General features: G+C 42.5%; 8 protein-coding genes and 2 long non-coding RNA genes across 37 annotated transcripts; 2 read left to right on the top strand and 8 right to left on the bottom strand.

The window, feature by feature from the left end:
* The first annotated feature begins 100,136 nt into the window (after positions 1-100,136).
* On the top strand, positions 100,137-213,696 carry LOC107320263 (uncharacterized). 2 transcript variants are annotated; one of them, XR_014935671.1, is made up of 7 exons: positions 100,137-100,270; positions 101,216-101,322; positions 183,871-183,935; positions 199,728-199,914; positions 200,965-201,012; positions 202,662-202,839; positions 205,168-213,696. It is a non-coding gene; the product is annotated as an uncharacterized LOC107320263 (long non-coding RNA). The 2 variants fall into 2 exon arrangements; XR_014935670.1 differs by lacking the exon at positions 199,728-199,914 and having other exon boundaries at positions 205,168-211,958.
* EBF1 (EBF transcription factor 1) lies at positions 191,643-449,684 on the bottom strand. 14 transcript variants are annotated; one of them, XM_085519284.1, is made up of 24 exons: positions 448,957-449,684; positions 448,067-448,151; positions 446,910-447,032; positions 446,403-446,546; positions 445,928-446,037; positions 445,363-445,852; positions 444,520-444,636; positions 441,175-441,339; positions 439,761-439,917; positions 439,444-439,507; positions 439,100-439,155; positions 430,186-430,259; positions 423,868-423,936; positions 285,422-285,503; positions 277,767-277,908; positions 257,673-257,806; positions 250,081-250,207; positions 222,866-222,954; positions 204,687-204,752; positions 203,945-204,122; positions 203,114-203,293; positions 200,222-200,416; positions 199,789-199,857; positions 191,643-195,027 (listed from the first exon to the last, which is right to left on the bottom strand). In XM_085519284.1, exons 8-23 carry the CDS (start codon positions 441,306-441,308, stop codon positions 199,790-199,792), a joined length of 1,815 nt encoding a protein of 604 aa, XP_085375410.1. In that variant the 5' UTR covers positions 441,309-441,339; positions 444,520-444,636; positions 445,363-445,852; positions 445,928-446,037; positions 446,403-446,546; positions 446,910-447,032; positions 448,067-448,151; positions 448,957-449,684; the 3' UTR covers positions 191,643-195,027; position 199,789. The 14 variants fall into 14 exon arrangements, with proteins under 14 accessions (XP_085375410.1, XP_015731706.1, XP_015731707.1 ...); XM_015876220.3 differs by having other exon boundaries at positions 257,673-257,803; XM_015876221.3 differs by having other exon boundaries at positions 277,791-277,908.
* Positions 449,685-450,362: 678 nt separating this feature from the next.
* Positions 450,363-486,402, bottom strand: RNF145 (ring finger protein 145). Of its 4 annotated transcripts, XM_085519282.1 has the most exons (12): positions 486,166-486,402; positions 478,092-478,305; positions 470,985-471,093; positions 465,313-465,404; positions 461,627-461,862; positions 459,004-459,179; positions 456,935-457,075; positions 456,174-456,356; positions 454,175-454,322; positions 453,128-453,484; positions 451,580-452,009; positions 450,363-451,240 (listed from the first exon to the last, which is right to left on the bottom strand). In XM_085519282.1, exons 2-11 carry the CDS (start codon positions 478,273-478,275, stop codon positions 451,581-451,583), a joined length of 2,055 nt encoding a protein of 684 aa, XP_085375408.1. In that variant the 5' UTR covers positions 478,276-478,305; positions 486,166-486,402; the 3' UTR covers positions 450,363-451,240; position 451,580. The 4 variants fall into 4 exon arrangements, with proteins under 4 accessions (XP_085375408.1, XP_085375407.1, XP_015731702.2 ...); XM_085519281.1 differs by having other exon boundaries at positions 450,363-452,009; positions 486,146-486,402; XM_015876216.3 differs by having other exon boundaries at positions 450,363-452,009.
* Positions 486,403-488,439: 2,037 nt separating this feature from the next.
* On the bottom strand, positions 488,440-491,762 carry LOC107320462 (uncharacterized). 2 transcript variants are annotated; one of them, XR_014935669.1, is made up of 3 exons: positions 491,689-491,757; positions 489,101-490,988; positions 488,440-488,681 (listed from the first exon to the last, which is right to left on the bottom strand). It is a non-coding gene; the product is annotated as an uncharacterized LOC107320462 (long non-coding RNA). The 2 variants fall into 2 exon arrangements; XR_001558265.2 differs by having other exon boundaries at positions 488,440-490,988; positions 491,689-491,762.
* On the top strand, positions 491,755-502,733 carry UBLCP1 (ubiquitin like domain containing CTD phosphatase 1). 5 transcript variants are annotated; one of them, XM_015876360.3, is made up of 11 exons: positions 491,755-491,801; positions 494,199-494,389; positions 494,810-494,901; positions 495,275-495,360; positions 495,452-495,567; positions 496,244-496,342; positions 497,243-497,280; positions 499,180-499,278; positions 499,390-499,506; positions 500,748-500,875; positions 501,674-502,733. In XM_015876360.3, the coding sequence occupies exons 2-11, from the start codon at positions 494,236-494,238 to the stop codon at positions 501,699-501,701; spliced, it is 957 nt and encodes a 318-aa protein (XP_015731846.1). In that variant the 5' UTR covers positions 491,755-491,801; positions 494,199-494,235; the 3' UTR covers positions 501,702-502,733. The 5 variants fall into 5 exon arrangements, with proteins under 5 accessions (XP_015731846.1, XP_015731847.1, XP_085375419.1 ...); XM_015876361.2 differs by having other exon boundaries at positions 494,196-494,389; XM_085519293.1 differs by having other exon boundaries at positions 491,755-491,941; positions 494,196-494,389.
* An 8,731-nt stretch (positions 502,734-511,464) lies between these two features.
* Positions 511,465-515,443, bottom strand: LOC107320502 (serine protease inhibitor Kazal-type 6-like). The gene is made up of 4 exons (XM_015876423.3): positions 515,268-515,443; positions 513,324-513,349; positions 512,468-512,580; positions 511,465-511,620 (listed from the first exon to the last, which is right to left on the bottom strand). Exons 1-4 carry the CDS (start codon positions 515,326-515,328, stop codon positions 511,575-511,577), a joined length of 246 nt encoding a protein of 81 aa, XP_015731909.1. The 5' UTR covers positions 515,329-515,443; the 3' UTR covers positions 511,465-511,574.
* A 3,217-nt stretch (positions 515,444-518,660) lies between these two features.
* LOC107320501 (ovomucoid-like) lies at positions 518,661-528,981 on the bottom strand. Of its 3 annotated transcripts, none has more exons than XM_015876422.3 (9): positions 528,586-528,981; positions 522,686-522,885; positions 522,172-522,194; positions 521,484-521,608; positions 521,198-521,243; positions 520,244-520,371; positions 520,072-520,120; positions 519,298-519,413; positions 518,661-518,839 (listed from the first exon to the last, which is right to left on the bottom strand). In XM_015876422.3, exons 2-9 carry the CDS (start codon positions 522,741-522,743, stop codon positions 518,794-518,796), a joined length of 591 nt encoding a protein of 196 aa, XP_015731908.2. In that variant the 5' UTR covers positions 522,744-522,885; positions 528,586-528,981; the 3' UTR covers positions 518,661-518,793. The 3 variants fall into 3 exon arrangements, 2 of the variants coding, with proteins under 2 accessions (XP_015731908.2, XP_015731907.2); XM_015876421.3 differs by lacking the exon at positions 528,586-528,981 and adding an exon at positions 523,662-523,933; XR_014935668.1 differs by lacking the exons at positions 518,661-518,839; positions 528,586-528,981 and adding an exon at positions 523,662-523,933 and having other exon boundaries at positions 519,391-519,413; positions 520,237-520,371.
* A 2,332-nt stretch (positions 528,982-531,313) lies between these two features.
* Positions 531,314-536,940, bottom strand: LOC107320484 (ovomucoid). Its single transcript, XM_015876401.2, has 8 exons — positions 536,762-536,940; positions 535,828-535,847; positions 534,950-535,086; positions 534,329-534,386; positions 533,926-534,062; positions 533,107-533,173; positions 531,951-532,060; positions 531,314-531,495 (listed from the first exon to the last, which is right to left on the bottom strand). The coding sequence occupies exons 1-8, from the start codon at positions 536,817-536,819 to the stop codon at positions 531,450-531,452; spliced, it is 633 nt and encodes a 210-aa protein (XP_015731887.2). The 5' UTR covers positions 536,820-536,940; the 3' UTR covers positions 531,314-531,449.
* Positions 536,941-546,305: 9,365 nt separating this feature from the next.
* On the bottom strand, positions 546,306-555,706 carry LOC107320451 (ovoinhibitor). Of its 2 annotated transcripts, none has more exons than XM_015876330.3 (16): positions 555,601-555,706; positions 555,193-555,212; positions 554,266-554,402; positions 554,023-554,083; positions 553,624-553,757; positions 553,140-553,200; positions 552,130-552,269; positions 551,600-551,660; positions 550,837-550,970; positions 550,445-550,505; positions 549,278-549,411; positions 549,135-549,195; positions 547,764-547,900; positions 547,404-547,464; positions 546,968-547,083; positions 546,306-546,498 (listed from the first exon to the last, which is right to left on the bottom strand). In XM_015876330.3, the coding sequence occupies exons 1-16, from the start codon at positions 555,653-555,655 to the stop codon at positions 546,453-546,455; spliced, it is 1,419 nt and encodes a 472-aa protein (XP_015731816.2). In that variant the 5' UTR covers positions 555,656-555,706; the 3' UTR covers positions 546,306-546,452. The 2 variants fall into 2 exon arrangements, with proteins under 2 accessions (XP_015731816.2, XP_015731817.2); XM_015876331.3 differs by having other exon boundaries at positions 552,130-552,266.
* Positions 555,707-560,643: 4,937 nt separating this feature from the next.
* On the bottom strand, positions 560,644-575,155 carry LOC107320452 (serine protease inhibitor Kazal-type 5-like). 3 transcript variants are annotated; one of them, XM_015876336.3, is made up of 14 exons: positions 575,012-575,155; positions 573,828-573,853; positions 572,727-572,911; positions 572,327-572,390; positions 570,704-570,831; positions 570,552-570,600; positions 568,824-568,954; positions 568,215-568,296; positions 567,831-567,892; positions 567,023-567,104; positions 564,691-564,818; positions 564,264-564,327; positions 561,622-561,674; positions 560,651-561,164 (listed from the first exon to the last, which is right to left on the bottom strand). In XM_015876336.3, the coding sequence occupies exons 1-13, from the start codon at positions 575,067-575,069 to the stop codon at positions 561,669-561,671; spliced, it is 1,065 nt and encodes a 354-aa protein (XP_015731822.1). In that variant the 5' UTR covers positions 575,070-575,155; the 3' UTR covers positions 560,651-561,164; positions 561,622-561,668. The 3 variants fall into 3 exon arrangements, 2 of the variants coding, with proteins under 2 accessions (XP_015731823.2, XP_015731822.1); XR_014935666.1 differs by lacking the exons at positions 573,828-573,853; positions 575,012-575,155 and having other exon boundaries at positions 560,644-561,164; positions 568,469-568,954; positions 572,727-573,132; XM_015876337.3 differs by lacking the exons at positions 573,828-573,853; positions 575,012-575,155 and having other exon boundaries at positions 560,644-561,164; positions 572,727-573,179.
* Between the last annotated feature and the right edge of the window lie 1,561 nt (positions 575,156-576,716).

Genomic DNA, 576,716 nt, shown 5'->3' with positions numbered 1-576,716 from the left:
TTAAATCTCCTCTATCTGTGCTTCCCGTTAATAACGACTAGTGCTACTTCAAATGTAGGCCCAACATAAAACTGAGCTCTCCAAAGAATTATACTTTAAAACAGTTACATTTAACTTTATTATTACATGTTTAATTTTTTTTTCTCTCTCTGTTTGAACATTACGCCTTGAACCATTTTATCAAGCTGTCGGTGCGGTAAGTGCTGGAAGAGCAAATGTTTTGCTTCTCAGCACTTTGCAATGGCGCAGCCTCTTGGCCTGCACATGAGGCACTTTGTGCTGCATTAACTTGTCTTGGAGCACGAGCTTTTCCTTGGGCAGTGCAGAGATTTGTGTCCGCAGATTTTCAAGGCATGGGGCAGCGGGTGGGGGAGGTTTAACACTATGAGAGACTGTAAAACTGAGCCCTCAGGCTGAGTTGCTTTTGTCTTTTTAGGACAAGATCTGCCCAAGCATTTTGTCCAGCAGAAGCCTGTGAAGCTTCACTCACGTGAGTAATTTTATTGACTGGGATGGGATTGCTCAATCTGGGAGGAACTGGGCTTCAGTGGGAGCAATGGAACATTCCATGGAAATTGTGAGGCACTCTGAGGAATGTCCCATCATCGTAATTTTACTCTGTATAAAATTCTCTCAAGTGCTCTTTAGTTCTTCATGCATTTGCTTCTTTGGAAAATAACCTGCACTTCAAAGATCAGGTAGGATTTGTAGAGAGATGTAGAGGCATTAAGTATTATAACGGAACACCCTCTGCCCATTTAACAGAATAATGTATAAAATGTGTCCCAAGATCCATTTTCCAGGACAGTATTTATTATCCTGTTTCACATTCTTTCAAGGGAGAGAAAAAGAAACAGGAATGTGTTGGATCATATTGAAATGATGAAATGAATAAAGTGTTTATTTTAAAACTCTGTCAGACGAGCTCAAAATATTTTCCTCTTTGGAGAATGCAACTTAGGGTGAATATAAACTCATGCTGCTCTAATTTAGGATTTCTGTTAAGCGAATACAAATATTGGGCCTTAAAAATGCAGAAGGTTCCTCCTGAAATATTTTGAACCTCTCCACTTGATTGAGTGTCTTGTCAAACAAAACTGGCAGCAGATCTCTTGGAACTGCCTGAATCTATGCAGATACGATTTCTATCATGCCCTTATTATGTGTAGTCCATAATAAGGATGAGCACATATAAATCATTTGTGGCCGGCACTTAGGATGCAATGCTCAAAGGAGAAAGACATTTCTGTCTTCAAACATCTAGCAATTTCTGATATTATACAGTAAGTCTCCCCAGAACCATACAATCCTCAATTCCACACGGCCTTCTTATGAAAGAATGAGACTTTCATATCTTCCTTGCAAGAGCCACCAGTGTGATAAGATGTGTGCTGGGCTCCAGCAGGGTGGCTATATTGAACTTTCATTTGCAAAGCCTTCACTAACAGCACTGCATAGAGATGAAGGTTTTTGCCTCTGTCATTCCTATATACAATTATCTATGAGTAAGCATTACTTTATATATAGTAGATTATACATTTATGTTTTATAGGAATACATTTTCCATGGAATGTTCTTCTATGTGCACACTCATAATGTGCACTAACATAAACACATATATTGTATGAATGTGTTTGTGTTTTCTCAGCTTCGATAATCGAGCTAAGCCTTGGTATTGTAAAATGCAATAGCATTCAGGTGATCTGAAAAGTCCTAACAAATCATGCCTTCTCCAGACACAAACATGGAGAGAGCTTGTCAAAACTAAAGAAACCATTCTAAGAAAACAATATAAAGTATTTTGTCTGGTTTCCGGTACTGCATTTATATCTATTTTATACTCTGTCTGTCTCTTTAAAACATATTTGTTAGCAACACACTAAGAGAAAAAAATCAACAGTCCTTTCCCAGAATTCTTCTTAAAGTTTCTCTCTCTGTTTTTTGTTTTATATTTTTCTTTGGTAGAATTTATAGGAAAAGAGAGCATTTAGAAAACAGATAGGAAATAGTTTGAGATATTCTGATCAAATCCTTGGTAACGCTACCAGGAGAGACAGACTCAGGGAATGTCATGGAAAATGGAATACGTTACCTATGTGGTACCTCGGGTACCAATATTGAAGGACAGATTTTGTTTTGGGTGAAAATAATGACCTTTTATTAAGGGCATTGCATGCAAAATATTCCAAGCATTATAAAAAGACTGGCTCTTATATGGGAATAGTTCTTACTGTAAGTAGATGAATGATTTATTTGGTATTATACATGACGAAATGTTGATCTGTGAGGCTTTATGCATTTTATACGTGATTCATTTATACACATACACCTACATTATAGTGGAAAGACATCTATATCAGTGTTCTACCCACCAGATCCTGATTGTTTCCTACTGTGCAAACAACAAGAACTTCTCAGTGAAGAGTTTAGCCACTGGGAAGCTGAAAAACAGAGGGCATTTTAGAGCAGGAGTTCAGCGTGTGGAGCCGTCAGACTTGATATCCCTGAGTTTTAGGTGAATTGCAGCACCTTGTTCCTCCAGAGGTTGTTCTGAAGGGGACCAATGTCTTCTGGGAGCCGAGCTCCAGGGAGTAAGGGGCAGAGCACAGGAGAATATTTTATGCAAAAGAGCCGTCTGTTGAGAACGGAATAGAAAATTACATTTCTTTAACGACAAGCTTTCTGTAAAATATGGGGAGCCATGGGGAAGTATATTATTCTGTTCTCTTTCTAACTACACGGGGGAAAATAAGAGGTGTCACAGTGAGTTATCAAGTGCAGTGACCACTAATACTCCTGTGTAGTGTACAATTTTGCTGGCCACATTGCACACAATCATGTGTCATTATATTAACTGGCTCTGTATACTCTTCATCTGACTTCACGTAGCAGGTCTTGAAGCTCATTTGACTAAAGGCTGCTTATAATTCTGTCTTCTGCCCATGTAAAATCATGGGACTACAGCATACGGAATATTTTATAAAAACCAACACTTTCACAGACATTGTTGTCTTTCACAATCAGGGCCCCCAAGGCAGAGGGCAGCTCTTGCCTTGGTCAGTGCTGGATCAGCCCTGCCCTCCTTTGCTTTTCCTTCTTCAGCAGAAGAAGCTCAGGAGACACAGCAGTTCTTGTGCCCACCAAAACAAAGCTGCCAAGTTCCCAGGGCCTTCACTGGTGCACTGCATAGCTCTGAGTGCACTTTTGATAGCACGGTGATAAATAAATACAAGCAAACTAATTTGCTGTAATTGACAGAACAATTAGCAGAGCTGCAGTTGCAGTCTTTATTCCTGGTGGCAATGAAAAAAACACAGCACCACTTTTGGATCTCAGGTTTAATTTGTAATGAAAAAGGCAATATTTTATGTGCAAACTAAGTCATCCAGATCACTGTGTATGTGGAACCTGGTAATACCTTTTCTAGGGTTTCTTTTCAGAGCAGAACTGCTTTCACTGCAAAAAGAAATGCTGGTAATGGCTGCTGTTCTATGATCTGAGCCAGGGTTCAGGCTTCATGGGGCAATGGGAAAAGCAGAAACAAGTCTGGTGATGCAATGCTCTTCAGGAATCTATATTCAGCTCCTTGTGTGCACACCATGTGTGTGTGTGTGTGTGCAGATGGCAGCTCCCTGACCCTGCCACAAAGCCCCACAGAAACACGAGAGTCAGAGCATCTCCATCTGCCCCTCTAACACAAGCAGTCGCTCTGCAGTGTGCAAAGGAATCCCTTCCCACTTAGCTTTATGACATTCTAACCACGTGGCCTGTGGAGTATCCTGGGAAATGCTGGGAAGCAGAAATATACAGCAGCTCATGTTTTCACTGGTGTTTCCTCCAGAATTAAATATGGACGGCAATTACTACATTGTGAAGAAATCTTCTGTGGCATGTCAAAGTCTGTGGCAACAGTGCTTTGATTAAAGCCCAGTGAAGCCTGAGGTCGGTCACATTTCTCATGCTAGTAAGTTCAACACCTGGGGGCACTTGGTTTTGCCACATTCAGCTCTGCAGGTGGAGCTTCTCTTGAGAAGAATGATGAGCAAGAGGACAGGCAAGGTGATGGAGAAGCACAGAGGAGGAGAAAATCCTGACTGCAGTGATCTAGAAGGTGTCTGGGAGAAGCAGCAATGGTCATTGCCATTGAGCCATGGATTGCACTGCCTAGCAAGATGTGCTTGTCTGCATTCACTCCAAATCCCCACTGTCCTGCTGCCTGCCCTGAGCTCTTTTGTGGCTCTTCTGAAAGCTGCCCAGACTCCACAGCCTGGAGAGACCTGAAATTTTCATCAATGAAATCCTCCCTCTCCCCTGCATTATTCCCTTCAGCATTTGTCTGCAAAATGATGATGATGAAATACTCAGTTGAGTGCACTCTGGGCCCAATCCAGCACCCGTCTACTCAATGACAGCTTAGCTGTCTGCACGGAGGGATGGCTTTGTTTGGGTTTGGAACAATTTCATAGAACCTTAGAATCATTTGAGTTGGAAGGGGAACTTAAAGGCCATCTGATGCAACCCCCTGCACTGAACAGGGACACCCACAGCTCCATCAGTGCTCAGAGCGCCTCCAGCCTGACCTTGGCTGTCTGCAGGGATGGGGCACCATCACCTCTCTGGGCATCTGGTGCCACTTCCTCGTTACTTTTATTGTAAAAAAAAACCCCTTTCCTTCTATTTGATCTAAATCTTCCCTCTTTTAGTTTGAAACCATTTCCCCTTGTCCTGTCACAGCAGACCTTGCTACAGAGTGATTTGCAAGTCGCTTCACTGCCTTGCCCTCACAGAGGACACAGCTCATCTGCTGGATGATGGTGGTCAAGCAAAATGTTGTGCAAATGCAAGCTGGTTTTATTCTTCTTTGACTAAGTGCCTCCTGTGACATTTCTTGCCCTTCCCTTTTCTGCAGTGTGCACTGGGCATTTGTCACAACAAACTACCGAACCAGATGGCCCCATAGCACTGATCAATCTGGTGGCTCCTGTGTGCCTGTAGCCACTTGGGAAGGTGGAAAAAAAAAAAGCGATACAGCATGAAACCTGTCTCTGCAACCAAGCAGCTCTGCCAAGGCCACGGCCACTGGAGCAAAGCCTCTGTAAGAGGGGCCGAGGGGCAACGTGTGCCCGTCCCGCGTGGCATTGGGGGACACGATGGAAGTGCCGTGGGGGATGAATTGGGGAGATGTGGGGCAGATTCAGCCTTTTGGAGACGCTCTGCTTGGCGGTTTTATCGGACAGGAAGGTCGAACCTCGTTCCTTGAGGTGCGAGGGAAGCTTTCGGATCCACGGGGCCGGCTAGATGGCGCTGGCAGCCCAGGAACGGCCCCGCAGCCGGAGCGCAGCCCGCAGCGGCACCCCGGCACCCCGAACGTGCCCACGGGCTCCGACTGGGTTTCAATAGGTTGTGTCACACAGCTGAAGTTATAGGGATTTGATATAAACCCACCGTGCGGTAATTATGAGAGTAAAATGCATTCGGGGGGAAAACATTTTGCAGACTTGCCAAGAGTAACAGCTTACAAATAAAGACCCATTCCTGCTCTGGCCTCGAGCTGCGCCCTGGAGAATTTGCACATGCATTTGAAATGAAACAATCCCCCTATCTCTGTGTTTACTAGGGGGGAAAAAACACTCCAAACCCTTCCTTCCATAAGTCCTTCTATAAATACGTTCCTGGCACCGGGCAGCTTGCAGGCAGACATAAACTGCCAGTCTTTAATGTGAAATAATATAAGGTTTTTAAGCAGAAAGTTGGCTGCTAGAATTAATTGGTGTCTTATTTTTCCGGCTGGAGCTGCTGTTTGCAAGTGAGGGCCACATGAGCAGTCCTGCTGTCTGCATGGCAAATGAGGACGGTGAATAGCAGCTATCAATGTATTATGCTGGCAAAGAGAAGGCAGCAAGGGGGGGAGGGGTGGGGGGTGGGGGGTGCACAAGAAAGTGGGAAGAAAGAGAGGGATCCAAAGTGAAAAGAAACTGAATGGAACTGGAAAAAGAAGATGGGAGAAGAGTGGGATAGAGGAGAGAATGGAGGGGATTATAGAAGAGGGAGAGGCTGTAGGAGCACAGAGGACAGAAGAGCAGAGGTGGCCTTGGGCTGAGTGGGAAATGCAGCTGGAGGGAGATGGGCAGAGCTGTAGCAGGAGTTGGGTGGGGGTGGAAGCAGACAGCAGTGAAGCACAGGTAAACTCTCACCTTGCAGTGCATGGTTTCTGGCCCTCACATTGTCCAGGGCCTTCTCACCAGGCTGGAGGGGGCTGCTGTGTGTTGCTGGACTGGACTTGTCCAGGGCAATCCCTTTGGCTGGGTGCTGTTGTTAGGAAGGTCAGGTACCAGTAAGTTCCATCTGTAAGGGTGTGAGTGTCTCCATCAAAGGAAAACATTTGTTACAGTATTTGGAGCTTCACAGGACATGCTCCATCCAGGGTGTGCTGCTTTGACAGTAAGATGTGCATCTCATTTCCCCCAGTTTGTAGCCAATAAAAGAGTTTAATACGGAGGGTGGAAGCTGTATTGAGATCTTCAAAACATGGTCTGCTGAATTCTATGGAATTCACAGAATCTTTTGAAGGGATTTGCAAAGGAAATAGAGGGGAAAAAATAGTCTACAAGAAGTCAGCTTACATGTAGCACCGTCCTGCATTATTTTAAAGATTTGTAATGAGAACAAGGTTGAAAACCACAAGTGGAGAAATCACACAGTGAGGGAAAACCAGGGCTTGAGGAACGAACCACTCTTACGCGCTCAGGTGGGCTGGCAGATCTTGTTCCCTCTTTCATAGCCTTTTTACCTTGGGGACTGTTCAACCTGGAGAAGACTGTGAGGGGACCTTATCAGGATTATAAGTATCTAATGGGTGGTTGTCAAGAAGATGGTGCCAGGATCTTTCCAGTGGTGGCCAGCTTTAGCAGAGGATTGTACTAGATGATCTCCAGAGGTCCTTTCAGGCCTGTAAATTCCTATGAGATATTCTTCATTCCTAGGGCTGCATGTGCTGCTGCTGGGTTGTGGCCGTTTGAAGTAGTAACATGAGCATGTGCATCAACACACCTTGCAAAATGAATGTAACTTGAAATAGGAAATGACCCGTTCATTGCAATATCCAATGATGATTTTCTGGCATGTTAATACCTTGTTTCCCAGTATATTAAACTGCCCTCCTTCCTAATAGGAAATGAAGGATTTCTACAAGGACACAAAATCCTCCCTGCTACAGTTCCATTTCTTTCCCCAAGTCTTTGCTGTCAGAGGAAGAAGGGAATGAAAAGGAAAAAAGAAAAGGGAAAAAAAAAAAAAGAAGGAAAGAAAAAGAGAGAGGCTGTTCTGATGGGCTGAGCACAGAGCAGAAGCTGAGTTTGTTTTTTCTGGGTGACACACTTCGTGTTGCTGGTACGTTTGCTGCTTCCTTGAAAGGCCAATGGGGGGAAAAAAGAGATTAAGGTCATCAAGATAATGCAAAGAATATTTAAACTAGAAGCAGAGGGGAAATATAGAAGGTCTGTTTTTCCAATAGTAAGTAATCAGAGTACAGGAGGATGTAATTTGCAGATTAGGAAAATGAACAAAGACTATAAAATTAACTTTATGACAGAGAGAAGAACAGTCCATTTGAAGGGGGGAATAAACTAACCTCCATAAAGCTTTATGGCTGATACAATCAGTATGTTGATTTAAACGAAATAGGAATTATCAGCAAACGATCAGACATGGGGAAGGCTTCGAGCCCTTGTTGTGCTGCAATCTGGGTTGGATGTGATGCAGAATTCATGGCTGGGATGTGGGGACAGTGAAATTTCCTTGGGCAGAGGGAGCAGGAATAGGGGCAGAGAGAGCTGATGCCAAACCTGTTGATGGCGGCTATCAGTCATTCATCCTTTACTTCTCTGGTGACTTCTAGCAGACAAAACCCCATGCCATAAATGTGCTTCCTCTGCAGTGAAATCAAATGCTCTCTCAGACTCATGCCAGCCTCGGAACAGCTCATTGGGCAGATCTGAAGAAAAGCTTTTAATTAGCAGGGGAACTGCAAGTTAGTTACAGTGCAGGTGGCTATAATAGGGATCCCCTGTCTCAGCATGATATAAACTGTGCTCAACTCTGTGCAGAAGCCCCAGGTATCTCCCAGGAAAATACTACCTCAGAGAGGAGCTTCCCACTGCTCCAGAGTCAGCAGGACCAGGATCCCAGACTGGTCCAAGCTAATGGCTCTGTCAAACTGGAGCAGAAAGAAGTTTTTCTTAGAGGATCTTCTATTTCATCCTAATTTTTATTCTCCTCATTCTTATTCTTGTTTCTTCTTCACCTTATTTTCTTGAAGTGAAAAGAGGGGAAAGAAGGAATAACTTGCTCTGAGTGGATTCTGTTGCTCACGTTGTTTGTGCCTGTAAGTAACGTTTCCAGTAGCCTGAGAGACTATGGCAAGTTTTATAGGGCTCCATGCAATCCCTCAGAGGAGCCGTAACTCCAGAGCCATGTTCTCCAAAGGACAATTCTCTTACGTCTCTGCTTTTCTATTTTCTACCAGAAGGGAAAATTACAGAGTAAACTAACAATTATAACCAAAAAAAGGCAAATGAGGGTCCAATGCTGCTCTCAGGAAGGCAGAGGTAAATTACATGGAGTAGGTCCAATGCTTTTCATGATGTTACCTGTATGTACATCTGCTGTAAGTTGCTTAAAAAGAAGGAAAAGCAAGTTTGCTCAAGAAGGGAATTCTCCTCATTTGTGTGACACCGATCCCGCAAAAAGATGCTCAAATATAAGCAATTTTATTCTCATTTTCAATAAAGTGAAGTGAGGCTCCACAGTACTGCCATTGCCACCATCTATGCACTCTCTTTGGGAATAGAGAGCAGAACTCTTAAGACTTGGGAAAGGTCGAGTGGCCTCAGTAAGATACAAATAGCCCCGAATGGTTGTTCAAACAATACCAGACAAAAGTATAAAGAGCATGAGGTACGAAACAGTCCTTTTAGTGTTACAAACAACTTTTTTTTCCCCCAATTTGCTTTGCATTTTATTATCCCCAGAGTTTTTTTTTTTCTATCAGACACTAACAGCAGAAGGTGCTGGGAGCTTTGTGGTTGTCTCGAGCTGTTGTTCTGCTCTTCGCAAAGGGCCTGTTTTCAGCTTTGTACAGTGGGATTAATAAAGTCTCTCCCTAGCAAACTTATTTCAAATAAATATTTATCAAGTTCCATGAAACCCTATTCCATCATCAGAAAAAAATGTACAAAAAATAACGTGCTTTTGAAAATACGCAACCTGCTTTCTCAGTGCAAAGCTTCTTCTGCAGGTGGTACCATGCTTACAATTAAGAATATGATTGTGTCCCATTCTAGTCTCAGCCAAAAATATTAAAACCAACTTTTATGGCCAAGTTTGTGAAGTATTGCTCATTGGGTTTCATTAAGGCTGTGCCTGTTGGTTGGATGTGCCACTCTCTGCGTTAACTGGCCAACCTGTCCCTTAAGATTAGTAGGAGGAAATGGTTTGATACAATTATCACAAAGACTGTCCTTTGTGAACCAAAACAAAATGCATTCTATGATAGGCAAGCAGTTAAATACTTTTACTCTGGCTTGGCTTGGGATCCCACATCTTTTACTAATGCTTATTTTTAGGTGGAATCAGTAGTTAGAGACCTTAAAGGCAAGGGCAAGATTTCAAACCAGATTTATGCTCTCAAACACTTTTAGAGAGTGTGTGTGTATACACACATATATCACTGCATTTAGATTACACGCCGTAACTATCTGCGATACTCCAGCTGCAAAGCATCTGAATGCCAGGCAGTCTTCAGTGCTTTTCACCTTCATAGCTCCTCTGGGACTTAAGAAAGTGCTGTTTTCCCTATTTTACAGATGGGGAACTGAGAGGTTTGTGGGCAAGTAGGAAGACTGTGAGAGTGCAGGGCACTAAGCACAACTCTCCTGCAAGCTGCTGGAGTCTGAGTCTAAGGATCTCAAAGACTAGGTTTCATCTCTTTGAGGCAGGAAGGGTAATTTAAGAGGCAGAAAAGTAGTCCCTCAAAATGAATAGTGTCAGGCCTCCCCAAACCCAGCACTCCCCTACTATGAATGATTCAGCCATGGCATGGATCCAGCCAAGAGCTGCAAGGTAAGGTGGGGATACAGGAGGAAAGGAGGAGCTCCCTGGTGTTCCAGAGGTCAGGATTTTACCTTAATTTATAACCTGGCAGTTCTCTCACTTGCTTCAAGAAATGCTCGTGTTGAAAAGCACATTTCCAGAAATGACATTTATAAAGAAAAAAAATAAAAAAATAAAAACTTCTGAAGCTTTGGTAGCAGATGTGTTTTATACATCTTTATTCTGCCAAGCTTACTGCAGGTGCTTTTAAGGACCATCCCCTTGTCTACATCCTGGCCATTTCCCAAGCAAACGAACAATAATATTGCCCACACTGTAAACATGGATGTCTTCATGACAGATAGTGCTGAGGATGTGAGGAGCCAGCAGGGTGTCTGCATAGAGCTGGGCAGAAGGACTTTGTACCATCCATATCACAGCGCCCTGAGACATGCTGATGCTCAATGCCTGCTCGTGCTGGGGGGGAACACTGTAGGGATGCAGCAGGAACTGATGTCTCCAGCCCCAGGAGACCACAGGCTGAGTTCCTTCTTTCTGCCTTTTAGGTATATAACTGTTGTTAATTTTTCAGATCTTTCCTAGACTATTATTTCCACTTCAAACGTAACACATCCGAATTGTTTGTGTGGAAATGTACACAAACCCAGGCCTTCCACCCTGCTGAGATTTTTGCCTCATTTGACAGCACAATAATGCTCACCTAGTTTGAATGAACCTTAACAACCCCCTTCCTTCCTGCTTGATTTAGCCTCTGCTCATACTGTATTTGCAGCTTTGACCTGAGTTAGACACAACTGAAGGAGACTCTAAAAGGGATGAGGAAGGTGGGTTAACACTCAGTGTTGCCATTGTCCTCCTTGGCAGTTTGATCCCGCATACAGATCTTATGCACATCATGGAGCACTGCCTGTCTGGCTTGAGTCAGCACAACTGGTTGCCTGCAGTCAGGCTTCATTTTCTGTCAGCAGCCTGGCATCCCAGTGCTCACAGCTATTGGTGGTGGCACTTCCAGAGCCATCCTCTGGAGGACTGAGGTGGGATTCAGCCCATCTGGGGGTCCATGCTGACCCCAGGTGATGCTCTGTGTGATCACACAGCTCCTGTTCTATGCTCCCTGCACAAGGCCAGGGTCACTGCTTTGCCCTGTTAGCTGTCCTAAACCACAACAATCTAACAACTCCTCTCTTTTTTTTGGTATTATATTCCCATTATTTCTGAACCTTCAGAGCAACGAGTTCATGGCAAAGCAGATGCTGCTGGTTCTGCTCTTTGCTACATTTGGAGGCAGCGAGCTGAGGCTGTGTGGGGGGAGAGCTGTGCTGTTAGTGCCTGCCCAAAGCGCAGGCAGGCAGTGCTCACTGCAGCATGCAATACTGCAATTCATAAAATGTGACATTCATGTTGGCGGGACACTGCTGTGAGCCTATTTTACTCCGTGATAAAGACTACATCTGTCAGGGTTCATCTCCTTGTCGCCGGGTCTGTCAGACAATCACACAGGGCAAACTTGTTATACGCAGGGGATGGGATTGGCTCCATAGTGTGTGCACCCCGAGCCTGCGTTAGTGCATTATCTCCTGGAGGAGTTGCTGCTGCCGTCTGCTTACACAGAGCCTTATCCTGCAGGGTGCTGGGTGGGATGCAAACATCTGAAGCTCTTTGGGAAGCAGTCAGCACCGCGCTTCCTTGTGGCTTGAAAGGAAAAACCCATTGTGCATTTCAAAGCCAAGATTTCTGGAACAAAAAAATGAACCTTTTAATTGCATTTTTCACTTAGGAATGTGAAGGAATCGTAGGGAACCTTGAAAGTTTGATATGTACCAGACCAGTAAATATATTTGGCTTTGTTTTTTTAATGTTTTGCATACTTTGTTTTTCAAACTTTCACCAGCTCTGCTTTGTTTCAGTTAATGAAATTCTTCTATTGCTGCATTGGGACTTTTAAAGCATTTTCGTAACCTCCCGTCTCGGTCTCCAAGGTATAAACATTATTTTATAATTAGCCTTCACAACTATGTTATACATTTGAAAAGGAGGGGGAAAAAAAATGTTTTTCCCCCATTTTTATATAGGGGAATTACGGTTTCTATCTGGGGACCGAAGGAATGTGTGTGTGTGTGTGTGTGTGTGTGTGTGTGTGTGTGCAGAGGAGAGAGAGAGAGAGAGATTCAATCTGTCGAAATTTCATCTCCTGCCAGTTACACATGAAATCATCGCTTAGGAGAAAGAGTGGGAAATCAGTGAAGACACTGGAAAAGTCCTCACTACATCCTTAACGAAACTGCTTTAAAACAGGATGGGAGAGGGAAGGCTTTGGGACAATTTGTGTTCTACCAAACAGACACGGGAAAGGAACACTGACTTTTCACCCCTGTTATATAACTTGGCATCAGGCTATCGCTAGCTGATACTGATGGGAACTCATTTGTCTCTTGGCCTTATTCCTGTCAATCCCCGATGGTGTTTTCTTATGGCAACTTCATATCAGAATAAAGCTGTCACCAAGGTAACCACATGTGCATATGCACAATTCTGTACACACGCCGTGCAATTAAGTCCAAGCTTATAAATAATATTAATCACCATATTGTCCATAGTTGGGTGATGTTGCTTCAGGAGCCTTCACTGCTTCTTTTGGAGGGTTAAGCCTCACATTTTTACAAGATGGGGAAACCGAGTCCCAGAGGAATGAAGGAGTCTTCCAGGCTCAGGCAGAGGCAGTGATCTGTCCCAGCAAGGAACTTGACTTCCATGGGCAACCTTTATTAATGTAGTTGCTGATGTTTAAGCTCAGGTCCTTTGAAGAGTTTCTGCTGGGTTTACTCTCATTCAGGTACGATGTTTTGTGTGAGCAATTAGTTAAGCCAGAAAGGCTTCTCTTCCACTCAGCATGGGACAGAGGCGCACAGACTCATGTGCGATAAGATTTGGATCCATGTCCACTGATGGCTTCAATCTTTGCAGCAGGGAAAAGCCCTGCATGGATATAAACTGCCTTCAACCATTTTTTGAAGGGTTGCTTTTCTCACTGTAATAAATTTTCAGGATGTTTTCAACAGAGAGAGTAAATCTATTGGGGAGGATGGCTTAATGGATCTCGAATTTTCTAATAAGGAACATGCCAAGTCTTTCCCAATAGAAATGTCCCCTCAAATCTTTCATTCAGGTACATGAGAGATGCCTGAATTACAGTGCATTTCCAAATGGGTTTTTTTGGTTCTGTTTTTATTTTTGTTTTTTTCCCTGTGGAGAAATACACAGAGCCAAAGCCTCACCTAAAGGTGAGGCTCTTTCATTTACAGATGAAAGAGCAATCCATGGAAAGGGAATATGTGTGAATCGAGTGGGAACCAATTGGTTAACTTCTGTCTTCAGCAACCACATATAGAAATACGTGTGAGCACGGAAAAATATTAGTCTGTCTCTTTTGAAAGCTTTCAAAAAGGTTTATCTGAAGAGTGCATTTAAATGGGAAGGATACAGGTGTTTTCAGAGCTGTTCTAGCCCGCAAGCAGGCCTGGGGCAAACCTGAGTGCACAGTATAATGTAACAAGGAACATTCCTTCCTGCTTCAGTAGGAAAATGCAAATTGACTCATTTCCTTTTTTGAGGAAGACTTTAGATAAGGCTCTCCTGGAGCAAAGGAACCTGTGCCATGTCTCCCTGCCTGGGAAATGGAGCACAGGGACACGGCCATGAAGACAGGGCCAGCATGATGCGGGGTGCTTCAGCCAAATCGCCCATTGACATTGGTAGGGTTTGTCGGCTGTCAGCTTTGCACTGCTCCCTCCACCCCTCTCTATATCTCTCTCCTGAATTCCTCCCCCTGCACACATTTAGCTGCTGGCATTTGGGATCTCCCAAAACTTGAAAATAAGTTGCCCATGTGAGATGTGCAGAAGGGACCTCTACTCCCAGGGATCCCTGCCTGCTGCTGAATAAAGCATCTGTGCTTTGCTGGATCCTCTGTGCCTCCTGCTCCCCCCCTCCCTCCCACCCTATCCCTTTCAAGGAAACGCTCTGAAATGTGTTTTCATTTCATTTTGCAAGCAGCCTGCTAAAAAACATTTCTTTCCAGCCTTTTCTCTAAGTTTGTTTTCTTTGCTAGCTCAGCCTGAAGAAGAAACAACAACTTCCTTTTTCTTCTTTTTTTCCCTTTTTTCTTTTCAGTAAGCATTAAGAATAATATTTTTTCAGAAGTTTAGACAGAATCCAATAATGTATACTTCCCTGAAAGTGCTCAAATGGGGAAGGAGAGAGCTCTTTTGAAACATCTACCCCCAGTTGTGACTGCTAAGCTATGCAGGTAACCAGCCAATAATTAAGGGCGCTGTTGAAATTCACTATCTGTTGGGTGACAAAATTCCCTTTCCCCAAAGAAAATCCCAGATGAAAAGATTATTTTAATTACAATATTTCTTCAGAAGGCTCACAAAGTTTTCCTCCTTCACCTCTCCCTGAATAATCTCATAATTGTTGGAAAACAAACATTACAATCAATTCCTGTTTTTGTCTTTAATTACTATTATTTTTGTATAATTCATTACCATAGTCGTCAAAGTAGTTAATATGTTTTTTAGAGCTCCAGGCATGTAAACACCTGCCTTTGTGGAAAAGCAGAACGTGCACTGGCAGGGTGGAGAACTACAGTTATTCCTTATGCAACGTTACATAAAAGCAGAAAAGGGCTCTAAATATTTTTAAGTACACTGTTTTAAGCAGAGCTCCTCAGATTTGAGGACCTGATTCAAGGTGCCTGAAGACCTGAGCTTAACAGTGCTACACACTGTGATACGACTTTGTCTAATAGAGCAGAAAAAGGTCTGGACTCAAATTCTGCTTGCCTAACTACATGGTGATGCCTTTTATTAGAGAAAAGCACTGACTTGCTATTTAGGGTTGCTCAGTTCAGTTTACAGAACAGCTTTTCTATTTTTAAAAGTTAAAATATTTTTCATATTACTTTAAAAATAAACTGACCAGCAACCCACCAACCAATCAGCACCACACTGAATTTATATGGACATTTCAAGGAACTACAAGGAAATAGCGAGCTGAATGTAAGTGTTCCCTTATAGAAAATAAATCTCTTCAATGAAAGTTTCCAGCTGCTTCTGAAATATAGGAAAATCAAAATTATCACTGGCATTCACAAGCCAATTATTGAACTCAACGGCACGATTCTGAATTTCCACTGATTTAATTAAGAGCAACATTTGGCCCTAGCTAGGAGCAATAATAAGTGCTTCTTCATTAGGTATTTTCAGGGTAATTTCTTAAGGGAAAAGATAGATGCTTCTAAACCTGTCATTTGGTGAACTGTTCCATGCAATATATTAGAGCCACTGATTAGTGTAATACGGCAAAAAGCAAAGCCTGATCGATCATCCATTGAAGTCAATGGGTGCTTTTGATTAAGTCCAAAAAGAGCAATATAAAATTGCTGTAATTCCAGGCAATATAGAGACGCACTCTGGGCTCGCATCCCTAATTTCACTTCAGGGTCTGTCAGTGCCTAATCTGGATTTCCTGGGGAGCAGCAATTCCAGCTCCCGAATGAAAAATGGGCTCCTTAAAGTAACACATACACAACTGAGTTGTGTTGAGGCATTCAGGAGTTTCTGTCAAAAGGTCAGGGGTTTGTTTCATTGGAACGTGGAGGAGGAGGGTCCTACTGGGTCAGCAAAGCAAGTATCCACCAATTGTGGGCAACAGAGTCTTGAAGTCTTGATCTTCACTATCTGAACATGACTTGGAGCTCAGAAACCCCTAAAGTGTGTCTACAGGAGGCATTGTGGCTTCTGTGCTGGTGTTGACATCCACCCACCACATTTTTGCACTGCCAATGCTGTGACCTGCTCCTCCCCGAGCCCTCCTGAGTACCGTGTGTGGCCACAGCAGGTCTCAGCACACCCAGGTGCCGGATGAGATGCAAGTGCTTGCACTTGTCCTCAGTGAGGAGTGGTGAGGGTCAGTGTTGTTGTATCATTTGTTTATTCAACAAAGCTTCAAAAATATTTAACCTGGCTTTATGCAACTATGTGTCCTGGGTTCAGACTGCCTGTTTTTACATGAACGCTTACATTATAATCTTTATCCTGTCAAACAGAAGCTCGGTCGTGCTTTTTTTTCTGATGTGCCAATGGGGCTGTTCTGTGTAAGGAGCACAGACCCCTACCAACATGCACTTACAGGTATTTTGTAAAACGAATAAGGAAATTAGGTGCCTGATCTCCTCTGCTATTCATTTAGGGCTAAGCACTTATTGCCAAGCTGGTTTTGTACATCCTGCTGCATACTTGACTACCTAAAGACCTTTGCAACTTGGCTCCATAAGCTTTTGATCTGGCCTCTGTATTTTTCCCTTAAGTACAAAATGTTCCTTTCTACCGAAGCACCGGTATGTGCTAACTATCTGTCTGGATATTGTGTGATGAAGAGGGGAGGGAAATGGCCAGTGACAATCATTTCTCTTGCTGATTGTTTTTCTTTCCCCACATAATTTAAATCGAAATATCTAAACCTCAGACCTGAAACCAACTTCACAGTCTTACTTTGTATGTAAAAATATTCCATTTAAATCAGCAGTAAAGCTAACATGAAAGTGCCAATAAATAATATATGCAAAGAGTTTTTTTTATCAATATATAAAGAAATGTGGAGTTGTGAAGCTGCTGAAAACAAGCATTAGGAAATGTAATGAAGCAAGAATTAGAACAGCATAGTTCCTCTGGCCATTATAAATGAGAACGCCAGGTACCTGGAGAACAGGAAAACTGATGAGTACAGTCTGTTCAGGAGAGAAGGAGGAAAATTTCCCCCAGGAACACATTTCAAATTACTTATTTATGAACTGATGAACTGGGAGACCACCTATAGAGAGATAGGAGCAAGCAGTCTGCTGCAGACAGCTACAGAACTCCAGCTAATTGTGCCTCTGTTTTCTGTTATAACTCCTGCTCTCCAGCTGGGCTTTGGAGGCAGGAAATTTAGGCACTGACTAGAAGTTGCACTTTCCCTCTTTCTTGTCGCCATAAATATATACATGTATATTTTAATCTTCCGGAATAATTCAGCGAAGGCTTTGGGAAGCAGCTGCTGCCTTTGTCGTGACGGTGTGAGGGAATGTGTAGGGTAGGGCATCCAGGGGAAGAGCTCCTAACAATCAGCCCATCCTCTTCAAAATTTGGAGACTTTTCACCTCAAATTGGAAATGTAGAATATGCCTTTTATGTTCTTGTCTGTAGTTCACTGTCAGTATATAGACTGTACATTAACAGGCATAGAAGGGCACATATATATATTGACAAATACTTACAACGTGTATTAGCCACGTGAATGGATTGGTGTGTGGGAATTATATGCAGATATACTTTATATACATTTCCTAACTGTATATCCCTGCTGGCAGATATTCCTTTCTCTGACTGTGTTCATATATACGCAAGCATCAAAATGTTATTTCATTTATGCTAGTATAAATATGGAATGGCTCCAGAATATGAGAGATCAGAAGCAGCCCAGGTTATAAGAATTGCTAAGGCATATCAGAAAAGAGAAAATAATTTTAGGTACTCATTAATTTGGTATAACAAGATAGGGAAGACAGAGTTAATTTACTGTAAATATTCAGTGGTTGAGAATTAACTTCAATAGAGCTCAAGTTGAAGCATGGGAACTCTTACATAGAGAATTCAGTATAGCAGCTTAGAAAACAGAATTTAGATGTTTGGCTTGTATGAAGCACAGAGAGGCTGGGAGGCTCCAAGATCTTATGTACACTTTGACAGTCTCAGCCTGGGTTGTGTTTTAGTGGGCTGGACGTGGCTGTGCCTGCGGACTTGCCAGGTCACAAAGCAGTGCAAGTCCCCCAGAGGAGGGCTCATAGAATGTGATATGTGTAGCAACCCAAACATAGGACTGCAGACCAGTGGTCTGGGGAGCAGTGAGCACAGGACCATATGGTTCTTCCAGGAGGAAAGCATACTTGACTGCCCTCAGTGAAAATCAGACTGAACATCTTGCTACCTTATCTCTGAGGGTGCCATGCTTCCTTGGGCAGGCAGAGATAGAGACAGACAGTTCGGTATTTGTGCACTGGAACATTAGGGTGTTCCTAGCATTCCTATGGTGGCCAGTACAGGTCACAAAGCACTGGTACAGTGTCCTGCATCATGGACTGTCTCCTAAGAAGCTGCTTGCTGAACTCAGCACTGGCTGCTGCTTTCCAGTGCAGCTCGCTCAGTGTGCATCACATTTGGACCTCTGCAAAATGATGAAAGAAAAGTGTGCAGAGGTGAGAGACATGCCTGAAAAGAAAAGGATGCAATCATTTGCCATGTATTGTGTAATAAGATGTGCTTGTTGAATACTGACGCTGGTGCCCTAAAAGAGGGTTGGAAGAAATGTCAAAGATTCAGACCTGCCAAGTACTGAACGTTGTTTCCGTGTGAGCAGGGAGGGCTGTCACACAGCACAGGGACACTCTTCCTTTCTTCCTTCCCATAGGTACATCGGTGGGCAATATAGAGAAAATGTGCAGGGTGTTGATGGCGTTGTACCTTGAATAGAGAATTCAATTTTCCATTCTGTCATTTATTAGAAAATGTTAACAGGAATGGGACCGGAGCGACACAGTCTTCATTAAGTTAAACACCAAGAACATTTAACTGTTTGCTGCAACAGGACCGACAAAAACTATTAACCTCAATTAAACCCCTGTAAGGATATGCAGAGATAAAAGGGAACTTCAACCAAGTAGGAGTTTTTATAGCGGTGAGACAGAGAGAGAGCAGGGCATCGAGATTTATTGCGAATGTCTCCAGTAGCAAGAGGTTCAAGCATTAGCTAATCTTTATTTGCTTCTCTTATCATAAAAGTAGCTGCGATTCAAACAATCAAAGAACCAGTGATGATATTAACAGTTTCAATGAGGACACTTAAGCACTTTCATTTTTGCTTCTATTCTTAAAAAGAAAGATCTTTCTGCCGAAATGAATATGTAACAGAGGCACACCTCAGCAAAACTTTTTTTCTTAAGTATTCAGAACAGTTTTTGAGGTTGATCAATTGGGATTTTATTTTATTTTTTTAAATACCTGACTTGGTTACACTGGCAGGTATTCACAAGTGACAATTATTTCAACATTAATTTGATAGCTCCCGACAGCCTCAGAGATGGGATAGAATCACCTGGAAGCTGGCATTTTGCATTGTACCGCTCTGTCTATATGGGAACTGTCATCTTCCATTCAATATGGTAAATGCTATCTGCATACAGGCTTCTAAAAAGTTATAATTTCTTCTAAGTGATTGAAACTCATAGATCTCTCTCTCTTTCTCTCCTCTTTTCAAGCTGCACCTGAGAGGTAGCAATGATGACAGGCTGGTTTAACGCAGCTCTTGCCGAGATTAAGTAGTTGTCAGACAGATATCATTGGAGACTAAGGGATTGCTTTTGGAAGTCATTCTGAATTGCTAACTAACGGGAGCTTGTTCCTAGACGGGTGTCGATTCTTTTGTTTCCGGGGATTGACACATCTGCAATAACAATGGAGCATGCACCCGTGGCATGGAGAGGGATTTATGCTGGTCACCTTTCTGTCTGGAAAAGAGGATATAATGAATGTCCCTTTCACGACTGATTTGCAAAAGCAGAAAACTGCTATATTTAGACCGTCGGCTTAAGAAATCTTCTTATTTAGAGGCAGGTGAAAATGTTTGCAGCAATAGAATTAATCCATTAGAGCCGAATTAAATATTGGATGAATGTGCACGAAGGTTCAACAATAATCTCTCCACTGTCAGCTTCTGGTTTTGAAGCCGGCTGTTCGGGAGGAATGTGTGCATAACTGCCTGTTGTATTCTGCTCACTTCCCGTTTCATATCCATCCAGTGACAGACAGCCCCCGATGAACAGGGAGTAGCTGCGGCTGACAGGTCAGCTGTAACACAACAAGTTGTCACTGTCATGGGAACATGGCAAGTGAAAAGTAGATGAAGTTGCCTAGAGGATGTTTTCATCAATTTAGTGTTATATACAAGCTAATAAATCTGCAGACACTCTTGTTTCACTATACACAGCATGTGTGAGGGAGAAAATGGCTGAGGTTTGGCTGGCTTGGCATTTACCGGGCCAGCTGCAGTAGCCACTTTAGCTAATAGTGTGAATGATTTAACTCATTTCGCTCCCTGCCTTTCCTAACGCGGTATTTCCCATGAGAATTTAGACTTAGAAGTTTATTTTTAGGCAAGGAGAGAGATTAGCGCCAGAGAATTTAGGAAGCTGCAGGGGGGCTGCTTCATCAGGAGATGGTGGGTAAGAGAGGTGAGGGGATGCTTTAATCATGGAACAAGAATGAGCTTATGTATCAGAAATCCTGGAAAACACCCTATATCCACAGAACTGACCATGTCACCCAGAGAGACATGCTTAAATTAACCAAAATCTCACGACACATTAGTTTGGATGAGTATTTTTCATCCCCCTTGCCCCAGATATGAAAAGGATGAACCCCAGTGCAGAAGAAACTAACGCACTGGGGGATAAGGATGTTATACTAATAACCTAAGGAGCACTGCTGGATATTCTGTCATCCTCCTAGATTATTTGCAATGCGTGTGCTGGTTTATTAAGGTATATTCTTTACACAACAGTGGAGATTGTTTAAATTATGTGGTGTGTTGTTTTGCCTTTATGAACAGCTCAGGAATAATTTGTATCAAATAGTGAAACTTCAAAATTGTGCTGTGTTGTGTTCGTTTAATAAATTGCATGCTATCATTTCTCTTACCCGCCCGGCTGACTACTTACTCAGTTGACATAGTGCAGAAATTGAGTGATAGAATCAAACAGACAATTTGCAATTGGCTTTCAGTGACTTTGGAGTATTCATGCTGCTGAATGAATGCGGGAAAACACATTGCTGTGTTAGATTTCCATAGCTGGGTTCAGCCACCACCAGCTGATTCATAACATGTGTACGGAGCATTATCACTTTTTATCTATTAACACTTTCAATCTACTGGAATTCTCTGGTTATTTTAGTTGTAATAAAACATGCACTCGGCTATGGAAGGGTCTGGACTGACCCTTGCGCTGACATCATGCAAATGGCTCCATTGATTTCAAATAGTCGTTAAAATATTCACTGTGCCATTACAGCTTTGTTCAGAAGAACCCTAAAATGCCCCATAGTTTTAAACTCTTTAATATCTGTAACTTTCACCTTGGTCCCCTCCTGGTGCAGAACTTAAGGAAGCCGTTAACTCTCAGTTCAAAGTGATGCACATTGAAGAACTTTGTGAATAAGGCTGAGATTGCAGTTAAGTATGTAAATTCAACCTCAATACTCTCACAATGCTCCAGTAAATCTGTGTTAATGACAGTAATTTCCCACAGAACATGCTTAATTCTTCCTCCTCAAAGCATTTTACAAAGAAACTCCATTTCACAGTAAATAAACAGAAGTGCATATACACAATACAGAGGAGAACAGGAAACGCAGAGGGAGAAGTGAGTTCGTAGTCTGAAATAAAAAGGAAAAAGAGGTTTAGAAATAATTTTCTCAGGCAAAATTTTTGGCGATTTGAATGAAGGTGACTGCCTCGTGTTAAAAGAAAATAGAGGTTTAAAAAAGCCAACGATTTGTTCTTAATTTCTACCCGAATTTTAATAAAAATGTGAGAGTACAAGCAGACAGATTGAAAATTATGGCTTTCAATTGGGCATCCACGGGTCACAACCAGCCACTTCCATTTGTCTTCTGTATGTTCACAGCTCCAAAGTAAGGAAAGAAAGAAACCACCCCACACATTAAAATCTCAGAAAGGAAGAGAAGTGTGTTCTGCTCTGAGTCGCTTTGCTCTGGCTCAGCCAGTGCTTCCTGCACCCACACGGCAGGAATGATGCCTCTGCAAGTTTGCAAAGTTATGTGTAAACATGAAACTGAGACACTGCTCAGAGACAACTAAATCGTGTATCCTGACAAAGACCAGCTATCCAAACATCTTGCTGCTCCATGCAATCTGCACACTACAAACTAACCCACGTGTCAGTCAATGTGAGACCACGAGTAGAGTTAATAAAACAAATATGCAAATTATGGATAAGTAAATACTCATAACTAAATGCATTCTGCCTTATATCCATCAGCTTTGTGACACCAGAAGCTCTTCAATCCAAACAGTACTTTCTATCACAGGAGGTTCCTTTAGATCTCAGTTCCAAGTCAAAAAACTCATTACAGAGTGCCTTCATCACATGGCTGTGTTCTTCTTACAACACCTGTAACACACCAGGCTGTGCTGTCTTTGAGAATAAGTGCAGCGCCACAAAACAGATATAACAGTGAACACTCTGCCACCCAAAATATATGAAATCAAGAGCTTGTAAAAAATAGCAAATTTCCATAATAACATAAACAAGAGAATGCATTTAAAACCAGCCACGCTTATGTGTTTTAGGGTTCCCTATCAGACAGTGCATGTCAGCTAAGATTTAAGTTATGCTAACTTTTGCTTGGGTCACTTTTTTTCCCCACTGGCCTTTAGGCTGAAAAGAGATGATTATAGCACTGACACGGAGCCATTTGTTCTGCTTCTCCCTTTTACTGCATGAAGCAAAAGCAGCTCTGTAAGTCCTGTGTTTAAACTTTCTCTTCTAATTTATTTTTTTTTTTCACTGATCCTCACAGAAAAATTGTCCTATGGCAAATGAAGTTTCTTAGGGAATTTTTTTGGCAAGGAGAGTGCCTAGAATAGGTCAGTGACAGCTGAAAAATTGCATTCACTTCATATTCATTCACTGAAGGAGTCTGAAATTTCTCGTGAGCACTGCTTCAATTTCAGTTTGTTACTCTTGTTCTAACTTTCCTCCATTAGGATGCTTTATGACAAAAAAAATGACTGAAAACACCGCCCATGTGGGACTTCTATAGTTAAAAACCAATTTGCAACAACAACAAAAACTGGCTGTTGGTTTGTACCTCCTTGATAAATGGATGTCTATTGTTCTTCCAACCTGGAAATTAATAACAACTGGACCAGTTGCCTTAGAGACAGCCAGGCAGCCATTAGCAATCAGTAAAAATTAATGTACCGCAGGGAATTTAGCAAGGAAATGTGTTTAAGTGTGTAGGGGCACCTTAACCACCCATCCAATACGGGTGAGCTCTTGCAGTCTCCACGCTGTTCCCCTGCCTTGCTGTACAAACGTCCTTAGATGCAGACAAGATGATTAAGAAGTGGAGAATTCCCACCAGACGGTCATACCTTGGTGAGGAGCTCTGTGGTTTTCAAGCTTCCCTTGCCTTGCAAGCACGCCTTTTCCTTTGGGCAATGTCGTAACAGTGTTTTCACAGCGGAAAGTGAATCTGGAAGTGCAGAGGAGCCAACATGGCAACAGCTCTTTATTTCCCTGCAGCATGCCAGCTCTCCCCGACTGCACAACTGCAGCTCCTGCCCCTCTCAGGCGGGTTAGCTGAGCTTTAAACAGTCCCCAAGTGCTTTTAAAGCTGTCAGCACCATTATCATTCATGATGCAACTGGTTTCCAACTCTGCTTCTGTTTTTCCAGTGGGCAGCTAAATTCCCCCTAGATAATTACCTTGGTTGTGCAGTAGCTGGGCCTGTTCAACCAAGCCAATTACTGGAGATTTTTCTGATGCCCCAGACCCTTCCAACCCTGTTTTCCAGCAAATGGCTGGATTTGCACTGCAAGGAATCACCTTCCTGCAAGAGCAGCAGCTAAACATCGTGTAGGATTTGCATTTTGTTCCTGCCTCCTCCTGTTTCTCTATTGATGTTATATATAAGCATGTTTTGATATGGACGCTTGCTCTTTCAGGGTTTAGTGCTGAGCCTCAATGCTTGGTTGCCTGATGGTGTCTGCTCTGTACTCTGATAGGAAGGACAAGCTGTCATTTAGTGGTTACAGAGTGCAAGTACAAGATCCGGTTTGCAGGGGCACAAACAGACCCACTGAGGATGTAATCACTGCACTTTCACAAGGTTCCCACTGGCTGCCTCCCTCATTTTCATATGGCAGTGGGATGAGGGTTGGCCTTCTGCCCCTTCACTTACAGGGGAATTTCAGGTCATTGTTGAGCAGGTGTGGTTTCAGGATATAACAAATCTGAAAAGTGTCCTCCCTGGGGAACCCATTGCTGCATGGGAATGGCCACTGTTGTACAGGTGCTGAGGTCAGAGCTAGACTGATCCAATGGTAACACGTGAGAAAGTCCTGGAGAAGTTACTGGGAATGGTGAAACAGTAAATGAGGGCGGAACTCAGCACCTTCCGATCAGAAGTATGGTCTGTTTAAGAAATGAATGGGGTAGATGAGTAAGTAAGGGTAGCAAAGCTCTGAAAAACAGGGAAGTAAAAAAAAGAATGTTTTCAAATGCAAAACACTGATGAGTTGCTGGCAGTCATTGTTTCCTGTGAAATCTGGCAAGTGGGCAGGAGGACTTCATCAGATCATCTGACTTTGGGAGTGAGTTAAAATATTAACCACAGAGCGTAACCCACAGTTCTCCAGAACATCCAGAGGGCAGTATCCAAAACCCCCTGGTCTTGAAAGTGAGGGCATTAGGAAAGGATATCTCCAAAAGTTATGATAGTTTTCTATGAGTCAGCATCAATAGACCGATCACTTGGCAACACCAAGATGAGTTAAACTCACAGGAGGGAATTCTACCACATCCTACTGGCAAATGTACTGGTCTGAGCAGAGATACTACCAACAGCCACAGGTTTTTTAGAGTTTCTTGGAAAACTTGTGCCATTGCTGTCAGAGAAGCCAGATGGGAGTTCTGAATTGATGATCCCATCTTGAGGCTGGAATGCAACATCTGGAGTTGATCAGCATTCCTCACAAACTGATCAATCATTAGATGGAACTGATTACTACCGCCTCCTTTTTTTTTTACTCTTGAGTCACTTAGAACTGTTCTTGTTGGTTTTTTTCCCTTTTATGAAAAAAGAAGGACAGAAAGCACAAAACACAGCTGCTTCATAGGGACTGAGGTTATGTGAGTCACAGTGACTAACTCATTACACATATCTCTTGTTGCAGTATCAAATGGTGCAGGGATGAGATAGATCTGCTCTAGTAAATATAAAATATCATGGGTCATATTACTCAGCAACAGTGATTTTGCAGCAGCAGCAGTTTTCAAGCAAGACCTTTTCTCTTCAATATGTCACTATATATAGAAAGATTAGAACTAATGCTACTAACGTCAGTGTCTGAGATCAGGTTTATTTAGGACTATGCTACATTTGATACAAACACACTCTCCGAGCCGTGCTATACCAGCCCCACCATGAGTTAAAACAGAATAGCAAAACACCAAAATCATTTTCCAGCCTCTGAAAAGTCTGTCATCTTCCTTACATTCATCTTCCCAAAGAGAAAAATGACAGGGTGATGTGCAAACCAGGCCACATATGTACTCCGCTATCCTCACATATGTTTCATTTATCAGCACTATTCTCAGATACTCTGCAACTACTTTCCAAGTGGTGATAAAACTGGCTCCTGCAACGCTCTCTGGGCAAACCACTGTCTTACCTCTTCTCAGGCATCCCAGAGGTGTGCTGGAGGACCACATCTTTTGCAATGCAAGTATGCCATATAGCACAACAAATGCATACTTCAGATCTGTGGTTTTGTTTTCCACTGCTTGGGTGTGACTCTAGAAGGTTGACTGAGAGAACACTCTCTGATAGTTGGTTCTTCTGTGCATGCCTCCCCTGAGACTGGACTTCCTTTATCCTGGTGGATAATTATGCAACCAGTATGGTTAATGGAGATGCAAATAAATGCTTAAGAGGCTGTAACTGAAATTATACAAAATGTCCATTATGAAATCAGAAAGTGACATTGTTTTAGGTCTATCTTGCCATGACTTACTTGCACTTCTCCATTTGTGATCAATGAGAAACTCAGGTCAGGTTCACTGCAAAGTTCCTGGGCCCTATCAACAGAAATATTCTTTGTTTAATGTGGCATACACCAGGAATTCCCCACTGAAATTAGGAGAAGGATTGATAAAGATCTTTTCTTAAGTCAGATGATGGTTTTTGGTTTTTTCATCCAGAGAAAGTGGGAGCATTTTGTGGATTTTCCTAAATTTAAAAGAAAGACCAAAGAAATGTGGAGGTTTCCAATGAATTTCACTTTGAGATTCTGGATCTGTTCATCATTTCATGCCCAACATGAAACATGAGAAGTGAAAAACTCGTGCCATGAAACTGAACAAAACGTTCCCGTGAACCTTTATGTTATAGGAACAGCAGAAGAATCTACAAGCTTTAGAGGGACATGACCATGTAACTTGCCTCCCACTGCTGAGTCAGAGTTTCCATGCTGAACACGGGCTGTTCCACAGAGGCCAAATCTTTCCCGTCTTTGCGTTGTGCTTTCACCATCTACTCTTTGCATTCTAGGAAGTCTGCAAGCTCTGGTTCCCCTGGGCTAGTGGCTGGATATAGAGCAAAGAGCACCATGAACCTCAAAGACTTTGTAATTCAAATGTGTTTTTTTCCATCAGCAGATGTGAATAATTTTCCTGATAAAGACATAGGCTTTTCTTATAAAAATAGCTAAATATTGGTGGGGACAGGAAGTTATTTATCTGGTTCTGAAGAAACCAAGCAGAAAAGAATAATCAGCCAAGCTATTCCTAGACCCTGTCCACTGCCTTGTCATAGAAACGTCTTTCCATCCACATCCATTCTGAATATGACGCTGTGCATTTTCAGTTCTAACACTTCTAAAAGCTCAACTTTTCAAGACATACAGTATTATGTGAGAACAATAACCCTGCAGCAGTTCAGTAGCCATAAGCAAGGAAATGCTGATGTTCCTGTGAATTCCTGCAGCCCATTCTATCAGGAGCTCCATGTGCTAGCTATCCAAGACAGAGATGAATTCAAACATTAAAGTCAAAGCAAAGGATTTTCCCAGGGAAAGGAAAAGGGTTCTGCATAGTTTTCTCCCTTATAAAGTGACTTTGTTTATCATTCTAAAATGATTACAAATGGTTTTTTAAAATGGATAATGAAGTAGCAAGGAAGATGACAAACAGCTGATTGTAGATAAAAGTTTCTTAACATCCATGTCAGCTAAAGCAACATGGGAAGAATGGTGTTCAGAGACATTATAGTTGGCACTGGCAGCCTGCTCCTCTCCAGAGCTTTGATCCCATTCACACCTAGGAAACGAGTAACCCAAGAGACAGTCCCCATGATGCCCAACACAGGCATCTGCCTTCTTTTCTACATCATGATATACCCATGAATTTCTTGCCCAGAAGCACACTTGGACATCACACCCAGGACATCCCTAAGGGCTTGTTTCTGGCAGTCTGGAAATGAAGTGATTTAAGATTGACATGCAGAGCAGGGTTTCCTGTAAGTGCAACAAGTCCACCATTAACCCGTTAAGAGGTGTAGAAAGGTACCTATTAGACATGGAGTTAGAAGACTTAGGGGCACATTTGCTGAAAAAGCAAAAAATATGCAGCAAATCTAATCAGTAATGTGCACAAACAAGATACAGCCTCGTAGGATTCAAACATTCTTATCTGAGTGGGTTTATACCCAAAAGCACTTGTATACACAGCCACATGTGAAATTCATCTGAATCTTGTTTCTGGGGCCTATAGGGTATTTTCATGTACAAATTAGGCTGGCCAACATTCCCTTTCTGCAAAAATTCCCAGGGGTACAACTTAAATGTTATTAAAAAGCCCAATAAAAGAAGAGTGCACATTTAATAATGTTAGAATAACACGGCCATTGCAGCATGGTGTGCCTGCAGTTCCAAGCAAAGTGATAATATGAAGATACTAATGCACTTATTCAGAATAAAGAAGCAGCAACAGAATAATTATCAGCAGAAAGGACAATTGATGCCATGCAGAATGTAGAAAATTTTTTCGAGACTCCCAGTCTGGACCTTGTGTCTGACCCACTCATTTGGCTGGGGTCAGAGTGCAGCTCCTGCTGAACTGGGGCCATGAAAAGCAGTAACCATTGAAACCAGTGAAATAACACCTTCCCCACAAGCAATAGTTCCATTTTCCCTATATAGGAGAGGTAATTCCTATCAGTGGTGGGTGTAAGTTTTGTCAATCATCTAACTGAAGCATTCTTCCTTCACCTTTGTCCTCTCACTTTAATATTTGGTCCTGAAGTCTATAATTCTGCTACACCACCTCATGCTTTTCTCCCACCTACGTGTCCTAGGATGGCTTTTCTCTGGGGCACAAGGTCTACCACGAGATCCGAGTATCAGATCAGGCTCAGTTGTTGGAGAAATTAAATAGGGCACTTTCATGATATTAATTAGCAACCACTCCTTCAGTGGGAGCATGAAGCCATGCATGAAAACAGGAGGGTGGGTGGTTTCACAGGACAGGAAGAGAGGCTGCAGGGCACGACCTGCTCCAAACCACCATTCAGGTCTCCACTGTCTCTCCCAATGGCCCTGTCCAACAGCCAACACCACCTCCCCAGAGCAGAAAGCACTATCCTCGGAAAAACCAAGCCTTAGGGACCGTACGTTAATCCAGTGCAAATAAACACCCTATGTAAGAAACAAACCTTTAAAAAAACAAAAACAAAACCTGGAACAGTGGGGCAGTATCTGAGTTTTGAATAGAAATGGATTTAGCTTGGCTGTGGCACAAGGACAGCAGGAGTGTTCAAAGCGCTGTGAGCCGCACGCGGGGACTCTGGTGGGGACACTTCCTTCGAGGCAGCAATTCTCACACACACAATGGCATTGTTATGCATTAAGCTTTTTTTTTTCCTTCCCCTCTTGGGGTGTGGGGGCGTGATGGGATTTGGGAAGGCTTGCTTGTTCTTCGATGTGGTTACATCAGTCATGCTATGTTTGCTTAGAAATGACTACTCCCAGTTTAGCACTGTGCTGTTTTTTGGTTTTTTGGGTTTTTTTTTTCTTTCTTTCTTTCTTTTATTTTTATTTTTCAGGTTAAGCAAATAACAGAAAAAGAAAACCCAGCTGGTTCCCTTTGCAGGAGGTAGGCCCAGCATGCTGGTGTTTCAGGCACTTGGAAAAACCCTAAACTTAGAGAAAGCAAAAAGAAACATTGGCACTTCACTCCTGCAAAGCAGAAGGGGTAAAGGGGCTGGGACAGCTAGAAGGTGCTCACAAGTTCCTATTGCGCTTCTGGTTGAAAGGGAGTTAAACAGAGAGCAGTGCAACAGGGGAAGGCCCTGTTATAGCAAATGCTTCTAACAATCCCACATGCTTTTATATTCTGATATACAAATAGAATGGTTCCATAGTTCAGACTACAGAAAGCCTATCCAGCCTATTTTTCTCATGAAGCTTCACATATTCCTTCTATGCCAGTTTCTGCCCTATCCTCCTTCTGACCTGTTAGTTATCTTTTGTAGAAAGTTAAACAAAATTGAAAAAAAAAATGAAATAAAATAGGAAATTGGTCAAGCTGGTTTTCAGTCACAGGTCATTAAAATTCACTGTAAGATGAAATTTTTACTATATAAACACTCACAAAACCTGGACTACTAGCCAAGCTGATCCTTGAACCATAGGAAAATGTGGAGGAAGGTAAACCTCAGCAGATCTGTGCTGGATGCTCCTGCGAGGCTTTCCTTGCTTGTTAAGAGAAAAGAGCAGTCAAAGACACTTTAACATTAAAATTGAATAACGTTGAGTTTGGTTGTGTTAGGTAGACAAGATGACACTTCTTCCTGTAGGCTTTTTGTGCCGAGTAAAAGCCAACCACTGAAGGATTTTTTGCTGCTTTTACATTTCAGCTTTAACATTAACAAATGCAAAGGTAATGAGATTTTCTGCCTTTTTAAAACTAATTTTGCAAGTAAAGTTCCCTGAATTCTTTGAACATGTTGCTCAGAGTTTTATGGTCATATCCTCTGGGGTTATTTAAAACACCCTAGGTTTGAAGAATATGTTTTCTTTTCAAGCCTTATTTGTAGCAAGTATGGAAGAGAATGGGTTAATCTATTTTTTTTCCTGTGGCTTATATGTAAGTGAAATGACATTTTAACAATCTCTTTAGTATAGCCTTGCTGTGCTGGGACCTCTGTTGCCTGCTGTCTTACTTCTTGGCCTCTAAATAGAGAGTTATTTTCAATTTCTCCAGTTCCTAATGTTTTAAATGGAACTACTGTTCCCCTTAGAGCACCCAGTGGCTGGCTGGAGACCTTTATTGATATATATAAATTACTCCAATCCCCAGGGCTGGCTACAGATCCAATCATATTGAGCTAATGCGCATATAAATAAAAACCTGGAAGTATGGTTTATGGCAATAAGTAGTGCAGTAGAAGTTTATACCATCCTACAAAGACACCTTGATACATTGCTGATAATCTCTATAATGTATTTAAAGTGTCAGTCTGTAGATTCAAGGCTGAAAATTTCACTCATCAAAGCCATAAATCTCAGTGAGCCTTTGGTGATTGGCTGGGAAAAGAAGGAATTTTACCAGGCTTGGGAAGAGCCAAAATTAATGGACATTGGCCCACTGGTGAGAGGCAGTGAACAGGGTGATGCCAAAGTGCCAGTGCACTGCTGCCAGCAGCTGGGCAACGTTAAAGATCTGCCCTGGCATCCCAACGCTCATCCAGTTGACAATTCACAAATGATTCCCACTTCTGAGTGGAATGATTTGCTGCCCTCCAAACAAAACAATAATAGTCTGATGTCCAGTTGATAAAGCTGAGAGCAACTGGATTATTCAGGGAAGAAATCACTTTTCTAGACAAGTGAAAACAAATATCGAGGGTTAGGCTGAGCCTTCAGGCTAATGCCAGAATGGAGTGCAGCAGGTGAGAGCTTCCTGCTTTGGGGAGGTAGCAGCTCAGCCTCAGAAAAGTGCTTCTTCTTGCAGCAAGGCAGGAAACAGTGAAGGTGCTTCAGACTTTCAAAGCATATGTCTCAGTATCTCCTACACCTGGATGCCACTAGGCTTGAACATCTTATCTATTAAAGCTGATTATAATGCACAGATAGCAGCAGTGGGACAGTGACATCCTGAGCAGAGCTGGTCCTTTTTCTCACCCATGTCATACATCCTAAGTGCTGGGCTATGGGGAAGGGATGGGACTGTCCTGTCCTTCCCTGCAGCATCCATGAACATGGACATGGCTCAATAATCAGACTTCACAATACTAATGACAGTGACAGCAATCCGTCTTAATAACAAGTAGTGCCTCAAGCTGACACCGAAACAGGCAGTCCCAGTGCAGTTCCTGGGAAGGTCCTGATAATTTCATCCTGCATCGTGTTTGCTGCCTTGCAGTCACCAGAAGCAGATCAGTAGCTTTATTAATAAGTCACTGTGCCATGGCACAGCAGTTGAGTCTTGAGGCAAGCTTGGCAGGCGTAAGACAGGGCATGATATACATAACTGATGCTCGATGAGCACTGTAAGATACCGCAAACTTTACACAACTTTATTTCTTCATTTTCAGATCCTTCAGGCACCAATTTCACTGCTTCAGAAAAATGATTGTAACTTAAAGGAAAACTCCAGCATGAGTTGTCAAAGCAGCTTTTAGAAATACTTGTCACTCTTTCAGCCTCTCAGTCTGTGCAGCTGTCATTGCCGCGTCTGGGTGCTGCCATTTTAATGTCACCTTTTTGCTTTTCCTTCAGAACTCATGGAGGAACCAGAAAAAAAAAACACCAAAAAAACCCCCAACAACAGAACACAACCCCCCCAGCACAAAAACCAACAAAAAAACCCTGAAAGTTTAAAAGACTCCTGGAGTACCAAACCAAACCCAGCAATAAATGTGAGAGCTGCAGAGATCTGCACAAAAACCCCAAAACCCATTTATCAGCAGTCAGTTGCAGGGAACAATTAGGAAACAAATATATGGCAGTGATTCTGAGTGTCAATGAGCAAGGCTCAGTGTTTTTATCCAGGTGCCATGTCACTGCCCTCTGTTCAGTGATATTCCTCTACTTAAAGCTTTTTCCACACTGAGATTGGGCATAGAACTTGGTTAATCTTGTGCATACTACTGCATGGCTAGCTGCAGAACAATTTGAAGTTAGCACAGTTTAATTTAGTAAGGAATCATGAAGCCAATTCAATTTAAAACCATTAAAACAATTTTGGAGTGTCTGCCCAAGGGTTTTGCATGTTTTCACTAAATGAGTTTTAAAAATACATTTAGTTAAACTGATGGAACTTTAAGTATCAATAAAGGCTTTATCTTACAAACACTAATGCTTGTCTTCAACGAGTCCATGCGTTCGCTTAGATGTCTGTCTCCAGGATCAGGGCTTTATTAGTTGTCGTAGTTAAAAACAAGCTTGTTTTTTACCTCTTCCAAAAGTTCATTTTTAAAGAAATATCTCTTTCCCTTTTGTTTTGGTGGGTGTTTTTTGGGGGTGGGGTAAGAGGAGGAGAGGATTCGATTTTTGTTTTCCTAGACAAATTTTAATGTATTGAAATCTCTGTCTTGTTTCTCAATCACATGAGCCTGGCTGGCACAAGTGGGCACAGCGCCCATCAGCCTTTTCTCTCACAGTCCCACAGACACAGTGGGGGCAAACACTTGGGCAGAGCCACTCCAAAAACAGCAGCACAGATTTATCCAAAAAATAATAAGATTAATTCATCTATTTCTCCTCAATAAAAGTTTCCTCTTCAGAATTTCCTTACAGCCCAATTAATCTAATGGCTCATTGGCAAAAACTTGCTGGTTTCTGCATCTCATTGATCCTTTCTCTCACCTGCTCAAGGCATTTCACTCTGTGCAACTTATTTTCTAGGACACGTTTTCTGAGCCTGGGTCTACTGTGGGTGCACAGAGTGTGGCTTGTGTGGGTCCAGTCCCTGGTATTTTGTCTCCTGCACTGCTGTGAGCTCTGTGTGCACTTGAGAAAGACAATGCTATTACAGGCAAAGTGAGGCATGTTAAGGAAAAATAACAGAGCATCTCACTCTTTTGTGGTCCTGGTTGTTTATTCAGTTTTGGGGGGGGGGAACCCCAAAACAACAACAAAAGAATCCCAAAACAGGAAATTGAGACAAGTAAATTTGAGTTAGTAAAGTGGAAATGGTGTCCTTGATCCTTGGGCTCCCACAGAAACCTTCTGCAAGATCTCTGGGAGATGTGTGTGAGAAATATTGGGGACAAGCGAACCAGCAGCTTTGCTTTCACTTGGCTACTCAGCAGCATCAAGCTGCAGGGCACATCCTGAGTTACTGAGCCTGGTGCTTTGTAACTGCAAACAGTGGCCACCTTGAAAGTCACTGGATTTGGGGGGCAGGATTGATCGCCTCTGCTAACCCTGTGAAGCCCAGAACAAATACCTGAGCTCAAGATAATGCTGCATACAATAGGATTGAATGCTTGCTGGGTGCTCTCTAGCTGCATCCACAAGGGAGCTCCACCAGAAGTACCGCAGCTTGGCACTCCATGCCCATGTAAGGGTATAATTTGCTCTATTCTTCTTCATAACGAGGTGCAGTGACTAGACCAGGCTGTATATTGCATCATACTTTCTTCTATGCAGGGGCAGATGCAGCATTATGAGGAGGGCTGAGCAGCCACACGAAATGGGGGAAGCTCCATTTCCTCAGCACCCCACTATTCCCTGAGCTCATTCCGAGTAACAGCCATCAGCTGGGTTTTGTGCATCACCCTCCCATGAACAAGGGGAGATATTGGTCCTGGGAGGCATCTGTGTGGCAGGTGGGATGTAGGTGAAGGTAAATGGTTACTTTCTGCTGGAAATGTTAATTTTTTTCTCCTTTTCTGGAAGGACCCGACCCAAATGACACTGACATCTGTGGGAAAGGCTTCCGCTCACTCAAGGCAGATTTGGATCAATGCCTGAGAATTCCTGCCGTGCCTTCTCAAACAAAGAGAGTGACCACATCCTTGCATCATGCGAGCTGTTTAGTTCACACTACAGCAACCAGTCTGTCAAACGGGACAGTATGGACTGTTAGGAGAGTTGGAATGACTCAGGGGATACAGTTATCATTTGGGCTATGATGATCCTTGTCAGATTCTAAGAGAGCCCTTGTTCCCTTGTGCTCCAGATTGAAATAGAGGCAGCGGTAGCTCTGCATCCCACCCAGTTCAGTGTAAAGAGAGGTAGATTAAAGGCTGGTAAGTGGATGTAGAGGGCTGCACAGCAGGAGCACAGAGAGCCAAGAGGAGGGCAGCGCAGCACTGGGGGATCCTGGACACAGCTCAGCACTGCCCTTGTTTGTTTGGTGCAGTTAAGCCCACTAGATATGAGTGTGAAGCAGTGCAGCAAAGGCAGCCACAGGGCTGTGAAGCTGCCTGATGCAGGTTCTCATGCTGTTTCCTTGGTGCCAGCTCTCTTCTGCTGTTTGATGCCTTAACCTTCTGACCTGAGCCCTGCCCCAATCTCCTCACATCTTCCCAAACTGCTGCCAGCTTTGCTGCATTGCTCCCAAGAGAAAAGATGCTGGTACAAACAGAAGCGATGTTTCTTCTCTTCCACCCTGAGCAATGAAGTCCTGCAGCAGCAGTCACTCTCCATATGACCCCATCACCACTTCCAGAAGGCCTCCTTTACTGGCTCACACCCCACACATGCATTAAGCTCACATAAAGGGAGTAAGAGGGAAAGGACATGAATACTATATACTGCCTTGATTTCAGAGTTTCACACTCTCCATATCCCTCAGACCTCCATGAACAATCCAGGAGCAGTCTCCACAAGCACATGCAAACCCAACCATTAACATAATTCTCTCTTTTATTCCTCATCACCGTGGTACCGTATGCCACGGTCTTAAACGTTATTTGTTTCATCTGCTCTTCAGCATTTCAAGCTCATACTATGCTGGCTAAAAAAAAAATAAAACCCCCTTTTTTATCTCATCTGATCTGATATTCATCTGTCCCTCACTGATTTTTTTTCTCCCCCTTTACCATCATTTTGGTTGGTAGGTGGTTTTTTTTTTTTACCTCAGAGAACATTGAGAACTCTGTCTCAAGGCTTCCAGATTAGACAGAAGACTGATAGGATAATGATGATAGTATGTTAAATGCTATCTATGTAAATCAGCTCTCCATCAATGGATACAAGATGCAGCTACATTAGATCCCTTTTTGACATACATTTTCATTTTTTAAGGAAGAGAATATTGGATTGTTATTAAGCTACTTTAGAAAAATCTTTGCATTACCAGGCACATTACTATTGTGCATAAAGTCATATTAAATTTTGGGATGATGTACAACATCATTTTCTTTTAAAGGCTGCTTTTAACCTCAAAGTATCTTCTTTTTAGCTTCTGCTGAGGGATTTGTTTATGATAACCAATGACTGGGGGAGGGGGAAAAGGGTGTTTTTTATTAAGCTTCTTGTAGCAGATAAATCTGAATTTGCACCTCTGATAAGAAACTGGCCTGAGCTAAGCGAAGAAACTGCTGTTACATCTCATCAGTGTCAAATGCCAGGGAAAATAATGCAGCAGATAGCCTGAAAGTTAGGTTCAGATTGCCTTGGACTCAGTTGGAAGCCAACTGCAAAATCAAGACCCACTCATTGGAAACATCTCACCATCTAATCCTTCCCACTTTGACTTTTGTTTAAGAAAAAGGCTATTCCTTTTTTTTTTTTTATCTTCGAACTCAGAGGTAGATTTAATATATTCCCAACAATAAGAAGGAGTGAAGTGGTGAAAATCAGCTTTGCTTTATTCACACCCATAGAGACATGCTGATTTTCAGTGGCAAAAGAACTGGCCAATTAAACGCATAGCAATAAAATTATGCCTTGCACTAACTTGGGGAATCTCATCTCAAACGTAGGGTGGGTTTTGTTCACTAATTTAGACAGAATGTACAGACAACTCTTAATTTTTCTGAGTTATTTTTGCCTGTGTTAGCCCAGATCAAACTAAATCCATCCCATACAGTATTTTCCATGAACAACAGGATTGGTGGAGCTGAGAGTCCTGTGTTCCTTTTTCTAATAAAGGGTGAGGTTATTAGCATTTTCTCTGTGGGAGACATTAATAGGAGCAGTTTCCTCTATCCAGGAATCTTTTTTCTTTCATAAAACCTGCACACACTTCATATCTTTGAGACCTTGGCAGCTCTGACAAATTCTCTTTGAAATTTGCCACTGCATCTTCAAGTTATTAAACAGGGACCTATGGAGGCAAACACACACAGTTATGCACTGTGATAAATCTCATTTCTTCATTAGAAGAGCATTGAGAGCACAGCAGAAAGAAAACCAGTGGTACTGGTGGTCAGAGACATGGCTGCTGTGCTGATGGTGAGCTGAGAAGAGACACCACCAAATGGAAATACAGTGTAAGGAATTCTGACTCCAAGTCTGGCTCATATAAAAGTGAAAATTTTCATGCATGTAAGATCTTCAGTATATCTCAGGAACAGTGAACTGAATGCTAAGATTATCCTAGCAGGAGATATTCACTTGTAGCTTTGTTGGGGATAGAGGTGATATTTAATTATCTTGACTAAGAAAGCAATTCTGAGCACACAGTGCCTGGACTCCAATGCAATCCTGCCCATTACAGCTGTGTATCCAGCTGTGTACTTGGGTTGCTGCAGTGGGCAAGCCCACGTGTGCTTAAAACTGTGGGCCCACTGGTGCCTTTATGTCAGAAGGGATCGGAGATGGAGTCACACTGAAGGCATAAGTATTTTTCTTAACACATCCTAAATGGCAAAACTCACATTGAATAATTTTGGTAATAAATGGCAACCTAAATATGTCAGGAATGATTTAGTACTCATGAACCATGTAGCTGAAATGTAGATGAGGCTAATTAGCTGATTCTTCATCCCAGCCCCCCTTTCCTTTCTCCCCTTCTCCCCACCAAAATACCGTCTTTTCTCTGCTGTTCTCGGAACATGCAGGATTGTGTTACAGCTTTGGCATTGCTTTGGTTATTCTGCCCATGTGTCCTATGCTTAAGGCAAATAAGTAGAGACACAGGGGCTGGAGAGCAAGGTAGGCAGCCAAATTCAGGGTGAGTAATGCTGGCGTTGAGGCGAAACGAGGTCAAAAAGAGGATTTGCAGGCAACGCTATGCAGAAAAGATGCTCCTGTGCAAAGCACCTGCCGTTAGCTGCATGGGGCTCCTGCACCTTCCCCTGCTTGTGCATGCAGAGGTGAAATGGGATCTGACAAGGAGAGATTTCTGATGTATCTGTCTGGACCCAAACTGCATTGCACAGTTTGTGTTTCAGAAATGTGTGAATAATTAATTTTTTAGCTTGTTCACCATTTTAGGAGAACACAAACCAAGTTTTCTTCTGAAATAACTCTCAGTGCTGTCATCTCTTCTGAGAACTATCACTTTGAATTACACAAAACATGTTGTACCGTTTCTGTTTGGAGAAAAATAAGGCATTTACCTATATATAACAAGTTGGGGTTTGCGCCGATTTGGTCTTGAAACCTTCCTGTTGAAACACAGAGCTATAACATTTCTTTTTTTTCCCTATCACCACCTCTCTTAGGTAAGGGAGGTAAAGCCAGCTCCCTAAAAAAGATAAGGATTAAAAATGGGACAATCAGGCCTGTTCTCCAGTTTGTTGGCAGAAGGGAGAAGGGCGGAATGCCATCACAGGGTGCTAACTTGTACTCTCAATCACAAGAACTGGCCTGGCTGAAGCATTTTGATGCATGAGAACAACAGGAAGCAACTCTTGCCAAGCAGCTGGCTGGCATAAGGAGGAGCTCATGCTGGTTGAGGAACTTGGGAACAAATATTTGTTGTGTTAGCTCTACTGAACTGCACAGCTAATCCCATGCTGGACCCACTGCTTCCAGTTTAACAGGCTGCATCAGAGCTGCTGGCCCAAACTGAAACCTGTGTTGGAGATAAGACATTCCAAAACTGTCCCACATGGTCTAGGTGGAGAAGTAATGATAACGCTGATGGTATTTACTCGTGGTGACTTTGTGCAATAGATGTGCAGAGCAGTGTGGGGCTTGTCCTGGATGCCTGCACCAGGAACTGTTGGTAGGACCAACAGCTGGAGTGCTTTAATAGACACTAATTAGAGAGAGCCACCAGCATCCATGTTCCAATGGCTTTAGCTCACAAATCCTATGATCTGGCACAAGCTTCTATCCCAGGCAGTGGCACAGAGGAAGCACAGGCAAAGGGTCTGACTGTGAGACTTCAGCAACACGCTGCTGCTTCCGTCCCTGTGATCTGTGCCTTCAGAGCTCGGAGCCTTGAATGTAAACACGAATATATCAGCTGCTCCGTCTCAGAGCATTGTTTGTTTGGGGTCAACTTATCTCCTTTTCAAGAACAGGATGTTTAAGGGAAAAAATTTATATATAAAACTAATCCATAATGGTCTTAATTATAAGCCAGCTTTTATACTTTCAGATTGGAACCTTATTAATCATTGGCTGTACGGGGAATTTATTTATTGCTTTGTTGCTCTTTATTCGTATAAATCTTTGATTTAGTGATTACCACTTTTTGATTTATCACTTACTACGCAAGTAATCAATATTTGTGATGAATGAATAAATTTAAGTACCACCCAATTTGTAATACTATTTTATATAGAATATAGCCTATAAGATACATATTTCCAGTTTGAATGATTAGAAATAGACATTGAAAATATAATGTGCATCTCTTGACCCATGGCACTGTTGTTTGTGTTTTACAATGGTGTAAAGTAGGAGTAACCCTATTGCACCCAATGCTATAGTACCGATAAAGAAGAATCAGGCATAGGGTCTGAGACAGAGAACATTTAGAGGGGAAAAAGCTTGTGCAAATAAAAAGAGTTTTTGCTAAAACCTTTATCATGACTGACCATTTACTAGTGTAAACTGGTATAGATTCTGGCCCAATTTTTGTTGCATATCTCCTCCTTCAAAGTCCTTCAATTCAATGTGAATCTGATCTCAGGGATTATTACACAGGAGTCTGACTGTCTGCAGTCCTTCAGAATTACAAACTAATTGTGGGATAAGAGCTATATATAATTTACTAGCTATGGATTTGTTTTCCTGCTTTCAGAAGTCCTTTCTCCTCTCCACCCCCATCAGCTGAACATGATTTGGGTGAGAATGGGACCACAGTGGTGGTGACTCATCTACTTCTCAGCACATGTTGCTGCCCCATCCCCTGGAAAGGGGGTACCAGAGAAGAAGAGCCCTATTTTGTGGTCTGATCAGTTCAGAAGCTCTCTAGCAGATCGGCATTTGAGAACACCTTTGATCTTATCCTATGAATGATGAGTAAATACTAGAATAAATAGAATCACAATGGCCTGCTTCTTGCTCTGAGAGCAGCTGAAGTTGATGGAAGGACTCTTGCTGTCTCCAAAGGTTTCACACTTGCACTTCTGTGCTTGCAAATGCTGTCTGGGAAGGGATAATTCCTCCTCTGCTCTTTTCATTGCCACAGGTAGATCCCAGGCAGGGCACCACCCCACAAGGAATGGCATTCATTTCCATTCTGTTTCTGTATTGCCTGTCTAATTAGAAGGTCTTCATGAGACCCTTTTAGTAGCTCTGGAGATTGTGATTTTTATTGGGAATTAAGTGTGGTGGCGTAAAGTATGTGGTGAGAATATGTGACATCTCAGGTCTCCTGCAATGCTCTGCATTTGCCTTGAACTATTTTACCAAATAAATCTGGATGACTTTTGTTCTTTGCTATTCCAGACCTACTCCTCACCTGAAATAGGTCACTACAGCTCTTTTCTTCTTAAGACAGCTATGGAAAATTAACTGGCTGCTCACTTGAAAATATGTGTATTTTCTTGCTAGAGCATTGCATTAAAAAAAAAATAAATGGAATTTGTTTTTTACTTTTTCCCACCTTTTACAGATGTTCAGCTAAAACTGGAGGAGTAGCAGTGAAAGGGAAGCTCCTTGTCTGCAGCAGGTTGGGGCTCAGCTCTCCTGCTCTCATGCAGCTGGTGAGCCCAGCACGCCTGTTATTTATTTTGTTCTGGGGCACCGTCCAAGAGTTATGACCAATGTTCTTCAGATTCTGATATATATTACATGTGCTTAGAGGAAACCCATTCATCTGTCCCTTGTCTCTCTCCCCCAGAGCCCGGATTTCCTTGATTGTAAAGCAAGATAAAGCTGCTATCTTGACTTTAAAGACTCTGGGAAGAAATATGTTCACGCTCTCCCTCTCTCCAGCATACTACGCATCCCTCCTGTAATGGACATGTGTGTTTTTTTCTCTCTCTCTAGCTTCCTCCATGCTTGTTTGAATGACAGAGTTTCCAGCTGAAGAATTAAGAGCCACTGCTCTGTGGAGAAATGTTTCCCACCCTTTCATTTTTTGGATGGGGAAGGGAACAAGTCAGTGTCCCACTTGGTTTGCCTCATCTCTCCCAGAGATGATGTCCTGCTGAGAAGCACTTTTCTGGCACATGCAGTGGTCAGGTTACAACCCTGGCAAAGCACTGGGATAGCCAAAGGTTTAGTTGTATTTGTGGTATCCTACAGGTTCAAAGATGACGGAAGGGGTCTGTGCTCCATTGCATCAATGGCACAAAACATGACAGCCACTGCTGTTGCTGGGCTAGAGAGCCACAGAAGTCTGAAGAGGTGGGGTTAAGGGAATTTTGAAAAGAAAATGAAAACAGAGCTAGAGAAGCTTTTGCAACTGGAAAAAAAACATAATAAATCCATGAGCTATACATAGCCCTGGGGCTTTGTGACCACGAGCAGGCATGAGGGAATGACTTGAACTTAACCAAAGTCGTTAATTACCTGGCTGAGATCAAAAGCATAAGTAAGGGAGTATATTTACGATGCACCTTACAGGATATGTTTCAACTTTCTAGATTTTTTTTTATTAATTGGTTTGATTAAATAGATTTAAAGAGCCTGGGCAGAGGCTCCTAAATCATACTCCATATTGATCTAATGAAATACTCAATAAATTTACTAATATGGCTCCTTTGCTTTGTGCAGTCTGAAAGGAAATGCCACTCTAAATGGCGATAACTCAATGTGGAGCCTCAGTGGTGACTCATGGCGAGCAGGGAGGATGTTGGGAAAATCCTCGGTGATTTGCAGGAGGGCTCTGAGTTTCCTGTTGGTTCCAGGCTCCTGCTCTGCCCCACACCCGGCTCTTGTACCAATTTTCCATTGTATTGACTGGCTTCTTCTGTGACTTGCCCGTTGCATTGATATTCGCCAGCTTGCTGAAGTGTGTGATTGTTGAATATACGGCTCAGCTGAGACCTCCCAGAGCAGAACTGTATTTCAGAGGTCTCTGCTTTATAAATACACCACACAATGTGTGGTCTAAATAAAATAAATCCTACTCTGCTCAGGGTAGATCTAATGTAGAAAAATGTATGATGTTTATTCCCTCCTGATGCAATAAATTGAGAATGACTGGATGAAAAGTTTAGTTTTTCTCCATTCACTTAATATAGATGAAAATCAAGAATCTGGGCAAGGACAGGCCCAGAGCAGAAGGCTGTTGCCATGCAGATTCTCCTGGCTGTGGTTTTGCTGGCTGGAGTCACTGCCATCTATGTGTATTGCTCCCCCCTTGCAGATCTGTCAGCTTCCCTGAGCAGTACTAAGCTGTCTGTATCGGCAAACATTAGATGTTTCTCGTGCCTAGGTGATGGTTGAACTAGATGATCTTAGTGGTCTCTTCCAACCTTAATATTTCAGCATCTGGACGAGGTGCTATGAGATATGGTTTGGTAGATTAGTGGGTAGTAACGGTGATGGGAGGACGGTTGGACTAGGCAATCTTGTGGGTCCTTTCCAACCTTGTGATTCTATGACCTTATGATCCCAGTGTTCAACCTTCTCTTGTTTTGAATTTATTAATTGAAATACACATTTCTGAACGCTTTGCCACAAAACCAATGTAAGGCACGAGAGCTCTCCCCATAACTTAGGGAGCTTGTTCAAGTCTCTTCAGAATATATAATTTCTTTCTTATTATTTTGATAATCTTTTTTTTCTCTTTTACTCTCTCACTGTTTTCCACTTTTTCCCTTCATTTTCTTTTCTTTTTTCTTTTTTTTTTTCTTATTCCTGGGATGCAATTGATTTTTAACTATAAACATAAATCCTAGAGAAGAGGTCCCGCTGGTGGTTTGCTTACCAATGCCTGTGAAAATCAGAACCAGAGAGAGACAGGAAAGGAGGAAAATGGCAAAGACAAATATATTTGGAAACAGCTAATGGAGGAACAAATTAAAAATGCTCTTTGAGTAAAAACAAAACAAACAAAAGAGGCTCCCCTCTGAAGAACGTAACCTCAAACCTTTTGTCTGTCTTTATTGCATCTGCATCCCCGGATCTTGGGAACTGCTTGTAACTTTTGCCTGGTAGAAAATAACCCTGACATTAAAGAAAAAAGTTCCAAATTTCCTGGACTCATACAGCCCATGGTCCTACCCTTTAAAAAGGTGAGTATTTGTAGTATGTTTTGATACATCTCAAATTCTGAATGAAAATGAAAAAAGGTGAGCCACATCTCACTGACAAGACAGCTTAAGGCCATAGCTTTGTTGGGGACAATGTAAGAAAAAAGTATATCCCTGCTTGTACTGCTCTGGTGATTGTTGTGGACACACAAAGGTAAACACAATGTAAGTCATCGAGGAAAGAGTTGGTGAAGTTATCAGATTTCTGCATGGAAAAGTAAAGTAGTAGTAGGATGCTCTAGCTGTGATCTCAGGGTGTGAGAATGCTTTGTGTGTCACCAAGGGGTGTAACACCTGGGTGGTGTGGTCCTGAGGTATTCACCAGCTGCCTGTGAAAGGTACCAAAAGCTGTACTGTAATTGACTTACCCATGTGCTGGCTCCTGCTGCTCACTAATGAGCAGAGACAAAGCAAACAGCACACTTTAAACTCAATCAGACTGAGATATTTACCTGTAGCCAGTGATTCCCTAATCAAAATCAAAGCAAAACCAGAACAAATGATCTTGTTAGCATTTTTCGCTGTTGGCACTGGAGAAATGTCACTTTTTGCCTGGGGAAGTTTTGGTAGCTTTTCCATGAAGGTGAAAGCTATTGTACCATCTAAATCCCTAATTCGCATCTCTTCTACAACTTGTAAGCATGCAAAGAAGAGCAGAAGTGGTAGTGACCGCTTTGCTATAGCGATGGCTGTGCTCATGTCTTGTAATGAGAGCAACAACTCCAAAATTGGAGAATGCTGCATATAAAGCAGTTCTTTAAAGCAGGATTCTGCCCACCCCTCAGTACTGAGCCTGCTTGTAGAGGCCCAAAGTCCATGCCAAGTTGTTTTCTTCCTAAATGAAGCCCTGTCTGTATTATTTGCCCAATCCTGGAATCAGTGCACAGCTAAATGTTCCATGTTCTATATGTTTTAAATAGCACCACTGATATAAGGGACTTTTGGAATAACATTAACATATGGGCTGACCCAACCTCCCTACCAAGTTTCAACCTGATGTTAATTAAAACAGGCAAGTTATAAACCCCAGGAAATGGCAACTGACCCTTGACTATGAATGTAATGCTGTAATAATATGCAGTAAAATGGAGGCATAGTCCAATTGCTGTCCGGCTCACTCCTATAGCAATGCTCTTTCTTTCTCACCACTGCCCTCCCTCGCTCTAAGCATTGAGGCTATTACCTCACCAGCCCCTTTTCTAGGCTGCTGTCTGGTGACAAGGAAGCTGTTCAAGAAACATGTAGATCTGGATTTAGGGATAGAGTTTAGTGCAAAGTATTGGTGGTCGGTAGATGGTTGATGATCTTAGAGGTCTTTTCCAACCAGAATGATTCTAATATTGGGTAAAACTTGGAGTATTATTTTTCCTTTCCTCTCCATATTCTCTACGGCACCAGCTGGATGTGAGAGGAGGACAGTGGATGGATGGATGGATGGATGGATGGATGGATGGATGGATGGATGGATGGATGGATGGATGCTTGCAAACCCTATGGTGCTGGGCAGGAAGAAGGTTTGCTCTATGCCATCTCTGCTCCGTAGCAGCAAGAGGGAGCATTTTATTTGCAGTATCCATCACTGGCTTTGTTTGGGGGCAGCTCAGGTGCTGGAGGGTGATCCAGGCTGCAGCTGGGAGTGAGCAGTGGGATGGGGTCAGGGGAGCATTGCAGAAACCTCCCGGACACATCCCTCACTGACCGCGCTCACTGATGTGAGTTGGAAGTAATTAAAGGAACATTTCTGTTTTTGTTGGAAAATGCGGTGCTGTTGAAATTGGAGTGTTTCCTCTCAAGATGTTGCTTTGTGTTAAACTATGAATAAAGAATAACACATTTTAAAAAACCCTCACAAAACAAAACGAGCAAACCCCATATCCAAAGGGCTCGCTGCTCTGCAAACCCCCTTGAATAGATCCTACAGGTTTCAGTTCCCAGAGAATATGAACCACTGTTTGTAAACAAATTAAGGCAGCTTTTGAGCAAATACATTTTATCTTCTCTGGGAGCTGAAGGAACCAGGATATGAGCCTACGAAAGGCCGAGTTGTAATGGATACACCCTGCCCCTTCTCTCTTTGAGGCATGGGAAAGGTCAACTTTTGTCCTCTAAAATGTGTCACTGCTATAAATATGACTGCATAATTTATTGCAAATTGTTTAGCAAATTTATTGCAAACTATTAATAAACCTCCTTGAAACAGCACAATGAGCGCGTGCAATAAACAAGGAAAATATTTGCTTGATTCGAACCACATTGGACGATGTTAAATTGATGTTGAATAGATACATTTTGAAGGCCCGAAGGGATGAGTGCAACCCACGACCGGATGCTGCATCACTTGCCCTGAGCACACATGTCAGAAAATGTCTAGGAAGTGACCAAACCTTTTTGTCAATGGCTTAAAGCTGAGATAAGCCTCGAGTGTTTAAATTGGCAATTCTAATAGCTACCTGAATCCAATTCAATTCACAGCAGCTTGGCTTGTAAGGCAATCGGTGATACAGTGTTAATGCCAACTAATCTGATAAAAATTGACACAATGACAACGTTGGGCCATTAGTTACCAGCGGTTTTTATGTCTGTGTAAATCCATCGTGTTTTACAAGGTACGGTGGATTCTGGGAGCTTGGGAGTCTTTTTTGTTTGTTTGTTTGTTTTGTTAGAACCGTGGAAATAAAATGATTTTGCCATTGAAACAAACTCATCCTCCTCCCATGTGCGCTGCCTCTGAGCGCAAGAGTGTTAAATGGCAAAATTCATCACAACTAATTTCTATTTGCCGTCTATTAGGCTACATTGTTTTGTCCTCAACGTCAGGTTAAATAATGAACCTCTCAGAATAGAGTAAATTAACCTCCACTTTATGTTCATGTCATTGTCAAATGGAAACATCACTTGTACAAATGAAAAAGATTCATTAGTAAAGCTAATGCATAGGCTCCACTCCAGTAAATGATAAGAGCGATTGAGGCCTTGTCATAATGCAGTGTCGAACCGCTGGCTTGTTATTTATGATGCCTGCCATAATCTTTGGAGATTATTTTCAGCAATGGTAATTAGCACACAATGCATCAGGAACAATTATGGAACAATGTCTTAGCTTGACAGGTATGCCACCCTGCTGCAGGCGGGCTATGATCCATGAGAAATTCAATCAAATCTGCATGCTGCAGGGAGTTTATTAATATTTCTCCTTCCAAGGCAGTTTGAAAGGCAGCTATGCTTGACTGGCCACCCAAAAATACTTAGCAGTGCGATATGAGTGTGCTCCTTGTTAACACACGCCTATCTGCACAGAGCTTTCCTGTGCACTTATGGACGACTTAAATAATATCTGTGAGTTTGATGTTTACTATGGTGGAGAGAAAATTGCTGCCTCCTCACCAGCCACTGGGCCTCATTCAAGGCAAGCTGTTGTTAAAGGAGCTCTGTAACGAAGTGGCAAATTCCTGTGCTGACATAAATGCTGTATGTCTGCTAGAAGCAGTGGGACTACACTGATTTACAACTCCTTACATTCCAGCTTACGAATCAGAGTGTCCCTGATGAAGGCAATTTTCCATCAAACAGCACAAACGCAGCAGTGCAGCCATTTCTTGTTTCAGGCATCCAAACAATCCATGTGATGCTCCCATGGGCATCAATAGCATACAGGGCAGAGATGTGGGTGACGAGAACTGCATGTGAATGGTGAGCGTGGAGTCAGGTGTCAAAGAAAATGATCTTTCTTAGAGCAGAGGTGGTCATTGGAATCCTCAGGCACAATCAGGACAGACTAAGTGGAGGCTTCTTCCCAGTTGGCTTTCAAGAGAAAGCTTGGAAGGGAAGAACTGAGCCTCAGCTGGACAATTTCCTAAAGGCTAAAGAATATTCCAGCATACATCAAGGTCCCCATGTCTGATGCTGGCTGGAGTCTGAATTACAAATAGCAGGAGCTCTGATTTGTCTGGCTGAGTCAGTGTGCCTGAATGGATGGCTATGGATGGACGCTAAAAGACAGACCAAGCTTTCCCTTCCTGGTTCTCTGCAGATATCCAGCCATCATCCACAAATGGAAACCTCATCAGTGCTGTACACAGCATTTCCTAACATGATAAATACAGAGATCAACTTAAAACCGTGGGTCTCAGACAAAAAAGAAATTCAGGGTTAATGGACAGCAGGCAGGGCATGGTGGTCATAGTCAATACTTCATGTAACTTAGTGAGGGTAACTCACCAGCAAGAACTAAGCAGGACAGGGCATCTTTTTATTGCAACTTGCAAATTCCTGAGAGCAAGGACCAGCCATCTGCAGTAGCTTTTAGTGTCTCTAGCTGGAGAAAACTGCAGCTGATCTGCCATGAGCAATTATTTTCCATAGGGCTGCAATATCACTGGTATCTTAAAGAACACTTAATATCAACTTAAAAATTAGCTTTTATTTTTCCTTGCAGTCATAGACTTTTCAACCTACTTCTCCACCTTCTCAGGCACACATAGTAGGAGTATATGAGAAATGAGGCCAAGCTGAGGTGAGGCGGCACACAGACTGGCATTCAGAATTACCCTTGTTACAAGCTGTACTGAAAAAATAAAACTACAAATCCAGAGAGAACCTTGGCCAAGTCTTACAGGATTTTGGCTCTTATAGGACTTTGGCTTCATGTTTTCTAAGCATGCAGATTAAGAGACCCTCCTGAGTAACACTGATTAACATCTTTGGTTACTAATAGACTGGAATATACTTCATCATCCTCATTTAATAAAAATACATCAGTCTGCTTCTTTCTAAATACAGAAGTGGAAGTGCTAACTGCATGTTTTTGTCTATTCTGCATCACTATTAATGATTTATCACTGTCATCCTTTAATAGGCTTATATCATGATTAGGATTTCTTTTGTTCTTAATAATGCTTAAAGATCATTAAGAAAGAGAATTCATGTGCACGTGTCACTGGTGAAGAGACGTCCTTAAAACAGAGGGATAGTTCTGGGTGGATAGTGGGAGTGTGGGAGGGACGGCTGGTTGTATTTAGCAGCTCTGACCATATTATAAAATCATCAGTCAGAATGGAATTGTTTCTTTTTGTTTATTTTAACATTATTTTCCATGGGGACTGCTGCTAGGGGCTGAAAGGCATGTCTAAGTTGTTGGTTTTTTTTTTTTTTTCCTTCTTTTTCCTAATGCAAACATTGTTTGGTATTTCTGTTGCACACAAGCTCTTTCCTTCCTCTTGTTTGGTATTTAAATGTATGGATGGCTTGTGATTAGGAGCAGGTGGAGGGGGAGAGCAGGACAAAGTGATTTTAAGTCACTCCTCTTTTGTGCCACCATCTGTTCCTGAGCTGGAGTGAAACTGAATGCACAAAAAACTGATAGGCACCATAACTTTTCCAAAGAAAATGAGGATGATCAGGAGAATCTCAAGGGACACAGGCCTGATGGGAGAGGTCACACCCTCCTCCTCTATACCCTGACAGATTGCTGCGCTGCTTTTCTGCTTGAAACAGACAAGCCGCCATTTATTAATTATGGGTTGTTCTGCTGCTGAACCTAAAAATCAGGACCCCCTGTGCTCAATGCTGTATTAACACAGGGCTCAGAAGTAGGCAGTGGCCCCAAAGACCTTACAGTTTGCATGTAAGAATAAAGAAAACAGATGGATACAACAAACCGACTGCAGGAGCATGAAGTAACCATGAGACAATTATGATCCGTTAAACTATTCAGGTCAGGAAATGCACTGCAATACTATCCTCAATTGAAACACTAGAAGGATGCTAAATGGGCAGAGGGCAGAGTGTGATGATTAGATTTGGGACAATGGATTGAATGTTCTATTGCAGAGATTGCCACAAGATTTTTAATGACCAATCGTGACTGTGGCTTGTGCTTTCCATACTACCCAAGGAAAGTGCATCTACAGCCACTTTATACCTTCTTGATGTGCACCTTGCAATGTCCTGGAGGGCTGGTATATAGCAGTTACATTAATTTTGATGTCTCGTGATGCTGTGGACATGGCACCCAGCACAGTGCTTGCTCCCATCCCAAATTTGGTGCACTGGCAACAAACTGGCTCACTTCTGCTCCTGCAGCACCTGGTGCCAATTGCCTGTGACTTTAACACAACTTCATTCTCTCTTCCAGAAGTTGAAGGGAAGTGAAGAAATGTACAGTGTTCCAAATGTACAGTTTCTGCCCCAGCAAAGTGCCCTCCTGCTGCTGAAAGAGCCTGACCTGGCTGTGGAGTTCATTGCACTTGTACTCATCTTCTGTAGGTGTCTGACTTGGTTCCAACCTGTTGTAGCTCTCTGGAGTTTTATGTCTTTCAGTCAGAGACTCGGAATCTTCAGACTCCATGTTAGCCCATACTGCCCAACCTTGACAAGAACTGCTAAGTACTTCATACAAGTATTTTCTTTTTAACAATTCCAGCAAGAGATGCTGAGTTGAAAACCAAGCTAATTTCATATGCTTCTCCAACACCCCATTATTACATTTATGACATATTTTTCTGTTTAGAGTGATGATTTTTTCCAGATGCCCACACATCTAAAACTACCTAATGAGATTTCCACACATGTAGAGCTGAAAACCATCTATGGTATTTTTATTTTTCTCTCTTAGTGGTGATGCTTTCCAAGAGCAACCTCTGTAAAAAGCACTAGGAACAGCTGAATGTGTATTAGGTAGATTTGTAGATAGAAGAACTTGTTTGTTAGAAAGCAGGTTTTGTGGTCGAGTCTTGGCTTTTCTGCCACTTGATTTGAAATCAGATTTATTTTCTGGTTCTTTGGTGTTCATCAAGACTTAGAGATCAAATTGCAGAGCCAGAGTTCAGGGTTCAAGGAGTGCTAGAAATGCTCCAGTAACACCACCCTTTTACATACAGTGTACTTGCAGCTTTGCAGATTGCAAAGGAGGTATTATTGACCATGTTTTACTTTGGGAAAAGACAGGAACAGATAGATGAATTGACTTAGCCAGGGTCACCCAGAGAGGATGCAGCAGACCTCAGGAGTACACAGAACTCCTCTGTGCTGCTCAGGAAATGTGGGAACAATTCGCCACCCACACAGCTTGTTCTCTTGCTACTGCAATTGGAAGCCTGTAGCACATCCTTGTAGGTCTAGTGGAATGGCAGTACTGGCCTGTGGGTGAATCTCTTTTCTCCATGAGTGGGAGAAGCCTACGTTTCCCTGAAAACAGTTGATGTCTTCTCTGTCTTGTGCTCTTGTCCTCTGGGGGAAAACTGATGATGAATGGTTGGTTCCAAGTGAATTCTCCTCCTCTTTACTTCCTGCTCTTCTTCTCTTCCCCAGTTTGCCCACTGGGGAGGGAGGATACCAGGTGACAAGTGTTACCCCACCAGATGGTGGTCATGGTACAAGGTCATTTAGGGTCCTCAGAACAAAACCTCTCTGTTTTGATGTAACATAGTGGTTATTTGATCTATGCTGTAGCAAGGGAGGATGTTTATCTCCATACCGGAAGGTCATTTTCACTACGTCTGTTCTTCAATTACTTTTTTTATCCTAATGCAGCTGATGGGATGCATAGTTTGTTCAAGATCAGGAAAAAGCATCTGACTCCATGAGGGCCATTCCTCTAGTGAATATTGAACGATGCAAGGAAAGGATCCTCTATTACTCTGTGTCTGGCCCTCGGGTTACTGCCTTGGGTGCCCAGGATGCTGGGAAATAAGAAAACTGTTTAACTTATACTGGTTGTCTATCTACTGCTTCTCTGCAGTTCTCCTGCTTTCACACAGAACAACTATTATATTATTTCCACAAAGAATGACCTCTATTACGCTTAAAATAAATTGCAGCACTGTCTGGAAATATTTAAGCTGAATCTCTCTCACTCTTGTAAGAGCAGAACACCCACAACCAAGGAAGGGAGGCCGGGCTGTTCCAGCACTGAACTCAGCCTTGCAGATGTCTGTCACCTGTTTCTAAGGAAATGTGCAAGTGTTTGGGAAAGAGCTGGGCTTCGTTGTTATTGTGGGAATCTGAAACCACTCTGAACTTCGCCCTTCTATCCCCTTTCCAATTTTTTGTTTTGTTTTGTTGTTGTTGTTGTTTCTTAAAGAAATCACTAAGCTCATACTTTGTTCTTTTGCATTAAGATCTCTATTTTGCATAATGCCAAGTGATCTCAATTGTTGCCCAACCTGAAGCTGCTAAGGATGTTGCCAGAACTGAGCCACGACAATCAGATTTGGGCCACAAGTAAGGAAATCAACCTCCAGCTCATGTAAACTGATCTCTTCAGGCAATGACTCCTGGCTGGGGAATGGTGTTGTTTGGCATCACACGTGGTATTGCCACACAAGAGCAGATTGTACCCGAAGAAGCTTTTCATCTGTAGAGCCCACACCTCTTGCTCTGGTAGGCAATGAAGAGTGCTCTGCCTGCTGATGGGGCTGATAGCCAAAAACCTCCACTGCTCTCCCTGAGAAAGCCAAAGGCTGGATGCCTTCCAAACAAGTGGAAATCTCATGCTCTGGTTCTGGCCCCCCATCTTAGAATCATATAATCATTAAGGATGGAAAAGATCTCTAAAATCATCAAGTCCAACCATCCAACTACCACCGATGTTGCCCACTAACCATGTTCCTCAGTGCCACATCTGCACGTTTCTTGAACATTCCATGGATGGTGACTCCACCACCTCCCTTGGCAGCCCATTCCAAGGAGGAACATCTGCTTTATGAATAGACAAAAGCTATGCTACGCCATCACTAAAAACCCAGTCCTCCACTCCACCAGCTTGGCAGGTCTCTGTGGTTCTCAAAAATGTGAACAGGAGAAGGACAGAGGAAGCAGAAGGTGTGATATGATGCTTGTCATGAGAAATCTTCTCCAACTCCTGCTACTGTTATAAAGGAGTGCTGCCCAGCTCAGCCTCAGCACAACTGTATCTTGGAGAAGATGCTTTCCAAGCCCCAGATGGTGTGGGAAGAACTCATCTCACTCCACCCCTTCCTGGGAAACCAAGGCTGAGAGCTGGATGTTGTTTTACAGGAGAGGTGCCCCACATCTGGAGTGACCTCATGGATACTGAACTTAATAAATTAAGAGCAGGATCAAGACAGTCATTCAAATGTTGTATTGGGTGGGGCTGCCAGCTGAGATCATTTTGGATCCAGAAGCAGGTTCATGTCCCAGCTAACAAAAGTATTGGTTTACTTGGATCTAAAAACTGCTTGAATATCTGCCTACCACTCACTCAATGGAATGTTTTAGTGCTAGAAACCATCTTGAAGAGGGTGTGAATACTGTGCACCTTTGCATTTAGTGTAATAAAACGATTCCTGGTCAGCTACTCTGCCAGTGAAGAATTATGCATCCACTGCTTTGCATGATTAATCAGATGTCAGGATGTGTGTGCTCTCCCAGCATATCATCCCATGGCAGGCAGCAGCGCGTTTACAAATGCAGAAAGAAAGAAAAAAAAAAAGCAATAATAGGAAAAAGAATTATTTTTGTGTGTACTTGTCTTAAGACATATTTTTCCATTCAGTAATTTGAAAAAAAAAATAACCATCTGGAAAAAATCATATCATGGACAAGGCGTGTCATGACATTTACAGCAAATATTTTTGCTGCTAGTATCAAAACCAGCTCTTTGCTCTATCAAGGGCTGAATATTCATATACACATAAATGTTCAGTAAATAAAAGGGCCTCTGCAGAAACTCAACGCTAGATGATCCTGTTCTCTCAGCATTCACATTCTCATTTGTTTATACTTCTCTCAAAACCGTATTTTTTTGCATCTAGGATGTAAGTGATTGTAACCCCTTTCTAGTAAACGACACTACTGTAGAATTAGTCCAGATGTACATAAAGGTATCAGGATGTTTTGAGGTCATGAGCATAAGCGACTCAAATTTTTCAAAGGAATCACTGAGAAGATTAATAATCATGGCCAACTCAGTTCTGCCAGCAGAAGAGATGAAACACATGCCATGTACACCATGTTCTGGGAGGCAGCAGGCAAGCAAACCCAAACGGCTCCTGTCATCTTCTACCTTGTCTGGAGCCTCATCACAATGCAGCCCTCTGCAAACCAGCAGCTCTTATGCCCTGAAAAGGAAAACGGAAGCAGGATGTCGGCAGCTGCATCGTGGTGGCAGAAGGAAGGAAACAATATCTTTGGCCGACAGAACAAGGACAGGGCAGTAGTGACACTGACAGCCAGCTGTTCCCAGGTGCAGTTTTGCAGATGCACAGGTTTCCTTGGGGCAACCTCTGCAGGTCAAGAGGCTGCGATGTCCCCTGCCGCTTGTAGCACCACCATTCAGCTCGGGGACTGTAATACATATACATCATAGGCTATAAAGGTCCCTCTAAAAATATAAAACATTAAATAAAACTGCAGAAACCACAGGGTAGTGTTCATATATTTCTTTTTGTTTTTTCATTTTTCATTATGTGTTATTAGGCATTTGATGCCTAAAATATTCTTTAATTTTTTTTTTTGCACATATTTTGAACAGAACTTACTATTTTACAGAGAATATGTACATTGCAGATATTGCAGCTCCTTTACAATATGTTGCTTTTTAACATCTCCTGAACACCATTTCTTAAAGTGCCTTCAGAAAACACAGAGATAGCAGCCAAGCACTGAGTAAGACTTCTGCTTAGTCCACTGAACAGCTGTGGATATACCAAAATCTCCTTGAGATGGGGACTCCTACTCACACCATGTTACTGCTTTGACAGAAACGAAGAGGGAGGAGGGTCAGTTGAAATGAATTTCCTTAACAAAAATCAATACCCCTGAATCTGAAATCAGTTGATGGAACTATCTGCAATTCAACTTGCTTATTAACAGACCCAACCAATCAGCTCCATGTGCTCCCTGTTGCTAAGTTGCCTCCATAAACAAATTGATTAATTGATTTTTTTATTTTATTTTTTTTCCCAAGGCCTGTTAGTATATATATGGGACAGGCAGCTACAATTTCATTTTGCTTGTCTACTCAGCACTGGCTTTGTAAATCAGTTCATAATCTCAGTTCTTTATCTCAGAGATCAACAGATCTGCAAACTCAGACAGAGGTGGACCCAAAGAGGAACTTCAGTTGCCAAGGAAGATGAAGGAAGGGGGGGCTGGATGTCAGTATGAGGCTGGAAACCACCCACCCCTTCCATGAATTGGGAGCTCTTGGGCCAGAACCTGTCCTTATGGCTTCAAGTTTGAGTTGAAACTTGGAAATAAATGAATAAGGATAATAATTTGGATTTTTCTTCTAGCTGTTTCTATGTGATCTTAGCTGAAAATCTGTTTGAACAGGCTAATATTAACCTATTTTTATAGCTTTAGGCCAAATTCCACTGAGAACAACCTTAGAGGTGTCACACACAGCTCTGTTTGCTTTTAAGTCTTGTTTAATTTCACCTACACAGAAAGGCTGCCTTTGCAGATACTCATGATGTCCTTATCACTGGGCCTGCTTAAAGCTGGGTCTGCCTTGTTCTGTGTGTTCCTGCCTGAGAATTCACCACCGTGATTCTGAAACAGTGCAGGGAAAAAGGCTGCTGCTAGTGTCAGCCCACTGCAGTATCAGAAAAGAGGAATATTTCCCCCAGTACACAAATAAAATTAAACAAACAAATCATGGGAAGAGATGGAAAAAGAGGGAAAGTTGAGCCTTGGTTGGGTTAGCAATAAAAAAGGAGAGACAACAGGTCAGGTCCGGAGCTGACATAGCCAGAAGGGAGTGAGAGCAACCATTTATATGTCCTTGTAAATAGAGGAAATAATCTATTTTTCAAATGGAAATGGAAATACAGGCTGGGCACTGTGACCCACAGCTGCATCATGCTGGTGTTGAGACAAGGGGAGGCATTCAATACCTTTTATAAATTCCTTAAACCCACTTTCTCTTTTGCGTGTGCTATGTGATGGGCTGTCTTCAGAGGTAAGAGAAGCATTTTGCTGAATGGCTTTAGAGGTTTGTTGTCATTAGAATAACACTCAGTTCCCTTAAAAAGGAGGTTTTCTGGGCTGTTATTTATTTGTTTACTTAATTAGTGCTAGCTGTATTGAATGAATCCCCAGTCTAAAAGCTGAAAGGAAAGCAGCTATGTTCTAGGACATAACTACTATTATACCAATGTGAGTGGCAATTCTTCCTGTAGAAATGTATGAATTTATTGCTGACGTGTGTCTTGGCAGCAGGCTAATGGGGGAATGCATCAGTGCAAATTGATGGTATTTTTAGGAGACTGGTGAGATGAGGTTGTCTCTACTGGATATCCAAGTAAAGAGATCAAAACCCAAATGTTTCAGCCAAAGTCTGAAGGGCTTTTAAGTGTAAAAACGTATAATTTCTGCATTGGGCAGCAAGGAAAAATTTGGGGATCCATGGGTTTTGACAGTTTAAACCAATAGTTTCAATATGTTAATAGTTTATATGCTGATATTTTGCTTCAGATACTACCTTTCCTTTCTTTACTCTTTTACCCCGTTTAGAAGAAGCAACTGGGAAATGCAGTTGTATCTGTATTGTTTAGCAATGGGTCCCTCTCTACCTTTTTTTTCCCATATCTTTTTGATTGTACACAAACAGAAAAGAAGCAAAATGAAAGCTAGGAAAAAAAGGCAGTAAAAACGAAGAGGAAGAACATTGTGGAATCATCACTCATTTCATCGCACTCAGTGGTAAAATGTAGCGAAAAAGAGCAAAAAAGTAAAAGCCTTAAAAAATAACTCCAGATATTTCTAAGTGAAAAGTTTTGGATGAAAGAACATGATATTTTTTCAGTCTTCTTTTTAGATTTGTTTAAATCACTTATAATGCTATTAAGTTAGCTTGGAAACATGAGTGTTAGAGTCAAGAGGTTCAAAATTTGACCTTTTCAACAGAGAATTGAATTTCCAGAAGGATTTCATGGTTTCTGGTAGACAAAGATTGATGTTTTTTGGGAGTCCAGGTTTGGACTAAGTTTGGGTTTTAAAGCTGAAAACTAGCAAACATCTTTTCTGTTGATTTTTGGCTCTGCAGCAGCAAACATCTTGATCCATTATCTCAGTTTGCAAAAGCATCACAAATAATAGTTGGTTTAATAAGCTGTTGGTCCTTTTCCCATTTTAGGTTAGGTGCAAAAGCAAAACATCAGTGGCTAATTCGGATCTTGGGATTTGAGCCTGAACTTATCCCAACATTCAGAAGTGTTAATCTTCAGACATTTGGCTTTTACCTATCTCCAGTCAAAATATGTTTTGCATGACTTCATCACTTAACTGCCTTCAATTTACTTAGCTAATTGTTTGTTTCTTTCTTTATTCTCAAAGTAATTAAAAGTTAATTCTCTCCATAGGTGAAACAATACTCTGAAGCAGAAAATATATATTTTATTACTACCAAGGATTTTGTTATTGATTCTAACAGTACAATTATGCATGTCTTCAAGGTGATTCAAAGTAATGATGTCCTCTCTCTGTAGAACTGATGTCTCACCAAACATTAATCGAGTATTTCACCTAAGAAAAAGGACGGACTAAAGCTTGTGCACTGTAGTGAATGTTGGTATTACCTCAGCTTTAAATATGGACAAACTAGGGCCTAATATTGCCAAGGGAGACCTATAAATGTTATTGTTTTGGCATTCCTATATCCAGCCAAAGCACAGTGGGCCACAGCCCTGTGGACAGTGCTGGTGTCTGGATCCCATCATCTGGGACAGCCCTGGTCATTGCACTGTTTCATACAGCAAAGAAGGACCCCAGCGTAGAATGCAAAAGAAAGGTGACAGACTCATGTCTATAGAGGGAAGGAAAAGATCTTCAAATTTCCATCCATCTTTTGGATGGTTGTCAGCAACAGCATCGGATCATCAGCAGGATGTGGCTTATCCCTACTACTGCATGATGCAGTTCTGGCCTTCCCTGGTACTTGCTATGTTGTTTTTTTTTCCCATCTTGACACTTCGACCCTCATATACATATCTTTGCTATACTAGAAATTTCTTTTATCTATCAAAGAAAGGAGCCTTAAAAGGTCCCTTCAAATGCCAGAACCTCAGAAACAGCGGAGAAATGTAGTGTGACATTCAAGTTTAGGCATGTTTTATTTTTCCTTTGACTGCATTTTTTTTCATCTCTAAAGGAAAGAGGGACCTTTCAATACTGGTCTTGTAGAGTGTTCGCTTTCTTTTCAGAGGTAGGGTACTAATTCTGCCACCCTCAAGATTCTATGACCTCTATCCCTCAAAAATCAGACAGACAAAAACAGCCATCATCATTAATCTTAAACTTTATCTCTAATTATTGCGTCAACAAAACAACCTTTTCTTATGCCACCCTTTGATATGCTGGACATATGTCAGAAAGACATGGGCCATCCATATCTTATCTTACATTCAGAAGAGTTATCCAGAAATGTACCTTCATTACTGCGACAGTCATGTCAAAAAGAATCGATTTATTGTCAACGCATCTAACCTAACAATGTTAATGGACTCTTCAGAGATCTCTCCTTCTCATTTGTTTCCTACGTGCCTATCAAAGAGACAAAGCAAGATAGTTACCAAGCTCTGGGGAGTGATGTGTGTATGTATTAAGAGAGTCCATGACAGCTCCTTGGGCTGCCTATAATGAAGTGAGGTGGGGGTGCAAGAGGAGGAATTGGGATGAGGTTTCTCCAGCTCTAGGACAGATGTAGAACAGAACTTCAGCTTCCTCTGCTGCTATATTTTCTGTAACTTTAACAGCACCTTTGGGAATTAGTTAACAATGAGTTTGGTTGCTCTACTGGTTACCAATATATGGAAAGCATTTACTCACGTTTCACCTTTACAAATCTACTTGTGGTTCTGATGCAGCCAAAGGCTTGAGCCAGTGGTGCTCAGCACTGCTGTGAAGGATAGATGTCCTCTGGAACTGTCAGAAGGTGAATGTTTGATACTGGGCAGAAGCGTTTCCTACATCGTGTCTTTGCCAAGTCAGTCACTGGGAAACCTATTCTGAGAAAGGCTCTGCATTCCTGTTATGAATGAACTCACTTTTGCCAAAGTATGACTGGCTGTCTGGTGCTAATCAGTGGTAACAGGATGACCTTTGCAAGTGAATAGAGCAAAAGGCAATTTGTCTCACAGAACTTGTACAACTGTGTTGTTTGATGAAACAACATGATTATAATCTTCCCACAAAGGCACGTAAACAATTAAAGTAAATCTCCCTCGCATGTTGCGAGGTGTTTACATAACTCATCCTTCTCTCTTATCGAGTGATGTGTACAACACACTCCTGACTTGCAGAACTTGGATTGTATAACCTTAATCAAACCTGATAAACAAATGTTTCCTATAATGCTGGAACAACATCAAAACAAGTCAGCACACATTTATTTCTGCACCTAGATTCTGTTTTAGAAGACTTTCAGTTGCCAGTATGCAGTTCTAGAAAAAATAAACTAGAGGACATGAAGAAATGTGCGTATTTCTGAGGGTGTGGATACTCCCCATTGGTGCCTGTTCTACTATTTGCTTTCTCCCAGCTGCCAGTTTGGGGCTAGAGTTTGCCATGTGAACAATGACTGGGAGAGGCAGGTTGTTGGCACTTGTGTTTTTTATTTCAAGTCCAATCTATAGTGAATTTATTTATTTACCAACATTTTATTGCCAAACGTGACATGAAGACTTCTACTGTCCACCTCAGCGGTGTCCTGCTGTGTCTGGGCTCAGTTCATTTGAATGCCATTTCACAGGGAGCAGAATGATCAAACTTCTCACATAACCCGAAGGTCTGAGTCTTGAAAGTTTTCTTTCTTTTATTCTCACCTCACTTTATGTGGGAGAACTACAAAATTTATTTCGGTGCACAGGAAAAAAGTGTGTTAATGTGCCAACATCAAGTGAATTCCACGAGTCTTCTATTCATTAAACTCCCAGTTCCTCTGCATATAATTTATGTCAGTTCAGTTATGCTCCTCCAGGGTACGCTACTAAAAGAAAAAAGAAACAGGTATTTAGCCAAAAAGAGGTGTTTTTGGCTCCAGAAATCAACTTACACCTACTGACAAAGGAAAAACAGACACGTTTTACCAAAAAAACAAATAACCAGGCCTATTTTTTTAAAGCTTACAGTTAGAAAGTATCACATTTACATTGTTCTTTAGAGATTCCCGTTTCCTAACATGTGCAGAATAAAGTATTCCTCCCCGTGATGAGCCTCGCACATCCATGGTGCTGCTCACAGCATCTAGTTGCAGCTTCATGCATGCAGTGACGAACAGACCTTGAGCCCAAATACAGCACGGCAGCTTGGAATGATTAACTCTGTACCCAGATTTTGACCTGGGCTCACTGATAGTGAAGCTGGGTATTGTAAGACAGGCTGGGTCCAAAATTCTGAGCCAGAATAATGTTAAATTACAAAGGGCTAAATTGTTTCTGCTCGTGGAAAGTACTTTCTCCGCTAGCAGAACTTTGAGATTGCTGCTCCCCTCTTCCCCAGCTTGGGCCCCCTCCCCAAAACCAGCCAGCTCCTCCTGGGTCTCCTTGAAGGCTCGGATCTGGGGGGTTGGGAAGAGCGTGTGAGGCTGATTGGCTTGGAGGCATCAGGTTGCAGGGAGCCGTGTGTTAGGCTCGCTCTCTAAGTTAATTATGCTAATTGGAGCACTGAGATTCTTCAAACCTGCCACGTTCAATACGCCTGCTTCCTCTTTGGCACAGCCCAGACCCAGTGCAGTGAGAGAGCCTCTGCAGCCCTACAGACAGAGGATCAGGTGATGCCTATGGAGAGGGACCAGCCCTTGGTCCCCCCTGTGATGGAGCTGAGAAGGAGACGTGCTGCAAGAATAGCTGAGCCTCATTTGTGGGGTCCTGGCTGCACCGATGTGACTTCCCTCCATAAATTCTGGCAGGCTCCAAAGCCTCTTCTATAAAAGAATGTGAGAGCTGGAGAAACGCTGAAGACAGGCTCTGAGTGGGTGGGAGACTTGATTAATTGCAATGTCAGACAAAAAGAGAAGGGCATATTTTAAAGTAACAGCAAGACCTTTCCACAGAAATAAAGTAATTCTTAAATCTGCTCTGTTCCATGGGCATTAATCTCAAGTCCCTCCTAGAAAGAGCTGATGAAGGCTGGCTGGGGGAAAGCAAGAACAGGATCTGGCCTGCAAGCTCTGAGAAGCAAGGTGAAGGAGAGGAATGCTTTTCCTTCTCCAGGACATTCCATTGACAGGCACTGGGATAAACCTTTCCTATTGGAGCAATGCGCTGTGCTCTGGCCTCTGCCAGATCTATTTGTGTCTCATGTGTGTTCATCTCATGCCAGTGGTACAAATAACACTTTAAAGCAAAATTATAAATGATTATGGCAGTTTATCCTGAATTTCTGATTATTGTTTTATATGGGGAAATAATGTGCAAACAAAAACAAGGAAAAAAAACCCAAACAAAATATCTCCTTATTGAATTTATTTTAGGGGAACTCTATTACGCAGAGTTATAAAGGAAAATACATGGTAAATAACTGAGGTTGGAGTCTCCCCCGTTCCTATGCTCCCATTCAGTACACAGATATGAAAGGGGTGGATGGGGAGTGAACAGCCTTTCCCACTTTTGTTTGGTGTGTCCACCAAAGCCCCATCTCTAATCTCTCATGAGAGGAACAGAGCTGGAAACACTATTAATGCATCATTTGCAACAATAGTCTGTGCTTTGAGAAGTCGTAGGGGTAAATGTTGCTGAATGTGAATTCCCGTTCCTGTGGAAATAATGACATAGACTGCAGAAGCAAAAAGCACGATGGGAGGAAAAACAAGTAATGTCACCCTAACATGTGCAGGTTACGAGGTTAGAATTCTCAATGGTTTAAATGCCATTTACCTTGTCCTGGTTTTGTCTTAATTTTCTTTCGATGCTTTTAAAGATAAAGCTGGAAATAAAAGAGCATGGTTCGGAGATCATTGGTGTCAGTGGGAATTGCTTAATTCACTTCAGTAGGCTTTGGTGTCGAACTTAAATGAAGAGCTCTCTTGAATTGGGATGCAAGTTGCAACCCATTGAGGCCAGTGGAAAGACACTAATTTCAGTGAACTTTGAAGTGAATCATGAACATCAGACCAAAGAAGATTATTTGGGTGAGGAGGAATTAAATGCAGATGCTCAGGGAGCAAAGCTCAAAAGCATACTGGGAAAAAATATATATATTTAATGAATGTTCACCTGTCATCAAATAAGAGTCCTCAGATTTTAGTGGAACCGATCCAAAATGTATGGAAAGTCATTGTGGCCAAATACCAAAACAGCAGCGTCTCCTTCATTTAACAGCCCAGGACTCACTATGAAGCTCTTAAGATACAGACTGACAAGCTATTAAGATACCAGCTCAGGATGGGCTTCCCTTGTTCACGCTGATGATAGGCTATTTAGTGAATATGCCAGAGGAGCTGCAGAAGAGTGCTCTCCTTTAGCTGTTAATCAGCTTACCAGTTCTTGCACAGAAAATGCTATATTCTGGACTGCGATCCTGGCAAATAACCAAAGGGGAAGTGGATTTTCAGATGCTTATTTTATTAATCTTTAAATATCACCTCGCCAGGACTCCAGGTGCTGAGTGGTTTATAATACTCTAAATTGTAATCATGGATAATTTTTAATCCTGTGCACACATTCCCTGCTGTAGCTGAATGGGGATCTCGGTTACTGTAAAATGGAGAAGAGCTGCCTACTTACTACAGATCCGTTCCTACTCTCTGGCACAGCAGCCCAAAGGATATTTCCTGCTACCCCATCAAGTCCTTGCGTGATTCTTAAAATGCCATAAGAATCTGAGAGCATTTAAAAGGAGGAGAATGACACAGAATTGCACGTTCCTGCCCCCAGCCAAGTGGGACCCAATCCAACCACCTCCTGTAGTTAAATGAAGAACTTGATGAATTTTTGGATCAAACCCAGGTAGTGCACTGCCTCATAGTAAGAGCTGTTCCACTTATCTTTCAGTTGTTTTTCCCTTATTTCTTTTCTACACAGATAGTTTTTTGCTTGAGGGCTGGAGGATTCACAGACCAACAGCATTTGAGTTTTTCAGTTCTATCTTTGGTGTCAGCCATGTTTCTACAAGGAACTTCAGGGCTTTGCATTATGATATTAAGTTTATAATATTAAGTTTATTATGCTGGCACAAGACATATTTACAAAGGACTTTGGCTCACCCTCTTCTCAGTGTTTATTAACTCAGGGGTACAAGGCACAGACCTGATTCACCTATTGACTGTGGCTTCCTTCCAGTAGAGGGAAGCTGCTACAAGATGATTTTATAAATTGCAGAAAGGATTGAATATAGGCTTTCTTGATTGAAGAGTAAGTGTTGGCGGCAGAGGAGTGGGTCTGGCAGCTGGAGAGGTTTGGGGAGGTGATGGGGGAATTTCACTGCAAATTGAATTATAAGAGGATCTATGTGATAAAAGGAAGCCTCCTAATGGAGGTTAGTGCTCATTCCCTGTGAAAAGCCATCAAGGTTTGGATGGCTGGCACTTCTAATTCTGTTAAGTGTCAGAATCGATGCTTTATGGGTCGGTAGGAGCCAGGCAGTGGGCACGCCTATGCTGACATACCAATTTGGTACAAGGAAGCGACGGGGAAGGGACTTCCCAGAATAAAAGAATAAGATGTCTCTCGAAATTTAATTTGCTTAATAAGGTTTTAAAAGCATTAAAAACAACTCTATTAAATAACAGGGCCATTTCCACCCTCCTTCTGAAATAAACCTCAAGCTTCGTTTGCAGTTTTCCACTTGTAAGTGACACATGTAAGCGAAGGGCCTGTTGTTGCAACCCTGGAATGCTCCCAAGCAAATGATGCTTCTTTATTGAAAGCAAATGAAGAAAAAAAGGGAATCTGTCAAAGAGAGAGAATGGTTTAATTGGATTAAAACCTATGAGCATGTACAGTAGGAGAGGAGAGAGCTCCTCTATCCCTGGTTCCTGTGGAGAAGGCAAGAAATTACTGGGGTGAGGCAGGAGCTGAGCGGCACAGCACAAGCAGCCATCCAATGCCTGGTGTTAGCCAGTGCTGCGGCCCCGGAGGAATTGCTGGCTTCTTCTTAGTGGCTGGGGAGTTCTCCCTGAGAAAGGTGGCTGGCAGTGCTCATTAGAGGGAGTGCGGGTCTCCTCCGGCACTGAATGCAAATCAAGGAGCAATGTTTGTGTTTGTGGTTCATTAGCAGTCAAGTGGTTTGTCCAAAATACATTTCACTTTTTCTCTAAAGGGACAGCCTGTAGATTCAAGCCTGAGATTTCTTATGCATTTCAAATGACTGACTCCAGCCCCTGTCTTTCATCCCTGTGCTGTTATTTAAAAGAATGCTGAGTTTTGGATTCCTTCTCATCTGCTTTCGAGGAAGCACAGATTTTGCATGGGGAAGGGATAGGCATGCTTTGCAGCCAAGACAGAAGGATGCAAGAAGTTACCTGGTGCCTTGCTCTTGAGATATATTTGGACAAATGGTCTTTGCAAATTCAGTTTTACTGCAAAGCCACAGCTAATAGCGACCCAGGGTCAAACCACTCTGCCAAGATGTTCCCAAGATCTTGGAGTGGTATTTCAGTTTAGATGCCATAGATGAAATGTCTGAAGGGCTCAGTGTTTTGGATGCTCTGCTCAACTGTGGGTCCAGAGCCTTGGAAAGTTGGGTCCTCAGCCCCTTCTTGCATAATGCTTGCACTGTGCGGGTGTCACACTTCTGAAACCTGGATCTTAATATAGGCTGAAACGCTGAGGACTGAGACCTGGAGTGCCTGGCCCTGAAATGCTGCCGCTCCTCACACTGTGCCAACAGAGGGACAGGAAAGAAAACCTTGGATGGGGCTCGGAGAGGCAGGGACAGGCTAGCAAGGAAGGCTCGGTGGGGGAAGGGGCTCTAACTTGAATAAGAAGCATTTGGAGCCAAACCAGCAGCAGATTGTGGTACCTTCTTAATTCTGTGAGCCACACATGAATGACCTTTTTGTCTGCCTCCGCCTGCCTGCAGTGGGGGGTTTCCCCCCTGCCTTTCCCCACCACACACACTCATTGATAATATACATGTGCTAAATAGGATTAACTCTCCCTCATCTGCATGAGTTGTTCCTCTTCCTCCCTCCACTCAACCCCCTCTCCCCTTCGCACCCCTCAGCCCCCCAGCTCCTTCTGGAGCTCCATGTGGGTCTTGTGTGGAGTTTAGCTCCCTCATTGTAGGGCAGCTGGTAATGTGAGCAGGGCTGAAAAGCCGGCTGTCAGGCTCAGCGCGCAGGAAGAATGGGCGGACGTCTGCTCTGCAGCTTTCCCTTTGATAGACGAGGATAATCCCTGCTATGAGAAGGCTGAGTCAAATGGAAAGGGAGAGCGAGCCCAGCGCCCTCCCACAGCTCCGCAGCAGCACAAATTGCAAATCCTGGGATTTGGGGCGGGGGGCGGCTCATCCCGCTAAGCGCCTTGTGATGGATCCATTTCGTCCTGGAGATGTCTCTTTCTGGTAGGGAGGCTGCTAAGCCGGCTCTCTGGAGGTGCCCTTTTCGCAGCCCGAGTGGAGCACGGGCATGGAATGGCTCTGTGTTCCCCGGGGGCTGCGGGCAGAGTGATGGGGATGGGGCTGTGCTCCCTCCATTTGTGTCCTTAAGGAGTCAGGAAGGGAGTGAGTCCTGAGGAAGGTTCATTGGTTTTTGAGAGCTGAGATGGCCAAGTCACAGTTCTGTAGCCAGTTTAGCAAGAGGGCAAGGAGAGTCCTGCTGCCAAGGTGGGAGCTGGATTCTTACTTGCAGTCCTAGCGAAAGGGATGTGATGGGTTAACAGTGTCCCATCTGCCAAGAGGAGTATCTCATCCCTAGAAGGAGACAGAACTGTGGTCCATGGTCCCTTTCCAACTCAGGCAGCGTGGAAACTTGGGTTTCATCACTCTGCTGGATGCTTTGCCCTCAGTCAGGTTGAGTGTCTGTGACTGTATCTCACTTTCTACCAAACAATTTTGAAAAGCCTTAATTTTGGATTGCTCATATGGCGCAAAATGGTAACATAAAGCAATCAGAAATGAGCTTTGTTCTTCTGTGCCTGTAAGTTGTATGGGGTTGGCATTCCCTAGTGTGTGCCCAGAGATCTATGACAGTGTTCAGGCAGGATGTGAAATAATTTTATTCACTGATGTTTACAAAAATCCATGGTTTAGCACTTGGGCCAAGAATTACCATGTTGCTTGGTAACACCCCTGGCCCACTGAGAAGAAAATGAGGCAGAGCCAGAACACAAACCAGCTGAGAATTCATCTTCAGATGAATTAAGAGTTTCTTTAGCATATTCTGTTAAATCTGCTCATCTACTCTTGGTGCATCCAGTCTTTCAATGTATATTTTAGTTCCACCTTAAACACCCTGTTCCCTCACTTTCCTCAATGCTGAACACCTACCTGTGCTCAAAGAACCTTCTTGATACAAGTGTCCTAGTATTGGAATTTGGGAATGGAAAGGCATCACAAGCAAAAGGGTGGCACTGATGGAGCATTTGGGAACTGGAAGGAACTTTTGTTTCCAGTTCAGCTTTCAAAAGAGGCAAAAGGCCAAGGGCTTTCGCATTATTTATTCCAACCCATTTTCCCATCTTTACTTGAGGCTCACACAAAAGTGGCCCATGCCGAGCCCTGCAGATGGATTAGCAATCAAGCATACAGCTGCACATACCTGGCACTCAAGCATTCGTGCTCGCCAGCCTCCTCAGAGCCGATCTCATTCGTACATCTTTTGTGCTGGAATGTGGGAGTGGGTGGAAGGGCCAGGATGTGACAAGCATCCACAGATGTTTTACAAGAAGAAAGCAAATCTATAGCTTAGGCAGTGTGATTTACTTGAATCTCCAGACCGATTTCTTGGAGAGGTTTGGTGATTCGAGTTTCACTGGAATTTCTGATGGAGATATGGGCTGTAGCTTATTTTATTAGAATTGATTTTCCCACATCCCTTTATGTAAGCTTCCTGTCCTTCTCTTGAGGCCATCCTGATCATCTGGACATGAGCTGACCTTCCTTCAGAAGCAATGAGAGAGATGGCAGCTTCCCTCCATATCAGAGTCTCGATTGTGTCATAAACAGCTTCACCTTTATCAACCTCAACATACGCTAATTAATTTGAAACTGTTGAGCTTCCTCATGATCAAGGACTTATCTATCACATACAAACTAACTGTGAGCAAAGGTCTTACTCCTGGATCTGAAAGGCAAAGATTGCATCGAGGTGCATGAGGTGCTCTTTGTGCAGCCAAATCCCCGTCTTTGTCCAGGTGTTTGGAACCGAGGTCAACAAAATACTTCAGGAAAGATGCTGCATGCCTGAATGCACATACCAAGTTGTAAAAATCTGTGAAACTCTTTCATAGAAAACTAATGGGCAGGCCTCCCTCTAATGCAAAGCAGCCTGTGTTCTGTTTGCACTGGAAAGCCTGGAAATAGGAGTGAGGTCTGTGTTGGCACACGGAAAATCTTGAATCCTCACAGCCAGCAGTGCTGGCAGCAGGAGATGATCACTGTCAATAATACGCAGGAAGATTGCTCTCCATTGTTGCGGTTCTTTATTAAATTACATAATTTTCATTTTTTCCATCCTTAAGCTCTACCATGTAAAACGGTTTGTCCTGTGCAATCAAATGTGATCCTTGAGCCTCAGCTTAGAAACCCAGTAACAATGAGCAGTTTCTGGAATGGAAAAATAGACAGAAAATAAAGGGACTATACAGTAATTCACTTAAACGTGTGTAGAATCGAACGGGAACCTCCTACAAAAACACTGAACTGCATCCAAACCACTGCCCTGAATGCATACATAGAACTTACTGGTGCTATGGTCAACCCAATCTCCCTATCCCAGTGAGAAATACCTCTGACATGGAGATGGGCATCTCAGGGTCTCTACTACCTGCCCAAGAAATATTATGGTATTTTAAGGTCCCTGGTGTTTTGTTTTGCAATGGACTCCAAGTTTTTGGCACGATGCGCCCCTGTACCTCAGCTGGAAACAGGTAACTTCTGAAGTTATGTCTGTGCAAATGTGATTGTGGTAAGATCTGTGGAAGCCGGGATGTGGATACTCAAACATTAGTCACTTAAAACTGATAGAGCAGCTTAATTAATATGATTGCTTTTCATAACATAGGAAGCTTCTATGAGAGGACTGAGCTGAGAGAGCAGGAAAGAATCTGCACTGCCAAGTAGCAGCTTTAAGCAGCAGAACCCACTAACCCTTCTCCAACAAGAATTTGTTGCTAATGGCTCCATGTGTGTGCCCAGATGTGATGTGCAATGCCAGCAGCTCTTTGTGTTACAAACCTGAGTGCTGTGAAACTCTGCAATTCATTGCTCTGTGATTCCGACTGACTGCCAAGGCTTTGCTGTAGTCAGTGCCTTTGGATGCTCTCCTTCCTGGATCCAATTTTTGCTGGTTTTAATATGGAAACTTAAATTCAGCATCTTGCTTTTCTATCACACTATTAATGAAAGGCCTTACAGTGTCTGAATTAGAATTTCCTGCTCTGGTCCATCTCAAGTGATGGGAAATAGTTTGAGTGGACAGATATTGGAAACACAGATTCTGCACGCCTGTCTTCAGCCTCTTGGTGCCCACTCCTGTTGGTTGCTTTCCATCTCTTGACCAGCTAGAAAGAAGCATGTGTAGTTGAGTTTCTGTTGAAGAGTGAAATACACATCCTGCAGTCAGACTGTGTAGAGCACATACACCACTGCAGAAGCGGATGCTTATGTCAGCCTGGAAGAACTGCATTTTGACTTTGCCCCTCTGTTCCAGCATGCTGAGGTCTGGGTGGCAACCTGCCTTTTCTGGTACTTGTCACTTGCCAGAGCCTGGTTTGTGATGGACATTGGGAACTGCAGGGATTTCTTCACTCCAGGATAACAGTGATCTGGTGAAGTATAGCAATGATGCATTAACACCAAAACTGAAACAATCAATCTCTTGGTCTGGATTTTGGGGGAACTCATTAGTATTCCTGACATAATTTTAGAGTTGTCCTGGACCACATGTTTAAAAAAGATTTCTCTCTCCAGGTAGAGAGAACAGGAAATTATGTGAGTTCTCCCAAAAGCTGTGCTGGACAGACCAGGGATTTTGAGATGGATGGATTGATTTTGCTGTTTCTCTCTCCCAAATGGGGAGATATATTCATGATGATGATATTCAGAACCCAGCAGCCCCCAGCAAAGAAAGGAACCAGCAGAGTGAGTCCATATATACTGAAAGGGGAAAGCAGAGCAGGATTTTGCCAGAGCAGGCAGCTTTTTGGCAAGGATCTAGATATGAATTAGCAGCTCACACTGGAAAAGTTGTTCCACTTTTTCTATCTTTTTTTCCCCCTCCTGCCTCTTTGTTTGGTTTTGTTGCATTGCTCCTGGGACATTCAGAGTGACAATAAGGCAATTGTTTCTTCATGAACAGGGCTCAATGAAACAGTGCAGAAAAAGTGACATGGCAAGAAAATATGACAAATACGCTTTACTTCTCTGCGGAATACTGCCACTTCCTCAGTACGTATTCCTGAGCAGAAAAATATCCATCAAGATATTGATTTTAAACAAGGTGTTGCCATTTGTGTATTCTCCTTTCTGGAGATATAAAGCTCAGATCTCTCTTGCCTGCCCTGCATAGAGAAAATGTGCCTAATATCAATTACATTTTTAATCTCTAAGACCTCGTCTCCGAATGCGTTTGTGTCTGTGTATACACACAAACTGTTTTCCCTTTGTCTTCCTATCCAAAATGCAAAAGCATCTCAGATGTTGTGATTCCTTCTGGTTTCTCCCCCGTGGGAGGATGGAAACATGTAACATTATCTTCTAGCTGCCTACTGCCTGTCTCCGAAATTAGCATTTCAGTGACTGAAAGGTAGTTAGTTTCCACACACACAAAAAAAAGAAAGAAATGGAGGGTTAGTACAAGGCTGACACTAATAGTAATAGGAGATGAGGGACAGGATATGGGACATGTTGGATTACTAAATGAAAACCGTGATTTTACCAGACGTGCTAACAGAACAATGAAAGGGGCTTTTACAGAATAAATTAACTCTTTGGGTTTCTGTAATTAGCTACCTCAGGAAGGAAAAGCCTCAAAGGGCACATTAAAATGGAGTTAAAAGAAGGCTCTTTTACCATCCTAATTTTTATTATTATTATTCTTTAAAATACAACATTGTTTTATTTCTGGAATACTCTCTCGATGAGCAAGGGCAGTGTCGATGCCACTGGATGCAGATATTATCCCATATTAATTAATGGAGCCTGTTGTTTACGGCTGTCATGCCAACAAATCACTCCTCGTGCACAAATTAATCACATCTCCTGCGTGGGGCTGTGGGGCTGGGTGCCACGGCATCCCCAACAAAGGCTTGAGCGGAAGTGAAAACAACCAAAGTCAAAAAAAAAGTCAAAGAAAATATTTGCCCTTCATTCCTACAAGACATCCTTTTTTTTTCTTCTTCTTCATATTTTTATTTTTTTTCCTATTTTTTCTCTTGTTTTGCCTTATGGTGGTAAAGGCTTTTGTCCCAGTTCAGTAACAAAAGGTTAAAGCCTTCTCTTGCTCTTAGAAAGTTCATTTACTGCTAAGTAGTGGAGAGGGAAAATGATGGAAATGATGGTCCCGACTCTTCCTTTCCAGCTGAGTCCGGCTCAGAGCCTGTAGCCAGGGGGGAAGATTTGCTTTGAGCAGCAATTCGGAGTTGAAACCCTCAGGGAGTTGCTGGCTGCCCATAGAGATCAGAGGGGACATCCCTGTTGTGCGCTGGAGCCCCCAAAGGAGCTTCACAGTGCGGCACTGCTGGGCACCACCATGTCAGATGCTGAGAGGTTATAGGATGTGAACATCCAAATAATGCACCAGGGATGGACTTAAATAGCTCTTCTTGGAAGGGACTTGGTCATGGGTAAAGGCAGGTGTAGAGGTGGAAAGTGCCTGAGATGCTTCCTGGGTTTATTTTCCAGCTTATTGGTGGTTTTTTTTTTTTATTTTTAAATACTTTTAATTTTTAGTTAAGAACTCTAAAAAGGCCCAGAGACAAATCTACAGGGGAAAGAGAACTGAGGGGGGAGGGACCGTGTTTCTGAAATCCCACAAAAAAATGTTGATGACGTCAAAGGAGGGGGAAAAAAAAAAAAGCCTCTTTTCCCCAACATGTTTATTAATTAGGCAGCTCCAAGATCAGGCCTTGTGCAATCCACCCCACTCCAGTAGATTTCAGACACTCTAAAAACATAGAATGTCACTGTAGGGACAGACAAACAGGGTAATGTTTCTACTCTTGGATGTTCCAGTTCCAGCTGGGTTCAGATATGGGGAGAAATGCTGTGAAATGCTGGTTTCTGCCAGGTTCTGTGGATGGCTGGTTTGCTCAGCCTGCAAGCTTGTTAGTGCAGACTATACGGGGTATGAAATTGTGTATATTTTAGGAAATGAGTTAGAACTATAATAAACTGTGCTGAAGTTTGAAATATTCAGAAGTTAGGTCTGTATGCAGATCTCTGAGTTGACAGAATTACTGCTTCACTCCATGAGCTCCTGCCCAGCTCCTGCCCTGCCTGGCAATTACTTTGTGGGACTGGACAACAGTGTGTGATATCCCTGCTGGGATGGTGGCTTCCCAGATGGCCAACAGGGACAAGTCATTGCTGTTGGCTGTCTGAACTTGTCATTGGCAAATCTTGGCAACATAGGTAATGCAGCCCAAGGGAGAGGAGAAGAGCAATGCTGTGGGATGGTTAGTGCTCTCTTTTGCTGTGTTTTGCAGTGGGAAATGTGGCTGCTTACCCACCACACACGGGCAGCGCTTGTGGTCACTGCACTAACAGCTGATGTAGAGCAAATCAGTGCTGTCTGCCTCTAGACAGGGAAAAAGCATTTTTCTAGACTTTATTATCATACTTTAATTTTCCCCCAAAGAATTTACAAATAAATATTTGTTTATTGCTTAAATCTGGTAGTTAGTCAATGGATGGTGCATTTGCAAGCACATCTTCTGTAGGGAGATGGTGCTGCTGGTTCTGCCTGGTGCAGAACCAGGCTAACAAGGAACACGAGCACAATGTGGGACCTGAGCCCCAGTTAGGACCAGTCAGCAGTGCTTTGCCTACAGGATTCCTTCATCCCAGCACAAGCAGAACTCAGGTGCCTGGCTTTGGACATGCATTTCTGAAGTGGATGGGCGGAATGTAGAACTTGCAGTTCCCACCAGTATCCCAAACCCAAAGAAAACTGCTGCTTTGGAGGAGCTTTTCAGCTTACCGTGGTTAAAAGTATTGCATTTAATATTAAACGCACATTCGTTTTTAATCCAGAAACCTGGCGTTAGGCTCTCAAATAACCTATTTGTAACGGCTTCTCCATCCAAGCAGGGGAAAGAAACCCCTGGCCCTGAAAGTCAGCTCCATAAAGAAACACAAAGACTGTCTTTCTGAATAGCACACGAGTGTGAAAGGAAACATGCGATGGCTGGAGAAATAGGATCATTTGTACTTAGTGCAGGGAGGGGAAGGGAAAAAAAAAAGCTTTTCAAAAGAAGATCTGTGACTGAGGCTCTCCAGAACTGTTTAACCTGTTGGGGATATTTAGCAGATGAATTCTGACCCACGTTCTCCACTTTGCTGTACCCTGTGACAGAGCGACACGGCATCTGCTGCTTGTGTTCCTCTCCAGACACGCTCACAATGCCCGAGGAAACGGGGGAGAAAATTATGCAAATTGCTGCGAGCAGATTACTTTGACCAGCTGCTCTTCTTCCTCCTCAATCAAAGGTCTGCCTGGGAAAGCCAATCTAGATTATATATGTCAGTCGCATACGCCGAGGCTGATCCGCTGTCTCTTGCTTTCTTTCTCCCCAAGTAGAGAGAGGTAAAACGTGAAGTGCTGAGGCTGTCAATAGTTCAAACAGGGCACAAGGGGATGGGAATTCCTTTTGCTTTTTGTATGGTAGCATCTTGCTAGGTTGCTCCTTGCTTTTTCAGGTCTATTCCCAGAGAAAGGGGTTCATTTCTATGCCAGCAATTATTGAATTTTAATATTAAGCGCAATGAAATACATCAGAAGGGCGAAAAAAAAGAGCAAAAAGGCTCCCAAGACAGCGTGTTCACAGCATGGCCTTAGGTGGTGTTATTAAGCACTCGGGCTGAGAGCTGAGTAGATTTACCCTATGCAGCCACGGGTGTTGCCAGCTCTTTTTCTTTTCTTCTTTACGGTTGCTGTTGCAAAGTGAAATTTATTCATGAACGCAACCTGGAGGGCCAACCTGCTGATGTGTGCTGAGCAAACCTGCCTGGCGTGGCCATGACGCTGCTCTCAGCCCTGAGCTGCAGCTCCCTTCTCCCTTTCCCTATGCCCCTGCCCCTTTAAGTGCTCGGTGTCCAGACAAGGCTCCACAGTTTCATAAATGATTAATTTGTTTTTCATTTAAAAAGATGAAAAAAAAAAAAAAAGGAAGAAAGAAAGAAAAATGCTGCTGTACTATACAGAAAACCAACCCTGGCAGGAACAAAATACAGCCCCGTCACAGTCCTGTGGCAAGCCAGATTTCACCGCATTAAATCACCATTAAGGTTCTCCGTAAGTTTGATGGAAACTTCGTTGTGTTTTCTTTTCTTTTTATTTCTCTCTCTCTTTTTAAAATCCCATATACAAATCAAAGAGAGTCCCATGTTAGCGTGTGATAAAACACACACACATCAATATGTGAGCTGAGCGCTGCCGCAGATCTGCTGGGATGCATCCTCCAGAGGGTGCAGTTCCAGGCAGAGAGCCCTCACTGCGCTTTAGAGCGATTAATAATTCTGTTGCCCTGGTTTATGTTTTATTGGTCCTATCCCATAGATTTTTCCCAGCGGATGAAGATTTTAGCATTTCAATATCCATCCCTTCCCCTGAATTTTTGATCCGACTCAGCAAGGTGCCAGGCAGGCACTGAGCTGCCATTCCCAGTTGTGATGCTGAGAGCTGCTTTGCTGCTGCAAGGTGTGCAGCTCAGCTGGCTGGTTCCCTTCTTGCTGCCTTTACCTGGTTTGTGTTTCCCTGGTCACTTTGGGAGTGTGGGTGCAAAGAGAAGTTAGTCAAGCAAGCGAATGTGAGTGAGCAGGCTGAAGATTTCTGACAAATCATGAGGTGCAAAATTAAGCAAAATACGTAAATCCAATTGAACACAAAATTCTTTTTCTTTCTCCTGTTTTTTAGGGGGCACGCAGTGAACCCTAATATTTCCCAAGAGTTTAAAACAAGTGTGATCTGATTGTACCATAAGCAGTGCTCTGTGTTATTCCATAGGATGGCGTACCACATTCTCACCAGAAAATCTCTACAAAAAGGAGATGGTGACAGAAAACACCCCACTGTAGGTCAGCCCTAACATTTCTTCATGCAGGAGAGTGCTGACATCAGAGCAGGGCTGCAGGATGGCTGCTTTGTCCCATTTCTGTTTGTTGTTGATGAGTCTGAGCAGCCCATGTGTGGGGTAAAGCTTCAGTTATCGCTGTGATCCCGATATCAGAGTTCACCTGCTTTATGGGAGGAGCTGGTGGAGGGCTGGAAGCTAATGAGCAGCTAAAGCAGGGGGAGCTCTACAGCCACTTCTTTTGATGGGGGGGAAGGGGGTTTCAGTTCCTCTGCTGCCCTGCCTTGCTCTGAGCCCATGCTCACTTTATTTCTCCTGGCCTTGGTTCTGTTCTGCTTTATCAGGGCTGCTTTACAAAGAATTGCTGCAGTGTGCTGATGGAATGCAAGTTACAAGTTAAAAAACCAACCCTTGAGATATGATGAATTAGCTGCAATTTCAGCAGTAAAAACGGTCTGTGGTAGCTGGCTATTAACGGCACTCTGGTGAATACATTTTCATGCAAGAGATGCTTTGCTGTTTTAAAGGGGTCTCATTGAGACTCGATCAAGTTATTTTCAAAAGTTTGAAGTATTATGAAACGGTAAATCTGTTTCTGCTCGATTCTACTGTCACATTTTGTTATTTGCTGTTGTTTTTCTGCGTGCACTCAGAGCCATCAAGGTGGGCACTGATGGAAAAGTGAGGCCAACTACCTTGAAGAAGCTGGAAAAAATAGACCTACTTTCCTGTTACTCTAGTGCACGGGAAGCATGACCTTGTATTTCATGGTGCTGGGGAGCAGGCTGGAAATCACTCTCTTGCCAGCACGTTTGCATTTCCAAGCTGCAGCCAGGATTCTCCTTATCTTTTCCAGTCCGCAGTCACTGATGTGCCATTACGGGTCACTGGTTAAAAAACTCAGCTCGCTATTTTCGTCCCGCAGTCATGAGTTTCTTTTTCTGTCGTTTTTATTTTGGTTTTAGGTTAACAATGAAAGGAGAAATCAAGCCAGCAGAGTAACTCACAAACTTAAGTAAAATGACTGCCTATCGGATTAACACTTCCCAAAGAGGGAAGGTCAACAGCACTGATGCCTGAACCCGTCGGTGGGCAAGTGAGGAAGAGACTGGTCCCAGCAAGCCTGGGAGACACACAGTACACAAAAGCCATATAGATAAAAAAAAAACAAATAACTTAGTAACTGGCAGCTCAACAGAGTGGCTGATGAGATGTGTGTGAAGTAGCAGCCCTATCACCTGAAGAAAGGAGTTTCATTCCAGATCTGTCCTAAAGTAGACTGGACTGCTTCTGCAAGTAACATGAGTGCATCTCAGATACACTAATGCCATCGGAAATTTGAAATCCGTAAGGTATTGTATTTACTGTGTCTCTGCAGGGAACCTTAATTACAGAGAGGAAATGACTTGCTGGCATTTCCACTTTCCTGCTTCGCCGTTGTATTCATCATGGTCAGTGTTTTACTTGTCTAGTTGGCTGTAATTTCAGTGGATCCCTCACACAATCCCAGTTGTCCCCGGCCAGTCCCTGGCTAAGAAGCTGCCCAGTACACTTAAGTGCTGTGGTCAGTTCTATGAACCAGGGGAGTTGTGGGGGCACATTCCTACTAGAATTGCTACATTTTTGAATAATGGGTGGTGAAACATTTGTTTGCATTCATTTGGTAAAGGAAGGGTAAGTTTCTCTGCTCTACTTGTATTCTAACTCCAAACTCATGATTTCAGGCCAATAAATTCAATGATCTGTGCCTATTTTTTCCTGATGACAGTTCTCAGTCTTCTCTCCCAGTTACTGCAATTTCACTATGGAAAATCACTAAACGAATCCATATAGGTACAGACAACTGGCAGATGCCATGAGCTGGTTCTTCTCAATGTACATGTCTTAAAAGGTTGGACCTTGTTTCCATACCTGGTCTTGGGGAAGGTACCAACTTAGTACAAAACTGTAAAGGAGTTAGTAACCTGGTGGATGATGCTGTGGGGGAAAGCAGGGCCTGCAGAAGGGCAGGACAAGGAAATGGGGGCTGGTTGTGTTGCAGCAAAGATAACCTGGTGCTCCTTCTCCTTTCTTCCTTCCTCTGAGGCATCCTTTGGATTCTGTCATGGTGGCACACAGCTCTTGCTCTCCAGATACCTTGGGAGTTGGACCTATGTAGGATGTGAGGTTTTCAGGAATCTTTCTGTGGCACTGTCAAAAGCACAGAGCAAACAGGGAGGAACATGCTGTTTTGCTTGGCATGTCATGCTGAGATGCAACATGGCTTGCTTCCTAAGTTCCTCACTGCTATACTCTAGTGCTGGAGGGCAATGTGGATGTTTCTGATTTCCTTTTCAAATGCACAGGCTGAACTTAGAACTGGAATCAGCGGGTGCAGCTTTTTCTGGCTTGCAGAGTGAGCTGGTTCAACTGGAGCATCAGCAAGAGAATAAATATGAAAAGACAGTGTGGGATCACAGTCACTCACAAAGCTGCTTCCTTGATATCTCTGAGTGGGATCTCAGCAAAACAAGAGGATCTCTCTCAAACTGGTCCTATAGACCCCTCCCTCTCTTTTCTCTGCCCCCCAAATCTATAGGAAGGCAATGAAACCTGAGAGGCAGTGAAGTCAGAGATCTGTCCTGTTACCAGGCTATCCACTGCTAAGTCTGCAAGGGACCTGGGGACACCCTGTGTGACTGAACAAGTGGCTGCTTCGTCCTGCGGGTATAAATCTGATGTGAGCTTGTCAGCATAAGCCTGGTATATTTATGGGGAGCTTTCAGAGGAGCGGCATGGGATCAGAGTTTCTGTTCAGCTCCAAGACGCAGCTTCTCCTGGCATTGCTGTGGATGGAGGCATGTCCCCGAGCTGAGCCCTGGAGAGCAGTGAAGCACTTGTACTGATTTGTTGCTTCTGGAGCTGGTGTAAGACCTGGAGTGGGAGCATGAAGGATGGAAGTGACACCAGGGTAAGGGCAAGGAACATTCACACTATATTTAGGGTAGAAACCGATGGTGGTAACAATTGTAAGGATCATATATAATGCAGTAAAACTTTCTACCTGAAATATAAACAAAAACCCTCTCCTGAGGCACCGAGGGGTGATCAGTCATGTTGACCTCAGCAGAGCAGCTAGGACATCTCATTCAGAAACACGGACAGAGTCTAGGACACAGCTTATTCCTTTAATAGCATCCTGAAAACACTGTCTTTGCTCAGCTGCAGAGTAATGACTTCTCTCTAGATGTTTTACATGGATTTCAGGAGTGCATGATGGCACCTTTGGTGTTTGCTGTAGCCATGAGGACTGTGAATGTGCTGGGATGCACCAGAAGATGGGAGTTTTTGACTTAGTTTAAGGTATGCTCTCAATGTGTGACAGTGTCCCTGTGTTCGTTTGCCCCTTGCAAGACATCTAATTTTGTCTACTCTTGGTGAGAAGATGCCAGCCTGATCTCAGTAAACCTTAACCTATGTTGCGCTAAGAAGGAAAACTCTGTGTGCTCTTCAAGGAGTTGAAAATGCACAGATGCTGTTCACTGCTTTGCATGGCCATTCTCGCATCCTGGAGAGCATCATCTTTTTCAGGCATTGCCAACAACAGTGACAGAAAGCTCTGTGTGCTGTAGCCGGCTCAGTGTGCTCCCTTTGTCATGCTAATTCTTCACCCTCTCTACTTCTAAAAGTCTCAGAAGAATGAAATTCCACTCTGAGATATCCAGATACCATTCAGGAACAATTCCTTCAAAGTTGTAGGTGGAAGGTAAGAGATACAGGGGGAACCTGATCCCAGGCCTTGGTGGGCAGGAGGAAGGCATTTGATTGCAGCTGCATTGTTCTGAATGTCAAAGCTGATGGCCTGTGGGGAGCAAGGGGCTGTCCCTGGGGAGAGCAGCCCATGGCGGGGCTACCGGCAGCCTGGGTCTGAGGGAGGCTGTGATGGGGATGGGGGTGGCAACGCTCTGCTGAGCCAAATTCCCTGCTTCCGACTTGCTGCCAGCCTTGGCTACCAGCCCTTCCTTCACTCTCATATTAAATTCACTCATTAATTGGAAGAAGTAAATATGATGAGCTTTTGATAAGAGTTCAAAGGAGCAGCAGCCAGTTTCCCGATTCTCAGGTTGGCAACTGTCCTTCCTGCATGCCCCGGAATCAAAGCACAGCGCTTGCTCTGGCAAGAGCAGCTCTTTGACATCTTTTGATCAAGAGCCTGGCTGCAGAAAGGAAAAAAACACAACTGTTTGGATCTTTTTCCCCTACAATTATTATCACATCCATTACTCAGCAGAAGCCTGGGATGCCCTTTCATTCTCACACAAATACTTCCTTTTGAGATTCATTTGAAGTTTCCCTGCGCGTGCAGTGGTCACTTGTCAGCTCTCCACCTGAAGGAGCGAGGCAGAAAAAGCTCTGTCAGCAAAAAAGGAACTCTGACTTCAAGCATTTAAAATGAATATTGACAAAAAGAGGGGGAGGGGGAGAGCAGGAATCAAAAGCTCAAAAATCGCTGATTAGGCCAAACCTGACCGACTTCTGCCTAGGGTAGGAAATGGCATCATTAGGAGGCACACAGCACCCAGGTGGGAGCAGTACCTCCCACTGTGGTCACTAGGACCACAGAAGCAGTGGGTTGGCTTATCTGGCTTGCAGAGTTTTAGCCCTGGAAAAGCTGCTGGCTATGGCAGTCCCCAAACTGACCAACATCTGCCACAGGTTACCACTAACACTGGTTTAGTTAAGCTGTGAAGCCTGGTGTTTCTATTCCTTCTCATGTTTTAGCGATAGAACAAGGGAGGATGGGTTTAAACTAAAAGAGATTTTAGATTAGATGTTAAGGGGAAATTTTTCACTCAGAGGTTGGTGAGGTGCTGGCACAGGCTGCCCACAGAAGCTGTGGATTTCTCATCCTTGGGGGCAATCATGGGTAGGTTGGATGGGGCCCTAAACAGCCTGATCTGGTGGGGGACAACCCCTTCCAGGGCAGGGGTTGGAACTAGATATCTTTGAGGTCCCTTCAGTCCAAGTATGGACCAGGACTGCACAACACTTGAGCTGGGATGTCAGCAACAATCAGCAATTATAGATAATTAGGTGTCTCTGAAAAAAAATAGTGCTTTCAGGCTCACTGTGTCCACAGCATAGAGAGAAAGAGCATTGGAAACGCAACTCCTGGCTTTGCAGTGCCAAGAGAGATGGAGTTCATGTTACCTTATTATTATTATTGATAGTAGTAGTGTATATATTATTATTATTATTATTATTATTATTATTATTATTATTATTATTATTATTATTATTATTATATTAATCTCCTGGAACTAGCTGCAAGTTAGGACTGGGACACTGGGGGAGAAAGAGGCAGCATTGCTTCCCATGCGCTCTCTTCTGTGCTGAGCAGACCCAGGCCCCTGGGATATGGATTTCAAGAGCAATAAATTCATTCTAAAAATTTAAAGAGGATGACGCAGAAAACTTGAAACGAACAAACCAACCAGCTCTGCACAATAAAGGCCATTTCTCTGCTGATGTCTCTCTCTAGTTGCAGTGTGACACATCAAGGTCAGATACCCCATCCCAAAGGATTGGAGCTTCGTACAGGGTGAAAGCCATCCCCCAGTGGGGTGTGATGCTGCTGTTTCGTAATGATAAACTATGCTTATATAAAACCCAGGATTCTCATAGTGGAACATCATTTATAGTGAGACTCTTGTAGTGCAAGAAAACATTGAGCTGGAGTGCCTTCAGGACTTAGGAAGTGACAAAGAGATATTTAACCTGCAATTGCCAGCTCCTCTTGTTTGACTCCCACATCACAATGCCTTCCTCCCACCGAGGAGAGCTCACATCTGTAGCTCAGTACATTAGCCATTCATACCAGGAGGTTTCTCTATGGCAGAACTCGACAGCAAGAATAATAATCCATATGTTTGTTATTGTGATCAGCTCCTCTGGAAGATAAGATTTAGGAAGCTCTGCCGGAACCTCAGCAATGCCGTCACACTGAAGGCCTCCAATGCTCTACATAAAGAAAGGGGAAAGGAACAAGATTCTCTCCCAGCATTTCTGGGCCACCTCCATGTCTTGTTGGCCATTCTGCTATCCCAGTTTTCAGAAAAAAATCTCTCTTTTTTTTTTTTTGCTTTTAATGCAATGGCTTTTTCTCATGCATAGTCTCCTAAATGAATGCACAGGCTGTTTCTGGCATGCTTTAAGCCTTCATGCATTTTTAATGATTTACAAGGAAAAGAGTTTTTCCTCTCTCTCTTTTTTCCCTCCCCCTCCCTTCCTCCTCCTCGACTCCCTTCTTCTTTCCTTAGAAAAAATAATAAAAGGGGGAAAAGAAGAAGGAAAGAAAAGGGAATGACTTAATACATATCAAGAGAAATTGTTGGTTTGTGGTGGCTGCTTCATAATTCCAGGTTCAAGTTTTTTTTTTTCTATTTAATTATGCACAATAATTCTCATGAACTATAATGCAATAACAAAAGCATGCACTGGAGTTGGCATAAGTCTGTTCTTTATTAGTATGGGTACGGGCACTGTGCTTTATGTGTGAAATAAAATATTTGGAGTTAACACGGAGTCTGTTTCTTTAGAATTACACAGAACGCTTCCTTTAAAACACTGAAACTGGGGCTCTCTGTTCCCTGCTTCTCACCTGATAAATTCCATCTTTCTTGCTTTCACGATGCCTCGCTTGTTTGTAACTGCCCTTGTAATGCCTTAATTGAATAGAAGGTTCATACATTAACCTGAAGTCCTCTATAGTATCTTAATTTATGAAGGTTAAAAGTGATTAACTGATGAAAGGCTGCCTGCTGTAAATATTGACATTTCCCCAACCTGCCAGAGGTTTGATTAGCTCCTGAAGTTGCCTTAACATTTTGTTTATCGGGTTATCAGCAGTTCCAAAAGCTTGTGAGCATCGGGACTTCTCTCATGCCAATCACTGCTAACGCTTCAGACACCGAAGGCAAATGTGCAGCAGTTTGTGGTTGAGCACATCCATCAGGTCTGAGTGGGGATGTGTGCGATATTCCGCCGGATGGTAAATATTTGCACAAATGGGACTAATTTTGCACAAATTAATTTCTCCTTCTTGCAGGCACTTGATTTCCTTTCCATTCAGTTTTGATGATGGTGTTTGTAAGTCAGTTTGGGTTTTTGGAAAGAAGTAGAGTTTCTGAAGCGAACGAGATTGCTTTTTACAGCTGCAAATGGTTTGTGTGCAAGATCCTGCCTTGCCCCAAAGCAGCCTGGATCTGACAGGAAGTGCTGGTGGACTTTGTGTTGTTTGTAGGCAGTATTTTAGAGAATTCCTCTGAAATCTGCCCTTGGTCCTGGCTCCAACCTCCTCAGTGTTTCCGTAAGTGTTTCTGGCAATGAACACGTAACCCTTCTGTTTACTAAAATGCTCACGGGGATTAAAGCTTCCTGGACCCGTACAAAGTCAGATGCTTTCAGAACAGCCTTGTAGGTGGCAGAAGGATACCAGGTGACTCACACCCCCTCGTCTACCATACCTGGAGCACTCTGCACTACAAACTGCACCCAGGGCCTGATCCAGCCATCCACTGCTGAGCCATCATCTACTGAGGGCTGAGCGCCTGATCCCACCTGTCCTCCACACCAGCCTTGAAAGCAGGTGCTGAGGAGCATTCATTCTGCTTTATTAGCTTCCATTTTGATTTAAAAAACAAACACAAACACAAAAATCAGATTATTTTATTGTTTTTCCTCATGCAGAAGGGATGTTTCTCGGCTGCAGCAGGTAGATGTTCTTTCTAACATTAAAAGCCCATTGCCATGGTTGTGTTTAACTTCGCTGTGACTCAGGTTGTGATGTGATCTGCCCAAATCTGTTTTCTTTAACATTTGAGAACTCTGAAAATCTTTTTAATGTAGTTGTGGCTTCATCTTCAGACACGGCAAAGAAAGACAGAAACACACAAATAATATTTCTAAAGTTACTTGCAAAAAGAAAAAAAAAGCAACATCAAAAAACGAAACAAGATTCAAGATAATTGTCTGTTTTGAGGATGGGAAGGCAAGGGTTGTTTTCTTTTCCCAGACAAGTTCCAATGCATGCGTTCATTTCTGTGAATCTGGTCTGAACTTCTCAAGGGCTCATGTTGCACTCAAGAAATGAATGCTGAAAATATTAGTTATGGCATTCATAAACTTCACTCTTAAAAGCTATGAGATGTTGCAGACTCATTTGTGAGCAAGAAGAGAATTTCCCAATGAGGCCTGGAACGGTGACACCATCAGGAGCAGTTGCACACAGTGCTGTGCATTGCAGCTTGCAACAAAGCACAGAATCCTTTGGATTTTCATTAGGTGACAAATCTAACAATTGCTTGAGTTCTCAGCATTTCACTCAGCAATTCAATGCTCAGGATGCAGGACAATAAGGACAGTCAGATGTAGTGGTCCTGGCTGAGTTCTGCTGTGTTCCTCCAGCACTAACTGCATTTACTTTCCCATAACTTAAGCTTAACTAAGCCTCGCTTATCCCCTGTGTGCCACCTCCATTCAGCCGCAGGCAATGAGCAGCCGGACACAGATGCACTTCAGCTCCATCAGGCAGAGGCAGCAGGCAAAGTTCTCCAGCCCACGCCTTGTCCTGTGTCCCTGGGGAAAAGGAAAGTAAATAAATCACCTTCTCTTTATGTATTCGTACTAAAACAGCACTGTGTTTTAATAAACACACTAGATGATGTGTCACTTTAATCCTAAAAGGAAAACAGCTTTTATTTTCTTTTTTATTTTGCTGCTCAGTGCCTTCCTAAGGGCATGCTGCATGTTCAGCTGCCATTTTACTATTGGTGGACAATTTTGCTTTTATCTTTCTTCACCCTCTCTGCCCTCTTGTACATTTAAGCTCAGGTTGTAAGAGGAGCCCATGGGTGAGCACTGCACAGGTCCATTGGCTTCCTCAGTGCTCTCTTCCAGCCTTGTGAATGGGGTGCAGTCACACTTCTGTTGCTCATTGCTGAGCTTCTGGAAGGATGAAATCAGGAAGCTTTGAGTAGAGCTTCTGCTTTGCCACAGCGGCTTCCATTGCAGCTGCAACAGCCCCACTGCACACTCACCTGGCTGTTCTCCATCCCATCAGCACACATACCTGTCACAGCACGATGCCAGAGAGCCGTGTCTGCTGCATGGCACGTGCAGCTTACTGCAGAGATTATGAAAGTCATAAAAGTGTCAGCTTCTGTATTTCAGTTCTGTAAACTACCCGTGCACAATGCTCTCTCCTGATCCTTTACAAGGATTGCCTTTGGCTTTTGGCTTGAATAGTAATGAGGACATCTCCCACCTGCCTGCCGGGTGCCGGCACTGCTGCCCTCACCCAGTACTGCCTGGAGCTGAGCTCAAGGGGTGTTGGAGATGCAACGGTGTTTTGCTCCTAAACATGAGCAGGCTACTGGCCCTGGGAGGTGATGGAATCACAGCCCTTTCAGGTGTTCAAGAAGGGGCTGGATGTGGCACTGAGCGACACAGTTCAGTGAGCATGGTGGGCATGGTTTGATAGTTGGACTGTGTGATCTCGGTGGTAATTTCCAACCTTAATACTTCTATGGTTCTATGAAGACATGACCTCCTGCACCAGTTTTACCATATTTAGCATAAAAAAACCATCAAAATGTTAAGTGTTGAACGTACCTGATGCCTGTTGGCTTCCTGGGCTGAACATAGTTGTCACGCTGGTCATGACTACGCAGCTGCTTTTCGTGTATATCTATATCAGATAACAACAAGCCACAGCTCCTTTATCCCCACAAACCCAACATCCACATTCAAGGGATGCTGAAGATGTTATGACTGTGCATAACTGCCTGGATCCTGCTTCATATTCTATCAGATTCCATATGAGCCTCTCCATTGCTTTCAGAGCTTTGTATTGGTCCCCTCTCTGTGATTAAAACCTTTTTTTTCAATGGAATTTGGCATGAAAACCAGGTGTGAGTGTAATGTTCCTGGCATAGAGCCAGTGCAGCCCCTGGTCTCCTAAGGTTGGTGGCCTTGGGTTTTGCATTACTCTGCCTATTGTTAGAGTAATGTCCTTCTGTTACTGACTTTTTTGTTTTTGGCTATTTGCGAAAGTGACTGGTTTTGCTGCACACATGGAAGTTTTAATAATTATTCCCAAGCAGCTCTGAGAGTTTCTTAACATGGAAACAAGTTCTACATTACTCGTTAAATTGGTCAAATTTCAATAAAGTCAGGAAAACATCTTGAAAACAGCATGAATATAATTTACAAAGAAAACAATCCAAGCATTACTGCCAAGGAGCTTTCCAACAGGAAGGAAGAAAGAATTTCTCTTTCCCCCCACACAGAATGACAGTACTGTACATTAAATTAGTGGTTTTCAGAGTTAAGGAAACCACCACAGGATCCACAATGAGAATGAACAAAGCTGGTACCTGATGTGGAGATAGGCTTTGCTTATTTATGTTCCAAATAGGTTGTATGAATCCTGGCTGTCAGTATTAATGTGGCATTATTAACTTTCTGTGTTCCAGATGAGCTTTTGCTCCCTGTGTTTTTAAATCTAGCAAAGTCTATGCAGGGGCTGAAGCTTGGCAGAGGAGGTTTAGCTTGTCAGCATATGTGGTGGATGCCCTGTGCTTGGAGACAGCCAAAGTCAGGCTGGATGGGGCTCTGAGCACCTGGTGGAGTTGTGAACAGGGTGTCCCTGTTCATAGCAGGGGAATTGGACCAGATGGCCTTTCAGGGTTCCTTCCAGCTCACAGACAGAACCTGAGAGTGAAGTGAAGCAGAGACTGGAGGAATTTGTTGAATCAGAGCCTGCACGAGTCAACTACAAAACTACGGGCTGATCTGCAAACCAATCTGGCATCCTGAGGCTCAGCACCGTGCCTGAATCACTTGATGGTAGCCTTGGTCAAAGGGCTGCATTGCAGATGAAAAGCTTACAGAGTTCATAGCAAAGATGAGCAGAGCAAAGCACGAGCAGAAAATCTTGTGAATCTTCTTTACTGTAGATCCAAATATGCCCCAAAGCAATGCCAAATTATAATGTACACAGCCAGCTGAAGGATAGATTTTGACCAGAAACATTATCGTTATAATTACTTGTACTATTGACTCCACTACCTGAAAGGGAAACATAAAGCAGATCCAAACCTGCCTGATGATAGAGCTGGATGTTAAAATACAACTGAGTCTGGTGACCACATTTTGCAATTTTGAAATTGTTGTGTGCTGACACGAAGAGAACTTTTTCCAAGTAGTTTGCAGTATAAAATTCAGACTTCAGGATCAGGGTCTGGACTGACTCTACATCCTCCCCTTCTCTGAGTGTGACCAGCAAGTCACATCCCGCACTTACTGTCATTCCTGTAGAAACCGCAGGCAAAATCAACATAATTTTTGCAATGCATTTTAGCTTCGGTATGAGGGCTATTCTTTTTCTTTCTCTTAAAAAAACCCTGATCTCAGTAGGAGCAGTTCCAACCCATTTTCTGTGTCAGTTTGAGTGTAATCTCCCCTTGAGGTTCCTTTGCAACCGATATGAACAGAGTGTGTGGGAGTGACGCTGTGTGGAACCCGCAAGCATTTTTCTGGAAGGGATACATTCTGAGCTGAGGCTATTACACTCTTTCATTTGATGCTTTCAGAAATGCTGTGAGGTTTAATTAACTAAAGCACTTTATCATCATTAGAGAAATGGAGTTCTACAAGGTTATTGGTAGACTCTTTAAGGGCCACATCTGTATGGGGAAAATTAAAATCTCAGACTGTATTCCTCACCAATAACATTGGAGGGAGAAACACGGAAAGGGCACGGATACTAATTAAATTATCGTGCTTTTCTTTCCCCCTGCACTCACTGTTAGTTTAACAGCTGTGCTTCATCTATGAGGCCTATTTGTCTTTATCTTTGGCCACTTTGTCAGAGCTGGCAGAAAGAATCCTAGGTGGGGTTGTTCTCTTAGCAAATTAAACAATGACCAAAACTTTGCTCATTTCCTCCATCATTATTGCAGATTTCCATGTCTTCATTTCGAATTAGCAATACAGGGGCTGAATGTCTCTGCTGTCAATACTGAGCAAGGGGTGGGGACACATCAAGAGCTGCAGGTCCTACAGGTTCTGTATTTTTCATGAGAGCATTTAGGCAGCGCTGCTCTGTGCACTGTCCCACCCCCCAGTGCACATAGAAAAAAGAATGCTTTTGCAGCATGTAAGTGCACAAGTCTGTAGTTTGTGCTCAGTAATGCAGCTGTGAGTTGGATTTTATCTGAGCTAGGTGGCTATTAGCAGCAGTAAGTACTGTTTAATGTGAATACAAGCTATTTGAGATCCATAGCTTCAGTATTTTATTTTTCTCCCTTTCAGTGCCAAATGGCCACCAGAGGATTCAATTTGTCAATAAGCTGCATGAATACCCCGGCCACCTCCATCTGCTGCTGTGACAGAACACAATTAACAGAAAAATCCCAGGTACTTTCCTTCACTAATTTTTCAAACTTGTTTCTGTTGAACTTGGAAAAAATTGCATAAGAAATCTGGCTTTGAACCTGAGGATTATGTTTATTGCTTGGTTGCTTTGGTCTGGGTGGAGGATGCAAGTGAATGGTAGGAGCAGGGCAGGAAGAACAGTACAGAGAAATGCCAGGAGATGAGTCTGAGCAGAATTCAAGGAAGCAAAATGCTCAGAGAGTGGGAGGAGAAGGGGGTGAGGGCCAAAGTGTGGAAACCTGGATGTTCTTTTGTGGAAAAAGTCCCAAGGCTGTTGTATCCTGGGGATCCTGTGGTTACAACATGGCTGCTTATTGCTGTGAATGGCAGATTTCAGGGATGTCCCAGGAAGACCTTCCCATCTGACATTCAATTGAGCAGAAAAAAGAGCCAGGTTTGTATGTTATCTAATTATACACAGGTCCACGTGTCTTGGTGTGCACTGTGCTGCTTGCTCTGGGTCAGGTTTGGCAAAGTGTGTGCTCTGTGCTTAGAGCACTGCTGCTAAGGTCTCTAGCTGAGTGAGCTCTCACAGCCTCAGATTCCCTTCCTTTCACTTTCCTTTGCAAAACTTCAAAAACAAATAAGCAAAACCACCCAGACCTGACAGATAAAACTACCTAAAAGCTATTCTAGATTTTCTTTTTGTTAACTGAAATCTGAAAATATCCATGGGTGTGCTGGGCAATGTAAGGCTCTCGGGGCCTGATGATCCTGTTCATCAGCTTGTCGGGGTGTACAGCTGGAGATACCTTAATAACTGGAGCAGCACATGCTCTGATGCATTCTACCCCTAGCTGCAATAAGGAACAAGATCTTGCTCCCCCAGCTGCTGACAAACACCTCCCTGAGACTTATTTCCACTTGTGCTTCCAGAGCTGCAGGTTGGCAATAGGTCTGGTGGCATGGGACATGCCCATCTCCCATTGAAAATACAGCCAGCACCTTCTCATGATGAAAGCATGCTGAAATAGCTTACTCACTCAATAACACTCCCAGTGTCCCCAGTCACTCCTACCGGTGGCTGAAACACTGGGTGGATGTCATGATGATCTTCTGGCAAGCCCCAATGGAACAAATAGAACGCCAATTTAAAACACAAAGAAAAGGCTCAAGGAATCTATCATTATTAATCCCACTGTCAGTTTTAATTTGGGGGACATTACCTCACTCAACACTCATTGGAAAGAGCTGCCAAAAATGATGATGTCATCATCACCAGACACATCTGACCCTGGCTGCTGATTGCCAGTGTTGAGTGCGAGTTAATAAATCCCCCGGTACCTGGATACACATTGGGGTTTTATTACAATGCAGGCATTCCATGATACCCTGGTAATTAAACAAGTCTGGGGCGGAAAGAAACCAAGCCACTGCTTTCTCCTATTTAGAAAAACTGTAAAATATAATTGTCCTTCAGATCAGCTTCCTTCAACCGTCATTTAAAGCCTGTATTTTGATTGTACTGAATGGGTAGGTGGAAAAGTTGGTGGTAGAAATGGGAGATAAAGTAAGTAGTAGATCTGAACTCCCCCCCAGGAGCTGGAACTTCCTAAGATTGTGCATCAGGGCAGAATCCTGACACCTCAAAGCCAGGACAAAATCCTATCTGAAGTCCTCATGCTGGTCCTTAATAGGAGCAATAAATATTGCTTATGAGTAGTGGATCTGCGTTTTGACTCTTAGCCCATCCGCAGGCGTAGCCACGAGATGAGACAGACAGAGTATTCATCGTGTTGCCACACTCCCATGGCAAAAGCAGCATAAGAACTCCAAAATTTATAGAGCCCAATGAATAAAGGAGCAATTGAAATAGAAGTCATGTTGATGAAGCAAAGCTTCTGAAAACAGGAGTAGAGCCGGGAACTTTCACACTGGAGAAAGCTTTCAAGTTGTGCTCATTTGCAGATGACATCTGTTTACCTTTAGAGGTCTATAAATAATATCACCTCTTCTCTTTACTAACTACTGGAGGTGACACTTTTCTTCTGTTTACAGACCCTCTTCTCCTCTGTCCTGATACTGGAGTTTTCTGACTGAGTGATTTGACATCATCATCATCACAGACATTTCCCCTATCCCTATAGCAACGTATGATGATGCCATAAACAGAAGATTATGCAATCTGTGTAGACTCAGATGGAAGGAGAGGCAGGGCTGGGAGCTGTGATTTAAACACAAATGTCTCTAATAGCAGCAAGGGGAATACAGAAACTTTTTGGCCATGGAAATGGCTTTTGTATAAACATTCTCATCTTCCAAGTTAGGCTCCGGTGGGAAAGTTTCTCCTTAAAGTCCTCTTATACATATGTGTGTTGTATATACACATTCACACACAGATATATTTATTTGTGTGTAAAGGAATGCAATGATCATGCAAATGCACTATTGTTCCCACCATTGTGCAGGCAGGGATGCTGCCAGCACCCTAAACACAACCTCTGTCTTTCCCTAAGACCTACCATGCTTTGCTCATGTCAGGCACAAAAGTGCTGTGGATCTGCCCAGACCTCATACTCCCTTTCCAGTGGAGGGCTGACTCTACTGAATGTCTTTTTTTTTCATGTATGACATGAGAATGTTTGTGTCCTTGGCTATGTGGGACCAGCATCATCTTCATTCAGACCCACTCCACCCTTTCCCTAGCAGCTCTGTCCTGCAGTTATGGCACAGGAGCAGAAGGGCCAATTTGAAATCTCAGCCCTCACAAAGACTTTCTAGGTAAGCTTGAGGAAATGCTTTTGAAACCCTCTCTGTGCCTCAGTTTCTCCTGCAGTGGAACTAATAAACCTCAATTCTTAAAGAAGTGGTGAGAATAACTCCACTTTCATTTGAATGCTCAGACCCTTCAATAAGGGGATCCATGGAGACTTTGAAAAACACACTTATGGGTGCTTCTACTATGTTTATCTTGTTTTTATTGAACACACAAATGCATCCTATCTAGCACATGTCAGAATCAATAACTGTGCCTTGTTAGCAGTTTTTCCATTTATGGCATATTGTCCTGACATAGCTGTAAAACCTCAATGAATATGGTTTTAATAACCCAATGGTATTTAACGTACAATCACTGTCTTATTAAGTCTAAATTAAATCCTTACTTGAGACACTTAATTTAAAGTGTGACTGATCTTTTCCTGGCCTGGAAGGAGATACTTAAATGACACTTCTTCCAATTTGGCCACGTGGCTGAGGGGGTGGGATTTAAATTATATATTTTGATGATACTACTCATCTGGTTAAAGCCGAATTGCATCATTTTATGAACACTCAGAGACGGGATCAAATTAAACCCAACTTCCCACCAAGTCAACTCCGCTGAGCTTCAAGCTTAGCACTGTATTCAAAACACACACTTACTGTGACTATCCACTCAGCAGCATCTGCTTGGCTTTTCCAAAGGAAAAAATGAAATGCACCATATTTTTCTACTCAGAGCCTCTTGTGGGGTGCCTTTTGAGTTGACAAAGACAAGGCTTACTTTCTGCTGTGGGCACACTAATAAAATAAACCTAATAAAATAAACATTACATGCAATAACGATGCTACTAAATCTAAGTTCAATGCGTAGCTAAAGTGTTACCCGCAGATCTATTTAGAGCAACGTGCTTGGACTTCCTTCCATCCTTTCCCAACCCAGAGTCACATAAACATTCATTAAATTGAAAGCATTGTCAGGGCTAATGGGAGTTTCCACAAGCAACTTTGGCACATGCAAAACTGAGGAGTGTGCAGAGCACACAGACAGATGACATGCCATGATTTCTTCATGCCAAGGCCACCACTGAAGAAGGGCTGGTGTGGGAATACAACAGAAACCATCCCATACTTTGCTGCTGTCCCTTGTGTTTGGGCCACACAATGATTTTATTTTTGTTGGATGGATGCAAGTTGTGCAGTTGAAGGTGCACAGGAAAGGAAAGCATCCTTTGGTACAGGCAGATATGGGATGTTCAGGTTAGACACTGGAAGGCAGCACAGCCAAGTGACTATGGCAGTGAATGGGTAGTGTGGAGAAGGAGGGGCACTGTGCTGTGGGGTGATTTCTCCCCCATGTTTGGGGCTGGCTCTTTGAGCAGTCACTGGGAGGACAAGATGCAGAGTCACTGGGGCAGCACACCTTCATTTGAAAGTTACAGTCCTGGAAGGAGGAGAATGGGCTTTTTATTTTCTTTTTTTTTTTTAACATCAATACTGCTATAGTCTGCAGTGAGGGCAGATAACACTTCAAGCTGAAATATTCGTATTCCTATTATGTTCTCCATCCAAGAATTTAACTGCTATTTGGTTCAGTTCAGTCTGGATGATTGATTTCTCCTGGATGCTGTGGTGAGAATTGTTTTAATAGTTTACAGATGGACAAATGAAACAGGGAGGTGTCCAGTGTGTTGCCCAGCACTGCAAGCTGTGCCAGTGGCAGAATGATTGTATCCCTGCTTGATCCCAGCCAGGTTTGATCCTTCTTTTTTCCCTTTTGTAAAATCTGACTTCCTCCCTAGCGTGTGTACAACTTTAATAGCTGAATCACAGCAGTAGGAAACGATGAGACTGAAAACACCGATGAAGGCTGTTCAAAGTGATATTTATTCTTCTTGTTCTACATCTGGAACTATTCTTACTCCAATTATTCCATTGCAGATATATTAGTTTGGCACCGTCGTTGTTGCTACTGCGATATCTATTTATTTAACAGTTCTTCAAATAATGCTTCGAAGCTCAAAAGTTTTAAGAGCTTTTCCAGGATGAAATAGAAAGGATGGGAATGTGCTTGCCCAGAGTGTTTTCTCTATACCTCTTTTGTCTATCATTAATTAGGAAGGGTTTCGAGTGATAAAACCCACTTGTATATAAGTCATCCACATGCTAAATTAAAGTGGGCAAACTGACATGGCAGTTAAACCCTCAAAGCCTGTAATCAATCAATACAATCTATGGAAAATTACTCTGAGCACATTAGCATCCTTTAACACACAAATGCAGATTTATTTTTACATGCCTCTGAATAATAACTATGCACAAATTTCCTGTCTATCCCAATCTCATCCCAACCCAGGCACCACACTCTCCTCATTCCGCTATTTCAGCTTCATAGGAGTCAATAGCTCTCCAGGGTGGAGTGGAAGCAATGGGTCACGCTGGGATGTAGCATGTCCCAGCTCTAGACAGGCTGGATGTGGACATTGTGCTCCAGCTCCATGTCACTGAATGCTCTCAGAATGATGAGATTTAAGAAATCCTACTAAGAAAAGTACCGAGGCTAACTCAGCTTTTTTAGTCAGTGCCAAGCAGAGCAGCAACAGGAGAGCCTCAGGTGGGGCAGGAGAGGACAGAAAAGGATGATGAGTACCTGGAGGCAGGAAGATTGCTGGTTCCAACCCCAAAGAATGTGCATGCAGAGAACAAAACTGGATGCAAAAAGTGCTGAAGAGCAGAACTAGCAGAACACATCAGTTGCAGAGCAATGGGACTTAATGGTTTCTGGGGGCTAAGGACAGATACCATCTGTCTTTCTACGTACCCTTGCAAGTACTCAGCATTAATATCTGAGGGCCTTTTAGTGCCACTGAAGAATTTATTCGCACAATACCAGTGGGAGAATGGGGATTTGAGAGCTCTCATTTCAGTAGAAGGAATTTGAGAAACTGAGCCACAGAGCTATTGCTTTCCACTTAGCTCCTGTCTATGGATTTTGTCAAAAGATTACAAGACTAGATAGATGAACTAGGGAGCATCATGAATTTTATTCTCTTCCCAAGCACTGGTGCTTCTAGAGGTCTTGAAGTGTATATAATTGTTTCAGATGATCTGGGCTAAGTGACCCCAGATAGAAAGTGCAATAGGCCAACAAACGAAGGGCTTTGAGGTATTTTTAATTGCACTGTCAAAAGAGAACTGTTTGCTGAAGGAGAAAGAAGCCCAGGGTTGTGCAAAAGGGGAGTTCACTGTTCTTCCAGTGAAGCTCTGAAATGGGGCTTTCTAGATGTTTTCTAACAAGAAATTGACCTAATAAAGATTTGCCTTTACGCAAAGACGAAACATTCTGCGGGAAATTTCTGACTTTGCTGAGCAGTCCCTCCCCCTGGGAAAATTTAAACAGGACTTCCTGGCTTCCTGATGGGAAGATTTTTTGCCCATTTTATTTTCTGCCCGAAGGCAAAAAATAACAACAAAAAAACAACAAACCCCAACAAATGGATGCAAGTTTTCCAACCAGCAGAGCTGGGAGAAGGACAGGAAGGTCGAGTGCCCTGACTGTCTGCCTCTGCCTGTTGGGCGGGAGAGAAGGGAGGCAATGGCCCTGGAAGACCTACCCAATAGTTTACTGTTGGCTTGAATTTTATCTTACTGAAAAATCCATTTTTCTTTTTTCCCCAGGGAGCGATAGATGCAAATTTGTTCTTAAATAATAATAAAAAAAATTCCTTGGAAGTAATTGGCATTTTCTAGCCTGTTCTCCCAATACAACAGATACAAGAAAGCTGAAAGTACAGTTGGTACGATATCTTTTGAACAGGAATCTGCAATACCTTAGCAGTTTCACCAGATAAGCAATATTTGACTAATATTGGACAGTAGTAGACAATAAAGGATAGTATGGACATATTGGAGAGGCACTCAGAAGAGCTACTCATGGATTTGCAATACTCCAGCACAGATTGCCAATGTTGCATTAAAATATTGCCAGAGAAGCATTTCCCTAGACCTAGCACAGGATAAACCAATGAACAACCCCCTCCTCCCTCATTCCACATACCTCCTTCTGTGATATTTCCACCCATTTCCTCTGTTTATTGCCCGTGGCTTGAGCAAGGTTCATTCAAATGAATTTAAAGCAGGGATAAATATTGTCAATTCAAATCACGGCTTTTCAGTCTGTCCCCAGGGTTATCCTGGGGCAGGCATCCCTTGCTGAAACAGGTCATATTCCCTCTCTAGATGAGGCTGTTGAGTCATGAAGAAAGAGGTGAGGGGTGGCAAAAAAAAAGACAAGGAAGGGAAAAAAAGTAGTAAGAGAGCAAACAATTCACAGAGCAAGGAGGACATCTGAGCTCTTATGTTTCTTTTCTCATTGCAGTTAATTCCAAATCCTGCCACAGCTTTCCTGGAGGAGGGGGAAGGGCATCGGCTGATTTGCATCTTATGTTACTGCTGACAGTAGGAGGTCTTAATTGGGGCACCAAAGAGCAGGTGTATGCTAACGTTAATCTTCCCTTTCACCTGTCACTCATGCAATGAATATGATCTCTCCCTCTCATTAGCAGCCCTCTGTCACATGCCGGAGAGCTTTGGAAGGGTCCCTCTGAAACTTGTGAGGATTGATTTTGCTGCCTGCACTGGGTTATTATTGCTGTACTGTGGACAGTCACTCCCCAGGAGCACAGCCATGCAGTGGGTGTATGGACAAGCGCTGCTTAATAGTCTCAAATCGTATGTGCCTTGGAAAAATGAACATTAATTCATGTATTGGCTTTACAGATAGAGACTGACTCATTTTGAAAATAACACGTCGTGCTTTGAGTGTTGCAGAGATGACCTTAGGAGGAAAGTTAATTTAGAAAAGATACTCAATTTGGTATTATCTCCAAATGTTGATTCCTGGAATCATTACTCATAACTTAGTCAGGCAAAACTTCCCTGGATTTCAAGGGCTCTGGTTGGTGCCAAGAGGAAATTGGCCTGGAGGAGAATGAAATCCTAACTCCTGAATTTGAACCTCTACTTCTTGCAGTTCACCTATGATGGCAATGAAGGGCTCACCACCCTTTGCTCGAACAGTGTGGGTTATTAGGAAACAACCACGAAGAGCCAAAAGAAACCGAACTTTATTTGTCTTGCCTTCATGCACTAGAGAGCAAGCACCGCAAACTTTGCATCTGGGGAGGAACCTGCAGAAAGGAATGCAATCTTCATCTGCTGGCTGGATGTTCTGCACAAAGAAGAAAGGAAAGATCTCACAAAGAGTTTATCTGAACTTTATACATTCTTCTAGCACTGCTCTGGAACAAGATCTGCTTTGGTTCATTCAGAGGTGAAATAAACAAATAATTATCTGCAGGGGGGAAAAATTCACGTTTTCAGAGAGCAATAGTTTGTTGGCTGTGAGTGTGATTCGGGGGGAGAGCATCAGCTGCAGCCCATGCTCTGAGTCACAGCTGGGTCCCACGGGAATCACAGCTGCCTCAGGGCCCTGGTGGCAGTGGATTTTCTTTGGGATAATGATGATTCGCCTCTTCTTTTACTTTTATCGTTCTCATCAGTTGTTGGGAGGTGGCTTTCTTTATCACCAGATTCCTTCCAACAGCAGTAATACTGTGATTCAATATAATGGAAACTGAGAAACGAATGGGACTGACACATTAATAATGTAATTCTAACTCATAATCTGGTTTTGCTTTACTGAGATTGGGTCATGGGCTGAGACTTTTTTTCTGAGATAGTGAAAAAAAAAAGGCTCAGTGGTTGTAACCAATTGCTTGGCTCTTCTCTGGCAAAGAGCAGGGAGAAGCACTCCTTTCCAGACTGTACATTTGCCCCAGTTTTCAAATGTTATTCCTCTGAAGAGGAAATGAAACCATGTCCCAGCTACCCACAGTAGATGGCACAATGTGCTGTTGTTTCAGCCTGGGGGTCTTTTTCCCATTCTTACCCCACCCTTGTAGCCAAGGCAGGGGCTGGCAGTCAGGATCAGGCCCACTCTCACCTATTGATGCTTAGCTAGAGAATATTCCCCAACAGCCACATCCTAAATTTAATTATTCTCCTGATTTGCAAGTGTGTTATTTGGATCAAACTTTCCAGGACTAATCATGTGTAAAACTGAAGCTAATTACATCCTATAATGGTCCAATCTGCGATAGTGTGATGAAGTTAAGAGAAAGAAAGTGAGCTCTTTAGCTGTGCAATTCTCTTCCCCAGGGATCTGGAGCAAATGCCTCAGTGCCTGCCTGCATCTTTCATATTATAACAAATACCAAAATTGATAGACATCTTCATACTTGCATGTTGGATTTATGCATGGTCTTTAGTTAATGGCTCATGTATGGCCTTTACTGCCATAAACTGACCTATGCTGGTGAAGAAAGGATGCAGGAACCTTTTGGTTTCTTTCACCTGTAATTTCAGTAGTCCAGCGTTGGTCTGAGAGCTGCTGACCTTACAGAGCACTGCAAACGCACTGTGAGATACGGAGGTGGGAGCTGCAAACTGGCAGTGCCATCTGCTCCTGAAGAACCTACATGAAAGAAGCAAACATTTCCCATGAAATTTTTGGAAAAAAAGGCTTTCTTTTCAAACTGTTCCATTTTGCTTTTCTTCAGTGAAAAACTGGAACTTCCAAATCAATTCCACATCAATGTTTTTTATTATTATTATTATTATTTTTTATTGTATTTTTGCTCTCCAGTAGAGGGAAACATGGACCTTTACAAGAAGAACCAATCTTTGGTTGAAGATAGATTAAGATTTCAGAAACAACTGTGCTCTGTTTGCAGTTTATCTTAAATTCACAACCTTCTTGTGGTCTTTTATTGAATTTTAATAGGAATGTTCTTTAATAAGAGTGCTCTTTATTTAACCTTCTCTAATAAAGTAATCACCAAAATTACATGGATCCATCAGAATCACAGCGCCCAAGTGAAGGAACTGTAACACTGTGGTTTGATTGAAGTTTAGTTTTGCAGATTTCTTATCCCTGGAGAAGTGGGATGCGCAGGGCAAGACTCAGTGAGATGCCTCCTGTACATACAGCAAGCGTGTGCTTAACCACGTCCCTGGGATGGGAGTCTGCAACCTCTGTTATTGCAGACTTTGAATGTGTTGTCTTGAAATGTACAAGCTGCAATTAAGAGCTATTGGATAATAACTATGCCATGAAAATGTCCTGAACTATTAAAGAGCTGAAGATGATAGTGTGCTTTTAATGTTTCACATAAACCATTTGGGATTTGAAGAACTTTCAGCACTCACGAGGAAGTCAGAATTATGCTTGCTGGGTTAAAGGGAAGGAAGAGAAAAAACCCTGAATTAAATTTTTGAGCTTGACACCCTCCACTTTTCTACATGTTGCTCAATTCTAAACAGGGAAAATAAAATCAGCTTTGTTCATGAGCATATGCTTTTGACATTTTTTCTTCTTGGAGCCTGTGAATTATTAATAAACTAATTTCTCTTTATAGTTCAATCTTTGGAGACTTAAAGTGCTCACTCAAATGCACTGAACAAGAGGAATGCTTCAGCTCCAATCAGCTCCTGTCTTCTTTGGAAATGCTGGCCCTGAGGTATCTTTGAGTCTTTGAAATCAATCTTTTATTCAACCGGGAATTTCTGATGGCTTAAAGGTCTAGTCTGTTAATTCTGCCTAATGCCCTGTTTAAGTTTGGGGCATTTCAATCAGCTGATGCTTTTGCTTTTACTTTGCTGAAGGACTAAGTGCATCCCTCTCCCCCCTCACCAAACCCCTGTTTCTTTCTGACCAAATGGAGAACAAATTGTTTGTTGGCCACCACAGATATGAGGAAAAGGGGGAACAAGGTGGAAAAAACCCAAGGTGGCACCTGGGGAAGATCCCACTGAGTTTTTCAAAGCCAATTTAATACATCTTGATCTGAAGGTTGCAGGCCAGTGACCATCAGCATAGGGCACATAAAAAAAAGTCTGTTCGCCAGTAACCCCAATTTGTAACAGCATCTTTGTGACTCCAGCAGTTTAGTTCATTAAAAACAGGATCAGAACCATGATATTGGGTGGACAGGAGGTGAAACTGAGGAATTGGTGCCATCAGAAGACATGTACTTGGTCTGCAGGACCTCTAGTGATGGTTGGCTGACATTCACTTGAGGATGGTGATGGAAAGGTAGCACATTCTCCCCCTGTTCTTTCAATGAATGCAGGTTTTGAAGGCATCCCTGTGCTCTGCCTGGCAGCTTTCTGCCACCACCTCCTCACCTTGGAGTTTCTATGCTTTACCATAGGATAAGCATGGAGCGTGTTCCATACAGCACTAACGTGAACCAGAAATTAAAAGACAGAGTGTCTTTGCTACTAAACTGTCATTTCAGTAGAACCTGTGCTGAGCACTGAACAAATTCATGTCACTGGTGACCCTGTGCACTCATGAAACAAAAGCTCCCAATGATAAAGCATCACTGTTTGGTCCTTTCATTCTCAGGCTTCTAAAATAAAAGGGGGGGGGGGGGGTAAAAAAGGGCAACATGAAATTTAAAAATAGGCCGAGGGCCGACGTTACAAATTACTGAGCTCCATGTGGTCAAATAAAAACAACAACAAAAATAACAGTGCTAAATTAAGCTGTACAACAGAATTTCATTTACCAGAAACACTTAACTGGAGAAAAACACATTAAGGCACTGGCCTCATTAACAAAAATGCCCTATTGCAGAAGTAGCTTACCAGTTAACACTTGGGAAAAAGAAAATCTGATTCCTGGAGGGAACTACAAAAAATGGTTAAAGAAAAATATCTGTTTTTCTCTCACGTGTCTGATGTATTTCTTTTTTTTTAGCCCTGGTTACTGAGGCCATTGGCATGAAAACTGCAGGTCAGACTCTTGCTCTCCTTTATGCTGGGGTAAATCTGGAGTAACTGTGCTGGGCGATGACTACCTCAGTGCACGGATGGTGATAGCACAGAGGGGCACAGAGCTTTCCTGGCTCTCCCTGTGAGCTTGAGCAAACACCTACAAACCTGAGAAAAGGAAACATTTTGCTTTGCTCATGCATAGGGTGACTCCCAGTGAGGGACAAAAGTGATTTGATTCCAACCTCCCATTCAAGTCAATGGGATTTCTGCACCTCAGTCCATGAAGGTCTTTGGGAAATTCCAGCCATGAAGGTTAATTATAAGCCTTTAATTAATCAGACGTTCACTGTGGGCTGAAGTGGTCTGGCTGTCTGAGCGCCAGCCTGGGAGCTCCTTAATTAACACTGCTGGCTGCTGGCAGCAGGGAGCAGAGGGACTGGGGGCAGCCCCAGAGCTGCGTGGGACGGGCACTGGAGCTGTGGAGGTGAACAGAGGATATTGAATAGGAGAACAGGCTGTAAAACAGGGTAAAAAGATGACGTTTTTATTATACCTTACGTACTGAAAAAATGAGAATGCATTGGTAGCTGGAATTAAAAACCCAAACTGGCTAATTTACTAAGAGAGCTTTTTAAGAGAGTTTGTTTTGCTATTGTTTGTTGTTGTTGTTTTTAATTAAAATTGCCTACAAATGGCAATAGCAACAACTGACACCTCTGAACTAAGCATCACTACTGAATGACACAAGGCTACGGTGCACCTCGGTTCTCACTGGCACGCTCAAGTGTGGCTGGTGCTCCAGAGGAACCTGCAGCAGGGATCTGGGATTTCTCTCCAATAATATCATTAGCAACGTTTCAATACTCTTTAACTTAATAACAACAAAACAGCAGCGCCAGAGAGAGCTGCTGATGAGGGAGAAAAAAAACCATTTTGCTTCTCCCCCAAATTACAAGAACTCTATTTGCTTTTTTTTCACTTTTTTCCCCCCCCTTTCAAACATATGCTGCATTTCTTAACAGGAGGGGAAAATCTGATATGGGAGAAAATAACTTTCAGTTGATGCGCTGAAATATCTTTAACTATCAAAGTGATGGAAGCCGCATCCATGAGAAAATCAGCAAGGACTTTTAAAACAATATGAAGCCAATGGGAAAAAAAAAGAAAGAAAGAAATATCCCCATTCCTGGAGGATGCCTGTTTCTTTAAGCAGCTGTTTCTTGTCTCTGAGGTAACAAAGTTGTCATGTGATGCATCTGTTACCATAGCAATAATCTGTAATTGTGCAGAAAATCCACCAAAGTAGCGTGCAACTCCTTAGTGAATTGGACGGGAGTGAAAAATCACCCCTGTGCAAGCCTTGGATTGATGATGTTGTGAAACTGTATTGGCCAAGTCAGCCTAGTTTCACCTCCAATGAATTTCCTGCATTTATTCGCTCTGGTTCTGGTGCCCAGCATTTGCTCAGTCTTTAAATATTCAGCTCACTTGTGCACGTAGGGCTGGTAAATGGTGTGCATCTTCCTGCACAGTTCCATACTGCACTCAGGGCATTTTCTATATGGTTGGGGTCTGGGCACCCCGCATCTCGTGTCCAGAGGTATAAGGCTTGTAACTACTGAGGCAAAGCAAAGGTGATAAAATGTCATTAAGTGTTATTACAAATTGCAATGGGAAAGGGTTTTCTATTTTTATTTCATCTCATTGTCCCAAAAGGGCACCTGCATTGTTTCTGTCTCTTCACAGCGATGAGTTCTACCTGTAACTCAGGAGCAGCCCCCACACTCATGCATGTGAGCACAATATTTTTATTTATAGATGAAATACACATTTAAATAGGTCTTCTGCTAGAACGCCAAGTTTGGTGTCCTTTAAAACTAACTGGAAATAGGAATATAGGAGGATGAGAAGATGAAATCTGCAAAACTTTCTACCTCCTGTTAGTCATAAAATAAACTGCTGGAATTTACAAAGAAAACCCTTGAACGTTTTGAGTCATCTGCTCATGATATCATTGGGCTAAAAGTGCTTGCTACTATCCAAATCAAAATGCCAGAGAAATCTCATGAGAATATGCCTTGTGGGCAAATCCCAAAAGGAGAACATCTGGATTTAAGATGCCATTGCCCTGTACTTAACCCTGAGCCACTGAGAAAAATGACTATTCTCCTGCTCTCGCTCTCTCTGTTATTAGTAAATATTTATACTACACAAGCACCCAAAGGCCTCGATTGAGAGTAGATTTCCATCTTGAGGCCTGTGCAGGACTAACAGAGAAAGGAAACTCCGTCTACTCTGAAGAATTCACTCTTTATTTATTTTCCCTTTCAGCCCATGTGTGACAAGCTGCTCCATGCACAGTGGCTGATGATTTCCACTGTATTGGCCACTGGATAAGGCCTTCAGTTCTTCCACAGACCAAAAAAAACAATAAAAAACACCCCAAAAACCCAACCCAAATCAAAAAGGAAGTTTGTTTCACTGTTGCCATTTGTAAAGAGCACTTAAGTTGCACCTGCACCAGCAGTGTCACCCTTTGCATTGTCTTCCCATCCTCTAACATAACACACTGAGCCCACCCCAACAGCATACAACTGCTTTGTCTTCTCATCTAGCTCAGAAAGCATTAATGGGATGTGGATGATTTAACACCGCATTGCACTGAAATTCAAACCTAAACCAAACCACCTCGCAGCCCTTAATTTGCAGTGATTGGATTAGGATTTCCCCCGCCCCTGCAAATCCTTGTTCTCAGGGTCATTGTGAGGGCTCAGCTGCAGAAGTAGTGCCTGGTAGGACCTTACTGACTGCAATTGCTTGCTGGCAAATGCCCGGCCAGCTGAACCCAGCCCTGCTCAGACTTGAGATCTGTCCTTCAGAAACAAGGAGGGATGCTGGCATATTGATTGTGAGAGCTGCAACCTGAACCTCCTGCAGCCCCTCTTATGAGGAAAGGCACAAAGTCAGTGAGAAGCAGAAGCTCCAAAACTACCACAACACAGCCTGTTTCATCCAATCTGCCACCAGCCCCATGCACTAACACTCAGAAAGAACCTTAACACACCTGGAGCAAATGGAGGACACAATTACACTAATTAGACCCCGGGCTGGGCTTCCTCATTTTGGTTGCAAGGACCCAATCAGGGGCAGCTGAGCAAACTGACCTTATAAAGGCTTGGGGGGAGGAGCAGGAGGGGAGCTGGCAGTTGGGATGTGCAGCTGGGGGTAGTAGCTTTGCTCTGCTTAGGTGTAGGAGCATGGATTGTGTTTAAAAGTTATTCGTCCTTGCTGTTATTGACTTCGTTTTCCTGTGGTGGAACTGCAGAAGAGGTGAGGGGTTAGAACATTTCTGTGTTGGGTTTGGGAGGTTTCAGAGGGAAGGGGTTGGCTTGGAGCAATATGAGGCTGGGACTTAGTGGGGTTTTGAGCTAGGCCATAATGGTCAGCCCTATCACAAAGGTCAGCTGCCCCTTCCCTGTGACTTTATAGCTTTCCTGATAGCTGTGCTGAGGCTTTATGCCACTGGAAAAAGCCCCCGGGGGGACCCATTGCAGCCCCCTGCCCTAGGAGAGAGGAGAGCTGGTGCAGCTGCAGTGGGAAGCCAGGAAGCAGGATCCAAATGGGAGCCACTCTGAAATAAGTGCTTAGGAATGCTCTGACCTCTTGCTTCACTGGAGCATCATTTTTTTTGTGCTTTTTTTCTTTCTTTTTTTTTCTTTTTTTTTCTTAGAACACATTAAAGAGCTGTTTGTACATAGCCTTAATCTGTGTGCACACATACACAAATTCAGCCTGGGGGGGTGAGGGGGGGAGTGGGAAAAGGATCACGGCTCTGCCAACTGTAGGCGTCCCAGGCTCTAGACAGCTGTGACAAACTGCAGCCTTTTTCCTACCTTAAAGAACATAATGGGCCACTTTTGTAATTTCAGCTGTAAATGCATTTCTACTGTATCACAGGACAGTGCTTCAGTATGAGAAAAGAGAGAAATACAGGAACTAATGTGGTGACAGGCCGAGGAACAGAGCTTATAACACACCCACAGAGTGTTTCCCATGAAAGCAATATTCTCCTGGTTCTGTCTGAGATGCTCTTGCTTTCCTGCTTTAAGGAGTAATTTCTCAGAGCTGTATTTTAGATGTTCAGATCTTGTAAACTCTTCACAGTTTAATACACTGCAACTTCTCTGTTTTCTGAGTTTGACTCACTGGATTAAAATTGCCCCCACCACCACAGTGTTCAGTGTTACTGTTAACTTCCCAACTTCTCTCTTCTAGGCTCTATGTAACAACCTGTGATCAGGATCCCAGTTATGTGCTGGATAGGCAAATGAAGAAGCTCCTAGGCCAGCTTTTCCATGATTTGGATGGAGCATATAAATAAGGTGAGGGTGGTCTGTGTGTAACATTGAACATGAGTGTAGTCCCTGTGGCATGGGTTTGTGGTCAAAAAACAAAAGGCTTATGTGGTGTCCTGATCATGGATCTGAAAGAGGGATGAAGTTCTTGGTTTTGTTGAAGCATTTCTTGCCTACAGACTAAAGTGATTGCTGGATTTAGCTGGGAAAAAATTCTCCTGGATGAAGTTACCACAATTGTTACAGATGTAGGATTTTCTGAGCAAGTGTCTCCCATTGAATAACTACCCTGCCCAGTACTTCAGGTGTTGCTGGCACATAATTGCATTATGCTAATGGTAGAGGCTGCACTGCTGATGGTGCACCTGTGATGTTTTGCAGGGCCTGTGATGGCTCCAAATTTAAGTCTTAAAAAACTAGAAGCTGAGTTGTGGTTGTGTTGGGCTTTGTGCTGTCACTGGTCAACAGGGACTCACAGCAAGGCTGTCTGCAAGGTGGGCAAAGGCTTGGGAAGGCCTCCTTTGTCACCAGTGAACTATGAGATCCTGCTGCAATGTACTGCTCTGCTTACTGATGCAAATAGAAGGATGAAGGTGTTAGGGGGAGCCTGAGAGCCCCAAACTGGGTTTTGGGATGCCTTGTTGTTTATGTGAGACCTGTAGGAGTACACTGAATGGAGCAGGAAATAGGGAAACTAAGCATGAGGAGAATTTTGGTTGTTTATTTTTTTTTTTTTTTAAACAGAAATCTCAAGAAGAAACAGCTATAAACTGAAACACCTCACTGTAAGTCAGTGCAATTCAGTTCTTGTTTTGGAAAAAAACTTCCACCCATCATAAGAAATAGCTCAAATTCCTTGAGAGCCAGCTACACAAGGCTGTCTTTCCATAGGACTCCCTGGCAGATGGTATCCCCTGCCTTCTTTGTCCTGTTGATCCTGCTCATCAGACACCTGTTTCTGGCACAGTTCTTCCTTAAAGGTGTTTGAACCTGTGTACAAGCTGAATGGTGCTGGCTGAAGTATTCCATATGGTTCTTTGTCAGGAGGACGTGGGACTGGATGTCCCTGGAGGTCATTTTGTGCTTTGTGCTGCTCTCCCCTGGTGCTGAGCACCTGCATTATTGTGTCCCTGCTTTGGTACTCTGTGCACTCTGGTTGAAATAGTAGGGAAGGATGGAACTGCAAGGGATGGGGGCCATAGAATATATTTCTTCCCTCGCAGCAGATAGTTTTTGGATACTTACAGATATCATGAACTTCCTCCCCACTCCTGCTTCTTGCTAAACCTTGAGATTTGAGCGTAATGTTTTTATATTGCTTCGGAAATCAATCTGTTTGGTAACCTGACTGAGAATAAGTAATGCAGCTTGATACTTCTGAGTCGTTATGTGTGCACGATCTGTTCGTATGATATGCTCCAGTTTTCCTAACATCTGGTTCTAGCCAGTTGCTATCAGGCCCTTGGTTTTATAAGCACTAAATTCACTCAGTTTTTAATGCAGGGGGGGAAAAAAAAAGTACAGCCCAAAGAGCATAACATTTACAAGCTTCTTTTGTGGGAGTGGAGACAGGAGGCCAAGTTCTGCTCTCAGACAGAGTCCAGCCTTTGCATTTTTGGGTGGGCCTCTGAAACCCTTTTTTATTTTTTTCCTTGAGATGCCTCCTTTTCAGCCAAACCAAACTGATTCCTGTCAACTATTATCACTCTGGTATGAACGTGTTTGGCACAGAGACTTGAGGGAGGGTCAGCAAGATGGCTTGTTGGGATGCTCGTCAAATAATAACCAAAGTGTTACACATAAAGTGTGCCTGTGTGTGCCTTGACTTATGGAAAAGGGCAGGGTGGGAGCCTGTAGTTTCTTGGAACCTTGCCTGCCCCTTTTTGCACCTGATGTGCGTTGGGTACAGTGCTGCGTTTAGGTGACTCAATTTACACCCTTTGGGTTGTGCTTCATCAGGCTGCAGCATCTCTGGGTGCCTCCCCATGTGGCTTTTCCAATGTTGCTTTAACATGGAAGAAAAGGACTGAGTTGTTCTCAGTATCAGAGACAGCTGGTGGACTTTTATTAAGCACCTATGATAGTGGATGATGCAAAAGTCAATAGGCAACCCAACAAGTCATTGAAATCTTTTCATAAGAAAGCCAAGCATTAACAAACCTGCTGCTGCCAAGCCAGTTGCTGACAGAGATAAAAAGAAAACCTATCTATAACCCAAACCCATGTTATCCATGTGCAGCTTACAAGAAGGCTAAATAGCTGCTGGCTTTCTATTGAAGCAAAATTGCCTTTTAACTTTTGTGTTGTCATTTGTGCTTTCATCCTAGTTTGGTGTTCACCCTCTAAGTCAAAGCTCTGAGTGAAACTTAAAGGGATGAGAACCATCCTTAAATAGTTTGAATAACTGTCCAGAAGAAATTGAATTAGATCTTTAAATCTTCAGCAATGCTAGTTCTAATACAAATATCAACTACCAGTGGTTTTATTTGCTTGGCAACTGGAGGGAGAGAGAGGGAGATAGCAGACCAGAAGTTGCTCATACTTAAAGTCACTGAAAGGCTGCAATTCACATATGGATGAAATTTGGCTCTGGAATAACATAATGTAGTTGTAAGTGGAATAAATCTGGTCTACTAATTCTTTTCTGCCTGTTTTGTTTTAAAAGACAAACTGCCTTCATTTCACATGTGCACATAAAACATGGGTAGCTGAAGCAGGTAACTGTGTAAGTCTGGGAGGAGAACTTGCTGGGTACTTTTGGCAGGGCCTCATATTCTGGAAAGTATCAGAGTGAATGCACACATCCCCTTGTGGCAGTAATGCCTGTCTGCTCCTGAGCTGGGACTGCTAATGGTGTGGCACTAAGTCAGATATTGCAGAATTGCATATAGGTTTCCACAGTTATTTTTCTGTTGTTAGCAAACACTCGAAATAAGGATGTGCTGTGGTCATATAGACAGGAAAATGATGTAATCCTAAAAACCACTAATGCAAAAACTTTGGAATCTGAAAGGCAAACTGTATTCTAATTGGGAAGGAAAAAGAGCAGTGACATTTGCAATGGAGAAATTTCTTGGATTCTCCTTACTTCCAAATCCTCCCCTGGCTTCCCTTTCAGCCAAAGCTGTGACAAGTGCATTGGAGCTGATAATAAGCATATAACTCTGAGGTCATTGCTGGGTTTTTAAATTAAAATAATTAAATAAATATGGATTAAATTTCTCACCTCCAGGAATCTATTGCTTGGGAACGAGCAGCACAAACTGCTCTATGGAGTCAAGCAATCTAAAGTGCTTTTTTCTTGTTGTTCTTCTGTATAACGTGGCTACTTTTTTTTCTGTTATCTGAAAACACAAAACAACCAGAATTATTCCCAGCATCCACGTTGATGGAGGAGGCTGGTAGATGTGACCAGCTCATCCTGCTGTGGATTACTGGAGCTGGCGGGAGGAATACTGAATAAGCCATATTGCACTGATGTCAGGTTCTGTGTGTATCAATGCTGCTGTACCTTTTGGAAGCAGAGCAGCTTTGTTTTGGGAAGAAGAACAGGCTGGAGGAATTCCAACAATGTTAAGATTGACTTATTGGGGCACAAAAGAAAATGTTGTTTCTGAAATGACTTGTCTTCAATTTCTTAGCATTTTGTTTCAAATAATCTAGATGGAAATTGATTGTAACTGAGGTACTTTAGTTAATCCAGGAAAGCTGCTATTATTTTTTTTTCCCTAGAAACTTTTTTAACAGGGAGTTGAATTCTGGGAGAAGTGGAGCTTGTTGGTGCTTGTAAGGAAACAACATGTTGAACTCAGACTTAGTTCTTTGAGAAACGTGCTTTCCATCCTTAAGCCATATCAACTCATTTCCCACTTTAAACAAAGTTGTGCACGTGCACCAAAGCCTCCATCATCCCACCTTCCCCAGATGATGTACCCTTAATTCCCAAAGATGCACAGCAGAAGCTGGTGCCTGCAGAGACGCTTGAACTGATGCTGTATGTCATCCCCACTCAAGGAATTCGGTTTGAGTGGCCCTTTGTTTTTGCATGATCAGTTACATTGAAAGTTAGGCAAATGGGCTCTCCGTCCCTATCCTCTGCCCCTGCTCTACTTTACCGCTATCCCCATCTGGGAGAGAATATAATGAGAATAGTTGCAAGGAATCACCTCCTCTCCTGCACCTGCCAGCAGGGTGGATTAACTGTCTGGTTATTTTAGGAGCGGAATAAATCCTGACATATTTTGAAAATGCATCCTCACTTGCTCCTGAATTTCTGTTCTGCTCGGTTTCATCGCAGTCATAGCTAGTTTTCTCAAAGTGCCACTATTCATATTGGATTTGCACCTTGCAAGCACCTGCAGGCTTATTGCTTGGCATGGACTGTTCCTTATTGATTTGATTTTTCTTTTGTGTTTTGTTTTATAATGTTTCATGGTGTAGACAGCAACTTTGCAGGTCCTGGGCCTGGCTACTAATTGGTTTCACATCCCTTTGAGTGTGGATTTAGCAGGGTCTTTGCTGGTTCTTATTTCTTTTTCCCACAGAAATGAAAGCAAGAAGCAGCTCGATAACGTGATAGTGCCATTCATTACCCCTACGACTGAAAGGATTCTGCTTCCTTGCAGACCACTGAGGTCATTTTGTCATTGAAAGCTGAGTGAGGGCAGATCACATGAGGTCATCTGGCCTGGCTGTTCTGTGCAGCAAAAAAAGGCTCTTCCAGTGAAAGTGGGAGCAAGACTGGGCCTGGAGTGGAATAGTGAGTGCATGGATGGATTGAAGGCCAATGCAGGAACTTCAGCTGTGCCACTCCTGGAAAACATCCTTAGAGGAACAGGTTGTGCGTGGAGTGTGTAGCTTCTGTAGTGCAACATACAGGCATAACTTAAAGCAGCCCCGCTTCCTACTGCTGTTCTTTAACAGTATAGCAGTCACTGCATGTAACAGTGTTCCCTGTGTCAAGTGATCTTAGCCCCTGTGAGGAGACAGGATAGTAAAGGAGAACCCTGTCCATATTTATCTTTTAATAAATTGTTGGTGACCTCATGTGTCCCGCATTACAGCACTTCATTCTGACTGCTGGAGGGCGAGATGTTAAGGGACCTGATCCAGTGCCAGTTGAAGTTTATGGGAATCTTTCAGTGGATGTTAATCTGCTTCAAAGCAAAATGGTTCATGTAGTGTTTCTTCTGTGCTTTTGCAGTATGTGGGGTAAATTATCGAAGGCCCTTGGCTGCAATGTGGAAAAAGGCTTTAACAGAGCTGCCTGGATGCATGGCAAACTCACGCCTGTTACAAACAGCACTTTGGCGCTGAGTTGAGTTTGATCTCCTTACCTCTATATGAGCAAAACGTCACTCCCCAGCACTCACTGCTCCGTCAGTCTTAACTTTGTTCTAACCTTGTCTCAAACAGACTTCTGCATTTATGAACTACAGTTAAGTGATGAGGTTTCGTATAGCTGCATGTTTTTTATATTTTACTATGGTTTTGGAAACTAAACATGTCCTGATGATGTTATGTCCCCAGGTCTGGCTTACGTGGCAGGCAGGCTTTCCTAGAGGCAAAGAAAATGGATTTTAGGATTTTATCACTAGTTTTACCACCAGTTTACTTTTGCCATCTGATAATGACAGCGGCGCTTGGTTATGGGGAACAAAAGTCAGAGGGGAAAAAAAAGCATCCTTGTAACAGTGTATGCTGTTCATCACAGTACTTAAGATACACATGAACAACAGTAAAACAACTCTAGGTGAAGGGCCAGTGAGTGAGAACACTGGGCTTCATTCTTCTTCCTTCAGAATAAATTCCCTTCTGTCTGCAACCATCTCATTTGTACAAAAAGTCCTTTGTTAGTCATTTCTCATTAGAGCTATTGATAAGGCTTGTCCAAAAACATGCCAGAGTGCTTTTGTAAGTTAGATATTTTACATCAAGTACCAACAGCTACTAATCATACAGTGAGACTCTCTTAAAAAACTTTTGCACTCTTGCATTTTTATTTAGTTAACACTACCACGATACTCACAGCATGGGAATAGCATGAACACTTCAGCATGGTGTTTATTCAGAAAAGCAATTGAGAACACTTTAACTATTAGGAAGAAAGCTTTAATTAGTGTGATTTCAAATACTGCTACTTTTATAAGATGGGTGTCAGATACTACAGGGGCATTTGTTTCAATGAAAGTATTATTAAAGACCAGAGCAGCTTCTTTTTTTCCTGTGTTCTTGAGAAGGAAGATATGTGGAACAAATAGTGTTTTCTCACATTTATCCAGCTTTAAGCCTATGAAGGTGTTAACAGTTCATTTATATATTTATATAAAAAAACTGCTCTGAAAGTAATGCCTTCTACTTTATTGTATTGGCACATGATATCAGAGATGGATGTTGGTGTTGTGATAGTAGAAGGTGAACCATCCCACCAATATCCCGTTACATGTTGTTGCTGTGTGACAGATGGCAGCAGAGGGGCTCTCTAGCACGATGGTGTCTGACATGCAGGTGTGTATGAAGCAAAGGTGTGGCATTGAATTCTGTGCAGAGTAAGTGGCACCCACTGACATTCATTGATGCTCATTGCTGGCAAAAACACATATCTAATTGTGGTGGCTATATTCAAAAGTAGTGTTTCATAGCTGAGGATTTGCTCTGTCAAGTAGTTTCACTGTGCTCGTTGTATCTGTTGTTATTTCCATGGAAATAAATGGGAGGCATTACTTTCAGAGCAACCTACTTGTATGCAGAGTAACTGCCCCCTGCTGATCTTAACCTTTGCATGTGTTTACAGTTTGCAGTTTCTATACTATTCCTGTGTTGTCTGTCCATTGCCAGTGTAAAATGAGCAGTGAAATGGAAAAGTGATTGTTGGGAAGGGTTATTAGCTATTTCTCATAATAGGAAACAGTACCAAATAAAATGATTGTGCAACGGGCTGTAAAGGAACGAAACCCACTTTTTCACACAATGCATAATTAAATTGCAGAACTCATTGCCACAGGATGTTTCAGATATTGAAAGTATGAAATTCAAAAAGCAACAAAGTGAATTGGAATCAAAGGTCTCTAAAGGGCTGTTAAATGAGATGACGTAGATGTAGGCTACAGCTCAGGAAGTCCTTAAACCACAAATTACTTGAAATGGAGAAGATATGGAGGATTTTCATACTTGCCTCGCTTCTGATATATTTTCTCCTAAATGCCCATTACTGGCCATTGCCAAGACAGCACTGTGGTAAATGGGCCTTTGGTGTGACCAGGTCCAGTCCCTTTTAGGCCAACTTCTTTGGGAGAGAAAACTAGAGGGTATAATATACCAGGCTGGGAAATGGCTGCTTCCTTGGGATAAGTCTTGTGTGTGTATGCACTCTCATGGCAGCTGTATATCAAAGTCTGTCAGGTCCTACTTACTTTAGCACCACATCTCTCTACTGAAGGTTTCCATGCCTAGAAAAGCTAACAACAGGGTGAGATAAAAGATGGGGAAATAATGCAGCCCTCCCTTTTAGAAATTTCAGTCAGAGATCTGAAGTGTATTGGAATTCTTTTGGATTTTTCTTAGTTTTTATGGCACATGAGACATTTTCTTTGGCAGTAGTTGTGATGTAGAGTAACGAAGGTGGTATTTGCTTTTATTTTTAAGCAAAACCACATCTCTCTTGAAGAGCCAGGTTAGGTGTATCATCCTCCCCCCGGTCTATTTTAAATTGACTTTAAGGAAAGTAATTGTGGGAAGCAAAAGACTTTCTCTGGTATAAGTAGATGTTAAGCTTCCCCCATTGGATGCAAAGCAAAACAGTTACATTTTCAGCTTCCAACTGCCAAGGACACCTAGGAGCATTTTCCTACCACAGACATTTTGCAGGCAATGTGGAAAACATGCCACATGCCAAAGGCATTAAAAGAAGGAGCCAATCATGAATAATTCATTTGGAATTCACAATAATGGCATTAGTCATAATGAAACCTAAGCTGGTATTAACATGTGGGTAATAGGTAGAGTACTTCCTGAGGAATCATTCTTAATAAAGAGAAGTATTACGAAGAGCTTGGGAAAGGGATCCTATTTCTACCTTCGTGATGCACCGGTCTAGGGATAGTGGTGTCTGATAGTCTCCAGGAAAAGGCACGAGTTATGTTGGCTGTGATCAGTTGTGATGTCTTCAGGATCTGAGTTTGAAAAGAAATTGCTTACAGAAGGACTTTATGGCAGCTGCTCAGAGCAGCAGTAGATGTGCCTGTGGAAGTGTTGGTTCAAATGAATAAGCAATCTGATCATATTTCTGTTCCCTTCTTGGTTCTTTGTCCAGTGAGCTTCCGTGCGAATGAGGTGTTTTTGCATTTGTTTTGTAGCTGCTGGGGGAACAGGAGGATGTGTTGTTGCATGAGGAAAGAAGAGGGTTGGTGGTTTGGTTTGGCCGTTGTCCTGGTGGTCTGCAGGAGGGCAGAGCCTGGGTCCCCAAAGGGAGATGAGGCCCTGCTCTGGCATGTGGTCATTCACCATGGGGGTGACTCACCGGGAGATGAGAATCCTGTAGTGTACAGCTTTGGTAGTGAGGCAATCTAGAATTAGTCAAGCCCCTAAGGGTGTGCTTACACTCTACTGAAAGCCCATGATGGTCAGTTTTGGGTTTTAATCTGGAATTTGAAAGAGCGTTAAGTGTGTGTTTGGAGTTCAGTGCTCTTCAAACTGGGTCTGTATAAGGACTAGTGAAAGGCAGAATAAAGATAAATGGTTCATAGGTGTCAATTTATTATTGGAGTAAATCCACATAGCAAGATATGAATGATTCAGAAACGTGCATGAGGGCTAAAACCATTCGTGCTAAATAATTTGCTTTACTTTAACCAAGGCTGTTCCAAATCTCAGCTTTATCTGGTCATGTTAAACCAACACCAGCTCTTAGTTCGCTGAGACAGGTGTACAGTGCAATATTCATCATCACTTCAGTAATCCCTGCTGTAACCTTTTATACAGTGAACACAGAGCACTTGCTGAAGGTGCTCTGAGCTGAGAAAGCAGTCTGCTCAGCTAATGAAGATCTCACAATGTATGATGAGAAGACCTTTGCCTTATGAGGTGTAACTAATTAATGCAAACAGTAAAATCAACATAAAAGTTAACAATAGTTATTTAGTACAGTTGAGCCCTGCAAGGTACGCAATTGCTGTATCACACATGTTTCTCAGATGTGCCAGCATAGCTCAGTGGGCAAGGCCAGGAGGGTGCCACACCTATATGTTATCTGTGCACCAAGCAGCCCTGCTCTGTTACTCCAGTGTAAAATCTTGTAAAAATAAAGGAAGGAAAACATTCTTCATTCCTTTATTTTCTGCCACCAGAACCGTGGGTGGAAAAAAAAAAAAACCAAACAAGAAAATGCTTGACATTTGCCATTCATAAATTCTGCAGAAATAGATACTCAGGCTCTGAAGCTGTAGGAGTGAAAGAATGCAAAGTTCATCACCTGCTGACACTTGTCTTGAAAAGAGAGCATCAGAGACAAATCCTGCTGGGTTAGGACTGAGTGTCCAAGACAAGCATCAGGTTCCAGATCTTTTACAGCATGAATAAGGTAGGTGGTCTGCTGTGAGCCTGCAGAGGTGCCAGGACCTGCACGTGTCTGGGCACAAAAGGGACAAAGCCTTTTTCTCCTCCTTTAAGATTGACTCAGCTGTGCTTGGAAGGGACCTTGCAGTCATCACAAGGCTGCTGCTCTACCCAGCCTGTTGCAATCATACCTAAGGGCCATCAGCATGGGGGTTAAGCAGGTTTTATTGTTTTGGTGCTTTGGTTTTTTTTTCTTTTATCATCCAGAAGTTGATTGTAGATGGTACCTGCTAGGAGACTACTCTTGCTGCAAGTAGAGGAAGATCTCTCCATGAAGGTAATTCAGAGATCTCAGATCCCTGCTCTAAATGGCTCATGGATGAGGTTATCCGTATTTATGAAGCAACCTAGAGAGACAAGTCTCCATGAGTCAGTGTTTTAGGTCTTTAATGATGCATCCTGATTGACATGCTGTTCACATCAAAAAATAGGACTTGCTCAGAGTTAACATTCCAGGTGGATTTCCCTGTGATGATGCATGCGAGTGTGTGTGCAAAAGACACCTAGATCTCATGCTTAGGAACCTGTACCAGCAATACCGGTGCTCAAGTTGGCTGCTGACTGCATCTTCAAGAATGCAGAGTTTTCCAAGAGGAGCAGCAGAAAGTAGGTGTGTGTTTTTATCCCAAGCATTGGCCTCTGAGACTTGTCGGGCAAACATAGATGCATCGGGGAATTCTAGTTTGGGTTTCTATGAAGTACAGAATAATTGCCTCTGTTTTATCTTCCTCATCTTCGCTGTTAACAATACAGCCAAGTCCCTGGGGATTAAAACTTATCAGTGTCAGTAAATCCAGGTAATTCTGATAATGTTAAACTCCTATTTCTCTTTGCACTGTCAGTTACGGTATGATCTTCTACTGATGGTCATGTTATACAGGCAAGATGTGCTTTAGAAGAAGTACAAACCCGGGTGGGGTTTGTTATGGAGTAAGGGCAAATGAGGATTTGGATTTCCTTTCTTTTAAATGTGAAATCTTTCCTTCCATTCCCACGGGAATCTCTTCGAACTTTCTCCCTGCTACGTTTGCTTTGCTCAGCTCAGATTGGACTGAGCCGTTGAGATCATTACTTACCCAAGTAATTCAGACCTACTGCTGATTACAGAAATCATACGTAGCTGTAAACATCTTCAACTCAAAGAACTTTAAACAGAATAATTAGCGGTTGAACTAACTGAGCTTCACAACAACTTTCTAAAAAGAGCTGGCTTTCCCAATATTACAGATGTTAATTTGTGGCGTGCAGATGATATGATTTACTGACGGTGACACAGTGAATGTGCATTAGAGCCAGAAAGTTGTTCCAAGACTCTGATGAGGACATGAGCAAGCTGTCTCAACAGAGAAATATTTGCACCAAAAATAGAGCTCAGCCAAACATTATTTTGGTGTGGGTGGGAAATTGTGTTTCATTGCATTTGTTGCTTATAGGAAAAGTAAGAAAAAGCAACCCATACCATCATTTAAAAGGCAAATTTCAAGTTTTGAGAACCCTTCTGTTAATGATTATAATTTCCCATTTATTCCAGTGATTTTCACCAGTGATTTTGTTAGGATGAGTTCAACATTAAACACTGCAGTCTTAGTTCCTTTCTTTCCATCCTCTGCATACTTGAGGAGCTCCAGTAGGTGTCTGTGATGGATACTGGAAAGGTAGTTTTTTTTTCTATTGTTTAATTACTTTGAATGCAAAGTGGTGTCTGAAGAAACAATGTGTTGTTCATTTTAGACTTGATAATGCTGAATCCCTTTGAGTTTGTGATAATGGCAGAGACAGCTCATGTTCGGTGTAGCCTGTTTCCTTCACGTTGGTAGTACTTGGGCTGTCTCCTGTTCCCATCTTATGGTAAACTTACGGCTTCTGGTCTGCTTGGTACTGGAGATCTGAATATTGTGGTAAGGGAATAATTATGGGTTGGCTGTTTGGATTTACTAAACGTGTCAAAGATGGGCTTCCTTGCTGTCCTGGGGAATTGTCTTAGATGACTCAACTTGTCTCCATTCTCAGCTTTCAGGATACCCTGTGCTCTTCAATACACCAAGTGATAATTCTGAGCTTTTGTTTAAATTCATACAAATATCCCTTCTTTAGTATGGCCACTTTGTTAGTAAAGAATGTGACAAATCATTCAGGCAATGTGTAGAATTTAGGAAGCAACATTCAGGAGATTCACTCAGCTAAAATGGAGGAGTTTCTATTTGTGGACTGTTACTTTTTTAATAACTTAATCTCTTAAAAGATGTCTTTTCCTTTGAGTTGTGAATGTTGCAGTTGATGACCTGTAGGTCTGTTTGTTCAGTGGCATATGTTAAGGAGCTGTGCTTTGTAATGCAGAATGAAGTACGAAAATGTATATGTCACTTTATTTATACATCTGCTTTGGAAATCCTCGTTTTATTTATCCATATCCTAAGAAAAATGACACTTTCAGTGCTGCCAGCTAAGAACTGTTGGATTCCTGTAGTGAGGTTTGAAGGAAAGTATTAAATTATGTAGACACTTCACTGAGTTCTAATAGAACTAATGGTGCAAATTCCCTCAATTTGCACGAGCATGATTAATTTTTCAGTTAATGATCCTGTATGTTACGCTTATAGATTCCACATGCGTTTTGTGTATAACACGCAAGCAAACAAAACATACATATGGGAGTGCTACAAAAGCATACGTATATATGCAGTATGTTAAAGGCCTGTTTGCATGGCTGCCTTTGAATGGAATTCTTAGAAGTTAGCTTTAATAGTAGTATCATGAGAAAAAGCAAGGTATTTCTTGAGGCAGGCTCTAAGCTAATGCAGTCCGAGCTAACTTGTCAACTGCACGGCAGAACAGTAACATTACAAAGTTAAGAAGCCATCTTAGGAGCCGATCACCATGTGGCAAAACTGTATTCATTTGGAATATTACCAGAAACAGAGAAAAGTGTGTAAGCGTAATCAAGTATTTCCTCTGCTGTGTATTGTATGTTTAATGGACCACACAAGATTTTACCAGAAAAGTCTATTTCACAAATGTTTTAAAGCCACAAATGCCTGGTGATGACATAGCCATAAAATACGGCTTTTTAAGATCCTCCATCAAGGGGATAGGTTCTCTGATGCATTATATCAGCAGCATTGATTTAAATGATGAAGAATTGATTATAAAATTGGATTCCAAATTGAACTCTGAGTAAATCCAGATCTGTGCTCAAACCTTGGTTGAGCTGAGAGATCTGGGCTGTGTTTGGTTTGGGAAACAGAACCTCTGCTTCTTCGGTGAGGTCTGCCACTGTTACAAGGCACTGTTTGCATAAAATTAAAGTGAAGCTAATCCAGGCAGGGTTTATGAGAAACCAAATTAGACTTTGGTGGGTACAGGATATAGGTATCCCGCCAACACTTAACCATCTTTTGTAACGCAAGTAAGTGTTTGTAACGCTTTGATGTGTATTAAATTTAGGAAAAGATTGAGAACTTTACATCTTTCCCAGCCATGGATACCTTTGCATTGTGGTAGGCTGTAAAGAGGGAAGACAGAGGTTCAGAGATAGAAGGATAAAGCCATAGTGTGTTGCCTCCCAGAGCCGTGGGCTGTCTTGCAGGAGGTGAAATTCCACCAAAACCACTGCAGTTTCCTGGCTTCCACTCCTTATACCACGACATGTGCTTTTGTTGCACGAGCAGCCTGACTTTGGATCCAGTTCATGTGCTTGTTACGAAGGAGCTTTCTCAAATGTAAAGTTGTCAGTGTGATTCTCAGGTTCCTCCTGGGCTGTGAGCTCCTCCCATAACCTGCCATCCTAGTGCAGTTCTAGACACTGAATGCTTTGCCTGTGACAGCTGGCTGAAGCGAAACTGCTTGGTGTGACATTTTGATGCATGAATCAGGTCTTTTAACGTTTGGCAGACGGTGTTTGGTCACAGCTATGTTTGTTGTTCAACTTTCCACTACATTTAAAACGCCTTCTTTCTCTTTGGGCTAGCATATTCCCATCTGCTCTTTGTGTGCTTGTGTGCAAAGAGAAAAGGCACAAGTCCATCATCTTTTACCTAACCTGGTTTGTAAGTATAGCTACCATCTGACACTTTGGGTGGGAAACTTGTGCTTTCTAAGAAGTTACTTGCCTTTACTTGGTACTGAAGAGAAGCCCAGAGGCTGCAGGAATGATATATCTGTGGTAAGATATATCCTGTCCATCCTGCCTGGGAAGCAGGTAAACCCAGAGGACCCTCTGGTCTTCTGTGCAGCTCCAGGTGTGTAGTTGCCTGTTTGGCATGCATAGTGCTTTGGTAGCAGTACAAGGCTCTGGCAGTGGTGAGAGGCAGGAATTCATTCCTGACCCCTTGAGTCACCCTCCTATGTCATGGAGCACGCGGTTTCATCACCCTTGCCATTATTTTACCTTTCAGCTGAGTAGTTACAGGTACCATTAATCTATAAAATAGATGTAGGCAGACAGGAGGACGTCATGTAAAGTCTGTAGAGACACAAAACCAACACATTAAAAAAAAAATAAAGGAAAAAAGAAAAAAAGAAGAAAAGAAGCCAGCTTGAAAACATGACCCCAGCTTTTTACTATTGTGTATTCTAGGGCAATGATTTATTGTTGGCATGTACCCATGTCACACTGGTACTTGGGACAAAGTAAAAGTCATGGTAGTCACTCGGGCCCTTGCTTCTGTCATTGTATTTTCAGATATTTCAAGGAATGAGGTAATGACTTTAAGATCAAGGTCATTTTCAGCTGCATCAATTATTTCACTTTCTCTTGGCAAAAGCATCTGCATACCTCCGCACAATGTTAACTACCAGGCAAATGTTTCACTGGAAAACCTGACTCTTCTCTGCCATAGGGAATGCCTGGTTCATACATTAAGTGGGTTTAATCATTTAAACTTCTACTATGTAACTTGGAAACCGGTACACAGCAGTGCTGCCTGTTACCAATTTAATTCATTTAAAACAAATTCAAGTGGGTTCTGATGTCCTTAGTCACCGCTACACAAAGGAGAGACCCCATATTTCAAATAACAAGGCTTCAACACAGAGATGACGTTAGTGGTGGGTAATAAGCTGAGCTATCTATCAAGATATCAAGTATGAAACAGATGGCGAGGAAAAAAAAGGTCCAGATACATTTACAAGCCTCTTAACATGCTCACCCATTTAACTCACCACAAGGTCACAACTTGATGTCTTAGACATGCAATCTCCTCTTCAGCTGGAAATGAAAGCAGGGCTTCAAAAAAAGAAAAAACACAGTATTGTTTGTGGGGCTTCACCAGTATCTCTGGAAAGGGAAAATGGTCCATTGTCAAACCTTAGAGATCTCTGCTTCTAGTGCTGACTCTTAGGGTATACGATTTGTATACCTGTACCTATTGATTGCTACTGTGGGTTCACTATGGTGGAAGTCATTTGCTATAATGATTTACCTGTGAAAAATTCAATCCTTTCCTACAGGATGATTATTTTGGGGGCTGGGGATATTTTTTGTTTTCTTGTGTTTTTGCCTTCATAAAGATTTGGGATTAAGCAGTCAAATCTTCCCATACCCAAATCTCTTAAAGCACTGTAACTCAGCCATGTATGTGAATGTTTGCCAGCTGGCTATGAAGGCCATCCCTTTCTAATTCGTGGAGTAGCCCCATATTCTTGAATTCTTGGTCAGTAGAACCCAACTATGCTCATACTTTCTTACAGCATAGATTAAAATGTTAAAGAACCTCTAGTAAAAGTTACACTTTTAGTTAAAGCTTTCCTTGTAGTAGCTGGGGAATTGATGTCAGATGGAAAATGATTTCCCAGTGGTTTGGTTTTGTAGCAGAAGTCTTCAACTTTTATGTAGATAGTCTTTGAAGTTAGAAATTGTTGTTAGACTATCAAATATTGTTTGAGGTGTCACTCATTTTTTTCCCCCCCTTTCTATTATGGGAATGGGATCTTAGCATAGAATTATTGTGGTAAAAAATGAATGTGTGACTGACACTGGAAAGAAAGGTGTTTACAGGGCATATATATGGGGAATTGTTGTGGAGCCTAGACCTGTCAATATATCTGTTAATTCTCTTAAGTGTCTGATTTCTCACTAAAAGAAGGCAGGGTTAGATCTCCAAAAACAAACACTTGAGTATGTCATTCACTGTTTGGAATATTTTCTAAAATATCTTTCTGCTTGTGTAATTTCATGTTGTTGCTTTATCTGAGCAACACCCCTAGTTTGAAATGGGGCTGTGACTGCCTTTTGGGCTGCAGTTGGCTCAACCTGCCTAGAAAAACACATTTCCTTTCCCTGTTTCCTGGATAGTTTTGCCATACACAGAATCTGGCTTTCCACCTCCAGTTCCCTGGCCCCGCATGACTCTTCCACCACTGTGTTCCTGTAAAGAGGGACTGAGTGTGAATTGGACCGATAGGTGGCACACAGAGAGCTTTTAAGTGGGCGAATACAATTGAAACAAAGAGAAAATGAAAATAATAAGATTCCAATACCACAAAAAAGCAAAGCAAAACAAACAAGAAAAACAGATTCTGCTTCTGGGTTAGGTTTCTTTCTTTCTCTATCTTTCTTGGCCTCTGTGCAAATAGCTACATGATACAGCCAGTACCTTTAGTACTGTTTGACTTGTGCATTGCTTTAGCATCTTGGGACAGATAGTCAAATCTTATTGTGCAAAGAGCTGTGGAAACATACGCAGCAAAATACTTTTGTCCTGGAAGAGTTTGCCAGCAAAGTATGATGTGAAAGGTCAAATGGTACGGGCAGGTGGAAGAGTACAAGCAATAACAATTGGATAGCAGTAGGCAGTGTGATGGGTGTCAAAAGTGTTTGATTTAAACAACAACAAAACCTCATAGAACTGAGTTTTAGCGAGGGCTGAGTCAGCTTGTAGCAGAAAGTTTGAAGGTTTCGCAAGCTTCTGTTGGTAATGTCCAGTTGCCCTGAAATCCTGCAGAGAACACTGGCTTGGGTTTTTACCAGTGTAAATGTTCCAATGTAAAATGTTCCAGATCCTCAGCCTTCTGAAGTGGAGCTGGAGCTTAAAGCAATGCTGCCAGGGTGTGATGATCTTTTCTCTGGCTCCAGTTGAAATTGGATGCTGGTAGGAAACACATCAACCACTCTGCCATACCAAGGTAATAAGAAGCTAAATTTGGACGAGCCAAGTAATGAACAGTGAAGTGTATAGAGCTTAGACTAAGTACTAAAGAAAACCTGTGTTCTGGCAACACCACCCTTAAGGCACAAATCTTCAAGAGCACGGCAGAAGTTTACATGCCATCCTCCATAAGCCTCCTTGGGAAGAAGCGCAGTCAGGCTCTGTGTATTTTCATATCTCTAAAAGCACAGGAGACAGTCAATAAAAAGGGGATGGCTGTCTTGAGATTACCCCCCCCTCCTCTATGTTCTGAAGGCAACAGAATGGAGTGGATAGCGAGCAACCTGCTTGCCTTGGGTGCAGATGGCTTTAATTGTCATTCCCAGATGTTCTGCCTCTTGAAGGTCAAATTCACCTTGTATAAATCGGGTAGGAACCATCCAGAGAAAGCACAGACATTTTACTTAAGGGGGAAAAAAAAAATGTAATAAAAGAATGTCCTTCTTTCTTGTTCTTTTTTTTTTCCTTGTAAATAGAAAGGGAACAGATTGAGAGGGAGGCCTGGCTGGCACGGGTCATAGTAATGTGATACAGAAGCTTTTGTCTGGAAGATGCATGTTCAAATCCAGCTCTATCTGACTGCAGTTAAAATATTGTTATTTTTTGACTGATGGAGCTCAGCTGTGGGTGTTAGTCCAGATTCAGGACTCTTTCTGCATTTATTTGGCAGCCTCACCTCCTAAACATGACAATATTAAAGCCAAGCTCAAAAATAAAAGATCTGCTAAATGAAGCATCTGTTGGATCAGGAGAAGATCCATGTCACTAAGGCCAGATGTGCAAGAAGAACGGTGATGCTTTTACCTCATCTCTCCTTGTTTTGTAGTGCTGGAGGTCACTTCGGTCTCCAAACTGGTTGTGCATCTCTGCTGAGAAGGAGACTTGTTTGTGTTAGCATTAAAACATTAAAAGTCGGGCTTCTGCCAGTCTTGCATGGATTTCACTACTTGATCAAAACTTGTCCTCCCGACATACTGAATTACATTAACTCTTCACGTGCTCTCCTTTGAAATCATCAACTTTAGTGCCAGTTTTAAGGAAGAAGTTCTGCAAATTCTGCCTTGTAATTATTACCCTTTGGTGCAGGTGGTTGTTATAAAGATGGTGCAACTCCTCAGCTGTGTAAAGCTTTGTATTGTTTTGCACTTTCAAAAGTTGTATTTTTTTAAGTGAGGATGATGTTTTTTGTGCTCCCTTCATGACTTCAGTGATTTCAAAAAGCAGGTGTTTTAAATATCATCAAACACATCAAGTTTTGTTAACTATAATAATAAATCCATGAAATACTTAGACTACAGGAACATGAGTCATCTGGACTATCAAGCAGTTCCTTTGCTGTATTACCACGTCATGCAACTTATTCATAAAACTATATCAGGCTCCATCCCGTAATTGGTTTGGCTGTTCATTTCCCTTTCCTTTCCTACTCCCATTGGACACCTGGTCCATCACCATCAGCTCACTCTGCAGGTTGGAAAGGTTTTTCTTCTGTCCAGTGTAATTTCTTAGCAGGCAGACATATATTCACTTGTTTTTATGTCAATAATGCACAGTTTATGTTTTTAAGTGTACAGTAATTAGCTGGAAGCATGCTGTTATGTCAGGCATCACCAGATGGGGCTTTTACACACAGTCTGCAAAGCTTTTCTTTTTTTAAGCACACATGCAAGCTTTGACTCTGTGGAGAGCACAGTGCAGAGTTGGTTTTGGTTATTCGGGTGTCTGTAGAGGTGGCTTTGGAATCAAACCCAATGAGTGAGCATTAAGATGTTGTTTTTCTTGAGCTAGGATTAGATTTGGTTACTTAGACAGCACCTAAACTTCAGACGTTTGTGTCCTCGAATGTCTCAAACACACCAAGAAGCGAGAGGCAGCCAGAGCTACCAGATAGCTGTTAAAATCTCAGAGAGAACCTGTGTTCTTCCAGGGTTGTATTGTGTTTGTGTAGCTTCTTACTGCAGATACAAAGGCAATGAGCCTTTTCAGGTTGCAGACGTAGCCTTGGATGGTTTCTTTGGGCAATTCTGGGAGAAAGGAATAAAAATTATAGATGTGATAAATGTGTACCTTAATGCAGAACCAGCTAGAAATTCTAAAGGTGATTAATTAAAGGAAAATTAAGGTGCCATTAAGCAACTGTTCAGGGTAATTTTATACTAGCAAATTTACAGATTCAAACACAGCACTTTATAAATATAAGCCATGAGATGAATAGGAAATACTTCCATCTGACATTTCTTGCAAGCTGGAATTTTGGGTGTGATTGCAGAAGTTTTGAAATCCCACATATCTTTGATTCGTATTCCCATATTTTATGCTGCAGAGAGCCTTGGAGTGAGACATTAGATGGGTAACTGAAGACACTGTGAAGATACATAAATGTTCACACCAGGGCCTGTGCCATCAGTTGTGTTCCGAGCTGGAACAATTATAGTTTGTAGCATATACAGATCCCAAATGACAGAGTGCTTTCTGCAAACTGTACTCAGGATCAGGAGATAAGCATGAAAAGCAATAAAGGTAAATGCTGGAGATCTGGAGGGGATACGAATCTCTAAAAAAAGAGGCCTTATGCAATGCAGTGAGCACACAGGCAGCTACATGGGATCGAGATCTGAATATGGAAACAACTTTGGATGTCTCAGAACTAAGAAGGATATGTTTTATTGGTTAGATGCTTGTAGCCCGTTTCACCCTTGGCCTATTGATTGTGTTGGTGAAGAATATTTGCGTGGGTTGTTTGCTGAATGGGAGAAGTTCAGTTGTCATTGAAGGTCTATGTCACATGTGGAGCAGTGGATGCTGGTATGTGGGGTCAGTGTGGATGTGCTTTGGGTTGGAGACTTAAGGGGAAGAAAACACAAGGAAAAAACAAAAAACCAACTGTATGCTGGCTTTACCTATCTCTTATGCATTTGGGAGTTGTTCTTGGGGTAGAAGGTCTTATGCCCATTTTCTCTCAGAAAACACAATATTCACCATGGATTACAGAATTCTTAAAACCTGAGTTCAAATTTTTTCTGATCTTTAACCCATGTCAGGGCGCCTGTGGTCTCTTAGCCTTTACTTGGACCGATTTGAGAGTGGTTATGTCATCACACATGGCGTCACATGAGTGGCTTGACCTGCATAAATTGGAGTTGAGCAGTCAGTGGGTGAGCCTCCAGGTCTGTTTGCTAACTTTCCAGAGTTGTGAAGTGAACAGGTTTATTCCCAACCCTGCTCTGAAACGTTAAGATCTTTGCAAAGCTCTTATTGCTCTTAATGTGTATTTTCAAACTGCACTGGAAATGAATTTGCAACCTTGGAAATGTGGTGGTCTTTTTATTTTTGAATTCTCTTAAACTGGTACCAAACATTAGTTGTCAAGATAATAGATCGGTGTTCACCTATTTTATAAGTGGTCCCTAAATTCCCCCTAATCTGAGCCCAGTAACAGTGAAGCCACCATGTGGATATTTTAAACAAGTAAAGCAGAAAAGCTGGGATAGAAGGAACTAATAAGTACACAGCAAAACTGTTCTGCTCTGCGGTGTGTTTGAGGGGGGGAAAAAAAGACATAAAAAATAAGAAAAACCCAGAAGAAACAGATGTATCTGCCAGAAGTTAAATACACATCTGTTAAGGATGCTCTTCTCATATTTGGGGTCAGAAAAATATGTACACATGTAGCACCTTGCTGACTGACAGAAAATCCTCAGTTCTGGCACTGAGAATCTTGTTTTCTTGACAGCACTTTGTTTTAAGGCTAGAGGCAGAAAAATGTCTTATGCTTGTCCTTAAACTGGAAGGCCCTTTGTTCAGGATACTTATACCATTTGCAGATAATGATGTGCATTGCAGTTTCAGCTGTCTGCATATGCATTTTTATGTTTTTTTATGACAGCTCTGCGTACTGAACTAAAAGGCCATTTAGAGCTGTCAGGAAGTGACAAGCATTACCCTTTACATTTACAATTCTGTTAGCTTGCGTTGTCAGGTGGGCTCACCATTCCACCGACATATGATTTTCTTTGAAACCTATGTATGACTTTAATTTAATACAGCAGTCTCCAAAAAAAAAAAAAAAAAAGAACCTTATTAAGATTTCCTTTTCCATTTATCATTTTTTCCTTTCATGTAGTTCTTTTTTCTACTCTTTTTCTTTACTGTTTTCTTAAGCAAGAAACAGCAAAAGAGACAAAAGTAGCTGTCTAGGCTAGAATACAGCAGCAAGCTCCTCCATTCCAGCCTGTGATGTTACACAGAAAAGAGTTGATTTTTAGTCCATTGACTTATGGGGAAAAAAAGATGCTACCAGCATATGCTAAATATTGAACCAACTTCTGAAAATGGAAATATCAGAATACCTGTGGGTTACGAGCATGACATGAGCTACAATACATGTATATGTTTTTCTCTTAGCTGGCAATTTAGCATTCTATCTGAGACCAAATTCCATCCCCAGGGGTCAATTCTGAATGCAGTTACTCCTGGTGAGCCATCCCTTAGTCTTTGCACTGTTGGTTCAAGCTGTGTTCTACTAAATGCTCTGTTGCTAATCTTCAGAAGTCCTGTTTAGTTTCCAAAATGTCCCACAACAGTTCCAAAGTCTGTTAATATTGTTCCAAGCAGAAGCTGGTTTATTGACGGCACTAAGAAGGTTCCATCTGAGAAGTTGTCCCACTCTTGAATGCACTGATTGTCTGAACTGAGCATACAGTCTGAGTAGATGTGCACTCAAAGCAAGGGAGGGAAATGGAGACTCTGAGCAGTGGGGAAAGTTCATCTTTATTCTCAGCTGGAGGGAAAATGGTTAGGATTATACTAGTGACAATCAAAGCAACAACCTCCATGCAAACAGATTTTTGGCTGTGTTTTTAATATGGTGATGATATGGGTATATTATTTAACTGCTGACAGTATGTTCAGCCTCTCACAGACCCCAGCAGAAGACGCATCTCCAAAGAGCTCATAGTCTGGGCATCAGGGACTATTCCGGTCCCTCTCCTTGGATTGTGCAGGTTGTAACTTAACTTCAATTGAGGATGGATCTTGATTGACTCACCCCACTTCAGATAGAGTCATTGGTGTTGTATGGCTGGAAGGAATGGGTAATTGTAAAAATAACATAAAAGTTTTTCCTGGTAGGATTTCAATTTGCCTGTTACATTTGTCCCAAATTATTATTTTTTAATTGCCAGCTCGAATGGCAGAGTCATTAGCTCAGCAAATCTGTTTGTTATTGGTAGGTAGTGTAGAGAGATCTGTATGGATGGTTTCATAGTTCAAGAAGGCATCATAATAATGAAGGATCAGAGCACAGCATGCTTTGGAGTAAAATAACATGTGGCTAAATGCTGAGGCAACTTTGACACTGAATTCCTTTCCTGTCAGTGCATAAAGGCAAACCCTAAACATTATTTTTAAGCAGCTGTTTTTATGCATACTTGCTGACACATCTGAATCCTTGTTTCTATACTTCCTAAGCTCTTCATCTGTCTTGAATATATGCTACAGACATGTTGCATACCCGTGCAGGCACAGACTCACCAGGGTCATCTCTGCCTGCAAGCTACCCTCCCTTTCAGCTGGGAACCTCCACTTTACAATGCCCAAAGGCATTTTGTTTTCCTCTTGAAGTTTGTGAGTGCACATTCATCTGGGGAATCTGAGTAGGTGACTTGATTGTGATTCACCTTAAGTCAGTGATAGTATCTTGGCTTCAGTGGAAGAAAGCCAGGTCATTCATGTCTGAAGAATGAAAACAGAAAAAAGTATTCACTAATGTTATTGAGATAGAAATTGGCAATGTGATGTACTAGAAGAAATGCCCCAAGAGGGTTCACATAGGGAGTGATGATAATGAGTATTTTACGGTACATCGTCAAAGGATTGTGGTCTAAGTGTTTGTGACCCCAGCTCAGAGCCATTGTGAAACTCCCATCAGTCTGCACTGAGATCCCCCACAAACTCTCCATTGAAAGTTTCCAGCTCAGGACTCCTAACTCAGACCCTCCTTACAAGAAGAGGCAAGAGCTCCTTGCACCGTCTTCCCCTGCTCGTGCCTGGGCTGGGACTTGCTGCCCTTAAGGAAAGGGGGAAAACTCCTATGTATACATTCCTTCTCCTTTGTCACTAACACTTTGCCCTAACCTGTAATACTCTGCAGGGACCAATTACATTATCCCAACAAAGACCTTTTCCATTAACTGTCTTTACAAGGTTTTCTTACTCTCTTCATCGACATCCTGACTTCATATGAAATTTAAGCTTATTCAAGGTAAAGACAGAGGCTGAATGTGCACGTAATCCTGTGTCTGCAGATGAACATGTAAAGTATAGACAAATACTTGTCTCTGCGATGCAGCCTTTGAATGCGGTCCAGACTCTGTCTTTACAGATGCCCACTCTTCAAGGCCACAAAGAATTCAGCAGTGTTTTTCTACATCCTGTATTTTCTTATCCATTTTCATGCAGATAATTCATAAAGTTGCATTTATTTATGTTATTTTTAAGAGATACTTAGCTAGTCTAGTCCTTGCCAAAGTCCAGAAGTCATTAAACCTTCTTTTTATTCACTGTATTTTACTCTGGAGACTGGAAGTTCCATATTAGATCTTCCTTCACTCACAGTTCTCTAAAATTACCACAGAGTTGTGACCTCAAGGTGTATTTTCAGAAGTGTTTTAGTGCCATCCTTCCCTCCTAGTAGATGTCCAAGCTTCAGGATAACTTTTCTAATTGAAACTTTTAGTTCTGAGAAGCTGTTTGGAGTTAAAGCATTCCCCAGTACTTTGTTAGATGTTTTAATAAGGTCTTGAAGATGTGACCTACTACCATGCAACAGGTCTCAGAGAAGCACAAGAAGTGCTATGCAGCTCACTCTGTGAGGATAGGAAAGAGGGGATGGCAAGGATAGCTTTAGCTTGAGAATCCTCCTGAAGACATTGCCAGGCAGGCTAACCAACTTCAAACTGCAAATGGTTCAACTTGTTGAGGATATCTTTGAAGCAGGAGCAAGACTGAAATCATTTAATCCAAGTAAAAGCTGAAGTATTGCTGAACCACCGATGAGATTGGTTAAGATGGTCTTCGACTGAGATCTCTGCGGCATCGTAGTTTAGTTATTTCATTTTAACAGTCTGTGCTTGGTTGCACCCATGAACTCACAGTAGACGCCTAAATGGTGGTGATGATAGTTGCAAAGAGGTTATTTGATCTTTTCTCTTGGAGACACCAGTTGACTTGCATGAAGTGTGAGGGATTTCTTGCAGCAAGCCTGAATTATTCATGGCATCTCTATGTGATCATAGAGTTGCCATGGTGGATTAGATGGCTTGTCCATCTAATTCAGACTCCTGTCTCTTGTGATGAAGGGTATAAGACATTTCAGAGGAGGATCCAAGAAACCTCTGGGACGGCAGCCATGGAATGACCTGCCCATGGAGAAAAGTTCTTCCTCCTTTCCTTCCCCTTAGGCAGCTGGTGGGTTGGATATGCCCTGCAGCATGATGCTTTACATCATGTATTCTGATTTAATCCTGTTATTTTTATTTGTTATTTGGATTGCAGAAGCTCCTAGAGGAAGTCACCTGGGTCAGGTCCCCTGATCATAGGATCTGTACAAACACAGGGAAAATGACAGTCACTGCATAATGTCATTGTCTCATTATCCACATCATCATCTTTACTTATTCATCATTTAAGCTTCCTCTGGAGTTGCTTCAGCAGTTCGGAGAAATTAATTTTGCTCTTTCTCTAAGACTCCTTAAGTCCTGGAGTAGTTGGTTAATCCCTGCAGATTATAGACTTCCTGCACGTCCTACAGTCAGTCAGCCTTGCACTTAGTTTTGTTGCTGAGTTTGGTTACTGCAGCTCCTTTTGCTCAAAACCCATTACTCTGCTGTAATACTATTGATTACCATGTTAATGCCACCACCCAGTAAAAGGTGCTGTAACTTCTTTTTATCTACAGGCATTATCCAAGCAGTCTATTAAAAAAAAGGATCTTTTTGAGAGCTCTGAAATTCTATTGGGAGGTTGTCTGTGGGTGAGGCTTTCTGAGAAGGCAGCAGCAATACTGCACTGCCAGGTTCTTGAAAGAAAGCCTCTTTCCCAAGGGCTTCTGCATCTTATTCCAGAACAGGGGTTGCCCTCAGCACATGGTACGCTTGTGCTCCTCTGAATGCTGGTGTCTAGCAGTGTAAGTTTCTGAACGCGAGCTTTGAGCAGATTAATTTTGCTAGTTAGGCTTGGAGGATTTTATTTATCTATTTATTTTTACAGTTGAGCAAAATATTTAATTTTAATGTCAGACCAAACCACAGAAGCTGAAATGAAACCTGCTAAACAAACCCCAGCAGATTTTTCCCACTTGAGTTTTTATCTTTTACTAGCTGAAGTGAGCATTTAAGTAAAAAAAGGGGGGAGGAGGGAAGTCGTGTTTAAGAAAAATATATGTATTTTTAAAACCACTGAAGTTTTTTGGACGCTTTTGAGCAGTTCTACCACATTACAAGGTGTTTTGCTGGGATTGCTTTCATAAAGGCCTTATTTCTCAGGTGTTTCATCCTGCAGCTTTTGGCATTACGTGCTTTGGCCTCCTGTTGTCCCCGTTCAAGGTTGTGCAATTCTAAGAGGACGTGGCTTTTATTACTTAGATAATATCAGTGCAGAGAGCTGGCGAAGCAGCCTCCATCTTCTGCCTTCTCACTGTCAAAGCCTGTTTTGTCAGTGGTGGTCATTGGCAGCCCCTTATTCTGTGTCAGAATGTGAATTTCAGCTCAGTCTGAAAGGAAGAAATTAAACTGGAAACTTTAAATCATAGCAAATAGCAGCAAGACCCAAAATATTTTAAGTACAATCTGTGAGGGTAGGATAAGGATAGAAAATAGGGATGGACACTTGAAGGCTGAAAGATGTGGACTCCTACTGTAGCCGTAGAACTCTTTTTTTTAGAGAAAAAGAAGAGGAAAAGCAAAATAACAACAAAACACAGGAAAAAATCCAACAAAACAGTGGAGCTTTTTCCCTCGTGAAATTGCACCAGTCTGAGCATCAAGCGCACAGACAGCACATGATTATTTTATAAGTTTACACATTAAATGACGTGTCTTTCCACAGCTTGTCAGAGCAATTAGAGTTTCGGATAAGATGGCTGAAGACCCCTTGATGTTAAAACGAGAGTTTGGCATGATGCTCACACAGCAACTTTGGAGCATCTCCTTAGGGACTCTCTCCAGGCCGTTGTGTGGATGCTCAGCATCACAGCAGTGGGGCTCGGCTCCCAGGGATAATGTGGTCATGGCAGTTTATGCTCCTGCAGGTCAGTCTGAACTTAGGCAGAACAGTGGTTTAACTGCAGTGCTCAAGGTGATCGTGTTCGGCCTCCCGTGTGTGTCACAGGAGCTGAGGCAGTGAAGTAGAGGGAGAATTTGCATTGCCTGACAGCTCTGGTACGCTGTGTTTGGGGACAAATATAGTAAACCTTCATTTGCTTTAGAAGACTTGCTCTGTGCTTGTGTTCCTATTTCATTTCTGCCTGCTCATTTTCAAGCGCTGTTCTATTTATATCCACATCTTTTGGGAAGCAGAAAATTGCTTTACTTGGATCTTTCAATCATGATCTTTTCCATATGAGTTGATCTTTGCAATTTCCCAGGTAACTCTTCCTGCAGCCGCTGCAACTTCTGTTTGATGGCGTTTTGTTGCAAGGAGAGGTCATAGAATCATTCAGGTTGGAAAGAGCTCTTAAGATCATCAGTCCAACCTTCCTTCAATGTTGTCCACTAAGCTGTGTCCCTAAGTACTACATCTACCCTAGATCTGAAGGCTGATGGCCAAGCACAGCCTTCAGCAGTCTCTGGTCTTGTCTTCTGGAAAACCAGTTGGCACACTCAGTTTCTTATATGGGATGTTCATAGCGAGTCCCATGCTCACAGATTGCCGGGCTGATGGAGAATAGAAATTTCTGACCTATGATCTAAGAACCAGCGCTGTTTGTTTATACACTGCAACAGCCTCAGCCCTGGGTGAAATTCAAGGTCCTCCTGTGATAAGGGCCAGGCACACACGTTCTGGCAGCTCGATTCACCCCAAAGATCTGCAGCCCAGCAGAGCCGCAGTTGCAGGGCTTGCTGGTGGTCTCAAGAGCACTTGCTGGAGTTCCTCAAAGCTGATTGATCGCACGGTGCTGGCAGGCCTCCTCCTTTCCAGCTGGTAAATGTCATTAAAAGACAGCTATAAATACATTAAATACTTTCCTAATATTAGTTTTTCGTGTGATCTGTGGCTGCTGTTGCCACAGGGAAGCTGATCAAGAATGTGAGAGGAGGTGATGTCGGCAGTGATGGGGACGAGGGGAGGGCTGAGCAGCACCTCCCCATGAGGCTGTGATCCATGTGGGGTGATAACCTGCAAAGGCAGGAATTAGTGAGGGAACATTTGTCTATTGGTTCCTACTCATTGATTACTTAAGACAAAAAGCTTGGCTCGGGGTCTTTGCTCGGCAAATTATGTCATTCTTGCTCACAAAAGGGAGAGCTCACAGTACAGTTTCTAAATTAAAGCTGGTGTTTCAAAATTAAAAGCAGACAGGGCAGATGTGCCTAGGAGAAATTTATATCCGTATCTTTTGGGAATCAAATAATTGCTCTGCCAGGGCTTAAAATGAGCTTTTCCTGTGTAGGACTCAATTGTAGCTCCACACCTATATAAGCCACATCGAATAACGTGGAATTAAAATGTTACCAGATATTTCCTTAACTTTACCATATGAAAAATGAGGGTAAATGTTGATGAAACCCAGAAATTCCAGGGGTCCAACAACATGATTTAATATTACTCAAGATGATTTTACAAAGAAAGGAGGTAGTTCAGAGTCCAAGTGATCATCCCTGGCTTAATGGGCTGACATGAAAGATACTAAAAGATTGATTAAAACCATCTGAAACTGGAACATACAGTATTACTGATAATTCTTGTGAGGCAGACGGATTTATTTTGGATCCCAGGTACATTACAGTGATGCTATATTGTTTTATAGGAAAACTTGGCCAGAACAGGTCAAAGAAAAATTATTCTTCTCCTCTCTTCCCCCCCAACAGCCTTTTTATGGAAGATGTTAAAAATGAGGATCTGCTGTTAATTTGCAGAGTTCATAATGGACCCATTTGCTGTTTCAGTTATATTTTTCTTATATCTTCCCCTTTAAGAATAGCCTAGTCAAATTCAGGGTTCATTAGTGAATTGGGACACGTGTGATAAAATACATTAATAAAAAAAAATCTGAAACATTCACTAAATTAGGACTTTTTTAATAAGGTCAAGTATATTTGGAAAATGTTTTGCCTACTATAAATGACTTCCTATATTCTTGGGAAAAAAAACTGCTTTTTCTTCAAAATTTTACCCAGATCCTTGCCTGGATGTGTTATCTGTCGATATCTGAGCGTATAAATAACTAAGTATCATACAGATGCACAGTTGTTAACTCCTGCTGTTAAACTTGCTGTTAGTCGGCTCTCACTACTTGGTCACTGAAGATGACTGCTGGGCTTTTTCAAAGGGGTGAATGCTCAAAGAATTTTATCCCAGCTCCCAGCGTGCATTGGAAATGGGTAAAGTGACTTATCAGCAGTAAGCATCCCTGCTGCCCAAACCTGTGCCTTCAGGGCCCTCGGGGACTCCATGATATAGGGTGGCTGCTGGTTGGAAATGGGTCTGGACTACCTTGTTAGCATCCCTCATTACAGACCCCCAGGTGCCTGATCTGCAGGATGAGGCTTTGTCCCTCTCCTTGAGCATGTCTGTGTTCATATCCTGTGCTGTGTTAAGCACATCCTTCAGAAATGTTTTCTTTTAAAGCGTCTTTGAATTTTAAAATTGATTTTATAAATGTTCAGGCTGGTTTTTAATATCCCTCCTTACGTGCTGTGGGGTCTTAGTTGTTCTCAGTGTGAGTGCAGGGGATGGGGGAAAAAACACGAACACATTTCAAACACCTCTAAAAGCATAAAATAGCTCCTTCATACAGTGGAGATATCCCAGCTTTAAAGGCTTGGATTGTTCCCGGGGATCTCTTCTTTCCAATAATATAAAGTTTGATAAAATTTTCTAGCCCTGCCATTTCATGGGAATTTGTATCATAAATCTGTTCCTGCTTCAGGAATCAGACTAAATAATCCAGCAATGGGCCCCCAGCCAGTGAGAGTGCTGGAAGGAGAAACGTTACTTTTAGAGGATGAAAAAAAGGAAATATTTCTCCTGTGGGTTTTCCTTATTATTTTTATTCTGTTTTATTTTTAAATAGCAGCTGCATGAATGTGCTGATGGGTTTGGAAAGTTGGCAGCGGTGCTGGAGGAAGGGGCTTGTGGGCAGCACACAGGTGCTCCCAGCACCATCTTGATGGGGTGCAGCCAAGAGGGTTCCCATGGGCAGCCCCAGTGCTATGGGAGCCCCAGCACCTCTTCCACGGCTCTTGAAGCATGAGGTCCCTGGTGTTGCTGGGACACGAACTTGCCACTGTTGGTGTTTTTTGGGATGGTGCCCATTGGCAGCCTCAGCACAAGAGGTGTCCATGCTCCTGTGCAATAGGAGGTGCCAGGGAAGTGCTAAGGGAGGGCAGGAGGGCTGCTTCTGTTTGGTTTAGTTTGTTTGTAATGGCTTTCCATCACTGGGAAAGCTGTCAGTGGGGCTGCTGTGAGCACAGGAGCATTACGGTCACTCAGCTTTGCAGCACGAGCACCAACAGCTCACATTGGCAGCAGAACAGGCTGCAGAAGCCCCAGCATGGAAACCCTGGGGCACCACACCTCCTGTTCCATCCTTCAGTCTAGGAGCATAGAAATGTCTGACCATTGTCTGATAGTAAGAATGCATGTGCACTTGGAGTGGGCATTGAAGCCATGCCAAGCCTTGCAGACTTGAGAAGATACAGGTACAGCACAGGTAGAAAGGGGAAAATAGCAAAAAAAAACCAAAACACCCCAACCTTTTTCCAAAACCTCACTGTGTCTGGAAAACACTGAGCTGAGGGCAAACTCAAACCACAGAGCGGTTGGTGGCAGTTCATTCATTACCTGGGACACTGAGTCGCAGTGTAAATCACAGCACCCCAGGGGACCTTCAGGCTGCATTGGGCTCATGGCTGACCCTTCTGCAGTCTGAGATGTGGGAAGCGTAAAGACTGAGCAAGGCTTTGTGGTTGTGCCCTCCATCTCACAGGGGTGATGGGGAATCTCCAGAACATATGTCCTGGGTAGCAGAAAGGTGATTTTAGATGAGAAAGACTTCTCCAAACTGGTAAGGCCTTGCTGCATTCCTTGTCACGTTAGTTTTGTGCAACAGTATTATTTGCTGTTTGGTCTTCTGAGAGTGCCATTGGTGTCATTAATCAAAACTCCATGTTGTTCACCGATACCAAAGTATCTGCACTGCATCATCAATCATAAACACAGCAAAGGGTGTGCTCTGGGTATCTAAGGAGAGCAGGAGATAGCACGGTGGGGTGAGGGAACTTCATTATTCAGCAGTCTTTGGTCCATCGTTCACGTTGGGAACATCTCTACAGCTCTATTTTGGTTGTATCTCGCTTTTAAATCCTTGTAAACAGCAGTTAAGATAGCTTCATTCCGCTGCGCAGGGTACCCCACTGCTTCTCGAGCTATTATTTTAATAAGGCCTATTTTACAATTAAGGCACCATGGGCTTTAAATTACATATAAAATAAAATGTGGAAATTGAAGCATTAAGTGCGTGGCTGCCATCAGAGCCTCGGCAGCCTCACATTAAACGTCTGCCTGTTCTTCAACAGAGCAACAGAAGGCAGAGGGTTTGTACTACGGAGGGAGACAAGCAATAACTGCCCCATCCCTGGGGGAGGCACCGTCGGAGGCTCGCTCAGGGATGCATTTCCCCTGCATATGGGGCTGGTTGAGGCTCTTTGCCGAGGGGTCTGTGCTCCGGCTGTGCCGCGCTGCTGGCGTGGTACCCAGCACAGCCTCGTAAAGCCCCGGCGGTTTTGGTTACGCTCATTGCCATTGCTGCGGTCGGCTGTGATGCAAGGAGTGACTCTCGCTCCAGATGGTTGTAAAGGTTAACGAGGAATTTATGCAGAGCTATATACAAATCAGACTGAATCTTCTGGCTGGGAACAACAAGCCACTGACATAAATTCAGTTTTCTGAACATATGTAGCTTGGTCACTAAGGGAAACTGGAGAATGGCAAGCTGCTCTGCAGAACATCCCCTCACTGCTGCTGGCAGAGGGGAGGAGACTGCTCCTCCTGCAGCACACTGGGGTCCTGGAGGTGCTGCAGAGCAGACACGTCCCCAGGAGCCTCTCTTCATGCACCAGGCATGGGGAGCTTCCCACTAGTGGCCCTGGTCCCACAGCTCCCTGTGTGTCAGGCTTTGCCTTCTCTTCTCCAAATCCTTTCGTTCGGGCCTTTCATCTGCAACCCAACTGTGTCAAAAGCTCTCCGCTCCTCCCAGAAACAATGGTCATGGTGACGTGGGACTTATGTTTCTGTTTACATCCATTTATTTACTTGTAAGTGGAATACAGAAGAGGCAGCTAAAGTTTCCCTTTTTGCGTCACATCCAGGAACTATGGGGGAAGCTTTCACCTCACTGCTGGAGGTGGCCAGTGTGTCCCTGCAGTATGGTCCTCTGCTGGAACTGAGCCCCTCTTTGAGAGTAGGAAAAGGAGAGAGAAGGGAAAGCTCCTGCTCTGCCCTCAATGATCACGCAGGTAGTTAAAGTGTTAGCAAGAAATCTGCTCACTGGAAAATGGATTCACCCCTTGATGTACCTTATGATGCTCAGTGGGACACAGAGTGGTGCGTATTGCTCTCTGCCTGGCTTGCTCCTTTTTTTATGAATGTTTCTCCAGTTTAGTGCAGTGTAGCTCTTAATTTTCCTGGACATTTTAGCTCCTTATATCAAGTGCTTTATTGCATTAATCTTTTTGCTTGCTTACATGCTCTTTGCAGTCTTTGGTGTTGTCTTGCATGCATCAGAACAGGACTATTTCCATGCAGGTCGGCATGGGGCATTTTGCTGCTGCTGGCTGGGGCTGCAGGGAGGCTGAGCTGTGAGTCCTTGCTGCTCTGTGTCAGTGGGACGGTGGCTGCTGGTTTTATCTACAAATCAGAAGCAATGAAAGCATTCGGTGCAGGATTGCCCTCCTGATCTATTGTACCTCATGTACACAAGCAGGAATGCTGTGAGCCTGTTTTCAAGTGTGTGTTCCCAATGTACTGACCAACTTTCATCATCTCTGGGATTTTTTCAATTATTTTTCTTTTTCTGGCCATGCTTCCTGCAGCATTTCTTCCTGTTGCATAGACTCCTGTAAGCTCCAGTCTATGGAGTCACCACTGAAGTCCCTGGGCATAGGTGAACTGACGTTGTAGATCCAGCACTGACCATCAGCATAGAAAACAATTTCAATCCCTGGGTCTAAGGCTGGGAAAAGCCTCCCACGACCACACAAGCTGCTTATTATTGTACAATGCTCTGGGCCACAAACCAGATTCATAAAGGGCCCAGCTCCACCCTGTCTGGGCTCATAAGGCTTTCTTGGCAGCATCTCTGTCATTTGAAGATGGGGTTGGGGCAGCCTAGAAGAGACTCCCAGCTCACAAAGAGGCCTCTCCAATGGGAGCCCCTTCACAAGGAGTGGGTGGCTGACCACAGGTGGCTCTGCTCATGCTTCACTGGCACTTTTCCTCTTTTGCATCTGAAGAAAGCGACAGGCACCATAAAATACCCAACAGTGTGGTTCCATCCCCTGGAGTGGTAAGGCCAGTCAGATTTCCAGTGGCTAATGTTTCCCTGCATACCCCGGTTTACCAGGCTTGAGTCTTGTCAACCCAAAAAAGACTGAGGCTTTCCCTCTGCAATATTAAAAAAGAAAAATCATAAATCCTCTTGGCATTGCTGGCTCACACCACTGAGCTATTCCATGCCAATCCTATTGTTAAACTGTAAGCATCGGTTTCAATGCTGTAATAAAATACTGCATTTGAAATTTTACAGTTCCCCATTAACCTCCTTTCCCCCCTCTCACCCACCTATTACATCATCTCTCTTGCTCCTGCAGCCTGACATTGCTCCTACATAAAACTTGAAGCTTTTCCATCCTTCCCTTCTTTTTCTGTACCTTTCACTGTCACTTCTGTAATAGAACAGCTGAACCAAAGCAGTCAAGCACCACACACCATCCCCAAGCATTTTAAGCCATACGTGTCAAACAGCGCTGCTTCCCACAGTCACACACATGGCACACCCATCTCCAGCCTCAATTCTCCATAGTACACATACTCAATACCCAGATTTCTGTAGGTGCTGTCAGTCTGAAATCAGCCCTGCCCTCACAGCTTGTCATTCCAGGGCAGCACTTTGTTCTCTCAGAGCTGCCAGGTATTTTATTCCTGGGGATGCTTTGTTTGAGGATGCCCTGGCTGCTGAGCACACTGCTGTGCTCTGTGCTGGTTCTCCCCATCTCTCAACCTTCTTCCTCAGCACAAAGGTAGTCTCTGAAGACAGCGGAGTCACCAGAGCAGAGGATCCCAGCAGATGGCTGAGATCTCCATAAATTATCTTTCACTAAGCAAAGTCTGCACGTTCTTCCCCTCTGCCCACCCCTGTAATTTATCTAATGCAAGGCTGCTATTGGGCATCCAGGGAAGTGTCGGACAGACCTGTGTAGCACCACAGCACTGAGTCAAGAGAAGACTTTTTCAAATTTACCTCCTCTGTTCGGTTTTCAGTGTCAAATGAGATGAGATTGTTCAACTGCTGCTATTTGGGTATTGTTTGTCCTGCATAACAATGTGAATTTATGACATTTGTTGCTCGTGTGAGAAGTGGGAATGCTAAAAGCTGGCTGTGCTGTGAGCTCTCCCCATCCCTGCTTTTATACATACACACACACCCCAGGTCTGATCTGCCAGCGATCTCCATCCTACTTAGACCATGTTCTCTGGGGATCTGCCTGCTGCATCTGCCTCAGGCCTATCCTGAAGAGACACAGCTAATGGGGAAAAATGATGTTGCGTTACACGTGGAGGCTTTGCGATGTGGGCTTTCATCTGTGAGGAGCTTGGCTGAGGACTCCCAAACTCACAGCTAGGGAATGGCAGTGAGGTGTTGGGGAAGCACTGGGGAGGCGGAGGGCTTTAGAGAGCCAGGCTGAAGGCTCCAGTTCTGCTTCATCATTAATTAATGAACGAGCCCTCTGTGCAGGCTAAACTGTTAGCATTAGATCTGACAATGGACATCTAGGCCTTTCAAATGCTCTAATTGTTGAGTTTATTTTTGAAAGGCTCGAGGGTCTTGTTTACTTTTCAGAGTTTCAGCCTGAACACTGTTTTTATTTTGGGTGGAAAAAAGTGCTTTGACACATAGAGTGAACTTAGCTACCTGCACGCTTGTGTTTAGCTTGCTTTGCTTCCAAACCTCCCCAGGGGTGCTGGAAAGAGAGAGGGAGAAGATGAAGGAGGCAGCGACTATTGGATTAATTGCAGATGCTGGCTTAGCTGCTACAAGTAGTGCAGAAGGAGGAAGCGAGGGAGCAAAGTCTGACCCCATCCACTCCTTTCTTCAAAGGAGATGAGCAGGTAGAGGGGCTGTGGGTGAGCCCCCAGTGCTGCTCTGCTGATCTCATCAGAGGGCATCCACTGACACAAACCACAGAGGTTTCATAGCCTGTAAATATAATTGAATGCAGTGGTGGGAAGAGTTGTGTTTGGGAGAAAAGGGAGAGCTTCCCCCAGATAAACACTGAGAGTCATCTACAAATAGCAAACTAGGTGATGTGATTCCTTATTGCTTCTGAATGAGGTGGCAGGGTGGCATTTGTCCTCGGATGGAGCGTGTCCCACATCTCCCCGTGGCTGCGGGGGATGAGCGGACGGTTCAGTGTTTATTTTCTTTCTCTTGATTCCAACCAGATTGCCTGTGCTCTGCTTAATGTAGTGCCTGCTGTAGAAGTGGGGTGAATATTCAGTCACATTAAAAATAAATCTAGAAATAGCAGCTTATAAATTTGGATTTTTCTCCTATTATTATTTATGGGTGAATCCTGTCAGATGCATAAATACAATATCTTTCTAGGCCGACGCTGGGATTTATATCAAAGGGGTTCTAACATATACTTCATGTACTCAGCTGCAACTGTTATAAGCTATTTCATGTACAACTAGAGACAAACGATCTCTCCCATGTTTGTCTTAATGTGAAATGCAGTTGGGTTGCTTGAATTCACTTCCAAAGCTCCTGCATGGGGGAGGGAGGTGGGAGATTTATGCCCCCTTAATAGAATCAATTCTAAACATATCTTTAGACAAATAATTTAAATATCTGTGTATCAAGAAACACCGCTATTAATTTCAGAGCACGCCATTTTATGCATTTCTTTTTTCAGTGCGTTAAGAAAGGGATTAAATTAAAAATAAATAAATATATAATAAAAACCCCCTCTTCTTAACTCCATTTGGAAAGCAAATTCTAACAAGACCATTTTGAAATAAAATCCCAGAAGGCAGCAATCCCTCCAACAATTAAACTGGGAGAAGGTCCCCTGGGGGCAGACCAACAAAATTTAGTAAAAATAATTGCCGTGCTGGGTCCTTGCTCTATTTTAGCTGAGTATAAGCAGACACACAAAAAAATAACCTACTGAGAGCAAGAACATTCCTACATGAAACGAGCTAACAACAGAGCCATGTAACTACCTGGCCACACCACTCGGCTTTTGCTGGCACGCAACTCAGATTTTTATACTTCAGCCAATATAAAATAACAATCAGGCTATTTACAAGGCTCTGCCAAATATTAACCTTATATCCAATTCTCTTCAAACCCTTCAAAGTCTCTAATGTGAACCATACAAGTTCCTCGTTACTTGACAGTGTTCTGTGACTGTGATGTTATGGGCTAGTTATGTTTTTTAAAAGATGGTGTGTTTATGCAAAGATAATGGTGCGGCGCATTTAATACTGAAAATACCCAGCAATTAATTAATGTATAATTCCTCCTTACTCTTCAACCCCCATGATTAATTTGCTGGAGTAAGGAAGTTTATGTTTGTCCTTAAGACAGAGGGTGGAGTTACTATAGTGTGTGTACTGGGTTAAAACAGGTTGGATTGTGCTCAACTGCCAGGTGTAGAAGGCAGTTGAGAAAGACAAAAGTGCAGAACAAACCCTTAAAAACTAAAGATTTCCCCCAAAAGCAAGGCTGGGCATGCAAGGAGTTACCAAGTTTGCTAATGGTGAGACAAAGGTGTGACGCTGAGTAGCACTGCACAAAGAGGGAGCACAGAGAGAGCGGCTGTGCGAAAGAGGAAGGATGGAGCTCTATTTCTAGGCCAGACGTGCTTTGCTGCATTTTCTTTTTAATTTTTTTCCTTGCATATTTTTCTGTCGTGGTCCATTGGAGCTCCATCGTTACTTCAGGAGACGCTCAGTGAGGTGTGGTGCCCAGCCTTTGGGCTGAGCACTTGGAGGCACCTTAAGATGTGTAGCCCCAACCTGGGGGTGTCTGAGGTTGTGCAGCCATGAGCTGGAAGCAGAGCAGCACAGGTGTCCAAGGACACCCCGTGCTCCACATCACCCTTGCAGAGCAGAACTGAGCCCCGTGGCCATGCAGGAAGCACTTCTTCCCACCATCGAATGAGTATTTTCTAATTGGGCTCTTCTTTCCGTACATCTGCAAATCTCATTCTGGAAATGCGCTGTATCGAATATTGGGTTTCTTCTTTTAAAGGGAGCCTTTGAGTCTATTTCTTTACACACGTTTTTACCAGCAGTACTTTTAACAATAGGTTACCAGATCCATCACACAATCTGACTAAAAGCCCGTATTTATTTCCCTAATTTTATAAACATTTAATAGGTCCTTATTAAACACATCAGCCAGCATGATTTAATAACACAATCAGTCTAGAAGTTTAAGAAAATTGAAAACAGGATTTGAATGTAATACAGCCACAATTACCGGAGATTATAGGCAATCATTTCCATATGTCTGCAATGGGGAGCTGCTAATCTCTGTTTGCGTGGAGGTGATTTCCTCTGGAACACTTCCCAGCCTTCAACAGCGCTAGTGCTGAACAAATTAGATTTGAAAGTCCCCAATTTTATGACTAAGGTAATATACTCTGTGTATTTAGAGAAACACTGATTTCCTATTTTAACTGGCTTCCAAATGCTGGACAGAGACCTCGGCTTCATTTAGTTTGGCTCTGCGAGGTATATGGTAAAAGACGTTTTAAATGTATTTTTTTTAAAGGGTCAGCACATGTATTTTCAGGTTTCTCAGAGATATACTGCAAGTTCCCTCCATCCAGAAGAGGGAAAGAGTTAGCATCATGATCCAGTGACATCATGGCTGAGGAATGCACAGCAATTAGCCCTGCAGTACTGCAGGCAGCCTATGGCCAGGGGACAAGCAGCTCCCTCCTGCTAAACTTTAGGAGTCCTAACACCTTATTCCCTGACCTACCGCTTATGAGATCCTGAATAGCGTCACTTGTGTTTTGTGGGAATTCATCTGGTAAACTGGGCTTTTTGTGCATGGCCTTGGCTCGGCTTTGGCAGTTACTGTTGAAAATAGGACCGCTGTTGGGAAAGATTTCCTGTTTGAAGCAGCCAGGAGCTGGGCTGATTTCAATAGGAGCCAGTGACTGGTGGCGATGGGAGAGCTGCAGGGAACTTTACAGCTTGCAAACGTGCCAGCCCCACTGGGGGACATTGGGGGGTTTGGCCTGGAGGCGTCCAAAGCATTTTTAGAATTTGTTTTGTCAAATGATTCGTGTTTATGAAATGTTTACAGCAGAGTTAGACCAGAGAACTCGAGCAAGACAGGCAAAAAGAAATCTGTGCTCACCAGTAACCAGGGATGAACAAAGCAGTGAGTGGATTCCCTGTGAGCGCACACATTGGAAAGCAGCATCACTTGGTGAGCTCCTTGGATGTACCTCCAAAGAGAGAAAGAGGGAAGCTGCTCAGGCAGCTGAGTACTCCTTATCTTTCTAGTGCTTGTATTTGTATTCAATTTGTATTGAATGGCACGAGCTCTTTTCACTGGGCAGAGAACATCCCTGAACTGAAGGAGTCCTTAATCCAAAACTTAGAATTTTATTTTACCATTTTTGGTTTCACCAAAATTTAGGATGCTTTGGCTGAAACTGTGAAGGTTAGACAAGGGAGATTTCACAATATTCTTACTAAATAAGCCAATTGAACAACCCAAAACCAAACCAAAGAAACAGAATAGAAAACACATAGCATGGAAGTGAGCTTTGATTAACATTTGGTTTGTTGCAATTATAAGCAAACTTCTAAGCCAGCCAGTGCCAGCATTTGTCGACTGCAGTGATGCTAGGGAAGTCACCAAAATGCATTTGTTGTCCTGCCACCTGTTGTCTCAGTATGGGAGTGGAAGTTACAGATGTGACATAAAACCTCTCAGGGAATGACTTTGGTTGTAACAGCTGACCCAGACTGAAATTCTGTATAATGAATTAAGCAAACAGTCACAGTATTAAGATATTTGATATGTCCTTTTCGTTTCCTGATAGCATGGAACAAACCTGCCCCTATAATGAGCAGCTATAACGTAGTATTCGTTTGCAGAGCTCACTTCTATGAGCTGTCTTCAGCTTGTTTAGTCCAAAAGGAAAAGAACACGTTATTTCTTGTAATAAAATAAATGTACAATCCCTGCACATTACTGGCTTTGTAGTTGCTTTTCCCCTAAAAAATCCAGCTCTAATGCACAGTATATTTTTCATCATAAACTTGCTCATGTATGCATTCCAGATGGCATGAAGAAGAGGTTCAGGAATTCTAGTGGCAACAGCTACTATTACGAAAATAAAGGTAAGGCCCAGTTTTATGATGAACCTTGATCTTAAGGAGTTTATAACTAGACCGGCTCCAAGTTACACTTGGAATACGTGGATACATTTATTACATCAGTGGATTCCTTCACCCACTTAAAAATATATCTGCCTTGTTCTTTTTGAGTGAAGAGGTTGCTTGCAGTTTTAAGATTTTTTTGTGGCCTTCATTCCATATAGCAAAAGAGTTGATTAAAAGGAAGTTGGCAAGACAGCAGATCCTTGTATATTGTAATAATTCTCCATTTGGAAACAAACCTTTCTCCTGCATTCCAGCCAACTGGGTTAATTAACTTTACCAAACGTTACGGTGTACAACAGTGCAAACTCATTTTACTGTTATTTTGAAATGCAATACAACTTTTTTCCTTGGAAAGGTCTGTTTATATTTATTTACATCAATACACAAAAATATGGCAATTAAGGATGCTAGAGTGGTCTGTTAAGTTCAGCTTTTCTAGGAAAAGCTTTTTCCTTCTTTCCTTCTTAAGTTCTTGCCAACAAGAAATAACAAGAAATAACAAGCTCAACCAAAATAGATTTTAAGGATAGACCTCCATTTTGGAGAAGGCTTTCGGCACATGCTTATGTTCCATTGCTTTCACTGAGATTCAAGCATGTTCTTTATTTGTTTGTGAACAGAGTTGTTATTTTTTTATGGGTCAGTCTTTACAGTGGGTGCTTTTTCATGATGACTTGTTTGCGGCTACAGCCTTATAAACCCGATAGGCATGGCATGGTGTGAGGCAGCAGCAAGACCTGGGAGATGGAAAATGGGACACAGGGCTGAGCACGTGAGGAAGGGGCATAGAAGGTCTTTCTGCAGAGGAGCCAGGGACACAGGCAGTGTCAATGACCACTATGAGTACAAGCAGACAACACTGCAGGTAGACTTAAACTGCTGTACTTTTAGCCAAAGTAGTTGCCTGGACTCTGGTGCCACTTTCTGTTACCACAAGTTGCTTCAGTAGGTGTTGTTCTCTTTCATAAGGTGAAGGGCAAGCACAGATGCTGACTCCAGTGGGGTTCACCCCATCCCAGCTGTGTGATTTCCTAGCTCTTCTTTCCTGTTTTCACGAAAAAAGGAATCTGTCAAAAAATGTTATTTTACCCCTCCAGCAGTAACAGGAGCAGAGTAAGGAATGGCCTCACTTAGTAAAATAGCTTTTGTTAAATAATTAAGTGAATTACCTTGAAACCAGCTTCTAACATACCTATGCCATTGAGCAAGGAGGAACAAGAAGCACTGTCCTTCTGCAATGCTTCTGTGGTTTCTGAGTTGTCTTCTGTTCTGTGCCTTCAGTACTCTGGCATATCTTGCAGTAAGACACAAGCAAGTGAGCTAAACATGCGGCACAAGCCTGTGCAATAAATATCCTGCCTTGTGTTATTTTTTTGCTCTTTGAACTCTAAAAGCAGTTATTTGTCATTTATTTGATATCCCTTGACAATAAACATGATGTCTGTGAAGAACTAGTTACTGATAAGCTCTCCAATAAGGTCAAAACACAGAAACAAATGACAGCAACAATAATAGAGATGTTAACCACTGCATCGTTTTTTCCCCATAACTTTTGAGATCGTGTACTACTGTATTTTTGTTGGAAGCACGCGGTACTGTTGCTTCTACTATAATTTGTCTTCATGCGCAGCAAACAGAAAGGATTTCAGGCATTTTATTTCCTTGTCAACTTCAATGAATGCAAAACGATTTACCTTAAAAAGAGAAAAATACCAGGACCAAATTTTTCAAAGCTTTGTTTTGTTGTCATTCAGAACTGAAACTGCAACTTTGCAAGTAGGCAAACAAACAAACAAACAAAACCTTTTACGCATAACGTGTAAGCTCATTTCCTTTGATTCCTGCAAGTGATGCCATGGAGCCCAGCTGTTGTGTTTCTGTGATGATTTCCCTTACTCATGTTTCACCCAGTCATTACAGGCCCTAATGGAATTACTTTGAGTGAAACCTGTTTTTTTCATGGATCACCTCCCACGTCAGCTGATACCAGGAACAATTCTCTGGCTTGCATAGATGGTAGATACAGGCAATTAAATAGATTTTAAAGATTGTTTTTCTGTGATGCATTTTATCTGCTGCTAACCCAGTGCAGCTCAGCGCACTGTGGGGTGTGAGGGTTGCAGACATTCCTTTTGATGCTGTCTGCTTTTTGTATGCCAGGTTTCTGCAGTGGAAATGCATGTTGAATCCCCAGCTAATACTGGGCAGAGCCAGGTCCCTCCTGTTGATATTTGGTTCTTTGCTCATAACAAACACAGTGTGCTGTCATCTTCCGCTCAGCCCTTACCCAAAAGATGGACCTGCTCAGCCTTCCCCCATCCCCATTCAATAGCGGCCTCTGTCCTGTTTTGCAAAGAAAGAAAATGAAATAGATTACTATTAGAAAAAGATGGAGCATGAGGAATTCCAGCCTGAGAGGGGAATGTAAGTGAATTAATCTCTCCTGGTGAGGAGGAAATTATTTTTTGTTACTAGCAAAGGTTGTTTTTCATTGGAATTTCTCTCTCAGAGCTTTCAGGCATCCATCAAAGACCCAACAGCTTAATTTCTGTCGATACAACGTTTCACTTTTTAGTTGCCAAATAGCCTCATGTATTTGATTTTCCAGATTTTTTAGATGCTTTCAGGAAGTTGTCAGAAATGACCCTCCCTGGATAAATGTTCTTTTCCAAGAAAGACTCTTAAAAAAAAAAAAAACAAAATAAATTAATAAATAAAATGATTCAAGCAGTTTGGGCCTAACCCAGAAACAGCGCTGCAGCAAAGTTCCGGCTGCACTTTATTAAACTCAGTTAGAATCTTTCTGGCCCCTTTCATATGCTGGGGTGGGGGCTCCTGCTTTGCTCTGTCCTGAGCTGGGCCCCATAGTGCCGCTGTTCAGCTGTGCCTGTCCTGCTCAGCCCCTTTCTCTTCTGCTAAATGGAAGTTGACGTAACAGAAGAGAGGAGCCTGCCAGGAGGGTGTCAGAGTCAGCAATGATCACAATCAGACATTGCAATCACATTGCTCTACCAAGTCCTAGGAAGAAATAACCATCTGTTTCAATGGATGCAGGGGGAACAGCAACAGCAAAAAAAAACACAACAAAACCATGGAACCATGTCCAGGATTTTTTTATTCCAAGCCATGCCTGGTGCTTGTCAGGGAGATGCAAAATGAGGTTTGATAGTAATGCAAGTTTGGGACCTTTTATACCAGCGGATAACACCAAGTATTCAGCTAACATGTGGCACAGTCAGGTTCTGTGTGTATGACATTTCCATTTGCCTTCTAGACCTGCACTGGACAGCAGCCTGGGGCATCTGTATATTGACCTTAACCCACCTGGCCAAAGGATTCCCCTTATGCATACACTGAGGAAAGCCCATTAACACAATTGGAAGTGGCCACCCCCCCCTTGGCTCACCCTCTCCTGCACCCAACAGCATTGCACATTGGCCCCACTGTGCAATGTCCTCAAAGCACAGCAAATATGCCTGGCTGCAGTGCTACCATGCATGCTACAGAGGCAAAATTCATTTATTCACTCAGGCAGGTGATGGATAGTCTGTCAATGTTTATACAGTAGACACAAGCCTAATTTTCAGGTATTAGTTGATTAACACTTGAGTCATAGTGTGTGTCCTGTGTCCAGTAATGTGGAACATCAAACGTGTGAAAAAGATTAATAGTGTGCACAGATGTTACTCAGAGGATCAATTTGTCTGGGGTTTGAAGAGGTGGTACCCTGCAGATCAATAGGAAAGGAGAAAATTAGAGTAATGTGTTGAAAGAAATCACAGCTGACTCTCTGCATGGCTGGGTTATCTGCTCCAAAAACTCAGCTTCTCATAAAGACTTTCAAGGACTGCAACAAAATACCAAGTGCTTTCTCCTATAACTTCTTTTGTTACTTATAGACCTACAGCTTCCCCAAATGGCAAACCCTTTGCAAAAGGCACAAAGCAGCCCTTGTGCAATGTGACCAGGAAAGCTTTTCCCTGGCATTCTGTAAGAAAAACGTTTCCCTGTATTATAAATATCAACAGGCAGGAGGGCCTGGAAATAAATGTGGAAATAAATGTTGCTCTGTAAATAAGGGTACCAAAGCGGGACAGCAGAAGGACTTTCTGGACAAGCTCAACTTTTCCTGAGTTTTAAAGGAGAAGTATTCCCAGCCCTGCCTGCTGGGTGCTGCACAGCTCTTTGAGGTCTGCGAGTGTGCAGAAAGTTCCCCCCAAGGAGAGGGACAGATCCCTAATATCCTAAATAACACCAACACGGACAGAGAGTGCTCCACTGAGGAGCCCTACATCAGCAGGAGCATGATGCAGTGACCCCTTTTGCTCTCTCCTGTTCCTTCCTGGCTTCAATGGCAAGGGGTGGGAATTGGAGAGGTTTAGGAAAGAGGGAGGCAGTGTTTGGGGCGAGTTCTCCCATGGGTGTTTCTGGCAGTGGGACAGCTGGGGAGCGAGCAGCCTTCTCGTGGGTGTGCTCTGCCAGCACGGGGGTTCTGCCTATCTGTTTATCTCTGCTATTCAAAAATGGTTCCTTGCCACTGAGACAGAAAGCAGCTTTGGACAGAAATTTCAGCACGTGATGGGAATGTCAGCAGTGTTATGCTCTTTCTTATTTTTTTTTTTTAAAGCCTGGCTTTCTGCAAACTGACATATTTACATGCTTGCTTTCTAACATTGGCATGGGATTTATGAAATCTCCTTAAAATTAATGTCTATTTCTAACAAATTTAAATTAAAAATGACCATACCCACATGAGGAATAGGATAGGAAATTTAATTTAAGGGAAAGCTGGGAATGTGTATATTTTTCAACAGACTATTTCTGTTGCAACCTAATAGCATGTGTGAATGAGCGCCTGGTCCTTCAAGCTTAACCTATGTGCTTATACAAGAAGTTGCTTTGTGGAATTAGCAGGAAAGTAAGAATTACAGCAAGTAGCAGATATTTGCAGGATTTGACCCAAAAGGGATTAAGGAGGGAGGGAGGCAGGGTGAAGAGAGAGTGGAAGGAAGAGGCAGGGTTAAGTGCAGGCTGGGCAGAAATACCTCCATCCTTCCCTGCAGCAGGTCCTGCTACTCCCTGTAATTAGGAGCCCTTCCCATCTATATTCCCACTTCCAGAAACGACCGTAGCTTCCTTGCTGAAGAATAGAGTAAGCTGCTCTGAACCATCATCAAAATGGTATATTCTCAGTTTCTAGTAGCAGACCAAAGCCCAGAAGCCCAGCTGGGCGATGGCTTTCCTGCTGTGTGTATTCCTATAGACAGCTCGCCCATCACTGCTCTGCTGGCAGTTTTGCATTTTTCTTGTAAACTGTTCTTAGGCGCTACAACACGTCTGGGCATTCTTAATTCTACCTCTCACTTCATTACCTTTCATAGGAGACTCTGGGTTTACAGCAAAAGAATCAATAGTTTGAAAGTTTTAAAAAGTGCAATATTAAAAATTGAAAAGGATCCAGGAAATCAGAGTCTCCATTGAGGGGTTTTCTTCAGTATGGGCTGAGGGTCAAAATTCATTATCTTTTCTTGTAGCAGTTTGAGATTTCTGCAGAGATTTTGGGGGATTTTAGTAAAGCTGTGTGTGAGTGCGTTTGTCTTCTGGAACCCACATGAAATGTCGTGGAAGCATTGGGACGCTGTGCAGTTTGCAGGCCGTGGCAGTGGGCTCTGTGTGCAATCTGCTGCTGTTTGTGGAGCAGGAGGTCCGAGCACCACTGAGCCCTCAGCTCCCAGCACAGAGCCGAGTGTGATGGAGCTGATTGCGGCCGAGGATCAATTCCCTGCTGCAGTGTTTCTTTCCCTGAAGCAGATCTAATTGAAATCAGACCTCCATGCTGCGTTAGGATTCCTCTGGCAGAGCTGCTCTTGGCATTGTTTTCTTTACCATTTTTCCTATTACTGTTAGTTCCAATCACCAGAACAAGGCAGCGCGGAGCAGAAGAGAAAAGCAACATGCTGTGAAATTGTTGAAATAATTCAAAGGTTTCCACAGGAAACATCATCTCCAAATGCTTGAATGCAGCCTCCAATATAAAAATACAGCAGAGGGTGGGGGTGAAAAGAGAAGGGAGAGAGGGAGATTTAGTGATGTTAAGAGGCCGAAGCAATTGCAGCGATTTGTAAATGGTACAAGCAGTTGTGTTCCCCGTGCGTCACGAGGAGAGGGGAGCAGATGTGCCGGCAGCACGGAGCAGCCTACAGCCCTCAGTGCTTTGTGCTCAGCGCCTCTCCCTGCCTTCTCCTTGCAGAGATTAAGTTTGGAGAATAAAAGTTGACGGCAGAGGATAACGCGCTCAGTTCAAAAAGGAACGTCATTGCACACAGAGGGCAGTGGTGATCACACCGTGTAGTTATTGATTGATAGTGTTCACGTGTTCAAGTAAACATTTTGGCTTTAGTAGCTGGCGTTCCTTCACTGCAATCCGTTCAAGCCAATTGTATCTGTACCATGTGATGCTAAAATACCTTTTATTTCAGTATCTTAAAATGGAAGGATACTTTATTTTAAGAAACAAAGCCAGCGTAATTTTTAATCATAATTAGTTAGGTTAGATTTCTAGATCAATGTTTTAGTTCCTGGCGGTGATGTATTATGTTTGCAAATGCGTGCATTTCAGGAGTAGTTAAATAATGTTATGTTTCAACTGTTTTTAATGAAGAAATAACTATTCGGCTAACCAGGATTTCCCTTCAGTAATGCTCACTCTGGCTGGAGAATATTTGGGTTTGTTAGAATAAATGGAAATGCTTTCTCTTTTGGAAACCAGCATTTTGGAGCTTTCATAGTTCTTTGTTAAGCCAGAATGATAAAATCGATGCAGGGCCATTTTAATGAAAATCATTTTTATTTCGGTTTATCTCATTTGTATAACAAGAGGGAGGGACCTATGTACAGCCAAACATCCCTCTGTCATCCGTGGGAGTGGCTGACACTTCAGAGATTAACTTTTAGTATTGAGGTATTTGATGGTGGATGGGCAGGTCTGAAACATTTCCCTGCAGAAGTGACCTAACAGGAGCAGAAAATCCCTGTTGTCTTTGTGAGCTCGGTGATATTTGGGGCCACCGACACCCTGCACACAGCTCCCTTTGTAAACAAACTTCAGCTCGGCTCCCCCTCCAGTCTTCTAATCCTCTGCAAGAAATCATTACCAGCTACTTGCAGTGAACATGCCATTCTTCAGCTCACAATTATTGTTGTAGGCTTCACATAACAGTTCATCCCTTTTCTGCTTAATCAGAGGCATTAGATTTCAGGTACTCATGGAAATGGAGAAGAGTTTTGAGGTTTCCAAATACTTCTCTTAATGAATCTTGTGATATTTTTAACAAAGAGGTCAGAAATACATATTTTCTTCTTTTTGAAATGTTAACAAAATGCAGAAAAGGACAGAAAGAATGGATGGGGGGGGGAAGCAAGTTTCCAATGATTTTAGTCTGGTGACTGGATGTCCTTTGTGCATCTGTTCAAGTATTTTGTGGTTTGCATTTACGTCTGTATTTGCCCAATTTACAGCTTAAAAAAAATCAATAGTAATGTTATATTTTCATGAAACCAGCATTTTTTACTGAGATCTCTTGAGTAAATTAAATTTCATCCAGGCTGGATTACATCCAAGTTGGATTTACTGTTGCAGTTCCTCATCCTACAAATGCACATGAATATTCCCGCTGGGTCTTGGGAGATCTGGAACCAAGTTCTAGGTTTGCTGTAGCCTCCCTCTTGCTCAAGCTCCTTATTTGCTTTGGGTCTCAGTTTCTACTATTTACTTTAAAAACAAAGGAGCAAAAAGCAAAACCCAAAAAAACAAAACAAGGGTGCTATTATTGCCACTCAACTTAATTGTGCTGTTGCATATATTTGTCATATATGCTTATATCACTCGCTATGGTCTTATATGAACAAAGAAATCTAAAATACGTCTCATACTGACATAAAGCAGGTATTGGTATCTGTGCTGGACTGCCCTGAAAGCTAAAACTGACCTGTGACAGGAAAGATCAAACTGAGGATTCTTTGCTTTTTCTCTTGTTCTTTGGTATCCTGCTGTTTCTGCACCCCCCTGGGCTCTTGGCATAGACAGTCAAATGATGTAAACAAGACTATGGCTGAAGTCTTCCATGCAGGGGCAGTCTTTCTAATTGGTACTTTTTGAGTTCCCTCAAAATGGAGGGGCTGTATTACAAATGAACACTAATAATAGGAATAAATTCCATGACAGGACTTCAGGAAGTAAATGTTATGTTAAAAAGGAAAACCATTGGAGCAGGTGGACACAAACACAATTGCACAATGTACAGAATGAAATTGCCCATGTGGCTGAAATATTTGCTCTATATGATATATATGATGATATATATGATGATATTTGCTCTAGGCAGTTCTCTAGGTTACTACATAAGGTAGGACATGAATTAAAGCTGGATTCTAAGCCTTGGAGACATTAAATGTGACTTAATATATGATTGCGTGTCAGCTGTAAGTGCCTGTGCACCAACTCTGTTTCAACACCTTTCATGCCAGGCTCAGGGAAATGGTACCACCCCGGAACTGCTGCAAGTGCTAAGAGATAATGTATTGACTGTTGCCATAGCTCAGCAGAGGTATGCCAATTTGTTCTGCCACAGTAATCCGGCCTTGTTTCTGAGCCCCTTGTGATCTGTGAAGGTGTCAAAAGTAGCTTGAGGGAGAACAGGGAGAAGGAGATTTACCCATTTGTTCTTTAGCAGCAAAATAAAACGGCCTGCCAAGGCATCCCTAAAAAAGTTGTTGATGGAGAGATTATCTACTGAAAGATGGAAATATCTTAAGAATGACGCTTTTACTGTTCACCATAGTGTAGGTCATAGCACTTATGGAACTAGTGAGTAGGAGTCTCACTGCAATAGACCCTCTGCAGGCAGAACAGTAAAAAACCCAGATTCCTGGTGAGTTCACAGTCAGCAGTGATTAACCAGCCCAGGAGCCTGAATAATAGAAATGAAACACGTTTCTTAACCCTTCTCTGGTCTGGAGGCCAGTGTAGTGTATGGAATGCACCAACTTGCTTTTCAGTGTCTGCTAAGGTCATCACATTCCTTTGCAGTTTGCAGTATTCTTTATGGTTGATGTGTGATATGGCAAACCCAGGTCACTCTGACCCAAGTTGTGGCAGAGTTTATCTGATCAAGCCCCATTTCTTGGGAGTGAGCACGGTAAATTAATAATTAAATGCAAAACTGAAGCAATGAAATTAATTTCTTTTTTATCCACTAACACTTTGCAATGTTGCTATCTCTGTGAGAATCAACTCTGCAAAGTAATACAGCTTATCAGATTTTGGACATTAGGTATAGCAAAGTATATACTCTTCAATGTAAAATTAATGTATGTACATGTGTATATATATATATACGTACATAAAATGGCTTAATTTCTATATAAACCCTACACATCCAACGGATCTCTTTCAGTGTGTTGTACTGCTATTCCTCCTCACCATATGTCAAGGACTGTGGGGACAGACCTCCCTTCCCATCAGTGTATGTGCATCCCGTCCTTGAAAGAAGACCATTATCCTATGATATTTAGGTGCAAAAGCACTCAATAGGATCTTAGAGTGGTTGTGGCAAAAAAGATCCACTGTGATTTATATGAGGTGCATTGGGAACTGTCTGATGTGAAGTCAGCAGCTGAAGGGCAATGAATAATTCAGCATTAGGATCTCTCACATCATCTCTCTCTCCCATGTAATTGCTGTTTTTACGTAATTGCAAAGTAAAAAAATAAATAAATAGATGTCATAAAGAAAGCTGCATCATTTGTCTGGAAATACACAGAAGAGTTATAGGTACATTTCTGCTGCTTTGTGAGCCCTGGATCATCTCACTGTGTGCAGAATTAAAAATGTGTCTTTATTAATGGCTTCTCTAGGGTTAGATGGGTGGTCCACGCAGCATAACATCTTTTACATTGGTCTTAGCAACCTGCACTGATAGAGCATGATGTCTCTGAATTGCTGCCTTAGAGCACCTGGGTGCCGTTGCCCTTGCTCAGTGCTTCTCCAGCAAAGCCTTCAAGCAGATCTGCAAGAGGCCTGTACTGAAGGGGAAATTTTGTTTGGCGAGCCGTAGACAGAGGTGAAGCCAGATCAAAGGGGTTGCCTTCCTCAGGGGAGATTGAGAGCGAGAAGTTGTGTATGAAGTTTTAGTTTTGTAATCTGTGAGTCAAAAATAACCCAACAAAAAGATGGAATTTGGCAAGCAGGCTCTTTTGTAGAACATACAAAGCTCAGCTGGCTGGATAGATATATACACTGTGAGATGCAGGTATACATACATCTTGTGCTTTCATACTGCTCTTGTTCAGAGGAAATGGCAAGTGGAGGAACCATTCTGAGGGACAGTTTCCTTGCCTGCAGTGTGAGTACATGTGGCACTGACTCTGCGGAAGGTTTAGGTTGAATAAGAACTTGAAGTTCTTGCATTCAGAGCAGGAGGTTTGTGTTCTGCCCCTGCTCAGAGAAAGACTGGGAAAGCAAAGCTCAGCCCAGAACCAAGCAGATCTCAACATGAGCTGGGAACAGACATGACTGACTTATTCTCATTTTGTTTCATCTGCAGTGGTGGAAAGCGCGCTATCCATCATTGTGTATAAGTATGACTTGTGCTCTCTGCCTTTCTTACTGTTATTATTTCATGACTAGAGGAAAAAAAATGACTTTGGTGTATTTCTACCTTTTAATCTGAGTTGTTCAAAAAGATGTCATAACCAGCTCCAGCCTCCGACTCTCTGCTTATAAAAGCAGCCCCTCCTCTGCTCTTGACTTTGTCCTTGCCTTGCTAACGTGAGGCTGATGTGAGCAAATGCTATTTCTAAGGAAAGTTCTGACTCAACACTGTAAGCTTTTCAAAGGAGAATGAATGCAATCTGTGAACTGAATTGGCAATGCGGGAAGATTAGGAGAAATGCTATGCAATATCCAGATCATGCCATTTTAATATCTAAAGATGATTGCTTTTAGGAAGGAGACAATAGGTTTAGCATAGAAGTGACAAAACATATTCTTTTTGCCTTTCCTCTTGGTAAACAAACTTCTTTCAAAAATGAAATGAAGCTGTATTATGCAACAGTGATGGAAAAGGAACGACATGGCATGGGGGCTGTCCTCCAGCTGATAAGATAATAGGTATTTACCAATGGGAAGCACTGGGCTGCTGAGACTTCCTGATATCTTTTGTATTGCAGGGCTTGGCATTCTTAAAGTTAAGTTGTCAAAACTGAAGGGCTTTGTGTTTTTTCCCCTTCATATTTCTTGATTTTCTCAAAGGCCAGGTCATCTGGAAAAGCCTTCAGTTTTAGGGGTCCTTCACAAGTCAGCTCATAAAGAGGCTTGATTGATGCTCGCAGGTTTATTGCTTCTAGAAGCATTTCAAATCTTCCATTTTGCCTCATAGATTCTAGTTCTTCAGTACATGCATTTTCAGTCCTTTCTCAAGCACAGTGACAACATGAAATAACATTTTTTTTTTCTTCTTAATAATAAAATCTAAATTATTTGAAAGCCACTTAAGTCAAAGAACTGGAGTTCATTTAAGAAATGAAAGTTTGCCAGGCTCTCAATAGCATGATTAGGTTTGACAACACTGCAGCAACTTTGGACATGGCAGTTTCTTAGCAGAGTTAAATACCACAGAAAAAGAAAAAAGGGAAATATTACAAGTTCCTTTTTTCATGCAGCTACTACATCTGTGTTCTTTTTATCTTCTTTTTCTTTTAATATCTCTTCTTTCTTTTCTTCTTTGGTATTCTTTTTTCCTGCTGAACCTGTTAATTTAATGGTGCAGGTGTGGCCTCTCCTCCCAGGTGATGCTCCCTCTTGTTGGCCCTTAGCCCAGCTTCTCCTGATATAATCACCACTTTCCATCTCTCTGGTTTTCTTTCTCCCTGGGCAGCAGTAGTAGGTGGGCATCTTCTGTACCATTATTCCCTTCCTGTGATTGCAATGACAGCTCTGTTGTCTTCTGCTTCCCAACATGGAGGGCTCAGCCATCGCATCTTCCACTGAAGGTAAATGACTGCTTTTGTTTTCAAAGGTCTAAATGATGCTGCATCAAAATGGTTTTGTTTCTGGGCATAGCATAACATAGGCCTAATGCAGTAACTTCTACGATGCTAAGTAACAGTAACAGGAATTGCTTCCTTCCCTGCTGCAAATAAAAGGTAACTTTTTGTCTGGCTTCCTGGGAAGTCACTGGTAATTGAAACAAAAACTTGTCTGTATGAACAATATTTTTCCATGAAAGTAAAAAAAAAATAAAAAATAGAGACACAGCTGGGAAGAAAACTTTGTAGTTAGGCAGTATTGTAAAAAAACAAACCAACAGAGAACCAACCACCTGCTTTACATCCTTGAAAATAGAATCTGCAGCAAATAACAGCCTCCTCCTGCTCACCCCCATCCCAACTGTCTTGAATATTTCAGGAACTGTAAATAATGAGGACTGGGTTATCTTCGTGGAGACAATGATGTTGTTCTTGAAAACACTTAACTGGGGTCTTGGTTTTAGGGAGAAATATTCCTTGGTGCATTATTGCTGTGAATTTTAAGTGCTGAGTTTCCTGGCATTTCCAAGTTTATGCTTCACATTAAAATGTAGGGTTTTCTTCTAATTTCTTGTCCATTAATGGATAAATTCTACTGGGGTTTTAAACGCAAAGACATCAGAAAAAAAAAACATTGCTTATGAACGACAGTGAAATATTGAAGTTTTCCTGAAGTAACCTTGTATGTGTTGTCTTGTAGTTGGTCATAGGAAAAGTAAACCAGAAGAGACACCTGAATTCTATTTCGTTATATGTCTCTTTAACACGGAGGAACTGTGTAATCCAATATAGAGCGTAGGTGAGAAGAGTCTAATCTAAACCAGTAGTTGATATCAGATTCCTTTTTCTGATACTTAATTTCTAGCAGTTCCATGTGAAGTTATGTCGATGCTTTCCTTATGTGGATAATAAGGTCACCTCAAGTGTCTGTTACCTTTACTGTCCTCTTCTGGATCTGTTTGGGATAGTGGGGGGAAAAAAATTAGTTCTATCTGGTACAAGAGTTGATTGGCACAAAAGATATGGGGGTGGGGGCCAACAGTTCAGCAATTGTGTTCTTGTGAGTTTAATTTGGAGAACAATCATCTGTTTCCTATAAAACCTGTAATAGCTGTTCAGGGAGGGAACAGGGGAAAGGGGCTTGTTTGTTTTTGTGCCTGGTTTAGTTTCTGAGAAACACTTTCCATTTGGATGCAAAACTGCAGAGCAGTATTGCTGAAACCTGAAGAGCAGTGAGCCTACCTGACCTACTGGTTCCAGTTTGGTGCAAATCCCAGGGATAAATAAATGCAATTACTGAAGTTGGGTGTGCCAAGAAAAATCTACTAGGACTGACCGTCAGTGAATCGGAGCTGTGGGAACGTAGCCTTTCTGCTTCAGCTGCATCTGACCGAAGCAGCATAAACAGGAGGCTGGAATAGAGGCTTTAAGCTGTGACTTTATTGCTTTAGTTGTTGTTAACATATAATATTACCGCAAACTGTGTAGCCTGGTTTGCTCTCTTTGAGGCTCCAGTCTCAGCCTCGATGTACAATGTTTTCATTGATCTTCATCTAGGCAAGCAACTTGTTTTGCTGCTAGGATTATAATCTTCTTTAAGAGTGTGATCAGCACGAGTCATGTTCTTACCTCCAGAGCAAAATACGCAGTAATTAAAAATGTTTCTAGGCAGCTGGCCCTGCTGGATGAGACTAAAAGAAACGTCTTCTAGGAGATGAAGGGGAAATCCCAGTAATGGAAGAGTTTATTGTCAATCATTTAAGGTCAGTGTGATTGCTGCAAGGTTTGGGTCTTTTTCTTCACGTTGCTTGTAGGACACATTATTTGACTTTTTGGAGTAAATTCTTTTCCAGAAAATGCAAAACAGATGAAACAGGAGCATTCAGTTCAAACCTAATATGACATACTAATTAGTATGCAAAAATTAATTAGTATAAGGAGGGGTGACACCCTGTGGGCCAAATTCTTTGGTGACTTCTATGGGAGAAGTGCCTGAGTACCCGAGGGCAGCATTCATATGGCCCTTTGATCTTAACTTCTGGAGCTCAAGTGACAAACTTTATTAAAGATTAATTCTTATAGCCCACTTTTAAAACAGGGGCAGCTACTGCCAGTGGCAGAAGCATCCAGCCTATGGTTGGGGGTAAGGTGACTCTACAGACTACAGGCCTTGCAGAAAGCTTTGGCAGTGCTAGAATGTAGCTCAGAACCCATAACCTTCCTCTTTCCAGCAAATTCATGCCTGACTTTTTTCTTTTGAGACAGCCAAATGGTGCCACTGCTCAGGACAGTCAGAGAAAGAGGCAAGTCTGTAAGCAGTTGTCCTGTCTTATGTCTATCATCTCTGGACATTTATAGTTAAGGAAAAAACGATTCCAGGCATCTCAGATAGGACTCAAAGAGGATTTGCTCATAGATTTTTTTGCTCTTTCTTTTTAACTGTTTTACTTGTTTCCATAGTTCTAAGACTTTCTCTCCTCCAATCCCTATAACAAATCCAAATTCAGGTATTTGTATAAAGATAATGCACTGTGTCATCAGTGTCAGATACAGCCTGATGATGTTTGATGAACATGCTCTCATCTGTCTGCCAGGCAGGGCTCTTACTGTGGGGAAGCCCACGAAGTTCTCACAGAAATCAAGGGGTTGGGTGCCTAAATACTTCTTCTGGCTTTTAGTCTATAATTTGACCGTAGTGATGAAAAGGGGAGCTGGTTCCAGGCTGGGAAGTTGTCACAGAAAGTGTCCTGATGTCTGCACTCTTGTGCTGGAGCCCCATCCCAGCAACAGCTCCTCATCTCAGAGCTTTGTTCTCAGACATCTCTGCTGCAGGAATGGGGTGAAGTGTCTTGTACATCAAATAATCCATTATGGTTTGTGTGTGTAGCTTGGGGGGGGGGGTCAGATAGGTGTGGCATGTGTGGAAATACCTAACTTGGCAATCAAATTAGTCTCATGTAAGAGAATTCCTTTATTTATTTATGTATTTATTTATTTATTGGCCATAAAGTTTTCTGGACTATGGTCTTGTCTTTAATAGAGGGAGCTTTATTTGCTTGCTTTTGGGTTAGTGCAATTTGAACTCATGGCTCATTCGCTCTCCAAACAGTGTCAGAGTAGCTCCAGTGAATGTGAGGTCAGAGAGGTTTGAGTGATGCTGTCGGAGTCCCAGCAGAGATGTGGTTCTGCGGTTCAAGGGCTCTCCTTCTTTTTGGCAGATAGAATATTGGACGCTGATCCAGTGTGCCAGGAGAGTGATCCTGTTCTTCCTTTTGCATATCTCCTCAGCTGCTGAGCAGCTGAAGAGCTGACAGAATTAAATTACATTGCTGCTGCTGCTATTAACAAAGAGTAAAGAGAAACTGTTACATCTGGCTCCACTTCTTTGCCAGAGTCTTCATTTAATTGTTTTCTAATTTGAAGAAAACCACAAATGACAAGATGAAACTGCTAGAAATGTAAATACAAGAGTCAAATTGCTCTTGTCAGATTTCTAGTTCACAAACTATGGTAATGTGATTCTCCATATCTGACCAATAAATAAGGGCTGTGAGAAGTGGATGCTGTTGATTCCTCTCTGCAAATTCGTAGTCTCCTCACTCGCAGTTACTAAAACGCTTTCATTTGAAACAACATAGAAGATGCTGATGTTGAGGATCCAGGCTGACAGCTGCAGACTTGCTCAGTGCATGCTCCAGGACAGTGTTCTTCCTTGGCAGTAAATGGGGAATCCAGACTGAGCTGGCTGGAGTAGGTTTCATTATTTGTTCCCTGCTACTTTTGCAATGATTTTTTTCCTCCTCAGTTGTAGTGAGATAATGGTGAAATATATTTGAAGAATGCAGAAAGTTTTGTAGGCTGCGGTATGAAAGGTCATCCAGTATTCTCTGAATATTGTATGGAAAGATTGATCTTCAGATAAAAAAAAGTTAGAGCAAAATAATCCTAAACAGAAGGTTGGTTAGGAACAAGGTTTGTCCTTTAGAAAGTCCTCAAGAACAACAAAGTCAGTGCTAGTTTACAAGCAGCTTGTTAGTCAAAAATAAGGAGCTGACAGTTGAAATACAAAAATGCAGAGAGAATCTGCAAGCTAATTCTTCTTTAAGTTAATACGTGACACTTGGAATCCTGAGCTCCACTGGGCACGTTTGCGCAGCCAAACAGTGAAACCAATCCCCACCACGGGATTTCCTGCTAAACAAACTTCCCAGGTAACTCAAGTCTGCTTTATTCCTTTACAAACGTGTCATGGCCAATGCTTGCTGACAGTGTCTGGCAAATAGCTGGCCCTTTTGTGAAACGTCCCTGTTGCAGCTTTGAATGACACAGTTGGCCAGGTTGCTGAAGCTCATATATTTCCTTTGAAGCCACCTCATTGTGGAAGCTAACAACCTTGCTGGATTGATCCCTATCTGCTGCACGGGTCAGCTGGTGGGTTGGTTTGAAGGACAGCTTGTTGGAGTTGCAATGTCATGTGTGGGTGTTATCAAAACGCCGTGTTTCCAATCTGTTTGAGCTCCATTTGTTTGCCATGGAGTTGCTGCAGCAAAACTAAACATTGCTTGTGACGTGACTTAAACACAGAGCTGCAAGGAAGGAGACGAGCCCTGGGGGGGCTGAGAGGAGTGCAGCCAAGAAGCACCAGTAGAAAGTGCAGCTGTCATGGAAGAGAGAGAAGTTAAAAAGGAAAGGGGGGGAAAAAAAAGCCCTGACTGTCCCTCAGGGGCAGGGGCTGCTGTCGTTCCAAATGCCGACAGCTTTCCAAACCTAAACCAAAGCTATAAAATATGAAATATAATGAACAAAAGTTGGCACCCGCCCATGTGTAGCTGTCAACCTAATAAAAACAAAACTATCTGGCAGCTGGCACTTAGGAGCTGGAAGATGCCAGCTCCAGACTCCTGCAGAACAGGCCTTGCCTTTGCCTTCTACTTCTTTGGTGTTTGCTAGACTTTAAAACGTTTACCAGCTCAGCTTCCACATACAGAGAAAACAGAGGCACTGCCACGCATTAGCAGTCACTGCATCTCCAAGGCCTTGAATCGCTGTAAGAGCATCTTCAGCCTGTGTCCCCTCATACCTTACTGCTCTGAGAGGGCAAACAGCAGACAGTGAAGACTGGATGTTACTGCATCTCAGTTCCACCTTCTCTGTCTTCTAATGGCACCAATCTGAGCTGTTGAGCTATAGGCATGGTGAGTGAAGCTGACTTGAGCTCAAAACAAATATTTCCTAAAACAAATCTTCAAATAATAATAGCTTTAATCTATTAAAGTCAATCAGAAGTGGAATGAATTGGGGATGAGTGATAAGCACAAGAAGGAAGGGGGTAGACTCTTTAGCAAGGTCTGATGTGATAAGACAAGAGGAAATGATCTCAAACTGAAGATAAGAGATTTAGCCTGGATATAAGGGAAAAGTTCTTAGTGATAAGGGTGGTGGCACAGGTTGCCCTGAAGTGGCTGATGCCCTACCCTGGAAACACCCAAGGTAGTTCTGCAGGGGCTCTGAGCACCTGATGGAGCTGTGGGTGTCCCAGTTAATTACAAGTTGGACCAGATAGCCTTTAACGGTCCCTTCCAACTCAATTCTGTGACCCTTTCTCTATACCAGTGAAGCTTGTTCTACATTAGGAATTAATTCTGTATAGTCAGGTCTCTAGACTGATTTCCAGCTGCAGTGGAGAAGCAGACTGCTTTACGAGTCTTCACTAGCAGTTAGGTACCGCACGTGGGAGGAATCGTGGCAAAACTAGGCCTTTAATTCCAAGATAATCCTAAGATATTATACTCACTTTGTGCCCCCACACTCCAGGAATAAATAGCTACCTGTAATTGTATTGCAGGCATCTGGTTTTATATTTTCTCTGAAAACTCTTCCTTGTTACAAATGAATCTACCTTGAATGCATCTCACTTTCAGACAAATTGCTCAGTGGAATCTCCTGTGAATCTGCACCTCCTGCAGGTTAGGAAGTATTTGTTCATTTTTATGAAGGGCAGCCTTTCAATATTTAGTGCAAACAGACCATCCCTCAGGCACCTGACACTCATGGCAAACAGACAAGTCTTTCGGTAAATGACAGTGCCCCCGAAGAGTGGAGAAAGCAGCTGGTTACAAACGTTCAAGGGCACACGGTGGAGCTTTCCATCACAGAGACAACCTGTCTGTGGATGGTTGCAACCTCCTTTGCTTGTCTGCTGGCAGACTCAGCCATGCTTTAAGGGTGTTCCTCCTGTTTGTAGCAATATAGGTTAATTGCTGTGATTTTTTTTCTTTTTTCCAACCATCCCCTCCCAACATTCACTGGTATTGAACCAGTTAATCACAAAGGTTTATGGACTTTGGTGGTAGAAGCCAACCTTTGTGGTAGGAAGCAGATTGCCTAATAGTGTGTGTCCCAGCTGTATGGATCATCATAAAAAAATAGAATTGATTCTCTATTCAGAGAAAGTGAGAGGATTTCCTATACTCCTTTTGGACTGCAAAATTTGCATTCAGTGTAATGGTTGGACTCAATGATCCTATGGGTCTTTTCCAACCTAAAAATGTATGAATCTATGACTTTAATGGCTTCCCACATAGGGGAATTCTGCAAACGTAGTTCTGTAGTACTTCTCTGTCAAATTTGATGAATAGAAGCAAAAAACTGTTCCTCTTTCTTCCAGTGTGCATCCACTGTCAGATCTGCATATATCTACACACGTATATGAACGCTTACTACTATATAGCTCTTGAAGTGCATTTGTGTGGGCTCAAAGATTTTTGTGGTTGAGAAGAAATTTTCATTGAGCATAATCTATGTGAAGATGTGGTCTTTCATAGCCAGGCTACTAATGGTTAGCTGCAATAGGTGTGTGGTGTATTGTTTATCTGGCTCTTATATGTAATTAGGATTGTAGCAGAAAAATTTGCTTCCAATTCACTATGCCTGTGGGTCTGCCTAATGTCTGCCGATGTTCCTGTTTTATGTCACTCATTGCAATTGCAAGGCTATTGGAGTTTGCTCTTGTATTTCCGTGTGCTCTTGTGTCAAGATAATAAAGGAGAAAGAATGAAAGTGTGTTTGTATAGCAAATGTGAAGATCCAAGTGAAACCATAAGGGCAGCTCGTCTAGGCTTAAGTCATGAAAACTTAGAATTGGTATTTTACATGGCAGCCGTGAAATCCTTTTTTCTGACACCAGGTACAACCTTAATTTTTTTACATAAAGTGTGCTGTAAACCTCAGTGAAGGAAATTTCACCTTGTAAATTCCTAAAACATGGGAGATTTAGATTAGATGTTAGGGGGAATTTTTTTCACATAGGGATTGGTGACACACTGGTATGGGAGCTGTGGATGCCCCATCCCTGAAGTCATTCAGGGCCAGGTGGATGGAGCCCTGGGCAGTCTGATCTAGTAGTTGGCAACCCTGCTTGTGGCAAGGGGATTGGAACTAGATGGTCTTTTAGGTTCCTTTTGACCTAAGCCATTCTATGATTCTATGAAATTGGGTATTAAATACTGCAGGTGAGGGTAACCCACTGCTATAACCTGATTCCATGAACTGTGGGAGATGCTGATGTCATTTAAGTAAGAACTTAGCTAGCATGGACAATGTGCTAGTTGTCCAGTGTCCCACAGAAGCAAGCAGTGAGAGAGGCACCCTCAGTCAGTCCAGTCAGTTAATCTTGGGATATACTGAAATCTGGGCAGAGGTCCCTGCTTTTCTCGGGGGTTAACCAGAAGGGACTTGGTGTCTAATTTAAACTGGGTGGCTAACTTTTAAATAGCTGAATTTTGAGTATGTTGGGTTAGTCCTGCTCGTGGAGTCCTCTTCCCAAGTCACTCTTGCTGAACCGCTTGATTCTTGGTTTAGATGCCTAAATTGCTGACTCTATACTGTGGGATATGTGGTACAGAAAACAGGTTGGATAACACATTAGGTAATCAGTACCGTCACTTCCACCTTTAATAGTGTAATGTGTGAAAGTGGGGCCAGGACTGTTGTATATGCACTTTGCATGTTCCTTTGGAACAGCTGGAACTGAGAGAAGAGTGTGATCCAAAGAGGTGCTGTCTGAAGCTGTAGATGCTTTTCCAGATAGGAGATCTGTATGTGGGGAGAGCTTGAACAATGGACCATTCAGGATGGTCTCTGTGGGACACATGTGGGTTGTTTTTGGCTGCAGAAAGAATCTCCTTTGGAGAAGATATTCTTTCCCTGATCTTGATGGAGTAAACAGAGCAATGTCACTAAAACAATGCTTCAGAAAAACCTTCTAGGGAGTTTTCTCTTTAGTCTCATTTGAAATGCTAGAAGCTCAATTTTTGGGTTGTTTTTGTTTTAATGGTACATTCTTGCAAGGACTCAATCTGTCATCAGAGGGTGTATGAAGTTCCCTCTGACAATTATGGGGGTTCCACCCATGGATTAAAAAAAAAAAAAATGAAAAGAAAATGAAAGAAGAGGATAGAAAGAATAGCTCCTTGTCTATCAGCAGACCCAGCTCAGCAATTGCAATGTGCCAAAGGCTTCACAGCATCTAAGTTGTGATCATTCCCATCAGAAAACTAAACTGTCAGCTAAAGATTTTGCATGAGTAGCGCTTGCACGCACTGAAATTAGTAGCAGGTGTTCTAGCCTATTGTGTGTTAGTTTGGTGGTGGAAAATTAGTGCTGCCAGGTCAGTGATAGAAGGGGTTCCATCTTCTTCCCCCCTCAGCCCATCTTTCAGTTTCCAGTCCACACAGATCTCTGGCTTGGTCCTCCTGGATGCTTTCTTGTCATCAACACCATCAGTAATGGTTTCCTCGCTTCGGGTATGAGTCGGGTTGTGCTCCGTGCCAGAATGCTTTGGAAGGAAATCATTCCGAGTCAGTCTAATGCCATAACAAGCTCTGCAACAGCTGCAGCAGTGATATGCTGGCAAGCTGTGTTGACCTTTTAAAATGAATAAAGAATGACTATTTCCACAGTACATATAACTCTTGTCCCAACCCCTATCTCTGTGCCCAGACAGTGCAGTCATGCTGCTGAATTTGCAAGGAAGCATTTATTTTGTTTTTGCCTTTTTTTGTTGTTGTTGTTGTTGTATTTTATCAGTGCCTATAAAATTATTTTGCAAAGGTTAATCCTCAGAAGTTTAAAGTCAAAATGTCCCATTCTAGACTGCGCTGAGAGGTTAAGGAATTTGGTAGTGATCGTACAGTGCGCCTGCAGCAGACACGAGCAGAAAAACCTGTGACTTTCAAGTCTCAGCTCCCAGCTAATCCAAGCTCCTTCCTTTGAGATGTGTGCTTGAAGAAACAGGTTATGCATGTGGTGATCTTTTGTAGCAATTTTGAGATTTCCCATGATGGAGAACCCAGAATCCAAATCTCATTTACTAGCACGGAACAATCCCTTCCACAAGTCTGCCTTTCATCCAATCCCATTGCTGTCCTATAAGCCAGGATAGTAGTCAAACCTTTGGAGATCTTCACAGCTGGAAATCTGACACCATCCGTTAGAGAAGAAAGTTTGGATGCATTATGTCCTTTCACATTTACGGTTTTGAAATCTTGGGATCTTAGTATTAAAACAAAACCCAAATATCCAGCCAGTGTTTTCATCAGTGAGCACTTATTGAAGAGAACTTTCCTTTCTACATCACCAGCACCACAGAAATCTGGAAGCCTGGCTGATGATATCTGAAATCATCAAATCAATGCTAAGGTAGGCAGCAGGGCATTCAAGTTCTAGAGCTGTGTAGGCTTGTACAGATGGCATCGGTGCATACTGAATTGTAGGTATGTCAGTGACACAGCAGGAAAAATCCATCTGTAGACCCAAAGCAAAGGTATTCTGAGCTGCTAGGGGATAAATATATTTCCATTAGTGTGCTTTCATATTACATCTGTGTTCAAAAGATAATGAAATTGTTACAACTACTTTGTTGTAAATGTGGTCTTACTGAAACTATTTTCTTGCTGGAAAGTCTGTCCCCTTCTTTCTTACAGCCCCTTTAGATACTCAGGGGCTGCTCTCAGGTCTCCCTGGAGCCTTCTTTTCTCCAGGCTGCACAGCCCCAGCTCTCAGCCTGCCCTCTATGGGAGGTATTCCATCCTTTGGTTTGCTTCTGTGGCCCTTTGGTTGCATTGCATACCAACAGGTAGATAAACTGGATTATTTGTTAAATGTTCTAAATTATTCAAATGCCTCTGCCAACATTTTCGAAATGGAAAAAAATTCCTTTTATTTTCTGACTTTTTTTTTTTTAAATTTCAAAGTCATTCAATGCTTTAAAAAAAAAAAAAAAAAAAAAAAAAGTAATAATTAAATTAAATATTTCAAAACTGTTTGAGACAAAATGTTTCACTCGGCCTGAGCAGTTTATCTCCCACTCAGAGCAATTGTCATGTTAGGCTTTCATCTCAATTCAGGATGCAGCTTTTCTTCTAAAACAGATTATCTCCGTGGATGAAAAAATGTTTCTTACCCAATGTTGGTGTCCACTTAAGAGAACAAAAGCTATTTTTCATGAAGATGCACTAAAAGAAAGGCTTTTTTGTCAATGAATCATGAAAGTGGGTTTGGTTGTTGAGGTTTCCATAATTCTCTAAGAAAACTCTTATTTTTCTACCTCATTCTGTACAGGCAGACAATGTACGCTGGAGACATTGTGGTCCATATGGAGAGGAATGTTGAACCCAAGCCAGATGTTTGTAAACCTTAACTTTGAAATGTGGCACAATACCACAAGCTGTCAAGTTGTGTAAAAGCTTAAGGAAAGACAAAAACAGAACGTAATATTTACCAGATGAGATTTCTCTGTAATCTTGTTGGAATTTTGGGAGTATCCAACTTTCATGGATTTCGAAATGAGCCCTGTATCATTTCTTTTCTCATATGAAGAAGGATGGGGGGGAAAAAAAAACATGCTAATAAAAGGGAAACATCTTACATGGGCAAACAATGGACATGGGATGGCCTTGAGCAATTTCAAATGGGTATATATTTCCTTAAAGACTGAATCCCATCAAAAAGGCACATTTTATGCATCAGATTTAAAGAATTTTCCTTAAAAAAAAATAGCCTATTTTTGGGAATCATTTACTAAATTGGTAGTACGTGGGACAATACCGTAGTATTAACATTTTTCATGATGCCTGAATTATAGCAGTAACATATGTTAAAACAGCACGAGGCTATCCAACATATTTTTCCATCTTTTGCCAAAAATAATTTAATTCATACGTATAAAGAGATGAGTAAAATATTTCACTACTTGAATTCAAGGCATATGACTCAAACCAGAAATAAAATACCTAAGGAGCCTAAGGTGACGTTTTTTGCTCTGTGCTGAGAAATGTCTTATCCTCGTTGTTTTCCTGCTTATCCCATACCCTCGTATTCTCAAGATGCTCTTCTCTGCTTTGTGTCTGCTTAGATACTCACTGTGGAAAATCCTCTCACCCCATGCATGAAAAACTAAGGGCCAGGCTACAGATGTGAGCCCAGGGTTATTAGTGCTGCTCAGCTGGCCCAAGAGCTTGTGGGAGCAGGGAGAGGGGTTATGAAGACAGTGTTCCCCATCTTAGTGAGAGATTATTGTCTCTGAGCCTCAAATTAATAGTGTCTGTTGGGGAGAGTGGCTGGTTTTTGCCATGTCTCATCTGGCGGAAGACCAGCAATGGAGTCTGCCCAGCTGGCATGATGCACTGCAGCCACTGGCCTGCTCAATATCACCCTGGATGGGACTGGCAGGAATTGCTCTGTAGAATCTGGGATTTCACCACTGCTTTGACAACACATCCCTGGTACTTGCGTTCATTGTAAGGGGGGTTCGTAGCACGTATGTTGTGATGGTGAAGGAAGCATCTGTTGAATGAGGGACTGAATCGGTGTCAGCACTTTTGTCGTTTCCAAAATAGCCTCAAGATCCAAAAATAGCAAACGCACAAATCTGCAAGGAATGATGGGCTGTACTGAGGGTAATGCCGGAGCTGGTTCCCAGCATCAGGGAAATGGGAGCAGTACATTCTGTTGAATATCTACTAAAACATAACTGAGAGCAGTAATTTGTATCACTTTACAATCACCATAGTCATAGAGATTGTTGTTTGCGTTGCTTTGTTTTGCTGTTTGTGCCAACAGCAATTGAATTTAAGGACTTCATTTTCCAGGAAGTCTCCGTGCAGCTACTGAATCTGTGTGCACATCATTTGCATGCTCAAACAATGGAACGTGAATATACAAATAGTGTTTGTGTGCACAAATCAAGTCATTACTGTTTGATAATTCACATTGCAAATTGAGTGCTTAGTTTTCAATATTTGGCTCTCTTTAAGGCTGTAAGACAGAGGAAAAGAAAGAAACAGAAATCCAGAGACTTTCTTTTCTGAATGTATTATTACAGCATTACACACATCTCTTCTGATGTATTTAGTTGCATGGAAAATACATTCTATGGGTACGTTCATTCTAATTGACTTCAGGCAGTCAGAAACTAAAGTTAGATGGCGAAGTTGCTTACAAAGCCAGTATGGGAGCAAATGCATCTCCAGATAGTTTATTTAAAGCACGTAAATTAGATATCTTAAACAGCCAGGGATGTATATGATCATGTCTTTGCTCATGACTGCATTGAACCAATACTGAGATGCAAAATGGTTGTCAGCTCACTGCCCCCTCCACCCCCATCTTCTAAAGCACCCGGATGCTGTAAGATCAGCTAACAGCTAAATAGCTTTTTTTCAGCGCACAACCATGGGCACAAAGATCTCCCTCATTCTGAGTAAACAGTAGCTTTCATTTTCACCAGTAGCTGCTGGTTTGAGATTGCAATGAGAGTTCCCACACAGCAACCCCTCAAGGTCCTGGGTAAGATTTCAGCTGGAATAGTTCCCTCCTAATGGAGCACAGTCTTTTATTTGAATGTTATTCTCTCAATTCCTTTCCTGAAGGCTTCCCAGTGGGAGCTCCACAAGCAAAATTCTTGCAAGAACATATCCTGTATTTTCCCTGGAAAAAATGAGTATTTGCTGAATGCTTTGTAAGTCACATGTGATCAACAGGCAGCTGACTTCTGTTGTTTTCAGTGAAAACAACTCCTGGAAGCTCTCATTCTGAGAAAGAATTAGGATTCTCTTTTGTGATAGCACTGGATGAAGAGATAAATCTGGTCAGATTACATCAATCTCGTGTATCACCCATCCCAATACCCAGAATCCCAGATTTTTCCATAGGGAAGTGAAAGAATCTCTGATGTTTGTGTTTTCCACCAAGAACACCTGGAGTTACCTTATTTAAACCCTCGTGGGTAGAACCCCTGAACAAGAATAATGCCCCTTCTGGAGGCTGTGGGTTTTTAAACTACTTTGTTGGCACCCTTTGCACATTCTTGCTGATATGAGTATGAGTGGAAGTTCTCATTAAAGGGAAGGTAGAGGTCTAAAATGTGGTTGGAAAGTTGGCTCTGTTGGATCACAGCTGTAGGTATGAAGGTGGAAGACAGGTGACTGTGTTTGAAATCAGTGAGGATTTGGGCATGAGTTGCCTTTGAATAAAAGGTTTGAATCGTCTCAAGGTGAGCTAATACAGTTTTGTGCTAAAAGGATATTCAGAAGGACAATGCAGATGGAGAGCGAGGTGGAAGGAGTGCTGTACTAATGCCTTTAAAATCACTTTGCAGAAAGTAGGCTGTTAATTTGGGCTTGTTTTCTTAGCTGCTGTTTTTTAATACAAGGCTGAGACAGAAGACGCTTGAAATATAATAATTACCCATCAAGACTTGACTTTAAGAAGAAAAAAAAAAAGCAAAACCAACAACTTGAAAACAGAAATAGAAGTTGTGAGCAAGGGGGGGGGGGGGGGAAAGAGGGAATGTAATTCATTTATTCAATGCTGGTATTAAGGGAAAACCAAGGTTAAAAAGAAAAAAAAAAGTATGTCTTTGCAAAGCTCTAATAGATATGCCAGATCCTCTCTTTGCTTTCAGCAATTGTGGTGCATATTATTGGCAGTGGTTCAAAGAAATGAAGTGTTCGTTCCCTGGGAATTGTCTTTCACACAAAAAAAGTAATTAGGAGAATAAAAGAATATGATGTATTAGAAAATGGGAGCCATAACAAACTACCAAGTAAGCTGCCATGGCTAATTCTTCTTAACATTCTTTTAACCGCTCTAAAACTTGTAACCGCATCCCAAACATTTCACATTTTCTATCTTGTCGGAAAATTCTGTATGGCCCATCTGATGAGGGCAGAGATGTCAAACATCTAAGTACGTATTGTGTGTCCTAGTGACAAGTATGTTCCCTTGGTGTAGGAAAAGGGCCGGAAGGTACAAAGGGAGAGAGGGGTAATCTATTTATAACTTTTACAATGCCTTGTAAGAGGAGATCTTGGGAACTCTTCTCCTGGGGTGGCTGATTGTGCTCTCTGTGATGTGGACTCTGCTAAGTACGGGTAGGAATCCTATTACTGACCACTACAAAGGACTGTGTGGTTTAGTTCAGAATATAAAATTAATATTATGAATGCTGTTTGGGGGCGGATGGGGGAGGGAAGTAATATTAGCCTTCTGAAGAAGAGGAGACTGTCATGAATAATGCAACAGTGGCTCTCCGGGAGTCATACAAATGGATCGGATTTAAGATTCTTTTCCCTGTGATAAGGTCATCCATAAGGGATGCTTTGCATTTCTGCAGCACTTCCCAGGTATGGGTCTCAAAGCGCTATGAAGACCATAAAGGACTGATGTTTCAGAGCCTGAGAGGTTGGCAGGTGTTAGTATACCCCACATCTCCCTATGGGGAAAGGGCAGGGAGAGGAAGGACTTTAAAGCAGAGCTGACCGCTCTGTTGGCACGGATGGAGCCAGCACACAGCTCGGCTCTGCCCCCATGGCTGAGCTGTGTTGGATGGGTGGTTGTGTGCCTTGTCTGAGTGCTGACACAGAAGTCTGTGAGGATGGATGGAAGTTTATGTCAATGACTTCAGCCCCAAATAGGGTTTTTGAAAAAGCCTAGGGCAATTTGATATCTAAAACCAGACTCTGAGTCCTCAGGGCTATCAATGTCATCACCAATGATTTGGCATGGCAGTAGACAGATGAGAGCAAAACATCACCCCGGTGGCAGCTTTTCATATCCCAGCCATTTTCAGTATTAACCTGACAGCCCCTGACATCCCTTCCCACAGTCTGTTTTGTTCCTTTGTACCAAAGGCTCCCACAAGAGCTGAAGTTTGGCTGAAGCATAGGGCACGTTGGGCATGGAGCAGTGGTGAGAGCAGGCTTTTATGTTGGGGTCCTTTATCACAAGGGTGAGCATGGCCTGTCTGCAGCCAAGCCAGCTTTGGGCACAACTTCTAGTGCCAATCCTCTGTCTATTCAGGACTGATAAACTAGAAATATCAGAGAGAGCCTGCTGCCTCACCAGTATGCAACTGCCTGTGCTGCAAGCACCTTGGGAGTCAATGCAGGACATGCAAACAATGAGAGAAACACATAATCTCATGGGCTCAGAAAAGTGATGTGAGCAGAGTCCCATCAGCTGCACACCAGGGCTGTGGCAGTTGCATGCTGACATAATAGCTGTGTGTATTTTGGGGGAGACAGTCAAAATTTTGCTACTTTCTTAAGAAACTTGAATTAGAGGTAGTGATAACTGAGTGTTGATGCACCTTTGGGTTGAGAAATATTCTTGGTAGTGTCTCTGCTAAGGGCATCCGTGACAATTCATGACTTAATGTGAATAAATAGAAGGATATCATCTTCAGACAAGATATAACTTGCTTTTCTCCTGTGGAGCTGAGTCTATAAGAAGAGAGACTGTTTTACTGAGAATAAGCATTTGACCCAAGAGAGAACTGTAAGTAAACACTGGTAATACAATGTGCTTTAGAAAAGACAGTATTTTTCTGCCCCTTGATCTCACTCAGTCTTAAGCCAATTTTGGCAGGTACTGCTGTATTAAGTGGTCAGTACCCCGTAGTGGTCACACACTGTTTTACTGGAGGTCTGACAGCAGCTACAAGAGAGATAAAATTAACCCTTTGGCTCCAATGGCTCCAGTGGATCTTATTGCCCATGACAGGGAATGCATCAAGAATTTCTAGCTCTTGGCCTCATGGGGTTAATGGCAATCTGTTGCTGATTTCCCTGGACAATCAGAGTAGCAAATGCTGGGCTTTTTAATGAGCCCCAGAGGACAATGCTGGCACGCAAGACTGTGAAGATCTGGAGAAACCAAGGAAAAGTAAAATGAAAACAAACATGGACGTTTATTTTCCTAACTCGCCAGTTGCAAACAAAATTTCATTTAATAAACCATGAAATGATTCACAGAGTTTCTGTATATTATTGTAAGAGCAGCTGGGTAATGTAAAAGTTTCTTTCCCTCCTCTTTGTTATGCCGTCCCATATCCAATTCTCATCCAAACAAAGCTGTATTTATTTATGTGTTAATATATTTATCATCTTACTCCTCACCACGCTTTTCTGAAATGAGTTTAGTTGTGACATAAGTCATCATCGTGTGTAGGGGATCCAACACGGCAAAATCAGCGCATGGCTGAGGATGGAAGGGATCTGTGGAGGTCTCTGGTCCAGCCCCCCTCTCCCCTGCTCAGAGCAGAGCCAGCTTTGAAATTGCATTAGGTTGCTCATAATAGGGCATGAGAGAAAGTCTTTTTCTGGTCATGGACTGCGACAGATTTTCTGGTGAAATGGTTTGAGAAAGCAGTTAGCTGAGTTTTGGTTTGCTTTTTTTTCCCCTCCGTATCTGAAACAAACTGGAATTTACATAAATGTTTTTCAATTATCCTAAGGGAGAAAAATCAGCGTGTATTTCCTATATCAGGAAATTATCCCTACTCAGGGGAACACATAAAAAAAGTGCTGAATTTGAGCATGTACTCGAGTCCCACTGTGGTAAATGAGCACATGCTTTGAGTTAATCTCCTACTGAAGTACTTTCCTGATTCAGGATGACATACTGCTTGTGAACAATTTTTCTTGTACACATTCTTGATGCATACATAATGCTTGATACCTGATTTTTTACTGATGCCCCCTGTTTTGTTTTTGTTCCTTGATTGGATGAATGTAAACTAGTGGAAAGGGCAATAAATCAAGAGGGATTTCAAGATGGCAGAGAAAACACTGTCACTGTAAATCTATGAGCTAACATGAGGTATCTGCAACACTTCTCTGGCTTTCAGTGAACCAAGAATTCTGTCGTGTGAGTTCAGGGTTTCACTTGATGGTATGTTTGCACCAGTTGGAGTATTTGGTTAAAGCTGGTTTGTAACAAGCTCCTGTCCAGAACCAGTGAATGTCAGCTTTGTCTCACATGCTTTATAAGGTTGCATTGAATTATGGTAGAACAATTAGTTGCATTCCAACATGATGAGATTCTTACTTCTTTCAAAACTTCCCTCGCTGCCAAATATGCGAGCACATCTATTTAAAACAATACAACTGCAATTAAAGTAGATTAAAAATAAATAAATTCTGGACTCTCTCAGCCAGCATTTCCAAAACTTCCCTGTAAGAGATCAATGTGTGTGTTTGTAGCAGCTCTTTGTGCTTGAGGACGTGATACTGATCTAATCGTGTGCTGTTACTGAAACCCCACGCATCTGGGCATATGAGATAGAAGATGAGGATAGTCCTGTGCCCCCCTTTTAAACACACACTGATCCCACTGGTCTGAGAAACAAAGCAGAAGGGAATTGAGATTATGTGGCAAATTCAGATAAGCATCATGTAGCCATTAACACTTGTGTTTTCATGTGCAGTGGCAAATGAATGACCAATTAGCAAGAGGGACAGTGTAATGTGGCACTGCTCATTAATGGCTCTGTGGGATAATATCTTCACTCAGTGGCTTCTGTCGTTTAGAAGGGAGTAGAGCGCAGCTAAAATGCGGCAGTTGGAAATGGTTTATAGGGATAAAGATAAAAGTGAAGACAGGAGTGATTTTCAACGTGTAGCCATAAACTGATGGACCTTTAGAGACTAAAGACTGGCAAAAGGAAATGCACTCAAAAATGCACGGCTTTTGCTACCTCCCTCTGAAAAGTATGTTTTAACCAGTTCTATACATCCCCCTAAGGATGTGTCTCACAAAAGGCCTGTTCCTAATTCTTGATTAACCTGTTCTCCCAGGTAACTAACATTAGGATAAGAGGGAATGGCTTTCAGTTGCACCAGCGGAGGTTTAGGTTGGATCTTAGGTCAAATTTCTTCTCCAAAAGAGCGGTCAGGTCCCAGGCTGCCCAGGGAGGTGATGGAGTCACTGTGCCTGGAGGTGTTCAAGGAGAGGGTTGGTGTCACCTTGAGCGGTGTGATGGTTTTTGGTCAGCAATGAGACTAAATGATCTTAGTGATGTTTCCATCCTTAACGATTCTGTAATCCTGTGATTGTGTTCTGTGGTTCTCCTACTTGGAATCATAGCTCGCGTTGCTGTTTCAGCAGGAATTAGTGTTGTTCATCAACAATCTGACTGATGGACAAGGATCAAACGATGCGTTGTTGATTCTGGAGAGTCAAACCTGTTGGAGAGAGGCAGGGATAACCTTCACAATTCATAGTCATGCTAAAGGGCAACAAGAGAACTTTGCTGGCTCCCCGTGTTCACCTTTAATTTAATTTTGAAATATTTAGTAAACACAATTGTAAGGCTTCTCATTAACTTTGGAATCTTATAGTCATAATTTTTGATACACAACATTACTTACCAATTAGCTTGTCTTGTTCGTTTAAATTTCTTCGCTCATATTTTAATGGGAGCTAATGATGCCTTTGTTGACTTATTTAATGTTATGTAAATGTGGCTATAAACTGTGAAGGGTTTAAAGAGCAGCTCTTTTTTTGCTTACTCGTCAGTTTTCAGGGAATGTTTGGCATTCTCACAATCTGCACACATCACTCTGATGAATAGGAGTAACTAAGAAGGCAAATAATAATAATTCTGTAAGATAAGCAGCAAAAAGTGTTCATTGTGAAATTTGATTTCTCCTTTTCGCTGATGATTCCTCTTTTATTCTTTTCCCCTTTTTGTTTAATTTATTATATTTTTATGGAGCCTAAGGGGACTTTGTGAAATCTAACCTAGTTTGTCATGATCCTGAGCAACTGTTAAGCATAGGTGTGTGTTTAGATTTTGCCATGCTCAGGTTGCCAGCTCATGAGGACACCTTGTTTAGTTTTGCTTCACAGATCAGAAGCACCAATGTGGTTGTACATGGACGTTTAACTCAGTGTTAATCTGAGATATGAACACGTACATACGGGTATATGTGGAAAATGCTGACAGGAAGTAGATATGACGTGCACATGTTGGTGTGTAAGATAGTCATCTCAACAGAAATTATATTCTTATTAGACATAGTGTTTGTTCTTGCACATATCTCTGATGTTTAGCCCTCTGGAGAAAGCAATGCAGCCTTTTCAATATACTCTTTCTTCTCTACAACTCTGCACCGCTTCCCTTTGTCTCCTTTTCACCATCTTTTACTGGCTACTAAAGGTCAGCCAAAGGGGATTCTTAGAAACTTAGAGGGAAGGAGCCAGTGCAGTCTGTGTTTGGTTACAATTACAGTACTGCATGTAAAAGCTATTCTGATTGCTAATGAGTAGAAGGTGGGGAGAAGGGAGGCTTGTGAACCTCTTCAGCAAGGAGTTTGTAACCAGTTCAGTACTGGTTTTTCAAATCTGATGATAACGCTTTGAAAATGCACTTCAAACATATTGTAGGAAATTTAAATATTTAAATATTCATTTATTCTAATTCCCCTTTTGATAGGTACCAACCACTACGCATACATTTCAGCAACTAGGAAGATCTACAGCACTCTGTCTATCAATGTGGATTTTAACACAATTCACTGTAAATTAGGGAACGATTTTTAGCTTCTCACCGAGGTTTCAGGAGCTCCTTTGAGAAGTTTGAAGTTTAACAATTGGGGGCTAAGAAGGAACGCTTCAAACAATGAATGAGCAGGTTTTCCCTCCTCTTACTCTGTAGATCTATTCTAAAGGTTGGTGAGCATGTGGCTGTCTGTCTCTGGAGCAGATGCTGTTTTTGTCAGCGTGGATTTACACAGGTGACAGGTGTAAAGATGCATTCATCATAAACTCTTAGAAATTCTTTAAGGATTTCAGTAAAAAAGTGAAAGGCAAGCGGATGTGACATTCAAACCATCTACGTAGTTAATATGATGCATATAATATCAAAATGTAATAGTTTGTTGTTAGAGTCCTATAGCATGTTGACAAGACTTCAGTAGGCATCCTACTCTAGTAGACATATGATAATGAAAGCAATATTAGCATATTAAATTTGTCATAGCGTATGCGCTAGAGAAACAAGTTTATTGCAGGAAATGTCAGTGATGTTATAATAGTGTTATCTTTGATTCCCTGCAAATTGCTTCTTGGATCTTCACTTTCTTATGACAACTGGTAATTCTTTTATTTCCAACTTTCGTGCTGCTTTTTGGTAAGGATGTTGTTCTGCTGAGCGCTGAAAACATGCTTCACTTTTTGATGTAGTGTAGCAAACAACAAATATATCTGCATATATTAGCAGCAGAAATGCATATCTATGTATGTATTCTTCTCTTCCCTTAATTGTTTGGGTTGAGATGATTTCTAATGCTCCTGTCAAATGCACAAGGATGCTATTAGTTTCAGTGGTGTGAAGTTTAGTTTAACAGCATCCATTTGCAGGTTTTGCAGTACTCATTGCTGGTAGGCTCTGCAGCTCATCTCACGTGAGTGATGCTGAATCCTTTAGATCATACCCCAGTAATTCTTAAAACCACTTTGGCATAACGAGACTTTGTAAAATGTGTTGCTCTATTTATGTTTCCCATAAATGCAATAGGAGCTAAGTTGGTATGAAATTCAGTTCTGTAATTACTACTGGGAATTATTATCTTGAGCCTTTCATTGTCTTCTATTTGGGTAACACAGACAGAGTGCCAATTGTGTATCATGTGCCTTTAGCATAATTCTACCTTCCCTTCCTTACGAACCCCCATTGCTTTCTGGGGTGTTCCACAGCTGAAAGGTGGCTTTCTATGGACTTAAGGTGTGTGAAAATATCTGAGCAGACTGATTGTGAAACATGAGCGCTTTCTAAGGCTTCTCTTGCAATGAACCATCTAAAATTGACATTCCAAAGATAATTTTCTCCCTTTTCTTTTTATTTCAAACAATCCAAACGTTGTTGAGTGTTTCAGAGTAAGGAAATAAGAAGTTCTGCAGAGGTTACTGTTGTGGTTTCTTGGTGCATGTTCTCTTTGATAAAGGTAAAATAAGGATGCCCAGGTAATAGTTCACGAGGGATATTTGCTAACCTCAGTACTGACTGAAAGCAGGTGTTGAAATTACTGTTTCTTGCTCTCATATCACATTCTTTATGCCGCTGCTACCTGTCCAGCAGTCGCTGGCAGAGCATTGTGTAGTTCTGGCATAAAATGGAGTTCCAGTACATGGTAAAGGAAGGTCAAGCTTATTTAGCTCAAACTGAAAGGGAAAATTCATGGATTTCACAAAGACCCAGAGTTCACATAAATTCACATTAGTCCTCAGGCTTTGCTGCTTCCTCAAGCTTGATTTGAACTATCTTAGTCTCAGTGGTTTGCAGAGTAGAGCAGAAAAACCTAAAGAAAAAGGGTTCCTTATGAGAGTGCTTCTACTTGCTCTTGCACTGTGCTTGGAAGTTTGGAAGTGAAAGATTCATTTGTGAGCTGGGTTGTGGGATTAGTATTGCTGTGTCACCCTTCTCTTCTGAGGGATTGGTGAGAGGAGGCTGATGGCCATGACTGGGGGTTGTTGTTGTTTGGAACAAATGCAGACTGTGTGGGCTGTTTGGGTTACTTCCTGGGAGTAACCCTGCTCTTTGTGCCAAAATCACCTCCTCTGTGCTATGTAGATGCACTGGAAGTCAGAGGGAAGGCAGGGTTTGTGCCGGCAGGTACCAGTGGGGGGTGTACTGCAATCACACACTCAAAGGGCAGAGGCAGGTAAAAGACCTGAAAAAAATTCCACAACTTCTGCTGTCAGTGCTGAGATGCCCTCTGACCATTGCCCCCTTCTTTACTGTTTTCCTTCCTTCATCGTGCCTCATCGCTGAATGTAACGATTTATGTAGATTACATTGTGGAAGGATCGAGCATTTGTGCCTTACCAGCTCTAGGAACAAGCTGTGATTTTAAAACAAGCTCTGCTCTGACTACAGGAGCAAAGTCGCTATTTCAGTCTTCCTTCTAATTGAGCAAAATGCAGCTGAGATCTGCAACAGGCCTCCTCGCTTCAGCCCCAGCCCTGCTTAGCCCACTCCATCTGCAGCTGCTGGCAAGCGAAGCCAGAGGCCATTAAGAAAGCTAATGCTTAGCCATTTTTGTTGATGGATTCAGCACTAGAACAATATTTTGCAGGGAAGCTGGACAAAAATGCTGTTAGTTCTCATTAGAGATGGAGGAACTTTCTGAAGCTGGAGGTTTTTGCAAATCAATCATATTGCTTTTTAGGTACGCAAACTGAGGCTGACTTCACAAACCATTTTTTTTCCTGTCATTGAATTCTCAGGGGTTTTTCCCCCTCCCTGCACCACCAATGATTAATAAAAAGGAATAAAAAAAAATCCAAATGTTTCTCTTGCTCAGGGGAAACCTATTCCTTGTGTTAGCAGCAGTAATGCCCACCCTTGAAAAAAGCCTAAACCTTGCAGAAAATAGGGTAGACTCTCCTACATTTGTTTGTGTGTGTTGGGTTTTTTTCCTTCTACTTCTATTTTGTTTTATATCTGTATTTCATTTTGTAATCGTGCTCCATCTCTAGCTGTATGTTAGCCCATCTCCTCTCCTTTGCACCCAATGCTTTCTCCACTCATAAATTTCTTATTGAGATTTCCATTTGATTCCAATTTCCAGTTCAGGTTTTTCATACAAAATGAGTTTGTCTGCCTACTAAATCTTAGGGCTCATTAAGAGCCATTGTAATAAGACCTTTGTGGATAACAGATGTATTTTCTAGATGCCTGTGATGCTGTTATTAGAGAGGAGTACCCAAGCCTCCAGTAAGAGGAAACTCAAGATGCTGGAGAGGGAAGGGGTGAATGCCAGGCAGGTTTACTGGGGGACTAGTGGGCCTTTGGAGCCCATAATATTCCTCATCTCCTGCTCCCACTCTGCAGTGCTGGCAGCCCTGTGCTCCCAGCAGCTTCTCTCTGGCTGCTCAGTCCCATCAGCTAAATGCAGCTGACTGGCCCATGACCAGTACATCTGGCACAGGAGTTGCTGGAGCAGAGAAAGTGCAGCAAATGCCTCTTTCTCACCTTTCTCTGGGTGCTCCCCCTCCAACTTGGCTGAACATTTCCCCCCAGAGGAAAATGTGCCTGCCCCCAGCATATCCTAGGCTGGCTTTCTTCCATCCTCTTGGCATGAGTTTTGCATACCTGCCCCAAAAGGTGAGCACATGGGCAGGCTGGAGAGGTGGAGGTGGTGGCCACGCTATTGTAACAGCATCACAGAGGTGAACAGCACTTGTCTGTTCCTATCAGGGATAACTCTGCCCACCCTATTGCATAAATCTCATGTGTTCTGAGTAGACCTCATGCTCTGGGCATCCTGATGCAATCCTGTGCTTCAATAGCACTGAGTACAAGTCATTGGATGTGGGGTTAGAACAAGCTCCAGCTTTGCAAAACACACCGTTAAATATTTATTCTAAGTGTATCTGTACCATTGTGTGATTAAAGCCTCTCCATTATTCACAGCAATAGATCCGCTTATCATAATGATGTGCTGTCTTTTGAGTATTAAATATCTCCGAGTTGCTCCTTGAGGTTTGTTTTTTTTCTTTTTCCATTTTGATAGATACTGAGCTATAACAGTGTGCTCTGTGCTGAATGAGCTGCTGCTCATGAGTGAGCAATCAGCATTATCTAAATAAATGAAATATACTTTGGGGCCCAACAAAACGCTTGTTAGGTTGAAACTAATCTGTAGGAAATGAATGGTGTTTGTTAGTCTTTGAGAACACAGAAGAGATTCGGTTGGCGTTAGTGTTTCCAATAGTGCCAACATAAATGTGCAAGTCTTTGCAATACAGAGCTTGTTATTGTTATCAGATGAGGAAAGGAATGTGGCGTTATGTAATTCAGAATTATTATTCAGCATGGAAATCTGCTGCAGAACACACTTGGAGTATCCAGATGAATGTACAGAGGATGCTCTTTTGTGGTAGAAGAAAGCACTGTAAGCTGGGGGTTCCCAGAACACTGCACACCCACATGGCTGCACTGAAGTCCATGGATGCTGCTTGGACTCAGCACCCATGAAAGTCAGTCCAAAATGTGATTTATTGAGTGACCGCTTCATGCTGTGTGTTTCTTATTATTATTCTTGCATTTAAAAGCGGGGCTGATAGGAGTCGCTCACTTGAGAGCAAAGAGGATGTTCTTTGATAGCAAATCTGGCTTGTGCTGCCACAGCCCCAAATCTCTGAGAAAGCTGCATTGCTTTTAAACCTCAGAACTTCCTAGAGACCACCATGCAGGACTGTCATAAAACTTTAGATTGAAAACATACCGCATCTTTCATACTGCTCCACATTCCATCTTTTCACACTCTCAACTACCCTTGGGCCGCTGCTCACCTGCAAAACTCTATTTAGAAACATTTTCAGGTCCTTCAGACAGTCCTTTCATCATTATGGGGGCTTCTGTGTTGCTCCTTATTTCATTTTCTGTGCTCCTTTTTCCTTTCAAAAGACCTTCCCCATAGTAACTTTGTATTTTTGACAAGTCAGGGGCATCTCAGGCACCAGAGACAGTAAGGATGGCCCAGTGTTGTGGGAGCTACAGTCTCACTTGACAAGAGCCTCCTGTGGGACCTTGGCAAGTAATTTAGGCTGAAATCACCAAAGGGTTGGGGAGCTTGGGTTGAGTGAGCTGCCATTTGGAGCTGCTGCTTCCAAAGCAGCTAGTAAGGAAGCTACTTAAATCGGTTGTCTGAAGTTAGACATCTGGAGATGAACCCCACCTTCAGCAATTAGGAGATGTCAGTTGGAGGCTTGGACTGGTTTCTGACTGTCTGCTGGAGTGAAAAGATCCATTTTTCTCATCAACCCTCACACAGCTCTGAGCTAAGATATTTTAGGTTATAAACTTTTAGGTACAAAAGCAATTTGTAACTTAGAAGGGAAAAGACCTGACATTTTAAAGGCAAACTATCAACTAAAATAAAGTGAAAGGATTATTATGTGCATATGAAGGCTGGGGAATAAATGAGATATTTGTAAGTGACATATACAGATTGTTCACGGAAAAAATGATTGCTATGAGTAACATGAAAATTAGTGCCGTGCTGTGCTTTGGCGTGCTCGTGCTTTTGTTTCTGTATTCAGAGCTTGCTTCTGTAGTTTGGCCATTGCTATCATGCCTGACCCCTCTCCCTGTTTTCTATGGCACTTCCTTTGTATTTGTGAGGTCCTTGGTTAATGTTGGGTACCGCAGTGGCTGGGACAGCACTCTCAGATCTGCCCTGAGCGCTTCCAAATGCTTGTGTCGTTTTGAAAAGCCTGAAGAATCAGTGGGCAGAATTTCCTGGTGATGGAGCAGGTCGTGCACCCGCTCTCTGTTTTTTGGCCCCAATTCTGTGGAGTTTTAAAATTAATATAGAAGTCCACACTGCGCCATCAAAGCTTTGCAGCATTTAGAGAGGGCTTATCTATCACCAAAGTCAATCTGAAGCATGTCCTGGTACACTTTGTTGGGTTAAGGGCCTTCAGAGGTGTCATTACAGCTCCTGACCAACAGTGCTCTGTTTCCCAGATGTGCGAATCTCCATCATCAATCTATCCCTCAAAAATAAACAAGGAGAGCATGTTCCTCAAGCAGGAATACAGTGTTGAAAAGAGGATGACAAACCTCAGAGCAGGGAGGTGTGAAAAAGGGTGGTTGTTAGCAGCTCCAAGGCGGAATAGAGCCGTGTCGTTCCCACCCGCCGTGTTTGTATGAGAACTTCCAGCTCTGTTTGGTTTTGTTTTGCTATCTGCCATTGACTGTCACATTTCACAAGTTAAGAAACATGTTATTTCTTTGTTTATTTTGTCAGTCTTAGATAGTCTCTGGAGGGAAATTATATCACTGTTTCAGTGGAATAGATTTAATTTGTTTGTGTCTTGTTGTCTATAGCACCTATCTAACTACTTATCTCTGAAGTTACCTCTCAGTCAAAGGTTTTCTGTTTCCTTCACATTTTAACAGGAGGGAATTTGCACTTGATTGCTTTGAACACTTTCTAAGTTTGGTCAGCTACGTATTTATTTTTCTGTTCTAGTGAGAGAAAATGGGAATTTAAAATGTATGGAGCCAGCAAAGGCTTAGCTACGATTTGTTTCTAATGTAGAGGAAAATTGCCCGAGTAATCTTATCCCATTCATACAACTAATATGGCTATGAGGCTCTGATGTGTTGAACAGTAAACACCACACAACAGACCCTTAAGAACTGTAGCTTAAAAGATTTCTTACTTTTCATCAGACAGTTCTAGCTTTCGACAAATAAATATCAGGTCCTGCTTGCATTAACATCCATGGGAGTTTTTATGGGTTTAAACTGGAGTAATAGAAGTTCCTCGCTTATAAGCATATTTTATAAAAGTGATGGTTATAATGCATTATGCAGCTAAACGGTTCCACTGGGTAGCTCTGGAAGGGTGTTCCTGATGCAAGCAGGCTACAAAGTGAAACATCCTATTCAAATCGAGCATATATATAACATTGCTGTCAACATGTGGGCGAGGAATGACATGCATTTCCCGATAGACATGGGCTGAAATCCAGAATAATTTCTACTATATTCTCCAAAAAACACCACCACCAAAAACCTGCGAAAATTAAGATATCCACACAGGGAAAGGCTCTGATTGATGGGGTAGAGAAGAAATATTATATGAATATGGCAATTTGTTTGGGCTTCATATCTATGGGGCAGCTCACATACACCTTCACCAAGCAACTCAGTCTTTGGACAGATGTTAAAATACATGTATGCACATATCAAAATCACAGGATGGAGTTTGCAATTATAGCAGAATATGGGGAAATACAAACCAGACATGATGTGTATCATCTTTCATACAGAACCCTATCAACCCTGAAGTTAAATCCTTTCCCACTATTATTTTTAGTGCACTTTTCATCTGCCACATACTTAAACATTTTACTTTCTTTTATCAAACTCAGTGTGAAGTACTTAGGCTAGATTTGAAACCACTCTTTGCCTAATTTTAGTGATTCTCTCCTAATCTTCTTTCTTAATCAAAATATCTTGTAACATTTGGCTGCGGTATTTCAGAGATGACACCAAACGCTTTGTGAAGGGGCAATTTACTGCATTGTCTTGATGGTTTTCTTATGGATCAGGACTCGTACGCTGCCTTGTGAGGTGCCATAAACTAACGTTTTGCTGACCTGTGGTTTTCTTGGGAGGGGTGGCTGTAGGCACTGCTTCCACTCTATTTTATGTTTTCTTATGATTATATATATTTTTTTCTCTCTGAATATACAAAATATGAAATGTTGCTCATTCATATCTTATTCATGGCTTGACCACAGTTCTGCTCCTAACATGTCACCTCCTTCCATTCCCACATCCCCACCATTCCTTTGAATCTTCTCCAGATCCAGTGGTTGTTGAATTTACATTCTTCGTGAGGCTGTTAATGAGTATATTGATTAATACTGGCTCCAGTATCAATCCCTGTGGGAGACCAATTGATACTTTCTCTCTTTTGACATAAAACCATTGATGATAACTCATTGGTTCCTGGCTGTTGGATAGATTTTTATCTCCCCTATTGTATTATTATGCAGGCAATGTAACTCCAGCCTTCCTATTGAGTTCATGTGTAGCACTAAACTAACAGTTTACTAAAAATCTGACTGTTATATCTGCCTTAATTAATTAAATTCTCAGTATAATTGAGCCTGAGCTTTCATTCAGACCTCTACAGGCCATTACATGGTTCCACGCAATCTTCATCATTTGTGTCAGGCTTCTTTTCCATAAAATACTGGGATAATTTAGGTTGCAGGGGACTACAGAAGTCACCTGGTCCCAGCCCCTACTTGAAGCATCTCCTATTAGATCAGGCTGTCTAGGGCTGGGGCTGGTCACATTTTGAATGCCTCCACTTGTGGGGACTGATTACATAGCACTTCCCTGGACCTGCTGCCTGTTTTCTTGCTAATACAGCTCAGAGTGTCACTGGTCTTCTTTGCTGCTTCCTAGAGAGTTGCCTTGTGGTCTGCGTTGTTGATATTTCATCACAGATAGCAAGATATCAAGGCTTGGTTTTCCTGAACTTGGTGAGGTTTCTGCCAGCCAGCTCAAGTCCTTCTGAATTGTAGCCCTGCCATCTGGCCTATCGACCGCTCCTCCTGCTATCTGGTGTGTCTGCAAACTTGCTGAGAGTGCAGTCCATCCCATCATCAGGTCCTTAATGAAGACATTAAGCAGTATTGGTCCCAGTATTGATCCCTGAGGGATGCCACTACTTACTGACCGTTTTGTTTAGAAGCATGCAAGCAAATTTACTTCTTGTGATGGTAAGAATGAATAACACAAGCCAGGCAGAGTGGAAGGAGTTCCTGCCTCGCTGACATTGCCATGTGAATGAGAAATTGTGACACTTCTTTACTCAAAGTCTTCCAAGAGAGACAGGATGAGGATGCTAATGGAACAGCTGGATCTCAGAACAGCCAGGTATTTTGTGGGAAACAAAACTAACACTGCCTGAAAGGGCAGCTTCATTGCCCAAGCAATTTAGCTGATCTGGAGTTGTGATCCTTTAGATCTGTCATTTCATGGCACTATTATGTACTTGTTCCAGCCCCAGAATTGATGGGCAGCAGAATATAGCACAGGCCATTGCCATTTCTCAAAGGCTGTGTCGTTCATGCTTGGGACCAAGTTCATATTTCAAGTTTTATGTGGATGAAAGGACCCCCCAAGACGTCCCTGCTTTCCTGTTAGTGCATGTTGGCCTCCTGGACCTGTTGCCATACAAAGTGCAATTAGCACAGCTAATGTAAATATTTGCCCACTCTGGAAGCTGCAGTGTTGCTCCCTTCCCAACTGTCTTTCCAGGCTACCAGGAGCTAGGAAAAGAGCCTCATCTTAATACATCTGATACAATAAACATCCAGTTCCAGCAGCTATTGGAAGCCCTGGTTCTGGAAGGAACCTGTACTGGAGAGGGCTGCTTAAGCAAATTAGATCTCAATTGAATCAATATGACTTTGGCACATGCTGAATGTTTAAGCACATGCTGAAGTGTTTACTATTCAGCCTCTCATTTAGTTTCCATTTAATTAAACAGGATCAGATTCTCAGCGGAAGTAAATCACAGGAGTTTCTCCCAGAGGAGTTCTCCCAGTTTGCAATAATTGAAGAGTTGATCTGATGTCCCAGCTCTGTTTCTTTCCTCAGATATCCACATATCCACCTGTCTGTCTGTCCACCTGCCTAACCCGTGTTATTTTTACCTCCAGAGTGATAAACTATTTGAGGAAGAGATGCTGTCAGAAGCAGCCCAGAGGGACAGAGGTCTCATTAGGTACAAACGAAGTTCTGAGCCTCTGGTAAATGAAATGAAACTTCTCTGCTGTTATTGTTGTTCAAGTGTGAGCTGATATAAGCGTCTCTGCTTCTCCTGATACAGGCAAGGATATCTTTGGAAGTTTAGTGCTTCCACTCCAGATAAAAGCAAGTCATTTGCTTCTGTCATCATGTCGCTACTAATTTCCAAACAGTCAAAGCTGCTGCTAATTTATTTACTGAACACTGAAGCCCTGTTAGCAGGGGCTGCTACTGAAACTGCTTTCTGGCCTTCGGCTTTTGTTTGTTGACAGCCTGATTTCCCAGTAGGCCATTTCCACCTGTGTTTCTGTTGTTTTTAGTGCATGTCTTTCTTTCTTCTTCCCAGTGACTGTCTCCCAAATGGCTCCTGAAGGCTTTTCTCATCTTCCCCCGCTCTCTCATCCCCTTCTCCCTCCCAGCTGCAAGGACTCTCAGCCCTGCTTTCAGTCATCCTGCAGTTAGTGGTTGTCTACACTGCTGAGCTCCCATGGGGCACTAATTTTTGTTTCAAGGACAAGATTCAAAAGAGTTTGCTACACACAGGTTGCAGGGTGCACCTTCAGATGTGCCTTCAAATAGACTTTGGAGATTTGAATATATGAGCTCCTGAAAATCAGTTTTTAAATTGCAAGGGAGGCCTATTAAGTGCTGTAAAAAAATAAATATATATACGTATATATTTGCTTTTCTATTTTAAAAGGCACATTAAAAAGTGATATATATATATTTTCCCTTCCTCTCTCCCATGACATTGGGTGGAAATAGAAATTAGGAGACTGCCATTTCCCTTTAACTTCCTGCATATCAAAGGAAGAGAGATGACAGGATAAAATGATTCAGAGAGTGGCCAGCACACTCAGTGTCTGGAGGAGCTCCTGAAGAAAGATACTGAGGTGTTGCAGTAGTTTCTTTGCAGTGCTGGGAACTTTCAGTGTGAGAGGTGCTCAGAGATGATTTCCATGGCTTGAAAAAATGTGAGGCTGCACAGCTTTGAGGATTTATTTATTAAGATACAGCTTTAATTTTCCTCCTTAAATTACCCAGACTATCTTGTGAGTGTTTGCATTTCTTGATGTACGCTTTGCTTCATACAGAACTTCTGTTTTACTTCATCTCAACCCAGCAACCTGTGCTGGTATCCCTGGACTGATGACCATCATCTGCTATTCTGGGCTACAAAAATACTCATTTGCCATTAGATTCGGTTCTGTTGGAATTTTACTGCATCAGTTTTGCTGGAAGATTTGGGGTTTGAGCCCAAGAAACGAGACTTAACTGTTATTCTCCCAGTTTAAATCAGCAATTGCAGTTTGCAAGGATCTTCTTGCCTTTGGTTTCTCAAACCGGACATGCACATCCATTGGGTACTTCAGATTCTTTCCCCTCTTTGCCTTGGTTTACAGTTAGTCAAAGTGATGGTGACGCTGTCTGACCCCAGAGCGGCACTGTGAAATTGGTCAGAAATAAATACTGATGGGAAAATATGTGAAACTGTAATCAAAGCAAGGAGCAGGAAATCTGCAGTGTCCATAGATGTGTATGTATGTTGATGGGAGGCCACGTCTGAACCCAGAACCAGAAGGTTGGTGGTTGGCATTTGAGCTGTTGTCTCATGGTCTTGAGTGAGTCTCTTAGCTGCTGTGTCTCTTCATTTCCCAATCACATTTCAATAAGGCTAATATTTACCAGGCTCACAGTCAGAACAAATTAACATTTGCAAAGTATTCAGAAGTCCTTGGGTGAGTGGACTCCTCATGCTAAGCATGGCCTGTATGGTCAGTGTAACATTGATGTGGCTGTGCAGGGCTGCAATGAGCTGTATGCTTCATCTCAGAACTCTCAGGTTGGCACGGGATGTGAGAACAAACCCAACAGTCCTTGACAATCCGTGTCATTTTCCTTTGAAATGAACGTATTTTCTTTGAGCACGGAGCTTATCGTGTAATCTCCAATGAAAGTTATGTTCTGCCTTTTACAGTTGCCATGATGCAAATGTCATTTGTACTCTCCTTCTTTATGAAAGTGAACAGTTATTTAAGAGATCAAAGTTAATTATCACTAAGGAGATCATTTTTACCTATCAACCCACTTTTGTAACCCCACTATCACAAGTAGAAGCTTTATGCTAATCAGTTTTCTAATTTCCATAAATTACTGATAGAATTACTTTCTTTTTTCTTTTTCTAGCATGAAAGTAGATCTGTTGGTGAAGGCTCTGGAGAACTGCAGAGACTGAGAGGAAACGGGGTAAGGTAAGGTGTATTTCCACGAGATCAACAGCTGAATGTGGTACCAAGAAAATAAAATCCAAATCATTAGGTTCATCGCATCACAAAACTTGGAGCTGCTGCAGCTTCCCAGCACTGCAGAAACCTGGCACACACACATCGTTTCAATTTAACATGGTGATAGGAATGGAATCGAACGTGAGGATCACTGTGTGACCCTATTACATGTGAAGTGTCTCTATTAGAGCCGCAAAGACAGCATGCCAGAGGAGCTGAAATGTGTTGATAGAAACAAACAGATATACCTTTTTAAAAGCAGCAGTCAGAAACTCTGCAGTGTGATCTGAGCGTGTTCTGCTGGAGAGGGCAAGGTAGTCTATCCTAGGGGAAGATGATATTAAGAAAGAGAAAGAAACCCCTTCCGCTCCATCACAGCCCTTTCTGTGTAGTGAGCTTGCCAAATGGAAGCTGCTGCTGTGGAAGTTGTTACTGCTATGACTGACAGCTGCTGTAAAATAACCTCAGCTACAGCACAGGAGGGAAAACAAGGAATCGGAATGAAAGGGATGTGGGTATTTTGAGGATCTCCTTGGTCTAAAAGTTGAGCAAAATGATTGCTTGGTAATTAACGAGCTCGTTGCTACGCTGCTCTGGCTTTTAAGTCTGATGCAGATGAATTCCAGCATAAATTAAATCATTTACAATCCAAAGACTAAACCTAAAATTGTGTCCCTTCTACAACAGAACCACACTATACTTTTAAAGCTTTATTTTGTGCTCGGCCTCCAGTGGGCACTGATGCCCTTTTGATGACTGCTCCCTCCATGATGGCAAGGCCTGGGCTGCCCTGGTGACTTCTGTCATTGCTAATGTACCCCTGGCGTTTTCTAAGGCATCTCAAGTATTTCTGGTGGTTTTGGCAGTTCCTCTTACTGCCAACAGCTGCATTCTGCTCTTCCTTTATAAAGATAAAGAAGAGCTCTGTATGTTTCTGCCTTTGTGGCTTTAAGCATGAGAATAAGCATGAGGTGAGAGCCTCCTGACTGCAAAATGGTCTCATTTCCCACATTTCTTAGGGACACAGAATCATTTGCAGGGAGCTCACTTCTGGCTTTGGGGGGAAGGCAGGTGGGCTGGGCTGAAGCCCATTGAACACCTCAGCTGTTGTCATAGGAGAGCCTGAAGCACTCCCTTCCTGCAGCTTCAGGAGGAGTCCTGCTGTGCAGTAAGACACAGCCATGAGCTGGGCTATGTCCCCCTCCCATTCACCACCCTGTATCCCCTCAGAACTCTGCATGGACCCCAGCAGCCCCATAACCAGGTGTCCTCCATGGCTATATGGAAGGGGCACCGAAAGCAGCCCCAAGGCAGGGGACAGAGGGCACCAAAAGGAGCTCAGCTTCCCTCTGGCTGTGAGTTTTTATGTCTCTGCTTAGTGAAAAGCAACACAAAATTATGTTCTCCTGATTCTTTTACCCTTCGACCTTCACGTCTCCTGCACACATGAATCTACTATTCTTCAAACAGGCACCAACCCCACTGAAATCAGCAGGGCTCTGTTGGTGCTCTGAGGAAGGCATACATATGCCTGGATTGAGTTGATATTTACGGAAGGCTCCTTTTGAATCAGCTTTTGATTATACACCTATGTCAGAGGGTGGGCACTGAGACTCAGTGTGACTTGTTTCCATGAGAGGAAGATGGTGAAAGATTGCAAAGGTAACCTTTAATATTACAGACCTTTTTCAGCTGTCATGTACAGCACTGAACTGTGTATTTCTGGTTGAAAGGGAACATAAACTATGATCCAGAACACAAAAGGGGTTTAGAAAACGTAACCTTTGTGAATATGGCTTGGGTTTTATTATCCTGCTTATACATTCCACTTGATAGCTGTAGGATAATATGATCTTTCCTTGTTTCTACCAACAAAAAAATCAATCCATTAATAGGCCAATAAAATCCTGGGATTTGGAGAGAGGGGAGGAGGAGAAGTAATTGCATTGTTCTGATGCTAACGAGCCACATCTATCTTAAAATAACTGATTAAAGCCAATGCTGGCACATGGCCTTTGCACAGGGAAGCTTGCTGCATACAGGTGTGCAGTGCTGGGGCACAAAGATGGTGTTGGGATGGGGGGAAGCCCATATCCTCCTCAGCCTTTCCCTACAGCCCCAAAACCACAGGGATGGGCTCAGAGAGGGGCTGGCCAGGGGCTGATATTGCACAGCTGATAAATAGTTGCAGGGATGCAAGATTGCATAATGATAGCCACATTCATTCACCTGTCTATCAAAAGGGATGCATTAAAGTTTGAGCTGTCTTCCCCTGGGTCCACGAAAAGACATTTGAGTGTTAGCATATAGGCTTTAACATACCTCCTAACGGTGGGCTAAGTGCAGTGGGGTTAAACAGAGTCCCTTTTGCTTAGTAATCCATTAGCTAATGGGTGCATAAGCCCATCAATTTTCTGTTTATTCCCTAACCCCATTAGGGTACACCTGCTGTGCATAAAAAATACACCTGACAAATCAGACTGATAGCTGAAATAAAATAAATATCAAGTGTTGTTATAGCTGATCTATAGTGTTTAAAGCAGAAAGGGCATAACAGTGATTTGTGAGGGCGGAACGCAGCACCGCACACCAGCAGCACACACAGGTTGACATCCATCCATCCATCCATCCTTCCATCCATCCCCTCGTGATCTCACTTCACCTGCAGGCTGTGGTGGCAGGCAGTTGTGTCCCCGTCCTCCAGGTCTCTCTGTGGGGCTGATGCTCACCTTCATACACTGCCTATGAACACCTTCCGGAGAGCCCCAGCGCTGCTAAGAGATAAATTTATTATTTGGGGGGTGTTGAGAGCACAAAGGCAGCCAGAAGCTTCAAATCTGTCTCCGGTACCAGGGCCATTTGTTTTGTCACTTCATCGGCTTTATTTATTTATTTATCTTACGGCTCCCCTTGCGATTAAAACTGTTGAAACAGCTGTTATCTGGTAGCTGCTCCTCCAGGGCTATTTCCTGATGTCAGTCAGTGGCTGCAGCAGCGATCAGAGCCCGAGGAGAAGCAGCCACATCCCAGCTGTGCAGCACAGCCCATTGTACAAGGGGTGAATCCGGGCACCTCAGCAATGGAGCCACAGAACCCCCTGTTGAAAACCAATGAATGCTGAAATTAAGAAACCATTAGAAAGTTGACCAAAATGAGGATTTGCATTTAAAAACCAGAAACAAAGCACCTTCACCGCCTAATGGGAAGGTGGATGAGAATAAGATGAGCAAGGGATGCGTTCAAGTTCTGACCAGTACAGGAAACTTGCTGGGGTTTGAAGGAAGTGGTCTCAGTCTCCATGTATAGGAATCAGATGTTCTCTACCAACAAGGTGAGTGCTGAGCAGATGGGGCAGGGTGGCTGGTTGAGAGGACAGGCAGAGTGACATCCCAGGATGGCATCTATGCTCACCAGTCTGGGCTGGAGAAGCCTCTGTATCTTTGTGGAGGGGGACATGGGGACAGAGAGCACCTCAGGCTGAGAAAAGCTCAGGAACAGGTTTCAGGGCTCAGAGTCACACAGCCTGACCTCAGATGAAGGGGACTGAAACCACTCAATCCACAGAGCTGAAGAGCTCAGCTTAGATTAAGACACATTCAAAGGAAGAAAAGGAGTGAGAAAAAAAAGAGATTAGGTCAACCTAATCCTGCAGCAGCCACTGAACTGCTAACCACTCTGTCTGGGTAATGGAATGGGGGGAGGATTTGCAAATCCAGCCCGAGTTGCCTAATTCCTTAGCTAGAAAGCACCACGTTTAGGCAATGAACAGTGGCAGAATGAGCAAAGCAAGTCACTGGTGTTGGGTTGTATTGTCTGCAAGCTCTGGCATTTTCCAGCCCAATGGTTGCCACTTCTTCCTTCCCAGCCCACTGCTGCTATTATTTTTACAGCGTGACTGCTGAGGAGTGTATCATTCATAACATACCTATCACAGAGAGATTCCTTTTTAAATGCTTAGGGAGATAGAGGGCTACAAACCCTGGGAAATCAACTATGCCTAATATATTATGTAGAAGTTCTGTAATCATTATTGAACTAAAGTGCATTGAGTAAGTGGATAAAATCAGTCCCACTGTAGCATAAGTCTCCAGAGAGCACAGATAAAAATGCCTGGTACTTAAGTAGGAAAAGGTAACAAAATATTTCCAGTCCCAGCAACTGCATTTTCCCCTCTATATAAATAGGGAACCCTCAGGAGAAGGCAATGATGCAGCAGAGGTTGAAGGCAAAGTTAATGGTGGCGCAGCGGGGGAGCAAGGCAGTGCCTGGGGCAGACTGAGGATGAGTAACGTGCTGTGGAAATGAGGCCGAAGGCAGAGCCTCACTAGTGGGGAGGCAGAGGGGTGCAGGCAGGCCCCCATACAAAGCTATGGAGAAGGAGGGGGGGCTGATAGGGTACAGAAACAGGTTACAGCCCTACAGCCTCTAGATGAGCCTGGTACAACACTTGAGCTCCTTTTTCCTCTAAACACTGCAGAGAAGTGAATGTTTCACCAAGGATTCACCTTGAGCTTTGCTTTCTAGAGCTTGTTGTGGCTGCTGCACAGAGTGACAGTTTCACACCAACGTAGGTCTGCAGATTTGTGCCTATTGAGCTGAGCTGTTAACTTTCTGCAATCCCTCCTCACTGCCAGATTTATCCCATGGGATAATCTGTGCCCATTCAGAGCACTCCTGTATGTAACCAAACAGAATCAGTCCTTGCTGCCCTCATACACGTGGTCAGGAGCCATCAGATTGCAATGAATCACCCCAACATGGTGTCCCACTGAAACCCATGGAGGGTCTGGCTTACTGTGTAAGGCAAAGCTCGGGGAGAATTAAAGCTTCATATACTTTACGTTTCTGCAACAAAGGAGGAAGCAAAACATTTCACTCTCCTCACCTTACAGGAGGGAGTTTGCTATGTATTTAAAGAAAGGCTTACATGATCTTCTAATTAGATATCTCTTTGTTCCTGAGATCTTCAGACACTCATCCACATGGATGATGAAGAAGTTAAGATCATAAATTTAAAATAATAGGACGGAAAAATACATCCGAGCATTTTATTTGCTGCTCCTGTTGAAGGCCTACACAAAAAAAGCCACCTAGAACTGCAGCCCCTGCTGTTAGGCTGCGACCCTGGTAGTTGTCAGCATTCAAATCCTGGAATGACTATATTGAAGTTGTCTAAGATGTGTGCTCTTTCACATGACCTGCCAATCATGTTGGAGCAGCGCCATGAGCTCTGGACGAGCTGTATCCTCAGGGGCACCAAGAAGAGGAAAACAGAGGAGGGTTGTGGGGTTGGAACTATTACTTATTTATCTAAAGTGTTGACCTGACCTCCCCTACTGAAATATCAGCATTAGCTGCTAGGGAAAAGGGATGCCAGAACAGATCTTTCTGGGAAACGGGGGAAGCAGAGATGTCAAATGAGGCCCAAATCAGGCAGCATCCCATTGAGATAACAGGAGACAGTGAGGGGGGGTGGGATGCAACACAGGCAGGGAGGAGGCAATGACTCAAGAATGAGTGGGCAAGGAGGTGGCACCCAAAAGGACCAGATATCTTGCTCAAGCTGTTCAGCAGACTGTGCAGCAGCATGGCTGAGGTGCGCCCATAGCATATAGGATGAACTTTGAATGCCCATGATTAGGCTTTGTGCATGTTTACCATGATGGTAATGAAATAGGTTTGTAAAAGGAGGAAGAAGCAAGTAGAAAGCGTTGCTTAATGTCATAATGAATGGAACTAAACATGGGAAGAGCCATGGATCTGAGATGGTGAAATGGATGGTCCTCTGGAGTGCTCAGTTTGATGTCTGAATTAAACACCCAGACACAGGAGAGGAAAACAGAGAGGATTGAAATGGTATTGGGGAAAAAAAATTACTGGGATTCAAGACAAGGAGAGCACGACTCCTGTAAGTTAACAATAAAGAACATGTCTTGCTTAGCCAGCAGACAAGCAGGCTGATAGTGTCAGTATTTGTTTTTTATGCCTCCAAACTGAAGGCCTAACACAGGAGAAAAGTACACTGCTGGTGAACGATGAATGCATATAACATTTGCCATGTCACAGAGGAACAGGTTTCAGTGACAACATCCCAAAAAAGAAAAAGAGGTGATGAGTGTAAATCAACAAAACATTCCTAAGATGAAGTGGATTTGTTTCTGAAGGAGCCCAGAAAACGTAGGCTCTGATAAAACATATCTAGAACTACTGTCCCATGAAACAGGAGGGGTCCGGAGCTGAGACACCTCCAATCAATTGTTAGTACAGCAGCCTGGTTTGAACATGTGTAAGATGATGAGTGAACAAGGGGTGTGTAAAGCAGAAAGGAACAAAGATCAAGCGCATAACACAGAATACATCTTCAGTTAACCCCTGAAATAGCAGAAAATCCATGGACTGTGATGCTAAGCAGGCTTATGTAAATGATTACATGAAGCAGCTGTGGCATAAGCCTGTAGATACAGAGAGGGCTCCAAAGGGAGTAAACAGAAACACAGACAAGGCCAAGAAGCTCACGATGAAGGTAGCTTGTCTTGCTGAGGTTTCTTTAAACAAACAAAATCAGAGGCACTCCCATACAAAAATACAGCCAGTTCCATTGCCAGGCAAACTCTCACTGGATCTTAAAGGCTGATATAATGGTTCTAGGCAGATAACCATTATATAATCTACAAGGAGGCATCCTGAATTTTTTAGGCTGCTTTTTAGCTACGTGTGACCTGACTTATTTCCAGTGAGCAAAGAACCTTTGGCTGCAGCAAGAGCTGCCAGAATCTACACCACATCAAAAGGGGCTTAAAAGAATTAACCCAGGCAGAAGAAGCAGATTTCTCATGGAGACAGAATAAGCATGGGGCCAACACCTCTTTTCCTACAGCAACTACTGGGATGAATGTGCAAATATTTAAGAGGTAGCCAATGATTTATATTACAATATGCAACATTCAACTGCTTTTATTTGCAGCAAATTTAAACTTTCTAAGTGTAGTGATATAACAGGATGGCAAGTAGCACAATTATAACAGGGTGGCAAAGCCTTTGGCTACAGCAAGTGAGAACAAGCCCAAAAGCAGCAACTGTGGATGGAAAAATGAAGGAAAAGAGCTGCTTACCTGTGGAAAACCTCAGGTAGACAGGGATCTCCAGCAGGAGATACCCTCACCTCCACTACCAACCCTTAAATGAGGGCTGGGAAGGGGTGGATCCTGGCTCCATCCCTTCAAGTTACTCATCTGCATCGCATGCACCTGAGTTCCCCTGGGTTGGCCCTGCCTTCCACCAGGTGCTCCATCACTGCTTCAGGCCAGGACTCAGCATTTCTGCTACACCAAGTAAATTTTACTTTAATTTAAACTGAAATCTCAAGTCCACATTTCTACCAAAGAACGCCCAGAGCTTTGCATTGGGCATAGCACAGAAAGGTTTTCAGTTCGACCCAGAGTCTTCTGTACAACAGCTACTTGAGGACCATTTGGGTGCCCCTAGGTCAATCATCCTCATCCCAGAACATCCTTTATCGTCCTCTCCCACTGGAGAAGTACAAAATGAGATCAAACACGGCAGAAGTTCTGGTTCTCCTAAATTACAGAAAGACAATTCAGCAGCCTCTGGCTTCTACATTTCAGTTTATCTCACCTACTGGCCAGAGAAAGAAACACACAACTAGGGGCTGTATTCACAGACAGGAAGTAACTTTAATTAAATATTGTGAAAGTTGAAAAGTTTTTACAGCTTGAGTTTCTGCAAAAAAATTATAACAATCTCTACAGTAGTTAGTTTCTCTAACAATAGAACTGTACAGTGTGTGTGTCTATTCAAAAAGATTTAGATAAGAAGGTGAAAGGTTAGTAGTTTCAGAGATGACTTCATTTTAGCTGCATTCTAGTACAACTGTGAGGAAATAGAGGCATACTTGATGCAATCCAGTCATTGTGAAGCTTCACCTTTTTAAAACTGAAATCTGGACGTTTCCACTTAAAGCCATATTCTGTAAACAGCTGCATCTTTTACTTTGTAAAAGATAAGGGTGGTGCAGGGTGGGGAGGGGGCGGTTTATGAAGTCCCATTGAACAGAGCACTGCAAATAGCTGCAACAAAACAAAACGATGCACATTGTCAGAGGATCTTTGGACACTGGCGTAGAAGACTACAAACATAGATGGCCAACAGTGGTGTCAAAATCGCTATGACTTTGAGTGGAGCTCTGCAAGAGTAATCGATGGGGTGTCACTGGACAAAATATGGCTTTAAATTTGATTACATTGTCGTGCTGTTGCTTACTATGTGAATTAGAATAACCGCTTGGAATACAGAGAAGCAATAAACCGATGTCTCTCACATTTTCCAGTTGTTTTTTTTTCCTCCTTTTATTTTCTGACCATGAAAAAAAGTTCCTGCTTTCTTCCCTTCCCCCCTAAATGATCACACTGTGACATTCTAGTGAAAACCATTGCAAAAGTCATACAGGAAGCATGCACAGTTGCAGCATCGTTGTAAATGATTTCTTGCTCGACTAGAAAAAAGTTATATTGTTTTAAGGTAACAAAACAGTTCTTTTGTGCTTTTCAATTCCTTTTTTTTTTCTTTTCTTTTCTTAGAATGTTAGTGATGATTGACAGTTCTGGTGCACAGTACGATGTACGAGTGAAATGGATATGATTTGCATTGTTAAGGCATCCAATCTGCTGGTTTATATTTATGTGAAAGACAGAGAAATATACAAGCAGACTTAAGAAAGAAAGTATTTTCATTGAGTTCTATGAAGTTTCTCCCCGTATTTAATGCACAAAAATGCGTCACTCCGAAGAGGAGAAATCCCATGCATATTAATAGAGTAAAACAGCATTCGTTTCTGTTAAGCCTCAAAAGCAAAGGATACATTTCTTTTAAAATCTACATAACTAAATGCTACAAGAATAATATGCTACTTTTTGCCATATATTGGAAAAAACTTCTTAACTTACAAATAATACAAAAATAGACGATGGCTTTTGGGTGGAAATTAAACAAAAAAAAAAAAAAAAGGAAGCATGGTTTTAAACAATACTAAAAAAAAAAAACAACAAACAACCCAAACCCTATAAATGAAATGTTTTAAAACCACATTTAAACAGCTGATACAACGGTGAATGACCAACTGAATCACTTTTCACATAGCAAACATACACAATAAAATAAACTGGAGCAGGGGGAAAAAAAAAAAAAGCAATGTACAAATTCCCAAGATAAATACATTATTTATATGGATATTTTACAAAATCCCCCGTAAAACAAATGAACAACAACAACAAAAAAAAAAAACAGAAACAAAAAGCTTTTTTTTTCTTTAATTAATTTTGCAAGTATGTGCAAGCTAAAGGTAGTGAGCTCTTTTTGCAAAATATGCAGTAAAATTCTTTATTGTGATATTGAAAAACTGTCTTAAGACATTAAAATGTATAAATAGAACAACAACTTTGGCAAAAAATCACAAAAAATCTACAGTATTTATAACTACATACAAAACACAACAGCAAAGAAAAAAAAATATATCAGGTAATGCATTTTCAGAGCTTTGCTGCCTCTCTGACCAGTCGTTTTTTAAGAACACTTCCCAGATAACCATAGCAAACCTTTCGTAAAACAGAAGCAATGGTTCTGATCTGAAATTCCTCAGCAGCCCCACCGCCCACCCCAAACTCCTGTTTCCATTTTACTATTCAGAAGCAGTTACCTGTGGCTTTATATATTTATGATACAAACCGAGAGGGTCGACTGATACAGGAACAATCCTAGTGTGAGGCTGACAACAGCGTGTGCTTTTAGATGGGGAGGATGGAGGACTACAGAGGAGCCTTTTCTCATTCTGCCCCACAGAAGAAGGGGGACGATGTGAGCGCCCAACGTGTGATGGCCGCGGTTTGTGTCTTGGGATGGCTGTGCAAAAGGTGAATGGCGTTCTGTGCACAGCCCAGGTGACACTGAACATCAGGAAGGCCACCCGTTGGGATAGAGTCGGATATATAAGCTAATGATAATGCTAATCTAATGCTGCAGTTCAGCAGTGTATCTGGAGGCACTGGGTTTTGAGTTCAAGAGGAAATGTGTTTGTTATTTGCATTCTAAGCTTTAACCGGCTTTTCTTGTTGCACTATTTACACGATTGTTGAGCCTGATATTAAAGACAAGTTCCAAACCCACCCCCCATCCTGCCCTCACCGTCCAAAAATATCCACTTTCTGGGGAGTGATATCCATTTAATGAGAACATTAAAAATGTATCACATGAGCAAATCACCACTGGATAAGCAACCTGTATGAGCCGACCCTTAATTAAATGGCCATAATTCTTCTACGAAAAACTAACTGGCACTTCTATTCTGTCCCATACAGACTTGTATGCAAATGACACCACTTCATTTTCTTTACACAGCTTAAAAAAACAATAATAATTCATAAATTAACAACGTGGAGTTCCATCTCTAGTGTCCCTTGCGTAATCATATGATTTATAAAAGACAAATGATGTTGAGTTAAATCAAGCCTTAAAAAAACACGCACTGAAAAACAAAAAAAAAGGGAAAATAAAAGAAAAAAAAGCCCCCAACTCCCCCCCCACAAAACAACAACAACAACAAGGAAAAAAAAAAAACACGGAAAAAAAAAAAAAAGAAAAAACAACAAAAGAAAAGTGGATTTTTTTTAATCAACATACAATAAATATATCTCCCAGTTATTTGGGATGGACAACTTGAATCAACACCTTGCAATTGCAGATAGTTAATTTCAGTGTTTGCAAGGATGGTGATTTCTTTGTGGGGTTTTTTTTTGTGTGTTTTTCTTTTTGTTTAAAAATCCGCAGTTATTGTAAGATTCTTCTTTATTTCTTTTTTTTTTTCTTTTTTTTCTTTTTTTTTTTTTTTTTTTTTTTCTTTTTAATATTATTTTTAAAAAGGCCTGAGTAAAAAGTTCCGCTCTGGGACTTGTATCAGATTCTCTCTGAAGCAGAATTCAACCTCTTCATTAATAAAATTCTTCAAGGCAATTCTTTCACATGGGGGGAACAATCATGCCAGATATAGCTGTTGTAAGGAGAGGGTTGGGGAGAGAGGAGAGAGAGAAAAAGAGGGAGAACAGTTACTGCTGTGCACTGTAACACAACCTTTAAACATTTACTAGCAACATACTTGGCTGGAAAATGTAAAATGCAAGAGACTGCTGAAATTAGTGACTTTCTTGCAGAGTAAATGCACTTTGCCTGCCATGAGAATCAGGCCTCAACTTACTCTTTTCTTTTAGTTTCAAAATCCCAAAGCATTCAGCAGGTTTAATCCTGCCTCAGCCATTGCCACACATTGTACTGCTTGTTTTGCCCCACACGTGAGCAAATGGCTGCAGTCCGTAGGTAACCCATGTTAGTGGTCTGGCAGTGTGTTTGTTTCAGAGTAACAGAGGTTCATTTTCCTATGCCAGTTTTCTCTTACATGTTCAGTGTTCAACCTGGGCACTTATGTGTGCATTTCCAGGTGCTCAGAAGGGACTTACACTCTAAAATCTAAATTTGAAGTAGAAATATGCCCTTAACTAACTCATGGTTTCATGGTTTCATTACACTTGTAGGAGGTTTCACCAACTACACTGAGCAAGTAATGTGTTTAATTTAGAATGCCCTCTCTGTTGTCAGCTGAATTGCATCCTTTATTATGCTTTCTAACCTTCGTTTCTATGGAACCACCACCTCTCTTAGTGTCGTTTCTTAGAACTCAACAGCCACAGCCTTCCACCTTGCCTGACCTCCAGGCTGGTTTCTGTTTATCAGGGATCAGACATAGCGAGCGTCCAAATGAACAAGCACTGTGAGCAAGCACATCATTACAGGTGGTAGTCGTGTAAATTGATGATGAAAGCTGTGACAACAACACATCTTTAAAACGCCAGTTGTATGGCTATTTTGGTTATTTGCAGAAAGGTAGAAAACAGATTTGCCTTCAGGTTGGCGACACTTCATGGGCACATTATTTAAATGCTAGAACTGCCTGCCATCTCCGACATCTGGACATGTAATTTCTTAAGGAAGAAATCAACCCTGTGACTGGTGCTGATTCATTGTGCTTTAATTACAGCTGCAATTATTTGATAAGAACAGAGCCAAAGTAAAAGACTCACAGATTTGGGGTTGGAGGGGGAGAGGAGGGAAATGTTTTCTCCACAAACACCACCATATGTGCAAGAATTACAAGTCTAATCAGCAAGGGGAGAACAGCTCGGGTAAACTGCACTGATTAAATGAAATAAAATGAGAGGAGAAGGCGAGAATGCAAAACACATCCACATGTTTGCAGGAGGCCGTCCTCAGAGGTGGCATGTTGCAACTCTACAGCAGCATTTTGATTCCTAGAATTGATCATTCAGCCACAAATTACGTGGAATCACCACAGTGATGGTTTTCGCTCCACGTCAGGGCTCTGCAAGGTGCTGGGAATGAGGATTAAAGGGATAGAGAGGTGAGTTACATTGTTTATACCCTACAAGAAGACACTCAAGTAATTAGTATAGAGGACACTGCTGGGTCTTAAAGTATTCCTTGCTGAGGTATTTCCTGACATGGGCTTTTTTGATTCTACCAGGGGATAATCTGAGAATGTATTTTCATGTTATCTCCACGGCTATGCTGTCTCCTTTATCTTAAATCATAGGATAAACTTGACAGACTTTTGTTTAAAGACTCCGTGCCGAAGGGTTTTATTTCAAGAGTATCTCAAATAATAAGCACTGAGTGCTCACAAGTGGGCTTTACTCTTGGTACAGGTGAAGAAAAATGAAGCAACACCAAGTCAAAAGCAATGCCCTCATTGTGATACTCAGTTGCTCCCTACTCTGCTCTTGGGATCATTATCACTTGTGGGCTGGGGTATGAACATGGAAGATGATCCATGGACATCCACGGCATCCGTGAAGTGCCACGATGGGTACAGTCTGCCAGACCATAATTCACATTCTGCTTGTGGCAGCCATGTGAGGCAATCACTCACAGCTAAAGGTATTTCTTATATGAATATACAAAAGATTGACATGGGCATGGATCTGAACCTTATGTTTTGGTCCCAGTTCTCCTTCAAGCTCACTGTATTACATCAAGCATTTTGATTTGCTTCTGTTTCTCACTGGGAATAATGTTTATCCCCACTATTAAAGCTCTTGGAGATTTTTAAATGTGAGAAGCTGCAGTGGTTGGACACCACAGATATATATCACAGCACAGAGATGAGAGCATCTCTGTGCTCCTTTATTGTTCAGATAAGCTATGAGTTGGGAATGGGTCAGGTCTTCCTGTATGTGATGAGTGCAACTGAACTGAGTCAATTAATTTCCTACTTCAGCATTTTGTCCTTTTCGTACCTCTAATATCTAAAAGTAAAACTTCAGAAAGTGTCAAAATATAATTCCAAAAATAATAATAATGATAACAAAAAAACCTAAAGCTAAAAGGTTCATTAAACTCAAATCAGTTTTACCAAAACGTGGTCAAGAACTGCTTTTCTCTTGGGACAGCACAGCTGTCATCACTGTGCATGATCCCAGATTAAGGGGACATAATTGTAACTCCTCCCTTCATGATCTTTCCCCATAGTTGCCTATCAGCCGTGCACCTCTTGCCATTGGAAGCAAACTGTACAGATGCAGATCTTTGTTCATTTTTTCAAAGCATTATTGCCTCTGAAGAGCCCTGAAATTCTGAATTAAATTACAAGGCAAATGACAAAATGATCTCTTTTCTACCTAAAAGCCTTGATATTTCCATTCTTTCCAAGTCTTCATTTATATCACTCTACTTTTATTCCATAAATGCTACATCTAGTCATGCAAATTCTCTCAGCTGTAGCCTGTTATCGATCCTGAAAACAGAGCCAGCAGTGGGAAACACTGTAGGAATGAGATCATAACACCTCCAAAAAGAGAGGGCAAAAAACAGAAAAACTCCCACCAATGGGCATTATTTCTTTTATCACAGACCAATTTGCATTTGCCACCAGCAATCTGCAGAAATAATGTATTTTGAGTTTTACAAAATTGCATGGCAAAGAGAACAACAGATAAGCCTAGCTGTTGTTTTAGTGAGTTCTACTGATATCTAAGCTACATACGGAAAGCTTGATTGCTTTCTGATGTATCCAGAAGCCCAAGAGAGATTAAGACAGCCTCCTTATACAAGATTGTTTATTTAAGCAATAAGGCACAACAGGCAGTGCATTTCTGAGTGATTATTACAAGCCTCGGGTGGTATCAGAAGGCATGGGGCTAAAGGCTGTGTATCTTTAACTCACCAAGAAGTTCAGTGATGACCCTTAAAACGAATCATCTCTTGGTGGCTCATTCCTATTATGAAAACAGAATAGCTAAATAAAAATTAGGGGGAACACTCAGATCCGTGTGATTTCTGGGCATTACAGATCTGGATGTGACATAATGAGGAGGCAATCAGCAAGCCCCAGCACTCAGCTTGTTCCATAATTGCTTTCCATAACCCAGTAGGCAGAACCTGGGAATTCTGTGTCCCGTGAAAGGAAAAACAAGAGAAAAATCTTCCCTTGTTACTTGCTTTTCCAATCCAACCTCACAGCACACTGGGACAAGGTGAAGAGATAATAAAAACATCAGTGTGTTCTGACAGTCAACTAATATTTCCTTTTAGTTTTCTTTTAATTCAGGCAAAACACTTTTACCTGGTTTAGCCTTTAACATTTATAGCATGTCAGCATCACCAGATTTTTAAAACAAAGGAAAAATGATATTCTAAGCAACACAGCTCATCCAAAAACTGTGTTGTGTTTTATTCTTCGTGCAGTCTGTATTTACAGCACTGCTTACCAAAGGCACCCAACAGCTGCATATACATTCCTATTATTTTCACACTTTCTGTGTGTGTGCATGTGTAAATGTGCAAGGATTCATCCTCCTAAATCACCAGCATAAACTGCACTGAGGACAGTGCTTCCCTTCAGTCACAGTGGATCTCAGCTTTTGTGAATGAACTCCTCCCACTCTGCCTGCATATAGATTTTCTAGCTACATTGGGACTATCAGTATTATGCCTGCAGGCCCAGAGTCTCTCTTTCCAGAGGCCATAAGGTGACGTGGACACTGTGGAGCCATCCTCTCTGTGTACCTCCTTCTGAACATAGCTCTAAAATGAAGGATTTTGTCCCTCTCTGTGCTCTTTGGTAATTTGCACAAGCACATGGAAAGGAAAACAGACCTCAAGTCTGGGGGAAGCACAACACATACTGCAAAATCTTTTCCACCTCTGGCACAGTTGGAGGCAGCTGGTTAAGAAAACTCCTTAGACTAAGCGAGCATGAAAACATCTCTCTCAGCACACTAATGCAGAGTGAGGTAATTATATGGAAAGATTTAGGCAGCATTGTAGAGTAGGCTGAACCTAACACTGAAACAGGCAGCGCTGGTCTTTGAGCATCTTCAGTTTGACAACCCTTTGTCTGCCACCCCTCAGCTTATGTCAAACCTTCAAAAGGGATTTAGGTGCTGATGCTGGAACACTTTGCAATGAGAGTATGCAGAAAAGGAGCAGCCCCTTCTGACCAACATTTGATGAGGCCCTGCATCATTTGTGGAATTAATTGGCACAGAAGTGCATTAATCAGTGCTAACATATATACCCTGATATAAGTTAAACTAGAAAATTTAGTTTGTAATGTGTCTAAAACGTCTGAAAGGCAGAGGTTGGTGCCAAGCTCTGTAATGGTCTATTTGCTCCCAGTAGGATCTCTGCACAAGTGTACTATGACAAAGGAAAAAACGGAAGGGAAGATTGAGTGACGTACTTCAGGAGAAGGCCAGCCCCTGGAGAGACCCTGCAGTGGAGTACTTGCTAGAGTCCACAAAAGACTGGTCTGATAATGGACGACAACAGGGAATAAGAAAGGAAAGAAAGAAAAAGGATGGTATTAGTAAGCTGAAATATTGCTTGTTTTTATCATAACAGCAGGTCTGTGTTTTAAAATACACAGCCTCACAATTCAACAGTATTAGATGGGTTAGAGATAGGGTGGTTGCCAAACACCTGCAAGGTACTAGGTGGGCTGTGGGTGCAGCAGAGTTAATCTTTATGGGAGGAAACTTTAGGACAGAGGCTACCAGGGATCCCCCACTGTCTTCTCCCCTTTGAGACCTCAGTGTCGCTCAGAGCCCTGCAAGGCATGGGGAACTTGTGGTTCTGAGAGCAGCCATCTACTCTTTAGAGCTGGGTTCACCTACCTTGCAGGCTATTGCCATTGGTGCTGGTGCAGGTGGGAGGAGGAGAAGTTTGCGGTCTCACGACAGGCGCGAAAGCACTCTTCTGTTTCACTGCCGAGACCATGTTGGCTGGTGAGAACGAGAAAATCCCAGACGAACTGCTACAGTTGGAGGGGAGGCTTGTGGAGGAGGCCATTGTTGGACTTGATGGCACAACTAGAGGAAAATAAGACCCCCCCAAAAAGGCACACCTTAGAATTAGACAGTAAACACTACTGCAAAACCAAAAGACTATTGCTTCTTGGATGGACTGGGTCTAATTTCAAGTGGCCAAGGTTTTTACTACATTTAAGAGTTGTGACTGCTCACAGTGTGATTTGTCACTGAAGAAACCCTACCTTTTGCAACTGCTCAGGAGCAGTAATTCTAGCACACTCAAGGACTGCTTCAATTTTCTGTCACTGCAACAATTATTCCAGGGACTGGCAACACGCATTGCCCTGGTCAGAATAAGTGAACAAGAGGGAATCCAGACCATGTAGGCAACACAGAGGTGAGGAGAGGGGTTAAAGTACACATCAGGATTTAGAATTTTTAATGTGTAACTATCTGGACTACAGATAAACCTGCATGAGGGTAGAGATGCCCTTAAAATCCTATTTTACTGTTCAGTACAAGAAATGTCCTTTGTTCATGCACTTATCATTAAGATTTTAAAGTGCTTTTGTTTGCTTGAAAATAAAAACAACTCCTTTTATTTTCAGACAGCACCGACACTCTCCTGTCTTTGTCCAAAGGAAAAACAAACAAAAGTAAGATCCTTTGTTTTTATTCTTTGCCTTGTTTAGAAACAGCTTATATACATGAGGGGACTATCAAAAATTATGTATTACAGAGTAAAATTCATATCATCTGGGCTTCAAATTATTATTTTATTTGCATTTACGTAGATAAAAATCACCCTATTTAAGTTCTTATATGAAAATCTGATATCATATTTGTTAACACTGAGGAAATCAATTAATGGAAATTAAATGTTCAAAGTTTCACTGCCTGACAGATACAATCTTGGTCTGAAGTCACTCTGTGTCTGCAAGTACTTGCTAAGGGAGAGCAATCAAAGCACCTAAATTGAATTGCTACTATACAGCAATTAGTTTATTGATTTAATTAAGAATGCCACCTTTTAATTTTCAGGTCATGATTGAAGCATTTTCTGATTCAATGGGTTAGGCATTAGCAGAATGACAGATCTACCAAGCAAACCTCCCAAAATATCACCAGAATAAAGAACCAGGGCTGAGAGGTGAAGTGCTATTCTAAGGAAGACTTTGTTCATAAATATGAAATTATACATTGCTTGAGTATTTTAAATGCATCACTGGCATCTGCTTCCAAAAGGAGATGTCTCATCAATCATGTTATATTATGAATTCAGAGTGTGCAGATTCTATGACAGTAAATTCAACTTAATAAGTAAGTACGGCGTACTTCAACCGTATTTGCTACATTATTATTAGAGTACAAAATAATAACCAGTTAGCAATTCTTAAATTATAAGTACTTGTTACATAGGTAAATATTTTCTTCTAGATCTGCAGCAGCTATGAAGCCTTGAAGGTAATGTTTTCCCCTTTTAAATTCTGAAGTCTAGCAATGGAAGACAGAATAATTAAATGCTGCTGTTACAACACTAAGCTTAAGATTTCATAGAATCCTAAAATCACAGAATGGCTTGGGTTGGAAGGGACCCTTAAGATCATCTAGTTTCAACTCATCTGTTAGAGGCAAAGACAACCCCCGCTAGACCAGGTTGCTCAACCTTACTATGTTCAGCACTGTTTCTCCTGTCCATGTGAGGGTCTCAGTTCATAAACATATTTATAGGACAAGACCTTCTGGCCTGATTCTGATTGTAGCTTTCTGCAGATGTCTGTGGGCAGGTCCTATTCATTTAATTTTCTCATGTGGAAAGAGACTACTGAGCTGTGTTAGTTGTGGCAGAAAATGCTCATAGGTGTTTACCAACAAAAACATATATAAATATATATATATATAAATATTAAACTAAACCTTTAATATTAACATGCAGAAAGTCCCACACAGAAGCATTTCCAGAGCCAAGACTGTAGACTGTAAGTGCTTTACGCCATGGGATATATGACTTGTATGGCTTGAATCTTTGTGACATTCTCTGTACAGAAACTAAAATACAAACTCTAAGAGCCCTTGTCACATTTTACTGACTAATACTAAACTCTCAGTGAAGTCAATATACTACCTAGTTACAAAGCAAATGGCATATAAACAATCAAGATTAGACCCAATAGTAATTCATAGTGTCTGTAAAGGTTATAAGCATGTTATTTGTTCAGAGGTCTTGGAAGCAACATCATGCAGCTTATGGAAATGTCAGTCTGCCAGTATAACAGCAAACTTTTCTGCCCTTCATATCTTACAGCTGGAAGCACTATTTTTCCTGCAGCAAATATCTTTAGCCTCCTTCCATCCCCATTGCAACAAAGAGCGTGTACTGATAACATTTGATGCACTGCAACAGAAATTAAGTCACTTCTGCCATCTCTGCTTTCTGGAATTGGCAACACTGATGACAGAATTTCTTATTTACAGAGTATATGGTAAGTTATGAAACTATCAGCACAAATCATGAAAGATGTTATTCTTTTTCAGCTCTTATGAGTCTCCAAAATAATAATAACAAAATAAAGAAAAGCACTGCTGGCAACACCAACGTCTTCCAAGTACTTCAAAGGTCAATAGCTTGGGGAGGAGAGAAAGCCCAAGCTCTGTATCAAGTGCTCAGAATAGAAACTAAATACTGAGTATCACAGGAAAGTTACCATCTCTTTGTAATGAAAACGTACAAATATAGAAGAGTTATATAATACTCACTGGCATAGGGAGAATTGGCAGCAGATCCATTCAGGAAGGTTGGAGAACCGCCTAAATTTGACATTCCAGCATTCCCATAGCCATTCATGCTTGTTGTGACAGAGTTGTAATTTGTCTGCTGAGGGGTGGTGCTTGGCACATAGCCGTGAGGTGACACACTGCTTGAGTTGCGAGTAAAACCTTTTGTGAGGAAGGAACAAATTCAGAGATTAGTATTAGCCCAAGAACAGTTTCTTAGACAAACAGCTACAAGCAGGTAACTCAGCAACAGGGTAAATGGGGCAGGCCAGGACTGAGCACCGCGTAACCCACATCGTGATCCCTGACTGCATGGCTCATTCCTGCTGGGAGCTCCAAGAGGGAGGAGGAAGGCCACAGCCTCCAACAGCAACAACCCATCTATTCAAGGAGAGATGATCATTGGGTACTATGGGAATGATGACTGTAAAAGAGCTTTTTGTTGGAGATGAAGTAAACATGACCTATATTTTTGAAGTTATGAGTACATAACGATTTAAGGTATGTTAAAAGCATATGATTTTTGTTAACTGTCTTCTGTGGTCTCTCTCATTTAGTACGTCTCAAATTAGATGCTCACCACACACTGAAGAAAACACAGGGTACATTTCCTAGAGTAGTGGAAAATTCTCAGTCCTCTTGTCCTAGTCTGGTCATTATGTTGGTAAGAAATTACTGCCAAATTTGGCTCCAAGTTAAAATTTCAGTTTCTACCTAATTTTGGAAATCGTGTTTAGGGAAACTCATATGCATGTCTGCCTGACTTTTAACAGCAAAGGTTCATAAAGAGAGGAAGATGAGTCTTCTTCTGACCCTGATTGGTGGCCTGTGAGGCTTCAGATACGTTGACAGCTAGTTGACCACTAAAGGAATTCACTCCCATCATTCCTGCATGGACTGACGTGTTAGCAAGGGCGGGGAGTTGGTTATGATTGCGAGGGACACTATAGAGTGCTTCTGCGATGTCTGCTGCTCTTTTCAGGATTATTTCCTAGGGGACAAGAAAGGTAAAAAAGAGTTACCAGCTTGACTCTGACAAACCTTTTCTTACATATCAAAATAAAACATTTCCCAGTCCAAAGGCAAAAACTAGATGCTTTTCTTCCTAAACCAGCTGGCTGATGGATAGCTAACACTTACAGATCTGCTTACTTTGCTATAAATCCTGACATCTGTGGTAAAAGAGCTGGAAGCTTCAGTCCCAATGGCCACATTTCTGTATAACAAGAGAAGCAGGCAGAATGGCACTGAAGCTAAAATATCTTTAGGTTAAGGCTGAAACATCACTGGTGGCAAGTAGTAATGCGTATCATTGCCCATATTATACGGTCTCTGGTGATAGTGGGCAAATGCCTCCAGGGTTAATAACACGTTGCTTTTGCAAGCATCCACATACTTTAAAAAGCAAACAGGCAAACTAAGCCCTACTCCAGATATGACATTGCCCTATGTGTTTATTCTCATCTCACATTGTAGTATCATATACCTTTGGCCTCTGATCTATACATCTAAGAAATAGCCATGTTTTAGAACTGCTGAAAGAGAATGCATTTACCTGGTTATTATGTGGCATACCGTAGAGTGCTTCTACTAAATCAGCAGCCCTCTTAAGTATTACTTCCTGTCAATATAAAAACAGATGTGTTCCTTTAAGTTCAATAGACTCCTTGTGAGGAAAAACAAATATTAAAGTCCTTCATATTATTCTGTTGGGTGCACTGTTGTTTTGTGTTGTTTTTCCCTCCCACCGGGCAGACTTTAATTCTAACAACTCTCAGCAACAACTGAATGGTGTTAAATCAGTAGTTCATCCTATTCACACACACGCTTGATCAAGTCAAAAGGTGAGAATCATTGGTGCTGCAAAAGAAAATACATCACTCAATTGTCTTTACCATCTGCACCATAAACCACTCATCGGTTTATTGCGGAATACAATTCTGAGGTCATTTACTAGATTACTGCAATCAATGTCATTCAGAGCATGTTTTGCATCCCTTCAATGTGTTTATTTTATTCTTAATTGCATACTGCAGGAATTGTGACCTTACGCAGCAGGCCACGTTCAGAAGATACCCAATCAGTTTGATGCTACCAGTAATACAACCTTTCAACTTCTTTGGTTTGTATCTTGATGTAACAGATCAGGGAAGGATCCATGTTCACAACATACATAAAAGGAAAACACTTTCAGGATGATAGAATGTCCCTGTGCCATGCAGGAAAAACTCCCAGCCTGGACAGCAAAATTTAAAGCAGGGTAGGATTCGGTTCTCAATGTGGGCATAAATTTAGTTCTTGTTCATTTTCCCTCCTCCATTTTCCTATTTGATTCTCTTAAATATTTCTTGTAGTATTTTCAACTGGCATTCAAGCAATACTAACATGTAATCTTGCGTTCTTACATTTTACAGCATGGAAAAATTCCTTTGAACAATCCTGCTAAAAACTGTAAAACTGCATTACAGAATTAACCCAGAAGACTTTAATTTTCATATTCTTTAAAAGCACCTCACAGATTCCCAATTTCCTGACCAAACGCAGTCCAGACCGTCCTTTACAGAAAACAATGTATTGTAATTCCCGTTCCTTACATGTTGCTCTAACAAACTAACACGATGTTATCCCCCACATTGTATTTCTGCAGGCAGCTTACAAAAATAGTAACAGATCTGAGCATTTTCCAGTTTTCTACAAAGTTCAACTTTTAAAGTTAAAATATTTTACACAATAGCCATATTTTATACCAAAAAGAAACAGTAATGTTCAATTTTCATATACTGTAGACTCTGATCAGAAAATAGAGATATAATTGCATTCATTTTGCTGTCACCATAACCTCTTCAAAAATCCTTGAACAACTCTTCAAATGACAAGCTTTTAGATGCATATTAGCATTTTTTTCAATTTTAAATTCTCTGTAATATAAGATAAAACAGTTGTCATACTGCAGTAACTACTTATGACATATATAATGTCCTAAATTCAAAAATGAGATGGAGGATTTTTGTACTCCCAGTAAACATTTAGGATTGCCTTCTGCTGCACACACCCCTCTCCCATAATACACATTTAAATTATTTTCCACATATGTAGTCAGATGTAATATGTAATTGATGGATTTCTGAATCACTGTATTGAGACAATCTGAGGAATAAGGTTGCTACAGCTTTTCTTCTTTTCTCTCTGTTGGTTTTCTTTGTTTTTTTAATGTGTGTGTATGTGTGTAGCTTGACCACAACCGTTAGCCATATAATTATGGGCAGGCAGACTACAAAGAACATCCAGGTAGAATCAATCCTCGTTGCTTTACCAGAATCATCAGAAAACTATGTAGCCCTTTTTCCCTTATGTTGGAGATAAAAACTGGAGAAGAGTAGAAACATTAATATGATTTCAAAGGGAAAATTATTACATAGGTGTTTGACTTTTTAAACTAGAGTTTACTTCTCTTCAGTAGAACATGTTCACACTATATATTTAACTAATGCAAAATTAGACTGTGATAAAGAGCCCACAAACTGCTTTGGAATATTGTTAACCAAAGGTGTCATTATGCCAAATAACTGAAAAAGGAAAGTTTAATTACCTGACTATTTATAGTTATTTATGCAATGCTGAGCTAAAAACAAAACAAAAACCAAAAAAACCCAAAACAAACAAACAAACAAACAACAACAAAAAAAAAGCTAAAAAAAAAAACAAAACAAAAAAAACCCCACAAAACTCATATTGCATCAAAAAAGAATCTTACGGGTGCTCTACTTCATATTAAATATTCCCAGTTCTGAAAAAGTGGAAGGTATCTGAAGCCATATCATATTGCATGTAAAAAAACCTAATTATCATGATGGCTTTTTAAAGTATGTTTGACAAATAACATTCAGTTTTCCTAGCTAGTCAATGTCTTTTTTTGTCAACAGTTCTGAATCTGTAAATTTGAGTTTCACACTTTCTCTGACAATATTTATACACAAAAAATGCATTTCTTATTTGTTATATTTTCAGATCATACAAAGCGGATTTCACAGAAAAACTTCCATCTCAGATACTGGTATTTTCTATTCCAGAGCTGACAATAGTTATTATAGACACAAACCAGCTTTAAAAATACACAATAAAATGCTACTACAGATATACTCAGGATATTAACTTCTTTTTCTCTGAATGCATCTTGAACCTCTTGCAGCTCTGCCTAAATTACTACAGAAACTACTGTTATGTCTTCACATAGAAAGGAGCCCCAAAAGTCCTCTATAAGTTAGAGCAACAGACCTTGCAAGGTGCTTGGATTGTGGTGACCAGAAAATTGTTCTCACCTCCATGTCATTACGCTCACAGTGAAGCAGCCCCCGAGCATGTTTGTGTTCGGGATCTAATATATTGCCTTTCAATCAGAGCTGAGAGCCACTGAACACATAGACAGAACATGACGAGCAGGTCAGGAAAGCAATAAAGATTTTACAGAGCTGTCCAAGGTGCTAAATTTACTCAATAATGGGTTTGGCACCATAGTGTTAACCTCTCATTTACTACCAGTTTGAGGGACTAAATTGAAGTAGCTGACTTCATTTACCTTGAAATGTATATTTTATGACATTATGTAAGTAGATTGAAAGGGCACTGCAGTTTTAACAATTTAAAGGCTAGAGCATGTATAAGATGAAGCTTGAACATTTATTGTATATTGCACTTAAACTATATAGTATATTAAAATGCATTGATTAAATTTGTAAAAGGTATTATAAAAAAGGACAGCTAATATAAAAGATCTATGTCTTTTAAAATCCAATTGATATTTCATGTTATCACTGCAATGGAGATAAACAGACAGACAGGTGGACAGAGCGGCAGACAGACATCAAAAAGTGAGAGAAACACGCGTACTATGAGTAAAAATCTCTACAGAAGCTCAAGATCTGTTTTTCAATATACTTTTTGTTCACAGAAATTCTTATCTGCCTTCATCATAGAACCAAAGATTTTCTTAGCAGGAGGTGGGCATCATGTAAGACCCTTCCAATTAAATATGCTGGTGGAAATGTTTTCTGAAGAGACAGAGTTTGACTATAGCTGATATCTAATTTATGGAGGTAATCATCAAGAAAGACCCGCTTTTCTATGAATGCAAAAAGTCTGACAGCATTTTGTTTGGAATAAAGGTCTAACAAGTTTTGTTGGGTTTTTTTTTGAGGCAAAGTGACAATCTTCTTGTCTGGCATTCTTTTTCAAATGAGCATGACTTTGTTTCAATACAAATAACAAAAACATCAAAATGAGCATAAACTATTTTAGAGATTAAATATGGTGAATCAGAATTCTGCCCCCCAGTTACACACAAATGATTCAGAGTCCATTTATATTCCAAACAGAAGCTGATTTTCTACTACAGGATTTTTATTTTTTTTATTATTATTTTTTTTTAATTTCTGAAACAAAAATGCAACCAATATTTCTGTCAAATGTTTACGTAAGCAAGAGAAGAGCTGGGGTACAGTCTGTTGTGACTTTGTGTATTCCAAAATTACTGTAGAAAGGATTATGTCAGGATATGAGAATGATGCTGTTTTTAAAGCACAAAGACTGTAATTCAGATGAAATCCACTTCCAACTGAATGTACTTTGAACATTACAGCATCTTTGCATGTTTTGACTGTGAATTGCATTCCCTTCATCAGGAATTCATTAATAACACAAAACTTGCACATCAAGTATATTATGCCATTACAGCAAACACATTTTTGGTCAAGTTTTATCATGATGAATAATTTTTTTGGCAGCTTTAAAAAATATGGGATCTCTCTGCTGTTGACATTTGCTTATTTTTCAATGGGTGACAAGTGAAAAAAATCTACTCTGTGTCCCAGCAGTACTGTGAGCCCAGTCAGCAAAAGGGTATCTTGAGTTACAGTTAGTTATTCAGCTTTAGTAACTAAATTAGTGTATTTAAGGTACTTATTAAATCTAAATGAATTTTGTCAAGAAGAAGCTGACCACAATACACAATACTCATCAGCTACATATGGTATTATTGAGACCACCAAAGGATTTATGTACTTGTGGAGGGCGTGGGGGGAAAGCTGTTCTAGCATGCTGTGAGGCATTTATCTTATGTGTTGTCTAGATATCATATCACCTTCTAATGCTCTTTAGCATTGTAATACAAGAGAGAGCTCATTCATCTTCTGAGAGGCTACTTAGGGATGATGATGTCATTCATACTTCCTTGACTCTCTTGTCTGACCTCCTGGCTCTGCCTTCTAACTTTCTACTCTCAAGGCTACTTGAAAGAAAAAGAACCACTTCTGCAGAGTCAAAATACTGAAAATGAGACTCCTACTCCTTTTTTCATCTTGGGAAGGTAGCATTCTTCTACTTCAAGTGAAGATTACAGTATTTCGTGCTCAAACTTTTCTTTTGTTTTTACAATGGGTGAAACATTCAATATACTAATGAAGGATATGTACTAGAAACAAGTTTTAAACTCAGCGTTTTTATATACAATATATTTTAAAAGATAAAACTGTGAACACCTCTTTTAACTGTAGTGGCAAAGGTAACATTTAGGTAGAAATATTTGGAAAGATAGCAAGATAAATGACTGGCATTTAGATCTGTGGCATACAAGAGTTTCAGGATGTCCAGTGACTCACATATTTCTGTATCTACAGGGAGCATTGCATTATTGTATCATCTTCAGTTATTATATTTTTATAAAAGACTCATAAAAGCCATCCAAAATGTAAAGATTCTCCATTAATTGTAAAACAGAGGGAATTATGCTGGCCTTGTGGGAAGCATAAATTAACAGGACAATTTCACTAAAAAGATATTTCTACTCACATAAAGATGAAAATTTCTCTAGTAAATAAACAGTTCTTTTCAAATATTATGATTCAATAATTCTCAAGGAGTAAATGCCATACAGACATCACAAAGGCAAGAAGGAAAAATGAGAGAGGAAGACAGCACAGTTCACTTGAGGGGTAAAAGGATCCTTTAGCTTACTGCTGTCTACAATATGGTAGTGCACTGAATCAATCCTGTTACCCAATTTCAATGGCAATTTCCAGAAAATATGTCTAAAATGGCTGATAGAACCATAGCGTTTCCAAGCCATTGTAGTCTCATCAGCTTCCACCTAAACTGAAAATCACAGCCTAAGTCTGCAGCGCTAGAAACAGTCATGCATGACCTTACCACCTGCTCCACAATGAGCCAACCTTATAAATAAAATATAGAAAGCCTGCAGAAAGAACAAACACCGAAGTGCAAATGTGAGCAGGCATCTTGCCATAAATGTTGAGAACTGATGATTAAAATACCTCTTAACTGCAAAGGTGATAAATAAATATCAATAGAGAAAACACATGCTATTCAAACAATCCAGTGGAAACACTGCTAACAAAGGAAGATACAAAATGGTAGTGATCATCTCTAAGTTTGCCATTGCGACTTTCTTATGTTACCCCTATTTTCCTCCTGTTGATTTCCTGTACTTAGTCACAAATAGAAAGTATCAGCCTCTTTTTTTCCAGATAAATTCACCAGAAACAGGCATTTATAACATCTAGAGCTAGAACTATTCAGAGCTGTTAACTTTCAGCTCATGAGGCCATGCTCACTGGGCAGGATTGGTAGATACTACTACATTCAATTCTCGTATCTTACATCTACAACACCTCAATAAGTAGCTGGTAGCTGTCAGTCATATTTGGGACTCACTAACACTCTCATTAAGAAACTGAGCAAATTCTCTGTCATCTTCTATAGCATTTTCCACAGACAATCTTGCAAGCTCATACTGTGACAATCTATGTACGGAACCTCTCAGTTTGAAACACAGCAAGATCATAAAAGGAAACACATTTTCATTCTGCTCAAGAGGTTGCAGCCTTTGTCCCATGAATGTGGAGATCAGGTTTCCTGCGTATACTTTTCTTAGTTATGAAAGCCTATACTGCAATTAGTTTTTCATATCCAATGAGTCGTTAGAGAAAAAGTAAATTATTTATAAAAGATTAGGAATGCATAAGTCAAAAATAAATAAAAAAAGAACTGGCTAACAAAAAAAGTCTTTGCCACCTGTTTTTACAGGAATATCCTTATCTCACCAGTTAACATTGACTCATATGATCCTCTTCCATCTAGGCTCCAAAAAACTTATCCTGATTTACCCATGAGCATATGAACAATCAACAGATAACATTAGCACGTTTCATACTCTAAATTTTCCCTGTACGCCACATTTACTTCCAGCTGTGGGCCAAACAAACAAGGAAACACTCACAGAGCAATCTCAGATTGGAGTCTCAAGCAAATCATTTTGAAGATTTACCCCAAACCATTTCTACCACCACCTACAATTCTTTCAAAGCAGATGTTCATTATTGATTCTAATGAGCTTTGAGGTTTTGGTTTGGTTTTGCATACATAAGATTTTCTGATAGTTCTTCCTCTGCTCTCCATAGTATTAACATTCTTGTTTCTTGAAAGCAGCTGCAGATGAGAGTTGTAAGAAGGGGTGGGGAGGGGAAGAAAAGTTATTACTCACAGTCTTCTTCTGGCCATTTTATACCCATATATTTTTGGAAAGTTGTCAAAGTCCCCTTATGGAAGAAGAAAAATGTTTTGAATTATTTGAAGGGTCTGGACTTAAGTAAACTTAAAAAGACTTCGGTAAAATGAGCAGAGACAGTACATTCTGGGACGGTTGTTCAAAGACCTGCAAAGACTCTTTTAGAAGCTTTATTCTGCAGACCATATTCTTGTACCCATTAGAAAAATTCCATAGAATACCAGGGATTAAAAAAGATTATATACTGTCTGTGCTTCTTTGTCTTTATTGTTTATTTATTTATCTTGTTTGTGTGGTACGATGCAGATATCCAGATACATTGTAATAGTGCAAAACATTTTACTTGGCAGACAGGCTTGTATCTATTTCCTATCATTTATATGCACTAAGAATTTACAAACACAGGTCAAGTTGTATCCCTTTTAAATTGTTCTCCCATTAGGTCAGAACTGGAATGTATTGGGTGGCATAATTCACTTGACTCCATTTTTATCTGTAAAGACATATAATTATGTTTGGTACTGCAAGGCAAGAATGTCATCTGAATTCAATCAGCAGAGCTATCTAGTAATTAAAGTTTAAATTGTATTTGTGTGTTTTCTCGATTTCTTTTTCAGGATTGTTTTTTATCAGTGCTTTTATGCACATAAATATCTGCTGAGAGTACAAAAAACCAGATATTTTCTGTAAAAAAATACTTTCACATATATAAAATTAATTAAAGAGCCCCCTGCATAGCTGCCACTCTCTGTCAAATAATGAGTATTTGCTGGTATAGGTAGAAAGCGACGGTAGCCAGAAATTGAGAGTTCAGGTTACTTTTAATAGCAGGAGCAAAACTGAAAATAAGACACGTTGAAAATCTGACCTACAACGAGATTCCGCTCTGTTCTGTGGAGAGAGAGTGCATAAAAATGTTGAAATAGAGACTGAAATAACGTAGGTAGATTTTAGTATTACAGCTAAAACACTGCTCAGTCATAACCTCTACAAATGACTACTTTCACTTACATTTTATCATCGGTATAATTAAAAGAAGTCTCTGGAAAGGGGCATTCTCATTACAACGAAGGACCACTTCAGACCCAATTGAAATGAAAAGACAGAGCATAGATTAGGTGTGGATACCGAGCGGTTATTCCTAGGGAGGCATAAAATGCCAAATGTGTAACAATTATGTTTTATAACTATGTGTTCAAAAGACTTACAGCATTTTATTGCACAAAGAGGCTTTAGCTCAGAAAGACCACTTCACTGAAATGCCTCCAAGCGCACGTTCTAAAAAAAAAATCCATTTTTTTAAACCAGGAACAAAAGATATTTTCACCTGACACTGTTTTATTAATAGTTTTCCTTAAAACGTGAACTGACATTTCCCAAAACAAATATAAATGTTGAAGTACCTTATATGGAATAATTTAAATGTATCCAACATTTCACTGTGATAACAGAATCTTTCTCTGTGTACCCTCATAATGCAAAAGTAGATACTCAACTGTGCACTAAGGGCTCCTTTTTGAGTGGGGAGGGACAAGATTAGCACTGTTACTGCACCAATATGTCTTATAGAAGTGCTTCAAAATTCACCACTTATTTTTCAAAACACATCAATATTTCAGTAACTTTTTTGATCATCAAAAACTCTTAGCTCTAGAGTTACTTTAAAGCTGTAAAATTGAAAGAAAATTCAGAGTACCAAAACATTAATAATACTTATTCCTTGTGTATAAAATAATACTTCTGCAAGCATTTTATTTGTCAAAAGCTCACACAGGAAAAATTAAGCATCTCTATTCTACAGAGTGTTAGGATTTCAAGAGACAAGATGCTGTCCAGATGACATTATGATTACAGCACTATTAGTGAATGCTCCTGGCTTTTCCTAAAGGATGAAATTAACAGAGACAACTTTCAGAATTTCTGTATCTCAAATCTCCCATACGTGAAAAAAGAAAGTATAATATATATGTGGCAGTGCTTTAAGAAACGCTTCTGTGTTTTGTTTCCATTTTCTTCTCAGCAAGCATAACATTTGTCATCTATGGTCAGAAATACATTCTAAAACATTCCTTAAAACAAAACTGAAATGCATAACCATATTTATACAAGTAGCATGAGGTTGTTTGCTATTGTACTTAGAGGATGTTTCAGTCCAGCTGAGTTATATCAACATAAGTTATATGATTGACTTCTGCAACAGAAAGAAAAGGTTGTACTCAAACAACTGTTATTGCCTCAATGAAAAAAAAAAAATCAATGAAAGTAAAATGAACAAGAGATTTTGTCTGAGTTGCAGTTAATACTACTGAAGAGCCATGGATATTAAAAGGTCAACAAATAAATTAGTCCAAGTGTTATGAAATGAATGATTTGGCTTATAATTGTATTGAGTGCAAATTGTTCACTGCCTATTAGACCAGGTAATTTTTAACCATGGAGCCTCAATTACTGTTCCATAAGTAATAATATAGTTGTAAGAGCCACTGGTTCGATCGAGTGACCTATGAGACGCGCCAGGACAGCTGACTTTGCTATGATGGATCACTGAGCCTGATCTCCAAATGGTGCCAAACCTTCCCTTCCCGTGAGGAGGTCTCATAAAAGAAACATTACTGCTTGATTCATTTTACCAAAATGTTTGAGTTTTCAAGTGTCAGCAGTTAAGTACAGATTGTGAAGCTCTCTATTTCTTAGAAGAATTACGACAACAGGCATCCTATTGCTTGCAGCGCTCTCTGCTAAATGGCATTGTGATGGTTAGAAGGATGCTTTTTCTGCTGCTCAATTGGACTGTGTTGTGAGAAATATACCACAATCACTTTTACATCACCACATAAACCACTGCATAACACCTAAAACTGGGCTAGAAGTGGAAACCTTAGGTGAGATTATAGACATTACTTCACACTTCTGCAGTGCCCTGCATTCAAAGATCTCAAAGCACCAATTTAATGGGAACCAATTAAACTTCACAACACACTTTCTAAGAAAATATTCTCTCTCCTCTATCTTCATCAGAAACAGCCTTAACGTGTCACAGTTTGGCTGAATTCACAATGGTCTGTGGTTACAACCAAGGCAAGTTTGTAGGGTGAGGTAATATCTTTTATTAGACCCATTGATGCAGGCAAAAAAAGGTACAGTCAGCATGCAAGAAGCAAGGCGCGTGTGCCCCAAAGCTTGTCTGTTTTCCTTTTCCAGTTATAGCAGTTAGTTATTAATATATATTCATAAGATTACCACTTCCTACAAACCCCGATAGCCTTAAACAGGGAAAAGAAATTAACCTGATACTGCTTTCATGCTATGAACTAACACACGTGGCACCTTATGATGAGGAGAGGCAGCATTTGCATTCCCCCACTGCTCCTAAGAAGACGGAGCCAGGGCTGGAAGTACAGCAATAATGGTCTGGTGATAAATGCCACAGCACTGGGCCTTAAAGGACAGAAACTACGTGGTATCTCCTCTTTTCTCACATTTTCAACTTATTGTATATATAAAAGTAATTCCTGAATTACCACAGAATCTGTGTAGTAGAAACTAAACCAATAAGAAGCCTAATTAGAATAGATTGTACCACATACGACCAAATCCTATTTATATTGCCACTCTGCTATATTTTTGATAAATCACTATGTTCAAACAGTCTATTGGGAGGGTGATTTTCCATTTCATCTCTCCATTGAGCAAAGAAATGCCACGTGACTGGAGTCTGAATTTCATTGTTACCAGCCTACAGTTGAACAGAATATTATTTGGCACAATGCAGCGTGCAACTGAGCCACTAAATGCCTGATTTACTAAATTATTATTAGATGAGCCCTTGCTGTTCCAAGTGAAAGTGCAGTCACTGTCTCTCTTCATGGTGTGTTCAAATTGTTCTGTGTTTAAATATTCAGCATGAGGCTAATGTGAACTGATGAACTGAGACTACAAACATTCACTTTCAATACAGACAGAGAGACAGAAATGCAACGTATCATGTGGCCTGCGGAGGTGAAAATGATTTATATTTAAGGATGCTGCTGCCTGCTTCCATTATGATAAGATAGCCTTAATTAGCTTTGTGCTTGAATCGGGAGTTAGAAATGTAACTGAACAACTCCAAAGAAGAAACAGCTGCACAGAGATGGAGGCTTCTGAATCCTGGTGAAGTGGTACTTGAGTCTCTGTCAGCAAAGGACATGAGCTGCCACTACAGGTTCATACTTCACTATCTTTAGTTTTTGAGTTGCAACTTAAAATGCCTCGCATGCAATTCTGCTCTGAGCATCAGAATGCCCAGAACACACAGAGGACGCACTGTGGTGTATGACTGTATGACTTTTCAACTTGGAGGGGAGATAAGGGATAAATTTTTATATATATATATATATGGGGGGGGTGAGAGGGAAGGCGTGGGATTAAAAAATTATTTATTTTTTTTTATTTTTTAAAGAAAATTTCTTTACTGCCACCTGCTGGAATAGACAATAACCCTTTGTCATACTCAAGAACAAACATCTTCACTTAGAGGACAGTTACGGAGAGCATTTAAAACACTGTGATCCCAGACGCTTACAGTAGATTAGAATTTTTTATTGGTGCTGTGTTGCCATAACAACATAAAGACAGCAGATGACTTAAGCTAAGCTTGCAAAGCAAAAGGCTGCTCATCTGGCAGTTAAAATGAATACAGTTCACTTCACAAGTTCCCCATATGGGCCCTTAGTGTATGGTAATGAGGATACCATATGGTGGAAGAAAATGCACAGAGAACAATTGTGCTCTACTGGATGAGTGAAGTGAGCAGGAAGTTATGGGGAAACACAGGAGAGATTTCTGTGTGCTCTCTAACTCACGGGTTTCTTTCGGGGGGGGGGGCGGGGTTCTCTCTCTTCTTAATCTTCCTCTTAATATATACATGCACAGGAATGACAGAGAAACATATTGTACATTTTGCAACATCATTCATCACCAACTGTCAGGTGTGTTTGTAAATCAGCCTAGTAAGATCTTATAAATTTGTAATTCTTAAAAGGTAAAAGTGCTAAGTTTTTAGACAAAGTGCAGGAAAATTTAAGCACTTCTGACAAGTAGAAACATTAGTGGTAATCATTTTTAAAATGCTTGCATCTTTCTGCCTGCATGTTTAGCTGTAAATAATGCTGAAATGAATAAAAGCTTTAAAAAAAATAAAGGAGGGGGGGATGAAGTGGAATAATTTCTTTTTTTCCTTCTTTTTTCCAAAAGAATAAAAAGTAATAGTTGATCAGAACCATATGCGTGTTAGATTCTGCTGTAAACGGACATATACTATACTGTACACTGTACTAACCAGATCCTAAACCTGGTAAGCCAGCCTGCTAAAGGCTGCAAAGTCAATTTTGTACTGCACATGCTTCATAAAAGATGAATATAAATGCATTAGTTAGACACGGTGAGCTAAATTAGAAGGTCAGGCAGGGCTGGAAGGGCTGAAATATCACACAACCAATGACTGTAATTACTCTTTTTTTAAGTCTATTAAGTGGTGTTGTTCTATCAAGGCTCAGGGGTATAGGACATGAAGTACAAGATAAAGTAATGTGTATTTATTACTCCCACGGGATCAATTTACTAGATATTTTCAGCTCCACGGAGCAAAATACACAAATGCAGCCTTTGTTACTTTCTTCAAATTGTGGTTTATTCCTTCAAACCTCTGCTCCTGAAAGGGACCGTGTTTACCTGTTTAGTGCCTTCCTGCCTCCATCAATTCATTGTTGCATTTAAAAATGGTAACAACAAAGGAAACAGGAATAGAGGAAAGGTGAGGATTGCTCTTACACAATGCTCAAACAAGTGGTTTGATCTGCTCGGATGGAATGAGCAGTATAGAAAATCCAATCCCAGGCATGTATTTTACCCCAAGGCAAAGCAGGAGTCAGGAACGTAGAACAACACAAGAGCTCCTTGTCATCATGTTAGCCCCGATCTATTAAAAGTTTTGTCATAGATTCTAAATTACACCATCTGCTCTAATCATTTGCTGAGTAAATGCTGACCCACTTATAAAGAAAACTCACTGAAATGTGCACGCACGCTGCTGACCTTCACAAAGGAAAGGGCTCCTTGCCAGCCGATGGCGCGAGGCTCTGCCCTTCAGTGAGCGCTGCGGCTCTGCCTCTCAGCTCTGTCTCACCTTGGACACTTTGCAATTCCCAGACATGCCCCTTCACCTGACACGCTGCACCCCACGTGGAAGGCACCTCCATAGCAGCAGCAGGCATGTTGGTCACCTATTTCTCACTAGCTTTGAAACTCATGGCCCAAACTTTTAACCTGAATATTTTCAACAGGATCAATTGAAAACCAAACCAAAACAAAACCTTCTACCAACTAAATGCCCAAATATTTTGGAAGTGAAAAAAATACAGTTTATAAGGATAATATCAACCTTAACTGTGGTCTTACTTTCTGACAAGATTTACTGCACAATGTAGAAACCGCCACACGCATCTCATGCTTTCTTTGCCATACAAATGAACTCTATTAACTCTCCTTCGCATGCTCCCCCTTCCTGCTCATACTTGGTATACACGTTTTCTAAAAACCCTCTTGTTACACTGGGGGGAACAAAAACAAAGATATGTTTCCTTAGCTCAAATTATCTAACTTAGGTTAAAATAGCATGAAAACATCATATCTTGGGTGAGCAGATGGAGATCAATTTGGGAATTTCCATTTTGTTTGACCGAAGTAGCAAACCTGAGTTGCTTTGTCTTCATTGCTATTTTAACCTCGGCTAGCAAGCCTGGGCCAACCCACCCACGTTCACAGCCAACCTCTGTTTGCAATATAAACAATTCCCATGTCATGACGGATAAAGGGCAAAGCTCTGGGATTTCATGAGGGAAAAGACAACTGCATTTGCCAGCCACTGGTTCCTAATAACCACCTGTCTTCTATTAGCGCCCTAACGAGGATTGGGATATGTCTTGGGATCTAATGACTGACCAGAGGAAAGGAGCCAAAGGGAAAGTGGTGAAACCAGAAGAAAAGGCCCCTTTCAGGGGGGATGAGGGAACTCCTGGAGAGTGCACATGAGCAGCAGACTGGGAAGGAGAAGATTTGAACTCACAGAATGGGTTGATGCTCTGACTTGCTTCTTGAATACAGAGCAAACAATTGTGTGCTTAATTTAAATACACGTGATGAGTTGTGAGAGTGGTGAAATGGCAAATAAATTATAGGGAATTGCATATAAAGAGGAATCACTGATATTAAATCATCTAGGATGGATGTGTTTCAAATCCAACTCACAGTTGAAACTGTTTTACAACTGTAGCTGTGGAGTTCTAACAAGGTTGTAGAATATCAGCGTATCTGCCAGGGATTTATTTTAAGGATTGTAGGATGGTTATATAAATGAACGTAAACAGATTGAACATGTTGTTGTGATATGAACTCTTAGTGATTCCCACCGCACTTATGAGCACAAGAACCGACAACTCTTGTGCATTTGTGTGCACATACACAAAATACACTACACAGGCAGGATTTCTGCAGCCCAATCCTTCAGGTTAACAACACCATTTCTTAATCATGGTATGTCTTTTCATCCCCCCCCCAAGAGATCTCTTGTTTGATCTGATCTGCTCCCTGTCAGTATTAGAAAGGAAAGACTATACAACCCATCACTCTTCTGGTACTTCATCTCACTCCAAGCTTTGGGTGCTAATCTCACCACCTCTGTACTGCTCATCTCTCCTGATGGTGCATGTGTTTGTGCCTTTGTGTGTGTACAAGCAGGCACATCTGCTAGTGACAAGCCTGAACTGCTGATCTGCTCTTTACACGAAGAACAGGACTCTAACACCATAACCCACAGCTGCCAACATCAGCTCCCACCACTTTTCCTTCAGAAGCTGTATACTGCATTTCTAGTTGCAATTCATCTCTACTTTTCAGTTGTCTCATGACTACAGGAGGACATTCTCCACAAAAATTTGGCCACTGAAGCAAAGGGAAAAAAGATACGAATTCCAAATCTGGCTTTGTTCATTGCCTATCTCCAGCAGATACCTCCAACATTTCAAGTAAGTTCATCCCAAGCACAGTCACCAAGCATTATGAAAATAATGGAAAACCTGAGGAGATCAGACTTCTAAAACAGCCTGAGGTTTCAGAAATGTGCCTGCTGACACAAATCTAGCTGCTAACTTCCAAGCTCTGGAGCAAACCATGTGCTTACATGCACTTGGTGGCCTCAATAGCTCTTCTGAATTTAGGGATAATTCACACAGCAGAATCTTTTTGTTGGTCCATGGGAAGGACTGCATACCCTTCTGAGCCCAAGCAGTGTAACCATTTCTGTTTTAAAATCACTCTAATTCATCAGTAATGTTTCAATGGGATAAGGGCCACAAAACCAAAGAGCAATTACAGGAATGTGCTTTTTCTCTTTAACAAATAACATTTAAGGTCTTTGAGAAACAGAAAGTGATGATGCACTGGCAGGACAACAGGGAAAATGGAGGATATTATATTTAAATCTCAGCCTCTCTCACGTTTGCCCTCCCTGACCATGGTTCCACTGTGGAAGCCATATGGCTTCCAACTCTCTGCTAAGCAGCCACTGCAAATTGTCTATAGTGGAATTCTGCCAAAACCCTTTTTGGTTTAATGACATGGAGAAGAGCGCTGCGCAGTGCTCACCCAGCACAGATTCACTGTGTCCTTGATTATGATTCTGGAGCCAGCAAGCAATGCTGGGAATTGAACCAGCGGTGCCTCAAATGCTGAAGTCAACACGTGCCCTAACCCCCGCTGCATTCAGCCTCTGTGCATGGCATATTAATGAGTCCTGAGCCTGAGGTCCAGCTTTTGTGTCTGCACACAAGAAATTACCCAAAGACAAAAAAAAGTGCTCTTCATCCTTCTAACCTTGTGTATGGATATCAGTTTCTTCCCTAATTTGTTCAGTTCTTTAAGTAGTAACATTTTCTTTCAGGCCATCAGTTGCACTTCTACCTGTACAAATACAACTTCTCATGATTTAAAGACTTGGAAATCTGTCCTGCAAATGTATTCAGAACAAACACATTAAGCCAAGAGGGTATATGAGGGGACAGATGACTCAGTGTTAACTCTCTTTCTCATATCCTATCCATAAATATCTACTAAATGTTGGAGTCATGATATGGAGACAGATGAAGCTTTCTACTGCATGTTTTTATGCCTTATGGCTTTAGATAGCAGAAATGTATAGTTATTAGTGTGGGAACAGTCTTAGTCTGAATGAGAAAAAGGCAGGTGTACAGCCTCATGGCTGCTTTCCTATACCAGGGGGGAAAAAAAAAAGCTCAAATCAACCAACGAAACTAAAAGACCCAACCACATTATTGAGACCCCCTCAATACTGTGGGTATCTGAAAGGCAGCTCAATAACTGCGAAAATCCATGATGCATTACAGCACCCAGGTGCATAACCCAATCTGGCACATTCTCGGTCTTATTTTATTTGCATTTCCTCATTTAGAAACAAAAGCTGCAAATATCCACTCATCAATTGGAATATTGGATTCAGGGAAAATTTGAAGTGTTTATTTTGGTCTTGCAGATATCCGGGGCATAATGAAGGCTGGTCTTTAATTTTCTAAGGAACAATTTCTCTTTGTGTGCCTTCTTGGTGGCATTATACACCTGAAAGATCACCTCCAGAAGGATGCTTTCTTTATTTGGAAAGGACTGAATCTCTAGAGAGAAATCTGATGAAAGCTGTGTTAGGAAGTCCTACTGCAAATCTGTCCAAAAGTCAGAGAAAGGGACAGCTTGCAGAGGATGAACTGAGCCAATGTAGAATGTAACTCTCCAGGGCAGCATGTTTCTATGGTTGTAAGAGGGAAGGACAACACATCATCAACCTCAAAACCACAGCCTACAGCCTTCCTAAGCAAAGATAAAAGACTTAATGCTTCTGCAAAGAAAAAGTAAAATAAAAATCACATACTGAATTTAATTTCTATCATGAAATAAAGTAATTTGCAGTGTTAGTGGTCTCTTCTCACTTTAGCAACCTTAGAAACATAGAAACCTTAGAATCAAAGTCCACAACAACTGACAATACATACAGCTTAGGAAGCTACAGAAAAAAAACTTCAGGAGATTTACTGTTAACAAAGGCTACACTGAACTTGCATTCTTTGAGGGATCTGGCCTGAGCTCTCAGCTAAAGCACCTCTCTGTGTCCCAGGCATGCAAACTCACATCTTACTGTTCGTAACTTGAAGGCAGTGCTCTTTCAGCATGCACACCCAGCCTATTTGCCTGCCAGGCACTAACACTCCAACAGCCATCGTGGCAGAGCAGACACAACGCACGGTGGCAGCTCACAGTGTCACACACAGCGATAACTCAGTGTCTATGGACCTGCACCAAAGATCTTTTTCTAATATCCCCACCTTTTCTCAAGCAAATCCACAACGTTCTGCCAGAGCAAGATTGTGTGAAAGTACAGGTAGCAAGAACAGATTTGAGCACAGACCTAGGCAGCATGTCACAGTATAAGTCTGGAAGCCATGTAAACTTTTCCCCCAGCTTTTACATGAAAGAAATCAACAAAACATCTCCCACATATTTCAGTGTGAATGAACACCAAAATCACTTCACTACACATTGCTCTAATTATTTCAGAGATCCTGAAATGAATCAGTTTGCTACTATTATTATCTTAAAACAACACCCGGTGCAGCAGCACTAGATGCATGTTCACTGAAGACCCATATTACTTGCTATTATCAATGGTGAACTCAAAAGTATAATGGCACTATTGTGTTACTAAAACCAAGAAGCATCATTCTGCTATGAATAAGCTGCTCAGGTTCCAAAGTACCAATCAAAAACGTGCTCTTTATAAGGTAATTCAGAAGACAGAGTAAGATTTGATTTTAAGAAAGGCAGGAGCTGTTTGAGTCAGTGGTGACTCAGAGTCACAGAAGTCTCATAAAGTTTGATATGAGAACTGTGCTTCATTGGTCAGAACTCACCTTCAACTTAAATGGGCTGAGTACTGAACTCAAAGCGTTACACGTACAGAGTCTTGCATAAAATTCAATAGGGGTTACTTTCAAACAAAAACATGCAGTGAACAGTGTTGCCATATTTAATAAAATGATAAACTTGATGCTGACCTTTGGCAAGCGTTCGGGGTCACCAGGGTGCCGGGGGATAACCTTCTGTAACCTTTGGAAACCATAGTCAATGGTGGGTTCATTCAGAGCTGAAACAACAACAAACAACACAATGATGTGACAAAGGCATAGCAAACAGACCCCACTGCACTGCAGCCACTGGCACTGCACTGACAGAACACAGCAAAATTTCATCTTTCTTAAATCAGCACTGATGATGAAGCCAGGGGGGAGGTTGGCTTTGAGGCTTCAGTTGAACCTTCAACACAAACCTCCCCCTTGAGTGTTTATGACAAGGTCTCTACAAAATCTGGAGTGCTGTATATACATCTACCAAACAGAAAGCAATTATTATTTCTGAAAGGCATGATGAAATTATAATGATAAATGCTTTGCACCCCATGTTTCATGTTTTATCTTTTTTTCCTGTTTTCCTGTTATGAGAAAGGTCCTTTGTAACGGGAAGACAAGAGCAGTAACTCTAAGGGAGCCTCTCTTCTTTCAGACTCTATTACACATTTTATACAATGCATGTGCAATGATCATATACAATTCTGTTGTGAACTACAGACATTTAGCATGGCAGAGGCTTTATTTTTTACACACTGAAATGAAGATGTAACTCCTACTGCACTCAGCAGCCCAGATCAGGCCCCAGTCAGCACTTAACTGTTCCAAAAGATGTAATGATTTGTAAAAATTCAGCTGTGGTTTTACCTCATTTTTCCCCAGCCCTTGTCCAGTAAAACAGGTAAACTTGAGGAGAGAGAGAATGGAGGTAAAACACTTGAATCTTCAGGAGAAAGCCTGCCTGCATTAATCACAGCACTGATTGTGCCAAGCCTTTAAGCACATGCTTATCTGTAAGCCCGTACTTAAACTCATTTGCTTTCAGCAAAGCAAATTCAAGCATATTATGTTTTTTGTATGATTGCCTGTAATTACAGGAGACTGCATTGAATGACCTTCTAGCTATATTTCCAGTCATATGATTGCTTTAAAACTCAGATGTTAGTGAAACTTCAACACACGCTCAGAATTTCCTAAGTGCTTTGGAGAACAAGAACAAGAGTCAAGCATTTTCAAGCACTTCTGAACAGCAGTGCATCACGACCCTCCTGTGCCAACACAGACAACAAAACTTTCCACAGCAATTTATCACCACATTTTTTTTTTTTACTTCAGTGAAAAAAAAATGTGAGTTAGTTTTCCCACTACAATAGTTTCAATAACAGTGAGGCAGTAGTTGGGGGTGTCTTACAGCAGTGGTAACAGTGACCGTGATTATCTCTGCTGATGCAGCTCGTTACAAGTGCAGCCTCTTGCTCACTATTCTGTACTCCTTTGTATCTGTTGTACTGTCCATGGTAAGAAATAGGAGGCATTACTTTCAGAGCATCCTATGAATGCTAGAAGATTTTTGCACGGTTCTGTCATATGTGCTTCTTCCTTAATGCAGTCTAGTTTATGGCCACTTTCCCCTTACATCCTTTGGGAAAGTAGTTACTAAATTTTGCAATATTATAAATGGAGGCCAGTTCTGAAATCCCCCTGGAGACAGCCGTGATTTTCTCATATCTTCCCACACATTCAACACATTCGAAATCCACAGAGTATTTCCAGTGAGTATTTTCTGAACTAAATGACCAAAAAAATGTTAATTTTATGGTCCGATCTCACAAGGCATCGAGCATCCTCTGAGAGACACTGAATACTTTCTGCTTCACATAGCTTCAGCTTGGTGTACTCTATGGGGAAGGGTGTGTTTGGAAGGCTGCAGTTTGCAGGAGTAGATCTGAAACAGCTCCTGTTGTCAAAGATCACTCATTAGTCTCTAACCATTGAACCCTTTCAATCTAGATTTTAAAGATAGTAAATAAATGTAAAAAAAGAAATCTTTAGCTGCCTGAACCGCAGATTGAATGACATCAACCCTCCACTCCTCATCCCAAGTCAAACGTAATTAGTCATATCTCATGCAAAGATTCTTGTTTAAATATTTAACCCCAAATTCTGCACTGAGGTCAAACCAGTTCCCATGTCATTATCTCCAAAGGAAAAGTAGTATATTCTCATCTCCAGTGAGACAGCAGGTTCATGCAAGGCTTTGCCTCTGTCCCCGCTGAGTGTGAGGCTGCCTTCCTAGTGCTCTAATCCAAAGAACATTTTTATTCCCTTGATTAGAAATAAGAATCAATAAGGAATACAAATTCTCTATTTGTGTTCTTGACATCCATACATTAAAAACAAGCTAACACATACTGTACTTAAAATGCATTCCCATTACCCTAAATTTTAAAAGTACTATTGAAAGTACTACTAACTTTAAAAAGGTGTATTAAATTCAAATAGGTCCCAAGGCTAATGGAAGCAATTTGTATACCAACCCAAACTGACTGGCCCACTTTTCAAAATACAGGTATGATAATCTCACGGTTTTAAAAGGACATTTAAATTGAAAGACTGTGAATTTAGTACATAATTATACCAATAGAACCCTTTAACTTGTCAACTTGTAAATCTAAAAGGCTATCAATCATTTCTAAAGAGGAAATAAACCTTAAAATTCTTTGATTGACAGTGCTTACTTTTTATGTGGAAAAAAAAAAAAAGAAAAAAGAAAAAAAAGGAGTAAAGTGGCCAGAAATCCATTTACAAAAGTACATTGTTTTACATAGGTGAGTAAAAAGCCAATAATTACACCTCCAAAAGACATATAAATCAAAGTAAGTACTTCTCCCTCACTTACATATTTTAAGTTGCAGTAAACTTCGGGTAACTTTTTATTAAAATACTTTTCCAAATGCAAAGCTTATTGAAGCCATTAATAGGGTAGCATTTTCATTTAAGCTAATATAATCATTTTTGCAAATACAAGATTTAAGCCATTTTTCTCCCTCCAAACAATAAACTTTCAGCCTGTCTCTTGTGTGAATTAGCTAAAATTACACCCAGGTGTACGAAATCTGTCTATCTATCCTAGTGTATGAGTTAAGGCACAATATTTATTATTCTTACCATTTTATGAATTACTCCTGAAACCCTTGAGGAAGAACTTTCTTTCAAATTAGACTCTAACAGAATAAGCCACGGAGCTCTTTATGCAGCAAGTCTAAAGCCATAACTCTTAACATCTAACGCTTTTAATCAGGAAAACATACAACATCAATGGAAATAAGGACGTGTACGTTATATTCATCTTTTCAAAGTCCAACTTATTTTTCAACAGAAACACTGCTTATACCTTTGAGAAAAGCATTTGCACTGTAACTATAATTTCATACTCTGCACAAATAATTTTAATAACCATATGTAGATAATTCAGCATCTTAAGAAGACTCCCTCTATTTTTTTCTTTTAAACTAGTCAGTGGAGGCCTTTTTGTAATATTTCACATAATGAATTCCTACTGTGTCAATAAAGCTTTGGTTGTTAATTGAATGACTGTCTGATGTATGAGAGAGGAATTTCTTTCTCTGGCCACGCTGCCAACTTACAGCAGAATGATCGACACTTAATATCAGCAATTAAAAGGACCTGTTCAAATATCATATGGAATTCGTAGCTTGGGGTAGGGTAGGAGAACTCTTCACCGAGGAAAACTCATTCAGTGAAGGCAGAGAGTAATTGAATTAGACACATTTTAACATTATTATTCAAAGAAAAATAAACACACACTACATAGAAGCATTATGGAAATATTTCAGAACGTAAACCATATCCAGTTAATTTGTTTCCCATGCATTCATGGTTTCATTTATTCCTTTTATTTTTCAGCCCTTGTTTCTTTTGCATTCTGTTCGACCCAAAACCAATGAGAAAGCAGCTCCGAGACCTATGAACTTCCCATTTGCTTTTCCAGTGAAAAGGCTGCAAGAAGAGAGAAGGGACTCAAATAACAGAAAAGATTGAAGGTTACAAACCAGTTGGCCTTGTGTCCACAGGTCTGTCAGTCCCTATTCCAGATGTGAAATCTGGTCTTGACTGATTTAAGTCAAACTCCCAGGAAAGGAGGAATTAGAAGTCCCACATCCAAGACACACAAATTGATGCATCTCAACAATTCATAGCCATAATAGACTATGAAAAACTCCATACAAAAAGCTGCAGCACAGTCATGGCAATGAAGGCTGAAAACAGATTTAACATGTCTGTGCCCAGCAACTAAAGTGGGCCAGAACACTTGAAGGCACAGAGAACGAACAGTTGAAAGCAAATCAAGGGCAACTGAGGACTTCAGCTCTACTGGACACACGGACTCTACTCCAACAAGTCAGCTTTCAACCTCTACCACCATCTCTCTTCCTTGACGTGGCTCGCTGAAAGCAAACCTAACCCAACAACTCTTATGCTCAGTGGCCTTTTCTGCCTCTCTTCACAAGGACAGCAAGAAAAAAAACTGCAAAACCCCATCATCAAACGAAAAAAAGCCTGTTTTGCAAATCTCCCTGCAAAGACTGTTCCTTTGCTAATTAAAGATTGTTAAGTGAAAACATGCAAGCATTTGAGCTATTTGTTGCTGTTGTGAATTTGTCTTGCTTTTTATGAAGTTTCCTTTCCACTGCCTTTCCCTGGAGTGTTTATTCCCACAAGCAATGGAAAACGGAAGCGGGTGGGACAGCGAGAGCCTGCACTGAAAGGCTGGAGCTTAAAGGCCCTCCCAGTGCTCACTCAGAATTTCCTTGCTTTTCTGGTCTCTGCACTCCCTCACTTCAACACATTCTTGCGCACTGAACTTCCATCTTAAACATCAAACTGCAGCACGATGACACGTTTTAATGGAAATAGAGATAGCAATATTCAAAATAATATATAAAATATGCTCATGCTTTATTGCCATGTCACGTCCAAACAGACACCACATACATATGCCAAGCAATAAGAAAAATGCAGAGCTGAGTCAAATAAAAAGCATGACCCCCAGATTTCCTGAGCTTTCCTAGTGACTGCTCTTTACTTGTACTACAGATGCAATAGACCAGCATTTGAGGCAGCACTACTGTGTTCATCAGAGTTATTACAAACATGATAGACAGCGTGATATTTTCCTCCTGATAACAATTTTTCTCCAGCAACTAAGAACCAGAGGAGTCATTCCCTGCCCACCTGGCCCACGCTCTGCAGCCAGTGGGGGTGCTGAAGGTGCCTGAAACGCATGTCTTGAGCCCAATTCTTTTTTTTATGAAAGTTATGGAATGAAATTACTGGATCTGTCTAGCAGGGATCAGGCATTGGTTCCCCTAAATACATCAGCTCTGCTCACTCTTAGCTACCTGCAGCCTGGCTATGGAAAAAAAAAAAAAGTCAACAGTTTCTTCTGCTTCTGACTAAACCGACCTCTTGTCTAATGGGGAAGATTTGGACTTTTGGGAGTATGAAACAGAATCCAGTTTCAGATGGTGTAATTTAAGCATACCAATGTCAGAGCAGGCTGCTAGGATTCACTGGGGATGTGCATATAGAGGGTCAAAAGGAAATTAATGCATGTTGGTTACTTTGTCTCATCACCTGGGTTAATTGATGTATCTTTAGCAGTCATTACCAAAAACTTTTACATGTGAGTATTTTCCTGTATGTCGGGCACATTCTGGTAACTCATGAGCATGCAGCAAAAACCTTCCTGCGAATGGCTCAATGGATAACAGCTTCTTTTAAATGAATGAGTACCCATACAAAAAGGTAAAAAGAAATGCATAGAGGCCAACATGTAAAATAATGGGTGATGATGGTTAGCTATAAGAACTATATTTAGGTCTACTTAAAAGCATTTAAAAAATAGACACTGCATTTATTTTTAAACTGTTGGTTCAGAAACAGATGCAGAGATGTACCATAGGAAATGCTAAAACTTCACCTCGTGTAACCTCTTCTTTCATTTCTTAAGATGCTTATTCTCAACATTTTTTCTTTGCATGGACTCCTCACATTCCACAACGTACACACAGATGCCTTTAACACTTTCATATAAGCTTTTTCTTTCTGCTATCTTTCACAACCTCCTCTGAGGTCAACACTACTGAAAACCATTGTTGCAACACGTTGGTATGTAAAAAGCATCTGTCTTTCATTCAACACTCCCATTTCTCATCTTCTTCTCAAATTATTAACACGAAAGATTACCGGGGTATGCAAAAATGAACAATCCAGTGTCCTGCTTGAGCACCAAAGGCATTCCTATTATAAAGCACCTTAGCCTAAATTTGGCTGCTTCTCAGCATTGTAGACTTCAAGTGCACTATGGTCAGAGCAAAAAGAATCTTCAATAGAGGAAATTGGACAGACAGCAGCTATAGCGTCCAAAATCTCTGCAAGTGGGATCAGGGAAAAGAATAGGTAGAACTGAATCACAAAAAGGAGAAGCATTGTGCCTAGGTGCAGTAAGCACAGCATTCCGAAGGGACTGACCTCCTGTGAAGCTTAATTTCCGTCTTGAATCCCTCTTTGCAACTAGGCTCACATCCCTGGAGAAAACTAGAGTTTTCAGACATCTTTATTTCTGATCACTGGCTTTGAGTTGTCCACACGGAGTAATGATAAGGCAACTCACTCATCAGCTGAAGGACTGTTTTGGCTGTATCCTTGAGGATGCAGCAAATTGTTTAGAATTAAAACAGGCTTGTTGTTTGCTATTCCGTCACATTTAAACAGAAATGCGTAATGGGAGAGGTCTCAGCGCACTGGTTTTAGCAGCAGAGATATCACCTGCTTCTCTGAATGTTCTGGTTGTTGGTGTTGTTTTTTTTTTTCCATGAAAATTTTGACAATAACTGTTATCAAGGATAAAAAAAAAAATCACACCAGTCTGTCTGATAAACATGTTTCCCTGCCCTCACACCCCAGTGAGCACTGTGACACTATACTTTTATCATCTAGTGTGTGCTCAGAATGAGCTTAGAACAGCAATTGCCAGGAATAGGCAGGCGATAAACTGCATTGATTTAACACATCTTGTTTTCAATCATGCTCGGATTTTCTGAGCACGCATTTTTCCTGTACTCGGGCTTGTAGCTTTTATCTGACGAGCTGATCCCTTTTCACTGGAAAATGAAAAGGTCGCACAATAAGACACGGTTTACTGGAACTTGAGCACGCACCAGGGAAAGTATTTTAGATAAATACTGTCAGACATAGTGGAGCTGAATTTCAACAACACAATTGCTAAACAACAATACTTATTACTCTCTAGAACAAGTCTACAAGCAACTTATGGCTCACAGCGGGGGAGATTTCAGAGTTAGGCTCGATAGTTAAAGAAGCCTCATTCAAGCTTGTTTAGAGATGCATTATTGCTTTTGCCTTATATGCACTGACTAGCCATACCTCAGGACCAAACTAAATGCCCCTTAACTGCTTTCCCAACTCATTTGCAAATGACAGCAAACCATGACTTTTCTTTCTTCTTTTTTTCTTTGGGTAGTAGCCTGAATGCCTCACTGAGTTTATTCAGATGGCTACAGAGTGGTGGTCCAAAGAAAATTATCCATTTGTAAAAGTAATATATCTGAAACTAATTAATTAAGCCAGATGAGTTGATGAGCAGGTCATAAACAAGCAAGGAGTAATATGGGATGAAACATCCATGCACGGCCTGGGTAGAGCAGACTTGTAACAACAATTCTAACTTATTTTTTCCCCCAACCTGAAGTGACTGCAATGATCCTGATCAAAACAGCACTGGAAGTAAAATATCCTTAATAATTCCTAACTGAAGGGGTAAGTGTACTCAGTGTAGTGCCTGAACCAAACCCACCCTGCTTCTTTGGTTTTTTTTGCCTGGCAGCAATCTTCTGAGGTTAAACTCAAACAAGAGGCTTCTCAGTCTGCCCCCTCCTCCAGGCTTTGGAAAAACTCATGCCTGATAATGCTTCCCCTTTTCCAGGGGCCTTTCTCAGAGCAGGTCTATATTTTTCATAGAGCCCAGACCTCCTTCCTCATTTACAGGTGCCAAAACTCCAGTTCAGCCCCTTAATGAACAACACAGACTGCAAATAAGGGCTGCAAATTTAGTAGGATTCCTTCTACACAGGCTATTTGCTCTGGCAGCAGCAGGTTCAGCTGTACAGTGTTATTCCAAACAAATTGTCCCCGCTGGCAAACAGCATGGACAGCTGATGTCCCCAGGTGAAAGCAACCCTTCCTGACTTTCCTCCCTGATGTACTGTCATTCACCGCTTTTGCTAACACTTCTACACCCTTCTGGAAACCTTCAGTACAAAGGGAAATCCCTAAAATAAAGCACCATTCCTATGAGCATCCTTTCAATTTTTCAGCGAGATCCATAGAATACCAAGTGTAAAATCTTTCTATTTTCCTTGCTTCTCTTAAATATATTAGTCACCGAGGCTCAGCACAAACTCATCTCATATTCACTTTGTCCAAGATCTTCGGTTGGTGTAAAACAGCACAGTTTTGTCAATTCTTCTGAAAATACACTCATTTTTAGCAGTTGGGTCTTAGCTTGTATTTTGCATACACACATCAGATAGCCCAGCCTCTGCCTCTAGTCTGATACATCCATCTTTCTCGGATGTTCTGCTCACACTCTAAGTCTGACAAAATGAATATGGTAAATATTATTTAAATTATGGTTTGAATTATAATTTTAAATAGGCAAGTCGCAAGCAAAGCGATAGACCTCAAGACAAGCATAAAGTAAAATTCAACCCTGTATGCAATGCTACTTTGCATTCAGCCCTGTGAGCCTGTCTGCAAGAAAACCCAGGCACACATTGATTTCTCCCACTCACCTGGCAAGGGTTTTGCTCAACGACTAAGTTGAAAATCTGTGCTGCATTTTTAGGGTTATCTCATGCAACACAGCCAGAATTCTGATATGTTTTCTTCATTAACTGCTCATAATCCCAGAAATGAAAGCAACTCATTTCTTCCCAGGGTGCCTGTTAACTGAGAAACTCATCTTAATTGAATGCACAGATCAGTTAACCATCTACAGATCCGCAAACCATTAGTGTCCCATTTGCACAGCAGCGTGGCTGGCAAGTCTGCTCCTCCACTGCGCTCGGGGGGGATGTGAGCTCCAGCAGAGGAGGGGCAGTGCTGGCAGCAATGAGCCAAAGCTTCAGGGGCTCATGACCAAATGAGAGCTCTGGGGCTGAGCAGACCTATGCTAAATTGTCAGCGCTAGATCACCTTGTGAGTCAATTACGGAGAAATCAACAAATTCTGCAGATCTGTCCCAAAAAACTAGTTTAGGAGACTCCAAACCCGTCTACAGAGAGATGGCTAATCTGGAAACTGGAGCCTCACAGGCAAAAGAGAAAAGGAAGTAAAAATAATTGCCTATTTCACTCTCTTCTCAGCCAACCTCTCTCCTGACATCACAATTTACCACCTAGAATGCTCTTGGTAAAACACTGAAGACGAAAATGTGAGTTAAAATATCCCAGGTGCAGCTGTTCACCTATAAAGCCAATAGTTCGTATATTAAAAAAATAATAAAGCAAGAGGCTGTGGGCAAGTGAGGAACCCAGCTGAAACTGTTATCATACGCATGAAGTTTCATTACAGGAGTGTGAGCTGACCTTTGGTGGTCACTGCTGAGTTTACGTAGAAGAGGTAAAGATACCATCAGTGGCCAGAAATGACCACACAGGTTTAAAACCACACATTAATGCCTGTTTCTGCCTTACTTTTCTTTGGATCATTGGCAGCCTATAGGAGAAGTCAGATTTCAGCTCTGAAGTTATCAATAAAATTCCTTCAGAGTGCCATGGTATTGTCCATTTCCTTGTGTAAGAAAAGTACTTCTATACCTGTTTCAAAACAAAACCTAAACCAACTACAGCAGATTATTGTATAGAAGCCATTTGCTTCAAGAGGATTTCATGAAAACTGACATCATTTTTTAAAACTAACACCAATGTGTGTCATACAAATACGCCTTAAAGTCCAATACCAAGACAAACAGTATCAAAACAAAGATGCTGCAAGTGTCACATGAGAAGAAGTATCTGAATGCTAAAATCTAATTTAGCAACATGCAAATTGCTGGTCTAAAAGGAAGAATTTAACATTAACCTTGCTAGAAGTGGCATAATTACCAGTGACTGATTTGTAGCTTTCCAGGCAGTAAGCAATACATATAAATATACTTCTGGGTCCATCAGCAGTATGCAAGAATGCACTAAAGTAGACAAATTCACTAAAGCCCTGAGTGAGCAAAGAATTAAGCACCTGGCTGCCAGAGCTAATTAGTCTGTGCAGAGCAATGCACTAATGCAGTCTCCCAGCTTTGGACACTTAGAAGGTATGCCTCTATTTTGGCACAGAACGCAATTTGCTACTGTGCAAAGAAGACACAGAGCTATCAGACACCAGGTTCACATGGGCAAGAAATTCAGAATAAAACACTTCAGGACTGAACGCAAAAGTGACTTGTTTATCACTGGGCTGGCAGTGCCTATCCTTACAGATGCTAGGGATAGTTGTGTGTAGGGACCATGGAGGTGCCTCTCCAGAAAGGAGGCTCCCACCAGTGGAGTCTGCTTATTTGGTTGCTGTTGAGCTTTCCACCCTTTGAGGTCTCGTCTCTTATTGCGTACACAATGCCTGTTCAATGGCAAAATTACTTATCCAAAATGAATCTAAGTTGTAGCTGTCCATGTCAAATTAAAACACTGACATGCTTGCCTTCACTTAAAGAAGATCTAACAATCTGCCCTGAACAGAAGCCACATATAAGTGGTTGTGTGGCCAAAAGTGCATTAACTGCATATCCTAGTCAAGGTTCTGAACAAGCTTTATATGCATGTGTACAGAGGCTCAGAAATATAGCAGTCCTTTGACCTGTAGCAAGTGGTAGATTAGTGATGAAGTAGACACATCCTAGCCAAAACTGGGAAAGACGCAGCAACGGTACCCTTAAATGTGGACTTACAAACCAGTAGATGCTTTCTCCAAACAGAAAGGGAAAATACAATATCACATTTCTCTACCAAACTTTGTCACACAAAATAAAAGTGAATAAGCAAGAAAAAAGAGGCAACAAATTCCCACGGGATTCTGCTGCTCAATTCAAGATGACCCAGACCTGTCATTCTCCTTCCTTCCCTTTCCTCCTGCAATCTGCCCACACCAGCAGCATGACAGACATACAGCCCTTCAAAACCTGCTGTTTTGTTAGTTTGTCACAAGTATGAAATAAAACATGCACTGAAACACACACAGGAGAACAGCAAATACATCCTCTCTTGCACCACTGGAACAAAGGTAGATAAAAGTTCTTTTTCAACATTCAGATATTCAGAGATGAAATGAGTGGGGAGGGAGAGATGGGATTAATCCTACTTGGTTTTTAAGTTTGTTGGACTGTAGCCTATCATACTATTCCACAGGCAATGTTCATCTTACTTCAGTTAATCATGTATGATGGACAGTGACCCACCAAAGGTTGGCACAAGTCTCTGACCAGATAATTCAGTTTCAAGTGCTCTTGAAGAAGTACTCAAGTTCAACGTTTATTACATTTAACTGCTAAGCATGCAAAACATTATTATCACTTACGTTCTTTAATCCTGCTGGATTATTGAAGACTTTACAAATGGGATGAATATTTTTTAAGCATTAAAACCTCAGTATTTCAATCAGATGATGATGGTGGTGGTGCCTCTAAGTTTCAAGACATTACCCCAGCAATAAAGATGCAATTCTAATATTCATTAAAATAAACAAGCAAACAAATAAATAAATGAAGTAACCCCCCAGAAACATTTTTGCTTTAGTATCAGAGCACTTCCCAGACTATTTGGCATCACACATCCCTTGTGTTAGTCCTTCACTGTCTCACCATGTCAGAGTTGAAGAACAAGCAGCTCTGGTGTTGTAAAATTGGGTTACAAATGCCTACTTGGAAATTCTCCATTTTAGCTGAGTAACAACATGAACAATCACTACTCTGTGCTGTGATGAGCAAGGGTAAGAGTTGCCTTTAACAGTAGCAAACTGTGTGGGAAAGGGGTCAAGATTTCCTCCCATTCAAAAGCAAATCACACATTCTAACTTCACCTTAAGAAGCCAGTGAGTAAAGATGAGAATCCACCCAACACTGCATGAGTGCCTTCAGCTAGAATTTACTCTGAAGTTTTGAAACGTATTAAGACTCCTCATTTGAAGTCTTCTGGAGACATGTTACAGCCTCGAAAATATGACATTTGGTGACCATCGCTAATTTCATGTTAAAATAACAGGATCCGCAATGGAAAGATCAGTTGTGTACAAGACCTCAGGGCCTCAGAGCTTCTGCTAGAGTATCTTGGCGGTCCGTGAACGAGAACTAGGAGAGATACAAGTCTGTTGTTGACAAGATGAAATTCACTGAACAATCCATTGCTCACAGATCTGCATTTCTACTGGAAAACATTTAGGTGTCCACAACCTTGAAAAAATGCTGAAAAGCCACAGCAATAGACAGTTTGTTAGCACAAGCTCTCCTCCCGCTGGAAGCTTTGCTATATACATTGAGGCACCAGTTTGGAAGACTCTGGATATTTTCTGCTGAATGGGGCCCTTGGAGAGGAAATATTTGATTTACTGCAGAGTTCTCATTTCCCTGAATTGCAAATAAAGTGTAATTTGATTAAATGTAAATGAATCCTACAATACTTTTGGTGGCTTGTCTGAAACAATTGATTGTAACGGGCATCCATCATTTGGCTTGATTTTAATTCAGAGACAAAAAAGGCAAAATGAGAAAACTAAAGCAAGTGCCACTAACATTCTAGAACTAGAGCAGTCGAGATTTCTGGCGCTGGACTGGTTCACTTCCATTGTTCTCAGAGGGTGAGCAATATAGCAGAGGGGAAATGCAACAGTAAAAGGAAAAGAATAATGTGAAACACATACATAGAAATAGATCTAGAGGAAAAAGAAACTTTTTCACAATGACTTTTGTTAGATCAGCCTAAGGAGCACAATTTGTTAAATCCATCGCAAGACTGATACCCTAAAATGAGTAAATAAAGGAGATAAGCATTTCTGCATGTTTCTCAGAATAAAACCTTGTTTTTATACATCATCTAATTCTTTCTTCACCGATACAATACAATATCAGGTTCAGTAGTTCTCATAGCCTGAAATAATAAAAGAGAAGTGAAATTGCTGATAATGGCACAGGCATGATAAACTTTGGGTGTCAGTCTCCTTAAATGTGGAACTACTTCAACCACAGAGATAATTATAGATGACCAGATTGTAACTGCTCTATTGCTCCTTTTTCCTCATAAATTTTAATTTTGGAAAGCCAAGTGAAAAAATGTGGTTTCAATTTCCAACAAATTGCACACAATTTGTTTTTAACGAGAAAACAGAACGAGATGGTATGGTCTTTGGAGTGAATTACGGACACAAGTTCATTCTTTGTCTCTCAGCATTATCAGAAGAACAATGTACAAAATGCAGAAAAGATGACTGGAAAAAAAAGGCAACTGTATAATGCACTGAGAAAAGCACAGTGTAATTCTTTATCTAAACACACTCTGATCAATTTAACAAGGTGATACAGTTGCTCTAGCCTTTTTCCTTCTGTTTTACCAAACCAGAGCTTAAAAGAAATCAAGCTGCATACAAGTGTTACAGCAAATCTTCTAATAAGAAAATGCTGTGTACATATCTCTCTTCCTCCCTCAGAAGGTACCAGGGATTGTCAAAGTGCTGTATCCTGATTCAGACCATATTAAAAAAACCTGGATAAACACTTAGAAGGCACTAACAAAACAAGAGGAAAAATCAAAGCCTACAAAAGATGGAGTCAATATTTATTTTGCCCAAGAGGTATGTGGGGCTCGAATTAGCATGTGGTTTTACCTACTTTATCCATACTTATAATTACAATGCATACATTAAGATCCTAAATCAAATTAAAGCCTGCCCAGCTTTCCTTCTGCAACAATGGTCCAACAGAGGTTTCAGATAGGAAGATGCCCTGGAGCAGGTAACAGCAGCATAAAGCAAATATTCAGAGGGAATCCTGCCAGCGCTGCCAGGACAGGAGTGAGTGGCTGAGCTCAGGATGTGTAAGGAGACAACCCGAGTCCCACCAAGACCATCAGCCAGAAAGGCTATGGGGATGGATTGGTGGAGAACAAGATAAAAATAAAATGGAAGCCCACTAAACTTTTTGGACCATGTGATCTTAGCAGTCTTTTCCAACCTTAATGAATCTGTGATCATTAAGGCAGCTGAGATTAATTGTAAGGAACATGGGTATCACAATTCATAGGTCCATAAGTCCATGAAACATTGAAAAGGTTGGCAATGTGTGGAACTTGTGAAAAGAAGCAGCAAATAAAATAAAAGCCATCTGAGCAAATAACAGTGATGAATTTTGTGCTGCTTTACACCTTATTACACAAATCCCTAGGAAATTTTTTTTCATAAGAAACCTCCAATTGGCCAACAGCAGTGAAAGTCACAAACTGTTTTCTAAAGCAAAAGTGCGTATGCAGCACTGAAACTCCGTAACTGCTCTATTGACACCCTGTGTCATAATCGTTTCCTGTGTTAGCCATAACACAGTTCTGTCTGTCCCATGGCTGCGATCATTAAGACCCTCAAGAAAACAGTTATTTCAGTGGGTAGAAATGCATGGCTGTACCTCTTTCCAGAGGACTGCGCTCAGCAAGGGCACATCTACAGATTGCAATTGTCTCTTCCTGACTGTAGATGCAAAGAGCTTAAGAGAAGAGGGTTTTCTTCACCCTGCATGTCCCCACAGAGCCACAACACACACCTCACTCATTTATCATCACGCCATCGTAACCTGCCAACTTGACAATGATTTTTCCCTTGGGGTTTCTAGACTAGAAATGTTATTTAGGTTATAAAAACAATTGCATGTTTTCTCCCTCCAGAGCCAGCAGAGGCCTGCAAGCATGCAAATGAAAAGACTGTAACCTCCCAGGGCTGCAGCTCGCTCCTCTGCCCTCACTGCCCTGGTGTGCGGTGAGATGCTGTGACCATTATAACCTGTACTTGCTTTGGTACAACAGTCTTTCTTACTGTAGGGTCTTACAGGAAGCAATTTTCTTCAGCCTCCGAATCAGCCACAGATTATTTTCCTCCTTTCATTTTTCCTCTCTTCTCCCTTTTCCTGGGTCAGAAGTGTCCATTTCACTCCCCCACCTCCATACGGATTAAAGGGGGAAAGAGGACATACCTGCACACCCAGCAGAACTTTCCTAGTGCCAATTCAACAGATCAGTGTGTGCTGAAATTTGCAGGATCTGGTCAGAGCTCACTCACCTGAGCAGTTCATATTTCTCAATAATGACTGCAGGGATGGGATGTAGTAATTCTGTAGGCACTCACGCAGCTGCTTCTTCAGAACAGGATGCACGTTTGCCTTAAAGGAGCTAAAGCACTGCCCTGTTCCAGGAGCAAACTATTATTTTACCTTGCACAACTTCTATTATTTTCCCTCATAGATGCATTTTATCAGTCCTCCTTTTAAAAATCTTGCTGCTAAATTATTTATGCCATACAATCTAGTGTAATACCTCAGCAGATAAACAGAACGGCAATGCTGTACAGTTGGAATTTAATGCTGTGGAAACATTGGAGTGTTCATTCTACAATTCCACCGACCTTTGCTGACCTTTCTTCAATGTTTGCTTATTGCTACAGTAAGGAACCACTGCAATATCATTTGGATTGTTTATACATGGGTCCTGAAAGTCAATATTTAAGAAAAGCGTGTTTCTTCAGCCACATTATTTCTGATCGTGTGCTATCCAAAAAGGTAGCACAGAGATCTCAGGCATAAAAACACCAGCAAAGCCACAACACAGGACTGCCATGATGCAAGATGAGCATGTGGGGACAATGTCTGCATGTTGTTACAGCAGACACAAAGATGTTACGGATTTGTGGCTATTTTGAGGGCTCTTCTCTTTCCCTGCCAGCAATCCTGGCTCTGCAGGACCCATGTAACAAGGCAATAGTGAAATAACAAGCAGGGGAATGCAGTGCTGCTCTGCCATTGCAATGTTAGGTGCGATGTTGCACACTAAAGCATCGGATCAATACTTCCAGCAGCAAGTCGTTCAATACCTCTGAATTATTGCTTCATTTTTCTTCTTATTATAGATGAGTTGTGTTATTATTTTCCCCAAATCGATATTTTACAACCTTTTTTATCCGTTTCTCCATAAATTTTGTGATTACTTTAAACTGGGAATTCCGGTACACTAAATAAGACGCAGTATCTGAGAGGTAGTGAATGTACCAACACAATTCTTTACTCAAGACACTGCTTAAAGACAGGTCCTCATCAATAGCCGAGTAGGAAAATATTCTTGTAATAAAGTTGGAAGCAGCTCCACTCTTACAAAACCCAAATTCAAGTTCCTAGAAAATATCCCCTACAAAAGAACCCTATTTTAGGAGTAGGGCAGAAAGAGGATTCTGATGGGCACACGGCATGGGAAATTTAATTCCAAACAAATATGCTTTTTACTTCCCCTCAGCTAAAGGGCGACCATAATTCACTGAAATTGTTTCTTACAAAGCAGATAATCCTGTGCACCTTAGAGTGATTTAATTAGCTTCCGTAGCTGTCTCCTGCTAAGTGTTTAAAGCATCTGCAAATCAAATCATGTTAACTCATCTGCTGCACCACTTTCTTTGTTCTATGCATAGGACCTTCCTAATAGCATTAATAGAAGCATGAGTTTCCCTGGAGAGGGGAGCAGCAAAGTGAGTTAATTACACAGTTATTGTAAAAGAGTGTACATTATCCCATAGAACACGTAGGGTAAGTATTAAGGGGCTGCACAGAAAGCAATGATAATTTGGGGCGATCCCAAGGACTGCAATTATGTAATACAAAAGGATAATGCAGATTCCCACTGAAGCTGGAGGAATTCAGGCAGGTGGTCTGCCTGCCTGCTCCTGGCCACGGCATAAGATATTGGCTGCTCCCTACGTATCAGCTACAACTTCTAGGCTCACATTTACTGCAGAATTACAAGACAGAACAGTGGGAGGTAATCTTCATTCAGTGTCTTAAAACACACGAATAAAGTGTTTCAAGGGAAGAAAGAAAAAAATCCTGGGGTTTTCTGCTTTAAATTGTACAGATTTCTGCTCACATCCATTTCATCTAATTACACGTAGCATCCCAGGTAGCCCAAGGAGCAAGTCCAGCATCTCCTTTGCACGTGAGCATCAATACTCCAATGGGAAAAATCACAGAAGGTTGGAAAAGTCCACTACTATCATTTAGTCCAACCATCAACCTGTCAGCACCATGCCCAGTAAACCACGTCCCTCTGAAAAAATAATTCATAAAAAGCTATTCCCCCTCAGCAACTGCCCAAAGAGACATTATTCTCCAATTCACTCAAAGTATTGATCAAATATGTTTTTCTGATTAACGTTTCCCTTGCAACAGAGCACAAAAAGTAGATTGTTACACACCTCCAATTCCAATTCTGCATTTTATAGCCTACGTTTGGACAGGCATTACCTCACCTGTGTGTTAGCTGGGTTTGAGTCACAAATATTTTCACTTTCTAATAACAGTCATTAAGTTTTACATCTCTTTTTTTCCAGGCAAAGACAAATACAAACTCCACTTTCCACAGAACACTCTGAGTTTTGCTGCAAACGCACCAGCCCAGCTAACACATGTGCAAAGACTCACAGGGAGGAAATCACCACGGGGAAACTGGAGGAAACTCACTACTGAAAAACAAATGAATGTTCTCAGTCCTCAGAAATAACCTTTATTTCCCAGCTCTACCCAGCGTGTGACAAGAAGTCTGACTGGGGAAAATGGAGAGGGGAGGGCGTCATATCCATCCCTTCCCTTATGAATCAGATTCATTTGTCTTTTCAACAGAATGTGTGAGTGATGCAAGGATGAACTCAGAGAACAAACCAAATGCCTATTGGCCTCGTCTTTGGGAGGACTGAACTGAATTCTTCATTCCAGAACAAGAGACATTTAGTGCAGGTTTTTGTTTCAGTTCCTGACCTGCCAGACTTGTACCCAGCCCTGAGAGCCCCTCTATCAGTAACAGAGCCCGAACTGACAGAACCACTGAGGGAAAATACAACTAAAAGCAAACAGGCAAACTGAACTCTCTTCCTTTTAAATAAATGACAGGCGCATTTCAATACAATATTAAAGGGAAACAAAAGCACAGCAGAATTAGAAACAGGCAGGGAAAATATTACTGTTTTTCAATACGAGGGCTACTTGAAGACTTATTTTTAGGAACAACAATGTAACTGTTATTTCCAGTAGCTCAAAGTGCTTAAAAACTTTGGGGAGAATTTTTCTTTATTTTATTTTTTGGAGTGGTGAAACCAGTCAGAGATCTGCCTCTCAGAAATAACATTCCCTTTGCACAAGTGACCTTTCAATATGAAGTCCTGCTTACTTCCAGCAGTAATATCTTGTCTTTCATTCTTACAAATCCAAGCTTACTGCTAGAACTGCCCAAGCATACAAAGGAGATGCTTCTAATTGATCAGTTTTAGTCTTCTACACCCCACAGAAAACCAGGGATGGGATATAATTTATAATTGCTTTCCTCTGCAGTTTTCACTGATTTAAAACAGAGTTTTGTGCCAGTTTCTGTTTCAACCAATGCATATTTTTGCTTGATGACTGTTGCAACATCTTAATTTCCATGTGCATTTTTTGTTCCATGAAGACTAAAAGAAATACTATTATTTGTTGGTTTTACGGGGGTTTCTCTCTACTTTTTTTTTAAATTAACCCTCTCTATGCTGGGAATGTGGTTTCCTCTTGTTATCCACCAATGCTGACACCTGCTGCTAAGCAAAAGCAGTTCAAGCCTGCAACTCTTAATGCAAAATGCCAACCAAAATTTACGACAACAGGAAATAGGTGAGAAATAACACTTGGGAGGGAAGAGAGAGAAGGGAAAGTAAAGAAGATGAAGTAACCATCGGTATGGCCACACAAATCACTTAGGGTAAACTAGGCAAGACTGCAGGCTCTACAATGGTAACTGTCCCAGTCCAGGCACGTTATTGCAATATCTGCAATATTTTCAGGCCATGATTCAGCATTTCTCTTACATAGTAAAACAGGAGGCATTATTTTCAGAGCAGCCCTTGTACATTAGACAATGGGGGCTTGAGATATTTTTTTTAAAGGGGGAAGGGATTGAAGAGATCTTTTACAAATACAGTAGAAAGGACAGTACTAAGCCCACCATGCTCCTGCTTACCACCATCAGCAACTGGCTGCTGACAGAGTTCTGCCAGAAGGCTCCAGGGGAAGTTTGCCGATATTGCTGAAACACCTGCACAGACCAAATCCTTAACAGAATTCTATTTTATGTAAGGCATTAGTCAAGCATTATCATGAAATAAACATGGACTACTGCCAAAAGTCTCAGATCATTTAAAACACCACAGTTACAATTCCCTTTCCTTTCTGTGTTGCTTTTGTCTTCCCCCCCAGTTGGCTCCTGCAGTGCAGTAACAACACAGCATCCTCCCAGATAGCAGTGCCTACAAGGGCATGCCCAGCTGTCTGCAATGCCTTACACACAGAAACAGTCAAGCTGATTTAAATAAAATGGGCTGATTTAAATAAAATAAAAAGGGCATGTTAGCACAGGAGGCAACTCTGCAGCGCATCCAGCAGGGCTGAGACCGCCAGCATTAAGCCATACTGGGACAAAACTGTTTGCAGCATCCATACCCAGGCCCCACAGCCGACCACCTCACTTATGCACTTGATGTCTTTATAAGAAACAGAAGCGTGAATTCTTGCAAGATAGCAGAAAAGTACAAAGAACTTTGCTTTCCATGCAATAAATTGCTCTTGCATCCGTGAAGATGAAAGGCTGCAAGTACAAGATTTTCCTTTTATCTATATATTAAGAAAAAAAGCCAGAATCTGTAGACACAGGCTGTACTGGGGCATATCTACTCTGCAGTCACTGCTGTCAGCAAGCTTTAACCTGGCTAGGTAAGTGTTCATGGCCAAGTAGGGATGCTAATACAAAGCTCAAAGCAAGTGAGGCTGCCCGAGTCCTGCCCCTGGGTTCCACACCACAAAGTCAGTCAGCTGTACATTCACTGGAATGACTAAATGCCTAGGAAACGAGCCCCCAGTAACAAGTACCTCAAAGGATTAAGCACAGCTTAAGGAGGCTGTTTTGCAGGTTTATAGACCAGGAAAGTGCCCTGTTCCTCTCTCCAGGACACAGGATGAAAACACATTAAGGTGAGGAGAGCAGCCCTGGCTGTGACTATGAACTGCCCACTGCTGTAGCATTCATCTGATCAGAATACCCATGCATTACAAAACAAGACAGTGAAGCTCCTGTGTAGCTAGAGAACACAATTCAAGCTTTTTAGAAATTCATCTCACCTCCCTGTTTTATTGGGGAATAATATCTTATCAATTGGCATGAGCTAAAAGGAGAATAATAATAATAATAATAATAAAGACTATTAATTTCAGTCTGGAATAAGGGAGTTTTGAAGGAAAGGCATGAAAATTTTTTAAAGATTTTGGGGTGGGGATAAAGAAAAGAATTTACAAGGCTTATTTTTGAGAACACAGAGGGCTAATTTATCATGGAGAAAGTCTAGAACTTGAAAAGCAAAAAAATAGTTTACTAGCTTTGAAGGTCAGATAACTACATTATATCATATTCAATAGGTTAAGGTTCCAAGGGTCTAGAGGGTTGCATGACAATTGCAGGAATCCTTATAAACTCTAGTTTATACCTTTATCGTTAATAGCTTTCTAATCCTTTACCACGAATTTATAGTTTAGAAATGGCAACACATCTTAAAGATTAAAGGTAGGTGACAAACAGTTCATGTCCTTTAATAATCAAATCACATAGCTTAGATTGGGGGCTTATCAGGCTTTTTTCTACTCTATGGTTTCATAGGTATGGAATACTTTATATCCCTATTACATGAATGATGAATGGGACCATTGGTTATGGGCTGTTATTTGCTTGGCTGTAGTCAATATGTTTTCTTTGGACAGGGACCTCCGTGATTTATTTCTCTTTTGGCCTTATCACTTATTAACTCAGGGCAGACAGAAAAAGCCAAGGTTGTGAATAAGGACCAGTGCCCATTTAGACTTCTAATATCAGAGAAAATATTCTTTTTAATGATCCAGCTACCCTTTGCTGCGTAGACTCTGATTGCGCTTCCCTCTAACTAGAAAATAAAGGTCATATTTCTTGGAAAGTGTATACATAAAATATGCAAAATAATATGTTTCCTTCACAGCCAGCTTTATTCTGACGGTTGCTGTAATTGCTTTCATTTTGCAGCTGTCTTACAGGTACACTGCACACTTTTAGTGATTGTTTCTTGCAGTGTGTTATGGTGCTGCCAGTGTTTAAGAAACACCAAAGATATGCGGGTTCTGTGATCCTATTAGCATACAAAAGGGATTTTCCAGTCTACCTTTGCCACCTCCTCACTGTCTGATAACACTCTTTTCCCTGCAATCAATTCTGATTCCTCCCAGCTTCCTTTCCTCAATTTCTGAAAACTAAACCAACAACCCTTCCTAATAATATTCCTAATATTCTACCCTGGTAACAGTCCACACTTCAACGTACACATACTAACAAGCATTAAAAAGCTGCTCCTGCAGCAACTTTTACAACAATTCCATCACTAAATAACAAAAATTAAGTTTTTTCACCTGGAAAAGCTTGCTCCAAAACAAATGCAAGCATTTATTAGTTTATTTACAGTGAGTCCAGGCCAACATGGTGGCAGCACAGGCTCAGCGGAGCAGCTAAGTTAATGGACTGGAACTCAGAAAGGGCCGAGTTCAACCTTAAACTCAGCTAAAGATTTCCTGATGGCAACTTCCTCTTTCCAGGGCAGGTAACATCTGAGATCAGATCACTGGTTTGAGTGCATGGAAGGTCCAGATCTTCAGTGCTTAAAGAAAACCCTTATAGTGGCAGAAAGCCACGAGCATCATGCAACTACTTCAGCCCAAAGGCAGGTCAACCCCTGAGCTCTGCACACCACTCAATGCCTCCTGTGTTCCCAGGGAGAGTGTTGGTTCTCCTGCAGCACTCTGTGACTATTCAGCTCTGAGATATCTAATACTTTATATTCTAACACACCTCTCTTCTATTTGTCAGTGAAGGGCAGTTAAAACTGCTATTAAAAACAAATGGCATTCATTTCCTAGCTTCTGGCCACTCTTCTAGAGAAGATTTGTTCTATATTTCGGTTCAAATTAATGGTCATCATATCATTGAGGGTGAAAAATTTCAGAAATATATCAGGGTAAAATCCAAGACAGTACAGAAATGCTGGCTTTTCTATTTATTTTTATTGTTCTGTTGATGGTGGCCTTCTCTCCTCATTTATAGTAATCTGCTACTTAAGTGCTCATGATTTAATAATAAACACACGTGAATGGGACATTGTAAAACTAATGAACTTGTGTATTTCTGATGCTGAGAATTACTGTCACTAGGCTTTTACACAGCAGATATAGAGCTATGGCCAAGGTTAGCTGGTGTAAGGGTCAAGCCCACCCACTAGAAAGGCTCCAGTGAGACTCCGGGAATCTCTTGACAGCCAGTCTGTCTCTTATCAACTATTTTTTTCAATCCACAAACTCCAGAACTCTCCTTTCTGAAAGCTGATTGCTTCATTGATTATGCATCTTTTGAACCTTGGTGTCTTCCTGAAAGCAGAAAATTTTCTTTGCAAAGGAATCGCTGGAGCTTACTGGACTGGAAACTTTAGGGATAAGAGATCAAGGTATAAATGGTTCCAATTCTGAGCAGATCTGTGAACATGACTTAGACCTCTGCTTCTGTGGCCACAGACTGAAATTGTAAATGGCAATGAGTAGTTTTTGGTCGCTTACCCTTAACCACTGAGTTACAGAATATCTGGAGTTGAAAGGGACCCATAAGGGACCCAACTCTTGGATATATTTGACTTTAGAAATGAAAAGAATGATTTTCATTAACAACTACCCCCACACTTGAGTAAATTAAACCATCTAAAGAGAAAAAAAAAAACACAAAAAAACATAAATCCATCTAAAAAATCTGCTTTTGAAAATGTTACTCAAATCATCCATGAACTACAAGGCTCTTCCTGTTTGTACACAAACTCAATTGCTTTTGGAAGTAAGTAAAGGGTGAGATGCAGATGGAGCAGGAATTTTTCCCGCATGAGGCCAATTCTTCTTTGTAGCAAATGGGGAGTGGAAAGTTCTCTCAGAAACCTTGAGACATGCCAGAGAAAGAGGCAGATTCCCAGAAATTCTACAGAGCCCTTGGCCTTCACAATGCCAGCATTTCTACACCCCCCTACACACAATAGGCAAAAAGTGTAATGCAAACATGACCAGCCTCTCTAGTGTTCCACTGTGACTTACTCCACCTTCATTACAATTACTGCAGTCAGATTAGATGATCTTTGAAGGTCCCTTCCAACTGAACTACTCTATTCTGCTCTGAAGGATCAGCACTCAACACCTCAGTTGGTCACACTGCTCAGCAAGCCTTGTTTGATAATAGTCTATGATGCTGACCCTACATTCCCCATCACTGTTATATATATCCAATAATACATAACCAATTTTCAGCATAATAATAATAAAAAATAAAAAAAATGGTATTTGGGTTAGCACCTGACAAGGATCTGAATTAATCCCATGTTCTTAAGTTAGTACAAAGCTATGTACTTCGTATCCACTTCTTTATTTATCTCAGTTTTTCCAGTCCTAAAATAAATTAGTGTCAGGTATTTAATTCCTAAGTTGTGACGTGAAGCAGAATTCATTTGGTGCTCTTCAGTACCTGAAGAGATTAACAGGTAAAGGATTCCCCAGGGAAACACCGACCAGCGTGGTGCTCCACTGGCTCAAATACTTCCGGGTGCAGTATGACTTTTCAATATAATTCCAAAGTGAACTTAGAAGTAAAACATATCCATGTTTCTATATTTCTAATAATGTTCTTTCTGGAATGTCAAAGCTCAAAATTTAAGAAATAACTGCTTTGTAAGTGCATGATGATACACTGCTTTGCACATGGGAAATAGAGAAGTCCTGTAAGCACAGAGCTGACACTGGTAAATTTCTTCCAGAAATAATTACAAAGTCCAGGATTTCTCTGTATATACGTGACTTTGATTCTTAGATGGCACATGGACTACTTAGAGATCACGTTACTAAAGTTAGTTGCAGTTAATGGGGGAAAAAAAGGCTAAAATTAATGGGTCACTGGGTATTTTCTTCTGAGAACTTAAGTACTTAACAGTAAGAAAAAAACAGTTTACAGCCAGGTGGCTTGAGGGGATATTTTGTTGAACACTGATTAAAAATAATTTCTTCTAAATGAGACCTGACCACAAAATAGGTCCATTAACGAGCAGGGACATTCTCACCAGAAAGGAAACTACGCTTGATCGACTCCTGCACCGCCCACAAACCCCAGGTCTCTTTCACTCTCTCACAAACTCTCCTCTTTTACTTTTTCCTTCTTTTTCTCCTCTCCCCTTTTTCTTGCTCTTAATAGCAGGGTAAATAAGCAGCAAGTGATGCTGAAATGTTTTCGGCCAAAAACAGAGGCCAAACTCCTCTGAGAAAACATTTGGCCTCTGTGGTTTTGTAATATGTTCCAGAACACTGAGTTCACTGAAGAACATTGTGAAAAACTCCCATCGGCTGGAGTGATGCTGGGGAATGTTACTGTATCCCAACTTCCAATTGGTCCATTTCCTGCAGGCCTTGTTTAAAATAAATAAATAATAAATAAAAATACAAAAAATAGAAGAAGAAGGAAAAAAAAAAAAAAAAGAAAAAAAATAGAGCTATGTGGGAGTTAAAACAAGTTCTCATGGGAAAAATGAATGGTAAGAAATTCTAGCTTTAAAAGAAACAGCTAATCTGCTACTTTGATTGTTCTTCAAAACTTACAATGAACCAATAATCCTAATTAAAAACACTTGGCCTCGTTCTCTAAAGCATCATAGCTTTTTCTATGCTTCGTTTGTACACACCATAGACTATTAGTTTTTTTCTAGTGCTCACTAACAAAGTGCTGACTTTGTTGGGATGGCTGAGCTAATTTCGTGAACTCAGTGTGAAACCTTAGCTAAACAAAATTGTGGTAATTTTCCTTAATTTGTAAAAGTGATTGGAGTGCAAACAAAATTTTCCTCTTGGGTCAATCCTATAATTTTCAATTAACTAAAACTAATCGGCAGGCGTGTACTGAACCTGCATTGTGTTTAAAGGGCTGGAAGGCACTTCTGAAGGTCAGGATGCGTTAATTGTTTTTATTTTAGTTTCATTTCAGTTCAGGCTGCCTGTAGAAGGATTGAATAAATGCAAATTGTGGGAGGTTCTATTTCAGTCCCAACAGCATTTCCGTACCCAACATCACTCCATAAAAGCTGCATGAGTATAAGAAATGTCCATATATCGGATCACCTTTGATTTTGTCATTGTTGTTTAGTATTCCATAACTTTGGTTTATTGAATGATAAATCACGTGTTTCGAACACTAACCTGAAAAGGCATATATGGAAATATTTTCTCTACTGGGACAATTTATTTCCACATTCAACTATCTGCTTTTAGGCAAGCAGGCTAAACTGCCTTTCTTCTTTCTCCTAGAAAAGCTACATAACAGTGATCTGAAAAGAAAAACAAAATGGGTCTGAGCCATTTCACCATTTAAATTGCATAAAGAAGTCCCCATAAATTTCTTGGCAAAGTTGTGAAGGGTCAGGTTTCCTCCCTGTCTCTCACTTCACATCCACACTTTCCATTTCACTGGCCAAACTGCAGCCAGTCCAGTGGCTCACCAACAAGCAGAAGGAGAGCACAGCTTACTGAATGAAGTCAGGAAGGGAAAGGATTCACAGTGAAACTGTCCAGAGCTCCAGCTGACATTTTCATGTGGTGCACGCAGCCAATTTGCACCAGCTGGCAATCTCACCCTTTTCCTTTTTCTTTTGTTCCAGCACATTCAAACCCTAAGTAACTTTATGATATGATGCATTATTGTTCAATGTATGAACTTCCCACAGATCGTTGAAATCATATTACTCGCTATAAATGCACAGCAAAGTCTGCTGCTTAGAGAGCGAGGCAACACAGGAACATTAAGACCCAGGGAAAATAATAAAAAAACACCAAAAAAATAACCAGCACATAAATCCCAAACAGAGGAGAGAGTATTTGGAAGAAGATAAGAAAGCTTTATATGCCACCTTTGTTCACCTTGTACTGTGCTGAAGAAATCTAATGAGAACTTTGTTAATCAATGAGAGCACAGAAGTCCATCCTCTGCCTTGAGCCCCTGTGTGTACATTCACAGCTGGATAAATGTATGTGCCCAGTGTAATTCAGAATGATCCACACTTATGCACGTATTATTCTTAAAGTTTCAGGTGCAGTCAAGGATGAGGTGATGAATTGCACTGGATTGTTCTTCAAGCAAACAGTTACAGAAGCAGCAGTCCTGTCTGCACCATGGGTCAAACAAGCACATCCAAACCTGGACCAAGTTGCTAACTCTCAAAGCATGCATAGCTTCCAAGGAATCAAATATACAAGTGTTTGTTTGTTTGCCTTAAAAGATAGCCTGCTACCTTGTCTATTTCCCATGCCATCTATATTACTACTGAGAGTGATTTAACATCGACATTACCTGTAATGTCTTAGCAGTTTTGTCAATAACTCTTCAGGCCAGAGCATCCTACTCAGGGGTCTCAATATGGGATGCCACCCCAAAACACAGCAAGTCATTATGTCTGAAGCATCGACTGCAGTGAAAGCCACATGGCGCCCCGCAGAAACAAGTATGTTATAAGGAAATGGGAAGGCAAACAGGCTGCTGCTTTCAACACTTGCCAGGCCCTGCTACAACGTGAGATGCAGATATTCAGCATGACTATTTCTTGGAAAGCAGGTTCGTGATCATACTATGTGTTGTTTGACTCACAGCTCCCAGGTAAAGAGATGTCCTACAGCAAGGACCAACAAGCAAACAACCCACACAGGTATGCCCTCCAATTCATCTCTACAACCCTCCATTTCAGAAATTCAACTTTATATTGATATCTTCAGTGACGTGCTCAGCACAATGGTTCAGCTTTTAATGATGAAAGCTGAAGCCCTAGCGAGCATGATATATTGACTACCCTATTACTCCACATTATACCTGACACTAAAGTTTCCTTACCTGTGTAAATGAATCTTCCAGGCGTTCCCTTGCAAAACTGCTTAGACTTGTAGGACAATGTGACTTCTACAACCCCTGGGATATGTCGGGGAGGCGTCTGTACACGGATGGCATGAGGAGTAATCAGCTGGAGGAAAACATTGAGAAAAGAGGGGGGTGGGGGAAAAAGCACTGTTAGATGCTGAACACTTCTTTAATAACACTTTCCTCTGAGATCACAGTAAACAAGCTTTGAAACATGTAATTAACCTGTCAATGTTTGAATACAATCACAATGTAACCCACACAAAAGCCAGAGACTACAATATTTACAAGCATTCTCCCTTCTCAGCCATAGCAACATTATTTCTGTTTTCATACATGGCAAACACTCACTTCCTAGTACAAGCATTAGCCCTGGTTTAATGCAACAGCTTTAGCTTACACCAGCAAGATGCTTACATTTGCTCAGGTGAACTCTGGGGTCATGGCAGTGTCCAGCAAATCTGACTGATAAATGATGCATGGTTCTGCATGTGACATCTCTTCAGCTGAGATTGGCTGCCCAGTGCAAGCCCAGGCAGGCTTTTAAAACTGATCCCCAGCTGACATCTGCACACCGCAGAAGCACCATGTGCTGCAGTTTTAATTAGAGACTCTTCCCTATTCATTTTCTGGAGGCATAACTGATTACCGCAGAAATGCAAAGTTGGGTTTCTGAAGGATGTCGGATGTTTCCTTGCAACTGATCAAAGCCCTCAAAAGAAGTGTACCAAATATAACTATTTACCCATTAGTTCCAGTTTGCACCCACTGCAATGGCTGACACACCTCTGAGAGGTCTCCTCCATGTGCAGGTAATAAATAGAAAAACTATTTATTAACTAGATAAGAGGACTAGCACTCCTGGTACTCCACACAAAAGGATGGGATGGGTCAGTGCTTCTCATCTTGGACTCAGTTAGGATTATGGGCTGGACCTAACACATAACCCTTGAAATTCATATTAAAACCATTGCTCTCCCCATCACCGAAATGCTATTTCCTCACTCATTCTGCCCCCTCAGACAGGAAAAGTAAAAAAGAGGTACACAGAAAAAGTGCCATGACTGTATCCAGCAAACGAGGTACAGCTCTGACACATTCATCACTCTACCCTTGGACACCTTAAAACACAACCAACCAAGCCCACAACCACCCTTGACAATGATCTAAGCCACAGGTACCCTAAGCAGACAATAACTTAGTGCTGCCAACTGACTTATGTCCTGGATTAGGGAATAAAATTTAATACTATTGTTATTATAATCATTTTAATCATTTTTTGCCAGGAATTAAGAATTTCAAAATCACAGTAAGATCCTATTAAAAAGAAATGAGGCTTCCAAGCAGGTGTTTGTTTAGGGCACAGGACTGTTGCTGCAAGCCTATATCACAAATTGCCAACAAAGCTAAAACTCCCAAAACAAACAAACAAAAAAGAAACAAACAAGCAAAAAGCCAGAGAAGGAGAGGAATGTCTGTCTGAAAGCCATCTGTGTTACTGCAGGAAATGGCATTCACAGTAGGAACTTCTCCATATTTAAAATAAGAAAATTAGGGTTAGATCAAGTTGAAGATTAAAAACAACACTACCAGTATCAAATATTCCAAATGTTATTCAGTTCCACATAAGCCACAGGATCAGCCCCCAGCTCATGTCATTTTAGAAATGATCACAAAGAATTGATGTCCTTGTCTGAGAGCTCCAAAGAGATCTTTGAAACTGTGATTTTAGAACTTAGTTATTTTTGAAAGGAACAGGCTTTTTTTCCCCAAATTACTCACTCTATTTACTGGTCAAAACAAACAGTTCTAAGGATCCCTTTTACTTAAACTGAGTTGCCTTAAAGTTGAGCTTACCAGAGTCATAAACCTTTGGTTAATGCTAGACGTGCCCTCGATCATCAGCAGAAACAGAACAGTAATTTATTTCCATGGTTTTAGATACCTCTCTGTTAGCACAAGCTGCTTCCTGTTAGTATCCACCTTTCTCCAGCAAACCAAGGTAACAAATTTATATGCTTAACTATAGGAAGCCAAGCACAGCTGAAATAAATCCCACCCTCAATAGTTCTACTCAGCTGGGTGGACTGGAGAGATGAGAAAAGATTCATGACATTTGTAGGGGAAAAACAGTTGGAAAAACAACCAAGGACTTTAATACTGAAGGTTAATGTGCTTGTCTTACTGTGCCTCCACACCTCTCGCCCCCATTCTGGCATGAGCTATAAGGGCAGCTTCTGGTTGTATCTTTGAATTTCCCAACATTTACTGGTCTGTCACCACTTTAATGTTCTTTAAACATAATTTGTGGCATTTTCCAATACTCATCTTCACTGGTTCCCAAGAAACGTCTGACCTATTTATGGTCCATTGTTACAGAGAGCTGGGGAGAGTTAAGCAAGTTTCCTGGTTTGTTCTCCACAAACAGTTTGGTTTTCCTTTGTGCTCTGAAGTAAATAAGTTTAACTGTGTTTAAAACCACAAATATACAATACTGTCGCCCACACATTCCCAAAGGGTGAACATTATGTCTGAAGTCCTATGGTTTAGGATAATCAGTATATATTTTATTCCTCTATTCTCTGGAACTGAAGCCTGGGAGATGTATATGGAGAATACATTTTCCTCTTCCTTTAGCTTTTTCTCCTTACCATCTACCACTGACCACTATCAGGGATGCTGGGCTGAGCTAGAAGAACCTTTATTCTGGGTTAACATTTGGTTCTCATGCCCACAGAAGGAACTAGCTAACTTGGTTACATTCCAGTATTCGCCTATATTGTCGCTGGCTCAAGCAATTGGCTTTAAGAGACAAAAAAAATGTCACTACACTTAGAAACCTGTCCTCTGAATCTGCCTCTGGTCTTGAACTCTGTTTCCCCAAGACCATCTGTGTGTCACCCTGAATCCATTTTGCAGTCACTGGGACTCAAGGCTGCTGCATGGATCTGGGTGCACAGCCAGAGCAAATCCTCCCCTGATTTCAATGACTCTAAGATTATGGGATATTTTCCTGTTGAAGTGCTGACCTGCGGTGTGACCTGGGGAACTCCTGCCATATTTTGCTAGCACATTTTCTCCTCTCACACCTACGCAGACTATACCTTTTTCAATGCACAGTCTGACCAGTATTTGCACACAAAGCACCTGGAAGAGGTAAGCTATTACAGTCATGTCATCTTAAACAAAAAGATGCCACTTCCGGAGGGCTCTGAGACCCAAAGTGTTGAACTTCTTGAGAAACATTATTATAGTCACCCTGTTGCTTTCAGAAATATCTGCCATTGCCCCACTGCCAAACACAACACATAGAGAAGATGAACCTCCACGTCTCACCCAGTGTGGGCACTATGATACTCTAACCTCGGGTGGAAACACACATTGCATTAACAGACAAGGCATGAAATAGGAATCTGTCAATAAGAATCACCTACATTTCTGAGCATGTGTTTAGATGTAAATCCTGAGCAAAGCATTAACTTGTGATTTGGAGATGAACCAAACAACCAGAATCCCAGATCCAACTTCCTTTCCCAATCCAGTAATTGGCAAATTGAGAACTGGAGTTGGACAAAAAACTATCAACTGTACCCTCTTCCCAAGGGATTTTCAAGTGAATTGGTCTGGTACTTGGCATCCGTACTATATGTTTCATATAAACTCTAACTTGTCCATTGGGACACACTGTGGATTGGATTAAAACCTGAGTTAGAGGTATACAGAATGGACAGAGGTGCATGTCGTTCAAAATCTAAAACACATTTAGTTTGTGTACAACACGCCTCTTTCTGTGGTTTGCTAATATATTCTAGACATTCTTCTGTGATACAGCATCATTTCACACTCTTCAGAGTGCCAGGTTACTTTCTTTTTTTGAAAAGTGACATTTTATAAGGAGATGTCATTAATCTGAGTCACTCGTTTACTTCTGCGTGCTCCAGCTCTGCTTTGTGGTTGGGGAAATGGTGACAATCGGTCATAAATTTAACTTGGACTCTGTGTGAAGAGGACTATTAGGACAGGAATGACCAAAAAAAAATCCAACAAACTGAAGGTAATGAATGGCTTTCAGTAGGAACGGGACCCTTAAGGTATCTATTTTCAATAGTGACCGGTGGCATCGCGTGCCTCCATGCTGGGCACCCAGAGGCTGATTAATAAGCCTTGGCTTTCAGAATGAGGGTGCCTACTCGTTCTTTAAAAATGAGTCAGACCTCCAAAACAAGCACTGAAAAAGAGAGACTTCCAAAATCAATAATAAACATGAGAAGCAAAACAAAACAAAAAAAAAACTGTCACAGAATTTTGATTCAGCAGCTTAAAAATAATAAAAAAATAATAATAAAAAATGAAGCTCTGTTTTTGTGCTGTACAAAGGGAAACGAGCTGATGGTTCACTGCTTCATCTTCTCTTAATATAAAAGAAAGAAGTTGTTTCCAGCTGACTCTGTGCAGCTGGAGGAATGTTCTTGGCAGGAAAATGTTTGAAGAAATAGCTCATTTTAAGCAAATATTGTGGAATATTTATAAGAAACTAATTTTGTCTTCACGATCATGTGTGCTTGCTCTGAAACTCGACTCTTGGAATTACGGTCCCCCAGTAACAGAGGATTTTATCAGCAGCTCAGATTTGGGATATTTGCAGCAATGTGCAGCGCTGGGTAAAAAACTAAATAACAAATCCTCTTGTTTGTGGACTGGGCAAAGAGAAAGGCAGAGACTATCTGGCAAACAGACTATTTGCTGGGAGTTGTCTGTTCAGATGCAGCATGTGAACACAATATACCAATACCGTTTCTCTGCCAGTTCTGAAAGTCCCTTGGAAAAAAATGGCATCAGATGGCTCATTTTGCTGTATTCTAAAAATATCAAGGGCTCTTAAAGTCATTTTTATAAAGTAATATGGAAGTTAAGGATTAATTGAACCCACTGGCTTAGGGTATCTGCATTTCTGCACAAAATTAATGTGACAAATTAAGTTTTTATTTAGTTCTCCCTGGCTGAGAAAGGTTGTAATTATGTTAGAGTGTTTACAGCTAAAATATATGTTTAAATAATAAATACGTGTTTCAGAAACCATTTTAAACCTCCTTTTTTTAACAGTGTACTCCATTTCAAGCATATAAATATTTCAATTATAAAACTTGAATACATGTAAAATAAATTAAAAATATATTATTTACCCTTCAAATTATTTATAACATATGCTGCTTGACATCAACAAACACACCCTTAAAGTGAACAATGTTTTTTTTTTTTGGTTTTTAACTTTGCTTCTCAATAGTGGTAGGATTTATACTTTAAATATCCATGCATCTCAGGTACTTACATGGGCTTTGCTATAATAAAATCTATTTATTTTAATAGAGTAATATAAGTAATATAGGACCTTTATGATAATTATCTTCCCAGCACCTCTCTGAAGAAGGTGACTAATCTTATTACGATGTTGGAGAAAGGGAATTGAACTTTAAGCATATTATGTGATTTGCCCAAGGTCCTATGCAAAGTCTGTGGCAAAATGATACTTAATTTAGACCTCATCCCCCAAACTACCCGCAATTACAATTTGAAGTGATCCTAGACAAATCCATGTGAACATACTTCACAACACTCATTCTTTTCCTTTAGTTTCCTCCTGTCAAGTTTCGGTTTAGATTTTATGCAGCCCAGTTAAAACCATGTGTTGTTTGGATCCATGAAACAACGGGGAGAAACTGAGAATTCTTGTTGAATTCAATTACAAAATAAGTGGTTTGATACCAGGTCTGACTGGCAGCTTGGGATGGGCCTGTTCCAGGCTTAAAACTGTACTGATATTCAGAAAATAGGTAGTACAAGTCTACACTATTAAGGTAAAGCAAAAATATTCTTCCTGAGTACTGAAATATGCCAGACATTTTTAGACGTGGGAAGGCAAATGAAAGAACTTGTTTTGTACTTCGTATGTGGCTGGTGTGTGTAATTCCAATTATTTATACACCAATATCACTTAGGGGTTATTTGTACAGCTGATGCCTTTCGGTACTTATTGTCCATGTTTGTCTGCTTCTTTCACAAATAATTTCTTTTCCCCTATACAATTTTCTATCATTTTCATGGGTTGACTCAAAGCCAACTTGTAGCCCATTACAGCATTCACAGCAACAAACTGACTTTGATCTGGGCCCCATCTATAGCATTATTAATTTTATGACAAGGATTTGTAAGCACCATCAACAATGTTTTGACCAGCACTCACTTACCTGGGGTTAGAATCTGCCAATTAATGGCTTCCACTAATAAACAGAATCAAGCTTTATAATGAAAGATCCAATTCTGCAGTACCAAAACCAGAGCAATTTCCTCCCAGCCTCTTCACCTTTCCTTTTAAAATGTCTGTAGCTGTAATGGCTTCAATCTTTACACACAAAATGCTCACACTGGACCCAGGGGGCACTTTCATGATCACATAAGGGTTTCAGAATAGGGCTCATTTAGAATATCTCTTTTCTGGAATGTCCTTTCATCCACACTTGTCCTCAAGTTGAAGAATGAGATAGAGAGAGAACCCACAAAGCCCATGAAGGACATTAGAGGACACTCTTCATATGGAATAAATGCTGCCATATGTGCAATGGAATCAGTGGGGAGAATTCACTGGATATTAATTAAGCTATAATATTGATTTAATATCTGTAAGATATAAGGCAAAGGATCAGAAGCTCCTCATGTCACTAAGCAAGAATTGCTCAGTTTGGAAAGGCAGGTCTGTCTCTTAGCTTATTTCAGTACTACACTCCTAGAAATATTGTTGATTTTTTAATAAAACTTCCAATATTCTCTCAGAAAGCCACATAGGCAAAACTTAAACCTTTCTTTGAGCTGCCTTCTCATGCCAGTGAGGTCAGTGGGAACTCCACCTGCACATGGAAGTGGCCATTTGGGTGGTGCTACCTGGGGTTTGACATTCTACAGACTTTCAAGGAATATCAGACTCCATGTCTAATATTGTGCATGGAAATGAGAGGACTTAAGTAGCTAGGAGTAGCAGCAACACTAAAAATGGATGAGAAACAAAGAAAGGCAGGTAAACTCAAGCTGTAGAGGACCCCGGTAGATATAATAAGGCTGTATTTTTCATGTGGATACAACACTGAATATACACTTCCAGGACATGCCATTCAGAGGTGCTGAATTTCTGCATTCTCCACTCTGTTGAGCTGCAGCTACAAGCAGCTGGTTTCCCAGGAATGCAGGATCACTTAAACGTTTGTTTCCTGTGGGCCTCCAGCTATTGTACTGCTAAACGCAGAATTATTCACACAGACATTTATCCTTTCCTCTTCTTGGGGAAAAAGAAAAAGATACTGAGCAAAATTCAGAGCCAGCCAGAGGAGATGCAAATCCCCTGGCTATAATGTAGCTCTGCCACAGGTACATTTGACTTAATTATTTACATAAAATTGAATGAGGAAACTATTCACATCTGAACATTTGTTGCTGATTTAGCATGTGGCATAGAAACAGGACAGGCTAGCTGTAAGCTAGACAAAGCTATTAGACATTACCATTCAGACAACACCTACCTCACTCCAAACCAGCATGGTGCCGAAGATGACCTGTAACCCATCAAAGAAATTGTCTCCTATGATGATGACAGTGGCACCTCCTGTAGTCCATCCTTCACTTGGACTGATGGCTTTGATACATGGTGTAGCTGCTTTTCAACACACATGAAAAAGAGAAGTATTCTGCCGTTAGAACCAGATTTTAATGATGGAAGACTTGAGAAAAATAAAATAAAAGGAGCTTTCATTTTTCCCCCCTTGCTAGCACAAAGATTTCAGCAATTGTGTTCTTTTCAGCACATGTGCATGACCTCCAACCATATCTTTGGAAGTTATTTTTAATTAATTTGTTTGGGTTTGTTATCCACATTAAAAAATAATAACTTTTATAACATCAACAGAAAAAAGATAATATATTTTTATATGTAAGTATAGACAGATAAATAACAGATCACTGTATGATGAGCAGAGATCAACCAGAAGTTAGAACAAATCTCTACCTTTTTTGTACACAAAATGAAGAACGTCTGAATTAATAAAACAACCTTCAATGAGCTCACTTTATTATCCATCATAACCTAAATTCATCAAGGAAACTCCCAGAAATATGATGGAAAATAATGGCTAAAAGAAAAAAAGCATAGGGTGTAACCCTCAGCATTTCTTTAAGTTGTTTGCAATTAGATCCAGGTTGTTCTGGTATTAAACCACCCTGCCCTGCTTAATGCTTCAGCAACTACAGGAAAAAAAAACACTTCACAAAACCAGAAACCACCATTCTGCCACCTCGTCACTCCACTTATGTTGTGTCTACTGGGTAATTAAGAAGTGTGTGCAATGCATTTCGCCTTATTCATAGAGTCTGTCACCACTTTCATGAGCCACTTTCTTGGCAACACATGTACTAAGTGCCTCCTGAGGGGATGTTGAAAACTCAAGCAGAACTTAAAGGAGCAAGCTCAAATCTAGGTGTAAGATCATCTGTATTAAGACTATGAAAGCAGAAGCATTGTCAGCTTTATATACTAGTGCAGTAGGGCAATAAAAACATCCACGGGCTGATTCTCCTCTACTGCAGTACTGGAGTACATCAGAATTTAACTGTGTTGAACCCAATGGAATAACACTACTGTATAAACAACCCGAGTAAGCCAAAAAGACCTGGTTAATTCTCAGCTGTCGAGACTCAGGTTGGCAGTGTAGGTTGATGAAAAGAAATGAATCCCACACAAATGCCACCTACTTCTCCTTGCTAAAACTACAGGAGAGAGAATTATGACTCCACACCCTTAGATATTGCTTTAAGTAAAAAGGGTATCTGAATAACTTCATTAGCTACAAGAAAGAGATACCTTAAGGAGCATCAACACTCCAGCCTTAGAGCTGGAAAGACACATTCTTTCCTCTCAACGTGAACCACTCCTGAGCTCAGAGAAGAGTCAGACTCCATGGAAAGCACAAGAGAGGCTGCCACTGCCTGCACTACAGCTACAATGTCATTCCGGCATCAATCAACATGACTTCATTAGCTGTGTATATATCTGCACATACACCTCTTCTTGCAAGTTGCTGGCACTTGGTTGTCCACTGTCACTTAATCAAAAGGCTAGTGGAGTTGCTTGTTTGGTTTGTAACGTTGCGTATTTGCGGACATACTCAAGGGAGAGCTTTCATAGACTTAGTAAAGAAGAATACAGTAGGAAAATGGGGGGATACGAAAGTCACCCGCATATTAACACAACCCTTGCACCTATGAATTACTTAACATTGCTGAGTGGTGCTACAGCCCCTGCCTTGATTTGCTTTAAACATAAGGACAGTAAATTCATTAATTCACAGAAATATGCCTTAAAATGCACCAGACATAAAGTGCTAAAGAGACACTGTGCATCTTTATCATTATCTAGTGAGGTTCTGGTTGGTTGGAGTTAATGCCTTCCTTCAGCTCCTGGGCAGGGCAGGCAGCACAAGAGGGAGCTGGGAAGGGAGCTGGTGAGTCACCCTTAGTAGTGTTTCTGGGGACTCTGCTGCAGACTTGCACCACCAGCAATGGAGAGCATTCATGGTGAGCAAACAGACCCTGTTCCCACCTACAAAAGGTTGTAAGTGTCAGGCACAAAGTTTTCCACTACTTCAGCTGGGGGGGATGCCAGCACCAGTGAAAAACACAAACACACACATGCTGAAAAAAAATCATTACTCTGCTTCAAACTTGGCAGAGCACAGCCATTAAGTTTTACATGAGCTAACAAAAGAAACATCCTAACGTTACCATCATGAAAATGCAGCAAGCACACAGAGGTAACTCCAATATGTTTAATTTGGATTCAAGTTACTTGCATAAAAATGTGCATAAAACCATTGCAAAGTCCTAAACCAAATGCTTTCCTTTCAGCTGAGCTCACAGCAATGGGTTTACAGTGAAAGCAGCCTTTCAAAATGCCATCCAGCCCTTTCACAGAATCAAACCTTTTCATAAATAAAGAATAAAATCACTTCCAAATTACACCCTTTCTACTATTTCCAGTTGATTGTGGACACACACACCACCATAAAACCCAAAGGTAACCATTTTCCCATGTGTTAGAGAACAAGTTACTTTGCTTTAAAGACTATAGGCAACTTTTTTTTTTCCTAAATACCAGTGAATAAAAACTGTTTGAGACCATAACCCATTAACAGAAAACATATGCAGGCTTCAAAACTATAGAATCAATTCATCTTTAAAATGAATGCAAGACACTGTTGTGCCATTGCCAGTCCACAATGAAGGTCTGTGATCTTTGCTGTGGTAGCTACTGCAAGGTGCAAGGCTGCATGTGTTGCCTTGTGTGTTTGATTTTTATCTTTCATAAATGCTGCATCGTGATGAATCTGCTGGCAACAGCCCAGGACATCTCCTCTGAGGAGGAAAAGCTCCACTTTTTTCCTTAAAATGAACATCTCTGTAAAGATTGGAAGGGTTACATGAAGGTGTTGCCCCACAAAGGAATCACAGAATAGAGCCACACAACCACCAAGGTTGGAAATGACCTCCAGTATCACCTAGTCCAACCATCCACCTACCACCAGTATTTCCCCATTAAACCACATTCATCATCTAAACGTCCTCTAGGGACGGTGAGTCAACTGCCACCCAGGGCAAATATAATCATAGAATCATTAAGGCTGGAAAAGACCTCTAAAATCACCTAATCTAACCATCCACCTACCACCAATACTGCCTACTAATTCACATCCCTAACCCATACTGCTGCTTGTTTTTGGAGGCATAAAACATATTTACACAATGACCACTTTATGACAGCTAGTGTTGTTTGGAACGTTGATCTCAGTAAATTCTTTGCACTTCCCAGATCCTTTCCATGGAGCACCAGGAAGGAGGATGGAAGAATCGGGTTCCATTTGCCAGCATCACCAGTGGAAACATCAGGAGGATGGCAGTGCTATGACCTCAGCTCTATTTATGCCTCAGGTACACACGTCTGGTCAGCTCAGGCCCTCAGCTCTTCATATTTCTTCTGTTAATCATCTGGCAACTTACAAAGTGCTGTCTGGAAGGTGTTTACTTCTGTGCAACCCTAGTAAAACAGAGCTAGGCAGGATCCTCTTTTCATTGCGAACCTCAGCTCTTCTACATTTTGTTTTTGGTCCCAAGAGAAATCAAAGTACAGAACATTTTAGGAACAAAGTCCCAGAATCTCCATCTGAAATTAGCTGTAAAGCTCTTAACATTTCCAAGAAAAACAAAATATTTTGTTTCAAAATATCATCGCATCAGATGACATTAGGTAACACCAGGGCATCGTTTCTAAAATGCTGTTCTAAAAACAAATGGAGAAAAAGGTTACATCAAATTTGTGTTCTGTAGAACAACAACAACAACAAAAAAAGAAACTTTCCAGATGCAAAATCTTGCCATTATCCATATAAAGGGTGATAGGTACCAACTCAGCAGAATGGGAGCAAAAGGGAAAAGTTTTGTGCTGCGTGTACCAGTGGGTTCCAGTGTTCCTGTGCTCCCCTAGCTACACATATACAGGGGATTTTTCTTCCTTCAAACGGTGACAATAAAATGATTACCCCTCCACAGTTTAGCATAATGGTTCAGAAATGCTCGTGGCATATTGCAGAGTTAAAGTGGAAATTATTAGGTAGCTCTTCTTTGTTATAATAATGATCACTCCACAAATAAAAGCTCTTCTCCCAAAGGTACTGCAAGGCACAAAATGCTAATTCTCAAGATTATGTGTGCGCTTTTATTAAATATTACTATGCCCTGTCTGTTTGAGGGCTTCACTGCTCTGATTGTTTTATGAGTGCCATGTTAATGTCAGCCCCATCTTGCTAGCAGCAGGCACACATTTTAGCTTTTGTATGAGAGTTGATCAAAGGCCGCGTGCTGAGGGAATTGCTGAGAAAACACGGACAAGCGATAAAAATCTAACAGATTAATTGGTTTAAATTTCATTTCAGAGCGTTGAACTTTGGCTCAGGACACTAATGCTATGTTACCAGTCAGGGCCTAATTACCACATTTCCAATTTGCCTGTGAACAATGCTTGGAAAAAAGAATAATAACGGTCCTTATAATACTAATAACAATAATAACAAAGCAACAGCAAGAACATCCCATAGCTTCTTGTATACTTTCAGTAACCAACTTTGTGTGCAGGCAATTGTACGAGGAGATCCCCCCTTCTGGGTATAGCTACCTGCCTCAAACAGCAACTGGAAATAGGAGCTGAGCATCCGAATCCATCAATTCAATGAGCTACTGGTACAAGTCCCCCCTAAACATTCATTAGATCCATAATGAGGGACCCACATCTATGAACAGAGATAGCTTTTTATCCCCCGACAGAAATGATCTATTCCACTGATAGAAAACAGAGGCAGGGGAAAAAAAAACATATTTACCACAAAGTTTATGGGTGGCCTTGGGAAAGGGGTTAATTGAGCTCAGAGGTACATTTCCACTGAGGTGAATTAGTGGGATGCACAGCTATCAGCAGGGCTCTGGGACTGCTCTTCTTTAGCTTCTGAAATGTATTTGTGCTATGATTAATATCCAGTTTGTGCTAGTGACTGTAAGAATGACCTCGCCTGCAGTCTTTATCATGAAGTGTGGTTTCATTCTCCATTATTCCATAGATGAGGCTCTGACAACAGTTCCTGCATCACAACAGGATTTTAAATGATGAGGTACATGCTTTTATTTTTCTTCTCTTTGGGGGTATTGTGACATGCAAGGAAAGCTGCATAAAGCCAGTTAAAATTGGGACTCCAGAGAAACACAGAATTTATAACTCATCTTAGAGAAAGTACTGGAGTTAAATTTAATTTTTTATCTCCCCCCCCCCCCCCCGGATCAAACATGATTCCAGGCTAACTAAATGCATGAGCCACAGATTAAGCCCCAGCTTATGGGCCTGATCCTGCAACCTGTTAACCACTTTCACCAAACTACCAATTTTCAGATCAAGACAAATCAGTATTAAGCACTCAAAACCATGACTTATTCAAGTTGTGTTTCAGCAAACCACTTAAGTGTTTGTAAGCGCAGCTGAAGAAGTTGGGGAATAAAGAACTGAATTTTAAAGGCAGTTGAGCAGAGCTCTGAGCAAAGCTGTCAAGAGCTAAGTAATGAATATGGAAATGGGTTTTCCCATTTCACACGGATGCAGTAGTACAAACTCTGAGATTGCTACAGCTTTTCTGTGTTGTCTGATTTACCCTCATGTACCCCTGAAATCACGTAGAGGTTGCACCTCTGAGCAAGGCAGCGCTCACAAATGACTTGAGCCTAAATTCCTTTCCCATGGCATCAAGAGCTGAAGGCGTACACTGGAGTACATCTGATGGACACTTGTTGGAGTGCTTAAGGCCTTTCTGATCAATGTTGCTAGTTGGCAAGGTCCAGAGTGGAGCTGTATGCAGTGAAAAGCAACTAAAGTTTACCATACAGGTCTATATGGGAGAAGCCCACAGAACCCAAAGGGTTTGTCACAGGCACTCCATAGAAAGGGACTGCAGCAGGTTTATTGGCTTTTTTTTACATATTGTACCAGTGCATTAAGTCTTCATTCTTAAGCTAAACAATGCATTTGCTGTTTATCTTAATAAAGCGATGATCTTCCTGCTTTCCTTTTTCATACCACAGCCTGCTCTCTCTCCTATTCTCTCCTGACAATAAGCAGCTGCTGTGCAGGAAACAGGGTAACAGAGGTTTCCCTCCCGAGGAGATAACTCATGCAGCTTTATGCAATGCAGGCATGAGGATGTATTGCCCCACCGCCCCTTCCTTGTAGCATCTTGATATTTGGGACTTACCATTTGCAAGCTTTAAAGATTACAACACCCTGCTGAAAATGGAAACCTCCCTCTTGTTTTGTGATGCCTGCACTGGGTGAAATCACTGAGCCAAAAATACACGCATGGTGCAATCCCTCCAGGTGGAGGGAAAGGGAGGGAAGGTTGCCTTTGTTTCTGTTTTCAAGAAGTTAAATAAAAGGTATTGGCTATGATTTTCTCCCTGACAGTTTGGATGCTCAGTTCCCATCAATGGGAATTGAAAACGTAAATTACCTGGTATAATATCCCACCTCAACACCTAAGCCATTGCCTCTTTTATCCTTGCTGATGCCTCAGCTAGCAAAGATGCACTTCATTGAGTCCTCTGTGTTTTCCTTCAGAAAATCCAAAGCTTTCAGTTGTTGACCATTGCCTGAAAAAATGATTGCATGGAAAAAGGAGGCAATCCTGAATAATAAAAAGTATGTTAAAAATAAATAAATAAACCCATCCCAAACCGTTCTGTTTTACTTACCTAAAACACTGCCATAAAAAATAATAACTGTAATCTCGTATCATTGCAAGAGCTACACGTTCGTTCATTCTTTTCACGTAACAGAAAGATTTGAAGTTTATTTGTTTGGTTTTGACTTCTGGAGGTACTTCTTGCTTTCCAAAAATTAATAAAGCAGTGCGAGGCCTGAGCATCTCGCAGCCAGTCAGTAAAACCTGACCTCCAAAAGGGACTTCTGTCATGTTTGTTTGGTGAATAATAAATTCTCCAAGAAAAAATGTACTGCTGCAAAAACACTTGAAGATTTCATTATTCAACATACAGCTTCAGCCAAAATATATACATATATCAATAATATATATATACTTATTATTGAAATACATATGCTACATCAAGAAGCCTAATAATTTCATTGTGCTATTCTTTTACAGAGCGTTCTGACTTTGTATTTCAGAATAAGATTTGCATCTCAAAATTTATTTGAAAGGAAGAAAAAGAAATTTCAAGCCAATTTCAAGCTATAATTTTTGCATTCATCATTTTTTTGCCCCTAAGTTAGAAGATTATTACTCTGAGTCAGCCACAAAGTGCCAGCTGTGGCTGGCTGGGATCATGCATAGCACTAAAGCAGCTCTTCAGCTCCAGGGCTGCCCCTCTGTCACCTTGGGCAGTGTGGTTATGCCAGGGACATATACACACTGGATGAGGAGGAGTAATAGAGCACCCAAAAACATCACATAGGGCACACAAAACCTTGGTAGTGCTTCCATCTCCACAACTGGCAAAAGACCTATGTGCCAACTAGGTGTCTACCTCAGCATACGTTCCTCTATCAGGGATGGATGGGCATGCTTTGTCCCCACAAAATACTTCACAACAGGCTCCCAAATTAATGCACCTCACTTTCAATCCAAGGTATGGGGGAGCCACTCACAAAGAGTCGGGAACAGTTTTTGTTCCTGAAAGACAAGACACTGAAAGCATGTAGGGCACTAAGGTGTGATATATGCATAGGATTGCAGTGCCTTATATGAAGGTGTGCTTTCAAAGCTGCATTAGTAAAACAGTGAAAAAATCCTATATCCCTTGTTTCATTTTCAACTTCTTCCTATTGATTTATCTTCCGCTGATAAAGTTACAGGGCCCTGCTAAGCCAATATGACTATTTTAAAAACAATAAGCATGTCCAGAAAGGAGACTGCATCTGTTTAAGTGCACTAAAGTTTAAAAATAATTGCACTGATGCAATTCTTGGGTGAGAATGAAGCCAACCTTGCAAATGGAAGACCAGAATGCATAAAATAAGTCAACCCAAGTATGTCAAAGTATGGCAAAACAAACATCATCGCATAGCTCTCATACCCCAAGCCCTACTAACTGCTTGGTCCCTCAGTGCTGCTCATTGGGGTCCTGAACCAGAAAAGCCTTTTATAGGATGGAATTTGATTAACGTGAGCCCTTTGGCTCACACTGTTTTGCTGCATCTCAACCTGGCAGAAAGGCAGGTGGGCAGTATTTCTAAATTCAGGTTTTGTTTCATCATTACTTCGGATAAATTCTCTGTTTTCTGAGGATGCAGAGTGGAATCTGGTATAATACCTATCATGTGAACTGGGAAAAAAAAAAATCTTATTTATCTTCCTTAATAAAACTGTGCATCTCTCACAGTAAATCTTTCCAGAGACAGAACACAGGATAAGAGAAAAGCTCCCAGGTCACGACATCCAGCCCCTCAAAGGTGTAACAGTCCCAGCATCCTGAGAGCAACAACAGCAAGTCTCAGTGTTCAGAGGCACACAGGAATGCTATGGCCACACTGACAAGATTTAGCCAGAGATGCTCTGTAATACACAGAAATTATTGTAAATGAAACACAGAGTTCCACCTAAATCTAAATTGTCTCCACCCCAAGCTAAATATTAGTACTGATTAAACCTAAATCTAACCCCCAAAGTAAGCCACGACCCTCCTATTGTATTACATAGCACTAAACTAAGAAGTTTGCCTATGAGAGATTCTACAGCAAACAATTTATTTCATCTGGATAGAAACAGGAGCCCAGACTAAAATGAGTTTCTAGCTGAAGTCTCTTTGTTCAGCAGAACTGAGAAAGTCTGCCCACAACAGAGACCTTGCAGTAATGGACTTTCAGAAACAGAACAGCTGATGCAGAAACGCAAAGCAGTTGTGGCAGAGACAAGGAATGCCTATAATCCAGTTACTCTAAGGAAAACTCTAGTATCCTAGGAGTTCTTATTCCCTGCCTGATTTCTCTCACAATCACAAGCTGCTCTGTCATGCAATTTTCTGGAGCCTGAAAATCATAAAGTAAATATGAACAAGTCTAGTGGAAAATCTCTGATGCTAATCTTGGCCTACGCCGTATTTTTAACAGGCACTGAATGTGTGCGCCGGATTATCCAGATGGCCATACAGGAATCATCCTGATAGGATTAAACCTTTGAGCTGAACTCTGCTCCATCTGTTCTCACAGGTTTGCCTACCACTATCAGAATACGAATGTTCAGCCTATGTCAGCACTGTGCCTGGAAGTGCCTCTCAGCGCACACCCACATGTGTATGCACACATATCCTCGAGTACTTGATTAGTAATGTGAGATGAAGTTAGTCTGAAGTCTACCGCTAAAGAAACATATTGGTTTTATTATTCGTTTGAAGAGCAAAGTATGCAGCATCTAAATTCAAACAAAAAAGCACTTCTGTTGTTGTTCTGGGACTTGTTCAATTCATTAAACCATAATACTGCCATAAATTTATAGATGAAGGCATGACTAAATGTAAAGCAGCAAAGCTCTTCATCTTTGAAATCTATTAGCGTGTGAGAATGTATGACACAATTGCACTTTGAAGATATCATGGTTAAATATCCCAGATTAAAAAACAGCAACAACAAAACACATGCGTGCACACAGCGTTGGTAGCTGTTATGTGTGTCCTGATCCAGTCACAGGCCAAGAACAAAAAAGTAATAATCAGTCCCAGTACAAGGAAAGCTTATTCCCATTAATGTTGCTTTCTGCTTTTATTATCTATTAATGACAGTCTACTGCATTCATTATTGCAGCCTGCCAGATGCAGCAAAGATCCATATTCATCATGTGCAGAAATTGTGCTCGGGCTGTCTCAGTGACGGGTTACACAGGCTTGCCAACAGAGACCCACATCCTATGGATGGGTTTCCAGGCCATGAGCCAGGGGAAAAGGTAGAGAATGTGGTGATGCTGGAAGAAAAGCAACCCAGAGATCCAAAGGCTTCACCACATTGCTGTCCTGGCCATAAACATACTACAAACTAATGATTACCTGGGGTGGGAAACAAAGTAGTTTGATCAATAATGTTGTTACTATTGTTACTTGGGAGATTTGTTTCAGGAATGCAATATAATGCTCAGCCCATGTTTGTGATGGCAGCAGGACAGTGATGGAGAGATGCACTGAATTTCAAGCACAATCCCCACCTGCCCTGCAAAGACTGAGACCCCCTTGTTGTTTCCTCCTCTGCGCTTTGTGCTGTGCTGAATGCAGTCAAGCACCCCCTCCCAGCCATTTCAGCTTTACTTGCAAAAACACCGGCATAAAAATATAGCTCATAGTATCTGTCCAGCAATGACACTACATAAAACCAGCACGCTGAAAATCTGAGCAGTGAATACCTTGGACTCAAGCCTACAAACGCTTAGAGAAGTTGTTCTTTCAATGTGTCTGATAAAGTCATTCTATGTTTATATATTTCAGGCCATATTCAGGCCACCTACCTCAGGCATTGCAGCACGTGTAAAGTCAGACTCCAGCTCCAGATGCATGAGTCAAGATGCCTAAATTAGCATCCGCTTTCTGTTACATGATGAGCAGAAACAGGCAGAAAACTCTGGATGCCTGGAGACCTGGGAGCTCCTTCTTGGCTCCCAAAAGCTCTGAGGGACCTCAGCCCAGGTAAGAAGCAGCCCTGTAAGAAATACTATGAAATACTTGGCAGCTGATACTGAACTTTCCAGTGGACACCTCTGCTTGCCCCAATGCACAGCTGGATGACGAGGCAGCACCCACAGGTCCTTCAAGGTCATAACCCCAGGAACGTTTCCTGCTGTGTGAGATATCGTTCCCCAATGAGTTCCTAACAAGTTGCTTTGACACAAAGGGTCAAACCTCATCAGATACCAGATTTTGCCTCCTCAAAGAGCCCAGGAAGATGAGTGATACCCTCACCTGAATGCACTGCAGCAAAACACACTGACCTCAAATCCCAACTCACAAACTGAAGCCGCAGTTTGAAAGATGAGCAGCTTTGTGGTCAATCCCGCAGCTTACCTCAGAGTTCTGGTCTTCCCTCTCAGCAAAGATCAGATAACACCGAGCCTATGAATTCCATATGCAAGTCCAGGTTTTCAGCAGACAGCAATGTGAGCTGTACTTGCAGTCCCCTACAGCAGGGAAGATCCAGCATATCTGCTGCCTTTGCACAGTGCAAACTGGGACCTCTGTGGGAAACACATACTGCTTTGGCATGGAGTAGGTATAAAAGTTCTGGTAGAGTGCCCACAAAGCCATAATAATAAGGTATTAAGCAAACAAAATTAATTCCGAATTTCCTTCTACTGCTAGTAGACACTTAAGTAGCAATACATTAAAAAGTACATGGGTTCCTGCATTATTTGGGATCAGGTTCTTGTAAGCATCCAGCTACCCAGTGGTTTCAATACCACTAAACACTTAAATGTATCTTCAGGCACCTCAGTGCTTTGCAAGTTTGGCTCTGTGTCCAAGAAATTTGCTGAAGGTTGCTTTGGGGTATCTACATTTTGGGCTGACAATCCGACCTGCAGAGCCAGAAGTTCAGAAAGTCCTAAGCTCTCACTTTATGGAGGTCATATATTGAACATCTCAGTGCCCCCCTGCACCTTAACTTTCAGGCCTAAATGCTTAAAGTACTTTTGAGAAGTAGATTCAAACCGGAATACTTTAGATGAGTTTTTCATAAAAAAAAACTTTTTCTTGATCTTTTTAATAAACATCCTAACTCTACCCACTTCACTCAATGAGGTCATAAACCAACACTGCTTATATTACAGTCACTTTCACACTAAAGATTTGTTTTGTCACAAGGAGAACTATAAATTAACAGAAGGAAGGTGGGAAGCAGAAAGGACTAATTGTGACACACAAAGCTTTCTGGTTATGCTCAGCAAGCAGCTTTGGCTGAGATTTTTCAAAACCAGGTTATGAAGTTGTGCCACTGGCTTTAATGAAAGCACACTTTCCCCAGTGCTATGCACTCCTGAAAATCTTGTGTTCTGGATTTCAGCCAAACACTCTCCCATTCCAGTATTAATTATTAGCAGCTTATTTTTATTCTTTATTACTAACATTAATAATTTTCAGATGGCAACTCAGATTAGAATAACCATTCCAAACAACCCACGGTGGTGGGTTCCATTCTGTGCAATGTTTTCCTGGTTTACGCTATTAAATCATTTCCTTGAAAGCAGAGGAGCTTTGTCAAACACTCATTTTTTCTGGGGAAACACTCAGCAGGCGCCCTGAGACCAACAGTAAGAGAGAGACAGAAATGATCACAGTGCTCTTCTCTTAGTTCAGTGAGAAAACAACCTCAGATGCAAAATTATTGAGTTCATTATTTGTGAAGTTACTGAATTAGAATATTCAATGTTACGTTTTGGTGGGAAATTTTCATCTATGCAAAACTTGAATCCTTAGATTGCCAACGCTCAGCTGCTTGATATCTCCGGTCATAATGAGAACAGAGACTTCTCATAAACACTGATTGCTTTGGTCTGTCCAAATACCGGGGTGCTTATTGTGAAACATGTGGAAACATCCAGATATCTGCACCATTCTTTGATAATCACGACTTTTGATGATATATTCAGATAGATTCTTAAAGGAATCACTGGTTCTTGGCCTTCATGAACAAATCACAGCTCACCAAATCCTCTCCATTGTACTCTGTCTGTATCAGTAAGGGAACGGAGTGAAAAAGCACCTTTTCTCAACATAATAACAAAGGTATCATACAACAGAACATTTACAATAGAGGAATTTGCTTAGAAATAACATCAACCCTATTACAATAACTTAATACCTTCTCATTTACTCATTTGCACACTTTGGAAGGTTATAAAAACAATGTTTGGCAAAAACTTCACTTCCATACAGTGCAACATCTAGCAAGCATTTCTATATTGCTAATGTCATTCTTCTCCCCTATGATGCTATTGTATTAATGACGCAGCAAAGCAAATTGAAATGTAATGAACGCTCATTATCTATGAATATTCATTGCCTATTTGAGTGTTACTGAACACTCTCTATTGGTAGCTGTGCAGTTTCTGCCAAACAGAGCAGCTAAGGTTTTCCTACATGCATTCCATACTCCAATTCCTCTGAGGCCTGGAAAAAAACCTCAAACCCTCAGAAAGCGGTTGGTCCAGCTCTCCAAATAAGAGTCAGCACTCGTGGTTGGTTGGAGAATTCTCATCCAAACTTTTCTCCCTTATCTGCTGTAACAAAATACAGATAGTTTTATACAAATCTCTTTCAAATTTTAATGCCAGCTTTCCCCTTTCCTTTCTAACTGAGGCAATTTGGAGTACTCAAACGTGCCTATTCAGGAGGTATTACTATGGTCATTATGTAAAAGCAACTCTTTCAAAAGGCTAAAATATTTCAGACGGTCTCTCTTAAGCCTCCTGTGCCACTGTAGCATTCATACATCCATGTTATTAGAATGTTTAAATAAGAACAATATTCACAAGCTCAAATCTCCAGCTTCACATAAGACTTAAAGTCTAATGGCAAAGCTGAAATTCTGGACTCACCATGCACTAATCAGTCATTAAAAATCTGCTTTTAGAAGATTCTTTGTCTTGTTTTCATTTATTCTCAAACTAAAAATGTATTTTGGAACATCAAAACTGCTCCCACCAGATAGTCAAACTTTTAAGCATCTCTCTTCAGTGCCTGATTTACAACTCAGACACATAGAAGGTTTTCTGCTTTTTTTCTGCTTTCACTTTGATGTAACTGGCCAGGAGAAGGGCAGCTCCATCCACCCACCATTTCTTGTGAAATTCTCAGTAATGGCCAAAGAGGAAGCAGGGGCACAGGCCTGCAGACAGCAACGCTGCTCTGGAGAGGATTGCAAAAATTCATCAGAACAATTCAATGGGGCACAACGTGGTTAATACGTTTTGGACCTGTGTGAATCAGAGCTCTGCTGTGTTTTGCTAACCTGATGGACTGCGTTTTCACTCCCAAAGGGACTGCTGTGATCACACAGCCTGGGATCCCATACAACACAAGCCAGAGAGCCTCACCCCGCAAATCCTAAGTGAGCAATTGCTCAAGCCCATAACCTTTCCCTGATCTGATATATACCATTTAGATGGGTCTTGACTTAATATCTGCAAACTGCAGAAAGTGTGCCACAACTTTGGCAACTTGTTTCACTGATCCATAGTGTTAAAATCTTGTTGAGATCATATTCAAGTCTTTATTTCTCTACAAATTCTCCCTAGTGTAGCACCTTATCTTTCTGGTTATGTTTTGTCTCTTCAGAGCTCCATCTGAGTACACATACTGGACTAATCCACCCCTTGTGTGTTCACTTACATCAGAAACATGCAGTAAGACCACAGGGCAGTGAAGAGGTTAATATTATACATTCACTGAGGTCAAGCTCCAAGAACACATAACAAGCCATTATGTAAAAAGTTGCCTGAATTTATGAGTCACTGCATTTATGAAGGAACCGATATGAGAAAGACAACTTGGCAAAAGTGAAGAAAATTATTTCCAGCTTGAAGTTTTGAAATCCTTCAGTATATCAAGGCTCACTCACTGTTATTACTATCCATGTTGTGCAATGTTCTGAAAGTCACATTTTTTCCCCTTGTGTACACACTGAGATGTCCACCAACCCTAGGTATTCCTCCCTCATAGAAAATAAATTAGAAAGCAAACATAACGCAGAATAACACACAAGATCCCCTCAAGAAGAGTGGTAGAATCCTAATATTTTTTTCCCAATATTTTCCTTCTAAATAATAAATCAAGCCAACTGCATTTCTCTACATGGAATGATATCGTGCAGAAAAAGCCTGTGAGTTTATATTTTTCAGATAATCACAGAAACATTCCTAAGTGAGGCAGTAAGATTTAACAGGTGCCTCCATCCATAGATGCAATGAGGCAAAATGAAAGTTCCTTTGTTTAAGCTTGGCTGGTTTGTGTATGCAGTAGTCCCTAACTTTGATTAAGAAGTTGGACTTATACCATTCGAGTGGTAAAACGTAATAAATTTTGCAGATTAACCCCTCTCTCTCAACTTCTTAATATTTTTTGCCTTCAGTCAGTATTCTGTCTTATATTAACAATTTAATCAAGCATGGATGTGTGCAACATTAAGGGATTCAAGGTTAAATCAAAATAGTAGTTCACAAATAAACTTTCTAGTTATAATGATCTGAATAGAAAAAAATATAGAGCCAACTTAGAACACATAGCCAATTTATTTTTTTTTTCTTTCAGATGTAAAGAATCAGTGGCAAATTTGTGCACGTGCCTCCTGTACTATCTCCGATTGCCTGGGTGGGCAAGATTGGCAAGAAAAGCTCCATTAATGCCCCTCTGCTGAGGAAAGGGTTCACCCAATGTCCCCAGTTGAGGCACAGTAACTACTGCTCTGTGCCATAACACAGAGACCAAATAATGCAGCCACATGCCATTACTTCCACAAGGCAGCCACTAATAAAGGCTTTGTTATATATTGATCTATTTCAGATAGACACCAATTTTTATATATATATCCCATGCTAAAACAATGGCAGGACACTGCTTTAGAAATCATGATTGCCTTCGCTTCCATCAGCACACACTAGTATCACATCTCATACTTATTTTCCTATTTCTACATTGAATCTTTCCTCTTTTGCTGCTGCCGAGCTATCTCAGAGCCAAACCACCAGCAAGACCCATCACACCCAGTTCATCAGTGCTCTCCTACAGAGGAACAGGAGGAAGGGGGGAGAAAAAAAGAAATCAAACTGTCCCTTTAAAATAACAAGCATTTAAGCTGCTTGTCAGTCATCTTCCTGACAAGGCCACTTGAATGTATTCAGGAATATTTGCATAAATGCTCACAGCGAGTTCACTGTGGCAGCTAGCGCTAATGGTACATAAAGTAATTTAGTCACTTTTCTTAGGCATCCTGTCAGGGTGATAAGCACCCCCTTCTTTGCCTTGTTGCATATTAGATCATTAGATAATAAAGTGTTAGAGCATGCAAACTGACAGGGTCTCAGGGACTATCATTTTTCGAGGGCATTGCATTCTGCCAGCGAGGAAAAATAATAGAGAAACTGATGCTGCAATTGTCTTTACATTCTTGTAGAGTCATTGAAAGGTTTTGGGGAAAAAGGATTTTTACTTTGTGGTGATAAGAGTTTTAACTGGAAACTCTGCAGACGTATGCAGTGGTGGACTTCACGCTGGTAAACTTGAAAAGGGTTACTGCAAACCCTGTCAGAATTGCCCCTTCCATAAGCTAGTCACTTAAATTGCATTGGAAAGGTTTTCCCTTTAAAACTGACACCCTGGAATGAACTACAAACTGAAACGTATTCTAATGGTTGGGGCCTGTTGGCTCTTCTCTATACATCTTACTCTATGTGCACAATTTATAAAGGTCAACCACACCAGTCTTCTGGTTTACCAGAAACATAAAACAAGTGAGGATCCAACTATTTGTGAATGAAAAAGTGATAATTACAAAAACCACAGATTGCTGTGGCTTACCCTATTTATACCACACAGAGATGTAAGAAATAATTGGCCTTTGCCAGCTATTACTCTTGAAAGATAAAGAGACACGCTACAAAAAGGAACTTTACTGCCTGGCAAGCAAGATATAAATAGAGATGTATTGGATGTCCCAAAAATAATCCAGGATACCTGATAATGCAATGGTAAAAACCTGAATGTGGAGATACCAGGCCCCTGGGCAGCTGTGCAAGTAAAAGCTTCATTTCTAGACTTTTGGAACTAAAATTCTTTTTTGGTGTCACACAAACTGCAACTCCATATTTAAGAGCTGTATGTCCCACTACTGGGTATCACCTACCAAGGCAGGCAGCCAGTACTCTTTCATACATTCTCTCTCTCCCCTTACCCAGTCTCAGTCCTCTCGAAGTCAGGCATTCACCACTTTTGTGATCAGATATTTGATTTAAAGAGTCAAATATCTAGAAAAGTACACATTTAGTCAGAGACAGACCAGAGTTAAACACCAGCATTTCAGAACCTACAATCAGAAGCAGCTCAGCAGAGCAGCAAACCAGAGACAAACAAGCCACAACTCTGGTAGTTTCCAGTTCACCATTTACAAATAGTGTTCGGGGCAATCTGTCCTCCCCTGAGGGAGGCAGGAAACTGGAAAGACCAAAGACAAACAAGCTGTCTCTTTTACTTATACTAGAAGATATTATTCAAGATAAAAATTCCAAAACCAAGAGGATAAGAATACATTCAGTGACTCAAACTAAGAATTTATTTCAGTGGAGGAAACTTTCATCTGTTCCAATGGGTCTAAAGTTCTTGGTGGTTGCCCAAAATTCAACAACATTAAGCCCAGTTGAGACTTTTCCCACTTTTTCTCATTCAGTTAAGTGTTTTAGACATTCAATACTGACATTTAAAACAGTTACTGGATTTTATTTCTTCTTTTTTTTTTTTTTTCTTGCATCTCTTGGACACAAATACGCATAGAATTCCTGGAGAGCTGGATTGAAGGATTTAGTTTAAAACGAAAGGCTCCACCAAGCCTTTGGGGAAAGTGTAATTTTGTAGGATGAAGGTTGCATTCAAAAGTAAGAATTTATTAGTGGTGGCTTTATGAGGTTGCTTGAGAGGTGCCTGAGAAACTAGATTAGAAAAATCACCTTTCCCAACGTGTACATATGGACATAGTTTGCAGATGTTGGCTTTTAATAGTAGCACAGTATCCAGAGTTTGTGTAACTATGCAAGCAGAGCATCATCTTCCCCCCCTTCTTTTTTGCTAGTAGAATCCTTCAGGTAGATAGGAATGGGAAAGAGGGAGAGGTAAGTTGGGATTTTATTACACCATGAACATTCACAAGTATGAGAAACTAAGTACTGTGTTGACCAAAAGCATTCACTGAGAAGACTGCAAGGGGGAAAAAAGATTGCCACTCTAATAGGAGTAAGTGAAAAATTAGAGGTTTTTGAAAGACTAGACTTAATGGAAGGATTACAAAGTTGAACGCAGCAAAGTTTCTTTTCATAATGTTCTGCCTCCTGCTAATTAATAAAGACAGAGTTCGAACATTCTTTGCAAAAATTCAGCACAAATTATGACAGTGGTTTGTTTATTAAATTAGGTTGTTGGCAGGATGAAAAAAAAAAATTCTATAACATGAATTATAGCTGAAAATGGCTCGTAGCCTACATAAAAAGTTAGAGCTAAATAAATACAGATGTAAGTTATGTTTATATAATGAGAAACGCTGCTGAGCTAAGAATTTTAGGTTGGTAAGTGTGAATTACAGACCTGATTCTGCAAACACTTATCAATACCCTCAGCTTTACTGACACAAGAAGCCTCATTGATCCCAACAGGACCATATGTGCATATAATCTTAAATATATGCATAAGTACTTGCAGGACTGATGCTTGAAAGCATGAACAGAATAGAAAGCTATTTCCACAGGAATCCACTGAGTAGTAGAAACTCTCACATTTATCCATTTTTTGCTATTAATAATTTCTTTTAACATGTCTAGTGACTGTTATTGTGAGTGGCATTCACTTTCCTGGAGAAAATTTTATCTGCTTTCTTCAAACTCTGGAAAAATCTGTTTAATTATTCATCAGATCCTTGGCAAATATTTGTGGAACAAACCAGCATAAAAGGACCAGTGCCTTCTACACTCAACTTCAATAGAAACCCCCACCTCCTAGAGGGTGCAAGCACCTACTGAATTAGGATTACAAACAGCTTTGAAAACAAAGAAATGATCTACCAATCTGGAAGAGGGAGAGGGGAGTGAAATGCCCTTTGGTTGTAGAGTCTTTTGTTTGTCTGGTTCGGGGGGGGAAGGGTTGTTTTGTTTTGTTGGGGGGGTGGGGGGGGGGGTGGAGAGTTGTCTGGGCTTGTTGTTGTTATTTTTTAGTGATTTTGGTGCTGGTTTCTTTTTCTTTTTTTTTTTTTTTTTTCCTTTCTTTCTTTTTTTTCCCCCCACCCAGCAGCAGTCATCAACTTTGAGGACAAAGAGCAAAATAAAATGTTAATCGAATCCAGATTTTTCAAAGAGCATTTACACTCAACAACTCCCATTTTAATCACCTACAGTAAGCAGCAGATATTATCTTCCAGGACCAGTTGATCTTATGGAAAAGATTACAGAAGATTCCCAGGCTGCTTCCAGCCACATTGCCCCTTTCCACCCTTGCTGGTGCTCACTACGCTTTCAGAAAAGCCAGCCAAATTGCCTTGCGCCACTTCTCCTACAACTTTTTCAGCAAAACAAGCCAGACTGGCAAAGATTTATTGTTGAAACTGTCTAAGAGAGATGAACTGTTTTAGATTGAAGGAGGTTAAGGAGCAATCAGACTCATCTTGGCTGGCATGTCTACAGTAGAGAATAGCCTCCAGCATAGAGAAGAGACCAGCAGCTGTGGCATGAAAAGAACAAGAACGGTCTCAGCTGGCACAACTAGAGTCAGGAGAGAACATTTGTCCATGGCTTGAGACGGCCTTCCAAAGGGCTCTGCTTTCATTTACAGCAATTCAAAGGAACAACTGGATCTCCTAAGGAGTTCTACAGCCTATAAGAATGAGTAATCCGATCCAAAATCTGGGTGCTGAGCACTTCAGAAAACATGTAACATCCATTGCATGCACAAAAACCAAAGCTGTTTGGAAAAGGTCGATTTTTGTTGCTGAATAGACACAACTCCCCCTCCAAAAAAAGAAAAACGCACTTCACTAACACACGGAACAGATTCTGCATCCACATTTGTCTACCAGTTTGTCACTTTGCTACACTTTGTGCTGACCTACTTGAAAAACTCCACTTTGGGCCTGGATTATCATCTTTTTAAAGCAGAGGCCAGTCTCTTTAAGGTATCCCAATCCCAAAGGCACTGATCATAACGCGACAACTTGAAACCAGCAGTCAGCGACAGAAACCAAATAAATCCACATTTAAAGTAGCAATGCCAACCAATGAAAATGATATGCCTACCATGTTCCAGATAAGAAGGCGTACCTTCCGAAGGATCGAGTCTTCGAGCTCTCCGCCCATGCTTGGAATTGTTGTGCACAAACATATTGTCCGACACTGCCAACACATGACCATCGACATTGACTGTTGTAGACACCACAACCTGCAAGCACAAGAGTAAAATGGAGGAACATTTTGATGTATATGTATGTTTTTTAGGAAGCACAGAGTGTAATAAACTCAGTTAAATAAATAACAGCTGGGAGCTGTAGAAAATTGCATAGCTATTTCACATAATAACTGGTGCTTATGCTGTACAAATCTAACAAGAGACACTATTGATGAGTGGGTCTTTGGCATCGAAAGCTTTTGATGCAGTTTTAAGTCAAATTGCAGAGTTTGTAGCTGAATGGCAGACAGCACACTGTTAACTATCATTTTAACAAGAGGATCTTTATTAAGTATTTTTCCCGCATGTACAAGGGCAGCTGTGTTTCACCCTAAATTATCCTTCAGTTTCCATGCTGAGGTAGATAGGGCTGTTGACACTGCAAATGAGAATCAATTCAGAATAAAAGAAAACAAAAGCGCATTATGTGAAGTTGCAATTAGAGTTGCTGCATTCCTCCCCAGACAAACCTGCACTCTCACTCCACAGTACAGTTACCACAGGTTGCTGGAGTGGCCCAAATTTCTCCTGAGCTCTATCTCAGTAAGTACACATAGGTGTGTTTGTCTATGCGTGCACGCTTGACAGTGGGGACTTGATCCGGGGAACACAACCCTATTCATCCAGTGCTAGTATTATTTGTATTCACCAACTTATCTCCATGTCAACACCTTGGTTTGAGGTGAGGGGAAGGAGGTGGAGGGGCACTGGAAGCAGATTCCAATGCTTCTGTTCCATGGGGTGGCCCAGGGTGGGAAAGGAGCTGCATTGGAGGGGGGAAAATGGTTAAGTGTTGTGGCCAGAGTTAGGAGACCCAGCTGCTCAGAGGGACCTCTCAACCTTGAGGCTCAGAAAACACCATCCAAGCCAAAATCCCCATTCATTTTCAGGGTACCTGAGGCACAAACTCTAGTGGAGGAAACCAGGGGGTGGACAGGGAGAGATCTAGGCTGAGCCACCAGCTCACTACCCCGGGTCTCCATCCTCCATATTCCAGCTGTGCAACATCACAGCCTTGGTTTTCATTAAGCTGTCCCTTCCAATGCCTCTTCCCTCCCCCCCCCCCCCAAAAAAAAAACACCATTTCCAGGTCTTTACTCCAGCCAACACTTTGGCCTTCAGCTGGCTGCCAGTTTGCCGTGAGCATGCGTTGCCTTCAAGAACTTCCACTAAAACAATAAGAAGAAATGACCTACACTTCTCCTTACATTAAGCAGGGAAAGGGATTAAAAACTGAAACCCACAGAGATATGTTTATTCATGCGACCTCTTACAACCAAATATAATAATTGTCTGTTAATTGCAGTTTCAGCTCCCACCTCATGCTTCGACATGTGAAACAGCAATCAGCAGCTCCTGTTTAATCCACCTATTATGTTGACTAATTAACTTTGCTCGACAGTTTATTTCTTCCTCCATTATCAGCCCCTGTCAGCCGCAAGCACACTGCCGCAAAGGGGGACCTCAGCCCTTTTGATTGATCACCGATAGATTGACATGCAGATTAATTTAATTAGAATCACCTCACTTGAGAAATGAAAGACAATGGCAAGGGGGCTAATAGATCTGCTCTTATAATGAGGCAAGCCTCCAGAGCCACGGCAGAGGATTTCTGATTTATTTTGCTGAATTCCCCAGTCGCTCTGAAAGGCTCTTGCTTTAATTGTTCTTGGTTTTGAGAGGCTTTAGCCTCTGAAGAGGTGAAATGCTTTACAAAGATTGGCAAACATTGCTTCAACTCTCTCAGGAAGCTGCTGCCTCTCAAAGTTGGTCAAATGGGGACACTTAAAGGATCGCTTACAACAATTCAATTCCATCACTTGAATTGGATTAAAGATTTTAGACCAAAAAAAATTTCCACCTATTGCTGACCACCTATAAAATGCATAGAAATATAAAATAAGCAAAGTTGCTAAGCTGGCAGTGGGCAATACCAAAGTTTTGTCTTTAAAAAGAGAAATACAAGAGAGAATATTTTACATCCAAATGATCTCAAAACTGTCCCTCAGAATGGCATTCCAGGCAATAGATTTCGTGTGCGTTTTAAGTGAAAGATATTAAAATACCAAATAAATGATTCAAGAGCTCTTACAGATGGAAATGCAGGGAAAAGAAAGCACCAAACACAGTAGGCACAGTAAGTTTTTCTCAAATCAAACTAGGGGGGGGGGGAAATGGCAAAAAAAAAACCCTATATATAAAATTCCAAAAGGGATTTCAAAAGTAATTTATTCTTTGCATTCCTGAGGGATAGAATAAAGTTTATGACATTTTCAATAAAATATGATCTTATAGTAAGTGGCTGAGGGTTTGCGATCTTATTTGTGCACTTGCAACCGTTGTCAGTTCTTTGCAACTGGGATTTGGAGCCAAATCCTTTGCTGGCATTGCTTGTCATAGCTCCATGATTTGTACCAGTCCCTTATCTTATCTTCTAGGAGTCTACTAAGGTGCATACAAAAAGAGATAATATTGCAACTGATAATAATGGCCACAATCTGAAATACTGCCTCCATTACAAAAACCATATAGGAACGTGCATTCTTTACATTGGAAGTGATCAGTCCTGTGCTGAAACCCAAACTTCTGACCGTTCTGAGAAATGAGGATACTAACAGTTCACGAACAATGAGAGCAAGGCAGGTCCCAAACCTTTGAAAGGCGTGTACGTAAGCAGCTGTCTCTATGCGTGCACCTTCCTAGGGAAGAACTAAGGGAAATAAATTTGTGAGGTCACTTTTATGGGACTAAAACTCCACTCAGTTTTTCTCCCTCGCATTTCTGAAATTGATGACGCAACAGAGTTTGAATTACTTAACAGTGCCTCCCTACCTAACCTCTGAACAAGGTCTGATTTACTATGAAGAGACCACATTGGTGTGGTTCTTCAGTGTCGTTAGCAGATGAAACTATAAAAGGAATCCCCAGGAGAAATGGTTTCCAGTCTCAGGAAATGCAGGGGGGAAAAAAAAAAAAACCAAGAAAAAAAAAAAACACAGTGGTTATTCTTATGTGTCTGAAGAAAAAAAAATACTGCACCTGTAAGAAGCAGCAAATTATGTTTAATGCTTAAAACACAACCTCATTAATGCAAGAATACTGAGCATACAGTGCACTAACAAAATTGTGATATCCCTAATCATTAACAGGGAAAAAATACAGCTTGAATATTGTGTCCTACAGCTGCATACTTGGACTGCTACAGAGCACTTATATACTTACAAGTTCTACTCATATTTTTTAATCTAAAAAAAATACTACACTCTCCTCATTTTGATTTTGAAACGACTGAGACATGTTCAAGTCAAAGCACATGCTAAACCTAATTTGTGGAGAAATCATAAAATCAGGGGGAGGGGAGAGCCAAAGTAGATGTGGAATGGCCACTGAGGCATCCTAAAACACAGACCATAGCAAGAGGGAAAGGCACACTACAGTTTAATAAATGATTAATGAGGTGCTGACACATTAATGTAAGCACAGGGACAACCAGGCCTGCCAAATCTCAAACCTTTCCAAATTTTGTCAACAAAACACAGTTTTAATTTGGGACAGGCAAACATGGAAAACGATTTTGAGCTTTAGCTTCAGCCCTTCATAGATTTTGAATTTAAATCCTGTATCAACACCAGGGGAGACAGGGGTATGAAAGAAACACATTGGTTTATAACTTTGTTCAATGAAGTTGGCACTATCAGCGGCATTAACGTATCACGGCTCTGTGGATTATTCTGCCTGCCATTAAATAGTTCAGTTGTGAATGCTTTGGAGCCCAGTTTAAAAAAATATTCTGCGATCAGGAGCCTGTAGATCAAGCTATTTATCCACGTTTAGCACTCAGCCTGTTTATTTGTTATGGTACCTCACCTAATATATCAAAATTAAGCATCGCATGACTCCTCATTTTTAACCACAGCCCATTAAGCTTCACTAACTGATTAAGACATAGCATGTTCCTTGTGCTTTCAATTTTCTCCAGTGTATGTTGAGGGCTCAGATATTTTTGTGATGCCCCCAACATCCAGTGGCAAAGGCAGAGAAAATCTGATTAAGATGATTTCCAAATTTAAAGCGTGTCATTAGTGTAAAACCTGTAACTCGTGCATTTGCTGCTCTACTGAAACCCATGCAGAAATGGCTTCAGCAACGCGTCTTTATTTTCATCACCACTTGGTGACCTCTTCCTACAATATCTTCTGTATCCTAATAACTAGAAATTTCTCTCCATTTAACACGACACTTAAAAACGTGCCTAACTTAAAGCGCATAAGTACAGTATATTCAGTCATTTTGCTCACGTGCACAAGGCCACGCCAGGCACTTAATTACCTTGTTGAATTGGGCCACAGCTCTTACTGCTATTTTCCAGTCTTTTTTTTTTTTTTCGCCTTTCCCTTCTCTAGGGATGGAGCCTTGCATGTCCAAATTCCATTATCTGGGATTCATGAAGCATCATCTCTGTCTCTTATGCAAATTTGCAATAAGAGACAAGTGGCTTCAATTCAAACATGAGTGGCAGCATCCCATTGAGGCAAACTAGCAGCCTAGGCTGAGGAAGAGGTTGTGGTAACAGCATTGAACAGCATGGCAATTTCTGAGTGACTTTCAAGGTTTTCATAATAAACGAATGTTCAGGGTTTTATGCGGTGACTCAGTCTGAAAAGTTTTCTCTAAATTATAACTTGACATGTGTCAGTTTGCAAGCAGCTGTGCTAAAACAAGAACAACAAGATAACTGGGGCACTTGGGTTTCATTAATTACGATAACATATGAAACTGTTTAGGTTATATGAATGAGTTTCCAGCTCTGAAAAATGAAATCCGGACAGAGTTCAGCCGTGATACCACCTACTTATTACTACCACTGATTGGGGCTCTACAGCCCATCCCACCAAAACCAACAGTTTATTGTGACAAAGAATACAAAAACAGACCAAGCATCTGCTCCATGGGGTTTTTAGAATAATAAAGACAAGGTTGGACTAAGGAGAAAATAAGCGGCATTGCCAAGTGTTTTGTGCAACTGAGCTGATGAAACAGAGATGAAGTAATTTTCTTGAGAACAAACAGGGAGTCTGTACCATAGTTGAACGCTCAACTGAACTGCCTCGAGTCCCTGCATGAACAGCATTTGACTGTTGATTGAGCATTGACTTTGCCTGTCTTCTGCTAAAAGAAACAGAACTATTACAACCATGGCCAGCATCACTCCAGCACACACTCCTGCTGGCACTTGACATTGCTGATATGCAGAACCCAGTCATCACAAGCTTGAGCATCTCAGACATGTACGGAAATGCATCTTTTTCCAGGCCTCTACCTGTTTTTCTGTTGAGCTTATCCCACTAGTTCAGTAACACAACGTTTGGGATAAAGCTTCCAAATTCATTTCTATACATGTGTGAAAATTTACACGCAGGTCTTCTGAACCAACGTATACTCTACCCATCCCCTACACTTTCTTAACCCATCTTAGATTGTAGTATAGTTAGACAATTCCCTGCTGCATGAAATAAACCTATTAGGAAGGGAATTTTTCAGTACCTGATTTGGTATGAAACCCACAACCCTCGCCTTTACTGTTTCTCCCACCAAAACCACAAGTTCTGTTGTAATGACTCCTAGCAACTCCGGGAGGCAGATAACTGATATCATGCCAAAACATGGACAAGCTCCCAGGCAGCTTGACGGTCCAGCATAGAAGGTGGAACAAAGTAAAGGAAGAGAAAGCCTTCATTTTTCTGCAAAAAAGGTTTGCTGCTATTCAGAAAGCATTTGGAAATATTTTTTAAGCAGACCTTAAACATAACATTAAGACAGACTTTTGAAGCCATTGGGAATACTTCAGTGGCACAAAAGAGCTGATGACAAACCCTCTACTCACTTTGCAGGGACCTGGATTTCATTTGGTTCCTATACAACACCATCGTAAATATCCAGGTGCATCACGTTATCGAGATACTATGTTCATGCTTGGTCATTTTCATGCCAAGAAATAAAAAAGGAAGACTGGATTCAGTATTCTTACTATTTTAAGAAGTCTAATGCAAAAAGAACAAGTTCAAGATGAAAAAAAGAAAAACAAACAAGCATAATCCACAACACAACATGAGAGCAGCTATAGTAAAACAATATGCCTGGGCACTTAGCAGCATGCTACAAGCTTCAATACCACCCTGTATTACAGTATAAGCAGTTCACTCTGCTGAAAGTGATTAATTTCTTGAAAATGCTAAGGTCACACTAATTGACATGACCTGTGTAATTAAGCAGTCTCTGTTTACACACGGAAAGCTCAACTGCTGTGAAGCTGGGTTTGTATGACAGAATGTCTTTACAAGTCAAGAGATCAACAACCTTTCCTATGTCCTACCCATTCGCCGACACAGGCTCCTGATTGCTGTTCTGAGAGAACACACAAAGGCATTACCATATGAAAATCAGCCTCCAGGCTGGGTGAGCACAAACCCAGCAGAGTGTACATGTTACGAAGCAGGTTCTGACAGGCCCCAGGGGTGACTGCTTGGCCTGGAGCCCCATGATGGTGAGTCCTTTTTCCACTTTCTCCTTCACTGATAATGCCCTCTCAAATCACAGGAGAAATGTGACGGAGGGAAGAACGTGAGATGAGAAGCTAGCAGCTCTGCCATGTTAAAACTAGCTTCCATTTGGATTAATTTAATCCCTGTCGCCACATCTACTCACTACTGCACATCTATGCTTGTAGGGGCAAATATCACCCTTCTACCTTCCGCTGCTGTTGCAATTAAATAGCTTACGAAAAGGCATAGCTTCTACATATAAGTAATATTGTCATTCACAAAGCATTTAGCATTTCCAATTGAAATGCCACAAAGAAGCAAAGACATGGTGAGCTACTGCAGAAAGCCGCACTCATCCTTTGGAGGTTTCCTCTTCCATACAGTCTATGGGACAAACCTGTTACTTCCTCAGCTCCCTGAGGCAAATCCCCACTGAAAGACTGCATCACATCCCGAGAAAGTTAATCAGTGGTAGTTTCTTCCAAGAGGGGATGGGCTATCATCATATTAATGCACATTTATGAGTCTTCAAAGCTGCAGAAGAACAAATCCTTAAGCGTAATCAGAGAAATGAGCCTGATTTTGTTACTGAATTACTCTTAAAGCTTCCTCTGCCTCTTCCAACAGACACAGCTCTCACTTTGTTTGGTATGTTTACATGAAGGCAAACAGTTTCTCAGGCAGAACAGACAATCCCAAAGCCAGGTTGTGACCGAAAACAATAGTGAAGTCATTTTGATTTTTCTTTTCACAGCTTCACTTCCCATTGAGATAATTTTACCATCAAGAATGTCCTTGGCCAGAAGAAAAGGAACTAAATCCCCAATATCTCCACCCAATTCTGCAGTGGCAAGCAGTCCTTCAGGCAATATTCTGTGACTTTATATTTTAGCATCTCCCAGTTTATTACTAGGTTAGTTTAGGTTAGCTGCTGATTTTTAAAGGAGGAAACGTGCCCCACTGACCTGAAATCGTCGCATGTCTCGAGGGTTTCCTGCATTTTTTAGACAATTTTGGTTACATTTGAGAAAAAATTTCAAGAAGAACCTGTGGAGAAAAAGAAATGGACATTATCATCTTGTAAACGGTGCACAGTAGTACAATGTAACATCTGTACGTTTGGTCTAACAAAGCCTTATTCACGTTAGCAACCTCAGCTCAGACAATTCGTACCACTGACCATCCACTGAGCAGAGGCCACAGTCCAGCAAAAATGTGTAAGGATGTCTGAGCGTGTACGCATGAACTTAAATAGTTCTGCTATAATAGGGCCATTAAAGACTGCAGATGTGGTCCCTCCTTCACACTAAATGGCCAAACTCATGGAGCAAGAAAGTAAGAGATACATGTTGTGGTCCATCAAGAAAATAAAAGAAAAATGTCAGCCAAGAAAATTTCCTCATATATAAATGGGATTTTGTTTTACAAGTTCAATTTAGTGTGCACATTTTGATTCCATACAAAAATACAGAAACCATTCCATACAATCAAAATCTCCCTTTCACAATTACACTGTTTGTACATAATATTGATGCTTAAGCAATGGTTAGCAAAAGACCAAAACCCCAAGAGAAGGACAGAAAAGTCTTGGTTAAAAGGCTGACATCATGGAAAAGTGGAATATTTGCAATGCTGCCTATTTCCTGGCCATACACAGTTCACTGAAGTAGCTATGTGACCCTGACATGTATCTCTAAGAAAATACATTGCATTTTACAAAGCCAAAGAAAAAAGCAAACATTTCACTGAAAATATTTCCTTCGGTGTTCTGCGTCAGTGGACTGTAAACTCATAAAGACAAGTCAATGAATAATGGTGGGTCTCAGATTCCAGGCTTTCTCCTTGAGAGCCAAAGTTTATCAGCCTTTTGTCCAAAATAAACTACAGAGTAAGGCCTACTAAAGCTCAGCTGTGCAAAATTTAATCCTACAGCAAGTTTAAAACCTAGTGCAACCAGACAGAGCAGCGTTACATTTGCAATAACCATTAGTTGACTAAGCAGAAGTTAATCTGACCTGTCTCCACATTAAAAAAAAAAAAAAAAAAAAAAAAAAAAAGCAAGGCAAGGGATTGTTTGGTCCTTCTTTGCTTGAAATTGGAAAGTTAACTTCTGCAAGCATCCATCTTTTAACACCCAAACTGAATGTTAAGTCAGCAGAATTTGCAAATGCTGCCAACAAGAAAAGGCAAAAGTGGAGAGTAAACAGCTTCAGAAAATCCCTTTTTGATGAGCAGCATTCCTTGCCCTGCTCTAGTTGGGATGCTGCCCCCCAAACCAGTGAGCTTCAGGGATTGCTCCTCCATGCCAAGAAAATCATGCCAGGCAAAGACAATGTCAAACTCTGAGGGACTGTCTTCATTAAAGAAAAGTAAAGTAACATGGGGGATCATAAGCGACAATGCCCAGGATTAGTGTGATGTCCCAGCCCACAAAGTCCCTTCTCCCCCTGTGCTCAGAAATAAGAGCAAGTCAACAGCAATCAATATAAGAATAAACAGACACCACTCTTGAACAGGGGTTCAGAAACACTGTGTTTGTTCACACCAAAATTAACAGTGGTATAAGCTGTTACACTTTCTCATCAGGCAGGTTCTGATTTTCAATAACTGAAAGTTGGTGCTATTTTTTGTACGTGCGTGTGTCTTTTTAAGCCTCTAATGGCCAGCTGTGACAGCCTGACTCAGATTGCGTAGAAGGAGCTGTCAGCACAAATCTTGGCATCTCAGATCCAGACAACTGCTTGCCACCAGGCAAAGGTTTGTACTCGTGCCAGAATGGATTTTGAGAGACAAGCAAACAGGGCATTAATTCTGCCAAAGAAAAACAAAAAAGCAGGGAGAGTTCAGGATCTTACACTTCAGATTATGGTTTTCCTGTCAACAGCTCATCATTTAGTTCATGAGCTATGAAGGGCACGGACATCAGATCCCCCTTGCCCTAAGCTGGCCCTGTCATGCAAAATGCTGGCAGGATCCAGAGACCACCCCTCCACGCAAAGCTGCTTGCTGAAACAAAAAGCCTGGCCATCTGTTGGGAAGTAAAGACATCCCTGTCAGCCTGCGCCTACAACCTCAGACAAGCCCTTATGTGGCAAAGCCTCAGGACTACTCATTCTGTGGGATAAAGCCTATGCTCACTAAGGTTTGTTGTGAGACCATTCAGAGCTCTGCTGAGTGCTGGGCTCAGCAGTTGCATCCTTGGTCTGCTGCAGCCCTACAGCTGTACCACGACCCAAGACAAGGCTGAGACATGGCAGAATTAAAGGTATCAGTACTGAAAGATTGCATGAAACATGCAAAGGCAGGAAGAGCCTTCCTAGCCACAGCACCACACACATAAGATGCACAGCTGGAGGCTCAATGCAAGAGCCTCCCAGAGAGATGGAAAGCTCTCAATCTCTGGACAAACACTATGCATTGCAGCTGGGAGACTCACTATGAAATACAGCAATTATGTCCTGGAGTTTCCAAACTCTGACACAAAGTTTGGAAGTATAACTAATTGCACCGTCTACACCAAATCTTATGGAAGCTTCATCAAAATAAGCTGTAGAAGAAATTAGATTCATCTCATGCTGTCCCAAGCAAGAAGTGAGCAGCTCCCAGACTGGCCTGGCACCCTCCAGCTGCCAGTATTACAAACAAATGGACACGTACAGATCAGGATAAGGGCAGAATGCCATGGTTTGACTCATGAAGTTCAGCTCTATCTCTCAGGTCCTGCTTGAAACTAATTGCCCCATTGCCTTCTTCGCCTCCAGTCCGGTCCTGCCAGCCTCTCTCGTTAGCAGCACTTCACTCTGCAAATATTTCAGATTTAGATTGACGGGACTGGTCCAGGAGAAGTGCCAGCAAAGCTGAGCCCTTTGTAAGCACAAACTTCCATCTCTGTTTGTTTGCATCTAACTTCTGCACCGTGGGGGTTTCTTTCAGCTCTAACATTCTCCCCATTTAGCAGGGCTGTGTAGCATTAATACTAACCGCAGAGGATATACAGCATTAATACTAACCACTGGGGCCTGAAATTCATTCCGAAGATGAAAAAACATGTGAAAAACAGAAGAATGTCAATGCAATCTTCAACTTTAACTCCCTCCAAACTTATATGACTGCTAAACACCAGATCTTCCGCCACACAAGACTCAGTCATTAATTATAGTTATTGCTACCATTCAAAAGTTTCTTTTTGCATGAATCAAACAGAACACATTTTCCAGCTCCGTTCCTGACTACTGACATCTCTGGCATGAGGAGCACTGGTGCATATGGAGCACAGAAACACAAGCCAAATTGACAGGAGTGAGCTCAGGTCCATAAACATGGAAACTTTCATGAAGGACCTAGGTTGACTGACTTGCATTACTATTAAATCAAAGGGCTCTGGGCTTCATCCCTTATCCCATGTGGATATGGGACTCCAGACTGGGGAAAAACAGGTTAATTTTAGGTTCTAAGCTGTGATAAAATGCGGCTCGGTGCAGCTGCAAAATTGAATCAAGCATCAAAGTCTGTGTGCACGCAGCCCATGCCATGGCATCATCCTACCACAGAACTCTAAGAAACTGCAAGGACCAATGCAGAAATGTAACCTCCAGCTAAACACAAAATTCCAGCCTAAATCAGACAAAAAAAAATGACCCTTATGGGTCCCTTCCAGTTCAGGATATTTTATGATTCTATGGTTCTACCTGCTCCCCACTGCTGCTGACTCCTTCCTGACACCCGTCTTCCAATTCCCCTCCTTCCTCCATAAATTAATGCCCATGTTTAATCAAAGCAAACAAAGAGTTAATGAAAGCAAGTCCTGACATGATCTGGGCTGGTTCTTCTGTCACTCTCCCAAAGGAAATTTAAAGGAACTCAAACACGAAAGCTCAGCAGTAGGATTTTCTTGCCATTGCCACAATAAATATGTCTGTGGAAGGAGAAAAAAATAGTTGGAAAGGGAAGACCTGCTGCATTCCTGATGCTGAAGAAAAGCTTGTTTGTTCCCAATACATTGGAGAAGTTGTTCAGGAACAGTTCATCCATGTGAAAATATGACAGCTGTCGGGCTGCCAAGGTCAGCCAGAGCAATGGGCATCCAGAAGTGCCAGTGATACAACTTAAACCTCTTTAGGGCAAGCAAATCTGACAAAACTCAGCTCTTCTGTGGTGTAAATGCATTTGATAGAAGAGGGTAAATTTAGACTCCTGAGTGAAATACAGCAGTAAGGGCATGTGGGTTTGCAAAATCAGTAAATGCAAAATATGTGCAATAATTAGCAACTGCCCACCAGATAAAAGGATTGCACGCTCATTCTGTATGATGTACCAATTCAGCAGGAGTACTAAATATGTGCATAAATTTAAATACAGAAGCAGTTCTGTTGGAGACAAAGGTGGTATTCACGTACCTCTGTACCTTGCAGAACTCAGCCACAATCCTTCCCGTGGTTGCCCTCCCAGCAAAGAGGACACTGGGATGCTACAAATACAGTTTTCTCAAGGAGTTTGTGATGGATAATTTCTTTCTGGTGAAAACTTGGCATATGAAGTTGCACAGAAGCCAATAGAGGGGTGAACCCACAGGTCACCATCTTTTGACTTTTTCAACGTTTCTAAACTTCCCTTACAGGGATTGGTTTGTTTTTAATTCCAGTTTGCCAAAGAAAAGGTGTCAAAATAATGGAAAATTCGACACTTAATAAAAAATTGAGCTCAACCCAGCTAATAATTGCAGAAAGAGGGGAGGAAAAGAAATCTTATTATTTGAAATATACAAATTCATGTTCATTAATTAATCCACTGTTGTAACATTTCAGGTTTGGGGGTTTGTTCTGTTTGTATTTGAACTCACAGACCTTTTCACATGCAATAAACTGGCCATGTCAAGTACCCCTCATTCACAGAAGAAAAATTGAGCCTTACATTTGTATCTACCAGCATGAGGTTGTGCATGGAAATCAAATATAAGCATGGGGGAAACCTCCTGTTACCTACATGTTCACAGCTGGATTTTGCTTGGCTCTTCAGTCAATAAACAGCAGTAGCCACCTTTTGTGGCATTTTTACAACAGGAAATTTATTCTGCAGAGGAGAAATTAAACACCAGATACAATCGTCTAACTCTTTTCTAAACAACCTTCTTGAGTTGTCAAACATCCCAATTAAGAAGAAGAAGAAAGAAAATCCCAAATCTCCTCTCACTGGATTCAGCATTCTCACTCAGTGACTTAAAAATGAAGCTGAATCCGACGTGTATTTTGTATTTATAGGATGCTAAGCAGCCACTAAGGGAAAAAAGAAAAAAGCCAAAACTAAAATCCTGGAAAATTATTTATTTAACTAGAAAATACTGATTTCCCCCTTGAACTACAGAAAAGGTCCAAGAAAGGCAATGTGACAGAGAGAATAAGCCTCAAGCAGCCCGAATCTATTGACTGTGATTCTTCAGGCAATGCCATAATAACAGAAACAGAATAGACTGTATTATTTCTATAAACTCGCTCTGACTCCCAGAGCTGGCATAGCTGGGTTTTACTGCTACCAACACAGTAAACACTCAGTTCAACACAGCAAACAGGTGAGGAGGCATCCATGTAATCACCAAATCAGACGGTAGGACTGCCCAAAACAGCCTTAAATAACCCACTGCTTGCTATACCAAGTGCTTTCAATTGCTTTTCCTCAGGTCTGCACGTTCTGCACAGCGTATCACTGTTTCACCTTGCACCTTACAGAATTCTCCCTAATACTGAGTTAAAACGCATTAGAGAAATTTACAGTACTTTGGGAATTTGTGTTTGGCATTTTTGCCCATGAATGAGTTAAAATCCCCCAGAGATGGTTTTGGTTCCTTCTCCCTTGTTTTTTAATAAGGAAAGAATAACACCACCAAATAGTAACAGCACTAAACAAAACATAAGTAGTCCATAGGCAGCTTTGAGTGCTCAGCTTCCATCATTTCATTTTGCCCCAGATCTGACCTTTTAATATATTTTTTTCCTTAAAGTTGTGAAAACGTGACTTCTCATATATATCCTTACCTGCACTCAGATCCATTATCTAAACTTTTTATTAGATTTCAGCCACCCTCCTGCCATAAGAAGGGCTGGAAGGAGTTTCTGCCATCTATGTACATAGTACATGCAGTGCGTGTGGGTTCTGATGGCACGATGCAGGATGACTGCGCAGTACTCACTGCACTCCGTGACAGCACAGAGGCAGCAGAGCCGCGCTCCTATGCTCCGTGCAGAGCAGTTGTTTGCTTACCCAGCACAGAAACCCCCAGTTCTGCCTTTCTATGCCTGCTTCAAATCACCGCCTGCTCTTTACGAGCTGATGGGCCAATGCTTTCGCTGAAATGGTGACAGACTTTCCAGCACTGCAGTGCGTAAAGTCACATAACCAACAGAATTTATTTACTAAAAGAACCGATATTCAAATGATTTGTTTCAACTGAACTACTTTTCATTTTGCTCTGTCTCCACTTTTCACCTATTTGACCTCTCACAGACCGGACTATAAAAGTGGGTGGGATATTTCTGATTTTACTAAGGATGCTACAATCCAGCCACTGGAAAAAATCTAAACCATCTCTGCACTCTGTCATAGTTCACACAATGCCATTGAATTAGCAGCCCTCCCAGGGCCATAGTTCTGCTAAAAGAACCTCTGTTCAGTGTAAGCGATGACAGATAACAGCACTGCTGTTATTGTCATACGATATGAGTATTTGGTTGCCTGCTACCTCATGGTAAACTACTGTAACTTTAGCACTGTTACCGAAAAGCATCGGTGGCATCGCAGCCCCTGTATGCTGCAGAGCAGTGCTAATCCAGCCAGCTGAAGCTGCTTCTCTCTTAGCAGATGTGGGACTCTAAAACTCATCACCTGGAGCCAAGGGTGCTGATGACATGTTCCTTTCATCCACTTGCTGGGAAAGTTATAAAGATTCACGTGGTACATATTTCATGTGTGGGAAACAGACACTTCTTTTCTCTTGCATGCTATTCCCAGATCAGCACACGAATGCTCTACAGCACATAAGGAGCTTGCACATAAAGTTGTGTGCAACCTGGCTGCATGTACAATAATCAATGATTTCTCAAATAATCTCACACCCTTAAATAACACTGACACACCAGTGTGACCATCCAAACTGCCAAACCCAGCAGGGCAGGCTATTTATGGGACATGTGGGAGCAGGATACCTTCTGGCCAGAGCATCAGCAACACAGAGAAAAGATCCTGTACTGAGAGATATGGAGTGTTACTCCAAACCCCTCTGAGCAGAGGTCTCCTGCAATGCTCAGGCAAGGTGCTGGTGTAGTTCTAACAGCATTCTTCCCCATGACCTGGCTCAAAACTCACCCAGGTTTTGTTTTCAAGATTTTTCTTGTAAGTGGAAAAGGCACAATGAAAAACAAATAAAAATAAATAAATAAAAGCCGGGAGGTGTGGACTGAGATGGGAATATTTGACCAGTCTTATGCATAGGACTCATGGCCTGAAAAGAAAGAAAGGTCAAAGGAAGGCACCTGTAAGTCTCTTATTTCCAACAATGCACAACATATGCCAAGGGTGAAGCAGAGGTGCATCAGAAATGAAGAAAGCAATCGAGCTCGTTCACGTTTCCAAATCATTAACAACATACAAATCCAAGGAGTCTCCAGCCCCGGGGAAACAGGACCACGGCATTAAGTGCTGGGATGACACCTCAGCCCCAGCTTTTGCATCACCAAATCCTCTGTGGAACTGTAACAGCAACAGCCAACTTAGAAATGAAATGATAAATCTTGTTTCACACAGCCCTGCTCTGAAGAGGAGTGCAAATTACTTCACCTGACTCAGCTGCATAATTACATAGAAGAACTTGGGAAGTGTCAGCGCTCTGAAGGATTGAGTGCAACCCCTCGACAGATAATTTATGTTTCAAAAAGAAAAAATGAAGAGTTTGTTTCAAGTAAAGAAACAGCAGGGAAGGACTTTACGTAAGGGAGAAAGAAAAAACAACGTTATCAAGTCATTACAACTTCTAGTGATTTGAACCTAAACTGGGATTGCGGTCAGAGTGAGGAAAGACAGTCTGAAAGGGGATCTACAATGAGATAAAGTTTACAGAAAAATAACAAAGAATCTGTTTCTCTTGCAAAAGAAATCTAGTTAAAAGGAGGCTTTAAAGAAATCAGTGAGAGCAAGTCTAGCATTAGCCACACAGTCACATAATGCAAATGTATGTATGATATGTATATGCTTTCTCTTTATACAAGGAAAGTTCAAGCATTAAAATGCTGCAGAACAAAGTTAAATGCTGCCCTGAGCCCCTGCCCATGGGCTGCACGTTCCACTCAGGGGTTGCCATTGTTTCAGGACATTCAGGAGAATAAAGCTCTCAGAGGCACGAAAAGGCATTATAGCCTGCAGCTATGAACTTGTCTTCTGCACCCATCCAGAAGCATGATGCAGCAAACAAGAAGCGTGGCCTGACCACGCTGTCAGTCCCTCAGTGAGGGTACCCAAGCTGAAGGACAAAGCCAAATGTCCTAAACTGGAGTAGTATTACAATCAAAAGTCGTAGGTGGGGTGAGGTAAGGACATCAGCTGGACACTGCTGGCACCAGGATGCCTTTCTGTGTGAACACAGGGATTATACCCATGATCAATGGGATTCATATCCACAAAACACACTCCATGAGGATTTGCAAAGTCCTACATAAATCCCGCATAGCTTTTATTTCTCTGTATCACCATGGAGTAACGAGAATAGCATTAGCAACAGGAAAATGTGTGTTTACAGCAAGCAACGAGGTAAGCGTGCCAGGGCAGAAGTTTTTGTTCATCGACACTGTACCAACAAAAGCCACAATGAATGTAATGAACTAGGAACTGCTTGCAACTTTACAACTTTTCACTCTCTTTTTTTTTCATATTCTACCATTCTTCTTTAGAGAACAATTGTGCTGGCAGCTGGCAAAGACTAAAAAGGATGAGCAAAACCTCACAGCTGGCCCCTTCTAGCACCTCCCTGGAAAAAAATATTTCCTCCCTAGTGTAAAAATAACTAACGAATCTCACCCAAAATCTTTCTAACTTAGACAAACAGCTTAAAACCATCAAGAATGCCACATGGGTACAGGATATTGATTGCTCTTTTTGTGCTCAGTTCTGCAGCTACCACAAAGTTGCGCTAAAGACTTCTCTATTAAGACCTAATTGCATAATAATTGGCTTAAATGCTGAAACATACTAACTGTTCTGTAACATATATACATTTCACTAATGGAAAGGCTGAAATCCTGCGGGATGGCTGGCCAAACAATGCAAGAAGATTATAAATAGAAGATGAAATCAGGGCCCTATCTCAGAAATATTACCATAAATCTAGAGAAAACATTAATTTTCATCTTTTCTGGTGAACTGATGATTCAGGTCCAGAGTTAACCAATACAGGAAATAAAAACACAGCCATATACACAAAGGCTTGGTGAATCTCACTTGCTAAGAGTACAGTACCAAGTTTTAACTCCCCACTCAATCTCCAAATAAAAATTAAGAGGGAGTTTGAAGCACCACTTTACAGTGACAATGAGACGCATTAAATCGAGTGCTAAAATATTCTCACATCACCTTGTCAATAATCACCACCAACCAACAGACAACCCTGACAAAATAATACTCCAGGCTTGATTCAAAATGAGAAGGAAAATACAGTTAAATGCACATTACCTAAGTAAGTTGCATGCGAGTTTGGCATCTGTTAAACAAAGCAACATATCTCTGAGTTCAGAACTATGAATCATCCAGATTACAAGAAGTTTCTCCGCTCAAAGTTTACTTGGACTGAGCAGAATCACTATAAGTACAAAGTGAATGCACTATTCTTGCCTCTGCAGTGAAGCTTTTCAGCTGCCCTGGAGCTGTCTACATCCAGCTTTAGCCTTGGCACCTCCTGAGTCTTTCACCAACATTTTACAGAGTGAGTTCATGGATATAAATAAGCAGACTTGGCTTCACTGTATTTAGGAGAGCATGAAGATCCCTTCATCTTTAAGATCCCTGATGCTCAGTACAGGCAGCTGTAGCTGGAACTAGCAAGGACACTGAGGAGAAAACTTTTATCCTTGCAGAAAACGTCTTGGGACTTGTTACGACTACAGGTGGTCAGACACTTGACTTTGTGCCTCTCCTGAAAGACAGCACCTGCACCAGCACAGCACTCCCCGGTGTGACACCTCTTCAGTAGCATCTGAAAGGGAAGCGTACCACCTACTGAGCCACCAAACACTGCTTCCCACAGCAGCAAAGCTTTTCCATAGAGGATCCTCTTTTAAAATAAAAATTGTCAGCCTAGTGATGCAGTGCCAATAACTCCATGTGGTTTTGCTTTTCTATATTCTGAAGGTTGCTTGTAAAAAAAAAATGGGCTTCATTACACAACTGGGTACAGCCAGGCAGCGTGTTAGAAGTTTCAGACTGGTATGATTCTTTTTGCAACTGGTCATGGTCTTCTTGATGCCCAGCCATTCACTCCGAAGGCACATTTCTAGCATTCACCTACACATCTCTTTTTAAAGCAACAGACAAACACAGCCTGCACTCCTTGACAACAGTTTTTGGTTCTTTCCACTTCCAAGGATCACAAAATAATGACCTTTTCTACTTTAATAAAGGGATGCTTTGTATTGAGTCATAGGCAATAATGCATTTGGGATATGTAAACCAAGAATGAACGTGGGGCTGGCTGAACACCCACTAAAATCTCTTGGGTTCATCTCAGGGAAGATTGTACTTCTGAGATATTCAGGCAGAAAATTTTCTGAAGTATTAAATAAGTTGATTGCTCAAAGCACTGATGACTCCAAGCCAGACCCCCAGACTGGAACATCTCTGTGCTCCAGGCAGTGCCTGCACTCCAATTCAGTGGCTGGAGATGCCTTTGTAGAGGAGTGAAACACAAACTTGGATGGAAACTGCCACACCTTTTGTGGAACTCCATATAGAGGTTCTCACCTGACCAGAAATAACCAGCTCAGATCCCATCTTGGAGACCTGATCTCAGCCCCAAGAAGTCTACAGGATGAAAAGGAAACGTCTTTCTTGAATGCGTGAGAGGCATTTCCAAACCATCCCCACCCATTAGTCCTCAAAGGATGCAGCAAACAGCACCCCTTAGGCTGTATAAATCTCTGCAGAAGGAGCAGCGTAATTTTTCTCCCATCACAAACCTTCCAGTCTAATATTTGACAGCCTAGATCAGGTGCTGTTCAAACATTTATTAAAACATTTTAAATGATGAATATATCCAATTATTACTATTAATGCAGCTAATACTGACTAATGAGGGAGAAACATACTAGCTTGTGTCCCACAATTCATTACCCCTGCCTTGTCAACAATTCAAAGCCCAAAACCTAATCATCCATACTGGGCCCTGTTATATTTCACACGTCACATTTAATAAGTCACTCAGTGCCTATAAATTAATGTAACATGTCGGCGTTTATGAGTGTGGCTTTGTCACTGTTAACAAATGATGTGCTGGCCTGGTCTGCTGCAGCTCGGCAGTGACGAATGACGGAGGATGATTTCTTTCCAAACTATAATCTACACACTGCGGAGTACAGCAACACATAGATACACGTATGGGCATGCGTGCTCACATACTATGTGTGGAAATGGTGTATAGAGCAAAGAATACGCACCTGCATATGTTTTTATAAGCATATTTTATATATCTTGGTGCTGACTGCTTTTTAATTTGGTCATTCCATTTTATCAGTACATATCATACCCATTCATATACACATACGTACACTATATACTGTATGGGATTGTAGATTTGGTTCTCCAGCAAGTTTAACAAACATCTCTCTATTGAATGTATCATGTTACAGTTTCACCTGTGTTACCTCAAGCCAACTAAGTTTCTAGAACAATCATACACACAGGTGGGGCCGAGCTGGATTTACAATTACTCTGAGCACCTGTAATACTTCCATGCTCAGTGCTTTCAGAAATGAAACACCACAGACTCGCAGTGCAAAACACTCTGCTGAGCTGCAGATGAGTGGCACAACACCAGCAGGTTTTGTTGGATAACTTTTTTTTCTGAGCAAAACTAATTTTTATTTTTTTTTAATGGTATGAATTATTCACAGCTTGAAGACATGGAGAGAAATAGTAGCTGTGACATACAGCTAATTTTTAATGTACTTCTTGATGTTTTCCTGCTCAAAGTGTAAGCACTGGAAAGTACCAGGAAAACACTGGGGTCTTTTTGGTTACTTTGGTTACAGCTGCAGCAGGTTCAGGATTGATGAAAGACATCTGGGTCTGCATACGGCTGCAGTAAGTACTGTATGCAGTAATAAAGCTGCATGTTGCAAATGCACATTGTGGCCAGGAGGGAAGTTATTACTGGAAGCAACTTTTATAGAGCTCAACTGGTTTGTCAGCAGTGGAGGAAAAAAGACAAAACAGAGCAACGACCTCTGAGAGATGAGCTCTTAGCCCCTAGGAGACCTGAATGTTAACAAATCACAGAGCAGGATCCCTGCTTTGGCCTTGTAACAAGGCTTTCCTGATGGCAAAGCCCCATTCATCCTTCTGTTCTCTTTTACATCGTTGATGCACCCCATGTTACAGCAGCAGATTCCCCATGAAATAAGACATACTCAAATACATGCAGTAATGTGAAAAGTGTAACTGAGATGTGAATGCTGAACCCACAGCCAGCCTGGGAGCAACAGCAGCAAACAGAAACTTGTGGGAGAGTCACAGCCGAGGGCTCAGCAATATGAAAAAATATGAGCAGAAAAAACAGTGTATTAAAACATCTTCTTTAGACAGTCTGTAAACAAAAGCATCCTTGCCTGATAAAATACAAGACTTGCTTGCAAACTTAAAAACGTTAAGTCTAAAACATTATTTGCAGTAGATTTAAAAGCTGATTGATCACTTAGAACACTGACCCACAAATAGCTCAGAGACTTTGATTTTTGTTTTTTAAACCTGGTCTGAAACCCAAAAACTCTTGAGAGGATTCTGGACCTGGTAAAAGGTTCCCTGCACAGATCAAGTAAAAACCACCCAGATATTTGTGTGTCACTGGGTCTGAGCCCACTGAGCTGAACCCTCCACAGATGGAGGGCTGCCCTTCCAGCAATGCCATGACTGGAGATCCCTGCACAGATACATCGCACTGAATTTGGAACTGTGTAGTTGGAATAATACAAGTGTATAGTTGTAATTACAGAGTAAATAGCCAGAGGGTATCTAAGAAAAAGACTCACCAGTGCTGAGGTGTTCAGTTGAAATGGGTGCTCACCAATGTTGAGGTTTGCCACAAAAACTCCATGAAGAAGTGATGTCCAGAAAGAGATGCTACCTTAGTGGTGGTCAGCCCTTAAATGGGATCACAGCCAAGCTCTGCCCCTTCTGAAGGTACAGCTTAATTACCTTCACCTGTGCTCCCACAGCTGACTCGTCACTTGCCTCAGATGGTTAATCAGAGGTTCAGGCTGTGATCAACAGTTTCCCTTACAGGAACATAGCACAGGTACTGAGATTTAAACTCCCCTCTTAAGAAGAAATAGCAAAGAGCAAACTGAGCAGCAGGGGCACCAAGAGCTCCTCTGCCAGATAAATTTGGTAGGCTTGGCCCAACTTTTCCACCAGGCAGTACAGACAGAGATGGGCTTCTCTGGGCAGAAGCCCAACCCAAGTGCTCCAATTTGTCTTTGGAAAAAGGTTGTCTTTCTGTATCCTCTATGGAAGATGGCCAGCATCCTGACTGGGCTTTTCCACTGTGCTCCAGGGCTACGTTGTGCAAACACCCCCTTGAAAGATACCTTCTTACAGAATGGGGAATATTAACCTCTATGAATGCCACCCTCCAAAAGTTATACAATTAAGCAGTATTCAAAACACTTGAGGTTTCAACCACTGACAAAGGTTTGTTCCTTGCTTAACATCAGCTGCAGTGACTCATTGCTTCCACGTTTTGTTGAAGCAGCAAAAGTGAACAGGGGTGCAAAAAAAACCGTGCTTCTTTCCCAAATCACTCCATCCTGGAAGAGCCACCCAATGGTTAAAGTCCTAGACCAGAACACAGAAGACCCAGATTCCTTTCTCTGCTTGGCATACTTTGTAAGCCCCCAAGTCGCTTTTAAGCTGCTAAAGATGCAATTAAGCCCTCTTGAAAGTCCTACTGCACATTTTACTGCATCTTTAGAAGTCAAAACACCTTTAAAAATCTAGCTTTAAATCTCTCTGTGTCTTCTCTTCCCATCTTTAAAATAGGGATCATGACACTTCCCTATCACACAGGTACTGTAAGGATAGATAAAAACAAAGACACTTTTTAGAAAGTGTCACACATATCCAGGATTGTCTCATGTATTGTTGGCATTAAAAAAAGTCTCAGATACTTTTAAAGACTTCTGAAATATAAAGAGAGAAACGATTTAGGATTTCATAGAGGGTTTTTTTTAATGCCTCTAAGAAAATTATTCAGTACAGGCAGTATCAGTGAGAGAAGCACACTTACCAATTTGTTTTTCTAGGTCGTGTACGGGCTTCTTTAGGTAGTCCACACCTCTGGACTAATGGATAGGGTAAAAATTTGTTCAAAGGCTTGAGAATCACTGCTCCTGCACTCTACGTAATTGGGCAATAGCCGGCGCTGAAGGAAACCGTGGTGGAGTACAACCAGAGGTCAGCCACGGCACGGCAGCATGTGGAGCAGAACAGCAAAGGCTAGTTGACCAATTAAAGGTAAGCGATGCCTCACGTCCCAGCTGCCTGCCATTTGCACAATGTGAAAGGTAATAAAGACCCTGAAAACACAGGACCACATGCCAGCCAAGCAATACAGAGCCCTCTTACAACAGAAAGCGGGGAGAGGAGGGGGGGAAGAAGCAAGATCCCCAACATACTAAATATTTTGATAATTTCACTATGGAAAATTTGTCAGTTGGCTATTAAAAATGTGCACTGCTTTCCTTAAAAGCAATATTGTAATTCCAGCACTTAACTCTGAAATCATATAGTGCAAACTCTGCTTCCAAGAAGCTCTCTGCTAACAAACAACCTATGCTACAGAAGTTGAGACCACTGTTCCTGACTGAAAACAAACCATCAGAGCAGCTCTGCTGTGCAGCAACACCCCCCCCCCCCCCAAACTGCTTTTCTTTAATCCCATCCTCCCCTGTGCTCTGTCATTCATTTCTCTTCTCTAGTCCTTTCAGTCATAAGTTCTGTGTGGCAATGCTATATTATTTGTACAGAAATCTGACCTACCGGAGGCATCCAGGTACTACTGCAAAGTACACGATATACAAGAGAAAAGTTCAGCTTTGGTTGTTTGTTTTTTTTTCCTTACATACACACTGAGCTGTGATGGGCAGAAAGGAACGAAAAAAGGGAGTGGAGCAACTAACAGGGAAACTCAGTGACATACACACACCACAGTCAAGCTGAGCTAAGCCAAGTTTTTACTCTTAACTCTGAAAACTCAGAACGCCATAAGAAAGGTGGAGGCTTTGCAATACAGCTATTGCACTGCTGGAGAGAGCTTTCTAATTTACCAAAGGGGAAAAAAAAAAGGCAACAAGAGGCTGAATTACTTGCAAAGGCTTCATGGAATCTCTGAAATCTTGAAGAAAGGAAATCTGCATGACAATAACACTGTTTCCTTCTCTGAGGGACCCATAGGGCTCAAGAAACCGTACAGAAAGAACAAAAAAAATACACAGCTATTTTCAATTCAGTCCATTGTATAGAATAGTGAATGTCGCAAGGTTTATTTTATAATGATATATTATCAAGAAAAATAAGGGCTCAGGCAAAGACCTATTTTCTCAAGAATTTATTGTTCACCAAAATGGTTTGTTTTGCAGAAACATTTCTTCTCCCTCTATTTATTTTTTTCCTGGCAGTTCCTTTTGGCTTCACCCTAAAGCTGCCTCCATCCACACCTTCCTTGCCTTTAAGGGAGGTACATCTTAAAACTTCCTCAGTTTTGCTGCCTCCTGCTCTCAAACTTCCCCTGCACAGAGATGCTCCTTCTATAATCACAGCTAAGCCACCATTCTGGCTCCTCCCTCCTCAAACTTCAGAGGTCACCCAGCCTTGTGAAGAGCCCAGAATGAAGCAAGGCACTGCAAAGCAACATTCAGCCCAGTGCCAACTACAGACACAGGGACACATCTGAAGCCCACAGTCAGGGATTTCAGTGCCAAACAACTCACTGGAACACTCAGGTGGTGGCACAGGAGGCCAGGAGCAGCCCAGGCCATCCAGCTGGAGCTGAGGGTGCTGCTGCTGCTGCTCAGGGACTGGTTCCCAGCACAGGAACTCAGCTGGAGGAGCATCTCTCCTAATCCTGGTGTGAGGAGTGGAATGATGTGCACTGAAATGAGGGGCTTTAGAGAGCTCTCCTCACCACCTGCATGTGTGAACCAGCATCTCTACAAAGCATTGGCTAGGTGTGCTTTGCATGGATATTAGGAAGAATTTCTTCTCAGAAAGAGTGGTCAGGCACTGGCACAGGATGCACAGGGAGGTGGTGGAGTCACTGTCCCTGGAGGTGTTCAAGGAAAGGGCAGATGTGGTGCCAAGGGACATGGTGTAGTGGGCAACATGGGTGGTAAGTAGACAGTTGGAGCAGATGATCCCATAGGTCTTTTCCAACCTTAATGATCCTATGATCCCATGCTATTTCAGTGGCATCATAGACTTATATAACTTCATCACTCTGCCTTTCCCGTGTGTTTGCACTGCCTTATTACAGCAGAGGGACAATTTGTATTCTTTATGTACTTAGTCCCTATAGCCCTCATGTGAGTTAAGGTAATGCCAATATTCTCTTTCCATAGGGGAGGAAAAGAATCGACTTAACAAGTTCATACAAATGCTTTTGGGAAAAGAAGGGAAGGCACTCCAGTACACAAACAAGTATTCTGGCCCTGAGTTTCTACTTCAGTAATTATTTCTTCCAATTAGAAAAGAGTAGAAGGATTAAAATAATAATAAAGCCTTACTCGGCTGCATTTTCCACTTGGAAATGACGTTTGGTTCAGAAAGTAAATAAAGTAAAAACTGAGCAGGGGATGGAAATTCAAAGTGAACTCACTGTCTGTCTGAGCTAAACTGATAGAATTCTACACATTCAGTAAAAAGAAAAAAAAAACACAAAACAAAGTCAGAAGTAGGTCAGAAAAGCTGACAGAATTAATCACAGAAAGGAAGAATGGAAAAATTGATGGGGAAAGATAACTTTTCATAATGAATTCATAGCCAGTGTTTAATTGGGTACAATGAACTTGAAAATACACTTGGTGAAGTGCTGGCATTAGCCAGGCTGCTGCATGTTTGTTAGCAGTTAAGATGCACGAAGTGATCAATAGTGTAAAACAAAGGAGCCCAGGTATGCATGTGTACTCATACATCACTTCAATAAATTATTCTGGGTGTTAGAACCGGGGGAAGGGAGGGAGGTGGATTTAGAACAATCATTTTGGGATCAAGAGCTAAATCATTTCAACCACATCTTGATTTCTGCAAAACTCTGCAGGAATTATGAGGCTTAACAGCATCTCAACAATTAGCATATTATAAATACAAAAATGATATATTAAAGCGAGAGGAGAAAAAGGCCAGCATTTTACACCTACAGTAATATAATTCCACTACTTAATGCAAAGTAACAGGCATTAGAGTGTTTGGGATCCTCTTGTATAGTGTTATCTTCTCTATCAGTAAATGAGACTATGTGAACAGTACAACCTATAAATAATTCAAGGCCTGAGATGGCAATTATAGAACCATGCACAACCAGCATGAATATTTTATGAAGGCTAAAACAGCCCTCAGAATGAATCATGGATAGATGAACACACACACACACACACAGCTGTTGGCCAAGTATTGCTTCCAGACATGGCTTATATCTGATCCTCAGCACACCCCCAAAAAATTCTTCATCTCAGAAGTCAGAAGTTACATCTGTATTTCTGTGTATTAAAAGACATTAAAAAATAAATAAAGGGATGGCAGAATAAAAAATGTTTTACTGGTGAGAGAAAATGTGTATTTCTTTCCTACGATTCTAGCAGAAATTCTAAACAACTTTTTCACATGCACAAAATGTGGTTGATAAAGCAAACAATGAGGTCCAAAATAAAGGCCTGCAAGAGCTTACTGCAGACTGAGTACATTGGTCTGCAAAATCTGGCACTACACAACAACTTGCCTACGTGGAGATATTTACCCCTAGAGATACACAAGTATAGCTCGTACTGGTATAAGTTCCCATATGGGCACTATTATTGCAGCACAAGAGCATTCACATGGGAGTTACAGCTGTATAACTACTCCAGCATAATTATATGGGTATAATTATGCCAGTAAATTTCCCTGTATTAGCAAGCCCAGAGAAAACCTCCAGGTATGGAGCACAGCACCAGGCGCCTGCAGTGAAATGAAGCCCAACACAGGGGATCCCCAAACTCTGCTCCCAAACCAGCATCACAAAGAGACACATGTGCACGTATGGATACATGCTACCACAAATACATATACAGATATTTACATGAATTTGTATTTTGGAAAGTGTGTTATCATCTGTCCAATCAGTTCACAGATCACTTTATGGAAGTGAGTATGCTGAATTTCACCCATTCTCTGCCTGGTAAAACTAACATACACAATTGGAACACCACTGACTATTAAAAGAAACTGGGCTGGAAGCTGAATGACCATCAGATAAACTCTTCTATACCAAAGATAAACAGACCTTCGATAGCTTAAAGATTCACAAACGCAAACATATCTGACCCTACTGCTTCTGGGTGCGTGGTAATCCATAGGGACACATGAGAAATAAAGAACAAGACTTGAAAACGGAGCAAAATGAGCAGGCTAAGAAGACAACATCAGATGTTTCTTACTAATCTTAATACTTTTGTTGCCTCTTTTTTTATTTTTTTTTTTTTAAATTTTATTTTTAAACTCTAATTGAGTCTTTCATTCGCATCTAAAAAAAGGATCTTTAAGGCTGCAATTTAAAACGATGCACTGCAGACAGGCTGCCGAGGTCTCCTGGAAGGATGTGCCCATGAATAGGGTCACAGTGTCACAGACGGCAAAGAGAGCACGAACTCACCCCTCTCGCTGTCTTTTCCTGCATGACCTCTATAATTTTGTGGGTTTGGCAAACACAAGGGGCAATTGTGTCAGCCAGGGTCAAGCTGCCATTGCGGGGGGTTTGTGGGCAGGTTGGGGATTTGAGGGAGAGGGGTTGTGTCACACTGGGTCAAGATACTGCAATTGTGGGTGCCAGCACTGAGGTGGGTTGCAGATGTTTTCCAGGGAGGGAAGAGGAGCACAGAGGCAGCCCTGGGAGATGTAGTTTGAACAGGAGCTGCTTCTGGTTTTGGCACTGGGAAGAAAGGGAAGTAGGTTGAAGGAAGTGGGGGGACACTGTACCTGGGAGTCAGAATGGTTTGGGATACTTGTTGGGGAAGATACAGCATCTACAGGAATCGCTGCCTTCAGCATCCTTTATCACCCTGACTATAATAACACACTCAGCAAATAGGTGCATTTCTCCAGCAGAAGAACCTGAAGAACACAGCCCTCAGTGGGTAATACCCCTGAGAAACACATGTTCTGGGGGGGAGAGGTTTCACAGGTGGGTTTTGCAGCCTAATTCTTCTTTGTCTGCACCCACCTCCTACCTCAGCCTTTTCTCTCTTTTTATAGCATTAGGAGATGCTAAATTTTGAGTCAGATAATGATCTTAAACGTGATCGAATTCCTGGTGCATGCAGGTACAGCAAAGCAGATCTGTTGAGTTTGTTTTTTTCTCATTTAAAGGCAGCGAGTGAAAAATCATGAGCAGAAACGCATGCCATGAGACCACAAGTCCAGAGGAAATACTCTGCTAATTGCAAGGGTGTATTAAAGTCATGAACTAAGTAAACTAATTTGCTCTTGGCATATTTTCTATACCTCCCAGGTTTCTGTTTAGAACCTCTGTTTAGACATTTCACAATCCAAATCTGGTGAAGTCTGAAAAAGGCCTTCAGAAGAAGGGAAGGAAAGAAAAAGCACAAAAAGCAGACAAGTGGTGTAATAAGCAGCTTTTGGAACCTGGCTTTCTATTAATTTGCAGTATAGATCTGATTTCTAACTTAAGAAAAAAAAAAAACCTAAAAATCTGAATGGTTAATCTGTTATTTTCATTATTTTGACATTTCTGTTTACCTTTTAGAAATGCTATCACAGACACAATGTGGCATTGGAAAGCTAAATGCTAACACATGGACTGCTCCACCACTCTGCAGAAATTTCCCTCATACTTTCGCAAATACCACAGCCAAAATCAACAGCACAAGTTTGATTTTCTTCGTCATGAATTGACAGCTTATTTATCTCCAAGGAAGAACTTTCTAAACCCCTTAAGCTTCCAAACAACTGAGGAAGGATTCTGCTGACTATTCAAAAAATATTGGAGCCTCATAAAATTATAAGCTAAATTATTCAATTCATCATGTGTTCCTTCCAAAAGAAATGTGCACTAGGAATTGCAACAGACTTCATGGAAAGCAAAGTCAAAATACCAATCTGCAAAATAACTTTCTTATTAGCATAGCATCCTTCATCTGATATTAAGCCTTCATTTGCCTGTGCCATGCAACAACTCCAGCTAAGCAGTCTTCAGGGTATCATGGAAAGGCTTTGTTTGGAGTCCCAACCCCTGCCTTGGGCTGGCTGCCCCCCACCGGCTCAGGTTGCTGAAGCCCATCCATGGCCTTGGGCACCTCCATGGATGGGGCACCCACAGCTCTGGGCAGCAGTGCCAAGACCTCAGTGCTCTCTGAGTATCTGTTAATCTTAAACACATAGATCTTAAAAACACTTGGTCAAGTCTCATTAAAGTCAAAGTTTAACACGTGCTTCAGTACATGCAGAACAATGATGGATTTACACTAAATGCTCAATTGCTCTCTTGAATTACGGTCTTAAGCACTTCAGAGACCAGTGAAGGTAAACACAGTCCTTGCATCGCTGGATAATACCAACACTTTGCTGTAGGGAGAACAGGCATTACCAAATGGCCATTGTTTTAAGCAGAAATAATGGTTTCTGGTGACTGAAAGAATGAGGTTACGTACTAGGAAGAAGTTTTTACTCAGAAATAGGTAAGATACTGGCACTACTGCCCAGAGCTGTGGGAGTCCCATCCCTGGAGGTGCTCAAGGACACGTATGGGGCACCCCAGACAGCCTCAGCTTGTAAGGGAACCACCCCAAGGCAGGGGGCTGGAACTAGATGAACTTTAAGGTCCCCTCTGACCTAAGCCATGCTGATCTGTTAGACAGATAAAGGTAGAACAGATGCTGGTCCTGAGGTATGCAGGAGAGAACCTCCTCATCACCCCTCTGCTGCAGCATCTGCCTACAGCCGGTGCCTTCCAGCAAGCTGACTGCTTGTTTGCAGGAGAGACTTTAAATCAATACACAAGAATGAAAGCATCCAGCAATGCTAACAGATCAAGTATTCAAATGTGGAATCCAAGTAATGTTTTGCTTGCCAGTAAAATGCCCAATGTAACTCATTCACCCATGAAAAGAGCTGTGTCTGAAGTCATCATTATTTACAATGTGTTTGTGCCATGTGTTTGTTTGGAAAACGGAGGAGTTGGAGTAGGTGGCATCTCTCATAGGTTCCTTTTCACACACTCCATGGGTCTGGGCCTCACAAGGCAGTTACTGAGGAGCACAGCCAGGCACACGTTTATTTGCACTGAAACTACATAACGTACTTGCTGTGAAAGTGCTCTTTTAGCCCGAGACTGTAAATCAGGAATTGCCCTGCACAAAACACACAGTTACTCTGCTCTAAAAACCGATGTAACACAGAAATCAGACCACGTGCCACTCCATCTTCACTACCCAAATGGCAAAACAGGTTTCAAAACCAACCAGGGATAACCTGACATGTCACAAGGTTTTCTGAATGTCAAACTGGTCAAAATTCAGAGTTTTTGTTCGATGCAGAAGCCTGAAAATTTAAAGTTTATTTTCATCTATAAAACAAATAAAAAACCCAACCCATGAAAAAATAAGAATTATACCTGGAATATCAAAATCACCCTACAAAATCACCCTAAGACACTATAGAAATGCAAGTTATTGGAGGAAATCTGTGATTTCCTCAGACACCCTGCTGGCCACCATGGCATAGTGAAACAGCACGACAGGAAAAAAGGACAGACAAAAAAGACCAACAGCTTTCAGGTTCTCCTGTCCAGAGCTCTCAGACTGCTCCACCCTTGGAGCTAATGGAGAAATCTCAGACAGTGGGAAAGAGCCCAACAAGAACATACCCCCTGCTCCCAGCAGTTCTATCTCCTGCAACATCTTTAGTACTACTTATATCTAATTACTTTTCTACAGTAGAGACCCTTCCCCATCACAGTCTGCAAGTAAAATATTGCACCATAGAATTAAATACATGTTAAAGCCTTGTTTGAACATATTAAATTAAAAAAAAAAAAACAAACTCTTTTTCAAAGCATTGTTCCATCCTGCAAAGGTATTTTTGTAAGCAATTGAAACCAACTGGGATGGCTTGTTTCTAGGTTACTCTGCAGAGTGGCTGTCTCAAGAGAGATGAAAGAGCAGAGATGGGTCTTTCCTGTATATCCCTATCAAGATATTAATGGACGTGTTGGGAGAAAGCCTGAAGTGATATCACGGGATGCAGAATACGCGCAGTGTTATATGGGTTCCATAATGGAGCAGGAGGGAGGAGCTGCAAACACCAGTGATGGAAAATGCTGAAAAAAATCAGGTGAGCGTTAGCCAAATAGAAATGCAGCTGGAATATAAGCATTTGTGAATGGGATAAATGGAAAGAGCTACGTCCTAAGTAATGGGACTTGGGCCGTATGAAGGCGCAGAAGAAAGCAACAGCATCTGATTCTACAAATCCTTACAGCAGACTGCCCCAGTTCAGAGGGCCCTAAACCCCTGCCTACCACCCTACGAGCCCAGTTGAAAATACCATCCCATAGGGCCTTTTTGACCTACCGCAACACAACACACCGAGCATGTTCATAAGTCAGCAGTGCAACTCATTTTTAGGGATCGTAACAAAGCAACAGGAAATGCATCCTGCAGCACAAACGGTCATCCAGCACAGCAAGGAGATTCTGTGTTAAACCCATAAAACCAGTTCCCAGGAGTTAGAGATATTACATAACACCTCCAACAGTTAATGAATGTGATTTCTGTCTTTCTGAAATAAATGAAGGCAGGTAACTACTGTAACTGCAGAACCAGAATAATGAACTGGCCAACAGATGGCAGCTGAACCAAATCACCTGATTTAAATAAGATCTGCATTCTCTTCGATCCAACAAGTTTTGCAAAAAGATTTAAGTCAACTGCCAGATAAAAAAAAAAAATCAAGCAATTTCAGAGTCGTGCTTGTAACGGATTATTACTTTATTATGAATTATCTCTCTGAACCTGCATGTTTCCAGAAACAAACAGAACTGCTGCGGCAACTGAGAGTTCGAGGGAAGGGGACAATATAGAATCCCTCTAATTTTGCTTATCAATGATACTGTTAAAATAACAAAAATACTGCACTGTGCATGAATCTGGCTTCTGATGGCAGCACTTCGGTGGGAGACCCAGAAAATACAAAGCAAAGATGAAGTCCCCAGGCAGTCAGTGAATATGAATAAAAAAACCCACCACCACAAGAGAGCTTTCTGGCCTGAGGTTAGAGGCAGAGGTTGGCATTATTTTACATTAGAAACAATTCACATTCAAAACTGTAATTGATAGCAGTGAAGTGTTAGGGAAAAGAGGCTGTGGTGCTCAGGCAGGCTGACCTGCCAATCAAACTCAACCTTTCTTTCAATGAATAAAAGCTTCATTGCCCTATTATGTGGATCTGGGCAGGCAGCACTAAAGTACCCTGTTTGTCAAGTTTATGTGCACTGCCCCAAGCTACTTAGACACCCATGCTCAATAATAACTTGAAATCATCAGTGATTTTTGATAGGGTTTCTTTTAAAACATTTAGTGTTAATTTTACTAAGTCTCTGGGACTTAAAGAAACAGGAGGGCAATATTTCCACTCTGCTTTGTGCAAACACTGACAGACAATTGTGCTGCTGCTACAGTTAAGGCAGAGAGAGGCTGTTGGCTGCCTTTCTTTAAAAAAAACATCTGTGAAACTGTGTAGTCTGAACGCTGCAGGCAACAGCTCCTTATCATTACAGGGAGGAAATGCTTGTCTTGATACTTTATTTTTTTGCCTCTCCTCCAGGCAGGAGAGCTCTTGTAAATAGAACAATTGGCCCTTTGCTAAGCACTTGATGGGAGACTTTGGTTTTTCACTATTTCCTTCTCTCTCCCAATTGCTACCAGTCCATTACGCTCCTTACAGCACAAAATCCACTGCTATCACCCAGATGCACTCCTGAGCTCTGGGGACAACAGAATTACTTGCTGCAATCACGCTGGTCATTTTGTTTGCAAGCTAACAGCCTAAAAATGCCTTCTGCCACTGCTGAGAGGTGTGAGTTTGGCCAATGAGATTGAAAACCTACATTGCAAGACACAATTCTGCTTCTTGTTTGGAGAAGACAACCTTGACTCCCACAAGTAATCAGGAAGCTGACCTTTCAGGAGGCAGGGAATGGGTTGGTAAACAAGAGATACTGAAACCTAAGGTGGTGAAGAGAGGACCTCACTGCCCTGCTTCACCATTTCTCCATTTCTTTTACTCCTCCTGACAGCAGTTTTTTGTCTCTTAAACCAAAGGGGAGCACTTGACCACTCAGGAGTACAGGTCTGTGTTTCTGTGCAGTAAGAAGCATTAGGTGTGTGCAAGGTGAGATGGCAGCAGCCTTGGCACCGGTTCTGGCACTTCTGCCTGCTCAAAGGAAGCACTGAGTGCTCCTCACCCTGAACTTGAGCACTGACAAACATTCTCCAGGCAGGAGATCCTGCACGGCTCACTCCCCATGTCACTCAGTTAACTCATCTGAGAACTACTTGTTCTCACAGCCTCTGTAGTTCCTTTTTACCTCCTAAACCTCCTTGCTAGCAAGCATACAGAGTCACTTTAAAGCACACGTCCATATTTGAAGTTTCCTGTGAAGGTGCAACACCTCCTGCTAGGAAATGAGCTCACTGGATCCAGATATTCTTGATAGACAAATATGATGAACTATGTATAAATACAAATAAGAGGTTCTCCCAGAGGACAAGAACAGAAATCACAATACTGCAAGAAAGCAGCCCTCCAAAGACAACTCTGTATTGAAACCTGATTTAGCAAGCAAAGTTTCTCATCACCATCAGCCACTGTTTTTCCAGTTCTCTTTACAAGTGATGGGGGGAATGGGGAACTTTAAGTACCAGGGAATCCTCTCTTAAAACGCTTACAGAGCTATTAAGGGGGAAATAGAGAATGAAGTGGAAAAGAGAAGTGTTCACACAACTTCTCTTTTAAACCACGGTCCCTCTTCCTTGAGCCTGTCTGCTGGGTTTTAAATTATCTTCTGAGCTGCATTTTCAAAAAGGAAGCTCTGCGTACCAGCAAACAGACAAGTTGGTTGAAAATAGATTCATCAGGCTTCAAAGGATTATTGTTTGCAAAGAGACAGTACAAACATTACTATTTCACAGTACAGCTATGACATTATTAACCTACTGTGCAAGGATTTTATTGCCAGATTGGTTCATTTATCAAAAATAAGGGAAATTCAAAGCACCATAAGGAAGCTAACATTTCAGCAGGCTTGGCTTTCACTTAATGTCATTAATCTATCTATTTACACAAGAGGCAAAAGCGTTCATCCAGTGGTGTCTTGCCATTCAACGTAAGAGCCTCGATTCAGTTTCTGAGTATCAGTACATCAATATCACACTCGGCAGCAGAGGAATTACCAGCACTTTTACTACAAAATGAATTAGTTTTATTTCTTTTTATTTGCACTGTCCCTTCCGCTATTAAGCGTTAGGTGGAGGACGATGGTTGCTATTTATGACAAGGGTGTGTGTGCACCCCACAGCTAACACTGGAGAAAAGGTATTAGAATACCATGATATATATGTCATTAAAAGAATGGAAACTTTTATATGTGAGAATTTGTGCCTGTATGTCATGATATCAGAAGGTAAAAGCAAGATTGTGCTGGGGGAGGGAACACTGAACAATGACTTTTTTTTTTTTGTAAAGAAACTGATGGCAAACATCTCAATAATTCATGAAGAAGCAATTGATTTTTTTGGCTGGAAGGACTGGCTCCTTTCGACTTGTCCTCTCCAGAGGAAAAGCTCATTAACACAGAGGTGCGTGTCAGGGGATGTGTGCATGTGTATATTCTGTGCACATGTGCACACTGTTTCTGTGCGTATTTTTATCAAACTTTTAGACATCTCATACAAATGTGATACTACATCTCCATCCGTACAGGGAATAGAGTTACAAATGTGTGTACACAAAGCAAAAATGCCCTTATAAGTTTTCATTATCATATTCAGACATCCCTATTCCCAAAGACTTTAATGAAGACCCTAAATCGTTGCCTTTTTAATTGACCCACCTCCAAAGCATGCAGACTGCTAAGATCCCAGGATGCACATAGTATTTTTGCAATACATTATGGGTCAAATTCATTTCAGGTACAATCCCTGTGCAGTGACTAGTTATGTCTTTTGAGAACGTTAGCCCCCAGAGTACACTGACAGCAATTACCCTTATTTTCCTTCAGGAAACATTAAAATACCACTGAACAATACAGAAAGCAAGAAGAAAAAGAAGAAAATGTGCTCATAGTCACAGCACCCTCAGATTCCTTATAGTGAAAATTATAACGTCTTCATTTCAGCCTACTGTGCTTTGACCCTAATGGTCAAAACAGAAAAGTAAGGTTTTTAGTTTTTCTTTTTTGTTGTTTAAGCTGTTGTTGTGCAGAAATTGTTGTTGATTCCTTCCCCCCCCCCCCCAACTCTGTTCTTTTTAAATTGTTTTAAAGATATTAAGATCTTTTTCAGCTAGCTGGTAACATATCAAGCAGCACCTGGTGGTACACTGAGAGTAATGTGATTTGTCCAACATGCCAAGGCATACAGAAGTCAAGCTGAAGCTGTGACTTTATCCACATGCCTGAATACTGCAAGTTCACAGCTTTGTGTATCATATATAGCATTTGTTGCAATAGGCTGGCAGAAAAGTGGGGAGATGAAAAGCCTTAGACTTGAAGGATATACTCTCAGCATGGTGTGCAGAGTTTGGGTAGTTATCCCTTACAAACAACATACAGTCCAACATCTCACAGTAGTCTGTAGCTTCAGTATTTGCTCATATTGTTAAAAGCCATTCTAGCACCCAGCAGTCCATTATCTCTGAAACCAATGAGTTTACCACTCTGCCATACACCGCTTCACAGTTTCCTCCCCAGTTTCCCATCTCCTTCTGTTTCTCCCTTCCTCCTCTGGTCTTCTCACTTCAGCCTCATAGACAGAAAACACTTTAACACTTTTGCCTACAGCCATGCAGACTTTACATCCTTGCAAACAAGACTGAATGCAGCCCACAGTACAGGGCACCACTCAGTGCTCCTCTCCCCCATCCCATGCCTAGCTAAGACCTATGGCTGAACCAAGATGCCCCAGTTCCCAGCCCGCTCTCCACCTCCAATGAATTTACCTGTATTGGGAAATATCTACTACTCTGGGAAGCTGGTATGTTAAGGCACAGCTCTAGCTACACAAAACACACCATAAAACCAAAGGAAAAGCTATGGATTTTTATTCTTTCCCATACACAAATGTCCTACAGCAAAGGAAATGGAGCTTCATTGTATCTAATGCATGCTCTTTTGGGCATGTACTTTTGTCCAGAAATACGTATGTTTAAACAACATGAAGGGTCAAACAGCACATTGCCTTTAGATGTTTAAAGTTTAGCAGTATATATTTTATGATTCAGAAGATGGGAAATTATTTTGGCTTTTGCCAGCTATGAATTGCAAACCCAAATGATTAACCTCTCTGCTGGGCTCCCTGTTTCCAGGGGAAACAGCAGAAAGGATGTTTTTTTCTCCACTTAAATCTCTAAATCAGATTGCAGAGAGTAGTGCTGGCAGGTGATAGCAGAGCAGAGGATACATCCTTTTGTCATCAAAACCTTACAAATTATTTATTTGATCAGGAAGGAGAGCTGCAAAAGGCATCATATATTGACAGCTACTATTTTGGGGCAGGTTGCCATCCTTTCCACTTGCTGTAGAAATAAGGGAACAACACTTAAAATACACTCAACTCTCCATACATTGTATTTTTTTGTTTGGATGAACATTGAACTTACAGCTCAGACCACAAAGCTACTACATTTCTCTGTAATGGATTTATGCAGCATATGATCCTATCATCTGTGCTCCAGAAACCCTTGGCTCGTCTTTTGACTTTGCTATGACTGCGTGAGTTTGGGCTAATTACTTCATCCAGTTGTGCCTCTCCGTGTTCTCTTCTCACTGTTGCCTGTCACTAACTACTTATGTACAGTGAGAACAAATGAGAACAGGTTAGGGCTTCTACCACATATAGAAAATGCTATTTAGCATCCCAATTTTTGCTCACACCATTATATGCTACTTTGCAATTTCAGCTGTTCAGCCATCCATCCGTCTATCTTATCTCCATTCATCTCAGTTGGCATTTTGGGACCCATCTCTTCCAAAGAATCATTGGCAGACACTGAACAGATTTCAATAGCTTCCTTAGGATGAGGAATTTGAGCCCACCCTGGCTCTCCATTTGTTCTCCAACACTACTCAAAACGCTGCCCCTAACACTGACTAGATCAGGATGCTCTTTAGATTCTGCAAATTGGCAGCAGGTAATTGTAGTGTTTCCAATCTCAGAACATTGTACACCTCACCTGACAGATTCAGGGTCCCAAAGGAAACAAAAGGAGATATTTTCTAAAACAAGCTCTCTCCAAAAGCAGGGCTTTTCTTGTAGCCTACCAGAGCACAACACCTATGAACATGTCTTCTCTAAAGGATGATGCACTGTGCCAAACATCTGTCTGCAGCCTGTAGTAACTATTCCAGAAGAGAAAGCAAGGACGTGGAAAAGCATATCCGAGTATACTCTCCCAACTTCCAACAATGAATGTTTCAAGGCTCTTTAGCCCAGAGATTCCATCTGAGACCTCATATTTAATAGTCTTTGTCAGGTCTATCCTACTTGAACTTGTCTCTCTTTGAACTCATTTACAGATTTGACCTCCATAACATCCTGTTGCAACCCGTTTCACAATTTAATTATGCACTGTGTGAAGAAGTACTTCCTCCATGTGTATTAAACCTGCTATCTGATCATTTTACGGGGAAATTTTACTCCTTGAATTGTGAATTACAAAGACTCATTCCATATTCCCTTTGAAGACTTCATAGTCTTTATCACTTCTTCCTCCAATCCACTCTTTTCCAACCTTAAGATTCCTGGTCTCACACCTCCTCTCATACAGGAGTCATTCCACAGTCTTGAATATCTCTTTTGTATTTATTTATTTTTACAAAAGATAAATATTTTCTTCCCTTGTTTGTGGTGTTCTTTTTACAGAGTTGGAAGGGAAACAGCAGAAGCTGCAGGAATGGTGTTTGTAATGTCTTGTTCACAGGCATTTTTTCATTACTTATTTTTAAATTTCTTGCTATAAGATTTCTTCTTCTGAGAATCGAGAGGAGAAAATAAATGGTCCTCTTAAAACATGATCCCTTCTTCTCAAGATTTAACCCAACTGATAACTTATAAGAAAATGCAACATAATAGTTCAAAACTATAGTATGACCATTACTGATTTGCTAATGAAGAAAGGAATGAATTATTCACTCTGTCCTGAGCTACCACTACTAAGAAGACTTTTTAGCTACTTGCTGCTGATTTTGGGTCAATCGCTGTATCATGCACTAACTTAGTTTTAGCTTTTTTAGATTAGTTTCTTATGCAAAAAGCTAATTCAAGTTTGCATCTGCAAACCTAAATTTCTTGGCTAACCTGCATTTTTAATTGTTATTTTGTACTTATTCCTGACCATTTTATTGGAGTCTGACTCCCATGACAAGAGACTCCTATCAGTTAAGTCTAGCTGTTGCCTTATATTTAATAATACAGCCAGGGCAGGCAAAGGGATCAAAAATGCCTTCTTGAGCAATCTGCATAAAACACAGCTCATCAAGAGAAGCAAGGGATAACAGTGTCCACAGAGCTGCTTCCCTGCTTGGGCCTAAGCATCACCAGTCCCTTCCCAGCAGCACAGAGGAGAAAGAAGAGGTTAAATTTGTCTGTGCATAACGTAGAAAAGCATCAAGTACTGGCTCCAAGTTACAGGTCTGAGACCCACTGAAGTGCCAGGTAGTGCAATTCATAGTTTTCTCTTAATGTATCCCTCCACTTCCTTCTCCAAATTCCAACTGAGTTTCCATTTTTTCTCCTATGAAGCCTGTTGTGAACATTTCCCTGCTGCAGATGTCAGAGCTTGCAGGCTACAGTCACCCGGAGTGCCTTTTTCTGGATTGTTATAAGCGAGCAACTTCACTTCAACCTTTCAGCCTTCAAGGATGCAGTCTGATTTGTCCAAAGCTTCAGCTACTCTTTGCATGACTCATAAAAGTCCTTCCCATTTCTTGTGCCTATACACACAGTAGACGTATGTAAGTCAATGGCATCTCTCCAGGATTTCCTATCTGTCAACTGTGTGGAGCAAAGAACCCTTTCAGTTCTTTATAACAACCTCTTGGTATTCTCTCAAGAAATTTCATGTCATGTATCAGAGAACTCTGCTTTCTCCTTAAAGGTGCTTTTTTAGTTGGTGGTGGTCATGTTTGTTGTTTTTTTTTTTGTTGGATATGAAATATTTCTGACTGTGGGGACTTTAGGGACTATAGAAGCTTTTCTAAGTAGAAAGCTCCTGCCCTGCTTACACAATTTCAAGCCTTCCTCTGGTTCATTCTACAGTACCAGCTACCACTTGGTAGCCCTTCGGGTTTCCTTATTAGTTTTTGAATTCTCCCTTTTCTATACTTATTGTGCTGATTACAACTAATTCCTCTTTGGCTGACAGCAGGGCTTGCAGATGGACTGTTCAGAGCTAACAGTGGAACCTTGTAGATCTTGAATGAGAGACTTAGAAATGCCTTACCTGGACAGCCACAAGATGGGGACAAAACCCACAGTACCTTCTCTGAATGGGTTTTGGAGACATCAAGCAACAGTGTACCAACTACTCCTATTCAATCTTCTCCTTACTTTGTATCTTCAGCAACTTCCAAATTAGGTTAATGTGAAATGCAGAGTTAGGCCCCTCTTTTTGGTCTTCAAATAACACAACCACCAAAATACCCTTCACTGTTAAATAAATCCTCTGCATTATGTCAGCATTCCAAAATGAAACTCTCTCTAATTTCCTCTCACACCAGGCTATAGTGTGACATAATAAAGTAGGATGATGGCAAGGAAAGCAATGCACAAATCAAAATAAATCACAACTAAAATCATAGCAAGGACATTAATACCACATAGAAGCTTTTCTGACATCTGTTTTGCCATTGAAGTTAAATGTATTTTATGCTGAGAATTTTCCACTCCTGATATGTCACAGACTTCGGCACAGGAAAAAGTTCTTCTATCAGTAGAGGATGCAGCTGAACTGGCCACACACAGGTAAGCACAGGACATCATTTGAAGCTGTCTAATCCGAAACATGAAACTTCTTTACAGACAACAAGCAGCAAAACAAACAATACTCAGTCATGGTGCCCTCGTCAGGGTTTGGCACTAACTGCTGAGCTAACGAGGACACTGCACACCTCTCTGACTTTTGTTTCAAACCCCTGGGCAAACTCCAATAGAAATCTTTTCATCGCTTTCAACTCACTTTATAACGCACAAGTTGCCCCTGCTAGTTCAAGATCTGAACCTTGGCTTGAGAGAGCGAGGAAAAATTGGCCCTAACATGAAAGAAAGAAGAGTACTTCGCAACTGGGAAGAAACAATCATGGGGGACACAGCGGGCACAGCATTTCAACATGGTGAAGAAGAAAAGACTGAAATAATAGATTTCTGTTTGCTTGGCAATGCTGAAGCAGCTGAAACCACAAACTCAGTGAAGCAATCTGAAGAAGGAGGAGAATCAGAAGGAGGAACAAAAGGTGAGAGAACTGCCTCCAAAGAGAAGTTCTCCCACTTTCCAGCAGATCTTCAAAGAAGTGTCACTGAATGAGAAGATAAAAGACTGATCTGAGACCCAGAGCAGAAACCAACAGCTGGGAGAAAATGAACGGAGCAGGAAGGAGCATGTGTGATTATTTTGAGTACAGTTAATGGGGGAGAAGAGGTCCTTGAACTTGTCTGTGGTGAGGTCACTAACGGTGACGTGAGCTCCAGCAGCAGTACCTCTGTTCTTCCTGAAGTCTTCCCCTCTGGATGGTCTGAAGAAAATAACTGTTTTCACCATCTACTCTTTCAATTTCAAGACACGGTGATTCGGCTCCAGCTGTTTCCACACCCTGCTTTACATCTACGGTCCATCTGACCTTTTCTCCCTCTCCCATCCCCCAGCCATTTCCTCTTTTCTGAGCTCTTCAGAGCAGCTTACACCAAACAATATTTAGCCCTAATTCATTCTTTCTCTGTTCAGTTACCTTTCTTAGCTACAGAACACAAAACAGTTGCACTTCCCTGACCTGACAAACACAAAAACCTTATGAAAATATTGGCACTGTTAAATTCTAACATGAAGTCAATGCTGTCCCAGCCCCCTCTCCCTCATTTCCAATCTCAAGCATATATATTATTAACCACCTTTTTATTTTGCTGCTTATGAAAGAATACATGGTCGATGTGATCTTGTATCCCTGGGATTAGGAGTTAAGACATCCCCTATAAATCAGTGTAATCTTTGTAACAGGACATCGTTGCACTGAGCATTCCTGTCTGTATGATGCATTTTCAATTACTCTACATGTTTTCTACTTAGTAAGCCAGCTTAATTCTTTGCTATGTCACAATATTAGAACATGTCCCAGGTTAGAAAAAAGGAGCAATCTTAGAGCCCTTGTAAGTTGTTTAGCCTCTGGCACTTATAAATCCAAAAACACAAGGGAAATCCCCTTTCCTTGCTTGTAATATGCCTTTAGATTTATTACTTAAAGAATCTGCTCACTTAATCCTCTGTTGAGGTCAGGGTTCATCTGCATTCTAATAAAGGTTTTAGTAAGAGTAAGAGAAAATAAAAAAATTCAAGGAGCTATTACGCCGGTATAAGCAAGCAGTGCTGCAGACAAAGTGGGCTCCCAAGTAAATTCTCCAGCAGGAAAGAAAAAGCAGGAGGAGAAAAAAAAAAGAAAAAAAAAAAAGAGCAGGATGCTTTAAATTACTCTACACAAATCCAGACCATCTATCTTGGGCTGCTCTCTTCGACAGCTTGGCCAGGGTGGGCAGGCAAGGCAGAGGCTAAAGAGCTCTTTAGGGACCAAATTACAGTTTCAAAATGGGTCTGCTGCTCCAAGTATATGACAATATTATCTGAGAAATGTTACAGACATTGTGTGTCCTTCAGAGTTCTGCTAACACATCTCCTGTGATTGGAGACATGTGTCACTACAAAAAAAAAGAAGTTCATTATAAATAGACCTCAAAGATATCTGTATGTAGAATTAGGAAAATGACCAAAATGCAGCCATGAAGCTTATTAGCATTTCATGGTGATGATCACGTTCAGATTCCCAGAAAGCTACTGCACAGATGTTTTATTTTGTCTATGCCTTTTCAGGAGGGCTCGTTTAATTTATTGCATTTTGTGTAGCAACAAAATAGTGCTACAAATTCCCTAAGAGGTACAGCAAGAAAAGAAAGAATTGAGACAATGCTGAGAAGATACCATAGAGCAGATTTCTACGCATGTGTGTAAACAAGCACATCTGTGTTCATTTGTGTGCAACAAAGAATATGTTTTCATTACTGCAAACCAAGAAGTCTCCCTGTTTCTCACTCTCCTGTACAACTTCTACCACAGCAATGACTTTTACAGACAGTGTAATTAGGAAAAGAATATAAAAACAGCTTTGATTTTATAAGAAACTACCTCCTTATAGCTTGATGTCATTTCTGACGTTAGCACCTATGCAGCATTTTCACAACTTCTTCCTGTCAATACAGAACTGGAGCTGAACCCACCACCCTTAGTGCTACACATCATTCATGAACACATACTAATCAATTGCACTGATTGAAATGACATTGTTACACAGAATGATGAAGGCACAAATCCAGCCACACGCAGTTTGCCCTTCTTTCAGAGATGTTACATCCCTCATGGACATTATTGTGATACAAAGTTGGCTTCCAAAGCATGGAACCAAACCTACAGCATTGCTTTACTTTTCTTAGTAGATCATTTGCTCCTGAGATAATTAAACCTCCAGGCCCAGCTTCTTTGGAAGAGCGAGGGAACAAATGTGAGGAAACAAGTCGATCTTCTCCTTTACCTCTTTTCCACCTGGTGCTGCCATGCAGGTCCTGAGCCCCAAACTGGCACTGTGATATTGCACTCACACTGAAAATCTTCCACAGGTAACATAGGATAAGGAAGCTAAGTTGTAAGCTCTCCCAGAAGAGGACCTGCATTTAATCATGTTTGCTCCAGCACAAGCCCATTACCTACAATAGCAAACAAGACTTAACATTCTTGAATTCTACCAAACAGAACAATCATTTTTTCACTGCATTAGGAAAATTGCGAAGTCGTCAAAGGGCTGAAACACCTACTGTGAAACATTTGCGTAGAGCTACGTTCAGCCCTGTTTACAAACAGAAGCTAGGAGGAGTCAGAGGGAAATTTCCATACCATAAGCATCTATTAAGACTATTTGTTCTGCCAGCACACCGTAACTTGCTATTTTCTTTACCTTGGGATCTACAAAAGATGAAAAGAAATGCACTCTTTGGTGGAGAACACCTCAGAGAGCAGATACAACAGCAGTATCAGGCCCTTGGTTGAGTGTGTGCCAATACTGCAGAGGAGCTTTCCTTTCCAAAAGCTAGAAATAAACCCTGTCCAAGACAATCCATTCCAAATTCCCATCCCAAAGGAAGGTGGTGTGGTGTGTGTTACAGTTTTATTCTTTTTCCCCCTTTGGTCTATTATAAACACCCTATCCTAGAATTCAGTTCTTATCCAGATTCATATCATCACCGCATCACTTCTGTTTGCTTACACCACAAGATATTAAAGCAAAAGAGCATCTTTTCCTTTCTCATGTGTGTGGTCCTCAATGGTGTTAGACTGAGAGTCATTGGATTAGGTTGTTATCACTCTTCATGAGGTTAGTTCTCTTTCAGGGCCTCTCCATAGCTGTGTAAATGGACAGCAAGGTGTTTTCATGTCAGAGAGAAAATAATTGCTTACTTGGACAACATGGGCTATATTAGCACTTTGATATGATTGTAAATTCCATCCCCCAATTCTCTGACCAGGTAAATTCTTTTAACAATGTTTCCAGTGCATAAGAGCAAATAATTTCTTGAGTTATTCCTGATTTTCTGGGCACAGTTTAAATTGCAGTTCTTCGTGGGAAGCAAATCATTCCTATTCTGGTCAGCGCTCATGCTCCAATCCTAAAAGGAGCTGACTGCCTTCTGTTGGCTGTCTTTCCCCAACCTCTAGAGGCTTAACTCAAGCCACAAAAAGTTAGTGGTTGGAAACCAAAGGCAATCACCCTTCTCCTGACTAAATCCCAAATTGCCATCTAAAGTTCCCCACATTCAGCCTTCCAATCCTTTATTAGACTATTTTAAAAGCAAATCACAGCAGGGATCCAACAAAGACCACATCTCATTGTTACAGGCTTGACTGTCAGTAACTAAAGATGTCACACATGCAGAGTGTGCCCTGTGATGAGCAACCGTGTCAAAGAAAGTTCTCTGTTAAAACACTGATACTTTAAGAGTGGGATTTTCAAAAGCATTCAGCATTCATATAACTGTTCAATGACATTGCTCCCCAGTTAGGCCAATATTGAACACTTTTGAAAATCCCATCCTACATGTTTACACAGTCTTTTAATCATTTCTGTGCAGGCTGGCAGGCCCTGGGTGCCAGGAAAAAAAAAAAGAGGAAAAGGATTTAACAAAGCAGAAATAAAAATAGGGGAAAAGCCATCTCTGGTACAACAATTGCTTCAATAAAAGGCTGTTGCATTTTAAGAGTAAAATAATACAGATATTTAACAAGAAAAGAAAAAGCTCATACTTAAAAATTGTCTATGAATAATAGAAATAAAGCAGTGCTCCAACTGAAACAAATGTTCTAGTCTGGATACACACATATTAAGCAACAGCTTAATAAGTAAAGCAAAGAATACTGAGTATCATTAGAATTGAAGACAACATGCTCTGTACCATCAGGGAGAGCTGATTAAATGGGCAGTTTGTTCTACAATTTGGTCGGTGGCATTTGGGCATTACAGTATAAATGGGTGAGGATTAAGTCATTTCTCAGCTTTCCTTGGCAGAGTCTTTTATTATTTACAATATTTACTTCAGGGAAGTCTTGGCGTATGTCATATTTATCTTGCTGAAAAATGGGCCCGTAAATGCATATCACCTCCTGACAAAGCAAAGCATTGTGGTACTAATTTGGTTCATGAAGTGTGTAATTCAGCCTTTTTGCACAGGGGCAACATTTGTCTCCTGCTTTATTAAACTATAAAACCAATTTTTTTTAAAATTTATTTATTTTTTGGTACTCAGTGCTGAAGCAGACCAGGCCTCTGCCACACACATTCTGGCCTTCTGGAAGGTTTCCTGTATGCAGGAGCTGTCGCCTTTCAATATGCACGCACCAAGACCAGGGTGAACACAAATGGGACTGCTCAACCAAATGGCATCTATGGATCCAGCACTTTCAACAAGCAGAGATAACAGGGCAACAAGTCCATAGTGACAAAGCAAAGAGAAGCAGAAATCTTGTATTGGTACCTATAGAATCCAAATTTATCCACACCACTGAAAACTTCTTTCTTTTCAGTAATCACATCTCTAATAACAAATTCCGCCCATTCAGAGCCCTTTTGTCCCTCATTTCAGGCTAAGCCCTCAGTGAGATCCTCTCCGTCCAACCTCCAACACGCATTAGTAACTGTACATCTACCTGGTGCTTACCACCACTGGCACTATGATATACAAAGAAGAGATAAAGAAGAGGAAACACAAACAGGCTATCTCCAGTTATGTACCTCTTTTTCTAAAGTAGATTTCTTATACACAAATGGGTTCGAAGTAATTTGATATTATATAGAGCAACCAAGCATGGGGGAGGTAGGAAAGATGTATGCAGTTTACAAATGCAGAGGATAAATACACATTTTTAGTGAATTGAGAGTGTTTAAAATAATTTCACAGGCAAGATTCACTTATCACCACAGGTGGCCTGTGTAATAGATGTTTTAGTTGAAGATGCAAAAATTCGGAGTAGCAGGAATTGTTGATTACAAGCAAGAGTGTTTGCACTTAAAATCCTATCAAAACTGATCTTTGTAAGTAAATAATATTAGATTAATCTATTCTCCAGGGGTTATTAAGTGTGTACTTAGAAAACGGCATTGTCTTAATGTTAATTAATTTGAGCAAATGGGGTAAGGAGAAAAGGAGCTGCTTACATGGAAGTTTCTCATTTTATGTTCAGAAATACACCAGAGCAAGAGATGATTACAATAATAAATACTGAGTTCTTAAGTGCTGTTTCCCATGGAAAAGAACGTATGAATAATTTCTATGTAGAAATACCATGACTGATATTCTAGGCAAGAGATCAACCAGAAAAAGGCCAGAAACCCAGAACAACAGCTGGAGTTCTGCATCTCCTCACTATCTACACTGTGTCCAGTGTGTTGTCAAGTACCAGCTGGGAACCCACCAACCTGGCTTTGTTCTGAGGTGCTACTGGGGCACGCAGTAATCCACACAGAAGAATACCAGGTCAAGAGCTGAGCTACCAACAACCTTGCTCAGGGCCTGCTCTTGGTGAGACGGTCATCTCTCATTAAAGAGGCAAGAAACAATGAGAAAAAAACATGTTAAAAAGAAGAAAAAGTCCTTTAGAGTATTAGAGCAAAAATAATTCTCTGACTCCCTTTTATCTGCAGCAGCTCTATCATTGTGCGGCTACCTGTGTGATTTTGGGTCCCAGGCCAGCAAAGAAAGCACACAAGAATTACTGCATGCGGCCTCTCATTCGCCCCTCCTTTACTTGAGCCTGGTGGTCCCTCTTCCTTGCTTACTTTGTTCCAAAACAAGGATGCCATACTTCCCTTAGCCACACTTGAAAATGGTCTATCAGCACCTCCTCCTTGCCTACAAACCAAAGCATACGGGAGCAACAAACTTGTTAGATATCAGTCCAGGAGATCCGCATTTTTTCTCCTCCTTGCACCCCATTCTATTTCCCCCTATTAAAACAAGCACTGTCCTCCAAAGCCACCATTTCCTTACAAATGCACTGTGTTATAAACTCCCTATGCTGTTTCCTGTCAATAAATCTCTCTCTCTTCAACCTGGATTTTTTCTTTTTGCAGGTGCAAGGCTACCTGCTATTTGTTGCACCCAGCAGGAAAAGGCACAGGCTGGCTGGTGGTCATCTAAGCAACAAAGACAACCAACACAGCAGCGTATTTTCCTTTGAGCTGTCTGGGAAGATACGGCACTGCTGGGGAGAGCCTGATAGATTGATTCATTCACCCAGTCACTTGCAGAAAATTACAGAGGACAAAGGCACATATAAAGAAATAGCATTAAAATGCAATGATGTATGTGCTTATGGTAACTAGAAAGGCAGTTTAGTCCTAGGAAGTTTTAATTGCCATTTGTCCAAAAAAATCGCATAACTCAGCCATCACTTCTGAGTAGTGCAGCTTTCCTTAACAGAGGACGACAAAAGCCAGATAGCCTCCTGGACATCCTTTGCATCGAATACACTGATGTGTATCAAAGAACATGGCCCTGCTTTCTCACTGTGTTCCACAACGTGGATTATGTCAGGAAATCACAGAAATAATGCTACAAAAAGATGGTTATTTTTGGCATTATTAAAATGACAGAAGGAACCAACAATGCCCATTTAGCTAGAGGAATACATACAATATAATATATTACAGAATCAATGCCTGGGAAAAAAAACAAAAGTGCTTCAGTGGTTTTATGTCACACTTGGTCCTCACAATCCTGTGTAGACCCTGCAAGGCAACATGTAACATAGAAAAACCTGTTGTATACTGGTGATAGTAAGAACAGGTGATGTTAAGGACAGATGCATATTACATCCATCTTACAAAGATAAGAATTGCTATAAGCACATGATGGAAAGTGGGAAAATGCAGATTTATTATCAATTCATTATTCAGATCCTGTAACTGCTGCACAAGTGGAAAAGACAATCTAGCAAAGTTTTGTTCTCCAGATACTGGATGGGATTAGCATCTACCATATTTACTAGCACAATGGATGTGGGTTTTTCCCCCTCTGGATTTTACCATAAAAAACATAATGTGCAGCTATTTCGTGCACTTACTTTCAGCTACCAGTAATCTATTTCTCACTACCAGCTTATAGTGATTACACATAGTGGCTGTTATACGTGCATGAATATCCAATCCTACACCACACTTACAGAATTCTGAGCACTAAAAATAATAATGAAAGGGCAGAGTAAGCTGACCAACTTTTTAATGGACTGACATTAAGAGCAGGAATTTTTCAGAAGGAAAACAGGCACATACTCCTTCTGTAGGAAAAATGTCTTCTGAGTGGTGCCTGTCCAATGCCAACCCAATCTACACTCTTTCTTCCATGCATCAATGCCACTTCGTTCAGACTGGCTGGCTTTTTCTGCAGTGACCCCTTCTTGCCTTCTGTATTATTTAAGGAGATTTATAGCTGGGTGTCTCGTGTGGTGAAACATGAGCTCTGACCCCCAGGCTTGGAAGTCGTCAGGGAGAAACATTAATATTATGCCACATTAGGAAAGAAAACTCATCAGTAGCAGCAAACCAAATGACAAAGTGAAACATGATGCTTCTTGTCACATGTGACACTGAACAGTTAAACGCACCCAAGAAGTGGTGCCCTCTAATGTATCACCAACTATTTTGCACCAATGCAATGACTGGTGGGGCTAGATAGCTGCTGTGGCTACTGCTAAGAGTGACAGAAGAACCTGCAGCTAACAGCAAACAACAGTCAAAACTCACTGCTAAGCAGAAGTAGAAATGTAGACAATTACTATCAAAAAGAAATACCTAAATACTTAGGGTGGTGGAAAGAAAGATAATCAACCAACTGAAGCTTCAAGAAATATTCAGATCAGCACAAAGGTAAGCAAAGATCCCATGGGAAGAGCTTTGCCGTAACACTATACTTGAAGCATACACACACAGGTATGTATCTATAATCTTTCCCCTGTTTTCCTAGGCATTTAAGGTCAGTAATTTTTAAGACCATACAGATTCAACATCTGAAATAGGAAAACAGAATTTGCTGTGTTATACAAATAGCTACTGAAGGTTAAAATATTATACAGACATTCAGTTGAGATGTACATTTACCACAAGACATTATTTGTCAACAACTAACTGAAATGGTAAATCTGAAAGAAAGGGGAAATGAAAGGAGAAGAGGAAGGGAGGGAAGGAAGGGCAAAGAAACTCTTATTGCCTCTGCTTCTTAGAACTGGTCTCAAAAAGACCTGTGCACTTCAGCTACCTTGATGAAATCAGAGGAGTAAAGACATATATGTTTAATCACTAATGCAGATATGACTTTTTTAAAACCATATATTTTATTTAAATACGACTTCCTTTTCATAATAAAAAATGTATTAACATGTACTTTCTGACTAATCTCAGCGATACCTGGTAATTTTCTCATATCTTTAAATATTTCTTAGAACAAATGGCCTTGGGTCACAGCATACATCGTGTGCATGAGTGTCACGAAGGCCCTGTTTGCAGACACTGCGTATCCATATTTGTTTTCTCAGGACCTATTCACTTCGTGCTTCTATTTTTAATACAGAGAAAAACCAAAAGCTGAGCAGACAAGAGTTTTATTCACAGGAATTCTCATCCTTATGGCAAAAATGTGGCACTGGAAGGCATTGTCAGAGGCTTCACATATTGCATTTGTACCTTGCTGAGTTCTTCTAGAATTCTGACATGCCAGAGCCATTGGGGAGCCCTATCATAATTTGTACTTCTCCTGACACACGAATACTTATATGCACCACTAAGCAGGGACACAGCCCCCTCTTCTTCTGAATGGGCTGCTCAGTACATGCACACAGGGCCATGCATAATGCAGAACTCTACTGCATCAAAATTGGAGTGTCAAGAGTGTTTCTGGTCTTTATAGGGTGTGCAGAATAAAATATGATCTTTTTTGCAAGGCCAAAAACCTGACTTCTGTAAAAGGTATAACATGGTAACGGACTACATACTTCCTTCAGCAAATACCTGCTCTTTTTATTAGAAACCTAAACCAGCTCGTGGCATAGCACAGAAACTTTGAAAGAGCTGAAGTCCAAATTTTGATTGCATAAATACTGCTGACTGGGAAACAAACAGCAACAAAGTTCCCTTACAGATATTTTTTTCTATACATATTGCCCTGTCTTGTCAACAAAAAGTACACAACTTGAAATAATTATCCGAAAAGCTTGTCCTATATCATGCTCTGCAGTGCTGACCTTGCAGGGCACGTGAGATTTTCACTTCTCAAGAAAACGAAACAATAAATGAATGCAACTCTTCATGGCTCATTCCACTTACTAGGTTCGGTACTATCCTCCTGCATTTGTACGATGAATCTAAACGTAGCTTCTGATACTTTCAGGAGCTTTATATAAATGCCATGTAAATATGAAAGCACACGGCATAGAGAGGAGCAGGAGAGTCAAAGAAAATGCAAAACTACCATAGGACTAGAAGTCTACGCTGCCTTGAGAAAACTGCGTGTTCAAGTTGTGGAGATAAATATGTACTTTTTTTTCTTTTTTTTTTTTTTTGAGTGAAAATGGAAATCTACATCACGGCTGGAAAATGTAAAGGGTTAGGATTAGACCAGGGGCAATAGGTGTCATACATAATGAGGGACTTGCCCATGTACACAGCACAAAGCACAACCCCCACCCGAGAGTTTAAGACTCCCTGCTTCAGTGCACCTCTCCCAATAAGGCACATCCCAAAGCTGAAGAAACTTCTCCCCCTGCAGATGGAAAGTCCAGGGCATGGCAAAAAAAACCAGCAAAACCTGAGGTATGTTTGAAGAACCCCAGGTCTGCCACAGGATAAAAAGTCAGTACTAAAGAAGACAGCCAGACTTCTCCAAAAACAGACCAGCACCATACTAGTAACTTTAGGCTACCTGTAGTCTCTCAATTGGGTGTCGTTATTTCCCATGTCTCTGTCTTTCACCACGAAAACTCCTCTGTCAGACACTTCACCAGTAACTGAGAACTCTTATGAAGACAATATACCCCCTTATGAGTTTCAGAGTTCATGCAGAAAATCAAAGTTAGTAGTTTCTCACCACTATTTTCATTTCCTGCCTGTGATCTCTTGGCTGCAAAGTATTTAAGCACGTGCTTTAAACTCTGCCCTAGAAAAGCGTTTACAGGTACTCTTAAAATGCACTGGCACCTGGTGCTTCCCCATCTCCAAACAGAAGAGCAACACAGGATAATTAACATTTGTGATCCACATTCCATTTCAATGAATTTCACTTCCTGCTCAAACACACGCTTAGTTTCCACACTGCTATTTAGAGTCACTTTCAATCAATATGACAGCTTAAAAATAATTTCATACGATATATAAACAGCCCGAAGTAAACGTGTCCAACAAAAACAAAATATTTGCAAATAGAAACACCAAAGATTATCACTTCCCTCCAGAAAATGAAAGGAACCTGCTTAAAAACAAGTTAAATGAGCAATGGATTTTTGAAGAAAAGCGTTTTTTTGGGGGTTTTTTTGTTTTTTTTTTTTTTTTACTTTAAGATGAATGAGATGACAGATGTTTTACTAAAATCATTAAGGCTGCAATAATTCCTGGGTATGTTAACTAAACTATTGCTATCTGGATCACGTGAAGCATGACAACACTGTTTTCACCTTAGGTACAGAAGCAGTTCAATGGGTTGAAAGTCAACCATACAAGTAAGGCTACGTCCCAATACACTGGCTTTCATATTCTTAATCTAGAATACCATAAATAAAGGGAAAGATATAAATATATCTGCACGCAGATTTAGCAATAGGTTTAAGGTAGGTGCTTATTAATATCACGAAGATATGACTTTTAATGATCTGGGAGCACAGCCCTATATAGGCATGAATAATGACATTGTCTCATTGCATGCATAGTTTGTGCTTTTGTCCCCGACAGGTTCATTTTTCAGGGGAGGGGAAAGGTTCATATCGCACGAGGGGGGCAACCAGTTGATGTTACAAGGCTGACGATTAGCCCCCTCGCTGTTCCACATGACACTGGGAAGGACTCCAGCAGGCATCCTTAATGCCTGCTTCAGCATCTTGAAGAAATTAATGAACACAGCTTCGATGGCAAAACATTTCAATCAACCCCAACCAGCTGTGCCTAACATTTTTCTTAAATATATCATTTATCTGTTTGTTTAAAAAAGAAGCTTATCAAAAGTTTCTTCGAAGGATACAAGTTATTTCAGAAGCGAGACGGGGAGGAATAGAAAGGAAGAAGGACAATGATGGTTAATGCCAAAAGATGGGCGATGGCCCCTGTGTTTGTTGAACAAATTAAGCACGTTCTGGTTTTTCACCTGCTGAAGTAGCAGCAGTGCATATGGCCCAGAAGTTAAAAATAAGGAAATATGCATACATTACCATACTTAATGGACGACCCTCTCCATTTAATATGCAAATTTCCTGAAATATTACTGAATGCCGTCTGTTCTAAATGAATAAATTTGAATTGCAATTAGAATAATCCTTTATAATTAATGAAAACTGTCAATTTTGGTTCATAAGTAATTTGATTAACAGGATGATGGGACACTTATCAAGTTCACTGGACTGCTAGGGTATGAGAAAGCTGACAGGGAAAATAAGGTGGTCCAGGCACTTAGGCACCACTGGAATATTATCCTAAATTATTGATAACACAAGCTAATGAACTTCAGAAAGTGAACTCTGTGTGCTTTATTTAAAGGGACAGTGCAGCAGGGCGATAAGCACTGCTTTGGTCATGATAGCCCTCTCCAAAACGCAGCCAGACCTTTATCAGCTCTCAGAGAAAAAAAGATCCATCACTTACAACATACACCTACTTAAACCTGAAATTTACACTTTCCAGCTGCTTCCAGAGACGGAAAAAATGTTCACACAATAAATGTAAGGAAAGGAACAATGCAAGCCAGGTGGAACACATTTTATATAACGTACCACAGGCATTATTTTATGTTTTACTGCCATTGGTTAAGAAATGGCACTCAATACACCTGGTTTTCCATCCTTTTTCTTCCCACCATCTACCACGTGATTGGCCAGCACTATTTGCCTTTCAATGTGCTTTGGCTAATTGAAAGCAGGAGAATGTTAATATATCAGTTTCGATTTTGTAAGAAATGCAACTGGGGAGAAAAAAAGACCCTATAGGAAAAAAAGAAAAACTCTGAGGCTATCGCTTGTCTCAACCCACACGTTCATTGACATCAGTAGCACTCAGCCACTGATGGGGAAGATGACTGTAGGCCCAAACCTTTGGGCTGATGCACCACTCCCCGTGTAATTCCATTAGCTTCGGGGGTCAGAGAGGATGTAATCCAATGCAGAAGTTGCTCATAATGGCATTTTAAATCAGTACACCAGCAGGCTGCAGTTCTGATGATCTACTTAATAATTCCAAATGTGAGTAATACAAGTGAAACTTAGTAAAAATATCAAATCTAAGCCCATGTCTGAGGATATTCAGTTCCCCAAATCAGCCTGGTTTTCAAGTGGGAAGTTCAGCCAGCTGCACCATCCATCCATACGATGAGTATGGAGAAATCAGAAGGGTATTTTCTTTTTTGCCCTCAATCTGTCCCTCTTCTAAGAACATGCTTCATTCCATACGCATCATTCACTTCTCATATGGAGCTCTGTCATATTATAACTGTTGCATATGGCATTTATCGTACAGAATTTTTCTGTATCGCCTTCACGCAGCCAATGGAACAACTCTAAATGTAACTTCAGAGAGTGATCTCTTTCTAAACATCCTGGTAGAGCACATCCTGGATACACCCACACAACATAATCAGAATCCAATGCAACCCAGCCTGTATATTTTTCAAACAGCTTAAGTTTAAAATGATGACATCGCATGCTGGATGAAACTACCCTTCGCCTGAACACAGGCACGGTGCCTGTGGATTGTGGGGGATCACTTATAAAGCCTAGCTAGTGTATAGGAAAAGCCAGTGTGCATGAGCTAAGTATGTTTTTAAACCATTACAGCACTGAGAACTCAAAACAGATTTTCAACAAATCACTGAAAGACACTTCTGCAACCTAGGGAAATAATTCCTGCTAAATGGCAAATTCATCTGCTCTCATCATCAGGGCACCAGCACTACCTACAAGAAGGCCACAACTTGGAGTTAAATATATGGGTGCACACACTCGAGAACCATACCTCATTTTTATATCAGATTTTCTAATAACGTTCACATCATGCCTAATGTAGCATATTTCAATGCAGGAGGTAACGGTTTTCAGAAGTACGAGCATCTGGAAAAGGCTTTTTGGAACTGAAATGCTGCAAACCACAGGTGTTGTAGTTAGACCTTATGAGACATATTGCTAAGGCAGAAGTGAAATTCTCTTGACTAATTCCAACCAATATTCCTACATAGCTGTTTTAGCCTGTTTGAACGAGGAAAGAAACTCACTGTAGTGCTGAGCAGATTCAGGCATAACCAGACAATTTTTTGCTCAGATCTGGGTACAGTGCTCCTGAGTGTGGCAAATAAACCACGTTATAAAGCAAACAATGTTGTAAGTGGTCAGTAGACCAGCTTCCCGTCTTCTTCCCCTGAGGCAACCAGGACATTTTTTTTAGGCTCATTTCCTAAGGAAACAAGGATCTGTGAGATCACGTTGTCTGTCCAGGAGTCCCTCCCCCTAATAATTTTAACCCATTGCCCATTTTCTACATGCGATTCAAAAGAAATTAAGTCTCAATATTTTTGGGACGATGTGAAGAAAATGAATCAAGTTTGCCCGTGGAAGGAAAGCTGGGCACAGATCAACGAAGCAAGCAGCAAATGCATCCCAGCAGAGCTTAGTCAGGAGGGGGTATGGAGTATGAGACACTCAGTTAAGGGATAGACAGAAAGGAAGACAGGAGAGGACTGGATGTTTGCAGCGGAACTTGGGCTCAAAGGAAAGTAGTGGGAATATTGCAGCGAGGGCTATAAAGGTTATGTCAGTGATCAAAGAGTATTATGGTGACAAGGGGACATGATGAATGGAGTTATTGTGATAAAGTAGCACAGGAAACAATACAAATCTGTAGAAAAACAAGGTTTAGTTTCATTAGTCTCACTGTTCACGGAACAAACTTATTTCAAAGTCACACTCTCCTTCTGGTATTTGTCTCTACTTTCCCTTCACTTCCCTTTTAAACTTTGATTTTTTTTTTTATTTTTTTTTTTTATTTTTTTAAATTGCTGCTTTTGCTGTGGCTTGGGAAAAGGATCCTTTCCATGCAGTAAGACCCAGCAGACCCGCATAAGGAAACACTGAATTACCAGTCATGCATGTGAACACAAAAAAAGGGTTACATTTATGTCACTGACTTCATTTCTCAATGGGATATGAAAATTATGTGCAACTTCCTCCTGCCTTTTTTCATTCTCTTCTAACTTTTATAAACATTTGACACTGATCTTCTTAGGAATAAATGTTCTTTAAGAAGCTGACAATCGCTTAATGAGTATTATTACCCCAATTGAAGAACAGCATAAACAAGGCAGTAAGATGCTTCTAACTATTCACTATGTGACTACAGCAAAGCTAATACTACAATGCAAACAGTGAGGTTAAGAAGTCCTGTGACTGGACCACAAGACTATACATCGCCTTCCCCTAGAAATCTACCTTCCCAAAAAGCAGGAGACCAACTAGTGTTCCCATTTGTACATGTGAAGGTTGAACAATAATAATCTGGATAAGTAAATACTATTCTAACAGAGCCATGGTGAATGAGTGGGAAAATATTCCATGCTGAGTTTACAGTATCTTATTCTACACACAAGGAATGTGAGTTCTTAACGTTTCCATAGACCAATAAATATCCATTTTAATGAGAAAACACTTCAGCTAAAGAGCAGCTAAAGTTTGCTAGCAATCTCTTACTTCATTCATTCACACAACACAGGAGAGCTCCACTTCATACAGCTCTAAGTTCTGAAGGGCAAGAAGACTGAACCATCCACTAAACAATTAGCAGCAATGCCAGAGAAGCAGCTGAACGACATGCCAACAAGTTGGACAGAAAAATGCCCCTATTTAACCATCCGTCACATGAATGGGAAGTTTAAATGTAATATTCTCCTGGTAGAGGTTTAGAATTATGATGGCAAAGAGCAATCCTCAGCAGGTGAGAAAAAATAGCAGTTGGGAGAATAACTAAAGTTTGGAAGTTTCTCCCTTGGGTGATATCAGTAACCATTCTATCAAATATAACCTATCTATTCTTATTTTATTCCTATTATCATGGCATGCAAGAACCATCATCATTTGCTCTTCTTGGTGACTAACGCTGAAACAACCATGGCAAGGAGAAATAGAAAATGAAAAAATTATTCCAATGCAGATCTTAGTGGCATAAACCCTTCTGGATATGGATGTAAATAATACATTTATTTATTCATGCTTCTTAAACGTATATATTTTTCCTTCATTGTTTGCAGGGCTAAAAAAATGAATCACTTTCAAACTGTTGAGGTTGGGAAGGCAGAAACAGGGCGAGCGTTGCTGCAAAACTCTGCCCCAAACAAATGAAACTCTTTCAGTGAATTATGGTCTGACTGGTTTCTTTTTTAAGGCACATCAAGGCATTTCAGAATGTGTCAATAAAAGCCCACCTGGAGGTAGAAATTACAGAGCACTGGAAAGAACGCCAAGATTACTCGAGTCTTTGTGTTTTCATTTGTTTTAAATCAGCGTGTTGTTAAAACAAATGTAGAAATTAGCCATATGGGAACTTAGTTTTGGTGCAATATCTTCATCTGTCACCGCATTTGGAAAAAAAAAAAAAGCGTGCACACAACAAGATCAGTGGCCAGGGAGGGAGGGTGAGAACAGCACGCGAGGAAACAATGCTGAACATATGCACGGGATTTCGACCTCGCCGCATGGTGACTAATGATAATTTCACAAATGCTGAAGCTGTGATGGATTATTATTACTGCGGGGGCACATCTTTAAATATTGCCTAACAGTTTTTGTATAGAAGGGGAGCTCACGCATCTCACTGGGACAACCTGCTCTTGTATGCAGTGTCTCTTAGCCAAATGAAAACCACACAGTATTTTCAGTTCAAACCTTAGACCCAGTGCATGTAAGACAGGGGCTTAATAGCTTTCCAAACTCTCATTTGGCCTCAGTTATACAACCAGCTGACACTGAAAATAATTAATGCCCTTTAGGACTCGCATCTGCTCCTATGGTTCCATGTCAAGGTTTTTAATTGGGCTATTTTGGCATTTGGAGACAATGGCAAGGTGAAATAACCTTTCTTTAATATTTCTGAGGTCAGAAGTTAGTCCTGCCAAAGGTCATCCTTCAGGTTCACAAATGAGTCATTTGTATCACCTAATGCAATCTGTGACTTGCAAATTGCACTGGGAGATGTTATAGTGCATTAATTAGTCCATGTGGTGAATACTGAATTCATCATTACCAGTGAAGCCTGTGCAGGCGTGCCAATACTCGTTTTGGTGGGTTGCAGGAGCTGATTATATTACATATTCTCCTTCAAACCCTGGCCTCTAATATCAGGCCTTGTTTGCAAACAAGCAAAGACAAGGCTGAACTGGTCCTCTCCCACTGAGCAGCACAACGCAGAATATTTACACGTCAAGAGTTGCTCCAAGTGAGCGTGCAAAATGCCATCCTGGCCTGTTTAATTCAGCCTCGGCTTTGCAGACACTGTCAGGCAGCACAGCCACAACTGACACCATTGCTGGGCTGTACTCACCAGTCAGGACTAATTGAAATTGTAGAAACAGGGCTGTCTTGTTGCCCTCTGCTCTTCTGAGCCTAAAGGGTAACTCTGCTTTTTTGTTTTTTGGATACATATATATATTTTTTTTTCATATTGGCTGCTTGGTTTTCTCCATAGCTGTAGGGATTACAAGCTTTAAAAAACAGACAGGCATAAACAGCAATTAACTGCAATTCTCAAGTGACTGCGTGTCTACAAAAGCACAGCTTTTTGGAAAAGCATGATAAAATTGCAAGAGCAGCGCTGTCCTTTCCTACTGAAGAGCTGACTATTAGACAAAGGTCCCAAGTTTCCCAGATTTTATTTCCAAAAGCCATATGTTGCAATCATCTTGCAATCCAACTAATATCAGTGGCAGCTTGACACAGGTCAGAGTTACAACCAACTCACCAACAAACCGGGTGTAACTCTGCTGATCCTCCTCGGGCCTGAAGGTCTTTTTAGTAGCAGAGGTGCAGCTGACACCCCACACTCTTCCATGCCCCAAATCTTCCCCTACAGATATACTCCATAGCTGGTGTTGTGCTCCCCATGTTCTTCAAAGCAGCCTGACTTACAGCCCTTCAAGGACCTTCAATACCCAGAGAAAGATTTCTATCAATCCCAAGTCAACGTTTTAATACCAATATTACATCCACCCTCCTTGCTGCAAGGAAGCCTTGCAAACAATCTCACCCTAAGTCACAGTCTGATCTTTCAGCTGGTTGGCAGCTATTGCCCGTAATGAAGGGATTATTAATTTCTGTTTCTGAGGGATAGGAGATCAGGATATGGATACTGCACGACTGTACCATCTGTGCGGTTGACATATATTGATTCATACCATCTTCCCATCTGTCCTTGACACTACAGAGCATCAGAGGTCACAATCAACTCCTTGCTGGAATTCACCCCCCAAAACAAGTTTTGCATCCAGTTCCCTGTCAAAATACACTTCAAGTCACTTCTATAGAATAATGGATTATCTCCTCACTGTATTACAGAAGCAAACAAATCATCAACACTTGGGCCCACAAAGCACACACCGATCAAACATAATAATAACCAACATTTTCAATGATAGTACTGGGCATAGAAACTCATACTTGAAAAAGTCATAATAAAATAGAATTCTTGAAACAATAAGCAGGCAACAAAGCAATGAAAACTACTAAAGCTCTCAAGAGATTTATGGACATCTATCACGTAAGGTGCAACCATCAGTCACAGCAGAACATTGAGAAGTGTGATTCGGCTGCACGTACTTATGGAAAAGGTTAAGGAAAGCAGTGAAAATCTGCAGCTGAGTAAATCCTGACATGCAAATCTCTGGAAAGAACCCAGAGAGAGGTACCTTTTTTTTTTTTTTCTTTTCCTTTCTTTTTTCCTCCTGCCCTTCTAAGTAAATTGCTATTAGCTAAGAAATGAAAACAACATGGCGCCTCAGCCAGGCTCCTGCAGGAGGGTCCGACCGCACAGTGCTGCCACCTGGCGGCCCCCTCGGCTCACTGCACCCGGCCGCGTCCGCACACGGGTGTCACACACAAAACATCACATTTCTGTTGTCTCTCCAGATCCAGGAGAGGGGTGGTGGGATTTATGCAGCTTTACAGTGTTTCTGGACAAGAAAAATAAGACGCTAAACGTGGGCACAGACTGACTCGCTCACTGGTATCCTCACCCTCACAAGACCTCACAGTGAGGGCAAAGGCTTAAAATGGGAGGTAAAAAGGTATTAATGTGAGGAAATGCTTTGCCACATCATTGTTAATCGCTTAATAAATGCATCAGAAACTGGATACCGTCCCTTAATAGCTGCCCAGGAGTTGGGACATTAGCAGACAAGATAGCTCCGTGCTAATTTACTGTGTTCTATTCAGGTGGAAAAAGGATCCAGACAAGCAGCCGGCTTAAAAGTACACATACAAAACGAGGCTTTGGGATTTGCAGCTTGACTCCTTGCCAGCTGTTGAGGTTACACAATCACATTCCTCTTCGGTGCTTTGTGTTTTTTCCTCCCCGAATCCTTTTTTCCTCCACTCCCACTGTGGCATGTGAAAGAGGTGTACCAAGAAACAGGGAAGAGCAAGACCTTGGTCCATCTCCCATGAAAGCTCTGTGTAAAATCACACACTGTATAAGGCTCTACTCGTATTAAACAGAGAACCTATCTAAAATGAAATGTTCTGAAAGTACTAGGTGGTTAAGTACCTTGAAAATTGTGTTTCAAGGGTATATCAGGGGATTTGTCATTGCTGAATCGGATGAGAAGCCAGCCCTTTCAACATATTTGCTGTAGACATCACAAGAAATCAAAGTCCTAGAGAGTCTATAGGAGCCGAGGCACCACAGTGGCTGATCAGAGCCGCAAGGATTTACAGTCACAACAGTTACTGACAACAAATTTTAGGTGCTGTGCAAATCTCCACACTTTAACTAGCAAAAGGTAACTGACAGACAAAGTAGTGGGGTTGTCCTGGAGTGCAGTGCTAACAAGACTGTCTGAAGTTATAGCTAATAAACCAATCAAATACCTGTTAAAAGAGAGCAAGCACCAGACGGGTCACCTCCTGTTATTTTTCATACCTGAGTCCATGTTATTTGACTGTAATAAAGGAGCCTTTCGTGTTTATGTGACTGAGATCTGAGAGTTGTGCAGACATGCATCATGAACCTCCTCAGTATCAAGCAGCAGGAGCGACTGATCAGCTCAGAGCTCATCTGAAGGAAGAAGGCTGAGTTTGATACCAGTTACCTTTGTAAATCTCTTATGTCTGCTGGTTCAATCTAGTAGTTTGGGTATGTCTTTTACCTGCTCGGTCTCATATGTTTATTCTGCGTGTGCACTATTTCATCTCTTTAGTGCAAATGCTTGTGTATGTTGTTTTAAAAGGAATACGAGTGAGTCTGGAGATACAGATTTCTGCAAAATGGAATTCACCTTTTCTCTACCTCCAGAGGAATGGGGCTACCCAGCAATCAGCCATCACCGATCCCTGTAACTTCCTGTAACCTTCCTGTCTGGACACAGAAAAGATAACCTCTGCCCTAGAAAGCTTACGGACTAAAATGTTTTATCCTTCATAACCTTATTGCAGTAACCGTTTCTGCATCTACTTTCTCTTTTTTGCGACTAAGTCACAAAAAAGGGAAGCAAAAACATCGTGCAGTCAAGAAGTGAATGCAGCAGAATCACAATAAATAATGCTTGCATCTAGAACTACCTCCAGTATTTTCCTGCTCGCCTTAAGCCATTCCCTACATCATCCTGTGAGCATCACATCGTAAGACAAGAACATCTGATGATATACCAACCATGAGCAGGCTAAGCAACCATAACAATGTTCTCCCTTCCTTACAGACCTTTGAGCAGTTGCAACTGGCAGCAACTAAACCACATAATTCTCTGTTAAATAAGTTACAGGAAAATAAAAATAGATAGAAGTCTCATTACTTAACATATTCATCCCCACATCTGGATGATAAAATATAATTCTTATGGAAAAATATAATTTTTAGGCGCTATGTTCCCTATCTGCAATTACATCAAAATCACATTAATTGAGCTATAACACTGTCAGGCCTGGCAGCTGGGAGGCACATCCATACATTCTAAAGAGATGGCCATTAATTCAGCACTTTGCAGTGTGGCAATGAAGCTGGGATGTCCGCTCCCCAACGTGATTTACAGTCTTTCAAGCTGCTTAAGTGGGAACCTCTACAAAAAGATTTAAGTTAAGTGACTCTTATGCCGAGCTGGAGCTCATTTATTATTGAATTAAGTTTTCATTTCTTTTAAAGGGAAAGAGAAATATAGTTTTATTTGAAACAAGGTAAAACAGTTCAAAGAAACCAACTGTTACAATTTAGGAAGCAAGAATATATTTTGGTGGGCGACAGAGGCATTTTGTTCTTACGTTAATGTAAAGATAAGTTAAAAATGTAAGTACATACAGTCTAATAAACGTACATGTCTTTATGGTTTATGCACATGTCTGCTTTTAGATATATTTATGTATGTACATCCAGATGTGTATCTGTATGCATCTATGTAATTACAAACACAGGTACAGATTATGTGTAATACATTTATGAGCCTAGATTCTGAAACTAAACATATGCTTAATGAAGTAAACTATTTTATAGGGCAGTGGGACAGTGCAGCACATAGAGCTCACTACAACGTGCATCCCTGTAAGCTGTATTTAATCAACATCTATTTCTGAAACTCTATTAAGTGTATCTTATTGTTGGGGGGAGGGATATATCTGATGCTCAATCACCATGGTTAAACTGGGTAGAAATGGGTGGGTGTTGTACTGTTCTGTATTAAGAACGCAAGAACTGGGTCTGACAGAGGAAAAAGAAGATTATCCTATTCAAACAGCAGGTACCCAATTTCTGCCCTGAAATTAGAACATCAGAACACAGCAATCAATGCAATATTTGGCCCCTGTCCTCTAACCACATGAAGGAAATATATTGAGCTAAATTTTCTGCCAGCTTAATTTTATTGAAATTAGTGGAATTTATCCAACAAAATACTTGGCACGTTGCATTTGATGGGTAAAACGTGCCAGTGCAGGGAGAGGGATTTGAGGGAAAGCAGTTAGCCTGCATGCTTAAATCTGCTAAATGCTTCTAAATAAAATATACTTTAAAAATAAATAATTAAAATTTGCCAGGACCCCCATAATGGTGTCATTTACACTCCAGTCACATGATTACACGGCGCAAGACCCTTTCATAATTAGGAACTTACACTATATAAGCTCCCTCCCTAATTAGCAAATTATGTTGAAAATAGCATCCTGCTAATTAACGGTTATTATGGCATTTCTGAAGCTGAAGCTTTAATTATCACCAACCTAATGATTGTGTACAGAAAAAAAAACAACTTTTTTTTCCTTAAATTATCAATAAGGGCAGGCGAATTATTATCAGGCGAATCTGCTGACGGCTGATTAATTTGTTTGATGCAAAGTTGCTGTGTGTTTCATATTATTTTATCGGAGTTGCAGGAAAAAGGTACATAATTTGGTTTCATTAGCAACTACTGCTATTTATCACTAGAAGATACCCCTCCCTTTTTAGTTGTTTGTTCAATTCCCTCTGTGTTTTTGCCTGCACCAGCATCAAAGTCAAGAGCAGGAAGTTTTAATTAAGTGACACTAATGAGGTCGTTGAAAATGATACTTCAGCAATTCAGCATGCTGTTAAATGTGTTTATTCTATAATGTCATCAAAGGTGATTGTTTTCCCTTGTAATAGATAAAATTCATTACCATAAGCATTGTACTTTTGAGCGTTAGAGTTACAAAACGCGAGTTAGTCAGGTGTGTCTGTCGCACATTTCATCTCATCTACCTCCACAAATTTGCATCTAAAACTATCCCTTAAGAAGGAAATGTAGCATGAGCTGTAGCTGTAAAGGTGTAGGTTTTTTGTTCAGAAATAGCTAGCTCTTGCCAGCCTTGGTTATGATGAGTGCAGCCCTACTTTTCTGGCTACCAATCCATTCACAAGTGCATCCCGGAATTCTGATTGCAGCTTGTTTTGCAAGTCCTAACGAAACAGCCCCTCTGAATCATTTCCAGCTTGTAAAATAACTGTTAACTAGCTGCACAGTTAATGCTGTGACTATATGAATCAAAGAGCAGTTATAAGGATGTGATCACCATGGGCTAAGGTTATAGCCAGGTATAGTTTCTAAGGAGAAGAAGCCCTAGATCTTCCCTTGGTGAAGGCTGGCACTGTTCAATAGCTGCTGCTTATACCAATGTAATATCTGGGTCCATCAGTTCCCAAAGTTGTTTGATTTCTTGACAACTGCACTTCCAGAAATAAACAAGCAAACATATTCACATTAAATTAATTTGGCAGAGTTGTCTTCACATCAACTACCTCTGAAGCAATAATCTCAACGAAGTAATAGAGAGGAAGCACACTACGTGTGCAGCACTCAGGTAGCAGGTTAAAGACACAGACATTCAGCTCTGCTTAGAACACAATATAAACCAGTACTTTCTGGTAACCCCACCTCATGCCCCAAAATTCACTCATATGACTAAGAAAAAGGTCCAAAAGGTTACTTTTCATCTCTTATATACATAAAATAAATAAAAAGGAACTAGGCAGAGATATTTCTTCATCAAGTAAAAATATACTTGATATTTACAGCAAACATATTTGTTTTAAACTACCACAGTTCAAGCATTATAAAGTAGTCATTATTTAGATTAATATGAAACTAAAAAACTATGAAAATTAGCTGTATGGTAGAAGTTTTTTTTTTCCAATACAGAATGGAGGCTATAATGCTTTAAATCAAATTCTTTTCTATAAAATTCAATCCGTCTTCAAGAAAACAATTTTAAAAGTCAGATGAGGCAAAACCAAACAAAACTGAAATTGTTCAGAAAAGCCAAAGCACCACAAAATATTTCTCAGTGGAAAAAGTCCACTGTTTCCAATAAATAGCATTTGGACACTGCTCACTCGCTAATGAAACAGAACATGGCATATGCAGGCGTAGCACTGGAAATCTTTACTTACAGTTCAAATTTAGAGCTGCCATTCAAAGCTTTGGTCTCTGGTCAGATCCCAGTTTTAAACAACCGGCCCAAACTGTGTTGCTTTCCATCTGTTCGGAAGGAGAATGCTCTCAAGCTTAAGCAACATTATTTTGGCTAAGTCACCAAAGCCACCAAATTCACCTTGACATTCAGTGCTTTCATTCAGGGTGATGAAGACAGCCATGGCCATTTGTATTTGTTGGTCAGAGCCTTTGGACAGCCCAAAGAGCACGGCATTCCCTGACACGGCATTGCAGAGAGATGCTACACCCAGCAAATGTGATCTGTATTTCACAGCGCGATGTCACGCACTCCCCACAGTTACTACTCTTTGCATCTTCTACCAGCAGTAGAAGTGCAACACTTCTGAATATACTGATAGAGTTTCATCCATCCTCTCTGAAATGAATGGCAAAATTCCTACTGATTCCAATGAAGCAGGAATAGGCCTTTAATGAGGAACCAAACGGTTCCTAAAGTGATTTTTACAAATAATATTTACAATGGCACCACCCAACAATCGCTGCTTGTTTATAAAACATTAAAAGATATTTTTTCTTTGCAGTCAGAAAGAAGGAATTAGAAATTGCCTGAAAACTCACCCACCCACCACCAAAGCAGAAGCCATAAATCATAATTTTGTCCACACAGAGCAAAAAGCAGGAATCCCAGCAAGCTGCAGGGAGAGCCGCCCTTCATGTGGACAGCAGGGGACACGTCTGGGTCATATAACCCCTAACCTTATCTTTATTTTTCCATCAAGCTCTGTGACATTTGTTCTTTTTCATTCAATAAGATGCAGGACTATTTGCCATTTTCAAGTAACCACATTATACAGTATTTCCCATTGACAGACACATCCCCTCAGCACAAGGTGCTTTAACTCTTTCTAATGAGTTTCTTACTGGCTTCTGTTTCCCGAGTGGGATTTTACGTTATGTTTGCTTTGACAAAAAGAAGAAAGAGAAAAAAAAATAAAAAAGAAAGAAAGAAAGAAACATACCCCCTGGGAAAGTTAACCTCAAAACATAACATTTCTAAAGCAGGATAAACCACTATCGTAACTGCAGAGGACAACATAATTACAAGCAAAACCATAGAAAAACAGATGTACTGAGCAAGCAGTCTTGGCAGTCCAAAGTTAGAAGGTCAATAGGTTAGGCTGCCGAAATTGAACCTTTCTAAAGCAGGCATTAGTTTCTTTCTGCAGATTAGCCACTTGCCGTATCTATACAGAGTCAGAAATCATAGATGCCTTCTTATCCAAGAATCCAGCTTCTCTAGATATCGAAAAGGTGAAACAAAATTCCATCTCACCAAGTACAAAATGCTGGGGAGGAGCTGCATGTAGAAGTTAATGGTTTACATCACAAGGTTTCCTCTAGCTTCACAAAATTCTTGCTCCTAGCCTGAAGTTGATGTTTGGAGCTGCACCACCCCACAGCCTTCCTAAGGGATCCATCCTGTAATGAACCTTCCAGGACAAGGACATCCCATCCTATCTCTCATCTGCCTTCTGCACAGTAGGGTTATTCTCATGGGGTCCAGCACTCCCATACCTAAGCTGTGACATATTTTACTTCAAAACTGGAATACATACCTACCTGCCCCTCCCATGATGCTTAAAATTTCCCCACCAGCCCTGCTCTGTTGCAGTTAGTAGGGAAGGGCTAGTCTTCCTATTTTATTAGTAAGGAACTGAACACCAGGGGAGCCATGAGTAAAAGAAGGAGCAAAGCAGGACATCAAAATGCGTCTCTCACCCCAACCATCAGCAGCATAATGGCTTTTAGCAACTTTCCCCCACCTCCACATCGAACGTATCTGGCCTTTCCACATACAAACATTGCTCAGTTTAGCCAAGGTTTTGCAGCAGGCTCTTGAGTAGAAGATATTGCAAGCAAATCCTTTGGTGCTTGCCCTACCAGTCTGAACCATGCCCTCGCTCATAACAGACAGTCAGCTACTGCATCTAATGATGCTGCAGGTACCACAAGAATTCCAAGGTCATCTCCAAATCTCCAAATCTAAAACCCCACAATGTAAATTTGCTTACTGTATTAAAGTTTTGTGTTCAAATCTTAAGACAAGAATAGGGAAAGGAACCATATTTCACATGGCATAAAACCTAATGGAGCAAAGGTGCAACTGATATCCACATTCATACATTGTCTCTGAAGGGCTGCATGCCCTTTAGCCCTTGCTGGGCTCACCTCACTTCAGTCCCTGCCATGCCAAGAAGGGAGAGAAGCATCACTGCTCAGCACAGAGGTACATTCAATGTGGTTTGCTCTTCTCCCACACACATAGTAACCATGGGTCATGGAGGAGGCAGGATTTCAGCCTGACTGCAAACATGAGATGTCAACCAGAAAATGCCCCGCTGGTGGGTTTTTTTTCCCCATGTGATTATAGGCTCATTCAGGTTCTCTGAGAAAAATGACGCTCTGTTCAGTCACTGCAGAGAGGAAAGCACCACTGGAGGCAGCGTCACTGGGGTGTCCAAACCACACATTCACAGAGAGAGAAGTTTAGTCATTTATAGCTGACTTCTAGCACACTGTCGTGCTCATGTGAGTAAATCCACCTCTGTGGCTAAAATCAGACAAATAAGGCCAATTTTGGTTCTGTTCTTTCCTTAGCTTAATCTGATACACTGCAGCCTCAAATGTTCACTTACATCATGCACAAGAAATGATGACAACTATGGGAAAAGGCCTACCACAAATTCACAGCGCTCATTCTGTGCCAATCCTTCCCACTACACTCCTGAAACATGCTCAGTTTGCATTAGCAGCAGTTCCAAACGGTGCCACAAAGGTGGACTTGGAAAAAGGAATACTAAGAGTCACAACTCCAAATCATTTATGATACCTACAGCTAAAAGCTCTCAGTGATAACAGCTGCAAATATATCCCACATGCTACGTGTTGTAAAGTTTTCTGAAGGACAGTTGATGCACATGTGCACACAGATGTCTCTACCTGGAACAACTGTCAACGTGATGACTTCCAGAGAACTTCTGAGATGCTGTAAGATCTCTGCGCTGCTGGCAGACATCAAATTAAACATGTGATGGGGCTCCAAAATGATCCGTGAGTTGGAGCCAGATGTACCAAGATGGCATATGATGATGAAACAGCACTGATGGATGTTCTCTGGACAGCGAGATTAGAGAAGCAGAATTGACAAAACAGAGGGAGATGAAAGTAAAGGGTCAAAAAATTTCAATGACATTCAATGGAAAAATAGGCAAAGTGTCAGATAAGCTGCAGAGATTTTGGCATTCATTTATTTTCTAGGGATACTAATTGAATTTGTAGACTTACTCTAAAAAAAAAACCAAAAAGCACCAGCTATAAAAGTCACTGGTTTGTGAGAGCAGAGGCAATGGACTCTTAAGAAATGTTGGAGGTGCAACAAGAAGTTCTCAGAGGAAGGCTGAGATATGTTTGTGCTCATCAGCTCTGACTGCAGCCCAATGGCAGAGCAAACATAACGCAGTCTGCTCTCAGGATGCACACTGGCTACCTGTCAGCTCACAGTGGAGACACAGCCCTACTACAGATAGCCCGACTGCCTGCAGCCATCGAGCATGTTCTTTGTATTCAGACCTTAAGCACAGCACAACATTACAGTCATGACCTGCACTCAAGAGCAGTTTCTACCATAGATATAATATCTATTCCTGAAACTATTTTCTCAATAAGAAAGAATAACAGTTGAGTCAAGCCTTTCCAAGGAGATCTCTTCCTGTTGAAGCCCTTATCAATCCCACTTCCAGAAGCCTACGGTATCAGATGCACACTATTAGTAGTCTTTTCCAATCTTATAACATTCTATGACTCTAATGCACAGATCTTAAAAGAATATGGCACTACACATGCTTGGCAATTCTTTTTGGAAGTCTAAATGCAGCCAGCACTGGAATGCCATGGTCCAGTCCCAGACCAGAGGAATGCACAGCCAGCACCCATCTTCTAATTGCTGTACCTTGCTTTCCTGGCCCTCATTTTCAAGTTTGATTTTCTCTCAACTTCCTGTCATGTGTTCTCTGCTTGCAAAAGACAGGATGTCATTCACATTAACAAACAAGGAGATTTTTACTGAACTGTAAAACTTTTGTTGTCTGAGATTATTTTGACTGCACTGGCACTGAGTTGATACACAGAGAAGTTTATAATAGAGGATGCTGTTTGGTTCTCTCTGGCACTTGTCACCATCCATGAAAAGGAATATAGACTTTAATCAGAATATCCAAGAATGCCAAAACAAACAATGCTCAAATTACTCTGGATGAGAAGAGTTTTCAAATGAGACTTACACTATGATACACTCATTATCCACATCTTTCTGCTTTATTAAATTCAAGAAAAATTAAGCTCTGTGTTGCACTTAGACAGTAACTGTGTGCCACTTCCACAATTCCCACTGATGTTACCACACACAAGTCTAAAGCAAAATATTAATATATCAAGTTTCTAACTAATGCAGCTGTGCTACTTATCCCCCACACTGCCAGCTCCAGCAGCGCTCTGTGAAAACAGCATTTGCCTATAATGAAATTTGCTTTTAAAATCAGGAAGTGTTAAAGTGGAGGCTTGGAAAAGACATTGTGAAATGTGATTTGGGGGGGTTCTGTGTGTTTGTTTTGTTGTTGTGTTTTTTTGTTTCAGGGGTGGAATCTGAACCATAAGGGATAGAAGCCATCTCTTATTCATAAGGATTGGTAACACTGCAAGCAACTTCTCTGCGGTCAAGCAAAAAGACAGGTTTTACTTTAAACTTTAGTGAATATTCATTCAATACTGATTAAAAACTGTGACTCAGAAAACCAGAAAGAAAAGGAAAAAAAAGGATCAAGCATTTAAAAATAACTCTTACAAACACAGGTCATGCTTCAGTGGCTTGAAATGCCGTATTTGTATAATTTCTCCCACTGGGTGAATACAATTTTAAAAGGAAATGAAGCATCATAATATAAGCTACACAGCACCTATGTAACTTGTGCTTGGATGTGAGCATTATAAATATTGTCAGCTGCCAAAAAGCAGCCAATGCTTTTCCAGAGCAAGACGACATTTTTTGCTTCGGTCTTTCTTGATCTATTGTTGTGACTCTCCCTTTGATTGACAGGTGGCATTCTTGTCTTTATGGATGGAGAAGCAAAGCCCTTGATGGTTATCGACAGAAGGAAATGTCATGTCTGAATATGTTTCAACAGGACCTTTTTCTCCCTTATTTCCTGCTCCTTCCCCTCACTTAGTTTATTATATTTAATGCAATGAAATCTCTCAAATATGAACTCACAATCCAAATACTGAACTGCAATCAGAAATCCGACCCTGGCATTTAATTGCCATTTGCTATTAAAAGTCACATTTGCAACAAGTGTCCTTACAAGGTAAAGTTGACCACATTCGCTTTTCCTTCACACACAGGTAACTGAGGCACCTCTTGGCTTCAGACCTTCAGTATGGTGGCAGAAATGCACTGCTGGGTGATGGGAGCAGCTCTGCAGCCAACACATCACCGTAAATTTCACATCAGGTGTAATTCATTTGGAAACCAGAAGCAAGCGAGTGGAAGTGGTAAAATAGCTCACATTGCACTGGTCTGACACACAGTGCAACTTATTCAGATGAAATGCTCAGTGGCCCTTGCAAAAAAAGCAGTGCCACCTCCATTTACACCCAAAATAACTCCAATGCTGCATCAGTACAGGGCCTGACAACAGCAGAGCTGAGCGCAGTGGCTGGGAAGGGATCATGCCTTCCCACAAAGCCTATGTTTGGCGGTGGTTGTCATTGTGGGGCCGGCGTGCTGAAGTCCTTCAGTTTTTATTTGCTCTCTTTCCCACTGCTCCCTTGCCAATGTAAATTATATATTAGTGCAAGATGCCACACTCTTCTTCTGTTTCTACCTTCTCCTTACCACTTCTCATACACTCACCAGTAACACCAACCAGTACACACCATTAGTCCGCCTCTTTGCTGCTTCTGCCACAGCATATCAATAATGTGGAACATCCTTCATCCCTGTCTGAACATTCTGCGTCAAAGAAAGTTCCTAATAGCATGCACAGGCTTCAGACCAAATACTAACAGTTGTTCCTGTCCTGTACTTACACCATCTCTCCTTTCTTTGTCCTATATGAAATTACAAATTGTTTTGTTACCCTCCATTGCAAGAAATGATCACATTTATCCATATTATAAAGAGTCCAAACAGTAATCTAACTTTGTAACTACAACAAAATTGCAGCTTTGGTGAGATCAAATTTAAAAAATAATAGGATAGATTGGGCATATTTTGTCTGGGATAATGCATCATTGCACTCTCTACCACAATCCTAATTCAGCTGCATAAATTCCCACATGCCTTGTGTGCATTGGGATAACATTCTGACCACTAACCACAGGTTAAGGAAAAGTAACCTAGGAGCTGGTTTTGTACAACCCAAAATAAATATCTCTAATTAAAAAATAAAAGGTGAGAGTAGGACACTACTCCCTAGAACACATCAGTGCATACAAGTGGATCAGTGTCCCACACCAGGTGCAGAACCCAAAGGCTGGTGTTATTCCATTAACGGAATACTTACAGATTTTGGCCTGGTGAGTTGCCCTGCATTTGCCATTTTCACACAGAAATCTTCACGGTTAAGTACATTTTCATCTATTTTCAGGTTAATGTTTCCTGGAGTCATGATACCCCCACCTGGTGAACAGATGTCACAAGTGGTACCAATAGTACCTGTCAAAGCTCCTGCACGCAGGTGGGCTTTTCTCCCCAGCTCCTTGCCATATACCCCCTGACTTTTTAAGCCATATGCCTTCATGCACGCACTGGACAGATGCTTCTCCCACAAGACTGAATAAAGAATGCCCAGATCATAATTTATGTTACTTTCAGATTTACGTGCCATTGGAACCAATCTCAGAACTGTAAAGGAAACATCTAAGAGAAAAGCCTGCCTTGCCTCTTCTCCATTGCAGGAGTGCAGAAAGCAGCTCATAACAAGAGCTACCCGGCCTCAACCCAGCCTTGTCTACAGGTACAAGGGGGTTTGCCACAGATGCCAAAAGAATCCTCCAGCCATCAGAGCAAAGAGGGAGAGTGACCCAAGCCAGATCTGAAACAACTGCACTAATTCAACTGAAGGAGGTTTTAGGAAGACAATCAGATGCAGGATGCATGAGCATTCCTATTTCTTCTAGTTGAGTACTTCTGGTTTTCCCTCATCTTGTCACTGAATACATTTCTACTCCTTTATAGCCAGCCAAGCTATAAAATTCAGCACGTATCCTACACGTTAATTTTGTATCACCCTAATAACGCTCAGATTTACTGGAATCTATTCTCTCACTGATGCATATTTGTAAGTACTATTAACGTTAATGGGAGTTACCAACTAATTAGAAAGGAGAACAAAATCTAGGCTTCAGGATGCAAATTAGAATAGCATCTATGTGACTTATCTTCCCACTGAGGAATTAGAGCAGAGCAAAAGCGAGGATGGCGACTCTCAATTCTGTTAACTATCACCTTATGTTATGCACCAACAAAAGGGAACATCCGAAGAGAAACAGCCAGCCAGGTTACTGCAGTCTGTTGCATAATAGCAAGATCTACAAACCAGTTCTCAAGAAGCAAAAGATTTAAGAATTTCTCATCTTGCTCACTTAAACACACTCAAAGCGCAGTTGGGAGGTGTAGCTAACAATTAATATTTTTAACAAGCTGGTCAAGAGAGCGTAGCTCAGCGAGTCTGCGTACTAAAGGGGCATTGTTAGCACACTGCTTGGCTTTTATTAGGTGAAACAATCCAAGCCTACTTCAGTGCATGAAGTGGTTTGGAGGGGTTTTATTTTCATCCTTAAAGTCCAGGGTGGCTTCGGCATAATAAAGGTCATATCTCCTAATCATGGTAATGTTCACACACAGCAATATGAGCTCATTGCAGAGAGCTCCAGCACTCAGAAATCCCCGGTTAGAAGGTGTCACCGATTAAACTATCGCATTTCAAAGGCTTCCATACAGTAAATAGGAAAGAAAAGAAGAAAAGGAACCATGGCCTTTTGTTATTCAAAAAGCTACGGAGAGCGATAATTAACCCATTTTTGTTGAGAAATCATTTGGACAAAAGTCAACGGATTGCCACCCTGTCAATTGTTAAGTCTAGATAAGGACATTATATTCCACTGTACAAAGAGTGACTGAAGACAGTGAATAGAAAGTAGGCCACTACGATGACTTTCCCCAGTCCATCGAAAAAAGAGGTCTATTTTTTTCCACAAAAGAGGTAATATAGTAAAAGAGCTCTTCCTACATTAAAAACATAACTACGGTGCTTGTTTTTGCATTTTGTTAAATATTCAAAGGTACCGCGCAATTAGCATGTCATTAATGAATAATTAATTACTGCTAAAACAGCCTTCAGATTTTTTTTTCTTTTTTTTTTCTTTTCTTTTTTTTTCAACTAAATTATTTAAAGAGCAAATAAAATACTGGAATGCAGCTCTTCCGCTACCCCCTTAACTCTGTGTTTTCATCAGGGCATTGGCTTGTAGATGAATGGGGCTTTATTAGCTAAGAAAAATAATATTAACTTTTAAAATATAGAAAGATTCCACTTCCCTTTCCTGTTCCACTGCCCTCAGACTCTCAAAGAAAGCCAAAAAAGCGATATGGTCCTTGTTAGCATCTGCTAAGAAAGCGGGAGTTAAAGTACCTGGGATATGATTAACAGGATCAGATTTGGACAATGTCTGCCTAAAACAAGAAATAACACCCCATACATTTTAAGGAGTGGTTCAGCCACTATTTCACAGGGTTGTATCTCCAGATTTAGCAAGAGCAATGTATTTTTGTTAATGGCTATTCACCAGCTCTAACGACAGCTACTGTTATTAAAATCTACCTCACCATACAGCCAAGAGTTAAAGAGAAAGTAATTTGTTGCCACTTGCAGATATACATCACTAGTAAGACGTTAGTTTATATTTATAAGCTGCACATCTGTGGATCAGTTGGCCTACCCATCTGTTAACTGCACCAGTAAACAGTGAGCCTGTGAGCTGCGTATCCCTGCATCCATCACAAATTCTTTCTTTAATTGTATGTTTATGCAACAAACCTCCACTTAAGTGTATTTGAGAATGTTTTGAACAGTGATAATTAGTTTTTATGACTCAATACTACTCTTATAACACTGATTCAACACTATTATTTTAAATAGAGACAGCAATTTTCTCTGAGTGAGGCAGCTTTCTCCATGGAATCTGCCCCTACAAAGACATGCTGGGAAAATGAATCCCTCCTCTTATTCCAAAGTTACTGGATGCCTCCACTCTTCATAAACTTCTCCTTTAGAAGTTAATCCCAGAAATAAAAGGCATTCGATGCTACCAGTCCACCTCAGAAAGCTGTGGATGAGCTTAAATCATACCAGGCTGGAAAGCAGGGGGTAGAAACTGGAATTTTGGGTACACATTCAGCCAGGCCCAATGCAATTAAGACAAGTCCATCTTTAAGCTCATAAGTCAATGAGAGCACTCATCTGCTTAAGTTTCCCCACTTACACTGGTGATTCTAAGCGCTGCCCTATTTCCAAGCAGATTTATGCTTGGGTACTTCACCTAATTTCTATAAACAAAAAGCTAATGGATGGGAAAAGAGCCATGAAGTTATACCTCTTACTGTATCTCATTTTACTCAGGAAATATTGCATGCACCTTTTTGCATAATAGGGGATTTTCACCGCATTTTTTTCTAATGGCTTCACAGTGAAGTTGTGTACAATAGGATGTTCGACTTCATAAAGCATTTAGTTACAGCATTTATGTTGTTTGAGGAACTGAAAGTACACTCACACCTACTTATCATTGTGCTGATGCAAATGGCAAAATTTTCCACATGATTAAACATCATTTTCTCAGGGTATTCTGTGTCCAACTGCCTGCTACTTGGTAAACGTTTAGGTCACTGCATGGCTGATCCCAAGTCTTGCAAGCCTAAAACACCTCCATATCTAAATAAACACATAGGTTCACTTAAGTCTGAAAAAGAAGGACTTGGGAAAGATCTGGAAAGAATCAGCTAGGTAAAAAAATAAAAGGCAAGCTAATCTAGAAAAAACACATATGCTTGCAATAATATTTTAAACCATGGGTTATCTATATGAGCATCTCTTTATATGCTCCTTACCAGAAAGGTGTTCCATGGTGACTCTTGGAGCAAGATGTGCCCACCAGTGAATGATGCTGCTCTGCAGAGATCGCCATTGACTGACAGCAGTGATGCCCGCTGGCACTGGCGGCTCCGATCGCTGCCAGAAGCTCCCCTGTAGTTGGGCTTCAGCCACCAAGCTGCTCACAAGTCCAGCATCTGTTCTTTGCTTAACATGACTGGGAGCCGTATGGACACAGTCCTCCTCTCTCATTCCTAGGGGCAAATGCCAGCATGGTCTTATGTCACTTCCAAGAGGAAGAGCCCTGACCTACACCACAGCAGTCAGACGAAGCGGGATCTTCAACAAGAGCAGGCTTAGCAAGCTATGGCGATAATTTCTGAAGAATGTGGCAGCCTAAGGAAACATTTCTCTGTAAATATTATTATGATTTCCTATTATTATTACAGATATGAAGTCAAATTTAAATGACCTTACTGAGGATTTGCAGGGAGAGAGCAGTCACCCTTTTCCTGCCTTCTAAATCCTTGGCCAGTCCAGCACTCCCAAATACCCCAACTCCTTATACCAACAGTAAGCTTGGCAGGTCACTGGAGCTCAGAGCTAAAATTCACACAGCCCCAAGCTTCCCTGTGAGACTGATGACAAGGGCATCAAATTGATGCTTCTGCCAGAGCTGGCAAGAGTACAAAATCTCATTCCTGAGCAGATGTCAGGTAGGGCGAACATTCAATCTCCACGAGGCTTGGACAAAAATGTAGGACAGCAGCACAGAGGTGAAAGAGGTTTGGTGAAAAGATCAGACCCCGGGGCTCGAGCCAAAATATTTCAAAGCAAATTGTGCCGAGGAGATACAATCAACAATTCCACTGAGAAAGAACGGCAGCTTCAGCACACACAAAAAACCTTCCACTAATATCCCGCAAATGGAAAAGAAATTATAAACAACATTCACCTCACTCTCCTCCCTCCCTGTCACAGAGATGACCACGATTCTTTACCACATACCTTCAAAAAAACACGGTCCATTGCAGATAAAAAAATAAAATAAAACCTAACCCTAAGAAGTGCGTTCAGAGACCCCCTTTATGCCACCGCTCTGTGTTATGGTAAAAATGAAGGTAGAAATCTGTTGAAAAACATTTCCCTGCTGTATTGTGATTGACATCTGACAGTGCTCAGTGGTGTCCTAACTTGGATGAATTTAAATGACAAGCTTCCCTTTATAAGTAACAGAGCTCTTTTTACAATAGAACAGCACGATTACTTCATGGAAAGGAAAAAAAGAAAGAATCAAAGTTTTCCTTCAGATCCCTGGGGGCACCCCTGACCTGTCACCAGGCTACGACCTTCCCTTGTTAATCCATGCAAATCGGATGGTTCTAATTTGCAGCGCCGGTGTCTTTGCCACACCTTTAAATTCAGAGATCAGCTTTGGGATGACGCCCACATCACACAGAGTTCAGATCACCTTCATGTTGCTGACATTTTCAATGCGATGACAGATGACTTCCCCACCATTCTGGGACAAGGCAGACCACGTCGCTCTCCAGACTACTTTTTGATTAACATCGAGACAAAAGCCAGCGGTGTTTTGCCTCTTCATTTGGGATTAGCAGCGTTGCTGCCATAAGCATTCCTAAGCAAGAACCCCTGGGAAGAGTATCAGATCCCAGGTCAAGGCACAGACTGCCAATATCACGGCTTTGCTAACAGTCACCCATCCGCTTTTATGGACATGAAAAAAAAAAAAAAAGGTATTCACTGTAATAAGCACCGGTTCCAACTGAGAGATATTATGTCAAACTCTAAGGCCCGTTTCAAAACTTTCTCCATTCACGTAACTTAATACACTTTGCGAGCCAAAGAGGGCAATATCACAGAAGATGCTCTATGCTCACCTTCCACGTCACACAAAGGCCATGGAAGCTGTTTGGTCTGGGTTACTGCAGTGTGGGAGTTAAACTTTTTGCTGTAAATTGGGTCCCTGTCAAGGAGACACATTTTTATTTAACCCTAGCCTAACTTGAGTACAATTTTATCTCTTGTTCTCCTGTGAGACTGTAGTGTTCACAGTGCTAAAAAAGTGAAGATTTTCATCTATAATGAAGAAATACCATCGCTGTTTCTAATAGCCACATATATGTGCGTATCTGTCTGCTTAGAAAATAAGTTACTGGAGAGAAATCTTGGAAACCATTTTCATGAGAACCAAAGAGCACATGGGAGTGTCATTATTAATAAAACACTCAAAGAGTTTAATACATGGCCTACGTGATACGTCCATTTAATGCATCTAACAATACACTCTGTGTGTAATAATCTTATTTGCTTCTGCCTTGCAGTTCTGACGATGCTGAAACCTGTTAACCGTCTTTTCAAACAAACACTGAAGGTTGCCAGTTGTGACAGATTTGGACTAATGTTGATGGTAGCATGGGAGTTAGTTAAAGTGATTTGATAAGCTTGCAGCAGCTTGAGGGGCGGCGTCACTCCAAATATGTAAACAACATTGTCAACATCACAGCCCATCAATAAATGCCGCCTGTGTCTCACACAGTCATTATTAAAAAGATGAGAGGGGAAAAAAAGAAGGAAAAATAGGAAGAGAGAAAGTGGAAGTTTCTTTGTGTGCAGCCTCAAATCAATGACAGATAGCATCAGGGTTCACTGAAACACTGACAAATATGTCAGGAGCACTTGGTTTTAGCCTTAGCGTATTCTTTACAACTATTAGGAATAGAGTACAAGGTTATTATAAGCAACAGAGGCCAAACATACAGGGACATACTTCACATGCTCACTCATGCTTTGCACCAGAGCTTTCACTTATGATAGAAGTGGATTATCCCATTTTCCCATGCTGATCCAAGTGATCTCATTACTTAAAGAATCCTGGCACACAAGGATCATTTTGCCACCCATCACTTACAACTTCCCAACAGATTCCATTTAAAAAAAAAAAATCATATTTTCCTTCTTATGTATCTTCCATTGAAGAGTCATAAATAAAAATAAAAACAAAAACTGACAATAGCTTCTATAGGTATTACAACTTCCACCCATGGGTTGGCAAAATGCAACTACAGAGCCAAAATCTTTTTTAACAGCTCCCACTCCTATGGCCAGTGAGAAGCTTGCAATTCCCGTCTCCATCCCCTAAGCAAATTGCTATATATAAGCACTGGCAGGCTGCCAGTGTCTTCAGAGGCTTTGCACCACAAGCATGCTCCATGAATCCTGCCCATCTGGTTAGCTGGCTTGATCCCTGCCTCCACAGACCACATCTTTGGGCAGAACCAGACCCCGGAATAGCTGTCTATGGGGGAGAACCACTTCAGGGAGCAATCTATCCATGCTGATGGACAGGTGACCTGTTCCCTTCCTGCATCCTCAAGAGTGTTTTTCAGTGAGTGGGTCCCAACGGCCTTTCATTGTCTCCTGACACACAGAACCCCTTTCTATAAGGTAGGGCTTTCCATGGCAGATCTCAAGAACAGACCTGTAAATTAGCAGGGGAAAGTGCTTTAAAATAAACAACAGCTTTCAAAACAAACCTAAAAGCATCCAGGCCCCAATCCAACAAAACACTTAAATACTTGCACAGCGCTAGACAGGGCAGGCAGCTCACCAAGTACACAGAGATGCTCAGTAGCCAGATCCACTTCCCACAGCTCTGCCACAGACTCATCTGTAACCTCACACACGATGTGAGCCCTGCCCTGCTTCGTTTCCTCCAGCTGTAAAACTGGGAAAGTAATCCTGCGTTTCATCACCAGGAGTATAAGCCACTGGTGTTTATGCATCGACCAGTTACTGGAATAATGAATCACAGAGATGCTTATACATTTAGCTACATACAAATGCGCATTTCCCAGATCCATGGACCACCACCCCTGCTGAGTTTCTCTGAGGTTTCCCCTCTAACAAAGTGTTTGCTTGGTCTTTAACTCTTACAGGACATTTTGTGATATCACAGCTTATATTGGATAGAAAAAAAAAGGGGGGGGGGATATTATACCATTCTTTCCCTAATGAGCAATCCTCAGATTCTGTCAATAGTTGGGAGGCTATGATGAGATGCAAAGCTAACTTAATGAGAATTATTCCCTTACAATCAATTCAAGGGACTTCTCACTAAGGACGCTGAGGTATTGGTTGTTTCCTTTATTATACACTCACATATCTCAGCAAAGGTAATCCTGCGAGGTTTAGGAAATAAAAACTTGGCAAAAAGCGATTTCTAAAGGATTAGCTGCATTGCTGATTAATATTCAGAGATGTGGAGGATAGGGATTCAGGCAAAGGGAGATCTAGAAGAGGGTCCCAGCTTAAATGCAGACCTGTGGTCTCCAACTATAAAACCTTAATAAAATAGTTCACCACTTCTACAGAGGGAGTAAAATCCATCGCAGGATCACAGGTAGATTTTAGATTAAGGCTGAAGTAACAGGTGGTTCATCTCCGACACTCTCACTGTTTTATTTCCCTCCCAGCTTGTAACCTCTCCAAACTTCCACTGAGTCCCAAAATTCTGACCGACTACCCATGGGGCCACCTTGACAGCGCGGCTATAGGATAAAAGCACCTGCACAAGAACATATACTGCCCAAAGATCATTCAGGAAAAGCAGAGCTAAATCCATAGCTATAGCAGCCTCTCAGCAGCAGCCAGGGGAATACAAACACAGTGAAAGATACCATGCAACTGAATAATACTGCCTAACACAGTTGCCAAAAACTACTCAAGAAGAAGCAAAATTTACCATCACCATCTGGAGCAACAATGCCCATTTCCTGCAGTCAAATGATGAATCCTACTTCCAAGTTGAGGCTGCAGCCAGAGTGCTCACAGTGCCAGTGCAATTCCAGGACGTGATCCAAGGGTGGGGAATGTGTGCATCCATTGTACTTTGCTGCCTGAGCACTCATCACTGCGCCCTCTGAGCAGTGAAGGTACCCACATAGACACCACCCCAGGTACCAGAGCTAATGCTGTGATCCACGCATGGAAAAGCATTGCAATTTAAGCGGCAGTGATTAACTGATGTGAAGCTGTGTGTTCCTGCCCCTCCCATGGCATCTGAGCGGTTCCCACCTCTGAAATAACAAGGGGTTAAGCTTTGCCACAAACGTGCCACCTACGTTTTTAAGGTTATAAAAATGGGATGCTTACACTTTTCCTAACCCTTCACCAATGACCAGACCCATATGTAAATTTCACACAGTAGTATTTAGTAGCATAATTAATCCCTACTTTATGTTATGAGTAATATTTCCTATTCCCGACCCTGCAACGTCCTTTAAGAAGATCCATGTTCCAATTAGACTAGCCCATCGGCACTCTTTTAATGAGCAGATTAATCATTCAGATGGGTACAATGGTGTCATCACAGGTTTTAAATATGATAATCTACATCCTAATGGTGCTGCAAAAGCCTTGGCTCACAGCAAAAAAAGAAAAAAAGAAAAAGGTAGGCAAAAATTGGTGGTACTTTGTTTTTTTGTTCTCTTTTTTTTCTCACATGACACAAGAATACTTGGGCAATGCAGAGATGCAGCAACAAGGCAGGATGGAGAAAGGGACGGCTGAGCAGCTTCAGAATTCAGGTGCAGTAATAGTTGTGCAAGGGCAGAGCTGCTGGTCTCTGAAGAACCCTTTGCCATAGGGAGGAAAAGTGTAAGGCCTTTCCTGCCAGCCTAACATGCAAGTTCTGCCCTTACAGCCTTTCCTCAGCCCTTACATAAAACAGATTTTATATGTAAGATCATCATGCAGAAAGTCATTTAATTTCAATAAAAGCAGAGGTCTTTTCAGATACCTGACTTTATTTCACCATTTCCAAAAGGCAGCCAGGATTTTATTTTATTCTATTTTTTTTAAGCTAAAGAGAACCTGTAATTATTGTTTTTAGCTTAACAAGAATACCAGATTTTTAACCTGCATACCATGGACTCAATTCCATGCAAAGATAAGCTGGCATAGATACTCTCATTCAATCCATGGAAAGAATCCTACAGCAACATCACCCTCCAAATGAGAGATGCCAGGACTGTAAAAGCAACCCGTGCTCCATCCCTGCTCTGTGTGACAGTTACAAACCTCTGTGCTGCACCACTCCTGAATTGTGGCTTTGTTCTTTTGGGGCTTGTTTTAGCAACAGGTAGGAGTTCAAGCTGTTTGTTCATCTCTTCAGCTCTCCTCAGTAAGACAAGCCCTGCAGAACACCAGCTTCTTTGCAGGCACACAACATTGATTTACACTGTGGTTGATTTTGATGTAGCCAGAAAAGAACCAACAGCTGACAATTTATCTACAGGTTCCCTTTTAAACCCAGCAAGGAAAGGACAGTAGTGGAAACTTGTCTATGAAAACGCCAGCTATAAACCATGAACCTGTTCTGAGATCCATCCTCTTGTGAGCAGTCCCCATGAAGTCATGACCAAAGTCTGAGTGATTCTTTCATCGCTGTCTGAGGAAGAATTGAATAAGGGATGTAACACTTGGCCTTATAACGTACCCACACACAATCTATGGTAGAAGGCAACTGTGCGTTCTGCCTCAAGATGCCTCCACTTCATTAGAACGTATTTCTCATACAAAGACATCTTTATTTCATATCATTAAAGCAAAATCTCTTCTCCAGCAGCCAAAGCCTGCTCTCCAAAGTCACTGTCAACAGTGTCATTGTATTTTTCAAACTGCATTTTTCAGCTAATTTTCGTCCAAAGCCTCCTCGTTTTACTTAGATATGTAACTGTAGGAATCAGTCGTGCTACTCAACTCCATTAAATCGTATCCATCCTGGCCCTTCATCTTTTAGGATCTGATCCAGCTCCCCTCGACTACAAAGACAATTGGATCAGAGCCATTTTGCATAACATCAGGAGTGGATTAGGCATTTCAGTCAGGTCTGTAGGTGCACTGCCAGAACTCGGTCTGAAACTGCCTGCATCAGATAGACCGAACCAGAAAACCATTGGCATACAGGAGGAAGCACTGAAATTACAGAGAGCTTTCTCATGCACAGGTACTTGCTGGGCTAGGAGACATTATTCTTACTAATGCACCTTTGCTAATGTCCACATCAGAAGGACCTTATTTTTTTCAGTATAACACTAATGGCAGTTTGTCCATTAAGGTATCCGGAGTCATAATGGGCAAGGAGTCCCCACAGCGAAGAAGCCAAAGGAACAACATTCAGAAATGAATTCCTAGTTTAGTTATGAGGATATTGCTATATAGCATTTGGGTTTTATTATTTTTAAAAAACATTTTTTACAGTGCACTTATTTCCACTCATTTTTCAAATGCAGCAATTCGTTTTCAAGGAAGCATTATTAGAAGCAGGTAGGAAAGAGAACCAGCACCATCCATCAGACGTCTGACTTAGAGGGACCCCCTGATGCCATGGCTGGCTTTTCCACTGTCCCACAACACCAGTAAGCGATGCATCCTTCTTCACCCCATATTACAATCTGATTTTGACTGTCACTCTTTACCGAGGCTTTCACTAACACTATCTGTGCAACTCCAGAAACCACATCAAATTGCAGTTTTTCCTGATTTTATAGTAATTTGCATAATAGGTCACCATTAACATGCTGTGCTGAAGGAGAAGCAGCTCAACTGAAAGCTACCTTAAAGGTTTGCTTTAAAATAGAGTTAAAATTTTCTCTCAGTCCTCAGTTCTGTCAGCCCAGGAGTGAATTAAAGAAATACACATGTAAACAACTATAAATAAATGCAAGAAATAATTATAAAATTAGTTCTAGATGCATAATCCAATGTGATTCATGTTATGTTCCCACCGTGATCCCAGTTCCAGAAGAGTTAATCAACCATAGCAACCTTCTAATCAGAGCAGTGAACTAATGATCCTATTTCTGAGTAATACCAGTCAGATAAGGCTCTCAAAAGGTAGTTAACATCACTTTGGTGGAAAGGCATGACAAGTGCAAGTTCTAGCAGTGGGTAATGCATCATTCATGCCCCCTCTCGTTCTGACATTTTAACGTTATCTTGTTTTACTGTGTCGGCCTAACACTGCCACTGCTGGCAAATTAAACTGTGAACTTACAAAGTGGGTGGCAATAAATACAAATTATGAGAGTTCAAAAGATGTCCCTGGAGGTGTACTGCCAGACATGGAATGTCTCTGGCTTTTCTGTCACATAGCAATAGACAAGACAAAGTGTAGCACAAGCTGAAAAAAAGAATTAACTACATCATGATGAAAAATGAGACATAAATGAAAAGAAAAAAAAGAAGGGAAAAAAACAAAAGGGAGATGTACAGAAAGGACAGAGATGAACAAATGAGTAAACCCCTGAAATACAAAAAAAAATGACCATTTTCCTTCAGAGGATGAAAACTACATAGATTAGGAATCAACAAATGCTGCTTAGAAATACAGACCAAATATAAAATACAGCCAATGTTATTACAAAAATAAGCATCTCCCCCTAAAAAACTGCAGCACAGAAGCAGTAGCAGAAATTCAGAACCCTCACTGCACATTCCTACGCTGCCAAAAGGTTCACACTTTTGTGGTGGTTTTACTACAGGGGCAGGATTTGGTCCTGCATATTTAAGGGAAAAAAAAAAAGATAAAGAGAAAATTGCAAAAAAAACTTCTTAATTTTTGCTCAGACTTCTCTGTTTTGCACAGGGAGTGAGCAGGTAGATGAGGGTCTTCCAAACAGCCCCCTCAGCTCCCAGAGTCAGGATGTGCTCTGCTCTGATCACACTGTGAGCTGAACATGGACAGAACAGCAAAAACATTAACATTTCTTCCTTCCCTCAGGAAGACAAAACTTCACATGCTACTAATGGGGTCAGAAAACAACAGATTTTTAATATACCCAAGCCACAAAGCTGATTCAACTTGGTCTAACACCGCTAATGAATCTTATAAAACATTTTATCTCCCCCTCCCACCTTCACAAACCACTCACATGAGGCTTGAAAATCACAATAACATCTTCCCAAAGTGCAGATATCACTCACACCATATGCAGCATCACTCTGTTTATTTTTCCCTATAAACCATTGGTTTCATTGAAACTCATTAGCATCACCTGTGTTAATTACACTAGCAAACCAATCAACGGCTCCTTCTTAATTAGGTTTTCTTTATTAAAGCCGGAAATTGCCAAGGAGACAAAAGTCAACTGGGGAAATTATGTGAAAAGGAGTGTTTATGCCAAATTACCATACGAAATATAATAAGGAAAGGAAACTCAGTTTGTTTACAGCAATAACAAACAATATTAATTTTCAAGGTCACTAGCACAATTATTAATTACCTGTCTTATACTGTTTTGTGATAGTCTATTCTGCAAGGGTGGGGTGGTTCATAAAGCATCTTTCAGAGAGAGGCTGCATTGCCTTTCAGCTGCCCCAGTCACTGCCTGTGATGTGCGCAGTGTTTTAGGAAGTTACTTCCAAGAGCATTTCCCAAATGGGCTGCCATGATGGAAACTCTGAAAGGTTCATAAAAAGCTACAGGGTTGGGCTGCTGCCTCCATCCGAGATCCCGCAGGAAGGGAGAACTCAGCTGGTGAAATCTGGTTGTTCATCCCTGGTGAGAGGCTTGTGGGGGGTCTGAGAACGTACCGTGAGAAACACCATCACAGGTCCTGCGACCACACAGAGGTGCCTCCTCCCTTGATACCAGTTAAAATGAATCCCATGGCCCCAGTAGCAGAGTTGGCAGAGGCTACAGCCCTGCTCCATGTAAGTGGGTTAGCTGAGGCTCAGCCTTCAACACCATAAGTCAAACCCAAGTGCAGGTGAAACCTACTGGTGTTTCAAATCCAGGCTCCTCTGCTACCACTAGTTTCCACCCTGTGGGTAGGAGCTGCAGCCAACAGCATCCTGCTTGGGCTGGTGCCAGGATGAGGTCAGGGTGCTGGATTGCAGAGCAAATGCTGCAGCTATTACTGTAGGAAGTTTGCCAGCTGCTGTCTCTTTCTATGCCCACCTACCAGACAAACGAACCCATCTGAGCATGTTACCACACCATATCTTCTCTGCAGGTTTCCCTATGTGCCTACACTCATGCACACAGCCACAAGCCCATGTTGGTGCAGCAACCCTTACCTTGAAGAACCACCAGATGTTGCCATCAAAGCACTTGGCCATCAACAAGTCTCACAACCACAGTGAAACTTTTCAAGACCTACGGCATTAGAAGAACATCATTTGCTCTTTTTGACTTCTCTGAGGCTTCATCTTCTCAGACTGAATACCTTGCAACATACACAGACTTCCCAGCTGACCAATATGAAAGCCAGTGGCTGAGCTCTGCATTCTTGACCCAGCATGTCAAAGGGAACTACTCAAATATGCCTTTCATGAACTGTAGATTATCCAATGTTGGTTCACCTGAAAACTTATTTCAAAGGAACTCACTGCACTGCACAAGGACTCAGTTTAGCTTACAAAAATGAGAAAGCCCTGCAGTGCCTGATGCACACCTACAGCTTTACAGAACTTTATTTGGGAAACACCTTCTTGATTCCATAGAAAGTTCACATACTTCATATTTTGTTCCTCAAAAGGACATGAACAGGTTATTTTGAAGTCTGTGCAGCTAGTGCAGGGCTTCATTGCTCCCCTGGGGTCCCAGGTGAACCCCTGGGTGTCATGCCACACAGTGAGGAAAGAGTTATCCATCAGCAGTCCTTTATAATGGACCATTTCAAACAAGAGCCCACCATAAAGACACAGTTTCCAAGCTTCTGACCATTTAAGACAGACCGCTGCATTCGGTTTTAGACAGAAACAAGCAATGAGGTGTTTGTTTCTTTCATGTTAGGCAGGGTAAGGAAATTAATCACAGGAAATAAATTCTCTCTGCTAGAAATGCATCACAGTCACAACAACTCCAGAATGTGTATTTAAAAGACAATTTAATAAAAAAAAAAGTTATTTCCCTGATAAATCATAATGGCTCTTTAGAACTCACCACTGTCTGCTATAGAAAAATCATATTTAAAACATTTCTAAAATAAGTATTTTGAAGACACTGTTTAAAATGAACATCATTTGCCCAAAAAGGCCATAATTGTCCTGAAATGTATTTTGTAAATCTGCATTCAGGGACTTTTTTTGTTAAAAAGGGGGAGTGTTTGGGTGTGTGTTTTTTTAGCCCAAGAGATCTTAAACAGCTTCTATGGAGCTATCAGAATTTATTGTTTTAATAGGGTTGAAGGCAGTTTGGAGCAGGCAAAAATGAGAAGGAGGAAAAAAGGAGGAAAGCAAGCAGAAGTGGCAGAGGGAATGAAAATGGAAAAGGGAGAGAAGATGGGAGACTGCCCACACAGCTCAGGCAGCAGGTGCACCAAAGGGGAGCTCAAAATCCCCAGGCAGGATGGGGCAGGGGTCACTTCAGCTCAGGGGTATGCTCTGCTTTTGCAGAGTGCAGCAACACAACAGCAAAGGAGGAAATAAAAGAAATGAAAAGGTCGCCTTGGGTGAGCAGGAGCTGCAGGGCTGACAGCTGCCCTGGGTAAGCGCTGTAAATCCTTGCAAAGCAGTCTCTGGAGTTTCAATAGGGGAGACTGTCTGAGCCTTCTCCTGTGCCCATCAGGCAAACGGCCCACACACCAGTCTGTACTGCAGAGTAATGACTGCGTGGTGCTTCATACCTCCAGAGCACAGCACCAGAGATGTTAACTGCCCAAACCGAAAAACCAAACTCTGGATGAAGAGCCAGCTGGCTCTGTACAAGTGAATCAGGCCCTACACAAAACACAAAGAGGCTGGCATCTCTGCTCTGCTCAGAGAAGTCAGAAATCAAAATGCTCAGGATGCCAAGTGGCCGTGGCTGTCACAGCACCAAATCTAAGGTAATTCTGAAGTGCAAGAATGAATCATAGAATCATTGAGGTTGGAAAACACCACTAAGATGGTCTGGTCCAACCATCAATTCATCATCACCATGCCGTGTACTTACATTTTTTCCCCTTAATATCTGCAATGAAGTACTAACTATAAGCCAGGAAACTTGGTTTGTGCCACATCTTGTAAATATATCATCAAATCCAACCTTACCATAAACCAGCTGATACTACAGAGAACATTAGGCACTTGCACTATTCAAACTAACACAACACATTTTAACCATTTTAATCTTTGTTTAAATAGATTTAGAAAGAAATAGTTCTCAGACTTCTTATGCAAGCTATGCTGTCTTCTGGGTTAGACATCCATAGCTCAGTGTAGTAAGAGGATGCCCTCCTCACATTAGTGTACTGCCATTGGTGAGGAGAACTGGCACTACGTAGAATCACCATGCTGAAGCCACTGCAAATGTGCATTCATAGGAGGGGTCCAGCTGAGCTCCCCCAGAAATACCCACTTGTCCTCCCAGGAGATGGCTAGGTGATGTGCTACAGGCTGGATGGAGCAGAGGAGCACTGACTCCCCTGGCCGGGGCTGAGCTGCAGGACAGATGTCTTGCCCACAGCCTCCTCCAGCCTGCAATCCCCTGCTCCAGCAAGTAGGACAGGTGATGGGAACAGATGAGATTTGGAGTACTCCTCTCCTGGCAACCCAGTGGAGCTCTCTCTCTTCCAAGGGACTGGAGGGGGGGTTCATGCACTCACAGAGGGGGGGCTTTTTTGGGCAGGAACAGCCTACCTGGCTTAAATTCACAAAAGAATTTTTGTAACTCGTCTTCCCCATAACATTTCAAGAGCTTAAAATACACTTTGAGGAAGATTTCAAACACTTTTTTCCCCCTCAAATCTGTCTCTGCTTATTCACTGTGGATTCCAGAGGGATGACCTGGATTTCCTTACACACTTTCAAACCAAATTATATCAGTCCCAATTAGGTCATCTTCTAGCTACACCTACAGCTCAGACTGCTAAATTTCTTCCCCTACATATCCTCCCCAGTTAGGACTCTGGTCAGAGAAGCCTCCTGCGTTAGAATAACTACTATAAAGCCATATAATGCAGCCTAAAAATGTAATTATAATTGCAATGCCAAAAGCAAGCCAGTCAATATCTTTGAGATTCTAATAGTTTCAAGCACTATTACCTTAACGGTCTCACATCACAGTGCTGATTAAAGAAACATTTTGTCTTTTTATCTGTATTCAATGGAGAGTGTAATCATTGGAGCATAGAAAGCTAAAACATTTATTAGGAAGTATACATCTCAGGTCAGGCAGCAAAAGTCAATTCTGAAGTGGCAAAGCTGCAGAGCGATGCTGAGCCCCAGCCCCATCACAGTCCCTTCCCCTCCAGCATCAGAAGAGAGATATCCGTTCAGCAACGTCAACAAGGCTGGCACGTGGAGATGAGATATAACTGGTTTCAAATGAGAATACGTTTCTGTGGATTTTTTGTTTTGTTTTTAATTGAGCAGATCTCCACTCACACTAGCACTGTTCTACCTCCAGAATTAAAATACTGAGGCTGAGCTCCCCTTTTTCTACTGATAAGTTTGTTTCTTCTCTTTGCCTAATTGCTTAACAATAAATCCACACGCGCTCTATTATCCACAGCCCTCTGCAATATTCCTCAGGGCACACAATCAGCAATCAGAAAGCTTGAAAGATGGCCAACATAATCTTAAATATCCCAGTATATTACCAAATCAGTATTTCAAATTTAGTGGACGTACTCAGATATGTTTTTCTCTCTGCAAGAGGCATCGTGTAAGTGGCAAACAAGATACAGAAGATCGATTATTTAGCATAATTGCACAATCTAATTGTATGGATTTTAAATGGAACAAGGAGGGGAAAGATTAAAATCATACAGCACAGCAGTATACGTTCACAGAGTGCATGAGATATATTTTCCCCAATTAGTGGAACAATGGAAATATTTACTGTCAATTCAGTGAAGATATTCTGAAACAAGAGCAGAGCAAAATCCAGATCAGCAGAGGGAAGAATCATTTAATAGTTAAAAAAGGCAAAAAGAAAGAAAAAAGAAAAACTATTACGCCCAGCTCTCTGGGATGCTTCATTTCAGAAGCACATGTGGAAACCTCGAACACAGGAGCATGCTGGCTGCCCAGAATACACTAACACACCCATGTGTGTGCCACCAGTTGCCAACGCAGAGACCATGCATTACATCCTGCACATTAGCCCAGGTGGGGAGGCTCCTTGGTCTCAAAAATTAAGTGGAAGCGCTAACCTTGTCATACAGATGGGGCAGACAAAGGCAGGGAAGCACGGCTGCACTCCGCCGTACCACGGGTTAACTGGCATTTCTAATACTTTTCACCTAGCCCAGCTTGACAGATGCCTAACCTTCGCTGCCGAGTGGAGACAGCCTGATGGGGCTCGGCCATACAGGGGGAAAATTTTTGATGCTTCCCACTTATGACATGATTGATTTTCTTTCAGCGGCCCTTCACTTTTGGCTGTGGCGAAGGCTGCCTGCCTGAGCCCCCGCGTGCCCTGACCTCGACATATGGCCGCTGCGAGGCTGAAAACTGATGACGGCAGAAACCTAAAAAATCAATAGGCCCTGTCAGTCAGTGGGGAGGCGAACGTCTTTTAAAAACCCAATCACGACATGTACTTGCTGCATGGTGTGGATCTACTGCACGCTTGAGAACACACTGAATGCCCAATTTTTTTTTATTTATTTATTTTTGTTTATTTAATTATTTTTTTACTTGTGTGTTAACACAGCATTTACCTATTTATTCCTTAACCTTTTATCCTGAGAGAAAAAGCAAGCAAACCACGTTGTTAGGATGGAATCTCCACAACATTAACAACAACAACAAAAGAATCCCTGGGAATAACATCAAATAAATAAGGGACACCTTTCCAGTGCCAACATAAACACCAACATCATTATTTTTAACACTACCTGGTAATAATTTAAATATAGGGAGTTCCATAACTCCCTATGGCTAGCATAGATGTAGTGTAAAACATACAATTATTAAACTATTTTAATTTACTTTGCAGGGGGAGGTGAAGCATTGTTTGGGGTTTCAGTTTATTTTAGTGAGGGTTTTTTTGTTTGTTTGTTTCTAAAATACGAAAAAATAAATGAAATTCACTCTTGATTCTGCACCTCACAGACCTGCCATCCTCCACACACACCAGTGAGAAGAAGTTACTGGGTGCACCGACCTCAGCTGGAGATCCCATTGGTGCCAACAGCACACAGCTGAATGCCACCAGTTGGGGAAGGTGAGCATTGTATAAGACAGGCAAACAACACTACATATACTGACTTGATTTCTATTTTTTACCCCAAAACAGTCCTCAAAAACTCTGATGAAAAACCAACAAACAAACATCCAGCCATGACAGATATGCAGTCTTGACTGGAGTAGGTAACATCCAACCCATTAATGCCCCTGTGTGATCTACCTAACCTTACTGAAGTTTTAGGGGAAAAGCCATTATTCAAAATCTATGTCCTCATGCAGGAAAAGAATAAAATTAAAAAAGAGAAAAGAAAATTGAAAGGAGTTGAGTGAGAAATCAATGCATTACCAGATGCATTTTTAAAATCCACTGAAAGTCAGGAATATTTTCTTACAAACAATAATCAAGCAAATAAACAAAATCTAATGCTGAATTCCCAAACTAAGACCAATTAAAGCTTTCTTTATGACTGCAAACCTGACAAGCTTACGATCTCGCCCTGTTGCAGTGGTGTGTGTGTGTGTGTTTTAATGTAATATTAATGAGCCAGGATGGAGGGTCATAAAAAGTGATAGGTTTTTGCGATGGTAAATTATAAATCGGTATTGATTTTTCCCGGCACTAATGCAGCCAGCTTATTGTAAGACACCACAGGCAAAGTGCACTTTATCAGATTAGACTGGAGCCTGGTATCAAATATACATGAGAAAAAGGATGCATTTGTGACTTAGACGAGACTTTTTTTTTTCTTTTTAGTGATACATGAAATTTTTAAGGAAAGAAGTCTCAGAATATTAAGAAATTAAATACCATTTTAAAAGATCGCAGATGGTAGCAAATAGATATTAATGTCACATTAGGGTAATTTGTTTTCACGCTGATGGAATAGAGGCTTATATAGGAATATAGGAATAAGTATGCAAACTAAATCCTGCTCAGATTTAACCATGTGCTTAATCAGTCCAATTTATGATTATCTCAACTGTTAATGATAAAAGAGTCCCTCATTTGCATAACACGGCTGAAGAATCAGGCCCTACATCTGCTTATATGTACCAAAGTCTCACATATATACATATACATGGCAAGTATCGATTCTGCCCATGCTACTTTTTACATCCTCCGCTGCTTTGAAGAAATTGTTTGCTTTTCCCCCCCATATGTATCACCCTGTTATGCCAGCCAAAGAATATGAAAGAGCTTTTCCTTGTAGCATTTTTATTGCTTAAATGCTGTGAAGCTTTCCTTTCTCTTTCATCTCCAAACGCATTGGGAGTTGGCTGAACAGTAAAACCGGGCGTTATTTTTAAAATCAGTTCTGCTTTTCATCTCTTGACCTCCCCGCAGTCGGGATTTCCTCATTAAAACACTGTGATGACGTGGATAATTGACCAAAAAAAAAAAAAAAAGAGAGAGGGGAAAGGGAAAACAGTGATAACAATGAAAAAAACAGGGTTATATTCTGCAGCACCACTGTGAACAAGAAGCAAGCCACTTCGCCAGCACCGCTACAGCTGTGCTGGGTTGGTACAGAAGAAACCACATCCTTGTTGATGTTCAAGGCCAGACTGGATGGGACCCTGGGCAGCCTGTGCAAGTGCTCAATATGGCAGCTGGCAACCTACCTGCACTGGGAATTAGATGTTATTTGAGGACCCTTCCGACCCCCAAGCCATTCCATGATTCTGTTCCACTACAAGCTTCCACAAGCACACATGTGGGTACAAACTTTCTTGGTAGTGACTTGAGTGAAGCTCTGAAAACCTCTGAGCATCCTCTGTGCAAAAGTCACCATTTACCCCCCCCCCAAAAAGCATATTTATATACAGCTTGTTAGAAAGTAGCCCTGGTACAGGAGTAACGTGTAGACATGGTGGAGATGGGTCAGTGGTTAGACCAATTAATTTTAGTGGCCCTTTCCAGTGTTAATAATTCTATGAATCTAAGTGTGAATCTACATCAGTGACATGGAATAGATAGGAAGGAAGGGGCCAGGGTTTGAAGAGTTTTTTCCATAGGGCAGATGCAGCTTCATGCAGACAGCACCCTCTGAACCCCCTGAAGATGTGCATGAGGGAGACATGGCCATGACTGTGGAGGCCGATGCTCCCACTGCTGTATCCCCCCCACAGCCCCACTGGAGCTTTCATATTTCAGACACCAGCAGCAATGCTCAGCATCATTCCCTCAACAAACTCTTTGCCTTCCTGCACTTCATTTTCATTATTTCTTCAAGCAGGCCAAAGAACTGATTAAGGGTTGGAAGTCAGACAGAGGGAACAGGATGCTGCTTTTTCTTAGAGATCTATGGGTATCAGGAGTACCCAGCAAGCAATAAGAACCTGGATAGGTCTCTGGAACACAGAGCACACACCTCTCCAAGCTCAGCCATGCTGACACTGCATGCTATAAAAATACTTCTGATTAAAACAACAAATCCACTCAAACAAAAACAGTCGCATGCTAGCATTGCCAGCAACCCTGTTAGTCTTGCACTGATATGTTATATCACAGCATAAAAGTTTGAGGACCAATCTTAACAATCCTATCACAAACAAAATTCCTATAAACTTCAATGGAAAAATGTGTCTGTTTCAGGACCAGCTTGGCTTTAGCCTTATTACTTCAGCTGTAAGAAGAGATGTAAGAGGAAACTTTCTCTTGGCATTTTTCACCTTATCAGATAAAGCCTAATAAAGCCAAAAAGGACATTAGGAAAATGCAGATTTACTTTCAGAGCAGTCAGATCCCACATCAGCTGGGCCCTCTTGTCCACCACTAATGGGGTGAATCAGTGCTGCGCCACAGCAAACTGGGGAGCACGGCACCAAACCCAGTCCTCCACACCCTCACTGTGAGCTCAGAGCACTCCCAACCAAAGCAGCCCCTTTAAAGTTATTCCTATAAATGCTATTAAAGTGAAACAATCCATTTTTAAGAAATGTATGCTAATTCCACTTTATTAGCGATGCCAAAGTCCTCATTTACATTTTTCATAAAAATCACACGGAGGTTTTTGCTGCTTTAGGGATAAAACTAATAAACAAATACATAAATTAGTATATTTTAATTAAATGTTATCCCATGAAGTAATATTGGATCCCATTGTCTCAGAGAACAACAAAAAGAAAAACTAGAAAAGCACCTCTAACTTGAAAATTTGCCTCGTATTAAAATATTAGAACTCATTAAAAACTAATTTGAAAATCTCTTTACCTAACCACCATAAAAAATTTGGAGCCCTGTATTCTAATACACGTTATTTGTTTTGGTACAGGAGATTATCACTCTAGCACGTCTTGCTATTAGAATACACATACATTAAAGGCATCGTAATGCCTCCAGATTCTCCCAGGATATAAAGTCAAGTGTTACGTGCAAAAGCACCTCCACTTCCATTTTAAGTACAGTATTATTTCCATTGTGTAAGATAAGAGACTGTAGGCAGCATACAGACAGACAGCAGCACACACACCGGTTTGGTTTTAGGTTCACGTATCACATTTAATATTTTAAAACTGTGTATTTTAGGGTTGGTGCATTCCCTGCTATTATTATTATTGTAAAGTGTTGCTCAGATGACAAGAAATGGGATGGATTAAGCCATACTGTGTGTGGCTGAAGCAGTGCGGGAAATCCAACAGGCAGAAAACAATCTGAACTTATTTAAAATATTAAAACAATCTGCAGAAATAGCTTAAGCATTAAAGAAAATAAGAGTAGCACCAAATAGTTATTAAAAACTGAATTAAATGTGCATTAGAACCCATTCACCTCATTAGGAGGATTTCTGTAACTCTCAGAAGAGGCACACGGACCTGGACTCTACGTTCTCGTTGTTCACTGTCCCCTACTGTAACCCTTTCTAAATAGAAGATTATTGCTTTGCAAGGCAGGTAGTTAAACAAAACTGACACTCAATTTGGCAGCTTTGCTCAAAAATACTTTGCTTCCTACTTGGTTACGTTTCCTGGAAATAGGAAGTTTAAAAGAAAAAAACAGCCAGAAGGAGCCACAAGCAGCTCTTTGGTACATAACAGCACTCTCTGAAAAGCTACATTCATTTATCAGCCTTTCTGAAAGCATCACTGACTGTACAGTCCCTCCTGAAACTATCATAGAGCAACCAGCACAGAGGGCAGTTGCCCCTGGAGGAGCCCATTTCCAGTATCAGTGAATGGTACAGGCTGAGCAGTGACAGGAGCAAAGGGATGAAGGTAAAGTGATGGAGCAGTAAGTTTGAAGACCATCATCTGCAATACTCCTTGAAAGCACATTCAGTTATGGGGGGATGAAATAATATGGAGCCATTCAGGAAGAGGGACCACAGGATCCAAAGAAGAAGCAGAATTAAAACCATGGAGAGAAATGTCAGATCATTCAAATGCATTGGGTCTGTGGGGTTTTTCTTCCCCCCATTAAAATTTGGGGTTTCTTATTTACCCCAAAGGAGGAATTTCCAGCAGCATTAACTCTCTGAATTCTCCCCTTTGGGTATTCCCAACAAGGAACATGTGCTCCTGGTGGTAGGACCAACAAGTGAGAGCCTTACTTGCCCAATTCTCTGATGAATAACAATTAAAATAAAATAATAAAGGAAGAGTGTATAAAAAAGCCATCTGCCAAACTTGCCCAGACATTGTAAAGGCTTTAAACATATTTTCAAAATGTTCCTTTTAAACTGTGATGGCTCATAAGCCACTGTAAGATTAGCCTTAATATGGAGAAGTGACTCATCTACAGTGACATCAGACAGAGCCCGATGTCCTCTGTCACTTTACAGTCAGCCTGATCACCCCCTCGCCTCACCCTGAGCCTTCTCCATAAATATTTAAACAAGCAGCAAAGTGATACATTATGGATATCATATTCAAAACCGCCTAAGTGACTCGCTTTGAGCCAAGATCGACGAAGGTATTTAGACACCTAAACTCCAGTTTAGATGCTTAACTTTCCTTCCAAAGCAATGGGAAACCAGCTCTGCAGAGTGGCTGAGATCTTTGTATTTCGGTGAATTTGGCATTGGGTTACTCACTAACGCAGCATTTAACATCTTAGTGACCATTCTCAGAGCTGTCAGCAGGCCAAGGAGCAGCTTCAGCTCAGCAGAGGTGCAGCCACCCAGTAAAGCAATGCTGGAAGGTGCACAGAGAATCTCAGCCCCTACAAACTGATGCTGTTAAAAGCCTACCCTGACTCCTGAATTTCCTCCCCATAAATGCAGTGCAGCTGGATCAGCAGCCACACAGCTGTCTGGCATCAGCAGCCACCCCCTGCAGCTCCTCAGGGTGGAAATCCTGGATCACAGCTCACAGCTCCAGGCAGCTCTGTGTGGAGGAGCTCCCAGGGGATGCGCTGCCTCTCATGGCAGCTACTCCCAAAAGCCGTGTGAAGCTTCTAACAAGATTGAGGATTGCCAGATTCCTGCCAGTGGTTGTGAGTTATCCACCATTTCACACACACATTTCACGTCAGCGGACCCCCTATCTTCTCCCTCTGTCCATATGGCAGAGCTTAAGGGCCTCGATCGCAGACAAAAAGAGGGGAAAGGCTCTCCTGTTATTGCCACCAATAAGCCCACTTTGCCATAAACTGCCTGAACACAGAGGAAATACAAAGACCCTCATTCATTCCCTTTGCACTCTCATTGACTTCAGTGGGAGTGTTCACACCCCGAGCACTAAATAGAAGACTACACTCAGCTGTATGTGAGACCAGCCCTGGCCACCAAAGCCCAGTGTCAGGGGTTGGCACCGAACATAGAGAAACAGAGGCTGAAGTCACAAAATCATTCATGTCAAACTGAACTTGTTCGGAAAGAAAAGGATCTTCATGCTTTCAAACTGTGAGCTACCTCAGAGTCCAACATCTTTACATCTACTCGACTCCAAAACCAAGGCAGCAGATTCTCAGCAGAAACTGGGCTCCAGCAAAGTGAGCACCTCACACCACCAGCATGGTGCTGATTTTGTAATCAGTCTGGAAGTTTTATTTTTAACTGCTGCACCAATGCTTTACAGAGACACAATTGTTCTTTGAAACCCTGCTAATAGGGCTGATCACTAATACTATTACTATATACAGAGCAGAAAAGCACAGTATAATGAAACTCTGCTATGAACTATGAACGAAATATTCTTTCCATAAAAAGAATTTTTAATAAAACATGCAAAGACTCCAGAAACTTCTCATCACATTAAGATGAAGACTCCTTCTACCAGTGGTGGGTTCTCAAAACCTCCCCATCTCCTTTGGACCCCCCACAACACTACCATTCCCACTGAGAAACTGAAAATGGGGATTTTCCTAATATGCTTTCACAGTGATCACACGCTTTAGAATTCAGGGTCCATTCCAAGGAATAAAGTGAGTCAAAATGATCTTTTTGTTGCTCTGAGGTAGAGGTGATAAAGCAGTGATGTATTTCAGTACTCTCTGTAGATTACCATGGTTTATTAATTCAGTACCAGGATGGGGAATTCAAGCACAGACCTCCAAAACTCTCATACATCCTCTGCAGACCATCATCCCCCTAAGCACACTACCTAAATGTTATTCACCAAAGCAATTAGCAATGTGGCATGCACATGAACTGAATCCTACAAGTAAACATGGATTATGGTGGCACACAAACTTTGAGGAAGCCCATTGTTTGACCTCTCTGAGAAGTTCATTCTTGAGGACTGTTACACTATGACGGAAAGCACAGCAATGATAGCAGAGTAGCAAAGCCCAAGGCTACAGCAAATGAGGATATACCTAAAAGCAGCAGCCATGGCACAAAAACAAAGGAATTTTTTAAAAAATCTGCTTACCTTCAGAAAGCTGCAGGCAGGCAGGGAACTCCAGCAAAATAACTTCACCTTCCCCTGCCAACCTTAAATAAGGTCTGGGAAGGGGTGGCTCCTCTACCACTATCCATTCATTAAGCTGCACTGCATGCACCTGAGCTCCCCTGGATTGGCCCTGCCTTCCCACCAGGTGCTCAATCACTGCTTCAGGCCATTCCTCAGCATTTCTGCTACAAGGACTCACTTCAAAATGGAGAATGTGTGTCCTGCCATTTCCTAAAATATGTTGTAAAAGTCACTACCACCAGAAAGGTTTCTCTGCTAGGAGAAAATTTATTAGCAGTGGCTGGTTTGTCAAAGGTGACAGGCAAGCCCTTGTGTCCAGGCACTAGGCTTTTCTGAGCGACAACTCCAAAGAGAACGATCTAAATAATTCACTCTTCTAAATTAACTCTAGAGAGCAAGAGATAAGCTGGAGTTGCCCATTGACACACTGACCTAGCTCCAAAGTGCTTTGCAAGCAATAGGATGCTCTTCATCCCGAGCCAGAAGATCCACTTGTTTTCCTACAAGTAATTCTGCCACATGAACTTTTAAATACCTTCCATCTTGACCTGCTAAGTCTTTCTAAAACATTAAGAAACTTGTGTGTATATGACTCAGCTCCCTTCTTATATTTTAACGGGTTAGACTATGTTTTTTTCCTTGGCATTATTGTCTAGAGTTACCTGAACAGAGCAGTCTCTGCTGTTCTTTCATGTTTCTTAAGAGTTTAAAACAGGATTTAAAAGTTTAAGTATTTGGAAAACTTTAAAAAGTATTAAAAAACTTAGCAGACGTGGCGTGCGATTTAAATCACTTGCTAGACTTTGCGTATCTTTCTAGGTATTTCTCTATTCCTCACCACCACGCCATGCAGCACTTCGCAGTGATTAGTGGCTTTGAACCTCAGAGCAATGAGGTGGAGGCACAAGCAGACTCCGTGGCTTGTCTGCATCCGTGCCAGAAGCCTGGGGTAGAGCAGTGAGTCACACGTGGGACAGCTCCATGGGCACTGACCTAGCCATAAATGCAATGTTCCTTGTCACCGAAAAATTAGTTTTTCCTTTAATTGGGAAGGGTCAAGAAGGAGATCTTACTTAGCACAATAGTAGAAGGGCACAGCCAGTGACCCCCAAAGTTCTCTTCAAAAATTCACTATGCTTTGAATCTGTATTGATATATAAGCGAGTCATCAGGGATATAATCTAGTTAAAAAACACCCTCTGTTTGCCACGGGTGTCTTTCGAGGAGGGGGGAAGAGGAGAAACAGACAGAATTGTTTTGTTGTCAAGAAAAATACATCTAGCATAAAATGTTAAGGTTGCCAAGAGATGACAGTATTTGGCAGCATCCTAAAATGTTTGTCATTTTAAAAGTATTTATGCTAAGGCAGAAAATAAACTATCCAACATTTTAGTCACTTTAAGTGATTAAAACAAATCATTAGAATTTTAGTTGAAAATACTCTTAGGTAAAATTTTCCCTTAGCTAACAAAGCAGATTTCCATCCTTACAGCAAAATAACTGCATGCCTCTTTTTGCTCTTAAAGCTTGTTTCTTAGCTCTAAGTGCTCTTGTGTGATGGAGGTAAAACAAAATGCAGTAGAATATCATTTTCATTTTTATTGGATGCATTCTCAATTACTGCAAAGCTGAATAGAAACAATGGGGAAAAAGAAGCGGTAAGGAAGAATTTAAAAGCAAGAACAAGTTTCTTCTCCTCACAAACATACGAGTAGGTGCATTTTGTTGTCTAATTTTATATTCCAACACGGATTTGGCAAGTTTTCCTGACAGAAACTTGTTTTACTTCTACTCCTTGTGCTGTGTTCAGGCTATTTACAAATGCACATTTCTCGTGGAGTTGGAAGTAAGTTTGGATCTATTTCTTTTCCTTTTATAAAGACATTGATGTGTTTTTTCTGACATGCCTCATGAACTCAGTCAATCACAAGTCTTTCTTAATGGAAACCACATGTCTGCCCAGAACTGTGTAATTACAATGCTAGGATTCTTGGCACTGCCAGGAAAAGGGGCATTGTCAAACCAATTAGAGTTTATTTATTTACATACCATTTCTGGATGAAAATGTTCTTTCTTTTATGCTGATGCTGAGAAAATATATATTTCATCGAGTAGCTGTAATTTTTGCTAGATACTGTTACATTTTGTAGCAATTACATCTCTAGTTTTCAGTTGGTTTGCACGTAAGGAAACTTTCCTTTAAACAAAACAGCTGGGAACAGCATCACGGATTTTATCAGCCCAGCTTTCATTTGTTTCAGATGATGAAGGAGATGTGATGGTGGCTGTTTCCCTAAGTTCAGCACAGTTAGTCTGTCATTCCACCCTCTCACACCCTACTACAGTGCATCCATCCCACTGCAGCACTGTCCTGAAGCAAAGCTCCACACCTGTGATGCTGTTGCAAGGCAGAATCGCTATGGACAACACCAACATTAAAAAACAAACAAACAAAACCTTTGTGTGTCAGGACACAGCCAGCAGAATGATGGAGCTCACCAGAGCAATGGACATGGCTTGCAGGGTGATGGAACACTGGGTTTGGGGATGCAAACCCTCACCCAGGCATCACCCACACCTCATATGGCAGAGGGTATCAGATACCACCGGGTAAGGCTGTGAGGTATTTGGTAATGGAGATACACTGGGTTGAGACCTGCCCAACTGGACTGCAGCATTCCCTGCTGGGACGCTCTGGTCACAGGAGGCACCTCCTACCCTGAAGTTGTGTTAAGCTCTTCCACTGAAAATATAGAGAAAGGGAAACAGCTGTAAAAATCTCCTATTTAAAGATCCTGAAGCTTCAGAGCCTTCTATGAAAACCCTTCCATGGGATTCTTTCTTTTTTTATTATTATTTTTTATTTGTTTTTAATTGCTGCTCCAGCTTTTCATGACTTCCTTGGCTTTGGAAAGTTCCAAAGCATTAAAAGGAAACATTAAGATCTGACGCCCTCCAACATTATTTTTTAAGTTTAATCGTTTTTCCCCATTTTCCTCCTCTCTCTCTGTGCCGAGTGAGGGTGGGAAAGAGACAATTAAGGGAAATTCAAAACTCTCAGATGTTTCAAAAAATGAAAAAGTTCAGTAAAAGTTTTCCCACACATCAGCAGAGAAGTAAGCAAAACTGATTTCTTATGGAATTCTCAAAGCCAAAATGACTGAAACATTTCTGTTATTTGTCTTCACCACTCCCTTCTCCCATTCTTAAGCCAGAAGCCTCTGTTTTGTCTTGTGCTCATGACCATGCGTAGAGCCCTGCCCTGATGATCCTACAGCTTATAGCCACCAGACAGATGCATGGGGGAGGGCTGAAACAGTGGTACAGAGAGGGGAAATGACTTGCCCAAGGTCATGCAGCAGGGCAGTGACTCAAAAGATTTCCAATAACAGAGTCATTTCTGTAAAGGTTTTAAAAGAAATGGGGCTTGAGTCAGCTCCATGCTGCACCAGCCATGGACTACCGCCTCCAGGACCAAGCAAGTGAGGATGATGATGAGCTGACAGATTGGGCAGTGGTCAAAATGCTCTCCTTCCACATTAGGTCAACACTTTCATTTCTACTGTGGTTTGGTTCCCACAGTTCCATCCCAGTTGGCTTTGGGCATCTAGATCCCTCCATCCTCCAAGCACCGCGTGGTAAGAACGGGCAGGAAACCTCTCTCCCACCGCCTCCACCCTAGGAGGAACCTGACAGCTTCCATGGGGAGGATAAGTTGCCCCATGGCAAAAGAACATGAGATTTTCTGCCTTTGCAGAGCAGGATACTCCAAAGAGAGACTGGACCATAATCCAAGTTACGTTTTCATCTCTGCCCCATCCATGAGGAGCTACAGCCCTCCAGCAAGCTGCTTCTTGACTATGAAGCAAGGAGCATCAGCTCCTCACCAGAAGGCAGGCCACCTTACACAGCAAAACCTCGAAATCAGTGCTGTAGTGGCAGGATTTCAGTGCTCATTTTGAATTACAAAGCACAGGAGCAACTTTCCGCACGCAATTTCTGATTCTGCTTTCTATTCCTGTCTAGCTGCAGCTAGAGTTTTGCCAGTGAAAAGTGCTATAAACAGCCCTGGCCTAGCTGAAAAAAGCAATATGCCGTCAGTCTGACATCTACCTCGCTTTTCCGCTCATTGTCAGCACTTTGATTGATGGTGTTGTTCATTAATGTGGGACGATTGTCAGCTTTTCCTGAATAAATATAAAAAGAAACAAAGAAATCCCCACCCTTTTCAAGCCAGAGTGAATTATTTCCTATTTTCCTTCACCAAAGTCAAGCATGTAACGGTACACTGCCTGCAAAACATTCTGGAGCTTTAACCGCTAAGTAGGAAATTGGACTTTGGATAGAGGAACCAAAACTTTACTTAAGTAGTAGGCACAGTAATTAAATTTTACTATTATTTATTTTCCAAAAGGAAAAACCTATGGCATGCCTCAAAGGCTTCTGCTTTAATACAGTACTTCAATTTTGTGCAAAAGCTAAAAAAAAATCTATTTGGTGAAGACTAAAATGACATGTGAAAAGCAGAGGCAATCGCAAGCACCGCAGAAGATAGACAGAGATTCAATTTAGTATACGGCTGCATCTTAATTCACACCAGGGAAAAAAGACAAAAACAGCAGGAAAACTCCCATACATCTGAAGTATTTAAAAGATGGATACGTTTTTGGGGGGTCCTCAGCACCCCCGCAATACTTCTCATGGTATTTTGGCTATTCACCAATGTCTGAAATGTTTGTGAAGTTGGACACCCCGTTGCCTTTTCTGTGTTCCCATAAGTAAATGATGAAGGGGAGGGAGATACCACACAGCCTGTCCTAAACTCTGCCTTACCATTTGCCATTTTCACTACACATCTTCTCTCTGTGACTTTTCCTTGCACTGGCACCCTTAGCTTTCTGCTTGATGGAGTCTTTCTAATCAGGTCATTGCTTACATCGTTAGCGATAGGGTCATTGCTCAACATCTTTTTTGAATCGTACATTGCATCAGTGTGTATGAAACAAAACAACAACAGCAGCGATTACAAAACAGTGACTGGGCGTGGGGGCAAGAAGGGGAGAGGAGTGTAAAAGGGTGAGAGATGATGAATTCGGCAAATTAGGCTTTGGCACTGGTTTCCTTTATAAGCAACATGTTAACAATGCTAATATTCTCAGCAAGTGCTACGTTTGTAGAGTTGAATGGCAAATTATTTTGAATACCTCTGTAAGGAACAGGAAACTGAGAACTGAGGAAAAACTGGCATTACGCCACAGATTGAAGATTCAATCTGACTGTAATAGAAGGTGATTATTGGGGACTAGCAGGCAGATGATGGATGATTTCCTCCTAAAATGACAGCTCTGCTGTGTATCAGCAATCCTCACAAAGCACAAATGTACAGGTTGGCTTTTGTGGCTTTTTAATTCTTACCATTGTGGGAAATGGATTTCAAACCTGTGGCGAGCCGTTTCGGGCTGGCAGGGCACATTCAGGTTGTTCAAGCCTTTCTCTTTGCCTCTCTTTTTAAAGTTTTTTTCTTCTTTTTTGGATGCTCAGCATAGTTCATCTCTCACCCTTATCTGCTTTGGTTAAAAATATGCACCAAGAGTATAATCTGTGTGCTAGAATGATGCCCACACTATTCTTTATTTCAGAGCTCTGAGGGTTTCCCTGCATGTGGGTACCAAGAACCACCCTGGGGCCACTGTGGCCTCCACACCAGCACGCCTTCCCTGTTCCACTGCAGCAAATGCAGCCCAGAAAGTCTGACAAGGTTAGAACATGAAATATTTTAAGTTCCTTGCATGAAGCTGTAAGCGCTGTACAACGCTTTGTTTTAAAAGACAAGCAGATCAATAACCCCATCTTTTATTGCTTGCCCCTCTGCGTGCTCCATTAATAACCATGCAGCACTTATAGCGCACCACGAAGTCACAGAGGAAAGGCTTTGGGGAGGAGCTCCTGCTCCATGTCACGGTGGGCTGGTGCCTGACAATGCCCCGGCTCCCCGCTCCTCACTGCAAATTAGGACAGACATATGTTCTGGTGTCTGTCAAGACCCGGTCCTGACGCTCTGCCAGTCCTGCACAAAAGGATGGGGTAATCCACAAGAGCAGTAAATTTATCAATCAAATCCCGTAAGTGTTCCTCACTGATAACACCAACCCCCTTTCGAATGTAACAAGAAAGCAAGGTCTGGCTCGGTGGGACGTCACAGGCGTGTTCCGCCTACAAGAAGCCCTTGTCAGTATTTCACAATGTGTTTGTCACTCTCCTGTCTGCAGTCAATCCGATGCTAGGCTGGGCTCTCCTTTAAACATGGGGTATTTCTATGCCAAGGGGAGAAAAAAGCCAAAAAAATTCTACCTAGAGCTGGTTAATGCTGAGCCTTTTTTTTTTTCAAGTAGGCTGCAAAGGAAGAAAGAAAAAAAAAAAATAAATCACATTTTGGCCTCTTATTTAGGTCTCAGCAATGGGTAGGTAATTAATTATTAATTTTATATTTGTGTGCAATCTGCCCCATTTTTTCAGCTCATAAATGCAATTAGGGATGATGGAATAAAGCAAGTAGGCCAACAATGCTGCATGAGAACAGTGAATTACAAACGACATGTTTCTCCCCCCCTTCTACCACAGGTTGCAGGCACTTTTGCGACAAGAGTACGATTTACTGCAGTTTGGAACCGTGTTGTTGCACAAAATGATATGCCAATAGAGTAGTAGCTACTGTTTATAGTAAAGGAGAGCAAACCATTATCAGTATGCAATGTCAATTTAAATTTTACTGGAACAGAAACCTTTTGACCCCTTCCAAATTTGATCCATTACTGGGTTTATACATGAAAGCTTAGGAGAGAATTAAATTAGAAGGAACATTGCAAGAGAACTGTATTTGCATCCATTGCACTTAAGACTGGAGATTAGTTGACCTTTGGAAAAGGGGATTAAAGCAGTTTCACCATCAAGAGAAGACAATCTGTGTTCTTAAGGCAATCAGATTGGGAAGAGTAACAGCCTCTGAAAGATGAATTGAACTGAGGAAGAATCCATGCTAATTTGCATGGTTTACATGTCACTTACAAATGAATTTTGCAGTGATTTCTGCAAGAGGAATTGTGCAGCGTTTGAATTATTCCACGAGTTCTTCGGTGCTGGCATGTAAATGTGGTAACTGTGTCCATTTTTACAATCTAATTTTACAATAGATTAACCTCAGAAAGGGTATCAGTAGCTAGTAAAGATGCTGCACACTGCATACGCCTGGAACAGCAAAGAGCAGTCACAAGGAAGTTTCCTTTTCCATGGAGAAATACACGGAGAGGAGCAATGAGCCAACCACAGCCCTGCAGAAGTGCCTGCTCCCCCAGGGGCCAGAGAGCAAATAACACCTGGGCTGGAAGAAGGCCTACAATGGGGCATGAAATGAGGCTTACCACACAGGTAGCAAGTGCATCTGGAAAAATACACAAAGCTGTACACCTTCCTGAAAAGCTGCAATGGTTTCTCTGCAAAGTGTCGTTAGCACTGAAGCTGAGCAGAGGGGAAGCCTGTTCTTTCCCCAGGTCAGGCGTTTACCTGTTAGCTTTATTATCTACATCATGAAGTTTCACAGGAGATCTCATCAATTAAAGCTTAATCATATTCTCGTTGAAAATTAATGGCAAACCATCAAAGCTGAATTCTTCTTTTTTATAACCAGCAAAATAGGAGCAGTGAATGCAGATTCCTTACAATATTTGTGTGCCTCTCCAAAGTTACAGCTCTTCAGCACACCACTGCCAGTAGGAAGCCTCTTCCAATGCCATAGGATGGATACTGTCAATGCCATAAGGCAGCGTGGCACCCATCATCACACAAATCCAGAAAGCAGAGGCAAAGAGTGAGAGGTGAGGAGATCTCTAGGGAATCCTTGCTAAAATACACACATGTGGCTACATGTGCTTAGGAAGCCATTTCTCACTGCAAAGCTATTTGTCAGCAGGCTTTTAAGAAATGTGGCAGAACTTTCTGTGCTGAGTATTTATAATTTAAAGGGGTATTTTGTGTTGTCTTACATGCAGATTGCTCTATTTCACGCCCACAGTTACAACAACTCCCACATAACCCTAATAATGTGGATGCCAATACAATTTGCAACTTTGCATCATGGCAAGAGTACATCCTGCCCATGAAATCAGGGTTGTTTTGTCTGAGGAAGAGAGCAGTGTCCCCGGACCATCCATCTCCTGTACATCTCAAGGTAAGATGTGGGTCAGAAAAGCATTTGTTAAATGTGTTTTTCCCCCTGAATGACCAAATGGCCATTGCTTTGGTACCTCAGGGAGTGTGTAAACTGAAAAGAGCAAAAATAGCAACAGGAGCATAAAAGGAAACATTCATACCTTAAAGAGGAAAATAAGCATCAATTAAAAAATGCCTCTGTTTTAACAACAAAGTTCACTTCATTAGGGGAGGATGCTGGGGACAGGCTAACTTACATGGTAACATTCCTACTGAACACAGCTGGAAATCAAGTCCTTTGGGTTTGTTTAGAATTTTAACCACGGCAGTCCTGGTTTGTAAGGAAAAGGTGATATGGTCATGAATCACTGTGTGTGCACCTGTGCACTGCCATTTAGTAAGGTAACACAGGGATCCAGCAGCAAGGTGCTGTTCCACTCTGGTCCAGGGGGACTCCAGCACAGCCACCTCAAGCCTTCAGCAGCTGCCAGTGCTTTCAGTTACCCACTATTCAGAAGCTGGCATCCAAATCCTGAGATTTTCTCAGGAAAAGCAGAGCAGGGATTAGAGGGCATCTCCTGGGTCTCGTGGCTCAGTCACTGTCCCCTTACAGAAAGGGTTTGCTCATCGAGACCCTCTGCAGTGAGGACGGGTAAATAAGATGTAAGGAAAAGGTAAGCCCTACAGTGAGCAAACAGCTCCAAAACTACTATTTCTTCTGTTAAAATGACTCTTGTCTTCTTAAAGCAAAATTATTCAGGGGCCCTAACTTTGCTTTCAAAAAAATTTTAATAGAAAATGGTTAAGAGAAAAATGATAGGGAAAAGTGTCATTTTAGAAACCCACAGAGTGATGGCTTTCTCAGTCTATTTATTAAATTGTTCTCTGAATGCTCAGAGAATTCACAAAAAGGCACTCAGTCGTCCTTTGCGGTACCGGCCCCTACATAAGTTTTACAGCAGCTGCAATCATATGATGCGCCCAGCTCCAGGCCAAATGAACAAATAAATAAAATAAATATGCACCCCTAGGCTGTGTCTGACTTTTCCCATATAACTATCTCCAGGATGCCACCTCCAAAGAACCTCAATGTTTCTTTTATATTCACCTACAGAAAACCCCTTCCTCTCCCCACATTAAAGATTCAGCTTGCTGGCGGGGACACACAGAAGGGCTCACACACACACACACATACACATTTTTCAGTCACTGATTTACAGCCTGGTAGCACAACAGGCTTAGGCTGACACTTTCAAAGGACCAGGGAACCTCACCCCTCCAGCCTCCCTGAGAATCACAGCCGTGTCCCTAACAATAACAACACACACCAGCTCAGGACCCCAAACCAGTTATTACACTTGGAAAACAGGCCAGAGAAACCAATTAAAAGCCCGGTTCAGCATCCAGGTAGAGCATCAGCAGCAACTCCAGGCTCTGTAGGTAGGTTTGCGTGTCAGCTTCCTCCCATGGGAAAAAATTATAAATTTTAAGCGCTGCCAACTGCCCCTTGTTTGTGGCTGATGGGTCTCAGCTGACGGACTGGGAGCTGATCTGGGGACTGCCTGCAATCCCTGAGCAGTGCTTGGGGAGGGCTCCGAGGGGCTGCAGGGAAGAGCAATGCGAGGAGCCCTTCCAGCACTCTGTTCCCAGGAGCACCCCAGCAGCATCCACAGCTGCTGCCCCACAAACCTCCACCAGGGTCCACCACGGCCCCAACCTGCCAGACCCACGAGTTGGGATCTGTTTAATTGCACCCAGATCTGGGGCTGGGAACCTGGCTGTTCGGGGGACACAGCTCTCAGCACAGAAATGCGCTCTGTCTATCACAGAAGGGTTTGTTGAGTTTAGGACTCAGCCATCTGCCCAGGTCTGATTTTGGGGAGAGACAGAGGATGGGCCGCAGTGTTTTATCCACAGGTGAGAGCAATTGGGGAGACAGCCATAAAAAGTTACGCCTATTGTTTTAAATACTGGTATATGGGAGAGTATCAGGTGCCTTTATATTAATTTCCTATTAAAAAGGAGGAAAAAAAAGGATTTAGCACTTCTAAGAAGACATATCTGCTGCCACAAGGTAAACTCCCCTTGGAAGAACGCTCAGTGCCGGAATATAAACCTTTGCATATTATTCCACTGAACATCTGTTGACCGTGAAACTTCAGATAACCAACATTAACATATACAGTCTGTTACTTTTTTTTTACATAGATTATTCACACTAGATCAGCAAAGCTCCCAAAGAACTATTTTTCTATTTGTTGTTTTATTTTTTATGCCAGCAACATTTAAAAGAGAGTAAAGGGGAAAAAAAGGGAAAAAAAGAAACTTTCAGAAACAAGAACCATTTTTTAATGTATGAAAAATGAGACTTTTGGATTAGAACTGGAATTCCACACGGCATTCAGGACTGCGTTATCAGCTCTGCAGCACCCTATTAATCTGGAACAATAAAATGCGTCAGGGTTTTTTTTTAAAGGGAGACTGTCTTTCCAAAAGGGAAAGCCAAGGGTCCAACCTTGGTAGTAAAGCTGGTGTTCAATGAAAGTAACAGGAAGATCTGTGTCATCTGGTCATCTCGCTGGGGGAAGATGCTGAACACAGCGCGGCGCTGACTGTAATCAACGTGTTCTGTTTTTCTAACTGAGTTTTATAGATTTGTTTATTTTTTGCCTCTTTCTGTAGGTGCGTGTGTGCCTACCGAGATGTATATATCTATTTTATAAATATTATTTAGTGCTTATATAAAGCTGTCAAAGGACACTAACAAAGCAGCAGGATTCAATTAGCCTGCACTTTTTAATAACGACCCCACATCACCGCACTCCCCCGCTTCATCCCCACGCCGGTTCCCAGCGCATAATTTCAGCCTGTGTTCAAGACAGAACACGGCTTTAGAAAAGCGAACCTGAAATATTAATGCGTGTTTTGCTAAGGAAGTGGAAGTCGAATCAACTTCCTGATACCCAGGGTATCTGATTTCTAAAACGGTCTGACACTGATTGTCACAGCCTCTCCAGATGTGGGGCGAAGCGCTGCGGCGGAAGCCCAGGTTTGCAGCCCACTGCTGCGTCGGACGCCGAGCTCAGCGGACTGCATCCTCCTGGAGTATATTTTTGTTAGCTGGCTGCCCGGAAGCCCTCGCTGCTCAATTTGTTTTGTGATCCTGCAAGGGCTCCCGGCTCTGATGATGGCCCTGAATTCAAGAGCTTGTTTGCTTTGATGGGACTGGGGACCGGAGAGTGCCTGGCAACTCCATTTATCCCATCCAAGAGAGGTGTCGGGGCTGCGTCCTGAAGCATGGGGTGTATTTGCAGAAATTCTCATTGCAGCCTGTTGTTCACCGCTTACAAAAAACAATGCCTTTTTTGTTCCCAAACCCTCCCTCTTTTATTGCTTTGTTTATTGACATTCGCAGTGCGGGACCTTTTAGGAGCATTTCTTCATATGAAGAGCAAATGTCACAAATACCAAAATTTGAGAGAGAGAGTGAGAAAAATCCCAAGAGCACCACTGATTTCATTACCTCAATTCTGGCAAAAGAAATTGGAAATGAAAAACTTCTGCATTTTCCTTCACTATGTCCCGTGCCTCCCTTCCACTGAAAATGCACAGGGAGAGAAACACACTCAAAAAATACAGAGACATTTGCTTATTTCATCCCCCCAAAAACACCAACATTTTTAGGAGCTAGAGAGGAGCAACATCCATAAAAAGAAAACACAACACAAAAAGTGTCTTCTTGCTCCTTTGCCCAGTTTGGAGCTGGAACGTTGGCCACTGCTGCAGGGAGCAACATGTTGGCTGCAAGCGAGCGACCAGTCAGTGCTGTCCTGGCAAAGCAGCCCATGCATCAGGCTGCTGCACACTGTCTGTATTGGGTTTTCACTCAGCTGTGCCTTAAATTTCACGTTGTAACTATTTTTGTGTGTGTTTATACTCAAAAATTACCATATCTCACGCATTGCTGCTCACGGAGGGCTGTGCAAAATTAGTCCTGCTTTTGCAAATATTTTCACCTATTTCAGTTATACTGAACTTTTACTCATAGAGTTGGTTTTTTGGTGGGACTTTTTTTTAAGAGTTAAAATGTGTTGTCAACCTCAGCGTTTCTGAGGGCCTTATCACCAAGACTTCTATGCAGTGGTGCTTAATTTGGGAGCCATTAAAAGTGAAAACATTCTTCTCCTCACTGTAGCCCATGCCTCAAGCCATGTAAAGCAGAGCCAGCTGTCTCTGCAGATTCTCAGCCACCCATCACACAGAACACCCACCAGAACAGCAGGGATGCACCAAGCTTTGGGGTGAATGGAACCCACCCTTCTCCTATTTTATCTACCAGGCACATGCTGCATGTGGATGGCAGGAAAAGATGCTGCAGGAGCAGAAAAGTTTGCCTGTTCCCTTCCACACTTCCAACTATGTGCACTGTATGGCAGAAAATCCCTGCTCATATCTTCCTCTGTCCCTCTCTGCTCTGATGGACTTTGCAAGACCGGGATCTTATCTGTGCAGCTCTCTTACCCCTCACTTGCACAGGCACTGCTCTTTTACTTGGCAAGACATACAGTAATCTGCATAAAAATGCACTCCATACTCATACGACTTGTTCCAAAAATACTCAGGAGTGAATTCCTCTTCTGCTTTCCAGGCCCCAAACACAACCCGGCCGCTCTCACAGTAACGCCGGGCGGGTTTTGTCACTTTTCAATGTCTATAGACAACGTGGCTGCAGCCGGTTAAAAGTCAGTGCATTCAATGACACAGCAGTACATGGCACAGCAGCAGAATCCAATTTAACACAACCTAACGTATCAGAAATGTAATTTTTCCCCGTTTCAAGTGGGCCGTCTGCTGGCACTTTTAGTATCAGATAGCCACCAGCAGTGGGTCCGGGAGCCACTCTGTTAATGCTGTCTGCAGCGCTTCGGTGTGCGTTTGCTGTGACATTTTCTGTGCTGACAACACAAAGCACATGTGGACACAGCCAGCAGTGGTTTCAATTTCCAAAAGAGAAAAGAAGTCTTTTCCAAACTTTTTCTCTTTTTCTTTGCAAGCAAGTCTGGTTAGGATTTTACTTATATGGTTTAAATGTATTAGATTTGAACACACTGTTCGTATTCTCAGCTAATAAACTCCATTAAACCCTGGTGTGTGCCATCCAGAATGCATGCAGCTGAGGAAGGCACTGATTAACGAGGCAACGTAGGAACAAACCACATTTCTCAGTTATTTAAATGTCTTCCTACAATTATTTAACATCCATCACATGGAAGAATATGGTTTTACACAGAACTACAGTCTCAAGAAAATGCAGTATTCTTTGCTTATCACTGAAGTAGTACAGTAATATTAGAGAAGTACTGTAGAAAACCCAGCAAAGCACTGCTCCAAAACAGCTGCTGCCCGTTTACTAACTGCACAGATCAAATAAGGACAAGAGCTGAATGTTCAGAGAATCCCCATGACTGCATCCACTGCAAAGGGGTGACTACTGCACACACCTATACCCGCACAGCCCGATCGCTGCCGCCCTCAAACGGAGCGCTCAGCAAACAAAAATCCAAAGAAAGGGTTCTGTGTGTTCTCTGGAAGAATTTGAAGCATTTCCTGGACCACCGCACATAACATCAGGAGGCCCATTGAGTGGTGTAACACCCCAGTGAGACCCTGGGAAGCACAGGAGCTGAGGCTGTGCTCCCTATGGGTCGCACCCATGGGATCCCCGTGCTTGCGCTGCTGCTCCTCTGCTGTCAGTGCTGCAGGGAAGAGAAAAAGCAGCCCACACTCCTACTCTTCTGTCACCATGTAAAGATGGACTCGCATTCCTTAGACCAAAATAATGCTTTTTCCTCCAAGGCTCCAAAAATGCACTTTATTAAAAACTTATTAGGCGCCATTCATTTATATTTACCTAATTCTCCCACAAACACATTAATCTTTGAACAACTCCTCCGAGCATTTACCAGACGAATATTTGAAACAAGAGATGTCTTATGACCATAAATGTCATGCTTATTTGTGTTTTATAACTAATTAATATCTCAGAATTCCTGCGTGTATCTGGGTAACAGTACTGTAAATATAAATGAAAAATAAGTAATAATTTATGAAATCTGATTTGCATTTTCAAATATAAAATGTGCAAAATCTAACTAATTAGCAAGAGTGAAGGCCAAGGTGTTTCTATAGCAACCATAAAAATGCTTTAAAAATATTTTATATCAGGCTCATTAATGTTTGTACTCCTCACTTGTTCTGTAGGTATTCCCTCATACATGGATTTGTGTTAAGTTGTGATCACGCAACATCATTTAATACATCTGGCAGAGCTCTGATGCTACCCAGTTATGCTGGCATTTCTGTCACGTCTATGAAAAAATACTTGGTGTGCAGCACAAAAATTATAATCATAATGAGAACAGGATTCAACAACACAGGAGAAATAACCCAAGCAGGCTGCCATAGAACAGAAAACTGGAAAGTAACCCATGAACTTCTCCTCTTTCCACCTTCTTTAAGTTCTAAATCTGACCTGCTACACATGGCAGCTCCTGATGGCATCCCAGTCTATCCCAGCACACAGCATCACCCAGCTTAAACAGGAGATCTGATTCCTCCTTTCCAGTCCTTCTCCTTTCCAATCCTTCCCCATGCAACTTTCTCACTTCACATACTGAAGCTGAGCCTCGTGTTTCCCCCAAAATGTGGGGAGGTGACAAATGTCCTCGTGACACCAGGAGAGAAGGGCGGCCCTTTGACATGACTTTTATTACTGAAAATCATCTGAGACTGAGGAAAGCCCATTGTTTCCACGTGGGTTATTTGAATGCAAACTAAACTTATGATGAATGGCATAGACAGAAGCCACCAAACAGCATTTCTTTCCAAGTCAGCTTTAATCACATGCTAATTGCCGTCCCCTCTGCTGGGTATTAGTAATATTTCATGAAAAAAAGTACACAACGTTAGGTCTAAATTATCACAAACAAATGAGGTAGCCAGGAAGTACTGCAGTGCTGACAAAAAAGCACGCACAGTGTTGTCTGCAGCCGTGGGCATTAACTTCTGGTGCCACGTGTGTGATCCCTATAATAATTTAATACCATCAGAATGCCTCACAACTTTAAATGGCCCTAATGGACCCTACAGTGTTTTTCAATTTATGGATACTGGGAGAAGTCTAGCTGGCTCCCATTACTGATTGTAAAATACTTGTATTTATATACTGGAGAATTATATATACATACTGGAAAATTGGTGGGTTTAGTTAACTTCCAAACTGGCAAATCCAGGGTACCAGAGCAGCAGTGACTTTAAAAAGGGCTTTTTTCACAACACTTTTTCAATTGCAGCACAGGGCAGAATATTGCAACACCGAAAGGCACCAGATCTGTATATCACACTTGCAGCAAAGCCCCATTTCTCCCTAAGTCATCAACATGAATCTCCTCAAAAGCTATATTTTGATAGCCCTGAATGGCATTGCCATGACACTCAACTAAAGGCTGCAGAACCAGCAGCAAAGCATGCTTCACCACCACCACATCCCTGCAGGATGAGCAGGCACTGACTGCTTACTTTCCCAAATTCAATACCAAGCAAACAGAGGCAAAGCAGGCAAAGCAGGCAAAGCAGCCTGGGGGTGCAGGCTGGGGTGGGCAATTCCTGAGGAGCAGCAGCACCGAGAGCACAGCCATCCCCATCGCCCTGCCAAGCATCCTGTGTGCAATAAAACTTGTGGGGAACCAGCTTGAGTGAAACTCCTTAAGATATACGATGAGGATTAGCCGTAAAACACTAATTAAGGATGGGCTGAGGAATTAATGGGAACTTACAAGGCTCTGTGTTTTATTTCTCCATCCCCATTTCCCCAAGCATTGCTGTTCTCCATGTAATGTAAAGAGAAGTTGACCGAATGGGTTTGCTAGTTTTTTTTTTTTTGCTTTGCTTTTTATTATTATTATTATTATTATTATTATTTCCTTAGCTTATTTTGTGAGGGCAGGTCATTAAAGGAGGAACGCAGCCAGAAAAATCTCTTAGTGAAGGCTCATTACATTTTTCAAGCGCAAATAAAGTGTCACTTTAAAAGGAAATCCAGTTACTCCGAAACATTTGTCGCTTTACTTCAGCGCGTGTGAAATGAATACAGGGCCCAGCGCTGCCCTCGGCTTCTGTAATTCCCTACCAGCGAGACGCTCAGAGACAGCGCCATGTAAAAATATGTACATTGTTTAATTTATTGCAGCGCGTTACCATTTTTCTCATGAAAACAAACAAACACAAAAATTCGAGCAGCTGGTTCCAATACCGCCCACTTTGTTTAAATTTATAGCGAAAACCAGCAGCATCATTAAAAACAAACATATTGCTCTCCTCCAAGCATCCTATAGGCACAGCTCGCAGGGAGATGTGTAACTGTTGTAAGAGGTCCAGGAGCAACCAGCCAGCTTGGAGCTCAGACCTGCAGCTCGAGCTAGGTTTTCCAAGACAGAAATAACTGGAATTTTATTCATTGAAACAGTTTTCTGGAAAAGAACGTTTTGGATCGAAGGGAACATCTTGACAGAAAATTTTCCATTTGCTGAAATGTTCCAATTTTCAGCTGAAAAGCAACAATGAGCCTTGTAATTGGGCTTGGGAAGCCCAGCCGTCCCTGCTCTGCCACCTCCTTCCCTGCAGGGAGGACGGATGGAGGAGGGAGAGAAGGGAAGCAAAGGGAAATAAATGTATTTTTTGCTTTCAATTCCCACCCCCAAATTGATAAATGATGTGAATGTTTTCCAACGCTGTTTCAGTTGAGCTATTAATCAGAAGTCTTTGAATGAGACTGATACTCAGGCTCCTTTATGGAGGAAACAAACAGTGTTTTCCTCATTCTTTCCTTCCCACTAAACCAATCTCCCTGGACAGATACCCTGGGAAAAGCAAAGAGGTGATCTATACAAAATTTGGGGTCATGGGGACAGAACCCACAAAACTACTCATGGCTCCATAAGGGCCCTACCTATGGCAGCCCAGCAACAGGGACAACACTGGTTGCACCTGAGGGCTGTCTGCAGCCTCATGGTCCCAGCAGACAGCATTCAAGATCAGACATCACCTGCCTGCTGGGCTGCACAGACACCAAAATGCCAGAGCTGCACTGAAGAGCACTGAAGCTCACATAGTCTCAGAGGACAATGTCAAAACACGGTTCCTATCTAACTCCAGGTGCTTCGCTTCTGTTCCTGAAGTTCTCTTATTTAATTAATTAGTTCGTGTATGCATTAATGCACTCATTTGCATCCCTTCATTTATATTTAGAACATGTAGGGGATTCAGCCACATTGCTTTTTTACTTCTTCCCAAATATCTGTGGGAATTAGGGGAATCCAGCTGTGCTCTGCAGCCTGCATTGCTCAGCCACACCACCAAAGGAAATAACATGGCACTAACCTCTGCATTTCTGCAGCTGCTTTCCTCCCAAGTTATGACATTAGTTTCCCCTGATATGCCATCCCTTATTTATTGCAGCATATTTATCTATTTTTTTATTATTATTGTTGGCCTGCTTTTACTTCTTCTTTAACCTTATTAACCCTTGCTAATATCTGACAGCTTAACACTCTCCATTACTCTGCAATGTTCGCTATAAGAACTGACATGCAACTAATAGCAGACTTTTTTATATCCAATCCACGAGGTCACAAGAAACTGCCCTTGTCTGAACCCTGCAAGATTTCCTATAGGTGTTTCCCCTTTTCTGTGCATTTTCTACTTAATATCTCTCTACAGGACTGTCTGAATGTAAAAAATGAGATCAGATTCCTGCTAACTTTAGTTACTGACCACGGACACCTTAGAATAGCAGTGTTTTCCTTTTAGTGAAAGCTCCCACTAATGTGATTTGAACAACTTGGTGGTATTCTTTTCAAGCATTATGTACTACTTTCCAAAGGCGTACACACAGATCTACCATTTGAAGGGATCTTTGATTTTGCCAGCAAAATGGCTGCATCCATCCTAAAGCAATAGCACAGAAGGTTGAGGTGTCTTGCTCAGGTGTTCAGCTCAGGTTGATTAAGTGTGGCAAATTTAGGTCTGGATCTTCAGCAGACGTTCACTGCCCCCCACAGCAATACCAGGCTGTTGGCTGCCCTCCCGCCTCCCTCTGTCACAGCTCACCCCAACCCACATAATTGATCCTGCACTAAAATTTACAACAAGATTCTTCAGATGCAAAAGGATGTTGTCGATGCACCATCATGAAGCAGCTGTGAGGAGTAACAGCAGCCAAGAGAGGTACACTGAACCAAAGGGGAAAGACTGTTCCCAAGAAATGCAATGAGAACTCTGCTTATTTCTGTAGTCATCTTCCTAATGGCTCCTAAACAGCAGGAAAGGGGGCTTTTTTCATGCATTTATCCTTTGCCAGTATGAGAAATTAACTTTTGCTAAAAGGAAAGGAAAAGCACGATGAGATCTACAATGCTGAACAAAGAAATACGTGAAGGACAAATTGGAATTTAGGAGATAAGGTTTGAACAGCCTTTCTTGTGGATGTAATACCTGCTTAGGCTGGTCTACAATCATCTATTTAAAAATTAAAACCAGTCTTCCTCCAGTGCAAATCCATCATCCTTACTATTGCTATTCTAAGCTCAGCAGAAACCCTGAGAACCAAATTCTTCACTTGAAACTTCTTTGGGGCATGGTTCTTAGTTCAGAAGTCCACCATTTCCCCGCCCAATTTCAATCTAATAGCATCTAAAGTGATAAAGTGGGAAGAGGCAGACATCTGGTAGAGCTAACCAAGTCATTTGATGGTTCTGTGAAAGTTTGTGCTTCCCAGTCAGTGTCACATATGAGAAATACAGATGGTCCCAAGACAGAAAAAAAGAAGTGTTGAAACATATACAAATGTTATGAGGACTTCAAGTGTAAAATGTTAACCAGCTGTGAATGTGACATCTCTAGTTTTACTAAATCTACTGAGATACATCATTACCACACATGAAATCTATCTATTTTCTACACGGATGGCAAGTTCCCTGTTTTCCATTTGTTTCTCGTTTGGAGCCAAAGCCATCCAGATGAGAATATTAAAAAGATAAGAGTCCAAAAACAAAAGGCAGAGTGGTCTCTGTTACTAAGGGCTGTTTGTAGCTGCCCCAATCGTTTCCTGTGGTATAAGCTGTTCAATGGGGGAAGGGCAGGAGTCACCAAAATGTAGAGTTAAAAATATTATATAAACGTTAAAACAAAATCAAAAGGTTCCTAATTCACACAAAGTCCTGGAGATTTAGAGTCATCCATTCTATATACAGTTCAGCAATGCGTGGAATGCAATAAGACATCTAAACCACAACACAGCAGTGATCTTGCCCTGTTGCTGGCAGTATCAGTGGTTTCCCACACAAGGGCCTAAATCTGACCCTTTTATGAAAGTTTTAAATTTGTAAAAATAGAACAGTTGGGAAATCTTGGGCACTTGTACTTAAATTGCAAAAAAAAATAACCCTCTCTCTGCTGCTGCTTAAGCTCTGGATAATCATCACATATCAAGACAATTACTTTCTCCCCCCATATGAGTTGTTTTGACAGAGCTTTTCAAATGTTATGTACAACGCAACCTAAAAGGAAAAGAAAATGTATGCTTCAGGATGCATTAAGGTGTGCAAGAAGGGGGAGAGACAGGGAAGGAAACAGCATTCCTCTCACTTCCCCGTGGACAAAAGCTCCAAATAGCAATGCCTGGTTTGGGCATTTCACACCAGCACTCAACATCTGGATTGATACAGGGCAAAGAAATCACCTGTGAAAGCACAGACAGATGCCTCACAACCTGCATGGGGGGAATGTGGTGGTGGGAAGGGGCTGGCTGCATCCTTTGCATGCACGGTGCATTCCCCACTTTGCCTCCTCCCATCCAGGGTCTCCTGGGTTATGGGAAATGGAAAGAATCTCGTATCTGATGGCAGGAGCTCGAAGCAGGAAGGTAGGAGGGCTTCTCTCAGCCTTCCAGCCCTGCTCCTCTCTGCATGGATGGAAGGAAATGCTGCCTCCCCAGCAGCGGGTGGCACTGAGCAGGGAGCTGCTTTGGGGTTTTGTCACTGGTTTGTTTGTTTGGTTTTCTTAGGGGTGGAGCAGTGCTGGAAGAAAGTCAGATTCCAGATTCCATGTGCCCCTTCCTAAAATGCAACTAGGAGAAAGGATCGGCCTCTCTTACCCCGAGCTGCTGGGAGGCTTTGCTTTTCTATTTTTGCTTTTCTTTTTTTTTCCATCTTTTTTTTTTTCCACAGAAGGAAGGAATAAAAGAAATAAAAAGAGAGGAAAAGAAAGATAGAAAGAGAGAAAAAAAGGAGAGAGAAAGAGAGGAGAGGAGAGGAGAGGAGAGGAGAGGAGAGGAGAGGAGAGGAGAGGAGAGGAGAGGAGAGGAGAGGAGAGGAGAGGAGAGGAGAGGAGAGGAGAGGAGAGGAGAGGAGAGGAGAGGAGAGGAGAGGAGAGGAGAGGAGAGGAAAAAAATTGAGGAAAAAAAGTGGGAAAAAAGAAAAAAGGGGAAAAGTAAAAAGAAAAAAAAAAGGAAAAAAGGAAAAAAAGAATAAAAGAAAAAAGGGAAAGAAAAAAAAAAGATAAAGAAGAAAAATGTAGCACCCGTTTTAATTCAACTTGTAAAATATTATAGTTTGGACAGAGATTTATACCCACCGTGGCCCAGCATCTGTGATTGCAGATGACAGAGCCCTGAGGCAGGACCAAGACACTGCAGCTTTGGTGCAAGGGATGAGCACCAGCACAGGGCTGAGAGACTTTCTCCCAGAGGGAATGGAGCTGGGGCTTCAACTGCAGTGTAAAACCCCATTCCTGCAGGGCACAGAGCTGCTGGTCGGGATCCTCTCACTAATGGATTGTTTGCCTGTTCTTATGGACTTTATTATGACATTAGCTTGCTTTAAAAAGTTATTTGTATAATTAGGTTTCCAAATGAGACCATTCAGATAATATGTTTCTTTCAACACCCACATCAGAATTATCCTGAGATGACATCATAAACTTTTTAAAACCATTTTCCTACTGATTTGTGCATCCCAACCAGAAGGATTTTACCTGAATAAATGGATGACATCACAGGAAAAGGTGACTTTCTCTTTTCCTATCAGACACAGGAAGATGCATTGCTCAATCCTTCTTTCAGTCACGTAGCAGAGCAACATCCAAATGACACCAGCTAGTGGTGGCAGAACACATCAGGATGTCCCTTGGAGGAATAAACCCCTTTAATGCAGTCTGGTTGCAAAGCCAGGGCATAAACACATGCACAAAATTTTGCCAAAAGCCAATTTTCTGCAGGTATTTTTGCACTTAAAGATGGGAATGACTGAATGTCTGCCACGATGCTGCTATCCCCTGCAGCCGCCTTGGAAGCCCAACCAGCTGCCAAATCCCTCTGCAAACTTTGCCTATGGCTCAGCTCCCACCAGAAGCTTCCAGGTGGGCTTAGCAAAGGGAACAATGAGCCAGCCAGACAGACAGACAGATGGGCTTCCCTGGAGCACGATATACACTGGATGTGGGATGGACGCCAGATCGACCCATCCACGTGCCTGCACTCCTCTGCAGCATCCACCACTGGGATGCACCTACAGCTCCCCATGACAAAGGTTCTGCAGCACACTCAGCACTGCTGCCATTGCACTCAGGGCTCAGGAAGCTGGCCACCTGGGTAAACGTTAGAGGATCTTGTACATATTATATCCCCATTATTTTCTGACAGACTTTTCCTTCCATTATGCAATACAGGAAAAGAGGTTTAGTATTATAACACCAAGAAAACGGCTTTTGAGCTCCTGCTAACTGTAAGCCCAGATCCTGGATACAGACACACACAGCTATCAACAAACACAGGGCAGCACTGGGATCACACTGGCCTTTTCCTTTACATTTCATTAAAGAAAAAAAACAAAAATCAAAAACCACAACACACACACACACACCAGAAAAAAAGCTTCACATAGCTTCCTCCCCTTGACCTAACACAAATTCCATCAAACTTCAAAAACAATACTTTGAGATGCTGGAGGATGCAGGCCGGAAACTAAGGAAAGACTTTACACAAAGTTAGGAAATCTTTTTTGGAGGGAATACTTCGAGCTACTGAACAGTTTTATCTGGATGAGTAGATCTCGTGGTAAATGAGTATATAATTAAATTTAAGAGTTACGCTATTGTCTTTGAGGTATATCAGCCCATCAACAAAAGAAGGGCTGTTTAGCTATGCTAAAAGCAATATGTAAATACCATCCTCTGATAAATAATTGATTATTGCCTTAATGTTTGACAAAGCCATAAAATGCCCCGCAGATTACATCCAAAACATTTTAAGGTGATGCGAAATCATTTTTATTGTAATGACAGTGAGCTGTCCATGGTTGGCTGCTTTAAATTTTATCTTTTCATGTTAGGAAAGGTTTCTGTTTTCTTTGAGAATTTAATTATCGGAGGGTGTTTAATATGATAGGAAGATTTATGGCCTTTAGGAGCTATCCAAAAACAGTGCTATAAAAATGGACTGGGATCCCGTCACGAGCAACGGAGCTGTTACTCGGACTTGATCCTTGCAGGGAAAACTTTGTGTATGAATATATTTCACCGCTGCACATAAAACTTCCATTTGGAGGATTTTGAGTTTGACCCTGAAACCTGACCCAAACTTTGGGGTGAGGATTTAAAAAAGAAAAACTCCGCAGAAGAAAGCCAAGCTCTGCTAGTGCGGATGTGCTGCTGTTTGTTTTGGAAAACGCTCCTCGCTATCAATAAATATTTCTTTTAACTTGTTGCCATTAAGATGCAGCGGGGATGAAGTTTTCCAGGAGGAGATAAAAAGAACAACAAAGATACGCTCCTATTGTGTAATAATCAGTCCACGTTTCAATGAATAAGTAATATTTCTCACAAGCCAAAGTTAGATAGTGGATTTATTTAACCTCTGAGGGTCAGGTAATAAATACTAAGTGAATTATTCAGACCAATGGCTAATCAATACAATTCAGTGATATATTTTTTGTGTTTCATAAAAGGTTGTACACTAAAGGCAGTGAGCAATTATGGAAATTGGGCTCGAGCGGCACTCAATTCTTCTCTTACTTGAAACCCCAGCACCACTACCTTGACAGCAAATCGATTAGTGTGCTAGTGAAGCAGCTCGGCAACCTCTGACCCCTTCCAGCTCTGTCCAACAGCCTGGAGAGTATTTTATATTTATTTTATTGAATTAACCCCCTCTTGCCCACCCAGCATTTTACGCATACAGTAATGCAGTATGTGGAAGACGACAAGCATCTCTTATTTAAATGCTTCTCCACAGGTCAGAGCAAAGCTAACCAAACAGACCGCTTTGTTCTAGCTTCAAAACACAGGTTTTGACACAGAATAGGGTTTGTAAGTCCATCCCAAAAGTAACGTAATTAATGGGATGCAAAGAATGTCCCAAGTGTAGCACAGACATTGAGTCTGTCACTCCCTTTCATTGCACATAACTACCGACTTCATAAAATGCTCAAGTCACTGTTTTGCCCCCCAAAATAAAAGTTCTTCAATAAAAGTGAGTTAATATTGCTGTAGGTATAATATCCAGTTTTACACGGTGTAAGGGAGAACACTGGAGATTAACAGCATTTTCCACCAGGAAATTAAAACTAACATAAACCCACATAAAGCGCCTTTTTTGGACATTTAACTCTACCACCACAACTCCTGCACTCTTTGCCCACTGAAGCTCTGTCTGAGCCCAGTGGGAGTTGGCAGATATGGGAGGCAGTGCAGGGGAAGGCAATTTCAGGTCCAGAATCCTCAGGCTTTCATTTAGAAAGCGCCATGCAAGAGTGCTGGTGGTGCTAGGAACAAGGAGCCCCTGCCCAGCCCTGGCCACCAAGGTGTATCATCTCCCCAGGGCTTCCTACCCAGGGCAAATGAAGTCACAGAAAGCAACCCTGCAAAGAAAAGCATTTTCCTTGCCCAGCAATAGGCCAGCGGCCTTGTGTGCCCTTCCTGTACATCACCAACAAGCTATGAATATGATGCAATATCTCCTCTCTAAAAACTAGCAGAACCACACCGAGAACATACTGAAACTTGTGCCATCCTTCCCAGCCTTAAGCGCGCAAATTAGAATATGAGTTGCTGTGCCTTTAGCTGGAGAGACAAGAGCTGGGACCTCACAAAAGGCTCAGGGTAAGATATCTACCCACAGTACAAGGCTGTTTACTTTTTCAACAATATTCCTAGGAATAAGGGAAAGTTCCAGGTATTCCTGTACTGTCCAAATCACACTAGAACAAGAAATCCTCCCACTCTAGAGAATTTATTCACAATACACACTGGCAGTTCTGTGAGAAGGCTCAGAGCCTAAAACCCCTCAATCATGTTTCATTAGTGCTCCTGTACTATAAAGATGTAAATACATGGAGGATAATTCATGACTTGCCAGTATTACATCCCACTTGTACTATGAACTAGGATCTAAAACACTTAATAGAAAGTTGTATGCAGATAACAGGAGAGATTTCTTTAGAAGAAATCAATCAATAAAGAGGGAAAACACGATGCTGTTCCCATTGAGGCTAAGAGGAGCCAGATTTGATTTCAAATGCTGGATCTGTTTCACTCCAAACAATGATAATCAAAGCAAAAGTGGCACTTAGTATGAGTGCAGAAGCTCGTGTGCTCTGTCTACAGGTCAGATTCTGTCACTTCAAGGCTGAATAAAGGCTGCATGCATAGCAAGATACATCACTTCTAATAAGACCATTCACAGGAGAAGGTACCACTCCGAGTGCCCCACATCTGACCATGAGCAGATACACAGCATCACTTTGAGCAGCGCATCTCACAAAACCCTCACATGCTTCTGTACAGCACTCAGATCTGAATTATTCTTTCCGTCTCTTTTGCTCTCGGAATTCATACAAAAGTGATTACTTCAGTCATTTTTCAATATTACTTTCAGTCCTGGAAAATGCATTTTCAAAAGTTATTTATTTTTCACAGCATGTCATGTTGTTATATTATGCTAGTTAAAATAAAACCACTGTAGATTTCGGCATGCATTTATGTTTCTCTTTCAATGGCATGATGATGTAGGATTTTCAGTTTTTATGCTGAATGTATTCTACATATTACATTATCAATCCTTTATCTGAGATTCGGTGTAGGTTTAAAAAACAAGCTGTTAAATCAAGTTACTAAAGTAATTGAGCTATAAAACTGCCTTCTTATTTATAATCACTATTTCCCTCTGAAAAAGGAGTTTTTAAAGATCAGTTGTGCTTTCTGTTATGCTATTTTTTACACAACTTTATGCCATCGATTCCACTTAAAACCTGATTAAAATAGTGGAGCAAATGTGCATTTCCTACACAGAGCAGCAAACAGGCCCTGCCTGCACTGCATCCCAGATCCCTGCTGCAACTTGGGATGCTGAGCTGGGATGCAGTTGGGTCTCTGCCACATGGCCACTGAGATGAGCCATGGGACCCTTGGGACCTTCTCACCTGTGTCCCAGCTCTGGCCACTAAGCCCAGCATCTCTAGAGCTGGCTTTATTCCTGGGTGTAAGAGTAACTTACTGGAAAATCATCTTGCCTCGGCAAGGTGCAAGGTGTTCAATTTTCCTTGGGATGCTCAATCCCTTAGAAACTCCTGCTCTCATTCTGGCGGGGCTGAATTAGAGGTAGGAAGAAAAATACAGAGAGGAAAAGCTGAAATATTGAACAAGTAGTTCCACAGCCACTATGTACTGTGCTCTGAAATGACTGCCTGCTCTACACCCACAGAGGTGGCCAGGAACACGGCCGACATCCACATCACAGGGGACTTTTTTTCTGAAATAGCGCTGGCAGGGGCCTATCAGGAAATCTTTCAGAATTGCTTTAATCTTTCATTTTAGTTTGGTCCCTGGCCACACAAGTGCGTCCAGCCCTCGGAGACCCTGGAGGTCACTATCTGCGAGTGTTTAAAAACAGGAAAGCCATTACAGAAAAATCAGAAGAGCAAGGGAAAAGAGTACTCGCTGTAAATATGTACGTTTTTAAAACAACACAATGGTGGTTACATTTCTCATTCTGCTACTGCTTTTAACTAAAAAGGAAGGGAACCTGGAATGTTATAAACACCTCCAAGTTTTTTGCTCTCTGCCAAAGAATTTACCCATTAAACGCAGAATGAACTATAAATGTGAATTTCAGATCCTGCTCACAGCAAAAGAATCTGTTCTCCCCTTTGATATGCATTGGAAGTTCTCATTGACACCAACAGGAGTTAAAAGTGCTTATTATGGGATAACAGGACCTCTGTGTGAATATATTCCTCTAGACAAACAGGTCTGCTTAGAAGAAAGAGGAGAAGAGAGGGAGAGGGAGGGAAGAGGGAGAGGAGAGAGAAAATATCTACTATGGCTGTTTTGAAAACAAAAGTACCATTTTTGACCAGCATGCAGCTTTGGAAAAATAGACCTCTATAGAAGCACACATACATTTGCAACTGCATACACATCACTCATCCTTCCAACATGCAAAGGGTTGTTTGGAGATTTTCACAAGAGCACAGTGAGGAAGGGGGAAATATTCACCCTACATCTGCAAGGCTCCCACTCACTGCCTGCCCATTGGCAACAGTGGGTATGGGGTTGTGCTGGGGCTGGGAGCCCCAGGTCCCACCTATGGGCTCTGCATAACATGGCTGCTGCAATGAACACCAACGGGTGAGGGAGGGAATCGTGTTAGGAGTTACGTCTTTTATGGGATCATTTCTTTAGATGGGTATTTATTTTTCAGCTTGTTGGCTAGAGGTGTTCCCAGGCACAGCAAATAGAGAGGGAGTCATGTTAAATTCATAAACACACACTGCAGAATGTAAGCAAGAAAATAAGGATAACGTATGAGCATATACACACTGTGCCCATGCTTTTATAGCACAAATGGGTCTGCGTGTCTACATGTACATCTGTATGTGAAACACATATGCAATAAACTTCAGCAGTAATTGAAAATTGGCACTTACATAACATTTATAAATTGACCTACCAGACCAGATATACTTCTGTGTTTTACTTTTTCATCAAGGCTTTTTACTGGAAATATTAGTAAAGGGTCAATTTCCTTCCACGCACCAAGTGACACTTCTGAATAACTGCGTTATGCACAATGCCTTAGGAAGACTTATAGGACTGTCACAATATTTAACTACTCATTTTTGCTTGCATGATTGTGGTTGATATGACCACAGAATACTGATCTATCCAAAAGAGAAAAATTATAGAGTGGAACAGTGGGATTTATGAATGAGATATCTTTGGCTGCAAAGCATTCCCATTTATAGCACTCAGCCACCACAAAACTGCTGTGTAATTGGAAGAGAAATTTTTCCCATGTACTGAAGCTACAGTCGAACTGCCAAACAATAAGAGACAGCCTCGTCTGAGTTGGAGGAGTCACATACCTGATTTTTCTCCCACTCGTTTAGAACCAGACCTTGTTTCCCATCTCCTTCCCTCTTATGCTGAGACTGGGGGTAGGAAGGCTGTGAGTGCCAGAGCTGAAAGCTGATTCCATTTAAGCATCATCTCGAGGAAATGTGTGGACAAATCAGTAGGACTAGTGAGAGCTGCCAATTTTAACTTCCTGAGTATCTGCATGTGAAAACGGTTATTTTCCCAAGGAGGCACATGGGCTTTTGTTATGATCATTTATTTGTATTACACCAGGCCAAGGAAGCCACCGCAAGGGCTCTGTAACATGAGAGGATGCACAGAAGAAGTGGACGGCACTCAGGAGGCGGAGGGACACCCCTGGGACACTCACCCACCCACTGCCTTCACACAGAGGAACCGGGGGAGTCCCACCATGCTGTAAGCCCACCAGTTTACACTGAGATGGTGATACAACCCCATAGCACTGAACAGACAGAAATAGGAACAAGCTGTGCCATTGCCCCACAGCACCATTTGTTTCCTCCTCTCATCCAAGCTCTCACCGCATGGTCCCCCATCAGCACCCACGACAGCTGCCCCACAGCATCCCTTTCACATCCATGCTCAGGAAAGGCGACTTCTCCAGCCTCCCTCCACAAATGCTCATGGGCGGAAGGCAGCACAGAGCGAATTCTCATCACGAGCTCCTGCTGGGAAGCACGCGGAAAGCGCTGCAAAGCAGCCCCGCAGTCTTCCAGCCCCATCGGAAAGAAGAAGTCAGGAAACAGGTTTACTTGCATCATTATGGTGTGATTGCTGCTGGGAACACCTTCCTGTCAAGGTCCCTGCAAACACATCCCTAATCTGTGCAGCCAGCAGATCACAGCACCGCAGATACAGCATTGGTCCCCAGCAAGCAGGGTGAACGCTCATTAATCTATGGCAGTGCTGCTGGGGAGCTGCCCAGGGTGGGTTCATGCAGCCCCTGGGTGAGGGGGATGCTGCTCACTGCCTCTGGTCCTCCACCATCTCTCAGTGGCTTTGGAAGCCAAGCTGTGAAATGAATGAAGCCCCTGGAAAGCAGGGCTCAGTCAAGGGGCCTGGAAATTCAGGACAGCACTGCCTGCAGATGAGTGGTACGGAGGATCAGAACAGTTCACTCAGTTTCACCTCATCCACAAAGAAAATCAGAATACCAGAGTGCAAATGTAACACAACTTTATGCTCAGTTTGACTGCAATCCATCTCAGGCTCCCCTTTAACAGCAGGATTTCATCTCGTATTTTTTCTTTTTTGCATTCTAACTGCGGTGATGAACAACAAACAGCAGAAAATAAATATGTTACATTCAAAGCCACAAAAGCATAGACATTGTCCACTCAGAATCCCAAGAATCTCTGAGTTTCCAGGAACAAAAGCTGCAGCTTACTCAGGCTTAGGTCTTAGCAGAATTAAAGTTGCTCAACAGCAAGCAGTGATTGTGGGTATTTTTACCAGCCTACAATGCAGGACTTGGCTAATAGTTATATAAATAAATAAACCTTATTTATATTATTTTAAAAAGAAGAGAGAGAGAGAGAGGTCATATGTCACAGGAAGCAATGAATGCTTTGGATTCAGAACCACATCTGAAAACCTCTTCAGCGTCCCCAGGGATATCCACAGGACGCTTTCCTGAGTCCCTTCCCCCAGCCAGTCAAATTACAAATGGAAACGGTGCCTCTTGGTGTTTTTTTTTCTGCTAAGTTGCTCTGGTTCTATCACCCCATCCTTCTTCTCTGCTCTGCGCACCTCAGGGACATTCCCTTTGCCACCTCCTCCATAGCACACCTTGCACACTGACACCTCTGTGGGCAAAGCATTCCCTTCTCCTGCTCAGTGGCATGTGCTGATACTGTAACAGAGTTCCAAGACCTGACCAAGATCGTGGTGAAAAAGAAGCATTTTCCTAAATGCAGACACCATGAGCATGACTCCGTGATGGAAATACAGAACTTGTGCAAGTTGGAGACACAAGGACCTGACGGAGCTCAGATGCTGATAAAAGTGACCCCAACTATATCTGGGGGGAAAAATCATGGCTCCTAACAAATTCCTGGAATCTTTCTCTCTGAAAATCCCCTTTTCTTTGCATCCCAAGTGGTTCTCCCTCCCACAGTGCTCCATTAGCCCAGGGGAACAAGGAGAGAGGAGGCCTCCAACTCCCCTGCCAAAACAACAAGGCCAGGACATATTCCTGCCACTGGATTGAATGGAGCTGGAGAGGCAGATTTGCCAGCAACAGAATCAGGGAATCCCGTGTTCCCTGGGCAAGGGAAGGCATTGTGCAGTGCCCAAACAGAAACGCACATGCGCAAGGTTCAATCAGCCTGTGGATAATTGATATTATCATCGGAGCAGCCTCCTATCTCCTCCTTTGAGCTCACCCCCACCATCTGTAGCAGCCAGGAGCAAAGCTGACAGCCAAACCAATAACACTCATCCATTTCCATACGTATCCCCTGAATGCCCTATTGATGTCCCTGTGAGAAAGGACTCGATAAAACACTGCAAATTAATGACATAAGAAACAAAATACGTTATGCATTGCATGGTTTAAACAAAAAATAGCCCCAGACGGGGTGACACGAAGTAACAACATAAAGGCAAAATGAAGCATTTTGATCTGCTGAATGCCTTTATAAATATTTGAGTACCATTTATTTATGTTTTCCTTCTTTTCATTGTAAAGCAAGGTTTTCTGACAAAAGCTCTCGTTTGGAGAACACTTTGCTTTATTATTGAACTTCCTAAATCAACATCAAAGGCTTGAGTTTAAAGCTTTAAAACAAATGAACTATTTGCAATATTTTAAAGATCCTGAGATGAGAAGAGCAGAAGTTCTCTGCAGCTCACATCTAAAGGCCTCCACAGTCTGTGCTGAATTGGAAGGCAACAGCTCTGCCAAACACTAAGGAAGAAAACCCTGACCTCCTTACAGCACCAGCTGTAGCACGTGTCTAGAGCTGCCAAGATGCTTCAGAGCAGTCACTCTGCTCCAGACCATCACACTTCACCATCCTGCTGTGGTCACCCTGCTCTTCTCTTTCATCCTTCCCACCACTGCTGATGGGAACCACAGGCATTGCCACCTGAATAAGCTGCAGTGGTCCCCCGTGAGGATGCTCTGCATCCCTTGCATTACCCAGACATGAATCCCTTCCTGTCCTGGCACTGCTGTTGTACAGACTGAGCCATCCTGCCAGAAGAAATGTAGCCCATGCCAGGTCTGGCGCCTGCACACATCATGGGAACACGTGGGCATTAACTGGATTCACACAACAGATAATACAACAGATTCCTCTTGTTTTTCAAGGTGATGAGAGAAGGTCTGGAAGCTTCACTGCAAGGAGCTTCATGTGCCACCCTAAAGGAGCCTGCCAAATGGGAGCCCAGGGTTTGCATCTCCTCACACCTATCCCACCTCCATCCATCCAAGACCAGTTCTCCAGCATCACTCATCAGTGCTCACAGCTAATAAAAGGACAAGCAGCAGGATTTGTTCTTTGGTTGTGCCACAGACCTTGGCTACGGCATAAAGCTGCAAAGCTCCCCCAGTTTCACTTTTATATATAGTACAAATAAATGTGAAAAAACTTTATTAGGTGCTATGAAGCTTTTAAGAAAATCCCCAAATTAATTTATTTTTGGGGGAAGAAAAATCTCTTTAAGAGAATATTAATTTTCAACTCTATGCCAACACTATTTCCCTACTGGTTTGCTCTGAGACAACCTACATTAGGATCTACAAACTTAAATCCACTCAAACACACTTGTAGAAATATCAAATTCAACCTAAGCTGGCTGAAATTATGCAGGCACCTTTAAAACAAAACAAAACAAAAAACCACAACAGTTTGTATTTTAAAGCAGAATGGACTCAGCCATCCATTAAATATGTCAAGGTCTGCATTTTATTTAGACGTTGCCATTAATAATGAAATGATGTATGATTTCCATTCCCACAGCTCTTCCTTCCCTACACAATCAATTATGCATTTAAGAAAATATTTACTTGATATAAAGCTATTGTAATTAAGCATTGCTTGTATACTAATGTGAGCTTGAACAAATCAAGAAATGATCTCCAAGACATGTGGAAGAATAAGATAATCCAAAGAGGCATTTATGCCTGTCTGGCAGGAGAAATAAACCATTACAACTTTAACCACACAAGGTTCACTGCATTGCTACAGATACATCTGTCCTCCCAACCTAAGGAGGTAAATCCTGCTTGTGAGAGATCCTTGGGGCTACTCACATTGAGAAAGCAAATAGAATTTGACCCGAGAAAAATCCTGCCTGATATTAAATAGCTATGCAGGTTGACAAGGAAAGGAAAGTTTTTTCCAAAGACTCAGATGTTTCTAGATTGTTCCTGGGTAAAGAGGATTCCCAAAGCCAGTTTAAGAGTAGTGAGATCATTGCTATTGTACAGACTGTGAGCTGTAGCTTGGGGCTGCCCTTAATCCCCAGGGTGATGGTGAGAAACACCTCTCAAATTCCCCCATTACATTAGTAATTGCCCAGTTCCAGGTACACTGATGCACAAGACTCTCCTCATTGTCGAGAAAAACACCATGAGCAGTCCAGCAGTGAGAGTGACCCAGCTGTGCCCCAAACTCCATGTAAGCAGCAAACCTACAGCATTTCCAGCTCCACTCTGACCCCCAGGGATCACTGAAGCCCTCAGAAAACTGAGCACAAATCACAGCAGACTTAGGAAGAACTCTGTGCTCCAGCACACTTCCACAATAAGCCATAAGACTAATCCTGGCTTGCCAAGGTGATGGTGTAGGTAGGAAGGGACAGGGAGAGAAAGTGGCTGGGGGCCAGAAAACAGCAGCCGAGGAGATAGCAATTAGAATGCTGCAGCAGCCAGAGATACGGCATTGCTGGAGATTTACTGTGCATACACACCTCCCTCTCTGCTCCCAATGTACTCGTTCTTTCTTGCTGTCCATATACATCCAGTAAATCTTCAATGACTCCTTATCTCTCAGTCTGCTTCTAGATCCTAATTGCTATCTATCTTTGTCTGCCTGCTGCTGCCAGGCCTCCCAGCATCCCCGGCTCTCCTCCATCTGCGCTGGGCTGGACAGTGCCCAAAGGGTTACAGGTGTGTTGGGAGCAGCAAAGCTCCCTCACATTCACCATTCATCCTCCTCTGGAGGAAAAAACCTTCCTCAAGCCAACACAAAAGGTAGAATTTTACCAAAATTTTTCCTTGTCAACTCAAAGTTACACCCAAAACATGCAAGAAAACATCCTACTCTCAGCAGCACAATGCTACCTGCCCAAGTGGAAATGGGGCTCATGGGGTGCAGTGCAGGAGGATGAGGCAGCACAGAGGATGTGACGCTGTGCTGCTGCCCATCCCAACCTTCCCAGCCCAGCTGTCCCCATCCCCAGCACTGCCCTGCCCAGCAAAGGGTGCCTTCCGCAGGGCTCAGCATGCCGCTCACTGTATTTCGTTTTTATTTACTACTATTCTTCCCTACTATTTATTTATTCATTCCTATTTTTATTTCACTTTGAACATGCCCAGCTGTGTCATCTTGGTTTTGCTGAAAATGTAAACAAAAAAGCTGCATTCAAATGTAGCCTTTCATTGCCTGAATACACTTCCCATCCAACACAGCTCCACTGCTCCCACCCTGAAATTAAGACTTAAGAAATACAAAATAAAACAGGCAACATCGTCAATGTACATTGCATCAATTCCCCCCTGATGTTTTCTGTATTCACGCTATTTATTCTTTCTGAAAAACAAACATATCAAGAGTTTTAATAGCTCACTTTGCTCTCCGCAAAGCAGGGGGAAAGAAATAAATGTAAATAAAGCTAATTTTATATTCCATATGGTAACAGACCTGAATGCCTCTGCTTTTTCCTAGCAAAATATCATGCCTGGTTTTACAGTGTATGACACATAATTGGTCACCAGTTTTTTTTAAGCACTATGTTCAGTGTTTGTCTTGTGAAATGTAACTTTAGCGATCTCTAACCCTGAGACTTTTGGGTTTGGATTAACAGTAATTATATGGATGTTGAGAAAGGGAAAAAGTGTTATGCATTCTTTATACATAGCATTTTTCCACGCTTCTCAGCTCTTAACGGAACAGGAGTGTTTTCTCTTCCGCAGAGATGATGATCCAAGAGGAAGATACAGAACATACTGTGCAGAAGAAAACACCCCTGAAGAATGCCATAAACCACAGTGCTAAAGCAGCAGTTTTTATTCTGTTTTTGGCTTTTAGCATGGGAACAATTAGAGAAGAGGGAGGAGAAAAGAAAAAAAAGAGAGAAATAGAGAAGAGAGACGGAGGAGAGAAGGAAAAGAAGGGGGGAAAGGGAAGGGGGGAAAAGGGGAAAAAAGGAAGGGGGAGAGGGAAGTGTTAAGAAATTAAGAGAAGAAAAAGAGAGGGAAGAGGAAAAAGAAGAGGAAAAGCGTGAAAATGTAAAGAGAAAGAGGGAAGAAGAAGTAAAGAAGAGAGAAAAGAGGAAGGAAGAAAGAGAAATAAACAGAAGGTATCAGAAGAGGTGATGAATCCCATGCACAGGAGCAGCAGCGAGCGCATTGCGGCTGCAGAGCGGCCGGCTCTCACCACACGCACCACTTCTGTTTCTGCTTTCCCTGGCGACAATCTGGAGCCAGCGCTTTTCCGTTCAGGAGGAGCTCTGCTCCGTGTCGCTGACAACAACACGCTGCGCTGCCCCTCGGCCCGCGGTAAGCACAGCTCCGCCACCGGGATTTATGGCGAGGAGACACCGATCTGAGCCCTAATTCATGGCTACCTACAATGCCACTACTGAGAAGGGAGAAAGGAAAAAACTGGCCGTATGTAACCGGGGCTGATGCCCTTCTCCTTAAAATCCTCACCCGCTGCCTCTGCTTTGCGCACCGATGGCTTTCGCACACAGCGGGAATTTAGAATAGAGCGCGTTCCCAAATTAGTTCTGCCATAAATCCTGTAGGCTCTTAAATAAATAAATAACTCCCGTTGCTCCCTTTTGCCCTCTGCGCTTTTTCTCCTCCTAACATGCAGCTCTCCATTGGCCTCAAGCCGTTGGGCTTCCCTTGCAGAGGTAACAGGAGAGCCGTTGATTTTGATTCTATTTTCTTTTCACGCTGCTTTCGGACTTTGCGAAAGCTTTGGGTTTGTTTGCTTCCTCGCTTTTAAATGACACAATGATTTTAATCAGAACGGACCGGTTTTTGGAGAAGGCTGGGGCTGGGAGGCAGATTGCTCGCACAGTTTATAGCGGTTCAGAAGGAGGTTTTGTAAACACACGCAGTGCAGAGGTAGGAAAGCAAACACAGTGGGCAAAACGTTGGCTTCCACCGACAGCGATGGCATAGCTCAATGAAGCCACTATTTTCACATCCACACATAACTTTTCCTCCAGCAAACACAAAACCAACAGAGGTAACAGAGAAAATGGTTCCAAATCATTATTATTATTGCCTAAACAATTTGATGCTGCCAGGCGCTGGGGAGAGCAACCCAAGTGGCACCTGCATACAGGGAGCAAACACCCCTACAAGCTTTCTGGCTAATGGAGAGCTGCTGCACAGGGCAGTACCACTGCCCCCAAGCCCCCAGCACAGAGGCAACATTCATGGTGCCAACACATAGTGTCAGGCAGGATACTGAGACCTCAGAGGCACAGCCAACACAAAGATCAGCATTACACTTGTAAATACTGGGGGGAAAATAAATAGATAAATAAATAAGAAAAATAAGAGAAATGAGAGAGGCTCCAGCAGCCTGACACCTATGTGCTCTACAACACTCTGACAACCTGATGCTGTTGTAGAAAAAGACAAACCATGAACACCAAGAGTCCTCAATACATGTGCAGCTCACCAAGACAACCCCCAAGCCTATGTTGGGTCCAGGGCAAGGAGAAAAGAACAACCAAATATGTGTGGTGGCTTCTGCCAGTGCTTTCACAGCACAGGATAGGCATAGGGAAGTCTGGCCTTCGCAGCACAGCACGGCAGCCATCCTACTGCTCTCTCAGCTCTTTCTACTGGCCCTCAAGAACTGAGCAAAATAAGCCCTGAGCCTTCCATTACACACAGATGCTCAAGGCCAAGGTCTTGGTGCCTGGGAGATCCCCCCCCCCCAGACCAGGACAGCCACTACAGCTCTAAGCATCACAGCCACACCACATCTACCTTTGTCCCCTCTTTACTAAAGCATGGGAGCATCAGATTAAAAAAAAAAATAAAAAAAGAAAATCAAAGGGAAAACATTAATAAATAATAATCAAGATCATCTGCAGTTTTAATGATAAGCTATTTAATGAATTATAAAGTACCTATAACTCAAAGTATGAGACTGTACATTGTCAAAACTGGCATTAAAGTGTATGGAGATAATTAAGCAATAATGACCTCCACTGAGGGCTTTTCCTAGGAATTAATGACCAGTCGGGAGGAGCTGATGACTGAAGGCACAAGCAAGGGCCATTAACCCCAGCTGGTCATTAATACTCAGGAAATGCCTGGTGCTAAGGTCTTTACTGCGGGTATATGATAAAAAAAAAAAAGGATGGGGAGGAGCTATGACCAGTGCCTGAATTTTGGGGCTGCTCAGAGAGGCAGTGGTTCAGGACACTCAGCTTCATACCCAACATACCAGACCTCAAACCTGCAGTGTGCAGGGCTGTGCCCCCAAACCATCCCCTTATGTGGCCGCTGGAAGCAGCACTGAGAGTTTCTGCCAGCACAGAGCCCACAAGGCACATTTGCAACTAGAGGCAAGGCAAAACATCCCAGAAGCAAGGCAGAACCAGAGGTTTTGTTTCACCTCCTAGTTTGGATTTGCAACCTTCACACTACAGCAGTCTGGAGCCTGAGTCTCAGGCTCACTGCTAAGCAATACCAGACATGCTTCAGGGACTCGCAACCAACCCCAGCCTCTGTATCCACTCTGCCTGCAGCTGGAGCCTCCTATACTTAAGCTAAGATACAAGCACAAACAAGCCTCTTTTCAGCCCAAACTTGCAGACACCTCTCCCCAAACTCACAATGACCTCCAGAGGGACTCAAAGGAGCAAAGCTGTCACCTTTTGGTGGGCAGAACAGTGGTTAATGCTGAGATGCTTCTGTGCTGAGCCACAGCTGCTGTTCCCCAGGGTTATTTTAAACAAACCTGCAGGCAGTGATGGGACAGAGGTTCTCCCCAAAGGGACATGGGTTCTCCCCCATGGGCCCTCAGGGCACATATTTACCTCAGTGCACTGGGGATGCATAAATGCACTCTGCAGTGGCACTTCTATAACATTTTGCCTTGCGGCATCACAGCATATGTAAATCTCCACCTCCAGAAGCAAATCTATGGTGGCTTTAAACGTTTCCAAATGATTCTCTGGAGCGAGCAGAGCTGATGGTGCTGTCTGTGAGAGCACAGTCATCAGTGATGCTTGTTGACAAAATAAAGGATCTCTACAAGTTTCTCACAATCTGGAAGGCAACCCAGAGCAGCTCCTCCAGCACAGCAACTCTCAGAAGGCAAACGAAGCACCTCACTGCAATACAGAGTTTCTGACTATTCCATTTTATACAACAGCAACTGGTTAGCAGAATAAAATCACTACGTGGGAAAATTAGTGCTTGTTAGTACACATAATACCCAGAATCACGAGGAGAATAAAGGCAGCAATGCAGAAACAGTTATCAGAAGAGAGAAAATTATTCAAGTATGCATTTGAGTAATTCTGCATTTTAATTTAACCCTTTGAAACATTAATCAAACCGTGGCTAATTATAGGAATTAAGGAATTAAACGATGGAATCTTCTAAAAGATATTATTTAAAAGGCAGTTTATACAATTACTTGTATAGATGTTTGCTTTAAAGAGGGAAACATTTCTACTGTAATGAAAAGGGTCTTAGAAAATTAAATTAACAAGGGGGGACCAGGCTGATATGAAACTAAATTAGCATCAAATGCAAATTACAGGGTACTTAATGGTAGAAACAGGTGCAGAGCAGGTCCCTAAATGAGATAAATGAATAAAACATCCCTCTGCACAAATGTGGAAGCTGACACAAAGTCAATGATATGAATAATTCAGCAGCCTCAACACTGCTGTTGAGGTCAGCTTTCCTTGACCTTTGAAACAGGAAGTAAAATTCGGCCCAAATTTGAATGAGTGGAAATGCAGCAGTTATTTGTCGAAAGAAAAAAAAATGGAAAAGCCAGATTAAAAGAAAATAATAATAATAGCAGACCACGGTGCGTATGTGTGTGCATACTGTAAGACAACAAGCTGAAACGCCAAACGAATGCATTGGCAGAAGGAAAAGTGCACAACTGGAAACCTACAGAGAGTCGGGTTCACGGCGGCTGCAGAATGTTTGTTTCAGCCCCAAACTCCCAAACAACGCAGTGCTGCTGTGCCATGAGCTGAACATCATCAGAGCCCACTGCTTTTAGTGTGCACAGAAATAACCTGGTTGTGCTAAAAGGGATATTACCAGAGTCAAAGTCATTGCACCCCCGATATGACAGGAATCAAATCGTATACAACCATCTGCCCAATGCTGAGCAATCTCTCATTTGCTTTCCTACCAACTTTATCTTTTTCTTAATAATAAAGGAGCTGGAAGATTTCTTTTCTGGATTTCTAACCTGAGCTGCTGATGGAGTCGCTCATTCATTGCAGACGTTAAGAAGTCACAAAACTGCACATGTAAAGCACCACAGAAGCAGTTTGCAGCAAAGCATGAGCTGTGTGCGCCAGCATGAGGGCACCACTGAACGCAGAAACTTTACAGATATATCTGTTTGTCATATGGATTTTTAATATGCAGATAAACCATAAACAGAAAATTTCCTGTTCCAAATAATGAATGCTTCTCCCTCCTGAAAAACAGAAATCTGAGGCAGCTGCCTTAAATCCAATAAAGCATCTCCCATTTTACATCCTCACAAGAAAATGAAGATTTCTGCACCTTTCCTTCTGACAGAATGCTCAGCTGAAATCAGAGGTCATGTAACTCCTGACAAGACGCATGGCCCTAATTTCAAATTGAGTTTGGCACTAAAACAGATTAATAAGGTATGACAAATAACTTCTTTCTCCAAGCTGGAAGAGGGGAGGAACATTACCCCTACAGCTCATCTTCTACGGCAACAAAATGTTAGATAAGAAAAGTTCCCTCTGCTGTCTCTTGCTTGCTCACCTGTCACCTGCAGAACACATCTGACATCTTACTGGGGGATGAATTTTACTTTAGGCAGGTTGAGCCCTGGCACCCAGGGCAGCTCAGGCACCTCTGCCTGCCCCATGTTTTGCAAGGAGTTAATGCCAGCTCCAGCAGCAGCTCCCCCCTGAAGAAACATATTAATGCCATAAACACAATCAGCCCCGATATTGCATAAGAACATGTGGCAAAGCCGACAACAGCTATCTGGGGGCTGGGTTCTGTGTGCAGCATCGGGCGGGTGAGCAGAGCAGCTCCTCCAAATGCCAGCGATGAGAACCCAGCTGGTTCTCATTTGGAAACAACCAGTTTCTCTATCCCCAAGTGCTAAAGAAAATAATCCCAGCAATCCATGACTACACGCTTTCACAGGGACAGCGGTGAGAATTTGATTGTGGAGATAATTAAAGTCATTCCTGAAACTTCCAAAGAAAAGCAGCCATGGGGAGGGGGCAATGGGGACACCGAAGCTCATGCTCAAATTGAGCCAAGCACACAGTTTGGCTTGGAGGAGGATGGGGTGGAGGGCATTGCTTTGGGGGAATTTATTTTCCTGGAAATTCTCTCTCCTGCATTCTAATGGTTACGATATTTGCAAAGAAAATGTAATAGACTGCAGCGAGTAGGGAGATTACAGCGAGGTTTGGAGCCTGGATGTTCCTAATTTGGCAAGAGCATCCAGAGGGAAATGCTTGAGCATTCTGGTAAACTTGAATAAAATTATGTAGAGCCACTTCGATTAGAAGGGTTTAAAGGGAAATGATACCATAAAAGCAATAAAACCAACTGCTATCTGCTTCAAACACTGAAAACATCTTTTTAAAATTAATGTTTCCTGCAGCCCTGCCATGAGTTAGGTCTGAAGTAATTTTAATATTAACAACACTCAGGAGCAGATCAATCCAGAGCCAGCAGTGCTGCTGGGTCAGTCCTCTCCATCTTTCCAAAAACACTGGAGCAATTTGCACCCGCACGGCCTGTATAAATCAGAAGGACATCACTGACATCAGGAAAGCTGCTCAGATCGGAGGATTTGGCTGTGCTAAAAAAATAATCACCATGATGATGATTAAAAAAAAAATAATGATAATAAACCTTGCTTCCAGCACAGCTAAATTGTACAACCCCTGTGTCACACATCTGCTCTGACCCCCGTCGCCCTGAAATGGGTGTGAAATTCAGAGATGGCGAGCCAGAGTTTAAAGCACTTGTAATCTCTCTGTCTGCACTATCTGCCTTGAGCAGGAAGGAGGGATCCGCTCAATGAGAGCTATTCAGGGCCTCTCAATTAACCTGATTAGTTCAGCACGCTGCTCTCATGAATGACACCTTATCTTGGAAATGAAGGGAAAAACTTCCTTCCTCCTGGAGCCACCCGCTGCTGACAGCAGAAAGCAGCGGCACCCCAGGGTCAGGTCCCCATCGCTGCGTGTGCCCAGGGAGCTGTGAGGCCACACAGCCAGGGACAAGAGGGGGTTGTCCCCACAATTTGGGAGCCAACCAGACACGTGATGGGATTTAGGGAAGGGGCTGCAGCCCTTAACTCCTGTAGTGCTGCCAGCAGGTAAAAGGTAGCAGAGGAAGGGAGACGAACCCCCGGGACTGCCGCCTCGCTCAAGCGTGTTGTAGTCTGGAACTTGTTCTGTACGTGACAGATTAATGAGCGATAACTGTGTTTCCATGGCAAAAAGCATTCCCAAAATTCTCTTTTGTTTCCCCAAGAACAGTCTCCCTTTTTTCTTTTTCATATTATTTTTTTTTTCCCTTTTAAATCGTGCCACTTTACGACAACGCAAATATTAACGAAGAGCGTGTTATTCTTTCAAGTGCGGGTGGCTGCGAGTGACAACAAGGCTGACTGTTATGTAGCAACTACAAGAATTAATCAGGGAAAATAGGTGTCTCAATTACAATTATCATACTGAAAACTCAAATTTATGAATGCCCAGCCAACTTTGAAGGCATTTATTAGAAAAACTCCGATGGCTTGGAAAGTATTAATGCACTAATGACGCATTAGGGCATGATGTATTAATGTTCTTGTAATTTCTGACAAATTAAGTTACCATTGTCACAGCGGGGCAACCCTTTGGAAAACAAAAGAGAAGTTCCTCTCTCCTGTCATGCAGGATACAACAGACAACAATTTGTGTACACATAATGGGCTTTAACAAAGAGATTTCCTCTTACACCACGGTATGTTCTATTAGTCTGTTTTTCAGAATGTCAGAGCTATTACTGAGCTCACTACGCTTTGCCTGCTCAGCCCCTTAGGGCACCGACCACCTCTCGGGACACCGCTGTGCAGCCCTGGCCTCAGAAACAAATTCCAGGGCAGGCATGTGTTTGCAGCCACATCTCGGCTCATGCAGGACCACGCAAGCAATGAAGAGGCACACGGAGTGGGCTGGGGGAGATGCTAACATCAGGTCTTAATAGCTCTGAGTGTGGCTAATTTTCTTCTTCTTTTAGAGCAAAGAACTTTATAATGAATACAGAATACATTTTTCCTCTCCTCGTGTCACCCTTCTACAAAATCAGAGCTAGGTAAAGTGGTTTTTAACATCCACTTATCAAAGTGACTTAACATCTGGGAAGGCAGCCAATGGTTATGTAGTGATGCAGATGCCAAAAAATCCAACTGAAAGATTGTATTCAGGAAGATTACAGAGAAGACCTGACTCAACTGGGTGGAAGTGGATGGTTATCCTGGTCAGGGAAGCCTGAGAAGCTGAAAATCTTGGAGAAAATTACGGAAAATTATTACATTTTGAATGCATTTTCCTTTTAACCAACTGTGTTCTGTTCCAAGAACTTCTTCTACAGGCAGATTCTGTAGGCAATCAATGAACAGTTTGGCAAAGTGCAAAAAAAATGAGGAACAGAAAATGATATTCTGCGTCTGGCAGCTGTTGAGACAGCACTGACAAGAAGGAAAACCATTTCTACTCCCAGACACTCATGGTGGGATACTAGTTCTTCCTAACATCTTCTTTATATAACATTAAGACTTTCCAAGAGCACAGTCATGTCACTTTCTGCCTGTCTTTATATACATATATATGCAAAAAAAAAAAAAAAAAAGCTAATCTTCAAAAAATTATATAAACATCAAATGATGCAATTAGCTGAAACAGTTTGCTATTCCAATGAGAAAGTCAAGGTGAGAGGAGAGCCAAGAACACCTCAACGTATATCAGGCTCTCAGACCTTATGGCACTATGGAATTGCAGCAGCACCTTTTTTTTTTTTAAAACCCCATTTTTCATCTCTTTCTGGCCCAGCATGGCACTGAAAGAGTTAAAGAAAACAATAAAAGAATAACTGAGTGTACAGGGTAGGATTTACTGGCATTTACTTTTAATCTATGGTCCTTTGCTCTGTGGCTTATCAGCCCTATGTCAGCCCTTTTTCCTCCTTTATATTTCACGAGGGGACCCACATGCTGGTACTGAGAGACAGAGCCCAAGTGTCTGTAAGCTTTTTGTCAGGTAAAAAGAGAAGAAAAAGGAAAGGAACAAGAGGAAAAGCAAAGCTAAGAGGCATCTATTAGATGTCACTAGGCTTTTGTATTCATGTCAATGATTCAGGATTAGAGTATTTGAAATAATCTTATTGAGAGAACTCAAAAGCCCCACAGAGGGAAAGCCTCCTCTGGAGCATATGGCAGAGCAGCGGACAATATCTTATTAAGGATGTGTTAGCTAACACCATTACTTTTTATATTACATTACAGAACTATTGTGCCTCAGCCGGTTAGCAAGATGCAGTAGTTGAGGAATGCCACTTTGGACATCACTGCGCCGGCACAAAGCTGGACCAAACCCAGCCAGGCTCCTGCTGGGGGCTGCCCCCACACCACACAGTAAAACCAGATCCCAAAATACACCAGCACAGTCACCCTCCCCACTGCTCCCCTGAGCCATCCCACAGCCATGCAGAGCACCAGGCAGCTCCAATGGGAGCTCCAAGCAACAAGCCCAGCCCGCTGCCAAGCTCGGCTTCTTGTCAGATTGAGGGAATTTGTTAGAGAGAATGCTGTGAGTCTGGAAAAAAAAAAATAATAATCTTTCTTCTTCTCTTGGACAAAAGCTTGTAATTGGAGAAATAGGTCTTTTTAAAGTTATCTTCATCTGCCTACACCTTTAGAGGCAGCAAGAAACCAAAGACAAAACAACACTGTTCATAGTGCTTCAATGGCTGCACTGAAAGGCTCTATATCTGGGTCACCTTACTACTGTCCAGTATGTAATTTCAGTGACTTGTAATAAAGCCTTTTAATAACTATTTTCATACAAATCACACATTAACAGCACCATGAAAACTTGTTTTCACGTCTCTTCCTTCCAAACGCTATTTTTAAAAAGTGGGCAGAAAATTATTCGTTCTGCTTTAGGAACCTCCAAAATACTGTCCTTAGCAAAAGGAAAAAGTAAACACTCATTTGATACAGTACCATATTCTGATCACAAACTACCTATGCAAAGTCGCTAATGGGGCACACTGGGAACTTTGTATGTTTTTTTTCTGTACTTTTCCAGAACTGTTACAAAAAAAAAACAACACGATGCTACGGGGAAAGAGAGAATTCATAGCAGTATTTACCATTACAGCTACAGGGACTGGCTGCTCTCTGTGGACAGCGTGAATCCATTTCTAGAAAGTTATCTGAGTCACGATTTACACAGTAACCCTGATTATTTCTTCCTCTCTTTTAGCTTTATTAGTTAGCTGACGTATTAAATTATTTACTTCCAGCAGCAGAAGTGAATTTGAATTTGGGGTTGTTATTTTGGTAGATGTGGCCAATTACTTGTAAGAATACATTTCAGTGGCTAGAGAGGCAAAAACATCTGACTGCTCACAGCAAAAAAGCTTCTTATCAGCCTAAACTTTGGGGGAACAAAGTTTAGCCTGGTTTGGTTCACCCTGGTAAACACCACAATAGATGTCAGATATGTATTTCACATTCAGAACAATTCAAGCTAATCTGCACTAAAACTGAGGATGAGCTTTGCAAATACTATTGCTTTTATTTAGTTAGTCACATGTGAGCCTCCATTGCAACAGCAAAATCAGATGTTGAGAGGGGATAGCAAATTTATCCACACCTGAAACAGTGAGTACATGCATATGAATAAAATCCCATATTTCCTCTCCAAAAAAGATCCCCAACTCTTGATAAACAGAGAACCTATCCCTAACGGGGAGTCCAGAACATCCCACAGGCATTTAGGTCACTTCTCTGGACTGCAGGGTAAGAACTAAAGGTGAGAGTCACACACCAAAAGCAATGGAATTGATCTGATCGTCAGCCTCCCTGATCCTCAGAAGTTCAATGCAAGCCTAAGTATTTTAGTTGCCCACAGAAAAATCTCAAATTGAATATTTAAGCAGCATCATAAGAGCTACTTCAGACACGGGCTCATCTACCTGCCTGGAGATGGCACCAAGCAATAGAAGCCTCTGCTATGATATTAAACAGTAATAATCAGGCAGAAGATCACTGCGAAATAAAGCCCCGAACACTGACTGCAGACATCACAGAGAGAAGCAAGCAACTATTAGAATAGTGTGAAATGTTTGCAGTGAAACTCAAAACCACATAAAACTTGCCTGCTTTGGGGGTTTATAACAAACTGAAAACTCAGAACAGGTTTTCTGAGAAATTCACAAACCTCCCAAAATGAAGCTGAGAACAAATTAAGGTTTTGCATAATAGATTTCAAATTATATACAAATTCTAATACTTGGAGTGGGGAGGAGAAATCAAGCGAACAATAAGAGGGAGCTGGTTTGACCCTGGCCAAGTTCACTTAACCCCAAGAGCAAAATAAATGAATTTTGGAGCAGCAGAGGTATGCACCAACACACACAGACTGAAACCAACAGTTTTCTGCAAGCACCCATGTAAAGTAATCCCTAGCTCTGCTGTTTCCCTCACTAGGAAGAGGACAGACACCACACGCATTAGGAGCCCTTGTAGAGGGGTGAGCATTTCGTTCTGATTCCCCGCGTGAGAAGCATCTACAGATCGGTCTCCCATTTATCTCACAGAAGCTCAAAGTGCCTATGGCTGCCTAAGTCATGTGGTTAATGTTTAGGGTAATGCTTTTCAGATGCATCAATCACAACCAAATCCTAGAATCCCCTCTCAGCAATGTCTGCCTTCACAAGCTCCAGGCACTGAGGGAAATGCTGGAGACCAACTTCTGCCCATCCTATCACCCTACACAGGGACCCAAGGAGTTTACCAGCACAGATAGAGGACAAAGGTGGGATGTGACCCCAAGATTCCTGCAGCCTCATTCCAAGCAGGGGGAGCAGGACAGCAGCACCTGCCCCACAGAGTCTGGTCAACTGGGCATAGAAAGCTGCTGCACAACACGCTGACCACCACAGATCCACCCAACAAATGTGTGTGTGGAGGATGCAGTGAGAGCAATACAGCCCAGAGTGTCACTTTTCCTCTTACCTCCTGTTAGGGTGAAAAGATGATCAGGCCTGTAAAACGTGATCCACTGCATAACGACTTGTAAGGCGGTAAAATGGAGACCCTGAAACTCATTCGCGCCTCTTTTCATGCCGCTGCACAGTGAAATCCTGCCCACAAACATAAAATGTTTCAGGTTGAGATCTGAAAGATCTCAAAACCATCTGCAGGAAAGCTGGCTCCCTCAGCAGCCACAGCACATGGAAGTGCTGGGGAGTGCAGGCAGCACAGCTGAGCATCCTTATGGCAGGTGTTGAATTGCACAGGTCTTTCAAATGCTTGCAGCAGGCCATACATTAAAACACACCTGATAAACTTGCAAAGGTATCACAGCCTCCAGCCCAGAAGTTCCCACCTGTGCTTCACTGTCAAGAGTTCTGATAGCGCTGCAAATGCATCAGCTGCTCCTATGAAGCCAGAGGAAACTTATTCCTCAGGCACAGCATCCAGACTGTCATGCAAAGAGCATCAGTGCCTTGCTAGAGCAGGGCCAGAGCCCCTCACCCTGTCACTGTGGGGCACACAACCCCCTGGGCAGCACATAGCATCCTGCAGCTCATGGCACCCTACAGCTCCTCATATGGAGTGAATGACAGCTCTGAGCTCTGCTCTCTGTGGCAGCAACAGTGCTGGAAGGATCAGCTCGAAGCTGTGTCAGGGGAGGGACAGATAAGCATGAGGGAAAGGTTCTGCACCAGAGGGCAATGGGCATGGAACAGGCTGCAAAGGGCAGTGGGCATGGCCCTGAGCTGCTCGAGATGAATGAATGACTGTGCTCTCAGACAGAAGTTTTGGGTTTTGGGAGGTTCTGTGTGGATCCGGGGTTTGGACTCAGTAACTCTTTTGGGTCCCTTTCAACTCAGGATATCCTCTAATCCCACGTGCTGACATGAGGGCATATGTCCAAGGGAAAGACAGTTGTTAGGTTCCTAAAGTAGGTCTCATCCATACCAATAAACATCAGCAAAGCTCATTTCAGGTCACCAGCTAAAGTCTATTCACGTACATTAGGAAGAAGCAGAATGTGGGATGAGCAGCAGTTGCCACAAGGGCAGTTTTCAGCACCTTGTCCCTACACAGGGTTCAGGCTTTAGGATGGTGGGCAGAGCATGATCCTCAATGCTGAGACTTTTCTGCCACTATATTTGGGGCTGCAGTGCTTATTTCTATTTTATCAGTCAATAAGACTCCTGTCTACTGGATCCAGCCATAAAAGGTAAGGAATCCCCCACAAGCATGGGTAACACCACTAAATACTGGCCCCCATAGGGGTAAATTGGGTTTAAAAGTTCGGAGCAGAACAGAGAGAGAAGAACCTCTTTCCTGAACCAAGGAATATTATAAAGCCCCACTTTCTCCCCTGTGTGACTTTTGTCATTATCATCTTTTCTGATTCTTACAAAGCAAACCTAATTAGGAAGCTCTCTCATTAGTCTTCCAGAAAAATTAGCACAGCTTATGCTAATTACTTCTGTAAAATTTAATAAACTCGTTGAAATGGGAATAGTCTAATGAGGTTTTATTTATTGAACTAAGATAACTGTAAGGAAAAAGGTTAGGACACTGGGATATCCAGAGTGGTAATAAAACTACAATTTATTCAATTTCTTCACAGGAATTTTATTGCAAACCTTTTAAATTCAAATACAAGTTACTATTTGAATGCTAAATCAATCTAGAATTTAATTTAATAACAGGAAGTGCTCTGTGTTTTCTTTAAGTATGATTACAATACAGCCCTGCTACTGTACTTGTAGAAGGAATTGTGCATTTGTACTGTGACAATAATATCCCTTTCAAAATGAGTTCCTGTTCATCAGAGCTTCATCTGAACACATGTAACCGGATTAGTGATAAAATATACAGGCTATGCTAAGATGATTCAGAAACACACAGGTTTCCAAGAAACTTCCTTGAAATGACTGCTCTATAAGCAGAAGAGATTTATTTTGTTCTCCAGAGAAAATTGAGATCCCTCTACGAGTATGAATTTCTTTAGGTCCCTTTCACTGCTATATCCGCTGATACTATAATAGGGCAAACTATAAAGCAGTTTTACAGAGGATAAAGTCATATCCTGTTTCAAACGCAGTGATGGATTATTATTTTTTTTAAATCCCGCGTTTTGATTAAATAAAAACGTGCGATTTACTTTTCATATACATCTAGGATTTGAAAAAGAACGCAACACATGTAACTTTGAAGTTGACAAAGAGCCTCTTTGCCAAGTTAGCTAAACCACCACAAAGACTGAGCCCTCTCTATCCCGAGTTTCTCCAGCCTCATCAAAGAGAATTAATCAATCCAAAACAGTATTCCAGCATGGAAGAAGAGGATAGCATTTCCATGTAAGTACATACGTCAAAAATCCCATAGATGGATTCTACGTTAAATTCTATGTTAGGTCAGAGTCTGTGGACTGGTAGGATTTGATGCGAGCGTTAGATTAAATCCATAGGCGAGGCTTTATCAGACTGCAAGGCATGTGGGAGTGTTTTAGCCCAAATGGCAAATGAGTTCTGTAAGCTCACAGGCAAATAACAATAGCTAAATATGGCTTAGCGTATCAATTGACATAATACTTTAAAATTGTGTGCATGCAGAAGTGACAATAGAGTACAACTAAACACATGTGCTGACTCGTGCAGGCGCTTTAGTGCTTAACGGACTCATTTTAAGGTAAAAAGACCCCACATAGCTTGTTTCATCCTTTCCAAACCAAAAGGGGGAAAAAATGAATAGGATAAATGTCACAAGAAGCATTGCTAAAGCCACTAACTGTATAAAGCACGTACTTATTTGGCCTAAATTGTTTGAACTAGCCCCGGCCAAGAAAAGGTTTTAAGTACCCTACTGGGACAGATGCAAAGCGGCGACAATAGAAGCCACACTAATGCAATCCAGGTAACACAATCCTGTTTCAAAAACACAGGGAGGGCTAATTACAGTACTGCTGAGTCAAATTTCTTATACCATTGCAACCCACAGGAACAGGTCAAAATCAAATGTTATTCAAACCACAGTCATATCAACCTTCTGTATCAAAGTCACAATTTAAAACCAAGTGAAGAACTTAAAAGCTTAACCCATTCACAAGCCAAATGCGTTGTAGTACGAGTGAGGAGGTAAGGTTTGGATGCTGAGCTTTGAATTACATTCAGCTTGTGTTTAAAATATAGTCTTCAGAATTGGTACCTTTTGCATAAATGTATGTAAATAGTGATAAATTGATCGCCGTTACAAAGTTAAATCTGTGTTTTCACGTAACAGTTTCCCTCATTTCCTAAGAAGCACGCAGCAGACAGCATCTCTGGCTTTCATAATTTAAAGTGATTTGCAACTAGCAGTTTTGCATACTAGATAGTTAAACAAAATATTTCCGTAAACCTGCCATTAGCATCTTAACATCTCACTTTCCCGTACAATGAAAAATTCATGTGAATTTTGTAGCTTTCATGTCACTCGAAATGCCGCTCTAACACCAAGTTTATAGTGTTCAACTCTGCATCGTGCTTATAAAACATATCTCTGCACAGATTTCGCTGGGTTTCCCCCCCCCCCTCTTCCTTTCCCAGTACTACTTAATGCTCACGGAAGATGGAAATACGCCTAGTTAAAATAGGTAGATATATCTTCTGAGACTTAAACATTCTCAGGATTACTGATTACAGCTAATCAAAACACCCGCCATAAGCTTCCAATATATGCACTTTCTTAACAAATTCAAGCAAGAACTATAAATCTGACAATCTGCAGAAGCACAGTGCCTGGCCAGGCTCTGCTATCCCCATCCCTCCCGCATGGCGCTCCGCACACAAAACGCCTTCACCTTTTCTTTTATAACAAACACCCACACTGGCACAGAAGGTACTTTGAACCTAATACAGCAAACATGAGCTCAGACAATAATGCTAGGAGAAGCACACTGCTCTACGTTCGCTCCCATATGCACAGACAGCTTCCCTTCAGGGTCCCTGCATGCACAGATTAGTGCAGCAGTATTGCTTTCCCCAGCTGATGACAGACAGATTCAGTACTTCATGGCCATTTAACTCTCATAGAGTAATGCTGCATAATAACCTGGTCATTACACGTGGCTTTGTACAAGGAATTTTGACGATTAAAATGTAAAAATGACTATTTGGTGCCATTTTGCATAATTTGCAAGCACAGAAACTATCCATGGCTCAGAGCAACTAAAATAGATGCATTGTACTACAGTGATTTACTCGGTGATGTCAGATTAGCAATATGGATCTGTTTAAAAGCACAATAATTAAGGCAGGCAAAAATGAATTAATCAACTGACAATACAGTCAAAATAGTATTCCAACGAAAGAAAATAACAGGGGAAAAAACCCTTAGTTTGCAGATCTATTTTTTTTAACTGTTTTTATGCATAAATAAAAACCTTAAAATGTAGATGGATTGCATCCAACAGAACTACTGTAGCTAAAAGTGATAATGATTCAAACATTTTTCAAATAAAAGTTAAATATTTATAAGCACCCAACCACATTTCATAAATCACAAACTATTATTATTTTATTCCTGAAGCTTCCCTGGCACAGCATGTGAATTGAGCCACAGAAAGTCAGAAAGAAAAATCTCCTCTTTATGCACATGAATCAGTCTGCAAGCACGGGAGCCCTCCAACGAGCAGGTCGCTCTGTTAGCCTCCATATGGCCCTGCCACGGCGATCACAGTTGCAAAGCACAACTAATTTGGTATCAAAAACAAAATTTCATCCGCATCTACTCCTAATTCTTCCCCATTAGCAAGACAGGGCAGGTGTTTCATTATAATGAGGAGGGGAGGAAAAAAAAAACAAAACAAAACAGAAAGAAAATCGAAGGAAACAATAGCAGTCCTTACCTGTCAATTATCACTGGATCTGATGGAGTCTCATTTCTGTTGCCACAGCTTTTCTTGTCACAACAGCGGCTGCAGAGCAAAAGTGAAAGGATTTAGTGCGACCATTACACTGTAAAATCATCATTACGAACACGGCGGGTTCAAATTGCCGGCTAGAGTTACCGCGCCGTCCCTGCCTGCAAATCAGTCAAATACAGTGGGTCACATATGGGTTAATTACTATGTTTAACTTCTTGCACAGCTGGTTAGCAATGGAAAATATAAAAAGAGAGGGGTTTTGCCCCCTTCGCAAATAATAATTCAAGGATCATCCGAAACAGCCTATTTGTGGTCTCTTTTCCAAAGGATTTAGTAGTTGGCCCATTTATGTGTGCACACAGAACAAGGTGTTTTTTTCTTCCCTGAACACAGCTTTTAACATTTGCTTGGTCCTTCCATTACGTGGCTACACCAGTACTCCTCTTTTTACAGAGCTGTAGCCTCCCCCCGATGTCCAGAAGTGCAATGACTCTCCTTCTAAGAAATATCATTGTTAAGAGGGGAGCTACAATGCAAACACCACTGGCTTTTTATAGGGGAGCGTGCCTGTTTCCCCTGTTTTTCTGAGCACACTGATGACTGCTTGTGCTAGTGGAGCACCATGAGCCAGGTACGAAGCTGGAACATGTATCACCAGATCCATCTGCCAAAGCCCTGCTCCATTGCTAGCTGCAGGCTCAGGTTTTAAGCTAAGGGAGCTCGTTGCTTGCACAGAGATGTTGAGTTGTTGTTTGGGATGAGCCCTTGTCAGAAAGAGGTATGGCAATTGGAGCTTGGCTCATGCAGGAATCCACTGGGTGAAGCCCAAGAAACTCCCACGGGGCTGCAGAGACCTTGGGGACAGGAGCAGGGACCCACAGCATGAGGAGGTGGGGATGGCACCAATTAACAGGGCATGGGGCCACCTCCTGGCTCTCCCTGACTAGATCCAGGCACACCATGCCACTACCAAACTACTTGGTGAACCTCAGCCACAGCTTTGCAGAGCACCATGCTCACTCCAAGCAGTATCTCGGGACCCCTCTGCTCACCCTCCCATGCCAATGGACTATTTTCCTTTCCCTGGAAGGTGGAAGAACATGGGAGCAGTAAGAAGCCCTCAGAAGTGCCATGCTATATAAATAGCCCTGTCGGGAGCATGACAAAGGTTCTCTTGTGCTGTTGAACAATAGAGTGAATAATATACAGTTACCCACCAAGATTAGCAATAAAGCAAGTAACCACAGTAAAGATAACAAAAAAAAAAAAGAAGGGGAGGGGGAACCTTTTAAAAAAAACAGCCTGTTTAAACATGGTCTCAAAAAAAATAATAAATTTTTGTTTTCAAAGAGAGGAAAATACATAACTCTTTTCACCGCAGAAAGCTTCAAGGCAACTATTCAGGACCGAAACTTCTCTCAGTTAACACATGTGCGGTATCTTCATTTCGGTGGAAGTTACATTGTTTAGGACTGCCAAAAAAAACTGCTTAATTTTACAGCACAATACCACAATTGATCCACAAAAATAAATGCGAGAGCCTTGGCACCCAGAAAGCATTAAAATTTAGGAAGGAATAAAATATGCTGTAGGTAAATAGTCATGTGGACGTTCGGGGGGCTTTTTTGCCTATAAAAGGACTTGTCATTGGAGTGCAACGAGAATGTGTGGGGTGAGAAAATTTACCCACAAACAAGGCAATAAAAACTGCTAATCATTTTTAAATGATTAAAATGTAATTAGAAACAGAGTTGGCACAAGTTAAGACAATGCAGTTCTTGTGACTGAAGTGAATCAGGGCTAGTCCTGACATTCTCCCAGCAGACTGCAGGGACAGAAATTGCCACACTCACTCAGGCGAGCAAAGGTTCCCAGGCTCCCCATTGCACTGGGAGGGACCCCAGCATCCCCAGCACCTTTGTTGGATGCTCCCAGGTTCAGGAATGCTTCAGACCCAAGCAGGAAAGGTACAAGCCAGCTGCTAGGGACAGTCCAGTACGGATAGCAAAGCCATGGGGCTGTTCATGGAGTGGCCTTCTTGCATGGCTCAGGTGTCAACAGACCAGAGCCATAGCAAGAAATCAGACCTTTGTTTGCCTTTTTCTTTTTTTCTTTTTTTTTTAATTCTTAATATTTTTTTTCTCCCTCCCAAGCAGAATTTGAGGCCTCATCCACTCTCATTTTTCTATGCAGACAATCATGGCATCACACCAACCCTGAGTTTTAGATCCCTCCTCATGGTACAAGAAGCACTCAACTTGCTTCGAAAGCTTTGGCTTTTAGCATCTACTGAACACATGGGGGGGGGAGGGAAGGGGGAGAAAGAAGTGCCTAAACATTCAGCGCCTTTCCCTGAAGGAATTCAAGAACTCCCAGGAGTTTCTCTGAGTCACTGAGAAGCCCTCAGCTCCCTGCGTGCTTGGGAGGTGCAGGGATTGATGCCAAGTGCCAGCTCCTGGCTGGCCCTGTGGGGTGTCCCCCCCTGGGCAGGACAGGGAGCCAGAGCTCAGGCACTGTGTCTTTAGGGATGAGATTGTGTCTGATTTAAAGCAGTTTGAGAGAGGGAAAAATAAAAATAAGGGGGGGAGGGGGTGTAAAACTCTGCAAAAAAATGACTTGGCTCAGAGATTGCTTGGTTCGTTTTTAAAGCAAATAGCCCTCAATAGCAACACAGGCCCTTGCCATGCTGTACCACGATGGGTTTTCCCCATTCTTTCCTCCACCTTCCTCACCATCCCCATCATGCCTCTTTGCAGACCTCCACTGCTCCCTGCTTTTGTCACTGCCTTTGTCCTCACCCTTCTTCATACTGGAGCATCTCTATCCCCACCACTGGCACATCCATGGCCTCACCCCACTATCCTGCACCCCAAAACCCTCCCTCTCTCAAACCCAGCACAGCAGCCAGAAGCATCACAGGCCAGAGGAGCCCTGCTTTGTGTATCCACGCACTCCAGCTTTCTGCGGGGACAATGAACAATGAGAAATTACGGGGCTATGGCACACGGCCAGCACAAACGCGACTTTCTGATCACTTATTGCCAGGCTCTAACAAGTCGTTAGTGAGCCCGCATGGGACAGACCACAGCAGCTCCTGGTGAGGTGGGCTGCAGCTCCTGCCCCAGCCAGGCATAAAGGTGCAAGGGCTCCTCGACAAAACAGCTGTAAGGCTTTATGTCGCAAAGACAAAAACCATATTTTACTCCAACCTCATTCTCAGAAATCGCTGAACCATTAGAGCTGAAACTTTCCAAAGAAAGTCAGCCTCAGGCTGACACCCTGCAAAGGACATTTCAGCCAGAACAGTTTAAGTCTGGCAAAGCTGTAAGCCACTGAAGGTTTCATAATGGAAATTGTTGAGGCAATATTAACTATAGATGTCCCTCCCCACGCTGCCTACAATGCCAATAAATTCCACCGAGGCTGTGAATTCTCCCCAGCTATTAACATTTTCACCATCAGCATGGATTTGATATTTGACAAAACACAATGAACCTCTTCGAAATCAACAAACAAACACCTGAAGCCAACCTCAGATCTGCATCCCTACCACAGCCAGGACTCCTGTACATTTGAATTCTTTGTCTTCTCTGTAGTTGGAGTATCCTATAAATACCCAGCTTTGTCACATAAATGCAAAGTTTTATTGTGCAGTTAGCCTTGATAGAAAGCACTGCTGAAAGTTGTTTAGAAATTAAACATCTAAAACAAGCTATTTTAAAATACAGAGCCCTCACTATTTCATGTCTGAAATGAAGAAATTTCATCTTAGGGAGAGCAAGCTGTCTTTCACACCATATGGCTAATGGTAGTGCATAGCAATTAGCTGGACTGATTAATGGGGAACAGACTCTAATTTTATGCTTATAATTGAGGCTGTATTTGCACCCCTGGTGCAAATTCAGCACATCCCAACTTCCACTTACAACAGGCAAGAAATCAAGAGAAACAGAATGGTGTGGAGAGAGATTTTTCTCCCCCCCTTTCTAGACCCCTAAAGAGCATCAGATTTGCAATTTAAAAGAGTTTTAGCAGCACAATAGATGACAGATTTGTGCAATAGGGTCAAGCGGCCTGGTAAACAAACAGCACCCTCTTACAAACGTATAGGCAGAAGAGGAAATGGGGAATATCTAATGTGAGCTGTAAGATATTTGAATGCATCTCCCCCACCCCAGCAGTCACACCATGCCTACACCACAGTCGGATATTTTTGCTGCCCTGACAACTTATGTTTAGGAACACAAAGCCAGGGCTGGCAGCAAACAAATCTGAGAGGAACAGGTCTCCTGATAGAGCAAATTTTACAACTGAAAAAAGTACAAAGTGCTTAAATAAAGAGAAAAGCTGCTTCAAATGGCATAGCACAGCTTTACATATCCACAGAATGGAAATAATTTTACCTCGGTTAAACAATATTGACAAGGCTGTTCATCTTTAACATAGATCTGGTTAAAACTCAGCCCTCTATCTGAAGTTTTCAGATTACTTATTAATCTTTGTGTTTCTGAAGTATTTATAAGAAAATTAATGGATTAGAGAGGGAATTTTTAGGGTTATACGTGGGCTCAGTGAATGTCCCAGAGCTGACTGGGGGCATTGCATGGCATGGATCTGGAACAAGGGCTGGCTGCAGAAAGAGATGCTGCAGGCTGAGTGTGTGTGCTCAGCCCCCCCTGAAGTCTGGATGCTCACCTAGATACCCACATTATTTCCACCTCCAAACCTTGCAGTCTAAGAACCAACAGGGCACACTACGTGAGGCTACCAGCACATTCAGGCCCTGACACTGCAGGCACTTCAGCATGTGCTTAATTTTACTTACTGTTCCACTGGGCTACTTCCACAAGAAAAGCAAAGCATGCATTTCAGTCTTATCAGGTCAGGGGCCTCCTTTAATATTTCCACAAATTGTTCCTAGCTAGGTATCTAGTGTGAAAGTGGAGCTAATTGGGCCAATGAGTTTTAGTAGAATTACAGGTTGTCAGTGCGGCTGGGCTTTCCATTGGGAAAGGGAGGACTGGTCAGGAGCCCTCAAACAAAGCCATGCCACAGCTCCCAGCATCAGCAGCTTGTGACCTCTCAGAGAGAGCTGAGGCTGGAAAGGGTTATCTCTGGTTTCCCAAAGCCAAACCTGCTGAACAAAGTAGCCTAGAAAAATAGGATATGGAAACTGAAGTCCCCCAAATCCTGCAAGCTGTGTGGGGTTCCACCCGAGCTGGCAATGCAAGGAGAGTGGCATCACAGAGCTCTGCCCTCAAGCTGGGTTTTATCAGACAGCAGCCGTTGGGAAGCACAAAACACGCAGATTCCAAAGAATAAAGGGAAAAAACATCAACCAGCAGAGAAGTTTCCATCTGAATACTTTGTCTAAGACTCTCCCCCACCAGGAAACCCTCATCCAAGTTTTTTCTCTTAGAAGTGGGTACCAGCTTTTCCCCTCAAGTTACTCCTTTTTAGTAAATGTGTTTTGTAAAAGTTACAATGCATGCAATGGCATTTTTACAGTCTTAAAACAACTGATTGTAACAATGAGCTTATGCAAGAACGGCTCATCTTCCACCAGGGAATTATTTTCTGCCATCGAATAACATGTAACAAATGAGTTTTTCAGACACGCAAAAACACCCACTAACTTTAATGAGACTGCAAGGTCAAGCTCTCCTGGGTGCCGGAGGGCTATGGGAGAAGATGCTGTGAAGGAACATAGCAGGCTTCACCTACCGCTGCCAGCAGAAAGGAGCTGAAGAAGAATTCATCCCACTGTCTCAGATTTAAGTGCCAGCCCCAGGCAGGCACCTCTGGGGGAGCAGGGCATGGGGAGAGCCAGATCTGTGTGTATGGAGGGCATCAACAAACAGCGGCCTGTGGGGTGGCGGAGCACGACCTGCTAGGCCCAGGCAGGCGGGAAACGCCCTGGCTGCCTGTTAGGCCAGAAACACCAGAACAACTGTTTTGTCATCTTGGTGGGAGAGCAAACTTCATCATTTGCTTGGGAATTGGGAGCAGAGAAAGACTACAGTTCTATAATTAACTATTAATTTTGGTGAGCCCGCTTTTGTAGGCCACGAGGCCTAAATGCAACCCCATAGCACGGCTAAAGAAAACTTTATCAATTGAAAACTGCTGTGGCGATGGAGACCTTGCTACTAATTACACACACTGGACCGTGTTATTTTGGGATTGTTTAATGCGAGAAAGATAAATTTGAGTCCTAAAATAGCCACAGGTTCAACCTAGATTTTGAGAGACAGATTCATCTTTTCATCACTAATTAGGGGGAAGCAGGGTATCTCTTACCTGCACATTATTTCATGCGTGAGCAGAACTCGGCACATTTCGGGGTTCTTGTCTTGGCCTTCATATACTATCGCCTAGAAAGAAAACACATTTTTAGTCACATTTTGTTGGGAGAAAAGAAAAAACAGCTTTGTGGCTGCCGAGTGCACAGGGCCAGCAGCGGCCAAACCTGCCTGAGGTCTGTGTTTGGGAACAACTGAGCTGGGAACTGCTAAATTCCCTCCTCTCTTCTGCACATCCCTCAAGCTGTGTGTAGGATGGGTTTTTTTTTAGTAGTCAAGACAACCACAATTTTCTTTTCAATTCCGAATAAAATATAAACCTAATAGCATTAAAAGAAAGGAAGGGAAGTAAAAAAATAAAAAACAGCAAAGCTTGGCATACTTTGGGCTCTATTCATTAAAAAAAAAAAAAAAATAGAAAGAAAGAAAGAAAAAAAGAGAGAGAGAGAGAGAAAGAGAGACAGAGCAAGAGCTCATGCATTTTTAATTCCAAAAGCTGCACACTGCGCAACCCGGGCATTTTGCTGGTAGCTCCTGGAAGTGCTCAGGCCTGATCCTGTGCCTCGAGATGCCGAGCAGCTCCGGAGTTACAAGGATATAAATAAGCGAGAGGCAGGCCCTGTGAGAGGGCACCAAAACAAATAGGGATGGATAACCAGCCTGGGAAACTGACTCTGAGACAGCACGGGGAGAATCCTTCGAGTCGAAGCTGTGGAAGGACAGCATATGCACCCAGCAAGAAGGGCTGATTTCTGCAGCCCTCCCAGCAGCAGCACACAGAGCAACGGTGAGAGATCGGCCTTACACACATCCCGGGTTACTGCTCACACCAGAGAGCTCCCATTGGATTGGGATGGAGTTTTGCTTTCTGCCCACCCACACAGCCCTGGTTTCTTTCTGCTTGGCTCACCCTACAAAATGCGGACAGCTGGGCACCTACCCTGGGCTGTCCCCAGCAGCAAAGCAAGACAGAAAAGAAACTGCCTTTACAGTGGCAAATTTTGAGAGGTTCCTAACTCTTTTGGGCTGCCACAGCCTGAAGCTGGGATCTGTGGCAGAGCCTGGGGGGGTGGGAACGAGGCTGCAGGCAGCAGCAGCTCTGCACCGTGCTGCAGTGGGACCACAACAGCCTCCCAGATGCTGGTGCAGGAGGAGGAAACTGGGAAACAAACCCTGCAGATAAAATTACAACTGATATGGGTGTCTGTAAAGCTAACAGCAAATTAGTAACTAAACGGATATTTTTCTAATTGTATCACGCGGAGGAAATACATTTTGCAGAGTGGGACAATTTTAACATGGAAGTGTGGAAAATACTAATGAGAAAAAATAAAGTGTCTTAATATATGACGAAGTGGGACCATGTGCTGCTTCTGCAGTCCTAGCAAATATAATCTGCTAAAGGTAAGAGGTGCTGCACCTACAGTAGAGGCATGGCTCTTGGGACATGCAAATCTGCAGAAGCATGAGCTGATTTTTAACACCATCTTAATAGTAAAACACAGTATGAATTTCATGCATTATAAAATTCTTTAGTATTTCCACAAATAACATTAGGAACATCCCTGTTACATTCACTAGTTATAACTGTTTCACTTCAGTTTAACTACTATCATTCCCTCAAAACCCAAGAGCTCAACTCCCCTGCCCTATGTCCCAGCAGAAAGATACGCTGTGAACCCAGCACTCCCACAAATGGGACACAGCAGTGGGTGTCAGGGACACACCAAGCCCTCACAGCACCGCCACCAGCAAGGGCCAGGCTGGGTCACAGCAGGAGGTGCTCTCCCATCCATACCCGAGAGCTACTGCAGGGAAGGTGTCTGCACCAACAGACATCGAGATGTGTGACTATTTCAGAAATTCCTCATTTCTTTCCATTAAATGGTAAGATGGGATGAAGCTTCTAGCCCAAACTGGGGAAACCAAAGGACCACAGCTGATGGGGTCAGTTGGGACATCACAAAGACTCCAGGAAAGCCAGCATCGAGATCCACTCAACTAGGACAGAGGAAGCTCAGCACCCTTGTTGGACTTAATCAACAAATAATCCAAGAATATTCTGCTCTGGATTCCCATTCACCATGGCACAGCACAACACGGCACCTAGGAGCAGACTACAGAGCTTGACCCATGCTTCTTAGGCTTTCAAACACTAAAACAAAATGACCCAGTCTACTGCCACCGAAGTGAAGGGAGCACTAGGAATGACCGAGCAGAACACAAATCCTACTTTCTTTTTTCCCCTCCTCTCTCCTTTCCTCTTCTCTTCCTGCTGCTATGCTTACTTAACCTCCAGGTACCCGCTTAAATAACTCAACTAAATAGCAATAATGAACGGGCAGAGTCAACACTGTGGTACATAATCACCTTGTCTGTTGTGTTTAACATCAGTGATCCCTTCTTTTCGTGCATGACATTCTTCTGCCTTCGTCTGCGTTAAGGATTTGCTTTCCACTTTGTTTGCATTTGACTACTAATATTGCACCCATGCACACTGTGGTTTCTCACCATTAAGTGTGGGTCCTTCCGTATATCCTATTCCTCCAGGAATTTCTAGGAAATTTGAGGAAGCAAAAGGAACTGCCGAGCTCATTTCTCACCCCCAACTCCTATTCCTATTTCCCAGTTTGTTTGTGCAAACGAGTGTGCAAAGCACCAACTGTTCGCCTCCATGAACAGCCGCCACCTGGGAGCATTATAGATCCTCTACCATCTTCCAGACAGCACTGATCTAAAACACCAATTCTACAATTAGTTGCAAAAAGGAAACAGGAACTGATGAAGTTTCACATCTTTATAGCAACCAGAAGTATATTTACAGGAAGGGTCTGCAGTGTTACCGTGGTGAAAATATTTAAGATTGGAAAAAATACTCTTTTCACAAAACTATCCGAACGTTTCTGTTAATTAATGTTGGGGCTTCGGCACAGAGTGACACTTAGGAGCCCACATCGCCCAAACACCGCCACAGTTTTGTCATATAGGGATCACATTAATGAGAGATAAAGTGAAAGTTACAGCGGATAAACTTAGACCACAGCAGGGCTAAAAATAAGCCTGCAAATACACATCGCAGTGGCACAACAAAACATTAGCAAAGGAAATGAAAATTATAGACGTTGTTTTTCTTTTTTATTTGTTCCCGTAGCTTTGACTTCAGCGCATCTCATCTTTCAAAACAGGTCTTCTTCTCCCCTCAAAGACCTTAAATATTACCCCACAAAATTCAACTTATGTTTGTAAACCGTTTCTCATGGAAGTGCCCTTTCTGTCAGAAGTCCCGATGAGTAACGACGGCTCACGCACAAACCTATCTCAAAATCAGGCCCTAAAAAACTGGTGTCAAACTATGAAGCTACCTTTCTTCTATTTACATAAAGCCGCATAAAATGTTAAATCAAATGCAGTACACCACTTGCCAGCACATAGAAATGAGTGCACTGAGCACATCCCGCTCATTCCAAGCCTACAAGTGCATCCAGCAATCCGGAAAACTTTTCAGTGAGAGTTCATTAGGAAAAAAAAAAAAAAAAAAAAAAAAAAAAAAAAAGATAAACTAAAAGGGAGGGGAGCAATATAAAACCAAGGCTACCGTCCTGATTTAGGCCACTTTTTCACAAGGAAAAGATGGCAGAACAAAGCAGTAAAAGAGTTGACGGAGAAAGTGGAAAAAGATCCACGCGGATTTTGTCCCCAGCTCTTCCAGACCGACGCTGGTACAGCTGAGGGCTGAACAGCCCCGCAGCGCCAGGCGGGCAGTGCTGCTCTGAGCAGGGTGAGAAAGTCCTGAAGGACTGAGATCATGGCCATGATACCCCTCAGTGGTGCCACAGCCCTGATTTTTAAGAGCCAGAGAATGAGAGAAATCAGCAGCGTGCGTCTAAACCCGCTCGCTTTCAAATCCCTTCTCTGTTACTCAAAGCAAATTCTATCTTTTATTGAAATAAAGGAGAAAGCTCGTTAGAACGAGGCTCTTTTCAAAAAAAACAGAACCCAAACGATCCGCAGTGACGTATACACACATACACACAGAGAGAAAATAAAATCCCGGCCCCACCGAATTCAATAGGAGTTCTGCAATTGACTTCAGATGGGGCAGCACAGATTAGCTCCTATCCGCTATATGGCCACGCGGAAAGTGCTGTGAATTCAGCACATTACATCTATTTGGCTCCCAGTGCTTAACCCCTAATTACCCGAGTGCTCCCTCCTCACCCAGGCAGGATTTCTGCTCACCCGCCACAGACAGCAGCGCAGCGCTGGGTCCCCAGGAGAGGACGTTCAGCTCTCGCTGTGTCTCAGTGCACAATTCAGTGGCATCTCATTATTTTATCCCCCCGCCTTTGATACGCAGCCCGCTTATTGACGTATCCGCACAAATTAAATAAATTTATCTCTCCTAATATGTTCATTTTTAATGGTTTTCAAACATTCACATGGAAACAGCTCTAGCGTAAATATCCCAGAACAAATGGCTGTATATTATACAGGAGGGAGCAGTTGGGCTGCCAGACTGGGAATGCACCAGGCCATCTGGCTCAGGCAGTCTCTCCAAAATCCTCAGCTTTGTTTTCACCCTCAGACTCCAAACAACACATTTTCCACTGTGATGAGTTTACATTTTCCCAAACACAGGTCCTGATCATGCATGCAAATTCCAAACTTCTCCGCTCCTCGTCGTACAAGAAAATTAAAATCACCTGCACTTCTGACATCTCACCAAAGGAACAAGAAAGCTGCTAAAATCTGGCGCAGTGTAAACTTTCCCCATCACAGGGGTTAGGTTTTGTTTTATGTTTGTGTGAAATCTCTCCGAGTCTGAGGAGGCTCCTCCGAACTTATTGATAACATTTTTTTTCCCATGCACATCGCTGCCAGCGAAGGGCCGTGTCGTGTGCTGTGTGCAGAGCACAGCTCCTCAACCCTCAGCGCACAGCGGAGTGCATCGCAGGCATCAACACAGAACCCGCTCACATCCGGAGTTACAGCTCTGAGAAAGGGCAAAGCACAACCAGAGCTCAGGTCAGAAGGAAGGGTTTTCCACCCTCTAACAGACAACAGCTATCTCGCAAAACTTATGCTCTCTGAGATGCCTGAGCTGTTAGTACCCTCCGATATATCTCATGAATGAGAACGGCTGAAGGAAAAATGCTTGGGTAAGAAGTATTCCAGATTTATTTCCTCCATCTTCCCTCATCGTGAAATATCTCAACTTTATGAAAACGCGGCTGACAAAGCCTCTCCTCTCCAAATACATTAAAATCCCCAGACTTGCCTAAAAACTCAGGCTTTATTTCAGCAGACATATTTCACATTTTGCAGGCAATTTCAAAACACAGCATCGTAGTGCCAGACCGACCGCACCGCGAGCTGCTGCTCTACGCAAAGCGACAGCTATAAAGTTTGGGATCCTATGGGGTTTTGAGTGCATTAGGAATGTGATCCCAACATAAAATGAGGTGCCAAGATAACATGAAAGAAAATGTAATTAAGACAGCATTGACACTGAAAAGAACTTCCCCACAACGTTAACGATTTGTGCACAGCGTTTACAGTTTTAACGTGACGGGGATGCGCTTTAGGGCCGCAGCGAGACCACCACCATCCCACTCTGCGCTCCTCAGGGGCCACCACCAAAGGCCACATGCAGCACAATATTCAGCACATTCTGAGCCCGGCCTGAGCTTCCCATTCCAAAGATCCCTTAAGGACCACCACAAGAGCTCATGCTTGGAGGGAGCGCACACAGCTGAGACCTGCACCCTGCGTCTGCCCTGGGATGGAGTCGGTGGCATCTGTGCTTCCTTTGGCCGCACCATCAGCACCCAGCACTGCTCCCACAGTGCATCGCCACCCACAGACACCAAACACAGCGCACACAGACAGCCCCTGCCACCCCACAGCACAGCTCCTGGGCTTGGCCCTTAGCTGGACCGTACAAACACTGACAAAGCCTCACTAGCCCTGATCGATTCTATAGGAGCAGGAATACCTACAGTTACACACAGCAACCAGTGCAGCCCTGCCTGGCTTTGTGGTGTATGTTGTTAGTGGGACATTTAGGTTTAATGTAGGAGTAGTGACCTGATGTGGAGAATTCCAGGTCTGATTTACAGAATGGATTTTATTTTATCTTACCTAACTTAATAACCCACTTCTGCCTAAAACCTGGCAATTCATAAATCGTGAGACAAAGAGAATAGATTTAAATCTGATTTGGCCATACCTTAAAATATATATCCTTTCAATATAAAAATCCCTCCTCGTACAACCTGGGGAACCAAACTCATTCAAGCTTTGCTTCTGTGGGGTTTTTAATTTGCCACCAGAAACCTCAGAGTCGCTGTAATTTCAGTCTGGGAATTCACAATTATTGAGTGTGTGAATGTGTGCGTGTGAGCAGGGGAAGCTCCGTGCCAGCAGAAACGTGAATGCTCCTGCAACAGTTTCATTTAAAAGTAATCATTTCATTATCCAATTTGTTCTGAGCGTCATGCATTAAAATACTACACCTTCAAGTAGGCTGACAATATATATTTAACTTTCATTAAAAATTAAAGAATTTTCAGACAGTCTTTGCAATATTTAATTACAGTTTGATGATTTGAAAGTTACTTGAGAATCTTCTATATAATTCACTGTCGTAAAATATAAATGATACATTCAACATTTGGGTGAGCTCTGTCATGTGTTGTACTTCACTGCCTAATAAGCATTCAGCAACTGAAGCAATCACAACTCTGACATGACTTCACTTAGGAAGGAAGGAAGAAAGGAAGGAAAGAAGGAAGGAAAAAAGGAAGGAAGGAAGGGAAAGAAAAAAGAAAAGAAAAAAAAAGGGGGAACAAAAGGAAAAAGAAGGGAAAAAAAAAAAGAAAAAAGAAAGAAAGAAAGAAAAGAAGTGGGGGGGGGGATTTTAGACCTTGGCCCCTGAAACCATATAGATGAGCACTGCCACAGCTTTGACACACCAATGCCTTGCTTCTCATAAGCAACTACAATCACACCTAGAGGACTTAATGAAACTCATATCCAAGCAAACATGGTTGTTTAAAACATTCCTTCTCTCTCTGCTTTCTTATCCAAGTTTGGCGCTTTTGTTCTCAAACCTTCGCTTCCCAACTCCCAACTGCATTTTCCCCCCAATCTGCCATTTCTCCTAACTTTGTTTCTGTACGGCTTCCTGAAATCAGAAAGATTTTTTTTTTCCCATGTCAGTGTGTTTCAAAGTTACATGGTATGTTTTACAAATAAACTGTATCTCGGGGTTTCTTTTCCCTTTTCTTTCCAAGACCCTCTGATGACTCGATAATAATGAGAGACCAAGAGGTCAAACAGTGCCTTAGGATGAACTCTTCATATGCAAGATGCCTTTGTTAAGAAAATTATTTTGAATCCATTGCTCTACATGAGTTCAGGGATCTGTTTTCAACAGGATTATGAACAGAGGCTTTCACGTTTCCGTACCGATAGGAAAGCTATTTAAAGATAATATTTATTGATGGGCGCTCTCCTACGCTCCGCACAGAAACATTTCGGTTCTGAAAGGACTAAGAAGAGTTCACATATTGGGAAGATTTTGTTACTTATGACACAAACTAACCCATCTGCACCCGAAAATCAAGGAACGGCAGCAAACGCTTCCCAAGGTTTGTTATGAATAAGGGTATGTTGCTGTTGTTTTAATTCCTACAGGGCTCTGGTTGGAAGTGTGTGGTTTAACAGAGTTCAGATGCACGGGGGGATTGTCGAGTAGAATTCTTCTAAGTTCTCTTTTTTTTTTTCCTCTCTCTATTGAAAGGCGCTCTTCAATAGCAGGAAAAGATGTTTTGGGACCATCAAAGAGAGTTTTCTAAAACAAACTCAGCCCTTGGAGCTTTATGTTTTGCTGTAGAAAAAGAAACCCAAGCAGAAGCCAAGAGGTTTTTTTTCCCCTTAAAGACAACTGGGTTTGAGCACAGGGACTGACTTTTCCTACCAGTGCAGGAAAAAAAAAAAAGCAGAATGGATTTCTTTTCTAAAATGAATAAATGTTAAGTAATACTTTTACAAGTAAAGCAGATTCGGGGGGGGGGGGGGGGGGGAGGAAAAAAAAAAAGGCATCTAAAGGAAAAAAAGGGTTAAAAAAACGTGCCCACTATTTAGAAGAAATGTATTGCGAGACCAAAAGCTTCTGACAGGAGCAGAAGAGAAACCGGAGGAACAATTTCTACAACAGGGGATCGATTTATTCAGACGATCCCTTCACACAAACCCACTTTGCACACAGAGAACTATTTTTTGCAGGTACGCACGCACGTTACAGCTCTGTTTGAAAAGCTAAAGAGCAAGCCCACAATTAGGGTTAATCCATTTACAAGCTCTGCTGCCTTACAGCCCTCCCCGGAGCCGAGCACGGCTCTCGCCGCTCTCCGCGCAGCATTTCGGGGGGCTCTTCCCATCCGCCATGCAAATTCGCCACGATTTACTCTCGCTCCTCCTCGAAACCAACGACCCGGCGGCCACGCAAATAAAGAAAGGACAAATAGAAGCTTCAGAGCCTGCCCGGCGGCTGCGCTCGCAGCTTTTGGTGGGCTGGAGGGGGGGCGGGAGGTTAAATCCTACAATTAAGCGGCTCAATAGCCCCCGGCTCGGACTGGCTGGAAGTCGCCAGGATTTTTCCGGGCCGCCTCCCGGGGGCTCCTCGCAGCCCCGACGCCGGGGTCGGACCCCGCAGCGCGGCCCTACGGCTCCCCCGGGTGCAGAGCGGGGAACGCGTTCGTCCCCTTCCTCCTCCCGGGGGAGCCGCTCACGCTGCGAACCGGAGCTGGGTTTCGCTGCCCCGTAGCGCCCCGTCGGCCGCTTCCCCCACCCCCCAGCAATACACAGACACACACACACACCCCTTTTCCGCGGCCCGCAGCACCCACCTGCTTGGTCATGGAGTCGATGAGACGAACGTAGAAATCCTGTTCCGTCCTGATCCCTGAAAAGAGGCAGAGCACTGAGGAGCGCCGGGGCCGGCGGCCAAGAACCAGGGTTCGCCCGAGGGCTCGGACCCGACGGGGCTCTCACGGCCGGAGCTGCCCGCCCCAAATGGGCCGCGTCCGGACACCGAGCGCGGGGATGCGCGGAGGGGATGGGAAGGGATGGGATGGGAGTAGCGGCTCCCCGGGCCCCGGAGGGTTTTCCAGCCGAGGAGCGGCCGGAGGGCAGCCGGTGGTGGTGGCAGCAGGGGGCGGTGGGGCTGACACTGGGGGCTCCCAGCCCTTACCATTGCTGTAGAGCAGCTGCAGGCGGTAGTGGATCCCGTTGTTGGTCTTTTCGCTGTTAGCTTCCTGAATTCAAAGATACGGGGAGGAGGGAAAGGGAAAAAAAAAATACATGTAAGGTCTGGAGCTTCTCCATCACTCGGCCGGACGAGGCGGCTCGCAGCCCCCAGGCAAAGGGGGGAGAGCAGAGGAGCCCCCCCATCCCTGGCAAAGTGCCTGAGAGCGGAGGGGGCTCCCGGTGCCGCGGCTCCGGGGGAAAGGAGCGAAAAGGGCCCGAGAGCGGAGTTCAGGCCCCACGGGGCACCGCGCTGATACTCACCTTCTCCTTCTCCACGAAGCCCACGAAGGCGGTGCGCTCGATCTCCACGGGCTGCCCCTGCCGGTCATACAGAGCCAGGACGAAGTGGAAAAAGTTGGACTTCCTCAGGTTGGAAGGAGGCTGCTTCTCGAAGTGAGCCCGGGCCAGACCCACTCCGCTGGGACCACAAAAACGCTGGTTAGCGGCAACCCGGACGGCGCGGCCTCCCGCCCTCCAGGCTCCGTCCCTGTCCCACACCGGGGCCACGAGGGACCCTCTCGGTCTCCCCGGACACGGAGCATCCTCCCACCGAGCCGCCCCGCGTCTCTCTCCCTTAGGCCGGGATAAAGGCGCTGCCTCTCCCCGCCGAGAGCCGGGACCCGACCCCACCGTGCCCCGCAACCCCCCAGGACCCCGAAGCGGCACCCACCGGCCCCCTCCAAGGGCAGCGCCCTCCCGCAGCCGGCCCTGCATGGCAGGCAGTGCTCAGCCCAGCCGGCGCGCTGCCCCGCGGAGCACCATGCTCTGCCACTTCTCAAAGTCGGCTCGAAGCTGTCACCGGAGCGCCTCGCGTGAGCCTTATCTTTCAGTTTCAGTCCTACGAGCCCCTTCCTCCCATCGGAGGAGAAGCCGGGTAAACACCGAGAGGGCAGCCCGGGAGACAACGGGAAATATTTCAGGGTTGTCCCTGCAGAACTTTCCCTTCCTTAGAGAGCTCCGAATGGGGGGGGAGGGAGGGAGGAGGGGGAAGATGAGGGGTGCAGGGAGAGGTGGGAGACACCGGGAGATGTCAACACGGAACTCGTGAGCCGCTGCCGGCTGCAGGGCTCGGGATGCGGAGCCGGCAGCTGATTGTTTCTTTCTCCGGTGAAGAGGATGGGGAGAAGGAGGAAGGAGAGAGAAAGAGGAGCCCGGTGCAGCCCCACCACCTCCAGCTCCCAGGTGAACGGATTTCTTTTTGGGGGAATCTAAGATAAGCGGCAGCGCTTTTACAGGGAGGCTTCGAATTAAATTTCTCCTCCGGAAAGCTGTGCACAGTCCCCGCTTATCGGGGCGGGAGGAGAGGAGCTGCTGATCCCGGCGGGGATAAGGAAGAGAAGTAAAGAAACGTATTTTGGAGAATCCATGCCCGACTCGCAGCTTATCGGAGGAGGGAAGAGTCGATGGCAGATCTTAAAGGCTAAAGCAGCACCAACATAGTTTTGAAAACTCCTTCCTCCGCCCGAACACGAGACTTAAAGCCGATCTATTCCCACCTAGCACAGCTCGCCGCTTCCTTTCTCGTTCCTACGATGATTTTTTTCATCAAAACTCCTTCCTACGGGACGAGGTGGTGGGGTGGGGGGGATCAATATTGAACTGGCGACAGCTACGCGAAACTCACTGCTGGCAGCAGAGCTCCGGGGCGGCTTTGGGGCGGTGCGGAGCTGCCTACCTCTGCGCGGCCGTGCTGGCGTCCAGGACGCCCGCTCCCTGCATCCACGTCCGCACCGCGTTCATCCCCGCTCCGAGGGGCTCCTCCTTCATGCTGCTCCCGCTCCGCTGGATGCTTTCCTGGATCCCAAACATGAATCAGAAACAACAGCGCAAAATCTTCTTTCTTGACGCAGGAAAAAATAATAATGATAATAATAATAATAATATAACGGTGATGAAATCGCTGTTAAATGTTCTTTTGGTTGTTGTCGTTGGTTTTTATGTGCGTGTTTTCTTGATTCTCTCCCTCTCGCCGGATTCAAAGCGAGGCAGAGAAAGCAAACACAGGCAAAAAAAAGAAAAAGAATCAAAATCAAAAGAAAAGGATTCGACCAAACAAACAAACAAACAAAATCCAGAGGCGATGGGAGCGCGGCTGGGCGCTGCGTGTGCGGTTTGTTTGGGTGCTCGGAGGGGTTGCGGGGTGCCGGGTGCCGGCAGCGCTCGAGGAGCCGGAGGAGAAAAACTCGGAGTCCCTTTTGTATGAAGACACCCCTCGGATGGCAGCAGGAAAAAAAAAAAAGAGAAGCAAAAGAAATCTCGGATGGCAGTTTAAGAAACAATAGGACGAACGGGAGCTGCGGCGGGCTCCGCTACATCAAGTGTCATTTTCCAGTGACAAGAGAGGCAAGTTTCATCCCCCCCCCACCCTTTTTCTCTTTTTCCCTTCTCTCTTTTCTTTCTTTTCTCCCTCTTTCTTTTCTTCTCTCCCAGCCGTAGCGCTTCTCTCCTCCCTCTTTCAGCCGAGCAGGAAGCGAGTTGCCGGAGCCGGGCGCACGCCGGGAAGGGAGCGGGAAGGACGGACGGACCGAGGGAGACCCCGGGGCTCCCGGTGCCCGCGCCCCCTCCCTGTCCCGCAGCGCCGGGCGGACTCGCCGTCTCTCCCTATGGGAGCCACTTTGACTGTCCCCGCCGCCGAACACGAGCCCGCAGCCCCGGCGGGCGGGGGGCGGTGCCTGGGATCCACGCCCCCTCCTCATTTGCATCGCGTCATCTCTCCCCTCTCCCTCCTCCCGTGGTTCCTCCGCTAATAGGATCCTCGCGCTGCAGGCGGCGGGGGCGAGGCCACCCCCCTTCATTAGCATGGCCCAGCCCAGCAGCTCCGGACCGGGGGAAAGTTGCCCCGAACCACCCGGGCTCCATCGGACCCAACGCGGTTCCGCTTTGTTCATCAAGGTCCCGCCGGGATGGATCACGTCGGCCGCCCATCGAGGGCCCAAAAGAGCAGGGACCCCCCCCCGCCTCCCGGCTGTGCCCGCTGCCCCGCAGCCACTTCCCTGCCGGACCCCGGATGGGCGGAGCGGCTCAGACCAGCACCGCCGCAAAGACCGAAGCCGGCGCCTCATCATCCCCCCCCCAACATCAACACCGACACCGACACCGGCCCGGTCAGCGCTGCGGGGCTGTATTGGAGATCCACACCAGGACTGAGAGCGGAGAAACTCCGCTGCTGCCTTCAGCCCCCGGGGGGAAATAACACAGATCACACTCGCAGTCCCTGCCCTCTGCGGGAAGCGCTGCCGCTCCGTAGCAGCCCCGACCGCCCATCGCAGCCCTTTCACAGCCGGGCCGCCCCCCGGGGGCTGTTACCGCACCGGGGTGAAGGGGGCTGCCCATCCTGTCCCATCCAAAGCACAACCAACGGCCTCAGAGCTGACCCAGAGAACAGAGCCTGGCTACAAATACCCTCACACAGCTCCATAGGGATCCACAGGCGCTCTGAGAACTCGATAGGAGCCTCTTCCAGCCACCTGTACACATCACCCCATGGGCAATGTCCGCTAAACCTCAGTCACAACACCCAGCCCAGCAGCAGGACACAGCCCCTGCCAGCACCAACAACTGCACCTGAGCCTCTGCTGTAGGGGAGCACACACACAACTCATCCCCAGCTCCACCGCGCTGCACTCTCACGCATGAGCTGCAGCACAAAGCAACTTTCTGCCTTCCCTGCAGATGATATTTGAATTCTCATATAATCCAACTGTGCCACATCTCAGGGACACGTGGAGGAACGCGACCATGGAGCCACGCATGAATATTTACGCCATAGGTACAGCATAGGAGCAGTTTGGCCCCTGCAGCGTTTGGGCTTATTGGTCTTCTCCAGGCTGCTGCTGCAGCAGTTGTATCGTATCCAGCCTAAATGCCTCCGTGGTGAGATACATTTTTGCAATTAAAAGCTATTTGCACCTGCACTGATTGCTCCTTTCCCAGGGCAGGGAGCTGCCGAGGGAGGAATAATGCGTTTGAATCGATATCCTGAGCAGTTGGCACAAATCTGTTATGGGGAATGGGGGACCATCTCCGTGCCTTTGCCTTTGCCTGGATGCTAAAGGAGCAGCAGCACAGTGTGGGCTGAGGGCACCTCTACAGGGCAGGGACAGCACTGTGACAGCTCCTTTCTTCCTTGCACACACACACACACACACACACAGGTGATGGTGGCAGCAGCCCCAGCCAAGAGCCAGCAGAGTGGGGATGATGGGCTTAGAGCAGCCTCAGAGCCACTGACAGCGCTGCAAGGAGCAAAGGCTTAAAGCCCAGCTCTATCTCCACAGGGGAGCGTGAAAGGAAAGCAGAGCCAGAATGAGGGGTGGGTGAGAAAGTCAGGGATGGGCAATAAAGTAAAAGTGAGGAGGGCTGGCAGCTGGCACTGAGACTGCAGTGCCCCATCCACCCTGCAGGAGCCAACTGCTCCATTCTGGGGCTTTTAGGTGAAGAATTCCCATACAATTGGCTCTGACTTTCTGCAGGGTCTGGTCCATGGCCTGAGCACACTTGCCCTGCTGCTGGATGCACAGAGCTGCCCTGCACCACGACATGGCCATGGGACAGCTGTGCTCTCAGTGTACGACACACAGAACACAGAGCTGTCTGCTGCCCGCAGGGACGGACTTTGCTCCCATAATGAACAACAGCCACATGGGGATTCTATCCTCACAGCATAAACTCACATCACACACCTTTGCTTCACCAGCTGGGATAGCTTAAAAACAGGACCACGATGGGACACGGCCACAGCACCCCTGGTTGTGGGAGGGAAGGGGAGGGCATCCCAACAAGGGACCACAGTGGACACACAAACAACCTCCTGCCAAGGGAACAGCACTTCCAGCTGGGCCCAATGCCCTTCTCACCCCTGGCCTGGGTGTTTTCCATCCTGCTTCAACAGAAGGACAGAACAGCTCCACTGTAAACACTCAACCTGTGTTTTATGCTGGTGTGAAGGAAGGGGTTCAGCAGCATTTCGTTCATCACATCCTCCCCCAGCAAAGATGCTCCGCACAAGGTTTTTTCTTACGTCCACACTCCTGTGTTGATCCGAAGATTTCCCAGCCACAGACAAACCCCCACGTCCTCTGGCAGGTAAAAGGGCTCAGCCACTGGGGGAATCTCATTCCTCCTTCCCAACTTGTTCCTGCAGAGAAGGAAAGAGAAGGGCTCATCCATGGGGCTGAGGGCAGCACACGGTCTCCTTGCACCGCACAGAGGGAAAGTGGGACCAGACAGAAGGGTGAGGAGAGCTGCTTTTAGCACAGCTGCTGTGAAGGAGCAGAGCTGGATGGGAACATGAAGAAACTTCCCCCTGCTGCTCAACTGCCCCTGGGGATGGAGGACACCCCGAGGGCGGCCCTAAGCTGGGACCTCCGCGTGGTTACAGCGCCACCTGGCGGCCACATCGGGTATCGCCAGTCCCGGTCCCTCCTCCCTACCCGGAGGAGTTGGGTGCAAACCCACAGCTAATGGGATTTTGCCAGGATACAGCATAGGAGCGCTTTGGTTAGAAAGGAGTTTAAGACACAAATTAAAACTCACTTCTTTATGTGCTCTCCTGAGCTTTTGGGCAGCCTGCAGTTCAAGTTCAGGCTCTGAACTCAGACCCCTCTGGCTTTATCTCTATGCAAAGGCGTCCTGCTGCACCTCCACGGCTCCTTCTCAGGGTTTCTTCTCCAAAACATTGAGCAAAAGCCATAACAGTTCTGGGATAGCGACCATCAGGGTGCCCCCAGCAGCAGCATTTCCACTGGGAACACCACGTTAGCCCCATATAGCCCTTCTAACTAACACGGGATACCTCATCAGAGAGAAAGTGGACCGAAATGCCCTCCTGAATAGGAAACTCTAGGGAGGTGCCCTTCATTACCTGTGCACCTGCACTGCAGTCCCCATCCAAGCACAGCTCCCTGCGCCTTCCATGGAAAGGCAGCCGATCTGAGCAGCATCTGCACATTTGTTCCAAGCATCCATCGCAGATGACACACAAATGCTTCTCATGCTTCCCAAGCAGTCGGTGGCAGGGAGGGTGTGAGCCTCCCTCGCTGTGGGGCTCAGGAAGCAGCAGCCACCTCCCAAACAGGGCTGCAAAGCTGGAGGAGCAGCTTCCCCCGGTGCTGACACAGAACCATTGTCGGGGTGTGATGGAGAAAGAAACAGCCAAACAGACGCTGCAACAACACCAGGGCTGGATTGAGGCCAGGGCACTTCAGGAGACTTGTAAAAAGTTCACAGCTCCTTTAATGACTCCACCTGGCTCCAGCAGGACTCTGCTCCGCGCAGGAGATGCTGCGAGGGAAGCGTGTTGGAGGTGATATGAATCAGGCCGGTCCCTCTCGCATCACGTCGGTCTGGAATAGCTGTTGACCCGATGGAGTGTTAATGGGAACATTTATTTGTTTCTTTATCACTACAAAGATGTCATATATACTCACCCTGCTGCTGCCACCGTTCCCAAAGGGCTGTCAGCACAAGAGCCGTTATAACACAACTGCTGGAGGTAATATAATTTTTCCCCCCCTACACATTATTTCTTCAAATGATTCTGTAAAGAGAGAAAGAACCAGGGTATAAAAATTGATGGTGGAAGAACAGAGCAGTGATGTGAGGCAAAGCAGCCTGTGTGCCTATAGGGAGGACCATCACAGCACAGGGCAGGAGGACCATCACAGCACAGGGCAGTCCCACAGTGCCATATGAGGATGTTGTTGGGGGCTCAGAGGGGCTCCTCCCCACTCACCTGTATTGTGTTGGGTTCATATGGTGCTGCCCTGTGCAGGGAGATGGGTGCAGGCAGAGCTGCTCTTCCTATGTCTGGTATTACATGAGAGCTTGATGGTTCAGGGAAATGGCTAATGGGGCCTTTTACTGCTGGGTCACCAGTTCAAACCTGGCTCTGTCAGTACTGACTAGGAGGATCTGATGAATGTTTGATGACGTGAGATGAAAATGTGGGTTTCCATCCACTTATCAGCCCAGGGCAGGGCAGTGCATGCAGCTGGGGGAGCTGTACAGCCCCGGTGTCTATCAGAGCCTTCCTGGGGATGAACCAACCTGCAGAATGCAAAGGGAAGGGGGGCAGAATGCAAAGGGAAGGGGCAGAATGCAAAGGGAAGGGGCAGAATGCAAAGGGAAGGGGCAGAATGCAAAGGGAAGGGGGGCAGAATGCAAAGGGAAGGGGCAGCTGGAGGTGCCGACGTTGCCCCAGGGGTCCACACCGCACTTCCCGAAGTAAAGCAATGGGAAAACTCACATCCTACAGTTAGTGGAAGTGCTCGGCCCTGCTGAGGGAAATGGAAGCAGCACGGGAGCCACCTGGTGGGAGCGGGGAGGGGTTGACTTCATCGCGGTGTAAAATCCAACCCAAGGGACGCTGAGAAGCTGGGAAGGTGATGGGGCTGTGCTGGCATCGCTTACCTGGGTGTCACAGTGAAAATCAATGCATCCCTTTGGGGAATGACCCCTTTGATGATGACTGCATTACCAAAACAGAGCGCTTCTGCACTGAGCTGCTGGCTGAGAGACAGATGGGGTTCCAAGCTAAAAGAGGGCAGACTGGGCATAAGGGAGAAGCCCTTCACAATAAGTGTAGTGAGAGAATGGCACGGGATGCCCAGAGAAGTGTCGATAACCCATCCCTGCAGACACCCAGGGTCAGGCTGGGGGGGCTCTGAGCACTGATGGAGCTGTGGGTGTCCCTGTCCAGTGCAGGGTGTTGGACCAGATGATCTTTAGGGTCCTTTCCAACTCTAACCATTCCACGACTCAGTGATTTAAGGCTGCAGAAATGACCATTTCCACACCAGTTGCAAAATAATTACCCATAATAACATAATAAATACCCATAATAATAATAATAAGGATCTTCCAAGCTGATAGAAAAACAGCAACATCAGAGCAGTGCTCTGATCCCCTATGAACGTGAATCCCTCCTTTCTTTCCCAAGCAAACTTTGCAGACATGAAGGGTTAACACTGGTACCACCAGGGCTGTGCTGGAGCTGAGCTTCATTCTACGTAGCTGGTGCATTGACATTTATAGTCCATCTTTCTTTTCATTTTTTGCATCCTTTTACTTCTTCCCCCCCCCCCCCTCCCCCCTTTTGCTGTTGTTTTCATTTGTTTGTTTAACTTTTCCCCCCTTCCCCCATTTCCTCCCTTCCCCCTGACCACGGCCGCACTGCTCCTCCCACTCCTCCTTAACCCCTCTCACCCACGCATCCCCTCCCTTTCCTCCCACCTTCATCCTCCTGCCCATCATCCCGGCCAGATCTGTGATTAAACAAGGGAAACGAAGCCCTCTGGAAAACAGTTCACAGACTGTTGGGCTTTGGGGAAGCTTGTATTGGCATCAGTGCAAACAGACCCAGCTAATGAAATCCCCACATCACAGCATGGTTGGGTTGGAAGGGACCTTAAAGCCCACCTTGTCCCATACCATCCCATGGGCTGGCTGCCCCCCACCAGCTCAGGCTGTGCAGGACCCCATCCCATCTAGTCTTGGGCATGTGTAGGGCTGGGACAGTGCTGAGCTCAGCAGGGAGCTGACACACGGGGCTGCACCTCCTTACTTACATATCAGAGCTCAAAGAGCAGTGAAGGATCCCAGCAAAACTCAACACATCAGTTTGGGCTCCTCCTGCAGGTCCCTTCTCACCACCTGTGCAAAGAATGGATATTTCCAACCTGTTTTTCAGCAAGACAGGATCGACCATACCCAAAACTCCCATGTGCACACACTGATTTCATCCCGCAGCCCACTAAGGTGCATCTTGTTTCTGATTTCTCACTTTTCTCCCCTTATCATCCTGCCCTTTCCAACACGGACGGCCTTTGAGAAATGAATTTCCTCCAGAGAACAAACAAGGGCTGAAACAGAGCATGGAGGAATCCGTCTTTCAAGGACATTTCCTTTCAAATTGCACAATGTGGCTCTTAGCAAGGAAAATAAATACCACTTAATCCCCCTGCATTCCAGCTGCCATTTCTTTCCCCGGGCTACAGCCGCAAACAACTCAACCAAAATTCAGACTATGGTCAATTAAGGGAGCGCGTATCATTTCATGTATAAATAGCAGATATCTCCTCACAGTTGATTATTTTTAGCCAATTAAGCTCGTTTTACATTCTGAACTCATTTACCCGCTTCCCAGTCCCAGGATTCTCACATCTGTTGCTGCAGAACTTCGCAGCCCTTCTGCTCTTGGGCTGTTGGTGGCTGAAGCTCTCTCAGCTAACACAGATTTAGTTAAGGATGTGGATTACAGCCTCCAGGAAGCAGCAAGCACTGGGAAAGTCTTGCCTCATTACTTGCAGTACTGAGGGGTTTTATATATGGCTATTTTATGTTGGGCTGGTTGCTTATGAGTGCAAACTGTTTTCTTTTCCAGCCTATTTGTTCAAAGTCAGTCATCTCCAGGTCTGTGTGTGTGTGTATAGACATGATATATTATTGATAAACTTACTCCAAGCTGTAGAGGCCTCGGGATCCCACACTCCACCTACATCTCCAAAGTCAGCTGGCGTTTGCTTTCAGGACAATATCGCCATCTCAAAGCCACAGAGCTGGACTGTTCAGCAGCTCCATGACAAATCTACATGCTACAGTTGGAATATCTGAAAAACATGGATCCCTGTACAGGATCCCAACCTCATAGCAGAAGAGTTAAGAGCATTAGGAAAAAGTCAGTTCCTATATTTTAGTTATCCCTTGATGAAAACACATGGAATTTGCCAATTGGAATCTCCATGTTGGCACTGGATGTCCCCAGCAATGGCCAGTTGTGTCACACCCAGCAGTGAAGGATCCCTGGGCTCAGAGGTGAAATAGCCACAGCCAATAGGAAAAATAGGCATTGACAGGAAAAAAAAACACCTCAGGAGAGGGTAGTGGTAAGCAAACTATGGTATCTCTAATGATACTGAAGATAAATAGCACTAAAAGAACAAGGAGCAGCTAATTGGTCCTTGTCACCTTGTTGTGCAACACTAAGAAAGCCCGAGTTCAAAATGAAATGAACCAGCACCTTCACCAAGAGGAGGCAAAGAGATGAGGAGAGGATCACCCCAGTGGTGGCCCTGCAGCACCATTTTTCCTATGATACAACACACACCTCCCTGGTTGTTCAGGCTGATTTCCAGTGTCACGTCTGTGGTTCTGACCTGCACTCCTGGCACAATGCATCTGTTGAATCCACTGCAGGCTTGTTTGTTCTTAATGAGCAGTTTCCAGGTACACGCACCTCTTATCAAGTGTTGATGTAAATCCATAATGCAAAAGCTAGAGGAAAGAACTATCAATTAGCAGTGAATAATTTAAGGTAGAAATTAGTGTTCTTTGCCAAGAGATCAGTGAGGCTGCGGAACAGGAGGAGCAGAACTCAGATCACTGCAGTAGCAAAGAGTTCAGGACAAACGTTCTCATCATTTTTCCTTGCCAACACTATGAGCTTTTATCAGAAGTCCTACAACGATAGGCAAGGCACAAGGCAAACCTAAACTCTAAACCAGACGCAAGGAAACAATTGAGATACAGAATCACGAGATGATGCGAGTGATGCTCCCATCCCATCTGGTGAGCAGGAAACAGCTTTTGCACAGGTCTCAGAGGCTGCAAGCAGCCCACATGGCCTCCAGGAGCAAAACATGCCTTAGCATTCTGCTATTGTTCCATACTAGCTAAGACTTGAAAGGAAATGCTTTAAAGGACCAGACCCACCTCTGGCCAGGAGGTACCACAACACACAGAAACAAAAAGCAGGGAGAGAATTGCATCCAAAGTCCCACCGACCTCCACAGGTTATGGAGAGCTACTATTGCAGAAGAGCCTCTCCTTCTTGGAATTCCAGTGTAAGAATCACATAACCAGGTGTAAAAATCTTCAAATGTAATTTATTAAGACATTCAGCTATGTCTGTCAGTCTACATCCAAATTTACTACTAAAAATAAAATAGTATCACATTTCACATTAGGAATACCGACTTTGAAAAACACTTGAGTCAAGCCTATCGTATAAATAAGTGACTAATTTCTCTTCATATCAAAATTCACATAAAAAAATTGCCTGCCCCCCCTACTCCCATCTATTCCCCCCCCCTCCCCCAGTTCCTAGTTCTACTTGAAGCCATGATGAATGTAAAAATTTAAAGTACGGACATGTCCTTGTCAAAGAAAAAAAAAGGTGCAAACCTATTAACAGCTTTAGAAGTGGCATTTGCGGAGTCTGATCATACACAGTAATGTACTCATTCCCAAAGTGCAAATATCGCCAGAGTTTAATACTGCTTTAATTCAGCTGCAAGAATTAAACATTACTCAGCACAGTACTGCAAGGCCTCTATCCGTGCCCTAAAACTCATCCCGCTTTCCTCCCGCACGTGGTAGTGGAGGCCAAAGCGTTCATTAGAGTTTTAGTTTACTTCATGCAGCCCAGACTGTGCCCATTATTAGCAAAAGTTTCATATACATCAAAATATTGAAGACTCCATCATAAAAGTCAAGAGTCACTATAGATTACATGACTTAAAATGCAGTTGCCCAACCAAGAACACCCAAAGCATACACACGACGTATTTAGAGTGCTTCCATCTTCCAGTACAATCACTGCCGTTGTATCTTTGATTTTTGCTTACGTGCCATATAAAATATCGTCAGTAACCAAAGCTGTACCTCAGCCAGAGACCAGCAACTCACTGCATTTAACACCTCTCTGGGACGCTGGGACATGCTGTATTCGATACCCTCCTCACCTACAAAACAAAAGCCAGCACTTTGTCTGTCTGTCTGCAACTTCCCACAGACCTCCCGTGCTTCTCATCCCTCATCTACGTCTTGAAAACACTCTTTAACTTAAATTTATTTTCAGACATCCTTCCTATGCCCGCAGTTCAGAGAGCTTCTGGAGTCATTTCTACTACATCTCAACTGGAGTTACCGCTACCAAGCAGCCCAGGAAAATCAGCATAGGATATTACATTTTGACCAGCATGAACAGCTAAACTTCTTTCACTGATGTGGAAGGATAGGTTTCCTTCTGAGTCAAACTAGGATCTCTGAAATGTGTTTGTTCCCGTGTCATCCTTTGTCACCTTAGAGCTGGATGCTAACCCTCGGGTCTTGAGTGGGGCACCCCTCTGGGGCTGCCATGAGTTCTGCAGGGCATGCTGCTCCCTGGCTGGCTTCACATGGGCTTGTGCCCTTGTGCACACTCTGGAATCCCTCCATCTCAGCAGAGGCCTCCAGGCTGTCCTGTCCATCACTCTGATTAGGGTTGTCTTCTGTATTTGTCCCACTGTCTTGCTCAGTGCCGGGGGGCTCAGCCACATCTCCAGGTCTGATGTTTTGCTCTGCACCAGGATTTGGCTGTTGAACTGGCTCCAGCCCCAGTCCTTGTAACTGTGAAGGGCTCTTGAGCTGGCAGTGGCACAGAGGGCACGTTTCTTGCACGTACAGCCATTTCTTCAGACAGCCCGCATGAAAGAAATGGCTACATGGTGTGATCACAGCCGTTTTCATGTCCTGAAAGACACACACAAAGAAAGATTATTGGCATGCCCGCTCCTCTCACCCTGCACATGTCCTGCTTCATCTCATGGGAGCAGCAGCCACAGAGGAGACAGAAGCAGTCCCCAGGCAAGCAGGAGAACGTTCCTTGTTCATACTCACAAAGCTCCCACATTCAAATTCACACACACACACGCATCGAGTACGTGCCAGGGCTGACTGCCTATAATACATGGATTAGAAATTAGGCAAAACCCTTGTTTACAAAATATTATCACACTTAAATAAAAGGATTTGTAAACTAAGAGTTGCTGGATTAGTTGGCTTAAGAAAACTGTGCAAACTTACAGATGTAACAAATTAAATAATGCCCTCAAAGAAGAGACTCACATGTTACCTCTCTGGTGTTTTAAACATTGCCATTCAATCTGGCAGTGATAGTTACACTCTTCAAATAATTTGTATTCAAGTTTGGAATCAATCCAATTGCACCCTATTAAACCTAGGGTAGTTCTTTCATTGTCATATATAGCTACAATTTGTAGCCAAGAGAAAGAGACTCTGGAGCTGGAGGTGTGATAAAGATATTACTTTCAGCATTCATTTCTAAGGTCTTTACTTCAGCTGTCTTACTTTAGATAGACCCATAACCTTTTGGTAATTAAGTTTCTGTTATAAAACTGACATTGCACACGAAGTGGAAGGAGCAGTGTCTGCAGAGACTGAGCTGCTTCTAAGGATGAATAAGAAATCAGCTACTTGAGTACACAATGTCTTTCAGTAACAGAATCTTTCACTAATGAAGAAAGGGCACGCTCCCTATTGCTACTGAGACCAGCTCAACCCAAATGTGAGAGTTTCAAAGAAACTCAAGGACATGGTTTGTTGCATAACTAGAGAGAAGAACATTAAGTTTAAACATATCCAAATTAGTTTTTAGACATAAAATCTCAACGCCGAAACTCTAAATCAATGTAGACAAAGCAGAAAACTGGAGAGCCCAATACATTATGCACAAATGTTACTCGTTAAACATAATTCAAGTAACCTACTTTATTAGCTGCAGACCAAACACAACAGACAGTCCAGAGGTATTTAAATTCAAGTCAGCATTTTGATACTTCTATTCTTACCTGGTAGCAGATGGCACAGATGTCATTGTGTTGTTCCAGCTGCTCTTTTGTGGCAGTGGGCAGTGACTTGATCTTATTCACAGCATCTCTACGAAGAAGGAAACTTTTCCACCCCAGTTGGGCCCGCAACCACACATTGTAGTAGGAGTGAATGAAGATGATCACCGAACCCATCACAGTCCATTCACCAAAGACAGTTTCTGAGACACCATATGCCACCACACAGAGAGCAACAAGGAATTCCAGCAGTCGGTACGTGCCATTTACATAATAAATCACATCGTCCATATTTTCAACTGGTTCTTTTCTGAACTCTTCTACCATAAACAAAACATAAATGAAGAGTGTCCCAAGCACCTGTAACACAGTGCAAGACCATTAGCTCAGCATGCAATCCTGAACTGGAGCTTCAGTTATACAGCATTATCCATGGAGCTCTGCACATACAGTGCTCCCAAGTCAGACTGAGGGCAGGCACGTCCCGAAGCAGCAAAACTGTTGCTGAACTTCAAGACAAACAAAAGCCATTTCTTCTCATCAAGCATTTACTCTTGCTCTCATGTGCTTCCCCTTCTAAGTATTTCCATGAGCCCAAAGCACAGCTGAATTGATTAAACAAAAATGTTAAGCATCAGGAGGGACAATTTTATAAATTAATTACAGGAAAATCTTATAACAATAACAATCATGGCGTGAAACACTTCCAGTATTTACAGTACTGTGTCTGGAGCAGCAAATTACTTTTAAATACCCATCACTACACAACAACATATAAATGAGTGCTCTGGGAAATGTTTCTTTTATTGTGATACTCATGCCCTCAGAAGCTGCCTGGCTTTACAATTCAAAATAGGCTTCCACTCTCCTACATTCTCAGCCAACCCTTAGGAATTCCTTAGCCACAGATACAGGATAACTTTTATATCATATCTTGTACTTCTGCCCTTTTGTCCGCCCCGTTATATTCTGATCATGCATTTTCCCTCCTAGAGAGGCAGCATCACAGTTAAGGCAGTGATTCCATTTCTACAGGACTAACATTGTTACCTGAAGAGAGGTGAGAATACTGCTGGAGATAATGATCAACAGCCAGAAATCCATGTGGAAGAACTGACAAATCATGTAGGCCATGTACGCAGGGAACACAAGTAAGAACAAACAGAGGCTGACTGCTCGGAAGTGCTTCCACAGACTCCTGCAAACAACACAGTTGGGTTTTATTCATTTATTTATTTCAAGTCAGATGTGAGGGTCAGAATAAGAACAGGCTCACCCCTGGATGATTAGATGTTTGCTCGAGGCTTTAACTTCTTAAAGGGAATTTTTATGTTACTCGGGCACAGTCTCATTCCCAGCATGCATGCTAACAACACAAACACTATGAAGAGTTCCCCCTCTTACCTGATCTTTGCTGTTTTAACACAGATATAAGATTATGGACAAAAAATCATCTACAATAATTGTCCTATTGGGTCAAGTCAGAGGTTAGACAAATTAAGCACCTACATACTAGATGTCTCCCTATATACTAGATGTCTCAAATGAAAGTCCACTAAAGAAAAAGCCTCAGTATGTTTTTAATTGTTTATACGCCTTCCAATATAAACAGAGTTCTCCCAAATTATTTACTTATTACTATACTTCTATGGCTTTTTGCTAACAAACACGAGGCAAAGGTATTTCTTCTTACCACCAGACTTAACCCTGCTGCCTTCAGAAGTATATTTCCCAGTTACTGGAATGTGAGGAAGAAGCAGCAGATATTTATGTTTTACTCCTCTTTATTACTTACTTCTTTCCAGCCTCTCCCCCAACACCAACTTCTTACATTCAACCATTTGCAAAGGCTTTCAGGGCATCTCCAGTAATTACTATGCTACCCCTACATGCTACTCAGGTTGTATTTTAACTTCATTTAACTCTGGTAACGAGGTACTGAGAAACTGGGAACACTGGGAAAACGAGGCAGTAGCAGAAACTGGCCAATCTAATATAGTCTGAGAAACCATCAGAATGTTACTGTAAGGTTTGTAATTGTCTGTGGGCAAGGGAAAGAGGGAGAGCTGAAGAGGAATTTATCTTGATCCGAATTAATTCAGAACTGCCAGAGACATTTGACAGACGAGAGATCAAAACTGCAGTCACCACAGGCTGCTTGTTTAAGCTGGGCAGATGCTCATATCCTGGCTCTACTCCCTCTCCCTCTGTTAGTATATTCTGAAGTTAACATTGCTGCAGGACAGTGGCAACAAGTAGCCTCTAAGCTATACAAACTCTCTGCACATAAATAAACATTCTCTTTCACTTCCTTATTTACAGGCTATGAAAAAGGAAAGAAAACACAAGCAATTAACAAAGATGCAAACACAAATAGAATATAACTAAAGCAGATACTAATAAAGCCCGTCAAAAAACAAATTGTATTTAACAACAATCCCACACAATCAAAACAACTAGTACACTAATATAAGCCTTCCACATCTTATTTCCTGCCAATAAACCCTATTAATTTGGGATCACCATTTCAGAAAAATATGGGTTTTAGAATATCTAACACAAGCTCATCTCTATATACATCCTCAATAGCAGTCTGAGATCATTGCATGAGAGGGAATCCTACTCAGCTTCAGAAGAAGGTAAGTAAAATCCACAGAATGGAGTGGTGGGAAGAAAACACAGGCTTTGGAGTGCTGGATGTGCTTAACTGAAAGCACAGTCTTGCTAAGTAACCTCTGCAATGCTGAGGAGTGGACAGCCAACAGCTGCAGAGCAGCATGAGCTTAGCAGGCTGGATGGACACACTCCTGAGCAGGAGCAGCTCACCTTCATTTGCCAGCATACAAACTGCTGAAAAGCATTACTGAGTGCACGTGAAGGAGTAGTACCGAGAGAGAAAAACTAGTGAATTTAGGCTAGAAATCTGAAAATAGAAAAGACATGATAGTTTTATAAGGTACTAAAAATCCCAATCAGGTCATTAATGATTAATTTACTATCTACTAAACCAGTACTGAGTAACTTTCAGTTTAGGAAACCAGTCTCTTACTTGTCTCTTGAGGCTCCCAATGCCAGGACGATGGGATCAGCAATTTCCAGCATGGACTGTAGTATGGATGCTACCACAATGAACAGAATAATACTGAGCAGGAACGCCCGATGCACAACTTGGAGCTCAATCAAACCTGTCTGCACAGCCAGGATCAGAAGCGTGACTCCTTCAGTCATTCCCCTGCAGACCAACACAACCAAGAAAAACAACAACCACATGCTACAGTTGGAATAACTGAAAAACATGGATCCTTACACAGGATCCCAACCTCATAGCAGAAGAGTTAAGAGCATTAGGAAAAAGTCAGATCCTATATTTTAGTTATTTCCCACAGTTCCTTATAAGCGAGCCATACAATGTTGTCATTTAAGACTCTAAGATTAGTAATGTTTCACACATGACTACAGGGTAAATGACAAAATGTAAATGTGAAGTGCTTATGTCATCCAAGCAAGTGAAAATTTTCCAGTGACTCACATTAATGAAGGTACTAAGATAATCAAACTGTGGAATTTTAAATCCCACGTAACAGCCCTGAATATGTTACAGAAATAAATCATCTCCAAAGTCTATGATAAGCTGTTCTTTCACCTCAAATCCTTCCAATGTACAAAAAGACTGATTTACAGAAAGCCTGTCAAGGATAGCCAAGCGCTCTTAAGTTATAAAACAAAAAATCCCCACAACTCTATATTGATTCTATTTATATATCTTTTTTTCTCTCTCTTTTTAGACCCTAGGCACTATGACACACTTACCTATTCATAGCAGGATCATTCATGAATGCTCGGTAGCCCTGCAAGTAAAACTTGCAGAGAGTCAGAACTCCCAGAGCAACAAAGGAGACAGTGAAGACCAAACCCAGCAGCGAGTATGGAGTGCTACAGCATTCTGCAATACTGTGAGGAGACAGAGAGGAAAAAGACAAAATTGAAAACTATCATCAACTAAAAGCAGTGTGATGAGCTCTGCCCTTGATCTCTTAAAGGTGCAGACTGTTCTGAAAGCACAATTGGATTAGTTTAATGGAAGTATTAACAGGAACTACAGCAGTTAGCAGAGCTGACAGGTTGGAGCCATCAGTTTGTCTTGTACTGCTCCCTCCAGCCTTTCTCCACCGCTGTGCCACACGGTGGCACTGTGTCCTGCCTGCAGAGGGTTTCCACAGCCAGAGGGCAGCTGAGTCCCAGTGCACCTGGGTGGTGAAGTTGAAATTTCGCACAGATACCACGAGCAGAGTTAAAGCAGATGGATTTGCTTAAGACACTTTCCACTCAGATCTGCACTAGTGCAAGCAAATGTCCAAGTGGTAAACACTGTTGGATGACCAGACTTTTCCAGCAGTGTCCACAGGTAACAGTTGTCTTTCAAAAGGTTGTGTCAGAAGCAGTAAGACAGGGAAGAATATCCCCTCCCAGCTGGGTTTTTTCTTTTATTTTGCTACAGCAGTAAGATACCAAAAACCGAGGCTTCTGAGTACATCTGATAATACCAAGAACAGCAGATTTCCTTCATCTCCTCTTTTATTGATCTTGGCATTGCATTATGTGGAGAAGCCCAAGCCTCAGGGTACACTTGGGCTCCTAAGAAATGCAGCTGTCAGAGCACAGAGAGCACAGCGCAGATACACCACATGTCTCAGTACTCAAGGAAGAGCTGTCAGCCAGGGATTACACACCTGGAACTCCTCAAATACACAACCCCAGGTAACAGCACATCAACAGCTCCATTCATTAAAAAATAACAATAATAAAAAGATCTTAGCTCATCCACCAGGATAGAAGTCTTTTATGAGAGAAATTATTGTGGTCAAAAATGTGTCAGACTAATTAACCAACCGAGGTGTGAACTAGTCCAGCAGTTTGAAAAGACAAAAGTGCTATGAGGAAGAATATCCTTCAAAAATAAGCAAAGCACAACCAAGTGACGTTTACTTTGTTTTAATGACTACTTGAGCTGGAGTTCTCCTTTGACAGCAGTTCATAACAGAGTATTTTGAAGTGTTTACATACACTATTTGCAGAGCTTTTGGTAAGCCTTCCACTTCTATCTATTTACTAACCTGAGCAGGGCTGATAAAGCCTTCAAGTGCTCCTTCCAGTCAAGGCAGTGAGAAACAGATATTTAAATACAGTATTTTTGCAGAACTTGAGGAACTCTAAGTTTTGTTTACCAGAAAATAAGAATCTTGGCCATTCTGACTAATGATCAGTTCTTTTTTTCCCCCCTCTAGAGTAATTTTTCCATCCTTCTTAAACTTATTTCCACATGATGTTCCATTCAAGGGTCCCACAGGAGCTTAAGAGCTTGCAGAAAAGCCTGAAGAGCTCAGACTGTTATGTTTATGTATTAAGCACAAGTTTATAAGTTGTCCCAAGGAGCTAAACTCTTCAAAGCATATAAAAAAGTCACAGCAGTTATACAGCCAAGGAAAAGATTTTGATAGGAACATCAAGGACAATGAAACAAGCAGAATTTTGTTTTTTTAAACAGTAAATACACGTGCAAGAACTTTCCAGTCTGATAAGAACAGACATCACTCCCAGTCTTATAGAAAGGTAAGAAATGTGCTCTTCTTACTTCCTCATCAAAGGATTTTTTTGCTTTATTTGGGAACTCTCCCCCAGTTCTACTAACATCGTCAGTCCTAAACATAATAGATGCCTCTGAAGCTTCACAGGGGCAGCATACACTGTTTCTGCAGTAAGGAGAGGTATTTGCTATGTATCCAATGCAATAAAGCCAATTTACTTACACAGTCTCTAAAAGAGATGTTTCAGAATGCACTCAAAACATAAATACAGCTACATACGGACTAGTTCATTACCTCGTCAAGAAGAGGAAGAGAAGCCTCTCTCTTGATGCCGGCTGGTCCCGTGTACTGAAATAGGAATAGATCTGGAGTGCAAATAAGACCAACCAGAACACCATGAAAAGAACAGGGACCACCAGCTGATTCCACAGAGACATCCCCAGAGCCAGCAGACCATACACTTCCACCACCTGGGCAAGGCAGAAGAAAACCATAGTTTGTTATTGGTTCACAGCATTTATGGTTTGATTAAAAAAAAAAAAAAAAAGGTTGTTCCACAATATAGCCACAATAAAACTAAGGGCAATTCACACCGCATTAGCCATCCCAAAGCAAAAAACGAGGTCAAGCAACAGCCTGACAAGGGGAAAGCCCACACTCAGCATTGACAAACTACTGTCTGATCAACTGTCTTACCCGAGTAAGGAGAAATACCCTATTGCACACCAAACCACCAGAAATGCCCCTTCCTGTGGATAACTGCCTTGGAGCTGCTGCCTGCTGCCCTCTCTCAGGAAGGATGCAACCCTCTGGCTCACACTCAACCCACTCAGATGGTTTTCCCAGCTCATGTCAGAGCAATGCTCTTTTCTCTATAGCTACTGCCAACTCACCACACACACTTGATAATGAAATATGAGCCAGAGCACTTCAGCACAGTAAATTTGCTTTGCTGATCTGTTTAAAAGGGAACACTAAATACCTCAAACATTTTATATTTAAATATCTCCAGAAGAACAGGTATCAAACTTCTGACTGCTCCCAGTCAACCAAGAGTTCTGAAGTTCATGGTTAAAAGCTATTTCAAAAGACTCAGAAGTTCAATTACATCTTTTGCACTGTAACAACTAAGTTACAACACGATCATCCTCTGGAAGCTGGAACTTCATACAGCTGGACTTAACAGAAAGGATCAAAAGGAGATCATTCATAACGACTATTTGTACAGCAGCTATCTGTAATGGCTAACATATACATTAAATAGTTGTTATTTCAACAGTGTTAAGTTGTCTACTTGAGGTTTCGTGACAAGTGTGATGGGTGTGAGGGATGTGAGGTTCATAGGACTTGCTGCAGTAGCTGATGGACAAGCAGTATGGTGCTGGCAGGGACACAGTGCCAAGCTCCTGCTTTTATCTTTGTGCACACTTGTCAAGGAACTGCATCTGCCCATGGGAGACTCCCCTGGCCTGGCATCAAGCCCAGCAATTCTGAGCAGCTCCTGGCACAGCACTCCATCATGTTGGAGACAGGTCATCCATGCTTATAATGTAGATTAATAACCACGAGGCATTTCTGGCATCTTTTGCTGCAAGTAGGCAGCCACGCTTCTGGACCTGCTTTTAAATTACATCACCAGACACAGGATGAACTACACACATGCAGAAAACTGCCTTAGTCCACCGATTAGGGTCAGGAAATATGGTACTGAACATCCTAACATTCACTGAGTTTTACCACTGATATCAAAACAGCAATCAATTTCAGCCTACAACAGCAGTCAAATCACTAACACCAGGACAAAGGCATCACTGACAGATATCTACCACACAAGGTCAGGGCATCCTAAAGGTGAGGAGGCTTGTAAAACAGCTGCACTTAGAATACAATTCTAAGCAAATAAGAAGACAACTATTTCTTATCTGCAGCTAAAATCTTCATACAACATTAAAGCACTTTATATTTAGTGCCTAATAAAACAATAGATACATGAATCAAATCCACATCAGATGTGAACTTCACACTCTGCAGGTGTTCATGCACATAGAGAATGGAAGTGCTGCTCCCACCCTGTTTCAAGTCTCCAAACAGTAGAGAAGAGGAGCACGTTTTATCCCAAATAGTACTTCTCTCTCTCTTATAAAGGAAGTGGTAAGCATGATTTTCACATTCTTGCTGGAAAACATGGATATTGAGGCTTTGCCAATAAGCTCCTGAACTTGTTTTAATCAATAAATCTACCATCCAGTTGTAGATATTTTATATAAATAACATGAGGCATAATCTTTCTGTAGCATCAATAAAACAGTTTCTCAACCAAATGTATATTAAATGTATTTATTGGGTGCCAAAGCGTTAACAAAAGGGATTTGTGTCAGATCAGTCTGTTTCTGGTAACCCCCATTAGAGCTCTCAGAAATGCTGCTTTTCTAAAGAAAATACCACAGACTTTTCTACCTCTCACATCACAGTCCAAGTCACAGTCAAAATCAGCTTTACTCCTACTCCCAATTAAATACTACTACTATTACAAATACTTTTTTCATACAAAAGGTATTTCTTGAACAGCTACTGTAATTAATGCATGGGAGTACCCTGCACACTTAGTAACGCTCTAGATAAATTCTATCCTACCACAACCCACTCTTTTAGCCTGGACCTGGGAAGGACTAAGTAAAATCCAAATAAAGTCAACCTGCTTGACTAGCCAGTATAACTCAGGCTAATGCCTTAATTGCTCACTCATACAAATTGTAAGCTACCATAAATCAAAAAGAGGATGCTATGGATAGGAACAGAATTGGCTTACTAAGAAAACATGATCTCACACACAAAAGTCAAACTACTTTTACTTATTACTACTTTCCTGCAAAAATGTTCATGCCCAGGAGAATAAAATGGTTCCATTCTGTCTTACCTGGACAAGTTCTCTGTACGCAGACTTCGCCAAGTTATAGGGCACCAGAAGATTTGATCCCAGAAAGTAGAGAACTTCCAAACCAGTGAAAATCATGGCAAATTTGTTGATGATGACAATGGTTTCCAAAGGGACCAGGCAGAGCCGAGCCAGCAGAGGGAGCATGTGAGCAGAGAAGAGCCAGATCTGTTTTGTTTTCATGACGCAGGAGCAGAGCGTGCAAACCACCAGCTGACCTGAAAACACGACAGTCTTTTATAATCAAGCTGATTATCCCCTTCAGGAAAAACGTATTTTAATTCGTTATCTTTCCATAACACAGTTATCAACATCCAGTATATTATGACAGCTCTAACTAGGACATATCTGTTATGAAACCAGTCTCCTCTGCATTGTTTGCTAGGTCACAAAACTTACCATTTTCAAACTACGCCAAGTGTGCGCTTTGCAGATTAGCAAAATGCAATCCCAAAGCACATCCAGAATCATGTTCAAACTAATACAATGTCCCAGGAATAAATCACACAGAGGATAACTGGGCAAGTCATCCCTCCCGTTTCTACATCCCCAGCTCAACCTGTATCAGTGAGCACAGCGGCAGCTTTTCTGAAGCCCAGCTCTAAGACTGTTTCATCCTGATCTACTGAAAAAAAAATAAAAAGAAAAGCAATCAGAGGTCCCAAATGGCTCCTAGAACAACAATATTTACACTGTCAAGAGGAATTACCAACAAAAACAACAAGAGACAGCCAGGTCAGCAGCTGAGATTTCAATAACTTCGTAATGCCCCGGGGCAGTTGCTCAGAATTATCACTGAACCTTGCAAGTGACAGATAATTAACAAGTATATTCTCTTAACCAGTTGGCAGGGCACGGGGACACCTTCCCTACACACCCAGTGATCTGGAAGGTGCCATTTCTTCATCAGACTGCTACAGTTTAACTCTCCTACCATTACAGTCACCGAAACTTGTACTCTTTATCTCAGAGGGAGCAGCAGAGACAGATGAACATCATCTGGGTAAGAAAAACTCTCATGCATCACCTTGGGTAAGAAACTGATGTTCTCCAGCCATAAAATAGGACCTCTGATTCTAGTCTCGTCTGATGAAACAGCAACAGCTGCTTTCGTCCTGGCATAACATGCTGAGTATGCTCAACATCCCTGCTGACTGTTCCGTTTTTCACCTTTTCAGTTTATACACTGATTGGAAGTTACTTGTTGTGGGAAGGAGAACTGCACACCAGCAAATGAAACACGTGGACATTCCCTCTTGAGGCCCTGATTTCCCTCCTGCAGTACACATTTAGTCTGTTCTCAGAAACAGCCTAAAACAACAGTGGACTTTGCAGTGACAAGGACATACTTCTCATCTTTATTTGGGGCAGCCGCCCCTTTGTGTTGCACACCGTATTATATTTCCAAGTAGGGCTATAAATAGTGAGATATCACCTACAATTTGCAGCTATAGTCAGAAGGAATCAGTTTGGAACTCATATCAAATCACTAAAAAACCTTAATGCTCAAACTATCGACTAAGACAAGCAAATCCAATGGAACAGTCCACTCTGCAATCTTAGATGCTGTGGATTGAAAACCGCAGCCAGTGACAATGAATCTGGAATGCTCCTGCAGGACTTCAAGATCCTCTGATAGGGAATGAGGCAATGAGGAAGAAATCTATTGCTTTAAGTTCCTGCCCATTCTTTTCTGCTCCCAAAACCTCCATAAATACATTAAATATACCTAAGGACTCCCAGGCAGTAAGCTAATGGAAAATGTGCAGTGAGTGAGCCCATGTGGTACTGTTGCTGTTCAAACCACATTTAGAAGGGAACTCACTATTTCATCCCCTATTTTAAAAAGCTGATATTACCAAATTTCCTGGTTATGACATTAACTGCTTGGCAAAAAGCAAGATGCCTTAAAGTTACAACATGCTCCCACTATCTATATGTTATAGAATGGCATAATGCCTCCTAACCTCTTTCTGCCTGCTGCTGCTTTGTGAAGCTCCAAAGGGATTCTGCTTTATCATGGAACCCTGCACTGCATCTACGAGAGATTCAAAGAACTAATTACAAACATTTCCTCACTGAAACATGCTGAAGGATTCTGCTGTACCTTGATGTCCTATCATAAGACAGTACATTTAGCACACCTAGAAATCAGGAGAAGAAATAACCTCAGAAGAAGATTTTAGGCATGTAGGAGATGTAGATATTCTGGTAGACCTAACATACTGTAAGGAGTAAACCCATTTAAATCTTTCTGTAGCAGCTGTCAGCAAACAGAAAGCAGCTGAGTTTTGCCATCAGTGCACGGCTGACTAAATCTGTCAATAATCTGATGGAAACCATAGACCTCAATGAAAGGAATTAGGGAAGATTTCTCTTCCGAGTTTGTCTTTGGCTTATACCTAAAATACACATGGCTCATGTGTATTCCAATATCCTCTCAGCAGAGCATATGGTATGGAACAACATCCTTAATGCTGACTTTATTCTCTTCCAAAGTTCATCTGGGAGGGAAGGGCAAGAAGGAGCATAAAAAGCCCAATTCTTCACGATTTCTTTGAGATTTTTTAGGAAAAGGAGTCGTCTCCGCCACTAATATAATGATCTAAATATAGTTTTGTGTTGCTACTCCTTAATGCTTTAATTAGAAATAACCCTGGAACTAGGCTGGAAAATAGAAAAGCTGCCTGTAGTTTCAGGCACACATCCATGAATCTATTCCACTTCTTTTTTTTTTTCCTTTTTTGTAGCAGTATGATAATACTCATCTATAAAGACAATACAGAATAAATGCTTGCTCAACCACTTCAAAGACAAAAGCGTTACAAACATTACTACTGGAATTTCTATGGTACTTTCCATCCAAGACAATCCAATCATTCTGACTCAGACTGTGAGTCTGAAAAGAACATGAAGACAGAATGCTATGTTTAAGAAGCACAATTCTAGAACTGGTAAACACAGAAGCACTAAATAACACTATTTTTTGAGAGAAACTATATGCTGTCAGTAAGTGACCAGCCACTACAAACTGAAGGGAACTACATACATGAGATCTTTGAATCTCCCTCCTTCTGTTCCTCATGCTTTGATGTTTTCACAGGGTAGACAGGGATACAGAGACAAAACTGAAAAGCTTTCTTTTAAGAATACTTCCTATGCTGCCTACTGTGGTAAATCACCTCCTATAAGAACAACTTATTGTGAAGCTTTCACCCAAAGTCCCAGGCATGAATTTAAAATGCTTCTATAAGAACATACTCACCAACCACTCATCCTACTCCAACAAATTATAACACACATTTAGTTTATGACCTTTGGAACTGAAATAAGCATGAACTGCAACAATGTGCATCTTTACAACAGTGTGATAGATTAAGATACCCTTATGAAACTCAAGCATCTGTATCTAGCATTAGATTTTTTAAATCCCCAAGGAGATCTAGAAAATACTTCAATGCTGTAAATAAGGGAGTACTGGTAATGCAGCAGAATCTGGAGAGTCAGGTAGGACACACACAGAACTCCACACCCCTATGTATTAATGAGGATCACAGCTACTAAAAGTGATAAAGAAATTTGAAAACAAGAGGCAAAACATGCCTAGGTTTCAATGAAGAGAATTAGTCAGAACTCTCTCCTGCATCACAAATATTTAAGTCACTCACCTACTAAGGCAGTCATGAAACGATTCATTGAGAGAGGCTCCACATACATTGGCCCTTCATATCCTGATTCCAATTCACTTCTCACGTAATCCCTAAAAAAAAATAAAACCACAAAGTACGTATTAAGATCCTTCTGATTGGACAAGATGCAATTTACTCATCCACACACATTTAGCTTCAGTGTACGTTACAATTAAGTACATTTCAAAAAGCAATATTAGCATGGCTGTTACAGCAGCCCCACTGACTGAAGGATATAACTGGAGCATGACTTCAGCAACAGGCATATTATCTGTAATTAGACTCACTGCCACAGCCATAGAAGTCCTCTGGGATACCCAAGCTGCTCTTCAGCATGGCCTGAATGAAACTGCTTATTGATGACGTCTCTCAAGCATCATTTCATTTTTAAGTTTCCTTATTAAGTGTTCTTTTTCCTAATTATATGTGGATTTTTTCCTCCACTAGAATCATGTGGAAAGGTCTTCTAATTAAAGGAACAAAAGGTTTTGCATCAAATAATCTCTTTGCACTGAATTCAAAACTAGCTATGAAGGAACGGTGACAGCCGTGGAAGAGTCAGGGACAGGGCTGCCTCATAATCCCTTTAACCAACAGGGTTTAAAAACCGAGCTGTGCTCTGGAGAGCTCAGGGAGACCAACGGGATACCCTCAAACTGATGGAGCACTATTGAAGATACAGTAAGATAATATAAGAATCAGACAGAACATTTGTAACTTCTCTCTGAGATAAGGTGGGGTAGAGGATGAGCTCAGGCAATCAAAGAATGAAATAAGAATCCTATCGAGAGCAGGCATTTTTCCTGCTGTCGGCAATCATCCATTGGCTCCAATGTAAGCGGGCTAACCTACGTAACAGCAAAGTAAATCAAATATGATCTTCATATGAAGAGCAAACACTTTGCACTTTCTGAAGATAATCCTGGAACAGCACAGCAGTAATTCTCCAGTGGCTCGTTAATCCCCTGCCATGAGACAGCAGGCGATATTCGTGACCCTTTGCATCCAGAGCTCCAGCTCCCTCTTCTGCACTCCCCACATGGCTGCTGCTGCACCTTTGTTATGTACCACCAGCTTCTGAGGCCCCACAGCCTCTGCCAACCCCAACCAGTCACTGGGGCTGCAGCCCAGGAATGCTGGGCAGATACCCTCAATCTGACACTGCATGGAGCCAGCAGGGTATTTACTTGAGGGGCAGCACTTCACTTACGGCATAGTCCTTTAGATCAGTGAGGCAATCCACGTTCATTGGGAACAGATGCAGACAAAGCAGAGCAAGCAAGGCTGGAAATCACAACCAATTTAAGAATTGCTCTTTATATTTCAGGGCAGAAAAAATATGCAAAGGAATACTACTAGAAGCATTCATTTCTCTCCAGAAATATGAAAAAATACTCCGGTTCTAGCATCACTTCAGCACACCAAACTAAGGTATTCACACACCCAATTACAAAAGGCCTCTGGAATTTGAGACATAAATTTCAAGGTACTTAAACAAACACTTCAAAGCCCCTTCTTCATAGTTGACAGTACTGCCTACTCAGTGCAGCTTTTCAAGTGTCACAGTGCATGCAAGGTATGCGGGTATGGGCTCTTTAGACTGTAACCTCCAATACAGTCAAAAACACATGGGGATGGAAAAGGCAGCTGACAGTTCATCCTAGATAAAACATTCCCCTTTGTTATCAAGCCAGTGCAAGGGTTTGGTTGGTTGGTTTTCAGTCTTCGAGCATCCACACAGATGCAATCCCTGGGACAAAGTCGGGTATTTTTTTTTGTTTCCATCTGCAGAAAGCACTTCCAGCATTTGCAAAACAAGCAGGATAATCTATCAGTTACAAATGGAGTAAAAAAACACCACCATGGATTCCATACGCATTTGCAACATGTTGAAGATGGCTTTTTCTATTAGCAATATTATGCTCCATTCTGAAATCGAAGGTGAAAACGATGGTTATTTCTAAACTGCTGGAAGGAAAACAATGAAGACATCTAACTTCTTCTGCATCTGCTAGGAAACAGGTTACAAAATCATCCAGAACACCAACGGTAGCAAGAAAACCTTACACAACTTAGCTAAGACACCAACAAAGCTGCACTTACAGTCATCTCTTTTATAGCAGGAACATGCCTGGAGATGACCCAAATCCTTTCAAGCTATATTTCTTGCCCTTGGCTGATTCAGTCATTCGCACAGAGGTGTCATACTTGGCTTCATTCTTTAAGTACCTCTCTTTAATTTAGATTTGCACACCTACCAGCTCAGAGAAGCAACGCTTTAAGGTCCCCTATTTATTTATTTTTTAACAGTATTTATAGACTGTGTCTGAATAAGAAATCATTCTCTTCCCACAAGTACAAACATGGGATCTTTTGGCACAGACACCAATCAAAAGATGCCTGGAACAGCTGCACTGCTGCACAAGGTGTTGAGAAGAACAAGAGCCTGCACTCGACTTTGAACAATTAAAGCTGTATTAAACTGCTGCTTTTATGTACATCTGAGAATTGTTCATTTTACTCCAGCAGTGTAAGAAAACGTTAATACAATGGCTGAAACTGTGTTATTGCTGTAGAAAATTAGCATGTAAGAATAAAGCTTAGATCAAATTGCCTGTTCTTCATTCTGTACGTGTATTCCTAGCCTCATTTCATCAAACTGCTGGGCTGTTACATGGACTGTCATGATTAACATTGCTCTGTAAAGGTGAAGAGATACAATACAATTGTTAACTGTAACTGAAAGCCAAGAAAGGTCTTCTGTTATTAAAAACACACTTTGTAATTGACAAGCACAAGACATAGCTGTTATTTTACCTAATTGGGTCATAATGCTGACACTCACTGCTTAATCTTTGCTGTTAACATCAAATACACACATAGTTAAGGTTTTAAATGTGAACAGATACTCTAAAAATTAAAAATGTTTTAAGAATACAGGTAAGACAGAATTCAATCTCTTGCTCCCTCCCTTTTCTTCCTTCTTTCCCCCTCCCAACTACCTTCAACCCAAATCTTCTCTAAGCTCCGCCAAGTTCAACATCTGGAATGCAACGATAGCATCAATTAATATAACGTATATTCCATTTTATAGCATACATAATTTTCCAATTGCTTCATTTCTTTTACTCAGTTTTATTGTTGAAATTGAGGGGTGGAGAGGGGAAAATGTGATCCTTTCAAGCAAGACATTCATGCAGCTACACATAAAAGAAAAGTATGTTTTCTCTGTCAAGACTGGCAGGGCTGTTTTTTAAAGCTGACTTCTTTTTTTTCCTTAAACAGATGGTGAATTATCTCTACCCAAATTGCTAGGCTAACATGTGATGTATAAATGCAGTGCCACCATGGACTCTCCAAGCGCTCACAAACACTAGCTAATCAATCCTTACACATTAAGGTAATTCCTGGTTTTACAGCTGAGGAAGCAAATGCTAAGAAGTGTCTTGTCAAGGTCACAAAGATCCAAAGTCTGAATCAGAGTTTAACTATACCATTCAGATCTTATTCCTAGACTTGCAGCTGAACCACAAGCTATTTCTGGGCTGGAAAAGCAGCACTGAAGGCTGCAGTCTTTCAGCAGCTCAGAATTTCCAGGATGCTGCAGAGTCACAAGTGCCAGCTGATTCTGGTCTTGTTCTAAAATCTGCATTAACCAAACTGGCCTCGCCTCAAGATGGGATCTCTTCATCTGTTTTAAATAGCCTCCCAACTGCTAGTGTGTGCAAGCAGCACACAGTGAGCAGATTTATTAGCAAAAAAAAAAAAAATCAGGAAGAGTCTACACACATGAAATCTGTACATCTCACCATGATCAGTCTGCTGAATAGAAACATCAGTTATAATTGGATAGCATCGTTAATAAGAGGCCTAGCTCCAAAAACAAGAGTGTTGTTACACTATACTAGTTTCATTATGAAAACTAAATGGATTGAGAAATTCTTTGGAAAACCTAATTCAGGTTGCATTCCCCATGTTATACAAAGGCCGTTGCAGAGCTCCCCTTGAGCAGCGCCTCTTTTCAGACCAGGCTGTCTTATATCTAGGGAATGGATAAGCTCGCTCAGAAGCACTAGCTACACTTGTTTTTTTAAGTATCTAGGGAATAGTGCTGGACTATTTGAATCTCAGACATCTTTTAATTAAGTATTTTTGTGCCAGTTGATGAAAGATTTAATTAAAGTCTTCACTAATACACTCCAGAAGCATCAAATACAGAAAGCTCAGTACAAATGCACCAAACAGACCAAGCAATAGTTATCCAACATATTTCAACGAAGCCTTTAAATCCCAAATCTCAAAACACAGTAACACTTAACAATTCACATTATGGAAAAAAACAACTACAAAAACCACATTAAGGGATAGCACTACATTTATCAAACAAAATCCATACCACCTCTCTTTGACTTGAAAGATTCAAAGATCAAAAGTGGCATAAGGATCTCTGGCTCTAAATGTTCTGGACCAAAGCCCTATATCTGATGGGTTTCTGGTACCAGTTGTATTCTCACTTCAATACAAATACAATAAATAATGTTTAGGTTGCTTTTTCTAACAAGTGAGCCCTTAACTCTATGAGGAACACACACAGACTTTATCTGTAAAAACTGAGGACTCCACTGAGGACAATAAAAAAAAAAAACTCTTTCCTTCCTACCCAGTGAATATGATGTCTAATTTCTCTCTTGCACCCTCATCAGTTCAGGAAATTATTAACTGAAACTCTGACAACTACAAGAGTTGCACACCAAGTTACTACAGAACCTTCATGAACACTTCACTGCACTTCCCCTGATCTGCAGAGTACTCAAATGTTCCAGCAAATGTTTTAGCACAACAATTTTGATGCAGAAATAACAAACCTATTACTTCACTTAAATCAATCAAAAGCACATTCTTTAATGTTTCCCATCAGCAGGAACCAAAATAAATCAGGCGTAAGTCCACATTTACAAAACTTCCCATGTAAAGACATTAATGTGAGGATGCTCTCTTTGGTTCCAATTTAACGTCTTGTCAGTAGAAAAGTTTACATTGGCTTTCAACAGATTTAACTCTGGCCAAATGAGGATGATCTACTTTGTCTCGCCTTTCTCAGAGTTATCCAGCCTATATCTTTGTGTTTCAGATCCAAAAACCTTTCTTTTTGCTTTCGTTGTAAAATATATTACACAAAAATGAATTTAAGAATAAATTCCACAACTACTTCACGTTTAATACCCTCCAAAGCACTACTTTCTCTCTTCTTGCATGTGTCAGGAATTTGAAGGTAACACTCTGTTCACTTGGTAAGATGCCTCAATGTTGAAAGCATGTTAATTAAGCCACTGAGTAATGGGTTGCTACATCACAGGTCATATTTAGTCCTGCAGTGTTTTCTTTCCTCAGATTAATGAACATTATACTCTGTAGAAAAGCAGCTAAAAACTCCTCTTAAGTCAACACAAATACACCAGAACAAGTTGACAGCACATTTAATTCCATCGGCTTTTTAAGATAAACAACAGCATGATACATTCAGTTATCTGGCACAAGAAAAAGCCTCCAGAAAACCAGACCTTCCCCAATTTGCAGAAGCTATTAACAAGGTATCTGTTATACTCTTAACTCTCAAATGAAGCTAACAATATTAACCCACTTATTCCTACCTGGAAATCTGGTGCCCAGCATACAGCAGCAGTGCAGTCAGAAAGTACAGGTAAAGCTGAACAAGGTGTTGCCTTGGTAAAGTTAGGAGTACAACACTTAAGATGTAACCTGTAACAGAAAGCAGAGTTTGAGGTTTCAAAAAAATACTACCTAACCCCATAGTTCTTAAAATATGACCTAGCACTCAAGTTAACCAGATGTCTTCAATTATCTTTGCTTCCAATTGGGTCATAAAACTCATGCATTTTTATTTTCCTCTCATCAAAACACACAGCACACTGAAACTGCTTACTTCTGCCCCCAAAATCAGAGACAGCTCTACCAGTTAGTTACATCCAGACAGCAAGGGATGGACTCGATCCCACAGTATTTTAGCAAGACACTATCTAAACTAACATAACAGTAGGAAAAGGCTCAGGTGTCCCTCTTTCAAATGAAAATAACTTTCAGTGTAACAGAAAAAGAAATCTATTCATCCAACAAACTCAATTATGAGATGTCAAATATCCTTTACTTTAAGCAAAGAACGTACACTGCGCATGCCCACAACTGAGGTAGACAGACACAGGCTCTTCTCCATTCTAATAACATTAAAGCACATTGAAGGCACCGGGGCTCTGTGAAACAAGGTGATGGCACAACTGAGTGTTTGTGGGCACTGACAGCAGCTGTTACTTCACTGCCTGTTGGTATTTAGTATAACTGTGGGAGAAGATTGAATGCAGGTAAAGCTCCAGCTTCCAAAAACACAGCCTGGCTGCTCAGCAGCTTGCACAACCAAAAGAACATAGATCTTTCTTTTTCTAACTGCTCTCGTTATTTTATTAACACAATACCTCAAAGTGCACTCCACAAACAGGCAGTGTTTGCCCATCCTCTTCACTTTCCAGCCACTCGGGAGGTCAAAGACCCATAGTGTGGTGCCTGTACTAATCTCTATCCCTGAGCTTTCCAACACAATGCAGCAAACTCATTCTCTTTCCGAAGGTCAACTGAAGTCCAGATTGAGCTCTCAAAGGTGAGACAGCTACTGTAACACAATATATTCCTACACTTACACTTGATAAAGATACAATGTCAAAGTATTTACGTAGAAGTATTTCAAGGCAACTTAGCAGGTCCCACTAGTAACAAGCAGCCCCAAAACTCTGCCAATACTCAGGTCTTCAAGGTGACTTGCAGTACACTCCTAGAAAAGCCATCAGGATGCCCAAAGCAAAACTGGCTCTCAAAACAACTGCAGGCATTTTTAATACTGAGTCCTTGCTGCATTCACAGCCTTCCCTTCATTGCTTTAGTAGGGACAAGTCTGTCTGGCACAGCCATGCCTCACTCCAGCCCTGAGTCCAACCTCCCCAAAACTTTCTCACTCAGCACAGCCCGTGACTCACCTTCAGGTGGAGGAGAACTAAATGGAGTTTGTTATGCAGTCTCTTCTACACTATAAATAGTCCAAGAATACTTGTTTACTGTATCTGCATTTAAGCTCTGCCATCTTCTTTACCTTATTCAGTCACATGAAAGGCCACTTGGTTATGAACTTGAAAGGTGCTGGGATAATTTATGTAGAAGAACGACTTTTCAGGGGGCAGCAACTGCAGCGCAGCCACATTACACAGCAGTATTTTAAAGTGACTGAAGTTCAATCTTCTCTGTGAGCACTAACTCAAACATAGGAGGATGCACTGAAGGGATGAAAAAAATCTAATCACAGAATAGAAGATATGAAAGCTACTGTCCCATCTGCACCTTTCACACAGATGACCTGCAGGCAGCACAGGGAAAAAGCTTTAAGGATGAAAGTTGCCACTCATGAGTTTGAGCCAGAATTTAAATACTTGTTTTGAAATTGCCTCTATTTACTCTGTTACATTTTGAAGGAGTTTCTTTTCACTCCCATTTACAGCTCCATCTTATAACACACTTGATACTGCAATATTTGCATTCTTGCTGCAGAGGCCCTATTCCCAAAGTGGTACCAACCTCATTTTTATCTACAATGTCACTGCCAAAAAAAGAAAGCAAATACTTCATTACCAAACTGGCTCATTGCAGAAGGAAGATGAGCTCGAATTCAGACATACCAGCAGCAATATTCTTTTCCCTTTCTTTTTGCTTTGACTAATGATGTAATTAGTATATGGCATAAATGAGATTCTACTTCAAAACAAAGGACCAGGAAATGAAATTTCTCACAGCTGCTTTCTCATCTAAATTATTACATTGTTTTCACTTGAATCTACTCTGTCAGAAGAGAACACAGTATTGAAAACAGACATTTCTTTTGGGGAAGGATCTCAAGGATTTACAACTTCAGGAACAGTCATGCTGGTGGGTAACATCTGGCACGGGTTAACAGTATCTGATTTGGCCCACATTAAAAAAGCAGAGATCCACTGCTGAGCACCTAATTGGCAGCAAAAGGAAGCAAAGAGCTTCCACCACCTTTTCTGCAAGATGGGACTGGTTCAGACACTGCTGGAGAAAACAAATAAACTAGAAAAGCTAAGTTTAACATTTCTAGACAAGAACACAGGCATCAACTGGCTCATGACCTCATTTACAACGTGTTGATTCAGCTGGATGAAAACCCCTCACTGTGCAGTGCTCATTGTTACAGTAAGCACAGCTCACAAACTGCCGTTCAGCAGTCTCTGCTTGCTTCCCACCAAGGTGTTTCCCAGCTTCCTTCACCCTGTGTTACCTCCTTCTCCACTCAGGTGCCTGAGCTTTATTAGCAAGCTGCATACAGTGGAGGTTTCCAGAGCACGATCAAAGGCACAACGCATCCTCTTTATGAACCATTTTAGTGCTCATTTGCATGATTACAGATCCCTCGTGTCCACTTCACGTTATTAATCTAAGTTTCCTACAGGGTTAGTTGAAAAATGAGAACTCTGCAGATGAAAGCCAATTCAAGAGTTCATAGCATTTCTTAATAAAACCAAACCATCTCTTGGATTCTGCTTCAGCAGAGGCTTGTCAAGGAAACACCACTCACAGAAGAAAAGCAGCTGCTTATGTTGGATACTACAAAGGAAGGAATTCAAATCTTTGAGCGCCAGAAAGTAATAGCTTGAATTGTACCAGAAAATTAATTTGGAGGGACCTATCTTCCTGCTCAGCTGCCCACTGAGGATAAAGGGCACATCTTATAATGCCCTGCAAAGCAGCGACCTGTGAGCCACTGATCACCATCAAGACTCTATCCTGGCTCCACGCAGGATCAGAGCATCACCGAGTCAGCCATTTCATTTTAGCCTAACTCTTGCCTGTCCCCATTTCAGACCTGGCCACAACACACAAGCATCAAGCACAGGCAAACTTCTGAAAGACTGTACTTTATGTAGTAGAAGCAGGATAACAACTTGCACTTTTATCCCCAGTGAGTCTAATTCTTAGGATAACCATTCACATCAGAACTATTTAGACAGAGATTTTATAAATTGCCTACCTACCTAAAAATGTCTATTTCAAAAGTGGACAGTTTTGAAAAGGTGCTCTTTAGAACCCCTGCTTGGTAAGGAATGATGCAGAAGTTACCAAACTCCTGTGGCCACACTGATGGCAGACTGGCTCAAGTCCAGAAGGAGCCACAACAGCCACTTATTTTTAGGTCAGGAGAGAAGAAAAACTCTTATACGTCCTCAGCTTCCTCACTCTCCCACTCACCCAGAGCAGCTGAAGACAAATGTCGCACACTCCAAGAAGTTTTGTATGTTGAACCAACATGGTATTTTTGCCTTTGAGAAAAATACTTTGAAAAATTAATTCTATGCTGAGAAAACACATATCTAAACCTACTCGTGCACAAGAAAATTAGTATTTACCCAGTCATGGCAGAGTACAACTATAAACAGAGATCTGAAATCATTACAAGCATCTGCATATCTCAGTGAAAATAATTGCAACAAAACAATTTACTCATTACTGGGGTACTGCCATCAGTTTCAACAGATGTTTCTTGAATTATTAAATATGTAACAGATTGGGTGTTTGAAATATAAATAACCCAAGAACTGAGTTCCTTACAGAGACTTGCAGTTATGTTAGAAGACACAAAATGGACTTGAGATTCTAGAACTGCTCTATCATTCATGGGCTGCTTCTGTAACAAAGCACACATACTGGTCAGAGTTCCAGCACGAATTACAACCAGGGAGAACCTGAACAATACTTCCAATTGAAAACACAGCTCTTAACTCTCTCCTCATAAAAGACACCACAAGAAACAGAATCTATGCAAATAAAAGACCTTCCAATCAATGCATAATAGTTCAAAGAAAGTGGGCAGACCAAGAAAGACAGCCACCATCTACCATCAGATGGCAGCATCTTCAGGCTTCTCCTGCCCCAGGTCTCTTCGCTGAAGGCCTTATTCCAAACAACTAGCTCACACCTGGTCAGTGATGTGACCAAACAATTAAGGTATTAACCATAAACATCAACAAACTGCAATTATAAACAGGGTTGGGAAAGATGACACATGTTCTACTTATCCAAAGTATTTAAAATGTTTTTTTTGAGTTTGTTTCCCAGATTTCATTATTGTTGTTATGACAAAGAATACAACTAAAGATAGCAAACTGCTCTTATTTTTATTCTTAGTTAAGAAAACAGTATGTACTTAGCATACTCCTGTGCCTTTCATATGACAGTGATTTAGTTCCAAGTCAAACTGATTACAGGTTAAGTACATGACTGTTTCCATTTAACTTCAGAGCATTTTGAGTTAGAACAAAAGAGCATTACTTCACCCTTCAGAGGAAGAAGTTACATGGTTTCATTAGCTTCCATCATCTGTATCAAAGAAGTATAAGTGACTCTCCACTCAGAGCTACTCTAGAGCATAGAAAAAAAGCACTGGAGTCTGACTGTAGCAATGTGCTAGCCTACACCAGGTATCGAGTTTGAAATAGAAAGCCATTTTAGCTAGCACTTAGGGTACTTAACTTACATAAAACAATTTTAATGAAGTGTTAACGAAACTACATTATACCTTTAAAAGAGTTGTGGACAGAAGCTAGTTCCTTTTCTAAGTTTCCCCCCAGCCCCCACCTCCAGATCTGTACTTGGTAACAGACCACTAGAACCATCACTGATACTGAAGCACACAGTGTGCAGACATCACATGCTGTGCATGCTGAAGACTACTGCAGGCCACACAGAAGTCTTTCAAAGTTCTGGAACAGTAACCACGGTGCTAACCGACAGATAAAGCTTAGAGGAAAATTGTGAAGTAATTTTGTTTATACTAAATTAATCTGCCTACATTCAAAAATTCTAAGCAGAAATTTACCTCTGCTATTTGCAATGCTTTACACGTTTATAGTTACATTTCATGCAGCTGAACTTACTGCTTCATGAAATGGTATAAAAGAGGAAAGCTGAGCAGACCGCATCCTAAAGGCTTTTATGACTTTCTCAGTACTGCTATCTGAAACGTGAGTCACACCATAACATATCACCTCACCTGACCAAACGCAATCAGCCTTTAAAACTCTGAGTGAAAGGGGTGGCCTTGGTAACCTCCAGCTGGATCCTTATTGCTGGGAAAACATTCACTCTAAAAATGAGTAAAATCTACCAATCGTTATATAGCTCTCTTATCAAATTGTTCCTTAAACATCTACCGGAGATAGGCATACCTGATCTCTTAAGCTGTTACAAGCACTTCCATGATATGGTACCTTATCTTAAAAGAAATTCAGTAATCACTTTATATTACAAAGCTGCTGCCACGTTTGCTGATACTGTATTTGCTTACAGCAAACATGAAATACTTTTTTTACAAAACAGATCAGCGCACTGAAAGACATCCACAGCAAACTGCTATTCAGATCACATACTAACAGTTAATTTCCCTCAACATATCTTCAAAGAACCTTCATTTCCCAAACTGGAAGGAAAGTATTTTATTTTAAAAACTCAATTTATATATTCTGATGCGTTATTTTAATTAAGATTATGTAAGCTGATGCAACTAAACCTACAGAGAACATTGCGTAGACATGAAAGTTGATGTAGCCCAGCCACATTGGTATCCCTAGCCAATTAGAAAGGAGCCTTAACAAAGAAAGCCTCGTGTTTTGAATGACAGTAAATAAACTCCAAAAAAAAGCATTTAATGGGTTGAAAATAAAAAGTCACACTTCTGCAGTCAGGCTTAAAACACTGGACAAACCACATAAAAAAAAAGAAAAAAAAAAAAAAGAATAGACCTCTAACAACTTAACTAAAGGGTGTTTTCTTCAGCTGATCCCAGTACATCTTTATCCTCTAAGTCATCCACAAGAAACAGTGCAGAATGGGATAATTATACAGCAGCCACTTCTCCCAAAGCTAGGCAGCACTCATGCTGATTGTTATTGGCTCTCAACCTTAACAGTCTTGATCCGATCCCTAATTAACCCCATGTGCACTCACTAGATGAATCACAGACCCACCTGGAGAGCAGGTCCCAGAACAGCAATCCTTTCATCTCCTGAAAGCAGACTTCTAGCATTTCACAGCTAGACTTGCAGGGCAAGGTTGAAACCTCAGCTCCTTGAACCGTGTTAGTAATTTTGTCCATTTATCTGCCATGCAGGACTTGTTACATGCTCTAATCGACTCAGAGCATATATACAGGTCATAAGGTTGTATGCTGAGGGGCCAAATCCACACAGCAGTAAATACCAACTTTCTGGTGCCGTGGTCGCAGCTCGAAGCAGACAACCTTTGCTCTAGTCTCTTCTTTAGTGCCAATGACTTAAGTTACAACACTTCTTGTCTGCACAGCATTTCACTGCAGCTTTCTCAATAGTCAGATGCATCCAGCACCACTGTGCTGTTCTCTCAAAGCATCAATACTGTTCCCAGGCATTAATTTTACCCTATTTACATATCAAGGCTAAATAACAAAGCTGAAGACCCTAGACAGGATTTCTTTACTGCTAACGTAAACAGCCCCTTACATTAATTACAGTGCCGCTGATTACTTCTATTTCCATGCAATTTGTTGTAATCAATATATTACCATACCATTATACATTTCTTAACAGATTTGAAGCAAACAAAAATGGTATTTACTAGTAGTGTCTTCTCCTGAATACAAATTCACTTACCCACATAATGCATATTAAGGGCCAAGTACTTGTACTGGAAGAGAGGGTTGTTGTGCAGGCTGCTTCTTTGGATCTGCTGGAAGAACGAGCTGACATCCCATCTGTACAAGACATCCAACAGCATGATGCTTGGGACCCTCAGGGCCACATTTAATACTGCCTCCAACTTCTCTTTCGCAGCCATTCTCTTCCCTTTCAGTGAACTGGCAGCAGACTGTAAATAGCACAAGACAGGAGAGTAATCAAATCAATCTTACTGAACAAACAGCTATTAGGCTTTGTGAACATATGAATGGGGCTTCCTGTATGGCCACAAGTGACTAAATGAATCCACTGACTTAAATTCAATTCCAGGCAGGCAGCTTCTATTTTTGCTATATATAAGTCAATTCGATGGACATTTTCCACAGGGGGGGCAGGTTATTGACACAATAAAAATGGTCAGAATGTACACCAAATAAACCTTCATTCTTATCTGCGCTAATTCAGAGAGTGTACACAAGATACCACATAAACACCAACATGATAAACTTTAAAAAGCAAATAGCAATAAAAGTCACAGAGCCCTGCCAATGAGTTATTCTATTTCTACATACAGGTCTGTAACTCTCAAACGAAATAATCACCGACTAAGACTTGTGAAAACATTTTAGATTCATTTCCTCAATGCAAACTAAAATAATTTTTAAAATCAGTTCAATCATTGGAAAATTATTGAGGACATTCATTGACCTCTATGATTTTATACACTTATGGACTTCGAGGCAATTTTGAAGATTAAGATGAGGAACAGAACTATTCTACTTATTCTAATGTAATTTACTGCAAGGAATCATATTTAAAAAAAAAAAGAAAAAAGATTATATCCTCTCTCCAGAGAACTGGAAGGTAATTGAGTTGTGGAGGTTGAAGTCAGAGAAGACAGATTATGCAGGACAAAGAAGGGCTTTTCTTTTTGCCTTTTTTATTTAATTCACCCTTCTTTCTCTTTCAAAACAGATATATATATATACATATGTATATATATACACCTACAGTGATCCACAATAGCATCTCAAAGGCTGACCACCAACAGAACCATTCTAAAGAGCAGAAGGATCACTTTCCACATCCTGTCAGAGCATTGCTTTCAGCTGAGACCAACAGCTGCTCCTAAAAGCAAAGTAATGCCTCGACCCCTCGCCCACCTGGGAGTAGCACTGCCCCAGGCTGGGTACATGAGCCACCAGCTACACATACTGTATAGAAGCAGAGCAACAAAGTGTTTAAAGCCAAGGTGGGGAGGATCCCAGCAAGCATTTATCCACCAAAATGAAAACTATTGCCAACAACACACTGTAAGCAGCTGAGTTCAGGACTAATTTGTCTAATTGGACTGACTGCAATTGGGGATCTCTTTTTATTAGGGGGACAACCACATTCCCGACACAGAAACAGAAAAATGCGCATTTGGAACTGAGCTTTTTAAAAGAAGTTTTGCAAGATTTTCTTCAAGTGCTTCTTGTGCAAGATTTAAAAACACAAGACGGAAGCACGGCACTAAAGGAAGTCCTGCTCATATATACACAGAAACCAAAAATATTTCCTACTACTCATACATAACCATCATGTGAAGCTTCGTTCACGCTGCCATGGACAAGATGCTACCAGGAACCACTCACACACACCTGAAGCCACACAGACACGATAACAACATTAATTCAGCCCAACAAGTCAGGGCAGATCAGAAGCGAGGTCTGTCTCAGCAGACCACAGGTTACAGGGCTGCCATCACTCAGCCCACAGCCCCATTTCTCAAGTAACTTGGTGTCACGTCCCACATACCAAGCATTCCATTGAAAGTCGAAGTGTTTTTAGCTGCTCCTTTACAGACAGCTACAGTTCCAGCAGCAGCTCTGGGCAGCCCAAAGCACCACGGTCATGCCTGGCACCCACACAACCTATTGAGGCTTCTGAGGGGAAGTTCTGCCACAACACTTAGAAATATTTAGAACCAACAACCAAAACCACTGCCCGGATAGCTTAAGGAATAGTCATGTTTAGCATTTAGCGATAATGAAAAGCAGAAGTTAAATACACGGTACTGAATTAGGACCTGCACAGATGGGAACAAAGTGTTTTGGCTGCAGGCTGTAAACCAAGCCTCTGCTCATAGGCACACTGCACAAAGCCAACCCATATGGAGATATACAGAGCATCCTCTTCCCCTCCATCCAAAATCCTCGGGTTTGCCAGATACACAAAATTAATTACAACTAATTAATTAATGAAGCCAAGCTGCCTCCTGCTTATTGCTAGGACACACTTCCAAGTGGATCAGGGCCTGGGGGCAGGAGCTGATTTCAGGTGTTCACTGTTACAGCCATGGGAAGCACCAACAAGCATTGACTGTCAGCTGCGTTCCTGCAACAGCCAAAGCTCTTCCAGCCAACTGCAATAACCAAACCTGCAGGACAAGGAGGAAGCTCCCACTTTCCTGATTTACCCCAAATACAGAACTTAAGCTGGGTTCTGTACATCCAAATTAAGCTGAAATTTTTGCCTTCCAAATCCACAGAGACATTATTGAGGATGTAAGAAAACTAGAAAGAGCAGCATTTCTATTACCTAAGGAAGCAAAGAATTATAACCCTGTTAATGAACACAAATGCAAGAGAAACTTTGAGAAGCACATTACACTGCAATCAATAGGCTACGTACTATGAGAGGCAGCCACTGGAACACTGCAGTGTATTCTGCTACTGCCTGACAGAGCATTCAGTGCTAATAAGAAACTCTTTAAAATGAACTTCATTAGAAATGTGGATGCGTTAAATAAAGCTTCGGTTGTAATTGCTGCCAAGTTCTAACAAAACATAACACAGACGAGCAACAAAGTCCACTGCGCTCAGCTCATTACATCGCAGAGCTCTCGCAATGCATTGTTTTCATTGGTGTAAAAGAGATCCAACAAAAAAACAAAACTAAACCTCTAAAACCTTTAGCTAAATGATGATGACAAGTTGCTGGAAGCTCAGACATTAGAAAACATAGGTCACGCTTAAACACAGCCAATAAAATGGACTTAATAGGATTGGGAAGCCACTGGTTTGTGCCTCAGCATATTTTCCCCATGATTTCAAACATCCTGCTGTTCCAAAGGAGGATGAGAAAATGAACAGTCCTAGGAAGCAATTCAGACTTCACCTCCTAAATGAGCGCCTGCACAGCTGTGCTATTTGACCACAAACAGCATTTAACAGTCTCCCATCAGCACTGATGAATGTTTGGAAAGCAATATTTCCACAACAACACGGCACCTACAAACCCCTCCTCCATCTGGCACACACGTTTTGCCAACAGGATATTCCTGGCTAGTTTGAAAGACAACGGTAAATTAGTAAAACCTGATTAAAAACCAAATTAAAAGCTATCACAAATTGGGCTGTGCTGATTCCACTGATAAAACAGAGCTTAGAAAAAAATCCCACAAAGACAGCACACATTATTCCCTTTAATAGAAGTTTCTTTTTGAGGCTTTGACACAGCATAAGAATTTACCATGTCAACTGGAAGTGTGATTTATGCTGCTTGAACAAATGCTGTGTTTCTTTATGTATTAATTTCTATTTAAGCATCACATCATAGACAGAAAATACTCAGTGATGAAAACACGGGAGGATACATAAAATCTGCATCCATTATCCAAGCAGGTCCAAAGTTACATTCATCAAGTTGAGCGTCTCGCATTAAGGAAAGCATGACACAATGTTTCTCCATACTTACAGAAATATGCTGGAATATTTGCTATTATAAGAGCTGTTCTAATATCTCCACCAAAACAGCCAATATTTCCACTAACAGCCACCAAAAACCAGCATAGAAAGATTCAGAAACTCCATCTGGGATCAGAACTTCAGTGCTAGACTGGATCCTGCACTAGACTGGATCCATTAACGTTCAGTGTAACACTTGCAAACCAGCCAGGTACTCATCCTCCTACAGGATTTATACCTAAGACAACTAGGAAGTCTGACCAGAAACCAAAAGTAACAATTTCAACTTGTTTTCTTCACATCTGCAACATTCCAGTTACTCTGGATACACTCACTAACCATCACACTTTGATCTGTAGCTACAGCTTCCAATTCGAATTACTGAAGCTAAAGATGTCACCAGCAAAAGCTTTGAGCTTTCTTAAGGGTAAACATGGCTGGCCAGACCTTGAAGAGGGGGAAGAGTCTTGGCTTGGAACTACAGAAGATGCAGTGTCACAGTAGAAAACCCTAAAATTAGACCCATTATACTCAGTCATTTCTCAGAACCCTTCCTTCCAGGGGCCTGTCCTGTTCCTGAGGAAAATAAAATGAAAGGATTTTGAAGTACAGAAGAATCCGGTACTTCAGAGAGTTCTATCTTTATATCATCTACCTGGGAGAGAGAAAACAAAGAGAAGGAAAGGGAAGGAACAGTCTGAAAAGGTTCATCAGGCTACACACTTAGCAAAGAACTTCCCAGTGTGTCTGTAGGAAAAAAAACACACACACAAACCAACAGAACTCCAGAGAATACGTGAGTCAGTGATCCATCAGAACAGCTCCTTCCCATGCAGACAGCAGCAAGGAAAGCACAAGACGCCTTGCTCCTGTACAGCTTAAATGAGGCCGACTTCTGTGTTGGCTAACAAGGACAGCGCTCAACCATTTCTGCTGAGAAGGCCAAACACAATGAGCATAGCGAGTGTACCAACAAGGCAGTGAAACAACCCGGTCTGCACTGTAAGGCTGTCATTAGGATCCAGCAAGCAGCTCCAGTAAAACACAGTTCTTGTAACTCACCTGTTTGGTAATTCCAAATAATAACCACTTGGTACTTAGCATTCAGTTTAAAGGTTTACAGAGAATACCAGTTTGCAAACAGAATACTCAATCTTGGTACAAACAATTGATACTGTAAACCAGTAGCTCAACCCCTCATCCATTTATGGGAACACATATTCATATCAAAGGCAAAACCAACCAGAGACAGTTAACTTTGCAGGAAAAAGAATCCTACATTAGTTTTAGCATGTGTTATGAGGGATAAGAAAATCAATTCAGGAACGAGGATATGTCTCAGCACTGGGAAGTTAAAAGTTACTTTAAAGATTTATTTCTAGAGTACTTTCATACACTATGAGCAGCTCCAGTCAATTATAGAACAAGTGGATTATTTATAGGCAGCCTGTAAAACATCCAGTGCTTTCAAGTTTCCATAATGAGCAGGTAGGACCAGGGAGCTGAACTCAGGGACTGACACATGTTAACAAGGGTTAACAAAGCCATCAGGTACGCAGGAAAACCTTTCTGTGGGTTCCTATAGGACCAGCTCCCTGCTTGATTGTAATCAGTTCAAATGCAGGCACGTAACCAGGGCTGCTCATTTTTCGGAGCACAGAATGTTGTTTGCCCAGTTGAGTTCAGAATCAGAAGCACAGCAATCTATTTCATTACATTAAAACCACAACCAATTATATCTTTAAGTAAAACATTCGGGGGGGGGAAATTATACAGATTGAATGAACAGAAATCAAGCTGCTCTTAGGCCCTTTCTGACTCTACAGTTCCTTGCCTGTCTGAGGTTTGGTTCATTAACTAGTTATTCAGCACATTTTTTGCCGTCACTGCCATATTTGCAAGTCTACACCTACATGCCTGCCTAACCACATTTGTATCAGCATATTCTGAGGCAATCTGGGCTGCGGTCCCAAAGCGCCTCTGCAGAGGACAGAGCACCCAGGGACCTGCACAAAGAGCACTGGGACAATGCAGCCTGTGACAGCCAGCTCTGGGCTGGTGCACAGGAGGGCAGCCATGCAGGAAGAGCTCACGAAGCCCACAGACTGCAGCCTGAACACGGTACCAGGATGCTGTTATGCGGCAGGATGAAATACAAGCCATCCCCCACAGCTGTTCAGCTCGCTTTGAGCCGCTCTGGATACATATGGAGACTATGTTTAAAGCTGGCAATGCTAACAACTAGTCAAGCAACTCATTAGAAGTAAAAACAGAAAATACTTTCAAGATTTTCCTGTGTTAATATCATAAAACTCCTGCTGTTGCACCTTTGAGTCTCATAAATAAGAAGCATCAGTTCCAAGCTAGTCAAACAGGCAGCTCTGCTTCCTGTGGTAACAGACGTGTGACAAGACCATGGTGAAAGGAAAGTCCCCCTTTAAAGCTCAAGTTCTCTTTAAACACAAGGCGTGCAATCAACAACATTTCCCAGGAAAACACCACGAGGTGAAGCATCCCCTTCTAAATGCTCCTTTGAAGTATGCAGCTAATTACAAAGCAATCAGGCTTCACCGAAATGAAAGGAAATGCTTTAAAATAAACACAGAGAGACCAACACGCGGATGTCTGAAGCGCATTGGAAGCGCCAGACATGAACGCATGTGCTTTAAAAGCACAACTGTTGTGAACTGTCCACTTTGTAAACACTTCAAACGTTCCCTGATGTGTTTGGAAATGAAAAGTAATTCAGAAGGAGAACAAATCACCAACCTACGAAACAAGGCTTCCAGTGAACTGAAACAGGAGGTCTGTGCATGTTTGCATTGAAAAGAAGGAAACCAACCCGAGAATAGCAAATAGCTTAGAGAAAAGAAGCATGACATGAAACACTAAGCAGGCTTAGAGCTTTCCAAGGCACACCCATCCTTTATGACTTCTGGGCATGATGAGCCTCTCTGCATCTGCACTGTGGATTCCACAGCAGGACCCAAGCGAGGCGCTCCTTTCCTTCCATCTCTGCCAAGGAAGGAATTCCCCAGCCCATCCCCAGACATCCCTGCTCAGGGAGGTTGTGGATGCCCCGTCCTTGGAGGTGTTCAAGACCAGGTTGGACGGAGCCCTGGGCAACCTGATCTAGTAAATGTGTATGTTTGGTGGCCCTGCCAGGCAGGGGGGTTGGAACTACATGATCCTTGAGGTCCTTCCCAACCCGGATCATGCTGTGATTCTGTGTGACATGCAGAGCTCAGCCCATGATGTCCCTGCAGGATCAGACTGTTCTAACGTCACGGCTTCTTCCTCCCAGGTCTGCTGCAAACCAGGTGATTGAATGCTGCATTCTGGACAAACAGTAGTTTCACATCACTGAGATTTCTGATGATCTTTCCCTATAATGGTGTTTAGAAAAAAAACCTGTTTCCTAATGAGTTCAGGGATTAATAAAGTGAACTTTTTTTTGTGGCCATCAGGAGTAAGAAACTGGAGCTGACTGCTACCATTGGTAAAACTAACATGAAAACAATCTACAAACAGAAAATGACAGTTTCTCATGCAGAACTTGTTGGTTATTTAGGATAATCAGCACAAATAAACCGAATTTGCAAGTAAGCTGAAATTACAGGCTGCAAAAGCTTAACAGCTCACAGTCTTTTCCTATGCTTAGTCTCAGAGAGTAATTAAAACCAATTTCCCCCAACCCTCTCAAGTATTCTGAGTGTGCACCGACACACACACAGAACCCAATGCACACACAGCAGCGGGTATCCCCGCACCCTGAGCACACACAAAGTTCCCAGCAACTCCCGTATTGAAAATCACAGGAGACAAAAGACAGCAACACCTACAAACCCAAAGCGCAGCATTTGGAATGAGATCACAAACGGGTAATGCGTGTGAGTCAGGCGCTTCACCGAAATCCCCCCCATCTCCCTGGCAAACAAAAGGCATTTTTTTGCCTGCCATGTCTCCCACCTTAGCTCTCCGCCTCGGTTACAGATACTTACACGTCACGAACATAACATACCTCGCTCCCTTTATCCACCTTCCTCAGGCCGCACCCCGGGTCAGCCGGGCTGCACTGACCGCCCCCATCACAATCCCGACTCCGGGAGCCAGAGGAAAAGTCCGACACAGCCTCGCAGAGTTCTCCCCTTATATAAACGCCGGTACGAGGGGCAGCCGGGCCCGTTCCTGCCCGAGGGGCCGGTACCGGACGGGGGCGGCCGCGAACATCCCCGCAGCCGCCGGGCCGGGTGGGCCCGCACCGATGCTCCCCGCCCGCCCCACACAGGCCGCACTCACAGCACCGCGGGGTGAATCACCTGGGCCGGCGGGGGGATGGTGGTGGTCGCCGCTTCCTCTCGGTGCCGGTGTCTCTCCCCGGTCCCTCGGCAGAGCTCTGCGCCTCACAACGACGGCGGCGGTTGGGCGCCCGGCGGCGGCAGAGCGGCTCCTGCACGCACCATGGCGGCGCCGAGCCGCCTCAGGGCGCTGACGGCCCGCGGTCCCACGCACGGGCGGCCATGGCCCCGCTGCCTGCGTGCGCGCCGCCCCGCAACGCGCATGCGCCCGGCCCGCAGCTCCGCCTCACGACAGAGCGGGGTCGGTGCGTCTGTTAGGGCTCTAAATAGAGGTTGTGGGGCGGACCTTAATGGTCGGCATCACCTACATCACTGGGCAACCTGTGTCAGTGCCTCACCACCCTCACTGTTAAAGCTCTATCCAACCTAAATCTGTGAGCTTGAAACCATCTCCCCTTGTTCTATCACCACAGACCTTGCTGATAGAAGTCTGTCATACTGAAAGGCCGCTATCATCACCTCAGAGCCTGCTCTGCTCCAGCCTGAAGTGCCGCAGCTCTCAGCCCATCTTAGAAGAGCTGTTCCATCCTGTGGATCATTCTGTGCCAGCAGTGTGCCCTTGTAGCCAAAAAAGCCAACACTGGGGTGTATTAAAAAGAGCGTGTCCAGCAGGTCGAAGGAGGTGATCCTCCCCCTCTATTCTGCCCTGGTGAGGCCTCATCTGGAATATTGTGTCCAGTTCTGGGCTCCCCAGTACAAAAAAAGACAGGGATCTCTTGGAAAGAGTCCAGCGGAGGGCCACAAAGATGGTGAAGGGCCTGGAGCATCTCCCCTATGAGGAGAGACTTAGGGAACTGGGTCTGTTTAGCCTTGAGAAAAGAAGGCTGAGAGGGGACTTGATCCAGGTTTATAAATACCTGAGGTGTGGGAGCCATAGTGGTGAGGCTGGTCTCTTTTCAGTAGTGTGTGGGGACAGGACTAGGGGTAATGGGATGAAAGTACAGCATAGGAAGTTCCACACGAATGAGGGTGATGGAGCACTGCAACAGGCTGCCCAGGGAGGTGGTGGAGTCTCCTTCTCTGGAGATATTTAAGACCCACCTGGACGCCGAGCTGTGTGACATGGTGTAGGGAGCCTGCTTTGGCAGGGGGGTTGGACTCGATGATCTCAAGAGGTCCCTTCCAACCCCTACAATTCTGTGATTCTGTGTGTGATTCTGTGACCCTTCTCTGGATGCACTAACATCTGCTCACATAAAGGCTGCATGGCCAGGCCCCAGCACGCCCCAAAAAGTGGTAATGAAGGGCTGTAGAGCTTTTGACCTTCATACCTGAAAAGAAATCACAAAGCCGCACTGTCTCAGACATGAGAAACTTTGCTGTGGTGAGGAATGAGGGAATAAGGTGAACTGGAAAATCCTGTCATTCGCGAGGGCTGGGCGAGCTAACTCAGTAATTGCTTTTTTCCTTCCACCTCTAATGAGAACCCAAGCATTCATCAACATGTATTAAAAGAGCTCAGCCTCAACACATTTCACTCCATGAAAAATAGATACTAATAAAAGGGTGTATGTCCACATCATGCTTTGCAACATGAGCCCTCTCTGCATACAAAGGGGCCTGCTATACGCTCTGATGGGTCTATCTGGTGTGAACATTACACCTGACTTCCCTCCAGTTTGTCAGCCCAGACATCAGCAGAAAGGAGACCAAACATGCTATTACTCACTAACACTTGTTGGTACCACCACACCACATCTTATCACAAGGAGTACAAACCACCAGCTGTCATACAAGGCGTAAGAATCTCAGCTTCTATGGAGCACTTGTATTCTCCTGCTGTACATGGAGGGGGGGGGAAAGAGTCACTTCTGTTCTTTGTGGTTTCGATTCAGAGCTGAATGAAGTCAGGGGCAATGGTGCAAGATCTGACTCGTCAAGTACCACAACCTTCTGCTTTAAAACTCTCAGTAATTTTAAAGCCTTTTCCACATTTGACACTGAGTGATAACAATAATTAATTCCATGACTGTTTGTCTCTCATTATGAGCAGAGGCATTTGGATTACAAACTTGTAGCGAACAGCAGCTGAGGGACTAAAGAGGACCACTTTGGTGACACCTCATTAAAGCTTTCAAAAGACATTCTCAGGGCTCAGATGATTTGGCAATTTGATTTGTCCATGTGGATGGACAACCGCCAGCACCTCAAACTGCTTACAAAGAAAAACCCTCATAAGAATTCTCTAAAGCAGCAAAATACGCTGACATGGCAGGACGCTGCACGCCTATGGGAGACAATAAAACAGGCAGTTTTATTTGAAGCTTCTTTCACAGTGAATTGTTTCATGAAATATTCATGCATATACATGTGAAAGCAGTAGGTCGCGCTGTGAGATGTAGTCACACAACGATTACATACGAAAATTAAGATTGGCTGTGAAACCTGATTTTGTGCCTTGTATGTACAACCTTAACACATCAATGGAAGCCAGCCCCCAAAGCTGATGTTCTCTTCTTGATATTTCAGCCCATTCACTGAATAAAGAAACAAATCAACTATTATTCTTGGAGAAACACATACATTAGAAGAATTACTGGGTCCAAGCACATACATAGCAAATGTATCTGCCTGATTCAGCAGGTCTCACTCCTTAACCCCATCTCAGAACTTCTTTTCATTGTCTATAACCCTGTTTCCTAAATCTCTCCCCATCTCTCAGCTTCATATTGACTCTTATTTTTTCCTGTCATTCTCTCAGCTTTCCACAGCTTTCTAGCAATTTATCTTGTCCCAGTATCACAGTTTCATCTTTATTTCACTCTCTTCAGGAAACCACTTCTGCAGTATCTCTCATAATTACATCTCATATGATTACATACATTTTTACCACTTTAACAGCTCTGAGGAGTGCTGACTCCCAACAAATACACAGCTGCTGCGATTTACAACTTACCTAAGGGAAAGCCATACCAATGTCTGTGTTGAGAAGCTGGAGAGATGAGAGGTGATGTAAGGAAAATGATGAATCAGTTTTTGTTCAGTGAATAAAAGAATCACAGTTCTCTCCCCAGATCCCTTGCCAGTGGGGCTTGATTTAGAATACAAAGAATTTAAGTAAATAAAATAAAAATAATTAGGCTGAATAGTGGGAGAAGAATAATGGTCACATTCAGCAATCAGAGCAGCACATATTAGATGGGTACAAACCTCTAGTATTTATAACATCTCACAGTGCCAACACTATGTAAATAATTTGGAAAAAACTCATGTGAGGAAGCTGTACAAATATTGGTCCAACTTCCACCTTATTGATAATGAAGCCAAGACAGAGACTCACTGTATTAGTGATAACTTGAAAATGTGTTTCATTACAAACCAGAGACGTTTCTATGTCTCCAGCTGAGCTGCCAGCTACTGAAGCACATTGCGTTATTGAACACTGCAAAGTCTCACTGTTTTGCCCACAGTCACACAGTGATTCAGAATCAGAGCTCGCATTTATACATTGCTGTTCCTGGGGCACAGTGATGGTAGTGTCCAGTAAACCACGCTGTCTGTTGTATTACATTTAAGAGCTTAGGACAGCATTTGTGCACAAATCTGCCTTAGGCTGGAAACACTTGGACAGTGCAGACTTGAAGAGCTGGACATTCTCACATGTCATTGCTGTTACTGCCTGCTTAGAACAAGTTTCTTTAGTTTCACCCTAGAGCATCCCAGGCATAGGGTATATCGGGATGCCACAGAGCGGACATTTGCTTTAAGATTTCCTCACTGCTTTTCCCTCTTCCTTGCCCTGCTAGAATTTACCACAGCGTAAACCCAAAGAGTACCACCCCAAAACAAACTTTTCTGTACAAAGATGCTGCTGTTTGGGCTCTGAGTTGCAATTATATGGTCTTAGTGAAACTCCTTTAACACTATGCACTTATTAATGTTAGGATTTAGCACCACCGTGTGTTCTTACAGCTGAGTTTAAGGACATATTTTTCTATGCCACATGAACACCACCAGAATCAGAGCATTTTTCAGCAGTGTTGAGCACAAAGTAGTCCTAGTCATGGCTCAGGACACTAAGCCATGTGTATGGCTAACATCTATAACATCTGTGATGACTAACCATCATCATACCCAAAATGAAATATCATTTAGAAACACTGAATAGTTTTTTTCAAACCAAAACCAAACAGAAAAACAATTAATGCCTCTTCTCCACAAGAGAGCTTTACCAAGGCCAATTAGGAAGTTATTAGAATGTATCAAAATGATTGTAAGTAAAGAGCTGGTCACATTATAGTCTCATTTCTGTAGCCTGAGTTTGTTTAAAAAGGCCTCCAGGGTGCATAGTTTTATGACAGGGTGTGACTTTAATTACTACTTGCAACTTTGGAAGCTTTCCAGCACTACTGTACCGTGCTGCCTCAGAGCACGATAGTTGCAGAGGGGAACTATCATGAAAAGCCCTTCGTGACTAGAATACATACACACTAACTGGTTCAACAGAATACATACACACTAACTGGTTCAACAGGGATTTGAGTGCAGTCAGAAGCTACACCTGACACGAACAGCCAGTGAAGTAACCTCCCATTTGCATTGTTTTTCTGGAAACCAGAGCACTTTTTATGCTCAAATCTGAATATAGAACAAAACTTAAAATCTGTATCCAAGCAGGAAACACATAAAATTAATTCCCGGTCAGAAGAAAAAAAGACTGTGGAAAACCAGCCTTCTGTGCAGCTTTTTCTTATATTGCACCTTGCTCAGGTCTGCAACACAATGTGAGGGACAGTTCTTGCAGCGCTGTGCTCAGCTCTCCTTTCTTCTTCCATTTCCTATCACTGAACAAAAAAGGAGAAGGTCATTACTGAGCAAGAAATAAGACTAAAGGACCGACACATCCACTATTCCTCCCCTGCAGATTTAATTCTGACCTCAGCTGCAGTCAATATCCTTCCCACCTGGTTTTACATCACACTTCAGCACTGATAGTTTTCTTTCCTTTAAACGATTTCTAAGGAGCAGAACATCTAAATGCAAAAGCTCATTTTTGCACAAACTAAGTTTTCCTTCTACACTCGTTATCAATGGCACAAAGCAACTACAGCTGAGCATCCCAGCAGCCCCCAACACGGCACCACTGATTCAAGGGATACAAAACCATACTCTGCCATGTAGCTTAGAAGCTACGAAGGACTTCAGGACATCAATAAACCTCCTGTGAAGGTTATTAATGAAAGAGAGCAGCTGATGGCAGCGAACTGGTGGCTGTGGGCCGTGCCAGGCCACTCGCTCGGTGCCACCCGTGGATTTTACCTCAAAAATAAAATTAAATCAAATAATGAAATCCTATCAGAACAGAGCAGCAAAATAACTCTGCAGCAGTGATAACTCTGACTCTGACACATCTCAGCGTCTCCCGGCACACACACACCACTACGGAACTACGGCTGGTACCGGCCCGGCCCGGCCCGGCCCGCCTGGATGCAGGGTCCCGGTTGGGCCTACACCGACAGACCGCAACCAACACAACCCACACACCCCACTCCACCGAACCGGAACCAGCTCACATCCGCCATCCCTCCACTTCCGGCGCGCTCCACTTCCGCTACCGGTGCGGCGGATCGCGGGTCGGTGCCGGTTCCGTTGCCAGGGTGAGGGGCCGCATCGCGCTGCCGCGGGTGGGGCTGGGGCTTGTGGATAACGGCTCTGCGGCCTCTATCGCCGTAGGAGGCCGGACCTGAAGGCTCCGTGCGCGGTAGCACCGGGCATTGCCGTGCCGGGGGTGCGAGGGGTGAGCGCGTCTCTCCTGGCCCCGCAACGTCCGCGGCACAGCGGGGCCTGCAGCCGCGAGGCCTCTGCGCTCCCCGTGTCACCGCCGGGACCGGACTCAGCCGGGGATCCACGGCCGTTCTGAGCGCTCCGTCCCCGTTCCGTGCCGCTGTTCATCCCGCGGGTTGGGTTTGTCGTGCTCACGTTTTACGTTGCGGGGTGGAATACCCAGAAACATGGAGGTGTATCTCCCTCCCAGATCCAAGAACCACGCTTTATCTGCCCCAGTGCCCTTTTAACTTTAGGCTCTTGGTGGCCCTCGGGGCTCTGACAATATCATCCATCTGACAATGACTAGAACAAACTTGGTTTCACTATCTTTCACTATCCCTTCTATACAACCCATAGGAACTGAACTGAAAATCCCTGTGACTTTCTTTGGTCCTCATCTGTTCATTGAGTCACAGAATGGCTTGGGCTGGAAGAGACCTGAAAGATCATCTAGTTCCATCTCCCTGCCTGTAAACACTGATTCTATTGTCCACACCCAGTTCCATCAGTGTTTTGCACTGAATAACGGTCATTCTGTTTGGTGTTTCTGATAACCTTCATCCTGAGATAACTGTACTTCTGTGAGGACTGGCAGCTGATGAGTGCTCTGCTTCATAGGGATCCTTTCAGTTTGAGGCCTGAGAAGTTTCCTTACTGCTTTTACTCAGTGCATTTGCTTGCAGAATGACTTCAGGCATGTGGTACAGTTGAGAAAGCAGGCCACAAACTCGTCTTTCTAAGCCTAGAAATCTTGGTCTGAGGTTTATGGGCAGAGGTTATTTGTGATGAGCTAACACTGCTGATATGCAGCCTTAACCTCAGTTGATTCTCTTAATACTTCTAAGGCCATCTTTCACAGAATAATACTAATTCACAGGATAATACTATTCCCCGTCCAATTTGGGGATATTTGGAGATATTTTAAAATATAATAAAAATTGATTGTTCTAAAATGTATTCAGTTTGTTTTCAGGGATCTTAGAGGAGATAGTGAGGAAGAATGGTTTTTATTGTGCACAGCAGGCAGGTTGTGTCTGATCCTCCATTTCTTATCTGATTTGAGCTTGGTGGGTATGTCTGAATAATTATTTGATTGTTCTTAACAAAGGATATTGTATAGGCAGGAATGATTTTGGATGAGAGCAGGTAACTGCTGAGAGCGATGCTGGAGAGGATGAGGAGTCAGACTTTTGAGTTCTGGCTTTTATTGGAATTGCCAGACCTGGATTGCCTGGTACAGTGCAATGCCTGGTACAGTTGAAGGTGGACACCCTCAGGTTTGGTTTTACTTTGTTTCTATGGCTCTTCTCTCTTTACTTTTTGGTCATCAATCTTTTAAGTGCGTTCTCACCATTAGTTGTGCAGAGGCCTTCTCTGGTTCTCTGACAGTTTGAAATGGCCTTTTCATACCCATTCCTTGATTCTCTGCTTCCAAACTTTGGCGGAAGAAAACATGTCTTTCCTTTCCCAGAAAGTTAGAAATCTTGCTTCTGTCTTTAGTGTGGGAATAAACTGTTGAATATAATTCACATAAATGATCTGACGTAAATTAAAGGCAGTTGTAATTACGATTATTTTGTCAGCACTGCAATGAAAGTGCAGTTCTTACCGTGTAATTGTACCGTGTAGGTGTGTATTTTGGCTTTGTTTTCAAACTGCTTTGATATTGCTACAGTGAGACGTGACCTGAGGTGTATTACTGCAGCTACTGCACAGATCTCAGTGAAAGTGAGTAGGGAAAGTGTTCGATCCACTTGAACTGTTGGTTCAGAACTGTTTTGGTTGGGTTTTTTTGTGTATTTTAGGACTTTCTTACTTTCTGTTTAATAGCCACGTATGTTATGAGTGGTTTGATTGTGAAATTATTGCAGAGGACATTGAAATGACTTCTCTGATGCTGCAGTGCTCTGCTTGAGTGCTGGCTGTGCTGCAAAAAGCTGTACCTGCACTGAACACACAGCAAGCGAGCATGTGCTACAGCAGACAGTGAGTGTGACATTGCTAAATACATCAAAGTGGAACTCAAAGCCACAGCTGTAGTGCTGTTCTTTCTCCCTTAGTTTCAGCACTGTATTAACATTTATCACCTGTGCATGCAAAACAAGCAGCTCACTGATGTACAACATCACAAAAATGTAAAAACAGACTATAATGTTTGTCTTCTGAAAAAAGAAATAACTACTCCTATTTCTTGCTTACATGATCATTGCATTTTTCTCCTCCAGCAGATTTTTCAGGAAATAACACTGAACATATGCTTCAAGGATGTCTCTCTCTCTCATAATAAAATGGGGAGGACAGGAGTATACGATAACCTCGCTATCAGAAGAGGACACTGTGTTGGATCTGAAGCAATCTCTTAAAGGCCTTACTGGAGTGTTACCAGAGCGCCAAAAATTACTTGGACTTAAGATGAAGGGTAACTATTTGTATTTATTATTTGTGAGATATTTAAGGAAGAGCATCCTCTTAGCTTAGTTAAGATGTGTGTATTAACAGAGCATCTACCTCCTAGATCTTGCTTTTGAATGAGCACACACAGAGGGATCTGATACATCACTATGTAGTTCATTACTGATACATCTAAAAGGTCATTTTTAATGGCTGATGTGCAGCAGGTGTACCTTAAACATTTTTAATTCTTGTTAGTCAGACAAGTAGCATGTCTGTGATGGAGGATGACAATGCAGCTTGGAGTATTCTTGTGTTTTATGGGTTGCTAATTTCAATTAAGCATGAAATATACTGACAGTTTACTAAAATCTCTCAGTTTGAAAAGAAAAAGAAATGAACAAAAATGAACAATAAAAAAGCAAATGGAACTCTTATTGCTTTATAGGGAAACCTGCGGAGGATGATGTTAAGCTTGGAGCACTCAAGTTAAAACCAAATACTAAAATCATGATGATGGGCACTCGTGAAGAGAGTTTGGTAAATATTTTACTTGCTTATTAGCTTTAGAAGAGGGGGGAAAGGAAGATTGTATGTCTCCTCATTATGATTTTAAATCACTGCAAAATTAGTACTGCAGTAGATTTCTGGTATTTATGTAAACTTTTCTGTAAAACTTGAATAGCATTAAAGTCCCTTGTTGTTTTGGGCTTAAAGTACAAACTTACAACTGTGATATCCCCACTGACTTCTGAAACAAAATCATCACTGTACTTGAGCATTTTTTTCTACTCGTGAAGTAAAATCACCTTTGTTAATTTTCATTTTTTGACTGTAATGTACAGTAACTGGGTCTGAATATGCACTGCTTTCTTTTAGTAATCCCAGTTATCTTTTATTATTATTCCACTAGGAAGATGTTCTTGGGCCGCCTCCTGATAACGATGATGTCATCAATGACTTTGATATTGAAGAGGAAGTTGTGGAAGTAGAAAACAGGTTCGGAATTCGAGCTATTAAAAACCTGTCCTCTTATGGAACGTGTTGTATGCATTTTAATGAACTGTAACTTTTTGTACTGTTATATTAGGGAAGAAAATCTACTAAAAATTTCTCGCAGAGTTAAAGAATACAAAGTGGAAATTCTGAATCCTCCCAGGGAAGGAAAGAAGCTGCTGGTGCTAGACGTTGATTATACACTATTTGGTGAGACTTTATGCAACTTGTGGGGTTGGTTTAAGAGAGCGATTTATTTGCCAGTTCCTTAGGTTCAATTTACAAATATACTTCAGTTATTTTGGCTTGTGTTGTACTACGTAACTTCTGTTTTGTAACAATTTGAGGTCCTCTGCTCATATTTTAAGAAGCATTGGCATTTGTAAATGTTGTATATTATTGATTTTGGTGCAGCAACTACTTATTTTCTCCAAGACGATGCAAAAAGTAGTTTAGGATTTTATCCAATGAACTCTTCTATTGACCAATGTGTATCTTGGTCATGATGATGGCAGGACAAGACACTGTTGTAAAATAATGATCTCTGTATGTTCACAAGATCAACTGGACTAAGTTTGCAAGAATCTCTGTTCAGTATCTGGGCTGTTAGAATGAACAGATGAATTAATTCGTCTGACTCTTTAGGCTCATTAAAGATATTCAGACCCAAAGCTAAGCATGCAAATTCCTTTAAGGATCAACAGATAAATATCCCTTCTTCTTTGCACCTTTAAAGTAGGAATGGTGCCTTATTATAAGTTCCTTCAAAATTTCAGAGTTCTCTATGTGCTTCTCATGCGAAACATTTCAAGTCCCTGGGTGAACAGGACAGTCATACCTAACATCTGACACTCTATAATAAATTTCTGCCTTGTATTCCTTTTAGACCACAGATCTTGCGCTGAAACTGGAGTAGAACTGATGAGGCCGTACCTTCATGAGTTCCTGACATCTGCATATGAGGATTATGATATTGTAATTTGGTGTAAGTTTATGTACTCAGTGCTAAGACTTCATTATAAACTATCATTTGGAGCAGACTCCAGCTGGGAGGCTTTTATATCACTTTTTATGTGAATTACAAGATGTAAAGCAGTACATGAACGATCAGCTGTGATGTATTCACCTGGAATATTGCTGTTATGAATGGATCTAATAACAGTATAAAGCTCAATATCCGTTTACTGAATGTTACTTTGTACAAACAAACAAATGCTTAAAATAACACAGTTATAAAACCAGCATTCAAACACTACTGGGTAGCGTAGCTCTACAAATAATTTCAGTCTAGACAATAAGCCATAGCAATAAAAAACTGGAAACAGACCAAACTCACATGTCTATAGGGATGACTGATGCTTTGCTTTAGTGCAGCTTCCCTTCCTGTCTGACAGCTGGAGCCAACATAAAATTTAAACTTGTTTTACAAAACTTAGCTTTCAAAGTCTGAAACGATGCTTCCACATATTCCTAGGTCAGCTGGCAACATTGATACTTTGTCCTTTCTCAACCTTATGAATTCTTACAGTGCTTCCAGGAGAAAATCCCATAAAGACAATGTTCCTCAAACCAGATGTAGCCTGTTCTATGGCTCTCAAGAATGTAATTCACTAACAACTGATCTAAAAATGTTTTTAAATGCACGCAGTGCTTAATCTGGTTTTCATTTGAAAGTTAATCTTTTCCAAATTAAAATAAACTTCCATGAAGGCAGACTGTCATGAAAGCAGTGAACCCTGAAAGCTGTGACAAGGATGGGTCTTTTTGAAATGGAAGTCTTTAAAACAAAGTGATACATAAATGGTTTTTTGCTTGCTTGTTTGTTTTTAAAATCTATCAATGATGTACTGATAAATAATTATTTGGTTTATCCCTTTTCTTCCAGCTGCTACCAATATGAAGTGGATTGAAGCTAAAATGAAAGTAAGTTGTTCTGAAAAGGTGCAGTTTGTTACTACTCTAGCCTGCTGTTCATCTAGTTGGGTTTATTGGGTTCATGTTCACTGTTATAGAGAGATTTAGTGACCAAGGAGACTGTATTAATCAAAATCCAAGCTTTCTGAATCTTTGTATTCACTTTAAAATACCTTTGACACAAAACTAGATAAAATCTAATTTTAGAACTCCACACAAACCATCAAAGCAGAAGGCACTAAATTTAGCAGAACTAAGCACAAGTCAGTACTTGCTGAAACTTAGTCACATAGCCTTTGCTGTTGCTTTCATCTTAGCTCTAATTACAGAGTTCTAATCTCAAGCACAGCACAATTCTTTAAGAGAATGGACAGATGTGGCATGCTGGAATAGGTTATCAAGAGAAAACTTTTCATCATCATCCTGTACCTCTTTCAGCTGTGTGATTTTGTTTCTTCCTCTGCTTTATTAAAACATCTGTAAAAGCTCCTCTTTCAATCCTGGTTTCTTCTATACCTAAACTGGGCAACAAGCCAGCTTTGCACAGCTGACCTAGTAAACATATTTACAGCCACGCTTAGCTGTAAACCTAATGAGCTTAGTAAGATGTGCTGCTGCACGTTTGGTTGGTGGGTTGGTTTTTGTTTATAAATCAAAGCTTGAGTCACAAAAAAAAACCCATCCAAATTTTAACTTTATCTCACCTTTTTTTTTAAATTGACTTTTTTTAGGCTGTAACGTAGCAAAGAATTTATAAATGTTGTCTATTTCAAAACAGCAATTTGCAGTGATTTTTTTTAAAGCAAAAATCCTTCAGAAAAATCTCAGAAATGAGAACCTTTAATCAGAACTCTGAACTGGGATTAGCACAATTAAAATTAGTATTGAGACTTGCAAACATTGTATTTCTGTACTAATATTTCATCTCTTGTTTATGTTTTATCTACAAATCAAGTGTATTTTATTGATAAAGGTACTGTAACTGCAGCTTTGTAATACAGAACTATGACTTCAAGCTAGAATAGGTTTGTGGCTCAAATATTCCTGAAACAGTTTGTGGTTGTTACCATGTGGTTAATTTTCAGGCTGTATCAAAACCACTGTATCAGATAGAGGTAAGTGCAAGTGTGACGAAATAGAATACGAACATCACATCTTGCATGTGGGATTTACCATTTAAGGGAAAACCCTTTGTTTTGCTGCAGAATCCATCATAGCAGTAGGATTAAATCTAGTGGAAGACCACTGTTCTAAACAGGGCTGTTTACCTTCCACTGGTCACCTTTCCAGCCCTTTCATGTTAGCGGTTCACAACCTCCCCATGCCTACTGCTGTGTCTCATCTCTTGAGATTCCTAACACTAAAATACAACTGTTGCTTCTCCATAAACCAATTGCATCTCTTCAAGTATTGCCTTTTGTCTGGGAGCAATGATCCCAGCAGTACTTGACACTGATGAGTTTATTTTAAAGTATTAAAAAGAGAAATGTCAGATAACTATGTTTAGTCTCTTATTCTCCATCTGTTTATGCCCAGAATTCAGATGATACAGAACAGCTCTTTTTCAGTATAAGAGGACATTAACCTTGGTATTTAGCACTTTTCATTTGCAAGACTCACTTTTCCATATAAAAGCAATCAGTTAAGTGTGGCTGTATATCTGCAAGACAACTGTTACAGTGGATATTTTCTCCACAATTAAGCAGCTTTGCACATTATTGCTGTCACATACATCAGAAGTTAAAGCAGCAATGTGTGTCACATAGTAGATATCAGTAGATTTTACTATTACTTCTCTGCTCATCCTCATCAGCTTACCCTTTGACAACATATTATAACATGGTTCCATCTGTACAGCAGTAGAATTGTTATCATCTGAAGCTTTAATAATTAATCATTGTGATGCAGGAGCTTGGTGTGAGTACTAATGCAAACTACAAGATAACCTTTATGTTGGACAGTGCTGCCATGATAACAGTGCACACCCCTCGAAGAGGACTAATAGATGTAAGTACAGTTCTTTCCTCACTATTTTCTACATTCAGATTACATGTTAATTCCATTGAAATATTTAAGAACAAGGTTTACCAGGGTTCTTTTTACATGTTATTCTTGCAGGTGAAGCCTCTTGGTGTTATCTGGGGAAAGTTTTCAGAATATTACAGCAAAAAGAATACTATTATGTTTGATGATATTGGCCGAAACTTCCTAATGAATCCACAAAATGGACTCAAGGTAACATTAACTGGAAATTTTATATATTACCATTTTTTAATAAAATATATTAAATATTTAATATAATTCTTTCTCATATTTTCTGCTTTATATTAAAGTAAGACTGTTCTTAATTAGCAAAGGTGCATATTTTATTGTATTTCTGATTAGATTGCCCTTTGGTTGGACAAGAACTTCCCTAATCGTAGTTTTAAAGCATTGATTCCCTAAACGAGCTTTTAAGAGACTTCCAAAGCACTTAAATTGTTATTTCTGCTTACGTTGTTACTGCAAACTATAATCAATGTGGACATTGTTGACGGGCAACATTAAAATGTGATGTTGAATCGTTAAGAGTGGTTGTATTCAGAAAACAAATCAAATAACAAGCTGCTGTACTTCATGTTAGCACATCAACACAATGACAAGCATTTTGTTCCCCACTGGTAATTAATACCTGCAGCCACTTTGACTGCAAAACAGCAAATATTTCATTTTATAAAACTGTCAACTAGTTCCTGCTCTAAAACTTCTAATCATATCTAATATCCACAATTTGAGGTAGATGGCAATTGTTGATACCTGTCAAGATGGCATTGATTGGAACTGCACAAAATTATGAGAATCAAGGATTGTGCTGGGAGAGGATTAGCCAGAGAGCTCCCTCTAGTTCAGATTTCAAAGGTGTTTGTCAAAATGTTACTAACAGAGCTGCAGACAAGGACATTGAATCACTAAAATAAAGCACAGGTATATTGTATTCCAAGCTTAAAGCAGTTGTCAGACAAGCTTTACATCTAACATCTCTTGTCACAGAAGCTGTGATCATAGTCAGATGCATTTTGTTAAAAAAAAAAAAGCATCTGGTTCCAAGGATACCACACAGCTCAAAGCACAGCTGAAACCCCCTCATTTCTCCTGCAAAAACATCTATGAAATCATGTTAGAAAATGTGACAGTCCATCGCAGATCGATTTATCATTCTGACTGCCCGGGAGGGAAAGGCTTGAAGAAATACAAGATTGACAGAACGAATTTCTTCCTGGTGAGCATGCAAGACAAAACCCCTGAAATCCAGATTGCATCAATAAAAAGACAAATTGGAGGTGACTGCTAATGGAAAACTTTTTCTTCCTCTCACCTAAAAGAAGTTAAAATTTGATGCAGCACTGACAATATTTTGACTATGTGGTAAACGTTGTAGAATCGTGTTTTTCTCACTTGGAGCAGATGATGATAACCACTTTTTCTTTTTTTAATAGATAAGGCCTTTTATGAAAGCACATTTAAATCGGGATAAAGACAAGGAGCTTCTAAAGCTCACTCAGTACCTCAAAGAAATCGCAAAATTAGATGACTTCTTGGAGCTGAATCATAAACACTGGGAAAGGTAGGAACAGTCAAATATCTTCCTTCTTTCTGTTCCTGACCCCACTGTGTTTTGCTTAATATCATTTGTAGAAAGACCAGAAACAGCTCAGCTGGTGAACTTGGATGTGACTTAAAGCTACGAATGTCATTTAGTTTGAGCAGGATTTTAGAAGGGCTGAAGTGTTTAGGCTGCCTCTCTAGGAAGAGAAAGTTTCTGACAGAATGGACCTTCTTTTTCCTGCTACCTCAGAGTTCAGGATCACTGAAGCAGTTATGCTTCTTAAAAGGGGGGAAAAAAAAGTTCTGAAGAAGCCTGATCCTTGTAAACTTCCTTTTCTCCACTCCTACAAAGTTAAGCTGTCAGTTCAGATCTCACATCCTTTGCTGCAAGGAGGTTACTTCTGAGGTTTGTGTTGTTAGGGTGGCTCTCAGGCACTATCCAGGTGTGTAGTACTACAGTATTCACCAGTAACGTAAGCATTACAAATCCAAGTTCTCCAAATGCTTAAATTAAGCACCAGTTACCATCCTAATTCTTGCTGTAGAATGACCAGCTGAAGCATTTAGGTAAAATTATCATGTTTGATCTTATGCATTAGCCTAGATCTTCAATACATGTTAAAAAAGAGCGTGGACAATATGCTATTAAAAATACACCCATTCAGGGCTTAAAAGAACAGCCTTGCAAACTTGATCACAGTCTAATTTCTGGTTATTAATAATTAGATTTTAGTGAAAAAATCGTAGTTTGTGCATATAAAAGATGAATATGTTTGTGCCTGCTTATTTTGTGTGAAACTATTTTTGCTTCTTTCAGGTATCTTTCAAAGAAACAAGGACAATAACAGTAACAAAGTTGTTTAGCACTGAATCAAAGGGAACTTCACTCAGATCATTGGACTTTTCCTTGCTTATACGCTAGAGTATAATAGTGCTGGACACTGGATACAATGCCAGAACGACTGCTATACTTGGTCTTCCAGTTGGATGGTTGTGGGTTATTTTTAGTTGTTGTTTTGTTTCATGGTGGGTTTATTTTGTTTGTTTTCTCCTAAAGATCACAGCAATAAGCTCAGAGTGGGAGAAACAAGACAGTTACTTTTTCTAATGTTCAGTTCTACAGTGTTACTACAAATAGTTTCTTCTCCTTTTCTGAAGTACAACCATAACCATTAAAGACCAAAACCATTCTGAAACTAGAAAAAAAAAAACAATTAGACCAAAAAAGTTGAGTAAGGAGCCAATTTTGACAGTGTATGAATTGTATAAGCCCTCTATTCCCTTCATCTTTAGAAACAGTCTCCCTCACCCAGTCCAGTATTTAAATCTATACAAGTTGTCTAAGTTTGGTATGTATTAGTATGTCAGTGTTTCTCTGTGCAAGACAGTAAGATGGGAAGGTACCACCTCTGTGGACAGTTTCTCCCAGTATGTGAACTTGTACTATAAAGCAGTGTTTACTGGAAAACAAGACTGCAACTTGAGGGAGAAAATCCCATTCCTATCTGGTAAGTGAAAAGCAGCCTGCCTGAAAAACTCTCATACATCAAACAAAGGGTTTAGGCCTCAGATGGGAAAGTCGCATCCCTAACAAAGCATGAACAAAACCCTTGTTCTCTTCTAGCTCAATCTTGTCCAAGTGCAAACACTGTGTTTAAATACAATATCCAGCCATACTGTTCTTAAAACGTCATTTACTTGCGCTGCTTATGCCTGCACTGTAGAAGTGTGATGTGACTGCTGTTTGGCATTACCAACACTTGTGCGTTACGCAGTTCATGTATTTGAAAGAAGTCTGACCCTTTCAAATAAAAATGGTATATATTGTTCTTAAGGAACTATAGCAGTTGTGTAAATAATAAATACCTTTTTCATAAGTTCGCGCCCTGTCTTATCTATTTGTTTCACCTAATAGAGAATCCACTGATAACCTCCATTTTGAGGTGTTTCTTCAAAACCCACAGACACAGATTTAATATCAGTTGTTAAATAAGAGACCAGTATGTGCCGCTGCAGATTAGAGCGCTGGTATTGAATGGCAAAGCATGTAGCTGCATGGGAAAGGAACCTTGACAGCAAATGTCAGAATGTCAGGACAGCAGACACAAATGAGCTGTTAAGATGAGCACGTTAGGCTCCGGCTCAATGACCTGTCAGAAGATATACAGTTTCTTATGTGCTGCTCTTTGTGGTTTAGTGCCAACTCAAGCTGTGTTTTAAACTAGTAAACCTGAAACCTGATGCATAAAAATCTTTTTTTGGCAAGTATGGAAGGTGAATTTCTGAAGTTTTGTCTCCTAGAGCTGATATCTGAACTGGGTGGCTGACTTGCTTGTGTATGGAGGTTGCTCCAAAAGTAATGCCTCCTATTTATTTCCATAAAAACTAAAATAGATTAAAAGGGCTCAATAACACTTGACAGAGTAATGGTAGGAAGGTTCAGCTTCTCCTGCCGTATCACCAACATCCACCTCTCCCCTTGCGGGCCAACATAGTGAAATTGGAGGCATTACTTTCAGAGCAGCCATTGTACTTTGAGTGTAGATCGACTCTGAGGTTTGAACTGTGAACGAAAGTTCACAGAACAAAGAACACAGGGTTGCTATACAAAGTACTACACCAGAACATGCTGAGCCTGACAGCTGGAGAAGACAGAACTAAGGAAATGTGTTTAAATACACACTGATGTCTTGTTCAAAGGCAGTGTACGCACACAAGTTGCATAGTGAAGAGGTGGTCCTCCTTTCTTTTGCTTTGTACATGGAACTTGTTTCCCCTATTGTACTTTGGTTTTGAAGATTGGTCTCACAATTTGAATGGTGCTGAATAGAAACCTGGGTGCTTCACTGGCTCTCAAAAGTGCTGCAGTTTTCCCTCAGCTGACAGATTGAGATACATGAAATTATAAAGCTGTGCATAAGTCAGGTGCTAAACTGATATTCACTAAATCCCACAGCACCAGAGCGAGGGCTCACTCATGTGAACTGAAGCAGCTTAAAGCCATTATAAGTGGCAGGTAGTGATCCGCTGCAATTTGTTGCCAATGGCTGGAGCTGGGGCAGGTGCTATCAGCAAGTTCAGAAAGGAATTCAGCTCTCACATTCCTACAGTGGGACATTTCCAGGCTTCACTTACATTATAGATCATCTGATTTGTGCCAAACTACCAACATTTACAACAGCTGCTAAGGAAAATGAATACTATTCTAATTAGCCCTCAAATAAGGTTGTCACTGCTCGTGGGTCCAGAGGAAAACAGCCATGCTGACACTGCTTCTCTGCTTTGATAGAGAAGGCAGTTTGACCCACTTGTATTTCCAAAGCATAGATAAACATTGGGAATAGCTATCAATGCCCTGCACCTCCTTAATGCTCAATTCTCTTATATTGGGGTCTCTAAGAAGTATTTGATCACCTGTTTTCACAATCTGTTCAACAAAAAGGGATTAAAATAATCAAAGGAAGAATGCAGCTTAATGATAGAGTTCTATTCAGTGTTCTGTGGCACTCTGGAGGAGCAATAAATAGACCAGTCAGAAGCATTCCAAATATTTTCATGTGTCAGACTGCACCGGACTCCCCAGTACATGTCAAGTATTTTGTATGGTGTTCTGTCTGATTATTCATACCAAAAGAGACAGTCCGTTTGGAAATGAAGTTATTTCTGTAAGCTCAGGATATCTGACAGCTCTAATACCTCCCGGTGGTGTGAATGCTCATCACCAGAGGTACACGGTGACAGCTGAAGCCAAGAACTGCGCTGCAAATTCAGCTCCACAAATCCTGCTGTATGACTGTGAAATTTACAGCTACTTGCCAATTTTTATTCCTGACTTGATGTGTGACTGACAGCAAATGGATGCCAAAAGGTTTAAGACTATTTTCCACTCTGTCTATTCGGGATGTATTTAAGACTGATGTGAGGAGCATCGATACTTCCTCCCTTCCAATAAGATGAAGCTCATGCAGTGATGGTTTCAGAGATCAACAAGAAGCACTCTTGATTCACCAAGGCTGCTAAAGACTAGAAGCTCTGGATGAAAAAGTGCAAGAGGGCAGAATCCTCCAATGTTTCAGTATTGACATTGCAGCAGTCATGTTGGTTGCTACCCAGAATGAGTGTGGGTGACCACTGCACCCAGATGAAGCAGCTGATTGATGGAGCAGCATCCTGCAACAGGATTTCAAACTATTTTATACACTGATGAGCTTTCTCACACAACCCTGAACTTCATTACTTATGCTTATTCATGAAATGTCCACATCCCTGAAGATTTCTCAATGCTTTTGATACTGCAAGCACTCTGACATCATTTAGTTTGCAGCGGTGCATGGCTGTTTGTGTGCTATTGGCATAGCAGTCCCTGAATGCTCTGCAGGAGGTAGTGTTGTGGCATTGTCAGAGTGCTTTGATTTACACTGTGCATTATTGATGTGCTGCAAGCTAGGAGCTGCCTGGGCAGACACCTAAGTTCCTTCCTCAGGTGTTTTGCTCTTGTTTGGGTCATACTGCAAGAGCAAGCAGCAGCACACGAAGCACATACTTAACAAACAGTAATAGAACTGTAAGATATGATGCTTCCTAAGGGAAACTGAGCTGGCTCTAGTAAGCCTCGCAAGAAGCAACACTAGGTCTTCACCCTGCTCTCTATATTCAGCCTGTGATTCACTACATATCTGGGTATGCAGTGTCTGTGAGCAGCACACACTGCAAGCACCAGATTAATCTCAGGTACGTGCCCCAAGTGATGCGAGTGGGACTGCTGGGTCCCTCTGCTGTCCTAGTGATGGATATTGCTTCAATTGGGACCAGAATGCATAATTTCATAAAAGAATAGATTGGAGATGAAAATGAGACTGCAAAGGCCAAATCTGATGCATCCCTTGCAGATGTGTCTAGACAGAACAGCTGTGTAGAAACACCTTTCTCTATAAGAAATACTAACATTAAGAGACTCTGTATCTTGTTCTAAGCTGCAGATAAAAGTGGATTTGTAACTCGATCTGAACGCTACCAGCAAACAACAAATGAGCCGAGACAAACACATTCAGAGCTACTAAACCGCTTCATTTCAATTGCAGCTGGGAGAGAACAGGCGGATAATTGAAAATCCTGCCTTCCTTAAACAGAATCAAAACACCTCATTTTCTAAGTGTGTTCCCACTTTCAAATAGTCCTAATTTAAGAAGTCAAGTAAACTTAAGTGATTTTTCTCCCCTTAATCTGACACGGGTGGTTTGGTTGGTTCACTGAGAAGTACCTAACATCTCCCTGAAGAGACATTTTACTTCAGATAAGGTGAGATGTGACCAAGTTTAGGCAGATTTAGTTCCATCACCAATAAACCACAGCGCGTGGGTTTATGGAATGGAATTCACACAGCATTTCTGTGATACACAACTGGTTAATTTGAACTCAATTATTACACTGACAACAGCAATCTGACAACATGAAGGTGATAGCATCTGGTATAAAATACCCAGGTACTCTAAGATATTAGTCCAGTTCAACTTACATTGCCATTGTAGAACCACTTGTTGCTCTCAGAGGTGTGGAAAGAAGAGCTGAGTGCCAATGACAGGAGTGCTGGGGCTCAGTACTGGTCCTGGTGCATCTGCACGGTGTTCAGATTCCAACTGTACAGCTGTGGGGTCAGAGAAGAGCAGAGTCACAAAAGGTGCCCAGCCTCAGCCTGCAGCTCATCCAGTGTGGTGAATATAATAGAAAATAGAACAAACATAAACCATATTCATTGAGTAGAACAACCCAAGTTGGAAGGGACCCTCAAGGATCAATGAGCCCAGCACCTGCCCCCTCATAGGGCCACCCAAAACTCAAACCTGGGCATTGTCCAGCTCTGGCAGCTCAGAACTGCACCCAGTGTGCTGAGCAGCCATTCCATGCCCACCACCCTCTGGGGCAGAACCTTTCCTTAGCCCCAACCTGACCCTCCCCTGATGCAGCTTCAATCAGGCCTTTGGCAGAGTCCGAGAGCTCAGCACGATGATGTTTATCACGGGACAAGGCTTATTTTCTACCACGTTGCTCAGCTTGCACCCCAGGAGCGCCTCGGTCTGCGGCAGCACCCAGCGCCCAGCCCCGGTACTGCACCGCCCGTCCACCACCATGGGGACAGACACCGGCCGCGCTGCACAAAGCTGCTTAAATCCCTGCAAGAATAGCTGGGCTGTCCCGAAAAGCACCACCGAGGGGCAGCAGCGGCCCCAGGGTCTCCTGACCACCCCCCGGCTGTCAGCAGGGGGAGCCCCATAGCCGGGAACGAGCGGAGTCCCGCTGACGCCGCTGCCTCCTGCAGGATGAGCCTTTAGCAGCACAGTCACGGCTTGGGAGGGATTTCCATGTCCCTTCCAGCTCCTTGAAAGGTTATCACCAAAAGCTCGGAGCACCTGCTTACATAAGGAGGAGGAAAATGACAAAAATCCCTGTATCTGTAGAGCACAGCTGATGTTTTTTAATCACAGACTGCCCTGCAGAGAAGGACATTGAGGTCTTTGGGAAGAAAACCAGACCTGTTAGAGCCAGCCTCTCTCACAGCACCATCTCTGGTCACTCTCAATTAACAGAGCAGTTTTAGATCAGAAGCACCACGTTATGCAGTACCTACATTTCCAACCTTACCTCACACACTGGGGGCAAGGGCCAGCCCTGCTGCAGGCACTAATGTTACTCCTTAGTCACCCAGGGCAGCACCCCAGGCCTAGCAGATCTCAGCTGTGGCCTTGTCTTTCAGACCTGGATTGAGGCTCTGTCCCCATTCCCTCTAGGAACTCTCAGAGTTGACCTTACTGATGCTCTGGTCCCCTCATGCCCCATGGGACCAGAGCATCTCAAAGAATCCTATCACTGGAACTATAAAGCAAGTACTTCTTTACATGACACCCACCTTTTGAAGGGCATACATCATATATCTATCTCCCCTGTTCTTCCTTCATGTATTGTGGCAATACACACACATCATTATAAGTCCGCTCCAGCATTTCTGGAGAAACATTATAGGATACTAACACCAGCCACAATTAGTGCAGCTACTCCTATCAGACACTCTTAGACCACACTATGTATACTGGGGAGAGGATTAGCATTTACCAACTCTTCCACTCCCATTCCAAAACACAACCCCCTTACCTTCTCCTTGCTCTGGGGTCTGCAAGAAAACACAACCCCAGTGTTTCTCCTGGGCTCCTATTTAACTTCACCATCAACAATGGGGTGGAGGGATCTGTTAGCTGATTCACAGCATCTGGGAGCCCTCTTGTCCCAGAGCTCAGCTGCTCTCTAATCCTTAAAGGACCCAACACACACAAATACCCTTCTACTGCTTCCTGCAAATGTCACTTTTTATATCCTTTCAATGCCTTGCAATAGAATTCTGTCACCTGTCTCCTGAGCAATCATTTCTCTTGGCCCCACAGCTCTGCCTTCCCTCCCATACCCAGTGATAGAAAGATAATGAAAAATGGGAGTTGAAGGCTGGAGCATTTGCTGAGGCAGGTGGGCTGAGTGGTGAGATGGACACTTGAGGAAGATACTGTGGCTCTGTAAGGGGGTTCCTGACCAGACAGAGCTGGGCCCCCCGGTGGTGGGAGATGGGGCAGTTCAAAGGAAAGAGGTTGCAAATGAAGACAAGGCAAAACGTCTTCACCATGATGACAGTCAATTGCTGGGACTGGCAGCCCAGGGAGACTGTGTGTTGTCCACCCTTGGATGTTTTCAGGTCTGAATGGGACAAAGCCCTGAGCAATCTGCCCTGACTTCAGGAGATCCACAGCCCCAAAGTCCCTTCTGATCTGTCGCAGTCCCCTGGGAACTGGAACAACAACCAAATGCTGAGCTCCCTGCCCAGCTGGGTGGTGGGAACGCTGCAGCAGGAAACACCACCCCACATCATCCCACAGTGGCTAGAAAAAGCTTATCAAGAGCTGTGAATGTCAAGAGAAGAAGTAGGACAAAGGATTCCAATGAGTTGTGACAGGGACACGGCTATGCTGGGGAGGAGGCACTGGTACACAGCACTTAAATGGGCCAGGAGTCAGAGCACACCATGGTGTCAGCAGCAGAGCAGAGCTTGTGATGGAGATGTGGTGATGCTCCTTCCCCTTCATCTGGGTGCTCAGCTGTGAGCAGTGCTTTTTGTTCAGTGAGAGCAGCCATGCAGAGATGTAATTCTTCCCTTATTTCACTGCAGAGGGGCTGTGTCAGCTGATGGGACAATTCTCACCCAGCCTTGGCCCTTGGTCCAAGGAACTCCCTCCCTGGGGAGAGGAAGAGCTGCAGAGATGCTCTGTTATCTAATAGAGGAGAGATGTGGAGTGTTCCATGACTCACTCATCTTTCAAAGCTGTCAAAAAAAAAAAAAAAAAAAAAAAATTAAAAAAAAATCCCACAACTTAAAATGTGGAGGAAGGAAATTAAAGGAAAAACACCAGCTGAATGCTTGCTTTGTGGTTCAGTACGTGCCCAGGGCTGCAGCTGGACACAGCCAACAGCTCAGCCCAGATGGTTCCATGCACGACCCAAAGAGTCTCCCCCCATCCAGGCCAGAGGGCTGTGTCACTGTCTCTGTGTTTAAAGGGTTATAGACAAGTTACCCCAATCACCCTGGCTTGGGGCTGGGAACAGCCATGGGGGCACTGAAACCACTCCCTGCGTATGAAGGTGCTGTGAGGGCTCTTCCCACCTGGGCAAATTGCACCAAAATGGCTGTGCCATTAACAAGAGCTTCCTGGTATCATTGTGCTTTTATACTTCCAGATGCAATTGCGTTCCATGATTGCAGCTATGAGTCACTGAGTGATTGCTGAGATCTGCTTTGCATGTATGTAACATCACCTGCATTGCACAACACCATGGATCCCCACATGCCATGTCCTTGCCTGAGCTCATCTTCTGCAGTGCCTGCTCCTGCTCCAGGGACTTGTATGCTTGTTAAGGGGATCAGCTGCTGCAGGAAAGTGAAATGGATAAGACCAGCAGCCAGCTCCTTGGGCACTGGGAGGTTTGCATGGCTAAACCCAGCTGGGGCCGAGGAGAGCTTTGGTTATGGTCAGTGTTGACACCACCAGGGGTAGAGCCATCCTTCTACAGCCTGCCCCAGTGTTGCTGGGGATGGTGGCTGGGTCTGGAGGTGTACAGAGGTGGTTCTATTTGCTCTTTGCGCTGAAAGAGCAAAATTCAGGCTGATTATAAAACAGAGAAGTCTCACTGCTTCAGTTCTCTTGTAATGTGTCCTTGTTATTTCAACCTCCAGATTAAAAAGGATTAAGCATGGGGATATGCCGTGAGGCTTTTGGAGACACAGAGAGTCACCTCAGGCATAGAAACATCCCATGTCCCCCCTCTCATTAAAATGTCTCTTTCCATCTGAAAAACTGTATTGAGACACAGCACTGCTCCAGAGCCACAACTTGGCTCACAGGGTAACTCCAGTTGGAAAAGGTACACAGGGCTCATCCTGATCCAGGCAGTAAAGAGGATGATAAAGGTCCTCCCACAACCCGCTGGGGTCCTTTGTGATCAGTTATCCTTGTGCAGGAGGTGCTTTTTCCTCCTCTCTATCTTATCCATGTTCTGGATGTTTAGCTGTTGTGTTTACTAAAGAAACATCTGAATTTGGGACAAAGCAAATTGTAGCTCTCCTTGGCTACAAAATATAATGTCCCAATTCACTTCAAAGCCTGCAGCGTGGCACCACAGGCAAACACTCAGCTCTGTCCAAACACCATCCAGGAGCTGAGATGCTCAGCATACAGATGTTTACAAAATGAGTTGGCTGACCTCAGGATAAAATCTAAAGCTCCCTTTGAAACTTAAGTGTTTAACATTAAGTGAGTAGAGTCCCATTGATGTGCTGCCAACATTTTAACGAGGGGATGCCACAAGCATTTCCCTGTGTGTATTTTGTACAGCGAATGGGGAGAGACTACAGGCTTTATTTTCTCTGGTTGGCACAGAGAAGGATTTTCCAGCCGGCATCAAGGAGAGAGAGAGCAGCAGTGTGAAAACTAAAGAAAGAAATCAAGTTTGTGTGCAACTGCAAATTAATGCTGGTGAGTTTACAGTCTTTGAAGCAAAGTCCTCTCTTAGGACAAGCAAGGAAAGAGAAGCCTTTGTGCTTCTGCCTAAAGCCACCCTCCCCTGCCATTTTCCCAGTGCAGGCTTAAATGCAGCAACACTCCTCAGCCTCAGCCTGTCTGCTTCTGGCTTCCCAAGCAGGTGAAGCATCCACAGCCACACCGCTCATAGCTCTCTGCCACCTTAATGCTGATGCCTCAGTGAGAGGGACACATCTGGGGGGGCTGCTGGGAGGCAAAGTTGCATGCTGTCACCCACCCATGGGTCAGCTGAGATGGGTGGCCACGTGGCCATTTGATGGGATGGAATGGGATGGAATAGAAGAACAGCAGGGCAGGGAGGTCAGAGCTGTGGGAATCACTGCTCATGTTCCAGCAGCATGGTGCCTCCTGGTAGGAATTCTATGATTCTAAGACGATGATGTAACAGCACAGTGCAGTAAACAATTCAGCTGCTAGCACAGCTGAATGGAAGGCTTACCCAGGTGTTATAGAAAAAGGAATCCAGCCAAAGAGGTGTGCTGAGTTTTATTTTATTGAGCAGAGGTGGCAGAGACAAGGACAGCTGCTGCCATGCCCAGGATCCTGTGCCTGTGACCGATGAGGATCAGTGCTTGGTGCTCAGGCTCAGCACTTCCCCATGTGCTTCAATCGTATCTTCCCTCCGCTCCTCCTGTAAAAGGAGCAGTATGGAAACAAAGCAGCGTATGGCATCCAGCACAGACACAGCAGCTGGGACAAGGAGCTCGTCCCTCTGAACAAGATCATTTGCCTGACTGGTGCCTCACAGGGAGCACTGAGCTATCTTTCCCTCTTCTCTAATTTCCCTTAGGATAAGGCAGCTTCAGAGTGCAGGATTGATAAGGATAAATCGATTTTTTTGCAGCCCTTCAGTCCAGAGGTGTTGGCTTCTATTACAGCTCCTTTAGAGGTGACAGCAGAGGAGAAACTCCAGTCCTTCCTCTGAGTTTTTGTGTACTTTTCCTTTATGTCAATTCAGAGCTTCATTTCAGCACTTTCCCTGTTCATTGCAGGGGTGTTGGACTAGATGAGCTTTAAAGGTCCCTTTCCACTCTAACTATTCTATGATTCTATGAATCTATGACTTTCCCCTAATAATTTGGCATGAATAACCCTGCATTCCTCCAGACGCTTCAGCATCCAGAGGTGTGGACAGGGAGAGCTGCAGCCTGTGGCATACAGAGGGAAAGGCACATCAATTCAGCCCATGCAGAAGGTACAGGCAGGTACAATGGCCTCCCAGGCCCTCTGCCATCTCTGTATGTCTATGAGCATCACACTAAACCTAGAACTGCATCAATATTAAGCTGAAATATTCCCAAGCACAGCGATGAGGGGCTGACATTTGAGCTAGATGAACTGAGTAGTTCTTCCAACCTAAACCATTCTCTAGTTCTATGAGTCTATGGCTGGGGATTGCTCTGAGTGAGGGGAGCAGCAGTGTGGGACTGAAAGTGGAACATCCCTGTGTGGGTCTGTATCCCACCTCCCCCACTTACAGCACAGCCTTGCAGAAGGCACACTTGTTGCCGTACGTCACGCCATCCGTGCCACAGTGAGGGTTGGACTCCCTCGTGCAGAATACACTCCTGTTTAAAAACTCTTTGCAGATCTGCAAAAGAAATCATAAACAGTAACAACAATAAACCATCGGGTTTCACTTTCCTAACAGGAAACAAGATTGTTAATGTGATCTTCTTCCCACCTAGAGGCCAAAAGCAGCAGTGAGGCACGGCCTGCTTACTGCAAAACAAAGGTATGCCAGAACTGGCTGAAATGGGGGAATTTCTGCTCTGTGGCTGAGGAAGGAAGCTGCCACCATCTGGGAGCAGCACTGGTGTCCCAAGAACAGGAGTGGGTTCAGCTGGGCACACAGGGAGAGCATCACTGCATGGCCTGGGGCTGCCATACACCCCTGTCTGGCCATGGGGTGATTGGACTTGAATGACCTTAGTGGTCTTTCCAACCTTAGTGATTCCATGAAACACACAGGCATTTGGACAAGCCTCAGTTATGGATTTATTTTGAAGGAGTGTATCACTCCTGATATCACGTTTGTTTTGTGGAGGAGCAAAGCAGACAGAAGCAATACTGCAAGCACATCCCTGCGCTGGATCAAACCATGGGGAGCATATGCTAAACCAGCAACTCATCCCCCTGATTTGTTTGCTATTGTGGCTTAGTTAATACCCCTGTACTGTGTGGGCACCCCAAAGCACTGGGGCACCTTGGCAGGACCCACCTCCTCCCAGCAAAACCCAAAGCAGTTCAGCATGCACCAAGATCTGTTAGAAAAGCATTCTTCTAGAGCCAGGAGGAAATGCAGATTCAGAAAGCAGAAAGAGCTACACTGACCTCTTCAATGTCTTGAGCTGCTACACCTAGAAGTGAAACAAACAAACAAACAAACAAAGATTTTACACACATTAGCATTATTTTCTGAGAGAACTGAAGTCACAAATCCCTTTGCAAACTGCAGCACAACACACACCAGGTTTTCCCTCCTCTGCCATTCTGTGTGGTGGAGGAGGGGTAGGAAATACATTATCAGAATTGCTTTTCAGTATTTTGCTATTTGAAAAATGTTACTAAAATACCATGTAATCAGTCATTCAGCTGCTAACTGCACCACAGACACATAAACTCATCTCCCTGGCAGGCAGCCACTGCCAGGGAAGCGGGGAGCTATGGCAGAGCTGAGCCTCTCTCAGTAGAGATTTTAAAGCTTCATTGAGTCTTATGGCTTTTAGGCTCTTGCACCTCTAAATTACAAAACTGGCCAGTATGGTAGCAAAAGCACATGGGGGAGATGGAGAAGGAGACCCTGCAGTCAGCCATCCACAGCACAGCACAGCCCTGAGGCTCCCAGAACAGCCTCATTTGGATGAGATGCAAAGGGATAGCCTGGCATGATCTGGGGCAGAACAGGCAGTGTCAGACAGTGATAGAACAAAAACACCTGCTGCAGACACAGGCTCTGGGCTTGGAGACAGTCAGGCCGTCCTATTCGTTATGTTCTGCCTGCAGACTCTGCATGGGGCCAGGTCACAGCCACAGGATGGATCCTGTGGGGTCAGTGATAGGGAGCAGGCTGCACACAGCTCTGCAGGAGCTGGGGCACATTGCAATGGGACAGCCCTCATGGTAAGGGTGCAGGCTGGGAGCACTGCAGCATCACACTCAGCGGGACCCATATCCATCACCCCACCCAGCTTCTGCCTGCTGCGATGCCTTCCAATGTTTGATCCTTGCCACTGGTGTATCTGTCACATCCTCAGCTAGGCTGAACAAGGAAGCAGCCATTAGGGCTATCTGCATATTATTTACAAAATAGCTCATTAGATAATGTTTATAAATATTACATGCAGCTCCACAAGGCTCTGTGAGAATGTCTCTTGGCATCTGTTTATTTTATTTGAGATCACAGAGTTTGCTGCTATTCTGCCTGGCCTTGGAAAGAAGCTTTCACACCCTGATGGAACCCAGTCCCAATTAAGACTCAATTAAAGACAGATGAATATTTCATAATTAATGATGTGTACAAAGTAATTCACCTCTTTTTTCCACGCACAGCCTGCAATTTTCTCAAGTGAATTCTTTATTCAAATTATTCACAGAAAAAAACAAGTATAAATAATTCTTGGTCTGCAGTCTTCAATAAAGGCCACCATAACGCTTCCATTCGGGTCAGCCGGACACCAGCAATTGAGAGCAGTGATGTGCCCTACACAGCCCCAAACCATCAGCCAGCCTCCCCAGATCAACAGAGAGATGTGTAAACCTCAAGATAAATAAGCGCTGGATCCTTTCAATCTGCCCTCTTTGTTCTGGTTCCTTGAGGACATTTGAATTTAATTTTCAAGCTTTCCTCTGCAAAGTATTTGGAAGCTGAAACTTTCATCTAATTACGCTGCCACATCTCAGAGGAAAACACCAACTACCAAGCGCTTAGGATCAGAACAGGAGCTGATGACCCTGAGGTACGAGTTTCTTCTCTAACTGGTTCAGCAAAACTCTCAAGCAAACATTTCTACCAAAACTCATAATTACACTCTGCTTTGGTGCATTTGCTGAACGAGCTGCTTACAATTTGCTCATTCTGTCTCCCAGTGACACCTCCACAGTGTTATTCACTGCGGAGGCACACGAGGAATGGAAATATGTGACACGAGCAAGCGAGTCCCACAGATATTTTCTACTTGCTCAGCTTTCTCTTCAAGCCTGTCATCCATTGATCAAGGCTCTCTGAAGTTGCTCTTGTCATAAAGTTTCTTTCTAGGCTACAGAAATGTAACTTACCCGAGAAGAACGACAGCAGCAGCAGCAGGCTGAGGAGCACCGAGGTGCCTGTTGCCTTCATGCTGCTCTTTTAGTCCCCGGCAAGCGACCAGTTTGGGAGGTGCTGTCTCAGCCACAAGCCCACAGCGTGTTCACGGCCCTGCCTCTGTGTATTTATGCACCTATCCGCTGCTGTCCTCATTCCTCACCTTAATTGTGAGAACTTCTCCACTTCATTTCTAGAGCCATTATTGGTCCCGGCCAATGTTTATGGTGCTTTAGGAATGCCGCCCTGTCCACATCAAACCTAGAAAGGGCTAATTACATGAGTGATAGACTTGGGCCTGTAATATCTTTTTGTTTTGTTGTTTTTTTTCTTTCTCTGAATAGTCACAGGATTCTCACAAGGGTGAATTTTCAAAGTGGTGATTCATCGGGGAAGCTGGTAATTTTCATTCTCTGGGTCCTCGCTGAATGCCAGCTCCAAGGCTTTGAGCACGGCGTGATGACACTCACCAGACATTACGAAATCAATCGCAGCATGAGAATGTGTTGTCTGTGAAACCCATTACGCGTTGTTCCCTGGCTATTTTTGAGGATGGTTCTATATTTGTTGGGTTGGGGTGGAGGAGCACCCTGATGCTCTCATAGCTGTGTGCAGAGCCCCACAGAGGACAGCCGCCTCTCCTCCCTGAACTATTTAAACCATAGCTGTCAATGCTTTCCAGTCTTCTTCATGTTCACAAACACATGCTAGAGCTCTGCTTCCACTGCAAGCAGCAATTAAAGGAATTTGGTGGGGAATCAGGAGACTCTCACTTTATTTCCATCCAGTTCTGTGTAAAGAGAATAGAATCACATAATCATTAAAGCTGGAAAAGACCACGAAGATCATCCAACCATCAGCCCATCTGCAGCCATCTCTCCACCAAGAGTAGCATTTAGTTGCACTACTTGCAAAATATCACTTCAGATAGGCACAGCCTTTAACGTTCCATCATGCTTTCCTAAAGAAACAAGTGTTGTGGGAACACTCTTTATAGACAGATCTTCATATTCATTTCCCCAGCAAATTTTGTAACTGCAGCCTACTGTATGAAGCCTGCTTTAGCAAGGGGTTGAACTTGATGATTTCCAGGGTTTCTCTTTCAACCCCTATGATCCTGTGATTCCAACAAAATTTCACACAGGAATGGAAAACAAACAAACAAAAAAGCACTTTAATATATTTTTTCTAGCAACCAAGGATTTCCCAAACATCCTCAGCTTGCAAGTGAGAGTTTCTGTAGGAGAGCAAAGCCACGACCGCCCTGCACCTGGGAAAGCATCAGAGTTTGCAGCTCACTAGACACCATAAAACCCACATAGCAGAGGAACCGCAATTGACAGGTGAGTTCTCAGATGTCTATTAGGGTGAGCTCTCAACACAGCCTCTCATATAATTTACAAGTTCGTCAGCCGCAACGCCATTCAAAATCAGGCTTAGTTCTGCCACTCACTGAATTCCTTGTTTGCCTTTTCTAGCTCCAGACACTGCTCGCCGCCCCAGCACTAATACCTCAGCTCTTTATATCTATCCAAACGTTTCACTTGCTATAACTGACTGGGAAAAGCCTTAGAAAATGTACCACAGGGACCAGTCCTTTGCAGGCTGAGAGGAAGAGTCTAAATTAGCAAAGTAGTGATTATCCTTATCCCTCCTCTTTGCACTTCTTATAACCTATGATGTGGGCTGCTTGCTGCTGTAGGTGGGGCAGTTCTGTCTCTCTGACTTCTCAGAAAAATGGGAACAGAGCAGGACTGGACAAGACAAAGGCACCTGGGATTTGCCTTACAGAGGGATGGGTATGGCTGGTCAGAGCCTCTTTGATACCTAGCCAAGTATTTACCTGCACTATCTCTGGGCTTACTTGATAAAAACCTTTTCCATTTTCTGAGGAGTTTTTGTCTGCACAGCCATATGTTCTGCACTTGCCTTTTGCCCTCCCTTTCCCTGCAAGACATCAGCCCTTCTTTGAGCTTTTCCAAAGCCCTTTTTTTGCTCCAGAGCAGGTACCAGGCTTCCTCTGGCACATCATGGAAGAAGCCAACCACAGAATCTTGCTATTGAAGCCACCTTCCTGCTCTGACCAAAACTCTACTGCTCTAATTCAACAAGCCTCCTGACCAACAAGGCATTACAGCTGAGCTGCGTCCTTTACTACAGGTCTCTGCTCACGTTCAGTAGTGGCTTATGCTATTTCTTGGCTATTCTTTTCCCTTCTAGGCAGATTATCAGGTAGCACCCTCGCAGCTCTCCAGTTTGCCCTTTCTCACCAGCAGGCACAGAGGCACACTGTGGTTGATAATGCCTGTGCTAACAGAACAAACATTTCCAAGTAGTATCCACCTTCCTAGGACAGAGCACTGCCCTGACACACTATTAAAGGACAGCTTCTCATCTTCTGGTTGAAAGCACCCATAAGATTTCTAGGTCAAGATGCAGCCTATTTCAGGATATAAAGCCAGAGAAAAGCTTGGAAGTCACAGATTTTGTCCTCAATATCAGCCTGAACAGCTGAATGTCTTCCTACGTAATGAGAGAATGGGAGGTGGAGAAAGGAAGGGGAAGGTGGCCTGAGTGGAGGCACTTGGGACTTCTCGCCTGTTGTTTGCATACTCACTCCTTGACTCACCCGCAGAGATGGCACATCACTGTGAATGCTCACATGCATCATCCACACATCACCTTTCATCGCTGATAGAAACTACCTTGGAGCTATCAAGCACACCTTCTATCCTTTCTCTTCCCTCTGCCTCAAACAGTGCAGCCTTTCAGATCTCTTCTCCAAGAAGCCTGAGCCAATCTAGTTTCTCCTCTGGTCCTCATTAGGCTCATTACAGCCTTGCCCAGCTGGCTGCAATTTTCTGCTGATCACCACACTCTCAAGGGATACGCCCTTCAAGGAAGCAACAGTTCCTAATTTTCTTCCCTATGAGATAATCTCCTCCCTTTGCCATAAGCCTCTTTATAACATGCCACCAGACTTGCCCATTGCTCAGGTGTATCAAAGCCTTGTTTCCTCCATGCTCCCAAAAGGACTGCTTCCCTTAAGACTCTTTGCTTCTACAAAGCCACATCCTGACTCTTTAAACAAATCCATTGATGTGCTGTAAGACACAGAACTGGGGAGAGCAGCAGTATTTAACAGCAACACGTTTCCTCTTCTGATGGTTTGGAATGGGGTGACGCACTTTCATGAGGGCTTTAGGCTTTTGTGTGATGGGCGTTGCACTTTGCTCTTTATTGTGGTTTATTTCAAAACTTCTCCTGCCTGACAGATAAGTGCCTAAAAGCCTGAAGACTTTTACCTCTGCCCTGGAAAAAATAATAATAACAATAAATAAATAAAAACCACACCAGACCACGGTGAAGAGAGTTGCTGGCTTTGATTTACTGATGGGTCAAGGCAGAAAGAGATGTTCAGCAGAGAGCAGGGAAGAGCATGTTGGAATTGCAGGCTTTGGAAGTGAAAGATGAGTGAGGGTAAAAGTTGTGCTCCAGCACTCAGCATTCTCCAAGGTGTTGGAGAGACAGAGATCCATGACTTTTCCTGCGGAGAAAGGAGGAGGCCAACATCACTGACATGGAAGGTGGTTTTATAGCCCTGATGGTGCCACTGCTGACTTCACATGGACGAGCCAATGCTCTGTGCTGTTCAGTTACTCCTTCACCTCTCTCTTGATTCCCCAGGTTACAGGTTTTGTCATGTTAAAGAGATCTGGGACAAACCCTGTAATTTTGGATACTCCTTCTACAGTTACTATTCAAATTACTCTCACAGTGATGAGTGCCTATGAGCCTGCAAATGAGGATCTAAATTCAGTGACAAGGGGAGGAGAAGACTCACCTGTGTTAAAAATCTGCAATGCTGGGGGAGGGCACAGCAGGGGGAGTGCTGGGATCAGGATAGGGGTGGGGATGGATTTAGCAAGGGCTCCCTGGCAGCTTCTGCCTTTGTACCCCAGCACAGCAGTGGTTTCATGGCTGTGTGGGGAGCACTGTACTTACAAAACTGCAATGCAGAAGTAGCATTTGTTCCCATAGGTTACACCATCAGAGCCACAATGGGGCACGTATTCTTCAGTGCAGTAGAGATCGGTTCTCTTGAAGTTACTGCAGTCAATCTGTAGGTAATGGAGCAAGAACATATTGAGAAGCCTTTGTCTGCTGTATTTTCCTACATGAGTGCTTTACATTTATTTCACGGCAAAGCATAAATACATTTTTTTAGATGCAGGCCCCCGTTGTTGTAGCAACTCTGCAAATTCTGATGTGCTTGCCCAGCAGAGCACAAAGCGAGAAGTCAGAGGGAAAAATCTACTAAATACCCTCAGCAGCAGTGACACAACCAAACCAGTGCTCCCCAGCTGGCTGTCCGCTGCCTGCTCTACTATGGTTCAGCAGCCAGCAAAGAGGGGCTGCCAAGAAGCACTGTGTCTCAAATGGCACAGTATGAAGTCCACCCACCCAAGTAATGACAGCTGATGCTGCATGAGCCCCACGCTCACCAGGAGAAGTGAGCACCTCAGGCACAGCCACCATCTGAACGATGCTCTCAGCATCAACCCCTGTCAGGAGCTGTGCAGGTGAGGCTGAAGCTGGAGTCAGGAGTTTTGTGCATCATTCTCTGACCCTGGCATACTTATTTTCCTCAAATCCTTTTTTCCAGGACAAATACACCAGCACAGTGCAGTCACTGCTATTACATAGTTCTGACTCATTCAATTTGTGTTGTATAACGTATTATAACAACAGTTCATAGTGCAGACTTTCGAGCTTTACCTCAGGGTATTTTCCATCAGTGGGCAGCACATCTATGTCCTCTCCATTCCTTGGGAAAGAAAGGAAGTTGAGAATGAACCAACGCAGCACAGCACAGCTACTCCAGAAGCCTTAATACGCTCCAAACACCAACACCCAGATCCCAACACCCAGGCTGTGACCCACCACTCACGCCACTGCTGTGCAGAAGGTGCACTTGTTGATGTAGGTGACCCCGTTGGTGGCATAGATCGGGCTGTACTGCTGGATGCAGGCCTTCCCCAGCCTACCAGTTCTTCTCATGTAGCCAGTGCAATCAACCTGAAACAACCACAGAACAACACTTTATTCAGCCCTATGCAACAGCGCGTGGTGTGAGAGGTATCTCCCATCCCCAAACTCATGGTGAGTGGGGCTGTATGCTTCCAGCCCAACACAGTGTGGGCAAGGGAGCACAGACAAGTGAAAATCTGCTTTAGAGGACATGAGCCCAGTAGGATCCTGGAGGGGATGGGTTCACAAAATGGGTTTTGTTGGTGTCATCTTGGGGCTTTCCACCCCCAAATGCCACCAAGCAAGCAAGGCCTGTGCCTAACATGCCCTACACGGCAACAACTGCTGCTGTGAAATGTCTGCTCCACTTGAAAATGGAGCTGATGCTCACCTCTGTGTTCCAGCCATTACTCTGAGTGTACTGAAGTGAAAATTGTAGCATTATGTTAAATTGCACAGCCGGAGTGTTTCTTTACATTATCTTTCTAATCTAAAAATAGAGACACTTCTCCACTTCGTGGCAGCTCCATGTATTGATAAACAAACCTCAGGGTACATGTTCTGATGGAATCCTTTTTATTTTTTTAATGTTACAAAATTATGATTTAGTCAAAATCCAGACTTCCTTGGGGATTTCTTAATTTCAACAAACTTCTAAGTCTATAGGGAACCATTCCAACAACACCAAAGCATTATTGAAATCAAAAGATTCTGGTTTTAAGTCAGCTGTGCTACATGAGATAACGCCTCAAAACTCACCGTTGAAATGGGTTTGCATTGTTCAAAATGAAATTAATACCTATTGGAGCTATATATTTTAAATGCATGATGGATTCTGCCATCTCTCTACACAGTGGCTGAGCTGGGACCATACCTTCACACACCTCCCATCGTGCTTCTTGTCCACCGTTCCACTCAGGCTAAGAGAGAAGGAGATGAAGGGTTAACCTGGTGGTGCCGTGGAGTCACCTCACTCATTAAGCTTCTCCACTCCCAGTCCCACTAATTAATCAGACTCAGGAGTTTTGACAAGGAAGAGGCTCAGCCTGCACTCTGGGAAGACAGAAACAGGAAAAAAATCGAATCCACCCGTGATTAGTCACAATTCAAAAGGCTTTTGTCCACCACCTGAGCCATCACGATGGGTGATCCGTACTCACAGGATTTGTCTGCAGAGTGAGCACTCGTTGGGGTAGGTGATGTTATCTGTGCCACAGACGGGCTGGAATATCCTGGGACAGGCGAGGTTCCCGCTGCCTGACAGCTGGTACTCACTGCAGGAGGCCTGGAAAGAGCACAAGTGGGACAGTTCTGCATGGGAAGGAAGGGTCTGCCCACACCCGTTGCATTTTCCATGCATAGCCATGCTGCAGGTGGTCATTTTATTCTCCATCATCCCTCCATGGTGAAGAAGTGGGAACAAATTACAGTGTTCCTTACAGTATGCATGAGCGCAATTTCATTATTGAGCCTTTTGGCAAGGCAGAGACGCACGGCTGACAAAAATGATGGGTCCTTAGGGAATCAGGTAGGGGAGATATGGAGGCAGTTAGTGAAAAACTGCGCAGATTTTCTGCTGGCACGCTGTGCCATGCCAGCTCCCACTCTGCATTATTAATTGCCAACTCTTATCACCAAGATGGTACGTTATCTTTCTCTGACAAAGATGTTTTCTTATTTGCTGGGGGAAAAATGTCATCTAATTCCTGGGGGCCCTTTTTCTTCTTCCTTTGTTATTTTATTTCCTTTTCTTCTCCCTCAAGACTCCTTTAGGATATGGTATGAGTATGAATTATTCATCTATTCATAGAAACCACAACTAAAAGACGCAGAAGATCCACTACTCACCCATTGCTGACCAGAAACAATATCTGGAAAAGACAGAGATGATAAAATACAAAATGTTTCAATGTCCTTGATTAAAATTCCTCTGGAATTATCAATTTCCCTCCAGAGTCATCACATACTTTATTTTTTTTAATCACTGAGAATTAGTTGTTTCCTAAATATTTTATCCAGTTCAAATAAGCAACTGATACCATATGATTAAAAAAAAAATAGCAATTCTTGGTGAAAATACAAACTTCGACTCACTAAGGATGAAATAGGGTATAAATTTTCTCTCTCAAGCGCTATGAGACTTACTGAGGATAATGAGCTGATGTCAGACAGAGGCATCCTGCTAGAGTTACGTAAATATTTGTGCAAGGATAAAGATCATTAAAAAAAGAGCTCATGTTTTACCAAACCATCACTTCTCCTGCAGGCTGAGCTCTCTTTTAGGATTCTAAAGGCATCCTGAACCACATTTAGTTCAGTAGGAGTAGAGATACAAGCAGAGAGTGTAACAAAAACAACTTACCAGGAAAGGAGCTGAGAAGCACTAATCCAAGGAGGGCAGCAGCTCTCATTGCCTTCATGGCAGAGGTGGCTGTGCAGCCTGTTTCTTGCAGACCTGTTGCTTCTGAGGTCAGCAAAGATGTTTCTCTGCCTTCACACTCCCGACTTTATACATCCATCTCCCTAACCTTGTGAAGTCATCAGGTAAAGTCATTATTTGCACTGTAAAGCAAAAAAAAATGTATTGATTACTGAGCTGAGCCCTAAAGAACAGTTGTTTGTTAGAGAGATGCGCAGCGGAATTAGGCAAAAATGTGAACTACACCCAGCTTGTTAAGAAAGGCACCCTGCTGTACAGTGAGTGATTTATGCTGCCCAAACAACAGCACTGTCTCAATACTGGATGTTGTGAAATTACATATGGAAGTTGGCAAAGCAAAAAAGCTGATTTGTTGAAAGAGTTTGAGCTCATGCACGCCATGTTACACACACTACACCGTGTTTGGGCTCCAGAAGACTTTCATGGCACAGCAGAATTAGATGCCCTCCGCTGTTACATAAGTGAAGTCTGGGGCTTGGCAGGCAGCAGTGCCTTTTCGAGATGCTGAGGGCACAATGAATATCTCCACAGTCTCCTTTGTATTTTACTGCTGCACTTTATTTCCCACTGAGGGAACTGAAACAGTCATCACAACAGAAAAGCATTACCAACACTTCACAAGTTTAAGAGACACGTCTTCGTAGAAAGAGGAATTATTCATCTGTTAGCAATCAATGTGAACCTGATTAAGAAACAATCAGAGAAACAAACCTTAAATCTGAACGTTGTTTCATCTCACTGGCAAGCAAGACATGTTCTGTGCAGATGAAAAGGGCTTGCCTAGTACTTAGGTAACGCATAAAACCATTGCAGACACAACAAACAGAAGGTGAGTCCACACATCCCCTCTTCTATTACACCACAGTAAATTTAGAGCATCACGTTCCCTAAAACATACCTTTCAGCCAAGCGAAGGACGAAGGTTTCACTGAGTGCTTCAACTCTGTCACAGATACGTGGCAAAACAAATATCTCATAAAACTCATTTTTGATTGAAGGCTGAAATGAAAAAGAACTGAGGGATGGAACACATTTGTGTTTTAGAAGGAGCCTGATCCACACACGTGGCTTAAAGGCAGCCTATGTTTTAAATAGGAAATCAGAATCATTTTTCCCCATTATGCTGGGAGGTGTTCAAGTCCTATCATGGGCACATAAATCATAAAAGTGAAGCTGAAAGCGTAAGAAGCTGCAGTCACAAAATAGATCTTGTAGGCTTTGGCCTGTTCATGTCAATGAAATCATTTTCCTGAAAAATAAATGAGTAATGTTCTTTGGAGCTCATTCACAAATATCAAGAGTTGAAGGGTTCCTTTCAAAGCTGTTTCTGTTGTATTCTTAGCATCATGAGCGACGTGACTGTCAGATTTCTTGAACTGATCAGAAGCATATTTGGAAGGCAAGCAGTAATCACTGAAGCATTAATATTGATTTTTCCCCAGGGATGAGAATGCCAGAGCTGAAAGCGATGCTTCCTCAGAACTTGCACCAGCCATCAACAGAGATCAAGGAACGGCTTAGGTTGGAGGGGAACTTAAACCCGAATCCATTCCAACCCCTGACATGGGCTGGCTGCTCCCACCAGCTCAGGCTGCCCAGGGTCCCATCCCACCTGGTTCTGAGCACTGCCAGGGATGGGGCACATACAGCTTCTCTGAGGAGACAGCACTGCTGCTTCAGCAGTGAAGCTACAGGAGCACAACCTTTCCCTTCTTCAACCCTATGGCCCCACACCCAGCCCCAGGTCCCCAATCCTGTGCTGCTTCTCTCTATTCTCCCAGGCTGAGCTCCTATTCTTGTATAGTTTTAGCATACAGTAGAGAACTATGCCATCCGCCCGTGCAGCCAGCACCTGTTCTTGATTAATAAGCTCCTTCTGGGAGACCTCTGAACACCTGAAGAGCCAGCCATCCCTGCACCAAGAGCTCCAGCAGGGAGAGGAAGAGGAACAAGGGCAGAGTCTCGCTACAGGGTCTATAAAACAAGATGAGATAATTGGTTGCTGTTAGGGCAGGGCAGCTGGGCGAAGTGTTACGTGGGATTGCATAAAGAGCTTGATTAATAAGAAACAGAAGGGAATGGGATAGAAATAATTGCTGATCAGCAGATGGGTTGACGCAGGCATTAGGAAGAATGAAAAACAACTGTCTCAATTCATTTGGAGGAGTGAGCTTCAGGAAATGCCATACACATGTTGCAGATAGGAAGAGGAAGATGAACACACCTGCCCATATCCCTGTGTGTTGCTGGAGTTTCATGATGGTGGTTCAGTAAAGTGAGTTGGAGTGCAGGATTATTTCTAGGCTTTCTTTTCTACAGATGTAAGATCCGTTGAAAAGATGAAATAAAACTCTTCAGATATTTCAAGTTCCCAAATACTAATTGTATTCAAGAAGGTTATAGCCCTGTGAGTGGGAAAACACTGGCAGACACACCATGCATTCCCTTGTGCTTAAGTAAATTTCCAATAACCCTGGAAATTCTCCCCAGTTTCCATCTCAGCTTTATGCCATCCCATATCAGTACTTTTTCTCTCAGAATCTTCTCCTCAGCTCTTGAGATTCTCTATCTCAAAGAAATCCATAATCTACCATGACCTAAAAAAGATTTTCATTAATTTTCCCTGCTTTATGAGCAGCTGCAGGGATGAACACGAGACACATTTCCTTTTCCCTGCTTCTGGACCCACTGCAAGATGGAGCAAAACACATTGCTGTTACGGGAGAGATGCACACGGGGGCAGGACTGGATCTCCTATGAGGATGGGAATTCAATTTAGAGCGAGTAAAGCCCCTGCTCCAAGCAGCTCTCTTGTGATATTTCTCCTTGCAGCTCAGCTATCTGATTGCTGCCTGCATATCTCCTGCTGCTTAAGCACAGATGATATCTCAGGGAAGAAGGGTGTCTGGAATTATTTGGCTTATAGCAAAGCTCTGCAGATCCAGCCCAGCGCATCCCAATCCCTCAGCTCCATCACTGCAATAGCTGTGACACAGCCAGACCCCAAAGCAGCATCTTCAGGTGGTTTTAATTTAAAGCATAATTTTATTTTTCCCCACACTGACAAACCATTAGTGCTGATGAAGCCCTGGGGAAAAGCTGCATCAACAGCAAGGTCTAGACTGGCCCGAGGTGTGATCTGGCCAGCAACAAGTAGAGAAGTACATAAAACAGAAGAACTGATATAAAACAGAGCAGAATAAAATATCTGCAAGCAATGCGTTAATCAGTTTGCAGGGTAATTGAATGGCATTTCCTACATTCACTGACACCAGATAATGACACAAAGAGCTGAGGTACCACTAAAGAACAGTGCCATAAAGCACCTCTGCAGGCAGACAGTGTTTCCTGCCTGGAATTTCCTGGAGGGAGAGTTAGATTAGTAATGATGAGAGGATATTGTGTTGTATTGTGTCAGGATTTTATTGAGCAGCAACAACAACATGATAATTGTCAGCGATGCTTGTGACAGAGTCTTGTCCTCCCTGCCATCCTGCCATGGAGCTGGGCCTGGTGCAGGGGTGGTGGGAATGCTGGGGTCCCATGCTGCTCTCCACCACCTCCTCAGCAGTGCAGCTCCATGGCAGGATGGGAGATTTGTCCTATATCTGCTCACATTTTCCCCTCTATGACCTGAGTTTTGCTATGCAGAAGACATGGCCCCAACAAGATGTCCTTTAAAGACTGCTGGGGCCCTGAGTGCAAATGGGTTCATCACTTGTCTCCGACAAGACAGCAAGGTTCCTTGAGGCCTTCCTCATCCTCATCGCCCTCCTCATCTTCACTTTCATCCCAAAGAGGGGTTTGGCACTGAACGGATGCAGAATTGGAAAGAAACTGTCTCCCTTAGGAGAGCTGCTCTCTCTGCTCTCTGCAAAGTGACACATTGTCACTTAAGATCATTAACTATTTGACTGTGCGCCCGCTGCCCGTACAGCACACCGCACCGCCAGCACTTTGGTGTTAATGAATAATAAATTAACACTATGACTCTGAGCCCTTCCTTTCATCAACCAAGATTTCCAGAGGCCCAAGAATCTCAAAGGATTCTCTACAAGCGACAGCTGACGTAATTAACTACAAGCAGCAGCTAAGTGGTGGGTGAGGTGATAAACGGCTGTGGCAGCTCCTGCCTGCGGTCCTCTGAGCATCACGTAGTGTACCGTATCCCACCCCCAGTGAGCGCCGTGAGCTCAGATGCAGGCAGGCATATCTGAGAATCATAGAATCATCACATGGTTTGGATTGGAAAGGGCCTTAAAGCCCATCTACCCCAACCATTGCCATGGGCTGTCTGCTCCCCACCAGATCAGGCTGCACAGAGCACCATCCAACCTGGCCTCATGTCTAGGGATGGGGCACCCACAGCTCTGGGCAGCAGTGCCAATGTCATACCAACGTCTGAGTAAAGAATTTCTCCCCAACATCTCACCTAATTCTTCCCTCTTTTAGTTTAAAGCCACTACCCCTTGTTCTATCTCTATCAGACCATCTATCTATCACACAGTGTTTTAACAGGATGCCCTGAACACTGCACTGAGTCCCATCCCCAGCAGTGGTTTTCTTTTGGAAATCTGGAAGCAAGCAGAATCTCATGGCCTTTTGGAAGGGCTGATTTCTTCATTAGGAGTTTGGGACAAGGCTTTGAGCAGCATCCGCTCTAGGGGACACAGCCAGGGATGGTCCTCCTGTCTGATCTGGAGCATAGTGGACTGTGATGTGAGCACTCTTCAGAGCACAGCAAGGTGAGAACACAATGAGAAAGAACTCAGGGCCTCAAAGACAGAACCTCTGTGCTTCTGCTGTGCATCCCTCCCTCTGCTTAAGGATACATCACAGAGGAACATAACCAAAACAGAACATTCGGAAAGCTATTCCAACTATTTCCTCTTATTACTAACATTCAAAGGCATGATAAAGACTTAATTTAAAAGAAGAACAAATAGGCTGTGGGAAATAGACTGTATTTGCTGGAAGCGAGCTCTTCAGCAAATTACCTAACGCGAAGATGAAGATCTCTGCTAAATGTTACTTCTTTATACCTGAAGGAAAGGAATCCCTGGTAAACCCTCCCAGCTGAAAAAGAATTTTGCCCTTGCTAGTAAGAGAAGAGGAGAACACCAAACAAAGCAACCTTACATCTCCAACCAGACCCCGAGGTTGATTAGACAGTTTAAGTTCACCACTTAGTTAGCAAAGAGATTTATTTTCATACGCCCAGAAATGCCTTGTAAGAACAAACATTTGCTGGCATATGTTATGCCATCAGACCCGCAGTGTGGGATGTGCTCCTGAGAGCAGAAATTGCGGGGTACGGCGCAGGCACTGCAGTCGCCCTGTAGATTGATGCAGCCTTGTGCTCACAAAAATACCCTCAGCAGCAGATCTGTCAGCAGTGCAGTGCCAGGAGACCCCCCCCAGCCCTGGGCTTCCCCCAGCACCGACCATCAGCAGATGTCAAAGAGGAGCTTAAAGACGGGGCTGGAATAGTGCAGTACATTCCTGCAGTGCCCTTCCAGCCTCCAGTGATGTAAATCCCATGTAAACATCTTCAGTGCTGCTGCAGTAACCGTGACAATAACTTGGACACCAACTGAATGCTGCACTATTTATTTACTTATTTATTTATTTTCCCCGAAACGATCAGATGAAAATGGCCATTTCACTGGGTAATATCCGTAGCAAATATTGCTCAGGCTGTGGGATGACTCAGGGCTTTCAAAAGCTTGATCACAATGCGATTAGTAATGATTTATATGGAAACTGCTTTGAGGAAAGAACTGCTTTGGGGAGAAAAAAAAATGGAAAGATCTGTCCCTTACCTTCAGTGCAGCGGGATCTGGAAAGAAAGAAGGGAATAGGAAGTGTGACACAAATGCAATTCATCTCCTCCGTTAGTGTTAAAATCCGTGAGTGCGTGTCCTGAATAAACAACTTTCAATTCAAGTGTATGACTCTCAGACAAAAGGAATTTCAGGCAAAACGTTGTGCCACGCTGAGTGTTTACAACATCGATTCCGTACTACATTTTTTCTCAGGAGGTTTACAGCCCAGGTGGAGAAGGATGTGCGAAATGAAAGAGAGGAACAGAAAGCAATTTTCTGTGATTCACAGGATGAGCAAGGACAGGTACTCAGAGATAAGCAAGTTGCTGGGGCAGCAGGGCCGCAGAGCTGGCACGGACCAGCGGCAGCTCCTGCATGCAGCTCCACAACAGCAAATAACGGGAGGGCTCAGCGAGGTGTAACTCCCCTAAGGCTGCCACAGCCTCTCAGCCTCTCCAATTGCATCTCAGTTCAGGATGACTGCAAGAAGCGTTCGTTTCCATTCAGTAAAATAATTTGTGTTTCTGCAGTGTTTCGGAGGTTCAATAGTGGATGTCGGAGTCGCCGGGTGGTACCACGTAGATGTCACTGCTTTCATTATGCATAAACTAGCACTGAGCGCGGAGCTGTTCCCACAGTTGTTCTTACCCACTCAGTTCTGTTGCTAAAATATTACCCCATAAGTGATAGTCTTTGATGTCAAGTCTTTTCAACACCATCTCTCTAGGAGTAAATAAGTCCTTGTAGAACACAGCTCTTTCCAGTCTGAGGATGTTTGTTGTGTTTTTACAGCCGGCACTCGATGAAGCACGGAGCAGGAGCACAGCCACTCACCTGGGCAGCAGCAAAGGGCAGAAGTGCATCGTGTTCATGGAATGTGGCCCTTCTGCCCTTGGATGGCAACCTGTGCTGATGGCTGTGTGCATTCACATTTGGTGTATCCACCCTTAATTGAAATAACAAGAGTTCCAGGGTTGTAAATCTTAATGGCACTTACAGAGGTGATCCACAAAGAATGCTTCTTCATCAACAGCAATCGCAGGTTTAAATGTGTGAAGTATGCCCTTGGCTTCATTATTTCCAGTGAAGTGTGTGACAGGTGCCTGCTGAAGGACCATGGAAAATTACTGTGGGCAAAAGGGCAACTGTACAGACCTGAAGAGAGAATGCTGCTGGATTTCCTCCATGTTATCAGTGCTTATCTGCATGCGGTGCTTTCTGAGTGTTGCTGGCAAAATGCTGTCATATTGAAATGAATGGCTTCCAGAGTGGAAAGTCTTAATTGTCATGCTTCATCCCAATGAATCACAGAACCATTGAAGCGTTTGAGTTGGAAGGGATCTTTAAAGGCCATCTGGTCCAACTCCCTGCACTGAACAGAGACACCCACTGCTCCATCAGTGCTCAGAGCCTCTCTAGACCTTGGCTGTCTCCATGGATGGGGCACCATCACCTCTCTGGGCAACACGAGTCAGGGCCTCACCACTCTCCTTGTAAAAATGTCTTACATCCAGTCTAAATCTCTTCCTGTTTGGAATCATTTCCCCTTGTCCTATTAATAATGCCTCATGAAATCATAGTAAATCCAGGAAAACTCTGAACTGGGAGAGAGAGCAGGAGGGGGACCAGAGGCTGAAGGGAGTCCTGGAACTGGACAAGCAATGGAAGAAGTTTTATGGGCATTTGCAAAGCACTAAGAATTGCTATTTTCCCTAAAAGCCATTAGTGTTGTGGGGTAGATTTGCAGCAGCAGACTGATAGCCTGATGATGACAGAATGATATGAGGCCCACAGCCTGGGTCCCAGAAAAGTTCAATCCAAACTGGAAATCACTGCTTCATCCATCTGCCCATCTCAGCATAAATCCTTTGTTTTACCACCAAAACATCCTTCTTTTGAATGATCTCATTCCATCAAGGAAAAGGGATCTTAAGGGAGGCATTATTTTTTATAACTTTTATTAAAGTTTCTCTCATGTGGATCAAGAAAACATCAGTTCAATACACCAACAAAGGACAAAAGCAAAATAAATTTCACGGACAATGCGCCAATGACAGAGGTCACACTCTCAAAAGCACAGGGATGCTTTGTCCTTGGATTGCAAAACACTGCTTGGATACTTGGGCTGGCAAGGACTACTATGAGAAAAGTCCAGTAGGCAAGGGCAGAACCAGACCTAGGAGGGTATTCATCTTAAAACACTCGGTGGTCTCTAAAGGACAACTCCACGATGAGAAAAAACTTGCAACATCATTTGGAAGACCCAGACATGTAGGCAGGGCACACTTACATGCCTGAAAAACATGCACCTCAGTAGCAGCTGTGCCTGTGGCTATGGACCATGTACGGGAGGCCATGGGATCAGCACTGGGTTTGGCCACCACCGCACCCTGAGCTGCTTTCACTCCTAATGCTGCACAGGGAAACTGCACTGCATGTACCATAGGGGAATTCAGCCAGCATCAGCAGTTTGTAGCAGTATTTCAGCTGTCTAAAAGGCCCTGAACACTAATGGAGGCTGACTATCATTTATGCGCAAAGTCACACAGCCGAGGTTTATGCATCTGTATTTAATTTTCTGCCTTTTATGACAGGGATGGGAGCAAGATGTTGTTCTTGTTATACCCCAGAGCCACGAGCATGGAACATATTGAGTCTGGTATCACCGTCCAACAAATCAGAAGAAAACACTGCATGAGACAGAGCATTAAACAAGACAAAGAAGTGTTGCTGATTTAGTTTATTGAGAAAGAAAATCAGGAGTGAGCTGAGCTCCCCAGAGTGCAAGATGAACCGAGGTGAGACCTCTCGCTGGGATTTGCCAGTGGGGATCCTGTGGTGAATTCTCTCAGCACTGATATTCAGCATTTTCCAAAATGGTTTAAAGTGAGAGTCCCATTGCTTTCCCTGAAAGGGAGGAGAGGAAGAAGTGGGTTAGACGCAGAGCTACAGAGCCCTGCCTGCTGTGCTCCGTACTACAGAAGGCAGGAGATGGGATCCTGCCCAGAGCCCAAGAACTGGCAGATTCAGCACCTCCTCAGCTACCTGATCATTAAGAGATGAGTGAAATCATCTAACCCCTTCTGAAAAATATTTTTGGGGGAACTATAATGAAACACCAAATCTGATTTTCTTCGCAGCAAGCAAAGAAAACTTCCCTTAAGGTTAATGGTGTTCAAAACATCCATCCTAACAAACCAGACGTGCTCTGGTGAAAAATAAAAGGAATGGCTGGTGTGATGCCTGATGTTCTTTTCTGCCCCCAAATCCTGGTCAGCAATCAGCAACGAAAGCAGGAACTGTGCAAGCTGGTGCCTGTAGGAGGCAGCCGACAACGTGAATGCAACCAGAGCTGTACGTACACGACTGCATTGCAGAAGTTGCACTTGTTGCCATATGTTTTGTTGTCGGAGCCACAGACAGGTCTGTAATCCTTCGGGCAGGCAGGCTTAGGGTACTCACTGCAGTCAACCTGCAAAAACAGAATTGTAATGTGGAGGATATGAAGGAGTCGATAGCTGAAGAGCTTCAACCCCCCTCAGCTACAGCTGCAGTGCCGATGATAATGATCTAACTAAAAATAATTAACTTCCTCGCACGATCTGATATAAACTGGATGTCCTTACTCCTATGCTAGATTTAATAAAATAAAAATAGAGCATAATTTCCTGTGTAAGAGATGCATATCACAATCTGACTGCTGCATTTCTGAGCTGCAGCAGCAGCTCGCTCCGTGAATGTGCTGTGCTTACAATCATGTTGCACCGTGTTCGTGACCTGTTCAGGAAATTAAATGGAAAAAACATTGGTGTCTGGAGAAGAGGCAGCAATGATACTTTCATAGTGATCCAGCATCTCTCCCACAGGCTTAAAGCAAAACTCAGCTTTCTCTGGGTACTTGGAGAATAGGATTTTTTTGTTTGAGAGATGAGTACTATGTTTGCTGACAGATGTTGTAGTGGGGGGAAAAAGAAAGAGACCAAAAACCAACCAAACAAACAAACAAAAACCAACTACCACGTATACAGGACTAGAAAGAGGCTGAAGAATTCCATGGGAGAGAAATCCACTGAGGCTTACCAGCTACACAGAAATTACAGCTGGCTGAAGTCCATAGCTGTAGGTTGGAACCGTGTTTGGGAAGATCAGTACGTACTCACCCCTCTCTTACTCCCTCCCACTTCCCTCCAATTCTTATGAATGCTTAAAAAGTAGACTCTGCATCGAACCCTCACGGGTTTGATGGCCCATTGGTCTGAGCCCCTGATTCTATTCTCAGTTCTTATTCTCAGTTGTGCCCTCATGGGTTATTTCTGCTTATGGTCTTTTACTGATCCCTTCCTGCACAGTCATCCTCTTCCCTTCCTGACATTACTGTGGCTAATGTGTATTATGTGTGTAGAAAGTGATATCTCTGTGCTGAGGCACAAATGATGCTCCTGAGGCTACTACAGATGCCGGCCATTTTTCCTTCGACATCAGTGGGACCAGGACCTGCTTCTTCACTGTGAAACTCACACTCACTGCAGCAAGTTCCTTCCTACATTCACCATCATGCTTCTTGCCAACACTGGTCCCCTGCACTCTGAAAGGAAAAAAATCCATGTTAGAGAGCTGTGCCTCCACCCTGCTGTGCTGAACTCCACACCCCTGCAGTGCTGATGAGCTGCAGATGCCCAGCCTAGTTTGTGCTCACACTGCTCAAGATACCAGCCCTGCAAGCACCCCCAACCCCCTGGCTTTCATAGAGTAATAAAATGACTTGGGTTGGAAGTGACCTCAGAAGTCATCTCATTCCAAAACCCCTTCCATACTTCATGGGACTCGGAGTCCTTGCCCCACCCATACATAGGATGGTACCTGATGGTCATGAAGACAGAGATACTATTGACACTCTGGTTCAACATATCAGGTGTTATGGGAGGTGGTGTTACCAGGTGTTATGCGTCGGAGTGCTGCAGTATTGTGTGATGCAAAGGACTAAAGGTGACAGGATGCCGTGGTCTAGGAGCTAGGCTGTTTTACAATATGGGTGCAGCAGAGGTTTGCTGCTGTCCTCTGCAAGGCACTGTGTGCCACACAGACCCTTTTAACTTAGTTAACACAGGACAGAGTGCTTCTCTTAAGTCCCCACCCAGCTCTCTACTTCTCTCTCAAGATCAAAGCGACGGTTCTCTTTCTAATCACAAAGGTAAACAGCATCTGGTTATCAGGAAGAGGAGGGACAGAGTCCAAGAGCCGTACAGAAAAAACCTCAATGGAAATCCCAGTGTTCAAAGAGTGGCTGCCAGGAGCACAAGACCCATTCCTGCCAAGGGAGCTCTGTGCAGTACTTACACGTTGTGGGCACACAGCATACACTCATTGTCATAGGTGACTCCATCAGTACCACAGACGAAGCTGAAGTCCTTTGTGCAGAGGATCGTCACTTTTCCATCTTCACTTGTTGTGTTGGGATACCTGCTGCAGTCCATCTGTGGAAGGAGCACACAGCAAAGCACTGGTGAGGGCTTACAGTTACCATGTAGACCAAGGGAGGGCATGAGTTGGGCCTCCTAGGATGCCATCTCAGCAGGGAAAAAAATGCTTTTTTTGTTTTCTCATGATGAAACTTTACCTGAAGATGATCAATACAAGATTCTGACATCTCACATGCCCTCTTACTCAGCATTTACATTATTTATTGGACAAGTCAATAAGCAGTTTTGACTGCACAAAGGATAAACTTGGTTTCACTTACAGGAACAGTTTCCCCGCATTCTCCATCTTGCTCTTTGCTGATATTGGTTCCATATTCTCTAAAGGGGGAAAACAGATATTAGGAAGATCAGCAAAGCCTTCTTCTTATGTGGTAATACGTACCTAATGCAGTGAGGCTGAGTCTTGCTATATCATCTTGCTATATCATCTTGCTATATCATCTTGCTATATCTATATATATACAGGCATATATATATATTTGTATTGGAGAGGGTAGTGCCATGCTCCCTGGCCAGTCAGCACTGAGTGGCTGGCAGGGATTTAAAGACTCTGAAATCTTTATGACTGTTTTGGACCATTCAAACTGGAGCATCTCTCCATCCTTTTGCTCCTTTTTGCTGGGATGAAATATACCCTAGGGGCTGTCATCTGCCTCATCCCCGAGATAGAGGAGAAAAACCTGAATAAATTACATCAACAAAAAAGACACAGTAACCAAAGTGATGTCTAGGCAACCGAGTGTCACGCAGTGATACTCAAGCTTGCTCTGAAAGAGTTGACATAAGTGGCATGTGACAGAGCAGTGTTTGTTGGAAAGGGGTGCTGTCAGGAGCCCTAAGCACAGCTGCTTCTTGCAGGATGAGCTCTCTGCAGTACACACTTGTTGTAGAAACACAGCATGCACTCGTGGTTGTAAGTGACTCCATCGGTACCACAGATGAGGCGGAGTTCATCGGGGCAGACCACTTCATCTTTGCCTTCCTCGTTTGTGGTGTTGGGAAACCTACTGCAGTCCACCTGACAAAGAAACACACAGCAACAGGACAAAGGGACATTTTGTAGTTACATCTCTCATTTTCAACAGGGCAGTGACCAGATCCAGCCTCCTCTCCATAAAGTGGGAAGGGACTGAGCAACGGGGTTACAGCCATGCAACTCCCTGTATGATAAACCAGCAGGGATCTATCATGTCCCCCAGGCACCATTTTGCTGGCCCCTCCGGTGTTCTTCCATTGTAACTCATTCATTCTCAACATACAAACATGTTTTTTCAAAAGAATAAGTCTAACAACCTGGTGTTTGGAATCTGCATTCACAGTACTTTCTTCTTTCAGTAGGCTGCTTTGGGGTAGTTTTTATTGCTATAGTATATAGCCATCAGTCTAGAGCTGATCATATCGATGGGGCTTTGAGCAATATGGTCTAGGGGGAGGTGTCCCTGCTTATAGCAGCGGGGCTGGAACTGGATGATCTTAAAGGTTCCTTCCAACCCAAACCACTGTACTGTTTTGTAGACCATATGATCAACTTAAAGCTTAGACCAGTTCAGACTTGGCCAGAAATTAATTCATCCAACAGTTTTATATCACTGCTACATTACTTACATGCGGCATAGATGTAGAGCTCAGAACTGCATAATTTAACATTTTACACTGTGGGATCTAATTACAGTGATACTAATTAAGACAGAGGGGGAAAAAAAAAAGGAGAGAGAGAGAGAAAAGAGAAAAGGAGGACAGGGAGAACTCTCTTACTCACCTCAACCCCAAAGGCAGCATCTGGGGGGAAAAAAAGGACAAATATGTGAAACAAAGGCAGTCTGATCAATGAGACCACAGCGAGCTGAAACGCACACATGAAATTCCAGCACAAAGAACCAAATGGAGTGATTTCCACTGATTCGATTCTTGAACTAAGTAAGCAATGTATGATTTTCTTTTTTAATGATGATAAGCATAATTTAGTTTCTTATTGCTGACTGATGAAACGCCTTCTTGAATAGCCCCGTATTTAAAGAGAAAAAAAGCTAAGAGATAGATTTATTAATTGAAAAAATGAATAACTTTTCCTTCCTTATCTATTTACACATCCGTTTTGTCCCTAGAAAACATCTATCACATATCTGAAAAGAAACCTGAGTCAATACAGATAAATGCAAATGCAAATAGTCACATACAGGATAAGCAAACATACACAGCATCTGTTGTCAGGGATATACATTTTAAAGAAGCTGAGTGTAAGAAATAAACCACACTTGTCTCTGACTTTGTAATTTCATGAGATGTAAATACAGAAGGAGAACATCAGATCCTGGCTTGTTTGCATCTCTTGTTTCTCCATTAGCAGCTAAAGCATTGCAGGAAAGCTGCCAGGTTCCTGCACAGAGCTTGTTTGTGCCATGATAATATTTTCCTGACTAGTTCCTAGAGGTCTGACCACCTCGTTTCAAGCATTTACCCATTTTCTATAACTGTGCAACAAACGCAAGCAGTTTAACAGTGCTGAGAGCATCAGAAGTGTGTTGGGAACACAGAACCCAACAGACACCCAGCACAGCAGTAATATGTTTAATACCAACGTACCGAGGCAGCCTCCACAGGTGCTTTGTCTCTAATGGTCACTACCATGTTCTGCTAAGGAGAACCAGGACTGGCAGGCACAAAGCCTCTGCAGCAATCTGGGAGTTACTCACCTGGGAGGAAGCCACAAAGCGCAAAAGAGAACAGCAGAAAGACGCCTGCCATGGCCATGGTGAGATGCTGCCCGGGTCTGCAGGCGGCTGCTGGTGCTCTGCTCCTGAGATGGTCCCACCAAAGCTGCCTGCAAATATATACAAACGCGGCGTCTGAACTGTTGGACTGGAACACAGAGCAGCCAGCTGAATCTGTCAGCGGCACAATGAGGCTGGTAATATTTATTGAGGTCCTGACCCCCAGGTAATGGTCTGCGTCTCCCAGGCAATTGATTTTGGCTGGACACTTGGTTAATAGCTTGAGACAAGTGTCACATGCTCCTAGGGGTCAAACCAAACAAACAGCCTTTTGGACAAAAGAAACCTCTTAAGGACTCTGGTAGAACCCTAAATAGCACAGAATGCTGAGGGGGATAAGGGACAGGTCCTTCACCTATTTCTGCATCCACATCTCCCAGCAGGGAGCAGCTGAGGCTCAGGACCATTGTGCCTGCAGATCTGCTTCCCATGCAGTTCTGCATTCTTGGATATTCACCTCTAGGTATGAGCACAGGCCAGGGAGGCTTTGCTACCAGCAGAACTGATTAACTACTGCCAGGTGAAGCTGGCAGCACCGTATCTAACTTACGAAGCTAATGGTATTTAGCACTAGTTTGATAAAAGAAAGGATTTCTTGGTGGTTTCACTGCTTAAGTGTAGTAGAGCTTGGTAGAAGACTTGAAAGCAAGGTAAATTCTGTCAATTACCACTAAAAATGTCACTTGAACCTTATCAGCAGGGAGTACTTATTTACAGACCTAGTCACAGTTAAGCGAATTGACTCCAAGTGTTCTGCCAAAGCATCTTAAGAACAAACGACACAGAAGTTCGGGGAACTTATTTACATTAGGGCACCAGCTATGCCTGAAAGTACAGTTGTCCTTTCCTCCTGCAGACTTTGCAGAAAATAGAGACAGGAAAACTGGGACAGGCTCTGTCTCTCACCTCCAGCCTTCACACCATCCCTCTCCAAGGTAGCTCTTTGATAGAAGAAGGTCTGGAGCTCTGCTGTTTTGGTATGAGTCGTTTTGCAGCCATACCTTTAACCTGTGTTTCTTGCCATGAATCCTTTCACGGGTCCAACATGGTGAGAATACCTGTAATATTTTGCCATGGGAGATGAGCACTGGCACGTTCTGAAGGATGCAGCATCGGCTGTGAGTATATAGGTTACGTTTCTACATGGAAAATATGGGTTTCCTTCAGGGGGAGGCATTGAAATAATTATCCTGCTGCATTTGTTTCTATAAATTAAGGGAATGTGCATGAATATTTCAGAAAGATTTGGCAGAGCCGCAAGATATATTGCCCTTATGTGTCTTGTGGAATGCATCCCTGGGAACCAGAGATTTTCCCTAGCATATACAGGAGTGCATTACAGCTCCTGCTGCACTGAGGGCTCATTGCCTTCATAAGCTCATGGCTGCACAGCAGAAGGGAGGTCCGCATCCATCTTTCTGCATCAAACATGAGTTTTTGGCACTGCTTGGGGAGCACCCATCTCCCTCGAGCTGCTCAGTGCAAGCCACAGGAACAGCACCTAAAAATCACTCCATTCTCAGCACAATGAGCAGAGTCCCAGCATAACCTCCTCCAGCTCCAGTTCCAACTGGCCCTGCCTCTGTGAACAGCATGGGAAAACCCTCAGCTGGCTTGGCTCGTGCTGTGGGACAGGTTGCTCAGCCCTAAGCTGCCCCTAGAAAGGATTTCATCTTCAACCCTGCCACTGATCTCCTGCTGCAATCCACTTAATTGCAAACTCTTAATCCTCAAAGTCAGGTGCAGCTTATGGCTAATCGCTGTTTGGCTACAGGGAAATGCTCCTGTGTGCAGAAGTCAGCACAAGGGCAGAAATCTGTGAGTAAGCAAAGGCAGGGTCACATCTTAGAGTGCCACGTTTCATGGTACTGCATGAACTGCAGAGGGTTGACAGGCTGACACCAGGGCAGGACTTGGCCAGCATACAACAGCCTTTCTCTCTTACCCAAGGAATTTCTGGGTTTACATTTTCCTTTACAGTTCCTGGTGGTGGTTTTTCCTAAACTAATATTGATGTCATATTCTCTGCAAGACTCCATTCTGAAGACAGGATTTTTTTTTCTTAGCTAGTAACACACTGACAAATGAATTACAAAACATTTAACTACACTTTTCCCAAACAGTCCTGGGCTTTGTCACATTATTTTGATTAAAATTTCTGTTATAAAAGGGGAAAACAAAACTAGGTAGTCATAGCTCTTTCATGAAACTGCCTCAAATCTCTCCGAAATGCCTTCTTAGTGCAACTCAAACTGCAATTCCCATCTTTGTCCTTCTTACGGCCATAGAGTGACCACTATCTCACCTGAGTTACATGCCTAGAGAAATCACTGCAGAGCCAACGGCAGACCTGTCCCTCACCTCCTGCCCGAAGGCACTGTTTGAAGTAAGCAACAAAGCAAATAAAAATCACTGATGCGATTAAAACATATCTCTAGGAAAACATATCCATGTGATTATGAACTTATTAAATAGAGTTTGTTTCAGGTAGCACCAGTGAATGTTTTCCTGAACCAAAAGGACCCTGTGCAGAACTTTGTACCCTGCAGGGGAAGATGACACAGTTCTACCTTACTCTGGTGATGAATTAAATGTTCCAGGCCCCACTGCAAGGACAGGCATTGACACATGGGCACAAGTCCAGCAGAGGCCAGTGGGCTGCTCAGGGCACAGGGCAGGAAGGAGGGGTAGGGGATACAACCTTCACCCTGGAGAAGAGGGGAGCGAAGGGATCTGCAGCTCCCTCGTGGGGCTACAGGGAATGCTGAGATAAAGGATGGCATTCTACCTGAATATGAGGGAATATTCCTCTCCTTGAGTGGCAAGAGAAGCAGAGTGGCCATAAATCTCCTCCATTGGTGGTACAGATGGTCAGGCAGGCATAGAGTATCCTGAGCCATCTTTGAACCTGGCCCTGCTTCGAGCAGTAAACAGGCTGGAACCCTCCAGTGAGCCCTTTCAACCTGAATTGTTCTAAGTGCACAACACTTGTACAGTGCTCTCTCCTAGGGATAATTTTTGTTAAAGAAGGAACATACAATTTCTCCATGACCCAGGAAAGCAGCCCCAGAGCTTTCCCACAGCTTTTGCTGAAGGGCCACAGTAAGAGATGCAAAGGACTTCCGTAGCACATTTTTACAGGTAACAACCAAAAAGAGCATGTTGCAACCATTGCAACCCAGGTGTCTGGGTGAGGCATTTCCTACCCCTTGCCATCCTGCAGCATGTGAGTCCCCAGAGCAGCAGCATCAGGGAGGTGCTGGCTGTGGTCCTCAGGTTCCAGGCAGCCACCCAAGTCACCCAGAGCAGTGCTGCTGAGAAAAACTAACAGTCAAAATGAAGAAATGCTTATTGACAAACAAGCAGGGCTGACAGAAACCCATTCAGTATAGCTGGGATGAGTAATTGCTACAAACTACTGAGCAGCAGAGATGAGTCCTAAAAGCCTTAGGAAAAATCTCATGATCTCTGGGCAGCTGAATCTTACAGCTTATGGAAGGCGAGGTGTCCAGGACAGCACTGCGGTGTGAAGGCGATGGGGAGATGGGTTACAGCCTCCCATGAAGCACAGGGATCATCTCTGCATAGCGAGCTGCCAAGTCTCATTAATTCAGCACAGGAACATGCCTTCAGTGCTCGCTGCCCTCGGTTCTGCTTTGGAAGATTGACAGAAACATCTATGGACCGCAAAGTATTTTTGACAAGGAGGTAATTAACCTTCACTGTTTACATCTCCCTCCACTTGGTGAGGAACACACCGAGTTCATGCATTTTGGGGAGGACTGGCTGCAAACAAATGGTGCTCCAGATCTGAGGAAGAAGAGGAAGAGTCCTATCTGGGTTTTATGTAACAGGGGAAGGGTTTCAATGAGAATGTAAAGCATTAGATCCCAGTGATCAGGATCAGCCCCACTCTGAATGTTCCCCCCTGCACAAAACACAGATGAGAGGAAGCAAGCAGTGATGCACAGTGATGGATCCTAGAGGTGCCCCCCATTGGTGCCATAGTGACCCAGAGCCACCTAAGAAAAGGGGCATTATCTCATCTCCGTGCAAAGTTTTCTTCCCTCTTGGAAACCCCAGAAAGAAGCAATGCAAAACAGGAAGCAACGAGAGCAGAAAGATGAAATGTGCTCCTGGATCTCAGCCAACACATTGGCCAAAATTCACCTGGAAAACAGTGTTTTAAAAGAAAAGACAAATGAAGCCGGCTGTTTTCATTTGTGGAAGGAGAAGCAGGAAGCTCCAGATTTGCAGTGAACAATGGTTTGATTTTTAAGAAGGATCTTGTAAATAAAAAAGCAACAAGGGGATTTTCTTTCCGAGGGAGATGGTGCATAGCAGTTTTGTATTGTTCAGAGCGGCTGAGAGTGAAAACACACAGCTCTCCCTGGTGAGAAAGAGAAGAAGGATGGAGTGAGAGGAAACATGCATCATGGTGCTATAGCTTGGACAGGCTGCTGGAACTACACGGAGAGGGTTTCTGTAGCTGACAATTAAGAGCATAAGCACTGAACAATTGTTCCTTCGTTATTAACAACAAAAGAAAGTGGAACAATCTAATTTATCCTGCAGAGCTGAGTGTTAATGAGATCATGGGCTGATTCCTTGCAGCTGGGTACAGGCGAAGCACCATTGGTGCTGACAGAGAGGAGCACATGGCTGAACGAGAAGGTTTTACTATTTATAAGTTATAGCTATAAGACAGAGCTATGCAGCAGAACTCTTCCCTGAACTATTGCTTTGGCAGTGTAACACTGTTACTCACTTAATATATTAATACATGCACGATGACTGCTGTGCTGTATATGATCATATGGTCCCTGCACCTCCTGGCACCATACCTGACAAAAAAATCTGCTATCAGGAGAGCTGAACACACTGGTATCCACAGAGGCTTTGTGAATTTCCTTTTCTGGTCCTGAAAAAGGTTATGCTGTGCTCTTCTGGTGCTGCTGGGGAAGGTTGTTTGTGCACGCTTCCGTAGCGAAGAAATATTTCTGCTGCTTGTCTCAGATTTTGCATCTTTTTGCCCCCTCATTTGAATGCAGCCTGTGGAGAATAGCAGAACTAGGAAGCTAGCGTTAAATCGCTGCCAAATAAAATGTCAACAGAAGGTATACGCATCGCTCCTGTCCATTCTCTGCTGCCTGCTCAGCATCCACTGACATCATTTGGGATGCTGCCACCGATGGCATCCGCTCCTGCTCCCTGGGGGCAGTGCTGCTGCTCAGCCCCTCCGTGCTTCTTGACACTGCACATCCCACAGGCTCTAAAAAGGGGAAAGTCTTCCATTAGCGATCCAGTGTGCCCATTATCCCAGAGGGTGATGGACGCTGGAAATGTAAATAAGGCCTGCAAATGATGTGAGTGAAGGAGAATTCAGCCGAGTTAACCACTGCCAGTGAGGCGGTGTTAGCACCTCTGATATAGTCCTATAGCAATGACAAACCTATGACAGCTGAACGGGATGTATCATCTGGGTTTCCAATCCAGCTATATTGTTTTCTCTTCCAAATCTGCATGATTTCTACCTGAGCACAAACAGCAAGGGGAGAAGGAAGAAAAGGAGATGAATTGGAGCAGCACAGGAAGGGGCTGGGGGCTGAGAGGCTGGCACTTGGAAGGTACATTCCTTCCATTGGAATGACATGTTACAGACACAGATCCTACATCCATTGATGTAAGTGAAACCATCTGTGCCACAGATCTGGTCCAGGGGGCCCCAGTGCCATCCTCAGCAACGGCCCCTGGCTGAGCCTTAAAGGGAAGAGAGAAAAAGAGCATGAAGCAGTCCATTTCCAAACCTTTCTCATTCTTCTGAATGAAAGTAAAGCTTTCTGTGAATGAAAACTAAGCAGCAGGAAACACACCGCGAGGACTCCCTTTGTTCACCGACTCACAGCACACGTAAGCTTGCAGAGCTGCATCTCAGCTGATGGAAATGTGGAGTCCCCTCCTAGGCTGAGCAGCTGGGGGCAGCCCCTCTCACTGCTGCTTCACTCACATCTACTTGCTGATCAGTGCAGAGCATGCAGCCAGAGCGTGGCAAAGAACCAAAGAAAACGGTATCAAATGATAACAACAAGAGAATGAATATCTCTGAGTGTGAACATAATGAGGGATGAAGTGGGCGGGTACCAGGATTATATTCCTTTAAATATAGATGTCTGAAGGAATGTTTTTACCATCCCCAAACTATTTCCTTTGCTAGCATTTAGAGACCCGTGCAACGGATGCAATGAGTTTGCATAATTATTTCTGGATTTAATCTATCTGAGGAATATACAGTTATAAAAACAATGCCACTAAAACATTCCTGTGAAATGAAAACAGTTTCAGCAATGAGTACATCATTCTTAAGCACCCATCAAGCTCAGCTCAGTTTAGTCCCCGTCCACGCACCTCTTGCAAACGCAGCATATGGAAGAAGAGCTAAAACAAGGCAAATTATCAGCAGATGTAGTTTTGAAACCTATAGCTTTTTTGGTAAAGAGTCTGAGTGATGTTTAGGTACAGAGAGTGTAGATGGTTAAGGGTTTTTTTTTCCACATCAGATGGAAAAGCACTGATATGTTCCACACTGATAAATGAGGATAAACCTTACAGCTCAATACAAAAAGATGACATTACATATTTCTTTCTGAATCCTACTATTCAATCAAGAAATTAAATGATTCCCTTCGTTCTTCCTTCTCTTTTTGTTGTAAGAAAAATGACTGGAGACTCTGAAAGCATTGATAAGGCTATCAAGATAACTTTGTCAAACAAGGAACAGCAGAAAACATTTGTAACTTTAAAATATTGCCTCTGCAATACACATTCACAAGTCATGATTCCTAGAATCATAGAATGGCTTAGGTTGGAAAGGATCTTAAAGATCATCAGGCTCCAGCTCCTGCCATAGACTGGTTACTCACCAACAGATCAGGTTGCACAGAGCCCCAGCCAACCCAGCCTTGGGCACTTCCAGGGATGGGCACCTATTCCAGAGATTGGATCATTATCAGTGTAGAAGACATGCAACTTCATGGGTCCCAGCTCTGCTCAGTCCCTGGAGCCAAGGGCAGCACCAGCTGTGAGCACGGCATGGAGCTGGAGCTGCTGTGCTTCAGCAGGGAACATTAGGTGCCTGACATTGCGCGTATATCAGAAATTCAGGGCTCTCTTCACTGCATCCTTACCAGAATCTGCACCTGCAACACTTCTTGTTCATGAGAGGAGTGTAAATCAGAGTTCTCTGAACAGTGCTAAACCCCTGCCCTTGCAAGCAATCCTTTAGCTCTTCTTCCCAAGTTAAAAAGCCAAAAACCTTATCTTGACAATTAAAAGGTCTATGAGAGCAACCTGCTCAATCTGAAACTGCTCAGGTTTTTGTCCCAAGTGAGTGAGAAAATCACCAGTGTGCACCCAGGGAGCAATGAGCAGCAAACTGAACAGTACCAAAGCCCCCAGCACTCTCATGCTGGAGAAGGTTACTAGATAGATATGCAGTCTGTCAAACACTGAGCTCAGGAAATGGCCTCCTGCACAGAAATCTCTTTCCATCCATCCTTTACACTTACAGCCAAGCCAGCATCCAGCCAAGTCAACTGTTCCATAAAACCATCCTTCAGATCTCTTTGTGACTCTATAGACCTGATATTGTTCTACCTCTCTCTCAAGCCATCAAAACTCAACGTTTCCTCTCGAACACGCTCATGGCCGTTGCTTCTTCACCAACATGATACAAAAAGAAATCATTCAGCTCTCAGGCTCTCGGTAAGTAACCCTGGATCAGCTGAAAAACAACACTGCAGCACAGGAAAAAAAAAAAAAAAAAGGCTTTGTCCATGAAAAATTGGCTGCCCTACTTTTATAGAGCGATATTACTTCATGAAACACGCCATGAACCTGGGTGAATATTTAAATTCCAGTATCAGGTTTTTCCCATTTGTAGTGGTTTATTCCATTTTGTACTTCTATATGAAACCTACTGGCAAACATTGCATGGAAACTCTGTCTAATGGCCACTTTGGCTTTTCCCCTGAATTGCCCAGACTTCTTCTTAACTTCGTGCCTCTTTGAGTTCATGTTTGCCTTCAATATCATCAGACAATGTGTTCCTCAAAACAGGATTTGGCACGCCTGCCCCCAGCTAATGTCATTGAGTAGGATCTTGATAGCTTTACAGAGAAGGCTGCAAAAGGCAATGTGGGAGCTAAGCCCAAACTAAAGTCTGCCAAAGCCACAAAAAGTTTATTCAGATCTTATCCCTAAGAAAAATCAAGCAACAGTAAAACTAGATTAAAGCAGCCAGTGTTCTACAAAAACACCTGAAGAGCAAACAGCAAGGTTATATAAACCAACAGAACGTTTACATTAGGACACGGACTCAAGAAAAGCACAATAAACCATTGTTAGTTACAAATCATCTTGAAAAGTACATGCCAGCCAGAGGTGCTATGGCCCTGTTCCCTGACACAATACCAGCAGTATCTCCAAGTTGGGAACATTTGCCTTCAGCCTATTAATCTAGCCTCACAATTCAGCAAGTGACTTTCCAAACTAGTCCAAATAATTGTGTTTCTTTGGCAAAGCACAATGGGATTGGTGTGGATCTGAAGGTGGTGACTGTACCTACGCTGGCAGAAGCTGGAGGGTGGTCCCCGAGTAACCCTAACTCCCTGTCGTCCACACGGAGGCAAGTGACAACTATTGTACCCGGCTCTTTGGCTGCAAGAATTAACTGAAACAACCAACTGTTGAGAAGAGCTGCTTTTCTATGATTTGCCATTCAATTAAAGCCAATCACAGGCAATCCCCCGAATCCTTTTCTTTCCCAAATAGCTTCAGAACATGGGTGACTGCAGTGATTCAGCAGGCCTGTCCCTGCCACATGGGCAATTCCAGCCCACAAGACACCAGGACTGAAGTTGTTCTGTAGCATTAATAGATTAAGACATGTACTCTATATACACGGATGCACCTGCTCTGCAACCCTGAAGGGAGCCTGGCATCCCTTCCTGTATTTGATACCTTATACATCACGTGGCACTGAGCTCATTTCAGTGGAGACAGTGGGATCAGCTCTGTTACAGCAGTTGCTGCCCCTTCTATGGGACAGGCTGCACAGACAGTGGTGGCAGCAGAACCAGGACAAGGGGAATTCACAGGTAGGCAGTGAGATTTCCTTTCTAGCCAAATGCAAGAAAACTCTTGGTGAGAGCAAACCATCCACCTCGAGTAATTGCCTTGTGGGTGAGATGGACGGTGCCCTTGAAGCAAATGTCTCCCTGCACCAACTACAAAGAGGGAGCTCCTGCTCAGGTCATACCAAGGCTTAGGAGGGAGTAATCCTGACAGTATGACATTGGCTATCAGAGCAGAACATCAATAGAAGAATGAACTTGCACCACTGTGCACCCCATGTTGAGGAGGAGAAAGGGGAAAAGGTATGAAACGTGACACTAAGGTAAGACAGATAAATGTTGCCAAGTGAGTTTATTCATCAAAAAGGTGTATTGAGAGCTTAGAAGACAAGACAAGCTGAAGGAAAACTGTTGAGGAATATTGGCCCATGAAGACTTGTGTGCAAGGCAGATTGTTTCCCACGCAGGACTCCAGTGCAGGGTTAACATGTGCTCATACTCACAAGACTGAGAGTCCTATTGCTTTCCCTAGTGAAAAGAGAAGAAAGGATTAGACACAGAACAGACTTTGTGCTGAAGCCTTGTTCTTACTAGCCCAACTGTTGATAATGTTGACAGAAGATAAAGAACAGTCTCAAAAGGCCAACTATTTCTTTTCATTATGAACATTAAAGGAAAGATGACACGTTTCACACATCTGAAATGTTCCAGCTAGTTTGGTGAAGTACTTTCCCCGCACCCTGATGAGCTGCTGGAACAAACTGTATGCTGGTGAAAATTAGCAAAATGTCTTTGAAATGAAATAAAACAGGAAGCTATGCAGATTGGCAGAAGTGAGTGCTTTGCATTTTCTCTTAAAAAGCAAAAAAGCACCTCCTTGCACAAGTCATGGTGCATCAGAAATTCCTAGCACTCACCCATAAAGAGTACAAAACACCTTACAGAATCAACCCTGTATTTGTAGCAGTTACAGGAAGGGTTTCAGTCCTATACTTACAGGTATGCATTGCAGAACATACATCTGTTGCTGTATGTCTGGCCATTGGAGGCACAGTGGGGTATGTATTCCATGGTGCAGACTGGAGAGACTTGGTCAATCCCTTTGCAATGTTCCTGCACACATAAGGAAGGCATGAGTCTCTGCCTGGGAGCAAACAGTATTCCCCCAGCACAAAGAATGAAAGTGGAAAGTCATGGCAATAATCAACTCATTTCCTCCTGGTGAGGGATGTGACCTCACACTATTCCTCTTCACTGCCATGTCTATTCCCATGGGATGGATGGCAGCTATTCTACAACCAATGTGACATTCCCAAGGACCTCCCCAGGGCTGCACACCGCTCCCCCAGTTTTTGACGTGGAGCAGAGGACAGTCCCCTATGACTGTAACAGTCAGCAGATCCAGCTCTTTGTTCCCATCTTTTCCCACTCACCTTTGTTATGTCCTCTTCACATCTTCCATTCTTTCTCTTGCCAAGATGGGCCCGGTGCTCCCTGGAGGAAGGAGAGATAAACATTAGCAGAAACCCTTCCCATTTACAACCATAGTATGAGAGCACAACCTTGTTCCTATGTAGTACGCAGGACAACTTCAGGTAAATTAGCTAAGCACTGCCTGAGTAGAACTAGCAAGAACATGCCCTTAAGGACTAGGGATGTGTCTTTTGGAATAGTGCTTTCCCAAACAGTGAACCCACTTTCTGGGTCTTTGGGGTCAGTGGGCTTTATTAAATGCCAATCTCAAACACCAACCGTGGCCAGCAGGGTTCCCCTGGAGAAGAATGAGTACTTACAGGTTGTGAGAGCACAGTGTGCATTCGCTGGCATAGGTGACACCATTGGTAGCACAGACGGGATCGTAGATCATGGTGCAGGCCATCACCTGTCTGCCATCCTTCAGTGTAGAGGTTCTGTACTTGCTGCAGTCAAGCTGGGAAACAAAGGTAGCAAATGCTCTGTGTAAGGGTGCTCAGACACAAACCCCCCTGTTTATGCCTCTGCCTTTCAAGATCTGACATAGGATGGATTATGGTTATATATTGACTCATTCTTCATTGAAAACTATCAATTTCCTGTCACAGCCTTATGCTGGAGAAGACTGAATCAAAGCTTGAAGGCGTGTATCACTCATTCAGCTCTGCATTTATCATGATGCCCTTAGAGCCTGCTGAACCACTGGGACACAGCAAAATGCAGCTCGTAAATAACCTGCAAATCAAACTGGCTTGATTTATGCACCTCCTGCAAGAGAAGCTCAGTGTGACCAAGGAGTTTGTCACAGCCCACAAGAACTGAGGAGATGCGCTGACATGCCTTTTGTTGCAAGGGGCTGGTTCTGCATGTTGCAATCAGCCAGAAGGACCGACAGCAGTTCAAAATGATTTATGCCATTTGAAGAACGGGCCTTGAGTTTCAGCTATCCCAGTTTCTCCAGTGTGAGCTCTTCCTCACTGATTTATGCATCTCACTGGGTCTGAGCACAGAGCATTCTCAGGAAACAAAGCAATGACATTTCATAGTCTGTTTGCATAGAAATGAAATATCTGACTCACGACGTTGACTCTTTCAAACACATGATAATGAGATGGCTTTGTTTTTCTATTCCCCAGTGAGTGTAAATAGTTTAGAGCAAGCCACATATAGTTTATCTGGTATTTGTACAAGATTCATTGTTGGTATAAATTACAGTATATCACATTTACAATAGAAAGAGAGAGGGGGGGGTTGAATCCCCTGGTACATTAGGTATAAGCATTCAAAATGCAGGTAGTTTTCCAATCTTTGCAGAACATCCTTTTGCACAGCACAGGTATCTGGAAGGCACCAGGTACCTGGGGATGCTCTGCACCCCTTTCCCATATTGCTAGAACAGACCACTACACTCCCACAGCAGGTATGATAGACAGCTGTGGGAAAGAGAATCATTCCTGTAACAATTTAAATCATTTATGCTACCTGTCTCATAACTCATTCCTTTCCTGTCCTCTTTCTTTCCCTGACTGCATGCAGAAAATGCACAGCATTCCCGCTGCCAGGGTTGATGTTAACCTGCAGGAAGGATGGCAGCAGGAGGGTATGACCCAGCATCACCAAACCCAGCCAGTATTGTTCATGTTAGGCAGTAAGCACCACCTCAAGCTCTTCTTTTCTTATCTATCACTTACCTCAGAAACTTCCTTTCTGCACCTCCCATCGTGCTTTTTGGCAACGTTGGTTCCAAGTTCGCTGGAAGAGGGAGAAAAATGGAGTTAACAAAGCTCAACAAGCAGCCGTGGTGATACATGAGTGGGTGACCTGCAGGGCTTACATGTTGTGGGCACACAGAGCACAGTCGTTGCTGTAGGTCTCACCATCAGTGCCACAGATCTCGTGCAGGATGTAGGGGCAGGCAGCAATGGATTCACCGTTCTTAGTATTGCTCAGGTATTTGGAGCAGTCAATCTAGGGAAGAAAACAGTAATGATGCTGAGTCAGCTGCTGGGAGCTGGGAGACAGACTGCCTTGAGCCACAGGAAAATCAGGGTTGATTTCAGTTTAGTCTCCAATTATAAATGAATTAATTGTAGGTGGGTTTGGTACTGCTTGCTAACAAAAAGAACGCAAAGGAATAAAGGACCAGAAAGATAATCCTCCTTATGTAGCATACGTCCAAGATTTAAAACAAGCATTATTCAAAGGAATAAGGAGTTCGACATCACATCCAGTTTGACATTAGGTCATGCCTGACTTAACTAAGCCTTAGATTTTGATTCCACATTTTCAAAACAGCAATAAGAAACTGCTCCACCAGCTTCTGCTGCAAAAGTCTTCACAGTATTCAAGGATAAATATGCAAGTATCTACTGATGGCACTGGAAGTCAGTCTACACTAGCTAAGCTTCTGACACTTCACAATCATTTTGCATACTTTCCCCTGTGTAGTATCTCTTATTACCCATATTTCCCACACAGTCCAAAAGCAAATTATAGCAGAGACAGCAATATAACAGTGTGTCTTTTACTATAGAAAAGACAGTGCAATCCCTTGAGATGCACAAAGTTATTTTCAGTGTTTTAGAGCTGCTCTGCATAAGCAGAATAAATGTGCTAAGATATTATCAGCACATATTGTTACCATGCATGTTTATAGAGCTATTTCTGTGTGCATTCCTGTAAGCAGTCTTTTCTTGGCTGACCACGGTGTAAAGATTTTTTAACCTGTCTGCTGCAATGGAAATCCTAGCACTGAATGAGCACACAGGCATCTAACACAGCTTCTGCTCTTCCTCTCTTACTGTGCTAAAATGGGCTGCTCTGTTTTGAGCTGCTTCTCACATTTCCCTCCAGAGACCTGCAGTGTTGGGACACTTTATTACCCAAGTCCTGGCCCATTCCCCTTCTCTGTTGCCTGAATGGACAGACCCTGGTTAGCAACCTCTGTAGCCACAAGGCACATACAGGAGATAGTGCCCATCTGGCATCCATCCACACTTACAGGAGTGCTCTGCACCTTGCATCTTCCATCGTGGCTTTTCTTAACCTCAGTCCCGTGTTGTCTGAAAGGGAGAAGCTGTCATTAGGGAGCGTGATCCTAAGCAGTAGCAGACTTCTTGTAGCAGACCCATTCTCTTTTTCCCTCTGCATAAATGCCACAGCCCTCTTAGGACACTCAGCTGTTAGCTGGCTCTCCCACAGCTCCCTGAGGAGCACATCAGGAAAGGAAACCAAGGTGACAGATCCTTTAGGAGGTTGAAAGAAAAACAGAAGGAGACATACAGACATGCTGCTATCAAAAAGAGAAAGAAAAAGAGGGGTGGGGGGAAGCCATCTGAAGTACTGACTTGTCTAGTTGCTACAAAAGGCTGAAGTCCTGTATGCAGTACTTACACATTATGGGCACAAATGCCACACTCGTTGTCATAAGTAAATCCGTCTGTGCCGCAGACTGGGAGCAGAATCCTTGGGCAGCGCACCAGGAGTTTGCCACCAATTCTTCTTGTTGGGTATTGATCACAGTCAATCTGTAAAAAGTAGGAGCGTCAGCCCTGGAAAAGTCCTTGTTCTCAAAGGCAAACCCTAGTGTTCCCTCCTGCTGCTTTCTATGTCTTTTATGCTGGGATGCTGTAACAACACTGGTGCTACACTTCAGTTCTCTCAAAGCCAGCCTGAGTCAGCTCTGCAGAAACTCTCTCATGCCCAGGAGGAGTGACATGGCACTGTATAATCTGTGAGATGCCAAATCACCAGAGCAAACAGCTCAGTCAATCCCGAATGCCACTGAGCTTCACTTCAGTTCCAAAGGGGTCACAACCTACTGAAACAGTTTGCAAGATATGGCAGAAAAGGAAAAAAATAAAGATGTTTCATCTCCTTTTCATTCTGCACTATAGAATCAAACAGAAGAAGGTAAACAACATAGTAAAGGACTTTGCTGGCAATGCATTTAGAGATCATCATTAAAAGAAGACCTAGATCCCCCCTTGACCAACTTCCACATTGTTTGTGTATTGGATACACATTGGCACATCCCAAAGGACACGAGCAGTGAGTCAGACTTCAAGCCAGTTCACTTTCAGAGTAGATGTGGCCTCAGAAAATAGTTTGGTGGGTAGAGGCAAGAAGGGAAAGACACTTAATGTTGTATACTCACGTCAGGGATCTCCTGCCTGCATTTTCCATCGTGTTTCTTGCTGACATGGGTCCTCTGCTCTCTGAAAGAGGAAGACAAAATTGAGTAAGTAGATGCTTTAACTCTTGGTTTAAACGCTTGCATGCAGACTGAATTAGACTAAGCCTAAAGCAGATACCTAACAAGCGAGGGCTTCAGTCTCTCTGCATGATTATATTGATAGAGCTACATTACTCTGCTCGTTAACAAGCTCATCACGTCTTCTCATGTTATTTAAAGCAAGATTCTGAACTATTCCTTTCTCTGCTCAGTCACTGCCCAACCCACAGACTAATCTAAGGAGCTGTGCTTTGAGTCTTGCAGATTTCCCCTCGTGATCATGAAGAAGGCATCAGAGGAAAATGCAGTAAAAGCAACAACAACAACAAAAAAAACCACAGTTTTTAAGGGACTTGAAGAAACAGGCATAAGCAGCAATGTAGAAGGAAGGCTCCCAGCATGGCAAAGTGTTGCTGGCTACTTTGGAGGAGTGGGATATGAGCATCACTTACGCATTGTGGGCGCAGATCCCGCATTCATTGTCATAGGTAAAACCATCTGTGCCGCAAACTGGCTTCAGGTTCCTTGGACAAGCTACTAATGTTCTGCCATCCTTAGAGACTGAAGATGGGTACTTACTGCAGTCAATCTGCTGAAATAAGGAGAATAAGCCCTCCTGGAGCCTGTGCTACTTGGGAAAAGTCAATGTAACACCTTTTCATTCTGTATCCCTGGCTTCCTAGTTTTTGTGAAAGGACAAAGCCCTGATACACCAAACTAAATCGTCTATCAGAAACAGGCTTTCAGAATATTACCCTAATCCTCTAGGAGAGGAGAAAAAGGACCTCTCTTAGAGAACGAAACCTTCAGACAGAGGAACATGTACAGACTCTTCAGTCCCTTTCTAATCAACACAACAGTCTTGAATTAGGTGGGAAATATTTTTCAACAGCTGGAAATCTGATTAATATTGTTTTGGTTTGTGTTGGTTTTTCTCCCTCCTTCTCCAGCGCTCTGATTACTTAATAATTCAGATTCCCTGCAGTTAAGCATGTGAGTTGAAGTGATAAAGGAGGAATCTGTCTGTTGGAGAACGGACTCCCTGCATCCCAGAATTTTTGTGCTGAAATATATAAGCTTTTCTTCCTGAGGCACTGGACTCTTACCCCCCAGTATAAATATACAATAAGCTATACCCTATAAATATGTATGCTTAGTGCTCTTACGAATCTCACTGTATCTAACAAAGCAACCAGCACTGGAATTTTGGATGCTTGTTACAAAGGGTGGAAATGCTTGTCACCTCCAGAGAGAAACCTGCCAATCTGAACAGCACAGCACAAGGAAAATCTGGGGCCGTTTCCTTTGCTGCTTGGTTTCAAAAGCCACCTTCATCCGGCAGGAAGCAAGAGCATGAACCGGGACCCTTGGCCAGCCCTGTCAAACATTTTCTTAAGAAAATCAATGGGATTCTCTCTGTTAAAAGCTCTAGAAGATGGATTTTTATTTCTATTACACTTACTGAGCCAATCTCCATCTTGCATTCTCCGTCATACAGTTTGGAAATGTTGGTGTGGTGTTCTCTGAAAGAAAGAGCCGTTTTTATTAGGAAGCCCTGAGAAAAGCCTTAGATACTAAGGCAAGAAAGCAAGGTCCCACCCATTGTGTAAGGAACTGCCAAGTGGTCTGGATGCAGCCCACAGATGATAGCAACCACTTGTGAGCAGAAAATGCATGGTATTTTCATATCGCACAGCACTGAGCAACACTTTGATCTATTCATGCCTCTGCTGTGGGTTGTCCTCTGTCTTTTTTGTGATTCCCTTCATGAGCACAGACTAAGAATGGGGGAGAAATCTGCAGCTGGCTGGAGAATTACAAGTAGCCAGCTTCAAAGAGTCCCTCAGAAACATCTACCCTAAGAAAGACTTAAAGTATTTTACATGCTTCCAAGAGACTTAGCTATCTCCAATTACCCAGAAAGATGGTCTACAGAAAAGACTTACTCGTTATAGGAACAGATCCCACATTCGTTTTCATAAGTGAAGCTATCTGAGCCACAGACTGGTTTCATATTCCTTGGGCAGGCTATCATGACTTTTCCATCTTTTACAAATCGGGGGTAGTGAGTGCAATCAATCTGTAAGAATAGCAGGAATGGGAAATAAATATGGAAATAGGTAACAGGCTGAGCAGACAGCTGAGGGTGCCCCATCCCTGGAGGTGCCCAATTGGAGCCCTGGGCAGCCTGATCTGGTTGGGGGCAGCCAGCCCAGAGCACGGTGGTTAGAGCCTGACTATTTGTACGATCCCTTCCAACCTAATCTGTTCTTTGATTCTATGAAATAAAATTAAGCCTTTATGGGCACCAATGGAGCAAGACTTTGTCTAACTGTTGGACTTACTGTAACGTGCTTTGGCCTGCACTCTCCATCATGTTCCTTCTCAACGTTTGCATTGTGCTGACTGGAAGAAAGAAGACCTGTGTCAGAGATTGCAGAGAGCAGACACCACCCCCAGGCTGGAGGTCAGTACCCTGGTGCTAACCCACATGTTCCTCCAACACAGCCCACATTTTGGGGATGGAGCTGCTGCCCTCACCTTGAGTCTCCTGCCTTGAAACTCCCTTGGACTTCCTCAAAGCTCACCTGTTGTAGAGGCAGATCCCACACTCGTTGCTGTATGTGGAGCCATCTGTGCCACAGACAGGTTTCAGATTCCTTGGGCAGGCTACCCAGCTCGTCCCATCCTTGCTGATGCCACTGGAATACTGGCTGCAGTCAACCTGTGGAAGCAACACAACATCAGCCCTAGGGTCAGCTCTCACAGTGAAAGCCTGGCAACCTCCTGCCTCCCACAGCTCCAGCTGGGACAAACACCTGAGGTATTATTTGTAATCTGCTCAGGCAGTCAGGAGGTGGGAATTTTCTTCAGATCATGCTTTCCTTAAGGGGTCTGGGGGAGGCATGACATGGAGGAAAGAGAGCTGTGTGTGAGACAGTGTCTAACGAAGGCAGCTGCTAATTGGGAGCTTGGCCATGCTCAACTCAAAATCTGATCGTTTCCAATCACGCTGCAGTCTCCGGTGATTTGCAGGAATCTCATAACTGTGTGGGAAGAACCTGCAGACAAATGCACTGCACAGACCCTGCTGTTTGCCTCACTTTGATACGGGTATAGGCAGGAACACTGTACTGCATGGCTTACTGTATAGAAAAAGATACCAGAATCACAGTCTTTAATGCTTTCAAGCTTATCATCTTAAGACAGCTTTCCTCTCAAGGAGGTAACTACCTCCTTGACTTAGACTAACTCAATTATGTTCAAAAGTTAATGTAATAGGATTGTATAATTCTTTCTTTCTTCCTTTTATTTCGTGATCAGAAAATAGTATAAATGGAGCGTGTTTTACTTTTTCATGACTTAGCAATATCATTCAATCATGCACTGGCAAGTATTATTTGAACAACCAGGCTTTCATTAGGCTCATCAGGTAATTATCTACTGTTCTTATTTGACCAGAAGCCTGGAATAGAAAAGAATAAATGGGAAAAAAATATATATGTATAACTCACCTCAATTCCAAAGGTAATATCTGAAAGAAAAGGAGAGACAGAAAATAAATGCTTATTACTAACATGCAGAGGTGACATATGCAAATCTTTTCACGAAACAGTTACACTTAGAGATTGTTGTTGATTGGCTTATTGGGTTTAGGAAAATGCAACTTTTCTTAATGCCAGTGATGTGCGCTCATAAAATGAATCAGAGGTTATTAAATGAAGTTTCACTGCACTTTCAGTAGGAGGCCACATGTGTTAGCCAGCTCCTACAATGCTCCAGGGATGCAATGTAGGTAAGAAAGAACATTCCTTCATGGAACAAGGCTCTCTAACACATTACAACACACAATTACTCTCACACATAGCCTAGTCTCCGGTCTAGCTATAGTCACCTACATGGTATAGCAGGAAACCACTCACCTGCAAAGCAGCAGAGGGCCAGAGCCACCTGCACGAACTGCCTGGCAGTCCTCATGGCGGAGTTCCTCCGTGCCTGCACAACCCGCTTGCTCTCAGAGTGGGAGAGGAAGGGCAGAGGTAGCAGCAGGAATATATAGCATGTTGTCATATCAAATGGTCCCACCTTGTGATGTAACACCCAATCCGTCATCAAGACAGGAAGCCAAAACGTATTTACCCAGCTCTAGGTTTCTAGCTAATGATTGACATGTGCACAATTGCCAGGAAGGGGCCTTTTGTGTGGCTCGAGGGGAGCCAGGGAACACAAGAGCGTGCCACGGCCCCTTTGCTCCCGGATCTGCCCCAGCTCTCTACAGCTCTCATTTGCCCTGTGGCTGGCTACATGCAGTTAGGTCTTCCTCCTCCTCTGCAGTTTTAACTGAGCTCTGAACTGATAGCTGGAGCCCTCTTTATTTAACCTCAGAGCATGGTTTTGTGCTTCTCATCGCTGCGTTTCATCTCAGCTTGAGCCCAGGCAACCACAGCCTAGAAGGTCACCCCACTCTCTGCAGGAGAAATCCTACTCTTCTACTGTTTAAAAAACAAACAAACCAACCAACCAGCAGCAACTTCTCTGTGTGTCTGCTTTTTGTGTATTAATGCAAGGAACAAAAAGATGAAATTTGGTCCTCAGGTCCACATTTCTGTCCACCCACTTCTAACTCCTGTAGGAACCCACCTGCTCCTCTGTGGTACCCTCCTACACCCCCTGTAACCTCATCCTTACCCCCCACACCAAGCCTAAGTGACACCATCCCACGGGGGAACAGGTCAAATGTTTTTGTTGCCTGGGTAGACTAGATCTACTGTACTTCCTTGATCTCGGAAGTCAGCCAACTTTGTAAAGATTGATATTAGCCCATGCATGATTACCTTCCAAGCAAGTTCACTGTGCACATTAATCATTCCTTTATACTTCACGTTCAGTTTTCTTCTAACATCTCCTGAAGGTTTGCCCAGTACTAAAGTAGCATAGCTTGGATGGGTTCTAAATGTGTTTTTCTTCTTTATTTAAATAGTTCTTTTTGCAGACTGAAAGGGTTGGCTGCAAAAACAAAACAGTTTTCTCAATCAGAATCCTAACTTTTTCAAGTTTTAATCTTTCGTGTTCTGTGCTCACTAATCAAACCCCCCTATTTGCAGATCTATTTTCAGTGTGATTTAAACAGAGTGAGCTCAGGTTGAATCATATCAGGTTTATTTTCTAAGGGAAGTACATCTCCAACACCCCTCGCACTTGAAAAGCAAACCAACAATAACGTGATTTTTGGGTTTACTTAATGGAAAACTATTTGCTCTCACTGATACTAGTACTTTACAGTATCCATCCACAAAGTTGAAATCTCCCCAGATACCAACATTTCCAGCTTGAGAGGTCTCTATTCACACGCTGCATCTGATATTCAGCTCTGGTATCTCCTGCCTTGTTCCTTATCTCAATATCACCAAATGTCAAAGACTCCAAACCTTCTGACCAATGTAGCTCTCAACTACAAGGACCTCTATTCATTCTGATTACAATATCCATCTTCCTGTGTCTATTGCAGCCAAGACTATCATCAATTAATGCTTCCTGGTAGAGGAAAATGTGCCTTGACAGCTTAATTGCCAGACTCTGTAAAACCTGTCACGGTCAAGAAAATTCCTGCCAATGTCCACAAAGATGACACCTGAATCTTATCAGCAAGGTAACAGTATTTGCAAACTAAATCTGCAGTTAAAATAGATTGACTCAGCATGATCTATCAAGATCACAGCAATTGTCTTCCATCTAAGTTATTAATTTCAGGGAATGTTTGCTATAGGATACAGATTAAAGGGACAGAACAGCAAACACCTGTCAGTAACGCTGGGAAGGAACTGACATCTAGAAAATATCACTGCAGCTGGTGCTCCATCTTTGCTAAGAAAATCAGCACTGGTCTTGGGGTCTCTGCATTATGCACAAGCAGACCCATGCTGCAGCCCTGCAGGTGAGCTGCCTGCTCTATGGAGCAATTAGGAAGAGCTTTTTCCATCAGCTGTCTGTCCATCTCATCCTCTTTGCTCATTTTCACTTTGCCAGCAGTGCGCCTGTGCTAACACCGCAGCGTATCTTTTTGGCCCTTCAGCATCAAAGTAAACTGTGAATTTTCATGTGGTTTTGTATCTTGCAGCTGGTTGTACTGACATCTTACTACTTTCAGTGACCTGCTCAAAAGGAGTGCTCATACCTCCATGCTGGGCAAGTATTGTAGACCTCTTCCAGCTCTTTGCCGTGTACTGCAGTCCTGGTTGGAGGGCTGGTTAGCAAGAAATCTTCTGCAGACGGCTGGAATAAGGGAAGGTCCCAAGTCTTGGACAAGATGTCTGTGCATCAGGAAGATTTGTCAGACAGGGAACATATCAGAAGGTGCTAAACTGGAGCCCCAAAGAGCTGAGAGAAAAGCTTATTCATCAGAACCTGGTATAAATGAGACGGGCCATATAACTGAACCTTTATTAATCCTGGCAGATAAGGCTTGAAACCTTCAGGGATCAATATCATAGAATCATAGAATTGCTCAGGTTGGAAAAGACCTTAAAGATCATTGAGTCCAACCACAACGTAACCACAATACCCCAACTCTAATAACCCTCTGCTAAATCATGTCCCTGAGCACCACATCCAAATGGTTTTTAAACATATCCAGGGATGGTGACTCAACCATCCTCCCCAGGGAGCCTATTCCAGTACTTAACAACCCTTTCTGTAAAGAAGCTTTTCCTGATATCCAACCTAAAGTTACCCTGGTGCAACTTGAGGCCATTTCCCTTTGTCCTGTCACCAGTGAGAAGAGAGCAACTCACTATCACTGTAAGCACATTTCAGATATTGCAAGATAGCAATATGGTCTCCCCTCAGCCTCCTTTTCCCAATGCATTGCTTGGAGGGACTCAGCATCACAGGGATGTATGGACAGCCTTGCGACAGCTCTACAGCAGACACACAGGGTCCTCCTACACAAACAGTGTGAGGCTCCTGCAAAGGCACTACTACAGCATCACACTCCCATACAATCATCCCTTTCCACACCACCCTGCACAGACTGCTGTTGCGTTGGCCATGGCTGTTGGTGGGCAGAGCTGCTAGGCTGCAGGGATTAGGAAATAGCAAAGGAGTTCAAGGTCTGCAAAGGGTTCTGCCAGAATCAACAGTCCTCAGTATATAACCAGAGCAGCATTTGCATGCCCCTAAGGATTGCATAAGTACTTGACACCTTTTATGCAAAAAAGCAGGAGGCTCAAGGCCTCTGCAGGGAGCAGTTGAGCTCAAAACCCAGCTGTGCTTGGGAGAACTTGAAGAAACGCTGTGAGAAGCAGGAGATTTGTGAGAGGCCTGGAAGCTGCCAATTCATAACACCAGTCCTGCAAAGCTTTAGAAAACACTGTGAGCCACATGGGGTCAGTGGGTCTTGGCAGAAGAAACACCTCTAATAAAGCGCAATTTACAGCAAACTGAAGACATCCCAGAGCGCTGGTATCTTTCCAGGTTCATAGAGGACTGCTATGGTCTCTTTACAGTGTTAAAGGGCACCACAAAGAGTAACCAAGGACAAAACAGAGGACAGGATAACATATTCGGAGCACCTCTCAAGCTTTTTGCCTCCTCCTTCTTAGGAACCCCATGGAAATAACACATTGCATCATTCACACAGAGCTCCACCTGGAGGTCAGCTGCATAGATCACTTCTGGGAATAGACATCGCCTGCAAGCCACCGGATCAAACTGCAAAAGGAGACCCAATGAAAGGAAGGAATGGTGGAAGGAAGCAACGGGTAAAGTGCTAAAAGGAAGAAGTTAGTATTGCTACCTATGACAGGCTCACTAACAGCAGCTTTAGCAAGTCACTGTCGTGTGCCTCCTTAGCAGTTCCGTAATCTGATTAATAAACCCTTCTACCAGCTATGATCTCCGTGGATAATTTCTGCTGGTAGCAGGAGAAATTCAGAAGGTGCTCAAATGCAGCAGAAGAGGCTACTAGGGCACCCTCCTCATCAGCTCATTGCTTTTGGAGGACAATTAATGCAGGTTTTATGTGCGATTATTCCAAAATCCAAATGCTTGAAATCACTACAAGTTCTAATAGCGCTCTCAAGTGCGTCGATTTTCATTTGCAAGAACTTATTTTAAGCCTCAAAAAAATTGTGCACTGCTTTTATAAAATCACGTCGAGGTCCCTGCACACGATTTTAGCTGGAATCAGCGAGCAGACATCATTAGCGAACGCTTTTACCGTCTGATATTCATCCTTCTCAGAACGTATAAATAACACCCAAGGATTCACCCGCTCAAAGGCAGAGGAATCTTGCATCCCTAGAAACAGCTAAATTGGATCCAACTGGTGACTTCTTGTCGTGCATAACTGGGAGGTGGGATTTTCCACATAAGCAGTGATAGCATTCCTAAACCGCAGTGTTTGCAGACGTTAAAAAAATTAGCACACAAAATATTAACCTCGTGTCAAAGCCTGCCGATAATCAAGCCATAGACAGACAAATGTGATACATGCGGAAGTACTTTATGAGAGTAAGAAATCGATTTTCATTAGCTGCATTAAGAAAAAAAAAAAAAAAGTCTCGATAACTTAATTGGAAAAAGAGAAAAAAATCAATATCTGTGGAGGGAGCCAAATTAATTGGCACTGAGTGAAATGCTGCCAAAATCTGAAAGTCACTCCGGCCTTATCTACAACAGAACGTATTTGCAGATCAGGTCACAGCTAAAGTGGACTCAAACACTGTACGTTCACTCAAGGTCTTCTGGAAATGTCCTGCAATAAAGTTTATACAAATAAGAACATATTTGCTTTAAGTAACAGCCATAAACGAAAGAACAGGAAACCCACGCAGCCCATCAGTTGTTGACTGGAAGAGGCCATGACTGTAACAGTTAAACCTCCCGCATGCCAGGATTGGTGCCTAGGAACAGAATTCCATCTGTGGGCTCTCTAATGTAAACCAATTAACATCTCCAAACAACCCTTTGAGGTAGGTAAGCATCTTTTAATGTCCGTTTTTACAGGCAAGAGAAAAGGGCTGAAGGGAGACAAAGAGATACACCCAAGGCTCTACAGCAAGTCAGAGAACCCAACTGCTGGTCCCTGCTAACAGAACCCAGGCCGCATTCTTCTTCTCTGTGCCTGACATCTTCGCTTGGGTTTGGTGCTTAGTGCTCAAGGGATGCGTGGCAAGCAGCCGGACTGGGGACTCGCACATCCCTCCCATGAGGCTCAGTGAAGAAAAGCAACAGGATGCTGTGGAGTTATCTTTATTGTAGAAACATGCTAAGACACAGCGAGGTGGCGGAGCCCGAGCCGAGCAGCGACTACAACAACATGCGTGGGGCCAACGTGGGAAGCCACCACTGGGTCCCCACAGCCCTTCACCCTCCACCTGAGCAAGGACAGACCCGTTGGCTGCAGAAGGAGATGAAGGTGGATCCAACAGCACTGGGAACTCAGCAGCTTCCCTGGTGCCTGACATCAGATCTTCCTTTACTTGTCCTAGAGAAACAGGGGGCAGATGGTTTATCACTACAGTTCCAAAAGGCAAGGGACACAGAAGAACCACAAGGAAAGCTCAAAGCTGGGTTGATTCAGGCCACCTCCATGTGATAGGGAACTGCAGTACTCTGCTCTGCCAGCATCCTTTCCCCTCTGCAAGGATATCTGAGGGAAAAGGAATGGGCAAGGCCCACCCCTGCGGAGATGAGGAAGTCCCCATTAGTGATGTTTGCCTATTCCAAAGGGCTCAGCCCCCTCAGCAGGGATTCCCTACACCCTGCTACTTCTGCAAAAGACACACACCTCATCCTTGTGCTATGGCAATAGGGATGGGTGTGTTACAGAGCCCTTTGCCCCAGACATACCCTGCAACCTGCAGAGGCAAGGTCTGACACCCAAACCCTTGTGAAATGTGGACAAGGTGTCTAAGAGGGAGCAAAACACCACACCACTGTACCTTTGGTCACAGCTGATCCCTGGTATTTGCTGGCAGTCTGAACTCCATTATTTCTGGAAAGAGAGAGCAAAATATAAGTCCTTCCACAAGCACAACCACTGTTGTTACACTGACAGAGCATTAGGACCTACATGACAGACATTTGGACAGCCCAGGGGCCACAGGAACCAGCTGGGATAGAGAAGGGCACTTGGGCAGTGGATGGGTCACTGCCAGCCTCAGAAAACAGACAGATTTCAGCCTGGATTTATGTGCTTTCCAAAACCAACACTGAGCTGGAAAAGGTCCTGAGTTCCTTGGTGGTTTGTTTTTCTTTTTCTTTTCCCCTTTTACATTCTTAGGAAAGGCAGAACAAGAAGAGCATTGTAGGAAAATGGCCTTGCCCATTAGAAATCTGCAAGTTCTCTGTTCTTTAGAAATCAGATTAAAAAGGAGAAACTGGATATCCCCCTTGTTATTTTTTTTGCCCAACCTGATAACTAACATGCACAGACTGGTATCTATCGCATGGGAGATCTGTGAAAAAGCATCTGAACAAAAGGAGAAATTGCAAAAAATAAAATACAGCATTGAAAGTGAAACATTCTGGAAAGACCCACCATTAACACAGCTATATGTCACAGCATGAAGGACGAGTGGCCAGCTGCCTCGTTAAAAATCTAAACCCTGCACTCAGCCACAGTCATCTGCAGTAAAGCAGAACAGGATCAGAGGAGGCTGGTTATGGCACAGACCTCACACAGGCAGAGGGGCCCGGCTGCCAGCCAGCCCCAGGGCTCTCACTGCAGGAAGGTTTTCCACCACATCAGTGCATGCTGTCTGGACTCACCCTTTAATGTCAGATCTCTCTCCAACCACACTTCTCCTGTCCCTTCCTACAGCCATCCTTCCCAGATGGCAATCTGGCCATTGTTGGGGAAGGAGTGCCACAAATGGCTGGAAATCCATGAGAAGCTTTGCTAGCAGGAATGGTTGAAGGCTCTGAGCTTGGACACACATTTTGTCAGGCAACACAGCATTACCATGGCTAATTTCAAAACACAACCCAAGGACAAACTACATTTTTGGGTAGTAATCTCTTTTCTTTTTCCAAGACTCAACTCTTTGGGCCTTTGCATCTTCATTCTGCAGATTGCAACAGCCTAAAGCCATTTCTGACACCAAAGGCACTGATCTCATCCACACAGTGATTGCCTGGCCCTTCAGAAGGATGCATTAAGCTGAATGTTAGCATGAATTTAGATGACAGAAAATAACACCGGTCAGCACATTGTTCATAAGCTCCCAAATGAGGAAAAAAAGGGAAGTCTTTGATGGACACAAGGGGTTTGCTAAGGAAATAGGCTTCCATAAATTTCCAATCTGATTCATCAGGTGACACAATATACATAAAGAAAGAAATAATAAGTCTTTGTTTGGAGGGGTGTTTTTGTGGGGGATTTTCCCCAGTGGAAAAACCTTATCACTTTTCCTTTAATTGCTTCCAGCTCTCCCTGGAATAGCTACAAATTGTCTGACTTTTAGCAAATGGCATATTGCTCTAATTGCAAATACTCAAGAGCTGTAACATTCTGGTAAAACACAAAATGGTGAGGAATCCCAGCCCAGGCACAACTCTGAGGGAATCCTCTCTGGTTTTCAGTTGCTGTGGTAAACCCAACAACCAAGAGGTGTGAATAGTGCCTCCACTCCCAGCAAACACAAACCAGCAATGGCTTCATCACACCAAAGGGCAAGACACAAAGACCTCCAACATGATCACAAGCAACACTGTTTTCCTCTGCACTTTTTCTTCAGCTTTAAACAGCCTCGAGAGCACCCTGATACTTCACAGAAGAGAGGAAGAGGAATGGGAATGCCTTATTTCTAATATTTTAGGGATAGGTGGGCATCCTGGCAATGAGTAGAGGAGAGTAAAAGCCCTATGATGGTAATTTTGCTCTAAAGCTTTTCAACAGGCAGTACTGTTTTACCTACAAACACTGTCAGCAAGTTCATATTCAGAAGCCACATCTCTCATTGAAAAAAAAGCTTGCACCATTCCTTCATTTGGCTGATTTGATATTTTAATTCATTCCAGGTTTAGAATTAAGAGTAAATGTCAGTGTCTCCCTGGGGATGAATACTCAGTTTCTCAACAGTCCATGCCAACACTGAGGTCAGTCCCGTATACCCAAGACACACGAACTAGGACACCTTGGCTCCCAACCAAAGCTCTGGATGCTGACAAATCTTTCGTTCATTTACTATAGGAGAATCACACAAGATTCAAGATCGCTCCCAAAAAGAATACCACTTAGGGAATATATTTCCTTCCCAACCAACTCCTTGGATATCATTTGGGAAATTAGGCCCTTACTAGTTTAATCAATTCCAATCTTTTTTGGCCTCACTAAAATCTCAGGAGAAAAGCCACATATTTTCCCAGGCATGTCACTTTTCTGCCATACAGCCTGAATAAAACATGGAAATTATGCCTCAAAATGCCTTAAATTTGAGTCTGAAGTGTATTTATACACATGGACCACAAGCACCCTACTAAGAGAACTCTGATGACCCTCACCAGAGATACAGGATCCAGGCTGGGTCTCCAGCACACACCCAGAACAAGAAACTGGATGCCATAGCAGGGAGGCACTTACCATTTCAGGGACAGTCTTTCTGCATTCACCTCGATAGTTTACTGTGATGTAGACTGATGCTCTCCTGCAAAGGGAGGATAAGACATTGGTTATTCACTTCCAGTGCCACAGCTCTTTGACATTGTCACAGTGGTCCTCTGTGGGCTCCTTAAAGCTTTGATGCTACTTCCAATTTGATGGCATTTATTACTCCCAAAACAATCCTGTGATTGGGCAGAAAAGGGAATAAGGGACTCTGGAAAGTTGTGTATCTTAATTAGCTGTCATCAGATTAATCTCAGACATTTGATCTATGTTTGCTTAACAGCGAGGCACCAAGGACACACTTGATAGTGAGTCATGATATATCAAAACAAACACTGTGCTGGAAAAGACACTCGGGAACGGTGAATGGCCCTGTATTACTGAAATCTCTCCGCCTACTCACATGGCAGCTGAACACAAGTCACATTCATTTTTGTATGTTTTCCCATCAGTGCCACAGACGGGTTGTGAGGATTCACTGCAGAAAATCCTTCCACCCTTTACCCCGTGCAGAATTCGATCACAGTCCAGCTGAAGAGAGAAAGAAATCACATTTGGTGCTGGTTCTCTTGCAAGACCCTCCTACACAGAACTTAAAGTGCTCACAAACCACGTATTGCCCTGAGTCCTTCTGTCCTGCAGAGCCCTTCAACAAAGAGGTACCACCTCCTGCTGGGCCAACCAGCCATGACTTGGGGACAAAGCCACCCTGACCTCACTGCCATGCACGGACCCACTGATCTGATCCACCCTGACATCTCAGTTCAGGGCACATTTACTTCTCCCTGGAAATCAATGAGAATACAAGAAACTTCTGCTACCTGTCCCTAGTCCTTTATCAGGGCTTTCATGCCTGTTGCTTCTACAAGACACTTGGCAGAAATGAAGGGAAAACCTCGACAATCAAGTCCAGCTGCCCAAGGGCAGCCCGACACGCAGCACGACTTGACACCCACGGAATAAAGAGATGCAAACATGTATGAATAGCTCTGACTAATTAAGCGTGCCCTCTCAGTTTCTTCTCGAGCATGACAGCAAGGAGCATCTAGGCATTGATTTTCCTACAAAGCAGACGTGGCACAGCTAGAAGGAGCTCAGAGCAGGAGGAGCAAAACTCCTCATGATTGGACTGTCACCCTGCAAGAACACTGGCATAGGTGCCTGCAGAGTCATGGCAAGTTTCAGACAGCAGAGGTCAGAGATCCTACAGCCCCCTCTCTTCCTCAGCCCCACTGCCCACCTCTGCACCAAAGGCTGAACAAAAAAAGATGCAGAGACAAAAGGAGTGAATTCTGTGTTCCCATCCCTTTCTCCACGTCCTATAAAAGGTGTTGCAATGACTGCAAATGGTGCAATTGGAGAAGAGCTGGAGGCAGGACATCTGTTCTGGAGGAACTCCATTCAGCACAAAGCAATGGCTCATTGCTTTGCTGGGGGTCAGCAGCACTATGGGGTTGAAAGCACCGTGGAGAAGAAAGGTTTCCTAGCAGGGCAATGCAGAGGGTTCAGCAGCACAGGGTGCTGCAGTAACACCCTCTGTTTAAACATCACTTGCTAATTTCATTAATGTGCTGCTTCCTCCCTCAACTGGGTAATTAACGATGACACAAAGACAGACAGCGCTGACCTTTGCAGTTCCCTGCCAGGTGCCTTCCCACACACCAGACACTGCTGCCCACAGCGTGACCCGTGTGTGTGCAACCACCGCCACACCATCAGTCCCCCACAGTCCTCACATTGACTGCTGCCTCTCCTTCAGGACAGCATCTCCATGGGACAAAGCCCACGGGTAGCCCTGGAGCGAGGAGAGGGGCAGGTTTGCACTCTGAATCACCCCTCGTCAGTCAGGCTGATCAGCATCCACTCCTTCACTGGAGCTACCAGGAAATACCACTAAGCCCTGAAGCAGACAGGCATCATTATGCCTAATGCTTCCTCTGGAATGCATTAAAACTGCCATACCTGAACCGCCTCCCAGGTTTTTCTATTCTAATATCATTTTTCTAAGAGCAGTCAGTGACAGAGACTTCAGAGGGAGTTAAGGCAGTCTGCAGTCAGGTTCCTCCAGCCCCACAGAAAGGCATTTCCTATCCCCTTCCAAAATGTTACTTAAATTGCTGTATGGACTATAAGTGGCAAGTCATTTTTTTTAATCATCATAGCTCTTGGCAACACCCTGTGACAGCAAGATCCACAGGTTAGTCATCCTTTTTATAGTAACTTATTTTCTCCTATTAGTTTCATAATTTTTACTTTAGCTTCCTTGGAAATAACAAAATTTCTTTTCGAGGAGATGGAGAGAGCATACACCCTCTTCTCCCTCCCACATCATTCCACATACAGTCATTATCTACTGCTCAGTGTATCCTCCCCCTCTACTCCCTCTCCCCAGCCTTGTTCTTATCCCCCGATCAGCTCCAGCACTCTGCTCTGCCCATGGTCTTTGACCCAACATGTCAGCATTCAGGAAGGGACGCCACCATCACCTCCTGGAGGATGCTCTCCCATACCTGACATACTTCTACAATGAGCCAACTCCAGCAGCAGCACTGGCTTCATAGACTCCCATTCGGACATATCCAGCCTCACTCCTCTTTTGATGCCATGGGACAGCATCATGGTATGGACTCTACCACCCACTTAAACCCCTCCAAGGTCCCAGTGTGAGGCTTTAGGTTGACAACAGGGGCAGCTGCTGGGAAAGGCTGTGCCTGACCCGTGGGAGCTGAGCATACCGGCTGGTAGGTGTTGGTGCCTCCGCTCTGTCCCTGGCGGCCAGGTGCCGGGCTGCAGTCCTGAGCTGGGTTTCCTTGTGGGCTGGGAGGAAGAGAAAGCACAGAGCTAAAGCACAGAGCTCATGGCACAGCCATGGGTGTGCAGACCCACTCAGCCACATCATCACCCCAGGGTAGAATTAAACCGCACTAAGGTGCATTGCCATTATTCTGCACCTTGTTTTTCAACAGGGCACTTGGCTTGCTGTGAGATGGAGGCATTCCCTGCAACAGAACCTTTGAGTCCTTAGGGGTGGTCAGCAACAGAGATGATCCCAGAAACCCAGTCCCTGAATCTGCTACAGCCGTTGCTGCTACAGAGAGCTTTGCACTCTGTCTGATGGCAGTGCTGGCTGGGGGCAGATGAATGGGCTGCAGCAGCAAAAAGAAGGAAGATTAAGAGTTCCTCAAGGCTTAGATAACACAGCAACTGAGCCCTGCCAGAGTCTGGCAGCCCTAAAAACCCAGAGGGGTTGCTCAGTGCCCAGACAGCACATGGTGCACACACAGCACTGCCTCAGGTCAGCAGACAGGATGTGCTGGGCCAGGCAAAAAGACAGGTGTGTGCCTGCCAGGAGGCAGGATTCACAGGGCAAGGCTAGGGAGGGATTTTGAGTGCAGCAGTCACCAGCGCTTTATGTGCAGGAGAAGCAAGAATGCCTTTGAAAAGCAGAGAGGTTGTATACAGCCTATTCTATGTGTTTCTCCTCAGTGTCAAAAACCCAGGACTTGTGAGGCCAGGCTGGGATCCCAGTGCTGCTGTACTCACCCTCTGTTTGTGGAGAATGGCTGTCCATCACCCTGCTGTAACCCTGAACCACTGCAGCTCTTCTGGAAAAGGGGAAGGATCATGTTTGACAACCAAGCAGTGAAGCAGTGAGGTTAAAGCAGCTCCTGTCCTTTCCTCTCATCCCCAGGGCTCTTTCTGAAGAAGCTTGCCCCATATAGGAGTCCAAAACTGCTCGTTATGCATGCTCATACACAAACCCACCCCATGAACTAGCAAGGCTTACAATGCAGCCTGCCTCTCTGCCATCACCAGCAGGCTCCTGCACCCCAAGCACCAGGACTACAGGCAGCCCTTGACCATCAGGGTCCCCAGAACCACCGACCCCTTTTCCCAAGCCTGATGAGGCTCCAAGCTCAGTCTCACCTGGTTTGCACACTCTGCAGTAGACTGTTTGTTGCGCTGGGTAGTTCCACCAGACTGACCTCCTCTTTGAGCTTCCTTTTTGCTGGAAAAAAAAAAAGGGGAGAGGAGAAATAAAGGAGCACTATGGCAGTGTGAATGCTGCCAGGAACTGGGGCTGCCCTGCAAACCACCATTATGTCATTAGGCACCAGCCTCCCCATCCCTGGGGGCCCTGCACCTAATTCCCACCCCTAAGCCTTCTCCCTTCTCCTCACCATTCCCACTGTACGCTACATCCCGGCTCCAGGTGGCTGCTTTCATATCAGGGCTGCTTCTGCATATGCTCTATGGGAGTAGAGAGAGCATCTGGAAGGCAAAGTACACGCATGGGAAACCCCTTGGGAGCTGCCCCAAGGAAAGGGCTGCTCTCTATCAATCCTGCATCTCCTCTGCTCCCTAAGGGGTTAAGGGGGAGGTGGGAAGAGGGGCAATAGCCACAGCCCTAAAGGAGGAGCAGCTCCTGGGGGGCCACTGGGATTCGGGACTCCCCCAGGTGCAGCCACACAAGCAGAAGCTGCATTTTCACAGCGTGAGGTTTCCCCCTTTGCTGTTGCCAGGAACTGTACTCACAGCTTCTCAGCACACATGAGGCACTTGTTGGTGTGCTGCTTGCCAGAGGAATCCCGGACGGGGTCATTCTCCCTCGTGCAGGACAGCCGCCCACCAGCCTCAAACTGGGAACGGTACTCACTGCAGTCATCCTGCAGAAGGAGCAGCAGTTAGAGCATCCTGCCACATCCCTCTGAGCTTCAGAGACTTCCCAAACACAGGAGAGCCCGGGTGTGAGAGATAGAAGAGGGCATGTGGCACAGCCACATGGATGCAAACAGAGTGAGTCAGAAGAACAGTGGGTACCTCTGCCTGCACGGCACGTGTTGGGAGCTCTCTGCCATGCTCTAATTGCCATGCTCCTCATGGGGCTATCCAAAGCATGCCTGCGATTTACCCGATAAGGTAATGGGATCCCTCCCACTTCTCCCACCGCCCTTAATGCACTCTTACAGTTGTTCCTGAAGTTGCAGCTCAGAAAACTTCACATAGGAAGCAAGACGTCCATCCCCCCCTCCCTCACCCCCACCAACCAACAGCACTTTGAGGACCAAGCAACATCTAAAGCATGACAGCACAATGCAAACATGCTTCAAAGTCCCCACTTTTAAGTCAGCTACTGGAAGCCCTGCAATAGCCAGTTCCAAATAGCAGATACTGGAGGTGCATCACCAGATCCCACTTAACCATTGCTTCTCACCCACACCTTCCCAGTGCCACACTGGCTGTGTGGAGTGGGGACACAGTGAGGCAATGAGCCAAACCCCATGTGAACCCCAGATCTGCTGTGGCAGATCTCGGTGTCTCTCAAACCCTCTCCATTTGAAGCAGTATTTCTGGAGCTTTGCTGCACAAACTTTGCTGAGATGTGCATTTGCCTCCTTCACAGGCCTGCTGCATCCATGACCCACTAATAAATGCAGAGCTTTCTTATCCTTTGTCATTTCTAATTGATGAGCAGGAATTCTCGTTAATCACTGCCTGTGTGATCTCGCACTCTCTGTTATTACATTTTATCTTGTTTCTATTACTCCAGGCCTCAGTGCTATCCAATTAGTCCTGAGTGATCTGCTGATCCTCCCTCCCAGCTTTGCCATCAGCAAGTTTCATTAACGCTTCCATTTTTTTCTTGTGCCACTGTCATTAGGAAAAGCACTGAAACTGGATTATCCCCAAGAATGAGGCTTAAGGGGACCATACCAGTTCCTAGCAAGACAGAAATGGCAAGATTTACTTAGTGCTTTTCTTTTTTCCCCCTTGCTGAATCACTCTCACCAGAGAAGTATCAGTGCACAAGGGCACAGTGGCTGCATCGTGAGAGCGAGGTTTCCAATCAGGGAAAGCTGAAACCAAATCACTCTAGGGACAGCACAGAGCTGAATTCTCCTCCCACGACATAATGAACTTTTGAGCATCTCTCAGAGCTCACATTTAAAGCTTTTCACCCAGATTTTCTTTTCAACCTCATTAGCAATCTCAGCATCAGTGCCTTCCCCGCCCTCGTGCCAGATGTCAGGGCAGCTCTGCTCAGCTTCTCATTGTGATGGGGTTTGTCCCCGTGTCACTGCAGACAGTGGGATAGAGTGCAGCGTTCAGACAAACTATTCACTCAGGGCATGGAAGAGCAGAAACAAGAAACAGGCATGGAAAGCCACATGGATCTCCAAAGTGACAAAGAAATTGAGTGTGGTAGTACTGGGTAATAATCCTATAGACTTGTATATTGACCCTAATACTTTATAATCTCACCTTTTGTTTCCCTCTGGCTGACGTTGCCTTCTGTTCATTCTCCCTTTTGCTGAAAGAGAAGGAGGATAAGAAAGTGAGGAGAACATTGCTGTAGGAGCCCACCCCAGCCCCATCACCGCTCTTGATAACAAACACTGGTTTTCTGTACTCACAACTTCTCTGCACACATGATGCACTTATTGCTGTGCTGCTTCCCCGAGGAATCCCGGACGGGATCATTCTCTCTGGTGCAGGAAAGCTTCCCATTCTTGAACAGATCCCGGAACTCCCGGCACTCGTCCTACAGCAGCACCAGGAATGTGGTTTCACACAGACACGCTGACCAAGATGCATCTCCCATGAATCCACACAGCGTCACCACCCAATCAATTATATCTCTTACAGTTGTGTTTCCTTCAGGCATAACCCAGTGGCAAACCATAAATCGTTTGCCTGATGTGCTTTTCTTAAACCATAGCACGCAACATAAAGCAAATAATTCTGTGTTCTTAGCCAAGCACATTTATCTTCTGATCCAGCGGAGTTCTATTTCTAATAGCGGAGGCACACAGCAGCCTGCCTGAAGAACTCAGATTCTACTCTAAGTATAAAAGCAACACTTTCTTGCTTAATTTTGAATGAAGATGTCAGTTTCCCAAACTGCTGAGGGAGCACACTACCCAGAATCTTAAAAAGCAGAGGGCAGCAAAGAGGCCGAAGACAAAAAACCCTTCCATACCTCAAGCTTCCAGGCACACAGGGATAGGAAGGGAGCATTTGTAGCTTCTGCACAACGTGACGTTATGTGTTAACATCACAAGACTTCTGTAGTAAAACCTTACGCATTTCTATCTCTTCTGAGCAGCACTCTGATGACCTTCAGGACCCACAAATAGGTCTGGGGCATCAGAAGCACATGTGCTATACTGAGCCTTAAGGCTCCTCTCTACAGCACTTTTAAGGTTTTTTTTCCCCTCCCCTCACAGTGCGTGGAGGGGTTTGATAGCTTAACCCAGATCTGCAGGTAGGGAAGTCAAGTCCAGAGTATTCCTTACCAAAAGCCACACTGAATGGGTGGCTGAACAATGAAATCCAGGGTAGGTCTCTGCCTGTCACTCTGGAACAGCCCTTCTGCCTTTAGGACTGGCAAGCCAGATGTAAAAAAAAGACTTCCTTAGAACGGCTATGCATTATAAATCATTTAAATTGCCTGGACAAGGCAAAGCCAGAAAGTTATCCTGTTTAACCACAAGGTGTAAAGGAATAAATCAGTGCAGCCAACACTATCTGATGGAAACCAGCTCACTCTAATTCTGAATGAAAACCCGAGACTGGAGAGGACAAGACCCACTCCATAAAGGTCTGTTGTCTAGAGAGACGGCTGTGGGTGAAAGAAACCAGCCATGTGCATCAACAAGATAAACAGGGCACAATTAGAGCCAGCCTGTCCCACACCCTGCCCTAGTCAGAGCTCTCATGCGCCATCACTAATTACTTGCCAGATGCCAACGGTGTGCTTTATAAACAGGAGGTATCTTCCTTAGCCTACGTTCTGGCCAAACACAGATCACAGGTGCTGTGTCAGTAATTGCCTGATAGGAACCAGGCAAACAGAGTTCAGGTTTCTTTAACTCAAAGCTTGCTGCCACTCCAGCTGCTCTACCCTGAGCATCACCAGGGACACTGGCTAAGCTGGTGCTCCCCACACTGCAGACAGGGAACAGGCCAGAAAGCAGAGGGGCCACCCCACAGCATCACCCAGCTGTGGCCAGCCAAGTGGCAGTGCTTCATCTCACCTCTCCAGAATTCACGTTCCTGTTTGCTTCTTCACCACTCCCTTTGTTTCTTGAGTATCTTTCCCTGCAAGAAAGGGAGGTGTGAGCAACAGAGTGGCGTGCAGTGCTCAGACGTAAAGCTAAAATAACCGGTGATTAAAAGCAGCCTTGCCAACTCCACCTCCTCATTGTGCAACGCAGTGGGACAGACCGGGACTCCATGGCCCCATGAGACATGCTCAGGGTATTCAGCATCTCCTCACAGGTGGCATTTTGCCATCATTTCTCACTGCCTAGCATCCAGTTGTTCCCATCCTATTCAACATCCTCTACAGAAACAAAATATTGCTAGGTCCACTGGTTTGCTGGACAACTGCAAACTGCTCTGGCTGGCTCATGGCTCCGAGGGGCCAATACTCACAGCAGCCTTTGGCACATCAGGCACTTGTTGAGGTCCCTCCTGCCATCGGGTCCTCTGATGGGCTGCCTGTTGGTGTGACAGGAGAACTTCCCACTGCGAAGGAGGGACCAGATTTTCATGCACTCGTTTTGAAATGCACGGAGGAGGACGGTCAGCGGAGGGCTCTCTCGGAGGCCATCGAGGTCCTGCAAACAGTTCACCCACATTAGATCATCTGGGGGCTGCCACAGTCCTCCCCCCCACCCCTTGTCGTACTCTGAGCTCTGCTCATGGCTCCCAAGGCAAGAAAGTTCAAAACTCATTGCAAGGGCCATTATTCATGAGAAAAGGAACACACACTTAATTTGCATACAGCTGCAAATTGCTACCCACTGCAGGGGAGGACGCTATGTTATATTCAAGAGCATAAAATACAGCCCTAGAAGCGCCAGCAGGATGTGAAAGCAATTGGCCAGAGTGGAGTAACTGAGGAGTGATTTGGGTGCAAGGGATGAACCACAAAAGTGCACTCCTCAGGGATGAGAGCAATAATGTCTAATGCTGCATCAGCCAATTGCCTATTCTGTGGGGGATCTGGGAACGCATGCTGGAGAGAATTAATGAAGCATTTAGTTATTTTTGGCTACTATGTTTTCCAAAAGGGTCTTTACTAAGGAGAAAGAAGCTTATTTGATTAAAACGTGAACGAAGCTGACTTCTCAGCCATTGAATCAAATCATTTTTCTGAGTCTCAAAGGACTTGGCTTAATTATAATAATTATCAAACACAGAAGTTACCAGAAATGGGGGTTTCTGCTGGATCAGAAGCACATATTTCAGATATCACTAGAAATACAGCTCACGCCATTGCTAACCTCATTTCATCCCAGAGCAGTTCGGATGTTTGTCCAGCATCACACACCGAACACACACAGCTAGAGCCATTGCTGACTGTACATGCATTGTCTCTGAACACAGAGAAATCACTCCCCTCTTTCAGCCACAGGAAAAGCATGATGATCTTTCAGTACGGTTTGTCTGTATGACTTTGCTTAGAGCATGCATTAAGCAGCGTAGTTGGCAATACAAAAGGAAAGACAGAATAGAAAAGGTTGGACTCGCCTTAATTGAAGCTTGGCTGGCAACATCTGCAGCAGAAAATAAACAACAATGAAACCATACAAAGTCTTTGAAAGGAAGTTTTAAATCAAAAGCATTTAATTAAAATATTTGATGCAGTTTCCTAATCCACCCAAATACCTCAAGATAAAAGCTAATCCAATACATTATTGTACACTGACAGAAAGGACTAAGCATTAAAGACTTTCTAGAACACTGCTGGTTTTTGTCATTCAAATGCAAAAAAAAATCATCACATTTTTTTCCTGTTTGCATCTTTGTGCCCTCCTTTAATGTGCCACTTTTCTCAGTCTTAAAATCCCAATTTCAATGTTGTGTCAATAACTGTTTACTGTTCTACGCCACCACAATGGTAGCAGTATCGACCTCATCCAAACATTGGCTTTCATCTTCACCTTAAATTGGGATACCAAAGCCAGCCCATAATATCATTGTTTGTCCAAAGCTTCACATTCCTTTTCGAGGCCCATTCCATTTGCAGTACTTCATATAAATTACAGAATTAATGACTCAGTAGATGAGTCGCTGATATCTGTTCCTTTCTACTAAGCCACTTAGTGCATGTATAGTACATGTTTCATACTTTTCTCTTGCATCATCTGTGGCATCACAGGGAACTATCAAGAAATCTGCCATTAGATCTTTTTCAGTATAAACAGTAAAGTGAAAGACCACTGCATTAAATCTGAGCTCCTGCTGAAGTTTCCATATTGCAGATACACGAAAATGCATTCACTAACAAGGAAACTGACTAGAAATCCCCATTTTCCTGAACTCACCAGAAGGTGTAGTATAGTTATGTTCAAAATTAGACTTTTATGCAAAAATTCAGTCTGGCTGGAAGTTTTTATTCTTCCACATAAGCAGCTGGGAGGTTTAGTTTCAGGGTTGTTTTTTTTTAACTGTTAACTCCACTAAATATAGATACTTGCACTTGGATATGGAGGAAATTCACCATTGTCACATGCAAAAGGAAAAAAGAAGCATTATAAAAAAAATGTGTTAAATAAAATCAGTCCCACGAGTAGTACAGTAAAAAAAAATGGTCTTCTGGTTACATCAGTGCTCGTTTTAAACATTAAGGCCTCTCTAATCCTTTATCTCACTGTCTTTGAGTGCTGTACCAGTCACAGATTCCAGCACAGAGAGCATCAGAGGTTACTAACCTGAGAAGAAGCAGAAAAAAGCCAGAGCAAGGACCACCGAAGCACCTTCTATTTTCATGGTGAGGGTGGCAGCTGTTTGCCTACGTTGCCTCTATTAGCGCATTGCTCAATGAAACCCAAAGAAAAGGCTCAGGTCAGATCACATATATATAGATGACCAGGTTCTCCGCCTTCATTATGACATAATCTTCCCAAGGACCATCATTAGCCACAAAAACCAGTCTGATGACAGTAGCTTTAAATTCTAATCATCCCATTAACACAATTAATTTCCATAAGGATGGGACATATTTGAGTCACTCCCTGCATTTTGTCAAGGTAAGAAAATTACAAACGGATCGTTTCATTTTCCCTTACACATAGACAGGGGAATCCTTGCCATATTTAGAATGGTTCGTAAGACAGAGTATCACTCTAGCATACCATTAATACCACTTCATATATCAAAAAAAGCTGAAAGGATTTTAAGTTGTTTTGTCCCCAGCAGACAATGGAAAGACTGGGTCAGTCAGGACCTCTGGAAGGTGAACTGTTTATATTAAAGCAGTCCTGTATGAACCTAAGTAGTAAGCATTCAGACGAGCTTGAAAAACATTAGGCTTGAGGCTCTGTTGAAAGATTTACAATTTGCTCTTACAGGTCACGTAGAAAACCTTATTGCAGAATCCTCATCCCTCCCGTCTCTTCCAGTTTTCTTTGGAATAAAGAGCAGTTTTACTGCTGAAAAACCTTTTCTCAACCCACCAGACACTTGGGAAACCAAGCAGCCCTGCTTAGACCTCTCCCAAAGAAGTGATGAAATATGAAGGTTGCTGTTCCATTGGACAGAGTTTCTTAGTAGACGCAAGAGAAGAAAATAAAGATGACGTCAATGTTTCAGAATGTGACTACATGGGAAGTAGCCAGGCACACTATTATCTAGGAAAAAAAAGGAAGAAATGTGAGAGAAAAGACATTTACAAAGTTTGAAGGATGTGGATAAATGGCAGCCCAGCAAACCAGAGCCACAGGAGGGGCAGGTCAGCACCATCTGAAGAAGAAAAAAAAAACAAACTACTTTTGCATTGCATATGCATTTGGCCAGAGGCACCAACACAGCTCAGCTCAAGTATAAATCCTCATAATAAATTGCTGCCACACTTCCCAAATCAGAATATTTGCTGGTGTTTAAAACTGAAGCCAATGCCGAGTGAATAGAAAGTCCTAATTTGGTGTGTGGTCATCCCTAACATTTCTTTTCAACTCAAAAAATTAGATCACACGCAGATTCACAGCAGTGAATTTGAAATAAAAAACTGCCTGAGGTCACACAGATGGTTAATGGAAGATCTAAAGAGCTGTGTGTTGACTTGAATCATGACATGGTTTCTGTAAGCATATTCAGGCATAGAATTAGGGAAAGGACAAAAGGAAGAAAAGAGAACTATCCTGATATGGTATGTCTTGGTAAATTCTTGGGAGAAATAGAAAAAGAACTACAATGGAAAAAGCCAGTAATGATCTGGCAGTTGAGAAGTGATATGGCAGTTGAAAATTGCATAGAATCCTATTTGGAGAACAAAAAACAAAAGGCATTCTTGGTTACTGAGGTGTCTTCCCATTAATCAGCCACAGAGTGGTAGAGAAGGTGTATCTTTAGACAGGTTTTGTTTTCACAATCATCTTCTCCACAAAAAAGCTCTATTCTGCTTAAGAAGAAAAACAG

This window comes from Coturnix japonica, chromosome 18 (genome assembly GCF_054131305.1).
Source record: "Coturnix japonica strain WE chromosome 18, WE-NBRP24, whole genome shotgun sequence".
NCBI lineage: Eukaryota > Metazoa > Chordata > Aves > Galliformes > Phasianidae > Coturnix > Coturnix japonica.
This window is presented reverse-complemented; position numbering and strand designations above follow the sequence as displayed.

Bases quoted from the DNA above. Each gene is read 5' to 3' on its own strand.
- EBF1 (XM_085519284.1), bottom strand. From the start codon at position 441,308: ATGTTTGGGATCCAGGAAAGCATCCAGCGGAGCGGGAGCAGCATGAAG. The intron at 423,937-430,185 runs GTAAGAGATACC...TTTGCTCTGCAG, and splicing joins ACGCATGAAATAATGTGCAG to CCGCTGTTGTGACAAGAAAA. The intron at 203,294-203,944 runs GTCAGAAGAAGA...TCCTCACAAAAG, and splicing joins CTCACAGGCCACCAATCAGG to GTTTTACTCGCAACTCAAGC.
- RNF145 (XM_085519281.1), bottom strand. From the start codon at position 478,275: ATGGCTGCGAAAGAGAAGTTGGAGGCAGTATTAAATGTGGCCCTGAGG. The intron at 457,076-459,003 runs GTAATGAACTAG...GTCTCCTCACAG, and splicing joins CTCTTCCTCTTCTTGACGAG to TATTGCAGAATGCTGTAGCA. The intron at 456,357-456,934 runs GTAAGTGTGTCA...GTTGGTCTGCAG, and splicing joins AATGATCCTGCTATGAATAG to GGGAATGACTGAAGGAGTCA.
- UBLCP1 (XM_015876360.3), top strand. From the start codon at position 494,236: ATGTCTCTCTCTCTCATAATAAAATGGGGAGGACAGGAGTATACGATA. The intron at 499,279-499,389 runs GTAAGTACAGTT...TTATTCTTGCAG, and splicing joins CTCGAAGAGGACTAATAGAT to GTGAAGCCTCTTGGTGTTAT. The intron at 499,507-500,747 runs GTAACATTAACT...TTTTTTTAATAG, and splicing joins ATCCACAAAATGGACTCAAG to ATAAGGCCTTTTATGAAAGC.
- LOC107320502 (XM_015876423.3), bottom strand. From the start codon at position 515,328: ATGAAGGCAACAGGCACCTCGGTGCTCCTCAGCCTGCTGCTGCTGCTG. The intron at 512,581-513,323 runs GTCAGTGTAGCT...TTTCTTTTGCAG, and splicing joins CAGCTCAAGACATTGAAGAG to ATCTGCAAAGAGTTTTTAAA. The intron at 511,621-512,467 runs GTAAGTGGGGGA...CTCCTTTTACAG, and splicing joins GCCTTCTGCAAGGCTGTGCT to GAGGAGCGGAGGGAAGATAC.
- LOC107320501 (XM_015876422.3), bottom strand. From the start codon at position 522,743: ATGAAGGCAATGAGAGCTGCTGCCCTCCTTGGATTAGTGCTTCTCAGC. The intron at 521,609-522,171 runs GTGAGTAGTGGA...TGCTCTTTCCAG, and splicing joins TTGTTTCTGGTCAGCAATGG to GCCTCCTGCAGTGAGTACCA. The intron at 520,372-521,197 runs GTATGGTCCCAG...TGGTTGTTTCAG, and splicing joins ACGATGGGAGGTGTGTGAAG to GTTGATTGCACTGGCTACAT.
- LOC107320484 (XM_015876401.2), bottom strand. From the start codon at position 536,819: ATGGCCATGGCAGGCGTCTTTCTGCTGTTCTCTTTTGCGCTTTGTGGC. The intron at 532,061-533,106 runs GTGAGTTTCACA...CTGTTTTTGCAG, and splicing joins AGGAACTTGCTGCAGTGAGT to GTTGACTGCAGTGAGTACCC. The intron at 531,496-531,950 runs GTACGTACAGCT...CCTCCCTTTCAG, and splicing joins AACTTCTGCAATGCAGTCGT to GGAAAGCAATGGGACTCTCA.
- LOC107320451 (XM_015876330.3), bottom strand. From the start codon at position 555,655: ATGAGGACTGCCAGGCAGTTCGTGCAGGTGGCTCTGGCCCTCTGCTGC. The intron at 550,506-550,836 runs GTAAGTACTGCA...TCTCCCTTTCAG, and splicing joins GGCATTTGTGCCCATAATGT to ACAACACGGGACTGAGGTTA. The intron at 549,412-550,444 runs GTAAGTGTGGAT...TTTCTTCCCTAG, and splicing joins GCAAGGTGCAGAGCACTCCT to ATTGACTGCTCCAAATACCT.
- LOC107320452 (XM_015876337.3), bottom strand. From the start codon at position 573,040: ATGGCCCTTGCAATGAGTTTTGAACTTTCTTGCCTTGGGAGCCATGAG. The intron at 570,832-572,326 runs GTGAGATGAAGC...GTGCTGCTGTAG, and splicing joins GGAACGTGAATTCTGGAGAG to GACGAGTGCCGGGAGTTCCG. The intron at 570,601-570,703 runs GTGAGTACAGAA...CTTCTCTTTCAG, and splicing joins ATCATGTGTGCAGAGAAGTT to CAAAAGGGAGAATGAACAGA.